Genomic DNA, 537235 nt, shown 5'->3' with positions numbered 1-537235 from the left:
TGATACATTATTATTATTATTAAAGATGAAGGATTATTTGAAGACTTATGAATTGCAGAATTAGGACGCATTTATTCAGTAGGCATAGACAAATTAGAGACAGTAGACAAATTGCTGCTGAAATATGCCAAAACCACATTTCCTCACAAAAACGTTCCTCTGTATGAACAGTAAGCGAACCCACAGTCAGAGAGATTACCGCATTAGAATAATAAAGAGCTCTTGGATTTATGTTCATCATTTTATGATTGTGGGGGGAAGGTCATCTGGCCACACATCTGGTCTCTTGCACAATTTGGTGTTGTCGCCAGGGCAACATATAACTCCATGTGTTTGACGTCGTGGAAACAAACCACATCATGCAGGAAATGTCCTCTATTCTCTATCAAAGACGCATCCCTCCACTTGGAAACCACAGTGGCTGAAAGATGATCATAGTACATTATGGTGCACTTTATCCTGAAAAAGGCAACATCAGTGGCCGATCTGTCACTCCAATCTGGTTGAAGGTTCATTTTCTGAATTTTTCTTTCTATACCCTCTCTCTTAAAGACAAAATCTGGTGTCCTAGATTCACAAACTGAACATTTATACTACTGCATTAAGCTCTTTGAGTACATGACAAGGTATAAATGGTCCCACAAGATTGCGTTCTTTCACCAGTCTTTAGCCAATTCATCAATCAATTGATTTGAAGGAGTTTAGCTCTGTCCAGTTAATCTAACAGATATGGGGACGCAGTTTGTCACCACTTCCTCTTCTTGTTCCTTTTGTTAATCGTATTTCCCAATTGCAATTTCTTCAGTAAACGGAAAAAGGAAAAAGTCGCAATGGAATAAACAGACCATACATCTCAAGTCATATAACTCGATCATCTAGTGTTGAACGCAGTCAAAATACACAGCATGATGTGGTATATAAATGGTGAGGGATTGAGCAGCGTAGACACTGGAGAGTCTGAGACATCCAGCCAGTGCAAATGGCAAATAATCCAGATTATGCACGTTGGGCTGGAGAAGCAACCCCCCAGCAGTTTCACTGAAGGATCGTATTCCCAGGGAGGTCTCCCTGAGACCCGGATTAAAATCTGCCAGTAACTCTGAGCAAGCGAGCCCTGCACTTTACGTTGGCTTTGAGCCACCTGTCTATGCCAACCAGAGATTTGGCACCAGACTCCAGATGACTGATACAGCAAGCGCAGCTGGTAGAGGGAGATTCCTGGTCTGACTGGCTATGATAACAAGGTAAGATGTGGTACTGCTATGGAAGAGGACAAATACTATAGATGTTTATCGCACTTCAGCTTCTGATACTACGTGACACAAAGTATAAAGTCTCTAGTATTTCACAGATACAGTGTATATGACACTTCAATATACCTGTTTTTTCACAATTAACAGTGCAGCATATTGGATAAATTATGTAATTGTCCTAAAGTTAAATGATACTTTGTTTTACCTCAGCATTGACCTGACATTTGTTATGTAATTTAAGATCACCAATCCGTTCAGAGCCTCTGCTAAGCAAATACATGATGTGAGTGCTCTGGTCGTTGTCATGTTTTTTTTGTTGTTTTTTTTAATGAAATACGAAACCCAAAAATTTGAGCTGACTGTTGTAAAAGTTGGAGCTGAAAACACAGAAGTTGGAGCTCACTTCTAACTTTGGACTATTTGCAATGTAGACAAACATAGTTTCATAGATACCGTAGAAAATAGCTGAATAATTACACTGAATGCATTTTAGGTCTAAAAGCTCCACAACCTTCTTCAGAGCAAAACCGTTTCCTTTGTTATCTTTCAAAGGAGATAATTGTTGTTTAAATATCCCCCTTGATAATAGCCAGCAGAGTTCCAGACAAGAGCTTGAATCAAGCTCTATTTTTAGAAAGTGTGTCCTATCGCCTGCAGAGACTAGCTTCAGACTTGTGGACAGACACTTTGAGAGAGAACTTCCTTGGAAATTCCTGCTGCCACAGGGAAGCCCAGTCCTCACTTAGCCATGGAGAGAGGGGAGAGCAGGCGATGCAGGAAGGACCCGGTCCAGCTTGGCTCTGATGTCAGGCTCTGATTAAATAGATAAATACAGCCAATGGCTTGTGGCCAAACCGGGATCTGCAAACTCACTGTACAGAGGCCCACTTCTTTCAGATTTTAGGTGATGTGTAGCATAAGGCAGGTGGGTATAGTAGCTCTGGGAGTAGAGCATTACTTATAAAGCATTGCATTACTGAGGGCATTTTCGATCGGCACTTTACATCACAACTGTAGAACACTGTGGAAATGTTCCAAGATATAGAGACATTTCGTTATTATTATTTATTGTTTTGCTATTGAATGTCAAATGTGGTTGCATAGTTTTGATTTCTGTATCATGCTGTATTACTAGTCCACGAGCATTACTGGTGCTGCCCAACTTAAGGCTCCAGAGGGTGACATCAGCAAGCAGCGTAACTGAAACGCTGAGTTTTACAGCCAGGGATATTGCATTGAGCAGCATTCCCAACCCATCTATTTTTATCTTGTATGCACCATGTCTGATTTGAACTTGTTGAAATTGTATTGTCCCAGATAAATAAATGAATAAATAAATAAATATGGGTCAGAGATGTGAGGCATACACTGAAGGTTTAAGCATGTTTCAAACTAAATGTGCACACAATGGTGTTGGTTTGTAGGGAGTCCCTACACCCAATGGCTTGCTCATTCTGGCTAATTAGGGATGAGTGCCCGGCTGGTCTGCAGCAGTGACCGTGGGGACACCGCGGTCTTTGATCCCAGACAGGAAGCAAAGATCTGAGCGATTACATTAATTCAGCTTATCAGTGTGTGAATGCCAAAGCTTCTAAGTTAGTGCATTGGGCTGGGCTTTTTAGGGATGAATGCCTGGGTAATGACTGGCTTGGTCTCAGTTCTGAATTGGAATGAAATTTAGAGGTCAGATGGAATTTATGTGTGGAACTGATAATTAATTTGATAATGAAGAAAATTTTCAAAGCTATGGAACTTGAGCTGTACTGGATCTGAGAGCTTTGGAACTGGAATTAAATATGAATTTAGATTGGTACTTTATGTTACTCTGACCATATATGTTACTGAAGTGCAATGGATGTAATATGTTACTGATCCACAACTTAAACATCAATTAAAGGGTTATCTTCCAAACAAAATTGAGTGTAAGACTTTATTGAGCATTTCATAGAGCCCTATGATTGCTATGTGCTTGGATTTCATGTTTAATTGTATGTACAGATTTCAAAATAATGCAATAGGGTAATTAATGAATATATGTATTTTATGAAAAGATAATTTAAGTGATGCTTTTGAGTTTCGGTGATGTGTATCATGCAAGCAATGTTGATAATATGCTCCACCAATCTGAGCTTTGGGGTAGGCCTTGCAAGCAGATGTGTGGGAACATTAGCAAGGAAACAACGCTATAAAAGCTCATCGTGTTTCTAAGGAACCTGACAGCACTGGTGTTTGGATCCAGAGGTGAGAGAACCTCTGGGTGCTCATGGGATTCTTGTGACTCTACACTACACTCCACAGTTCTGCTAAAACCTGTTGCCTGGATGAAACAAGCAGCACAGTCACTGTTGCTGGGAAACGATCCACATAAATATCCTGCCAGCACCCATGACTCGTCTACAATGACTCCCCGCAGAGCTGCAAGAAGCCGAACCTCTAGGAAACAGAGGTTATGAACTGGGATAGTCTGCCTGATTGTGGGACCACCAATGTAAGACAAACAGTGTAATTCATTTCCATCTAACGCATACATTTCCCCTGCTCTTGGTTTTCTGCACACACCAGATCAGGATTTTTTTTTTAAATAGATAAAAAAAACTATTTTGTGTTTGAAATCACTGCCATTAGCGCAGTCAGACATCTGTACATCTGCTCATTTGTACAGGAAAATGCACAAATGAATTTCCAAAGGGCAATGCTTTTCTTTCAGATCAACATCAAATCACTGCTTCCTGCAATTGTGCTAATGTAATTATTTGGCAGAACAAAAACAGAAAAAAGGAAAAGAAATTACTTCATCCTTAAATGAATCTGCCAACAGGAGACCACTGCAGCACAAATGAGTTCATTTATTTATACTGTAACTTAGCTGCAATTTTTGAGTGGAATGAGCCATTTTTCGGACCATCTGGGTAGGTTATTAATTCAAATTATTTTTGTTTCTAACTTTTGTTTCAGTTTATGCTTCATCTTTGCTCCTCTTCTCATTTTGAGAGGCTTTAAAATGGAATCACTCTGATCCTTCCCTGAATGCGAATCACACATAAATAACCAAAATGATTATTATTTTTTAAATTCTGGTTTCTTAAAAATCAGTGATGTGGGTCGAACACATTATGTTACTGTGAAGAAATTACACATTAAATTACGTCAAAGGATCAAATAAAGTCTGATGAAATCCCCCTTCATCTCCATTAGATATAGAGGGAGGCCTGTTTGGGCCAACGTAAGGGTTCCATTACAATAGACCTTTCCTTCGCCCTCTTTCTTCCACTTTCTTCCTCTCTGTTTGTTGTTGTAAATGCCATCTATGTGCACAGGTCAATGCACAAACATGAAGCATACAAAAACACACATGTTATATTTGCCTCCTTCACAAATGCAAACCAATAGATGGTCAGCTGCTCCCTGAATCTGTTGGGTTTGACTGGCCCGTTACCTTTGGAATGGAGATCCTGTCTCCTGCAAAGCAGGAGGAGACACCGGAGCTCACATGCTTGTAATAAAGGCGCCTGCGATGTAAAAAGAATGAAGTGCATACTGTTTGCATTGCCTATTTCCACTTCCCCTGCCGTAGCTTTGCTTAAATAAAGTCTGAGCTCCATCCACATGGGCCACGTTTATTTTGACTTTTGGGCAAAGGGCAAGCTTTCATCTATAACATGCTACGCAGTTGTGGGAGTTTGCCCCAGGAGCAGTCCAAGAAATGCTCACTTGTGTTGAACCAAAGACAGGCTTTCAGTGTTCGTCTATAGAATATCCAAGGGGGGAGAAAGAACTTCATACGCACCAACTAGGCTTGGAAAGGTCTCCCAATGGAAATTTGGGTAACTGGATTCAGAATTACACCAGTGATTGTGAACTTTAGCAGAGAGGCTATATCTACTTTTCAAGATTGTGGGCTTCTTCTCCCAGAATTCAGTGCGACACATTCACCATCAGTATATGCAGCTGTCAATATTGAGGGTAATGTGAAAACTGAATTAGTGCATTCAAAATTTAACCAAAATTGAATCAGTTCTGAACCAAGTGTATTCTGGAAGGAAGTGATATGGTACTTCTTAAAAATCCTAACCCATCTACAGAGCAGAAAAAGCTATTTTTAAATATGTGTAGAAAAATCAATTACCTTTCAGGTCCTAGCAGCATAACTGTGCGCAAGGCAAGATTTGTTACACTGACTATTATGTCTTTGGCTATTTGATTGCTACCAAAAATAAAACTGACAAAGTATAAAGTCAATAGCACTTTGCTATCCACTTTTGGTTATCAATACTCTTGCCACCCACATCCAGCACAGACATACATTGTGGGAGCAGGCAGCTCTGTCAAATCTCTATCAACCATAAATGAGGCCTGCACACCCTTAGTGTCATATATACAATTCATTTACTGTACACTATGTATGCACAGTGAGAATTCAGAGTGATGAATAAGTTGAAAGCAAGCAACACTTTGTTTCTTCCTAATGGTCTAATTTGCGATTCATCAAGGTAAAAAAGAAAAAAAAGTCATTCAACTGAAAAAATTCCCAGAGCGTTTAGGAATGTAAAACCCTCGCCATTCAGACACGTTCCTTTAAGATGTAAAGTTTTTCCATGCGCAGTGCCTCCTCAGAGGGCACTGAGAGGGTCTCTGCTGAGGGGAGTGCGACACAAAGAGCCACCCTTCATATTTCCACATGAGCAGGCTGGAGTGAGATGATTCAGCCCATGATTCTTCTTCCAGAGGAAGAGGACCCCCCCCCCCCCCCCCACCCACCCAATGAGATCAGGATGGAGAGGGGAACCAAGGGGGAGGGGTCAAGGAGGACAGGGAGCAAGGAAACTTCATTAGTCAGGGCTTATTTTTTTCCCCTAGATTTTCTTTTGGGTGACATCATTGTTGAACCCCTGCGTTGGCACAGGGCCAGTTTAACATGCGCTCACAGGCACGGGTCAGGCTACAGGTGGCTTTCCACTCCCGTGCCCCTCGCCAAAGGTTTAATTGCAGGGACAGCACCTCCAAATAAATACTGTTAATTGCTCAAAGGGGGCCAAAAATGAAAACTAACAGATTTGCAGAAACCTTCTTGGCTTGACATCCTCAATTATCCAATGTCACAGCAGATTCCATCATAATCATAAAAACTCTAAATCTGTTTTTTTTTTAAATAGTTTTTTTCTAACTGCATTGCCGTAAAGCCTAAGAATGATGAGAAGTACAAAGCTTAACGTTTTATCCAAGTATATTTACCTGCTCAAATATTGCATGCATTCCACTTTTAATAAGAGAGCAACTCTAATAATGGTAAAGTCTCTAGATGTGCAACACTGAGCTTTTATATATATATATATATATATATATATATATATATATACATATATATGTGCGCTTCCAGGATCAATGTTTCATATTGATCTAATCATAGTTTATCTGAATAACAGTCACAAAAAGAGCTGATTGTCAGTTCAAATTTATTTTCTTTCAATCATGTAATCATGAGTCCTTTTGCATCCTGGAACATTACATTCGGGAACATTTTGGAACAGTATGTATTCTTTCTATTGTTTCACTGACAAAAATCAATGTTTGTACTGACAGATTCATGGAATGGTCAGTGAACTCTCATGTTCTAGTAAAAAATGTAGCATGGAACGACATCAGAAAAACATGGAGAGAGTACAAACGGACAATATGAACTACAATTTCCACATGAGTGATATCGTATTGACTGTGTGTTGATCATGTATTATTGTCAGGAAAACTCCATACTGTCACAATACAATCCATACAAAGAATGGGAAGAGGAAGTCTTGCTACATAATATGTTTCCTTTGCAGCTGATATCCTGTCCAGCTGACTTCCTGCACTTGATAATCACCAGTTCTAGTCAAATCTGTGACCCCTATGTCATGAAGCAGTATTGTTAATTTATATGAGGCCATGCCCACTTTTGGGTGTGAGACTTCAGCTGTGTTACTAGTGTTTTCCTCAAATATATTTCTAAAAAAATATTTGTAACAGACAGGGCACAATATAATTTTTTTTTTTCACTTTGGTATTTCAGGTTTCTTCATGGTTCTGAAAATTTTTAAATAATAAGAGTTTTATAACTACTGTTATTGAAGACGTGGACATATGGAATTTCAACCAATGCATACAAAATTAAATACTGTACCATAAGAACTACTCTCCCTATGTTAGCTTGGGCACATGCACAAACATCCATGGAAAATTGTCTGTAAATATATCTTGTAAGCACTTGGGTAATAAAAGGCCTTGCATGGACAAGCACTTAGTGAACATAGGGACATAATTCAAATAAATCTCAAAACCATATCCTAAATCTCCAAGGCCGCAGAGCAAGAGCTTTGGACCTTAAGACCACAGGACCACACCCAACATTGGGTATAAATAGCCAACTCACTGCAACGTTAGAAAGACTTGACCTTACATACAAAAACACACAGAGCAAATGATCTATTCGAGTTTGTATTTAGTCTCATTACAGGGTAACTGGGTGTCTGCTTTATGTAAAAAAAAAAAAAGAATTTCTTTTTTTTCTAGAAGAATTTCATGTGTATTTGAAAAAGACACAAGGACAAGGATGTTGATTTGGAAGCAGCACGTTAGCACCAAGTGAACCTCTCTTACAAGGACAAAGGAAGGAATTGTATCGCCTTTTCAAAACACATTTTTCCTGTAGGTTTAGATTTCTCATTAAACCCTTTTGTTTGTCTTACTGAGGGTGTGGCTGGAAGCTGCAGCACTGAGACAGCTCCAGCCCTCTAAGCTAGTTCATGGCCAACGCCAGATGAAAAATGTTAAATGGTCAGGGAGTTCCTTACTGCATTTCAGGAGCCTTCAGTTTTGGAGCTATGCAAGCTGTTTTGATCAAGATCAACAGAAATTAGTAAAACTAGAAATTACTTCACAGACTGAAATCTACACAATCTAAGAGAATTTCAGAAAATGTCTGCAATGTGTATGTTTTTAAGTTGATTCTCCAAGGAACAAAGACACCTATTCACAGTTATTCTGAAAAAAAAAAATATATATATATCTAGGGCATGAGGCAGTATCTGTCACTTTGACTGACATTTCATTTTATGTCCTGCTTGTGAACAAATACAAGGCTTCTTTGGGATCGTCCAAGTTGAAGGAACACCAATGGAATTAGGCTTTGACAAACTCTTTGGACAGTGAGGGAATGTGTTACCATGGCAGCGTGATCACTGTGTATAACCTCGGGAATTTCCCTGTCATGTGGATCATTTTAGGATGGTCACCCATAACAACTGTCGGCTAACATAAAAAAGAATCCAAATTAAAGTGTAGGCTACCACATGGAGCCACAAGGAGCATGAAACTAATTCCCGAGGAATATCAACTATAAGACTAGGACATCAATAATAGTAAGGCTAGCAAATTATTTTCATTAGGGGATAAGATACTCCCAGTAGGTCCTAAGGGAACAAGGAAATACGAGGGTAGACAGTTGGAAGAATCAGCTCTGCTGACTGTCGACCAATAAGTCTAGCGGGCATATCTCTGAATGCTTCACCACACATAAGAAAGCAGTGCCAGAGCACTTTACCTTGATGTCAAGTGTAAATGGCCAGTACACTGAGAGGGCTTGGTTTCAGTTTTGAACTACAGTTCCCAAAGTGCAATTTTGCCACTAAGAATCACTTATAATTGTTTATTTGATGGTTGAAAGTCTATTTAATTGAATTTGTGGGAGGGTATCATATTTTCCTTACCACCTACTATGAGGAGTGTGAATTCTTCTTAAAATGTATATGCCTCAGAATTAATTTTCAAATCCACTTCTATGCTTATCATCAAAATACCTTGGATTCTCTGCTTTCAAAATCTTCCCAAGAATCATTTTCTGGGCAAACAGATAGCAATTTGAATTCTGATCCTATACATAAAAGCAACCGAGGTTAACCTTTGAATTCTAAAGCAATGACTTTGTATTCATGGCACAAAAATATGGCGTGATAAGGACATGGGCTATCAAGAGCTCTATAACTCACAAGCAATGTAAGACACAGATGTGTTATCTGTCTCCACAACACCTTCCCTCATGACTGAAAAAATACAAAGAGTCATTCTGAACAGATTCTGTAGACATAGCATGGGTGTTTTCATGGACATAAAATCAAATTCTTGAACATATATACTGTACGCCCCTATTTTTCCACAAGAACAGGCATAACATGAACAGGTGTCTGTTGCCGCTTCCTGTGGGGCCTCTGGATCTGGTTAGACTCCGGTATCTCCTTCCTTATTTTATTATATATAACTGACTTAGCTGGACTGCTGGGAGAATATTTCCATCCCTTACTTGCTCAGATAACAATATCCTTTTTCAAATATGGAAACCTGGAACAAATTAAATTCCACCTGATGAGCCAATATTCAGATGAATGCACAAGAAAGGCAATGCAAAGTTTGTGCACTATGTTTAAGGGTCAAAATAACTAGCCCTGACAGTACAACTAAGCCATCATATGGCCATTACACCAATCACTAAATGCCCAGCAAGGAAACAGAATCAAAGACACAAGCATGGCGTAGCTGGAAACTGGATCAACAACCCCCTGATTTCATAGTGACCAGATTATTGCAGTACGACAGATAACTGTAGAGTTCAAATCCATATTGCCAAAACAAATTCTGACAGCCATGGAGAGGTGCCCTTTTATCTAACTGGCAAATGTTACTTGAAGATAAAAGATGAACTACTCCTAATTTTATATTTTTAAAAAATAACCATGAAAAACCTGAGTAGATACAAGAGTACAGCACACAATATCTAAACCCATACATTTTTGGCCATATGCACAAATGTAAAGGGTCTGTTTATCTCACAAAAACCTTGAGGTTTTCAACACAGTATGATCTAGTTCCTCCCCACGTCAGCATTTTAAATTGGAAAAGCAGGTCCCTTGGTTTTTCCACCCGTTCTTCTTCAATTCTGCTTCTTGTTTTGAAATTCACATGGAATTAAATAATTTAGTTTAGAAGATTTATTGCTATGTACATTATTATTATCGTATTACTGAGTTTGAGTCAGTCCTGTGAGCTGCAATCACTGAATTAACAGATTACTGGTAAAAGGACATGGCAGGATATTTCAAATGACATCAGAGAGCTGTTGAGTCCATTAAGAAGCTGTTGAGTAAGTTGGCTAATGACAAATGGCGTTCTCTATTTCCATCTCTCTTTTGTTCATCCCAATATTCTTCTATACACAAAGATTAGACATATGCAAACACTCCCCACTCTCCAACTCAGTTTACTCAAATCCTGAATTCTGCAACTGTGTACAGAATCTCAATGAGTAACAGGTATGCTGAAGTAGTAAGTGGGAGGAGAAGAAGATCATTTTTGGATATCTAAACTTTATGCCCTGCCACAAAATTTTCAACTTGATTCAGTCATTAACTGTTCACTGTAACGATGACCTGTGACTTGATGAGACGATGAAGGCATCTTACGGTTGCTAATGCTCTTTCTTCATATTCTTACACAATAACGTCCTCTTCATAAAGCTGACAATTGCAAAATGTTAACGTATTGTGACAAAAAGAGGTGTCAAAATTGATGGGGTTAGTGTGAAAAGTGCCCTTACGAAAAAAATCACGTGTTCAAAAACCACATGTGAGAACCCAACATGTGAAGAGTACATGTGCACTATAAGCATACAAAGCATACTCTGCAACAGTTCTCATTGATTCTGCACTGGGGACATGAATTAAATTAGAATACGATCCAATGCCATTACTCAATCACAAGCAGGTGTAGAACCCTGGCACATCAAGCATTCTTCAACCTCCCAATTAACAAATACACAGACTGTAAGTTAAAAAGATGGATGCCTACTAGACATAAAATTATTTTAACAAAAGAGTGTTCCTTGCCTAATTATACATCACTTTATGGACACAAAATGGCCGTAAACCTTTGAGGAACACTAATTCTTGTTATGCTGCCTAACCTTTTTTGAGAACTGAATTACAGAAGCAATCCGTGTAAGCTCTCAGTGGGGGAGAGGCCCCTTGAGCACAGCACACAACCCGGCTTTGTATTCATTAAGAAAAGGAAACTTTTGAGGGCACGGTGTGGCCCCACATCAGCACCATGGCTACCACTGCAGCACTGGAAATTTATATGTATTATGGGATGTAGTTCATCGATGGTATTTTAGATTAGATTTTGTCAGAAGGAGGGGATACATTGTCGGTGTCCTCCATTTTCTGGGAGAAACTATCGGTGGTACTGTAGAGTCCGCAGGGATATTTATAGTCTTGAATTACTATAACGGTGGCACTTCAGATTTACGCCTGTATGTATCACTGATATGACAATATGACACTTTGACACATATAACTGCCTTCAAGCTGAACGAAGGCTCTGCTGAACATATGTCCCCTTTCAGTATCTGTGAACTTAAATTCAACTGTATCTGCACTGTTTATTGAGCAACTCCTTTTCAATGTTGCACAATAAAGTGCCAGTGCCTGCTTGTCATCCGTCAGCCCATTCAAGAGCACGTAATTCCAGTACCCCATTATCTTCCTGTTGACAGACATCTTGGAATGACTGAGATACAGAGGCATCAACTATGGGGTACGAGCAACAAGGATAATCAGCTTGAAAGAAAAGAGTCAGTAACTCCTGGTGGCGTTCAAGAAAAGCACGGCCATGAAGCAACAACCGCACGGACAGGGACAATGGCACTGCTCCCAGACAAATAAATAAAATGTTGGGTGTTGATTTACACAGCTAGTGCAGGGACATGGAGCCGGCAAACTCTCCTTTGAGGTTAAGCTTTGAGGAGGCAGTGGTGTTACGCAACATAAAAAAAAAACGTCAGGCGCCTTTCCCAGGGTTCCTGTCTGCTCAGCAGCCAATCGGTCACAAAGATCCCTTTCATTCCCTCCCTTCATGGGCTTTTCCATTCAAGCTCCCATCGGACCTCAACAACCATGGATGACTGAGGGCTCACGGGGGGTGGGGGGGGGGGGGGGGGGGTGGTTGCATTTTAACTGCTGCAATAACTGAACACGATCGCCTAAAGCACCAGCTTAACATGACCGCGCGCCGACAAAGAGAGAGAGAGTGAGCGGGAAAGTTCTGAGCTCCAGACTCTGACCTAACAGGACAAGGACGGAACCGTCCAGACCCACGGAGCAACTCACTTCCGCAGACACGTTTTAGCTGGCACCACCTGCGCATGCGTCCCACAAAACATCCCTCAAAGGTCGTCTGTGAGTGAGTGAGTGAGTGAGTGACCACAATTTGCCATGCATAGCCCACGATGGCAGTTCCTGCGCGCCGTGGGAATAATAATAATGAAGAGGCTAAGGGAATGGACCCTGTTAGGAAAAGGCTATACAGGATGAGCGTTGGCTGGTAAGCTAAGATGCTGAAGACCAGCTGCAGGCATTAGGGGTGAGGGAGGAAGGTGTGTCGAGCTTACCATACCGCCGCCATGCCTTCACTCTCCTGTACCTCATACTGTTCATTAATGACTGGTGACACACGTCTGAATTATGCATTGTACACATCCGGCGCAGTGCTATCAGTCTGGTACCACACCCAAAGTTTTCCCATACTTCTTTCCTCGGATTGCCTCAAGTATTGGAAAATCAGTATTATATCCTGAACATTAAAACTGTGATACATTATCACCGGCACATTAAAACTGAGCAATACAGTATTGCCTGCACTTTAAAACTGTGCAATAGAGTATAACAGGCAAATTAAACAGTGTGATAAAGTATCACCTGCACATTAAAACTGTGCAATAAAGTATCACCTGCACAATAAACCTGTGCAGTAAAGTATCACCTGCACATTAAAACTGTGCATTAAAGTATCACCCGCACATTAAAACTGTGCAATACAGTATAACAGGCACATTAAAACTGTGTGATAAAGTATCACCTGCACATTAAAACTGTGCAATAAAGTATCACCTGCACATTAAAACTGTATGATACAGTTCAGCAGGCACATTAAAACTATGGGACACAGTATCACCTGCACGTTAAAACTGTGTAATACAGTATCACCCCCGCATTAAAACTGTCTGATACAGTATCACTTGCACAATAAACCTGTGCAGTAAAGTATCACCTGCACATTAAAACTGTGCAATAAAGTATCACCCGCACATTAAAACTGTGCAATACAGTATAACAGGCACATTAAAGTGTGTGATAAAGTATCACCTGCATATTTAATCTGTGTGGTACAGTATCGCCCCCACATTAAAACTGTGGTACAGAAGCCCCCACACATTAAAACTGTGGGAAACTGGATCTCCTGCAGACATTATTTCTGTGAGGTACAGTATCAACACACTTTGTGAGTCTCATTCCAAAAGATGACTGTGATATCCAACATAATACCCTCCCTCTCTCTCCGTAAACACAACTAGAGTGACAGAGTGAGGGGAGGTGAGAGAGACAGAAAGCAGGCGATCAAACTGATTAAAGTTCCCTTCGCTGTAAGGCAGGCAATTTGAATTTGAGCCTGATTTACATACACACACAGGATATGATGAGCTTTGCATAATGCATTAGATATTGAGAAGCATGAAATTGAAAATAAAACCTCTGATATAAAAATTACTCTGAGCTGGCCTAGGATTGCAGAGGGCATCTCAATAACATCAGTCAATCAAATACATCAGAGAGTAATACATTATTTTAAACTTGTACATGTCTGTAAAGCACTTTTTCAGTGTAAGGTATCTACTAAATGATGTTAATGCATTATGAGACTTGCACAGACTATGTCGATGGAGTTTTCCACAGATGGTGGCAGTAGTGTTCTTTGTTCAAAGCCAAGGGATTTTACCCACAACTTGATCCACCAAGTCCAGTCTTTTCTTTTTTTAAGGAATACCAAGCTGGTACAAAAAAAACAGTGTCAGTTGTTGAAATATTTGTACAATGTACTATTTGAAAGGCTGAAAGTTCTACAGCCATAATTAAGAGGGAAGGGACTGACAAGGTGGTTGGCATCCTGCTGATCGGAGAGGTGCCCCACAGTCTGGAGGCGAGTCCTAGCCATGCGCTGCCAACTGTGGCCAGCAACACGTACCTGGCTGGCACACTGCCCAGGGATGGAGGGGTGGCCAGATTGCGGGCCTGTGGTCTGCTCGCGCTAGCTGCTCGTGAAGTGTGCTTTTTCTGGTGCAATGACTGCACAGCTCAGCTGGTGGACTGCAGAGGACGAGCATGCAATTTCACACGCGCTGCTCTGCTCTCTCCCAGGTCCATGGAGGAAGGTGCAGAATGAGACAGACTTTTGAGCAGGACTGAACTTTTCACATTTGGAGAAAAGAAAATGGAATAAACATTTGTTAGACTGATGAAGCATACAGGGCTGGGTTTGTGGAAAAAGACAGTTGTGTGGAAACAATGCGGCATGCTGGGGGAATCCCGTTCAAGTAGTGAAATACACACTAAAAGACCAACATTCCTGTAGCATTGTGAAATTTCCCCTTTCACGTTTATTTAGCTGGCCGAAATTTCAAAGCCAAAACATTCTTTTCCCTCCACTGAGACGTGGCTTCAGTGTGGGTGTGTGTCAGTGGACACAAACTAAGAAAATACGTTATGCTATTCTTCTTCTTCTTCTTCTTCTTCTAATTCTTCTTATTATTATTAGTAGTAGTAGTTGTAGTAGTAACAGTAGTACTAGTAATAATGGTCTGGTCTTCAGAGATCGGTATAACAGCAGTGTTGGATTAAAGTTCTGGATATAAAATGGAAGTGGGAAATAAGAGTGTACTGGCTGGATTTACATTGGGCAAAGAGGGTCTATTTAAAAAAACTAAATACATATATAGAAACCCTGGAAGACCAGGAAGAGAAACTACTTCCATTTAATGATATGGTGTTCCTGGAAAGCAGTGTAGTGGGAAATACCAAAATAGCACATTTTTACTGACCACTGTACATGTGGTTACATATTTTAAGAAAGCAACCACAAAAAAACACAGACATTAGATGTGTGACTATCGCCCAATGCAGGCTGAGATAGACTCCAGCACCCCCCGCAACCCTACCCAGGATAAGCAGGTACAGATAATGGATGGATGGATAAATATTAAATAGTTGGTGACAAAAGAAGAGTCCTCCAGTAACATACAGTAATATTGTTCAAACTGTACATGATCTGTGCTAGGTAAGTTGCTTATATATATATATATAAATATATATATATATGAATATATGCACCAGCACTGTTGCCTCAGCTTACTCACAGTTCATCTTATCTCAGCATGCAAGATGCAAGACTTGATTTTATCAATGACCTCATTTTTGTAGCAAAAACACAGTCTAATTTAATGCGTTTAATTTCCCAGGCTACGGATCTGGTCTGTCTGCCTGTCTGCCCGTCTGCCCCCGCGCACGATGTCCCGCCGTGACGTACAATGGCGGTGCTATTTCTGAGAAGTCCCCCCACTGATGCTCCGCTCCCCTCTTCTGCTGCAGCGCGCCTCTCCGTCGCAGCAGCGCAGACGTGCTCCACGTGCTAATCACGCCCCGGGCGACGCGACGCGGTCGCTGCGGAGGTCTGCTCCCCGCTCTGAACAGAAGACCTGTTCATCCCCCGTCCCCGTCCTCCCCCCACCCCCCATCCCCTCTTTCCCACCCCTGCAAACTGAGACACAAAATGGCAGGTCAGTCGGAGGCCTCTCTCAGGATTTCTTTTCATCCCTCGCGGGCAGACTGAGAAACGTCCTGTTCTGCAGCAGGAACGCGGCGCTCAGACAACGCTCATTTGGGAGGGGGAGTTGTGGGGGGGTGGTGGGGGGGAGTGGGGTGGGCTTAGGGGGGGCCCCCCTTCCCAATTCCCCCCCAAAAAAAGCTGACTGGCACTTCTCGGAGCAACCTGGCAAATACTGGCAGCTCCTACAAAGCAACCTGCCCACTGAGAAATACTGTGAATGCCTCCTGTTGGGACAGTGAATGAAATTCAGCCCCGTTAATTCACCCAGTTGAAGCACAACTTCTAAACTTCACTGCCTACAATGTGAGGCATGGCTCTAAAGCAAATCTGCCGTTCCAGATATTAAATATTGTGTGTAAATTGTAAAACGCACAATGTATGGCACTTCAGATGTATCTACAGTCGGTTGTTTGCCATACTTTCTGTGTTTTGAAAAAATTCCATTTGTGTTAACACCAAACATTTCATAGGGCTCAAATCTACTTTACACCTGCTCGGTAAAATGCTTGGTGTTAAATCAACTCTACAGAGCTTATATGAGTCCATTATAGCCAGAGTGGACTGATATAAACTCTGTATGAGTTGAATTAACACTGGACACTTTGATTACAAGCAAAAATATCAAAGAAGCAGGATGAAAGTGATTGAAGCATCAGAGTACAAGCCAAGCATTCAAATCAAACCTGTAATCAAGATCTCTCATGCATATACAATCATCTGTTAAACATTTTCAGTGTCACTGGAGTCCAGATACTTTTTAGGCTTAAAGATTTTATTCATGCAAAATAGTAAGCTAAATATTGGATGTGAATGTTGGGAGAAAGTATGTTAATGATCACAGTCACTTGGGCCAGCAGAATTCCTGTAACAAATAAGTGTGGTGTGTTTTTTCACAGCAGTACAATGATCAATCAGAATGTACCGCTGCCATGACAACGGCTGTTGCCTTCCACAGCCACTTCTGAGAAGGTACTAGAAGATCCCATTCTCCCATGTAATAATAAGCTGAATATTCCTCCAGAGAAAGAGGAAGCATTTCTAACGGTGCTATTTTCCTGTAGCTTAATGTATTAAGCTACACTATTCACATGGAAGTGCATTGAGCATGATCTTCTACTGCGGCTGTGTTTACAAGAGAATTAAACTGCATAACAGCATTAAAATGCTTTTACTACAATAGCCTCTTGACAGTAGCTTCAGTAAGGAATGTCTGATTGTTACATCTTACTGGTATCAAAGGAGCAATGAATCATTATTTGATTGTTTTGATGGAACTGAGCAATTAAGACTAAAAAAATAAATCAATAAAGACTGTTCAACATTTACCACCACCTATCCGCGAGCGTTAGCTTGAGGCTACTGTAAAAAGCATTTGGCAAGCACACAAGTTCGCATAAATGCTATACAGGCTTTTAAAAATGCATAAATGCTAAAGCAATAAGTCTACTTAGAGCTGACATCAGTCATATGTTCACCAGATGAAGAGGAAGGACCTGAAGCTCCAGAACACATTCAAGTTGGAATTCTTCTATTTTTATTTTTTTAAAGAAACAAAAAGGATGTGACTAATTCCAGGCTCACTATTGTTGGCTCAGTGTAAAAGAAAGAGACAGGAAAGAGACAAAAAGCAAATGTTTTGGCCTACTGCAACCTTTCTGTATTCTGCCCTTATGTGAAACTAGTCTAAGTTAGCATTTTAGCAAACTGTAATTCCTCTCATCTCCCTCCAATGGCCACACCTGAAAAAAAAAACCCAGCATAGACCATTGATGGTAATGCTGGCGACCAGTGTGCTGGAATCAATTGGTCTAGTATGACCAATTTAACCTATGACAAACAGCATGACAAATCACATTACCAGTTTGATTAAACCAGTCTACCAGCTGGGAACTTTTTTTTCAGCAGGGGACTTACATCAAATTCAAAACCTTGTTGCTAGCCTATCTGATAGCTAAAGAGACTGCTCCATTATACCTTCATAAGTTCTTAAGTCCCTACATGTCAGGCAGACCTCTTCATTCTGCTTTCCATTAGTCCATGGTCACCTCTCCTGTCCCCCCAAATGGTGAAACGAGCTTCCCACTGAACTCCACCCATCTTCTGACACACACTGAAGAACCAGCTCTTCGGGTTGCACCAAGGCTCCCCTGGCCTTCTTTAGTTTCTTTCTTTTTTGGATTTATTTCTGGAACAATATGATATGCATAGCTGTGTTAAGGTACGTTAACTGTAATGCTTAGTGGTCTTTTCTTTTGCTTACAGTACAGCAAGTTGTTGGTTTGTTCAATTAACATGGATTTATTGATAATAAATAGACCCCGTGTCAGTTCTGTCCCTTCTTGATGATTACATTACATTACAGGCATTTAGCAGACGCTCTTATCCAGAGCGACTTACACAACTTTTACTTAGCACTTTACATTGTATCCATTTATACAGCTGGATATATACTGAAGCAATGCAGGTTAAGTACCTTGCTCAAGGGTACAACGGCAGTGTCCTTACCCGGGATTCGAACCTCAGACCTTTCGGTTACAAGCGCAGTTCCTTACCCACTGTGCCACACTCCGTCCTGATACCACACTTTCGTATTTTTGAAACCGATGATGCTCTCAACTTTTGTCAGTCACCCCGGATAACTGTGTCTGAAACGCGATTCCAATTGTAAAGTCAATGTAATGTTTGTTTACCGCAATCTCACAGAATTAAAATTTGGAATCTACTGTAGATTCTAAAATCACGTACATTCAAATTGATGGCAAGATGCCAACTAATTTCCAACAGTGTGTGTGATGACTACCACTTCTGAAGTTAATCACAATCAAATTTACCTTAAATGCTGAAACGCGATTCCAATTGTAAAGTCAATGTAATGTTTGTTTACCGCAATCTCACAGAATTAAAATTGAGAATCTACTGTAGATTCTAAAATCACGTACATTCAAATTGATGGCAAGATGCCAACTAATTTCCAACAGTGTGTGATGACTACCACTTCTGAAGTTAATCACAATCAAATTTACCTTAAATGCTGAAACGCGATTCCAATTGTAAAGTCAATGTAATGTTTGTTTACCGCAATCTCACAGAATTAAAATTGAGAATCTACTGTAGATTCTAAAATCACGTACATTCAAATTGATGGCAAGATGCCAACTAATTTCCAACAGTGTGTGATGACTACCACTTCTGAAGTTAATCACAATCAAATTTACCTTAAATGCTATGCACATACATTCTCATAGCAACCTACAAAGCAGAGAAGCTCATGTACCCATTTAAACAGCTTGCAATTAAAGCAACAACTTACATGCTCTAAAGGGCATAGTCATGCCCGGATTTTAAACCATTATCTTTAAAACCAGCTTTCAGTGTCATATTCGTACGTATTAGCTGGGACAGGTTCCAAATTCAAAATTCCTTTAGGCTTCTAGTCATATCGATAAATCAGATGATGTCAGTAATGAAATAGAAAACGTACCAGTGTGCGTAAATTAGCGCCTTAAACTGCAACCGCACAGGGCAACACTTCAACAGCCATCAGGCAAACTTCAGTAGCCTAGAACACATTCAGAGCAGCCTACGTGTCAACTTTTCTTCGTGTGTGTAGGGCGCACTCTGTTGATTGAACGAGATTCTGCACCGTAAAACTACTTAAATTTAGAATGGAAATGGAAAATGGAAATTCCGTTGGATAATTCGGTGTCAATGTAACTGCTATGTAGACCATTTATACTATACATGTTGAGCAACTGCCATTATCACGAAATTGTCCGGGGTGAATTAGCCTGAAATGTTTCGCATCCTCATTCCCTGCAGGTACGCGGCGTATGCTGTTTTTTCATTCTGAGCAAGCATGTAATTAACGCGTATTAATATGTAGAGCTACCTCTCTGACCATATTGCGTTCTTAGTGTACCGTAGCCTATTACAGTGAGACATAGTTAGACACACACACACACACGCACACTTATTATATCCGTGAATGTGTCCATACACCACGTGTGTGTTTCCGTCCGCACACATCCATTAATACAATACAAATAATTATTAGCGAGTGTCTTTTCATATTGAGAATCTAAAAATTTGAGTTAAAACCTTATTACTTCACGGATTCAGCAGCTCGAGATACTTTTGCGAACCCCTGTAATCCATCTTCCCACTCACACATCCACCCACTTACACACAAACATACAACCATGAAAGCACTAATGTGAGCTCTAATGTCAGGGAAGATCTATACTTTGTGGGTTTCAATGCTAAGGTTAGTGTAAATTAAACAGTATGTTGTACATAGATCAATCTTTTGTCACTCTGCTGTCTAAAATAAAAAGCCTTACTGTGCTGTAAAGTGATCTGCCCACACAGCTCTGGAACCAAGGGCCATATTGATCAGCACTGATACTGAAGTGCTGACCACCTGGGTTGTGTTTAGTCAACAGACTTTACAAAGACCAATTCACTGAGACTCCTTGCTGGTGATCCTCATCGATCAGTGTTCATTCAGTAATTGCACCAATATCTTTCTCTGACATTTTACTTCGATATTTGATGACCAGCTGCAACAAACTCAATGCTTTCTGTGCCTCAAAGCGAAAGTTGTGAAGCATGATAAGTTGACTCAAATTGGTTGACCAACATCCAGGTGAGATTTATGTGTTGCTTTGTTTGGCATACAATTGACCAAATATCTGTGCCTGTCAGTGGTAATGACATAGAAATAGAAATTTAAGGATTTAGACCAAACATTTGCAAGAGCTGGGTAACATAAAATGGATTACTGAAGGTAATATGCATCTTGTGTAAAAAAGATGCATCTTGTTTCAAAAGGCCTCTCGTTATTTATTATTTTTTTTTTTTTACACAGAGAGTATCACTGTGTGCAATAGCTTGCAAGGTCATGTAGTAGAGGCAGAGACTCTGGAGGTTCTTAAGACCAGGCTGGATACGGTGCTAGATACTATCTAGTTTGTAGGTAAACCGAGCATTAGGTACACTTTAGTGGTCGGAAAAAGGTGAGCATTGTTGGGCTGAACTGTTCTTGCCCGCCATAATGCTGTTACGTTAAAATGAAATACGGTTTAGATAGTGAGATTCTACAAGTCCTGCGCACAGTATTCTGTATAATTTATTTTTGTACCTTGCCATAATATAGTTTCAATAACAGTTCTCTAGCACTTTGGAACTGTCAGATGTGTGAAATCTGAAATCCACAAAAGAACAAATTGGCTCCAAATAACATACATTTTGGTTTGTTTTCTTCAAAAAAGTTTAATTGCAGAACTATTTACAACTGGTGATCATTAGCAATACTTAAATGTCTTAGGCAGATTCAAAAAAGAAGCGGGCAAAAATACGAAAAGCACATTTCTGTCGCATAAATCGAATCAAATGATATCAATGGAGGAAAATTTGTGTTTTTCAAAAAATAAATAAATGCACATAAGAATAAACATATAAATAAGTTTAATAAATAAAACATACAAATACAAAACAATCTGTAGAAGGCGGCAAGATCAAAAAAGCAATGAGACAACAAATAATACATTCAATATATAATATTTTGCATGCTGTAATAAGAGCATATAAAATAACCCCAAACGAAAAGAAAAAAAAAAAAAGCAACTGAGCTGTGGGTAGGAGCCGAAAATAGTTCCATTTAAATGAAGCATAATTATATTTATATATTTATATATGTATATTTCTTTACAAATAATGAATATTTGGCATTATATTCATCCTCATTATTGATATGATATTTAAGAATTAAAAATACTTTAAGCTAAACATCTACCTTTTCACTACCCGACTTTTATTCCACGTTCCAAGACCCATACGATGTATGTAAATCTATCCACGAGACATATGCTTTCTCCACCAACAGGCTGCTTTCAAAAATAAACAAATACACAAGGCTCTCTTCCTTTTGAACCATTTAATAAATAAAACAATTTTAATTTTCTCTTGCCTGGGATGATAGTGCTGCTCATTATAGGCAAATAATGGCATGAAAATGAACGATGAAACCATGTCTGGAAATAACATCACCCTGAATTTTAATTTCAAGTTTGGTAATTGCTAGGGAATGTGAGAAACACCTAGGACGAAATTCAAACGTCTTGCTTCAATGTCTCATCAATTGAACTGAGCGATGGTATTCAGTTTTTTAATGTTTTTCATGTAAGCAATGGGGGGGTGGGGGGGGGGGGGGGGGGGAGGAGGCAGTCATAAATTTGTAATTCAACTGCCAAACCACAAAGGTGTATGATTTAATTCTGTCCTATATCACAAAAACACCCTGCAATAATGGCAATGTAAAGCCAATAGTTTATTGTGGGTCAGATGTCTGATTGAATTTATTGCTAAAAGGACACATTTCATCAACCTGTCTGGTATTGATCAAATAGTCAGCGGGCAGCCCCAGCAGCACTGAACCCTCATTAAGAACTGCATGCCACCCAACTTTCCCTTGTCAAGTACAAATGATGAAGTGGAAAACATCCCTTATTTACAAATTATAACAAGGATTTGTTTTACATTTATTCTAAATCACATTCAAATCCACCTTTCCGTGAGAAGAGAGAACCTTGTCAGAAAATAAAAGAGAAACAACACTCTCAATCAGCGCAGTTTACAATAACAATAAAACAACATGGTGGCAGTGCACACATTAAAGCAGTGCACACATTAAAAAGCATGACTTGCGTGATCAGATTAAAAAATATAATAAAAACGGCACCATCCTGTGGACTAAAATGGTACTGCATTTTAAAATTGCTTGTGTGTGCTGATTGTCCAAACAGAGCAATCCCTTTTTTATACCAACCACAGCAAAGGTAATCCAAAAATTATCTTTTATTAACGGTGCATCCTTTATAATCAGTTGTCAAACGATATTTTTTTAAATGCAGAATAGGTGAAATTATATGGCACATTTTTTTCATTCTATAAGTGACTCTGTTATTTACTGCTATACTGGGTATATAAAATGAGTGTTTCGGGAAATGTAGAGTGGTTAAAAGACAATTTATGGTTATTTTGATTGTTTTATATCAGTGCTCTGGTGACTAGCCATCACAGACATCAGCACAGCACAACACAATTGTCTTCTATGAATCACTGGGCCATTGAATAGACACTGTGCAGAGTGCTTGGCTAGGTTGTTGACAAATTCTCAATAAAACCCATGTGAAATAATTGCCAGCAAAAAGAAATCATACAGAGCTGCAAGAATGGATGGACATTTCCCTGTGATTAAATGTTGGTGTCTGCCATTCTTATTCATTCACACATTCAAGTCACACCAAACAGCTCCCAAAATTCTTACTGCGTTGGTTCTTGCAATCAACTCTCACACGGAGGAGTGTCTTGGATTTCTGAGCGAAGAAAAGCTCGCTTGAGATTCTCAGGACGGGATGCAGATTGGAAACGAAGACGTTCGGGTAATTTCAGTCTGTCGGCACGGTACGGCCGAAGTGGGATTCAAACCCATTCGAACCGCCGCATCGAATAATCACGCTAGTGAAGACCCGACAGAGCGGGTGTGTGGAACTCTAATACGGTTTTTGCATTTCTATGCTGCACTGCATGGAAGAGAATAAGTAAGTGTGACGTTTGGCACTGAAAAGCTGCCCCTTGGCAGAAGTGATGGGTATGCTTTTAATGTAATATAAAATACCATTATTTATACCGTAATGGTGACATTTAGAGGCAGAAGGCTGAGGCCCTCAGAGCGTGCCTGAAAACGGCAGGAAGCTTCTCCAGTAGGGAAACAGCACTGTCCTCTGGCCTCGCAAAGTGCCCTGGCGGTGTTTTATTGATTGCACGGATAGACTCTCCCTCTAGTCTTTTCACACTGGCCCCTGAGGTAAATGGATATTTACCTGCCCATTGCACCAGTAAGTCATGGGAACTATTGCACTTGTGGCAGGTAATACTGGCGCTGATAAGACTTATTCAAGTTTTGGCAGTCTTTTTTATTTTTTTCCCGAAGATAAGGAACTAAATGTTGACTGAATGCATTGTTGCGGTAACCAATCGTGACAAGGTAGCCAGGATGCAGCGGAACCCTCCTTGTACTTTAAAAATGCTAACTTTAATGTACACGACATCCACAGCTGGCATCAAATTGTACTCTTTCCGTTTCCCTCTCACTCCGAAGGAAGTTTTCACACTACTTCTAATCTACTAAATAACAAAATAAATAAATAAATAAATAAATAAATAAATAACAGCAATGTGACAGCTGCTACCCCACCATGTTAAATGAATCCCAAAATGAATCCCCCCAAAAAATAAATAAAAATAGGGCTCAGTTTGCAAGCTTGAAATTCACTGCCATTCACTGGAGTCAGATATTTTGCACTAATTCCCCACCTCACTTTTAACTAAAGACCTTTAACAACCGACCCATCTGTAAAAACTACTTGCATATTGGTAGTAAAATGCCTCAAACCAAAAGTACTTAGCTCTCTTTACCGGGTCCGGTAGTTGTAGACTTTCTTAAAATCTTTGATGATGAATTTAACTGAATATATGTATTATATATATAATTATTATAATTATAATTTTATTTTTTGCAATTCTTTGTTGTAGTTAAACGTATAATTGAATTGTGTCCATGTTTTTACGTGTTAACTAAATTCACAATACAGCTAATTTGGTTAAAATAAGATTTTAAAAAATCATACGGGAGCTAAGCACAATACTCTTGATAAAAAAGGCTCAGATATAGCATATTTACTCTCAGCCCTTTGTCATGAAATATCAAATAAGCAAATCAAAATCTAATGTACATGACAGACAACCAAGTGCTCTCCAACTTCTTAAATTCCCTCTAAATAGCTAGACACAAACTTAAGACATTCAGATAAAAGTCTTAAGGGTTTGATTTTAAGGCACCTATAGAATATTCTCAGTCATTGAAATAGTTACTTTACATACAAAAGCACTAGCTTCAGAAAACATAATAAAAAGCAACATGTACACACTGCGTATGTATTGGGTATTAGATGTTGTGTATTTGTAGAATTATGTCGATACTTCAACCTAACCACTTCTCAAAAATTAGGAATGCACTGCATAGTTATCCCTTAAGAAAAGTAATATATGAATATGTTTGAAAATATTAAACAAATAAATACATAAATAAATTAAATTAAAACATTGATTTTATATATATACCAAATGATGTTTCACAAAATATGCAATGTGATGCATATTATGAATTATATAACATAATTGCATTTCCATGTAACTTTAAGCGTATTTTGTGAAACGTATTGCACTATTACAATTACCCATACAATTACACACATGAGAACATTTTGACAAAGTAAGACATGAAAATACAGTCTACAATATATTACTTTCTCGTAAGGGATTTGTGTTTCGAATAAGAGGCTTTGCTTCTGAAAATGTAAAACAGAAAAGCCGATGGCAACAAAGTGAGGACTTGTCAATGGAAGATGAATTGATGGATTTGAATCCAAACCGAAAAATCACTCGCATCGTCACTGGACACATTCGCATTGGCTCCAGTACTGTATGTCACAGGCAGAAAGCGCCGAACTCTAGCAACCTATCTGTTCCTGTTGAAATGCGTGCTGTCAGACAGTCTTCATGAAAACTTTCCATAGGCTACAACAGCAGAAAAAGCATGGCACAATATGTGCGGCAAACAGTACGCTGACGACGTCCAGGTAAGAACAACTGTCTGAGAAATACAACGAAACCAAACATAACACGATAGGCTAAATATAAAGTGGACTCGTTTGTCTCAGAGCCATAGCTCAGAAGAGATTAGTTTGGCAAACTACTTCAACTGCTGCGATTGAACGTCAAGCGTGGACGCGTTCACCACGGTGAAATCCTACCGTCTCTCCCAGTCCGTGAGCACATCTGATTTTAAGCATTAGTGCCATGTCTCAAACCGCTCGGAGGTGTTAACTGACTGGTGCGCTTTTACATCCGTCTTTCGTACAAAGCAAGCAAAGAATGCTCCCTCGGATACTTTAAGAGCTGTGTCGCTAGTCTCGGAATGGCCCCCTGACTTCACATTATACTCCCTGTTCAAATAAATATTTGCAAATTGTGGCGTTGGCACGGTTACTCTGCACATTTTAACTGTATGTCAGGGCTAGTCCAAGTCATTACTTACAGCTTTCATTATTAGTTCCTTTCACATTTTTTTTGCAACACTAGGGGCTATACATTCATAAACATTTCACTTAATATGCAAATGATTTTTAAGGCTGTCCGGTATGGTAAATGTTAATAAGCAGTAATGTCTTTTCTGAGAGGTTGTCTTTCCTCCATAAAATACATTTCTTTGTCTCAACAGATTATGAAATTAATAGCCAAATGTTGCAATGCACACGACAGCAGACCACCCCCCTTAACCTAATCAGTGCCCTATAGAGGCCAGCCCTCAAATATCCTCACAGCACTGCTATTATAACTGCAGCAATGTGATAACTGTATCACACCAACATTTTGAGAACATGAGAGAAACGTTTTCCCAGCATAGTTACAACATTCCAGATGGCCTACGATTCATCAAGCCTCAATTGCAGCCTCTTTATACCAATGTGAATCGGCACAAACCGAACCCTGTTGACCTAATTAACTGACTGATTAAAACAGCCCAGCCACCTCTGATAGTCCCAACCTGCCACAACACACCATTCAGACAAAGCTACTCCCCGAGTACTACCCCTTCACCGCACACTTTTCAACTAAATTCAACATTTGTCCACCTTTATATATATATATATATATATATATATATATATATATACGACACCTTAGCAAAACATATTTCATTAAAATCTCCATTTACAAATAAGTGCTGATCTTTCGATTATATGATTTGATTACATGATTTTTGAAGGCTAAAAAAAGGTATGATAAAGACACATGAAAAATATGAGGGCTGATATTTCTTTCTCTATGCCTATTCACCCACACTGCCGGCGTGACCCCTTTTGTTATCAGGCAAGGGAGCCAGGAACACGACAGGGGGTTCATCTGAGCCGCTGGACAAACCCTGAGAGGGCCACCGCAGGACATGCCCCCGGTGACCCCGCTGTCTCCCTGACAACTGTTGCCATGACGGATAGATGGGGAGGCTTGTAAAGCTGTCAGCATTGCCAAAAGACCGCGGCCATCGCTAAATAATATTCGCCTATTCCGCGCTTCCTCCCTGCGAGTTAAAAAAGTGAACTTTGTCAAAATGATCAGCTGCACCTTTACAAAGTTGAACATAATTATCTAAATTTGATTTCCTAACAAATTTAATTAGAGATGCGTTGAGATACCCTTAAAAAGTGAATGTGTGGCTCAGGCTATTGTATGCCTCAGACTAGTTCAAGGATAAGATCCTAATAGCAGCACCATTTATAATTTATAATTGAATAGCTTAAAAATGTTGTTTGCACCTATACAAGTCATGACCCAGAGTTATATAACACTGGAAAATTGTAAATACTTTTTTTACTTCAAAGTATTGTATGTGTGGAATGTCTTTATAAAACTCCTGTGATATTAGCTGTGCACATTAAGAGTCTGTTCACACCAGCGTGTTTGATCTGGTGACTTGATCAGACTTGTCAGTGTACTGTGGGATTGGATCCCATACTGTACTGTGCAGTATGAGGGACTGGATCAAGGACTGCATGTTGTAATGAAGGACTGGATCATGGATTTTTTCAGCGTAATGTGGGATTGGATCTCAGACCACTTAGTGGACCACGTGGGATTGAATCAAATGCTCCTCAGCGGAATGGCGGGATTCGATTACAAAACTGCTCAGAGGGACACGGATGGGGCTGGATCCCAGACTGGTCAGGAGATTGTTGTGTGGGACGGTAGCCTATGCTGCTCAGCATAGGGTTTCCCAGGCTCCAGAGCAGGGCCTTCTGTACCCCTTTGCCTGGAAAGGGGGAGTGGTGACATGAGGACTGTGGCCCAATCACTGATCGCACTCACCTGGTGCTCTTAATTTATACAACCACAACCCTGAATCGCAAACACAACCAAAATTCAAAAACTGGGGCAATCCTACTCACTACGGTCAGTAAACATGGAAACATCTTTTTAGGGAGCCCACTAATTTTCTTTGCGCACATCTTCGCCATCCAACAGCCATGTGCTACATGACTTCACATAATCCACTCTCGACATTCACAATGTTCATTTCCTGGAAGTACTGAAACCGTCGTTCACTTTTTTTTCCAATGTCTATCCTTATGCACCTGTGGCGTACTGGTCAGACTGAAGATCTCATTTTCAAGTTTGCACCAACAGTCTTCCAAACTGAGCTGGGAATTACTGTGTCCTTTACTGAAAGTGGGTTTGGTTTATTGTTGGCTTGAAGGGTCTGAACTGGAAAGGAGGACGCTCAACAGTTCAGAAGAAAGCGCGATGCCGAACGTGACCTTGAGGAGGGTTCTGTTAAACTGAGAGCGGCGATTCAAGTGTTTTTTTGTTTTTTTTTACATCATATTAGACATTGTAATGTTAACGACTGTCATGGGGGCTGGCATTTGGCAGCGTGAGGTAAAAATCCATGACCAAATAAAAACCTTCCTGTTTACTCTTGCAATTCAATTGCAACAATAGTAAGTGAGCTTCATTGCTTACATTTCCCTTGGAAATACAAACAGGAATATTATTTGAGGTGCAAAAATGCATTATTCTACATACTATAAATTATACATTTTTTTTTTTTTCCAGAACCGAGTTACCTTGCGTCCATGCCCACATGATCCGTGTTTTCTCAAAACATAGGCTTTTCTCACGGCAATGGACCGACGCCTAAAACTATGGAAAGAATATAATAAATACTTCACCGCGAAACACTGAGAATGGGGAGAGACGTTGGTTGTTCTAAATTGTTGGCACATTTACTCAGTCTTTTCTCGCATCTCGCCTCTCAGCCGCGGAGCCGCGGACGGCCGCTAGCACGTTTCCACAACAACTCGAGGCGGCGGCCGTTGCCGAGGTCGCCCCGAAGCCGACGCCCCGAACCCCGACCTTCCCGGCGCACCGTGACGCGCACGCTTGAGGTATTTTTTTTTATTTCTTTTTTTTTTGTTCAGCACTGGTTCTGATTGAAAGGGTTACTCGAGTTGTGCAAGACTCTTTTTCGGTTCGGGAGCTCTGTGTGTGTGGAGCCCGAGGCCGGAAAAAACCTGAATGCGTCCGCGGAAACGGAACTGATTTCAAAACCCGGAGGCGGCGGAATCCCCTCTGTGCAACCGCTCGGACCTCGGACGGAGCGCGAGTCCCCCCCGCGCGTTTTTTTGTTGTTGTCTGAGGCCACTGTTGCTGGTGAAATTCTCGAGAAAAGTTGCACTTTGTGATCACCTCCGAAACAAAAAACTCCCCTCGGGGGGGGGGGTTCTTTTTTAAAATGGCCGATCTAAAAGCCTCGGGGATCGTTTTAGAACTTCCATGGCCTGAAATCAGCTCACCACCAGCAGGCCTTCCTCGTAAAATTCACATTTGCTTCCTAGGTGAGGATAATGCTTTTCTGTATTGACTTGATATATATTCTGAATGGGTCAGTTTAATGAGAGAAATAAAGGGGAAGGGGTGGGGGGGGGGGGGGTTTGTATATTATCCGGGAACCAGGGGGGGGGGTTAAATTAGCCTCACTGTGCTGGAGTCGAATGAACACAAAAGTAGCGCACAAAGAAAGGAGAATAAGAGTGATGTCAGAGGAGGGCTTGAGGAGAGGGTTAGGACGGGGTGGCCGGGCACCCTTGCTCTCAAAGCCGGGTCTGCGCCTCGGGGATGTATATCTCGATGCTGTCCGCCCTCTCCGTCGCTGAGTTCTGTCGGAAGGAGGCCGCCCGCTTGGCCGCCATTAGCCGCCGCCGGGCCTCCTGCCGCTGCCGGTCCTGGAGGTCCAGAGATCGCTCCCGCATCACTCCGCCCCGGCCTCTAGGGGGCCTCTTTGGTACAGGAGGCGGCCACTTCCTCTCCTGCTCGGGGAAGAAAGGAGAGCGCAGGAGAGGGAGAGAGGGGGGTGAAAGCGAGCTCACGGTGTTTATGGAGGAGCCGCAGAAAAAGTCAGAACTTCTGAAAGATTTCTAGCCTCAGTTCATGACATACATGACATGACGTTCATATTGTTCTGACCATCCACTAATAAAAAAAAATTAATAATGTGGTATAGACAGTACAAACCAAAAGTATTATGCCAACTGTTGATTAAAAAAAAATAGAAGAATTCAGTAAATATATGGACATTTATAGAATAATAAACCAAAGTACAAACTTTTTTATTGCTTATTTTTTATCCTTTAAATGTCTTTGAACTGGGTGAAACACATCAGGTTGCCCAAATCACCGTTCGCGAAATAATGCGTGACTGTCGGCGATACACACCTTCTTCTCCGGACTCTCCACGGGCCTCCAGTCGTTGCTCTTGATCTGCTGCAGCTCATCAAACTTGGCGGTCACGTCGTCAATGGACAGCTGCAGCAGGTCCCAGAATCCAGCCAGATCCTGAGAGGTGGGCCTGGGCATAGCACTGGGGTCCTGGGGGCCAAATTAGTTCCCACTTGATTATTATTATTATTATTATTATTATATTACTATTACTATTATTATCATTCACTCTAAATTCACTCCCTTATTCTATTCTGAACTGACAGCAAAATATTATTGGACCATCAGAGAATCCATTATTTAAGTACACAACAGTGCCCAGAATCCACATTTCAACATTTGAACACTAATAACCCTAATAAAGTCTATGGTCCCATATACTTATATCTTCTCGGGTACTGTATTATACCCAGAGGTGGAAAACCCAGGTTCAGAAAGTAAAAGCCCTCCCAATTGTTAGCAGTTGGATGCTAATTGCTAATTAGCACAATTCTTCAGCCAGGGGGTAGAACTAATCACTGAAATCACCTGGCTGTTCTTGGGTGGAAGAAACACATGGCAGGACTTTTACTTTCTGACTCCTGGACTTTCCACCTCTGATTATACCCAGTGTATGTGCAATATCTAATATGTTATCTAAAATGCTCCCCTAAACTGTAATTCCTACACAGATCATTCAACATAGATGTAAGTACCCTCAAATTAAAGCTGGCAGTCTGCATTTAAACATCAATTGTTTCATTTCAAATCCAATATCCAATATCCAATGTGTCATTGTCCAAATACTTATGCACTGCACAGTTTTTTGGTCATCTTTGAACAAAAAATAGGTTTTTGTCTGTAGTCTCTCATTGCAAAAAATGGCTGAAAAAAGTATAAGATGGGATACATGCTTGGCATATAAATCACTCGGAAGGTTGGAGCAAAAACCTGGATTTTCAAGGCACACCACTGTCTCTTGGCTTACACGAATGACAAGTTCATCCTTAAATCTTCTTTTCTTATATGTTGTAATGATTATTTGAGCCACTAGATGTCTACTGATATCAGCTCCTTGAAAGCATTTTTTTTTTGCATATAGATGGATATGAAATAGGACTGCAAACAGCAATTACCTTAAGGGCTAGTGGTATAAGGAAACTCATTATACAGAATGTGAACATGGCCACAGGACTACAACACACAAAAAAATAAATAATGCAGCTTCAAAAATGTAGATTTTAAAACAAAGATTTAGATTTTTAATATCTTATTGCAGATTTGTTTATCAAATCAGGAAAAAAAGGGCTGGAGAATATGTATCAAGGCACCCCTTAAGGATCTCCACATTATTGCAAATTGCTATAAAATCCAAAGATTTTCACCTGTTGTATCCATCATGAATACCTTTGAACTGATATGGTCACAGCAGCCGTGGTGTATACCACAGGATTTTCATTGTACATTTTTAAATATTATATGTGCAAGCTTGGCTGGTTGGTCATTCAGGTCATTTTAGACCATTTTAGGTCATTATGTACAGGACTTATTGCAGTCAATTTGTTTGATGCAATAATAATTATACTACTACTACTACTAATAATAATAATAATAATAATAATGTGTATTATTATTAATAAACCTTTAGTATACCTTCCAAACAACCTTGTGAAACAAGGATTTTTAAAAATGACATAAATTAGTACAATACTGCAGCTATAACAGGTATTTAAATCGACGTGAATGTGTTCCATAGCCCTCTACACTCCCGTCACATTTGTTGAATGTTTAATAAATCCTGTAATATCCATGGCCATAGAAAAGGTGCATAGAAAAGAAAAAAACATCTGTCTAACCTTCAGTTTCTTGTCCTCAAAGGCAGAAGAAAATGCTAATAATACATATAAATATCAATATGCTTTTAAAATATAGCTGTATAATAGTTACTTAAATCATGAATATGATATATTGGGATAAAATTGAAGGAAAGAACACCATGTAACCATGTAACCATGTGACTAAATAACCAATCAATTGTTCTGTATGGTGGGCTTAACAGTGCCTCAGTACCGTCACATACAGTGCCATAGAAACTACAGGCTGGATTTTAATATATCACATTTTTTGCTGTTATAAAATTATAAGATTATTAAAAATTGGCATAAATTGAAAAACTGCTAATTAAATGACAACAGAGGTGGTCAACAGCAGGGCCACAGCATGAATATAGCATGGAGAGGGCAGTGTTACACCTTAACCACACAGTACATTTAAACTGGCACGTGCTGAAACATATGCACCCTGCCCTGAGACTGAAAAGTGCCCTTTTGGCTACAGCTATTCTTTTTTTTAATCATACCACAGGTGCCCTTTTTATTTCGAACACATGCCAGCCAAAAACTGCATATAAACCAGGGATCACAGAGACCCAGAACAGATAGCCCTGTAACATATCCAAGCATAGTCAAAGCTGGCCAGCCAAAAGTGATATCTCAGAGCTAGCCTTCAAATCTCTACCAACAAGGGAATAACAATAGACTTCTTAATTCTGTACTGTAAAAACCTGCCTCCAGTTTCTTAATAAATCAACTCCAGAGGTGCCATGCCAATCCCCAACCACCTCTGTGGCCTTGTAACTTATTCTTATGATGTTTTTTGTCATAAGGGGAAAAGAGGCAAAACAAACACAAAAAAAAACCTCCGAAAGACATCAGATTAGTAAAACTGAATGGAGTGAATAATGAGAAATATTAACAAAATGAACAACTGCGAGAAAATGTAATGAATACATTGCACACTTTGTTACACTTCACACCCCTCTACACCCAGGATTGTGTATATTCATTGTGTATCATAGCTAGAGGCATTAAAAAGTGTACAGGGTAATATAGACATATATACAACATCAGAAACTCACAGCGACTACAACTTGCATAGTACTGTATTATACTGTACTATAAATGACTGAGCCTGGCAGGATTTTTGTCATTAGCTAGTTTTGCATCCATTGAGAAAAGCCCTGAAAAAAACTATATGGCTATATAAAAGGACAAATTGTCACACAATGTTGCAAAGCAACCCCATTTAGGCAGTAAGAATTCTGTCGCCGTTTCTTGACCTCATCTTCAGGTTCATGAATTGTGAGCTGGTGCAAAGAAACTATCTCTCATCAACTTGCAAATTCGCGCCCCGTATATTACCACACCAAGGACAGGCTCTGAGGACAGCAATGTTATTTACTGTGGAGTCCAGTGAGCACGTTCTGAGCAGTGGGTCTAAAATATGCAGTGCATTGATCATAGCCCTGAACAAAGTACGCTGCTAGTCATTGTAGCAACAGATGAACAAAAAGGTCTAGAAGCTATAGAAAGCATGACACCCATAGGCAGCCAGATAACTCTTAACTACACAGCTACTACAGAAGCTACATAATGTAAACTGGCAGATTAAAATAATTTTTATTACATGCATAAAGAATCAGACATTTTTCAGAAAGATCAGATGTTTTTCTTTTCAGTTTTTAAGATTTTTATTTAAAAGTGCAATAACTTTTACACTTTTAGAATGTAAAAATCTCACTGGAAAATTGTGGCCTTCTTCCTCTACGCAATAGCAGTGTTCGTTTTAAAATTTCTCATATTTTTGAAAAACAGCATGTGATAAAGTGAATGTAAATCTGTTTTAAAAAGAAATAGGCATTAAGACCATGATATATCATGGATACTAGCCCTGCTAGCATGTTATTTGTACTCATGCCCAACAATACCCTACAGACATGGAAATATTCAAAATTTACTGTACAACTGCCAAGTGAATCACGTGCACGTCTTCGAACACTGTATTTCCGGTCCTCTAGGGAAAGGGATAGTAAATTGGAGATTGTTCAAAAGGGAATTGATATGAAAGAGTTGGGGGGGAAATGATCTGAAGCCGAAGTCCGTTGCAGTGTGAACCTGGGCATTAATTTAATTCTCAGAAGCATAGTCTCCGCAGGTTCAACCTGTGTTAAAGTGCTACCTTCTGTTCATTGCAATCGGCCCAGCACGTTCACAGCGTGAAAACAGCATGGCCGCTACAAGAGCAATGCAATGGCACAGTGGACAAAGTTACATTATGTATTTTTCGGAAGCATGTGAATTTTATTCTCATTTTTTATTCTCGGCTATTATTGTTATTTTGTGGATTTTTTGGGGTTTTTTAGAATCAATGCTCTGTATATTTTGCCCATTCTCCTCGCGATTTCAGGAATACATGAAAGGCAGTAAGCCAACACGGTGACCAACCCAGCACTGCTTCACACTATTCCTCTGACAAACCTGTCACAGCATCCCTCATTATTTCAGCTTTGCATATTAACCAAAATATCAAAAAGATCATAATATGTGTCACTCTTTTGGCCTCACAAAAGCCTCACAAAATGTCTGTGGCACCAACGATTCCTGCATGGAATCCCCCCAATGGATTTGAATAAACAGAATTATCAGAAAGCAACGTCTAGCAAATTCCAAAACACTGCCTGAGAACCATTAATAACCATCGCCAAACAGTGTATTGTATATCCCGGTCATGAATTCACTGATTATAAACCTGGAAACGACAGGACAGACAGAAAAGCTGAGCGGGCAAAATGAAGGATTGATTCCCGGTAGTTTATTCAATAAAAATGCAAGGTAAGTCGCTCTGGGTAATGGATACTGAGTGACTTGTGCGAAGTGAATGCATAATATATGAGGACAGCTTGACAACATATAATAAGTACACGTGTGGCAGGGAAACCCTAATTAAGGTCATCAGACTGCACTGTGTCCTGTCCCTCCATCCCTAATTGATACATATCCTCCTGAGACCTGAGACCAGGATCCAATCAACATTTCTCCTTAACTTTCGCTCACGAATAAACGTAAGCACCTTAAATTGCATGTTTAAAATGAACTAGTCAAACTGTGGGAAGAAAATAAGTATGTGTAACACTGTAAGTATGTCCTTATGGGGTTGGATACAATCAACACTAGCCCTCATTTTGTGCTTACAAAAAAACAAAGCTAAGGACAAACACTGATTGGATCCAAGCCCTGATATGTACAGTAGGAAATCCAAGACTTTTTAAAAATAAAAATGCTCCTGGGGATCAAGAAAGAGGGAAGCTCTTCTAAGCAAAATAAATAAATATCTGTATCATACATTCTTCTGGCCTCTTATTCACAGATTTTGGATTCTGAAATTTCCCTGGTTCGACATTCTGTACAAATGAGTCACAGGAAGCTACATTCGAAGGTGAAAGGTCAAGTTTTTCATTACAGAATGAATTCTCGCTAAACTAAATCATGCAAAGGACTGTTATCATGAAAGACTCCAAAAAAGACATTTTACGATACAAAACTGCTTGCATCAGCATTACCGCTAATTAATCTGACAGTGGCCATATTAAATACCATGTTGATAGTAATGGGAAGGAACACGTTACCGCATATTACTAGTAAGAACGTATCGGATTGGACGTACGATTTCTGACAGTAAGTTCCTTTCAGGAGGTGTTTGATGGCAGATGTTTAGCAATAGGAGCTGCCGCTTGTGCAGTGCTCTCTGTATTCTAGGCTCGGCTCTGCCTGCGTCACAGCAGAGAGACACGCTCCTGTCCGTACTGTTCCTCTCACTGGCGGAGGCAGATCTGTATCAACGTCTAATTCCCGTTATTCTCCGTGAAGGTTACTGCACAGCGACGCACACGCAAATGTACACAGATACACACGCACATACACCCATACACATACACACACAAACAAAATATACAGAGGCGCGCACACACACATAAATGTACATGCTACGCACAGACACAGACACACACAAATACATCCACACACACACACACACACACAAATACATCCACACACATACACACACAAACAAAATACACAGAGGTGCGCACCCATATAAATGTACATTCTACACACACACTCACACACACACACACACACAAATAAACAAAATATACAGAGGCACTCACACATAAATGCACATGCTGTGCATGCATGCACGCACGCACACATACACACATATACACACGCACACACACATACTTGCACGCACGCACACGTGCATGCACACGCACGCGCACGCACACACACGAACGCACACACGCAAGTACGCAGGATTGACACCTACCAGGTTCTGCTGACACAGCCAGTAGAACTGCTGGAATTTCTGTGACATGAGGAGCTGAGCGCTGCCCACCGCGCTCCGGATTTTCCCTAGGACTGAGAGACAGACAGCCACATGACCGCTGAGGGCTTCCTGCAAACGGCAACTGATCAGCGCTCCTCAAACACCACACCACAATGACTGCGCTGTGCTACGTAGCACCAGTTCCACACTGGACACACTCTGTAACCTCTGTAGAAAACCATGTAGGCAAGACAACAAGCTGATTATCATAAATGCAGCATAATGAGCGCAGCTTGAGATAATTACATTTTCAATTAAAAATGACAAAAGCATCCAATTAGGCAATAAATGGAGTAACAATGAGTGGCATAAATGTGTTTGGACGTTCTTTATGCTGGGTCATTGGCAACAAAAAAGCTATATAAACAAGGCTTTGACCAGGAAAAGAACAGGGTTCAAACATATGCTTTGAACATATATATATGTTCGAACGGCTTTTCTTTTTGGACAATCTACCATTTTAGAGCGACAGAAAGGTACAGACATTACTTCCCATTGTTGACATTAACTTGTGCCTACTGTATGACTGTGCTTCATTGCCACCAATATGCTGACTTATAAGGAAGCATTATTAGGCAGGAAGTGAAAACGACACCATTACTCTAAGTGCTGTAGCTGTAGCTTCCCCCACAAAGGGTGAACGCACAGTGGCAAAACTCACTGATATTATATTACATTGATCATTGTCATTATGTACAGTTATTATTTATTGTACCATTTTGATTTCAGTCTTATATTCTTGAGTTTGATTGTGTATGTGTTATGTCAAATAAAGAAAAACTTCGATAAATAAAACATTAAAAAATCTTTTTTTGAACTCACTCTCCTCCGACAGGTCGTGCTCCTCCGCCTCCCTCTCCATCTCCTTGCACCAGCCCTCCATCCTCTTGGTCTCGTTGTGGAGCAGCTGCATGAACCAGCTGCCGTCGCGGCGGAGGGGGGAGACGCGGCCGGTCTCGGCCGCCTCGTGGGACGGCTCCACCAGCCAGGGCTCGGGCTGCGGGCTGGGCGGGCCGCTGGAGACGCGGTAGTCCTCGCGGTAGCTGAAGAGGCCCTGCGTGCGGACGGTGCGGACGGCGCCGTACTGCGTGGGCGTGCTGGGCTCGGAGTGGCGCTGGAAGGAGCCGCCGAACTGCAGGCCCTTGTCCTCCGTGGTGGGGAAGCCCTCCAGCTCCATGTCGGCCTGCACCGCCGTCGTCACGCTGTTGGAGCGCTTGAACCTGCCGTGCCTGGCACACACGCGTGCGCACGTACACACGCACGCAGGCGCGTGCGCACACACATGTACGTATATACATACACACACGAGCACATGCATAAGCACACACAGGTACGCATATACACACACACGAGCACATGCATAAGCACACGCATATACACACACACATGAGCACATGCATAAGCACACACAGGTACGCATATACATACACACATGAGCACATGCATAAGCACACACAGGTACGCATATACATACACACATGAGCACATGCATAAGCACACACAGGTATGCATATACACACACACATGAGCACATGCAGGCACACGTACACATGCACGCAGACGCGTGCGCACACACAGGTACGCATATACATACACACACATGAGCACATGCATAAGCACACACAGGTACGCATGTACTCACACACGAGCACATGCATAAGCACACACAGGTACGCATATACACACACACATGAGCACATACATAAACACACACAGGTACGCATGTACTCACACACGAGCACACGCATAAGCACACAGGTACGCATATAAGCACACACATACGCACACACAGGTGCACATATAAGCACACAAGAGCACATGCAGGCACACGTATACAGAAAAAACAAACAAAAAATGTGCTTTCATGAATTAAAATATACAACATTGGGACAGGAAAAATGCACTTTAAACAAACTAAATTTCTGCTGGTTGTTAACACATAAGCTAAATATTTTCAAATTCACAATTAATTTGTATTTTGCAGGACATATTGCCATTCAGATAGCTTACCAATGCTTCTTCCAGCTATCATCCTATTTTGCAGATGTCAGGTTAATTTGTCTTCTTATCAAATCTAAATACCATTAATAACTAGAGATCAGACATTCTAGTGCATCTGGGATGTCATTTCCTGTGCCCATGTGACCCCTTGCCACTGTGCCGTACGTACCGCTTCTCGTCCTCCACCTGTATCCCCACGGAGTGGTACTCCCTCAGCCCTTTACTCTCCGGCTCGGAGTCAGTCGCTGTTTCCACCTGAGCGACACAAACGACACCACAGTCTGATAAACACGCCTCCCAAGAGCCCACCCATCCTCAGGCGGTACCGATTTTGCTTTTAATTATAAAGAAACAACGGCCGCTTGATTTATCTAGACAAGACCGGTACAAAATAACAGCGTTTGCTGCTGAAATACACCCCGTGTAGCAGCGTCCCTAGCCAGACTGCAGCCCTTGTAAATGAGGATTGCTAAGGGAGAGCGGGAAAGCGGTCAAAAATCATTTTCATTAGTTCAGAGCTGACAGAACGCCAACTGACGGGATTGGTTCAAAGATGGATTTCAGAATATCGAGAGGAATCTCTCACCAATAGCCAAGTTGGTACTGCCAACGTGAATGTGCCCAGACATATTATGGATATTATTTTACATTATTAGATACATTACTGAATCATTTATTAAGTGTACACTCTTCCAGGAACTAGTCGAATGTTTCAAGACTTATATCAACAACATTATATAATCAATTTATGCAGATTTGTTCCCGCAGCATTTGCCATGTAATGCAAGGCCAGAGATGCATGCTTTAATATCAGCGTTTAATATATTAATGTCAACGTCGACATTAAACGTCGGGGGAGATCTTGTTACTGCAAAAACTGGAAAGACTGGAAAAGCAAACCAGTGGGTTCAATCAGGATGATGAAACTCTAGAGCACCATTAAAGGCCATGTTGGGCTGTTCTGGTGTACCTTTCTAGAGGGCACAGTCCAGGAATGCAGTCGTCACTTCAGACTTCTACTTTATAGAGCTACTTTACTTAACCTGATGCTGCCGACGGTGAAGAAAATGAACGTGATGATGATGATGATAATGATGATGAAATGGAGTCATTTTGATGTCGACAAGGACAAAACATAAAAAGATAAGGGGAAGTTTTGCAAGTGACAAAGAGGTAAAAAAAGTGATCACAATGATGATAAATAAGAAATAGAAGACAGATGACCATGTCGGCGGTGATGAAGAGGAAATATAAAATGACGACGGCGATGTCGACGATAAGGACTGTGCACAGCTTCCCAATGTAGGTTTAAAAAACCGAAACTGAGAAAGTTTTGTATTTCACACTCGAGATTGCAGCCGCTTTGAAAATCAGCAGCCTTTGCTCGTCATCCGCTGACTGGCTATTCGCCAGAGCAGTGGACCAACGCTGGCCGTCACGGTCGTCTCTCTGTGTACACCGGTGCAATTACGGCTGCAGGTGCCCTCGACTTCAGCACAAAACACCTAAGATTCGGCACCTGCATCCCTGCGATCTGCTTGATGGATGTGACCCTTTCCACTAACCAAACCTACAACAGCATGTTCACCACAGGGAGATTGATGGGGAATCACCATGGTAATCTAGCAGAATGTCCAAAATATCCTTTGAAGGTTAAGAAAGCTGATGCACACGAAGACACACTCACACACACAAACACACATATACACACATATACAGTGAAATACAAGTGCTGGCACAATGACACATTTTTTTTTGTCCTCCAGCACACTAGATTTGAAATAAAGCAATGATAATGAGGTTAAAATTCAGTGTACCAGTGAGGTTATTTACATCCATGCAGGGTACTCCTTGCAGGAATTACAGCCCTTTTCACGCTCAGCTTTGTACATAGCCCCCCCCCATTTGTTTGTGTCACTGTCCCAATTCTTTTGAATTTAAGTATATACAGTTACATATATACAGAGTGCTGTGTGCGGAGAGTGCCGTGCTGGTGCTGGTGCTGGTGCTGTGTATCATGCTAAGCAGCGTCTCTGACATTGCCTGACAGCAGAAGGCTGGCGTGCGATGCCATCATTCATCCTTATTGCGCCGGGCAGAGAGGCCCTTTCAGCTCGGGCAGGGCGCCGTGAAGTGAATCCTAATCAACGGGCGGTGCGTGCGCCGGGCCGGCCGGAGTCAGCACGGCGGGGGTGACTCATGGGCAGCTATTTTTGGAGCCGGCGGAAGGGGCCGGTGAGGGGGGCGGGGGCGGGGGCGGGGGCGGGTTTACCTGAATCCCGATGGAGGAGCGCGGGGTCTTCAGGTACTCCTCGGCCTTGGACACCAGCACCGCCTTGTCGCACGTCTGCACCGAGGTGTGGCTGCCGGTGGAGGTGAGCCGCCGGCCCGCCGCCGCCTCCATGGCGATGGTGGCCGCCTGCGCGCTGTCCAGGCTGTCGGTGGAGTTGTAGAGGGTCCGGCCAAGCCCGTCCTGCGCCCACAGGAGGCCGCCCCGCGGGTGGCGCCCGTCGTGGTAGGCGTCCTGCGTGGACTCTGTGCTGCTCTGGGCCGTCACCGATATGAGGGGCTTGGAGGCGGTGCGGGGCGGGACGGGGGGAGGAGTCTTCTTGTAACTAGGCGTGTATGTCACAGCTGTGAACAGGCCAAGGGGAAAAGAGATGACCAATTAACAGGGAGGACACAGGGGAGATCCACTACTGTCAGACTTGTACATTAACCTTGAGGCAGTGGCCATTCTGGAAAAATATACATGGGATGGCAAGGTGAAATTTAGGGGTAGCATGACAGATGTAATATTTTGTTGGACAACAAGTGATAGAAATATATTTAGAACTTTTTCCAGTGATAAAATGGTTGTTATTTATACAAGCCAAGAAAATGAAAAAGGCACACTAAGGCAATACAGTCAACAATAAATATTCCACCACACAACCGCACATCCATGTCGTGTCTAGGTTTGGTCTGAGCCTTACCGGATATATCACGTTTATATCATGGTCTGGATTAATGCATTACATTACATTTTTTTGGCAGACGTTTTTATCCAAAGCGACGTACAACAAGTGCATAGCGAAGGCAATACAGTCAACAATAAATATTCCACCACACAACCACACATCATGTCGTGTCAAACGTACAATAAGTGCATACCGAAGGTCACTGGAACAACTACAATACACAGGTCCGATAAGGTACAATACTCATTATGTAACAGTTATCCATAGCCATGAACACATTAAGTCCACTTCACACAGTAAGCATAGCCCAAGGTCAGAAAGTTATGGCAAGTCAAACTAGGAAGCATGACGATGAGCTGCAACATCACGATAATAAGTGCTGGATGGAGATACAAGTGCAACATGAAGTGCTACAGGAACAAATTAGAAAATTAGAAGGATTCAAGTGATAAGTGATAAAATCAATCTTAGATTGGGAGTGCCCTGCAAAGCAGTGATAGTTAGTCTGGATACAGTCTGAAGAGATGGCGAACGGCGAACGATGGGCAATGGTGTGAGTGGTTCGTAGAGGTACGGGGAATACTCGGGGGGAATACTCAATTCTGATTGGCCGAAAATTGTGCGTTGAAAAAAGTTATTTAATGCTACAGACATAGACACGTTACAGTCACAAAAGAATTGAAAGAAGAAGAAGAAGAAGAAGAAGTCAAAATCACAGCTTGTCCCTCCCAAGATAATCCTAACAATGCGCCTAGAACAAAGTTAAAAAAAAACACAACAGACAGCAGAATATTCCTAAAAGCCAGGGATGAAATGTACTGTAGAACGCCAGACGTAGATGACTACCCCCCAGTTCATTGTGCCTCATACCATGCTTGCTGGCCTAGCCCTTTAAAGTTTCCTAGAGGACCAAAACAGGCCAAATGGTGAATTAGAGGTCAACAAGTCAAACGGACAGATCACCATTCTAAATTCATGTGCTGGTTACTTTTGATACTACATTATATCAGCTTGTGATTGCAGAAGCTGAAACGTATGACTAAGAACACTTGTTTTACATTGAATATCCTAGTCACATCAACACTCAGCTAGCTAAGCAGTCTGGGGAATATATGTGCCATTATGGAGACGGAGTGTGGCACAGTGGGTAAGGAACTGTGCTTGTAACCGAAAGGTCGCAGGTTCGATTCCCGGGTAAGGACACTACCGTTGTACCCTTGAGCAAGGTACTTAACCTGCATTGCTTCAGTATATATCCAGCTGTATAAATGGATACAATGTAAAATGCTATGTAAAAAAAGTTGTGTAAGTCGCTCTGGATAAGAGCGTCTGCTAAATGCCTGTAATGTAATGTAATTCAATTCTGTGTCTGGTGTACATGCACCTTTTAGAGAGCAGTACCAAAAGATTTAAGAGGCTTTTAAGCTGTACCCTTACAAAAGGCTTACTTCTTGAAACTTTTTGTAGTTGGCAAATTGTTTTCAATTGACTATAATGTTATAAATACAGTAAAATTTACATTTTTACAAACCCTACTTTAGTTTTTACTTAATTTGCACATTATTATGATATCAAACACAAGATAATCCTTGGTTTTGCTAAAAAGCAGTGACCATACATGTGATCTAGTATACATCTAGTAATCAGCCAGTTTATACCAGACTGAAGGAATGTCTGTTCTGTCCAATGCACATGCACTGTACATATGTATATTTGTGCATACATGCTTATATTTAACAAGCTATGCCTGAAGTACACATTTTCCCAAAGGCTTGCACAAATACACCTATATTTTACTGCTAGCATGCATTCTACATGGATTTTCATGTTATTTCTGTGATGTTCATTCCTATAATTACCCCGGAAGGTAATACAACATGGTAATACGGTATGAGTGAGTGAGTGAATGGTGAGTGAATGGTGTGTGTGCCCTGCAATTGATTGCCGGCCTGTCCAGGGTGTGTTCCTGCCTCTTGTCTAATGCATGCTAGGATGAGCACCAGTGCACCCCGTGACCCTGGCCAGGAATAAGCAGGTATTGGTAAAGGATGGATGGATGGATAGATAGAACATGGTAATACACTGGATTTGAGAAAACTGAAATGGTGATAAGACACTTGCTGCACAAAATTTTCCTGTAACTATTTTTAGAAAGAAGGGAATGAGTCAGTGGAGAGAGAGAGAGAGACTCAAACTCAACTCCATGACTCAGCACTGTGGTAAATTTAGAACTGACCACAAAGACAGGCCAGGGACAGATGCAGTTCTTATTCATTCTTTTTTTTACAGTCATATGTTCATTCACTCCTTTTTGTCTTTCTATCCACTCTTCACCAGAGCCACAAGCATCAACTGGCTGAGGGCTAAACTGGTTCTGACACTGTCCAGGTTTGAAACCGCAAGAGTAATTTCAACCCACAGATGGGGGACACCATACAGCCAAAAAGGTGTGCAAAAATTCTCATAGAAAGACATATTAATGCTATGTAAATGAAAGTAGTCATGTTTAGTACTTGTGTCCTTTGCACACAATGACTGTTTGAAGTCTGTGACTCATTGACATCACCAGGTGCTGAGTATCTTCTCTGGTGATGCTCTGCCAGGTCTGTGCTACAGCCATCTTCTGTCTGTCTGTTTCGAGGACTAGTTGCCTTAAGTTTTCTATTTCGCATATGAAACACATGTTCATTTGGATTTAAAATGGGTGAATGACTTGGCTAGTCAAGGATTTTCCAGTTTTTGGCTTAGAAAAACGTATTTTTTACTTTTAAGCAGTATGTTGGGGATCATTTTCTTGCTGTGGGCTTGAAGCACTGTCCAATGAGTTGGAGGCATTTTCTTGAACTTGAGCAGATAAGACGCTTCTGTACACTTGCAAATTCATTCTGCTGCTGCTGTCAGCAGTTATATCATCAATGAAGACAAGTGATCCATGCCAAAACCATAACACCCCCACCATGTTTCCCAGATGAGGGGTGATGCTTTCGATCTTAGGCAGTTCCTTTTGGCCTCCACACTTTGCTCTTGCCATCACACTGCTATGTCAATTTTGGTCCCATCTGTCCACAAGACCTTTGTCCAGAACTCTGCAGGCACTTTTAAGTACTTTTAGGTACTTAACAAAACTTTTGCCTATGTGTAAAAAGTGATGTAAATCTACATGGTAAAATACCCTTTAATAAAAGCTGAGAATGTGCACTTCAGCATAAATGTAAAATAGTAGAAAAAAATCAAGAAAAAATATGTCAATTTCAGTTTTATATTATATTAAATTACACTTATCACATGTTGCATTTTTAATGCAAAAAGAGAAATTGTTGCAAACTTATGCATTAATCATTGAACTTTGTTTATAAATGCTGTGTTTCCATAGCTGGTGCCAGTATTATATCTGCAACATGAAAAGTTATTAGTAGCTGTAGTCTTTATTGAAAATAATAAGATTATAAAACTACTAACGATTAAAGACAGTTCTTACAATTGCTTCCTTGTTTTCATTATGTTTTCTACATTTCTGATGAACTGATCACCTATAACTACTCACTTTTTGAGACCTCAGTTGGTCATTTTTCTTCAATCCTCATTATTAAAAGAATCTATAAAATATGAAAAAATATATAATTCCAAATTATAATTACAAGGAAATACATTTAAATGATCTTTCAATAAATACGATTTTTTATGTTACACTGGTTCTCTCAGGGGGGGAAAAAGAAGTTATTTTTGAGTTGGTCAAACATCTGCTTTTTTGAATCTCTAGACCTCTGGCTGTCAAAAACATATTGAACACTGAACATTGACATATCAGAAAGAAAACTGAGGTGAAAACCTTTGAATATGCTCTTGTGTTTGATCATAATACTCATAACATTAATATTTTTGTTCTTTGCTTTCAGTCATATACTTACTCTTATTATTCCCGAGTCATTTTTGTGCTTTGATAGAGAACAAGAATTGGGGAGTTTATTTTCTCAAAAGCTGTGACTTATGGTCTTCTTGCCCTCTAGACATAAAATGCTTTCACTGCAGAGTGAAAGACTGAGAGACATGTCCACCACAGCCAAAACAATGAATACCCAGATTTATTTTCCCATGTATTGATTTCCAAGAGAGTCGTGTGAATTTTAATTCCAGGCATGAAGTGGAGAAAGCCAATTCTTTGTGAATTAGCATTGAGAGTTATTTTCATTTATTTCATTTATTTTAAAGAAATAGTGGCTTGACAGAAATTGGAAATTGATTTCAAGGCGTCAATTTCCACTGTTTAGCTTCATTACCATGTATTACAGCTGGGCAAAACAGTGGCAGCACGTCTGAATGAGGCTAAGCTACTCTTGAGTATTACAGAGCTGAAGACTTTCTGTGGCATCAGTCACACCTGCTTACTACGCATTTACCACTTCAGAGACCACAAAGTTATACACCACAGAAGCATACTGGGTTTCCTTTTACTCATACTTCACTGGAGAAAATTCAGTTATCTGCATGGCTAGAACAAAGGCTCAGGTTGCTAGCGTATCTTTCTTTGTGCTAAACTTAAATGAGATGAGGGTAATTGAGGAATTGCAGACTATGTAAATAAGATTTTAGACAATAGACATTAACTGGCCCCCCGATAGCGTTTTGTTAAGAATAGCTCACCCTGATTCAGAGGCAGCACAGATGTCAATAAAGATATGTTAATTGCAATATTATTTACAAGCCAACTTGCCCTTAAAAAAAACTGTATCACCATTTCATAAGACTATTCTTTGAATAAAATAAATAAATAAAATCAGGCAACATGGTCGAGGCGAGCAAGTGTTATGTGTACATGACAACTCTAATGACCTGCTGAACCAACAACGTTTTCACATGGAAAAACTGACTACTACAGAGGCAAGCCACTATATTTACATTCACGTGACGTACGCCCTTTACAAAACTCTCGGTTGAGGAAAATACGACTTAATGTGTACAGCCTTAACATATATGGAAGATTTACTCGATGCACGCTTGCGTGTCCGATGAACCACTTTTCCTTGAGGTCATGGTCAAATTCCCATTTATTTACTAGTATTGATTTTCTTAGGAGACATCGTCACCCTGGAAAACTAACATCACTTACATCTGACAAATGATCCATTTACTGCATATTTAACCAAAGCAATTCATGTTAAGTACCCTGCTCAAGGGTACAAGTGTGGCCACAGGTCAGGTTTCACTTCTGGACATTTATCCACATCCCAATCACCTAGCTCGGGAGTGCCCAATCTGTTCTGAAAGAGGCCTGTGTGGCTAGCAGAGTACTAATGAAACAACTAATCACAGCTAAAGGAAACCTGATCTTAAATCCTATAGTTCTCATGTTATACTACAGGTGTGCGTTCTGTCAACTACATGATACAGTTAACATAAGCAAAAAATAATAATAATTCATGAATTAATCGACCAACCTTGAAAACTCCTACATTTTTGACAGTTCTGTCATTGATCCGAGCCTGGTTTACACGACGGTGTGGGCGTTCCATTGATATGCAAATGAGATAAATATGTCACGCATAAGCAAACACACATGGCTGTGGTTGCTAGGTTGCACACTGTACTTCTCTGCAGCTGATTTGGCTAATTATCATGGTGGAAAGCCGTGCCGGTAATATTTATATGGTGAGGTCATGTATTCATGAACCGGAGAAGCCTGATCAACCACAAGGTGACGTCGTTGTGGAAGATACCTTGCTGATAGCTACGCAGGCTGACTGAATATCAGCGAACCCCACGGTTTATGCACGGGTCGGGTCACAAAAAATAGCATTCTGATTAATCACGGACGAGTGGAGGATGGGTGAGGAGGAAATTTGTGGGGTAGGACATTGCGAAAGGCCTCCAAAAGAAAATTAGTTTTTTTTCTGGTACAAAAAAGCATGACTATTTACAATACTGGAAAATGATAACACTCAGGGGGCCTATTAACCTAAGGGGGTGTTTAGCCTCATCTTAACCTATATACATTAGCATATATTATACATTATATGAAATATATTATTACCACTTTGAAGCTTAATTTGTTGTTAATTTGTTGTCTGGCATGTATTACCAGTTACCAGTGTTGGGGAGTAGCAGATCTACATGTAAAGGAGCTACTAGCTTAACTGTATGTACAGGCATAGGCATAGATACGGTAGGTCCGCACAAGCGTCTCGGGTTTGCAAGTGGAACATTGTCTGCGCTCTCTGGCGAGGTCCGGTAAAATCAATGCGTGCAGGGAACGCTCTCTGCCCAGATTCTCTTCCCTCAGCACAGCAGAAGAGAACAGTCCTTCAACGAAATGACGTCATGGATGAGGAGTCGGAGTCTGCAGTACCATAGTAGTAGGCCTACCACTAATCGTTCTTGGATCCAGACGATGAAGTTAATTGGCTGCTAAGTTACTTACTAGGCCCAATGAAAAGCATTTTTGTTAGCATTTTTATAAATGAGTCATTTGTAAAATGTGTCTTTCGGAGAGTGTGACTCTCAGGGCAATTAAGGCAAAGGAATGGACTGTTTTAGGTTTTAGCCGGTTAATTTATGATTTATGTGGCATTATATTCAAAAAATCATGAATGAACAAGTGTCAGAAATGTGTCTGGTAAGATAAAATTAGGTTAATCTTCATTAAAACTGAACAACACAAATTCATTAGAATTCATCTTGAACATTTCTCCCCTAAATTCAACTTGAAAAAACATGTAGCTAAATGAACTGTGAACTTTTGGATGAATTTTTAAGTTATTGAGAGCATAAAAACAGTAGCAAGGTGACCCCATCATGTTTTTTTCATGAAGTAGCTTCAATATAGGACTAGTTAACTACATTTTAACAACTAGCTTTAGTTTAGTTAGTAACTACTCTTCTCTTATTGGTGGTTGTGCTGTACAGGGTCTCCTCACTATAGTTACATTCCAAACGTAAGTAACGTAAAGATGTTGTATAAAATGAAGTATAGAGGGGAATTTTCTCCCATAAGAGTTCATGTAAATGAAAGGGATTTCATTCCAAGGTGTAGTTCTATATCCTCTTGTGGGGAGGGGGGATAACAATGCATTTAATATGAGAAGAATCAATGGGGAAAAGGAGAGATTGGGTGAAGTCAGCTAAATTGGACTACTTTTTGGCAAATCGTCTAGAACACTGTCAAAACAGCTACGCACATATTGCACAACTTCCACAATGTTTTTCTTTTCATTAAAGGAACATTCCACAGCAAAACAACATTAACCTCATTTGACAGATCCAGGTGCGACTGATTACTGCAAGTCTCTCTTAGTGGCCAGCCAAAGCAATGTCTGCACCGGAAATAACAGTAGTGGCAGGAGTGAATTTGTTCATTTTGAAACTACAATGAGCGGCTAATTTGAATTTGGAGATACCTTTCCCCAACATCCCATACCATACGTAGGGGGTGTTGTCTGAGGCAGGGTAGCTGCTGTTCCAACTGTAAAATTCATTCACTTTCAAGCTAACTAGCGTAGTGAATTTTGCAGATGATTCACTGTATGACCTTGTAAGAGATTTTCCTGGAATCAGATATCGAAGGCTACTACTTTGAGCCCGACTATATGTCCAAATGGCCAAGGACGTGAGATGAAGACATGAGGGGGCAGCTCTTCATGTTACTGCCAGAGCCGAATATGCAACTGATCTGGGGCCACCTCAGGTAAACGATGACTGGTGGTGAAGGTGCAGTAACCCTCACGACATATAGACAGCTGGCTGAGGGCTCATTTTAATCAAGAGCAGCAACTTTTCTGCAAAAGGAAAACCCAAGGTGGCATTTCAAGTCTCCTCTATAATTTTGTATTGAAAGCATGTAATATAAAATAAATTAAGTCCTAGAGTTATAGTGTCAGATGTCCCCCTCCAAGAAAACCCCACCGTGATCAGGTAAAATGGGCCAATTGTTCTACGGAAATGGGCTCATGCAGAGTTGTTGTTGATACTGCTTCGAGGTAGTGCCATAGCTGTCAGTAAGCCCAAAGATGTATCATTGCAAATGCATAGGTTTTGGTCAACCTTAGCTTTACTTAATCACGGTATTCAATCAAGACCTTGATGAGTTGAATCAGATGTTTTAGTGGTGGGCTAAAACAAAAACTTGCACCCACATCAGGCATTTTCAGATAGGATTGGACCTTGACCTAGCACCATTTAACTGTATATTTTAATTTGCAAGTGTCTATGAAAACACGCTAAAGTGGAATTTCACAGTAAACCATTCATGGTTGAATTTTGGTAGATATTTTTGCATCGTAATCTTATTTTGCTAACTTATTGTGTGTTAATGTGTAATCCCCATGTATTTTCCCTAACAGGCTTAACGAGTTTACAGCCGATCCTAGGATTTCACATTAGCGGCTTCTGAGTGTTTACTTCCCACCTCTAGGGTTACTATTGCTCTTAACTCCGATGTATGCGTTTGTCTTCTTGTGGAAAGTCGCTCTGGATAACAGTGTCTGCCAAATCCCAGTAATGTAAGGTAATGTAACTATCATTCCTTTTTCAAATGATAATTCATGGTACCCCTTATGCAGGGCTCACTCCGATCACAATTTTAGATATCGCTCGTTCTAAAGAGCCTGCATTTGGCCGCGTTACATGAGCGCAAGAGGAAAGCTGCCAACTGCCACTCAAACCTGCCTCTGTCTGGAAAGGAAAGAATATGGTGTTCTGAGTGGTATGGGGTCACTGCCATTTTAGGTTAATGTGCTTTTACTCAAGCTACCATGCCAGCTGGTTAAAAATGGAATCAGTCTACAATCTAAGGCTGGGGTGACAGCACAGCTTTTATATGGTGAAATTCTGCATTTCCCTATGCCAGCGATGCCAGTCATCCGCCAAAGTGCAAGAAGAGACAAAGTGTACTCTACGGTCTAGCTGAGCTGCACAGTCTCAATGGCAGAGGAGTGCACTTCTTGTATAGCTGTTGCAGTCAGAATGGCTGAATGCAGACTCCAGGCACCCGGTTCAGATGTCTGGATAGCATTTGAGAACTTAGATTTGGTTATATTGGTTGAGTGGTAGGCTACTTTCTCATCAATAATATTGACTGGGACACTGTCACCTATTGGTTTTGCCCATTTAAGTGTGAAATTATCTGATGGACGGGAATAGAATAGTGAATGGAACTGTTGCCTCGCAGCAAGAAAGTACCGAGTTCAAATCCCAACCGAGGGCCTTTCTGTGTGGAGGTTATATGTTCTCCCCATGTCTGTATGAGATTCTACCTGGTACGCCTTTTTCCTCCCACAGTCTACAGACATGAAGTAGGTAACTGTAGACTCTAAATCTTTCATAGGTAAGAATATGTGAGTGAATGCCCTGTGAAGGATTGGCCCATCCACGGTATATTTCTGCCTTTCACCCACTGCATGCTGGGATAGGCTCCAGCAACCCCCGTGACCCTGACCAGGAATGAATGGTTTAGAACATGGAGGAATGGATGGATATCCGATGGACAACCTTTATTTTGAAACTCATTACATAGCTGCAGATTTATTATAAATGAGTATTTTATTTATTTACTTTGTAACCAATGTATATGCTTAAATACAATTGAAATATTTTTAATATTTCATATAAATTTTCCTGTGTGCAGGCATGGCAAACCTTACAGGCTTATATATTTTTAAGTAATAAATAAATGTCAAATATTTAAATATCTAATGAGAAGCATTTTTCTACTCGTCATTACATAAAAATGTACTCTGTGTTATGGAATATGTTGGCATTGTAGTGAACTGGCTTCCGCACTGCATTATCATGTTTGAATCTTAATTGCAACTTTAGAATGGAAGCAGTTTCGGGTTACTTTGTGGTTCTGTACAAGCGGTTCAGTTTGGGTGTGTCAGGTGTGACATTCTACGACGCCAGTCTTGGGTTCGGTTGTGCTTTTTCTGCAGGGGGGTGAGGGTTTTTTTTAAATAAATAAAAAACAGCCAGACAATTACCAACCACTGTACACTCCGTGCCCACTGCCTGTCTTTTGTGTTTCAGATGAGGAGACAGACAACACGTGTACCTGGAGGCTGCTGCTGTGTCCGGTCTATGCTGCAGGAAGTGGGAAGGCGAAACTGGATTCCTGAAAAGAGTGGGCGACATTCGTTAGCACAAGCAGGCCTCTGACGCAAGTCTCCAGCCCGCCAGCATCTCTCCCAAAAATTCAGACTAAACTGGATCGCTCCAGCAACAAAAAAATGCAAATAGCTTCAAAGTGACACATATTTTTTTTGTCTCCAATTTGCCAAGACGTTTTTTTTTTTTTTTTTTTTACCCCGCAAACAGCCAACAGACAAAGCGACACACACAGAATACCACGAGTTCTCTGCTTTCTTCTGCTGTGATTTTCAGCAGTCAGAAGTCTCTTCTGCATGTCTGGTCCGTAACATTTGTATCACGTTGCAACACCATCACAGAGTCGTTAAAGAAAACAAGAAAATGGTTTGAAGTGGTACTGCGTGTGATCTGACAGTCAGAACATGACAGGATGCACAGCAGGAAAAGCAAGCCAGTGCAACTTAAACAGACACCAGTACCCCCACGTCATTTTTCTCCCTTGCAAAAACAAACAGAGCCGATACGAGCGATCATCATGTACATAGCAAGTAATCCCGTTCCAGCTGGGGCCACAGTTATGACACATTCCATGTCCTAATCGTTGACACTGCAAGCAAACAGACACACAACAGGCATCCAGCCATAAAAAAAATGTATGGATGGTCGAGCAAATCAATGTGCAGGATGAAAATATGTCATACATATCTAACAAAGTAAAGAATGCAAGGATTAAGGAATTTAAAAATAAATCAATTTGAGGTAAGCATAAGGATAAAATAACGCATGGCACAGATGCATTTATAGATTATAGATTTATTTATGGATGAATTATTACTTTTATAATTCAAGTAAGTGCATGACTATTTGAAAAATGTTTAAGGGTGAGGTTTACCCATTAAAACATTTCTTGTGTTCACTAACTGTTAAGCAATGGGGTGATGATTAATCCATTCATCCATTCCCCAGTCTACTGACCCCACCACTGTAAAGCACTGGCAGAGCCTACATACTACAATGTTAACGTAGAATTTATTGTGTTTTCATCTGATTGAGAAAGATTCTGATTGGAAGTGTCATTCCACCTTATAAAAAAAAATGTACGTCAAACTAAAGTCATTCTGATTTTAATATAATGCAAAAACCGCACTGCAATTTCCACAGGCAATGCAATGTTATCTTTTAGGTTCGCTTTATTGTATATCGCTAAGGATATGCAAATACCAGTCCTCTGATATGTTTTGAATGGGGCAATAAGGCTCAGGAGGTAAGAGCGATTGTCTGGCAGTCGGAGGGTTGCCGGTTCAAAACCCCGGCCTGGGCGTGTTGAAGTGTCCTTGAGCAAGACACCTAACCCCTAACTGCTCTGGCGAATGAGAGGCATCAATTGTAAAGCTCTTTGGATAAAAGCGCTATATAAACGCAGTCCATTTACCATTTTGGTTGTTGCAGTCTTACCTCTAAAACAGGTTTAGTTGTTTCAGAGGAAAAATTTAAGTATCGTGATTTTTTTTCTCTCTCATAATAAGTAGATTGGATTAGAAATTGAGATTCTGACTGTGTGTGATTATTTTAAGATGAGACACTTCTCCAGGGCCGTCATGTCTTAATTCTTTATTTCTCTGGTTTATGCAGAGATATTTTTAACTGGCATTCCAGCCTGGCCCTGTTTGTTCATATGAACCCTGACTTTTGCCTTCACGTCAAACGCTTCAGAAGTCACGGCGTCACCATGGCAACGGTTCTGAGTGACGGCTCGGCTCCATTAACCGCGCCGCGGGGGCGGTGACTGCGGCGAGCCTGTTCGGACTTTGAATGGCACCTCCAAGCAGGGGCGGCTTTTCTGTGTCAGGGAGAAGGACTACGGCAGCCGCTCGAACCGTGACGTCCTGGACGATTGGCCAGCGATGCATGTATGATGGATTCAGTGCCGTTGACAGCAAAATTCTGCAGTGCCTTCCCAAGTGAAGGGGGGAACTGAGGACACTGGAATATGTGCACAGTAAGTGTACTCTCAACTTTCATGAATGGCGAAGAGATTGTGATCAACGAAGCTTTGCTTTAGAGCAAAGGAAAAGCTGTATCAAAATGTCTTCACAGAGATGCCAAGCTCAGTAATAGTTAAATAGTTAACCTCACAGTTAATTTTGTATTATACCATTTAAATGGTATTTCGCATTACCAGGGTCTTCATCATTATGCAGAATGTTAATAGATTATAAAGACTTAGTTAGGGCTGAAATGGTAAACAAATTATTGATAGCATGCATGTGCAATGTTCACGCAGATCCATAATGCATAATTATGGGGTACACCAGGAGAACACATCACATTGTTCAGAGATACAATGCCAATATGTATGCCAAAAACAGCAGACACCTTCATACTGTAAAAGGTTGTTTTTGAGTCCATCAATAGAATAGCATGAATATGTTCTTTTGTTTTTGGCAGTGAAACACTGAATGACTAAAGTGGAAAAAATATGCTTATTAGTCGTTTTGCACAAAGGCACATTGTTAATGTCAATGGCATTGCATTTTGTTATTCAAATTCTATCAGTAAAGCATAGTAATCATGACATATAGCCCTGACGGTTCATCAGCTCTCTAGCACAATTTAATATATTCTGACTTCATTCCAAAATTTTGTGCTTTCAGCTTGAAAGTTAGGACAGTCCCTTGCTGCAATCAAGAATAATTTTTACACTGTTTACAATTAGAAATGTGTCATCTGCATCAAAAAGACTAATTCCACAAAGTAGTAAAAGTCATTAATTTTGACAAAAGCAAATGGAGAAAATGTGATACGATCTCCTGGTGTATCCTATGACATGCACACTTTTCTGTTGTCATATCATAATCCTTCAAGCATTTTGGCATTCATGATCAAAAGTTTATCCTGATAGCGGGCATACAAATGAGACAAATGACAGACCACTACTCTAAATTCCCTCTGTTTTAAACAGATAATCCTTTCTCATCTGTAAAACTGCACAGACAAAAGCACTGGTATTCAAAAGGGATTTCTGTGTATGATACTAAGTGAAAAAGAGTGTGCTATTTTTTGGTGAATATGCATTCATTGTAATGTGTTCAATAGATTCTAAAATCAATGACACTGTTTGGTCCATAAAAAAAGTAGATTCCCTCTCTTTTTGCTTGGTTTTACTACTTTCTGAGCAGATTAAGACATTAGATTTTTTGTATTGGGTGCATTTAAAAATAAATAAATAAATAAATATAGACCTATATGCATTTAGACTTTGCTAAATTCTGAAAATCATATTTTCAGCTGAGCAACTAATTGCACTAATATATTCAGAATGGTTGAAAAAAGCCCTGACAGCCCATTGTTTTGGGCAGTGAAAGGAGAAATGACATGATAAACAGCTATTAGTACCTGTCAGTCAGCAGAGATGGTGGGGTGGATAAGGATATGAACAAAATTGGTTAGTACTGCGTTAACTATGAACACACCATATACAGGCATACATACATGCTAACATTCAAACACAATCACTTTGATTCTCTCTCTCTCTCTCTCTCTCTCTCTCTCTCACACACACACATACACAAACATGGAATTGGTGTCTCTATCCCCTGAAAATGCAAATTCTTCCGCATAAATTTAGGACCTAACTGTTTTTGTCACACTGGAATACATTCGCAAGTAATGAGACAGCGTAATAATCATTTAGTGCACAAAACTGTCAGGCGGTGTTCTGTTGTCTGACTGACACAATGCATTCTGGGAACAGTGTCACATGCTTTCTGTGTCCAAGCCCAGATGACAGGGCCACCACCTCAGGAATGACACAGCAACATGAGGATGAACCCACAGCCTTAAGATACCAAGGCAAACACTTGAATCATAAGGTGCTGCCAATGCTGTGAACATAAACAGCTTATCGTAACACATGGTAACACCTGACTGCCCAGAATACAGCCCGAAGCCTTTGACAGATGACACTGTTTCAGACTTCACTAAGCACTTAAAACATGAGTCAGTCAGCGAATTTAGTGACTGCGTAGACTACTTGGGATGAGACCCAAAGCCAGGAGTCTCGGTTATTGCAAGAAGCAGGGCAGCAGTAACAACTTAAACTCTCCCAAAGTTCTCACACAAACTGGGCTAATTTGTACACTCCACATTTACAAGTGGCAAGGTCACATGTATTACATATAACAAACTAAATTTATCTTGACATTTACAGTAGCACGGCAATTCGACAGCAAGTTAATTATTTATTTCAAAATTACATCGCGGAACCGGGCCTTCACATTTCCTTGCTAATGCCACCCTGCTTCGTTGCGCCTGCGATGCCTTTTGCATTTCACGTTCACACACCAGTAATTCATCGTGACACACCAAAGATAGTGGAGCACTGACAAGACAAATCACTCTGCAGGACACATGTGACAAGAGAAGGATCAGAGGGTTAAAGATGTGTTGTCTGAGAGGGGCCCGGTCATATAGACAAGGGTGGAGGCTTGAAGACAGGGACAGAACAACAGAATACATCTCTGAGGGAAGAACAGCGAGCTCAGCTGTTTAGAGCAAACAGAAATAAGAGCGGCACCAATCAAAGACATCCACATTAAAACCCAGCGTTGAAACATACTTACTTTAGGTCCCATGTTATGTAGGTACGTACAGTATGGATTCTATGAGCAATGGAAGGCACCGGTGCTTTATAAAGTTTAAAATACAACTCAAATGCCTTTGAAGTGTCCCCAGTTGATACTCTTGGTGAACAGATTTTTCGCAGATGAGGACAAAGGGATTCCAGACAGTGATGATGGGTGTATTATGAGGTGATATAATGCAATGTGCAAGTGAGGTAATGGATTAAGTCACAGAGCACACCCCCTCGGACTTCTCCAGTCCACTGGGTTTTTGCGGACTCTGAAGAGGCCATCCCTCTCTATCAACAAGCAGGTCATTCTTCTTTCAAGTCCAACACGGAGCATGCTACCACAGATTCTACTGGCAAACCAGCTGGAGAGCTCCAGCATTCCAAGATTTCAGCTCTGAGAGTTCAGTGCCACATTGTAGTTCATTAATATTCATGAAAAGATGCCATTATAAAGTATTTGCCCCCTTGCATATTTGTCGCACTGAATGGTTTCAGATCTTTAGACAAAATTTTATATTAGATAAAGGGAACCAAAGTAAACACAAAACATTAATTTATTTAATGAAAAAAATTATGGAAAAAACATACATCACCGATGTGAAAAAGTAATTGCCCCACTAAACTTAATAACTGGTTAATAACAGCAACCGGACGTTTTCTATCATTTTCCTTTCACATTCCTTTGGAGGAATTTTCGCCCACTCGTCTTTGCAGAAGTAACTTCTTTAATTCAGACAAATTGGTAGGTTTTTGAGCATGAACTGCTCGTTTCAGGTCCTGCCACAGCATCTCTATTCGGTTCCAGTCAGGACTTGGCCATTCCAAATCTTTTCATTTTTCATTCATATGTGGACTTGTTGTTGTATCTTCGATCATTGTCTTGCTGCACAACCCAAATATGCTTCAGCTTCAACTCACGGACAGATGACCAGGCATTCCCCTTAAGAATTTTCTGGTACAGAGCAGAATTCATGGTTCTTCAATAACGGCAAGTTGTCCATGTCCCGAGGTAGCAAACATCCCCACACCATCAGACTACAACCACGTTTGACTATAATATGATGTTCTTACTGTAAAAAGCTGTATTTACATCAGACATAATGGGACCCGCGTCGTCCAAAAAGTTACACTTTTGGCTCATCTGCTTTTTGACATATTCATTCAACATCGCATTGATGTTTCTCTTGGTTAGCAGTGGTTTCCACCTTGCTGCTGTCCTGTGAATCCCATATGTGCCCAGTCTCTTTCTTATGGTGGAGTCAAGAACAGTGACCTTAGCTGAGGATAGAGAGGCCTGTAGTTCTTTGAATGTTCTTCTTCAATCTTTTGTGACTTCCTGGATTTTACCTTGGAGAGATTTTGGCAGGCCGGCCACTCCTGGGAAGATTCACCACCGCTCTATGTGTTCTCCATTGGGAGACAATGCCTCTCACAGTGGTTCGGCTTTGTAACCCTTTCTAGACTGATATATTTCATCAACTATTTTTCTCATCTCTTATGGAATTTCCGTTGATCCTGACATAATGTGCTTTTAGAAACTTTGTGGTGACTACTTCACTCTGATGGTAAGGTTCAATATGAGTAAGGTTTAGATTCAACAGGGCTGGCTGCAATCAAGCTGTGTTCAATCAGCTGAATGAAATTATCAATTAAATTAATTAGTTGATCGAGTTGATCGGGTAATTACTTTTTCACGTGAGCAATATGGGTGTTTGATGACTTTTTTCATAAAATAAATTGTGTATACTCAGTTTCCCTTCCTAATATTACATTTTGTCAAAAGGTCTGAAACCATTATGTGTGACAGATATGCAATAATAAAGCAAATCAGGAAGGGGCAAATACTTTTTCACAGCACTGTATGCCCAAGAACAGAACATCCATCACCACCTTATTGTCATTGGCCTGGCTCCTTTATGAATATTAATAAGATGCTTCATGTTTGGCATGTTTCAACAGTACAGAGACAGAACTTTAAATGCTATGAATATGGGGCAGAATATCTGGTGGGTCTGTAGAATCTATGGTATCACTGGCAGCATGCCTCTATTGGCATTTTGAAAAAAGATTAAAACGCATTTTCCGATTTATCATACACACATATATACATACAGTGGTGATGCCCCCATGAATGATTAGTGGTCAATCCTTTGACATGCGGAAATTCCACACATCAACAGAGTGAATGTATCCAAATTAACCAGAAAAACGTATGGAATAGAAGAGGATGACAGACTGTGTCAATCATTTTAGGTTTTCTCTGTAATCTTTTTGAGTCGTTCGCTTGGTGGGGCGATCAGTCAAACAAGAAACTGGAAATAATCTAAGAAGCGGATGTCCACATTTAAAATGTATTCAGCACACGTATGTGCTGTACGTCCTAGCTAACACATGACATAGCTCATAACATTCATGTGACAGTTCAGAAATGGGACAACACTGTAACAACAAAATGGCAGATGTTGCGAGAATGTAATGTGTTAGCTAGGGCTTTGCAAAGGCAATGATAGATTAACGTTGGGAAGGTACTGATCATGTCAGAACATTAAAAATAGAAAATTTATGTTGAATTGAAATTACTATGAATTCTAATCAAAGTGAATACGTGCTTATTGGTTTCTCGTTTCTCATAAAAGCCAAATGAATGCATTATTGCTGACTAATGGATGATGGCTTAATGTTAAGACATTGGTTTTCTCTTAGCAAGACAAATGAATCTTGGCTTTTGAGTGTTGCTTTGAACTGCAAGCACAAACACATGCACATTTCATTTGTGGCTATTGATATTAAGGGTGAAGCTCTCATTTCTTGATCTTGACCATTGTTTTTCCTTTTGCTTTTTCTGCAAATAACTTAAACTAATGTTATATTCAAATGATTAAATGTGAAATCATGTTGCAACTATTTCAAAAAAAGTAGAATGATTCAAAACAGAATATGATAAATAATAATAATAATAATAATAATAATAATAATAATAATAATAATAATAATAGTTCAGAAAGGACCATTTTAAGATAGGGAACTGAAAAAACATACAAACATAAACAAACGAAACATATGATTTTCTTTCATTTCAACAGTTAAAAATGAATTCTGTGCATTCCATGAACAGCTATATATATATAGTGAGCTCCATAATGTATTTTCCATAATGACAAATACATATTTTCTTCCTGATTTGGCTCTGTACTCCACAATTTTTTATTTGTAATCAAACTTTTCATGTGTCGTTAAAGTGCACAGTCTCAGCTTTTATTTAAGGGTATTTTTATACACTTTGGTTTCACCATGTTGAAATGATAGGACTTTTATACATAGCCCCCCATTTCAGGGCACCATCATGTTTGGGACATATTAATGTTATTTAAATTAAAGTAGTCATGTTTAGTACTTCATCATATATCCTTTGCATGCAATGACTGCTTGACCCATAGATCTCACCAGGTGCTGAGTATCTTCTCTGGTGATGCTCTGCCAGGCCTGTACTGCTGCTCCTGTTTGTTCCAGGGGCTAGTTGCCTTAAGTTTTCTCTTCAGCGTATGAAACACATTTTAATTTGGATTCAGATAAGGATGACATGGCCAGTCTTGCTGCAGGATGCGAGATTGGAAGCATTTGGTTCAACTTTAGCAGTTAAGATGCTCCTGTACACTTCATAATTCATTCTGCTGCTGCTATCAGTGGGTACATCCTCAATGAAGGCAAGCGGGCCAGTACCTGTGGGAGCCATACATGCCCAATCCAGAGCACTACCGCCATGATTTTTCATATATGAGGGGCAGGGTGCTTTTGTTTCCACATTTTGCTCTGCCCATCACTCTGATACAAGTTAATCTTGGTCTCATCTGTCGGACAGGTGTTTGGGGGTTTCTCTTCATTTTTGTGGGAATTCTTAAGTCATCAACTTTTGTGGTTTTCCTTGGCCAACCAGGCCCTTTGTGATTACTGAGCTCACCAGTGTTCTTTCTTCTTAAATGATGTTCCAAACAGTTGATTTAGGTAATACTAAGGCTTGGTCTATGTCTCTGAGAGTTTGTCCTTAATTCTAAGCCTCTTAACGGCTTCCTGGACTTTGATTGGTACAACTATGATCCTCATGTTGACAAATGTCAATAACAGACTCCAAAGGCAATCAAAAGACTAGAATCAAATGCAAAGAAAGCAACTGAACACAACTGACAAATCATAGAGTTCCCCCTTTCAGGGGGCGAAAAGCACTTAGACAACTGGCTGATCAGCTGTTTCTGGACCAACTGTGCATTGTTGCAACATTAGTTCATGCACAGGAAATCCAACAAAAGGTCTAGAGTTGATCCTAGTAGTAGCATTTGAATCTAGAGCCTGTTGCAGTTTTTTGGCAACACGAGGACCAAAGAAGTGTCAATGCCAGTAAAGCAGGCCATCATGAGGCTGAAGAATCTGAATAAACTGATACTGAGACATAGCCAAAATATTGGGTGTGTGAAAATCCACTGTCAGATATATTGTTAGGAAGCAAGAATGCACTGGTGAGCTCAACAATAGTACACAACCTGGCAGACCATGTAAGACCACTGCAGTGGATGACCAAATAATACTTTCATTTGTCAAACAAAACCCTTTTTAACAGTTAATCGGATCAAGGAAACATTTGAGGATGTATGAATATATGTCCCAAAAGCTATCATAAAGAGGAGACTATGCCAGCATAACTTCAGAGGGTTTCATTACAAGATGCATACCCCTAGTAAGCCTCAAGAACAGAACATCCAGGTAAGAGTTTGCTAAAAAGTACATTAAAAAACTGAAAACCTGTTCTGGAACAGTCTTAAGGACAGATGTGATGAGCATTAACCTCTACCAAATAATGGAAAATAGGAAGTGTGGAGAAAAAACTTATCATCATCCAAAGCACTCCCCCTCATCTGTGAAATATGGTGGAGGTAGTGTTATGGTTTGGGCATATATTGCTGCTACCAGAACTGGCTCACTTGTCTTTATTGAGGATGTGACAGCCAACCACAGCAACAAGATAAATTCTGAAGTGTATATAAACATCTGCTCAGATCAAATAGAATGCCTCAAAACTCATTGGGCGGGCTTCAAATTGCTGCAGAATAATGAACCCAAACATACTGCTAAAGCAACAAAGTTTTTCAGGGCCATGAAATGTAAAGTTCTTGGCAGACCAAGTTAATCATCTGACCTCAATCCAACTCAACGCAAATTCAGCTTTTGCTGAACGCAAAACTGAAGGCAAGTAGCCCCTGAAACAAACAGGATCTGAAGAAAGCTGCATTACAGGCTAGGCAGAACATCCCCAGGAAAGACACCCGGCAAATGGTTATGTCTATTTGTCACAGACTTCAGACAGTCATCGAATGCAAAGGATTTGCAAGGAAGTACAAAGTATGATGGCTTTATTTAAGATTATGCTAATTTGTCCAATTGCTTTTGGTCCCCTAAAATGGGGGAACTATATATGAAAAGGGCTGATTCCCACACAGATCACCTGATATGGTTTTAAATATCTTCAAATTAAAGCTGACAGCCTGCACTTGTATTAATTGTTTCAATTTAAATCCAATGTTCTGAAGTACATAGTCAAAACAGCAAAAATATATATATAAAACATAAGACAAAGACTGCCTAATTGCTCTGAATTTAGCAATAAGTATTCTCTTTTCAAATAAAATTGTGCAAATAAAGTGTTCTATGCTCAGAAAAATTGGGTTCATAATCATTCAGAGATTTTCTGCATATAAGGAGATTTTTTCTGAAGGCTTATAAGTAACCTGATGTGACCCATCCAAAGAATGTACGTCCAAAAATGTTATTTTTCAACCTTTAACCTGATTTTCTATCCAAGCAAACTGCAGTTTTTTTTCTCCTTACTGGCAATATGCGATGTGTTTCAAGCCAGTAATAACAAAGAAGATTAATAATCTAAAAAAAACATGTTCACTGGAAAGTACAACAGGGCAAAGTAAATTGCCTTTCTCATAAATAAAGTTCTGTGTATTCAGTCATTTTCCTGATTCTAAGACTGTATATAAGAATGCAGTCCTAAACATGCATCCTCTACATATATAGTCCAATATGGTTGGTCCATTTTGTTCTTTTGTGAAAATATTGCGATGTAACAGTATTCAAATCCCTATTAAATAGTAATACTAGACAAGGACAACGTGACTGTAAACAAATAAGTAACAACAGAAAAAAAAGTTTTAAGAAAATGGTGCCCTACCAGACCTACCGTACGCTCGGCGCCCCCCAGCTAAGCTACGGGCGCCTAAAATGGAAAGAGGGTTATAACTTAGTACAAAGAGAAGGCATTATGAGAGGATCAATGCTAAATAATGTGCTTGTCCCATGCTATGTCTCATGGTTACAGAGGTGCATTCCATCAAAGAATTTTAATTTTATAGGTTGTTCACGTCGTGCTTAATGAATTGAATTATCACTGCTTTTCAGTGTTCTTTATTATTTCATATATGTATATTTTTTAAACACACAATTGCATAAATTGTCTGTTTTCAGAATCTTTGACATCTACGGTAATTTCTACCTTCGTTTTTTTTTCTTGGGAGAATTTATTCAACAGTGTTTCATTCTTTTGCCAGAGTAAAGCTATGATCCCTACAGGAAATTCTGATAATAAACAATTCAAAACCAATACCACCCTCTCTTAAACATATCCATAAATTTATGAGTTATGACAAAATACATAAGGCATACTGAAATTTAAACAACCAACATTATCACATTGAAGCATTACAGTTAGCATCAAGATCAAAGAAGTCACACATCCTCGTAAAAGAAAACACAATCAAAAGCAGCCAAACAAAGCCTAAAAATCATTGTAATTAAGTTGTTTAAATGAAATTCCCAGTATCCCCCAAACAGTTCAAATTTTCTTGAAAAGTATTATTATAAATCACTGCAACCTGCCTGCACAAAATCTCCATAACCGGATGAACATTCATAAACATACTTCATAAACATGCTTAATGTAACTGCTTATAACATCCATATAACAACTTATAACAACTTGTTACAGGCAGTGCCTCATAGATTTCAGTAAACAGTGCCCGTGAGTTGTTATTGGATGTCACTAACATTTATGAATGTTTTACATCAACATGAAGGGCTATGGGGGTCTTGTGCAGACCTAATGTTAATAATAATAATAATACTCTCCAAGTTTAGTGTTAGCTTATAAAGCTAGATACGATGCAAACCAAGAAAGATGCCCTAAGACCCATCATACTCACAGGGCATAGATAGTGGTATAGGGCTGTCACAGGGTTAAAGGTTATCATTGCCTGATTTTAGCCTGAAGGCAAGTTCTTCACAATAAACCACCCCCTCCCCAGCTGGGCTGCACAGGAAAAGTAATGGCATCATCTGGCTGTGTCCTACCGCGATCCAAATAGCCACTTAGGCAGCTCTCGAGGCGTCATTAAAAACAAAATAAGCCTGTAGACACACCGGACAGGCATTCTATGCAAGTTTCCATGACTACAAAACCTCCTCCAAGGGAGGACAGTCCACATTGCAACTCATGTATACTGTTTTGCATGACACCTTTTTATTATTCAAATTGCAGTTTTCTGGTTTGAATATGGTTTTTGTCGAAGCATTTGTTTTCACAATACATAAACAAATAAACAGCCATCATAATAAATGCACCGTGACAAATGCATGAATACCTCTGCAACAATAATGTATGTCAAACAAAATTATTATATCGGGCAGTGTTTAAAATTACGTTGACCTTATATAAGTGTAACCAATAATAATTGCTCTAGCAATGAGTGTGTAATAGCACATTATTTATTTATTTATTCATTCATTCATTCATTTATTTTTACAGAACAGCCACACAAAAAGTAAATATGTATAGAACTGTGCAGCTGACGTAATTAATCAACTTCTTCATTAAATAATATATCATTGTTATACAACAATATGTTATTACACATTCATTTTTCAAGCAATTACATGTTTTACACCGTGGTTATGTTAATTTGGTAGGTTATCCCAGAATGCTCTCCATTTAGATTCCCCTACTTGCATTCAGATATTAAGGTTGTTCTTTGCAAACAAGTTTGCTATTACAAGAACACTCATTATTTCAGACAATTTAACCATAAAATAAAAATATTGCACTCTCATCTCAAATGCAATCTTGAAGTTTAGGCCACTCCAGAACTGGAGTCTCCGAGACTGAATTGGCTCAGTCAGTTTCGGATGCATTTAGTTGTACTGCATTTGGTTAAGAAACAAACAAACAAAACAAATCAACAAAAAAAGACATTGGGGTTTCCAACAGAAAAGCAAAACAAAAACAAAACAAACAGAAGACTTGCATAGAATGATGTATGCAATGTTGAGACATCATTAGTTGAACTGTGCCTTTCTGTATTCAGCACCGATAGATCGTATAGGTTCTCCACCCCAGAGGGGGCCCTCGCTTCCCAAAACTCAGTAAAGGGACACGAGAAGGGAAACCCTTCAAGCGTTTGAGTTTGTATTGTCATTTGACATTCCAAAAATAAGGAGAAAAAAGTTATGTTTCCAGGATCATTATATATATATATATATATCTTTTTTTTTTTTTAAATCAGGAACATGTCCCTGTTTTTTGTATGATTTTGTATGATCCGTCTTCAACGCAGAAGGTAATGTGCATATTAGTTTTCCGATCCATTCAACTGACTATCAGTGCCATGATTTCTGATATTCGGCTCAAATTAAGGCTGATGTGCTAAGCAAGGGAACGTTCCGGGGACACTCCACCTTTGTCGAACGGGATCACTATCCCGTTGAAAAGGAGCCACTCGAATAGTTTGTGGTGGGTGTATTGCTTGAGAAAAGAGCTGAACAACGAACCCTGTTGGAAGATCACACAGGAGACCCACGGTCCAGAAAAATCCAGGTGCAAACTTTACGGAGTAGTCGGAGCAAGACGATACTGTTGGGGGTATGACCAGGGTGATTTTGCTGACAAAAATCTTCTGTCTTTTGGTGGTACCGCTTCAGTGTAGCTTCTCTCTCTGTTTTAGCTTCCACTTCCCACCAGAATTCCAATGGTAATTATGTACCTCAAGCATCACTCAAAGACCATGTCCTATCAGTCAATGGGTGACAAAGAAAACAGGTGAATTACCATGAAGCTATCAGGTATGTAGATGTAGAGAGGAGCCATGTTGGTTTGAGATGACTTCCAGAGCAGCTCTTTCTTTGTGTGCGTACATGGTAGAAATCCGTCCAAACAGCTATTGGTTTCTCCAAAAATTTCACTAGGTCGTGCAAAAAAGAAGATCCTGTTTCTTGGTCAGAATGAGAGAGCAGAGTCTGAAACCCTCTACAGTATGTTCTAAGAATATGTTACCGTAAACGTCTTTGGATATACAGGTATGTTTAATTTGCAGGATTCTTCCACAAATCATACATCCCTCTACATTCCCTCTAGGGACAACTGGAATGAAAGGTCAAAGAGACAAGAGCGAACGGACATTCACAGTCAACACCATCAGGCACTCAGAGGGAGGGGCATGGAGCTTTCTCACAGGAGCTTGTTGGCCCGGGCAGCGACTTTGGTAGGCCGTGGTAGACACACGCGACAAGGGGGGGCAGAAAAAAATGGTCACGGGTATTGGAGGAGATATGGCAGTAATGACATCACTGATCTGAACCAATCAAAGCGTTCTCATTGGATCAGGCCAGCCAATGAGCGACAAATCACGAAAGCTCTGCGCAATGAAGTGGTTCATGGAGTCTCACTTGACCATCACTAGTGAAGGCGGTGCCAGTACATTCAGGATGTGTCATGCATCTGATGAAAGGATGAGGTAGGAGAGCAAATGCTTTTAGATGCTCACACTGTCCAGGTTCATCCAAGAACAATGCCGTGTTTCTCAGACAAGAATGAGGCAAACACAGGAGATGCTTCCTGCGTCTGAGACATTCAGAAGACTGTGTTTGTTTTATATGGACTGATGACAAATGCACAGCCACAGTTGGAATGACACCAATCTTACATAACATGAGTTACCGGTTTATCTTAACGGGTTTACTCATGTATCAACCTTGCGACTAACATGGAGACAAACTTAAATCACACAGAATAGCTAGTCATCTGTACAAAGTAATATATATATGTATATACATATACTGTATATGAAATTAATGTGTCAGATTTTTGACAATTTATATAATTTCTATGATATACCATTTGTTCTTGCATGTTGTTAAACATGTGAGTGCTACCTTGTCTGTTTAAATCAAATTTCAAATACTGACATACAGCAGTAGTTTCCTCAGTATAAGTACACATGCTCTATTCCCTTCACAACTTTCCAAATTCTAAACCCATAATTAAATGCATTAGAAAATTCTGGAATCAATAACATTTTCCCATGAGCATAATCACACAGTGAACAACAGATAAAATTTCCTCATGGTTGATTTCTGCTTAAGTCCAATTCTGAATGTTAACCAAAAAGGTTCCACAAGAGGTGATTTTCTCCAACAGCTGGTTTTTGTATTTTTGGATGAAACCAAACTAACAATCAATACAATTAATCTGAACCTCCAGTTTATGGTTAATTTAGTAATAATCACTGTCACGTACTGCAGCTGTAATAATACCACTCATATGTGTTTCTAAAATGAGATTAGGTTTTTGAAACTGGGCTGTTTAGCAGATTCAAATCAGTTGCAGAAAACCCAAAGCAAAAACTTCACTTAATTATACTCCAGTAACACATTTTAAGTGTGTGTATTTTTGACAATTTGTATCAGGAGAAAGAACATTGCTGCAAAGGCTACACTTTGTGGCTACCACAGAGACTGTAAAGAACAGTAAGATTTGCCTTAAAATTTCACTAACAATTAGACCTTAGTTGGCAATTTCTTATTTTTGTACAGTAAGTAAGCTAACATTTGCCGTGTGACCATCAGATAGTACAAATGGAATGGATGTCCATTGGTATGGATAGATAAAAAGTAGAAAAAAACAAGTTGAGCATTTTTCCTTGGCTGCTATGTAGGAAAACTCGACTTTGCTTAAAACCAGCAGGGGTGAAGCTGGAGAAGTAACATCCAGGCAAACCGTTTGGGTTATTAGAATGATTCCTTCCACATGTTAATATTGCTCAATTCTACATTTTCAATATATGTGATTATGGCTTTAGAATGCAAATTGCTACAATCGAAAATAATATTTTAGCATGTGTACTTACAGTAAAGAGGGAATTACTGGATTTACTTAATGTAAGAAATCTGACACAAAGGTGCACAATGGCACTATGTCATTCTTGTTTTCAATCAGTTACATTAGGCATTACTACCTGAGCTCAGTATTCTCAAAAGTTTTCCATTTGAAACTGTTGATAGTTTTACTTTAGATTATCGTGGTGACTCACTTTGATCTCCAAACACAAGTTTAAAAATATTTCATTTTGGAGAAACTATACAATACAGTAAATAGCAAAATATAAATTTTATAATAGAGATACACAGAGTCTGGAAGGATTATTTGTGAGATTTGCTCTTTTTGAATTTTCGTACATTTTTATTAGTGAAGGTTACAAAAATTAGAGTTGATGTACTCAAGAGGAATTTCACAGTATTACTTTCAGTAAATGCAGGCATTTCACTGAAAATTTTCATCATTAAGAGAACTCAGGCTCTAGCATAATCAGCATGTAATTCCTATGGAAACAGTATAGCCATGGATACTGTAGCTGGGATGCATGTTACAGATAAATTGCCTCTGCAGTTTTACTCAAAATGGCCCGACTTTAGAGCTGTGCGTCAGTCTTTATACCTTCTAAATCTAAAAAAATACAATTCATCCACTGGTGTTATTTAAAATTCTTAATAAGGCAAATCCTGCAAATACATTCACCCTAAACATTAAACTCCTCTCCTATCCCTTTGCAGAACAGAAAGCAGAGTAATGAAGAGGAACAACTTTTTCATAATTCGGAAGTCTACACCGATAGTGTCCTTTATATTTACTTCAGGTATGGAACAATTTAAGCCGAATGGGTGGATCTAGCCACAGTTCTGCGGGTGCGTAGAACACTGGGCAGAGCATCACAGGGTTTTCCGCAAAGGGGGTACAGCTCTACTCAAGACCACTCGTGCTCTATGGCTTGCTAACATAATGAGCACAGTTTAAAGGTACAATCATTTCTGCACTCTCCAAGGTCACGGTTCTCTCCTGGCGTGAGCCACCCACTGAATGCTGTAGACCCGGAAGCTGCAGTGGCACTTAGGGGTCGATGTGACAGGGGTCAAAGGTAAAACTCCCATCATCAACTTTCCACATTCCAGGGACTCTCAAATTTTAGGGAAACAGAAGTTTGCTTTCATTCAGAACAGCTCAACACAGCACCACCGATTGGAAGTTACAGTGCCGACTACTACTTAACTAAAGCCTGGAATTCATCGTGTCTGGCAGAGTACATGAGTATTCTTTTTTGGACCCTTCTAGGAACTCTCTCCTGCTCTTGTTATGCAAGTCTTGGAACCCATGTACTTGAGGAAATCTCTTTCCCGAGTTCCTATGGAAATGACATGAATGATCAAAATGACAATGACAGGTATGACATGGGCCCACTGGTGTATTTCCTGCTCCAAAGTTCCAGGCTGGCGCTCCTCCTGCCTCCCGACCGCCTCCTCGCCCTCCGTTTCCTGGTGTCCCACGTGGAGTCCTCCGAGGGTCTGGAGCTGGAGGGGCTGTCGGACCCCACCGTGCCCTCGGGGGTGCCGGCGTCCTCCGTGATCTCGATGCGCGGCGGGTCCATCAGGTCCAGCATGGCGATGGGCGACGGCGACGGGTCCGGCTGGCACATGACCGCCCGGTCCACCGTGTTCTGCCTGACGGGCCCACTGGTCCCGGCCTGCGTGCCCACGGAGACGCGGTCGGCCGGGCCCCCAGGGTCGCCCTCCCCGGCTCCGGCGTCCCGCCGCAGGCTCCACGTGCTGTAGCACTGGGTGAAGTTGAAGAAGTTGCTGTTGAAGGTCTTGAGCTCCCCGCAAACGTCCCGCCTCAGCTCGGCCAGCTCGTAGCGCATGGCCGAGATCTCGTCCTTCCACTGCATGTTGAAGGCCGCCACCATGTTGGCCGACTCCTTGAAGGCCTGGATGGCCTGGGGCACTGGCGGGTCGGGGGCGGGGGCGCTGGTGACGGGCACGCGGTAAGCGCGCGGCGACGCGGGCGGGACGGACACGGCCGTGACCGTGGAGCTGGTGCTGTGCTGGCTACGCGTCACGTCGTCCATCTGCAGCCGGTCCAGCTCATGGTAGGCCAAGGAGCTCTCCGCATCGTCCTCTTCTAAATTGTCATCGTTTAGCAATGACGTACCTTCCAGCATATCATATCCCTCTGGAAGACAAATTTAAATATGGAAATAGACGCAAATTCAGATGGGAACAGCTGGAGAGTCAGGTGAGTGAGATGCCTCTTTCACTATCAGGAGTTAAGTACAGACGGCAGGATTCAAGGTGCATTCATAGGAGGCCCTGAATGCTCTGCATTGTCTCTGATATATTTACCAAAGGCATGTGAGTCAACAACACTGTTTTTTTGGAGCGTGCTTTTCACACTTCACTCAATCTAAACACCATACCATTGATAAATGCCATTGAAATTCTGTATTTGTTCATTCCCGCACCTGTGGTGTAAGAGTTTTCTTTAGTCACCAGATTATCACTTATATTTATAATTATCACTTATCTCAAAACAATCATCTTCACTTTAATGATGCCTATTACAGAAACATATAGTGTGCTGAATTAACTAGCTTAATGTATTTCATATTGTTCTATGCACAGTTGTCACTGCACCGGATGGTTTAAATTAATCGCACAGTGCAAATATTTCCGTACACACTCATTAATGTGTGGGCTGGTGCAATCTTGAAAATTATAGCATTCTGTCAATACAGTTTACTGCAACCCTGTTTCAAATATAGCAGGCCATTACTTAGTACAGGTAGCAGTCAGTTTGGAGGCAGAAGTCTGGGGTTGTGTGACTTGTAACTGAACAAATTAACAGTCAGTAATTCCTCCAGCGACTCCTAGTACACTTATTGAGCTGCTGCTCAGGCCTAGTTACCTTTATTACTCCAGTTCTGCTGTGAACCTCACCTTCCATCCACACAACTGTTTGATACGGCACTCCGTAAAGAAGAATCCTTACCCTCTGCTTTTAGAATCCTTACCCTCTGCTTATTAAATGCATTCCAATCAATTATACCCTCTGTGAAATGGTAAAGAGCTGGAGTTTTGTTTAAATTATTTTATTTTTTCCCAGCTTTAATATGTGAACACCCTCTGCCGCAAGGCTCACGCCGCCCCAGTGTTTATGTTGACTCACATACCGTCGGTTTTTCGTGGTGTTTACACTGCCTTCTCACTGTTTAATAGACATCCACCTTTAGATGCCTTTTCCACCTTTTCACTGCACAAAACACTGCTGGTCCACCGGAAATGGTCCCCGTAGCCTTTTTAGCTGCTGGTCGCCAAGTGGGGTTTTTAAATAAACGCCCTCTGAAACAAAATTGATACCCACAACTTTAACGACAGCATGAGAACCAAAAAAAAAAATTATTATTTTAACGTGACACCACAGCTTTCAATTTTGTGCAAATGAAAAGAAGAAAGGGCGATTAAAGCATCACAACTCTTCATTGTTTTTGGCCGAGAAGCAGATATGAACCCTATTGAACACGTGAGGTCCTCAACATGCAGGGACCGGTCAGCGAGGAGTGTGTGGGGCGGAGCCACACACACACACACACACTCCCTGACTCCGCCTATCAGGGCTGCACCAGGGAGGGGCTGCAATCCCACAGTCAAAAATGGCTGATCACCTTCACACCATGGATCGCTACAAATCGGTCCCTTGTGTCACATGTACAAACTGTGTCTCATGTACAAAAATTTTAAAGATCCCGGTGTTACAATGTTTGGATTACTCAAAGAAGGGAGAGAAAAAAAAAATCAAGCACGCAATATTCTCAAGACGTTACAGTGATTTTGCAGCGGCGTGTTTCAGTGGTAAAAATTATACTGTAACATCATGAGAACAGAACATACTAGAAAGTGCTTTACAGTGACCTCCATATTGCCCCTATGCATAATATTATTTCAGGCATTGTCTTAGCATTGAGTTAGCAACAGTTTATTACACTAATTTAAACCCAGTTATGCTTTATAAAAAGAGTCAAATTGCATATTTAGGGTATACAATTATGTGGGTAACTAAGGAATTTGGGAGAAGGATTTAGTGTCCAAAAAAAAAACAAAAAACTGCTGCAGATTGTCCACAAATTGTTACATGAATAGGGGCCAATATGTGGAAGTCCCAATATGTGACAAAACCTATTATAATTACTGTGAACTTCATCACTGTGCTGTATTACGTTTGTGGAGGTAATAAAAATGGATCTATTTTCGGTTGAGAAGGCAGTGCAAACACACACATATATACATAAATATATGTATGCGTGTTGAAATTAAAATACCTGTCACAGGCACCACTGATGTCTCCAGCTGTTCTGTCCCCCTGGTAATTCTTCGAGAGTTCGCTGGTCAAAGGGGAGGGAGTTCTGTGCTTCTGCATTGAAGGGCATGATTGGACAACACCCCCATTCAAGTGCCAGCTGGCCTCGACTTTCTGACTTTGCAAAGCGCTTTTATTTCTGATCTGTCTCGACTTAAATCAAAGCCTGCGCGTCTGCAGCGCGTATTTTAGATTTTGTGCCGAGGTGATGACGGAGGTAGCTTTTTTGGACATCGAAATGTTCTTTGGTTTCGTCATCCCTTTTTTTTTTCATTCGGAGCTTTTCTTTCTCTTTCCGTTCTACGCCACTGTCACAGCCACGGTTCTTAGTCAACGTTCTCCCGGTTTATCACAGGGCAATTTGTTCCTTTCCTTTGTTTGTAACTGATAGGAAATACAGAGGTTTTTGTACCGTTTAGAAAAAGAAAATGCTTGTGAATATTGCTTGAAGGACTTTACAGAGAAATGGCAGAGAGGTTTCCCATGGCTAATTTAGTTCCTGAGTGAATGGTAGATGCATTGTCCTCAACAGCCCAGTAGAACAGGATATATGGAACACCGGAACACCAAATAAAACTGACGCATAAGCGGTAGAGCCAAATTGACTTTGCGCCCATTGGGTGAAAGGAAGTCAGCTGGTAAGACGGTGGGATTGGAGAACACCCCTTGATCCTCAGTGCTTCAGTCTCAGGGGGGCTGAGAGGGAATCTGATCAAGCAAACCCAATTGTGGACTACAAAAAAAAAAACAAGATAGAACTCCAGATTCAAAAAACAAAGCAAAAAAAAACAACCCACATAAGAAAAACAACCATAATCTCCCATTTTAAATATATTCATGTAAAACAAAACAAAACAAAAAGATTCCAGAATGTAATAATTTTACATTTGTGACATCTGATAACATAATTTCAATAGGGTTCATAGCTTTACTCTGAGGCATACACCAAATACACTAATAAATTCACATTATGGGGTTTTGCTTGCACAAAGAACCTTAGGTACTAGAAACAAAGTTTAATATTAATTATTTTGTAGTGTGTTGCACAAGACATAGTAATTGCACAATGCATATGGGAGAACTCTGAAGAGAAAAATGATACTTTCTGTGCATAAATTTATACTTGCACTGTATTCATGAACAAAACATTGACTTACTCCAGAGAAGATACAGGTACTAATACAAAGTGGTCAAATTCTCTTCAGGCTTCAAACAAAAGTACCTCTAACATAATACTTAATGCCGTTTTCCAAATTATATAAGCATAATTATTCAAATGTAAATTTTTGTCATTTCTGTTCCTATACTCCAGTGTCTCTATGTTACTACACAGAGTATCCAGTATGCTCATTTTGCTACTGCCCAGAAAACCATGACATAATAGATCAGTTTTCTGTAAAGTAAAACTCATAAAGTTGGTCAATCCTGTGTATATTTTTCACTAAGACATGAAAGCACCATTTTTAGAAAGCTGGTGAGATTCTCCCTATCACGTTTTAAGCAACACAAAACAACAATTTAAAAAAGACAAACAGTCGTGCATTAAAATCGCTCGTACATCTTAACCAGCACTTAAGTTACTTTGTGCAACCAGCGCTAAGTTCTTTTCCAGAGCTCTTTAACTTACCGTACGTCGATTGCATGTTTGTTTTTTTTCCTTTTTTTTTGTTTTTGTTTTGCTATCCCCAGTCCTCTGCTCTGTAGGCTTATAAGTCAAAATAAGTTAGACGTGTTTGGACAAAATTAAGCAAATGAGAGGCCTTCAGGACCAGCACAGGTGCAAGTTACTGCTCACTGAGAACGTTGCGAAGGTTAACCCTACATTGAATCACTAAGTCTGAATACATCCCCAGACCTACACACCCCCCCATGACCCCCGCCCCCCCTCCCCCCAATCCTGCGTATCCCATATCCAGCTAAACCCTTCCCTGAGAAAGCTGTGAACATACATTACAGACACAGTATCACAGAACTCGGCTTCGTTAAGCTCCTGTCTTTGGACATGCTCAGAACAGAACCTGTTCCTCTTCCGCATGCTGTGTGATGTGCCTGTAGTGTGTGCGGGTTTACGATAATTATGGCCGCTGTTACGTCGTTTTGCATTGGCCCCCTGTCTACATTCCCGCTCTCCCAATCGGGCACCCAGATAGTGACGTGTGGATCGTGCAAAAAATTAATAAATGAAAAAAATAAAATAAAGAAACAAAATGGCAAGCAAATCTTTCGGAAATAAGCAAAGATGCAAACCAAAACTTTAAATAAAAACAAAAATTCAGAAAAGGGTCAAAAAGAACATTCACTCTAGCATCTCTCAAGCACAAGGGTACCCCACTGTACATATGTATGTATGTTAAGCACGTTCCCATGAAAAGTATGTATGTATGAAAGTATGTAGTCTAAGCCCTCTCTCTCGTTTTTTTTTTTGTTTTTTTTTGAAGAATACTGTTACCTGTTGTGGATCTGAGAGTTGAAGTGACAGTGGAGGATGTCATTGAAGGTATGCAGTCATCGTCTTGGGAATACCCAGCCTGAATAGCCCGCAGGTAACTGTGGCTCCGAGTGCGGAAGCAGCCCGGGAGGTCCAAGGCATCCATAGCCTGGGATTCTACTTCGCTAAAAACGGACTCGCAAACTGATTCAAACTGCCCATTGATCTCAGTCTCACTCACCTGAGAGACAAAAACAGGAATAGCAGTCCTTAATTTTTCCTCTTCCTTTCTCTTTCTCATTTTGACTCTTCCCCTTTGTACAGTAAATATGAAGGAGTGTTAGCATAAAATAGAGATCGTAAGATCCCAATCTTTCAACTTTTTTTCAGGAAAATTTTGATGTTAAGAGAACAGAAAGAAGTAATGAACAAAAATAAGTATCATTTAAATCTGGTGTACCGTTTTAAGATGAACAATCCCATTGGCTGCCATCACAGCAGAATTTATTACTATAGGCAAAAGGGGAAAGCAAATGTTTCAAGAGATAATGCAAGAAACATATCCAGGTGCATCACAGCATAATTCACAAAAACTTTAGCATTGCACAAAAACTCATCTTTAAAAATTCAGTGAGCACAATTCCACATACTGATGCTAAACCCCTGTTAGTATTACCATTCTAATATTGATATAGTAATATAACATAAAGCTGGGTGGGATATGTGCGCACACACACACACACACACACACACACACACAGTGAGGTCCATAATGTTGGGGACCAAGACATATATATATATTTTTTATTTGGCTCTGTACTCCACAATTTTAGATGTGGTTAAAGTTCAGATTTTCATCTTTTATTAAAGGGTATTTTAATACATTTTGCTTTTACTATGTATAAATAATAGCACTTTTTATAAATAGCTCCCCCCAATATCAGGGTGCCATAATGTTTGGGACAAATGGGTTCACAGGTGTTTCTCATTAGTTAGGTGTGTTCAATTGCATCCTTAATGCAGGTATAATAGAGCTTTCAGTATCTAGTCTTGATTCTAGGCTTTTGCCATTACCTTTGGAGTCTGTTAGGGGCATTTGTCAACATGAGGACCAGAGCAAGGCCAATGAAAGTCAAGAAACCCATTATGAGGCTGAGAAATAAGAACAAAACAGCCAAAGACATAGGGCAAACTATAGGCTTACCAAAATCAACCATGTGGAACATCATTAAGAAGAAAGACAGCACTGGTGAGCTCAGTAATCACAAAGGGCATGGTAGGCCAAGTAAGACCTCTTCAGTTGATGACTAATCATTCTCACTATAATGAAGAAAACCCCCAAACACATGGCTGACAGATCAGAAACACTCTTCAGGAGGCAGGCGTGGATGTGTCAGTGACTACTGTCTGCAGAAGACTTCACAAACAGAATACAAAAGCTACACTACAAGATGCAAACCACAAATTAACCGCAAAAACAGGATGGGCAGGTCACAGTTTTGTAGAAGTACCTACAAGAAGTACCAAAAAAAGGTCTTGTGGACAGATGAGACCAAGATTCACTTGTATCAGAATGATGGCAAGAGCAACGTGTGGAGGTCAAAAGGAACTGCCCAAGATCCAAAGCATCACCCCTCACCTGTGAAACATGGTGGTGGGGGTGTTATGTTTGAGCATGTATGGCTGCCACATATACTGGCTCACTTGTCTGAATTGATGACGCAAGAGCTGATAGCTGCAGCAGAATGAATTCTGAAGTGCACAGAAGCATTTTATCTGTTCAGGTGCAAGCGAATGCCTCCAAAACACATAGGATGGTGCTTCATCCGAAAAGAAAGACAATGATTCCAAACATACTGCTTAGCCATTCTTGACTGGCTAAGACATTCACCCAAGCTAAATCCAATGGAACATGTGTTTCATTTGTTGAAGAGAAAACTTAAGTCAACTAGCCCCGAAAAAGCAGGAGCTGAAGATGTCTCCAGTATAGGCCTGGCAGACCATCACCAGAAAAGATACACAGCACCAGGTGATGTCTATGGGTCACGAACAGTCATTGCATGCAAAGGATATGCGACAAATTACTAAACATGACTACTTTCATTTAAAACATTAATATGTCCCAAACATGATGGTGCTCTGAAATGGGGGGCTATGTATAAAAAGTGCTGTAATTTCTACATGGTGAAACCAAAGAGTATAAAAATACCCTCAAATAAAAGCTGACACTGCACACTTTAACCACATGTGTATTGTTTGATGACAAAAACATATTTTGTTCCAAACATTATGGAGTTCACTGTCTATACAGTACACTATATCTATGTGGGTTTATCTAAAAACATACAATATGGTATGGTGCACTTAATCTGTTTCTTATTATCTGTAAATAATTGAATTTATATCTTTCAAATGTGCTAAAAGCTATGCAATTACATACATGTACATTTAAAAATTGTAGGTATTGGCTAATTACAACATGTGAAAAACAAATAACAATTATGGTGAAAAATATTTCATTTCACATCATGAAGGTACAAATTAATGCAGCTAATTTCTCCTTAACAATGGAGATAAAATGGTAACATTTGCAGTTACCGTCACTTTGTGTAAAACTACCTTGCGAAAGCTAGGCTAAGAGCGCAAGGTAAGCAGTGGTTTGCGGAGGAAGGTTTTCATTTCAGTCACACCTAGCCAACAAGCATTGGAGAATGTAATCATGAAAGCTCTAAAATGTTAGCACAATTTCAGTCTGAAACTGAAAAGGCTGCTTCCTTCCTATTACACCGTCCATTTCATTGGCACTGTACCTGAATGTTTGTGTTTGTGTTTGACTCACATTCATCACTAACCTTGAACAGACACCCAGGGTAGCAACACCTTCAGAACTCATAGATATAGAATTACTAGTTTGCACATTCCATGTATAGCCGTCCACTCATACACGCTGTGTAGTCACATTTGACTAGAAGACTCCTGAGAATGGCCTATATGTAAAAGTATTTGGCTGTTTAAGTTCTAAGTCTAAGTGTGGATCCACTCAATGTCAGTGCAATGGGAAGGCTGTTTAGATGTGCATAGCTTTCACTTTGTGCCAAATCTAGTGATTCTATATCTATGGTTATTCTCCTGTCATCGGAAGGTGACATGCTCCGCCTCTCCGGCCCAAACGGCACCATTTCTCTTCCTTTCCTCTCTCACTCCGCCCGTCCGGCTTGCCGAGGATTCAGACCCGGACTCACCTGGCTGATGCAGCTTGCCTGACTGAGGGTGCTGACTGCCCGCATGTAGCTCTGGTTTCGGGAGCGGAACTGGGGGGGGTTAAAGTTGGTTGCTGGGTCCAAAGTTACACTGGAATGGGGGCGCATGTCTCTTGCAGTTTGCAAGTGGTAGCTCTGACTGAACGGAGAGAGAGAGAGAGAGAGGGACAAACGGGAACAAGAAGGTTATTTTCCCAATCCCTACATCTGAGTCACCACCATTTTAAAAAACAGAGTTAAAGTTATGAGTGATATAATTAATATCTCACAGCATCATGTTAATACATATACCAGATTCCCAAGCTCTGTATCTCATTCATATTCATCTTTCCTTCAATGTAAATTTTATGTCCTACTAGCAGCATTTGTTTTTCTGGCTCATAGAATCTAGCTTTGAAATGTTGTGAATTATGAGATTTGCCTCTTTTTTAGAACATTTTTTAGGACAAATATCCCATTATAATATGATTAGAACACTGTATGGGCACATAGCCAAATCAGTAGAAAAACAATGCATCTGCCGGGTGTTCCGCACCCCCACTCTAAAATTCAGAAATGCACATTTCAAGAGATGAAAATGCAAATAGTATTTTTTCTTAACCAATGCTGTCTATATTATATAATATTAAGTCTGAGTTGTCTCCAACAACACCCTCCACCTCCACCAACCGAGCTCTGGTTTCCATGGGAAACATGGTTACCAAGGGCTCCCTGTTACCATTGCAACTGCTGAAAGTGCCCTAAAAACTGTTAATGTTCAAGAATGAAGGGATGAGTCATTTAGAAATTTGATGTAAAAATAAGAAAATGCTCTAGATCTTTCCCAAGGACATCATGAATTCCAGGCTACTCTTGGCTATGCACAATAGGCTCGCAGAGTGGGGATTGGCTGAGCTACTGTCTGTTCACCACAAAGACAAACGAATGGCAGCATAAGGTTAAACGGAAAGCAGAGCTATAGACGCTAGGATGTGGTGCAACAGCATACATTTGATACATTCTTATTAAAGATCCTCTCCAGATGTATTTGAAAACCTTAAAATATTCTATATTGAATAACAATTTATTTAATGTGGTTTTTCCAATAACACATGTTCAATAAACTACTGAAAATGGTGCAGTGGCATCTGTACACCTTTACCCTCGTTGAAAATGCCAGAAACTATGAATATGCAAATTGCCTACACTTGGTGCTGTGGTTCTGGGATATGTAGTAGGCACAGCTTCCAGATTAAGAATCTGTTTCTTTGTGAAACACATTGCCTTCTGCATGAGGTTCTGGAAGCGTCTGCAAAATGTGCACTACAAACACAGATTCCCTCAATACTGTCAGTAACATCCATGTGATTTTTGGCATCTCCTTTGATAAGTGGAACACAGATCCTATGGGACTGCATCCTAAAACTGCACAGTCTGCCATGTTCAACACACACAAATGTCACAACAATGTCGCTAATTACTCAGCCTTCTGTGCGCCAAGGTTTCAGTTTATCACATCGCTCTCCTCATATCTTTGCATAGCGGACCGTGATAGGTTCAACATATTTGTGATGTCACAAATTTTGCTCGTTCATGCACATTTCCAACTCAGATTTTAGGGAAGGTTGAAATAGCTCCATGTCTACAGTGGAAGAATGTGGAAGAAGAAAAGGTGCTCTGGTGACAAGTTCTGCACAAAAATCAATCTGTATAGTAAGGCCATGCATCTAATGAGTTAACCATGAACGCGTTTCAAGTCGAGGAGGTCTTTAAAGCCAACCACTACAGTTACTGTTTGCTATTTACACCATTCAACCCAGCACCTATGATAATGTTATCACTGGCTAGCTACCTAGCACATAATGCTGCCAATTAGCGATTTTGGAGAACTGTACTTCAACACATCCTAATTCAAATAATTAAAAATGGCAACATTAACTTTAATAGTAACATCAACATTGTTATGGTGTTTTTTTTTTGTTTGTTTTGTTTGTGTTTTGGTATTTATTTTTCAGAGGGCAATATAATGTTAACAAAAGTTGTTGCAACAATAACTTTAGGCTAATACAGATTATGAATGCATGCTCAGCACAGTTTCTTTGGAAAATTTAAATTCAGGTTATAATTCATGTGGGCTATATTTTTAATTTTTATTGTTCATGCAGAAAACTTCATATGATATTGCTTTTTTGTTTGCATGAAGCTAAGAACAAAAATGTTTTTCTTCAATGTTTCAACTAAATGAATCAATAAATGACAATTCAGGAATAATCCTCAATTTTTTCTCACTAGGGCATTCTGCAATGAATTAGTAAATTAGTAACTTAAGGCAAAGAAACATGGCAAGAATTAGAAAAGCTAAGTTGGATTCATCCAGGTATAGGAGTGTTTTTAATTCAGGTGACACAATTTCAATAATCTAAAGAATAACACTTCCACTGGTGTTTGCACCCAACAGTTGCCATAATAAGGACTCTTATTATAAAAGCAAATAGACAGTGTTCCTGACCCCTGGGGAACAGGTCAGTCAAATGAAAAAAGACTTTTTTAATTCCATTACATACTACAACCCTAAGATATAGACCATCTGCATATAATGAAGCACTGTGTGGCCTAAAGCCACAAGATGTCTAGAGTACTTTTTTTAATGAATTCTAGGGCTACTTCAGGTAAATATCCACATTACTTAATATTCTGCATTTCTGCTAACACATCCTATTATACTGTAATTAAGCTGGCCTAAGCTCTTTCAGACAGAAAATGGCACTTTATCAATACATTTTTTTTCAATCCATTCACTTTGGCTATGGGTAAACTACTTGCATTGCATTCCAACCTTAAACATCAAACTGAAGAAAACTGCTGACATTATCTCCTTCTTGCCTAACATGTTTGAGAGAGAGAGAGATAGAGAGAAAGCAAGAGAGAGAAAGAAAAAGGTCTAAATTTTATGCACAATCCTCTTCAGGTGATTTGCACAAGGAAACAGCCATGAACAAATACAAATATGAAAAAAATGATGAATGCGGAAATGTTCTTGTAAAAATTCGTACACGCAGTTTACAATCAAATGTGACTGTACATGCTTCGTGAATGAGGCCCAAATATTCCCCCATGCAACCTCTACCTCCTGATTGCGATCACTGTTTATGCAAAAATGATCACATATTTCTTGGGGGGGGCACAGCATTCTGAGTGGGTGGGCTTGGCCCCCTTAGGTCCATCCATAGCAATGGGTCCATGTAAACAAATACCATCCAGACACACAAATGTGCAGTATATCCTGTATACACAACATGGAACCCAAACCATGTCACCAAGCCAACTGTTATTCACATGCTTAAGGTACATATCTTTAACATTTTCAAGAATTCTGCAGGGCAGAGATGAGAAATAAATTTCTTGCACAGCCATATGTCATGTGGCTGCCAGCCATATGGACCATCATGCTTAAATTTGCATATAAAAATGATTTTCTATCAACAGGCTATTCATTTGAAGGTTACATATGTACGTAATGATTAATATCTTTCAGCCAAACGAATGTACATTTACTATATGCAGTATTGAATAATATATGACCTGTCCAACAACCAATATAGACTCTCATATCAAGGAAGTAGTACATACTGAATCTCTCTGCAAGACTCACGTTAAGGACAGAAAAATCAGTAGCAGAGCAGGAGACATTGCAATGAGAGCCTTTTCATGTAAAGACATGGGATGGTTGCCAAATAAGTACAGTATGTGGAAAATTTCAGAAGTCTTGGTAATTCTTTGGACTAAAAGTTGTACTATGCATGCAAATCAGTATGTAAATTAGACAGCACTACATACATGCTTATTCAACTCTGAATGTTCAGTCTTGGAATTTCAGTGCAATCTAGAAAATTGGTCCACCACTCACTGGAAAAATCCCACAATGTTTTGCTGCTGCATAATTCCTACAATATAAGCCATCTTTTCTGAGTATGGCAAAGCGAGTGAACTCTTATCTTGTTGATGAATGGAATGGTGCCGAAACTTCACAATCGCCTAAGTTTTCCCACAACAGAAAAAATGTGCATTCCAACAGCCTGAATGCTAGCTAGCAAAGGGAAAAATTTGGTACACAGGAACCGGTCCATCATCCTTTGACAAAAAACGTTCATGCCAGTAAGTCAGTGGCGGAATCACACGTGTCCCACAGCAATCTACACACACCGACACAAACATGAGTGTTAGTATTACAAAAAAAAAAAGCCTAAAACTGTACACACAGTTAGCCTTCAGCCGCGAAGAAACAAGCTCAAGTGCTCAACTCACCGTCGCTTCAAAAAGCCTAGAGAACCGAGGCATTGAGACGGCACTAATCGTGCCGCTGCTCTTAAAACCAAAGCCCCGAGCGAATGCAGGCAAAGCAGGCGAACGCTAATTTTGTGTAATTTCTCTGGTTTTTAACACACATGCGATGGGCTGCTGCACGACGTCTCAGTCTAGATTGTGAAGAAAATGGATGCGGCTTCTATGTCAAAGCTCAATGATAATGGAGTAGCAGAGGTGCAATATGGAGCGCATTCATGGATGAAATGTATGCTCTGATGAATGGCAGCCCTGCCAAAGGGGCAGTTCTGGATGAGTCAATTGATATGAGTCACATGAAATGCCTCATTACTTATGTGAGATATAGGCAGCGAAAAAAATGGAGACGCAACAGATGCAGAGATTGATTAATCAGTCATCAAACATGAACTCAACAGACCACCTCTGAGATTCCCTGCGCTGGCACGGGTGTCTGTCGTCCTGAGCAGAACCAGATAGCGACCGCTCTGTGCGATCGCACATACGGACGCACGGGCTCGTCGCCACGTCAGCTGCGATAATTAATTTTAAATGAGCGCATTAAAAAAAAAAAAACAAAGAAATTTAACGGCGTTAAAGTCTCCTTATCTATCAACGGCATAGATACGAAGAAAGAAATCGGCATTCATCTTTGAATCCGAGAGCTTAGTAATGAGCATTCATAACTAATACAATCACGGTGAGTAATTGCCCTATGTCGCATTGTGGATTAATGGGCATGCTTGCGTGTAATTTTGATTAATCACAGTTCGGAACAAAGTTATTTTAAGCCCCCCCTAAATAACCAGCATTGATTGAACGGCTTTTCTCCCCTGAATGGGCCTGTTACCTGCTGAAAAAGTAGCCATTAGTGCTGCTGCTTTCCTGTGGTCGGAGTGGGACTGATTCTCTATTAGAGTATCCATCATTTTACCTATTCATTGATCTCGTCTGTCCCGTCCTATTTTTTGTTTCTGTCAGTTTGTCTTTTTAACATTGACTGTTTAAACTTCTTTGACTGTTGTGCTATTTCAAATGAAGACAGGCTGAATTAAAGGATTGCACATCCTGGGAAATCATGCATCAATAAATTACCTGAAGCAGATGATAAACAAAACCAATTATTGTTTATTAAACTATTATTTTGCAACCTTGTGGTCCAAAAACTGCTTTATGGAAATGTTGCAATGCTATGGCAACCTGCTTCTGTTGTTGCCATGCAATACCAACTGATGGATAGCTAAATTATGTTCCACATCTATAATTTATGCTCAAAGACAGTGATGTCATGAATAAGGGGAGGAGCAGGAGGTTACAAAGAACTAAGGGAAACATGACAGCCACACCTACACCAAAAAATGATTACTCAAAAAAGTCCTTCATAAATAATGGAAACAAGAATTGCAGACAGACATGCCAAAGAGATGTCCATGAATAAAATATATCTGTTTCTGGAACATAGGTTCCCAACTTAAGGAATTCCCTTGCAGGCTGTTTGGGGAGTTCTCCCCAAAATACATTTACGCCTCAAGGTTTTTCAAGGCCTCAAATTTGTCACAATGTTGGTACAGTATGCCTTCAAAGCGCACAGCCAACCAGTAAATGCAATGCATGTACTGTATAATGAAACAAGAAAAGTTTGCAGCAATCCGGTTTGACTATTTCTGTAGCTTATAAAAATAATAAATGATAAAACAAATTCATCATTTATATCCCTTCAGTTGTTGACATCAGTTGTTGCAATAAAGCAGCAGCATTCAACCTCGGTCCTCGGGACCCTCTGTGTATGCTGGTTTTCATTTCAACCACAATTGCTATCCCAGAATTTCAACAAGCTGTAAAAAATTGTTTTTTTAAAATTAGATACTTATCATGTTTAGAGGGACTATTTACCCTCTTAAGCCACATTATGTCTGAAATAGCTATGCACGGCATGAATAATAAAACTCCCATATTTATATTGTGTGTATTGTGCTATATTGCAAAAAACTGCATAAAAGGAGTGTGGCAGTGCTTGGATTGTGGGAGAGGTTCAGGGCATTTGGAGGACCAGGCCTACTGGTTTAGTAGGCACATGCACCTGGAGTGCATTACTAATTAGTCCAGGTATTTAAAGTGTGCTATCCTGCCCAGTAGGGGTCTGTGACTGGGGGATTCCCAACCCAAGAGAGAGAGAGAGGAAGTGACCAGCAAGGGAAAAAACTGAAAAGCTGTTTCGTAATTTTTGTCTATGCTATTTTAGTTTGTTGTGCTGGTTTATTATTTTTTACCTGGATCCCGTGAGGGTGATAGGCAAAGCTGTTCTATTTATTTTTGAAATTACCGCGTCCTCTCTCTCTCTCTGGTATAAAATAAATACCGGAATATTCCAAAATTCTCGCATCTCTTTGTGTCCAACTCTTCTGTCCACCAAAGGGGTGTGTCACGGCAATGCGACAAGGCATATACAAAATTATTTAATTGATCAAGAGGTGATATAGGTTCCTATTTGGTGAAGGTGTGGACACATGGCCACTAATTATGAAAGAAAAACTAATTATAAAAAAACTATGGTTTACTTAAACACAAGTGTTCGGCAACATAATTAGGAGCCTACTGATTCCCCTCAGTGCTGAATTGGCTCAGGATTTAAACCTTTTTTTCCCCTTAAAGAACAACTGAAATTTCATTGAAAAAAATTTAATTCAGATTTATGGAAAAAGTACAATATTTATGTTTATGAAAAATTCTAATAATGTAATAAGACCTGCACCGGTACAGAACTGAAACCCAATCTATTGGTACAGTTTGCTCAGTATGAATACCTCAGACATTTACTGGATTGTACTAATATAAATGAGGTGTGAGATAATAAACTTCAGTGCGACTTTAATGGAGTAGCATTTACTAATCTGGGAATTCATCATACTGGTGCATCCAATTCTGTGGCTGCCAGCTTGATTCAGTAGCACAGGGTATCTACTGGAATATACTGCGCTGATATTTTTACACAGGTTTGTTCAGGTATATACTTATACCCATTAGATTCTAATATGACATAATATTACTGTTTATTTTTAAACCCATCAGCTAATACAGCAAATAAAAATGACAAAAACTTGAAAAATATGAAATATGAAAAATATGAAAAATACAATCATGTACAAATTGTCTTGAATTTTTACCCAGTTATAAAATAAGCTCTTGAAAAAGTGTCAAGAAAATTTGGTATTAGACCATTCTGTAATGCCATCACGGCATAAACAGCATCCTACACAGCTAGTACAGGAAACAGGAAGCTCCTTTTATGGTCGGTACTAAATAGAGAGGCAAGCCCCGTTCAAAAGGGCCCCTCGGTGAAGAGTAGCAGCGGCTCCATCAGCTGAGAGCAGCCACAGGCCTACCTTGGGGGGTCTATGTGGGGCCTGTGCATTACAGACTTTAGGGCGAGGGCGTCCGGCCGGATGGTTTTTTGGGGCGAGGTTTTGGGGCTGGTGTCCGACTCGCCGCTCTCGTCGTCCCCCATGGCCTTGACGTAGCTGCTGCTGCGCATCCTCCTGCAGGGGATCTCCTCGTCCCTGTCGATCCCCGGGTATCCCCCCCACTCGTCTTGAGGCACCTGCGCCACAAAGAGCAGAGAGCCGTCAGTCAGTCTGACCCCAAGTCTGCGCAGACGGTGGAACTGCAGGCTGCCCGTGCAGACGCCACTGGACAAACATGTACATTGCACTGTATATTTTTGCTGATGGGAAAAAATCTTTCATGCAACTTAAGACACAAATATTTTACCAGAAGATTTAATTAATATATAACACAACCAAGTCAGCATTTCAAAAAATGAGACAAAGTTTACGAGCATGTCCTCTTTGCAGTGCTTAACTCGCTGCACAGCTTGGTTTCCCAGAACCAGTTTTATATTTCCTGCACTGGTTAGCTGGTAACAGTAGCACTGTCTGCACTAGCAGTTGTCTTTCCTTGTATCACCACTGGTGCAGAACTGATCCTGCAGACACAACAGCCATTTGAATTGGCATCAATTGGCCCTCGTATACACGTTGCAGTTGACAAATAGTAATTTCTACTGCATTTGCTGAAATGCAATATAAATTGCAAATCGATTACACGGTTGTAAACAAAATTGGTTAATACAGAATAATACACTATGAAAGGGAGTTATTTTAACAGTAATAACATAGGTTACTTCATTCCCCAGTGTCATAGGGGGTGTATAATTTTATTCCGGAAAACTGTAGTGTAAGGGTCTAGATTAATACTTCCAATATTAAAAACCCCACATACTTAAACACTCCATGGTTGAAACAGTTTTTTGAAATCCCTGAAGTGGCGCTAACTAGGCTAGGCTGCAACCAATTTAGGCGGTTTGAAATTTAAAGTGATTCAAAGCACCCTCTTCAGTTGACAGAAAACTCTCAGTTGGATTTTGAAACACCAAGGCCCTGTCATAGCAGGACATATAGCAATGTGTACCTGGCTAATAAACAGTTTTTATTGAGTAATGATTTCTTTTTCTATTGCCTCAGTGGGTACTTTTAAATTGGCATATTGCAGCCTGCTCAGCATGTAATTTTATTATTTGGCAATTTTATTCTTTAAGGCACATCAGAAAACTGATCCTCAACCCTCCATAACCGAGTGTGAGAACAACCAATTGAACAGTCCTGTCATTGAAAGATCAATTATTTAATAATAACATGACACTACACAATTTTGAAGGAAGGTTGCATGTGAAAAAGTGTTAAAATATGAATGTGTGAACAAATCTAGCGCTGTGCGTAATGTAATAGTTACACTTTCATTCATATCTTTCATAAGAAATACACCAAATCTGATCCCCCAATAGCGGATCATATGGAAATTAAACCACCTATAGTATGTGGGATACACAGATAAACTTGAATCACATACTGTTTCGAAACCATTTAAATTTAAGGGTTCATTTTAATTTAAGAGTTAACAAAACATAATATAATAAAACGACGAGAACAGACCATTCAGCCCAACAATGCTTGTCATTTTCCTAACTAAGTTGTACCTAGTGCTCTGATTACCTACAGGCTAGATAGTATCGAACAACGTATCAAGCTTGGTCCTGAAAACTCCCACTACTACGTGACCTGGCAGGCTGTTCCACACATTGTCTACTTTCTGCATGAAAATAATGCTTCCTAAAGTTTATGCCGAATTTACCTTTTGCTAAGTTACTTTAATGTCCCCTCGTTCTACTAACAGAACTCAACCTGGAGAATCTCTTGTTGTTCACTTTGTTAATCTATCTTATGAATTTAAAAACCTCAATCAAATCACCACTAAGTCTCCTTTTCCTAAGCTTTAAGAAATCAAGCATCTGAAGTCTTTCCTCATAGCTTTTACCTTTCCATACCAGTAATCTATTTGGTCACCCTTCTTAGAACCTTTTCCAGAGCCTATATATCTTTCTTGTAGTACAGTCCCCAGAACTGCACACATTACTCCAAGTGTGGTCTACCAAATGTATAAGACAACTTATACTTTGGATTTATACTCAATACTTTCAGCTATATATCCCAGCATCCTGTTAGCCTTTTTTACTGCTACAGTACGGTGCCTAGAACCTGAAAGGCTTTAATCAGCCATTACTCCCAAGCCTTTTCAAACTGAGAACATTCCAATTTCATGAATCTCCTCATGTTTTTATTTACTACACATAGAACTTCACATTTAGCTATGTTGAATTTAGTTTGCCAGGCTTCTGCCCCACTCAGACTACTATAGGAGATTCCAAACTATTAGCGAGGCCTCCCAGTTTTGTATCATATAGAAATTTAACTAATGTACTTTCAATGTCCCTGCCAAGGTCATTGATATAAATGAGGAAGAGCACTGGTCTCAGCTCTGATCCTTGTGGGACTCCACTTCCCACAATACCCTGCTCAGATAAGATCCCGCCTACTACTCTTTGTGTTCTACCAGTACCCACCCTGAAATACATCCTGTAATTCCTATTGTCTCCATTTTACTAATAAGTCTTTCATGTGGTACCTTATCAAATGCTTTTTGTAAATCTAAGAATACAACATGATGAGCCCTGTTACAGTCAAAACACTTGGTAGCTTCTTCAAAGAACACTAAAAGGTTTGTCAGGCATGACCTTCCCTTGCAAAAACCATCCCTGGCTATCCCTTAGGATGTTGTTATTTTCAAGAAACAATTTTAACTTGCCTCTAATGATAGATTCCGGTATTTTACATGAGATGCAAGTAAAACTGACAGGCCTGTAGTTTCCTGGATGAGTACAGTCCGTTTTATTTTATATTGGTATTATATTACCTTGCTTCCAGTCCAATTTCTCCAATTTGTAGACTGTCTAAAAATACCTGCCAGTGTTTTAACGATGATCTCACCTAACTCATTATGTATCCTTGGGCATATGCCATCAGGGATTGCTGCCTTATTTGTCTTTAGTTCATTTAATTTATCCATGACTTCTTTATCCACTATATCAATATCTGCTAAGACATTCTCAGTAATGCCTTCCAGTCTATTAGTAACCTCCTCTCAAGTAAAACAGCAATATCCTTATTGTTATAACACAGTTAATTTTACAGTTGCAAAATAACATTCATAAGAATCCTCAAGCTGTTTAAACAAAAGTTTTGAACAGTTTAGTTTAAGACAGACCACTTGTTACATAGTGATGTATACTGGGACATATGTGTAATGTGAGTTTCTACTAGCAGATTTAGCTTTGGCTCCATAACCATTGTCTGTTTTGTGGCATTTGAGGTTGAAAATAGTATTTAAATCATTTTAAATCATGCTGACACAATTTTTGCATTTAAACTGCACTTTTGTATCTCAGGGGCTTGTACACCAAAATAGTGTTTCAACAGTGTGAGATTAAACCAGACTAGACCTGTTGACTGATCTTGACTGGTACTTAGGCACAATGCTTGGCGATGATGTGTTCATGTACACTGAAGGTAGAACGAACAGACAAACATTAGCTTGCTATTTGAATGTTAAAAGCAAGGTAGAGCTTAGCAACTCCTGAGAACATACAGCAAAACCAAAGCAAAATTAATTTCTGTCACTATACATCCAATGTCCATTGGCATACATGAATAAATAAAATTAGTTTGTTAATGGCTAAATCAATGCACTCAATTCAACAAATTACTGAGCCATTTAATGCTTTCAGATAGAGCAAGGTTTTGCAGTTAAAAATGCAATTAATCCATATAACATATATAAAAGTAAACGGCACATTTCTATAATGATGACTGCAAATGTAATACTGTATATTGCAAAATCAATGACTGTAAATGCTACAGAAAATCACAACACGTATCATGTTCTGTCACAGATTATTTAGTAAACCCATAGCACATTTCCAGTTTTTTTTAAGCTTATTGGTTTTCTTTGCAGCTGCATCAGCAAAAAAATCAGCAACAATTATTACAAGAACTAATGAAATGTGATAAAATTGATATTAGCATTGTCCACATTATGTCAACTGCAGCAAAAGACTAAATAATTATTGCGGCAAAATATAAAGCGCATCGAATATATCCTGACTGGAAATGTCCCGACATCACACTGGAAGCATTTTACTATCGTGCAGTAAACCTTATGCCTTACGTGGCCTTAAAATTAGCAGGATTTGACACTGCTCTCAGCGCTCAGAGTACGTACAGCAAGAACACGTGTCGAAGTGACTGAACTGTACATCACATTGTGCACTCCATACATTAAATATACCAATAGAAAAGACCCCTGGTGCCTTCAAAATTAATTGTAAAAAATTTCACCACGGTGTCTACCACCACCGTTTGTTTATTTGCAAGCACATCAGGGCCCAATTACCCGCATTATGATGATAGCTGAAATCAGACCACGGAGATGATTTCTCGAGCAGAGCCGCTGGAACAGAACGATCCACCTCCCCACCAACCACCTCGCCCCTGCGCTCCCTCATCTGCCTCCAGACAGGCTAATTAGGCATTTTCCCCCCGAATCGCACAGAGCCACGGGAGTCTTCATTCACCGCCACATTCCTGCGTCCTCGCTCTTTCTCCAGCTTCCTCCCTTTGTCTCAGAGTTGACAATATTAATCTGTTCTCCGCACAGTGAAAAAGTAACGCTCATTATCAGCCAGACACTCTCGGCCAATTAGGACAACTGACTTTGCCCTTTCTAAAACTGTAATCAGGAACATTAATTGCAAACATTTACTGTTTTTTTTTTTTGTTTGTTTGTTTGTTTGTTTGTTTGTTTATTTTAGTTAGATTTTTTAAAAATTGTTTTTGCACGTTTCTGTGTTTGTGCAAGAATGTGTGTCTGAACATATGCATATAAGAATGCATGTGTCTCACAGACTTTAAAAATATTTAAAAATCTATTTCCATCGCTTGACATCTTACATAGGGACAACGACACACTTTAAATTTCGTTTGAAAAAAAAAGAGATCGACTGATTGAGGGTCCCTTGGTCATGGTGGGTGTGTGCTAAATTGTGTGTAGCAACTCATCACTGTGAAACAATCAAGCTTTACCGGAAGGCTAATAATGGCAACTTTAAAGGAGAGAACCTCAAGCTAGACAAAATATCCAAACATGTAATTTGAATCAAAGCTATTGCATCAAAAAATATACATTGCTAGCTATACACAACAATATAAGTAATGATGCATGTGTACTAAAAGAAACACCTTAACATAGGCAAATGTGTACATATTCCGCAAAGCTGTACCACCACAAATTATTCTGAAAGTGAAGAAACCAATTAATCTATGTGCTTGACAACACACCATTTTCCGAATCCATACGAAGTATTGAAATTATGTATTTGTTGGCTACTCAGGAGCAGGACTGGTATGTTATCATTAAACAATTAATATGCATAAACGAATGAATATAAAAACAAATGCATAAAATTATCCACAAGACGATTTGTCCTAAATCCCAGGAGATCTACCAAGCATGCCCAGGGGTATTCATACCCCAGTTTGGGAACAAGGGTGATAAAAAATGTCTTCATTCCTCAGTGATACAGTACAGTGCCTAGTGCCTATTCAATTTCAACATATTGGCCTGTATTCAATCAACATTTGTCCTCTTTTGACTTATAACTACATGTGCTAGATATTTTCCTTAAAACCACAGTTTGGCAATACCTAAACATATTTTTCCATAATATATTAGTGTTTGTTAAGAAAAAAATCGACACATACATTTATTGGTGAGTTAAAGATAAGGACAACTGTTGATTGAATCCAGGTTCTTCTATTGAAAATGAGACACTAAACGTACCCCTATGAAAGTAAATACAATTGCAGTGAATATTTTCAGTGCAGTTTACCAAAATACTTCCATTTTTAATCAAAATATTTTCTCTTTCTCTTTCTTACTAAATTACAAATTATATTTTATTAGTTAGTAATTTATTTTTTGTTTGTTTTTCTTCATTTCATAATGACATAATTACATTTACAGCAATAGAAAATGCAGGACTACAGAATTTATTTCTAAAACATTGTGATTAGATAGTTTTTAAGAGGAAAACGCTTCTCTACATGCAGACTCCTAAACTCTCTCAAGTAAAAGCATCTCCTCATTTCTTCTCTCTGAATTCTTTTTTATTTTTACACCTCATCTTGTACATCTTAAGGGGATGTAGGCAACCTTGTAGGTTGTAGCCATAGAAACCAAAGAGGAACAAGACATACTAACAACTCATATGACCTGTAACTAAATCAGTGGCTGTAGGATTTAGGGTACTTTAATGGTATGTTCAGGTTCAGATTATGGCAACAACACCAGCAACACAAAGTAACCCATAGGAATAAAAAATGACCTTTGCGCTTCACGTTACAGTGTCTTCACACAGGTGTTAGGGCCTCGGTTGCAGTGTGTTAGATACTATGAATAAGATTTGAATATTATTTCCTCCTCTGTATAGTGCTTTCAGCACACTATTATCTACAGTTCAAATGTCACACCATTGGCTGTTGCTAGGACGCCCCATGTGGCCTGCTCTTCTGAATCACTGCTAACCCAATTCTTCAATGCGACCACTACGAGGCGTCACGCATATGTCATCTGTCTGTCATCTGCTGCAAAGATGTGAAAGTGTCAGGGGCTCCTGGATAAGACACTTGAATTTCGCGAAGCGACGCTCGCCACAAATCCAGTTCGCGCCCGTTTTGACGTGCCCGTGACGTGACCCCTCTCCGGACGTCGCGCAAAGTGATTGTAGGGTCTCTCTGGGAGGGAGTGTTTCGGTCTGGGTGATCGGGGGGGGGGGGAGGGTTTCTCCTTGTTTAATGTGAATCCCTCACACCGAATGTCAAACACCTGCAGTTTCCCCGTTGCCTCTGTCAGCTGCTCTGTCATCTGGGGAAACAACTGAGGAGCTCAGCTGGTAGAACACAGAGTAAGAGGGAGCAGCATTTGGCAGAGCGGGGGGAAAGACACTGCACTAATGGGACAGGACTGAAGTTCATTTGGGTATCAGAGGGCGCAGAATTGGCAGGTTTGATTCCCGGGTGGGACATGGCCATTGCACCCTTGAGCAAGGTACTGAACCTGCATTGCTTCAGTATATACTGTATACCCAGATTCAGTATATATACATATATAGTTTATATATGTAGAAATTAATGCAATGTAAATACTATGTATAAGTTGTGCAAGTCGCTAATAAGAGTGTCTGCTAAATGCCTATAATGTTATGTAAGGGACATGCTCCAGTCATGTTTTGTGCATACTGTTATGTTAGAAGCCTGTCTGAAACCTAAAGGGTAGCAACTAAATATTTTAAGAAATTGTAATTTATTGCTGTAATACAATTTACCACCAGCTTGCTCATTACCATCATTAGTTTGCTATTCATTTACGGACAGATTTGGATTAATCATTGACCTTGTCACTTTCAAGATGAGCAGGTGGTAAGGAGGAAACGCAAAGCCATGGACAGTGACATACAAAAACTGAGGCCAAACTTTGAATGGAAATTTTGTTTTTTTTTGTGCTGACAAAACCATAAATGTTTTTGTTACAAACATCAAAGATATATCTGCTTTCTCTTTTGCAACAGAACTCAGTGAATTAATTTAACATCGAAGGTCATGCTTACCTGTTATTATGCGCTCATTCTACATCTGGACTTTTTAGCTAATTTACATTTTAATTATTATCTTGTAAAGCACATTAGGTAGTTTACAGGAAGATCACCATAAAAATTAATTGTTTTATATAATCCTCAATAGCTGGGTATAGCCTATATGTTACAGTTCAGAACCGCTACAGTAGCTTATTTGAGTCTGCTGATGAGTCAGTCTGTTTGCAGCTGCAAGCCATTTTCAATACTACGCCCCATTTTAATCCACTTATTATCATTCCTCTGCTTTAGTGAGCAATAATACAACTGCTTTTTCATGTTCATCTCATTATATTTACAGTAGTAAATAAGACTTTCAACTATTTTTTCTGCATTTTAACACCTCACTTTTTCTGAATGGGCACAGGTACTAAATATATAGAGTGCAATGTGGTTTTGTATGTCACACAACATGATGCAACAAAAAAAATAATAAAGTTTAGGATTATCATTCATTGCTTTCACAATTTAAAATGTTTTGAATTTTTTTTAAATGACTCATGAGCATCTAAATTTGTTAATGATGTAAAATGGCAACCGTCCAAAGTTTTCATTCCAGGTAAGGGAGTCTGCTGAGTGAATATGACAGAAAATGTAGTGTTACTGTGAGGACACAGCTGCCAAACTCCCACACATAAGACACTGGAATCAAAATGAGACCTACTGCAGCTGGTGCGGACCTATGCTATTCTACTGAGCCTCTCTAAAGGGTCTGGCCATAACATCACAGGAGGAGTTCCCTTCCAGGACTACAGGCGATTATGTAAATTTCATCCATCCCACCTCTATTGCTCCTAGGCCACTATGTTATTATGGATTGCTTAATGTCATTTGAAGGGGTTTATGGTTTTCTGCCAAGTTTGTCTACATGTGAAGAGTCTTGAGACAGTGGACAGACTGGACACTGAACATGTTGTCTCCAGCACCAGTTTGGCCAGTCAGAGGACTGAGTGAGGCCAAAACTGAGATGAGCAGATTGGGAGCCAGATTTTCCAGAATGTTCCAAAAAATTAACAAACATGACATGCAAGTACATCTCAGGCATGGTCAGTAGCCGTGCAAACATTCACCAATCAAGTCAGAATTGGAGGTGAAAAGGCAGTGCCCCAAGGTAGTGAAGGAGATACCGTGCTGAGGTTCTGCCCTTCAGTGTTATCTTAGAGAGACCATGGCCTGTATTCAATCAACATGTGTCCTTTGACTTACTGTACAAGTAAAATTAAACATTATAATTCGTCTTCGCAAACTCAGTTTGAAGAGAATGCATTGGCCATGCTGTGCTTGTGAAGGGAAAAAAAAGCATTGCTTATAATTGTTAGTCAAAGTTAAGGACAAATGTTTATTGGATCGCAGTGTATGATGCGCTTCAGTCATTAAACTTCACGGCTCAGAAGGAAAAGGCCATTAACCTTGGTGCCCCAGTCAAACTGCAAATGTAAAGGCCATTGAGGACCACAGGACTATTGCTAACAATAATTACCATTATAAATTATCATTTATAATTGCCGTTCTCTGATCAGCGAAGCTTCCTCAGCTATGAGCAAGACAGTGGAGTGATGTCCTCTCAGCCTGCACTTCTCTCGTCCCACCCTCTCCTCCATCTCATTCCCTCGGTGCCCCAAACCTTCGCTTATAGATTCCTCCCACGTCCCCCCAGCAGTGCGAGAGTGATTTATTTTCTGGACTGGGGATGTATAACCCGAAGCCGCATAGTCTGTCTGCAATAGCGAAGCAGGTGGTGAAAGATGGAACCGCTGCACCCCCCCAACATCTCCAGTGAGTTCAGCGAGTGTCTGTTTCACCGGAGGAGAGGCTCTTCCCGTCACACTTGAGCCGACATAAGCCTCATACCGAAAGAGGGGAAGGACAGGAGGAACTCTCATCTAGCCTGCTGCCTGCTAGGAGAAAGGAACTCACATTATCGTCAACTGCATTATCCTAAACATAATTCCCTAAGCATATTATTATCAAGAAGCATTACCCATGACTGTGCTCAGTGTGTATCACCCAGACATAAACAAGACCTAGCCTTTACGAATCCTTTGTAATTGAAATGAAAGCAGCTTTCAATAATAATGTAGATTCAATTACAGTCATTTGTATTTTGTAACATCTTAGTCATAATAGTTATGCGCCGTGTAAATTTGTGTGTGCACGTGTTGAGGGAACTGTTTAAAAAGGCAAATGTATGAGAAGATGAAAGGTTATAGGTTAAATTGTGTATATGTCCGGCTCGTACACTTAGGTGAAAATACTGGTGTCGGAAATGTATTTGGATTCACATGAGTCACAAACAATCTGTTTGCTACTTTAGATGTAAGTAATGTAGTTTCTGCGGTGAGAGAAAAGTTGCCATCATGCAAATAACTTTTTTTTTGCCTGGAAAAACGGGGCTGCCAAAAATAAGAATGACCAAATGTTCAGTTGAAAAACTAGCAATGTTCCAACACAAAATACCATTTTAAAAAAATGGCACATCAGTACAAGGGAAAGGAATGATAAAGGGACTGACAATAGAATTACTCTCACCTAAAATGCACCTGAACAAAATCTCTTTGCAAATCCAAATGCTGAGGAGGAGACTAGCAATGGTATTAGCCTCAGGATCAGTATTCTGAGCGCAAATGGATAAGAATTCCAATGCGCATTCAAATGCTGAGGGTGTATGTGAAAGCTGCCTTAGCTTCTACCTCTACTGAACCAAATCCAAGTTTCTTCTCCTTTCATCAGATAGACAAAAAATACGGGCCCACGCAATCTCACAATTCAATGTTTCAGAATATATGATATACATAAATATACTCTACAATATACATTGTAAGTGCAATATACACTGCATTAATCAAAGGCTACAACAAAGGCAGCTGAAACACCATGTTTATGACCTCTTAAACTGTTTTTTTTTATTTTTAGCCTGTTGTATTTTAATATTTTAATGCGAAGGTCACACTTGCATTTTACAGGCTCTTTATGCGTGCTACAACACTGCAGTCTTCCGCTGCTCCTCACCCATGCATTGGCTGGGTGCAGCCCATTTTGCACCACTGAATAATTGCTTTTTGGTTCTGTGGATTCTGGGACAGCAGGGGGCGGATAGGGAAACACTCAACACACAGCGGCGTCTGAGCTACTTGAGGAAAATGAGCCGTTTACTTACCGAGGCACCATTCACAGAATATTCTAGCATGCATTTTTGAAAAGCCGGAGAACTGGATGAATTAAGGGACATTTTACAGTGAGGAGATTTGCAGGTTTTAAAGAGCACCCCCGTGGTGAGATCACTGGAGGGCTGTGTGTTTATTCTAAAACAACAACAACAAAAAAAAAAAACATCCAAATCACACCGGAGCAAAGCTTTATGGACAGGTATACCAACAACTTAATATGTTGCCATCTTTTATATTCGCATATTATGAGTTATTCCCAAGTAACACTATATGACCAAAAGTATCTGGACACCACCTTTAGATAATTAAATAAAATACATTATTTTTTAACATTTTACCACAGAAGGTCCTTAATTAGGGTAATGGAGTCTCCACATTGGAATTGCTTCAGTTCTGGTTCTATTGGTTCTGGCAGAAGACATCTCCAGATATACAACATCCAAACATGGCCACAGCCAGTGCTTGACAGACAGTTGGTGAGAAGAAATCCATCCCCCCTCCTTACTACAGCTTAAATTATTTCACTGTAAGCATTTGTGTACCTGCTATCTTTTGTAGATATACACACATGTACTTCAAACATTGTCCCTCCAGATATACAGTATAAAGATAAGCCCGGATTCATTCCAACCTGCTCAGTCAATATTGTAATTCTTTGCCTTGTCAGCCTATATTGTGGTCCCTATTAGCAAAAAATATACACATATGCCGATCCTTGCTTTCTACTTTTTTCTGTTCCAATAATACTCTTGCCAGAATAAATTAAACAAAGTTTCATGTTCTGCGAAAACTGAAATAATCAATCTTAAGACAAGCATTCAGATTTCATTTATGCATTATGCTACATCTGTGGTCAGTTGATGGAATATCGCAGGGAAACATTTTTGGATTTTATCAAACAACATTATGGTCCCTCCTCGTCAAAGACCACCAATAAGGTCCTTGTCACACACCTTCCTGCAACAGCACTGATATGCCCAGAATTATAGCCCACAATGCACTCTGGAGATAGAGTAAACAGCAGGTGTTGGGACTGAAGCAATGTTGACAAGGATCACTGCATTTCCAAAGCAAGAAGAATCACATGTGACAAAGCATGCTGATGTCATAATTTACATGTGCGTTCTCTCGGTGCATTTCTGACACCGCACGACCTTCAGCTGACCTCAGATAAATGCCTTTCTCGAGTGCATTTCCATGGTGGAAACACATACAAAAAAAATTCACCAGGCGGGTTTTGCGCCTTGACAGCTTATTTATTAAAATTACCCTGGCAAGCGAGTCATCCAGATGTCCAAGCATGCCCCCCGGACAGGCCGCCTCACTGTGGCAGGGCCATTATCCTAATCAGCCTCCATAACGCTAAGTGTCAAACACAGATACAATGAGAGCCTTTTTCCCCGGCACACAAGGCAAGGGGGCACTTAGCGTAGCATTGCTGGTGTCCGTTTTGCACGTACAGTACACAGACTCTGTCTTCTCGCATGTCATCCCTCACACTACAAACGACAGTAACGCAGAACTGGTACAGCAATGGACCTTGCTAATTTCAGCTAAACATGCTAGCCCGCATATTAACTCTGTCTAAATAGATTTGTGATGCCGTGGCACGCGAAAACATTCCAAATTAAAGCAAAGTGTTGAGAATTTAATTTAATGTCCTTCCCTCTCGGAAGAAGGGTGACATTTCGCGCCCAGAGGGGTTGGTGTTCGGGCAAGGTACCATGACGGGCTTCTTTGGCTTCGTCGCTCGCTCAGTTTAACACTTTGCTCTGCCTTCGGCGTCACCTTTGGCAGCGCAATCAAGGCTCCAATTGCCAAGCTGCGGGAGCCGTGGGAACTAATTGGGAGTCATTAGCATAACGACTTCCCCAGGAAGCCGAGAGCAGGGGCTGGGGAGGCTGCCGATTCCCAGAATTCCCCGCTTCCTTCTACGGAAATGGCCAACCCCTCTCTGTCCCTAACCACGTTTGCCAAATTGATCATCGTCGATTGGTGTGCCTCCCCCATGCCCGTCCTTGGCCATTTCCCAGTGCTCATCTTCAATCTCTTTTTTTAAACCACCTCTCTCAGTCCCACGTTTATTGTTTTATTTTTTCTCTGGTAGCTGTTCAAAGAAGTATGGCGTTGAATGCATATTTTTAATTTTAAAATGTAGTTTTAACTAACTTCATTAGGTGGGCATAAAAACATTCCCTCGGCCATAGTCAGAGAGGGGCAGTATATATTGAAGAGGTATGCCATCACTTTAAAAATTAAAGAACGCAACTGGTATTCAAAGGTTGCCTAAATTAATTAAATTCTAAATGTAGTTCACCATATTTCTAATAGGCCTAATAAATGCCTTAGCCAGCCCCTGTCTGTGTTTAATTGACTGTGACAAAGACTGAGTGATCACTACCTATGGATATAAAATGTTCTCCCGCTTTGTAATTATACAACTTTTGTAGGATGGCTGAGAACATCCACAGGGTCTGCTGGCTTTCATTGTTACTCAGCACATGAGTAGCACAGCAATTGATCAGTCGAAGCAGTTGATTACACAGTTAATTCAGGTCTTCTGGTTTCTTGGGACTGAGTCAGTCACTGATCTTAAGGACAAAACAAAAACCAGCAGACTCTCCTGTAGCTCTCCTGGACCAAGACTAGAGTATCACTGCAGAAAGAAAATCTATGTAAAAGCAGGTTTTTGTTTTAGCACAGCAAAATGACACCTGATTCTACTTAAGGTTTTGATTGAAGACCATGATTAGTTAATTAGTTGAATCATGAATTAATTGTGTTATTTAACTTTTTTTTGTGCATGTTAAATGTTATATAACTGCTCTCCTTTTTTATTTGAGCATTTACCACTACTTCTAACAAAACATAACATCCCCCTGTACAACATATAAAAACACTGTAGCATGTCCACGGCAGTAAGTAATCAAACTGAGTCTAATACGTGAGTGTCGCTTGTACAGTAAACATCGCTGTCAATCATCGTCCGTGCTTAATTAGTGGCAATTACTTTATCATCTTAGATTACCGAGGTGCCGCAAATGGGATAATTGCTTAAGAAGGGGCTTGAAAAGAGGCCATCAGGACCTCTAGCTGACGGAGCACTGAAGTACTGCACCAGGCGAGAAAACAAGGCGAGGCAAGCGGGTGACTGTAATACAGTAATAACACTCCAAACAGCAGCGGTCATCAAAATGTTTTCCTGACTTCCCTGGCTGTGAACCACGGTCGGCCAGTCATCGCAGAGTCATCTCTGATGTGTTCAGGGAACAGCATGCGTTATTCCCATCTGAAGGATCCAATCGAATCAAATCAAACAGTGTCACATAGCACATTTCACAAAGCATTCGTCACAATAAGCTTCAGATCATAGCCCTCCCTGAACTTCCGCGCACGCAAGCCCAGAGCAACAGCGGCAAGGAAGAACTCCATATCCAGAGCTGGTCACTCATATAAAGGACTAACTGGCAGGAATGGGTTGAATAGGCGCTGCGACTTTCAATTCAGTTCAATGCTTCATCGCCACGTTAACTTCGTAGTTGCCAGGGATTTGTTTCAGTGTGCCTATGGAACGTGAATTATATGGAGACATCATAGTTTCATAAAACAAAACCCTCCGTTAGAACACGAGCACAGAATAAATGCATGCACTTATCATAAATAAACCCGCGCATGCACACTGAATGCAGAAAAGATCAATTAAAATTACTGGGCACACGTCAGTTGCATAAGTAGTAAAGTGCCAGGTACATTCAAGTATTAATCCTATTACACAGGCCCGTTTGGTAGAGTGCTGGTGAGTTCCTGTGAAGTACTGATATTATTGCACAGTCGTAAGTCATACAGTGCTGCTGTGGACCCGTGAGGTGTTTAAAAAATGGGTAGCCTCAGGGTACGTGCTATTTCTAAAGTGTGAAGTTCTGGCTTTTATGCTCCTAAGTCTTTTACCTGAGTGGAGTGGATCAAAAAGGGGTGGAGGGGGGTGGGGTTGGCTGGGTCTGTGGGGTCATTTAAAATTTTCAGTCCTTTCTTCTGAATTGCGGGTCTGGTGGGGAGCTCAGTGCCAATGATCTTAAAAACTGTACATACAATCCTATCCAACTGTTTTTTTTTCACCCCATGAGCAGGAGTGTTGCTATAAAAGGCTGTTACAAGGTGAGAGTGGATTGCGTTACAGCTCTGTACAACTGAAGCCTCCCTTCTCTCCACCCCCTGAACTTCTGTGATGTGCTTTCTTAATGACGGTGACGCAGTTGTCCACCCAGTCATGAGAGGAGGAGATTGTTGTTCCCAGGAATTTAAAACTGTCTATGTGCTCCACCTCCTGACCACTAGTGATTAGAGACAGTAGCTCTCTTTCGCTCCTACGAAAGTCAACACAACAATATTAGCAGAATATTTTTGTGTGCGTACGTTGACATTTAGGGATTTCAAGGTAAGATTCATGTTCGTTTAAACAAGTACATCAAATGTTTTTCGTGGCCTCAATTCCAACAGGATTTGTCATGAGAATAAGTTGTGGTCATAATTAATTTTCTAAACACCCTGGTAATTATTGCCATTCATTGGTTAGGATATCCCTCTTTTAAACTTTAAAAAAAAAAAAACTTTTCATAGAGTTTGAAGAGGAAGCTTGATGAAGAAATAACGCAGCGGCATCCCTTAAGTATCTGAAAGAATGGACAGCTCAGCTTATCAGTTTGGCTATAATGATGATAAACAGCAATTAAACAACATTAGCGTCACATCATTAATATTAGAAACTGAACGTTGCCTGATAACAGACAGCACATAATTCTTCGGGCAAATCTCAATGCTTTATTATTTTGTCAATATCTATCATATTTCTTCTTTGTCCCAGGTGCTTATGAGGACATTTGCACAATAAACATCCCTCCCTGCAAAATGTATCACCATCAGAGGACTGATAATACTGGCTAAAAATACCTTGGTGTCTGAAAGCACCATTTATTATTTTTGAGGTTGGCTCTTTTTTGAGTAACTCAGTGAAGAGTCACCACTGGTGTCTCGGTTGATGAAAGGAATAGACTTAGATCATTTAAGGGCAACAAGGGCTATTCTAAAATAAGCTCTGAAAAGTTGTTTGGTTAGACACGCCAAATAACTGCAATTTACAACCATTTCTCCATTATTTAAATTTTTAAACCTAAAACACTTTTTCCAATAGAGAAATAGAAAATTTATATTTTATGCCCCGGTATGATATTAATTATTTACTTCATCCTATTTCTTTTTAAAGAGTTTTGTCACTCCAAAATTGGAAATGAACTCATTGAACTGTCTTAACAAAGTAAATTGTTGTTGTTCTATTATGAATCATTGAAAGATAATTAAAGCATGTCGCCCTGTGGGCGAATTGCAAACTTACTATATTTGTAACTGTATAATGATGGACTAGGTATAAAATGGGATGTAATTCATACATGAATCACCTGATATAGACATAAATACTCTCAAATTAAAGAAGACATACTGCACTGCATTGAATGAACTGCATTAAATGACATTTCCTTCTAATTAACTGTAACATTTGGAAAAACATGTAAAAAATCATTTGGATACTACTTTATCCTCTCAATAATCCTGATGGATTTACTTGAGCTAATTCAAATCAGCGCATAACGTAATTATATCTACGGTCTCCATACTTAACTGGCCTTCCTGATAGAAAAAAAAAAACATTACGCGGTGCTAGCCACATAAAAGCCAAGCATGCCGCAATTACTACAGACAAACAAAATGATTAACCGAGACAGGCAGATTACCCTGTTCTTTCCCGTTCTCGTAACGAGGAAGTGACGCCGCTACCGGGGAAAAGGCCGCGGGCCCAAACGAAAAGCGCGAGAACGCGCAACGAAAGGATCGATTGATTAAAAACCGCGTCAGTCCTCCGAGGTACGCGGAGCGCACTCGCGCTGAGAGCCCTGAGCCGCGGCGGCAAACTGTGTCAGTAGGTAACACAGTCACGCGTGAGCTCACCGCCAGACCTCACATTGTTTATGGCTGGTGACTTGTGAACGCGTTCAGCGCCAGATGTACAGTACACGCGCTCAGTCAGGCCATTTTCCTGATTGCAGTGCGGGGCTCAGCTGGGGGACCCGCTTGTCCGCATGACATAAAACGTTCATCATCCATCCAACGTACAGTTAAGACAGGCAGTTAAGCATTTATAGTATCTCATCGCACTTCGTGCATTGACTACATAGCATTCGGATTGACCACAGTTCCCGAGAGCTCCAGAGAGTTTTCGACAGAAAGAATTTCAGGTAAAGCTAACTTGTCTGCAAATACAAAGACCGGAGAATCAACATTGATCATAGGTGTGTGTGTGCGTGTTTGGGGTGGGGTGGGGTGGGGGGGGCGGTATCGAATGGATTGATGTATCTCACAAAGAACGTCCACAGTCCCATTCAATAAAAGTTATTGTTTGCAACGTTTCTGGTTCAATAATGCTTAGACAGACCGCTGACAGATTTCCCCCGTCATTTTATCCGAGGTTTCAATGTGTCAGACATCTTGTGTGAGCTCTCATAAATAACAGTGTCAGGGAGAAGGAGAGAGAATGTCTCACATTTCAATGTTGGTATGTGAGAGTACGATGCAGAAATAAATCCTCTGCTATCAAAGTCAACTGAAAATGTAAATTCTACAGCACAATTGCATCAGTCAAGGATGCAGACTACATTTCTTCAAATGCACACTGCCGCAGAAGTCCAAGATGAAATGATCCAAAACTGGAGCAGTCTCATTCAGTATTCAAGCCCAGAGAGAGAGACCAGAGAGAATCCACCGAGTGCCAGCGCTCATCACAAGAACAAAATGTCCAGTTATCTTGCAACAAAGGGGCTTATATTCGAGAAAAAATGCAACTGAATGAAATAAACAGGGAAGCAACAGCCTTTACCAAATGTATCAAACCGCTTTGGAGGTAAATTCTTTCGGAGCATGTCAGAGATGTTCTGGACTCTGAAGCGTCAGCTTTGGTTCAACGATTCTGTTAAAGGGAGTCTGCTGTGTCAAACTCAGCCCAACTTTATTTAGCTCAGAGGACATTACAGGACATTTTGGACATTACAGTCCATACGTATTAGCGCATGGCAAAGAAATAATTTTTAAAGACAGCTCCAGCCTGCTTCCTCGCTCTGAGTCCAAGGGATCGCTCCAGCCCTGTCCCTCTCTCCGTGGTCATGGACTGCTTCAGCCCGGTTCCTCCCCTGCCCATGCATTGACACAGGCTGGAGCTCCAGATATATCACCCAGCCCCTTGAAACTGCACTGAACTATACAATTTGGTCTTCTATTATGCCTGTTAGCAATTACCTTAACTGTAACCTGCGTAACCTGTGTAATTTGCTAATAGATCCCTTATAGCATTTCTGCTACATTCCATTCTACCACTACTTTATACTAGGGCGGCCAGTGGAGGACTCTATCGTCTGGGTTCCTCCAAGAGTTTTTCCCATCGGGGAGTTTTTTCTTGCCATCATTTGAGGTTTTTCTCCCCCAAATGGCAAGCAGAAACCTCTTCTGCTTGCCATTTGGGGGTTCAGGCCTGGTGCTTGCTCTGTTTGCTACTTTTGCTTCTTGCCTTGCTACTCTGCAAAGCGTCTTTGTGACAGTTCTCAGTAAAAAGCGCCATGCAAATCAAACTGAACTGAATTGAACTGAATCACAGCGGACTCACCTGCAGGTAATGACAAGGCCTCAGGGATGGCTTCAGGTCCTGGTGCATCATGGGTTTCTCCAGGTTGAGGGAGGACTTGCGGTAGGCCTCCTTGGCCTGGCTGACGGTGAGCGTGGACCAGGAGCTCCTCTTCATGAACTTGCCCTCGGGGGCCATGGCCAGGCCCTCGCAGGCCGAGCACTTGACGTCGTTGTTGCTCTTGGAGGTCTTGAGGGTGAGGTCGCCGAAGTGGTGGCTCTGCATGGACTCCGGGTAGCAGTGGCCGGCGTGGTCCGGGTGGTGGCGGCTCATGACGCTGGGCGTGCGGTAGGTGCTGTCGCTGTCCAGGTTGTCGTCGGAGCTCCACCAGCCGCCCACGCCCGAGCGGTGCTTGCGCTCCTTGCTCTTGCTCCGCTTGCTGCCGTGCTTGGAGTGGTGGCCGTGGCCGTGGTGGTGGTGGCCGCCGCCCCCGCCGCCGCCCTCCCCCTTGGTGCCGTTCATCTTGGACGAGCCCTCCAGCGAGTGGGACTTGGTGAAGAGCTTCTGCACGGAGTGGACGAGGTGGCGGATGCGGCCGGGGCTCTCGCTGCGCTGCTCAGCGGCGGCGGCGGCGGCGGTGGCCGAGGCGCGCTGGTACTGCAGCGTGTGGAAGCCGTCGCGGTGCAAGGGCAGCTGCTTCTCGAACTGCTCCAGCAGGTTGGCGGGGATGCGGTTGCTCTTGGAGCTGACGTGGTGCGAGGAGGCGGAGGTGGAGACGGCGGCGGCGGAGACGGAGACGGCGGCGGCGGCGGCGGCGCAGTCGTCGCGCGTGGCCGTGTCGTAGTACTGGGAGCTGTAGTGCATCCTGGGAAAGGTGCTGCTGGAGACGTGGTCGGCCCCGCCTCCGCCGCCGCCGCCGCCGCCGCTGCCGCCGGGCATGCCGACGGGCATCATCATGCAGTCGGAGTGGATGGAGCTGCGGGGCGAGTAGCGGTGGTGGTAGTCCATGGGGCAGCTCTCCGTCGGGCTGAGCAGGTAGGAGTGGCGGGTGTCATGGTGGATGTGGTGGTCGTGGGAGTGCTCGCACTCGGCCAGGCTGCAGGTGTGCCCCGCCGGGAGGTGGTGCTGGGCGCGGCCGCCGGATAAGCCCTTCATGTTCCTGGGTGGAGGAGAGTGACTGTCTTCATCGAAGTGCGGAGACGGCGACCATGAATACAGCTGGTCTGTCAAAGACAGGCAAATGAAGAAGAAGCGAATTCAGAATCAGTAGCTCATAATCCAGTGTTGTACAAGTTCTATACATTTAATATGTTCTATAAATAAATATAAAGAAACTGTCATTTCTCACTGACCATACGGTACATGTTTATAGTGACAATCAACATTGGCTAATATAGTGGTCATAGTGAGATTTTCAGTTTTGTGGAACTAACTTTCCACGTTTCAGTGCCATAGTGATTAATAGGGCCTGGTGGGTTTCAGGTAAATGTTTCTCATGAGACATAACTTTCACAAATATGCAAAATACATGCTCAAACCACATTATCATGGGTGGCTTTTCTTTAATCCACACTGAAATGGAAGTGTATTCCCACCTATATGACCCCCCCCCGGAACATGTTCAGCAAATTCACGGATAATACAACGGAAGTCAGCTTTCCTGTCAGACTCAATCAAACAATGGCAGCACAAAAACCACAGAGGGGAAGAAATGTGAGTACCTTACTGTAAATTACCCTGTCACATCTGAGAGGGTGATGTTTTGACGATGGGAATCAAGCACATTGTAATTGCCATAGAAAAAATTAAAAATAAAAACAAAATGCTTAAAGGCCAGCTACGTCCAGGCGTATGGCAGCTGGATAAGAAGCGCAAGGAGGATACTAAATAGAATAATTGCAGGATCTGAGTCATTCGAATAGCCATTCAGTAAATGAATAGTGCCTCCAAGCTTCAATGAAAACATGATTAAACATGGGACGTCAAGCAACAATTATTTTGTTACTTTCTTTTCTAGCTAGCTCTGACGAAGGTCTTCGTCCGAAAGCCCAGCTTCTTGATAAATGTTTGTGAAATTAGCAATGGAGAAAATGTGCAAATGTCCTTCTTTTTGTCCTTATTGTTTTGCATCCAGCAGTTTTTTTCTGAATTTCCATTTATTCACTTGGAAAATAAACCATTTGATAGACTGCAGTGACCCTCAAAATTATGATTCGCCAGCTGTGAATACTGTGGGGATATACGTAAAATTTATCAGAAGTGGATCACACGTGGTATGGCCCCATGGGGTGTCAAGGTAGCACTAGCGACTACAAAAGCTCCCATCGATACTAAAGCATTGAAACACTCCTACACTGTCTGGTTCTCACAGGTGAGTGGTTATTAAACACTGTGCTGACATCCAGGCAGGTCCCCAACGCCTTACAGTTACCAGCCACAGAATTGCTGTCGCCGTGTATTTTCTTCTCGCTGTTCAGAAGAGACCCCACGTCTCACGCTCTGTAAGAGCACGGACACAGGGAGGTCCCATCCTTCTGCATCGCCTCACCGTAACCTGACCTCTTCCAGACAGTTTCACACATCCCTGCCTCCACCCAATCCGTAAGACCGGACTGGCAATCGATGAAACAGTAAAAACAGACCCGTCGCAGGTTCGCTTGTCTCTGGCTCTCTTAGGGCGGGTCTAATTTATACGACTTTCTCACGGGATAAGACGACGGGAGTTCGGATGCCCTCTCACACCTCACGATGTTCAAACTGTGACAACCGATTGGACGATAGCATACACTATACGAGCTCCTGGCAAGATCAGATCACGTTACAGCTGGCAAAGCACAGCAAAACGTCATACATGGAGCCACCTCCTCAATCCAACGGGAATTGAAACGCAGAATTGGCTCGCATGACCTCTCACACCTGGCGAATTCAAGCCGACTGCGCTGGAATTTTTTTAAACATGGCAAAAAAAGATTGGGAGCCCATAAGACAAATCAAATTGGTTCGAAATGGTATCTCATGCCTTGCGAGTTGCGGTGTGAAGACCAAACATTTTTTCGAACAATGTAGTTCCGATCTGAAAAGAGCAATCGGGAGCCCGCAACTCGTATAGTGTATGCATGCCCTTAGTGATGCTATTCCTCTCTGGGATGAGGTGGGGTTCGGGGATGGGGGGTTACGTTTCTTCACATGTGCAGGCCCCATAAATTCTGGGAGCTCAAACACAGAATAGGTACTAAGGCTGTCAAAACTGCCATGAAATTGAGTTGGAATATTAGCTTTTGTAATTCGTTAGAGTTTGAATATATTCAAATATAATTTGCCTATAATTCACAAAAATAAGCTGCTTATTGTCGGGCGCAATATGCACATGGCGCTCCCTCTAAACTGGCCTACGCGTTATTTTCCACGAGCGGGCAGTAGAATAGAGGACATCGGTGAACTTTCATATTAGGTTACTACATCTAGGGCTTCATTTATAAAACATATTTTAGATCAACTTTGTGGCGCGTATATAAAAAATCAAATCACGTCAAAGTAATTATTTATAAAATTTCAACATGACTCGATTTGACCGTGGAAACGGTTGTGGCTCTACGTCAGGTCTTCATTTCGCGTATGCACTCAGGTTCATTTTATAAACGAGCCCCCTGCAGTCTCTATAGCCTAATACGCAAATGCATAAAGCACTTTCTTGTGGATGTAATTTGCCACAACTCGGCATTTATTAATCACAATAATAGGGAAATTATTATTTATAGGAAATCCCTGTTTATTTCGTAACACAAAAACTATTCAAACGGCTAATACCTGTAGCCTAAAACAACATAGGACGGAGTGTGGCACAGTGGGTAAAGAACTGCGCTTGTAACCGAAAGGTCGCAGGTTCGATTCCCGGGTAAGGACACTGCCGTTGTACCCTTGAACCTGCATTGCTTCAGTATATATCCAGCTGTATAAATGGATACAATGTAAAGTGCTATGTAAAAAGCTGTGTAAGTCGCTCTGAATAAGAGCGTCTGCTAAATGCCTGTAATGTAATGTAATAACATAAATTACTTACTCGGTTTAGTCTAACTTCTTTCATCATCCAATTTTATCAAAATCTTTAGAACAGAAAGGAAACATAGCCTGCCATGGGTACATTATTTAGCCTAAATTGTTAGCTGATCAGACCTGTTGAACGAAGTGAAAAAAAGAGACTGGCTCGCGAGGCTAGCTGACCAGTAACGTTAGGTGTCCATGGAGCTGAAAGTATCACCGGAGGTTATTGGCAAGGAAAACCAGACGATCCACCTGCTCTGGATCCAGGGCAGAACGTTTTTTGTTGACAGAGGAAGTAACGTTAGCACAGGAAATGAACTTTGCGTGCATGAACATGATTCGCCGCATGAAATTAAAGCCTGTATATTCATGTTAATTACAAAACGCGGGATCCAAAACTAATTAAAATTAAAATTTAGGTTCGAACTCAAAAAAAAAAAGATTTTCGAATAGTTTTCGAACTTCAAATATTGACAGCCCTAATAGGTACATGTATGCTTGGCTTGTGCAATTGACGGCAGCTAAATTCACAGAGGAAGATGTAGACTAAAGTGGGGAATGTTCTGGAAAATGACACCATATCCAGAGCACCGCTGCAAATGCTCGCTGTCTAAGTCAGGGGGCCGCTGTGGTACCGGCTGTCACAGTACCTCTAACGCTGCAGAAAATGCTCGTAAAGCAAAGATCATTAGCGCCAAATTCAAGGCCTTCGAGAACGCCAGAGCCAGTTGTGAGAACTTCTTTGGTTCAACCACTAGGGCTCATTAATCATGTAGTGTTTCATTTCCTCCACACCTATGTCCTTCTGTTTTCTTCAGCCAAAAGCAGAAAAACACGGCCCAGAAAAAGCAGTGAGTGATTCTTTAAAAGGTATTTTTATGCAAACGCGCGGCCTGCTTTCATGTCGACGGAGCGAGTCTGACACAGGGTGAGGAGAGGGGTTGCGCCTGTCAGTTAGCGACTGACACAGCCTCGGATCAACAGGACCTCTCATTTTGTCTTGCCACTTCACACCAACACTCTTCCAGAGATCTTAATGTGGACTGAAATGAAAATCTATATCGGATCTAGCCTCAGAGCCAGACCTCCTCACCCGCCCCCACCGCCACCCCACCCCCCACCCCCACCCCCACAACAGTCAAATTTCCAAGTGCAAGGACACGTATCTTCACCCTCGACGTGTAATATGACAAGGCCCTGATGATCATTGCAGTCGAATCCTTAAATACTTCAGAATGAAAGTATGACTTAGTACCATAACAGGGACAGCCATTATGTGTATGCTTCCCCTGAAAGTCTGCATGCTATAGAAAGGAGTCACAGTCAGAACGCGCAAAATGACAAAAGGTGACTCAGGAGCGTGACAGATTCAGCCATTTCCTCAAATTGCTCTATTCAAATGGCAATTGGGCTACACTCCAGCAATTTCATTCAGGAAATATACGATATTATCTTTAATATACAAAGCCTGTGATCGCATACACAATAACAAAAAAATAATACAATACATTTTAAAACCTAATCTTGGCATTTGGAAAGTATTGAAAATTCCATCAAAGGCAATTTCAAAAAATTTAGGGCAAAAAAAGATCACCCACAGCATACAAATGCCCATTTTAAGCCGAGGAGCCGTGAGATGAAGGCTTCGGTCTCCTGAGAGAAACAAAACGCCTTCCCATGAGTGACACAGTCTTTTGAATGGACAGAAAATGCATAGGAATAGAACTGATCCCACTCAAATTCCACACTGGAACAGATAACGGGACAGAGGCACACATCTTCCGTTTCCGTGCCATAAATACCAAACAAAATGTCCTTCTTACACTATAAATAATTTGTTAAAAGCAAGTACGAGCTCTAGCCACAGGAAAACCCCCCTCATGAATATTTCAGAACTTATGTAATGCTCAAGGACTGTGATCCCTAGCAATGTATCAAAAGAGACAGAAATAAAATGTGCGGTTGTCATGGTAACAAAGGAGGAAATCGCAGAGCTGCATAATAGGATTTTTCAGGGATGTTCGCCTGGATCCTGTTTAAAAACACATCTAATTTGACATTTGTTCATATGAGAATTTTTGTTTAAACCATAGATATTTTCATATATTCAAAGACTACAATTTTTCACTATCAACAGCATTTCTAAATGAATGGACCTCACAAAAATAATGTAAAATAATTGATGACGCGTTGAACAGTAGCTTGCATGCATGCAGTCCTATGTTGAATCCAAATGTATCAATGTTATATCATTGTAATCAATGTAAAATGTGTTACAATTACAGTTCTGTAATTGTGCCTGTTTTTTTCCAAGTATAATATTTAATGCTCATCACATGCTGTATATCACTAAACTGATCAGCAATTCTATTGTCAAGAACCCTGGGGTATTGATTTGAAAAAAAACACAGGGAATATTTGATTCCTACCTAGTAGCTGTCCTTGGTAATAGAATGGTTAAAAGACCACTCCCCGTAAATGCTGAAAATAGTGTACAAACACAAGTAATTTACATATTTGTCAATGGTACTCTTCAACAATACCAATTTACACTGTAAAGATATACCGAGGATGAACCGTTTCCACTAGACTGTCCAATATTATATATAGTGCCTCATATAGTTCACTGGCTACAGCAATGACTTCAATTTAATTTAAAGACCAATGCTATCTGTGATGTCTGTAATTATTTTGTTTTCCACATCATCCAAATTATTAGGATAACTACAGGAATTATATGGAAAATTAGTTCACTTTATTAAACTGATGCCAAAGAGGGTTTGCGAGAATAAAACTGCATATGGAATAACTCACTCATTCGCACCAACACACACCTACCTTATCTGTGAGAGAGAACGTGTTTGTTGGAATTGGTTAGAATTGCAGATGAGGGAATCCCTCTATTACACGCAACTGTGTGCGTGTGCAACTGTCGTATATGTGGGCATGGGTATACAGTATGTGTGTTTTTGTGCGAATTTTGTGTGTGCGCACGTGTGTGCGTTTGTGTGTTCGTGTGTGTGCCTTAGTGTGTGCGTTCATGTGTGCATTAGTGTGTATCTGTGTGTGTGTGTGCGTTAGTATGTGCACTCATGTTTTCATTAGTGTGTGTGTGTGTGTGTGTGTGTGTGTCTGTGTGTTTGTATTTGTGTGTGTAATGAGAGGGATTTGATTACCTTATAGTACTCCGCTTGCTCCCACTCAGTGGAGTGGTTCAGCAGAGCTGTAAATTAGCTGAGAGATTGACTGGCCACAGGACATTCCAATATGCAGAAAGAGTGACAGCGTAATCCATATTTCTATTTACAAGGCAGAAAAATTGAAAGGCAGGTGGCGTTCAGGGCCATGCTGGTCGACCGCCAGCCTTGGCAAACATTTAGTCAGTTTCTCAAGAGTGCTACGATAATCAACACCTTATTCTCTCCATCTTCACTCTCTACCTCTCTAATTTTCCTTTTCCATCATGCCCTACTTCACCATTCGCACTCTCCTCTCACTGTGTACATCTCTATCGCACCCACTCTTATTCTCTCTATCCACTCCACACCCCCAACCCCCCCCCCCCCACCCCCCACCCCCATGTACCACTCACTCGCTTGTTTTTCACAAACAGCTACACATGAGGCAATGCAGCACCGCGGACAAGAAGAGCTTTGTGGTTTCCAAGGCAACAGAATGTGCCAGAGGCGAGCAGGAGTCACAGATACACGAGGAAGCGCTTCCACATCATTCGACGAAAAGGCCAGAACAGAGGGAGAGAGGGAACGGGATCGGCAAGCAACAGTGAACTCAAGACGGCCCTTCCTCCCCTCGAGTATAGGGCTTCAGAGCTCTGCCAAGGGGTCATCCAGTTGACATCCATGCAACCCAAGCGTGGATAGGCCCCGCCTCCCACTTCCTGTGACTCAACAGCACCCTGATCACAATTCACATGCGATGTCCAATCATCCATTTCAAATGCTAACGGCGTTAAACCGCATTGACTAAAGCAGATCGCAAACAGGAACGTAAGCCTTCAACAGCAGCTCGCAAATGTCTCCGTGTTGTTTACTGCACAGGGATCCCGAAGCTTCTGATGCATGCCATGAATTTCCAGATTCTCCAGTGGATGGGATTCATGCTGCTTTATAGTGTCGCCTTTTCTTAATAATACTTAAGCTACATATTTGGTATCAAAATCTATTAGCGTTCCCACACTGTAACGTAGCGTTTCTTTTTTTCCTGTTCAAACACAAGTCAATTAAAATCCTAATTACACCATTATGAAACCGATCTGCGATTCTACAGTGAGGAGCCCTGGGGTATTGATTGCCTTAAATCATGAGACGTTTTGAGCGCTCCCTAATAATTGTCCTCGAGACAAGATATTTAAAAAGCCATTCACGGTAAACGCTGGAAATAGTGTGGAAAACAAAACTAAATAATTAGCATTATATATATATTATATATATATATGTACACACATATACACATCATGAACAAGGATGGAGAGGGAAGAGGCAGAACCCATTCCACTCACCTCACCAAAGAAAGACACATCTGTAGCCATGGCTCGCTTACAGTTCAATGGCTATGACTTGTATTTAATTATAGAACCTGTTCAATCCCTTTGCGTGAAGCAAATTGATTAGATTTTCAGCTTCGGCACATGGCAAAAAAAGAACATGGCTATTACGAAGTGACATTGCTCTGCTCGAATTAACAATGAATACATGAATCTGTTTCACTGGATGGTCAATTTAATGCCATCTAATACCTAATTAAGTTTCACTTGTCATAGTTTCTACCAGCTGGATTTGAACAATGAGATAGACATTTAATTAGGGCAAGGCCGGGGCGGAAATCTAAGATTTCAAAGGAGCAGGGTTGCCAAGCCACATAGATAGCCTCCAGAAATTCTATTCACTCATACAGTATATCCAACACCCTTACTGTGACTGGTGGAAACGAAACAAGTCACTAGCTCTTGAGCTCAGCAGGAGAATAGCATGGTATGCATACAAAATAGAAAACGGCACATTTTTAAAATATATTTATCACCTATTTAACCAGGAAGCCCCAACTCTACTGCGAGGAACCATGTGGTATCTCATAGTCTAAAATCAGAGGGCCAATATGGCTTGATCCTTCCACCTTCAGTGGAAACTATAACCATCTACATTTTAAAGACAGACCAAAAGGACTACAGTAACATTACCTCTAACACTCAATATCTGTATAATAATAATAATAACAATAATAATAATAACTAACACAAATAGCTAAGGAAGAACCTTCACAGATTGGAATCTGTTTCTCTGTTCATCATTGTACTACTCTAGACATGCTGGTTTCCAATTTCCATATATTTGTGAGGGCAAACAAAATGTCCAGATAAGTGAACAGGTTTTCTTCTCACTGCCAACCGACACACACTCTCTCCACCTCCGGGGCTGTGAAGCTGGAAGGTTTTCATCATGCATGACGGGGGAAAAATCTCCCTGTCACTCTGGAAGCGCAGCAGTCTTCTTCACGCAAGCACTGATCTACAATGTGTGCTTTATAAATGTGGACAATCCACGCACAGAATATGGTGAGCTCTGACTCACTAAATTTGAAGTGGAGGCTTGTATTGCAATCTGAGCCTTTAAAAGAGGCTTCTGAACATTCCCGTTTGTTATTAGCAGTAGAGAGTATGGGATTGTGGCGTCTGAATAGACTTCCAAGGACAGAATCTTTTCGTAATCATTAAGCATTGATTTAAAAATTACCATTTAAAAACATAATGCAAGAGCAACTACAGTATGATTTAGCTCAACATTCTATTTATTATAGTCAACTTCAGGCACTCCAAAAGGCTTGGGCTAAACCTGACAGTACTCTTAAGCTAAATACCATATGAACGATAGTAAGTTGACAGTGGGGCATTACTTTTCAAAACAGTCATACCGGCGCACTACAGTTTTTAGTGAATACACAGCAAAACGCAGTTATTCAACATGCGCAGCACTGCCAACGTTTACATCAGCTGTATGCGTTTGTCACGTGATAAACAGCAACACAAGGACAAAGAGTTCAAAATTACTGGCTATACTAGGCCACTTGAACCCAGGCCAGTAACATCTCTCAATTGTGATCCCACCACCCTGCTCTGAGTTCCTCAAACAGCATCTCTTCTAAATCACTGCCAAAGGATAGCAGGTGGGCATCTGTGAGTTTATCATCCTGCACAGACGCACAAAAAAAATGTTTTAGGCAAGTTCATCACAATTTTGTATTTAGACCTTTTGTCCAAGCATCCCACACAGATGGTGTCCGGCATTAATCATTTTATATATATTTTTTTTGCATTTCACAACCATGTAATTTTATTTTTTCATAAGATAAGCACTGCTGCTGCAATATACATAACTGATTGGTCATACATTTTCACCACTCAAACAGTTAAATATTGTAACATATTAACTGAAAACTTCATGCAGCTATTCGGTAGATTTTGGACATAAAAATATACAAAGCTAAAAAGAACAAGCCTATAGCTATAAATATGTCGTCAACATCATGCAAAAACCTTCTCCATTTTTGGCCATTGAAGAATTTTCTTTTTTGAGTATATCAATTTCCACCCCAATTTTGAATGGCAAATCATCTGCAACTGCAGCCACGTACATGCGCAAGATTCGGGAGGGTGTAGACATCCATGGTTCCCCTATGAAACATATGGTGTTGCCAGCTGCTTCTTTTCACAAAGACTACCACTATGCTTGCATAGAGCATAGTGAGAGGAAGATTTTTCCTATGGAGCTTTAACTACAATATGCAGGCACCCTATCGGCCAGCAGGGGTCACTACATAGCACTGGATATGGAACCCTATCCGAATTAACCCCCATTTTATCACCAATTGCACATTGTCCAATGGAACCTACAGCCACAGCCAGCAGTGGCACGGTCCAAATTCAATCACAGTGAGGTGCTTTAACCAAATGAGCCATCCAGTGGCCCTAATTTTGGTTTTTAAGTTCTCATATGAGTTTAAGCACTTTCATTACTTGACAACAAATACGTTGCTTTAAAACTCCAAGTGATAAAACCATAATTCTCATTAATAGATGGAAAATAGAATCAATCTTTTAATAAAAATACAAATATGCAGGAACACACTAGTTGTTCTTCTCACTAGTTAATTCATTTTTCTAAATTGTTCACAAAATATGTTCTAAAACACTAATGAAGTGGTCCTATGTTTGTCTGCAAGAATTACAAAGCTGAAATAAGCAAGGAAATAAATTGTAATTTCAGCCTGTTTATACTATCGGATGCACCTGTAACTCAATAATGAATAACTCACAGCTTACAACTGAGGCATCATGAGTGGAAGATTCAAAAGAAAACAGAAGCATTTTCTGTACAAATTGGTGCAGCTGTTGTTCCAATGAATTTGATCTTCCGAAGGCTAAATCTATGCAAAGTAACTGTCAAATGCAAATATTTCAGTTCATGAGTATTTTCATAAGAGAATGGTGCTATTTAGAAGTTCTCAAGCAATGAGTGAATAAAAATTTACTGAATACACTACATACTGTAGTTGCATAAATGAAAGACAGTTAAATCTGAATCCAATGTTTCATTTTGTGATTAAAAAGTCAACTGGCTAATTGGCAATTTTGATGAAAATATATTTGAGTATACTGATATAGTCTCAGCCTGCACTCATGGATAGACCAAAATACCACAGGGAGTTTTTTCATTTAACCTTTATTTAACCAGGTAGGTCAACTGAGAACTCAATTCTGTTTTGAAGTGATGACCTGTGGGAGCAAGAGTGGATAGGAATACAAGTGTGTGTTGCATTGTCTATCAAAGCATCTGTGGATGATTAGGCGGCCAGAAGTAGAAAGTCAGAATTTGACCAGGACACCCCTACATTTTCGAGAAGTGTCACGGGATTTTTAATGACCCCAGTGAGTTTGGGGCTCCATTTAACATTTTTCCAAAGCACTTCATCTTCTATGGCACAGTGCCCCCATAATTGCACTGTGGATTGGGTTTCCATTTGCTCCAGAGGGAAGAGTAACACCTACTGGCACTAATGCACAATTGAACACAAATACCGTATTATTTTACGACAAATAGTAATTGAAAAAGTAATTTATCTCAAGGGATGGAGGGTTTCATTCAGCAGTGTATCATATCACAAAAGACTCCAGTTAATGGGGTATTCGCACTCAGTCTGTACCAGTATGTATGTATGTGTATGAGGTGGAGTCTTCCAATGACATGATTACACAGTTCATTTGGTCCAATGAAGAGTGAGACAGTCATAGCTGGTAGCACCACTTCTAAGGACCTGTATGTTAGGTTGCATTTTCCTGCATCAATAAGGGCTGTTGAAGCAATGGGATGGGATTAATATCAAAACAGGTGTATCAAACAGAGGGAAAAGTAAAAAGGAGGCAGATTTTTTACTGAGTATCAAATTAACATAGTTGGATGTCGGGTGTTTGTCGTGCAGGGTGTTGTGTCTAAATTACCTGAAAATGAATGACTTCCAGGAAGCATAATCTCTCTCAAATTATTTTACCAAGGGAGTCTGGGAGTCTTGTAGTGCCTTAGGAAGCTAGACCCACTAGGAAAGGAGGACTCGTGAGCGCTAGATACTGCATACCATATAATCAGTACAACTTTGTTAACAAGTCAAATTAATATGTCCTCAGAAAATTTCTAGGCGAAACGATACTGGAGCTGTCCCCGCCCGTGCGAGTGGAAATGTGTCGGACGAACGGCTATTAAAAGCACACGCTCACACGCACCGCGCCACTGCCCCGACCGCCACCCTGACAGAGTTCCAGCCCGCCCAGCCTCTGCTTCCTTGAAGCCGGTTGCGTAACTTGGCAATCGGCGAGAAATCTTCCTCCCCCACCCCTGCTACGCTACCGAACGCCGGAGGGGGAGAGCGGGCGGCGGAGCGGCCTCGCCGCGCGTGAATCACGTCGTTAAAAATAAAACGGGAGGCTTTAATTCATCGCCGCCCCTCACCGTGGCGACGCCTCGGAGAACCAGGTGAGGGGAACCGTCTCTCCGTTTCTCCGTTCTTTATCTGTGGGGTTTTTTTTTTAACGCCGCCTTGCTGAATGGTAAGGTTGAGCGTGGCACCGACTGCACCCGCTGTACTCAGACGTCCCTTGTGCGGAAGGAAAGGCTGCTGCATGTGGGTGGTTCTCATTCAAATATCTGCACACTGTTCAGGCCACGCTGGCTGTAGAAATGACTTACTAAACCCATTAATCATGCTCATTTTCCTGTTTGAAACCACGATTTTGTACTTTCAATTGGTACTTACTAAGGAGCTTCGACTGAATATTGTGAAGTCCTTATAAAGGCGTTGATTGGAACTACTATACATAATGTAATTACAGCCAATGTAACTGAATCTGACAATAGGCAGGGGGATTGCTTCCTTTTCAGTCACACGACTCGAGAAAGAAGAAGCAAATGAAAATACATTGGGATACTTAACTGAAATATGTGTCAGAGAGATCTGAGGAGATCTGAGGGATCTTTGAAAAAGCATTACGTCTCTGCACTCAGTAAAAAATAAAGTCAGATTATAAGGCACATTGGCAGCGTATCCACATTAAATTTGATTTCCAATCAAACAGAATACAGATCCCCCAACGTGCATACACACACACACACACTGACAGCCAAACATGCTAGCACACACACACACACACATGCATGGATGCACGCACACACACACGCACACACACACACACACACATACACACTCACACATGCACACGCACACACACACACACACACTGACAGCCAAACATGCTAGCACACACGCATACACACTGACAGCCAAACATGCTAGCACACACACACACATGCACGAACACACCAAACATCTCACGCACACACACGAAACACACACTACAGCCAACTCAGCACACGCAACACACGACAGCAACAGCACACCATCACACTCAGACACACACACACACACACGCATACAGATACCACAACACAGATACAGGAACCAAGAGGGATTCAGAGAGTCTGCCCAGCATGGCTCCTTTTTGCAGTGCTGAGATTTTTTTTCTCTCCCTTTTTCTTCTTTTTTTTTTTTTTTTTTTGAAGAACATGTTATGTAACCAGAATCCAGGCAAAATACCCTCTGACTGATCCAGATACAATGGAAGAGAGAAATGCTCCACGCCAGAATTTGCATTCACCTTGGATGTGGTCTCCCACTCACTCCCACACTCGCACCGCCACCGTCCACAGACGCTGGCTCCCGCTACGATGAGACAACCGCCACTGTCTGCGCTCTCTCCCTCAGAAGATAATCCTAATAAGGGAGGAGCCGCGGTCGCTCTCCGCTAATGCGCCGTGTTCTGACACGACGACCCGGCCACTGCCACAACAGCTCAGCGCAAAATTAAGGGGCACATGAAAGCCGCTGGTGGGGGCAGTGCCTGAAATTAGCCGCAGACACGAAACCAATCAAACGAACTAAAACGTTCCGGATTGGGATGAGATGAAATGAGATTAGGTGATTCTATATGGGCTTTTTGCTTTGATTTCATTCAAAGATGTGTGTAATTATAAGCAACTGCTTCTGTGGTAAATGGCTGGTGATTAGTGACTGAGAGTAGGATATCATGAAACGTGTCCATGGCATTTTTTCTACATGGGAGTTACTGATCTTCACAGCAACCTCTTCTAGTACAAAAAAAAAAGTTAAATAAAAGTCTTTAATCTGTCTGGGTTTTTTTCAAGTGGATTTAGCGACATCAGTGGTCACTGTCTGCTCACAACATTGCATTTCCAAAGCCCAAAGAAATGCTAGATGGCAGTTTGATCCTTGAATGACCCTGCTTGTTTTATGGGACAATCAATTCTGAATCTAGTAAGTGGTCTTGTCAATTAGAAAGGATTCCATTCAGCACAAACGTTTTGCAACAAGTTTGATGCAGCTTCTTGAAATCCCCCCCCCCCCCATCTCCGACCGGCCATGGAATATTAAGGGATGTACTGTATGATGGTGGTCTGGAGATTCAGCCCTTCCACAGTAGGACCGAAGAACATAACCTACCCACTTAACCTGTCCACTGTGCTGCACTGCACGATAAGGACCCCGTGGCACATTTTGCCATGTACACAGAACAGTCTATCAAGCTGCAATGAGCAGTGGGCCCGTACTGCTGCCCCTGTTAACCTCAGGCGGTAAATCACACTCGGGCCTCTTTAGGAGAGCGTTAGCCAGAGCCTCGCACTGGGCTCAGTCTGTGTGGGACCTGCTGCCAAAACATAAGTCAGCATGACCAGTGACACCTAGGCTACCAGTGATGTCAGCCTATGTGCTCATTTTTAGGCCTCATTTGGAAATGAGATGTTTCAAAAACTTACATAACATAACATAACATAATGATGAGAACAGGCCATTAAGCCCAATAATGCTCGCCATTTTCCTGACTAGACTGTACCAAGTGCTTTGATTACCTACAGACTAGATCTAACACCATATCAAGCCTGGTCTTGAAATCATCTACTTCCTCTAGTTTTTGCCTCTACTAAGTGACCTGGCAGGCTATTCCACACATTGTCAACTCTCTGTGTGAAATTCTTCCTAATGTCTCCACAGAATTTAGCTTTTGCACATTTCCATTTATGTCTTCATAACGTCAATACTTCCTGATGGTGGCTACGAGAAAGATTCATTACACCAGTCATAATGCATACATAAGGCCTCTGTGAGCAGTCACGAAGGCTCAAAAGCCTTGACACGAAACAATGCCTCTTATGTCCGCTTATGGCTTGCATGTGACAGCAGACATTATGTTCTATTATCAGCAGTGCCTGCCATTTTGCCACAATCAATCCGTCAGTTGTCACAAAGCTGTTAGTTCCCTGCTCATATCAAGCATTGTGAATTTGTATGTGCTTCATTCTTGCTTCAGAACTTATGTAACATTTCATATAGGAATCCCTCCATATTTCTAGACAACACCTACAATCTGGAGTGCATCTAAATAGAAAGGCTTCCCTAGACTTTGTATTCCAACACACAAAACCAAGGAATACCCAGTAATTTAATAAATAAAGGTGGAATTTCCTTTGATTTGACAAAACAATAATTAATTGTCCAGAGGGTGATAAGAAAGCATAATGAATAATCATATAAATTATGAAACAAATGCAAAGAACATAAATATTCTTAAAACTTAAATATACTATAAATATAACGTGACTCATTAGCATGACATGTGTGACCAATCTTGAGGTCATCTGTTTATAAGGTACTGCAAATGAACTACTGTCCTGAACAATCGAACCATATAACCTACGATATTAAACAGCTGGCCAAATGGACTCCCTGTGAGCACTTCTAAGGATAGCTGTTCTCCCCTGGTGAGAACGTCGAGCACCCAACTGTCTTCCGTCCCAAAACAGATTCTGCACGTGGGAGGTACCTGCTATTTGTGTCCCAGGTACCGAAGACTACATGTCTATGGGATTTGCTACTGAATGCAGTCATGTCACAGCATGGGGTTTCTCTGAAGGATAAACCGTGTAACATCGTGACGTATTTGGGCGAAAACCTTTTGTAAGTGTGCCGTTTCTTATTCGAGGGGGGAAAACGTCGCATGCGAAGCAGTCCTCCTAAGTACTCCACAGTCGGAGAGACAGAAGGATGCAGAGACTAAAGTGTTTCTGAGTGAAATGCGCCGTGGAGCCTGCGTGAGCCGTTGCATCTATCTCCGAGCCCCTCGGGTTCATTCCGCTGATGCTGCGAACCCTAAGCGGTGCAAACTGGGTACGACACAGTGAACCAGCCAACCTCACTGAAATCGAAAATAAGACCTTCCTCGTAATGAGTTTTCACATCAGCGGTGCCCACCCCCTACCCTTAATAATCAGATGGGGGGTAGGGAAAAAAGGAATCAGAGATACCCTCTGGCACCACAGACATCAGTTGAAGAACGCCACTTCATTTAAACCCGATGGGTTTCCACGCAGAACGCTGAAAAGAATTCCTGTGATCCTGAAGCTTTCAGGCAAAAGCAGAGGGCCATGGCGCATATTAATGGAGTGATGATGTCAGTTCTAGAACAAGAACTAAAAAAAAAGGTGTGGGTGGCTAAGGTTTGGAGAGCTCACCAACATGCCTCACCCTGAATCAGAACACAGTCTGAATGTGTCAGTGCATCGCCATGGAAACCGCTCTATGGAGAGATGCCTGGATGTTCAAAGTTGCGTAGATTGAAAAATACATTTTTATAGAGCCAACTGGAACTGTAGCAAAGTTCCTTTTCTGCAAACGACACTCAATCAGATTTTTTGAGGCTCTCAGAAATTATTTAGAAGAACTTTTTTTCTGTTTGTTGTTTAGCATCATGCCTCGTTAACGTTTATTCGCTGTGTCACTCTTTAAGAAATCAAATGACTCCTGGAGGAAGGCTATTTGCAACGCAGAAATGAATCAAACCCTCTTGCAGCCTGGTTACTGTCACCATAATAAGCCTGCGTTTGCACACGCATGTGCATGTGCATCCCCTCATACACCAAGCGAGAAGGAAACAGGCACCACAGTAGAAAAAAAAAACACATAATTACCTGAAGTGTATCCCTTGACAACCCAGCACATCGACGTGAGAGCATGCACGGTGCCTGGTGATTGCCTTTACTGTTTTCACTGTATTGACTACAGCAATAGATCCTTCGCATTAGCGGAGTTCAAAAAAGACAGGATTTTTGTGGGGTTGTCAGTTATGCATTGTGGCTCCAGTAGTGTTTCGACAAAGGAGGGTGTATGAGCTCACGGGCACGTTGCCCAGTAAATGTGTTCCGACATTCCAAAGAATCTAGAACCTTCCTTGTGGGAGGCTCTGAATCCACACCAGCTCCTTAACACACATAACATGTACAATCACGTACATCCACGATGATGGGGAAGACAGTGACGGAGGAGGTCTAGCTCGCCCCTTCAACCTTGCAGGGGTGATACACAGAGAATAGCAACTGGCTCAAGTCACCTATCAGTTACGCATATAATGTTTGAAGCACACGAATAAATTCGAGCAGCCGGCGCGTTATCTTGGGATGGCAAGACGTAATGTTCAAAATATCTCCGTAAGCGGAGGCCACCACAATGGCCGCCGCGCGTCTCGGCAAGCGCCCTTCCCGTGGACTGCCACAGAGCGGCCTCGGGCGGGGCTATTTTTCCCCGCCGCTCCAACCTCACCCAACACAAAGCTTCTGCGTTCCGTAGTGCGGTCCCGACGGAGCACGCGCCACCGCCAGGAGGAGGCGCTCCGCCCTAGCCGGGAGCGGCGTTCGTGTCCTCCTGCGCCTCTTCACCAGTTTGAACGTGTGGGTACCAGGCCCACGCAGGAAACAGGAACAGCCTAAATGCCAGACTAACCGAATGTCAGACTGCAGTTATTCATTAATTGGCCAGAAACCCATAACGCATTCGCCGAGGAACACAGGAGAACGATGATGAGCACAAGCTGGCATGCGCGGAGACTGCTCTGTGCCAGGGGCCGCTCCCCCACCGTCGAAAACTTTCATAAAGCGCCGCAACTGTCAGAGGCGAGTCCCAGTGGCAGAGTAAGCAGGGACCGTGTGCGGTCTGAGTTTGGCCGGGGGAGTCTGTTCTTCCCCGCTGCCAGTGCGTCTTTAACATGCATTCAGACAGCTGCTACACCCCAGAGGAACCCGCGGTGGAGCCCCTCCTCCTCCCTGACCCTGACCGCGCTCTCCATACATACAGAGACGGGGTACCATTTACTTAGCCGAAGAGGCTCTTAGCCCTGAGTCCACCAGCAGCGTCCCCAAAACTGTCTATGGAAGGGAATGAGGGAGAGAGAGAGAGAGAGAGAGAGAGAGAGAGAGAGAAAGACAGAGAGAGAGAGAGAGAGAGAGAGAGACCATCTCAAACATACATTACAGCCACTGCAAGTCACTGTAGTTGCTGTGGTTGGGCAAAAACACAAGTAACAAATGCAGAGTCATCTGCCATGTTTTCAAAATGTCCAAAATCCTCAAAGAATATTTGAAAATATTGAAAATGTTCATATTGCGAAGAGTCATATTTTACTGGACAGGACGTTGCAATATCAAACAGCCCACGACAAGCCCTACGTTAAGGTTGCTAGGCGATTCGGAGTTCCCATAGAAACAACATGCAGCTGCATATCTCTGCAGTGCAATTAAATGTATGGGATGTATGGGTATGATAAAAATCATTCCATGCACTTAAAATGTCACTCCACCATCTCAGTTTGCATAAAAGGCAGCACATTAAGATTTTAATATTAAATCATTTTGAAATAAAAAAGAGAACCAATTGAAACCAGCAGCGATTTGGTCACAGTACATGTTTTTGAACAGGGTGTGAATTTGAAGTGTCTGATCGAGGCAATGTCTTTCATCATGTGGTACTGTGCCATCAACGTTCCGGGAACAGCCATGTTTGGATTAGGCATGTAGGCACACCGGCTTGCCTAAAAAAATGTTTATTTTTATTTTATTCTACACGAACCACAGGACTACAGGAATAAAAGGTTAATTTATTTATGCGATTGGAAGAGATTCCATTCTGTGACAAACGACATGCTGTGAGAACAATGCTGCCAGAAAAAAAAGATAAAGGCCAGGAAAGAATTGACAACTTAACTTTTACATTTGATAAACTTCAGGTGTTATCATTTTCTTCGCAGGCAGTTTGGCAAATTAAGTGAACATCAAAACTAATATGCCTGTGCTTGTGTGTACAAAAAGCAAACACGTGTTTTTGTGTATCTAATTGTGAGTCACATTTAAAGGTCCCAAAAACTGGATTCAAATTGTGGTTATATTCCTCAGAAGCGACATTTGATTGTCTTCTTAATACTTCTTTAAAGTTTCTAACCAAATTATAACCAATAAATTATAATAAACACTATTTCATTATCAGGAACTGTTCAACAGATACTGTGAGTGGGCGTGTACTGTATCCTGCGCTCATTAATATTCATATCCGTAAGACACATCACATGAAAACCATTCCTCGTCACTGGGTTACAGCTGGTTGTTCCGTACAGTTACAATAGACTATCAGACAAGACAAAAAAAAGCAACACGAACTCGGCTTTACCATAAAATAGTCAAACCAGCAGATCGTTCAATGGGGAATAATGTAACACTGAGCTACTGTATGCTGACTCAACAGTCTCAAACCCTGGACATCACATTACATCCGAACAAATAAGTGCTTTTTTGCACAATATCTAAGCTTGAAAGCTATTTAATAATCACTAGCTAACGGTAAGCCTACTTTCCAGACCATCACACGTCTTTTCTATGACAACCGGGAGTGTCACTAGCAGCAACAGTTTGGAGGGAGGAGAAGGGAGGGAAGGGACTGCACCAGCGGTAGCTTTCAAGCAAAACCACATTGTTTTTGTAGATAGTCGGTGATGTCCTCCTCCTGAAAATGGGCACAATAAATATTAGCGGTTGGGGTTATTGCAATATCGCAATGCCCGTTGGCCTCCAGAAATGATGCAAGAACATCATTTACATATTCCAACTAAAAAGAATGTAACCAGTTTAAGTGTATTAGTGACGTGCACAGCTTTCAGTGACGTACAATGCACCCACTGAAAACCTGGTGTTTAGCCAATGGGGGAAAGTGAGTAAGTCTCAGCGCAGGCTTTTCAACATTTTATTTTATTTTCTTTTTTTCAAGAATCCTTTTAAAATATTTCTGGCGCCGTTTGTGAATGCAAAAAAAGGCATTAAAACAACACACGAGCAAAGAATTCACATAGTTCAGTTTCCAGGACCTTTAAGGACAAGTGTTTACTGAGCCCCAGCCAATGCCTCTTGTTTCAGCCTTTAAATAGAGTTCAGAAGGGAGCTGAGCGGAGCCGCACGCTGGGCGCTGAAAGGATAAACAGAATCCGAAATGTCCTGACTGAAAAAACGGGGCGCTCCGTAATCCGAAAGGACGACAACATCCTCAAGAAAATGTCCGGGACAGTCCCGAGAACTGCACGCCGTGTCGTTTACCGCGAGCTGGGTCCCCTCGCTCCCCCTCCGGGAAATCATCGGGTTCAGAGGACGAAGCAGTCAGCCAATCGCATCACGCGCCGTCCCCCTCAAACCGCCTCCCAACAGGGTGTCCGTCCCCGCCTTCGGTCCCCATGCCAATATCATATCAGCCTTTTGCGTCATGGCTTGACTGCAATGTAAACACTCTGCCGAGGACATTCGTACCAACACGTGTCGCCGTATATTTTAATACCAAGTGCCTTCGTCAATGTTGTCAGGATTTTCCCCCAACTGCGACTGTGAACATGATGCCATTTGCAATGCGAGAAAGGTTATTTTAATTTAATTATTTCATGTCATACACACATAGCTGCCTGGAATGTGAGGAGTAAGAGGACATGATGATGCTAGGGAATGAGCATTTGTATCATGCAGATCTTGCATTCATGGAGGGAACAAGCTGGATGCAAGACACTCAGCTAGTCTGCGAAGCTAAAATGCAAAAATGAAGAAACCGTCTTCAACGGGTAGCTGATACGCTCGGACATTTCGACCATGAGCCCTGTGGGCAGGTTAAGTAGCCGCACGTACCGATTCAATTCTGGGGCACTCGAAAGATGTGTGCATTCACGGGCCAGGTCGAAGCTCAGTGAAAATAAAAACAGTGTTTGATGCCTCAGTACTCCCTAGTACTCAGCTTTCAGGCAGGCAGTGGCCTAGCACAGGTTTCATCTGAGCCTCACTTTGATTTTGGGGGGGGGGCGCGTTTAGATGCCCCCGGCCCCGTCCCTCCAGTAGAGCGACCATCTTTCATTTCAGTCCGCTCGTCTGAAATTAAAAGGGAGCAGAGGGTTTGGCACCGCGCTCCTATCAAAGGAGCCAGAGAGACAAGTGAAGGATGCAAAATGCCAGGCCGGGGACTAAATTAAATGTCTTCGGGCGTGTTTGCACAACCTCTCCGGAGCGTTCATGTTAATGGTAACATTTGCATGTGGACGGGTCATTTCTCAAGCGACGAGCTCAGCTGCCGGCTAACCCTTTGTGCCTGCAGTCCGGGGAGATTCTGAGCTGGATCAGGCGAGGGGAGCAACGGGTTCTGGCACTATGCCACGGAGCACTTTGCCAAAGCAGAGTAATCAACTCTGCGATAAGCAAATGTAAAGAGCGCATAAACATTGGTTGTCTGGAATGGATAAAAATGCTCTTTCCGTTCAAAGTAAAAAAAAAAAACCTTTTGCAGTTTGTTGGGAAGCATCTAATTTGTGTTTTGCACTGTAAATTGTACTGTATGTTAAAATGATCGAAGCATTCTCTGCGTATGTCTATGAAAAAAGTGTGTATAAAGTGTGTATAAATTTTTATTAATGACAAGAACACAATGGCAGAACAGCCCCTCAAAAATGCAAAATGGCTATTTCTTCTTGATCAGTCAGGGTAATACAAACCATACAAACCATGTAAAGTCCAGCACAATAAGATGTCAAATGTATATCGTACACTGAAATTAGCCTGTTTTTTTATCACTATGGCCCTTCCATTTTTGTAATGTTTTGCATTTGCATTTGTTTTATTCAAGCTTGATCATTTAAAACCATTTTCGGTAATCCTGCTGGAACTTTTTTGCAGATTCATAGCTGCTCTGGCATTGCTCCACACTGGGGATTTGAGAAGTGCGCAGCACTTGTCAATTAGTGTCCTGTCATGTACTTCTGCATCTGTATCTGTATTTCACCAGTGTGCATAATATTCCGACATTTAAATATGCAGTTTATAGTTTGTGCATGTGTCTGTGTGCACATACATACATACATACATATACATATTGATCTTTCTATCCATCCATCCATCTGCATATACTGTATATATATGTAGAGAGAGAGAGAGAGAGAGAGCCAGAGACAGAGAGATAGACAGACAGAGACAGAGGGATGTTTTCAAGTGCATAATTATGGTCCAATGAAATTCAACAGACTGACATTTCAGAAATCGATTGGACTTGTTCTTCGACCAGCCCCAGTGACTCAAAAATGCAGACGAACCTGGACTACAATTAGATCTGGTAATCAAGCCAGGTGCAAATCAAGCGAACAGAAATAGAATATGTTTTTTTAAAAGCTGCAGTATGCCAAGTACGCATCGCTTTTTCGTTCGTTTTTTTCATCGTCATCCCCCGTCACATCGCATTTTGACTGTTGAAACCCTTAGAAGTACAGTAGAACGCAGAGCTCTGCGAGAGAGGAAAGTCCATCAAATGCAACACAATGACAGAGTGACGCGTCGGTGTTACAGTTCCCGCTCTCTGGCTCATCTTTCACAGGTGCGAATGTGTGTGGCCACGCGTCCTGTGTCTCACATCCGCGCAGTTCTGCCCCCGAAAGCCATCTGTCTTTGGGCGTCGCGCTCTGAAATTGGACTCAGCGCTTGTCCGGCCGTCCGGTGTCGCCGCCGCCCCCGCCGCCGCCGACGAGCTCCACGGCACCGTGACACGGCAACCCGGAGACAGCTTCGGCTTCTCGCGCCTTCGGCATATCTCTCCGTCTCTGGTCGGGTCTGCAGCCTTATCTCTAATCTGCCAGGCTCCCATCAATCAACGTCTGCAACAGGACATGAGAGGCCGGCCTGCTTGCTAATGACCCCATTGTTACAGATCAGGAGGAAAAAAAAGCAGAGGCAAGGCATGCTTTTCCCAGGGGAACAAGAAGTGTTCCGATCGAACCGTGCGCTTACAAACTTCAGAACTGCGGATCAGAACTGTAGTCCAAACTCCGCTTTGCCTCATCATTATGCCCTTGCTTTTCTTTTGCGTTTAAACAAATGGCCTTCGCTTAAAAGGCGAACTGTGAGCTATCTCATTCGAAGACGCAGTACAGGGAATTGTTTTATTTTTAAAAAGTCAAAATCGAATCAAAAGCAATTCTTTTATGTAGCAAGCAATGGCAAGTACTGCAGGAATAGAACCAAAACTGGGACTATAATAGAACTGTGACTAGAGTCCATCCTAGCTGTGCACTTAAAATACTCACTTAATTTCATTTCGCAAAGTACGCTGGAATTAGATCTGAGAAGCTGCGATCTAAGCCTCACAGTCATAACCCCAAGCACTTTTTCATTAACCAGACCTAAACTACAAACTGACAGCGAAACAATGTGACTGGCCAGACCGTGAAGCCAGGCAAGCCTGTAAACTGATTACTGAAATACAAAAAAAATCCATGCTGTCAAATTCAATATGTACAGTTTCTAGCCATAGAGGAAATGTGCATTAGGCATTATTCTATTACTGTGTGACAGCTTACACTGTACACCGCCCCTACTTTAAATGAAATAAATATGGTATTGCAGGCTATTAAACCATACAAGCAGAAGGCACAGCCCAGAGACAGACAGCTCATGTTGAGGATGTAGGTTCAGTGTCGCACAGGTCACAGCATAATGGTGCGCTGATAGAAGAGAGACCAGGAAACTGTCAGCCCAAAATTTAAGGGAGACCAAGGTGGTTGGCTGTTGCCGTGGCAACCTTGTCTCAGGACACGGTGTGAACAGTGAGAACGAGTCAAAAAAAAGTAATAATGGGAGACAGAGAGTAAAAGAAGCATTTGGAGGACCCAGATTTACAAAGGGCCTTCATCTTATTTGCAATGCTTCATTGTGTGCGCATCCATGTGTGTGTTTGTGTTTAGCTAAGCTGAAATGGGTTTCATGAAATTATGTTTCAAACGGTGTCAAAAAAATGAGGCCTAACGCCTCCAGTCAGTCAATCATATTTCATTTAGTGTTGTAAAGCTTATTTTACACGCTAATGAATGAAACACAGTCCAGATATAAGACGTGAAATGTTAAACTGTAGCCTAAGTCTAAACACTTTACTGCATAGTTCAAAACACCCCCTCTATATATAATTCCAAAAATAATAAATGTGCTAATTATCAGTGATTGCACCGGTGGTTTTACACACATTTTAATTTATAACAAAAATAATTTCTTCTCATTTTTTTGTCATTGAATACATCAGTCCGTGCCTGTTTTCAATGACCTTGAACGCCATAGCATTTCAAAGCCATTCAGGATGTACCACAGGAACGTCCACCAGTCATTGGCTCATTAAAACAGGTGTTCCAAATTTTAGAATTAAGTACTGATTGAGAGCATTGCAAGCAGCAATGTTGATTTATTGTCACTGATTTGCATTATCGATCTAATTGAAGTCCTCACCTCCAGGTTTCCGTGACCTTGAGCTTTGTAACATTTTAAAGCCCTTTAGAAGACTGCAGAGGATCCCCTGCCAACCATTGGCTCATTAAAACACTGAAAGTAACTAGCTGAATTCAAAATCAAGTCTTAAATGAGAGAACCGATAAGGTGATTTATTTGCTCTGGTTTGAACTTTTCAGCCAGTGAGTTCTTTTCCGTTTCTTCTTTGACTAACAAAAGGACAAGTCTATGATACAAGGAGCTCCTCGGGCTGGTTGCTCCGAATTCATTATGAGCAATTCATCCATGGGACCTGCCTCTTCCTGACGCGATTGCCAACCTTTCAGCAAAAGCGATTATAAAAGCCATATGTTAATTTCAGACAGGTTGACAGCCCTATCTGTCCATCAGAATGTTACTGGTGCAGAACACCCATCTAGTACGCCGTCACACAAACAGAGAGCCGGGCGATTGATTTTTGCATGTACATTGTGACCTCCGCGGTTTCTACACGTACCAGAACGGGAGCGAGCGGGTCAAACGAATGAGCAGGTTAGCGAAATGGTCTCAGCTGACGAAACGGACAGGACAGGGGGGAAGGAACCCTCCCTTCCATCTCGTCCTGTCCATTTCGTCAGCCGAGACCTCCAGAAGCACAAAAGCAGTGCTGACAATCAGGGCTCCCTCACCAGCTCAGCTCCAACTGCGAAGCCAGAAAGCAGGGTCATGTACATCCACAGAGCCGGGCACTATTCACGAAGAAAGAAAGAGAACCCATCTACAATTTCTGTTCAGCTAAATGATGTGAGAATAGCTGCACAGGCAAGATTATTAATCTGTTACAGCAGTTATGAAAAAAAATGTCCTCTATTATGCACAGACAGATACAGGACACTGTGTACCTTTTTTGTGTTTTCAATGGGCTCCTCATTATGGCACAACCAAGCACTTTACATGTTGCTCACTGACTAGAACTACGTACTATGTACAATGTACAAGTAAGGTAAACTTCATTTTTCATTTAAGCGGTTCCAGTGAAACAAAGTAAGTAGCTTGCTAGGCATTTATTCTATGCATTATTCTAGTTTCTTTAAAAGGTAAAAAGCTTATGTACCTGCTTGTTGTCAATAGTAATTCTATAACGCTGCATAAGAGAGCTACAGGTGCCAGTTGTTTTACTAACCAATTAAATGTTTTATTAATGATACATTTACTATTAAACATACACTATTAACTATTAAAGGTAATTCATTCAAGGTAAAGTAACTGCCATTAGTTTTATGCAACACATTATTCCAGGTGATCTTATATGTCCTCTAAAGTTCATGCTTAAACATGAGGGGATTTGTAACTTATTTATGAAAAATTGTGCAGGTGAAATTGTAGACTTTTCAGCTAAATAATGCTACATCATCACAGAAAGGATATGATAATGAAAAAGTATCCCTGTTTGACAAATAACACCACTGCTAAAACTACAGGATTAGGGTGTCATTAAACTGCGACAAACATAGATTATAAGAGAAAACAACGTATGCAGACAAGATCTATGTAAGATAATATTGATAAATGCAGGCAAGTATTAAATTGGATATACACAGTAACATTAAACCAAATTATGACATATTTTCCAATATACACAGTATACTCGCATGAACTGGAAAAAACAAATGTGGCAATTCTTATTATGTTTTGAACCCAAAGGTAAAACTGCAGTGTCCCTCCCTGTATCTAATTCCTTTACTGCCACCCCATACTGTTGTACAATTAAAATAAAGTATGAGGGAAAGGTTTGCCTCAGCATTCTTTGTTCTTACTCTTCCTCTTGACTCACTTCCCCTCTCCTTCCTTCTTTCTTTCATCCTCCCTCAGAGACAGATTATTCTGACCTATTCTGTTGGATGGCAAGCAGCTCTCCCTCTTTTTTCTCCATCTCCCCCACAGTCTCTCACTCAATGAGAAAGACCTTTCTTCTGCGGACAAGGCTCCAAGCACAGTCAGTCCCTCACATTCCATTAATGGTGCTATACTACGAGCTGAAGGGACAAACAAGAACCCCAAGAGACGAATTCTGGGCCAGTAAACCCCCCACGAAAAGCAAACAATGCCTCTAGGTGAGAATGAAAGTGTGCCAACACTTCCACATTCCACATGGTTCAAAAGCTAATCCTTCACACTAGCACGTGTATCCTCAACATCCATCCATACATTTGTGTTGTTTCAGTGCTTATGCAAACCCTGTTTAACTCTACCTGATCCCCGAAGGCCTTTGCAAAGCCAAAGTGCCCAGTGCTCTTGCACTGAAGTCTGTGGTTATGTAAGGTCATTATCTTCAGTGCACCATAGGTATATGAGAATACTGTATACACAGTGAAGAATCTTAAATAGGGATGGTTTTGGGCTTCCAATGAGCCTCACGGCTTGTACAAGACAATGATAACACTTCAATTTTGAGTGCATACATTGACATTGCCCAAAAAATATTTGTCCATCTAAAACTATATAGCTCCTGCACATATATGAAATGCATGTTGTTTTAATGGACCAAAATATTAGGTCGTACATGCAGGTGGTAACAGGCTGCAACAATTGTGAAGGTAATCATTCAAGCAGTGGTGGCCACAGTCCTAACTGGCCCACGAAGGGCAATCATTTCAGCCTCTCTTTTCAGCAGCATCATATTTCAGACAGAAATAATATAGACCTCAAGGGTGGAGAACCCAACCACAATGGGATCCATAATCACCAAGGGTTTAGTCTTGACAACTCAAACACTACGGCCTATTATAAAACACAAGCAAATGTAGGGGGTGTCAAACTATCATTATTTCTTTTCGCTTTTCATATAAGTTCTCATGTTCAGCAGCTCACGTGCTTCGGATACAATAAAAACAGGATGAGAAAGTAGTAAATGGATAACAATTTATGACAAGAATAGCATCCATCCAGGGAGATTTTATCCTTAACATGGTATCTTCATGGAAGCAGAGTGCATTCAAATAAATGGAACAAAACACATATGTGTGAAGAAAATTGCATGCATTCATGTAGCCACTGTAGTAAGACACAGTTTAGCAACAGTATATACAATTCCTCATAATCTCCACTCTCTGCATAACCAGACTCGTTATCATTGAGCTTTCCTTGTTGTGAAACCATAAGTTGTCATAGAAAGCTTGGTGTAAATGTTTGACCGATGTGCCACTGGGCAAAAAATGAAAAAAGAATTGGCCACTTTTGATGTCCCTCTGGTGTTCATATAAAAAGCTAACTTTGGTTTGGAAACTTTTGGTTTGGGGATGGGAGGATGGGAGACCCGACAGTACTTTACAAGTGTCTGGGTAACTGCAATACTCCTCTGCATAATCCCCTGTTAAATGCAGAATCCGGAGTGCACTGCAATTCAATTATAACTACATGCAATAACTATAAACAGTGTTGTCCATTTTACAATACTGCAAATATTAGTTAAAAAAAGCGACAAAATCCAATACTGTTGAAAACAGCAGATATGAGTAAATGTGCTCATCAACCAGTTGCTTAAAGAACTTAACTTTCATAGCATAATGTCTGCACACCTTATGCATTTTTCCCAGATCCTTCTGGGCAAAATGTCTGCTCTAATGCACTCTGCACTTTCAGTCATGCTAATAGATTTCATTCAGCTAAACGAGATTCATAAAACATGGATATGATCTGAACTGTTTTTCATGTTATTTTTTGTGAACAAATAAAACAAAATGCTCAGCAGTTATTCTGATAAATACAATAATCTCCCTAGATTATTTTCCTTCTTTGCTGTTCTATCCTGCCTCAACACTTTTCAAAACAAGTCCAACAGACTGTACTTTGAAGAGGATATTGACAAATCCTAAAGTGTTACTATGGAAAACGAACCATTGCAAATATATATATATATATATATATATATATTTTTTTTTTTTACTAAAAAAGTATTTTTAAGTTAAATTAAATGTGTCCCTGTTATCAAATCAGCTGCAGAATTATATGATTGTGCAACGGAAACACCAATTAGTTAGAATGTCAATTAAATGGAGCACTTAATACACAGAGAATGACAGTCATGTAGACCTTTCAATCAAGCAAGCATCAGGGATGATGGCGGTTAAAACAGCGGAGCCCTTTTCAAAGGTTTCACCCATAAGCTTGTTTGTACTGCATGGAAACCTTGCATATTGATTTTACTACAGTGACTGTGATTCATCTTTATAGCCAGGGACCTCTGTATGCCATTTGCATAAATAATGACAACGAATTCTCCCGTCAAAGTTACACACCTGCCAGAACAGTTCTGAATAACAACTGGTGAGGGAGACGGTTTGAAAGAGGCACCAAATCATAAAGCATTAGGAGCTGGGGAGAACTACTGTACGTTCAAAACGGTTTGAAAGCATTCTCCTCCCCTCATATGATAGTGCGGTTCATCGCCTCAGAAATGCATTATCACTGTAAGTAACATACCGTATATTGTTGGCTGGACCGCAACAGCAGGGCCAGCCCTACAAACGCGAATGTCTGTGACTGACTGAGTGAGTGACTGAGTGAGTGATGAAGTTACACCATTGGTCGGCCGAGTTATGAAGTCACACCATTGGTCGGCCGGATCACGTGTGTTAGGTCCAGCCATATACTAGGTTTTAACCTGGTCTTGTTTACCTGGATTATTTAACTTCAGGGTAAATACCAAAATGACTCCAAGGGCTACTTTTCCAGCTGGCGCATGACATGTTGCGAGCTGTAGCACTAGCAAATTGGTATTTTCATCATGGATTTTTATGTGCCTGTGCCCTTTGGTAATTTCCTGAATCGCCATGCACCAAAATGAGAGGAGAGTAGCTATGGGGGGTGTGTCAGTCAAGATTGAGCAGTGGCCCACAATTCAGGTGCAGCTCATTGCAATTTTCCGGTCCATCTGGTCTGTGATCTGCACCCTCCCCAGATAGCAAGGGACTCCAGGTAGGATTCATGCCAATTCTGGGCCAGCAGTGCTGACTTTGTGCCAGAATTGGCCCATCTGGCCCAGAGTCACTTGCTATCTAGGAGGCCACCGGCCTGCTCAGACCAGGTCTGTGGTGTATGTTGCAGCCCAGTGTAGAGAGGATTGCTAATTTCAGGGCTTTCCCATGCAATGCACACACGATCACAGACTATTCAAAAGCCAATCAACAATATTCATGGACCATATGTGACCCAACTAGACTTTGATATAAATCCCACAAGCAGGAAAAATTCATACTTTGCATTTATTGTTCATTGTCTCTTATTTTTTCGACCATAAATGCAACTTGAACTTGAACAGTCTTTTAATTTTAATTACGATACTGTAGGCAAAATGAATGTGTGCTACATGATGTACCAAGAACAACATTCACGTGAATATTTCCAAAAAAAAGTCTTCTTCATAAAAGGCTTAACAATTGACTAATTAGGCTGGTTACACATACATATGCTCCAATATCAGGCCAAACATAAAAGTGGCTATGATTAAGTGATTTGATGCTCCTGTGAATTAAGGAGGCTATTTGCGGACACGATTCGAGGAAGGGACTGGGGGGGAGGAGTACATGTGATAATGCAAAAAATAGAAAAATAAATATTCACTGAATGTTGCAGAGGAATCCAAATGTAGATACTGCAAAAATAACAACATAATTAACAGGGTGATAAACAGGTATACAGTGGTATCTGTTTGCAGAAGATGTTTCCAAAGGTTTTAGAATAATGAGCAACTGATTAACTTGGTAAAGGGGAAAACACAATTAATTATTTTTTATAGCTACGGCTATATATTCACTTTCAGTGTTGTACTCAAAAAAAATGGGGGAAGGATATTGAGGTATTTATATGCTGCAAACAAATTAAAATGTGAAAAGCAGAAATCTGCTAATCAGCGTTGCTGGAGTGCAAATATACAGTTTAATGAGGAACCTGTTGAGCCCCAAAAAAGCCAGGAGACAAAACATTTCAAGAATGAGTGGATTTATGGTTTAAGTTCCCTTCAGCCTCAAATCCAATGTGAGTAGAGGTTTAAATTTAATTCTTGTTCAAGGACGCTCACTGGAGCAGTTTCACAGTGTGTTACACGGCTATGGAAATAACTGGTTACGGAAACAACTTATTATAAATTCAGTGGGATTGACTGGTCTGCAGGATTAACAATGACAGGATCAAGAGACGATCGTCATTGGAAACAGGCCTCACATTCCATAATGCAAATCGGCACAGGCGGCGGATTTGGCCGTACGGAAACGTTGTTCGAAGTTCTCGAGCGAGACCTGCCAGAACGGCTCGTAACAGCCTGCAGGGGCACAGTGCCGGTTCACTGGGGTTTCAGGAGGAAAAACGTCCCATAGCAACAGTGGAAAGGGAAACATGCACCACTTGATTGCAAATTGAAACAAAATGCCATGCATGCAAGAACAACAGGGCCCAAAGCAAGATGTTAAGGAATAAGAAAAATTTGGTGAGGTAAAACAGCAATATTAACTCAGGAAACTTGACTGTACAGGCCAATGTCCGTGCTTGTTAGTTGTGACTAAAATAGTGACTAAAATAGACTAAAATTTTGCTGATCTCACAGAAGTGACAATAGTACGCACTGATCTTCCATGATAATAAACAAATCAATATCAGTATCAAATCAATTTTATTTGTATAGTGCTTTTTACAGAAAACCGTCACAAAGATGGCAGAAAATAGCAAAAATAGAGCAAGAACCGAGCAAAAACCAGGCCTGAAACCCCAAATAGCAAGCAAATGAGGTAAAAAAATATTTTAAAACAGTGGGGAAAAAAGCCCTCAGACAGAGGCGAGAAATAAACTCCCCAATGGGAAGAAATCTTGGGAGGAGCCCCACTATATTGGTGGAGACCATCCTCCACTGGTCGGCCTGTGTAAACTAGCGGTCGAAAGGATGTTACAGAAATATAATAAGATATCAAGCACAACAAATAAAATGGGTAGAGCAGGTTACAGTCAAGGTAATAAACTAACTGGAGTAGTAGAAGTCCAAATTGTATTGTTCGGTATAGTGGAGTTTAAAGGGGCAGGGTGATACAACTGGAGCTCCAGGCTGTGTCAAGGCATAGGTATGAAGCAGGGAAGGAACAGGGCTGCAGTGGTCTACAACCAAGGAGTGAGGGACAGGGTTGGAGCGATCCTGTGAACCCAGGGCGAGGAAACAGGCTGGAGCGGCCCGAGGATGTTCGTTTGTTCATGTTGAAATGTTCAGTTGGACACTTTGCAAATATAATGTTCCTGCTAGGTAATTCACCTAAAGATGTGGTTACCAGATATAGTGAAATAAATACATTGTTAAATGTAAACAGTAGGGACACTCAGTGCTGGGTGGCTCATCTTAAGTTACCGATCTAGGGTATGGATGGGTCCCACTATCTGGTACCAAACCTGGGCCAGAATATATAGAGTGGTGTAAATGGTACAATTCAGAAGTGCCACAAAAACAGAAGTATCTGAGGACACACCCAGCCGCAGTGGAAAGGCTAGCCTAACATTACTCAACAACACATTCCTTCCACTAAGTTACATGTCAGTCCTGTTAAAGCCTTTGTTCCGGGAGCAAGGAAAAATACATCTACTCCCTTCAAAGTGATTTTGCATTAAAATGATGTAATTTAACAGATCCTTATTTTTGCTAAACGAATAGCCTTTCATGGGAACTGGTGTTGGGTTCTTTGTTTTGGCACATGATGTACATCCAATGACATAGCAGGCATCTGTCCCTTCCCAGTGGTATTAAAAGGCAAACTCAAAATCCAGGATGTGGTGGAAGGAGAGGGCATGACGCAATTCTTTGATGGCTGCTGCTTTCATCTACTTTATTTCATTTACTTCTTATGCTTCTTATTCTATCAGGTCATTTTTAGGACAGTAATCTTTTGTACATTTGGTAAATTTTTATGCATTTATTTCTGGGTTGCAGACAGTTAAATCACAAAACAGGAATTGTGTTCAAATGAGCTGACAAAAAGGATGATTATGCAAGACAGATCACTGGCCTTGTTTCTGAGCCTGAAGACCAAACACACACGCATGCACACACGCACGCCCACACACACACACACACACACACACGCACGCATGCACGCACGCACACGCCCATACGCGCACGCACGCACACACACGCACACACACACACACACACAAACACAGGTACAAAATACTATGTTATGCTCACCCTGAAGCCTAGCATTAAGGAAGGGTTAAGGGTCTCAACACCTTATGCTATCAAATAGCTTAACAGGTGTATATGAATCTGAATTCCTTTTCACAAATGCACGTACAGCTATTTTTTTTTCCTGAAGTTGCCAATAATATTCTAAAGATTTTGTCATTATTCATTCATTGTTAATTCATAAACATTCAGTGTTACCACAGAAAAAAGTGATCATCAAAACAAAAACAAGTCATGGTTTCCAATGAAAAAAAAAAAACTAGAAATACACATCTTGCTCTGTAACTGTATGTTGTGTCCATCTAAAATCAGGTCCAAACGAGGTCCAAACAAGCAGCATAATGCATTGAAAACAAGGTTCATTTCCCAAGGGCAACAGAACACAATTTTCATGCATTTTTTTACCACATTGACAAATGCATTTATGAAATAGTTTGGGTTGGTAGCGATCTGACAGAGATGCCTGCTTCTGCAGCACCACCAGTTCAAGGCACAGCTAGACCCAGCACGAGCACTTAGAACATGCAGTTATATATAACGGCTAATCATTTAGAACACAGGTGTCAGAATGCAGTTTTGTAGGGCTGCAGTGTCTGCTGGTGTGTGGTGTTTCAGGCCCGGTGATCAATGTAAATCATTGATTGGCTTAGAATCCACACACCTTGTTCTCAAGGCCCTAATCGGACTGAAAGGTCTAATTGAGTGAAAGGCAATCACATAACTTCCAGACACTGTGGCCCTCCAGGACTCGATTTTGACACCACTGATTTTGAACATCTAGGCTACCGTTAGAGTTGTTTATAAAACATATCTTTAAAAAGAAATGATCACTTATTATCGCAGTGAACATTTTTGTGGTGAAAAGTCAGTGTAACACCATCTTGGTGTTCAGCTAAAAACCCGGCTACATTTGGTTGAAGAGTGAAAGTTTTCTAGCCAACTAGGATGTAGCCAGGCTATACCCGGGAAAACCCTGAGCTATATAGGGGTCAACCTAGTCCATTTATGTCAAAACGTTTCTCAGCCTGGATTACCACCCCTCTGTATGTCTAGAGTCAAACTTTTGCTCACTAGGTTCCTTCATGACCAGTGACAGGTCAATGTTAAATCACAAGTTTGGTGCTTTGAAAGCACAAGATTTGCAACAGCAATATACCTTAGGCCAGAAAACTAGCATTTTCTCTTTTACAGAACTTCTGAAGTAAACCGTGCCTACATATTTTCTATCCAAATACAGATATAGATTATTGTGTTGGTAAAACAGATGCATACTGCTGTTTAATGTATTAAGCAGAATTGGCGTGTAGTCTATCACAGAATTACCTTGTTTGATGATACCAATAGTATATTGCTTAGCATTTAGAAAAGATTCAGGGGGGAAAGACTAAGTTGAACTACTGTTAAATTCATATATCATAAGTAGCTCATATAGAATTGTAGGCCAGGCATGTGAAGAGTGGTTATGAAACTGGGCTTGTTACCAGAAAGCTACAGGTTCTATTCCCAGGTGGGCTATTGTACACTTGACCAAAGAACTTAACCTGAATTGCTTCAGCAATATGGTAATGAAAAGTGTGGACATGATTCATGAGCAGTACCCATAGCCACTTTGGAGTGTTGGAGAAATAACTCTGTACACTAGACTGTTTATTAAAAAACAGAAACCTGCTTTAAATTATTTTAAAAATGTATTCTTGGATATGTAGCAATTTTGTAAGAGCCTGTTAGAGGGTGTTCTACTAATATTATTCATCAACATGATAAAAACAATAAACAGTTTCAGCTATAAAAAGGAAAATCAGTCACATCTTAGCGTCAAGGTCGGTCCGCTCAATAAGATTAAAATTTACCAGTTTAATGACTTCCCTAAAGACCAATTTCCGGCAGTAAACACCAAAATAGTCACATAAAATATTTTAATAAATTACTTTGCAGTCTTGTGCCTAAATCAGAACACAGGCTTTTACATTACATTTTTTGAAGTCCCAAATCAATATTTAGTCATCATCTTCATGCCTCTCCACAGAAATGGCACAGCATGATTGAGACATTTTTTATGCCCACAAAAGGACATCTAATCTGTGCCTGTCTCACACCGTATGCATGGTGCCCTTGACATCAGGAGTGGACCAGACAGAGCTGCCATATATTAACTTGAGTCAACTATAAAAAAAAAACTGTGCTTTTTCTCATTTCAAATCAGAATAACATATAAAGAGAACAGGTTGTTTTTCCTATTCAGAGAAATTGATGGACCTCTTGCCTACCCTTCCTCTCAGTCAATACCAAAAAGAGTGTCCGCATGTGCCTGGCCTGACATGTCTCCACAAAGGATGTTAATAGCTTGGCCGCTGCTGAGGTATCACAGTAAGGGTATCTATTCACACGATCAGGGCTAGCAGGGTATTCACTGGGAAACCTTTACAGAGATCATTAACACATTACTCAGTGAATGACTGTGGACATTAGAACATTTGCACAGTGGTATGGTTTTCTACTCCTGTTACTATAGAAGGAATGTCTAAATCCTGCAATGTGTCCACTCTGAAAGACGGATTGACGTTAAGTTTGCATTACTGAGAAGGACAACGGGATGTGATGCTGTATGGGAAATTCTGAAAAGCAATGTAAATTTTTTGAGTTTAACATTTCATTTTTAATATGTGAACTGGCAGTTTCAATTATTTACTATGACTCCATTCCACCGTCATCTGTGCCACCATTGTGAAAGATAAGCCTTGGGCCACTGAAGGATTTACATTAAATGCTAGAGCAGAAACGCTCCCCAAAAATATTCACCTAGGCATAGCAGTGTTGATGAAGATGAATAATTTATTCAGGATGTAAACACCCACGGAGGGAGATGAGAGAACTTAGCTCGCGCCGAAGCTTCATGGTGTCTTTTCTTGTACGTGGGTTCCCTTCTTGTTAATACTGTAACTGGTTGCCAGGCAACTCACAGGATCTAGCATTTCAGTGGAAGACACCAAGAGCAAAAATCTCCCGTGCTCGCCATTATTAACAGCACCCACTGACAGAAATGATGTTCTTACGGAGCAGCTACTGTCATCGCTGGGAGTAAAACCTTCACAAATAATAGAGATTAAAAGGCCTTGTTTCCCGTTTTTCGTCTAATTAAATAAAGCGTAGTGCAGTTTTCAGAGCCGAACATGGTATGCGGCATCTTATTTCCAACCAATGAACAATTTCACCTCAACCAAAGCCTGCCTGAGGTTGGTCGATTAAAAGGCTGATGAAGGCACTTCAATCAGATCCCAGACAACATAAGAGAAGATTACTTTTTTTTTTTAAAGAAGAGCGGACAGCTCACCTCCTTTCATTTTGTATTATTTATTTTTTTTATTCAAACGAGGAAAAAGCGGAACAGGTAACAGACAGAGAAGGGATCACAGCTATGAAGGTTCCACACAAGGCGGGAGTCATATATAATGCGAGAGTCAATTGCATGGGAAGTCATAAACCTAAAGAATTTAAAATTTTACTTGCACTGAAGCCAAGACCTCCAATTGACTTGCTCAAGCATACCACTGGACATCTGCTCAAAATAATAATATATATATATATTTTTATTTCTGTAATTTCCTTGCAGACAATGACATGATTCCCAAGTATCTCAATCTGTAAAGTGTGATTCCCAAGTAGCTCAATCTGTTAAGAAACCGATCTCCAATCTTAGCCTGAGCCCAGAAGAAAAGACATTGCTAGTTTTAGCCTGGGTTATAACATTTGGTTTGATCCTACCAAGGGCATAGGCAGGACTGAAAGCAGCCAATGCCCCTAGACATTTTGCGCACAGGCACCTGTATAATTTGTAGTGCAGATCACCAGTTCTAGAAGCATTCTCAACTAATCAATAATACTGTACTACCTGTTGTAGTATATTGTGTGGCACATGTATTGTATGTTTGAGCTCTACTGAATGTCCCCCTGTGACAGAGCATGTGGCATGCAGGGATATATATATATATAGGCAAATCCCCAAAAATGGACAATAAATTCTAAAAAAATGTTATCTTTGCTTATGTTAAAATGCAATAATTTCTTACAGAAGCTGTAGATACGCTAGAATATAAGGTAGCTGTGCCATTCATGTGAATGCAAGCAGAACATAATATATTGGGTTGGATAGATATATACACACAGCTCTCCTGGGGATCACATAATGCAGCATGGTAACACTGTCCATCATTGGCAGTGATTTTCAGATGAATGTGGGAGTCAGGGAGTGGGAAGAGGGGATGGGGAAGGAGAGTAAAAGAGAGAAAGCAGCAAGAGAAAGGGGGAGAGACAGAAGAAGAGAAACAAGGGAGGAGGACATGGGGATGGAAAGTAGGATAGAAAAACGAGAGAGAGAAAGAGAGGGAGAGAGGATGGGAGGGGGAAGTTGTGAAGGAGTGCAGAGAGGAGGACTGCATTACTAATGGCCTGCTTCATGGTCGAGTGGCCTCCCATCCCAGTGGAACATCTATCACCGCTCTCTCAACCCCCCCGAACCGCCCCCCCCCGCCCCCCGAGAGAGAGGCAGTATCGATAAGAGCCCCAGTCCCAGGCCAAAGCCCCCGTCCCCTTCTCGATCCGCACCGCCCGGCTACCCCGGGCCTCTCCCTGCTTTTACGAGTCCATTCCTCAAGCGTGGCAGGAAGTGTAATCACAGCTTAGCTTCTCCATTACACCCAGCCGGGTGACCCCCGACCCCGAAACCACATGGGAGGCGGCAGGGCGTTCAGTACAAACGTTCCTCACCGCGAGCGTACCGCGCCGGCTACGGACGCTGAATCGAACAGGCGATTCCATTTCATCCCGGTGTCGTCAAACGTGTAATCGATTGTGATGTGGAGCAGACTAACCGACTCCGCTATCTATAACCTGCGTCTCTATAAACCTCACTTTGCAAGCACTTCTGTTGGTTTAAATGGGGCTAGCAATAGAGCACTATTTATTGATTCAGGGAAAAATGTAACACGTTGTACACATAATGTATTACGTTGGTCCCCCAGCAAATATATATGATACTCAAATTTCTGATATGTTAGCACACGATTGTAACAATGTCAAAGGAACATTTAAATTATGTAATGTGACAGCTATAAGTCACACTGCTGGAGGCAAATGTGTACTGTTATTAAGTGGCAAACGTAGCCTTACATCACAACAAATATGTTCATTTAATTTATATTATGAAAAAAACAGAAATGACAATACTGTGGCATATAGAGCTGCAAGGTCATGAATCCATGACTAAAACACGCAAAATGTGTTGATTTGTTTCAACCTCCTCCCCTGCTTTCATTATCTGCCAAATAAACTCCACAGCTGCTGCCTTTCTGCACTCAGTAAGAATCTAAGCAGAAGAGAGAAAGGTCTGACAAATACTACTGGGAGTTCGGCAGCAAAAACTCCATAAATGGCTGTGTGTGTGTGTATGTGTGTGTGCATGTGTGTGGACTTCATACCAAAAATGAGGCACTGCTCTGGCCTCCACCTATCTAGTGTTCACTAGGCTCTCAGTCCATGGGCTGCTCTTTAGGACTAAACACTGAAAATGAGCATCACTCTACAGTTCCCTCCAGGTGAATGGACCTGTGATAAAGCTCCATTCATCTCATCACCCAGGAGCCTCCAGGGCTCTCGGGCACGCTCAGTCTCCGTTTCTCAACACCCGTCATTTTTTATTTTTTAAACGTCCTCTACATTGACAGCCACTATCTCCAAAGCAGCCTTTGGCGACAGCTGGTCCTATCAGCCGACAGGCCAGGTACCGGAGAGCTGGTGTTGAAAGAGCTGCCGGTGCCCAGGGTTGGGGGGGTTGGGGCGGTGGGGGGGTGGGGATGACGATGTTTTGGAACACCACTCGAGTTTGCATGCTCCTTACGCCAGCAAGAGGTTCTATTTTAGGTGTCCTAGCCACCTCCGCAGACAAAGAAAAAGGAAGCTGGGAATGCACAGATGTGACAGATTTCACAGTAATGAAGTGAAAGATTTTGAGGTAAAGTACACTCATATTTTAGGGTTTACAATTGCCCCTTATGGTTTCCTCGCTGTGTGATTTCAGGACCACTTGTGGTCTACAGATGTGCAGTCGGGGATCGGCCAATACCAATTACCTCCAGACCATCTACTGGTGGCAGCTGGTCCTTTTGGCCATGCGGCAAACTGATTCCATGAAAGCGTTCTGGGTTCCTCATCGCAGAATTAGTTAATGTTCCATAAACACAGCACAAACAAGCAGTGGTTGGAGACTTCTTGGCCCCAATTCTAGGCCTCGGTCGCCAACTGCTGAATGTGTGACCGCAGGGTCCGGTGGTCATCTGTCTGCTGATGTCACTGGTGTCAGAGTTAAAGTTTCTATGGTTACATGAAATGGTTGCGGGCCCTGTACATGGCTGCTTATTTCAGCTTCTGTCAGCCATTGTGTGCCATTTCAAAATGCAAATGAAATAATTAAGGGTTGAAGCATATTCAGATGCAACAATGGCAACAGTAGCAAAGCCAGCATTGTGTGATAAAGCATAGTTTATTATGGGATTTGGGACCACAAATATTACATTTGAAGCACAGCAATTCATTAGGAGAGCTTTCATACAGGGGATGATTGCTCATTTTAAAAACCTGTTTCAGAATTGTTTCACAAGGTGATAAGACATTACCACAGGGCTCTCAACTGATTGGAGAACGTGAAACCTAATGAATGGGCCATTTAAGAAAACACTGCCACACAGCCACTGACAGTTTGGTAACAGTGACAGTCAAGAACAGTACAGCTGAGTATGAACGGATAGCAGGAGGACCAGACTTCCATTCACTTCAAGAGTAAAGACGTGCATCAAACCGCGGTCGACAGGAAATAAAATTAAATATATAAAAGCGTAACACACTGGACACCGCTTAATTTCTAAGCACTTACCCAGGGAGACTTACAAAGCTTCTGCTTTCACACATTATCCATTTATACAGCTGGATGCTTTACCGAAGCAATTCAGGTTAAGTACCTCACCCAAGAGAAGCAGCAGCAGTTCAGCTCAGTAACCGCAGCTCGATGCTGCTGCCCACAACGCCCACTCAGCTCCAGGAACCAATGAAAACGAACACGGGGAACGGGGAAGGGAATAAAGGACACACCCATAATGGACGCGTATTCCCTTTATAGCACCACCCACCCAAGAAGAAGGCATTAATAATAATGAGTGCTTCGTGGCGGGCACAAGACACTACAACCAGTTCAGGACATTCCCTTTCCTATGCCCTCACCTTTGGTAACTGTCTCTAAGCAACCATAAATAAAAGTAACAACACCATGAGACTATCATTTCTCCAAACTGCACCTATGTCTTAACAACCTTCAGATAGCTGATTAAATGTACAGGGGCCTAAATTGGAATTCAGATAAATTGGTTATTAATGAAGACAGAGAAGGAGTGAGGGACCGAATTGCGACAGAAACGTTAAAGTTTTATAATCGTACTAAACCTGCCTGTTGGCCGGTGCCTAAATCGGCAACACATCCTGTAAGGCAAATGTCTAATCGATATTGCGTGCTACCTATGGAGGCAAAACCTGCGTTTCCTAGTCGGGCACTTGCTGCCATGTTTCTCGAATGCACCGAAGAATTGCGAACAATCACTGACCCTGCTCTGTGCCACAGCGAGGGCCTTTAAGTCAGGTGTGAACGATACCACAGTTATTCACACTACTTTCTCACTGCAGAAGTGGGCACTTCAACTATGCTTCACAGTTGTTCAGCTGCCCTCTGTACACACTGTCTACAGTAAGTAAGTTTGGCATTACTAGGATTGTAAGCAGGCCACACACCGAGGTAAATGATGATGAAATAAACCCCACACTTATACAGCACCTTTTAGCCACTTTTCAGGATTTCCTACAGAATAACCACCAAGACAATATATTTTCATTCATTACTTTCCCAAAATAGCACATACAGTACACTAAACACAAGTACTACCTGTACATCACCATCCCATTCAATTTGAATGTAAACTTCATATACTTTAAGGACCAACCACCCAGAGAACAAATATTTATTTTAAAAATACAATATCTGTGTATGCAGAACTTGCATAATAACAACAGACACTCTAATATATATTTACCTAACTCTTCTACATCTAGATATCAGTAAAGGCCCAGCCTATTTCATGGAGCAACTGGGACTGCTGTTATTGCTTCTAATATCCTACCTACCTGCAGAACCGTATCACTGATGCAAGGCAAAGTAAATACTGTACAGCAGGCCTACATCTACTGGTGGTATGCAAAGTGCAAATGCTTTCTATGTTCATTCACAGATATGCCATATAAGATATATGATGAGTTAAGATTTGTCGCACGAGTCCAAGTAAATGGTTCACATATGAAAAACATTAGCACCCACACTAGCCCCATAACAGCACATTAGCTATGTATTCACACTAAGATCACACACACAATGGAAGAAAGTCCACAACATACTGAGAATACAAAATGTAGGGCCAGGTCACATTAATGAATTTAAGAAACATGGGATTGTGTTGCTTTGGAATGGTGCACTTTTTAGTGCCTAATGTTTGGAATCATTTTGACATAGAATATTTGGTAGGAAGACCATTTTTTGTAAGTATACGCAGATGTACAGTATATAGAGTAACCTGTACGGTGTGTACACATAATATTTTTTACCTTGAAAATATTATTTTACATTTTTATTTTTATATACTGCGGTAGCACTTAACATCTCCAGAATGACAGCTTTGAATATTAACATACGATATTCAATAAGTAATCAAAATGCCAAAAACACACTTGGTTGCGACCGCTGTCGGCATGGTTAGGCCCCTAACCTTGGCAAAACAAAAAGTCCACTGGCTCGTATTAAATTTTTTTTTAAAGCAACAGGAATTTTTCAAAGAAGGTTTCAAAGATAAAGCATATCCTACTGGCATGTCAGACATGAATCCTGAGGAGAAGTGTTCTGTCACAGCCTGAAAGATAAGCTATTAACACAAAACCATAACCTTTAAAGCCTCAGACATATGAAGTAAATCTGAGAAAAGGGGAAGCATTTAATTTTCAGGTCGTGGATGTACTATTTCAGCCGTAAATATTTGAAGTGGGTTTTTTTTTTTCCCCCTCAAAATCATCCCTTTAATTATTAATGCAGAGTATGATCTTCTTGTTTGATCTTCAGCAAAATTTTCTTCTTCTGTAATTTTTTTCCAGTTATGACACAACCAGACGTCTGAGCAGCACATCACTGCTAAAGACTGTAGCGATGACCTCGTGTCCGAAGAGTACTTGCTAATGAGAAATTATTACTGCCCATATGGAGTTCTCATTCCAAACTTTGTTTAACTGATATAATGAAGAATGAGAATATTATGGACAAGACCTGTCAAAGTACAGGGAGCCAGTGTAACACCACGGTATAGTAACATCCCTGTGTAGCATCGTAAGGATCTTAGTGCGTTGTCTGTTGTGAAAACCAAGGCAGCAGGGCTGTCTTGTGTGTTCTCTCAATGTTCCCCATGCTAGATATGGAATACAGTACGCAAAAACCAAAAGATGTGGTTTCTTTATGGACATGAACTGGAATTTGTCCCTTCCTCTCTCAGTGTCCCTATAATGCATCAAGTCAGATTGTATTCACACACTTCTGATAAAATCATTGATTCATTGCCTCTGTATATTTGGGAAACCTGTAATACAAACAGAATGAAATGACCAAATCTCACGTTTCCTGAACATATTTGGTTAAAATTAAGCTTACCAGCATTGATGCTTACTTCAATTTTTGATTAAAAAAAACAGACAGGGATCTGCTACTTTCCATTGAGAAAACAGGTATTGACTCAGGCACCAGGATCAAGATTAAACCAGATTATACCAGAGCAGCATTCCAATAATAAAGGTGTTTGTAAATCCTCCCCAATCACACGTGAGGTTATTTCATGATGATTAAGTAAACAGTCACTGATAGGCAGAGGAGATTTAGATAGCGTACCATGGATCATGGATCTGTTGTGCAGTCAATGCAGTAACTCAGGTAGAAACAGATCAACAGTAGCCATTGCTTCCAGCATAAGTATGACATCCTAAACCAATGATAAAAATGGCTAAAATTCGTAATACCACAAAACACAGAATAAACCAAAATAATAATTTGGTTGTTTACATGAATGTCTACTGAGCTAGAACAACTATGGGTCAAGTAATGTTTTGTTCCCTCCATAAATGCTTCTGTGGCAGACAGCACACACATCTAATATGCCTCAATGTAGTACTCCAAGGAAAACACTGGTACAAATGTTTGCTCTCTGACAGAGCGATTCAGATCTTGAAGCAAGACGATCTATTTTAATAGTAAAATGTCAGCCCTGGATTTAATTAAGTGAATTACACCCGAGCCCATGCAATACATGAATAAAATCCATACTGCTTGCACCGCTAAATGCAATTCAAATCCACATTTTAATGAGCTTGAGATGCAGATTCACTCACGCGAAACGCCGAAATGATTAAACTCAATTAACGCCACACGTCTTAGACATATCTGTACATATTATCAAATAGTTTTTGCCACGGTGTATCTGAAAACACTTAGGGTTCAACAAGCGTTACTTGGTTTTTTCTTCAAATTGCAATACACAACAAATGTGTACTCGACCTTAGCAGGTGAAAAATTCTTGTTTGGTATTTGAACTATTCGAGAGGTTGTTTGCGAGTTGAGCGGTTGAAAGCTTTGACTTGTGTGGTGAAACTTGTCTCATGCTTTTTCTGAGGCGAGTGGGGCTTTGTAAAGTGCAGTACTGAACTTGAGGCGTAACAAACAGAGTGAATCGTTTTATCAATTAGACTGACTTTGACTGAGGGAAGGTATTTGCATTCCACATAAAAGGGCTCTGACTCAATGGCTTGTCCCCCCACCATTTAACAGAAAATTAGCCAAGATTGTGCCACCCATAGTATGTCCATAGGTGCAATGTTCTTGACCCTCATTTTCACTCAAATAGCGATGACCACAACTCGGAAAGGTAAGTCCAGTCCCGGCTGAGGTCTGCGAGTCAAAAGGTGTTTCCCCTTGGCCATTTTTCATTTCGTATCAACTTGAAGTGTTTTCAGTGAGGTCATTTTTCAGTGGTTACATAAAGCCTATCATTTAAAATCACTGCCCTGTGGCTTAAGTGTTCTCCAAGGCCTTATGCCACGCACAATACATTTCCCAGAACAGTATCTTAATAACCTCAACTAATGCATCGACGAAACAGAGCTCTGAAGCGCATTCGTAATTGTGATTCACTAATTTATTCTCTTCAACGTCCCTGTGAAATTCTGGCCTCTATGGGCAAACAGTGAATCTGTCACAAAAAGGTATGTGTCATCTGTCCACTGCAGTCCTATTTATAGTCACATTTTAGGGTTGGATCTGCTTAAACATAATACAGACCGATCAACACAGGCAGCAAAGGAATGCCGAAATTGTAGGAAACATACAGTCTCCTGAGCTTGCCATAACGATTGAAATGGAAGATACGTCTCGCAAATGTGAATCGGAACGATGCGGAGGACCACAGATCCTAACTGAGGACAAACATGCTTCCCGCCCACTCCAGTGTGCACAGGCACAAGTGCGCACTCGCACACACGTATGCACACACATGGTTACACAACCCCACGCGCCCACACATGTCAATACTGTGACCTGGCGTGCATCCCAAGAAGCACCAGCATTCAGAGAAATGCTTGTGTGTGTTTGTGTGCGTGCGTTTGTGCTTGTGTGTATCCGTGTGTGTGCGTGCGCGAGTACGCCTGTGTGCAAGAAACAGTACAGCTCCCGCGCATCTCCATGGCAACAGGATGGAGCATGGCTCAGTGTAGCCTGCAATGCATACTGTCAGAGAATGTAAGAATGCAAACCTCATTAAGAGACCAAAAGAAACAGAACCAGAGGGTGGATTTTTTTAACAGGGAAAAACCAATTAATTATTCACTCCCTTGATCTCTTAGAGTAGATGTATTTAAAGATGAACGGCCCACTTGATTGTATACCTGAGGATTCTCCCAGTTGTTCAAGCCCGCCCCTTCCCCCCAAGCCCTCCCAATCCAGACCCAAAAATCTCAACCAGCTAAAGGTAATAAATAAAGATAATAGATTTCAGTTTCACAAAGTTTACCATTATCATAGTGACGACCATAATTTCTCATGACGGATAAGTCAACGTGAGGTCCACATAATACACTGAGCTGTACATGTAAATCTGCACTAGTTAAAAAATGAATAAATAATAATAATAATAATAATAATAATAATAATATGTTTGTGATGTTTAAACCTTTTTTTTAAACATCCAAAAACTGATTGTGTTTCAGTTGAGCATTAAGCAGAACTCATTTCCATGTGTTGATCTTACGCCATACCGTCACTGCCAAGTCAGTAAGATGTAGTTTCATTCACAAGGTGAAGATTTCTCAGAATTTCATATCATCATATAAAGAATAAAAGTCAAATATGTCACAATAATTCCATGCCAGAAATACCACAATCCCAAATGAGGCTTTGTGTTATTTTAAAGGTAATTTTGAAAAGCCCTCAGGCGATATATGCCAAGGTATGTATTTAATAATGGAATAATCTGATCACTACTTTTTCATTCAACAATGTATGTTCTGTCAAATTTCATGACAGGCCTGGCTGTCAGTTCCTACAAAGGTAACCACAAGGACCCATTAGCTTGTCTTGTCTTAATCACAAAATAAATATTTTGTAGTGAATACAGTGGAAATATGATCCATTAGGACTGGTTAATTTGGCTTCTTTAGTGATTAACCCATGTCAGGGCTGCCCAACTCTGTTCCTAGAGATCTACTGTCCTGTAGGTTGTCACTCCAATCCTAATTAAGTACAACTCATTCAACAGCTAGCGATCTCATTGAGCTGCTAATTAGTAGAATTAGGTGCGCCAAATTAGGGTTTGAATGAAAACCTACAGGACGGTACATCTCCAGGAACAGAGTTGGGCAGCACTGACTCATGTCAAACATCAGCACCTGTGAGCGAGCTAGTGCAAGTATTAAAACTATGCAAGGCTCAGAGTTCAGCTCGTCACAAGACGCGGGCACTTCGTGAAAAAGCGCTGCGAAAGACGTTCACCAGCTGTCCACCAATTATCATATTTGATGACAACATTAGAACCAGTCACACAGTAGATTCAACAACAAAGACTCCAGCAGAAACAATTCATTCTCCCTATGGACAAAAAAAAAAATACAAAAATCAATGCAGGCTGATATCCCTCTTCTCGCCGAAAGTGACTAATGTCTTGCACATAAAGAGCGATGGCAACTTATCCAATGAGGGATCCAAAAGGATGACTGCGTCACCACACTGCTGTTTACAGAAATATAAAATCATACTTTTGGTAGCTCAACAAGCTAAAAGAATAAATGGTGCAACTGGAACATTCGTTAGCGACCCTGAATTATTCATCTGAGACCTCACATCTCGCAATTTATGCTATATATTCCTTAAGGAATTGTGACATTTAAATTAATTAAGTTTACTGGACAGGTTTATTCCGCTATGACTTTGTGTTGTAGGCTGAATATATGATTGCTAATTGTTAATGTAATTAATTGGTGCTCTCTTAGGAATAGTCCTTTTTCTTAAGTAATGTTATAATCCCATTCATCATCAGGAAGAAGTATGCAATAGTTATTCGGAAACTTGTGTCCTAGAGCTTCAACTGTACTCTCGTCTGAGGTAATTAACATGAACTGCTTCGGTAAATAACCATCTGTACAAATGGATAAAAAGGTACGAATGTATTTACAGCAAGCGATCGCACATAAGGACATCTGCTTTTCCGTGCGCTTATTTGCAGTTCATATTTTAGCCATTTTATTGCCACCTTCCATAATTGTTACATGCCCTATTATAATTATCTTTGCTCTAATAGCGTTCAAATGAGCAGACGAAACCTCGGATTCAAGAAACAGTCAAATAACATGGACGCATGAGCACAGGGATACTGAAGAACGCTCAGAGAGCCGTCTCCTGCATCGCACCACAACCCACGTGCAGGTTTTCACGAGCCTCTCCGTGCCCTGAGGGTGCAGTTCACGGCCTCAGCGAGAAGGCCGGCCGAGGAGAAGCCGGCCGCCCGATCGGCCCGAGCCGCATTCTCGGCCCCGAACCTCACCGCAGTCGGCCCCTGAACGCTGACGGCAGGGCGGCGGGGTTTTCGGCTCGAAGTTGAAGAGCGCAGCCGCCCCCGGCGCCGACCGACGCCATCGGGGAGGGATCGGCTCGCAGACGCGCGGAGAGGAGGCCCGAGACGCCCCTAGGCAGGACTCTTTACGACGGCTTGATGAGAATGCGGTCGCAGCAGCGTGAAGTCGATGAAGACGCAGTAAAGGCAGGAAGTCACATCCATATTTCCACCACCCCCCACCACCACCACTGTAGCAGGCCTGGCTTCCCATCACAATAAAAAGAAATAAAGGCCCCGTTTCTGAGTCTATTTTTGCAGAGTACTCGCAGTCAGAGGTACTAGCCTTGGGTGTTAGACTGGTTTGTTTTTTTGGACACATTTTGCCCCGGGGACTGTCTGCCACTACAGTTTTTTTTTTCGTGTGTCTGTGTCAATGTGTGTGAATGTGCACAGTGTGCATGCTTGTGTGTCGACATGTGGCTGAGTACATTTAATGTGATATTTACTAGAATGATGCAGGCATAAACACCAAAAAGGCACTCCCTTAATATCCCTTCCTCATGCTCAGTATACCAGGGAAATCAACATGCTCACGAACAGTCCCTCCCCCATTCAGCTCACTCATTCACACACAGTCCCCCCCATTCAGCTCACTCATTCACACACAGTCCCCCCCATTCAGCTTACTCATCCACACACAGTCCCTCCCCCATTCAGGTCACTCATTCACACACATAGTCCCTCCCCCATCAGCTCACTCATTCACTCACATAGTCCCTCCCCCATCAGCTCACTCATTCACACACATAGTCCCTCCCCCACTCAGCTCACTCATTCACACACAGTCCCCCGATTCAGGTCACTCATTCACACACTAGTCCCTCCCCCATTCAGCTCACTCATTCACACACATAGTCCCTCCCCTATCAGCTCACTCATTCACACATAGTCCCTCCCCATTCAGCTCACTCATTCACTCACAAGTCCCTCCCCATCAGCTCACTCATTCACACACAGTCCCTCCCCCATTCAGCTCACTCATTCACTCATACAGTCCCCCCATTCAAATCACCCATTCACACACATAGTCCCTCCCCTTCAGCTCACTCATTCACACACATAGTCCCTCCCCTTCAGCCTACTCATTCACACATAGTCCCTTACCTAATCAGCTCACTCATTCACACACATAGTCCCTTACCTATTCAGCTCACTCATTCACACACAGTCCCTCCCCATTCAGCTCACTCATTCACACACATATAGTCCCTCACCCATCAGCTCCCTCATTCATTCACATAGTCCCTCCCCGATCAGCTCACTCATTCACACTCATAGTCCCATTATCCACCAGCTCACTCATTCACACACAGCCCCTCCCCCATTCAGCTCACTCATTCACACAGTCCCCCCCATTGGCTTACTCATTCGTACACATAGTCCCTACCCATCATTTCACTCATTTACATATTTACACACACAGTCCCCCCCATTCAGCTTACTCATCCACACACAGTCCCTCCCCATCAGGTCACTCATTCACACACATAGTCCCTCCCCATCAGCTCACTCATTCACTCACATAGTCCCCCCCATCAGCTCACTCATTCACACACATAGTCCCTCCCCACTCAGCTCACTCATTCACACACAGTCCCCCCGATTCAGGTCACTCATTCACACACATAGTCCCTCCCCACTCAGCTCACTCATTCACACACAGTCCCCCCGATTCAGATCACTCATTCACACACATAGTCCTCCCCTATCAGCTCACTCATTCACACATAGTCCCTCCCCCATTCAGCTCACTCATTCACTCACACAGTCCCCCCCATCAGCTCACTCATTCACACACAGTCCCTCCCCATTCAGCTCACTCATTCACTCATACAGTCCCCCCCATTCAAATCACCCATTCACACACATAGTCCCTCCCCTTCAGCTCACTCATTCACACACATAGTCCCTCCCCTTCAGCTACTCATTCACACATAGTCCCTTACCTAATCAGCTCACTCATTCACACACATAGTCCCTTACCTATTCAGCTCACTCATTCACACACATAGTCCCTCCCCCATTCAGCTCACTCATTCACACACATAGTCCCTCACCCATCAGCTCCCTCATTCATTCACATAGTCCCTCCCCGATCAGCTCACTCATTCACACACATAGTCCCTCCCCCATTCAGCTCACTCATTCACTCACACAGTCCCTCCCCCATTCAGCTCACTCATTCACACAGTCCCCCCCATTGGCTTACTCATTCGTACACATAGTCCCTACCCATCATTTCACTCATTTACATATTTACACACATAGTCCATCCCCGATCAGTTCACTCATTCACACGCATAGTCCATCCCCGATTAGCTCACTCATTCACTCATAGTCCCTCCCCTATCAGCTCACTCATTCACTCATAGTCCCTCCCCCATCAGCTCACATATTCACTCATATTCCCTCCCCCATCAGCTCATTCACTCCAGCACACATACACATATAGGCTCAGACTCATTGTGTCACACAATCATTTCCATTAAAATGCTTCCTAAACATGATCAAAACTGCATGGAGATCAACAGGTCACAGTACTCAAATAACCCTGCACCAAACAGCAACCTCTCCTGTCACATTAAAAGCGTGCTTTATTGGTAACAGTGTACCGGTCTTGTAGGTGCTATATGTCCCTCAAAAATCTGTCAGCAATACAGGCCTTCCCAGCATGAACAACTAAAAGCTGTGCAATTTGATATTTGTTAGGTAGCACATAGAGGGTTGAAATGCCACACAGCCAGGACATCATGTACCAAGTAAAATGCTCAGCGTTACATCGACTCTTACTGAGTACATACGGTCCCTACTGGACTCATATGTACTCTGTCAGAGCTGAGTTAACACTGGACATTTTACTGTGAAAGAATTCACCAGTATGCGTTAGATTCATGAACGTGCGGACGCTACACACCAGTACGCACAGGCAGACGCAGGCTCGGTACCGAACGACACCGAGCACGCTCAGAAGCAGCCAGTCTCCTGTCAGACGCAGCGCGTGTGAGCGAGCAAGAGGCTGGTGAGGACAAGCAACGGCCATGTCAGATAAACCCAGCCCATCCGAGCACACGGAGCCCAGCCATGACTCTGGCGCGTTTTTTGTCAGCGGTACACATTTCCACATCTGCCGACCGGTACCGTACAGTTATCTGGGGAAGGTTTCGGCTGAGGAACTGAATCACAGCCCCCCCCCCACCCCCACCCCCCCCCCAAGAGACCCGAAAGCGGAATCCTGAGAGCCGTGCGCGCGGACACATGTGGCAGGCACGCGTACCGATAGCGGCGACGTACGAGACGAACGCACGCGAGGCGGCGCTCCGAACAGTTTGTCGGCGCACCGCACAACATTCTCAACGAAATCGTCTTAATTTAAGGCCGTGCGTGGCGGTTGTGGTGGTGGTGGTGGTGGTGGTGGGGGGGAGCTAACAGTGGAGAGGGCAATAAATCTCCGTCAAGTCAACGGCGGGCCCAGGACAGAGGGCACGCTTCCCACATGACGGAGCGATCCGAGGGGAAGGGGCTCTCGCCCGCCGACGTGTGCATCCGCCGCCACGAACAGCCGCGCGGGGAGACCACTTCAGCCGACACGGGCACACGTGTGCGCACACAGGCGCGCTCGCTCTCTCGCTCGTACGCTCGCACGCGCACGTTTCTCCCGTCCTCGCGGGGGGACACCGGAGCGCGGCGTCCAGCACCGGCGGCTCGGCGGCGTCGCGCCGGGCTTGGCGGCGCGCGGCGTTGCCCTTCCGTCGGCCGCCGAACCAGAAAATCTCATTTCGCCCGCTTTGATCTACGAGCCCCTTCGGCGGGATTATTGCTAGGCAACATTCGCTCGCGCTAACCGCTTAATTCGTTTAATTGCACAGATCGAACTCAAGATGTGTTTGGTTGGAGGGAAGGAGGGGGGTGGGGGGGGGTTGGGGGGGGGGGGGGCGCGTTACATGCAATGGCTGGAATAGGTACAGATGTTGGTAACATCATCAGTGAAATCCGTCTCTTCCCTCACACACACACACACACACAGCCCTCGGTGCCCGGAGTCATTACTGCCAACTTCCCTCTCTGGGTTTTGCGGATACCTGTAATTATTAGCGATGGCTCACCGCTTCTAATTCGAATGCGAGCCACCATTGCATCGCCAGCCAGAGGTGCTGCATTGGACTTAGTTTTCCACACCACGGCTCAGTTCTGTTCTCATCTGTTACAGACCGCTGTGTTAAATAGCAGGTGCTCGGTCTCTTGGATGTAATCGCTGCTGCTTCAAACATGCACCTGTCTCCTTCACCGTTCTGTCAGGAGTTCCACATGACAAGGTGACAGAAGGGAAATTTTAAAAAACAGCTGTTCAATTGACAGACCTGAGGAAAGGTAAGATGCCATAAATCACCATATTCTTACCTTGCAGGGTGTCTATACACGGGAGACATCTGAACACATAGGCTTCTTCTTCACTCGACGGCAGAAAAGCAGGAAATAATCATGAGGAGGACAGACAGAGCAGGCAATGGGTTTTTTTTCTATGAATCTAAAATGGAAAGATAGGTCTTTCTTCCTTTTTTCCTTTTCTTTTCTTTCTTTTTTTTTATCCAAATACCCTGTGAGGAAATGGAAGTGAAAAACAGGCTGCTCTGCTCCGTTCACCAGGGCTGCTCTCCAGCTCCGTGTATAAACCTCCACTGCAGCAGTGAGGGGGACTGAGGCTCGCACTCAACCCGGCATCACGCAAAACACGGAGCTGGAGTCCGCGCGGTCCAGGATCCTCCGGCTCCCTTCGCTCTGCGCGCCTCCCTCTCCCGCTGTCTCTCTCTCTCTCCCTCTCTCTCTCTCTCTGTATCTCTTCTCTCTTTCCCTATCAATCTCTCCCTCTTTTTCTCACAGTCTCCCCTGCTCTCTCCGTCGGTCCCTCGCGCAGCTCTTCGTTCTTATTTAGTTCATTCACCCGTCCTTTCGGAGGTTCGTCTTGCCACCATCAGGTTTGAGAGGAGTGGGGGGTGGGGGGGGGGGACGGTTGAGGGGGGGGGGAGATCTCTTAAATCTGCGTGAATCTCTGATGATGATGTCACTGCCTCGGCTGACCGAACATGGGCAACTTCCTCCGCCGCGCGCGAGCGGCGACGCCGTCGACGACGGCAGACACGTCCCTCCTCTTCGCCGGGGTTTCACGGGTCTGGTGGACGGGGGGAAGGAGATTCTATCGCACGGCGCAGGTATCAACCTGTGGCTGCACACTCGCTAGCCAGCTAACTGCACCGCCGCGCAAGCTAAGAGGTCGAGGCGGACGAGGGTGGAAGCTCTCTCTCTCTTTCTCTCTCTCTCTCTCTCAAACACATGTGAGTACTGTACAAACAGCTGGCTCAAGTGGACTGGAATGAAAAAGAGGAAGGCTCGTTTTCACGTTGCATTGTCAGACCGTCGAGCTGTGCCCGCCAAAACTCCCAAGAATTATGACGAGAAACCACTGTTGTCACCAGACGCAAAGCCAAATGGTATATGGTGAAATGTACATAACTGATATTTTTCTCTGTTTTCTGTGCTTGCATCCTGTTCTTATGTTGCCATTTTCTAGGAAAAACGCATTAACGTATAGTGGTGGGTGACCAGAATAATAGGAAAACTAAGTGTCGTCAAGTCTGAGCTTTAAGTGCTAAAATAGGCTCCTCAGGTTAGTAAGTGAACTTTGTAACAATGTATGAAGTGACAGTTACCATGAGTAACATACTCACTCGACGACATACCTGCCAATCAAAATACAATGCCAGGCCTAATGTAGAGGGCAGTCCTCTTGACATGCTAATGCCTGTGGAGGAAGGGAATTTATATCATCTAAATGTATTAAACATTCATTGCTTCAGGTGTAATGAATATTAAAAATGACTTCCCTTTGTAGGGCATAATCTTCCATCTTTAAAATGAGCAAACTCTGAACATAAGCTTTATTCTTCGCTTTCGTGCACGTTGTCTGAAATCTCACGCATTAGGCCCTCAATCATTGGTCCAACATGAAGCCACCACTATTGCATAAAAGCCTGCGTGCTTAAAATACAGTACATTCATCAGCCAATGGCTCCCGCTGAGCCTTTTACTTCAAAGTCATACTCAAAGTTCAACACAAAGCCCTATTCACCCAGGCCAAACATGATTTATGTTCCTCAGAAATACCTTCCCTTAACCAAAGACACCGGATCAATACGCTAGTCTCAAGACGCCAATGGCCCCAACATCTACAACGTGTTTCATGTGATGCCTAGAAGGTATTCAATATGGTCGAATTGAATCGTACCCCCCCCCCCCCCCGCCCACATTTACGGTTAACATTCATCAACTGAAAGTGGAAGGAGGCCAACAGCTGCCCAGAACGGCTCAATCTGCTTATAATCAGAGCATGGGCCATTGTGAAAGCTGATCATTTGTTTTAGTGTCTTTATAGCCCATAGCGAATTCTCTCCGTGATGCTCGCAGTTTGCTCGGCGTGATAATCCGTTTCTTTATTAAACATGTTTTCCTTTTTTACTCGGTGAACGTACACTTGGTGCTTGTTACAAGTCACCGACATTCACCTCATATGCGCGAGAACTATATTAAGAAACTCACAGGTCAAGATTAACATAAACCAGACATCATCGCATCTCTATTCAGACCACAGACCCGTCTGGCACGTATTAATGAACCCCGGGCTGCGCGTGATGTAGATGCCATTTTACAAGCACGTTGTTTGCTCCTACAGCTACACAAGACATTAGTGTTCAAGGCAACCATGGCCAATATTGCTCATATCTAATTCCTTGTCCTTAGACCGCACATATCTAAAGGTGCACGCGTCTCTGAAATATCAAGCAGAAATGACTTCTGCTACAGTAATTTATCGTGAAAAACAGAAGAACCATCCTTTAAATTCTGACGCTGGATATCAGTGGCACTAATACAAACGCAATTTAAAAAATGAACATAACGGTCCTTTCCATTTCATCTTCTCATGTTAGGAAATTAAACACCGTATCTCCATGCCATCGCCAGAGGTACCTCATCCAAGTCTTAACACCGTACAGATATAAAAAAAGTACACTGGTTAAAGTGTCACAGATTATCACCCATATCTTTGTAAAAGGTAGATATATCAGGCCATAAGAACCACTTTTGGTGTGGCTGAAATTCAGTTTTATAACAGGCCTGCATCTTCACTGGTGCTGCTCACAGACCATAAAATCACTCTATCAACACTAAAGGGCTCTCATATTTTAATTCATCCTTCAAATGCTTAAGGTATTTTAATGTATCTAGTTGTCATTCCAAAACTACTGCCATGGTTGAGCTATGAACCTTAATTATTCTGCATTGAATAACACATGAATAGCACTACATCCAAAATTATCATTCATTGAGATCATGGTATTTTGTAGAAAGAATCTACAGCTACCATTTAAATTGGCCAAACACCTTTTGATCCTCACCCCTTTTGGCACAGTGAAAACAATAAAAACAATTATGTGTTTCCAGAAATCATCAGATTGCCAAAACACATGTAAAATGTCTGACCAGTAGGTCTATACATCCCATATACAACACATGGGAGGCAATCTGAAATTCCCGCTCTACTAAGTGCGTTATGCTGCCTATTACATTACATTACATTATTGACTTAGCAAGCACTCTAATCCAGGACATCCATGGAAGCAATAAAGGTGAAGTACCTTGCGCAAGGGGACATCACGACTTCCCTAACAGCACTGGGTCCGATAACAGCCTTTGTGAAGTAGTGAAAATCACCACTACTATCACTGTTATTGCACATCACAACCATTTCACCAGGGGATAACAGTAGGCAGTCAGTTAATGTTCATGTGCAATGCATGCAATACTTCCTCCTAAACTGTACCAAATATATAAATATATTAGAAAAATATATTACCAAAAATTTTCAGAAATTATAAAAAACTTCCATTCTTTATCAAGGAATGAAAAATGTGCAGTCCTATTAGGACAAGGACCAACAGCCCCAATTGCGGCTCAATATGTCTCAGCTTGCCATAACCTGAGGGACACTGAGTGACCATCATACATAATTATAATTATCTATTTATCTATTTATTTATTTATTTATTTATTTAATTTTATTATTATTTATTTATTTATTTATTTATTTATTTATTTATTTTTATTTTTTCTTTAAATTATTGTTATTGTTCTATTTTTTTTTTTATAGAATGTTTATTATTAGTATTCCACTGTAAATATGTATTTTGAATTGATTTATGATGCTTTGGCAATATGTACCTATGTATTTCCTGCCAATAAAGCAATTTGAATTTGAATTTGAATTTGCAGGTGCACGGAATGCCATACAACAGGAGCTCATAACTATTTGTGCAATAAACCACTGCTCAATACACAATCGCAGAACCAGGCAATAGCTACAGGCTAGACATATTTATTCAGTAGTGCAGGAAACTACACAGACACACTCCAACTTGACACAAAAGGTGAATGTCAGCAAATGAGCGACCAACTGCACCCCTAGTTAGAGAACAGTCAGCGCCCCTTCAGAAAGGGTAAATTCAACCCTGTGAGGGCCAGCAATTAATTATATTAAAATGAGGCTGAAAAAGTTTCTTAAGTGCTCAAAAATCTAGTTGAAAAAGTCTGTTCTCAATATAATTTATTTTTTCAATGTAAAAAAAAGAAGATATATTCAAAAAGCATTAAACAAAATTGACATAAAACTACATGTAAATATTGGCTGCTGGATGGCTCATTCGGTTAAGGCACCAAACTCTGCATGGATCAGCCCCCACATGGTCTCGGATGAAATCCAGACCGTGTCAGTGCCAACTGTAACCTGTAGCTCCATTTTGGGCAAAGTGCAAATGCCGATTGTGTCACCTTGGGTATGGGAGTGTTCAGTAGGTTAGGGGTCCGCATTTCATCTCTATCTATCGGCCCCTGCTGGTCAATCAGGCACGCGTGGACTGCATGTTGAAGCTGCATATACTGTAAAAGGTCTTCAGCCAACTCCACTCTATGCAAGCTTGGCTGCGGTGTGCAATGTGGAAAGAAGCAGCGGGTAAAACCGTCTGTTTTGGAGGAGAACCGTGGATGCCTACGCTCTCCTGACTCGGCAGTTGGATTTGCACATGAATATGGCTGCGTGGTTATAGATAACTGGACGTTCCAAATTATGGTGGGAACTGGATATGTACAGCCCCAAATTGGACGATAATTTAAAAAAGAAATTTTAATAAAAAAACAAAACACAAATATTTATTACTGTATATTTGCTGTATATTCTATACATTTTGGAATGTTTCATATTAAGTATTTGTTTTGTTGGATAGTCCATTTTTGAAATTGTGTTTAGCAAAGTCCGAATGAGGACAGTTAAGTGCTTTATATCATCTTAAGTTTCCAGCATAGAAATGTTAGGGCTGTGAAGTAGGCCTAAGCAGTTTGACTCATCACTTGTTTATCGTCCAATGAATAAACATGTTAGCAGTGAAAATCCGCATTTGAACTTTTTTTTATTCTGCTAACCCGAGAGTTAGTGAGTCATTGTCTAAATACAGAGCATATTTGTGATATCATAAATATGATGTGTTTATGGGATTCAAATCTGTGCCCAGAAAACGAAGTGTCTATCTGTACCAAAACAAATTAAGAAAAGAAGTGCAGTCACAGATAAAAACATACAGCAAGCAGGATGAGACTTATTCAAAACCTGTCACATTCAGACTCCAGACATTTCATGGTTGATACCAATGGACATCTTGTATAGCAATGTGCAAAGCCTTCACATTATATATTTAGAGTAAGAGCTATTAGCAATACAGTAAAATAACAGCTCATATCCTCAGGCTTAGTTTTGATTAGAATCACTACATGTGATATTTGGAAACGTTGGCCAGTCACCAGTATTCTATCTGCAACTTCTTTTCCCAGATAATTATCTTACTTAACAGTCTATGAACATTATATGGACATAGTCTAAAAAGCAAGAACTTTAACTGAAATTTATGGAAACCATTGTGTTCTCTGGACATTAGGGCATTTTGGATACAAGGCACCAAAGGCTTTAAAACCCTTAACTTATGTTCAGAATTTGTATGTGATACTATCTTCCAAATCATTCTGATAGCATAAAACTTTTACTCTATGGGGTTTTTTTTCATTCTATTCATTCTTTGTGTCGCCGATTTAACTCGATGCAGAAAGTGCTGTACAGATTTCATTTTCATCTGGAGACACAGCAAAAGTAAAAACAAATACATAATAAAGTGCCGTAACTCGTAAAATGTGAACTCTGAGAGGGCAGAAAATGTTAAAAAGCAATTACAATAAAATTTAATAAACTGTACAAACAATCCTCAAAAGTGAAACACCCCCATCCGGCAAACACATGGACAAAGCTGACCACCATAAATAAATTCTCAACTAGTGGGTAACACTGGCTCAGAGCACAGAACTAATGGCCTGACCCAAGTCAACTACTGTACCCAACGTCTACTGAGCCATTAGCATCGTAGTGTAATGCAAAATGCAAAACCTCTGCCATCTTTGTAGTACTCCACACCCACAGAAAGCAAGATCACCCAGCAGATTTAACAGAATCTTGCAATGAGAGCCTCTTATACCCAGCATGCTTCAGGAACCCTTTGGTTGCTCCGTACATGTTTGTTCATTTTTGACAAGCAGTCAAAAAAGCATGCACAAACAATGAGGAAAAACATCACCAGGAAATGGGTTACTATTGCTGTTACTCTCTGTGGTGCTGTATCAGGTCGTTACAGTTGCAGTTGCAGACGCACTGCCATCCATTAAATGGTTTACTTTCAAAAAAGTCTGACAAAAAATGTTACAGACAGTAAAATGATGCGGGGAATGTGCAATTAGCACAGGACTACCCCAATCATTCACTTCTGCATCTTTATTTTCTGTCTGCAGCATATACTGTCAGATATTTTTTGCATTGCAAAATATCTAATGGATGACAGTACTCCTGTAACTGTAACCCATTTCCTGGTAATGTTTATTCACTGCCTGTTGCTCTCAGCCCAAGGGAATCCGGCACAGCCAATGCCAATTTTTCCCACATAGACCTTGTCTAAAACACCCAAGTTGTGAGTCGCTCTAAAGTATAAATACAGGGAAACTTAAAGAATAAACTAAGAATATCTGGATTCTAAAAAATCTGCTGAACTATGTTTCATTTCAAGTCTATTGTAATGGGTCTTTAGCAAAAATGTACGTTTCAAAAAAATAAATTTACTAGATGATAACCTATATTGCACACATGAGCCTTCACATCAAGAAGTGCTACAACAAACAAGGACAGAGCAGGGTTATCCTAAGCCAAATGCTAAAGATGAACTTAACTTTAATGGGTTTAGTTCATCTTTAGCATTTGGCTTAGGATAACCCTGCTCTGTCCTTGTTTGTTGTCCTTGTCTCACCATCTAGTCACACCATATGGAGACCTCCTTTATCAACATGATTTTACAGACAGTTTGTCTATGGCTCAGCAACAAGGATAAGAAAAAGCTTAGAGCAACGAAGTTGCAGTATCATTTCCTTGTAACAATATCCATTTTATGATGCTTGACAGTGATAGCTTGTGTTCACTGACTTAGACATTCATCAAAAACAATGAAAAAGAAAATCTTGCTTGAAGCTGTCACCTCAATTGCCCACTATAAGATGTTAATTATGAGCTGAATCCTTTCAAGAACTGCCAGGGAGATGCATTAAAAATGATTGATGTCAGAATTCCCAAGACATATTCCTTTATTTCCACTTTGAAATAAAACAGTGCAACTTTCTGCTTTAACAAACTAGCTTTCTAGGATAGCTGTTCTTCGCAAAAAAAAGCAATATTTTTACTCATTTTTTATGTTAACATGCTGTTTTTATTATTTTGTATATGACAGGTATTTGTCCAGAAAAGATCAGCACATAAACATGCTATAAGGACACAAGCGTAAAGCAGACTGTTAGATGTGCAACTGGCAGCAGTCATTGGTCTTTCAGAGGGAACAGGTTCCAGCAATTTAAAGATTCCATGTCAGCAGTTATTTTGCCATTGATCATTGCCAATGGACAATCTCCATCAATATTCTACTGTGCCAATGGGCTGCATTCCAGCAGTAGGTACATCTCTCTGAATCAACATTGTGAACTGCACAGACTGGGGTTCTTGGCACAAGGTCCACACCTCCAGCTTTCATCCATACAGAGACCATAAGTTTGAGAGGAGCTGGAAAAGAATCACACAGGTGAGGTAATATTAAACCTTTACAAGTTTAGCACCTGTGTCACTGGGGTTGCACTGGACTCAGAGAATAAAGACACAGCTCAAACATGTTCTGCGAGGTGTAAAGAAGAGGTGAGGAGAGGGAGAGAGGAAGAGGGGATTAAGGAGAGATCTAGAACTGCTGAAGAATACACCATCAACTTGCACTGGCAGAATACAGCTTGCACTGGCTAGGGATAGAATCTTGTATAAAGGCAGCTCCTGGTTCCAATATACCGTTATCAGGCTTACACAACTAAGAAAAACTCAACAAGTAATGCAACTCCCGACAGATTTGGCTTCTTCCTCTCTTTTTATATCTAACTTGTGAACATTTGACCCCTTACTCAACTTATTTCTGGTACAAAGTACGGCAACACTGAGATCATAGCCTGCTGGGAATGAAATTCTGTTTAATCTCTTGGTTTTCTACACTAAGCTGAATACATATGAAGTGATAATGATCAGGAATATTTACCGAATCCTCCCCCACCCCATGTCCATCACACCAACCACGCAGAGAAATAAATGAATGCACAGGCCTCTAGAGTCTACGAGATGAAGTAAGCAAACCATGCAATTAATTAAATGCACAAATTAGCATCGTCAAACAAGATCACCCCTGACCGCGACCAAGCAATTTCAAATGGCCATCCAGTTGCTTGGTTATGGGGTTTGAGCCTTTCTGCAGTATTGTGGCGAGTTTCAGTCACCCCCCATCACCATTCCAAAGCCGTCGCCACAAGGTCAGATCAGCTTCCCCGAGGAACCAAACCACAGCACGTACAGGAAGTCCTGAGAATGTCACTTCCTATAACAAGATCCTCCAGCAGGCTCACAGCCTACCAATGTTGTTGCCATGACATTGAGGCAAGGTGATAATGTAAAAATCCCAAGCACACAGCAGTAAGAGGGCTGGTTGGGGGGGTGGGGGTCTATATCAGATAACATCAGACACAAACAAAAACGACCAATTTCAAAAAGAATCAATATAAAACAAAAGGTGTTGACAGCTGCATCCTAAGGTACATGCTGGTGGAAGGTACACTTGTTAAACTGTAAAACTGTGGAATACTGTCTGACAATTTACACTCAGTGGCCACTTTATTAGGTACACCCACCAAATGCCGGGTAGGACACCCCTTTTTCTTCCAGAACAGCCTGAATTCTATGTGTGTGTGTGTGTGTGTATGTGTTTTCAATTTTTGCACATTTGCAGATGTGATTGATCATACTCACCACTCTAACTTCCCAACTCAACTGACTGACTTACCTCCCTAAACGTGCACGGCAAGTCAGGGTACCAATACAGATGTTCTAATGCTAAGATGTCATTATGTCCTATCATTTCTATCCAGTGTTACGACAGTAGCTGCATCCCCAAAGCTAGCTGCATCCTTCTGTTTACAGTTACGCTGCCATTGTGATGCAACAACCCCTTATTGGATACAGTGCTATCACTTGTGTGTATGTGCTTATTCACGCATGGCCTGCATAGGACATTTTTGCCCATTATTAGCGCACTAGCTAAAGAAGTTATTATAGCGTGTTAGCTAACTTATCTAAATCATAATTGCAACGTACATAGTTATCACTAGCTAGCTGGTCAGCAAGCTAGATAGCACTATTTAGAAGGAAAATATTATAATTGACATACTGGTAACTTTACATACATAAGCAAACCGTACACAATGCATTCAAAGAGTCAACATTAGCCTTGCTAAATAACATCAAGATATTTACGCAATATGAATATAACTGAAATTAACCAAATTCATCTCGCAAGCTACCTACAGTATATTTGGGTAGCTAACTAGCTAATGGCTATCAAAATCACAACTGCTAGGTACTTAGCTAAAGTTAGCTATCTGGTGTAATTCACACCTGCTAGCTAGGTAGATAGCCTTGTTAGCTACCTTTATAGCTACATCTACAAGGCTACTAAGTTAACTAATGTACCAGTAACTTGTTAAGCCAGTCAGTAATACGTTTGGTTGAACAACCAAACCTCTTCGCTATGTCTGCATGCTTTATAAAGTAAGTTGCAGCCACACAATTTACTGTTTTGAGTACATGAACAGGTGTACCTAATACAGTGACCACTAATTGTTTGACTATATTGTTAACCCTGACTTCAGTATCAAACTGAAAGCTCTGCATTGAAAAGTACTGCAGCCCTAGTGTTCGGCTGCATGACCTTAGGCCAATCGCCAAAGGTCATGCAGTTACTGCATAAGAAACTTTGGTATAAAATTAGAGCAGACAATGATGTATACCATACTCCCTCACAGCTGAATCCATCATTATTTAATTATTTCCAATGCACAGCAAAAAGTATACTATTGAGAGGGTGAGTCTTCCAGAACCATGTCCATACAGACCATTCCATCACTCACATCCAATCATATGGCCTGAACACCCAAAGGAGTAGATCTCTTGTTTTATCACCTATCAAACTTCTCATTTGGTCCAACTTCAAATATTTCCTATTTCTTTCAGAAGGGGTTGTTCTTTTAAAGAGAGAAGAAAAAACATGGGAGCAAAAACAGCACATTTCGGGGCTCATTTGCACATGATTGGTATTCCTCTAGTACAGCCTGCACTGCAGAGATGCAAGTGCATGCACTCTTGACTGAACATTGAGGTGGGGTGGTGAGGGGGTGGGGTGCTGGCACTCAAAAGCATCCCAGAAACCCCAGAGCCACTTCTGAAAATCCATGCAACTAAACTGCAAACTAAGTAATAAAAAAACTCTGCTTTGGAAAGGATTTAATTGCAAGTCTATCCATTTTTATTTTATTTTATGAAAATCTATTGGGAATTGATTAAAACAGAATCCATAGAAAAACATTCATCTTCTTGATATATACTGTACTTTAATCATGTAAGTAATCATGTTCAGATTTGAGAAATGGACTCTGAATAACTCAGAATCCAGATGAGGGGCCATTTTGATTTGCTGCATTATGTTTAATGTTTAATTGTCCCATGGAGAACTCTGGTTCTCAAGGTCTCAAAAGTTTCAGTAGAACACACACACACACACACACACACAGTGCTGCAGCTGAGTATTCCAACAGCGAAAAAGTGCTGTTCAAGTCAACAACAGCAGAGCTCAGGTCCAAATGTGAGGCATTAGCCTGAGCTAGAGTTTCAAGTCATAAATCATAAAAGCTCTATTAGAGAGGTCAGAGTCAAAGTCTCCAGTGCTTAGTAAATACCAGTCAAATTTCATGAAGTATCAACAAAGATGAATTGATATAGCCCTGTGGTATTCAAACTTGGTCCTGGGGACCCTCTGTTTATGCTAGTTTTCATTCCAACCACAATTGCAACACCAGGATTTTAACAAGCTATTCATTTTTCTTAATCAGACATGCAAGTTTGCCTACTTGGGGGGCATTCACAGGGCACTGCTGCAAAAGAGCATTCATGCTCAGTCAACCTACCCTGTATAAATAAAGGTCAATAATTAAATAAATAAATAGGTTCTTTTCATATTTAGAGGGATTATTTACCCTCTTAAGTCACACTATCTCAGTAATAGCTATGCATGCCATGAAAAATAAAAGCCCCATGCTGACATTATGCTTGTTGTGCTATAGTGCAAACAACTGCATAAAAAGAGGTTACAAAATTATCTACCTGATCAAGTTAAAGTCTGAAGTGACTCAATAGGCCCCTGACCACTAAAACTAACCATTTGGTAGATAATGAAGAATTCAAAAACAGAGCAAATGATAACGAGCCAAACGTGCATGGTGTTAATTAGTTTAAGAGGAAAAAAAGATTTACTTAGATGTGTTCAATGACCCAATTAGAGTCTCAGTCCTGAATTTGATCAGTTTAAAATTTGTCACCTCTTTCTATGCAGTTGTTTGCAATATAGCACCATGTGAACATTGGACTTTTATCTTAATAGCATGTACAGCTATTTCTGACATAATGTGGCTTAAGAGGGTAAATAATCCCTCCAAACATGAAAAGCTAATTATGAAAAATTAACAGCTTGTTAAAATTCTGAGATTGCAAGCGAAGTTGGAACGAAAACCAGCATACGCAGAAGATCCCCAAGACCGAATTTGAATACCACTCTGCTAGTCTTGCTCATCTTTTTCAACATTTTAAAGGCGACTCCCTTGGATTTGAAGAGTCAAAATTCAAGCCACACACCTTCGCACAGCATCACGGAAGCCACACGAGTCAGAGCGGCATACGGATTCTGAGCTTATCGCAGTTGCCATGGTGCGAAGCAGCTTGATGAACAAGTATCATTACAAGGGCCATTACCCCAATCCCTCGGCGATGCAATGAGCTGTGCAGTAGGTATATTTTAAAGGGCCACCATTGTGATTTTCTTATTCTTAAAATCTCATCAGACACCATGACATTAATATATGTATTGTTTTCACAACTTAACCATTAGCATGGTAAAGAACCTAAAAACAATTCATGATTTTGACAAGCAACAGACTGAAAAATTATCACTTGCTAGTAAAAATACCAGTACGTGCGTGGCTATTGTTTCCAAACATAATTACACAGAAATGTCAAGATCATAGTTTTTTTGTCTCTTTCAGAATACATCAGGGGTCTGCAAACCTGGCCCTCAAGAGCCACAGGGTCTTTTGGTTTTTTGACCATTTATAGCAGTTAATAACTGAACTCACCTTGCTTGGTTTATTTGGATGAACTAGTTGCTGACTGCATTTTCTCGTTTCTTGATAGATTTGGCACCGAGCATGAGGATAGTTGCAGATTTTAAGGTGCAAACGAATACTACCAGGCCTGAATTTGCCCAGGACCAGGGTTGCAGACCCCTGATATAGACAAAAACCCTGCTTCTGAGTCTACAGAAAAACAGTCCTGATCTCAAGGGAGCCAACTTGTGGGATAAGAGAAAGGTCAATCAATCACTGCTCATTGGATGCCAACTGGTATAGTCACTACCTCCCCTCTAAAAAATGTCTGTATGTATTGAGCTAGCACATAGCCAGAACACCCTGATGGCAGCGTGAACTCACTTGCATAAACTTGTCACTATGCACAGTACACCTAGCTGCTGTTGTACCCCTGAATAGACAATGGTTTAAAGAACAAGAAATAGCCATTACATTATTATTACATTCATTTGGCCATCGATAACTGTTGAACATGAGACTAAACATTTGCCACAATTTTCCAATTTTTGACACCAAACTTTCTCCCTGATTTTTTGGTTTTAACTTACAGGTAGTTACCAACAGTTACTTAGAACAAACACAAACAGTACCCCAAAACTGAAAAAGAAGACAGTCGCCAGAGGTGGTGTCTGAGAAGAGAAAAACTTTTGACAGATTAGAGAGGTTATATCCGCTCACTATCCAAGACCATGTAGCGTGCAGATTAATCATCACTTGTGTGAGAATGATCAGTTGACTTCCATAAGTAGGGATGCAACTAAAACCATCATGCCCAAGGTAAACATCCAACAGTGTGCAGGGTCATATTGACCCATTTCATTGTTAAACTGTGATCTGAAGATATTGATGCCAATTTCAGACATTCTGTGAATGAAACTATATTTCCAATCATATATCCAGGCCACACAGGAAATATTACAGGCTGCTACTCTGGGGACACAATAGACTACAAGAGCAGTGTTTCTCCCTTTAAAAGCACAAAAGACACTCAAAATGGTTTCTAACTCTAATCTCCACCAGCCTCTGTTAGAATGATACAGCGCCTTCCATATATATTGGGACAGTCAAGTCAAAATGCATTTTAATACTCAAATTTGAGATGTAAAAATGGATGAGGATAATCACATTGAATGGGCAAGATGGCTCGTAATAAGAGCATAACATTTTATGCTTTATGTTGTGGAAATATTAAGTCAGTGAGAAAATTTGAGTTAAAAACCCAAATTGTTTGCATCTGATACTGAACTTCCGTTTGAAACAGGCCAAATTTAATCCCAGAGGCGCATTTCATTAGTGTCACACGGTCTTGTTATTTGCCCCTTATTTGAATAAGGTGAGCTTTAATTAAACCATCACAGTGCAACCCAGGATTTCCACTCCCTGCTTACAAGGAAGAAGCACTGCTTGACAATTATATTTTCTCCAGAGACTTGTTTTTTTCTGTAGCACAAATAAATATACAAACAGGTGATCAAAACTGACATAATTAAAAGCATGTTCATTTTACTCCATTTGAAACCTTTAAAATCACATTAGCATTACACTCCTAACAATACAAATGAACGTGCAGGAAGGGCCCAGAAGACCCAAAAAACACACAGACTGTTGCTGAGGCAGGGATGGGTACTGCCTGCCACTACGAGCCATATGCCCACCCCTTTTTACATTACAATTATTTAAATTCTCAGTTCAATCAATTTAAGAATCTGGTTAAAATTGATGAATAAATACCCTTTGGGACTTACAATGTACTCTGCGAAGCAGAAAGTCAAAAAGAGGACAGCTAACTACCAAATAATACACAATATAACTACACCCGGTGAGTAAAAAGGCATAACATTTTCAGAGTCCTTTGAGGGAAAAGAAGTATAACAGAGAGGACGTTAATGAACAAGTGCTATGTACAGTGCCCTATAAACTAACACCTTGACTAACTGACTAACACCCTTCATAAAAATCAGCAATGAAGGCTGTACAAAATGAAATTTCTTATTTTAGCTCTATACTATAGGCATTTTTATTTGAGATCAAAAGATGAATATGAGACAAAAGTACAGACTATTAGCTTTTATTTTCATGGTATTTATTTCATGGTATCTTGCATGTATGGTTTACCAATTTACAGAAACAGCTGTTTATGTGTTGAGTCCCCCATCTCCAGCTGTGCAAATTAAGTTAACGGCTGAACTTAAGTAAATCAAAGCAATGCAGTGTAATATTGGGCTGCATAGCCCTCAAATGCAGTAACTGCATCAAGTCTATGACCCACTGACATCACCAAATGTTTGGTATCTTCACAGCAGCCATTTCCACTTCATAACAATAATAATAATAATGCTTTGCATTTATATAGCAATTTTCTCACGATCAAAGCCCTTTACAGCAATGAGGGGGAAACTTGTCTCAACCGCAACCAATGTGCAGCACCCACCTGGGTGATGCACAGCAGCCATTTTACGCCAGAACGCTCTCCACACATTAGCTGATGTGGATTTAATTTAATTCTAGCCAATTAAACTGGGGGATGATTAGGTGACAGGTTCAGAGACACAGGTTGTGAATTTAGCCAGGACACCTGGGAACCCCCAATAGTTGATCTTTATTTTGGGAAGTCTTCAGCCTCTTCTTCAGCAAGGCATGCTCAGTTGGATTAAATCAGGTGACAGTCTTGACCAATCCAAACCTTTCCCATTGATGACTGTGTAGGCAGTGTGTCTGGTATCATTGTCTTGCTGCAGGATGAAGCGCAAGTCAATGAGGTTGGTGGACTTTCTTTGCACACAGCCAGACAAAACCTGTCTGTATATTTCCACATTAATGCTACTGCTGCCATTCTCTATTACATCGTCAATAAAGATGAGAGCCAGTTCCATAATCAGCCGTACATGCCAAAACCATGACTCTACCTCCTCCATATTTCACAGATGAGGGAGGGTGCTTTGGATCATGAGCTATTCCGTTCTTTCTCCACACTTTCAGCTTTCCATTGCTTTGAAAAAGGTTAGTTTTGGTCTCATTTGTCCATAAAACCTTGATCCAGAACCTTCTGGCTCATCTCTGTATTTTTGGTGAGAGGTTTGCATCTTGAATTCTCACAGCCTCCAGAATTCTGCTCTCAAAGGCTTCTGCATACGGTGGCTTGCAAAATGTACACCGATGCCCTCTGGAGACTGCTGGTGATGTCACTGAACACTGTTTTAGTGATTTTTTTTCACAGCTCTTAAGATTAGTCTCTCATCAACTGCAGCTGTCTTCCTTTAGCACTACTTTACACCAGGCTGCTTCCCCACTATAGCCGGGTTCTTCCTGAGATTTACTTCTCACTATCATTTAAGGGTTTTTCTCCCCACTGTGAGTATTTTTTTATTTTTTTATTTTTAACCTCATGTCCTTGCTTTTTAGGGGTTCAGGCCTGGTTTTTGCTCTTCTGCTCTGTTTCTTGCCCCATTTCTGGTATTCTGTAAAGCATCTTTATAACAGTTCTCGGTAAAAGGCACTATACAAATAAAAGTATAATTTTTACAACAAAAACTTATTCTGCAATGCCTAAGTCTAAACAGAAGGCTCGGCATTTGAAGGCCTTGGAAGAAATCACTCATCTGAGTGAATATTTCTGAGGACGATAGTGAAAACAGCTTTGACTCCACAACAGAAGGCATGTTCAGTGAAGGACCATTTTATATTGATGAGCATCCAAATACATTCTTAAAATTATTATTTTTTTATTTGGTACGCTTAGAAATAAGAAGTAGGCCTGATTTTGAATAATAAATGTGGCATGTGAAATTGTGGGATGTGTTTGGCATGTTGATGGGGTGTGGAGTATTTGGTGAAAACGTCAACCATTGGACCTCAATCAATGGATTAGTAAACTACATTTGCTAATGTAGCTAAGATCTACAATCTTTCAGACCTGCTGCTGCCAGAGGTGGCAATGGGGAAGCAAGGAGAGGGACAGGGAGAGGGAGGGTGATAGGCAAGAGGAAAGGGAGCACATGTCAGTCTACTTCTTCCATGGGTACATAGTACACAATATATAGTATTTTGCACCTCTAATAGACCTATAATATCATTTGGTTAACAAGTGTCCTTTTAGAGTCTCCAAATGGCCTTTTTGGAAACCCGCCTAGACATAATACCAGCTTAGAAAAACAATGAACAATACACATCATTGGTGGTATTGCCATCCAATTTGAACCAGAATTTGTCCAACATTGTGGCTGTGACTCCATTGTGTTTCTAAACTGACCAGGCACAGCCACAAGCATCTGTATCCACTCAAAAATAATTTTTTTTATGTGAGAAAATAAACTCCAATTTCCACTGTGGCTTCCTGTTTCATTGGGGTATAAAATGAGGTAACATACATCATAATGAGGCCATTCATCACCATGGGGAAAGGCAATAGAAAACACAAGGGGTTGGTGACCTCTCCAAGTCAGGAATTGGTTAAAAAAAATTTTTAAAGATACCACTTTCCACTATTAGGTCAATAATTAAGAAATATAAAACCACTGGAACACTGGTAAACCTGGTAAAGGCCACAGAAAACCTGGTAGAAAACACAAATATATCTTGCCCCCCACGCACAGAGGCAGATGTTTTGGAAGAACTAATGAAAGAGCCAAAGTTGGAGATTTACCAAACTTGGTTATACCTTTACAATATGACAACAGAATTTTTGGAGGGGTTGCCACAAAAAACTTCTCTCTTCTTCCGAGAGAAATCAATAAAAATAAACATTTAGATTGCAAAATGGCACTGGATGCAGATGTAACCATTTATCTTTTTTGGAAGGAAGATGCTTCTGTTGAAAAGTGTAAGGTCGTAATTGTATGAGACTGATTAATTATGAATGGGTAGCATAGTTAGAAACCCCATGTGAGGCTATGTAAATTTATATTTATGTCACCTGACTTCCTTCGTGCCTACGTGTGAGGATTGTTAAAACTGACATGTTTTAATTATCTACCTGCACTATTCTATAATTAGAGGTTTTTCCCCTACACGAGCATCATTCCTATGGTCAAATATGGCAATAAACCTTTTATGTTAGGCGGTTGTTTTGATCTACTGGTTATGGGGTTCTTGTTAAGGTCAAAGAAATTATGATCTCCAGTAAGTACTGTGACATTTCGGCCAAAAAAGCTTGTTCCCTCTGCCAGAAACTCAAACCGAGCCACAAATGGATATTTGCGTCATATGCTCTTATCCACAGCAAGTCCTCCACCAACACTATGATCCCAAGCATAGCTCAAAATTGATAAATAAATTGATAACTAACCACAAAGGAATTGTTTTGGAATGACCAGCTCAATCGTCAGTTGAAAATGTGTTTCAAATGAAAATGTGTCCCCAAGCACAGATTGAAGGATCTGAAAGATCTTGAAAGATTCTGTATAGTGGAACAGTCAAAGAGCCCACTCAATATGTACACCAATCTCATAAAATATGTATAAAAGACAACTCTAATGTTATCATTGGAAAGGGAGGGTGGACAAAGTACTGAAAACTGTGTGAATATTCATGACAGATTTTTTTTGGAAATAAATCTATAATTAGAAGTGTTTTATTTCATTCCACTGAATTATTATTAAAGTAGAAGATTTTGTTAGAATTCCAGTACTGCTCTTTCTTTATTTACCTTTATCAAGGGTGTGAGGGACTCCTGAGGCAATGATAGCTGAGGTAGTATTTTTGATAGAAGTTTTTGAGATCAATAAAGCCATCCTTAAATAACTTAATGGAAACATTGCATTTATCACATCTGCAACTACCAATGCTTTGTGCAAATATATTAACCATAAAAGTGGCGATTGTCCCTTCAGATCAAGAAAAAAGGAAAAAGAACTATTCCCCAGTACGGGAATTGGGTTATTGTGCTGTATGAGGGACTGTTTCTCAGGTGAGACGTGAAATCAAGGTGTGGCTGTAGTCATTGACTGCCCCAGAGCACTTAAAAGTTAAATGACAAAAACTGACAAACAATATATATATATATAAGCATTTACCCACCCTGCATCAATAAGAAAAGCACCTTTGGCAGAAGTTAAACCTTAATTTTTTTGCAGACCTTACATTTGCCTTTATTCTTGATATCAACTAAGACACTGTTAAACAGTCTCATTTCATATGAATTTTACTTGTTTCTGTACTTTTGTTACCTTAAAAATACAATTTTATTTTTGACTGAAAACATTTTTACCTGGGGTTTCAAACTGGATTTACCACAATTAATCACAGAAAACCCTGGGATTAACTAGTTGATCTTTTTTCATCTGACAGCGTTATAGTAAACACACATCGCACAAAATGCTTGCTAATATATAAAAACTGCCCTATACTGTATATTAAATAATGTGAAAAAACATTTTTCTCAGCATAAACCTAACATATCTTAATCCATTACTTAAATATGTTGGTGAATTTGTGAGCAGCTCAAACAGGAAAGGTTAATCACAAGGGAGGGCTGGTCGTACAATAAAAGGTTCAAGCCTCAGTCTCGAATAGGCTATGTCATCTGCAAACTATGACCAGGAGTCCACAGGGGTGGAAAGAAATTGGCCTTATCCCACCAGGGGTCTATATTGACTAGTATTTCATCAATAAGACATAATGCTTGTCCTCCACTCACACACAACAGAAGCACCAGCCCATTCTATTATTGCACAGATGTCCTCTTCACTAGAGGTCTGCTTCTTCAACACAGTTTCGGAAGGTAATTCCAGGTGTTTCACAAAAATACTGGGGCAATTCACTTCAGTTTTTTTGTTTATTATCATGGCAAGAGCTACAGATAAGTGTTTGGTTAATTGCATGAGTTTAATTTAAATATACTGAATAGTACAATCTCTCCCTGCAAAAAAACTACGGTCAAACTGCTTGAAATGCATAACGTCATGCAGGAACATATCGCCACCTCATGGTGTAATTCAGAACTTCAGGCAGAGCAATGATATTAAATGCAAAATGTGTGGAACATCATTTTAATTTTTATATTATTATCATCATCATTATTCTTATTATTATTTTAATAACAATGTGCTTAACAGGCTGCCTTGGTTGTTATTATTTTAATAAAAATGTGCTTGGCAGGGTCCCTTGGTTTTTATTATTTCAATAACAATGTGCCTAGCAGGCCTCCTTGGTTTTTATTATTTCAATAACAATGTGCTTAGAAGGCCCCCTTGGTTTTAACATCAAATGCATCACTCATTTGTATTATGCACAGATATAAGAAATGTACATGTGTAGCTTTGCTCAAAGGTTCAACAGCAGTGTCCCAGGAGGAAACACACCTTATTGTCACAAAGTCCAGACCCTAACCACTACACCACTGTACTGCTCATTCACAGCTGATACAGACAGGGGTCAGATTCCCATCTGCTAATGAATATACATTCCCACTCAAGGCCATTCACCAACCCACCTGCACACATTGGAAACCAAGCCTGGAACACAGCATGCAAACCTGCACTGAGGTACTTGTCATTATTTAAGCTTCTTCTGCACAGACGCATCTTAGCATTCATGAACCAAGCAGCACACAGCACAAGCAGTTGGGTTCTTTAGCATGCAGTGGTCCTCTCTACAGACACTACAAAATTGAATCCAGCGTCTAAAAACACATTGTGTCACATCAAAAGCAAATGTACAAAATTAAAAAAAACATTTTGTAGCACACAACATACATCGGTATCATTGAACCATGACTCACAGCAAAGAGCAACAAGCTAACTAATTGATGTATACTTCAGGTTAAGACATGATTAAGAATAGACACGGCCAAGTTTTTTTTAAGAACTCCTCACAGGTCCAAAGGATAAAAACCAGTGGTGGCCCGTAAAAAAATCGTACTGCGCAAGAACAGAGTTAAAGAAAGGCCAGATCAAATTAAAAAATGTTAGAACAATTTAGTTTTTTACCCTTAGAAAATGAATCATTCTTCCTTTATTGACAAGAAACGTTGACACGTCAGATATATCAACAAGGTGCAGAAATGATCCTTAGCAAATGAGACAGAAGAGAATCTTGAGGTGTGAAGCAGGAGCATTATGCCCAGCACCACCATTTTTCACACCTGGACTGCATCCTCATAGCTACATGAAACCTCACAAAATGACAATATTCTCTAGCTCCCGGGAAAGACCTCTTAGAGCTTCAAAAGCACGCCAGCCCAGCACAGGGGCGGAGGCATCCCACGGAGACAGAGCAGATTCGCAGCCCACCTCAGAAAGAGACTGCCCTCGCACATCCACTCTTACACTGTACAGCAGAGCACTTAAAGCTGCGCAACGTGCTAACCTGACACCTACTCTTAAATCACTGAGTTACAGGCCTATGACTTAAGATCGTAAAATGGTATACTTTTTAAAAAATGACAGGAACAAAGAAATACATCATGTAAATCTCAGAATCACAGTGATTCCGATTTAATCTGCTTCACTCGCTACAAAAAAAAAACTGAAAGCAGGCTTTTGCAAATGTGGGTTCCCTGCCATGAAGGACCGATACAGATGGCAAGCGACTCCGGGCAAGATCTGCGCCGATTCCAGCCCAAAGTCAGCCGGAATCGGCACAGATCCGGCCCGGAATCGCTTTCTATCTGGGACTGAAAGAACTGCACTGTACAGCACATTTAGTCAGACATGCATAAGAGATAACCTTGGAGGAGACATCTGCAACATGGTATTTTTCCTCAGAACTAGCACATGAACTGTTCAAACATAAGAACATCAATCCTCTACTTGGACCAGGATTCAAATACTTCAGATTTTTTTTAAAAGCCCACCACAGTCATATCAAGTGTGAAAGATCACAGGACCTTGCATGAAATTAATGATATTTAATTTATATTATTCATTCTGCTGACAGTACAAGTGAATGCATCTCTCAGCAGGAATATCTGAATAGAAATATCTAGATTTTAATGTAAAGCTTGGGATCAAGGGGAGCGGTTACATTCAATCAGGCCTGCTAAGACATCAGAATCCACATATGACAAAATCATGCAAATGAAAAGGCACAGACTTCTGATCAGATTTGGTCAGAGAAATTTGACATTTCCATGTTTAGCCTTCCACATCTAATTGTGTTCTTTTTAGCTCAATTTAAACATAATGTCTTTAAATATGGCACTTGATTTTAATACCATTCTCAGAAAAATTATTAGATTTTAAAAGAATTATTAAATTAAAAAATTGAAAATGAGAAATACAATGGTGCATGTAATTTACATATAAAATTTCCTCTTGCTCACTGGGCACACAATATGAAAATTTTTGATGACTAAGTGCCAGACCAGATCTCGAAACCTACTGGGCTGGTATCGGGTGGGATTAACTGCCATTCATTTTGTTCTCCTTTTTTTTGATTCATCTTCCTGATTCATTTGTCAGAAGCTTGCCTATTACCTGTGTTTGTGTCAGGTAAGATGCAGCAGTACGTCTGCAGTATCCTTGGCAACACCTGAGGGGAAGAGAGAGACAGCGTTATGAAGTGCAGTGGTACTCCACTGCAAGACCTGAATCAGTGGGCAGAGGAGGGGGAATCAGCATGGCGCCATTGTGTCAAGGAATGGCCAAGCTAGCTGTCACATACTCATTCAGGCACAATGCAATAGCATGCGCAGGAAAAAAAAATCCAGAATTTAATCCCGAATATTGCCTTAAATTGTGGTTATGTCCCCATTACCATTCAGTCAGTTTGAAGACAGGAGAAGAATTTGAATTTTTAAGAAAACGGGGACAAGTGTAAAGAGGAACAATAATTAATAGAGGCCTTCATAGCTAATAAGGTGCATAACAAACAAACAGGCCTACAATCTCCATTGGCAAAAATCTGAAAAATGCTCAATTTTCAGAAGCATATGCTCTTACTTTCCTAATATATATTGCACCATTATGGCCGAAGAAACTACAAGACCTGCTCTCCTTCTGTGTTCTTGCTAACATTATCTAGTTAGCATGGCAAGTAGCTAATGTTGCAGTCGCCATCTCAATAATGAATAAAAATTTAAGCAAACATTTGAGTGCTGAATCCAAATAACAACAGATTCATTTGCTAGTTAAATCTGGCTAGCTGCTTACGAAAGACACAAAGAATAATATATAGGCTACAAAAACCACTAGTAAACTAGTAAAAACACTAGTAAATACAAAAAACAAACACTAAATACTGTAAAACCTATTTAAAAAACTAACAATATGCAAACAAACTACAACAAACTGATAAAAACTACTATTTTATGGTAGGACATGAAGTTCGTAGAGCAGATTTGTCGCACAACATTGTGAAGGTGGTCAATAGTAATATAATAGCGCATGTCTGTACTTTCCCTCAATAAGAGTTTCTAAAAAATAAATTTTGTGATCATTTTTTTTGTGACTGTGATTGTTGTGCAACAAAGAAATGCATATATTTAACAGCATTCATTTGTACCCTTTCAAGCTGCTAGAAAGGGACATATGTCACACATCAGTGCATGGGGTGTTCATTTGAGCTCAGAGCATCACCAGTAAACCATTCATTACCATCCTTTCATATAATTGAAGTGAGTGCACAATAGAGGAGTCTAGAACAAAGGAACTCCACAGCTCTGTTGACCTCATTTCCTGTGTGGATACCAATTTGATTTTTTGTCTCCTCTCTTCGCCAGCTTAGATCTCACCAAATGCAGCTTATTTCCTGTTTTGCTGTAAAAACTAATTTCCAGAAAGTTCTCCAAATGTCCTGAATTTGTGAATGTGTTCTAGGACACAACAAGGGCACATTTGGACAAACTACTAAAATAAGTATTTCCCCCTTTAAAGGCAGAAGTACTATGTTTTATATATATATTTTAGAATATATTATTTTACACTTTGTATTATGAATTTAGTCTTTTGTGTCACACATAGCGTGCATTGATCAACTTGATTGGACTTTTTTTTGCTGACATTAGAGGTAGAAACTAGATGTAAAGCAGCCCAACCAGCCTTTAACTCACTGTAATGTGTCCCAGGCCATAGTAAAATATTTACTGTATATTCCTCTGATATATTCAAAGCAATAGTACATTTTCTGCATACACACAACAGCCTACACATGCCCATTTCCAACCCATAGACAATTTGCATATATGTAAACCAGCAATCAAAGTCCATTATGCAAATTTGCCAAAGTGCAATCAACAGAACATAGCGCTGTATACATACAGAAGTGAACACACCGGAAATGGCTTAATACATCATAAAATTATCTTTTCTGCTGCAAAATATATACACAAAATCATTTTGGAGTTTTTGTTTTTAAAATATGAAACATTACTTTTGTATATCTGCACTCACTCAAAATCCCCATAATGCCAAAACTACGCAAAATGTCAGGTAAAAAAAATGCATTTTCTCAGATTATTATGTTAAATGGAACATGCACCACTGTTATTTGAATATTTGAATAATTTAGGCAAGGAAGACCACTCTGATGAGAAAGTATGATTTAGAGCTGAAACAGATTGCATACTTGAATAATATACAGTGAGCTCCATAATGTTTGGTAAGGTTATTTTATACACTTTGGCTTTGTTGTGTAGAAATGAGAGCACTTTTAAACAACCCCCCACACACACACACACATTTCAGAGCACCATAATGTTTGTGATATGTTGATGTTATGTAAATGAAATCAGTCATGTTTAGTAATTTGCCATTTATCTTTTGAATGCAATGACTGCTTGAAGTCTGTGACCCATAGACATCTTCAGCTCCGGCTTGGTTTCAAGAGCTAGTTGCCTTTTTCTATGCAGCATATGAAACACACCTTCAATTGAATTCAGATAAAGTGAATGACTTGGCCAGTCAAGAATTTTCCAGTTTTTGGCTTTGGAAAATCTCCTTTGTTGCTTTAGCAGTGTGTTTGGGATCATTGTGTCGCAGAAGGATGAAACGCCATCCAATGAGTTTTGAGGCACTTACTTGAATTTGAGCAGATAAGATGCTTCTGTACATTTCAGAAATAATTCTACTGCTGCTATCAGCAGTTACATCATCAATGAAAACAAGTGAGCCAGTACCTGTGGTAGCCATACATGCCCAAACTATAGCACCCTATGACAATGTTTCACAAATTGGGGACACGCTTCGGATTTTGGGCAGTTTCTTTTGGCCTCCACACTTTGCTCTTGACATCATTTCTGATAAAAGTTCATCTTGGTCTCATATGTCCACAAGACACTTTTTTCAGAACTCTGCAGGCTTTTTAAGGTACTTCTTAGCAAACTGTAACCTGGTCATCTTGCTTTTGTAACAAACTAGTGGTTTGCATCTCGCTGAGTAGCCTCTGTAGTTGTTTGTGAAGTCTTCTGCAGAGAGTAGTCACTGACACACCCACTACCTGTCTCCTGCAGACTGTTTCTGATCTGTTGGATAGGTGTTTGGGGGTCTTTCTTCATTATGATTAGAATTCTTTGGTCATCAACTGTCGAGTTCTTCCTTGGCTTACCAAGCCCTTTGTGATTACTGAGCTCACCAGCGCTCTGTTTTTCTCTTAACAATTGTCCAAACTGTTGATTTTGACAACCATAAGATTTGATGTACGTCTCTGATTGTTTTTTTCATATTTCTCAGCCTCATACAGGCTTCTATGACTTTTATTGGTACAACTCCGGTCCTCATGTGGACAAACTCCAATAACAGATGCCAAAGGCAGTCAAAAGCCTAGAATCAAGACTAGGTACTGAAAGCTCTCTTATACCTGCACAAAGGATAGCAATTGAACACACCTAACTGATCAGAAACACCTATGAAGCCATTTCTCCCAAACAGTATAGTGCCCTGAAATAGGGTGCTATGTATATAATGTGCAGTCATTTCTAAAATTCTAAAATACAGAGCCAAAGCAATAAAATCTATATCTTTGTCCCAAGCATTATGGAGCTCCCTGTAGATATGCATTCACCACAGTTGTTTAATGCAGTCAGATTAAGCAATCACCAAAGACCATCCAGGGGTTGTTTCACAAAGCAGGATTAGTGAGTTAGCTGGATAACTGCACTGAGGAAAGCCCAGAACCCTCCCAAAACTGTAACATAGACAGAAGTAAAAAAAAAAAAAATGTTTTAATTTAAAACATCTATTCCGGGCATAAACATCAAATAATCTGTAGTACAGTGAATATCATTCACTGGACATTTCCTTTTGTCCAAGTGTATAGCATTATCTTTAGTAAATTAAAGATAATAAATGATCCTACTAAAATTATATTAAAACAATTTAATCGTTATAAAGATCAATTAATGAATCACTCCAAATGCCTCACAAGCTTTGAGCTACGAGTGTACTAAAGGCTAGTGGAATACTAAATTCGGAAAATGCGTGCATTTTCTTCATCTTTCGAAATATGTGAATATATTCATTTTATTGTCAACAAGCCGATGTAGCACTGAGGGCATCACACCAAAGTGGTTTCCAGGTGAGCAACTGCCCAGGACTTTATGTTCTAGATCTCCATTTGAAAAGTTTTTTGTTTATTTTACAGGGTTGTGTTTGTGTTTTTTGTATTTGCTCCCACGACAAAACGAAAAAGAAAGGTCTTTCACTCTATTTTGTACCGGGACAATATGTGTAGAAACATTACACTGTGACAAAGAACGTCAAATAAGAAGACCAGAAGCGTAAAAATTCGCTTCCGCTGCATCGGGTAGCCTAAAATATCGCTGGTGGACATAGCCCCCAAATACACGCTATATAAAGTATAGAGAAGTATAGAGCGAATGATTCCTTGTTTCTTTTATATTGTCCGCTAAGTTTTCGTTTTTACGTTGTGACAGTGCAAAAATAGCTTGTCCGGGTTATGTCTCTTGCTAGTAAGTTAGACCACATACTTCAGAAACAGCAGAATGCAAATACCAAGGCTGTAAGAACTTGCAATGCCCTGTTTAATGCACGAAAACGTTTACAATATGGTAGGACCGGTAACTTAAATTGATACAGTTAAAACTTCGCGCTAAGAAAAATAAGCTTTAAGAGGAATTGTAAATATAAACAAAAGGCGAACTTTAGCCCTAATCATTTCTTGGCTCAGTAAAATGTAAATAATGTCATACTAACGCACATTCCCACGCCAAACTCTAGTAGCTAAGCTTGACCACTTCTTTCTGGCATGGTGCCACAACCTAACCCGAGTTTTCAAGGTGGTGACAGCGCACCCCCAAGACTGGCAGGTTAGTGCATTTCCAACAGTTCTGCAAGAATGCAAAAAATGTAAATATTTTGAATACATGTTTTTCTTTCACGTACTCGGTTCAGTAAAACTGGAATTCAGTTGTCTTTCTTCTAGACTAGAATGTACACCTTTAAAACCGCAATTCGCAATAATTCAGCATGAATGAACTGGCATCAAACAGAATGTGCACGACCGAACCCACCCACGAGAGTTTTTCTTCCAGGTAAGAATTTAATGCACAAAGGGTTCTAAAATAATGAATTAATCACGGTGATATGCTTTTGAAAAGTACCTTAATCAGCGCTGACATTCTAGGCAAGTCCCTCATTCCGTTACATGTTGAGGTTACCAGCGGCGTTATGGGATAGCGTCATGCTTAAATTTGTTTCCACAGGTACCGTTGCTGAAACGCCGCCAGATATCGTCGCGAGTTCCACGCGGGGCTTCTCGCAACTGCCTAGTTTGCGCATGTCAAGAAAGCAAGAGTCTTAGAACTGAGCAAGTGCCTGCCATTTTGATAAGGTCTAACTGCTCCGTGATTTTTTTCCCACGTTCAGAGTTGAAATCCCCATCGCTGTGACGAAAGTGACTGATTAAATTATATTGTATTGGCTGCACAAACTTGCTGATATGATCAACCAAGTTGGCATGTAGACCTCGAAACCGGTCAGTTTTTGTCATAGTTTTTATGAAGTGTTTTCAAAAGCTGCGAATAATTTTTAAGTTTTAAGTCCTTCTGTTTAGCAGAAAAGTTTTTTTTTGTTTTTCTGAAAATTTTAGGAGATGTTCATATCAATACATTTTTAATTGTAATTCCCATCAATTCTGTATGTCTTCTCGTACTATACAGTATATTTCCATCTAGCACAATGCAACATGGATGGACAGCCTCTATATTATGAATGCACCCTGTGTTCACGGTCAAAAATGACCCATTTTCACGGGATCCCTTGTGATACAGCCTTATCATTGAATTTTAAACCTAAAATGAATATGTTTCATGTTGAAACAACTTATCCCTGATCAATAAATTGGTGAACAACTGTTTTACACAAGTCTTCAGTCTGTACCACTCATTTTTACTATAGAACACACATTACAATTATTTATTTTTATTATTATTATTTATTTTATTTAATTTAGTTATGTCGTTTTGCTGCAATTAGATTCACAGTGCTTAACTTTGAGTTTGACTGATTTCATAACTGCAGTGTTAAAAAAAAACCCTGATGGTGTACTGCTTTTTCTAATTGCAGGGTCACACCAGGAAAAGTCAAATGTTTGGGGGTTTCACTGCTGTTAAACTCAGAAAGGGGACAACACAAAGGTTAAGGCAGGGTGTCAAACTCCAGTTCTGGATTGCTGCATTGTCAGTATTTATTTCATTTTATTTTATTTTATTTTGTGGTTTGTGGTTTGTGGTTTTCTTTATAGGCTTAGGAAACATGGTGTTTGGGCTCTTGAGCCAATCAGTGACTTAAATTAAGTACTGTACTATGTGCTGAAACACCAAAAAACAGCAGCCGCTGGAGCCCTCCAAGACTGGAGTCTACTGCCCACTGCCTTAAGATCATTGAACACTCAATTCATAATGTATATTAGGGCATGGTGCCTTCAGTTTTTCAACTGCTGTCTTATTATGCAGGAGTTCAACTGGCCAAAGCAATATCCAGGTGTCTATGCAGCATTTGAGAGATGTTAGCCTTTTTCTCAGACAGTAAGCCCTAGGTTTACCTTCTGGTGAAATTAATTTGAAAAAGGAAGAGAGCTGCCAAAGGATTTTCTGCATCATTTTCATTAGTGGGGGGAGGGGTTAGAGTACACAGTAAATGTCTCCTCCTTCTTGAAAGTTAACCCCTTGAGTCGTTCTGGCCCGTATTTGGCCCAGAGTGAGTTTATTTGCATTCATTCCTTTTTTTACGGTGAAATTATTTATAAATCTAGACACATGAAACACCATTTGAAAGTCACGGTTCTACCTCTATAAACTATTTTATGATGCCAATGTTTTAGCGACTATTTAGCGACTTGTAACATTTGGGTTGGCAGAACAAGCTTGGGGGGTCCTCACCTTCTTTGCGCTTTGAAAATCCACAGATGACACAAATCACAATAAAGTTGGTATGCTTGACACAGCAAGAATATTGCAAACAAAATCCATAGTCATTTTTAGTCCCAAAAATGTGCTAACTCAGAGAAACCTCAATGGAATGTCCATTGTATAGTAACTTTAATTCTCCAGAGGAAGTATTATTGTTGTCCATTTCAGCATTGCATACACACCAAAAGTATTATGCACAAAATAATGTAGTAACCTCCTGTTTGAAGTACCTGATTCTGTGGAACAAAACAAGCCTGCCTTTAAGCTTCTCTGACCAGTACTGGCCAAGCAGTCCCTCATTATATTCAATGGAGCCTGCAATGACACAATATGAACAGTATAACTTCTGCCCAGTACACTGACAGCTAGTGGCAAGCTATTATGGTGACAACTGAGAAGCATTTTAGATACGAAATGACATTTCTAATGGTGTATCAGTTGTCAGGCTTGCATGAAAGGACATGCATTGTTTCTCCTGCATAAACAAACCATAACATTTTCAGTGCACATGCTGAAAATGTTATGTATGAGTCTCAGCGTTCTTGAGACTTCATGTCTACAAAGGTTGTTTTATTGTTTTGTAATTCCTACGTCTAAACAGAAGACTCAGCATTTGGAGGTCTTGGAAGAAATCACTTATCTGAGTGAATATTTCTGAGGAGGGCAGTGAAAACAGTTTTGACTCCACAGCAGAGGGCATGTTCAAATAAAGAAAACAGCTTTGACTCGACAGCAGGGGCATGCTCATTGAAGGACTTTATCCAATTTTATATAGGTGAGCATTTAAAACATTTTCAAAATATTTTTTATCATTATTCAGTTTGCTTACAAATAAGGAGTAGATGAGAGAAAAGGGTAGGGGGAGAGTGACAGGCAGTGGGAAAGCAAGCTACTTTTAAGCATACTTATTTGACGAGTATACTATATAGAATTTTACACCTCTAAATACCCATAATATCATTTGGTTATCAAGTGTCCTTTTGGAGTCTCCAAATGGTCTTTTTGGAAACCTGCCTAGATATAGCTCAAAACAATGCAGAATGCAAATTTGTGGTGGTATTGTCACCAAATTTGAACCAGGATTTGTCCAGAATTTTGGCTGTGGCTGCATTGTGTCTCTAAGCCCACCAGGCACAGCCACAATCATCTATCTACTCAAAAAAAAAGAAAAACTTGAGAAATAAAACTTTCACTATGCCTGAGCTTCTGTTACTGTTTCAGTAATATATAGAGCAATTCTGACTCTTGGTAAACTCCCAAGGATTACGTTTCAGATGAGACCAGGATTATGCCTGTAGTCAAAAGTCAAAGAGTTCAAGAATATTAACTATTTATTTTTGGTATGTCATTTTCAGGCTTGTGTTAGAAAAGAGGGTGCTACAGATGGGGTTAATCCATATTTACTGTCCATGAAACTACTAGCTGTGCTCCTGCTAAAAAAAAAATCACAGTTGTTTTATTCCACTCTAGAACAAGATTTGATTTGATTTAATTAGATTTACCAAATGTGGCCTTTGGTTTGCAGTTCCCTAGCCAGACATGGCCAATGCAATTGACCAGAAAATCCAATCATATTTTGTGAAAGATGAAGTGAGGTATTTGGATATAAAAGGAGTATCTCTCACACACAACAGTCAATCCATAGATCCTGGCAAGCAAATTACCATGGGAAACTTTGGCTCACTGGTTACCTTTGTATTCAATATACAGCTGCAGTTTTTCCATCAATGCTTGATAGGAATGGGTGTTGATGAAGTACACAGTGTTACACATAATATCTGGAGTTTCCTGTAACTTTCTGTTTTAGTGATAAATGTTAATTTTAAAGGTGCAATTTTACCAAACGTCCTATCTAATATAATCAGTCATATTATCTTTTTAAAATTCCAGCTCTTTTCTTGTAGAGATGTACCTATACTCAAGACACATTGTGGTTAGATTCCTGTGTAAACAAGGCTATTGATTAGCAATTCAGTACTAGGACACTGGAATATGTACTAGTACTGAATTTACTTCCCATAATCATGATTTGTTAAATTAAAATAACAGGGTTCATTCCTGCAATATGGGAGGGCTCATCCCTAAACACAGTGTTTTTGTGTATTGGTATTATATCTGCAATAAATATTTTTTGCAAAGTCTGGCCTCGTCTCTGATGATTTAAACCCTGGAGGTGTCTTAAGAGACATTTTAATCTTCCACCATATTCGGGACAGGTGCTATTGTAAGTCAGCAGTTAATTTTGTCTGAATGTACCTCAACCACAGAGATAAACATATTGCTGAACCATGCATGCCAAAGCATCTGGCAACCCTTGAAATTCCTACCCTTTGAATCTAAATGGCTCTATATTTTTGGCAGCTACTGTATGAAATTTTATATAATCACATTAGTGCAAGTTTTGCCCTTCATTTTTAAGAAAGGGGCAGAGGTTTTAAGAAATCTCCACTTGTGCATCCACATTTGCACATCTGCAGTCCATTTTGCCATATACAACAAGATGTATTGCAATTATGCACGTGAGATTTTTAGCTTTAATTGATAGTTAGAAAACATGAAACTAATATATTTTAATAATTGATCTGTAGATATGACTCGATATTTCTGTATTTACAATGGGCTGCTGTATATGTATGTGGAAATACAGAGAATACAGTTTTTTTTTTAGATCATTTAAATTTTGTTGCCATAGCAACAAGCCATGGACACTAGCAAAATGTCCCTCTGAAAGCTTATGTAGCTGTAGCATTTGATAATGTGCACAATTCAGCTGTTGCTTCAGATACCCTGAGCTCTTTGTATCTCTGGTCAGAGTGTCCATTAGCACAAGACATATGTCGACAGCTGTCATTAGTCTGAGAAGTGCACTGTAGGTCACCTTTTGCATATAATTTTAATAAAAACCGCTGTTTTGTTTTAACAAGATATAGCTTGAGAGACGCAGGACTATCAGTAGTAAAAATGCCGCCACACATGATGACTATTCAATCAATTGTAAAATGTTTATGAAGCCAACAGAATAAATGGCACAGAACAGTTTCACTGTTGAGTGCTGGAGTCATTAGAATGCATGAATGAAACATCTGCATCTCCAAGGTTATCAGAGGGCATGACTCATTAAGCGTGCTAGAGAAAGAGAATAATGTCACACCTTGTCTTTCTACAGGAAGCTATTTCATGGATTTTAACCAATGTTAACCAATAAATTGTAGCTGTTCTGCATCGATAATAATAATAATAATAATAATAATAATAATAATAATAATAATAATAATTTGTGGGTTTTCAAATGCAGTGTTTAGTAATGTTTAGTGATTTAGTGTTATGGGTTAGTTTTCCCAGCTCTTTGGGATCGCCATTGATTTTGAAAGGCATTGATGAGGCAGACCAGACTAAGCCACAAGGGTACTCATACATTCATTGTTGAACAATCTCTCCTTAGCTATTCATTGCCAACCTGCTGCATCCTGCAAATTGCTTCAAGTAATTTATTGGCTTAATATAATTTCTTGACTGACAGCACAGTCTAATAGACATTACGTGCCATTTGAATTGTCTTGTGGGCTTCTTCTATCTTATTAAAATAAGTAAATAATGAAATATTGTGACGCATCTTTCGGCTTTCCCCATGGTCCCATTTCCAAAGGATAGCCATCCATATGGTGCTTGTTTTCCCTGCCGAACCGAGCTGTTTGTTTCAAAGAGCTTCGCTTCGCCAATTCTTCAGGGAAGGAGCATGTGTAAATGCGGAACAGAGCATTGTGTGCTTTGTATAACTTTGAAAAGAGCTCATTGCTGCACTTATAAAGATTTCTTAGTAAAGATGTAGTCTCAAGGGAATCAACTCCTGAAGTAGCTGCACACATTTCATATACTGGATAAACTTTGCCGATGGGTTTTGGCAAGGTTGTTTTTGTTCTAGAGACAACATCCTTTCTTTGGAAAGGGTGTGGACTGGAGAGTTGATGGGAGTAGGAATGGTTAGTCATCACTGGTTCTTTATTCCTTTGAGATGGACATGTGTCCAGAACCAAAGATATGCTGCACCTTAACAGGCATTGTGGGAAAAGTCCACCAAATGAAACTCCTTGTGTGGAATGAAGGATCAAACAAGGCCAGGTCAAAACCTAGTATATGGCTGGACCGAACCGGCCGACCAATGGTGTAACTTCATCAGTCAGTCACTCAGTCACAGACATGTGCGGTGTAACTTCATCACTCTCTCAGTCAATCAGTCACAGACATTCGCGTTTATAGGGCTGGTCCCGCTGTTGCGGTCCAACCAAAAAGAAACACATACCGCTTATTCACACAAACAGACATGCTAATTTACCTGACTGTATAGACCATCTTTGCTCACCGAGGGACTGGTGTTGGAAATTAGCTTTGGCTAGAAACATGTGCACACTACACCGGACAGTGCATTTGCAATTGTCAATGTTTTCAGTGCTTGTCAAATCAACGTTATAAATCAATCAATAAATAAACATATATACACATTGATATGATACACACAAATGCATGCATTCACAAACTTGATAATTTCCGTGCATATGGACACACAAACGCATACATTACAGGCATACAAAGGCACGAACATTAATACAGGCAGCCATTTTGCACTGGGCACTATAAGATTATTATGGATCGTGCTTAAATAGCACTTTTCACCTCATGAGCTCAAAGTGCTTCATAGTGAAGGGGGGAAACTCACCTCAACCTCACCTGGGTGATGCTTGGCAGCCATTTTGTGCCGGAACACTCACTGCATGTCACTAACGACCGACGTACCACAGCCCACGCAAACATCCATCTTCCCTCCATTAGCAGTAGCAGAGGGTGTAATTCTCATTTAGGTAGGGGGGAGGGAGAAAGACAAAGAGGGCAGTGGGCACAGTGATCATTTCAAGGTATGAATGAGTGCTCACAGTATACAGGCCACAAGTAGAATGAAAGCTTGCAAGCACCCACACAGATGTGGCTGCAAACAGTATGTTAACAAGCTTGTTATCTCCAGCACTCTCTCTGAGCAGGGCCCAGGGTCACACAGGGAAAACACCGGAAAGAAACACAACCTACGCAGTCTTGTCATGCATTCCTCAAACTTTCCGGCAGCTTGATAGACTTTTACAGAGTGTGGTGTCCTAACTGGAGCTGACGACATGCATCGTGTTGTGGGGAAGCAACTGTCCATTGCCAGGCACTTGCACAAACTGTGCTGTGAAACGGACACTTGGCAGCAAATGTAACTTTTTCCACACAGTGGCTGATACCTGTGATGTTGACAGTAAGCTGCTGTGACAATCTTTGCAGACATTACTCTCCCAATAAAGCAATGTTCCTGTAGTTATACTCAAATCACACAAGAACAAGTACTGTGTGCTATTAATGGCAGAGATAGCAGTTAACCTCTATTACCTAGTTCATTGGTGTATATTGTCCTTTCTCAAACACCCATCTGACCATTATACCTGCTAAACCCAGGTGCTATGATGTAAAGCATTAATCCCTACAGTAAGTACCCATGCCCAATGGGCATTCACATGGTATGGCATTCATTCACAAACTCCTCTCACCCTGCACCAAGAAAATGTCCCATTAGAACAATACATTGTCTCTATAAGATTCCATTACAACTTGGAATGGGAGTTTGACAATTGGATTTGTTCAGCAGAACAGTTTATATATATACAGAGGTAGAGCATACATTTTATATGATATCTCTTCATAAGTTAAAGTGACTGAGCTTCCTGGTCAGGGATTCAAGGTGATGTATGTTACAGGACTCTTTAATGTACAATACCAGATATCACAGTGCATTTAAATAAGCTAGTAGCGTTTTAGACTTTCACACATAAAGGATCATATACACTGTACTGTAGAAAACACACATGCAATCCATTAAGTGAGAGGGGATATTATTCAATACATTTTATTTCTATTTTATATAAATATTGTATATATATTTTTATCATCTCTAGCCTTTCATCATCTGCTATTTCAAATAAATAGACCTGAATAAGATGAATAGTTTCTAACACAATTAGATTTTTGAATGATAGCTCACTTTATCAGTATGCAGTATTTATTGAGAGTTGATTCTGTCAGAGAGGTAAATTTGCATTTGGCCTTTTCTGTGCTGTCCAGGTTCCAGGTCCCAGTTGCTGATGTTTTTCCACTGCTGAGACTGGCACACAGCTCTGGCCCAAACAGTGAGCAGGAAGGCTCACAGACGATGCTAGTATGATCAGCGTTGTCTTGGAGACAGGCAGGCTTGGATGTCACCATGGCCACCAGTTACAGGGTCCCAATGCAGCAACAACTGATTCCTGTCAGATCTCTTTTTCCTGATTTCTCCCCCCACCATCACAACCACTACACACACACACACACACACAAACATAATGCATTCATAACCCTGGCTTCACAGACATTCAATTCAGGCACACAAAGTAGAACAACAAAGCAATGTGTGTTGCCCCAAAGCTCTGACCCTGGATCTGCTCTTGCTTTTTTCACATAATGGCTTGAACTATGATTGGAGTTGGGTTAGCAACAGGAGTATTACCTACCCTGAGGCAGCAATGGACTATACAGGGCTTCACTACAGGAGGAAACCAATTTGGGGACAATGAGAAGCTGGGGGTAGCAGTCAATCTCTCAGCACAGACTGAAAGAGAATGTTAAAACTGAGGTACGCTATGGTCCATCTAACTTGAGTTCCAGTTTCATGTGGAAGTGAAAATATTAAGCTGATGCCAAATTATGTAGCTGATTTTGAAACTAAATCGCAAATAGAATTAAAAATTATTTGTACATTGAGGGTAGTTTTAATGACGGAATTCATAAGTATATGTATTTTGTTTTCCAAGTCTAAAACTATTTTTTGATCAATAGCTAAAAAAAAAGTGAAAAATCTGAGTTTTTCCTTAACACAGGTCAATTACACATGAACTACTCTGCTTAATATTAAAATACATTTTAATATTATTATTAAAATCCTGTCAAATGTTTTAAAACGGAGTGAGAATGGTCGTGTAAGACTAAAAATCATATTTATATGAATTTATTTTATTTATTTATTTATTTATTTATTTATTTATTTTGCTCCCTTGGTAAGCACATGCCAGCCATCAGTCTATATTCATATATTTACATAGTTCTGATTTTGCAGTCACACAGTGCTTTTAATGCATCTTTTGTATAATCATAATCACCATTAGTCCCATCGATATATTTGGTATATTAATATACTTTGATCACAACTGTTATTTATAATGTGCGCATTATGTGGGTGCTATATATGATACATTAAATGTGCATGTCATAATTCCAGGGAGTACTGTATCCCTTCCCATTCCATGAAACAACATATATTTTTACATTCCTGTTTTTGAAATGCAAAGTGTACCCCATTTGTACCTGATGTGCTGGGTTCACAGGATAGTCATTATTTCCTGAATTCAGGCTGCTCTTCTCGTACTTGCCAAAAGGAATGTTTTAAACAAAACAGCCCTTTAACATTAGAAATTGCCTTCAGTGGCTGCAGCCTTGAAAAATGGAAAATGCGAATCTTGTAATTTGCACTGTTTATTCTGTCAGCCTGCAGGTTGCCAAGGCTACCATCCGCTTATAGTTTCAAGGCAAGCTTTTTTTTCCCCTCAAGGAAAGCGTCAAACGTCTGTCTCCAGATTGTCAGCCGGTGTGGTGAGCAGTGTTTATTTTCTGACCAACACATTGATGACATAAGTCCCACTCGACAAAGACATACTGTACCTGGGCGAAACGTGTGTGTTGTGTATCTAATGCCCCACTCTTGGGGGCCGTAGATAGTGAGTGGGATGTCTTTTATATGCAAATCCAAGGGAAACACTGGACTTTTACCCTTGAGCGAGCTGCTTTGACTGTAGTGTTATAATATTTATTGGCTTTCTGCTGTTGTTTGTTCAATGAAACATTCTGTTTGCTGATTATTGCGTTTATCAGCTACTGCATGGGCACGGGTCGCTGTGGATCCCAGCTAACACAAAACACAATGTTGCTGCAATGTAGTGGCACTGACAAAACATTCCAATAACATTCTGAGAACATTTTGTATTAGCTGGGATAGAAATATAGAAAATATAAACAGTGATTCTTAACATTAACTGAGCAAGAGTGAGTGAAGAAAAGTTCTCATTTAGCTATGTATGTCACACCTATGACCCTCCATTTTGAGGTTGGTGATTGTAGGGAGGCATGGGTTGATTACTGTGTAATGCAGACACAATGCATTGCATCCTCAGGCCTTCAGCTTCCATGCAAGTTTAAGTTATCACCTCCCCCCCCCCCCCCTTATCACATGTGATGGCTTACATAACTGAAGAGATACTGTATATCCACTCCCCAAGTACGCTCATGGACCAGTCTGACCAAGGACAGCTCACACTCCTCCATTCACACATTCTGTGTACTGGGCAGCTTCACTGTAGAGCCAGTGGATTTCTTGACTGACACAAGGTAACCATGGAGACTACAAAGGCGCTAGTACAGGTTCCAAGAATGACACCTGGATACTTCAGATACCTGCAGGTGTGGGCAGTCTCTTTCCTTTTAACAAGGGCACATCACTGTGTATGGCCTCTAGCATTTTATAAGGTTGTTGAAATTGTTGTTAAAGGCAGTCGCTATTATGAATGATTCTACCCGGTAGCAGCATACAGAAAATAGATGTTACAGTGGTATGCCTGAGATCTTTAACTCTGTTTTTGCTACACGACAAGTATAATCTGCATTATTAAATAAAATCTGCATTATTTACTTGTAAAGACTTAGATAAACTTTGAAAATGTATGATTGTATGATATATACTGCTGTTTGACACCTATATTGGTCCATCAGTTTTTGAAATTGTGAACCAGAGGCAACCACGGTTATTGAACTGCATATAAATATATCACATCACATCCTCAATATTATAAAATTACATGGATTATCAGTTTGAAAGATGAAGTGAACAAAAGATAGAGATCCTAATGTACGCTGTGAGTGTGCGTCTGTTCATGAGTTCGCTTGCCTGTTTTGTCTCCTCTAGGGGTACGCTGTGAAGATTATGCCAGAAACCAGGGGTACGCCTTGACGCCCGTGGCATAATGGAGATTGGCAGGTTGGGGTACAGCTTGCCACAGCTCACACTGCTACCACAAATCCTCTCCACTCACCACTGGTGCTGAGGACATAAGCAGACGGGCAGACAGATATGACATGCAGGCTCATAGCCACAGGAATGTGTCTTTTTTTCAGCTGTCACTGACCGGCCGACGGAGTAGCCTTTGCCTAAAAAACCGATGCAGTTCCCTCATGCGAATGAGAGAATGCTGACCCCACAGGCTCAAATTCCACCCATGAAAAGTTGGGCTGCCCACTGATAGGTCGTTTTTTTATATATGCATAACGTGTTGATTGTTAATGTGCTGTTGATGGTGGCGGTGGGGTGGGGGGTGTCGGTGGGCGGTAGTGTTAAAAGTACGACCTGATCTGGGTCTTGGTATGTCTTGTACCTTTAAGCTGACTCTCTTTCCGTGTGCGACTGTGTGCCTTTCAAAGCACCTCAAATCGTGTCCCAATAATCCCTGCCTTTGGCACACAGCATCGTAAGCCCCATCGCTGTTGGCCCGGAGCCCGGCTATAACTGCTGGGGCAGCAGCTCTTCCGCGTCTAACTCGGTGGATGTAAATGGATAAGAAGCCAAAGCCATTCGCTGCTGTATGGCTCTGTATGTGTTGTCTGCGAGACGCAGAGATGTGATTTCATTCAGAGATCCCTAAGAGAAGAGGTGGCACATCCTGGTGCTACTAGACCTCAGTTCGGCTGGGTTTTTTTTAGCAGCCTTTGCATGACAGACAGTCTCTGCACCAGGAGGACAAGTTAAATTTGTCCAGTTAAGACCGTGATCGTTCGAATCCAGTGTGTGGGAGGCCTGCTGGAAAACAGTCCCTCGAGACCACAAGCCCCTGTTTTAGATAGTCAGAGACATTAATTCCTGTTACCGCTGATGAGGCTCTCCCGTCTGATTTGGCCTACTCTCTCACTTCCCTTCTGCTTCAAGTTGCTGCCATTCTTTTCCCCTCATCTGCCCAGGGATATATTCTCAGGCAAACTTAAATTAAAGGTAAAACTGCACAAGGAAAAGAGTTACATTTGCATTTCCAATAGCAGAGGGATCCATAGCCACACTTTGATGGCTACTTTTTACCACTTTAATAAACATGTATTAATAGAGAGAACAGAACTGATACTATTATCAGAGGTGTGGTTGATTCAATTTCTATTCAGTCAGTTAAAAAAAATGAATTGAGGTTCAATTCATGAACTAAAAAATCTGTTTTCGTTTTGTTTTTTTTACGACCACTTTAAATTCATGAACTGAATTTCAGCTAATTTAATAGCTGAAATTAAACTGACCCCAAACCTGACTGTAATCATCACCGTATGAGACGCATGGAAGCCAGGGAGGAATAAGCTGGGTGAAAGCTGGATGGATGTGTGTATGTAGCAGAAGCTGGTATTTCGGATTGGCCAAAGGCATCTGATTAAATTCTCAGTTACTCTGTGTATTATAAAACTTTGAGGGAAATGTGTTCATTTGTGAAACCGTATTATGCGTAAATGCATGCATGACTGATATGGCCACCTCATGTATGCACATGACAATACATTTAAAGTATTTTAAATAAATAATATCAATCAACAAAAATTCAATAGTAGATATTTACAATATTTTATTGTATGTTCATTATCAACATTACAATGTTCCCTTGTAGTAAAAGAAATAGAGGGTTTTATAATCAAGAAAGTTCCAGGTACTGTACATCTTTTACTAGAAGGATTTAGGTTTATTAGGTTGTTGGCTATAGATACGATCGTAGATATAATTGTTTCATGACAGGTGGTAATCAAAAGATAAGTGCCTACAATTAGTCTCTATAAGTTCTCAAAATTGTCTCGTATATTTCAGCAACACTGACAAGATTGTAACCGTGTTTGAATGTGTAATATTTCTGACATTATAATGTTGCTTTGTTTATGAGAGCCCAGGAGGAACTGAGCACTGACAGGATGTGAGTTGGTGTCTGGGGATTTACATAATCCCAGGTTTTGATCCATTCCAGATAGAGAGAGAGGTCCACAGGAGACGCCAATGCTATTGAACAGGACCCAGCAATCGGGAAATTAAAAGCGAAACATGGTAGTGCTGGCAGGTCATCAAACAGAACATAGGGCCTAATCCACTTAATTGGCTTGACTTCCTATGGACCCAACTTTTTATTTAAAGGATGGTTGTGAATGCATTTGTTCACCCTTAACTGTTAACCTTATCAATATCACCGTTCAGTACAGACCATAGAGGAGAGCTATATTATATACCATTAACCCAAAGCTCTCAGCCACTTGATTGCACCTTTGGGGCTCTTGAATACCATACAGCAATAAAAAAAAGTTTGCAAAGCAGCTGTGCTCGGTGAAAACAAGGGGAACATTATGATATATCAATCATTATTAATTATCAATTTGGCAGACAACATTTTGAAACACAATTAACACTACTATATATATATATATATATATATATTATAATAAATACTCTAAGGACATGACGAAGCAATACTCTAAAAAAAAAATTTCAGACTGCACGGTAACTAAAGCAATGTCAAAATTCACAACGTGAGATACGGTTCGACCTTGCCATCTAGTGGAAGAGAACATATTGCACTCGTTTAGTCTTACATGAGTGACCCCTCGGCTGTGGTTGGTAAACCCAGGTGATAACAGAAATGATATTGGGTCTTGCTTTAATCCAGTCGTTTTTTATTTTTATTATATATATATATATATATATATAAATAATATATATATAGCTCCAGTCCGAATAATTGGAAGTTGTGGTTTCAGGATGTGTCGACAAATAGAAAATATCATTTTCAAATGCTTCTATGAATTATCCCATATAGCAGCTTCGTGGAATACGGTAAATCAGTAGGCTACAGTACAAGGCAAAACACCACCTTCCGGCATTTGGATTGACTTCAATACATTTGTTACCAAGGAGAAATTAATAAATGAAAATGTATTCATTAATCCAGTTTTATTTTCGTTTTTGTCCTCCGTATTCCATTAGAAGGTACAAAGCACGCCCGTATCCGACTCAGCACACTGGCCTACTGTTGACTATACAAGTGCATAGAAGTTGTATACAACTGGAATACTCAACAGTAGTGCGTTGATTCGGACACGGCACGGCCTACCAACAATTGTAATACCAAATATAATTGCCAGAGGTCGCCACTGCACTAACACACAAAAATTCACTATTAAAACGTTGATTATGACATTGGTGTTGCGTTCATCCTATCCGCCTATGATAGCAATACAGTATTTACGAAAAATCGAAAGGCTAACCCTTTATAGAGATTGTAGATCTGTTTTGTTTTTGTCCAGGACTTGCCTTAACAAAAAAAATCAAATAAAATAACGAATGAAATTTGATATCCTTATCTGGTTTTGGGTAAAATGTATGACTCATGCTGGAAACTGCAGCAAAGACTAGTTGGATCATATGTTAGCCTCAGCTGGATTGTGTTAATTCAGGATCGAAGTAGCCAGCACCCCAGTCTTGGCTACAAACTTCTCAGTCCAGTAGGAGCGTGGGCAATAATCCAATTCATTGTGCAATTAGCTCAAATTAAACAAACATGTCGTTGTCAACCTATTAGTGGGTGCTGTTACTGGCAAGAAACGAAGATACCTATTATCCACGATTCAGTTAAATGCTCGGTTTCCCATGCACCTTTGGCCAATTATTCGTGGATTGCTGTGATTTGCATCTCAATTCCATCATTGTGCAGCCTAAACACCGCCAGCAATTAAAACGACTAGAGAATTTATGATGTTCTCAAGCGTTCCAATCTGTGTTATTCTAGATCGTGGACCTAATGATACTCCCTCCAGTTATTTTACCTGAAATGCCCCCTCGATTTTGGCAGGTATGTACTGCAACATCATTTGCCACGCAATGCGTTTAACTTTACAAAGATTCTCTTACGCTACATGTAATCAACGTGACATCACTCTGCCACCAACTCACGCGTATGTGGAGATGACAGCTGACATTTCTGCTGTATGCACTTGTACGCGGAGAGTTAAAAGCTCATTGAATGCTTTTCTTCCACGTCCATGTGGCAGCTGACTTACGCAGTTTCTAATCTGCATGAATATTAAACCAGCCATTCGCATGTAACCAACATCATAAACAATCATGACAAATGCTACCACGAAAAGTGATTCTATTAATAAACACGATTTGTTTTTGAAATATTTCCCTTAACTCATGATTTTGAACAGGACAGATAGTCTGGTGGTAGTCTTGTCAATAAGCACCTCACTGCCGCATTGAGAGCGCAGAGGAGCTGGAGCCTTGGTCGGGACCAGTTTGGCTACTGTTCGCTTCCTTCGTCCCTGGCCCAGTTAAGCTTGAAATACACGCCTCGAATTGAAGAGACGACCTCCTCCATAACTGAAAAGATAACAGCAAGTGGGTGAAAAGATTGTTTGTATTCCATGTCGTGCTGTAAAGGATTGCCGAAGCCAGACTTTTAGCTGGAATCGACGCATCCCAATACGAGACGCACGGGAAGGAGGTTTAAGCAATCACCCACAAAAGGTTCGTCGAGGTAGCTAGTCTGTGTATTTGGTTTGCCAGCTTGGCAAGTGTTACGATATGCGGTCTCTTAACTTGTCATGTTGTGAACATGTCTTATCTAATTAGCGTGGTATATAATTGCACTTCTACATGACTTCCCCTACAGAATGGGTTGCGTTGATTCAGAATAACTACAAGCACGTACCACTTGAGCTCTGATGTAAGAGGTTTTCTAAAACTCAGAAAGTCTTCTCAAATGCAGCAGCGAATTAATGATGAAAATGTATTCGTGTTGTGCAAGCTTATTTGATAAATGAATGCGAAAATAATCATTTGATCTGCCGCTCTCCTAGCGTGTAATAACACGTACAGCGTAATAATGTGACGAGAGTAATTAGGAAGCCTCTATATTTGACTCAGCAGATTTAGTGGCTATTAGTTTCGCACATAGTGACAAGCCATTTATGACCGAATATGGTCCCCGATGCTTGACTATGGTTGCGTAGTAATGTATATTTTTTCCCAGGTATTAGCCTGTCCAGGGGGAAAACTCACGTTGCTAGCTATCAGACAAGTCAGCCTAATTCCAAAACCCCAGAACGAAAGCGTAATATGTGTGCCAGTTGAACCAAAAACAAGAGACTCCACGGCTAAATTTTAGTCAATCCTCGATCAGTTCGCTCGGGAAAAGAAATGAATGAAAAAAATTAAACGACGAAACTGCTGGCCATTCACTACTGAAACTAAAACACTACTGAATTCCAGTTGCTTTAGGCCACAAGTTATTCCAGAAGTTAGTGCGAAATAATTGACTATATTCAGCCACTTTGCCTTAAAAAGTCAAAACTGGCGCTACGTAGCCAGTTAACCAACATAGATTTAAAACCTTATGCCAGGAGAGATCTGGAATTCAGTATAAATTTAAATCTGCGTAATGTAAGTTGTTAGTGTTTTAATACAGCCTGTGAATTATCATGGATTTATATTTAAATATTTTGACCACCTGACAGGTGCACAAATCAACTCAATTAGTAATTTTAATCCATTAATCGGTCATAAACCATTAGGGCAAGATAGAACCTGCTTTGACAAACCGTGCTTACTTTCGGAACTGGTTTCTCTTGTCTAACCTGGCTCCATTTAATTTAATTACGCTACTATTCTTGTTCGTTTTTGGAACGTCCAATACCTTGAAGATGGCAGCTGGATTTTGCTGGCACAACTTCGGCACTCTTGAGCTGATGGGTTTAAACGCTCTCATTACACCTTAAACTGCTCATACAAGCACGGCTTGTATTTGAGTGATTTAACTTTGGAGGAAGTACCCAGAGATGGTGCCAGATTGGGCAACTTTTTCATGTTATTGTGCAGGGAAAATGGCTTTGGGCGGGTTCACCGTTTTCAAATCTGGCTACACTGGACTGCTCTGCCTTTAAGTGAGGATCAAGTGTGAACTTATACCGCAAATTCCAGTTCAATGCGCTTATCCTGCTGCCCGCTCTTCTGTTATGTCAGACAGCAAAACCGACATTGGGTAAATCCAGCCACTGTTAAAAGAACAGCCTGCCGTCTTGCTACTCCAGGAATTCAGACGCGGCCAAAACTCCACAGGATACGCTCTTGTGCTTTGTCATATGAGAGTTTTCTAGAAATTATTCAATGGAAGTATTTTATCTATGGAAATCTGTGGTAATGACCAAGGTTCACTCTCACAGTAACGTGTTCCATCATTTTCGGTTTAGGACAGATGTCCCTCTCCTTCTATTGAGCCTTGACTTTTAGGTCTTTGCCCTTCAAAGATGGAAAAAGATAAAAGTATTGATTATGATGATGCATTTTGTCCATAAAGAACTATTTTGTCCTCTAAGCCAAAATCAATGAGAATATACTTCAAAAGGACAGGATGTAGTGCCTTATAAGGTACAGAATTACAAAGACCTTAAGAATAAAGTCATCCATAATGAAATGAATGTAGTGCATGGGAGCCATTCGCTCATTACAAGACCACCAAGTAGTTTTTTTAGTATGGCACCTCCTTGTGGTTGACGCATGTTGGGTCACTCAATAATGACAGGACTGTACTTTTGCATCAACAGGAGTAATCAGTCGTAGGTAAGACTGTGGGAGGACCCACTGGTGGAGAGTGTGGCAGGGGAAGCAAGAGTGAAGGAAACTGGGATACAGAGGCGACCAGAAGTTAAAATCCCAGTGTATTATGGGTAATCTCACCAGCAAGGATGGCCATGGGCCTACAGGTAATTTACTATATAACCTTAATACACAACCAAAGACAAAATGACCTATCTCTGTGGTTACAGGCCATCTCCAGCTTTGTTTTGTCTGTTCTTTATATAATAATCATAATAATAATAATAATAATTAATAATGTCAAATTTATTATGCTTTTCATTGTGAGGACAATCTCATTGTGCTACATAAATGTATTAAAGGATTTTTTAAAAAGTTGATAGGAAAGAAAAAGACAATAAAAGGATAAAAATGATTTAACAACAAAGCAGCAATTAAACTGGAGCAATAAAATACATTGGCAGTTTTAATAAAACGCATTCCTAAAAAGATGCGTTTTAATTTGTCTTTATTGAACTTCAACTGGGGACAAAGACGTCCTGCCACCCCCCCCCCTCCCCCCCCCCAAACTCATCCACATAGAGCACACACACCCTTACTGATGCTCTGTGACATATTTTAGCCTTTAGTCATTGCGGAGGGAAGGCGATGATGCAGGCGGGGCTGGGCACTGTGTTCGCAGCAGTCTGCAGACACACGCTTCGCGTCCTCCTGCAATTCATCAGCCCCCGCTCGCCCCAGATGGTGAGTCAGCAGAATTCTGCAGTTCAGAACAAGGACAGAATATGAAATACGAAGAGCAGGAAAACCTTGAGGTGTGCGTGTGCGTGTGTCTGTGTGTGTGCGTGTGTGTTTGTGTGTGTACGTGCATGAAGACAAATATAACTAGCATACAAATGAACTCATGTAAATTTGAGGTCATTAAAATGCAACTGGAGTGATGAGACTGAGCCTTTCATTTATCTTGATTCTGTGACGCTAACAGAATGAAGCCCATTAAAAAATTAAATCATTTTTTTAATACAAGGAATAACCAAGCAAGACAGACTGCTGCGTGACTGTGTCAAGTACACAATGAGTTGGCGTGCAGTGCACACCTGTCACAAGCAATTTTTGTATTTTTTTGGTATTATGATCTATGACTACTCTGCACAATGAATTGCCTGTCAGGAACAATGAATGTTTAATGATTCGTTGACTAATTGTTTCCTTCCACCCCTTCAGCTCATCTCTCCACAGGATCACATTTGGATTTGTTCCACACACCACCCACCTCCCCCCTAGACCCAGGCTTACCTGGGACAGTGTTGGCCCAGGCTGCTGTTCCAGATGCACAGGCCAGGTCAGTGTCTGAGGGTGCAGGGGAGTCGGCCTCCCTGGAGGGCTCTCGTCCAGAGTCCCCGTTTAACAAAACCTCAGAGTGGGCTGCAATCGGACCTGAAGGCCTCACGTCACCCAGCCAGACAGGAAGTGATGTGGACAGCGGGCAGAGCATGGGCGGCACCCCCCTGACCCCCATGCAGTGCCTCACCCCCAGCTGGCAGGAGAAGGACAGCGGTCTGGAACAGTCCCTGGCGGGCGGGGCGGGGGATGTGACCGCGCTGTCCCCGCTTGAGCTGCAGGAGCAGTACGGGGTTTCCCCGGGGTCAAGTCCTGACCACGAGGAACCAGCATGCTCAACAGGTACGATGTGTCACCATGTCCAGCAGCGGTATGTGGGTGATTAGATAGACACTGGTGTACCTCCAGTCCAGTCCAATCATGGCTATTGTTCTGGTCAGGATATATGATCTTTGAAAGCCTGACTGAAAAAACATAATCACTGACTGGTTCACCATGGTGATACAATAGCTGTGGGTAGAGGCAATGTAAACTCCAAAATATGCTCCATTGGTTGGCTAAGCTATATTTTGCCATGTAGAAGTTATGTAGAAGAGATGGGGTGGACATTCTGGAGAACACATTGCTGTAGGACACCATTGCTTGATCATTTCAAGTGAAATCTGTCTATCTGTGTGGATGTCAGCTCTACTCGAGCAGCTGCTGGTAGAGAGGGCGGAGCTGGTGGAGGAGGGGAGGAGCTTGAAGGACATTCTGCAGGTGAGCTGGAGGCCTGTTCCCACCCCTGTCCCCTTATGTCAGACCAGGGATATGTAAAGGTCCTGATAGGCCAGATTAGCCTGATGCTTCATTCCTACGACCATCTGAGAGACACAGTACAAGATACAAAAAGCGTTGAGTACATTTCCATCAATTCAAATGTACATTTTGACTAACCATTTACTTTGGGTGATTATTTTTGCATATTCAAAATAACAACACACTGAAAGCACAATGGGAGGCACATGCATTTGGAAACACTTCTTATGAACTGGGAAGTTTAGAGCTGATTTTTGATTTCCAAAGAACTTGTAATTTAAAGCGAGTACTGACCAGGAAATGGAGGACCCCAGGGCCCATTCCCTGAGGTAATGGTCAGAATTCTGTATGATATCACACAAGGAGACAGCACAAGCCAGCCTGTCATCTTTGACCAAAAAGCCGTAAACACCACCGCAAGGACTGCTGGGAGGTAATAACGGGCTGCTTCCTGAAGCCATTTGTAAAGGAATCTCGAAGGGAGCATAAACAGATTATCATGATTAAGTTCTTTATTCGTCTCATAGCCAAGACCTCGTTATGCTTTTAAGCTGTGGTGGGAGATCGCTGATACTGGCTGTAGTCACGCAGGCCCACGATCCAGATTTAAAAAAAAAAAAAAAAATCTTTCTTTGAATGCCTGATTTTCTAAGATGTTACGGGATGGTATTTGCTTGCCTGGTATGCTGAATCCTCTGTGGTTCACTGACCCTCTGTGGGGTGGGACGGCCCGTCTTTCTGAACTTTGAACGTGGAGCGGTTTGTGTAAGGGAGGTACGTAAGGCTTTGGAGGTCAGACACATGTTTGCCTTTTAGGTAACACCACTGGGTGAAGGAAACATCTGTGGGACTATCATTCTGGCAAATGGATCAGAAATGATCCATCCAGCATTTTCAAGATGGAAGTTTTCTATCTTCTGACACCTGGGGTTGTGCCTTTAGCCACTGCATGTTGAAGCATGGTGTGGCATTCCATTGGCAGCATGTTATACAGATTTGCGTTTTAGCTATCAGTAGACACCATCTGTAAATATCGCTGAACAGCCTTCATGAGTACCAGTATGGTGTGCTTTGTTCCAGGTGCAAAGCATTGTACACAAATCTTGACACGAGTGCCATAAATTCAGCTGTGCCAATGTGGCTTACATTCCTGAGGTGCGGTTGCGAAGGACCCCACCTGAATAACCTTTGGCACCAAACACACACCCTTGGTACAGGGTACAAGACCGTTGCCTTTCACTGGTTTTTTTTTTTTTTCACTGTGCCACTGTTCTTGTTGGGACTTGCAACTTGTGTGATTGAAACCTGTGAGGTCACGATAGAGCTCTTATTTGCAGGAGGGAACAGCAGTGCTTCTGTATAGCCGCACAATAAGAGAGCAGTTATTGATTGCCTGTTGAGAAATGTTAAGGTAAGCAAATTTCTGCCAAATGAGAAACAAGTTGTTTACTCTCTCCCTCGCCCCCTCGGTCGCATAGCTGAGATTGCACAGCAAAACCAAGGCACTACCTAACTTTGTCCTGTGTTTATGTGAGAATTCAGTCTCTTGTAGACTAGAATTAGGTATGTAGGTTCTGCTTTATGCAGAGGTGGAAAGTCCAGGGGTCAGAAAGAAAGTCCTGCCATGCGTTTCTTCCACCCATGGACCAGAGGATTTCACGTATTAGTTTTACCTCTTGGCTGAAGAATTGTGCTAGCAAATCCAGGTGACTGGAACAAGATACTTTTACTTTCTGAACCTGGATTTTCCACCTCTGGTTTTACGTACTTTGAGTAATTCCGTGTCTTTCCTCGCTGGCAGACAGAGCGGAGTGAATGGCTGCAGTTCCAGGCAGACCTCCAGGTGGCAGTAGCAGTTGCGGACCGGCTGCGTCTGGAAGCAGAGGAGGAGCTGGGCAAGCTCAGAGAGACCCAGCAGGACACAGAACGGCAGCTGGCTGTCGCACTCCGCAAGCAGCAGGAGACAGACGGAGAGCTGGAGTCCCTGAGGGCCCAGCACAAAGAGGCCTGCCAGAAACTGTCTGCCCTGGCCCTCAGCCACAAGCAGGCCAGGGAGGAGCTGGACACTCTTAGGGCAGAGCACAGAGAGACCTGCCAAAAATTGTCCGCTCTGACTCTGACCCACCAGCAGGCAGCGGAGGAGCTCGGATCACTGAGGGACAGAGAGGGGTCACGGGTGGGGAAGGAGCAGGACTCAGAGACGCAGACTGGGTGTGAGGTCAAAACGTGTGTCTCAGAGGACATCCAGAAAGGGGAGGAGCCACAGCATGGGGGAAAGGCGGTGGTGGAAAGGTACCTGCGGAGTGTGGCAGCTGAGGAGAAGAAGAAAGAAGAGTCATATTCTGGGAGGGATCCCCGGAGAATAGTAATGCTATGTGAGAGGTCCAGGTAAAGCTGGACTTCAGCTGCCCTAATGTTCATAGACCTCACCACTGCTGGAATCATAGCAGTCTGGGGAAGGGGGGGGGGGGGGAGTGAGGGGTGTTATGCACAGGTTTTGCAATGATGCAGTTTTGTGAATGAAAGGAGGGACTCCAGAGTGAGAGCTTGCAGTGCAGTGTTATGAAAGCACGCTTTAGCTGAATGAAAAGGTATACACAGAAGGAAGTGATGTAGAACACAATTATATATTTAATGTTCAGTAAAAGCTCAACCTTCATGATCCCAACCACCAGACAAGCCTGTATGATTATTAATAAGCTTACTCTCCTGCAAAGGTTGATGGAAAACATTGAATTTTCACCGAGATGATCCTCTAGGAACAAGTGTAGTTTTTCAGCAGCATCTGCCTTCATTTGAACATATTTATTCCTGTTGTACACTAGCTTTAATATCCTCTTTTTAAAGTACTTCTAGTCCCCTAATATACCTCAGCTGCCCCATACACTTCATTATAACTGGTAGAGAATCTTCCACATGGGATTCCAGTTAATGGAAGTTACCAGCAAAAAGTACCAGTAGTCTGGTAGCACTAGATCACAAGAATACATGGTGTGAGGAAGCAGGGTTTTCAGCATGCATTTTATTATTATTAAAAAAAATAATAATTTTGTCATTTTAAACTACCACAGAAATGCCACAATTGTGGTTAGGCAACAACAGGTGGCGTAATTTGGTTTGGTTCTGTGTTATTAATTGTTCCTGTTCAAAGTGAATGGAGCCCCTCAATACTCAAAAGTACAGCTTGGTCTGTTGTTTTTCAGAAGTCTCTCTAGAATCCCCCTGCCCTCTGAATCCCCATCTGCACCGAATGGTAGCTCGCAGCCTATGACAACCACAACAGGACCCCTCAGCAAGGTTAGAGCACATCCTGTCCTGTGAGGGGTGTTTTGACTATAGAGGGGTCCATTTTACAATAATTATTGTGGAGGGCAGCTGCTTAAGATTTATAGCTGACGAATAAGATTTCTCTGGATGCTAAATATACCACGTATATTCTAATTGATGGTAATATTGGTGGTACTCATTATCTCCAGTCCTTGAGGTTGGCTGACAAATATCATGTGTCAAGTTATTCTCGTAATTAATTTGGAGCTCTGTTGATACCATTGAGGTCCATCTTACTGATGTCTAATTCAAATGTATGGCTATGAAAGTTTATGTGGTGAAATATACTTGTTGTTCCACTTTCTTTTGTTGTTGTCTTTCTTTGCAGGACCAAGACCCAGCAAGAGGGAGGAGGGTGGACCGACTCCTGCGAAGACAAGACAGCTGGTCCAGCTCCTATTCAAGTGTGTGTGTGTGTGTGTGTGTTTATATGCATGTGCGTGGGAGAGAAGGTCCATGTATATTTAATTTAACTTATTTGATTTAATTTAATTTAATTTATTTAATTTAGCTATGTCATAGCTTACCCTCAAATCCAAAATTCACCAAAGTCACATCAAATTACTCTCCCTGCTCTGAATTAAAATGATTTATGGCTGAGATAATATGTTTGGTTATCTGGTTGGTTTGATTGGTCTTGTTGATTTGATTTTGGCTTGTGTTGCATCTTACCAACTGATTTGTTGTGTCTGACAGGTCAACCAGAGGATCACATCGCTGACCCATCATCAGTGATCAACAGTGTTATCAGGCGAGTCCCCAGAACAATTATATTAAATGGTTGTTCTATACAGCTCAGATTTGAAAATAATTTTTTTTTTTTAAGCAGGGCATGGGCCTAGTCTATCTCTGAACTTCATCTTCCATACCCAAACCAAGTCTCAAGAATATATTGATATTGAGTGCAATGTAACACCCCTTTTCTTATGGGTGATTGATGAATACATATTTGTGATGATTCAGGTAACCTGAAATGTTATCCTTTCACACGATTGCCTATCAGGTCTCAGGTATTTTGACTGTAGTGGAACCAATCTTTACAACAATTACTGTGGAGGGCAGCTGCTTCAGATTTATAGTTGAATAATATTTGTCCTGATGCTAAACATGCAACACAGTTTATAATTGGATGGTAATGAACACCAAGCTCCATAATGTTTGGGGCAAAGATATTTCTCATTTGGCTCTGTACTCCACTATTATAGGTTTAGAGGCACAACTCTAATATAGACATTACTGTGTCATTACTGTGACATTACATATAATACTCTGCATGAGTATTATATCTCAGAGTGGTTAGAAATCTTTGACACTTCAGAATTGTGCAAGTAGTCTTAGCAGACAGGTCCCATGATCTGCTATTGGATTCCAACAGGTATTGATTCACCAATCAATTCCTGACAATCATCTACTTGATGTGCTACTGGCCTGTTGTCTAAAAGCCTTTTTACAATATTCAGCATATAGGATTTCAGTTCAGATATTTCAGCCCATTTCCACAATTTGCTGACTGAGTTGATCTTGTATTTGTTAAAACGCTTTGTAACATAAGCCAGATGGGATTTTTTCACAAATTAAAGTGAACACCAGCCTTCATGAGATATACTGTAGGCTTTATTTGCCAGGGCCTAATTCTGACAATATAAATCCAGTGAATGATGGTTCTGAATCAAGTAATCTGCAGAAGTAAATGACCTCCATACAGCAGGAATTTGACATTTTTGTTTTCTAGAATGAGGCCTGAAGCTGACGGTTGTTCCAAAAACACTGATAACTATTGAACCGTGTGAAGGAGGGCTGTTTTGGAACCAAGCTAATCTGGTTCATACTGCATCTCACCCAGTATTACTACTTACGCAGATTTATCAGTGACTATTCTCCTCTTCATGTCCCCAGACCTCAGGATAGTTTCAGCATGCTTCTGCGTCGTCACGGAGGCTCAAAGCGGAATTCCCTGCTGCGCTGGTGTCAGAACCGCACCCAGGGCTACGAGGTGAGGGAGAAGTTTCCCATCTGCACCCCTCATCGCGCTCATCATCTGCAGGCCTAACGTGGTCACAGTATGGTCACAGAAGATGGAGAGTACCACGTAGTCAAAGGATAGTTTGCTTCTTGTAGCTGTTGCCAACAATCTGCTTTATATTGTTAGGTTCCTAAGTGCTTAGCGCCACTGAGTAATGGCTCTGTTTCTTGTGTCCTCTCTGTAGAATATTGATATCACCAACTTCAGCAGCAGCTGGGTGGATGGGCTAGCCTTCTGCGCAGTGTACCACACCTATCTTCCGATGCATACCTATGCACGCTGACCGCAGCAAGTAGGACTCATCTAAGCACATACCATATACAAAGAGACCAGCCTGATCCCAACAGATACATGAGGTGTATAGAGTGCAACATGCGTTAGTTCTACAGATTCTGCACTGATACGGCATTTTCATGGCATACACTTTAACGCTGTATTCATGACCAAATGATGGAGAAAATCTTGAATGATGGTTTGCTGGGTCCCTGTATTGTATGTGGATATTTGTAATCCTGATCTTTTGCTGATGCTTTGTGTAGAAAGAGAACCTAGGGTTGGCCTTCCAAACTGGGGAGAGTGTGGGAATCACATCCATGCTGGTGAGTCACTGGGCTATGTCATCGCATACCTTTTGCAGGGATCGTAAGTTGTGGTTTGTGAACTGGACTTGTTTCAAGGATTATTTAGCCTGGTAAAAAAAAGTTGTATCCTTCATGTCAATCGCTTCTATAAAACAAAAGTGGTATGCATTGTGTTAAAAAGGTCAGGTAACGGTATCTAGTTAGTAAGCAGACTTAAAGGTGGCAAAGTGTAGGTATAATTTGCTTGTCTGTTATTTTTTCATATGTGCTAAGCCAGTGTACATGTTTTGTGGTTTTAATTGTTTTCTCCTGCCTATTTTATAGACAGTTGAGGAGATGCTTAGAACAGAAGGTCCAGACTGGCAGAGGGTTCTGGGATATGTGGAGAGCATCTACCGCCATTTTGAGATGTGACTTCGCCCCTCTGTGACTCAGAATGCCGCACCTGTCGAGGTCTCTACGGTGTACTCCGCGCAGATTTGCTGTATGAATCGGTGCAGAGGCAATGGCGCCCATTCGTCAGTGGGGGAGCACTTTTAGAATTTTTGTCAAGCTCAGGAGCACTACAGTATCCAAAATGAGTCCCACACTGCAGACTGCTGGCCTCTGGAAGCAGGTGCATTCCTTTTTGTACTGTTACTATTTCATTAGCATTAGGATCTGTTCTCTGGTTTAAAAAAAAAAAAGTTCACATGAACTGTGATTTTATCAGTTTCTCTATATGAAGTCTCATCATGTTCAGCGAAGATTCCTTTTGACATTTGTCATCTGTGACTGGTTAATGTCCAGTATGAAATGCAGAGCAAGTAAAAGCTCGACTTGCGTGCTCCCAATTTTTTCTGCGATAACAGTATCAAGGAAGTGAACACAAGATGATTTGTAAGCAACTAATTTTTAAAGCAATGGAAATGTTACATTGAAAGGCTGACACTTTTGGATGGGTAGCATTGGCAGATGTTAAGTCATTATCTGATCCAGTTATCAGCCTCCAAATGGCTTGGATTTCTTTCACTTTGAAGGGTGTCTTTTCCTTTTTTTACTTTGTTAATGCTATGCACCTACTTGCACTTTGAAATATTAAATGGAGACTGGCCCAAAGTCTGCGAGCATGTTGCTCCAGCTCTCCGGTTACTGGTTGAAAATTAAGCGACTGAATGCCAAAATGTGAAAACTTTTACTTTAAAATGCTTATATAGCAATAAGTCTTCCTATGTTCTGAACACAACAAGCACAAACTAAAACAGTGGAAATGACACCCAATGACTAGGTTGTGGGTAAGGGAACTGTCCTATGCAGGTATTGGGTGTCAAACTTTTGGATGCTTTTCAGAATATTTTACATGTATGCAGATGTTCATTCCACCCTGCCTGTCAGTGGCTGCATTCATCCCATATACCTAGTGTATACCTACCTACCTAAACAGTCTTATATTTTCTATTTAGATACTTCATGAGGTTAGCATTTTTTATGTGAAATTTAGTAAATATGTTCATCCTGTCAGGTTTAATTATCAAGAATCTGAGCAGTGGGATTTCCAGTCTGTTTGTGCATTGAAGGACTGATGTGTGGATACCCCACGCCAGATGTGTGCGTGTGCAAGGCAATAGTTCTACCAAAGGACTCTGATTGTGGTGTGCAAGGCTGCCATGGGAACCCTTGGAAAGAGCCTTGCAATTCAATGTGAAAAGAAATGTCTACTGTATATAGTAATATGTAATCCTCTGCCATAGCCTTATTATAATAATAAAGTATATCAATCTGATTGGAGCCAAAGTATCCTTGAGGGGTGGAACATAATATACATGCAGTAGTTTGTATTAAAATGTATGCTCATCTTATGAAAAGTGTGTCCTCATACATACTGTCTAGAAAAAAGTATTTTGCTCATCATTCCATTTTTATGCATTGAAGTTTCTTCCACTTGTTAATGGGTAATTTGTCTGTACAATGACTGGGCACAATAAGTACATTTATTATTGCATTGTCTGTAAGCTCCATGTACACCCTTATGAATTTATAACCCAGAAAGACATATGCCAAAACCACTCCAAGCATACTCCTAAATCCCTACACCAGCAGTTACATCAGAACGAAAACCATTCACTCAAGTGTTGAATATGGAGCGAACATTTCTTTACTAAAAATAATTTTAAAGGAGTGTTCCACATAATTTTTAAAAGCTTTGTAATGCCCTTTGCCCCCTCCTACCTTGCCATTTTCTCCAAGTGCTGTAGTGACAGATAGCATTTATCTTTCCTATTTCTCCATGCCCACAAACATTCCTATGCGGCTATACATAAGCATGGACATCTGCTGTTGCAGCATCATTCTTCCAGTCTATTCTTTTTTATAGCCATGCATGTTAGATATTAATCATTTACCAACTATATTCATGAGACAAAAAGGGCCACTTATCTGTTTATATTGTAGTGTTTATTTGGTAATGGAAATTTTAAAGAACTGATGTTAACTTAAGCTGTGCACATAAATATATTTTAAAAAACATGAACACGTGGAATAACCTGTTTTCTAACAGTACAAGAACCTGGATATTTCTTCATCTTAATATACACTTAAAATGGGAATGGGAAGAGGAAGAAATGAATAGAAGGAAAGTACATTTGTGAAAGATGTTTAACAATGGAATAAATTGGCAAGCAATGCTATTGGAATTGGTTGTGAGGTACTGATCCCATTTACCCCGGGAATATACAGTGGGAATGTGGAGAAAATTCTTCTCAAAGTTCCTCTTCCTGCCTCGAAAGCAGAAACCAGGGTCTAGCGTTGAAACATTTCAACACTTCCATCTAAAGTATATTACAGAATGTGTAACAGACTATTTTCAGTGCTGAATGTTTGATCACATGCATCTCATCTTGGATGTCAGTCTCAAAACATAATACCTCCCTGACAATTTTGTCTCAGGTAATTGGCCATTTGAAAAAATCTCATTTGATTTTCTTCTGGTAGGTTTTTTTTTTTTTTTTACATGGTTGCTTAGAAATGAGCTCTTTGACGTACTTCACCTAATATTTACACTGATGACAAAAGTAAAGTTTGGCAGGTGTGTCTATGAGCTTGTGATCCCGCCCCCTATGGGTGGAGTTGACATGGGGGGCAGTAGGAGGGACTTGAGTTTGGCAGACATGGCAGCAATCTCTGGATCCTGGGTTTCATACATCTTAACCAGTCGTGCAAATTTTAAGACACCTAAAAATAAATAAAAAACAACAGTATGAAAATAAAGAATACAACAAACTAGTATACTATTAACAATTGAATTTCTGATATCAACAATTTGCATTCTAACTAGTTTGCATTCTAACTAGTTAGAATTTGAATTTGCAATATCCTCTATAAATGAATTAAAGCTAAAACGGCTTGCCATATCACCCCACCTCCTTCCGTTCTCACATCAAAGCTTAATTACTTGTGTAAGCTGTGGCCCTTACCTTCTCCCTCATTGTTGAAGCCATATGCCTTCACAACTTCCTGTTGGATCTGGGTGGCGACAGGAAGCACCAGCTGCAGCATCTTGCCCATATCATTGCATGCGCTCTCCCTCGCCTCGTCCATCCGCGCTGCATTCTCCGGAACGGAGAAGGCCTGAATCACCTCACTCAGCACCACTTAAAATAATAAAAATGAAACAATAAGGTGAACATATTACGCAGCTTTCCAATATACTACAGTGCATTGCAAGATAATGATAAAGCGATACAGTAAAGGATAACATAACACTGATCGTCAAACCGTCTTAATAGTATACACACATCATCATCACAGCAATACTGTCATATGAGCACGACTCAATTCATTACCACAAAACACTCATACCTGTGTCCATTTCAAAATGGCACAGCATGCTTGCACTCACCTCTTGCCTGTTCGACCGTCAGGACGGGTTGCTGCGCTGGGGCTGACGCCATGACGCTATTTGAGTGGCTTAGGGACAAACAACCACAGATGCTAGGAGCGTCACTTTAAAACTGCAATTTAAAATATAAATAAATAGCCGATATCTGTGTTAATTTCAGTGAACTGGCCGTACAGCTAGTATATGCCAGCCTTCAATGGTCTTCCTAACCAACTGGGTCCTAAGAAGAATCTTACTATAAAGTAACAAACTAAACGCTGAGTAGTTAGTCTACGCCAATGTCACCAATTACATTTTACTTGAATCATTCAAATAAATTAATGTAGGCTAGCTAGAATCGCCAATGATAATCAATACCATAGCTAGCTAGGGTGCTAGAACCCTGAAAATATTTAGCCAGGTTGCTTGCTAACGGGCTTGTTTTGATCTCTAGCTTTCTAGTTAACAGTTGAAGAGAAACCTTCAATCATTTCGCTAAACAGAAGTCAGTTTGACTGTAAAACAATGACAATCGATGAAAAGCTGCTAGCTTAGTTACATACATGTAATATACCAAGATGATATGCCCTAGGCATTTTTCTTTGAAACAACAATACACAGTAGCTAGCTTTACCTTGCGCCTTCTTTGAACAGCAGGAACTACCAATTCTGACTTGTCTGTCAGATTGTCCAGGCTGCCAGGCACTTCAGCCACACGTGTAGCTGTCAACCTCTCCACCAGCCAATATTATGATCAAAATATCCACATTAACACGAGTGCTTTCAATTCGCAAATCGCCCCACACTCTCATTAGCCGAAAAGCGGGTTGTTCTTTTCGTGTTTTTCCCTTTACGAAGACCCGTAGTTGTCCGTCCTCTCAACCACTCCGAAGGAAACAAAAAGTATCGTAGCTGTGGGTGGGTGAAAAGAACCTGATATAGAAATTGTTTACAGATAAAATAGCAATCACGGGGTAGTTCTTACATGTAGGAGGAGTTATTTTATGAGAAAAGCGCTAGGTAACGTCCTAACTATAACGTTAGTGAATTCGAGATTAAAGTGATTCGAAAGTGTTCTGCAGTGTATGCTTATGTTACTTTAATTTAGATGTTTAATGAACCTATTTTCCCAATCTCCCCCAGTGAAGTCCCACCAATATAATCTGAGGTACAGCCAAAATGCTCTTTTTGAGGGTCCCTTTTTACCCTGGTACAGGTTGTGGTCTTGGTATTGAAATTGTCTATCCTGGAGATAATAAAGACACCCATTATCATGAGGATTAAATTCTGCCATTATCAAACCAACCATACAGTTTATAAATGCCCGACGGATGAACCACCTCACCTCCAAAATTCCCACGACCTGTTTTCCTGCTTCAACAGGTGCCACATTCCCCAAATAAAGAAGCAGAGTACCAAGTTCAGCTTTAATCCTCATTCTTTTTGCGCATTTGAATACAAGTGAATCTGCTAAAGGCTTCCATGTAGAGGTAAACAGGCACAGCTATTACAGTACTATGTATAAATAAGTAAAATAAGGTATTCATTTATTTGTATAATACATTGTTTGTCTTCATGGAGAGTGAAAGACAGAGGCCAAATACCTTCCTTACACAGTTATAAACTACAGCTAGCAATTTATGAAATAGAGACAGAGAATCCAGGAGACTAACAACAGCGCACACCCTTAAAAGATCTCCTGTGCCTTGCATGGCCTTAGCAGCAGAAAAATGCATTGGCATGAATGTGTTCTGGTTTAGAAGCTGCTATATACAGCAGGCTGAAAGTGCAAAGCCAGTACACAGCCAAACAAATATAATCCTACTTAAGACCAAAACTCTCCGGTCTAATGCCTTCCCCTTGTCCCAGTCCCACTCTTTGTCCTTTCTAAATCCTCCACCCATCTCTCCACCCCTATCCCATCCATCACTCTCTTTTTCTCTGTTCTGTTTCTCAGGCCTCTCCTTCCAGCAGGTCCACAGCCTCCAGCAGGTGCAGGGCCATGTTGTACTGGGCGTGGCTCTCGGGCAACACCTCCACCGTGCGGCTCACCATCCGACTGGTGAAGGCCAGGGGGACGGAGGCACAACGCAAGCTGCTGGGGTCCTGGGGGGAGGTGCAGAGAGCGAGAGAGTCAGCTTTACTATAGTACCACAAGAACACGCACACAGTAACCAGAAATACAGGATCTTTTATCTAGTGGAACTAGGTGCGACCAGTCAGGTTCTAGCACTGTAAGTTCGTCTGAGGTCACTTGAAATGCCTCGCTGTTAGCACAGAGCTGTCATCCACATAAACCAAACACAGTTTTAGTAGTTGCAGTAACAGCAGCAACACTGGCTGCTGCAGCAGTCACAGTAATAGTGGAGACAGCAGTACGAGCAGCAGCAGTAGTAGTGGTGCTAGTAATAATTGTAGCAAAAGTAGCAGTAGTGTGGTGTAGTGTAACGGTGGCAGTCCCAGCATTCTCACCATGGCTTTGAGCCAGGTGCAGAGCATCGGTGGCAGGCGGGCCAGAAGCTCCATGCCGGGCTTGGTCTGAGTGTGCAGCAGGGAATAGGACAACCTCTGACCCGTCAGAACCAACAACTGAGAGCCCAGAACCTCCTTGTCTTCCACCCCCAGCATCACCTGAGATAGAGAGAGAGTGTGAGTTTAACTGAGTTGTGAGTGTCTGAGACTATGTTGGAGTTGAGTGGATGAACTGATGCGAGCGTGACAGTAAGAAAATCAGTGCAGTACCTCTTCGGCCCGCGGGTCCAGGCCTTGGCTGTAGAGTTCGCACACGAGGTGCCTCCGCAGAATGTCGGGGTTCACCTGCAGCAGGGGCCCCAGGTCGAGGCACAACGAGGGCCAGGAGTCATCGACGGGCCCCAGCTCGGAGGAGGACGAATCTGCTGCCTCTCCTTGAGCCTGAACCCAGCCTGTCAGCACCTTCAGCAGGAGCTGAAGAAAGCAAAAGAAGCAAGATAGAGACAGAATGGTACGGGGAGAGAAAACAAGCAGGAATGAGAGAGAGAGAGAGAGAGAGAGAGAGAGAGAGAGAGAGAGCATGCAAAAGAGACAGGCAGGGCAAGAGTGGGAAAAACAGACAGAGAGCAAGGGACATGGAAGACAGAATGAAAGATGGATAGAAGAGTACAGAAGGGAGAGACAGTGAATAGGGAGGGAAGAAGGGAATACGGAGAGAGAAAAGAAAGGTATAGGGGGCAAATGCATAATATTATATTTCATATTAGTCTGAGTTGTACCAAATAAAAATAAAAAACATACATATAACTCCAGAGCTGTGCCCGCAGTGCCCTGTCCAGAGTCCAGAGGGCGCTCTCACCTCCTGTCTCAGGGACACTAAACTGGGGTCCAGATCCCCACTGGGCAGGAGCTGGATGGACGTCAGGTCTCTGAAGAAAGCGTTCTTCCCCTGGCGAGAAAAGACGTGGGAGAGGGTGAGAAGGGCAGAGGGAGGAGGGACGGAGGGAGGAGAGCGTGACTGACTGAGCTGGGTTCGAGACGCGGACGCTCGGGCTCCCCACCTTGCTGTCGAACAGGCTGAGCGGCTTCACCCCCCTCAGCCGGAACGTCATGGACGCGTGCAGGACGGAGGCCAGCAGGCAGTGGTGCTGCACCAGGGGGTAGTGCACGCCCTTCTGCTCCAGGGCCAGCTCGGCGATGGAGGCGGGGCCTTCCGCGCCCCCCCACACCTCCTCCACGCACAGCTCCGGGGGGGGCACCTCGTCCGTGCCAGCGTCAGCCTGGAGGGAGGGGGGCAGCAGTCCGCGGGTCAGGGTGCATGTTCGCATGGTTATCGCCACAGTTTGTGAGGGTGGATGTTTGTATGGTTATTGCCGCTGTTTGGTAGTGAGTTTTTGTATGATTACTGCTCCAGTTCGTAAGGGTGTGCCTTTGCGTGGGTACCGTTGCAGTTTTGCTAGAGTATATGTTTCTATGGTTACTGCTGCAGACTGCTAGTGTGTGTATTTGTATGGTTGCCACTGCAGTTTTTTTAGGGTGTGTGTTTGTATGGTTACTGCTGCACTGTACACGTTAGGGTGGTGTGTTTCTTGTGGTTAATGTAGCAGCATGTGACCGGGTGTGTGTTTGTATGGGTACTCATGACTCATGAGCAGAGTAGCTTTATTCACCTCCATTACAGTTTGCAGAAGCTGGCAACAGGAGCCCAGGAAGGATGTCATGGCATTTTCTCCCATCCCCAAGTCCTGCAGAAACACACAGTTACACAGTCTAACACAGACACACACACACACACACGCAGGCACACAGGCACACAGTCACACACACACACACACACACACATTTACTCACCCGTCGACACAGCCTGTCCTTTGGCGCTTTCCCCACCTGTAGAGGAAACACAGGTGAGATGTCAGCGAGCACACAGGTGAGGCAGACCAGGAAGCAGCCAGCCTCCCCCAACACCAGCCCCTCTCCCTCACCTTCTCCACGAGGAACGCGGCGGCAGAGAAGCGCTTCACGATGAACGTGTTCCACATCATCACCGCGATGCCTGAACGAATCACAGGGCACAGTTACTTCAACCGACCAATCAGCAGCAAGGGCTTGCAGCTTCCATGCGGTCATGTGATGTGTTTTTGTCAATCACACGGAAGCTGCGAAGCCTTGCTGCTGATTGGCTGTCTTATTAATACCCAATAGATAACAGTGGGGAGGTTTTTCCACAGAAGCATTTTACACGACCTCTGAAGTCTGGATGTTTACTACCACATCAGGTACAATTAAAGAAAAAAAAACGAAAACAAAAGTAATACTCCACTCTGTGGTGATGACTGTTATTTAATTCAAGAATGATAATCGCGGTATATGCCCAGCCCAACCCTGAAGTCACAACGGCAGAGTTCACTGACCCCTGTGCCAGTATCCTCAGCTCACAACTTGAATTGAAATAACCGACTGCGGTCAACATAAGAGAGCAGAGATTGACCATTTGAGAGTAAGGAGTGATTGACCATGGTCAGCAGGGAGAGAGGGCTAAAACTGACCTAGCTGGATGTGTGGGCTGGTAACCAGCTTCAGGTGCTCCACTGCCCAGGTCAAGTATCGACCCTCCTGCAGGCACAGACACACGGAATGAGAGGTGGACCAAGAGACACATGTACCCGTCTTCTCACCTCACTGCATAAAATTTAGCATGAAGTCTTTTGACAGGCCATTAATATACAAAGTAACTGAAACAGGCTGACATGCAGTAGAAAGGGTCTACAGTCAACAGTGTACTGTGACTCATTAATGTCAGTAATTTCCACAAAATAAATTAAAGTACTGGAGCAACGACCTCATGTGGACGAAGTTGCCAGACAGGAATTAAGTAACTTGTTTTCACTCCAAATGCAGCTCATAAATGTAGTGTCAGGGATGCAGTTCCTCATATGTTGGAACAAAGGCAAATATTTCAGGGACCAACATTCCAAACACTGCCAGATGTTTTGAATTTCAAACCCCCCCCCCCCCAACCCCCAAAATTTACTCTTTGAGCTCCTCTGGGGTTCTTTTAGAATGAATAAACGTCAGGGGGAAGAAAAATAAGCAAATATCAGCTGTAGAAAAAGTGGGCAGAAAGTGCCGGAACTGTTACGTACCTCGGGGTCTTTGTTCCACTGCACCACGTACTCCCAGCAGCAGTGAGAGAACAGCAGGTCGGGAGAGAGGGATTCTGGGAAGCGCTGCCGCACAGAGACCAGCAGCTCTGGAAAAAAAGCACGCAGTACAAAAACAGGTAAGCTACGCCGCAAACACACGCGCGCTCAAACACGCTCGCGAGTAGGCGTGCGCGTGAACGCGAGCGCGCACGGACCTGCCGCCCTCTTTGAGTCGCTGTCCTCCTCTGCCTTTTCCTCGGCGGGCTGTTCCGCTGGTCGCTCCTCCGCCCCCTGCTCTTCTGGCTGTTCCTGCTTCTCCTGCTGCGTTCCCCTCCGCTGAAGGACTTCCTTCAGTAACTCGGGCGCAAAGTCCTGCCTGAACACCCACTTTGCCACGCTGTCAGCCACCCCACCTGAAAGGAGGAGAAGGGGGCAGGGGGTTATTTCTCACCACAATGATGAGGTAAACTGCAGCAAACATGCGGTTGATTTGCAGCTACTGCAGAGGCCTACTTCAGAGGATGTGAATGTTCAGTACTTGTGGTCAAGAGGGACCAGGATGTGGCATGTTCTCGTGGAGGGACTGGGGGATTTGAGACGCGTTTATCGGTGGCTCTGTACCTCTGCCGCTCTCCAGCAGGGTCCTGACGGAGCAGCGAGTGAGGGCGCCCCCTGGTGTCCCCCGCGGGCAGGGCAGGCAGAGCAGCGTTTGCAGGGCCAGCAGGTCCTCCAGCTGCCTCACGCACACCAGCCACTGCTCCAGCTCCAGAGACACGGCCTCCCACTCCGATTGGAACTGAGAGAGAGAGAGAGAGAGAGAGAGAGAATGAGAGAAAATGAGAGCGCGCGAGAGAATGCGGGAGAGAGACAGAGAGAGAATGAGAGAGAAAGAGAGAATGAGGGCGAGACAGAATGGGGGCGAGAGAGAAAGAGAAAGAGAGAACGAGAGAAAATGAGAGCGAGAGAGAGAGAGAATCAGCACATGCCCAAGGGTACACACTGTTCTGTGCTCAGGTACAGCAGGGGTCCCACACTCTAGTCCTGGGGGGGAGGGGGCGGGCTCTACAGTGCCTGCAGGTTTTTGTGGTTTCTCTTTGATTGCCACCTAATTTCGACCTTTGAAACAACGTCTGCAGATTCTCCATCCCATCAATGAATTAAGCACTTCAGTGCTGAAACACCAGAAACCAGCAGACGCTGCGGCCCTCCAAACCGTCAGTCTCTTGAGATCCCTAATGTACAGTTTAGATATGCGCTATGTTATAGAGCTAGCCATGTATTTTATAGTGTACCTTGCTTTCAGCCAGAGCGGTAATGGAGTTCTTGGCAGACCTGTGAGCCACCAGCGCAGCCAGCAGGGCGGCGCCGGCGTTCTCCGACTCTAAACACGCAGTTCGAACCTGCTGCCACCAGGGGGAGATGCACTGCATGTCCCAGGACTCTTCCACAGCTCCTGCAGAGAGGGGAGGGGAATGGCAGTGATTGAGATGTGCTGGGCATGCACACACACACACACACACACAGTCCTAAAGAGACAAGACTGTGAAAACAAAAAATACACACATAGTACATAGCTGTACACAGAGGTGAGGGGTACCTGGCATGTTGCTCAGTGCAGTCAGTAGGGAATGCAAGTGAGTTACAGTCTCTGGCTTCTTCAGTAGCTCCCTCTCTCTGTGCAGCCACACACTCAGCAAGAGAGACTGACACACAGAGACAGGGAGAAACACAGGAGAGAAAGAAGCTTCAGCACAATGCACTATACAACAATAAAAAACAACAATTACTTTGAACAAAATGTATTCATATCACGTTGACAATATCTCCACTGAGGCGGAAGTTTACAGACGCTCCCTCAGTTGATTGGCGGGCTCTCTCACCAGTAGCTGCTGGGGCCCGATGCCGGCGTCCTGTAGCGTGTCACACACCTTCTGTACGGGGCTCTCCCCACACAGGCAGCCCCAGAAGAAAAAGCTTCCTGTGGGAGGTAAAAGTGCAGGAGGTCAAGTAACACACTCAGCTGGTCAGGAAACTACAGCCTGAGAGCAGGACTAAGCCCACTGTGGAGTATGGAAAGGTATTCCTGCCAAACAACAAAGTCTGATATAGTTCTATACTGTCTTCTCCATTAATTGCAGTCTTTATATTCTTTATATTTATATTCTACTATATATACTGCATCACAGATGTGATCAGGACATTACAATATTCTCCTTGTTTCCAAACAGAAAAGACAGTTTAGTTACAAAATAATAAATAGCAATTCAATATGGTGCAGTACTATGTTGGAAAAGAAGGAATTTAAACCCAAGGTGTTGTTAAATCAAGCCTAATGAGTTTAGGCCTGTTTGGGGATTTTGAGGACGGTGCCTGTCTTACCCAGCCGGGTCCAGTCTGAGTCCTGACCCCTGACTACTCTCAAAGCCCCCCCGGACTCGCACTCCAGCTGACACAGGAAGTTGCGCGCGGGAATTACGCCCCCGGGGTCCTGGGCGAAGGAGACGGAGGGGCGGGACATCAGCTTGGAGTAGCGCTCCAGCATTGGCCGGACGCGGGCCACTTCCTGGTCGATTCGTTCGTTGATGCTGCTGGGCGGAGCCTGAAGGAAAAATGACTCATCACTGTGGATGCCGCAGTTGTGTTTCACACCACTGGTTGACCACAAATTTTCTGTTTCACAGTTTATGAGTGTGTATCTGTGTAAAATCGAACTTTTGATATTTTTTCATGAATTATTGACCGCCTTTGATTTTAATTCCAAGCAAAAATACAATATTGTCATTCCAAAAATGTATTAGCATAAAATGACAACTGGTCAAAATACTAAAAATACACAGCATACATTGAATAATGCAAACTAAACAAGTTTATACTGATGAATACATAATGAAAATAACATTAAGAAGGCTTCAACAATCAATATTTGGAGTAACCCCAATTCTTCTTAAATTATGGGGCGGTCCCTCAATTTTTCTCTCATGCCAAGTGGACGTAAGGCTGGTTACATCAGTGTTCAGGAAGTCATGGGCACTGAATGAGTGTGGCACAAGCACAGTGTTACTGCACACTGACACTGTAACAACACCACCGTTTCTAAAGTAACAAACTCCATTAGTCTGTTGTACATCAGTGTGTTCTTGTATCACAGTGTCAGAGAGCCATATTAACAGCATCAATGTGTTGTTGTATTCACCGTGTTAAAGAGCTATACTAGCAAGAGCTGTGCTAACCGTGCCAGTGTGCCCTACTCACCATGTCTGTGTCAGTGCTGGCAGACTGAAGGGCCTGCAAGTCCGCGTAGAGCTGCAGCAGTTTCAGCTGAGAGGAACAGAGCTGCAAGAGGCTCTCTTCTACCGCCTCAGGATCTGCAACACAAACACACACACACACACACACACACACAGGCACCCGCGCACATACAGGCACACACACACATCCAGGGCACGCACGCACACACACACACACACACACAGGTGTACACATACAAACAGGCACACACACACATAAATCAGAACTCATATAACTATATCAGAACAGAAAACATTAACAGGTAGATCACATTCAAGTACCTTGTCCCTTCATGCTATCCAGTAATGCACGAGTGATGTTGGTCAGGCACGAGACCGGAGCATTCTTATTGGACAGCAGCGACTCCAGAGCCTGTCAGTGAGCACACAGAACCAATGGGCATGGCTATTTAAGAATTACAATACATGTACAACCAAACCCTCACTGCTTTAGACAGTAGTTGTTATGAAGTTACCAAGGAAATCATGGGTTTTACTGGAAAAATCACGTGATCAAAATCTTTGGAGATTTAATACGTCATTACATTACAGCAAAGTCCCATCCTCACATCTAGGAATAAAACCCTTATCGTCTTATCGTACGGTCTAATATATCTGCTGATCCAAGTGCCTACAGCAAGCTGTGCAGCGAAAGTCTCACACCAACTGTATTATTTATCTGGGGAATGGGATCCGATCTCTCGAAAACACGCGAAAGGTTGCAGATACAAGCTCCCCTTAGCGCGTTAAGAGTTCCAGTTATGAACAGGAGTGACGCCTGGGGAACAGACAACAGCTGTTAGGAGGCTCGGCGTTCTACCGCCGATATTACTGCGGTCGTTTCGAGCAGGAAGCTCCGACAGACACTTCATTAACAAGACAAGCGGGCTCGGAGCCGGGGGCCTCATTAATGATAAATGACGCGCGGATTTACGAGCGCCGGAAGCCGGTAAAGCTCACGACGAAGCAAACGGGAAAGCCGGCAACAGCTGGCGTCTCTTCAACCGCACGCTCAAAAAAGAAGAGAAATTTGAGACTATGCGGCATTAAAAACTCGCGCTGCAAATCAGGAAGCGAACGACACGTTTCGCTGTCGTTCCGTCAGGTTGTACTTTAAATGTACGAAGCAAGTCTGAGCGCAAATGCTGTAAGATGGTTGAATATAGGAAAAACGTTGCAGAGGTGTCTAACCTGATTTCCTTTAAGTGGGCAATGCATAAAAGATGGCTATGTGTGACCAAGTTAAGAGGGACATCTTTCCAAATGAACTGTTTCAATAGTCTACACTTTTGAACATTGATACTCAGTGTACCCTTTCGAGTCTAAATTTTCTTCTGTCTACGTGTTTCAACAACAGTTGAATAAACAGACCAGAATACTTATAACAAATAACAAACCTACACAATTTAATTAATCAGATTTAGACAGATTTAATGTCCACAGTGTTTCTCACAGAACGAACAGTAGACCCTCATTTCTCACCTGCTTCTTAATAGCGGGGTGCTTGATGTCCAGGAGGATACTGTGGGCTTCACTCTCCAGGATGTCTGTGGTAAAGGGGTGAGAGATTTTATTTCATGGTATTTACACACATACACGTTTTACCATTTTACAGAAACAGCTTGCTTTTGTGCTGATAACAAAAATAACACATTTTACTCTACCGCTACAAACACTTTGGAGGGCACTGCATATATACTCTATTACAGGACTGCCCAACCCTGTTCCTGGAGATCTACCTTCCTGCAGGTTTTCACTCCAACCCTAACAAAGCCCACCTCATTCAACAGCTACAGATCTCAATGACTTGCTAATCAGTCGAACCAGGTGTGCTATATTAGGGTTGGAATGAAAACCTGAAGGATGACAGATCTCCAGGAACAACGTTGGGCAGCTCTATTAAGAAACACAGTGCAATGCATCTCTCATCATCACCCCTCTGTGTGGCAGCCTCCCTCCACCCCTCCACACTCCCCCCGCCCCCCTCTCAGGCAGCCACTCACCCGGCTCCAGCTCTTGGCTCCTCAGCAGGGCGTTCATCCTCTTCAGCAGGTGCATGTCTTTGGCTCGTTCGCTCTTCTTGTCACTGATGCACGAAAAGACAGGCTTACGGGTATGCGTGTGTGTGTGTGTGTGTGTGTGCTTGTGTGTGTATGTGTGTGTGTGTGTGTGTGTGTGTGTGTGTACCTTAAGGCCAGGTGAAAGGGGACAGTGATAGTCCGCAGCACTCCAGTGGTGGGGTCCAGCAGACACACCTGCTGAGTGTGGAGCTGCCAGCCCTGACTGGTCACACTGTTCACCCCCATCAGCCTGTAGCCAGGGTACAGCAAGCTGAGAGACAGATGGAGGGAGGGAGGGAGAGAGAGAGTAAGAGAGACAGAGAAAGTGAGTGAAATGGATGAAGAGAGAGACAGACATGACATGACATTACACAAACGAACATTTACAAATACCACCTACACACACACAAATCTGTATTCTGTTCATATGTTTATTTGTTTGTTGTACTCATGCTTTGGAAATATGTATCTATATACGTCATGCTTATAAAGCTCATTTGAATTTGATAAAGAAAGAGAAAGAGAGGGAGGAGAGATGGAGGGAGAGAGAGAGGGGGGAGTTAGAGATGACAGAGAGACAAGTGTGAGTGTGAGAGAGAAAGAGAGGGAGGAAGGGGGAGAGAGGGGGAGTGGGGGAGTAGGGGGGAGAGAGGGGGGGAGGGAAGGAGTTAGAGAGTGACAGAGAGAGAGATAGAGAGAGAGAGAGAGAGAGATGTAATGACTATTATCTGGGTACAGCTGTATGCAGAGCTGAGGGGTATGTACAGAGGACAGCTGCAGCAGCACCCCAGCTCTGTGAAAGCGTGTGAACCGCACGTGCTCATACCGGCAGTGCTTCCCCACGGTGAAGGCCCCCACGCGCGGCCCCTGCTGGGTCCCCCACACCTCCAGGATGCCCCGGCGCGGAGCGTAGATCACCAGGAACTGGGCGTGGCGGCGCGGGAAGGTGGGGGAGGAGACGTTCTCCCCCTCCCCCCGCCCCTCGCACACCTGCACCCAGCCTAACTGAGCGTCTCGGTAACCTGGGAGACGAAGCGACGGAGACAGAGGGAGAAAGGGAAAGGGGGCAAATTGACGGATGAGAGCGGATTGGTGTGACGAGAGAAAGAGGAAGAACAATGGAACAAAATATTAAGAAAAAAAAACAGGATCAATTATAAGATAATTTACATAAATAAAAAAACACAATTAAAAAGGCAATCAGTAATATTTGGGGTTTCCATTATAGGAATTGAATACTTCCTACCTTTTTTCATACTACAGTGTAAATTTATTTTAATAAGCTACTTATTTCAGAGATGCAAACACACATAGGGTGAAAGGGTTACCACAATCAGGTGGACACAGGGCTGTCAATACACAGCCCTCTTAAAACACCAACAGACTAGTCTGTGTTCCAGATTAGTCTATGAGAACCAATTCCTAACGTTCTTTTCTAAAAGTCGTTTGTGAAATTCAATTAGTGGATGCTTAATTGTGAAAATGGAATGCTGGTGAGACTAAATATTATTTAACCAACAAACTCTATTTACTGTATGTGACCAGAATTCCCCTCTCATTTATGTACATTCTCTCTCTCTCTCTCTCTCTCCCTCTCTCTCTCTCTCCCTCCCTCCCTCTCCCCCACTCTCTCACACCTTTCCACATTCGTATGGCGATGCCTCGTGCTAGGTCCAGCAGGGTGACCCTCCCAAAGTCGTCCGTCACAGCAGCCATCGTGTAGCAGGGAGACAGACAGATGGATTCGCCATGACGCCGTGAGTCTGGGAGGCCGAATCTGAGCAATGGGAGGAGGGGGGGCACGGGGGTCGGGGTTACCATGGTGACTATTCAATAAGCAAGTGCAGTGATGCTAGTATGTGTCACAAAATAGAGTCCCCTAGAACAGTGTTTCTCTTATTGCTCTGTATTGCAATAAGCTACCAATTGTCCTTGCTTTTTTTTTTACAACTATTGAAGGACAATTTACTCAATTAAAGTCACATTATCCCAGAAATATCTATGTATGCCCTCAAATATAGATGTCCCTTATTCACATCTGAGGAATTTCAATCGGTCAGACCAACTTATGTTTTCATTTACAGTGTGGTATGTACTAAACACCAAATAATTCCAAAGGAAACAGGCTTAGTTTTAATTGATTCAATTACAAACTGACAAGTGAAATCAGTCGGGAGAGTTTGGGAAAACCTCAAACCATCTGTATAAAATTATTGGAGTTTACTGACAGCAAATGGCAACAAGCCAAACCTGCATTGTGCTACACATGTAACACGTTTAACCACAAAATTCTGGTCAAACTTAACACATTTTCAACAACCTTAATTGATCAGGTGATTTGGTAAAAGCCAGCATACACAGTGGGTCCCCAGGACCAGGGTTGAGAAGCAGTTCCCTATAAGACAGATGCAGTAATGCAGGAAGACAGGGGGGCGGGGCTACCTGACTGCCAGGGGCGTGGCCGGCTCCACCTTCGGCTTCTGTTTCTGCACAGGCTCCTCCTCGTGTTTATTCTTCCAGCCCAGCCACCCACTGAGATAAAGAGCACGTTTTAATGCACTGATTTAAAAGTCACGTTCTGTTTGTCCTAAGGTAACCGCTTCACCTTGCCGAAAAGCCAGCGCAAATGTATTCATTTTAAACCCGGGACTTTGATTTAAATGTCAACCAAAAGTCACCACCTGGACACATGCATATATTTTGCAGACACACACTCTCGTGCTTGCCCGCGTGCACACACACACACAGACCTGGCTGCGCTGAAGAGAGCAGACGTGAGCTTGCTGGCCACAGCGAGCGCTACGTGTGACAGGAGAGGCTGAGTGCTGCCCTGGAGACGGGAAGAGAAAGAGAGACCCCATCTCACACCGTGCTTCTCACTCCATTCCGGCTCTGCGTATACACATCTACACAGCAGGAATACTAACACAACCTCCAGCCTGGAAACAAACTGCAGCAACATCGCTCCAACTCAAATTCAAATGACCTGAAATAATAGCCAACTTTGAACAAATGCAGTCCTTGCACAGATAGCTCAGAGGTGTGTCAATAAGCACTATTTCGTGTAACTGAAATATTATGGTATTGTTCCTATTTTCGTTTGTTTTTTCAATTGATTGATTAGTACTAGGTGAGAGTACTCTAAGAACCCTTTTGGGCTTTCTTTCTCACTTGCACAATCAGTATGCAGTTGCTGTTGTGTCTCTCTGTGTGTTCTTTCCTTGTGTGAAAATGTTTGAAAAATGAAACAAACATTTTTTTAAAAATAAGAATGTATATTTTTCAGGCGGACTGACAGACTGACCTCTACAGCGTAGTAGAACCCAGTGAAGGGGCCTCCCCCTACAGTAATATACTGGCACATGGCGGGGGGGCTGCCCTTTACTGAAGCATGGAAGCCCCCCAGGATGGAGGCGTTCTTCATCTGGTCGAACACGCACAGGGTCATGATGCCTGAGAGGGAGGGGGCACAGATCATTTAACGTGAAGTGAATAAACACCAATCACCTTATCCGCTCCAGGTGCTCCGCCCCTCCCCTGCTACCCCATCCAATCGGCTCTCCGTGCCCCTCGCTGTCTCTCACCAACGCTGCTGTGGTCAACAATGGTGTCCATGTCCTGGAGGCCCCACTTCTTATAGGCCAAAGGGGGGGGCTGCACTGAGTCACTGCCTGCTGCTGCCGCTGCAGACACGAGCGGGAGGGAGAGAGAGAGAAAGTGTGAATCCAGAGTGGAAGAGAAGGAAAGGGGAACGTGAGCACTTAAGCCACACACACACACACACACACACACACTCAAACAGAAAGACACACACATACACACTCACACAGGGACACACACGCATGCACACACACAAAAAAACACATACATACACTCAAACAGAAATACCCACTCATACAGGAACACACACACGCATGCACACACATGCACTCACATAGAAACGCACATACACACACGTACAGAAACACACACACAGGAACACACTCAAACAGAAACACACACACACACACACACAAGCACGCACCTCGTGCCACTTGGTTCCTACACGCTCGCAGAGACTGGAAGAGGCTGAATCCATCAATGGTCACCAGAGCTGCAGGGTACAGGATACTCAGCTCCTCATGCTGCCAGAGAAAAAGCCGCTCCATCAATACAACCTCATTCATTATTACACTGTATAATACACAATGAATAAACAGGGTTAAATCAACACAAGTTAATGACTCATATTCAGAGTGGTGTGTGTAGCATGTAGCATGTAGAACAAGCAGTGCACGGCAGCAGTGTGTAGTGTGCAGTGCGTAGTGCTGGGAGCGCTACACACCTGTTCCGTGACTCCAGGGTGGCGTGGGATCTCGTAGGTCCTGCACTTGAGCCGCAAAACAGGATCTTCATGTAGGAGCTGAGCCAGGAGCAACACCCCACTCTGCCAACACAAAACAACCACCGCACATTATAACAACCAAACACCACATATTACTGGACACAACCACTACACATTATAACATACAATCACCACTTATTACTGCCCATAATTACTGCACATTATAACACACAATCGGCACACATTACCACACATAATCACTGCACATTACAACACAAATAACACTAGCAACCCACTGTGCCAGCACAATACAAACACCACACATTACAACACACAAACACTGCATAATTGAAACCAACAAGAATACAAGCATCCCACTCTGCTAACGCACCACAATCACCGCACATTACAACACAGAAAAACCCCACACTGCAGTGATTACACAGCAAGGCCCCTCACCTCTGTGTAGAAGCGCACGTATCCCGAGGTGAACCCGACGACTATGCAGGTCCAGTCCGGCCGACCAGTCGAGCTCCTGTACACACGGACGCGCACAGACACAATTCCTCAGCTCGACCGGTTACCATCCAAGCATGAAAAACATGCTTACTGCAAATAATTACAGCATAAGCAACTCTATCACAGCGAGGGTGTATGGAAGAAATTCTCACCTCTTCTGACTGGCTAGCGGGATACAGATCACGCTGGTCACACACTCGCTAGAACACAGACAGAAAGTCAGGTACGCAGAAATAGATACGCTGCCATCTTTAGTATATGAAATGCTTCTTGCTATCCTCTGCTTTCTCCTCTTGCTCCTCTGTAGAGAACATTGTGCGTGTGCTGTGTGGCATTGCTTTTGTCCTAAAGCTCATGTCATAAGCATACTCTCCTTACTTCCCTTTTCTCTAACCCTCTCCCCACATTCATAGTTGTCTCAAATCCCCCCCTTTCCTTATGGGTCCCCTAATGCAATACTGACACTCCTCTCTTCTCCCCTCTCTCCTCCAGCTGTCTTACCCCTCCTCAGTACTCAGAGGCCCGCTCCAGGACACTGCCAGGGTCATCTCCTCCTGCCCCGCCTCGTCTGTCCGCCATTTCGCTGCAAATTCCAAGACACAAGGCCGACTGTTAATGTGGATGCAGAGCGGACAAACAAAACTGACCACACTTATTAAGAGCCATACAGTATGAGAGCTACTATGTGTGTGAGTGCGCTTGTGCATGCTGTACATTTGTATGCACAAGTGCGTGTGCGTGTGCGTGTGTGGTGAGTGTATGTGCATGTATGTGCACGTGTGTGTGTGTGTGTGTGTGCGGTGTGTGTATGTGCACGTGTGTGGTGTTTGCATGCGTCTGTTTTTTATCGTGTATGCGTGCTTGCATGAACAAAAGTGTGAGTGCTTTTGCAAGTGTTCCTGCACATGGGTGTGCGTGCACCTGACTGAGTGCATTCAAGCGTGTGTGTGTGAGAGAGACCCACCGGACATAAACACAGCCTTGTGCTCTCGGGCGATGACCAGCAGATCTGAGCAAGGAGACAGAGACACTGCACAGTCCTGCAGCCAGGGGGCGCTCTGAGAGGAAGGCACACTCTCCTCTTCTTCCTGAGTATGCGTCACATGGTGTTTTAGAGTTCAATCACAGTGAATTATTCTCCAGTATTTATGCTCAAGCAGACTGGTTAAGAAACAGGACAAAAGTGGGTGCAACAGCTGACCTTGCCACCATCCTGTGTTTCAGGGCTTTCCCAAGACCCCCAGTCCGCTTCCTCCCAGTTTACCTCTTCATCTAAATGACAAAAATGAGAGAGAGAGAGAGAGAGAGAGAGAGAGAGCACAAAGATGGACAGAAGGTGATGAATACAGGAGTCATATGAACAGAGCTCTGTGCAATCTGTAAAAGCCACAGATGATTTGGACAGATAAGACGAATCACTGAGCAGAATCTATCCACGGTCTCCTTAAAATCCCAAGGAAGCTCCTCCAGACAAAAAGAGAAAGCAGAATCCCACGGCCAACTGACATCTCCCTCAAAAACACTTCTCCTTTCAAAATTCTATCTCCATTAAGAATGCAAAACAGTACCAGAAATTAAACAATGCTGGGGGACCACGCCCTAGAAGTGGCCCTAATCCTAATAATCTTTATTGATAGGTGATGGAATAGACTACCACCCATACATTGAATTAAGAGATCCACACCTGTATGCAAAATCATAATAAAGACACTGCCGCACTGGGAGGCTAATTCATACAGAGATAGCAAAGGGTGAACTGGAGTAAAAGTTCATTCATCGATCGTTATCAAACCCGCTTATTCCTGATCAGGGTCACGACCTCAAGGGCAGGAGCATATTCCAGCATTAATTGGACAAGAGCCAGGAATAGACCCTGGACATGTCGTCAATCCACCAAAGGGCACACACGCCATTCGCTCACACACCAGAGATATAAAAGGGAGGGGGAATGGAGAGAGTGAGGAGATGGAGCAACCATAAAAACAATAAAAACAAAAGAAATCAATAAATTATTGAACGAAGGGGGCAAATGTAAAGGAGAGATGGATGTCATAATGCCAGAGTGGACTGCAGACAGAGAGGACAGACCAATCAAGGTGTGCAGGTGCGCACGTGTATCTAAGCTGCAGTTGATGCCCTTTCCTTTGATGACTCATAGGACAACCGCCCACCACCCCCACCCCCCAGTACCAGTGCTGCAGCGCTCATCTCAACCAGCCTTCAGAATCCGCGCGAGTCCGCCACGGAAGCCTGTTCATTGCAGATAACTGCACATTAGATGTAACACGCCCATTGCACTATTTCCTGAATCGGTAAGGATATGTCCAAACAATTAAATTATACACTATGTGTTAATCTTACATTCGTCCCCCATGTGACAAAGATGCGCTCTACTAAATGTTGCAACTGTAGCCTACTATAGATGTTGTGAATTATTTCGGCAGGGAGCGTGTCAGCTGGCTGTATTAAGATAGTTTACAGTATTTGCGTGCCAACGAGCGGTCACTTGACACAGTAGCTACGCACTAAAGTGTCATAATCACAAGACACCAATGAGCAAAACAACGCACCATGATTAGTGGGAACAGCTAACTAATAATGTTCCCTGACACTGCAAAAAAACAGCTTCTTCAATATCTATGATCACCATACAGAGGAATACAAAGGAAAACTACGAACTCACTGTCACTGCGTTAGCAAACCAACCTAATATGACGTTAAATTGGCCACATGCGTTGAAATTATGTCCTAATGTTGTGGCATGTCCCGTTACAATTCGCGTGCTAACTGGCATTAAAATAGGTAAAAGAAAACAATATTAAAACTTAATCTGCAGAATCAGACAACGCATTCCGAGCTCGGTAGGTACTCTAACGTTAAGTAACGAACTCTGCTCCGGCCGATCGGCATTACCTGGCTTGTTCCTGATGTTATTATCTGATGCAGTGGTTCGTAGGTGTGGGAACAAGAACTCCCGGACTGTCCTGAGCTCCTGAGCCCGACAGAACTCCAGCAGACAGCAGGACATGTCGAGCCCGAAGCGAGTCAAACCTGACAGCGAGCTATCGACTTGGGGGTTAGCTGCTCACGTTAAACTGGAAACCTCTGGTTGCAGGCTTATGGCAGAATGCGTAAATGTTATTTATTTGTATTTGTGACATAAAGCGAGGTGAGTATAGTTAAAATATTGGTCTGTTGTTTTTCAGCAAGCAGTTGGTTGTTAGCAAGATACTCAGATGTTGCTGGGGGTTTTTTCGCAGTTTGATTATGCATTTTACAGTGATGACGTCCCATCGTGAGTCGCGAGAAAAGACAAACACAGGCCGTATGCCTGAGCGCTTGGGCTGTTGCTCTTGTGTATGTCGCCCTCAATAGATCCGGATGAACTCAGCAGCAAGCGCTTTTTAAGCCTTCCTTTTGTCTGATGGTTAGAACAGAAAATTTTATTATATTCGTTTTTTATCATCCTACTGTCTTCATATACTCAAATCAAACTCACAACTCTCGTTATAATACAAACATAATGCACTAGATATATTTTGATGCAGTACATGTTTTTTCTCATAAGTCATTCTCCATTCAAGAATGGATTTACGCTTCACGACTTGAATATTTAATACTACGAAATACTTGTAAATTGTATAATTTCCACGCCTCATATACTGAAATGCAGAAACTCGAACGCGATCATTTCAATCTTCCGATAGGTGGAGCTGCATGTTTATCTGAAGCGAGTTAGAAAGTCGCCCTCTGCTCCTGTAAGTTACATCCGCCCCGCAGGAACTGCCACGCCACAATTCCTGTTGACTGCTCTGCAAGTCAAGTTCTGATAAGATGGAACAGAAGTTGGCGGAGTTCAGGGCTCGGAAGAGAGCCATGGATGCTAAGGACTGCCAAGCGACTGGAAATCCGTCAAAAGCACAACCAGAATTGAGTCCTAAGTCGCACGGCCATGTACCCCCAACGAACAAAATGGACAAACTGGATGGACCAATGAAAACTGAGAGCTCTCCGGTGATCGAAACAACGAAAAGTCATCGGGTGAGATCCGAGGAATGCGAATGTCACTCTCCTAGCTGTGTTGTTATCTCTACGTAAGAGAATTGTAACTGCTGCCCATGAAACATACTATCCATTACTCTTGCATTTAAGCAAGCTAAGTCGACACGAGTGTCAGTATCGTCGTATTAAGTAATCGTTTTAAGCACTTTGTACGTTTTATGTAGGCTAATGTATACCGATTAGTTGGAAAGGTACGCAAGTCTAAAATGTGCATCTCGAGATGTTCGCTGGCAAGATAAGTGACACCAAATTCAACTAATATGTATCTAACCCAGTTCAACCTCCCTTTGTTCTGTAGGTCATTCCGTCATGTATTATGGACAGTGCTGTGGGCCGCTGGCTGGGAAAGACGAACGTCACCCTGCTTAAGGTGTTGCTGTGGCTGGTTCTGCTCGGTCTGTTCACTGAACTGGGCTTTGGGCTACCGTTTTTCCTCATTTCCCTTTTCTACTGGCTCTACGAGGGTCTGCGAAAGCCCGCAGAAAGACAGCCCGGCGAGCTCAGCGCCTACTCCGTCTTTAACCCAGACTGCCAGCCTCTCCTCGGGACGCTCACGGCAGAGCAGCTGGAGGGAGAGATGGGCTATAGGCCGGTGGTTAACAGATAGCCCAATGAAAACCAGAGCCTTGGGCTATAGGACAGGAGAAAAAGGATGTCATTCTGAAAATGGAGTCACTCTGCTTTACCATGCTCACACCAAGAGATGGCGTGATGTTGTATGGACTGCCTATTAACTGTTCCTGGTTTGATCAAGCTGCCTAAACTGGGCTTTGATTGATGCGTCAGGAGACCCAATACTGCATCACTATTCTTTGGTGGTTGTTAAAACTGATACAGAAATCTTCTAAGACAGGCTATGTCCTCCATATTTAATATATTTTGGAACTTTGCCGATGGCATCATCTTCAATTGAAAGATGATGTTGGTGCAAATTGAAATGAAGTAGGTTGCATGTCAAAATCCATGTTTCTGTGATGCCATAGTTTGTTTTGTGCTGATGGGAATGGGATTAAGCTGTAGGAAGGCCACACAGGAGCACCTGTAGAATTCTCAGAGGGCTGCACCTGCACAGCAGACTGTAAATGGATGATAAAACAGACTTCCATCAAGATGTAATTAAATGCTCTCCAGAACTGTGAATATGTGTTGTGTTAATCTTGAAAGGAACAAACCATATTCTGTACAGCACAGCCAGCACCAGAGATTAATAAAGTGCAAATGCATGCGGGCTGCTATCTGAGCTATCGGACAGTAGGGTAGTGTGTTGTCATGAGTGGGTCTTGCTCAGAAAAATCTCATTGATTTAGGTCATTTTAAGTTGCGATGGCCACTTGTGCGTGGGACAAATGTAGACTTTGGGGCCTGTACAGTTTATGGTGAACGATGAACGGTGTATGATGGGAATGGGGTGAATTCTGAATCTGGGATAAACTTTGAAGCTTTACTAGTATTATTTATTCATTAGAATTGACAACTGTAATGCACTTATGAAAGAAAACATTAATAAATAAGTCAACACGTTGGATATGTTTTGTAAATGTTCAATAAACTTAAACAGATCTTTTTGAACCTCAAGGAGCTGCGGGCATAGTCTTCGTGTTTTCGTTCTCGTGCAGCTGATTCCAAAATGAAGGAAAACCAGTTAAAAGAACAAATAATTTGTGGAGACACACTATATAAAAAACAGTTTCTGGTGAAATAAGGAAGGTTATGTAAAATTTGTTCCAGGGGTAGAAAATGAGTCCTGCTGTCAGTGTCACAGGGGGTGCTGGAGCCTATCCCAGCATGCATTGGGCGAGAGGCGCTTATATACTCTGGACAGGCTGCTGTCTATCGCAGGGCACATGGCATTCACTAACCATTCACTCACACACTCATACCCATGGGCAATTTAGAGTCTCCAGTTAGCCTACCTGCATGTCATTGGACTGTGGGAAGAAACCAGAGTACTTGGAGGAAGTATCTGGATACAGTCCGTTATAATTACATTTAGGTGTTTAGCGCTGTTAACAGAGGGACTTGCATACAGAATTAGGTGGTCTCGCATAGCCAGACCTACTGTATCTCCACACTTCATTTCAGCGCTGTGCCAGCGCTGGAGAAAGGTTTGGCTCAACCCATTATCATTCCGGTAAAGGGGAAAAAAGGCTCTGGCTTGTTTGTATTTCTTTAAACCAATCACAATCGCCTGGGGCAGCGCTAAACCAAGTATGCAGCGACGGTGCCCTTGCAAAAACAGTAACATGCAGATAGCGGAAGGGGAGGAGAATTCTGACTGAAATAGTTGGCCAATGGCAGGCATAATGTATACCCACAGTCTATATCCTGTGAGTCAGACTAAGAATTAGGTAACAGACAGTGCTGATACCATGTAATCAGGGACGCAACCAATAGTAGTAATCAGTACATAATCTTACAACATGAAGTTATATGCCACTTAAGCTACAAGTGAAAAAGAATAATATTATTAGGAAGCAAATGAGTTGAAGTATATAGCTGTAGATTTACCAAGAAGAGTACATTCATTCTCAGATGAACAAAAACCATTACAAAGACAGATGTTTGTGGGCAGTACAGGAACATAGGAGATGCCATGATTGATTTATTTCCTCTATATACAAATATTTTTCATGATATTTTATAGCCTTCTGCTATAAAGCAGATAGTCCCAAAATAATCTTTTGGCCAGTCCTGTCATTCATTGTATTCCTTATGTAAAAAGCTACGGAATGGGTCTACCTAGAAACAGTCAACAGAAGATATCCATTTGTAGCTATCCTAACGAGATTATTCACTTTTGATTCCTTTGAAATAAATCTTGTCAGCAGGTTTTAAGCAGTTAAATACAGGATGTGGCAGTAGTACAAATGACCGATGCTGTACTACAGACAAAAGGAGTCTTTCGGGAACAGCATAAGGGACTTTGTATAAATAATCATGCTCTATACAGTTTGCTTTGTTATTTGATGTAATGGTAACAGACCTATTCGACCTTTACACCCTGTTGGCAGCTGGATTATACATTATTTGAATCATTTTGCAAGCCTTCCAGAAGAAGCAGGGAATATTGCTGTGTTCAAGACCAAGGTTAACACAGTGTTGGACAGCAGGTAAAATGACAAACAGTGTGGGCTTAATGCCCTGTTCTTGTCATAAAACATTTGTATGGTCTTATTTAATAGCATCAGATTAATTTGAACCTGCCGATAGGTGGAGCTGCATGTTTATCTGAAGCGAGTTAGAAAGTCGCCCTCTGCTCCTGTAAGTTACATCCGCCCCGCAGGAACTGCCACGCCACAATTCCTGTTGACTGCTCTGCAAGTCAAGTTGTGATGGAACAGAAGTTGGCGGAGTTCAGGGCTCGTAAGATAGCCATGGATGCTAAGGGCTGCGAAGCGAATGGAAAACAGTCAAAAGCACAACCAGAATTGAGTCCCAAGTCGCATGGCCATGTACCCCCCAACGAACAAAATGGACAAACTGGATGGACCAATGAAAACTGAGAGCTCTCCGGTGATCGAAACAACGAAAAGTCATCGGGTGAGATCCGAGGAATGCGAATGTCACTCTCCAAGCTGTGTTGTTATCTCTACGTAAGAGAATTGTAACTGCTGCCCATGAAACATACTGTCCATTACTCTTGCATTTAAGCAAGCTAAGTCGACACGAGTGTCAGTATCGTCGTATTAAGTAATCGTTTTAAGCACTTTGTACTTTTTATGTAGGCTAATGTATACCGATTAGTTGGAAAGGTACGCAAGTCTAAAATGTGCATCTCGAGATGTTCGCTGGCAAGTGACACTAAATTCAACTAATATGTATCTAACCCAGTTTAACCTCCCTTTGTTCTGTAGGTCATTCCGTCATGTATTATGGACAGTGCTGTGGGCCGCTGGCTGGGAAAGACGAACCTCACCCTGCTTAAGGTGTTGCTGTGGCTGGTTCTGCTCGGTCTGTTCACTGAACTGGGCTTTGGGCTACCGTTTTTCCTCATTTCCCTTTTCTACTGGCTCTACGAGGGTCTGCGAAAGCCCGCAGAAAGACAGCCCGGCGAGCTCAGCGCCTACTCCGTCTTTAACCCAGACTGCCAGCCTCTCCTCGGGACGCTCACGGCAGAGCAGCTGGACGTAGAGATGGGCTATTATAGCCTATTATAGGCTATAATAGGCCGCTGGTTAACAGTTAGCCCAATGAAAACCAGAGCCTTGGACTATAGGACAGGAGAAAAAGGACGTCATTCTGAAAATGGAGTCACTCTGCTTTACCATGCTCACGCCAAGAGATGGCGTGATGTTGTATGGACTGCCTATTAACTGTTCCTGGTTTGATCAAGCCGCCTAAACTGGGCTTTGGTTGATGCGTCAGGAGACCCAATACTGCATCGCTATTCTTTGCTGGGAGTTAAAACTGATACAGAAATCTTCTAAGACAGAATATGTCCTCCATATTTAATATATTTTGGAACTTTGCTGATGGCATCATCTTCAAGTCAAAGATGATATTGGTGCAAATTGAAATAAAGTAGGCTGCATGTCAAAATCCATGTTTCTGTGATGCCATAGTTTGTTTTGTGCAGATGGGAATGGGATTAAGCTGTAGGAAGGCCACACAGGAGCACTTGTAGAATTCTCAGAGGGCTGCACCTGCACAGCAGACTGTAAATGGATGATGAAACAGACTTCCATCAAGATGTAATGAAATGCTCTCCAGAACTGTGAATATGTGTTGTGTTAATCTTGAAAGGAACAACCCATATTCTGTACAGCCCAGCCAGCACCAGAGATTAATAAAGTGCAAATGCATGTGGGCTATCTGAGCTATCGAACAGTAGGGTAGTGTGTTGTCATGGGTGGGTCTTGCTCAGAAAAATCTCCTTGATTTAGGTCATTTTAAGTTGCTATGGCCACTTGTGCGTGGTACAAATGTAGACTTTGGGGCCTGTACAGTTTATGGTGAACGATGAACGGTGTATGATAGGAATGGGGTGAATTCTGAATCTGGGATAAACTTTGAAGCTTTACTAGTATTATGTATTCATTAGAATTGACAACTTTAATGCACTTATGAAAGAAAACATTAATAAATAAGTCAACACGTTGGATATGTTTTGTAAATGTTCAGTAAACTTAAAGAGATCTTTTTGAACCTCAAGGAGCTGCAGGCATAGTCTTTGTGTTTTCGTGCAGCTACGGTAAATGGACTGCATTTATATAGCACTTTTATCCAAAGCACTTTACAATTGATGCCTCTCATTCGCCAGAGCAGTTAGGGGTTAGGTGTCTTGCTCAAGGACACTTCGACACGCCCAGGGCGGGGTTTGAACCGGCAACCCTCCAACTGCCAGACAATCAGTCTTACCTCCTGAGCTATGTCGCCATGTCAGCAGCTGATTCCAAAATGAAGGAAAACCAGTTAAAAGAGTGAACAAATAATTTGTGGAGACACACACTATATAAAAACCAGTTTCTGGTGAAATAAGGAAGGTTATGTAAAATTTGTTCCAGGGGTAGAAAATGAGTCCTGCTGTCAGTGTCGCAGGGGGGCTGGAGCCTATTCCGGCATGCATTGGGCGAGAGGCGCGAATACACTCTGGACAGGCTGCTGTCTATCGCAGGGCATATAGCATTCACTAACCATTCACTCACACACTCATACCCATGGGCAATTTAGAGTCTCCAGTTAGCCTACCTGCATGTCATTGAACTGCTGATGCTGTACTACAGACAAAAGGAGTATTTCGGTAACAGCATAAGGGACTTTGTATAAATAATCATGCTCTATACAGTTTGCTTTGTTATTTGATGTAATGATAACAGGCCTATTCGGCCTTTACACCCTGTTGGCAGCTGGATTATACATTATTTGAATCATTTTGCAAGCCTTCCAGAAGAAGCAGGGAATATTGCTGTGTTCAAGACCAGGCTTAACACAGTGTTGGACAGTAGGTAAAATGACAAACAATGTGGACTTAATGCCCTGTTCTTGTCATAAAACATTTGTATGGTCTTATTTAATAGCATCGGGTGTCCTTACCTTTGAGTGTTGTTAATCCTCCCCCACCCCCCAAGATGAAATAGCAGTCAAGCTACCCGTTTCTGGCTGAGATTTCACATTCTTTTTTCCTGTTCTTTACCACATATTGTCACATATATGGAAATCGGTGTCTCAACTCTTCAGTGGCAAGCACAGTATGTTCCTTAATTGTGATTAGATTGTTGATACGGCCACATTGTACCAGATAACTGACTTTAGTGAGATAGAGCAAGCTAGTTATAGTATCTCCCACAAAATTGTTGGTATGTTAATTATTTTGTAATAGACTAGGAAGCGCTGAGAAGAAGGGGAACACAGCGTTACAACATGAACATAAGTGGTTCCTTGGTAAAGGGAAGTGATCCACTGATCTGGCAACACAGAACTGTCTCTGGGAGTAAAATGTGCGTCCCGTCAATACTCGAAAAACGTATCCTCCATTCCTCCACTACCGCCTCCTCTTCTGGGAGTTCTTGTACGGTTATACCTGCAGAGTGTTTCAGTGCCTGGGTGTTCTTCACTGAACTGTCAGTGGGGTTCTTGTAGCTTCAGTTCATTTCTGGGAGCCAATGGCAGGGAGGGAGGCGCTTGTATCGCTAAGGAGCGCTCTCTACCGATTCCGGCGATTTTGTGGATCTACCGCTGAGAAGTTCCGCCTGTTTTATTGTTTCCTGATTTAAACAGACCGATACTTCGAACAAGAACATCTAACCACAAATCGCGTAATCTAGCCTAATGCTGTTTATGTAGCCAGACATCTGTGTTCTGTTCAGTGGTACGCCCGTGAGTCTCACATGCTATCATTATTAATCTGATTTAAATCAAATTACTATTAGTTTCATATCACTCAGTTTACTCGCTGTAGCTGCTAATCAGGTAGCATGTTCGCTGACGTCGCCGTTAATTTAGCTGGCATTGTGCGAATTGGCCAGATAGCGTGTGGGGGTAATATTAAAATCCCCTGATTTCAGTTGCTTAGAGTGAATCGCTACTAAATACAGCTGCTACTAAGCGAAACGGGTCGGTTATGATCTTGCCTTCGTTTTTTTTATTTTTAGTTTGAGCATTGTAGTTGTGCATTCGTACCGACAGATTGTAATGATTGCATCTAAATTTGCAAGTATTTCCATCATAAATGGTATTGTGCCATGTCACGCACGTGACTAAGGTTCACCTTTACCCACCCCACGCACCCGCACGTTGGGAGTGGAAAATTGGATAATGGTTAAATTTGAATGTGTTGAATTCTACCTTTATCATCACCTGATTCTTGTATCACCTGACAAATTATAATCTGAAGAAGTACTTTTTAGGTTACTGTTCTTATTGATCAGCCAGACTTTTGATAGCTAGTGCTAATGGCATTAATCTTATAGGCTAAACATTTTTCTATTTCAGTTGGAATAATATGCTGAGCTTGTGTCAAAGTCCTGCTTCTTAGAGATCTGTGTAGTCAAAATCAAACGAATAGATGTAAATTATTCAATGCAGACTTCCAGGTCTAAATCTTTATATGGTGCCATAAAATGTCAAGCACATGACCAAGGTTTCCCCCCCCCTCATGTTTGGTTTGAGCAATTGGTGGTTAGGAAATTGGAGGATGATGAAATTTGTGTGAAGACACTGTGTGAAGACATTGGTTTATTTGTGGTGGGTTCGTGCTATATTGTCATTTCTCTTCTCCAGTGTCAAGGTACAGCATTTATCGCGCAGACCGAACGTGCTTCTGTTTATGTGGGAAACATCTTTGAGGCTGAGCTCTGGTGATAAGCTTGTTTTGTTCAAATCCAGTTTCTCAGTCCCTGCCCTTTGTGTTTGTGTCTCCAGTGGTTCAGCAATGGCAGGCAGCCCAGCTCTGGTGATGCGTCTGGTGGCTTCGGCCTTCAGTGTGGCGGAACGGGCCGGGTGCATCGCAAGAAAAGTGTTGCACAGCGGGGAACTGGGCATCGTGGAGAAGGTAAGAGGGTAGAGGAGGTGGAGAGGGGGAGCACGGGGCCCAGCGAAGACAGGGAGTTCCGAGTAGTTATCATTTGGAGGAGTTAGCTTATTGTTCGTTCTCCTGTCAGCTGTGAACTGTCTCTGTGATGCCGCGTGCTGGTTTCGTTCCTTCTCTGTGATGTCAGTGCCAGCAATGGTCTTCGCTGATTCTCGGTGTGTCAGTAGTTTTTGCAGTGATGATTATAAAACTTGAATATATCTGTTCTATGACTGCTCTTATTCCATCAAACTTTGGACAGATGTGAAGGAATATATTTTGTGTAAAATGATGCAACATCTAATAGAGTCTCTTAAATGTTTAAAGAATAAAAAATAAAAAAAATAATGTAAAATTGCAGTTATAATGCTGCAATGTCATGTTTTTGTATGTATGAGTTGACAGTTGTACTGGATATCTGATTGGTTGTGTATGTTTGTATATGTGTGTTTGTTCAAAAAAATAATTAAAATTCTTGGTGTGTTCATGTGCTCAGACAGGAGCCAATGACTTACAGACGATGGCCGACCGGCTGGCCCAGAAGAGCATCTGTACCTCTCTGTCGCGAAACTTCCCCAAGATTACCATCATTGGAGAGGAGGTGAGCACGAGCCTCTGGCCTCAAAGGGCTCCACGATAACATTTTTTCCCAGGAGCACATGTGCTCCTAAGTTAGTTACATTTAGTGCACTCATGCATCCTCAATTAGTACACATGCTTCTAAATAATATTTACAGTTAGCACAGATCAATTTTCAGGAACCAAATGCTCCTAAAATGGTAGAGCCCTGCCACACCTGGCTGAGGTTTATAGGGCCCAAAGTGGGCCAAGGTTTGTGTGACTCCTCATTATGCCTGTTTAATTATGGGTGTGTCCGTCTACCCTTTGGACTGGAGTCACTCTTCCTCCCCCAAACTCTGTTTTAAACCCTGCAAATCACAGGACCTGCCGCAGGAGGCTGTCGAAGAGGACCTCATTGAGAACGGGCAATCTGAAGAGATCCTGCAGAAGCCATGTCCGGCAGAATACAGGAACCTTAGAGAGGAAGAGGTGCTTGCGGTCGTGTGGGTGGTAGCAAATGGAAATAGTGTTTCACGAATTTCTCTTTTCTGTGGAATCAAAACTACCACAGAAAAGAGACTCTGCTGTTATGTAATATGCACACACTGCGTGAAAAAGTACACACTCCACATATGCTGCTTTAGAAAGAAAAGCAGATGTTATGAGTAGATATTCAGTATAGACTGTAAAGTGTAACACAATGCAATGCGTGCTTTATAATACTGACACTCTCCCTCAGATTGTAGTGTGGGTCGATCCTCTGGATGGCACTAAAGAGTATACTGAAGGTGAGCCAATTTTCCCTGATGTTTAAAGGTTGAAATAATCCAGTCATTGCTAACACGGTTACTCAATGAAGCTGACAGATTCTATTTGGGGCACAGTTCCTGTTTGTTTTTTTCTAACGAGACTCGTTGGCTGTATTTATTTATTTTTCATCATGCCTTGAATGTTGTCCAGTGTCCCCCATTCCTCCTATTCATTTCATTCAGTCTGGTTCTATCCCATTGCTAAATGTTTCCGTTTTGTCTCACGTACCTTTCTTTTTACTGCTCCTTACCTGAGTTCTTCCACAATAACCCCCCCCCCCAAGCCCATCACCAAAAGACGGTGCATCTTTCCTACCTGTGCATTGCTTCATTTCAGAAGCCATTTTAAATGTGTGTACCACTCTGCTCCTGACCTGCTGTTGGTCTGTGCGGCCCTGGCCCAGCGCTAACGTGCCTGCACAGACCAACTGGTGATCTCTGAGCACAGTGAGAGTGCACAGGCGATCTGGGGAGGCGGAATGGCAGGATATTGGGCCACAGTGGAGAGAACTGGTGTAAACAGTAGATAAATTGTGAAGGAGGTGAGGGTTCTGTGGTGAACAGGGAGAGAAGGAAGTGGACAGAGGCACAGAAGACAGAGACACAGAAGAAAGGGGGGGCAGGGACACAGAGGATTGGACAGAAATACAGGGGGCAGGGAGAGGAATGGCCGAAGCGATAGGCTAGGGCAGGAGTGGGATAAATGTCCTAGAAAGAATACACAGAGGCATAAGGAACAGGATGTGTAGGAGAGAGGAATGGCTTTCCTAAAAGGTCACAATTCTGTCAGAGAACACACATCAGAGAACTAAGAGATGTACTTGAAATTGTATACTTCAAATACAAGAGGCTGAACAAAAAGAAGTAACAGACTTCATTTTAAATGGGCATTAAAGCTTTCTAACAAATGGGCTTTCTCCTCTTGGAGGAGCAGTGCTGCATGCTTAATTATTTAGCCAGTACGATTGCACATGTTTATAATTGTTGTAGCCTACTATGTAGTGCACGCATTGTGTTTCTTGGCTAAAGATTCTGGTGCCAAGAAGTGCTGCAAAGGCACTAACAGTGTGAGAGGAGTTATTGTCAAATATGCAACAGACGTTTTATGAAAGTAACGCATTGACACCGCATATGGCAAATAGTGTCCCTGTAGATTTAAATTAAAAGTTATCTAAGCTGCAACAGACTTATTTAAAGTACTTGGAATTAATCCAGTTAACAAATTGGTATGTTAAAATCCTTCAACAAAATGGATGACAGCTTGGTTACTTAAACGCTTTATAAATGGTGACACAAAGGAGGGTCCACTTATCCTTCCAAGACATAAGGTTCCAGTGTGTGGGTGTAGCCCAAGGTTGAGTACTGAAGCTTTGTTTTCCTTTTCATACTATTGTAATGTATTTTGTGTGTTGATGTTGTATAAGATCACCAATTTCCTTGCTAGTTATTAGCTTGTTGTAGAGCCAGCTATCATGCAGCGATTGTGGTATATAGTGTGAGGTGTCTCGTGTGCAGCAAAGCAGCAGCCATTTGTTGTGTGTGACCCAAGGGCTCCTGGATCATGTGACTGTACTGATTGGGATTGCATACAAAGGGACGGCCATTGCTGGGGTCATCAACCAGCCCTTCTTCAACTACCAGGTAGTGAACCTCGGCAAAAGAAATGTCAGTAAATGCAGTAACAGTACTTTTGATTCAGACTTGAGTAAAACATATAACGTGGACATAGGCTGATTATAATAATATATTAAACATGGAAATACATTTTTATTTATTGTATTGTCCTAAATAATCACAATTTAGCATCTATTTTACACACTAGAGTCCACACAGTACTACAGGAGAGACCTAGCACCAGTTGGTAGATGGGCATATCTCTCACTGACTATGGCTGGCTACCTAAGGACACCCAGGGTGTCACTGGAAGGGCTTAATCTGGTAACCCAAGGAATCCTGGCTGATCTAAACCACTATACCCTCAGTAGAAAAAGCCTAATTATGTCCTGTCACTGTGGATTTCTAGTCCAGCTAAATATATGACCCAAACTGAACTAATGGTGAATTTCCCATTTGATTGACACATACTCATTGCTCCATCTTAAGGTGATTGTTGCTGTTCTACATTCAGTAAAAATGTCCCTCAAGGCTAAGTAAGCATTCAGCATAATTGGTATTCTTCGCTCCAGTGTGTTCACTGCAGTACACACTGAGTACAAATCTTAATGAACCATTTTCCAGCTCAGTAAAATTTGGTCATCGGTCTCTTTGGCCAGGCAGGGCCAGGTGCGACCTTGGGGAGGACGCTGTGGGGGGTTCTGGGATTGGGAGCGTTCGGCTTCCAGCTGCAGGAGGTCCCAGAGGGACGCCGCATCGTCACAACCACCCGTTCCCATAGCAACAAGCTGGTGACAGACTGCGTGGAGGCCATGGAGCCTCATGAAGTTATCAGAGTGGGCGGGGCTGGAAATAAGGTCAGTAGGCAGAGTGTGGGAGAGAAGAACACTGCCTCTTGGAGGAGGTGTTAACTTCAGCTAACACATATTTTGGGATTCATAGAAAGGTGTTGATCTCGCCCAGGACTTGGAAAGAATTAGATTACTTCAATTGTTTTTACTCATCTGAAAAGGCATTAAATTATTGTGGGTTTTACCCTCCTACCAAGGCTCAAAACAAGTTGGTAATATGTTTCTCAGACTGCTGCCTAACTAAAGTATGGAGTGGAGTTTAGAGATAATATCTGGTAATCCAAGATATTATCTAGCTAGCCTAAGAGCCTAATGTGCACTTAAGCTTGTCTGTGGTGAGCATTCTGGCACAAAATGGAGGAAGATGAGTTTCCCCCTTCACTCTGTAAATCGCATTACAGTACCATAATGAAAAACACTATATAAATGTAATCCATTATTTATCCATTTTAAGTGATCTTGTCATCTTTCAAGGCAAATGCTTGAAGGCAGTTATCGTCTTTCTCTCCGTAGATCATCCAGTTGGTGGAGGGCAAGGCCTCTGCCTATGTCTTTGCCAGCCCGGGCTGCAAGAAGTGGGACACGTGTGCCCCTGAAGCTATTCTCCACGCCGTGGGGGGTAAGAATCCGTCTCTACCTGCAGTTCACTCAGGCCGAATTTACTCCTTACATCTGCTTTAGTTGACCACTCTACACCTTTTTGCTCTATGACATATGGTTTTTTTCTTTGCCATTATCGCGTCAGATCTGGTATAAATGACACCTTGTAGCGGTTAATGTAATCAAAACGGTTAATATAATGACTCTGTCCTTTATAATGCAATAACTGCCGGTTAATGGAATAAAAATTGTGAACGGTTAACGTATTTATTGCATTAACCGTAGTTACACCCTTGTTCAGAGTATGATTTTACCACCTGTTATGTGTGTGTGATACCTGATCCCAAAGCTGTGCAAGTGTGCAAGTCAATAAAATCAGTTCTATCATGTTCTATCATATATGTATCCCTTGCATTTAAAAATGCAAGGGATACATATATTTTGATGCTACATACCATTGTAATATTGAGCAGCGGTGTCCAATTTAGGTTTCATCTGGGCCAACAATGAATGTTCAAAAATTTAATCGAAAAAAAATTGACCGCCGTCTAGGATTAATTTCACACCGAATGTGCGAGAACCACACGTCACGACGCCGCCTCCTTCTCTCCGCAGGCAAGCTGACGGACATCCACGGGAAGACGTACAGCTACGACGCGGACGTCAAGCACATGAACTCGGCGGGGGTGCTGGCCACGCTGCGCAACCACGAGTACTACGCCAGCAGAGTCCCCGAGTCCGTGCGGAAGGCACTGGGGGCCTCCTTGTAAAACCTGCGGCTAGGCTAACGTGCTAAAAATCATAGCCTCGGCAATGATGGAAGCGTATCAATACCCCGGTATTGCTACTTTGCTAAATTGCACACATCACTGCTTGTATACCGATATTTTGTTAACACTGATGTTATTTCTTTGTTATAGCAATTGATTAAAAAAAAACATGTATGAATAAAGGACCAGATTTATATTCATTTGCATTTCTTTCGTTATGATCATTGTGCTGCAGGGGAACAGAGTAAAATCATGGCTTTGGGAAATCAAGCCCAGTGAAGCCCATCTTCTGAATGAAAGACACACAGGAGGCTGGCTCAACGACACTCTGTTCCATTTATTCACTTCAAAGAGTCTGAAACAAACTTGTACAAATTTCAAAACTGCTGTTTTTTTTTAATACTTTTAGTTTTCCTGACATTAGGAAATAAAAGAAATTAACAAGCAAACAACAAAACTCAAATCAAAAACATTCTTTAAAAAAAAAAAAAAAAGACAATGTGAATTCTTACTTGCACATATTCTTGTTATGTGTGTATGCGTACACTATTCTGAAGCACACGGCACAGGCAGTCAGTTCTGACTGGCAAATTTGGTGTGGTTCAACAGCGGTGAAGAATCCCTCATTTTCAAGCCAGGTCAGGCTGAGAGGACATCTCTGCCCCCCCCCCAACACCCCCATTCACTTATGCAGTATTACCACCAGGTGGCACCACAAACAACTTAAAGCACTCCGAGCTAGACGACACCCCTCTTCCTCTGATATATACACACACACACACGGCTAACCTTGACCTCTAGTCGCTGCACCGTCGCTGTATGAGGAAGCACTGGGCCGGACGATTGTGCCGGTCACGGTGGGGTAATCTCAGCCAATCGTCCTCGTTCGCCTTTGACCTTTTAAACGGTTCCGACGAAGCCCATTGCCCCCCCCCCACACCCAGCATCGGCGTAAATTCACAGACACCGAAAAAGCAAGGTTCCCTCAGCGTAGGCCGCAAGGTTCCAGAGGGACTCTCGCAAATGCTTCCCTTCAACTGATACGACCTTTACAGCGGCAGCTGGCTGAGACAGGGGCCTCCAAAGGACCCGTCTTCACGGGCGTCTGTCGTGGACGCCTTAAGCGATGCGGGGCGAAGCCCCACAAACGGTAACGATCGTGCTGTTACACAGAGCCCTTTTGTGTGTGAACACGTTCCACCTATTGCACTGGGTACTAAAACTGTGTACGTCCCTTTCAAAAAACAACCGCCATTCAACTGCAGTCGTAATGATTACTGCAGTATTATGCAATATATTTTGGACATATTTTTTTTAAATTTGCGATATTACTACAGTTATAATGCAGTTGCCCTAATTCTTGTGCAGTTTCCATGAAGTAGAGCTCTTTTATACTGCATTTTAACTGCAATTTACTTCAGTTACACTACAGCATAACTTCACAGTACCTGCAGTATTTTTTTGTAAGGAGTATCTGTATATAAATGTGCACATATGGGCGCTATCATCTTTTTCATGGTTCTACAAACAATAAGTTCAATAGGGTTTCTCCATTTGGAAATTTGCTTTAGTCCAGTCGAGTGCAATTACATTCCCCCAGTCAAATCCACTGACAGCGCAGAGCAGGCTAAAAGTGTCACTCACTCTAAACGTCGCAACCGAGTCCCAACACGACCAGGCGCATCACGCGCTGCCCTCACGCAGTCATCTGTGTCATATCGCCGCACTTCAAAATACCAGAATCTGAGCAAAACACACACGGGCCAGGAAAACCGACCAACTAATAATATTAATATTGAAAATACCAACAAGCAAAAAAAGAAAAAAAAAAACCGAAAGAAAGAAAAAAAAAAAAAGATATTGGTCACGGCAAAATTTATATGTACACGTGTATAAGAAAGTTGTCAGTGTGGAAGAGGGGGTGCCGGGGGGCCCCCTACAGGCGGAAGAGAAGGGTAGTTAGAGGGGTACAATGGGGGGGGGGGGGGAGGGGGGTCGCGGGGTTCGGGGGAGGGCCGGCAGGACACACCAGCCGCTCACCTCTTCTTGGGGGCTTGGGCAGTGCGGGGCGGGGTGACTGGACGTCCCGAATTCACCCCCCCATACTGGTACTTGGCTTTCTTCTCTGACGGTTTCAAGATCTAACAGAGGCAGACAGCGAAATATTTACACAGTCTGAGTATGCGCATGTGTGTGTGTGTGTGTGTGTGTGTATACATTTACACTAAAGATGCTTTAGCAGGAGGTTTATACTGCAAGACTGCCACTAGCACAGCTTCTCTGATGAAGGCAATGTGCCAAAACATTTGAAGCTTTTAGCCTCTTAACAACATTGCATGCAGATCTTCAGAACATAGTTTCCACTAGTGCGTGGTGAATGAAAACCGTGTGCGTATATACATTTATGCATGTCTGAGTTTGTGTGTCTTCTAATTAATAATTCCATATCCGTGTGCGTGCGTGCGTGTGCGCGTGTTCTTACCTGGAAGGAGCACATCAAGGACTCGTCCACGCTCATCATGCCCCCAGCGTTGTCGAACTCTCCGCAGTAGTTGGGAGCAGAGAAGAGCGTCACCAGCTGTCGCTTGGCAAAAAACTCGTACCCATCTTCCACCACCTGTTCAGGAAATACAGCGTTAATGCTGCAGGCTACACAGGACTGAGCACCACTACACACACAATACATACAAACTAGTATCATTATATACAATACAACTAAGCTCCATTATACATAATATACACAACTAAACAACAGTACACACACCTAATAGCATTTAACACACGACAAGACCATCAATCAACAAAAATAAATGTATAAAATTTGGCTCAATATTCCACGGAATTAAATTCACCAGCATAGCAGGTACGGTTTTTGTTAACCTAGAGACCGTTTCCATCTTTACCATAAATGATTACGATCACAGCGGCCACTGAAATGGCACGTTTAAGGCCAGTTTAAAACAGATTCACATTCTGTGTAAACACGCATTAATAACCCATTAATTTAGATGGATCGCCACTGAGGGAGAGTACAGTATTTTGGTGAGGGGCCCCTGGATTTGGAACCTATGTCTGGAACCTACAGTGTTCCAGCCGCACCCCGCAGGCCCGAGCTCAGTACCTGATGCGCTCTGCAGATGAGGTCCAGGTCGTGGCGGTTTAGGAACTTGCTGACCACGTCGGCCCCGAACGTGAAGGACACGCCCCGGTCGTTCTCCCCCCAGCCCTGGACGTCCTTATCTGGGTCTGACCACAGCAGGTCACACAGCAGGCCTGCCAGAGACAGACCGTCACTATCTACACACGTGTGCACGCCCACACACTTACACACACGCACGACCGTGCACGCTGTGGACTGGAACAAACCTGCAGAGGTGCGCGGGCATGCACAAGCACAAACGCGCACACGTTACGGACTTGTAATTACCTTCAAAGGCATATATGCACACATGCACAAGCACATGTAGACACATGCACGCACACACAGGCATGCATATGCAAGCACACGTATGCGCGCACACACACACACACACACACACACACACACGCACCTGTATCAGGGACATCGGTGGGCCGCATGATGCGGCGGATTTGCTCCATAGACTGCAGATCAGGAGACAGACCTAGAAGGACAGAGAGGCTGCATCTTACTAACCACGTTCTAATGACTGTTTTCTAACAAGCAATTATTCATCATTAGAAGGGGGTTAAAATTACATTACTCATTGCATAATTCCATTGGCTTGCTGTACACGTGATTGCAGAGGCAGAGAGGAGGGAGAGCGAGTGTAAATCATGTGTTTGTGTAACGCGGGGACGTGAACTCTACTGTCACATTATCAGGAGGTTGTGACTGTGCAAGAAATGGGCAGAACCCAGGCCCATCCCCAAGAGGTGGCTCTCTCTATTCACACGCTTTCAAACTGCGCGACAGCTGCTCCACTCTACTCCACCCACCTATCCCCACGTGTACACACACACACACACACACACACACCTCCATGGCAGCAGAAGATCTTCTCGTCGATGATGGCGGCGATGGGCAGGCAGTTGAAGCAGTCCGTGAAGGTCTTCCACAGCTTGATGTTGAACCGGCGCTTGCCTGAGAGGGCGAAACGGAGGGACGAAAAGAGGAAGAGTCAGGCGGGGCAGACGTCCTCTAGACATTACGCCATCAGCTCCCATTCCCACCAACCAATCCACTCCAAGGAGGCGACATAGCTCAGGAGGTAAGAGCGGTTGTCTGGCAGTCGGAGGTTTGCCGGTTTGACCCCCGCCCTGGGCGTGTCGAAGTGTCCCTGAGCAAGACACCTAACCCCTAACAGCTCTGGTGAATGAGAGGCACCAATTGTAAAGCGCTTTGGATGAAAGCGCTATATAAATGCAGTCCATTTACCATTTACCAATCCCCACTTAACACAAGCAGAATGGGCGGAAGGTCCGGCTGTACTTCAGGGCCCGATCGCTACGTAAGGTCAATGGAACCTTACCAATTAGACTTGGGAGTCGCAACCTGTGGAGGAAGCTCTACCACTTCTTTGATTGTTGATGTTTGTGTGTGCACATTACACTTGTCTTCTCATAGATCTGGTCTGCTTTTGTGTGTGTGTATTTGTGTACGTCTCACAGTAGTAGATGCAGTCTGTGTGCGCGTGTGCGTGTGTGTGAGAGCGTGTATTTGTGCATGTCTCACAGTAACAGCTGATGCAGTCTGTGTGCGTGCACCTGTGCGTACGCACTCTACGTGCATGTGTGTGTGCGTGCGTGTGAGTATTTGTGTATGTTTCTGGGCCTTACACTCGTCGTAGAAGCCGTAGATGCGGTTGGGTGTGTGTGTATGGGAGTGTGTGTACGCATCAGCGCTCTGGGCCTTACACTCGTCGTAGAAGCTGTAGATGCGGTTGGGTGTGTGTGTGTTTGTGTGTGTGTGTGTGTGTGTGTGTGTGTGTGTGCGTGCGTGTGCGTGCATGCGTGTGTGTACGTGCGTGTGTATGGGAGTGTGTGTACGTGCGCGCAGTCTTACACTCGTCGTAGAAGCCGTAGATGCGGTTGGGTGTGTGTGTATGGGAGTGTGTGTACGCACTAGCGCGCTGGGCCTTACACTCGTCGTAGAAGCCGTAGATGCGGTTGGGTGTGTGTGTATGGGAGTGTGTGTACGCACTAGCGCTCTGGGCCTTACACTCGTCGTAGAAGCCGTAGATGCGGTTGGGTGTGTGTGTATGGGAGTGTGTGTACGCATCAGCGCTCTGGGCCTTACACTCGTCGTAGAAGCCGTAGATGTGGTTGGGTGTGTGTGTATGGGAGTGTGTGTACGCGTCAGCGCTTGGGCCTCACACTCGTCGTAGAAGCCGTAGATGCGGTTGGGTGTGTGTGTATGGGAGTGTGTGTACGCGTTAGCGCTCTGGGCCTTACACTCGTCGTAGAAGCCGTAGATGCGGTCGGGTGTGTGTGTATGGGAGCGTGTGTACGCATCAGCGCTCTGGGCCTTACACTCGTCGTAGAAGCCGTAGATGCGGTTGGGTGGTGTGTATGGAGCGTGTGTAGCATCAGCGTCTGGGCCTTACACTCGTCGTAGAAGCCTAGATGCGGTGGGTGGTGTGTATGGGAGCGTGTGTACGCACAGCGCTGGGCCTCACACTCGTCGTAGAAGCCGTAGATGCGGTTGGGTGTGTGTGTATGGGAGTGTGTGTACGCATCAGCGCTCTGGGCCTCACACTCGTCGTAGAAGCCGTAGATGCGGTTGGGTGTGTGTGTATGGGAGCGTGTGTACGCATCAGCGCTCTGGGCCTTACACTCGTCGTAGAAGCCGTAGATGCGGTTGGGTGTGTGTGTATGGGAGTGTGTGTACGCATCAGCGCTCTGGGCCTTACACTCGTCGTAGAAGCCGTAGATGCGGTTGGGTGTGTGTGTATGGGAGTGTGTGTGCGCATCAGCGCTCTGGGCCTTACACTCGTCGTAGAAGCCGTAGATGCGGTTGGGTGTGTGTGTATGGGAGTGTGTGTACGCATCAGCGCTCTGGGCCTTACACTCGTCGTAGAAGCCGTAGATGCGGTTGGGTGTGTGTGTATGGGAGTGTGTGTGCGCATCAGCGCTCTGGGCCTTACACTCGTCGTAGAAGCCGTAGATGCGGTTGATGGAGGCGCACTCGTGGTTGCCCCTCAGCAGGAAGAAGTTCTCGGGGTACTTGATCTTGTAGGCCAGCAGCAGGCAGATGGTCTCCAGGCTCTGCTTGCCTCGGTCCACGTAGTCGCCCAGGAACAGGTAGTTGGCCTCCGGGGGGAAGCCGCCGTACTCGAAGAGCCGCAGCAGGTCCGTGTACTGCCCGTGGATGTCACCTGCGAGAGAGAGAGGTAGCCACATCAAAGAGAGAGAGAGAGAGAGAGAGGGGGGGGGAAGAGAGGGATGGTGACGCGAACACGGAGAACAGGAGACGGGAGGAAGAAGGAAAGAATAAAGCAGCAGCATAGGGAAAGTGAGCCCTTTTCACGCCACAGAACGGCTTCACAGCCTCCTTTCGCATCAGACGCCGCCAAAATTCCAGCTAACAGCTCTCGTGACAGATTCGCACAGCCTACAAAAGCCCCTTCAGAGGCGATTTTGGACCAATATAACAAACACATTATTACATTTATTTAATCATAAAAGGCAAACAAATGACCCTTTAATACATAATTTGACCCTAACCACATAAATGGATTAAATGTATAAATACATAAAATACGGAATGCCTCACGTTCTACATGAGACAGTTTACCTATATAAAGCAATTATTAAAGCACGATCAAAGTTGATCTTTATAAAGCATGCTATAAAAGCGACAGCTAATGTCAGGGAGCTAAGTGCAGGAAATGCAGATGGCTCTCAGTATTTTACAGAAGACAGGGAGGAAGATGAATCGGTACGGCAAGCTGGCAAATAAGCTTTTCTCAAGTGTGGACTGGGTTCCAGAAATTAGAAGGAGAACATGTACATAGAGCAAGAGGAATGAGCGAATAGGAAAGAAGAGGGAGGTCAAAGAGAGAGTGAGGGAGAGAGAGAGAGAGAGAGGGAGGGAGCAGGAGTGACAGCAGCACACTGCTGGGAGTGAGAGATTAAGGGCTGGAGCCAACAGCATGCCTAACGTCCCACCCTCCCTCCCTCCCTCATCTCTGCTCTGCAGAGGAATACAGGCGGGGCACTCAGACAAACAAGTCCCTCCAGAGCCGGGGACAAGAGGCACGTGTGACAGTCATACATACATACATACTTACATATACAGAGTGCACCCACGTACACATGTGCACACACAAACACGCAAACACACACACACACACACACAGAGTACACCCACGCACGCACACACACGCACGCACACACACACACACAGAGTACACCCACGCACAACACACAGACACCACGCACACACACACGCACGCACACACACACACACACAGAGTACACCCACGCACACACACGCGCACGCACACACACACACACACACACACACACACACACACATACACAGCACACCACACAACACACCACACAGAGACACCAGCACACGCACACCACAGAACAACACACACTGCAGCGGACCACAGAGCACACAGTGCACACAGCTAAGCACACTGGTTTAGTAACACCCAGGATGCTTGGAACAGTGACACTGGTGATGCAGGTGCCACACGTGATAGATGAAATCACTGTTGCATGTTTGCGGACGTGCATGCGCACACGCACATACTCACACACACAAACACCACACACGTACACAAACACAAACACACACACACACACACACACACACAGACACAATGCTCACTCTGTGGCTAACACCCTTTTCTGAAAAGGAAAGAAATCTGACAAGAAACTAGCTTAGGCACAGACTTCAATCGCATTGCAGCTGGGTGTAAGACCATCGCTGCGAAGCAACCAAACAGGTTACATAACCGCCAGTAACATGCTGAAGGGCTGTACGCTCTTCACGGCACAGATCCCCTTACTCAACTGCCCCTCATCTTCAGCCGGTATCTCACTCTTGCCCTCTTATAAGAAGGAATGGCGGAAAGAACCGGAAAACTCTAGGAGCAAATCAACGTTGGGCCCGTCACTGACACATGAAGGCAGCAACCCCACAGCCGCCATCTGAACCCCCCTTCCTGCTAATCACGAAGGGGAGGTGGGCTGGGGGGGGGGTTGGGGAATGGAGCTGGATGCTGGTCTATCACTAGATGGGGAGGACAGGAAGTGTGCAAGGAACGAGAGAGACGAGGAAGAAGGAAGAAGGAGAGAGAGAGGGGCGGGAACTCGGGAGAACGAAACAGTCATCCTCCATCACGCTTACAGCACGTGCCCCACATTCACCGCTGTTCCCCAGTAAAAACTCTCGCCACGGCACAGCGCACACGCCACCACCGTCCCCGTCCACGCGCTCCCGAGTAATCCGCCCGCCCGGGGCTATTTAAAGACGCGCCCACGCGCGAGTCCGCGCGCGCTGGTCAGCATGGCGAAGAGACGTTTTTAGCCCGCTGCGTGGGAGACTGTGGGAGCGATGCACGTACTGTGTGTGTGTGTGAATTTACATTTGTGTCGTTTATAATGCGTGTTTTGTATGCGAATGTTGTGTGCGCACATGAGCGTATGTATGTTCTGTGTGCGTGCGCGAGTTGTGCATGGTGTATGCGCACGTGCGTGTGTTTGTGTGTGTGTGTGTGTGTATGCGTGTGCCGCATGTGCGTATGCATATGCGTACAGAGTGCAGGAGAGTCAGGAAATCAGTAGTGGGCAGTTGTAGTCTTATATAATCTCACGCTGGGCTGATTGAGCTGCTATAGTCCTCACAGGAGTGACAGTAGTACTCGACAGGGATCAAATCCCTCAAGATACATTACATTACATTACAGGCATTTAGCAGACGCTCTTATCCAGAGCGACTTACACAACTTTTGTACATAGCATTTTTTACATTGTATCCATTTATACAGCTGGATATTTACTGAAGCAATTACGGTTAAGTACCTTGCTCAAGGGTACAACGGCAGTGTCCTTACCCGGGAATCGAACCTGCGACCTTTCGGTTACAAGCCCAGTTCCTTACCCACTGTGCTACACTCCGTCCAATACAGGGGTCCTGCATGGCCCGAACAGACCACGTTCAGGGAATCGGGCAGTGTGGGACGACATGAGAAACACAGTGCAGACGTTAACACAGAGTCTCAACCCTCCAGGCTGCTGTAGCAGAATAAACAAAGTGAGTGATAAACATCTGACAAGTTAATATGGAGGCCAAATTCCTATAAACCAACATGGCCTTCCTTCAACTGATAGGGCCTAACTCCCGAGTGTGTCAAAGAGGAGGGAGAGAGAGAGAGGGAAGAAGGGAGGGAGAACGATGGACAGACATAGAGAGGAGAGGAGGGGGGCAGAGAAAAAAGGAAACGCGAAGAACTTCCCTCAGACGCGAGTCCCCTGAAACGAGCTCGATGCGTGAATCTGAGATCACAAGGGCGACATTGTCCGCCGTACTTTGGACAACTGAAGTACAGCAACAAAAGGCCATTAGGTCATCTTTCTGGAAGAGCTTGCGCGCGCGTGCACACGCACACACACACAGAGAGAGAGAGAGAGAGAGAGAGAGAGAGACAGAGACAGAGAGACAGAGAGAGAGAGAGAGAGAGGGAGAGAGAGAGAGAGAGAGAGAGAGAGAGAGAGAGACCACAATAGGCAATAGACATAACGAAACTGGATATGGTGAAAGAATCACCACGGAAGCAGCCATTTTTTGGCACGGTCAGGCCGAGCCGCACAGGGAACGCAGGCTGGCACCTTCCGTTTAAAAACACGGAGAGGGAATTCCGCCACAGACGTTGGCGCCGCGGGACACGGCTGGTGCCCCCCGACTCTGGCACGACCCGCGGGAGAGAGAGCGCCACAGGAGGGCAGCGCGCTCGCCTGTCGGACGGCCCCGCCTTTCAGATGAGTCTCACCGCGCTCTTTGAGTGGCGGCCCGGGCCGGCCAACCAAAAACCGAGGGCACGCTGAGAAAAGAAAAGGGGCGGAGAAACGGGAAGGGGCGAGACGAGATGAGAAAGCGTGACAGAAGGAGAGATGAAGGAAAAGAGACAGAGAGCGAGAGAGGTGGGGGGGGTGGAGAAGGTACAACAAAAATTGAGAGAGAAAGAAGGGAGGAGGGAGGAGAGGAGCGGCGGACTGACCGCAGATCTTGAGGGGGGCCTCCAGCTCCAGCAGGATGGGCTGGCTGAGGAAGATCTCGCGGGACTTGATGCACAGCCCCCGGACCTCCGCCTCCGTCATCTGCACGATCTTCCCCGGACGACATCCTCGCACTGGGGGGGGGGGGGGGGGGGCACACACGTTAAACACCGCGCTCCCATTGGTCCTCTCAACACCTTTTTCTGGCAAGACGGCCTCTCCACCGCACCAATGGCATCGCCGATTTTCGCCGGGCTACTGAACAGCTCGCGCACAGAAAAGCGAGCGGTGGTTTCGGTTCTTCGATACGCGGTCGTGCTATCGCTTAAACGGGCAAAAACCGCAAACGCGAAAGCAATGTTGACACAGCGTAAAATAAAGGTGACAGCTCGTCTCATTACTTAAGACGCTTAAATCAAAACAACTGACATCACAGTATCAAGTGACCGCGATTGTTTTTTTTGAAGAGTCGTTTAAAAAGCGCACGATCTAATCCAGATCTTGTTTCACAGCAGGCGCTAACGGCCTGTCAGACAGCTTCGACTCGACCATTTCAGCTTCGGTCGGCGCAAAAAAAAACTGGACTGCGGCGGTAGCGCGACGCTGCGTACAAATCTAGGCCTCATCAAGGTTTTCAAAGGCAGCGAGACCCTGTGACAAGGCCTGGGTATATTTAGTTTCTCACAAGACTTTGGCTTCCGTAGGGTAACCCACTTTGTTCTAAATTTTCCTTTTCTATATTAAAATTCTAAAAATGCACTAAACGTTTTTAATTAAAAATGCCTTCATGCCTTTCCCAGTCTGGGTGGTAATGTAGCTAACTTCCAAAAATAGAATACTTTGCCATTTAAACCTCCAGCTGCTTCCCAGATAGGCTAGCCCTCAACCCTAGGCCTTATTTCTCCTGTGGCCTACCAGGGAGGCTGTTTTTGCAGTGCGCTTATGTTTATGTTCTTTGCTGCTTTTTGAACTCATCTTACATAAGGCTGCAGATTTCAGTTTGGACAGTGAGTTTTTTCGGTTCGAGGTCCACGCCAGCAAGCACACAGAGATTAGGGGACAGAAACCTTTGCTCAGTCCAAAAACAGTAAACGTGTGTTAAGAAAAACAAGAGATTATTTTTAAGTTCAATAACGCAGCCACCGACAACAAACCCCACGATGGTGCAGAAATTCAATCCAACGGCTAAATGCTTTACATCAAATCACATATTAGTCACATATTTCAGTAGTGAAATATTTCAGAAAGTGGCAAACTCGCAATATTGCGGATCAAAAAACTGAACAATATACAGAGAGAGCAGAGCAGTTTGACTGAAATAAGGACAACTTGATTCTTTAAAATTTTATGTCAAACAATAACATATAGCCTAGGCTAAAGGGCCTTCAATTCTGGGGTAAACTCCTGACTGGCCATGCACTGCAATTACATACAGTACATGAGCATACAAAAAAAATACTATCAGTGCAGGATGGAAACCGTGTATGAATGCTAGAGACAGGCAGGATTTGTATTGGTTTGGTCCTTATGTAAGCCATGCACTTTGGTCCTCCTAAGTCACCGAGCCTCTTCTCTGATGTTCCTGGAAGTGTGAAAGAGGGCATTATAAGAGAGAAACTTTAGGCTGGCAAGGCTGGCTTTTCATTCCCCCCAACAGCTTCACCTCCCCTCTACTTTTCAATGGCCACTGAAAGTGGATTTTTTTTGTGCCATTTTCGAAGGGGAAACCTGACCTGTGCGGCTACGCATGTCGAATACGAAGTTCTCCTCAAAATCAGTGAGTCGCCACGCGGTTGCTAGATGCCAGGATCTTGTGCTTATTGACCAGCGAATGGTCAGTAATGGGGTTAAACAGCTATCGTGGTGAGCGGGTGGTGCATGCTCTCCTGGTCAGGTGCCAAGTGAGATAGAAAGAGAGAGAGAGAGAGAGAGAGAGAGACAGAGAGCCCTGAGGTCTGACCAGAAAGCTGGCGAGAGCTGGAACCTGGTCTATCACTATTTCTAACACAGGGCCGCTACCAGACTACCGGGGGAGTTTCCCCCTCTTTCTTTTTCAAGCACGGCTTCCAACGACTTCCAAACCTCCTGCTCAAACAGAAGCCAACAGAGGCAGCACACATAATACACACTGGGGAGCCCCAGCCCACAGAATGCAGACGCACACTGCTGTGTTGGTGCCTGTGCTTGAGGTACAGTCATCGTCTCCGTGGACAAGGCCGTGCTTGCTTGTATATCAGTGCCCTGATTATACCGTACTCAAATCTTCTCACACAGACACCATTAACAACTCTGGCTGGTTCCTTATTGACACCTGGAGGTAGCAGTACATGAGGCATCCACGTCATTTACCGATCTGTGCAATTACACATGTGAGATCTGTGTAAGTGTTAAGAGAAATCTCTCATTGATAGATCATAGCGTTATATGTGAGAAAGGTCTCGGGTCTTCTTGCATCATCAGAACAGTTAATCCTCCAGTTTTTAACAGAACCTTCAAACATACAGTGTTAGGCAGCAATGATCGTCCACAATGCAGATGGCAGAAGGGCAATATGGATAAAAAGAACAATTTAACCACACACTGCATATAGGCTACAAGGCGAGCCATAGGACCATACACAAGCATATCTTGAGCGGACCTAAAGATATGCCTAGTGTAAATCAGTGTTTTTTTCCGTAACTGTATGGAATGCCGGAAACAGTTTATGATGCGATGTGTAATGTAAATGTAATGGGCTTTTGAATCATAACACCAAACCCACTGCAGGATTCTGATGCTTTGGCAATGCAAACGCAGCCTTCTGTGTCTACATACATTGTGCAAAGATCAATAGGGTAGGCAGTGGACTGTTCCACTGTCTTCTTGCTGGACAGGGTGGTTAGTTAGTAAGGAGGATAGGGTGGGGGTGCCACTCTTTCAGGTAAACTGGCTTTCTTCCCAGTATGGTCTTTCCAGTCATTGTCCTGCCCATTTATTAAGGCCCGTGTTGTAGACCAGAGGATATTATCTTTAAATGTGTTGACAATCTGATTAACGGCAGCTGATACCTGTTTCTGTGTCCCCATTTTCACCGAGAAAGTTTTACCGAGATTTCATCCACGAGTGAGCCAGCATTGGTGTCTCCAGCTAATTATCTAAGTGACCCAGGGTAATTGTTTGAAACAGAAAACCTGAACACATCAGCCCTCCAGGAATAGAACTGACCGGCTCTGCTCTACATCTATGTTGTGAAAATGTAGCCAATAGGATGAATGTGATACGTGGCCTAGGCCTAAATCTATGATCAAAGCATCTTGAAATGTCAACTTAACAGAGACTAGGTTACAGGAAATAGCTCTGTCTCTCTCTCAGTACCGCATGATCTGTGAGATTCGGCACCGTAGCCCCATTTAGAAGAACGGTAAGGGGATCCATTCCATCAATGCTCACATGGACTGCACTTCAAAGCACCATACAACAAATGCGTTCACCGCAGTCTGCACAACTTTACGCTGGTCAACTGTGACCTACATGACGGACCACAACCATGACCCACTAAGAGCCTACATGCGACAGCTTCATAGGTTCAAATCGTTGCCTGCTATTTGCACCTTGTTTTGTCAAGAAAGGGTCTGGAATGCTGAACAATCCTCTCAGATGTTCAGACATGTCGGATAGTATGCAAAAATACAGCCCTCGCTTTAAAAACTACGCTATTTTAAAAACTATTCCATTAAAAAATAAACACCGTAAAACATTTGCAAGCCATCTGACTCGCCAATGCAAGAAGAAATTCTTTACTGACTGTCAAATTGAGCTCAGAGCCTTAAGTTGCTCAAATGGAAATAAGAGGGAACTCAGTGTCTTAACTGGCTCATACAGAAAGAAGAGGGAGCTCAGTTAACTGTCTGAAATAGGGCTCAGTGCTTACTGCTCATGAAAAAGAGGAATTCTTAACTGATGAAATGAGGCTCAGGTCTTAAGTCTAAGAAATAGAGGGAGCTCAGTGTCTTAACTGGCTCATACAGAAATAAGAGGGAGCTCAGTGTCTTAACTGGCTCATATAGAAATAAGAGGGAGCTCAGTGTCTTAACTGGCTCATATAGAAATAAGAGGGAGCTCAGTGTCTTAACTGGCTCATATAGAAATAAGAGGGAGCTCAGTGTCTTAACTGGCTCATACAGAAATAAGAGGGAGCTCAGTGTCTTAACTGGCTCATACAGAAATAAGAGGGAGCTCAGTGTCTTAACTGGCTCATACAGAAATAAGAGGGAGCTCAGTGTCTTAACTGGCTCATATAGAAATAAGAGGGAGCTCAGTGTCTTAACTGGTCATAAGAAATAAGAGGGAGCTCATGTCAGTCTTAACTGGCTCATATAGAAATAAGAGGGAGCTCAGTGTCTTAACTGGTTCATATAGAAATAAGAGGGAGCTCAGTGTCTTACCTGGCTCATACAGAAATAAGAGGGAGCTCAGTGTCTTAACTGGTTCATATAGAAATAAGAGGGAGCTCAGTGTCTTAACTGGCTCATGTAGAAATAAGAGGAGCCCCGTCACATGGAACTCAGTCTTAACTGCTTTGTAGAAAAAGCTTAGAATCTTTGTCTCATGTGGAAATAGGAGGGGGCTCAAGAGTCTCACCTGACTCATAGACATAAGAGGGAATTCAGAATCTTAACAGTCTCATAAAAATACGAGAGAACTCAGAATCTTAACTGGCTCAAATAGAAATATGAGGGAGCTCAGTTGTAACTTGCTTATATGTAAATCAGAAGGAGCTAAGAGTCTAGTCTTAACTGTCTCATAGAAAGAAGAGGGAGCTGTCCTAACTGCCTCATAGAGGGAGCTTAGAGTCTTTGTCTCATAAGGCAATAGGAAGGGGCTTAGAGTCTTAACTTACTCAGAGTTTTAAGTGTCTCATAAAAATAAGAGAGAGCTCAGTCTTAACTGCTTCATAGAAATAAGAAGGAACTAAGAGTCTTAACTGTCTCATAAAAACAAGAGAGAGCTCAGTGTCTTAACTGCTTCATAGAAATAAGAAGGAACTAAGAGTCTTAACTGTCTCATATAGCCTACATAAGAAGGAGCTCCGAGTCTTAACTGTCTCATAGAAATAAGACGGAGCTCAGAGTCTTAACTGCCTCACTGAAATGAGGGAACTCAGAGTCTTAACTGTCTCATAAAAATAATTGGGAACGCAGAGTCTTAGGTGTCATACGTTAATTAGAGGAATTCTGTTTTATTGCCTCACATCAGAGGTATGGGAGGGCCTGGGGAAAAAAATGTGCATCAGAGTCCACGATTAAAATGTCCAATAAATCCAAACTCACTCTAATGCTCTTCATAATCATTAACAGCATTTTTGGACAAATCCACACACGTCGGGTCAGCTGAAAGTATAAAGCCCCGGCACAACAAGCGTCAATGTCCAGGCCACTGCGTGCGGTCAGTCCGAGCGCTCGGCGTCCCGCGGGCAGCGGGCGAGGCGGGCTCCACACAGCGAGGCGGCGCAGCACGACCCTTTTTTTTTTTTTACATAACAGGGCGCCCTTTCCGCCGCGCTGCCCCCAGAGCCGCGCGCCCCGCCGTCCGTATCGAGGAGCCAAGCGCCCGTCGGACCGCGGAGCCGAGAGTCTGCGGTCGAAGGACTCTCGCAGCCGCACCTCTCCACTTCCGACTCCCGGTTTCCCTCGAAGATCGACGGATCGCACCGGCAAGGTGGTGCGGTCTGAGCCGGATTACCGGAGCTCTTCGCTCGCGTGCCCCCCCCCCCCCTTATCTGCACTCCGCTGCGCTTTTCAATTAATCGTCTTAATCCGCCAAAACATCGCTTTCCCCTCGGGTGACGGAGAACTGCGGGATGAGACGATGGTGGCAGCAGAGCCTGGGCGGGATTTACGGCTCGCTCGGTCATCGGCGGAGGGACATGGCTAGCGTGCTGTTGTCCAAGAGGGGGGGAAAAAAACCTGTGTGGTGCGCAGGGGTCTCGCTGCTAATTTAGGGCAAGTCCTTCCGCTGGGCTCCGATCGGGCAAGCAGTAAAACTGAGTCAGCTGGTCATCGAGCGACTGGCTTGTCTTGTTCGGTGGGTGATTAATCGTTGAGGAGCATGGCTAATTAAAGCAACTCTCATTATACGACATTCTTTAGAGGGAAGTCTGCCCATCCAGAGAGATGGGAGATCCAGAGAGCAGCCCTCTACAACCTCCTCCCCATGTCGGTTCCATACATCTTTCCAGGAGCAAAAATCGATTCAACTCTTGCTCTTTCACCCTCTCTTTGTGTACAATAGCGTCAATGGCACTAAAAACAATAAGACAATACATTTTTTCAAACAATACACAGACTTGAGTATGAGGCAAGGCCTAAATATGTGTATTTTGTTTTCCTTTGTTCAAGGTCACAAACCCATCTGTACCACTGGGTCAAGCCATCCTCAAACTCAAAAAGAAATAGGGGAAATATAGGAAGACAAAAATTTAAATGTACCCTTACTGCAGCACTTTACTCTAACAGAAGTTGGAATTACATAGTTAACCATTCATATATGAAATGTACAAAAATATGTAGGCCTAGGTAGAGTGCAGTGGTGAACAGGGTGGTTCCACAAAGAAACCACTTTAGACCAAGGGAATTTGGTTATTTGGTAAATCAAGGCAATTCAGCTTTGACTGTGCACTGTCTGACACCATTAAAGGCATGTGACTTCTGTCAAAAGGAGGTGAGATCACCGTTCATGTGAGCAAGGGTTCACCATACAAGCTGTTAAAGGTTCTGTGCTCCCTTAAGGAACTGGATGAGAAACTATGAAATACATTTATTTATGACGCACTTGCAGTACTACAGCCTTGATATGGTTAATTTTTAATACTGAGATATGATAGTTTAAAACAAAGCTGTTAACGTACACTTTAGCAAATACTGTGCCTGTTTCACTTCAGTATTACTATTGTTTGTCACACTGAAACTGCGGTAATGGGTTTGCCAAGGGTCGCTACCCACAGGAGAAAGCCTTTGCAATTGCTTTGACAGTTTCAATACCTCTTCTGGGATTCTCCACTGAGTGTTTCAATAGAGATGACCCTGAAGCTTCACACCAGCCGTCAATGTTTTTCCGTAATTTTACAGAGTGCCCCTTCCTTTTGCAGAACCGTTGTGAGCATTAATTCTGAACTGTTCCGACATTTTGCCTCACACCAACCAAACGTGAAGAGTCGCAAAACCTTGCCAGACTGGTTTGTTCAGCCCGATTATCCCCAAATTCTCACAGCCTCATAACTGAACTGACATTTCAACATATATTTATCACATTATTTTATTCCTGGCTGACTGGAGGAAATGGCCTGTCATAATTTAGGCTATATTTGCAGATATCTGCAGCTCCTTCGGGCGCTTAATATAACAGCTAGCTTTAATAAATCCAAATATTAAAATGAGGTTCAGGTCAAGCGAGATTGCTTTTTAATGCTTATCTGTATCCAGGGACATAATCACTGGGATCGAATGGAGGATGACGTATTTGCTTTCAAATCAGCGAATTCATCTGGGTACGTCTTACTAGTAACAAGAAGAACATTACCAATAGCCACAGGTCTACTAGCACGCAGAGAATGACAGGTGGGTGGACTAAGCGAGATAACTGTCAGACGCAAGGCAACCGTTCTGAAGAGCTGAGGACGGACTCACAGATGATGAAATTGTCGGAAAGGCAAATACGGATTTTAAAAAACAACAGAAGCAGAAAAGACACCATTATGTGAAACCAAGCAATATTCCCCTGTTCCCTGGTCATTGTGCACTCTCGACCATGCATTCAGTGTCCGAGGGAACAGCCCCTCTGTTGCCGTGCACAGAATTCCAATATAGCTGTTGTTGTTCGTTACCAAGTGCGGAGGGGGTGTGTGCGTGCGCCAAGCTACATTCGACTTTCTGTCCCACCTCTCTTTAAGCAGCTGGCTAGTTAGCGAGTTCTGGTTCAACGTAAAAAACAAAACCTATTCTGATCACCGAAGTGCAATGGTACTGAGGAAAATAAACGGCACTAGTTGCTGTTTGTCAATCAAACCGCACTAGCTAGATGGCTTGCAAGCCATTGTCCGTCATCACTGCAGTCCAAAACATCTGACAAAACACACCTAGTTAGCAATCTAGCGAGTCACACAACCGAACACTAAGCGCTAGCTAGTGTGCTAGCTTGCAACAACATTCGGACGCGATTCTACGCAGTTAGGTAAAGCACAACCTTGTGAAAAGGTGATTCCACTCGTTTTTCGAGTAAATTTGGCCGTCGTTTTAGCAAATATAGAGGCGGATTTTCAAATAGTGAGTTCAGTACAGCCAGCGAGCTATCTTAGGGCGCTACAAATTTTCTATTTCTATACTTGTATAGTACCGACCGCTTCGGAGAAACCAACGTCCCAGCTGTTTATAAACAGCCTTGCATCGAGTTATCGGTCGTTGACAAACAAAATGACAAATCTGCATAAATGTCACCACCGATTACAATTTCTATCGCAGTACAGATAAATGCAAAATCCTAAAATTTCGTACCTTCCAAGAGTCGAGAGATGATGCTGTCAACATTCAGTTCGCCTTCCGCCATTTTCTTCTGAAGTCTGAAGGAGAATCGCCGTTCTCCCGATCACCACCAGAGGGAGTGCGTGCAGAGAAAAGTCATACCAAAGGCCTCTGATGCTAACAATGCCAACAGCTTGCCTAGTAAGAATACAGTGCGATACCGAATGTTAATTTTAGGTTTATTACTTTTTTTTAGCTAACGACCTTCCACATACGTCCTGTTTTCGTATCTGAATGTCTATGCCACTGGTTTAAAGTTCTGTATAATTAAAGACAAATGTACAATCAAATACATCAGTCTTCTGTTATTTCTGGAGTGGAACTAATGCAGTGGTATTCAAACACGGTCCTCGGGACCCACTGTGTATGCTGGTTTTCGTTCCAACCACAATTGCAATCCCGGAATTTTATCTAGCAGTTAATTTTCTTTCATTGGGTGCTTTTCATATTGAGAGGGATTGTTTCCCTATTAAGCCACATTATGTCAGAAAGCATGCCATGAAGAATACAATTCCAATGGTCACATTATTCTTGTTGTGCTATACTGCAAACAAAATTATTTAACTGATCAAGTTAAAGACAGGTGAATCAATAGGGTCCTAATTTGTAAAAGTGTGGACACCTGGCCACTAGAATGAACCGGTAGATAATGAAGAATTCAAAGACAATTATAACAGATTTACTAAAATGTGTCCAACAACCAAATTCCCCTCAGTCCTAAATTTGATCAGTTAAAAATTTTGTTTTATATAGTTGTTTGCAATGTAGCACCATGTGAACTTTTATCTTAATAGCACGCATAGCTATTTCTGACATAATGTGGCTAAAGAGGGTAAATAATCCCTCTAAACATGAAAAGCACCTAATTATGAAAAATTAACAGTTTGTTAACTTTTGAGATCGCAATTTTGGTTGGAATGAAACCCAGTATACACAGAGGGTCCCCTTTGGGACCGAGTTTGAACACCACTGAACAAATGAATGACCTCAAATGACTCATCCCTGGTTTATAAATTATTAGCGAGAAGTCACAAAATCTCCTCACACACCTGCTACTCCCCCTTTCATTGAGTCTTAATCCCATTGTATCCTCTAGTTTCTATTGTACTCTCGACTTGAATATGGCTCTAGTTTCTTTCCATCTGTACCTTTACACCCTAGCACGCCATCAGACTTATTACTGGTGCCACATGCTGTTTGTTATGAGATACACATGCTTTCTAATATCATTCAACAGGTCATTTTCTGCTCAATGTATAGGTCAGTAATAATTGGTAGCTTGAATTACAAAGGGCACCCAGTATTTGAAAACATTGTTTTTGGATAAGATTTCAGTAATCAGGTAGGATTAAATCTCAAAAATTGATATTTCAAAACGAGAAGCTGTGATCCTGATACTAAAAATTTAGTAGGAATAGTAATCCAATCTTATCTTGAATCTAGATCAAATTTTGCTTTTCACTATTTCAAAACTCTAAGGTGGAGAATAGGATATATTTGATGCTGAAATTCAGGATAATCTTGATCCCACTGTCAGGGTCGATTCAGGATGGATTCAAGATGATGTAGAGACACATAGAACACATGGAACATTTTTAATGAACTGTTTTATCCAGTGCTTGCACATTAAAATAGGAACACAAACCCTTCCAAAACTACATCTATTCTAAATGGACAATAAAATATGTCCAATTGGAACCCCACAAAACTAAAAGTGATCTGAAGAAAACTGCAAGCCTTAAAAATTTGTAAATGCCTTGGGATGTTATTTGAAAATATATACTGTTATTTATTCAAAAATAATGGCCTGAAACAATTTGCAGTTCTTCCTCAGTAAATGCAGCACCAGCATCTTTTAGCCTCTCTTCAATGAGACAAATACACCGTTTTGTTTCCCTCTGTTGAAGCAAGGTCAATTTAATTTGCTCCTGATCTAGAGAGATCTGTCTGTCCTCTCTGTTTCTTTTTCTTCACTAGACCCCCATAGCCATCATGACTCTTGGGGTCCTTCTCAAATCATCACCTCTTATGGGGTGGTTATACCACTGAAGAGTGAGGGGACTCTTGCTGTTGCTGACCAGGGAGTCTCCAGGCTCTGCTTCCACGTGAGTAAGGACAATAATTTGCTCTCCCAACTCATTAGTGGTTTCTGGGTCCCCCGTTTCAGTCCCAGTCGTACACAGTCCTGACTCACCAACTTGTGTCACTGGCAGAATTCCATTCAAAGCCTGGAATTTTTGTCCACTAATGATGTCGAGGATAACCTCAGTGAAGCCTTGTCAACCAGTTTATCAAGTTTCCATGGACATTGAGGGAGAGCCATATCTTTAGTAACCAAAATCTCCCAGATGCCATCATATTGGGTGACAGAGCTTACCCACTCTTGCCATGAGTAATGACACCTTTAGCCATAGCAAACACTGATGCGAAGGAGAGATTAAACAGCGCTCATATGAATGAACTAGGAATATAATTGAATGCTTAATTTGGGTGTTAAAAAGGCACTTTGCATGCCTTAACTACCTACATGTGGACATGTCTGCACATGTGCACTCCAAAGTCCCCAAATCTAGGTGTTCACATAGTTGTTATGAATGCACCCAAATATATGCACACATTCAGTTCATCAGTGAGCAGGAACTTCTACAATCAGTGGCAATCCATCTTACATGCTAGTTAGGTCTCTTTCTGTGGTATTTTTACATACAACTATATACAAAATGGGTTGACGTTTGTGGTATGTTTTGTAGCACAAGAATGTGAGTGGCTACTTGAGGATTTTTATTCGAATGTGTGGATGAGACCCAGCAATCGAAATCTGCAAATATATACAGTATGTATTCCTCCCTGTGCTTCCTTCTATAAACATCTAAGTCTGTTAACGATTTCAATGTATTTATTGTAACATGCAGCATTAAATCCAATTTAAACTAAACAGTTCTCAAAACAGGGCGTGTATTGGCAGAACCTTAATGACGAGATCAATTCTTTAAAGCCAGGTCACAGTCAATATACTGTATCAGTCTTTGTCTTCGCTTTGTCCCTGCCCTGTTTGTCTCAGTCTTGGTTGTACGTTTGGACTCACAGTGGCATACGTCCATCACTGGCACACGTACGCACTGTGATCAGTATGCATGTTCAGACCAGTCATCTTTCTACCATCCCTGTTAGAATTCAGTTCCTTTCATCTCGGCTATATTCTCCTCCGCTTTCTTCCTATGTCTTCGTTCTCTGCAGGAGAAGAGGAGCCATGTGACACCCCAGCCAATCAGCAAGCCGGCCACCCCGAGCACCGGCGCTACCCACGTCGGCATGGACTCGGAGCAGAGCGGCGTGTGGGCTGTAGTCGTGGCGACGGGGGCAGCCGTTGTGCTCGGGGGAGGGGCCAGAGAGGTAGGGGCAGCGGTGGGGACGCTGTGAAGGCTGTTGATCCTGGTGAAGATGAAGGGTTTGTCCTGGAAGATAGAAAAACCCAAAAGGCCATGTGTGGTAGAGTGGTTAGAGCACGTTACCTAGGATCTGAGAGTTGAAAGAGGAAACCTTAAGACACATGTATTGATATTGATTATGTTGATTATTTCCTGATAATGTGACAATGTAAACCAAACGTTGCTAAATATAACTTTCAAAGGAAATAAACAGTAAAGACTGTATCAACAAGGAATAAGGAACACAGTTCTGAATTTACTGAAAAACCCGGAAAGCTGATGCCTCAGACAAAGGGGTTCTGTTCTATGTGTGCAAATGTTTGAATACTTTTTTTTTTTTTTTTTTAACATTTTCTCACCTCAGTTGGACATTGGATCTTGTTGCGGTCAAGGGTAAAGTTGTTGTACGCCTGCTTCTGGCCCACCGGCTGCAGCTAAACCACATTGACATAGTCAATTGACACGCAAACATTCATGCTAAAATGGTAAAATATAAGGATCTCACAATGCTAACGTAATCTTGAGGCAACACTAGTGGTGCACAATACCGCTATATAGTGATCGCATTCTACCTGAGAATCCCCCCCGTCGACCACTCTGGACCCTTGTCATCCTCTATACTATTTCCTCTCCTCCAGGTATTCCTCCCTCTCTCCTGACCCCAGTTTCCCAGTTTTTTTTGCCCCACCCTATGTTCTGTCGCCTCAGGTCAATGTCCCTTCCTTTATTCCCCCCTTCCCCAAGCTCACCATGTTGTTCCAGAGAGCGATGGCCATCTCTGAATGCGCTCTCTCGCTGAAGTGGAAGCAGTCCGCAGAGAAATAGCTCTGGTCAGGCCTCCCGTCCTAACGATCCAAAACGACAGCCATTGTAGCCATGTGCGCGTATATATACTTTGTGTGCACGCAGGTGAAAACATCTGGCCTGGTGCTTGGCCCTAATGTCTACTGACGGCCAGGGGTCTGGAATGGGCCAAACTCACCTCTGTTAAAGGGATGATGGGATTTTGGAAGAAGGGCTGGATGACCACAGTGAAGTCTTCACGCTTGTCATAGCGCCCCGTAGAGACCAGATACTCTGTTTCTGTCTAATCAGTGAGACAGTAAGAGAGAGAATTTACAATGGCTTTGATAGGACATACCTTGGTTATAATACAAGGGGAGGAACAGCATGTCTATATTCCATACAGAGGATAGGATGCTTTTGTACACACACTAGAGCTCTGTCCCAGTGTGCTAGTGAAACTGGAGACGTCTCTATCACACACACCATGCATACTCTGCTTTCTATTGGTGCATAGAACATGCACACCGATTGCAGCCTGTAATTTCAGGTAACGCAGGTCTTGTCTGGTCATTTGCAGACGTCACTCCCCCCACTTGCCTGGTACTCCCGGTTGACCCTCTTCATCTCGGTCAACTCAGGGGAGTTCTCCTCTGGCAACAGGATGCATGGACACATATACCTGTAGGCCACACAGATTACAGAAAGGCTTTCAGGTTAGGAGCACATGCAAAAGGCCACAGGCACACCAACACTGGATAAGGCCCAGGCAGGTGAGTGCACAAGCACACTGATATGGAGACAGCCAGGCAGGGGTGTGGCAGACATACAGACAGACAGGGAGCCAGAAATGAAAAGAGACGAGAAGACAGACCCCTGGAGCACGGAGCAGCCCAGCGTATCTTCCTTGACTCTTCTCACTCCCTCAATCTGCAGCACCTCCAGGACGTTAACCAACACCCGTGGCACCTGAGCACAGACAAACAGAGACTAGAAACCAAAGCCTCTTAACACACACAGACACACTTGCGCGCGTGCACACACAGTTCCAGTGACTCACCTCCTTGTACAGCAGGTCCAAACTCTGCATCAGGTGATGACTGTAGTTCTTAGGGGACAGGTTGTCCTGGGCAGAGACAGTTGAGGCAAACATTTACACACCTACACAAATTACACCAATTAACCCAAAGACTTTAATCGGTCTTCTTCATGTGTATGCATGTGCGTGCCTGCATGCGGTGTGTGTATGTTGTGCGAGTGCGTGTGTGTGTGTGTCTCTGTATGCCTTTGTGCCATACTCTGCAACTCACCTGATCAACACAGAAATCACACAGATCGGTGACCCCGACGAATAAAGTCACCACCTTCCAGTCCATTTTAAAATCTACCTTCTGTACATGTGTGACAGAGAGCCAGACAGACAGAGACAGGAATAAACACATCAGTCCATGTATTAATGTGGATACCCTGTCATATCAGAAAACATCACACAGATCTTGAAACAAGCACCCAATCATCATTTAGGTTCAACGGGTCCTCCACCATAGAGTTGAAAGGACTACGTAGAACTGGTTGTGGCTCACCATGTCTTTCTTCATAGCCTTAATCAGATTTTCAATCTGGGTTGGGATTTCACTGGAAGAGAGATAATGGGAGTGAGACCACTGAATGAGAGAGAGAAAGAAGGGAATGTGGGAGACAGTGAGGGATGTGATAAAAATGGGGAAAGAACAAAATATCAGCCTTCTAGAAACGGAAAGTCAAGATTCTGTGAGACAGGCCAGTGCAAATAAAGTTCAAACACAAAGAGTTAAAGACCAACAGGCAGACTGGTCAAGATGCAACACGAGCGACAGAAGGCAATAAATGAAGAGAGATAGGGGTGTACAGGAACACAGAGAGACAGACGTGCAGAGAGCAAACAGCCCAACATTCAGGAGCACTCACGAGGCTTTGGCTCCGGGCGTGGCCATATTGTAGCCTTTCTGCCATGACCCCTGCCCAGCAGAGGAGCCATGCAGAGAGGGGTTGAACTTCTTCAGTATGTCTGTTCAAAAGGGAGAGACAGAGTAAACGATCATCAGAAATTGAAACAAGTGCACGCAGTGATTTACATTCATTTTAGAGACTGGACACAGCTTTTATTTGCAAGGAAATAGTTTCAATTCTGTATTGGAAAACAGCATTCTACGAAGCTATGCAGGTATAGTTATAAGGGTTGTCAAGGGATGCTGTAAACACACGCCATATAGTCACTGATACGTATTACTGTTACCAATGGCAATTTTTGGTACCATCACATATTTTGTGAGACTATGTTTATGTGGGAAGAGCAAAATTACTGCGTGAAAACAGGCAAAGAAAAGGAGACAAAAAGGAGGGGGAGAGTAATAGACAGAGAGAAAGAGAGGGGGAATATAAGCAAGAGGTAGACAGGAAAGGCTTAGTTTCCCAAACCAAGGATTGCCTATTTGTATTAGATAGCTAGAATTGCTGCATCGTGTCAATACCAGAGCCACGTGAGGTAACACAGGAAATTTAGTACAGGTCTTCAGAACTAATCCGCAAGACTTCAGTACTTATTAACGCACACAACCGCAGGGTGCAGATAAATTAATGATGAAACAGGGCAACCATTGTACACTCAATCAGGTGGCTAAATAACCACAAAAGGAAGCCAGCAATGGCTAAATCAAAATTTAAATAGCAAATGAGAAATGACGTCTTTCACTTGCGCGAAATCTATTGACTGTGAATAAATGGTTAAGGCTATAAGGACGAAGTGAAATAAGGACAAAAATAGTGAAGGCTTTGGCATGAAGGACAAGTAAGCAAGATTAAAATCTCACGGTCAACAGTGAAAACGCATTTGACACAGGTGGCCGCTCAGCTGGATTGAAACGCATTCCTCTGGGACAGATTGTTCCGGAACAGAGCAGAAAGCAATGTGTGCCCCGTGAGGCCGTAAACCGGGGGAGGAGACACTCACTGGGAAGAGTTGTGACATTCTCCAGGGCACCTTCCCCTCCAATGCTACAGAAACACACACACGGAAAAGGGCTATGTGACCTGCCGTGGACACGTGCTCACACATTACGCACACGCACATATGTTAGAAATGACTGCAGTTTATGAAACAGGCCCGATCCATTAATGAGTCTCTGACCTCCACGACACTCCTCTGTACTCTTTGCTCAGCTGCAAGATGTTCTTCGCCTTTGCACCCACCCCCGCCTGAACACGGAGAAAATTCATCTCTCAGACACAGATACCCCAGCATGCATCTATAAACAGTGCGTTATGCGCAAAGGCCACACAGGCCTAGCAGATACGATAACAGAAAAGGAAGGCTGACTGCAAAGATTAATGCATAGATATGCGGTGGCATTTTTTAAATCTGTCGCCTAATCAAAAATAGCAGAAGTGTTATCGGCAGATTTTCACCTTTCACCTTTCAATCATTCACATAAATTATTTGCGTCTCTCTGTCACTCTTTCTGTCTCTCTTACACACACACACACACACACACACATGCTTTCATGCACACACAAACACACACACACACACACGCACTTGCACACACACACACACACACACACGATACGATACAATACGATACAACTTCATTGTCAGTTTGCACTGAAATTCATTTTGCATCCTTAGGCAGTTCCGTTCAAGAGATTACATACAGATTAAACGTACAGTTATACATGCCACTCATCATAGACATACATAACACATCAAACAGTCATGACAGACACACACACACGCACAAACGCAACAATTCACACACTCACAGTTGTAGAGTCTCCCAAAGCCGCCACGACTTTGACATCCGCCGGTCGCAAACTGTGAACTGAAAAACAGTGCAGTGAGCCTCTTCCCTCACCGTACCCCCAGCTCACACACAACCTCCATGCTCGTCTACATTCCCCCTGACATACTACCCCAAACTTTTCACAAACCACCCACGACTCTGCTCTACCTCTGGTGCCAAAACCCAAATGCAAAGTCTCAAACACAAAATAGACTAATAGAAAAATTACGACAGACAACCTTTCTTGCCTCCCTCCCCCACTACTTTCCCTTCCTACTCTCGATCCCTGGTTCAAATTCATCTCTCTATAATTTACCTGAGGTGGGAGCAGGATTGGATGGGGCATTGTTCTTACAGGAGAAGTCACTGCCCCAGTTCTGGGAAAGGAGAAGGACAGAGGGACAAACAGACAGACATTGTTACAAAAGGATGAAGTAAGTCTACTACTTAAAGATACTGTTCATTATCACCATCACTTCCATAATCTTCATCATCAACATCATTTCCACCATTACCATTCACTGGACCCTGTGAGTTCTTTTAATAATTAGTAGAATTATGTCAATGTCACATGTTCACCACTGTAGCCACTGTAGTTTCACCAATTTGAACAAAAATAAACAATAGATAATGCACTCATGATTCGCTAAAGATAAAACCCTTAAATGTGTGAAATTATAAAAAATTTCTTAACGCATGATAACGGAAGTTGTGTCATCTGTAAGCTACTTTTCCATCCATATCCACTCCCCATCCAAGATCTATTGAAAAGCCATGTTATTATAAACTGTTTCCATCCAGCTTGGTGCCAGTGAGTATGTCATTCTGCCTTAACACAGCTACAGAACAGCTTACTTTAGAGGATGACATAATTCCGCCTACCGTGATTGGTGGAGGAGTGGGAACAGGGCCCTGATACGTGTAGTTGCTGTTTTCATAGGTCCGCAGGAATGGGGAGGTCTGAGAAGAGTAAGGAGTCACCCGTACTGTAAGTATAATGTGGCCTTTTTGTAGTCGCAATGTATTTTACAGTGACTGGTTTTAATGAGGGCCAGGCATGGTTTTCTACTATAAATACCCATAAATGCCTCATGTATGGTTTTGAATCACGAAAACCTTTGTGGTTAATGACTGTTGGGAAAGTCTTCAGCACAGAGCCTGGGCTAATAAAACAGGTCATGATTAGTTCACACTCCACCTGTGCCCCCTGATTGAACCCCACTTGTCTGCAAAGAAGCTGGCCTGTCTGGAAGAGTTTACCTTAGAAGGGCATTTGAGGGATTGAGGGACTGAGTTGAAGTCTTGTGTGTAGGACTTATTACCCAGGGGCTCCAGCTGTGAAACAGACAGAGACAGCAAAAACATCAAAGCTGGAAGATGTGTACTGTATGCCCTCTGTCATGTGTCTGAGATGTGTGTGTGTGTGTGTGTGTGTTTCCATCTTTGGTATAGGCACAACCTCTATTCCTCTCTGCTAAATAATATGTATTGTTCAGTGCATTTTCATTCACAAGTTGTTATTGATACTCAAACTGTAATTATCGGTAATGTGTGGTCCTCTGTGTGAAACTATGGGCCTGATTTACTAATATGTAATAAGACCTTGAGCAAGTGCACAACCTTTTAGCACACACAAAACTAATAACACAACAATGATTGGTGAAAAACAAACACCATGACCAATCATTTTTTATGTTCTTGGTTTTGTACGTGCTAAATGTCTCAGTGACTCAGGCCCTGAGAGTGCAGGAGTTGTCCTTGTGTCCCGCAGTGTACTGTCAGTTTTGTTTCTGCGAGACCCACCATGTTGTTCCAAAGGGCACGGGCCATCAGGGAATGGGATTTCTGACTGAGGTGGAAACAGTCTGGGGTGAAGTACGAGCGATCAGGGCGACCGTCCTGTGAGTGAGCGAGGAAGGGAGGGAGTGAGGGAGAGAGAGCTTTATAGGCTCCTTTATTGGACATATTGCTGCACATAGGAACGATACTTTGTGCTATAAGGCGTAGCTAAGGAAAGGGACTACAAGGATACGTGAGCTTTTATTTTACTGAGAGTCAAAGCATATTTCATAAACGAGAAGAGGAATAAGAGGGGAGGTGTGTCTCACCTCCAGCAAAGGGATCACCACGTTTCTGAAGAAGGGCTGCAGAACCACTGTGAAGTTGGAGTGTGTGTCATAGCGACCCGATTCGACAAGTTCCCACAATCCCCGCTGAGAGGGACAAACAGACAGAGTAAACACAATACATCCTTATAGTATTACAGAAACATGTTGATGTACTAATGTATCATTCTAATATTGTATTGAAGATTCATATTTAAAATTCTGCACAATAATGGTACCAGGTTGATTATTATAATACAGAAGATCCATATTGTAATGGCAAAGAATTCCAGTGGATAAGGCCACCCTCTTTGCCAACACCACCAGTTCACCACATAGTTTCCTCTGGACGTTGATGTGAAATTTAAAGCAACCATTTTCACAGGAATAGCAATGGAAGTTGAAACCTTTTATGCTCTCTCTCTCTCTCTCTTCTGATTGGCTTAGTGGCTTTTATACCCGAGGGAAACATTTACCTGATAGGCTCGGTTAAGGTCGTTCAATGTCTGGAGCTGCTTGGAGCCTTCTTTAGGAGGGATGACACAGTTACACAGAACACTGAGGGAAAGAAGGCATAAAAGGAGGCATTAATAGGAAGCAGGAAAACCAGTCGTGGGGCTGCTGGGTGGTTCATCCTGTTAAGGCACCGGTCCTGTGCACGAATGGACCCCGTGGTCTGGTCTGGAGTCCGGGCCATGTTACTGCCAACTGTGGCTGGCAGGTCTGTAGGGCAACACATACTTAGCACTAACTTCACCCAGAGAGGGACAGAGAGAGGGTTGCTGTTTGCTCCACGTGAAGCATCATCCTGCTACTCATGTCTGTGCCAGCCCAACTTGATGCCATGGTGTGAAAAGAAATGGCAGTGACATCACATGCTTTGGAGAACAGAACATGGCTGCCTGTGCTCTCCCAAATCGTCAATGGTTGCAGTTAGCATTGCAGCACGAGCATGATTGGCCATTTCCACCTTTTTCTTCTGACAAACCATTTTCTTTCCTTTCTTTCTTCCAAAAGCCTTATAAATAAAATAAAACAACAGCGGAGTGTAGTGAAATTTTTTGGCTTGTTTTGGTAATTAATGAACAGAAACAAGCATTCAAATAGCAAGCAGTGCCAGGGAACTTCTGTCCAGGGAATCATATTAATATTTCAGTGAGCTCCCAAAATGTTTCAGCCGCATTAAACATTAATTATTTATGCATTTAGCAGACGTCTTTAAATAATTCTGATTGTTGAATATTACCCATGCATGCTGTAGCAGTATGCTTATAGAACCGTTCTCACAATATGAACCCTTCTAGCGACAGAGTCCGGGTAACAAGTGCAATGCCTTAATTCCTCTTTCACCCTGTAGAGCCATAATGTCTAATATCAGGCCAGTCTCTGCCATTAGGAAGGAAGGTGACACTTACTTTACCAGCCAGGTGGGGCACATCAGACTGCGTTCTTGGTGCAGCCGCCGTAAAGGAACGATGTGCAGTGGTTCCACCAGATTCACCAGGGCACGGGGCACCTGAGAGAGGAGAAAGGGTGGAGTGAGCACTACCTGGGGCTCAGCACAGTGAGAACAAAATGTACACCAGCCTGTCACAGTCTGAGCAGCAAAATGATTGGCAATGTAGACATTTTTTGGAATGGACTGCACTCTTTGCTTGATGCAATCGTGACCTCTAGTGGCAAAACATAATTACTACACCCCTTTGATGCAGGCGTACACAGACTCGCCTAAACAAACACAATAAGACAGGAAATGTCATACAAAACAATGTTCCCTAGCACTCCTTCACACTATATTGTATGTAAAATATGACTTGTGTGTTGATCTTTTCCAGTTTTGTATCAGATGTATCAGCAACCTCAGTTGAGTATTGGAAGGACATAAATGAGTATAATACACCAATGTACATTTTAAAAAGAGAATGACAGTAATATGAACAAAAAGAAGGAGGAGCTTTCAATATTCTTACCTCGTTATGTAAGATGTCCAGAGCTTGACGGATTCGGTACACAAAATTTTCTGCGGAGTAAAACACCTGTAGGAAGAGGGAATACGGGGGAATGCTTCTGTTTGAAACAGACCCACTAAAGCCCAGTACCCCTCAACTCTAGCTATAGTTAGCTGGAGCTGCTATAGCTGTGTCCATGGCTATGGATAGCTGGAGCTGCTATAGCTATATCCATGGCTATGGATAGCTGGAGCTGCTATAACTGTGTCCATGGCTATGTACAGCAGGAGCTGCTATAGCTATGTCCATGGCTATGGATAGCTGCTAATTTATGATAGAATTGTACTTTGTCGACCTGTGTTATTGTATGTCGCTTTGGATAAAGGTGTCTGCCAAATGAATGCAATGTAATGGAAAGCCCCAGCCTGCGGTTAGCTCTGCTACTCACTGTGTTTTTGCAGTGGCTGCACAGGTCATTTCCCCCTATGAACAGGGTGATCACCTTCCAGTCAGAGTCAAAGTTGATGCGCTGTGTGGGGGAGAGAGTTTTTGTCGATAAAGATGCATTTGAGAATAAGGGTGGCTGCTTGCGTGTGGGCATAGGCACGAGCAGGTGTTTTAATGGGTGTGGACGGGCATGTGCGTGTTTATATAAATTTCTCACCGGGTCAGTCTTCATCATGTCCACCAAAAGGCGTGCCTGGCCGGGCATGTCGCTGAAAAGAAATACCTCTTATTTTTACCACAAAATGCATCTTGTTACATACAGACAGATAGACAAAGGCATACAGAGATGAACACAGACAGATGGACAAACAGACATAAAATGACGGAGAGACAGACAAAAAGAAATAAAGTGGGAAACGAAAACCAGATACGGAAATGCAAAAAAACTTTTAAAAAGACTGAATAATAAATAGAATAGACTGACATTCAAAGAAAGGGGGTACAAGAAGAGTGGCAGAAAAGTAATAAACATAAACAAAGAGAAATAGACAGTAATAGACTATAGACAGATATTCAAACAGACAGCGAGAGAGAATTGGGGAGACTCACTCGCTGATTGCCCCTGCCACAGCCAGATTGAGGAAAGCTTTAGGGGTGCCCTCTTTTCCAATCCCTTCTGAGAACCCAGTCAAAGAGGGATTAAACGACCTTAAGACGTCTGAAAAAAAGGCAGACAACACAAAACTACTCAATTCTACAGTCAGCCATGTATCATTTACATGCTGTATGAAGGTGCATGAATATTACATGTCAGCAAAGGGTATGCAAAGAGACTCACTGGGAAGTGTTGTAATAGTAGTGAGGTTCTCATCTCCACCAATGCTGAAAACCACAGGAAAGTCGAGTTAGCATCCAGGCCCAACTCACATCACACACACAGCACATTTAATGAGAAGTGCAGGCGCGGTCAGCATTGGCACAGTCTCATCGATGGCCTCACCTCCAGGACAGACCCCTGTACTGACGAAGGACATCCAACAAGTTGTTGGGAGCAGCTCCAACTCCATTGGCAGCCTGCACAACAAATTAGACAAGAGAGGCAGTGGACAAAATGTGACATAGAGATGGCAGAAAAATGTTTTGAAGTGCTTTCCAAACACAAAGACAGACACAGGACAGGCAGACAGACTTACCGTCAGAGAATCACCTAAAGCTGCCACCACTTTAATATCAGCAGGACGGAGAGCATGAACTAATGGGGAATAGAGATAAAACTACATTACCCACAAACCAATATTAAAGTGATGGAAAAATTAAAGTAAAAGCATAAAAGTAAATTAGGGACAGGTCTAAGCAAGGTCAACCATCACCTACCCCTTAGGCACAGCAACAGACCCTCGAATGCCTTGCAGTGTAATTGGGTTCAAAGCAGTAATATATAAAAATGCAATTATAATATACTTAATTTATCAGGGTTGACTATGAATAACAGAAAAATGCTTGATACAGGTGTAATCATTTTGGGCTGAGTCCATTACATTCTAATTTAAATGTATGTACTCTATCTTGGACAAAGATTGTGGTGATGTAGAATATCATAGATCTTTGTCCTCTGTGTGCTGAGTGAGAAGACACCAGACAGACCACTGAGGCCAGTCTAATTATTCTTTATCTGTGGCGTGAATAGGAAGGTCTTACCAGAGGTAGGAGGGGAGGGGGAGGGGCTTCGATCCTCACAGTTGAGCTCACCACCCATGATCTATAAAAGTAAATATATGTTCAAAAAAACTCCACAGAAACCACATCACCCCCATCGAGTAAAGTAAGCAGACAGCCATAAAAACGGCAGGTACAACCGTAAGTTCCAGTTAAAAAAATTCCCCACCAAAAAAAGGTGACTCTCAACCCAACCAAGTCATAGATTCTATTTTTGATTAGTTTACACATATGATTAGTTTATTCTTGATTCTGAAATTTAATGAGAAATCTCACAGGGTCATAGAGGTAACTGTGTGTAGGACGGTCCTCCGTGAGGAACACGGATGGGGAGTTTCTCTCTGTCCGCAAGAAGGGTCGATCCTGAGGTAAAAAAAAAAGGAGAATGAAGGAGGGTTGGAAAGGAGAAAGCATGTGGACGGGATGAATATAACGATACTTTCAACGAAGGACTCTCTCACCTCGTTTGGGCAAGGAACGCTGGTGATGGCGTCATCATGCTCCAAGTCACTCTGACCACTTATTGGCTGAAGCTGGGGAATGAAGCTGATTGGTTAAACAGATCTGCATAATTTATTTCATTTTACCTTCAACCACACAATATTTAATTCTCTGTTTGACAGGCCCAGTAAATTTAAGTGTTCATACAGACTTGAACTTTCATTCTGGTCAATCTGATATACTGGTTTTTACCAGTATATCAGAGTCAGATACAGTGTCAATGTGGGGATTTGTCTCTCAGTGGATGTCAGAGATATCTTCATGTCACTCACCAGGTTTTCCCACAGCTGTAATGCCAGTTTGGAAATGTGTTTTGGGCTGAGTCCAGGAAAGGCAGTCCTCATTTCCTGCGCACAGAACACAGAGGCTTGTTCTCTTTGACCTCAGCGCTGTATTCAGTCATTGCATGTGACAACTGGACTACTCTGTCTCATTTTCAAGGGCCTGGAGGGGCTTAATTTATTGCCACTCACAAGAATGGAGGGGTTGTCTGTATCAAGGGGCGAGGCCTGCAGCACCACAGTGAAGTCATCCCGGTCACTGTACCATTGTTTCTCCACTAGGTGGCGGCCTAGAGACTCCTGAAAAGCACAGACAAATCCAGACTCTCCCATCCAGAGCAACTTACATAGATTACATTATTTAAAATGCATGAATTAAAATCAGTTTATAAAGCAGGATATTTTCACTGAAGCAAATAATTTGTATTTATACATTTCAAGCATTTAAGCAGGCACTCATAGCTATAGCGACTTGTACAGCTGAAATTCTTTTAGATAAAATCAATTTTTAATGCTCAGGTTCAAGACCCTGCTTTTCAGCTCAAGCAACAAACCTAGGATTTGAAACAACAACCTAGAGTTGAAGCCCGGTTCACTATTATGAAAACACTGACAAGCTAAGGTTAGGCACATACTCAGCTGTCGAGGAGGCCTACCTGCAAGACTTGGCTGACAATGGCCCTCATAATCCTGAGTTCACCTGGACTGTGTGTGTCCTGGCACCGGCACTCTCTGCTAACACACATACACTGTGAGGACCTTCAGGCTCACACAGTACTGCTGATATCTCCACATTCATTAGCGCTATAGAACACATTGTGCACTGCTACAATATAGCAACATACATTCCACTTTAATGTGAATGAATATAGTAAATTATGATTTTCTGAAGTGTGTGTATAAGGGAGGTTCAATCTAAAAAAACAAAAAAAACAAATGTGATTACCTGTCCGCAAGAGATAGTTTGGCCTCCGACTGTCCTCCCCACACAACAACACTGACCACGGTGCGACGCAACTGCAGACATAAACAGACAGACACATAAAGATGGTCATCTCTATGCTCAGCATTAGAACTAATCTAATAAAGAAATCAGTCAGCCAATAAAGAACTGAATGTTACCCTGAGGTGAAGTCAGAATGAAAGATGGAAAGCAAATGAAAGAGAAGTGTGAATTTCAAAAACAGAAGTATACAAAAGATGAGGCAGAGTGTCATGCACCTACTCATTGTTGTGATAGCACAGTGTAAGTGGGCTGTGTACTGATCACAAAGTAAGGATGCCTGATAACACAGTGCAGAGAGGAGAGTCACATAACCAGCATCTGTGCTCTTGCCTCCGTACATCCCCACAAGTTATCTCACCTGACTGTGCAGTGTCTGCAGAGTCACCTCCAACTGCTGCATAGCTGCCCCCACCACTGCGTTAGTCTGGAGAGGGGGATACAGAAAGAGGGGAGAGAGAGAGAGAGAGAGATAGAGAGAGAAAATGGGGGAGAGACAGAGAGAGAATGAGAGAGAACGAGAGAAATTGAGAGAGAGAGCGAGAGAGAGAAACAGACAGAGATAGAGAAAAGAGGAGCGAGAGAGAAAGCTGTGAGCAGCTTTTATGTTTATGTTATTGTCACGTTACTCTATGGACATTAAACATTTTCTAAAGTATACAAAGCTATCTCTACATGCAGTAAAACATCAGTCATTTTCAGTGGTGCTTAGCTCTGCCTTGAAAAACTAGAAGCTAAACAGATGAATCTTCTGAAGCTTACTTCGCATAACATACTGCAAAAATGAACGGCAGGGCGACAGAACTGGCTGCCAGTGGCTGGGGCTGTCTGTGACTGCTGACCTGTTCAGAGCAGACGCAGAGGTCATCCACAGGGACGAACAGCAGGACCAGCCCCCAGCCTCCCTCAGAATGCTTGACCTAAAGGACATGCAGACAGAGAGACCAACAGAGAGAAGCTGTGAGAACAGAGCATTCCCTGTCTTCATTTCACAAAACACATTACATGTTACATGTGATTCTGAAGGAAAAATATACCCCTCATTCATGGTATCACACATTAGTGAAAAACTGCTCACCTTTGTACCCTGTTTGCATAACTATAGCATGTGAATTACTAGCTTTGCAGGTCACAGTTAAGGGGGGAGAGTGTGGGGGGGTTTCATGCGTTTCTTATTAATACAACTAAATGTCAGTTTTACACCAACTACCATTTCGGTACAGCACAGTTATGCATGCAACACCTTGTCAATGCTTCCACTGCATGTGAGGTTGTATCATTACAATAAGGAGACACTCTTATTGTCATACTTAAGCCCTTTCTATGTGCAGTTAGGACCAGTGTAGAAATAGAACACACCAAGAACACAAATAACTTTGTAATAGAATCTATGACCTTGACAGGGAGGAACTGCTTCAAGGAAAACTGGATTGAGGGTGTAAAAAAATTAACGGGTGGATTCAGCAAACCTTTTGAGAGGCAAAAGAGAGGACCAGCTCATTAACCTGCTCCAAAAGACTCCTGAAACATGGACAGATATCCATTAAGACACAGAAGGACACTGAGACAGGCACTAAAACACATAGACACCAAGTCACACCAAGAAACAAAGACACATAGACACACTGAGACACAGACATATAGGACAATGAGACATGCACTGAGAGACAACGTGTTACCTTTGCTGTGTGTTGGTCTGATCAGGCAACATGCTAATCAAATTTGGGTTGACCATGGACATCAGCTCTGAAACACAGTGAAAGGAAGTGAGGAAACTATAACAGAGGAAGTACCAACATTGACATTTTATCTCCACGAATGAATGAAAAAAGAGAAAATCTACCAAATATGATTAGTCAACTTTGATACCAAATCAGATAAATAAATAATCTGTTTCCAAATATGGTCTTCGATTTTGGAGACATCTCAACAGATAGAAAGGTTAAAGTATTTAAGTTTACTGCTTCCTCAGCATAGATATCAGTTTTAGCGACTTCTGATTCCATGGTAGTATTTTTCCACAGACCTTTATCATTCTCTCATGAAATTTGCCCTGAAAAAACTGCTGGCTTTCAGACAACTGTCTGGAGGTTGCCAACTAGAGTACAACTGATATGACCACTACAATATTGGGGTAATAAAGATATAACAAATGGTAGAGAGGTGATCCTTTGTAGGGTGCTTACAGCTGGCCGAGGGATGACTGTAGGGTACTAATCAATGGCCCGATGATCCTTCTAGGGGGCTGAGCTGGCCATAGGGCTAGCTCTATGTAAGTAGATCTGATCTGACAGCCTTAGTAAGCTGCTGGGAGTTGACTTGAGGGGTCATTTAGGGTGTTGAGTAATGGACTTAGTGCCCTTGTAGGGTACTGAGAGCTGGTCGCAGTACGAGAACAGGGGCAGGCTATTGGCATGGATTGACACTTGGCACAGGGAGAAGGGTTTTCTGCTGACAGAGGCATCTTCCTGCTTCCTGCTGTTCTATCAGTGTAGCAGATATTCCAGATTCTGCTGTCATATCATCACACACAAATGCTTTTACTAAGAACATTTGATTGTGCTGAAGTTCAGGATGGGGTAGTTTCGGGCAAATTTGTGTTGATTAGTTATATAAAAGCGTTTACCCATGAATACCACACATGCTGCCAACACTATAGGCTTATAACAAGAGAACGTAGGACATCACAAGCCTAATCTTATAATCAGAAGTGGTACTGGGTAATGTAGTATTATCAAGGCTGTTTGTTGGTATATGTGCGCATATATTCTTAACTTCTCTGCTCAAACACAAACCATGCATGAATATTCGCATGTGCTGCAACTTTGGTTTGATTGAACAGAATAGTGGAGCCTTACCAGATAATTGCTTCATCACTCTGGACACTGCACTCCTGCAGAAAAAGAAACAGAATTAACAGAGAGAGAGAGAGAGAGAGAGAGAGAGAGAGAGAGAGCGAGAGAGAGAGAGAGAGAGAGTTAAAGGAGACAAGAATTCTTGTTTTCCAAATTATTCAAAGAAAAGAAGTAACAAAAAACAACTAAAAAGATAAATAAATAATAATAAAAGTAAAGAACAGCCACAAACTATTAAATAAATAAATAAATAAAAGAAGAAGAAGAAGGAGAGAGAGAGAGATGTATTGCAGCTCCCCTGACCACAGTACCTTTGTGATTGCGGGAGACCGATTGCAGACACACTGGCTATATCTGAGGGCCTCAAACTGTGTACTGTGGAGGAGATATGGACAGGTCATCAGGGTATATAGCATCATAGAACTTATATACAGGAATCCCAGTCCAGCTTTTTAGTATTTTACCATAGATACTAATACTATAACTATAGGGTAGGCATACTACCCTGCAGCTTTCCTGTGTAACTGTTGTACAGTGACATGGCTGCTGTGTTGTAGGAGGTGCTGCCTTCTTACATTACATTCTGAATAAGATGTACGATATTGAACCTTTCTGACAGTTCTGAGCCAAGAACATGCACAGCCGATTTGAACAGCCAGGCAACTGTACATCGCGGCACGATAAAAAAGCGTTATCTTTCTCAAGTCGTCAAATGACTGATTATTATCGCTAATTCGCTAATCATTTCTGGACAGAATCAGGAGGGGGTGAACAGTGAAGACGCTCACCCGAGGAAGGGGGGAGTGAGTAGGGCATAGGTTGGGCACATGGCAGGGCACGCCAATTGTTTGTCTGAAAGATACAGTTACAAAGAACTTTTACCCACACGCACATACATTCTGTGTATGCATGCATTCATCATCACGCTCACACTCACAAGCTTTCAAACACTATAGCCAGAGCTTTTACTTGATAAAAGAGTACTTAGTTGCCCCACATGACACTTCTATATTGTGATTCATGTGCAAGAGATACAGACGCCATGGGCTATTACATTACGTTAAAACATACACACGCAGGCACCTCACCTGGTGAGTCTCCCATGATGGTAGGCCATTGGTTGGTGCTTTGAGAAGAGAGCTATCTGACTGCAAGGTACCGGACACTGAGGAAGAAACCAGGAAGGAACTGCTGAGAACTACAGTATGAAAGCATCCATCACTGAAACCTATATACATAGACATGAGTGATCCAACAGCCACACAGCTAATGTAGCAGAAAGGCCCAGGTATTACGGTGCAGCTTGTCAACATTCAGCTCCATTGCGGATCCATTGCAGTTCCACTGTGAATTTACTGGGGCTTAGCTGGGCAGGGTACCACTGGGGACTTTGTATAGATGTTTGAAACTCTCTGTCAGCTAGCTTCTTAGATGAGCTTTTAAAGAACACATAATATCCAAGAAGCATTGAGAAAACCTCCCAGGAGTATGTCCCAACCGCATATCAACCCTTCATGCTCAATGATAGGTGCGCACAGCAATAGCTCAACACAACTACAGGCCTTTATATGAGCTATAACATGTTACATCTGTATGCTAATCTCAAGATTGGAATTGATATTGCAGTTTTTAAAAGGATGGCTAAATTTGTTATAATTAAAACTGCACATAACAACTTGTTCTCAAGGTTCTCCACTAATATCAGGGTGCTCCACTTCACAAATGTCAGGTTTATAACATAATGAATTATATATTGTAGTGATAATCCTCTTTCCAAATTCATTTCAAACAAACTTGCAGACAAACACAATATCTGTTGTAACAGCAGAATGTTGCAGCATGATTGGATGAGTGTTAGTAAACAGGACCCTCATAACTGTGTCCTTTTTGTGACTCCACACCCAGCTCTGTTGTGTGTGGTCAAAAACCTCAACTTTGGTGTCAACTAACCATAACGCCTTATTCCAATTAAAGTTCCATAGCTCTAACCAGGACCACCTTACTTTTTTATTAGTTATATTTATATTAATTCATTGTTCATCTTCATCAAGGGTGTGATTCATTTTGGAGAGCACCGCATGTATGTTCTGTTTTGTAGGGACACAGTTATGAGGGTTTTAAAAGAAAATCATTTGAGATAAATTTATGAGAAAGGAACTACTGTAGCCAAACAAAAATAGGAGAGCTATATCAATAATAACAGAAATCAAATTTATGATTTAGATTGAAATTTTATCAAAATATAACCCATCCACAAATCATGAATTTAGGTACTATTAGCAGGCACTTTTATCCACACAACATGAGAGACAAATGTGGCAGCAAAAAATTCAGATCAATTTTTATCTAATTATTAAACGCGAAGTAAATGCTCAAGTGAATTGTCCAGAAATGTCAATTCTAACATTGTCCTTACAGCTTTCTACGGCTGCAGAGCCTCTTTAAAAACATCCCATGACAAATTTATACAGATTTATACTGAAACATTGGCTTACTGAACACAGCCTTACTGGTTGTCTTCTGGTATTGACTTTGACGCATTTTGAAAGCAGGTAATTCACACAGTGACCCTGACAATGATGGTAAAGGTAGAGGTAAAATGAGCAAAAACCTGGGAAAGCTGGATGTAGTCCCAGGAGTGCCATGAGGAACAAGGTGAGTATAAAATGTCTGGGGGTGACCATGATCTTCTTAGTGAGGCGGCTAGTCTGTAGAATGCTCCTCTGCCCACTGCTTTCACTGTCTGCCTGTTAAATTTACTGTCTGTCTGTACTAAGCTGCTGTATGTCTCAAGCTTTCTGTCCTGTCCTGTTCACCTGTATGTTCATGTTTTTACACATGCACGTGGTTGCTGGAGTGTATTAGAGGTAGGCTGTTGGGGTTGGACTCTTTGTTCAAGGGCAGATGCCACTGATATCTCTACTGTCAATTATCTGAGTGTGTGTGTGTGTGTGTGTGTGTGTGCGCGTGTGAAATAGAGAGAGAGAGAGAGAGAGAGAGAGAGAGAGCATTTACAGGGTGTAGAATCAGGTGACAATACATTTTTTTGTATTTATATACATATCTGTAAGCTTTAAATCATTACTATTAATTTATTATTATTATTATTATTATTATTATTATTATTATTATTATTATTATTATTATTATTATTATTATTATGTTTCCATTGAAAATGTACTGTTCTTACATGGCGTCATCTTGGTTTTGTTATGTTTACAAAAAAATGTATGCGGTTATCGGTATGCGGTTTTTCACCCTACCGTCGTATCGTATCATAGTCTGCTGATTCAGTAGGTTTACACAGCTTTTGAAAAAAGGAGTGCAGATAGTGAGAACAGAACTGCCGTAGGTTACACTTACGTCGCTTTGGATAAAACCGTCTGCCAAATAAATGCAATGTAATGTAGAGACGGTGTATTGGGGCAGCTGTTTTTTATTGGCTGGCCAATTACAAATTCATCTAAACAGTTTAAGGCTTTTAATGGCTTTGTCAGAAGTAAACTGTTATCAATTTACACAAACCAGACTATATTGGCCTAGCTGAAGCTTTTTTTATTTTTTCCAGTTCAACTTATAAAGCGCTTTGCAGCATAAATCCGCTTGCTAAAACGATGTTGATATCAGTTCCTGGCTCATAGCGAACAAAACATTAATTTTCGTAGCGATTGACGGCCCACAGCGGCTACTGTGTTAAGTATGAAAGATAAGTGTATCTATTAATTTATTTCTGAATAACATTTATACCGGTGTAGGCTCCTAAACGTTTTTGGAAGGTTTGTAAGTTTTTCTTACCATGTTTCTAGATTGAATTCGGGTTGCATGGATACAATTGTTTTTGTAATGATTCAAAATGTTATTGCAAATATTTCAGCACAATTGATGAGTTTACTGTGCTTAACGTTTGTGGAGATAGTGGACTATTAGTGCTTTCAGCATTTTTTCCCCCAAATAGTTCCAAAGACGAATTTAAGAGGTCGAGGAATTATAATTACGTAGTCGTATCTAAAGGTAGCCTAAACCATAGTTCTGAGATCGTAAGCCTCAATGCATTCGCATAGTGGATCTTTTGGCACTGTTTTATAATGGATTTCTCAATTTATTCTTCATAGCTGAAGGGACCTGGGGTCAAGTCCAAAACAATACTGAAAACCTAATAAAAGTGTGTTTATTATTGGAGATATTAAAGCATTAGGAACATTTCAGTAAAGATTGACCCTTTTTCAAATTCACTTACATTGCACCCGTTTTATCAACTTCAGAAACAAAACACTATCATAGCAAAGATTATATGACTAATGTAGTATGCATCAAATACATGCATTAAAACAGTGGTAAGAGATCTCATAGAGCTGCTAATTAGTAGAATTAGGTGTGTCAGATTAGGGTTGAAATGAAAACCTACAGGACAGTCGATCTCCAGGCCAGGGTTGGTTACCCCTGCATCAAATGGTATCCATCCATGTTAAATGTGTGCAGGTTGGACATGGGTAAGTTTGTTGCCCCTGGGTCAGCGAAAGTGCATATTGGCACTAGCTGAGGCCCATTATAAAATATTCTGAAAGTAACAGTATAGAGGAAGAGCAAACCTAAAAACACAGGCTTACACAATATAAGAATAATCTTGATGGAAAACATCTAAATAGAAAGCATCAAATTTTGTGTTCATTCCACTGCATAGAGGCTGCAGTGTTCTCTTGCTAAAGGCAAATGACAAAATAATACATTCATCTGCCTTGTTCAGAATTTAATAAGCAGTTCCTCTTCAATAGCTTATCTTAGAATTAAATACACCTAGGTAAAGGATGGAAAGTGTGGTTGGATGTTCAAAGTGCTTGTCAGTCGGCCTTGTAAACAAATTTGTGTGTGCATAATATGTCCATTCAAAATGTTAGGCTTTGTTTTCTAATGTCACTTTTTTGCAAATAAGTTTTTACATTAGTTTTTTAAATCACTAGCATAAATAATTATTTATATAAATAATTAGCACAAAATTATTGTGCTTTTTATATTTCTTTTATAATATTTATCAGATATATATTATCTTTGAAGCTCACACAATGGTTAGCTGAGGTTGTCTGTGACTTCAACGCTTTGTCTTTTCCCCATAAAACTGGTGATTTGATGAGCCTATTTGTCTAATTAGGGACTCAAAGCCACTCCATTGGGCCATCCAGGTGTGGTGTGAGGTTGCTGATTGGAAGAAAGCACCCTTGTAGATAGAGAAAGAAAGAGAAAACAAGGGAGAGAGTACAGATGGAGAGAGAAGAGAGAGGAAACAGAGGGATGAGAGAGTGTCAGCAGCACTGTCTGTATTATCTTCACGTTATTTTGGGGACTAGAGAAATTCCAAAGATAGGCTATCTGTGGTAAAGCAGCAATCATTTTTAGTGGGGCTTTATAAATGTTACAGAGAGACTATAGTTTTCCAATAAAGTTCAGTTTGTGTGCTAGTTTCCCACTGGAATTTACGCAGAGACCTGAGAGCCATTCATGTCTAAGGAGCGATCATTATGTTGAGGCCATTAACAAAGCAAGGATCGATGGGATACAGAATTTGTGTGTACAGTGGCTTTTTCCACAGACACTGTCCTAAAGTAATAAATCACTGCTAGTTATAGACTTCTGAGAGGTTCAACCTTGGTTGCAAACCCTCATAAGGTGGACTGGAGATATGTCTGATCACATGCAATATCAGAAGAACCAGATAAGTAGCAGGGTTTTGATTACCCAAGAGTGTGTTATCTATCAGTCTTCAAGGACATGCACTGCTGATGACCTTTTGTGGCGAAGCGCCAAAGTGCCATATACAGTGCAGTCCGTAAGTACTTGGACAGTGACACAATTTTTGTTGTTTTTGAAAAAATGTTTTTCAAAGAGGATTGTACGAGGACAGAGTGTGGGCTCCCTCTTGTGGTAAGTGCCATTCCTGTCAAGCTGCTCCGCATTTGGCTTGGTTGTTCAGATACTAAAACCTAAGAATTTAAGACTTAATTTTTTTACACGTTTGGTGCCTTGTGTGTGGTGCTTTTTGTGATTTCAATTAACATTGATTGTTCTTCTGTCCCCTTGTGCCCAAACTGACAGATAGGCAATATTGATTGCCCCAGGCAGGACAAATTGTGGCAAAACAAACAAACAAAATGATCTGTACAGAGGGGGCCTGAAGGACTGCTATAGCATTGCTATATCATAAGCTTGCCATGCTACAGAACACAACACAATTATGTGTAACTATTAAAATGGGAAGCACAAGACTCTTCTCTACTTTTGAACTCGGATAACAGAGTGATAGTGCATAGAGTCTAACATGAATTGTATGCATTAAATTCACAGCTGACGAATCTTCAAAATCCTTCGTTCCTTTTCGATCAGCTGATCAAAGAGGCGGGGCTACGTCATCATACCGGATGTTGATACAGGCTGCTGCGGGAACAGCTGAGGCAGAAAACAACGGATCAAGCTCGACTTGGCTGCTTTAACAGACAAAAGAGAGAAGGGGACAAGAAAGGAAGGAAAAACAAAGGAAATAAGATCGAGAAACTAAATTGGCTAATTCTACGCAGGAAAATAACTATTTTAATGTGAAGTGAGGGCATAGAAGCCCTAGACACAGAAGACAGACGGAGAGAGGTGAGAGACTCGAGTTGTGTGTCAACAAATGGCTACGACGCTGCCACCAATCCAACCAAGTTTTGCGGTAAAAAAAAAAAAAGAAAAAGCTCTGGGGCTGGTTGAATATGTGCCTTGTGGGGAGCTGGGTAATGTCAGGCAATTACATTTGTCGAGGATTTTACTTTGTGTTGCGCAAAAATACAGTTATTTCTAATGTTCTGTTCCCATTCTGTCTGTTGGTTCTGTTTTTCAAAAACCCGTCTTCCTTGTTTGTCTGACAACACCGTACAAAGGTGACATCTAACCCTTTTAACTTAAAAAACAGAGCCCAAGGTACTTAAATGGTTTGCTAGAATAGCTTACTGACTACTAAAGTAGTTACATAGAGAGTATTTCGTTTGCAAAATGCATATAGGTTAATATTGGACATCGTATGTCGATTTTTAGCTACCTGGCGAATTCACAAGAAATAAAGTAGTAGGCTGTTGAAGCAGACAATGGGCATATTAAGGACGACTTAAGCTGTATATTTGGGTAGCTGTATCGTAGCTATCCACTTTAGCTATTGGATTGCTTTCGTTTTTGCACTGACTTTCACCGCTTTGAAGGGAAACAAGACTGAGCCTTTTGCAACCGGGCGTTATAGATTGTCACTGTACGTCGATTTATTTGTATTACCTAGAATGGCATAACTTTTTTTTTAATTGAGTTGATCGCATATTACATTGGCTCGCTCCCGGTGAGTCTGATTTGTTTTGACTGCACGCTCCCCTGGCTATGTGAGGACAAGCTGATGTCTAGAAATCACTGCATTATACATTACGTTCACAATACAGTACTATGTTTGTGCCGTTATGGCGACTTCTCTTTGTTATCAATACGATTTGTGCCACATATCGCATTTTTACTGTCGCATCTTTCAACACTATTTTAGAGTTGATGCGTAGCTCAATGCCTTGGTCTCGCAGGAGGATTTGACGCAGCCGTGAACTCGAATGTCCTTGTGCAATGGCCACTGCTGTTGACACACAAAATAAGCTGCAGTCCCCTTCCGTGTTTTTTCATGTAAGAACAACAGGTCTTTGTTATTGGTATTTCTGTATTGTCGCTTTAAGTGCATCCTCGATTTAGGCTAATCATCGCAGAGATTATGGCTACTAGCCGTTTTGCCATTGGTGAGAACGCGTCTATTCTGTCAAATATGATTATATATATATTATTAATTTAAATAATTTGATTATAAATTATTGTATTTGCTTATCCATGTTGTATAAAAAAAATACACAAAAGTGCATTGCTACTGCTGACCTGAAATACAACACATTCATTTCCATATTGGTGTGTATGACCTGTGGCATACACACTCACTGCCTTGTCGCTATGATCTGTAACATTAGCGCACACACACGCAAATGCACACACTGCATTGCTGCATGTCTCTGTCTATCGGTCACACTCTGCTGACTTGCAGGGACACTGGGGGCCATCTACAGGCCGCACGTTGCCCATGCAGACTTTTCTGAACCCAGGCTGTTTTTGCTCTTAGCTATGCAAAGCCAGTGCCTTGTGATATATGGTCTGCAGTCCGAGTCCCAGAGGGAAGGACACTGATACTGACACTGACAGAAGCCATCTCAGAGAGCAGCAGAAGCAAGAATAGAGGCCACTCTTCATACGCTGTGCGTCACGATGTAAACACGGACGACAGAGAGGAAGGGGGTAGGAAGGTTAGTTTAGGTCATACTTTACTAACCCCAGTAGGGAAATTTGCTTGTCGCCTTGACCGTATCACATACAGAAACATAGTCGAGGAAATTACGCTTTAGCATTTCTCACTGGTTCCAACATGAAATGTCAATTCTAAACCTACAGAACACAAAAACACTGAATATGAAAATAACACTGTAGGAAACTCACTTAAATCTTTCAAGCACCGTAGTTACAGCTAAGTAAGTGAGTAATAAATGAATGCAGTAAATGCATCATGCTCCTGTTCACATTTCCAGTGAAGAGCAAGTGTCGAGTGCAATGTATGGATGACACTGTGATAACCAGCCAGCCACTGCAACCTGAAGCAGCACACACCATAATAATCCCTCTCTCCCCTGGCGTAGGGAAAAGGGTGTGGTACATTTGAGAAGATCCTCAGTTTGTGTTTGTTTTTGCACATCTGTTTCATATTTTAAACTAAATTCAATCTCAGTGTGGACAATCTTGGGTCTATAATGCATCATATTTTAGACCCTCTTTGTACAGAAACTGGGGAAGCAAATGAACTTCTCTTCCCATCTTACACTGTTTCTTTCCCTCTCTCTATATCTCGTACTCTCCTGGTTTTTCTTTTCTCACCCGCTTGCTATCTGGATTCAAGGTGAGGGTGAAACGATTACTGTAGCATCCTCGGTTGCTGACTGGCTCTGGTTCTGTTGTGGGTGTGGCTAATAAGCACACATTCCTTATGTACTCTACTCTCAAAGCAGCCTATGCTTGTAGTCTTGTTGTTATGGCCATTAGGTCCAGAAGTAAATAGCGTGTTCACATGGAATGGGGATGCTTAAAAAATAGCAAAATATGGATATTCTATTTTCCTTAATAATAATTCCCTAAGCAAATAATTTCCAGGATTTGCTGAGGTGACTTTGCTTCATTTTGGCTAGCAGACAAGTTAATGTTACTGGCATTAGCCTAGCTTTTCTCCCTTGGATTTTGCTAACCTTGGGTCAGTTTATTTGTTTAATTTGTCCTCTGTTCCTTTATAATGTTGCCCTGTTGTATTCTGGGGATGTAACATCTACATTTCCAGTGCTTTTCAAATCAATTTTAACATGAAAAATTTTATGGGAATTAGCATTTTTATGAAGTAATTAAAATGCATGTTATTCAATTGCATTATGCGAGTTTTTAGTCTTAAATGAGAGTCCAACTATTTGGAAATAAATTTAGGTCCATAATATGACATAATTAATGATAAATATAATTGGGAGAGAAAGTTAAGGAAACGTATATAATTTTTGATAAATGCTTTATCAGTTAGCGGCTTGAGGCGAGTTGGTAGTCCAGCATTGTCATGAATGGCTAGTATTTAAGTAGCCTAGGTCAATTTGAATAGCCTTCTTTGATTTTGAAATGAGCAAATGGCTGTCTGACTGCACTCCCATCATGCTCTGCTCTGAACAGTCGGCCAGTTAAATCTGCCTCACAGCTCGTCTCTGCATTCCGCAGGTCGGTCCCAGCTGACGCCGGCACCATGGGGCGGATTTTCCTGGACCACATCGGAGGGACGCGCCTCTTCTCCTGCGCCAACTGCGACACCATCCTCACCAACCGCTCGGAGCTCATCTCCACCCGCTTCACCGGAGCCACGGGCCGCGCCTTCCTCTTCAACAAGGCACGGCCCCGCCCGACGCGCTCGCGACGCACTGACCTTCGCTTTCAATCATACACACACACGCGCGCGCACACACACTCACACGCACATGTGCATACATACACACAAGCACAGACACACACTCACATACACACGCACGTACGTGCACATACACTGAAAACCTGTAATTCTTCTTTTTATCAAGTCACACCAGGCACGCACATGATAAGTCAGCAGTGCATCCATGTGAAATGGCACACAGGTCAACAGTAGGAGCACCCAGCTATCTTTCTGTAGTCCAGTGGTTCTCAGACTCAGTCCTTGGGGACCACTGTGTGTGCTGGTTTTCATTCCGACCTCAACTGCAATCCCAGAATTTTAACAAGCTGTTAATTTTTCAATTATGTGCTTTTCATGTTTTAGAGCTGGGGTCCCCAGTCTCATCCAGAAAGGGCCAGTGTGGGCGCACATGCCTGATTATACTGTACTAATCAACCACTAGAGTCTTTGCTAAGCAAAGCCCGTGGAACTGTACCTGTAAATTGGTTGGCTAAATTATAACAGTCTACGGCTTTGTAGCTTATGTTCTCCTGTCGCCCCCAGGTGGTGAACCTGCAGTACAGCGAGGTGCAGGACCGCGTGATGCTGACAGGCAGGCACATGGTGCGTGATGTCAGCTGTAAGAACTGCAACAGCAAGCTAGGCTGGATCTACGAGTTCGCCACCGAGGACAGCCAGCGCTACAAGGAGGGCCGCGTCATCCTGGAGAGGGCGCTGGTGAGGGAGAGCGAGGGCTTCGAGGAGCACGTCCCCTCCGATAACTCCTGAGTCCGCTCGGCCTCGCCCCCATGCCCGGCAGCCACAAGCACCGCCTCCCCCCTTCAGAGTCCAGAAAACTCATCTTCCCACACTCCCCTGCTGCCCCTCGCAGTGTTGCTTCTCGCTCACAGCCCCAACTTCCTGTCACACCAGAAAGTCCAATGGGTTAGCCTCCCAACCAGCTAAAACCTGGCCTATCATACCCACAATGGCACTCAACACACAACTACACACAAACCAAGATACACACATAGCATTACCTTTGTGCCCTTATAAATATATATACATTTACACCTGCACATACATACGTACATACATACATACATTTTAAGTATAAAAAGATAAGATTTCATGATATAAGGAGTTTAACGTTTCTATGATTATGAAATATGAAAATGTTGTGTGATTAACCGTGAACTGGAAAAAGGTGTGCGTGTATGTATATTCTCTTGCCTTTTTTTGACTGATTGTTTAGTTAAAAGTTGACCTTAATTTGAAATTTGGGGGGGGGGTGGGAGTTGGGTAGGGAGACAAAACTTGCTTTCAGATATTGTTTTGGCCCCAGAAGAAGTTCAAATGAAGACATTTATTTTTCTCTACTGGTTTTGTAATGGATGCATGCGATGGTTAGACTGCTTAATTTATAACAGTTTCAGCACAATTCTCATTCAGGAAAGTTTGCTTCCTGCCCTGATTCTTTCTCACGGGCACCCATTGACAGAGGCACACGCTGGACAGGAACACACAGGAACGCTGTGCATCGCACACAGGAAGTCATGCAGTCGCACACTGGACAACTACACGCACACGGACGCACTCTACACATACAGCAATCTGCTCCCGTGCGCTTGTGTTGATGTGCACACCCCCCACACTGGCTTGCAGAGACGGACTGTGTACGCAGCCTCATCCAGACCAAGGGAAGAGTTTGGAGGCTTGAGACATGTTGCCGTACACTGGACTGGATCTCGTGGGGACTTGCGTAGTCTGGGTAGCAGAGTAGAGGGGATGTATTTCAAAGTGCTGGGAGGCTCGTGGGGGCTTGGTCATTTATAACACAAGGTTCTGCTCACACACATGTATTTCTCTGGGGTGCTTTATGGGTTCTTTGTGTATGCAGGCTTGGAAGGGTTGTCCTGATCTGCTTTCACTGTTTGCTCTGTGAATTTACGCACTGGGGTAACGGAAACACTGCTCTTCTCCTGTGGTTGATGCTTATAGCCGCTCTCAGTTCAGGCTGTACAAGGTGTCCAGCTTGCCATAAAGAAACTGTGAGGAATCCGTGCTCCATGCTCACTCAACACACACTCCTTTACTCTCTACTGACAGGCCATGCAAGGGGATACTTTGGCTTCATTATATGAAAGAAAATATTGGGTAAACAGGACTGGGTCTGGTCCAGTCTGCAGTACACATAGCTGTCATACCACTGTGCAGACTACATTACCCATAATCACATTGTCCAAACATTTGTGCAGTTGGTAAAGTTAACAAAACCATACTTGTAATGTTACTATGTTCTTATAATTGTTGGTGTGTTTATTGTCCTTAATATTATTACTGTCATTCGTTTTTTCTTTATTTTGGGTAAAATTTAAACCAGGAATGTTTTTCTTTTGCAGAGTGTTCTTCTGTAGTGGTGATTTATCAATAAAATTAATCTTGCTTAGAGTCGGGCCTCACAGTTCCCTCATAGACAAGGCTAGCGGTCAAAGCCCACACCTCGTCCAAGACACAGGTGGGTGGACAGTGCAGCCATTGGTCTGATAAGAAACACTATGCTGGAGACCAGACGAGCAAGTGACTCGAGAACACAAGTCTTTTGCTTGGTGCACCTTTGAAACTGTAAAAAGCTGCATTGAAAGGTAGTGAGGTGATATGAAGTGGCTAACCAGCTCATTTTAGACCCCAGATGGTAAAATCTGGAAAGATCTTGAGACACTGAAGCCTAGAACACAAGGCTAATTGTTAGAAGACCAAAAGGAAATCCATTAGCGGGTGGTTTGCACTATTCCTGTTTTTTTGGAGGTACTTCTATATTAAGTATAATCAAGCTTGATTGACATCTGCTCTCCTCTTCCAAACTTGTAGTTGAATTCCTTCTTTGGATAATGTTAGCATCCCACTTGCTCATTGAAGCAGTTTCAGATGCTTTAGTTACTGATGTCAATTTGATGACATGGTTAATTGAACATACTAGTCTTCTGTGTCGTTATGTGCACCAGGCTATTAGCAAATTATCATGAACACAACTAGCATCAATGAATTGGTCACATCTTGACCTTCTGGGTATTGCGTGTCTTGCTTGCAATTTACAGAACAAAATGGCTGAAAATAAAAATCACCATATCAGAAAAATGATACTCGATAACACAACACAAGGAGCTACCTTATTGTTTTGTAAAGGATAAACTATACACTCATATGTCAGAACACTGACAGCATGTCGTGCACATGCTGTTTCTGTACTTCTTCCAACTCCCAACTTTCCTCCATTCAAAGCACAGAAGCTGTAGCGTTACCAGGGGGTGCTGTTGAGCCAGTGAACTGAAGTGTGCTAATTGTTTTCTGATACTAATAGCTGTCTTTTTGAAGACCTTGGCTTGGTCTGCTTCTAGCTTAATGGTATGCATCAGTTTAAGAGGAAATAGAGGTAATTATTTATTTATTTTCCTTTATTTTATGAGGGAAGTACCATTAAGATTTCCATCTCTCTTTCAAGGGACCCAGGCCAAAAGAAGCAACAAGCAGTTAATTTACACATAAAACACCATACAGAGAGGACGATCAATAAAACTACACATTATTTATTACTCAATTCAAGTAAAACAATTGCCAACATAATTTTGAAGGTTTGCAATAACCTATTAAAATAATCCAGGGGCATGACGTTGTCCAGTTTAATATCCTTCTGGAGCTGGTTCCAGGACCATGGGACTTAACTAAAAACCATCTTTCCAAATTCTGTGTAAGGGCAAGGTGCAGTAAAAAAGGCAAGCTTTGTGAATTCAAGTTATGAGAATTTGTGTTCCGTTTAAAAAATGGGAAGTTAAATAATTGACCAATAGGGACACTGACAGAGCCCATCACAAAATCACTATTACAATTAAAACAGAAATAACTTTTAAAAAATGAGATGCCTCTTAAGTGTTAAAATTCTGTGGTTATTGCTCTGTCATCACTCTTCATAGCCTGAATATTTCACAAGAAAACGTGGCTATTTCTTTCACTACAGTATTCAAAATTGGAGTGTACTTTTTCACCCACATAGACAAAATGGGGTTCACATAGTTGTCAGCACATTGACTGATTATGTTTGTTTGGTGAATTAGCATTTGATACAACAAGACACCATTATACCAAATTGTACCATTGTTGACTTTTGCATATTGGCTAAATTACACATGGTTCTTTTGGGAAAAATAAGGTGGCTTCTAAATGAGATCTTGGCTTCATTTTAGATATCTCTATTAAAATGTAATGAATGTTTACTCTGTAAACCACAGTTTTTGACCTATACTATTGCCATGCTTAAATGTGTTAATGAGGTTCCTTGTGGTGCTATCTGAGGTCATTTGTGTCAGAGTCAATTAATATGAAAAATTCAGTAAATCCCAAACACCTGATTTTTCTCACCTGCTTCTGACAGATGATAATGTATGGCTAACACATTAGCTTCTCACTAAATATCCATAACACTAAAGCTGTGATACTGCTTCAATGTCAAAATAGTTCTGCATCATATGGGTGTGAATGGGGAATGTGTATGTACTGTAAGTGTCCAATCGTATTCGTGTGAGTCATCATAATGCATTAATTTTAGCGTAAGAGAATGCGCTGTTGCCGGCAAGTTATCACAGTGCATTAGTGTGAATCTGTCAGAATGCATTACTGAATAAGTGTGCCTTTGTGTGAGTGAATCTGAGTGCATTGGTGTGAGTGAGTCAAAGTGGATCAGCAAGCGCGTGAATCAGAATACATTACCATGAGAAAGTGTGTATAAAGTGTTGACTGGTACATTATTATGAGTATATTCAACGACAAGTGAAGGCTGGATAGTAGTTTTTGTGCTCTGTTATTGTGTGCGTGGTGTACGTACACGTAACATCCTTTTGGATTTTGGACACAGTGTCTTTGGCTTATGTTTAAAGGCATCTATAAATAGTGCTTTAACAAGGCTTGATTGGAAAGAATCTCTCTGAGTTTATTGTTTTTGAACATTCTTGCCCCGGTAACCTTCACTTCTTGAGTGGAAAGAGAGACAGAGGCAGCCAGATAAGATAAGAGAGGTTGATTTTGGGGGAGGGAGAAAGAGAGCAAGAGAGGGATGGAATTAAAAGGAGGAGGTGAAAATAAGTAAGGTTAGGGTTGAAAAAAAGGACAAGAGAAGGATGTGAAGCCGTCTCTTCCTATCCCTTCACCATTATTCTCTTCTTTTGCCAGATGTTTTTGTCATTCCTTTCCTCGGTTTTGTTCCCCATCACTCAACCTCTGTCATCTACAGGGTCAGATACTGAACGCATTTATTAAAGTAGTTTATTTTTGAAATACTTGTTTAAGTATTTGATGCATTCTTGGCTGTCTCTCCTCCTAGTGTTCTCTTTCCTGTTTTCTCTTCTTCCTCCATCTCCCATCACCCTTTCTCTCTGTCCTCTGCTGCACACTCTATGCTCTCTTCCTTCCATATTCACCCCTCTCTCACCTGCTGTCCCATTATCCCCAACTCTCGCCCTTGTCCCTACACTCTATCCCTCCTTCTCCTTCTCTTTCTTGTAACTTCCACCCCCTCTACCCTCCTCTCTTTCTTTTTCCTAGGCAGGTAGGATTACAGGGTATATCAGCTGTCTGTTTATATTAATGACAGATACTGTAGTTAGATAGGCACACACAGGAGCACATACGATTTACATTACGTACAGATACCAAGAAAGTTGAGAGAAAACATTTTGAATAAATATTTAACTTGTTCAGATTCGACATGAAACATCAGATAAATAATAATTCCCTCTGAGTTACCTGTTCCAAGTTAGGCTTTGGCTGGGCCTTGCTAGTATGCCAACAATTAGCCAACAATGTCCTCTAAGCAGATTGTAGGACACAGCTTAATTTTGCCGGTGGAAAGATGAGCTAATGGGCTTCTGTGGCTACTGCTGCATAAGAAACCTCTAGATCAGGGGTGCACAACTCCAGTCCTGGAGGACCTGTTTGTGTGAGGGTTTTTGCTTCAACGAGTTACCTTAGCTTTAGTTTTCTGACAGCTCTATAAACTATGCTGGTTCTCTCATGTACTCGAGCACAGTAAAATCTCTCAGATACACTTGCAGCTGTAGCTGGTGCTTAAGCAAATGTAAGATCAAGATATGATTAAGCTAATTAAATGATTAAGAGCAGAAGCTGGCACAAAATCTTGAAATGGATCAGACCATGGCACCCTAGATACCTATCAGGTACCTACAGTTTTTACGAATAAGAGATGGGTCTCTCCTTTCCAGAATCCAAATAAAATTAGATAATAAACAAATTGCAGGGAAATTTGCTTATTGTTTTTCGAAAGGTATATGTCACATGTATGTTTGAAGGGGCAGAGGAGTATGTGTTTCTGGTTAGCAGGGAGTGTGAAAGATGGCGTTGCATAGCCCAACACATCCCTAAGAATGACACTACCCACACTATCGTCACAGCATAGTTGTGGTGATTGGGTGAGGTGTTGAAAGGGTGGTGGTGTGAGTGGGTGATGGATCAGACAAGGACTGTCTTAAAAGCTTTAAATTTACGTATTAAAGTTGCCTTATGTTGTTGGAAGCAGGGCTAAGCATTACGATATTATTCTAAAAAAGATTCACGAGAAAAACAAACTCTTATTTGCCCCAACGATGCTTCCTTTGGTGTTTGTGGAGAGGTGTTGAGAAATAGAGAACTGACGCATTCCTATGGTCGCAGAGGGCAAGTTTGCCAAGATCAAATTATGCTGTCTGTTTCTCAAAGGTGATAATCTTGAGACTAGATATTTGACAGTGGAAATGGAAATTATTTACAGGGGTACCTTGTGCCTAAAATTTTTGGAAACCACTGCAATAGAGAGTAGTGGCAATGTTCAGCTTCACACTATGTCCTCTTCTCTGTTGCTGCCTCTCACGCTTATGCTTCCTTCCCAATCCCTGTCTTTATTCAGCTTCACACCCCTCTCTTTCCTTGTCTCTTTATCATCTTTCCATCTTTGTCTCTCCCAGCCTATGTTTCAATGAGTATAGCAACAAATAGGATTCAAGGCCTCCATCCAACAGTCATGATGTTAACCTCAGAGTTTAGCGTATCCAGGGTGTGGTTTTAATTTGAGACATAAAGAACAGTGGACACATAAACTTATAAACACACAGGCACACAGACAGAAATACACACACACACACACACATACATGCATGGACCTGCACACACACACACGCACACACACACACACACACACACACGTGCACATCTACATATTTCAGAGGAGCATATACACCCGTCTTGATACTGCAAAGTTCCAGAACACTGCACTTTGTTCAACTTAAACAGTCTGTTATTTAAAGTTACGTAACGTGTAATGTTCTGGCCATTCTCACACTGAGAGTTCTGACAAATCTTGAAAATAATTTGAAATAGTGAGAAGGAGTGATGGAGATGACAGCAAAGAGGAAGAACTTTTAAAGAGGAGTTTTCCTGTGGGAGGTGTTTTAAGAGATGGAAATTGAGGTCAGGGAACTTATAGGGTCAGTGTCAGTGTAAACGGAGATGGCCTTTGTTGTATGTCTGTGGGTACGCTTCTCATGAGCTAGCGTGAATTTTTAAAATGGGGACCCAGGTGGAAAAAGGAGGAATTATGGGTAGAGAAGGGTGGGGAGAGGTGGGCATAGGTGGGGGGGGGGGGGGGGTTGGGGAGGAGGGGGTGTAGTGTCAGATTGTCTCCATTGGAAAGAATGGCAGAAATGATCAGTGAGTGATATTGGTGTCTCTACTTTCTAGTCTGTAACAACAGTTCACTTCACAGGACAAACACTGGCAACATCACAGTATCAATTAAATGCCATCCCTCCTCCATTCATCATTCTAATTCAGTGCTGTTATTGGTCTAGCCTCTAAGCTTTTGGAGACCGTATATCCAATAGGCTAAAGAAATGTTACTCAGAGTTAAAGTGTAGCAGTGTGGAAAGCAAGCATGGTCCTAGGACTTCTGACCAGACACTGGCACGTTTGGTAGGCAGGTGGTAGTACTATTCACCAAAGTACTTAAATTAAACATAAACAGCAACATTTATCAGCAGAAAAATTCCAGTGAATTTAGCCTTAGATGCCGCAAACTTTCTTTTATAGCCAAGACAGCAGCATTTGCAGATTTATTTTTGAAAGGTAGGGTGATTTAAGTAACACAAGTAGAAACTACTATTGTTTAAATTATTGATTTCCTGTTGCGTCTGAAGTGTGAGGTAAGATCCGTTTCAACTGACTCCATTTGCCTTGTGTGCATTTAAACCAGTTATTTATAGCCAGGATTTTTATTGTCACTAACATAATCCTTTAATGGGCACAGTGTTTGTTTCCATTAGGCAAATCACACAAGTGTGGGAATTGGCATTTACAGTTGCATTAAATTTAGACTAATAATAATATGAAATATATGTGGCTATGTAAATGGAGTATGTGTACAAATTTCAACTGTGAAAGCCTGAGCAAATGAACGTGGCCTGTGGTCAAACTGACCTTAAAATGAGGTCAGATTTTATACCACTGCTCTGAGGTATTCTAAAATGAGACTGAATTTGCTGCACATCCAATATTAGATTTGGCACAGCAAGCAGTGTGCTCATCTTGGTGTGCCCCGCCTCACCAGAGCAGTGTCCACAGAGCACTACAGCTCCCACTTACAAGGTTAGGAAACCTGGACTTCACCCTTCCTGTCCTATATTACAAATTATGTTTCTGCAGGCAGGAAGTGCCAGTTGTTTCCAGGAAGTAGGAAGGAGGAACCAGGACGGAGAGAAAGTGTCATTATTCTCCCTGCATGAGCTGCCTAAAGGACCTTGGAATCAATGTGGTTAATCGGTTACATTTTTCCTTTTTAGTGGCAGTCCCCATTATGAATGACAGCAGTCACGTTAGCAACCATAGGACATTTTTATCATAATTATTATTATGATGATGATTATTAATGGGAAATATCTGTGAAATGCTGTGATAGTCATATTACTGAATATACCACATAATATGTAATGCATCAGTTACCAGACAGTACAAAATGTACGTCTGAGAGAGTGTGGCGGTTATCTTTTCTGTCTGCGCCAATGGGTCTGGCTGCCGTGGCAACAGAGGACATGACTGGAAGTCAGCAGGCTTTTTATCCTAGCCACTCAACAGGAATCTTGCTGTGACAGACAAAGGCAACGATGGACAGAGTTGAGCATCAATGTAACTTGGGCCTTATCCCTTCACAGTGGGGTGATGCAGATGGAAAGGGAAATAGAGGTTGGAACTACCTACTGAGCACTGATGGTGAAGCATGAAGGACAAAATGACACTGGCTCCACATATAAATCAAGCCAGACTACTAAAGCTGAATACAACGTGAAGGAGAACCTGAAGGTAACTGGGTAATAAGGGACGTTAAAGAATTAAGCTTCAGAGCCCAACAATGAAATATTAGCTCACAGATAGTTCTGATCAATGCTTTACTATTCTAAGACGCAAACACATGAAAATCCTTCTGAATAAGAATGGGATGGTGCGTGTAGTGGCCAGTGTGTCTCTGTGTGAACGGGGGTGAGGAGTCACAGTTACACTGTTTTAGGCCATGGCTGATAGACAAAGTGCGAGTGTGTCCGTGTACACACACCTACAAGCAATTATGCTTAAATGTACAGCTTAGAGGGACCGGAAGTTACAGTTGGAAAGAACTTTCAAACGTTTATTTACAACCTCCATCTCACAACAGAGAAAGTGCTCGGACACTTTGACAGAAACAGAAAGAGTGACAGAAAAATGACAGCCAATCTCCCTGAGCTTCACAGATGGCCGTAATAGTAAAATAGAGGCAGAACAAACCAAAAGAGGAAACGGACACACTCTTGATTTTACTCAGAAAAAAACAGACTTACACCGAGGACAAAAATACACACACATCTGTACAAGGAAAGACTTGTGCAAGCAGGTGGAAGTGCAATGGAAAACCCCAAAACTTTAGTTCCCTTTAATATATCAAGTGGTTCCTACTGTCTGAAAAAAAAAAAAAAAAACACCTTAAAGGGTAATACTAGGGCAGTAAAGGTCATGTTATCTTCTCAGAAAAGTGAACTTTCACCATGCATAAACTACCTTCCCAGATGACAGGGCCCAGAGCTTTGAAGATTGAATACAAGGTCACATTGAGGTTTATATGCCGTTTATGAAAGCACTTAACAGATTGTGGGAAGGCTTTAATGCTAATCAAAAGCCACACATCAGAATTGTATTCACACAATATGGGATGTTTAAGAAATTAATCTTATTGCATTTTCTTTCTTTTAAGATGAAATCTTTAGATGGGTTTTAAGAGAAAGATTTTTAAAGCTGAACTCTGTGTTTTTGCATGGATCTGTCCATCTGGATTACAGGGAACTGAAGGGAGAGGCCTTGCATCGTGATACTAAGATGGTACATGTTCAAAATTAAATATCAATATTTAATGTTCAATGTTTAAAATAAAAAGGTACTGAACACAGGTTTTTTTCCTCAGTACTTGTCACTGTAACCTTGCAATAACTTGAGAAAATTGTCACAATGGCACTGAAATGGAATGAAAGCACTGTTAGAAATGGCAGGCTACTTACAGAGGTGACAAACTCAACAATTTTAACACCACACCGCTAGACTTTCATACAGTATAGACATTAACTATTTAAATTAGGGTACCAAAGATTGTTCTCTGAGGAAATTATCAGCCCATTACAGAGTCACTGATCTTACAGAAAATGAAATTCATATTTCTGAGAAATCAAATCACAAAGTATTGGATTATTTAACCAAAAGTAAAATTTCCTGGAACGGTTTCACAATCTTTAGTGTAAGAAAAAATTGACGCAACTGGAAAGGATTTCCCAAGATGGACTCTGAACTCTAGTTGAGAAAAATGCCTGGTAAATTAAAACTCTTTACTTTGCTTGTGTATTAATTAAAACAACCTTTGGTGCACTAGGTTCAGATAGACGCAGCAACACTACTCTTAACACAAATTTTTCCACGTCACTATGAGGTCATGGAGAAAACAGTAATGCTCAGCGTGACCATACTGGGAGCCTCTCTGATTATGCTGGGACTGCTTCCTGTGAGCCACATTAAAGCTGTCCGCCAGCAGGGACGTTGGTTGAAACATGATGGGGAATGAAAACGGTGGCAAGCTGGAGGTAAGTATCTCCCTCCCTCATCCCATGGTCCCTCCGCTCTGCACAACCTCCTCTTGTGTCATTCATCACCAAACTTGAACTCCTCCAGCTCCTGATGCAGTGCAGCACCACCCCCTCTTCAACCACCCCCGTCCCCTGTCCAAAATATTCACATAAACCCACCCACAGCCGCAAACACATACACAATGACCATCTGTCTTAGACAAGGTTCCACTCCCACCAGAATACTCATATTACAATAATCATAAAGATACTGTACACAGATATGGAAAAAAGAAGGTGGAAGTCTCCATGGAAGACACCATGGTGATGGCTTTGAGGAAGAATCTCTTCCTCTAGAGTCATGTGACTGGTGCAGAGAGGGGGCATGGTGCTCTTTGTCTTTTTGAGGCCACATGGAGTCTGTGTGTGTGTGTGTGTGTGTGTGTATGTATGTATGCATGTATGTATGTGCACACGTATGTATGCGTGTGTATGCGTGCGTACACGTGTGTGTGTGTGTCTGCGTGTTTGTGTGAGTGTGTGTTGTGCCTCTAGTGTTTGGAGTTTGGAGCTGGCTGTCCAGCCTCGCACTCGCCCACTTCCTCCTCCTCTTCCTCGCCAACCAGGAAGTCCTCAGGAGGCCAGCGCAGCTCACCGCTTTCCACCTCCCCCTCTGTGGGCTCCACCACGATGGAGGGCAGTCTATCCTTCAGCTTACAGCATCGCTCAAAGTCTGAGGGGTCCGGGAAGATCTGTCAGACAAACAGACAGATAGACAGACATGTTCAGGGATGTACTCCATGTGTGCAGAAACACCTTTCCTGAAAATTAATCATTTCTAATGAAAAAAACAGAGTGTTTAAAACAATGTTGGTAGATAGCATTCATCCATTTAGCAGCGACTTTCAGCTGGAATAATTTATCATGCTAATGTGCAGGGCAACAGATGATTCACAGGGAGAAGCTCACAGGTTTGGAAAAAACAGATGATCTTGCATTCTTGGATGGCACTACCATCTAAACAGTTGAATGCACTGGCCTGCCGGTGAACTGGGATGCATTTAGAATCCAGGATCACTAAAAGTACCCGAATGCATGCAGAACAGTGCAGGAGCCAGATAACGATCCCATGAAGTCCCCATTATAATGCCCTGCATCTCAGGCCAGTCTACCTCTCCCCATCTCACGAGAAGAGGAAAATTACACAGCTTTTCTTAGACTCCCTCCTCATTGTAGTCTGAGAACAGTACATTTTGCTGTTGTCAGACTATTTTTAGCGCGTCTCGGTGCACGACGGAGAAGGAGAAAGGAAAGAGAGAGATGCAAGACTGCAGTCTGGGCTGATGGCCCATGCTAAGCTGGCATACCCCTGGATGCCCAGAGCAGAAAGAAGGAGAGAGAGAGAGAGAGAGAGAGAGAGAGAGACATCTTGTGTGGTCTGAGTCGATGTTAGATGCCTCACAACAGTCTGTGTGAAGGTTGGCACACGCTCGCACGACCGGCCCTTCCCCCGGAGCACACGCTACCGCACGCACTGGGGAGGAGGACGCAGACCCTGGCTGCATGGCCTTGCCCCAGGACACCAGCAGCAGACATGAGTCACGCAGCCCAGTTCCCGGACCAATAGCAGCAGTGTCACATGAACGGAGCTGCACAACCAATGCGCCTCCAATCCACCACCTCTGTCTACCTGAAGACCTTGCTGACGAAATGTACAAAACACAATCAATTATCCACTTAAAAAGCTGGACTTTTTAATAGGACACTTAAGGCGTGCACTTAAAGTAAAAATAGCACAGCAGTGCCAGTCCCAGAACAATTCTAATCCATAGATACTCTAATGCAGAAAACATAATGTTATGACATTCAATTGCATCTTCCACACAGGAGTTGAAATCCTAAACCGTAATTAACTGCTTATAAAACTGTTCTAGTCCTCTACCAATGCTAGAACAGTGCAGCCAGATTGACTGCTTTCTCTAAACAGTCACAATGCTTCAGAGGGAGCTTGCGCTTCATACAGGCTAAAGGTTCCTACCCATTGTCATTCACCCTCCCAGCCTCCTCAGGGAGGAAGAGCCAATAAAAATGGCCTGGCAGCGTGAGACGAAGTGGAAGTGGCCGGCACTTACAGCCACTCACACAGCTGTGGTGAGGCAGACCGGAGACCTTGAGCAAGAGCTGAGTGACAGAAAGGTGCCCTGGTGCCAAGTACCCCCCCGTGGTTGAGTGAGGCAGGACACAGCTGGGGTGTGAGAAGAATGGAGGTGGTGCCAGCTCAACGGACTGCAGTGGAGCTCACTAGACATCTACTTCCACTCACACACACACACACACCATACATATGCTCTCAAAAGACAGCATGCAGCAGTAGCTGGTTCCAGAAACTTCTTCAGACAGTGTCACAAATTCCAGGAGAGAGCCCCTCCTCTTCCCAATAGCAGAAAATTCCACTAGACGATCTCCCGGCCATTAAAATGGGCCATGCCAGAAAACTAGCACAGGACACTAAAAATATTTGTGTGTCTTGAAATAACATCGCCAAGATGAAATGACACTCGGAAAACAGACCTTTGGAACTTGGCCTAAGGCCCTCTTAGAGAAGCAGGGGGCCGGAGTAGCCGAGCTCCCCAGGGACAACAGCTGGAGTAGCAGGATGAGACAGACAGGGCCCCCTCCCTTCTCTGGCTTTTCTCTGAGAACATTGTACAGCTCAGACTCCCACACCACAAAAACCAGTGGACTGCTTGACCAGACACCACGATGGAGCCCTGGGACGATGGCAGGTGAAAGAAAATAAGTAATAAAAACACCATATATAGTCTGAGACTGAAATAACTGCAGAGAGGCTTTCATGAGAAGAGTTGATGCGTTGGCATCAGAATGTGTTTGTCTGCCATGGCTTTGATACAGTAATGGAAAGTCCACAGTGAATGGGGAATAAAGTATAGTTTATAAATCTGGCTAGGAGAGATTCCTTTCTTAAAGGTTTGTCTGAGTTGCATATAAGCAAATGTCACAATGTCTGTAATACTGCAATGTAAAGCAATACTGTATTATAAAGAAATTAATATACTATAATAAATGAACTAAAATGTGGTGTATCGGGAGGGAAGTGAAACCTGACTGAGGTGAGATCACGCACCCACAGTTGTGGATTTGGCTTTTCCCATGGACAATGCCTTACACACTCACATACGCACGTATGCATGCGCACACACGCACACATGCGCACACAGTGCAGTGGGACTGCACCTGGTAGGAGGGCCGGTCTTCACTGGGACTGTGATGCAGGTCCTCCATAGGGGTGCTGGTCATCACCTGGTTCATCTCTTGACCAGTCACAAACATAGAGCTGGAAGAATAATGAGGAGAAAGGAGGGAGTGTCTGGCATTTACAACACAGTATGACAACACTGGCACAACCTGGGGGACAGAAAGTGATGAAAACTAAGGAAAATAATATTGGTACACATTCATGTAAATGTATTACATATTGTATTTCTTTTTTCCCCTCCCTATTGCATTCTAATGTTCTTAGTTTTCTTCAAATATGACATCCTCTGCTTACCCTATAACACCCCTATACAGCCTGCAGTACTTAAAAGGCCTACAATAGACTGGGGAGCAATAAGAGTCAGAGAACAGGGGCAACTTGTGAGCCTGACAAGCTCAAAATTCACTCTGTCCTCCATTAACTTCCCAGCTTACCCAGACTCCCCAACATAAGTCAATACACAGCACAGCCCAGTGGCAGGCATACCCCAAGTATGTGAAGGGAAAACACTACGACTCTGGTTTACCCGCGCAGAACACAGGCAGAAGCAAAGATGCAGCCTATGTTCATGATCCTCTCAGTGCCACTAAGAATTTACAGGAAAAATATAAAAGCAGACAGCGGGATGTGGAAAGATTCCCAATAAATCTCCTCTTGATTTACACAGGACTATTTTTAACCCCAGTGGAAGGGGGAAAATGCAGAGAGAGAGGGGGGGGGGGCTGGAGGGAGGGAGGGAGAGAGAGAGGGGGGGAGGATAGAAAGGAGAAAAGCATAAAAGAGAAAGAAAGGGGTAAAGAGCAGTTTGCCAGCAAGACCTGTAAAACAGTGTGCAAGCACACAACATTGTGTTCTGGTTTCACATAAACATCCTGCTCTATTAAGAATAACGATTCCACCAAAATAAGCTAAGGGGGTCACTGTGCCAGAGGACTGTACCACATGTTCAGCTGGCACAGCTAGACTGCAGGGGCAAGCCAGAAGTCATTGGTGCAAGATGAGGCACTTGGCAGACTCAAATCCTCACTCCTTCTATGATTGACAACCACAGTTTAATTGGGGGCCCTGTCCTCTCATAGACCAACAATATACCACCACAGGGAATGCCAGAGATCACCTTCAAAGGCACACAAAATACATAAGCTATTCGGGTGAGCTTAGATATGCCATACTTCTTTTCCTGTGTCTTGGTGAAAGCATATTGATATGCAAATTAGTAAACCATGTTCTCGACAAAATATTCCAGTTGAAGGACTGAAATTAAGCTGTCTTTAAGTGTCCTTATTTGTGACTACACCAGATTAAAATCATGCGATAAATTCTAAACAAGTCAATTTGGGTTTATGGACATGCATGTTTCGGACAAAAACCTGACGACGCTCTATGATTGCATAAAATGAGTGCACATAATATTTTGGCTTGATTCTCCAGAAAGCTGCAACATTGGTTGGTTTAATGCAACTATTAAGTCACAATCTGGTTGCTGTTGTGCGCCCCGCTACAGACACAAGCTGAATATTATCTCTCCACTTCCACTCCTGCTGAGAAAATGATAGAAACCCCCAATCCCACTTTTCAAACCACACGAAATGACAAATAAGTCTCATCGTTTAGATTATGCATTGCCTACGCCTCGTTGTCATTAAATAGGCTATGACAAACCATAGTGGAAGAAAAAGTATTTTTTGTTGTGACGAGCGATGACCAAGATTCCCTCCATTCATAAAGCGAAAACACTCGGAAATGGAAACGTGTGTTATAGGTTTTAATCAAAATAGCACAATTACATTCTGAGCTAATAGCTCAAAATTTGAAGGAACTCCTCTCCCAATAGCCTACCTATGCCCATCGACGAGACGCCAACAAACGCGTTTTACCCCCATGATAAAATGTGGTCCTTCACGTGTACGGGTAGGACTTTATTGTAACAGTTTCCCCAAAACAATAATGGTATCTTTAATAATATGTAAGCTTTTAAGGGGCTGGCATATTAACCATCTGAAAACATGCTGCTTAATTAGCTACTGTTTACAAGAATAGAAAAGAATTAACCCATCATTATCGAAAATGCGACGTCCATCTCTCAGTTCATTGGGATATAATTGTCTGCATATTGTGAAGTACAAATATAACGTATTACTAATGTCGGAGACAGTCAGTAAAATCAGCATACTGACAATCATTAAACAAATTATTTGTAATAGACATAATGGTGTCTTATACATTAGACATGTGTTTATTGCACAAATTGATTCAAAATGGGTCGACATAAAACGCACAGATCAGCAAGCGGCAAAACGTCAACGCAGACTTACCAGTGAAATTGAGGACAATATACAGACATTAGATCACACCTGAGGTCGGACAAAAGCACCCCGGAAATTACAGTTTCTTGAAAAATTCCGTCTCCACATGCAATCGGCCACCGCGATTAGTTGGTTGGCTAATCTTGAACAGACGTGAACAAGGCTATACACACACAATTGGAAATGATGCTCTACAACTGATGCTCTACAACGGTCACCTCCCGAATCCTACTTACAAATTCAAAAGACTCAATGGCCAACCTGGAATTTATAGTAAGGGGCGTGCCCTACTGATACAGCCCTCCCTTTCGCGAGCAAGGCTGAAAATTTTTCAATGGTAACAAACGCACAACATGTCTGCGCAGGCGCACGGGTAGCCAATCACAGCTTGCAACACCCCGATTCATTCAGAAAAAAGGGAGCCAGCATTTCATTGTTCATTCATTCACGTTTAGCCGCAACATGCGGAGAACGTTGTTGAACTGCATGTCTGCGACAGATCTCGTCTGCTTGCACTGCACTAAAAGAGAATAGTAATTAAATGGATTTAAAATTGTGCATTATAAAATCACAACATCCACATCAACAGCGATTGCAATAACAGCAGTAAACATCAACATGAATCAAATGTATTATCAGAGCCAAACATATCGACATCCAGCAGGGTGGTGCAGCTGGAAAATATGAATCAAATGTATTATCAGAGCCAAACATCCAGACATCCAGCAGGGTGGTGCAGCTGAAAAATATGAAGCGCCCCCCCCCCCCCCCAAAAAAAAAGGTAACCGAAGGATTATGCTGAAACCATTAATTCACACAGCTTCTCTTATCACTGTTATGCGGATGATACAGAAATATTCTTCACTTTCCGTTCCTCTGCCATACAGATCAATGAGAGAATATCTGCCTGCCTGGCCAACATCTCAACATGGATGACCAGGCATCACCTGAAGCTCAACCTCAACAAGACAGAAGCTGCTGTTCATCCCTTACAAGACCTTCCTACTACGGAGCCCTCATTTAGTGTTTGTGGCACCACAGTGACTGCTTCTCGCACTGATAAGAGCCTGGGCGTGGTCCTGGATGACCAGCTGGACCTCCAGGAGCACATAAAGCAATAACACGGTCCTGCAGATTCCTCCTGTACAACATTAGGGGGATCTGACCAAACCTGGCCACATACTCCACCCAGCTACTTGTCCAGGCTATGGTGATCTCCCATCTTGACAACTGCAACTCCCTCCTTGCAAGCCTGCCAGCCTGTGCCATACAGCCACTGCAGATGATTCAGAATGCTGCTGCCCGACTTGTCTTCAACCTTCCTACATTCTCACTCCACTCCACTGGCTACCGGTCGCTGCCAGATCGGGTTCAAAGTCTTGATCCTTGCCTACGCTGCAGCCAACAGGACAGTCCCCACCTACCTACAGGACACGATTCAATCCTACACGCCAGCTCAACCACTCCGCTCTGCTGCAGACTGAGCTATTTAGCGCCATCTGTCTACTGTGCAGAGGCACAGTGGTTTTTCTCCCTCGTCCAAACACACGCATGTACATGGGTGTACACACACAGGGATATGTGAGCACAAAAGCGGTTTTGGGGTAAAGTATTTGCCGAAGTTTATAACATGGTATGATACTCATTTGCCACGCAGTGTCACAAAATCATGTCATATTTAATTTTGTCATTAAAAAGTACAGAAAATGCAATGTTTTTGTTCAGTCAGTGTTTTCATGCATTCAAACAGATGTATCATTGTTCAAATACTTGGATATGTCCCATATTGCTCATACAACATTTGCCAGCTCATCTTGGAGAATCCGTGTTTGTAACATTGATAGCATTGAGTTTAATTTAGAATCTTTTCAATCTATTGTAGTAGCTTTTATTTTTTGTGAATGAACTTACACCTCACATATAATCGATACATTCCTATTAGGTTATTTTTCACCACCTTAAGTTTGAGAATAGTGGCATCTAGTCGTTCATCTGGAAAAAATGTTCAGTTTTCAGTGAAACACATTATATGGCCAAAAGTATGTGGACACCTGACCTCCAACTCATCAAAAATTATAGGCATTAATATGGAGTTGAACTTCTCTGAAGTGTATACAGCAAGGGAGTGCTTTGGACAGGAAGTTGTCATCTAGATTTACATGAAAACAAATGCAACAATTCACCCATCTGCATAAAATATAACGGTTTTCCTTTCTTTTGTTAATTCTATTTTTTTTCTTGGGGGGTGGTGGTGGGGGAGTGCGGGTGATTCCTCCTGCCTCCAGTACAGACCACAATTCACTTAACTGAAATTGAAGCATACACCTTCAGTTTGAAACATCAAAAATCAATTTGGTTTCAATTTTGACTGAATGTCAAATGGTTAGAAAAAGAAAATTATCCAACATTAAATAATTACGCATCTCTCGTGTTTTCAATGCAACCGTTTTCATTGGATGTTACACCTCCTGTCTGTAATTATGAACAACAATGTCCTCATTTTGAACTGGTGTGTCAGTAGACGTGACCCTTCACCTTTGTTGAATCAGGCGGTCATTTTGTCCACCACAGCTGTACATAGCCAAATGGATGACAGAAACGCTTTTGCATAATGGCATTTACACAATGCAACAGATTGGAATTAATATATGTGGGTGTGAAGCAGTTTAACCAGCTAGATGGTGAATTTAATACAGAATACTGCAGCATAAAGCTGTACAGAGCTCTGATGAAGTCAGGATTAGATTCTGAACAGTGGCATTAAGCATGAAATGAAATATCAAGGCAGAAACTAAATGTACTATCGGTCTTTGGGGCCAGCTGTGCGTGTCTCATTTAGAGATGCCAACTCAACACCTCTAAAACATTCTCCAGCAAAACACAGAGGTGAAATGATACACTTTATTATATTTTGATCTTCAACATAAACAAATGGAAAAACAAAGAGAAACAAATACAAACAGTAAAATGGTAACCCTCTTCTCTTGGCAGTAAAATGACACTACAGCCATCTCCTCAGGTAGGGTTGCTGGAGCTTCCATTTCCCATCATCTCCCTATTCATGCTATTAGGTTTAAAAAAAATAAATAAAAAAAGGCTTTAATTTCTAATATCAGTCATTCCAGAAGTGGAAGCCACAGCACCAGCTGTACTTATATACACTCAATCTACCTTCCAAGGCAATCTGACAGGCGGCACTATAAAGCATTAGCTTTTGCTATGGAGCTTTCCACCATCTCTTTCAGTTCTCTCTGTTCAGCTTCATCCTCCTGTAGTTTCTCCTTGTAGAGCCTCTCCCACCTTTTGTGCTGATCCTCTAAGGAGTTCTGAAAGCAGGACAAAGACAATCCCTTATACAGAATAAATAACTGATGACAAGATAATATCAGCTATCGTTAATTATAATCATATGGATAAGAGCCGCAGTTTCAGGTCAATGCCTCAAGAGACCCAGAAGTTGAAAGCACTGCTGGAACATCTGAAAGATAATGCACCTCATAGCCTATTAGCAGTGATTTACAGTCATAAATGTACATTAGGATAAGGGACTTGCCTCCACGATGGACAGGTGGTTGGTTGCTGTAGTGAACACATTGTAGAGATTGTTTGCCACAGTCCTGCGCTTCTCATTGGTCTCTAGCAGGACCAGGTGATACCTGAATGATGAGACAAACCAATTTTTCATGTCAACAGGAGAAACACGAACAAGTCAGGTAGCAGAAACCACCTCTTACTTCCTTCCTCGTTCACAGACTCTGGGGAAAAACAAGCTGTTCAATTATCCATCAACTGTCATTGAATCATAATGAAAACACTGCATCAGCTGCCACAAGCCCAAAAATTCCTTGCTGTGAATGGAGCATCTCGCCGTTCAGTAAGAACACGCGCAGTTCGAGCGCGCTGCGTGAAGGGAGGGCGGACTCACTGCTGCTGCACCGCCTTGAGCTCTTTCACGGCGTTGTCGTAGCCTTCGGTAACCCTCTTCTCCAAGAGTCTCTTGTTGTTCTCCATCGACTCCAGATCTTTGGCCCATTTCTCCTCATCACGAGCACTCTCCTGGAGACCACACGACAGCAGTGAGCCTACCGCCACAAAAATAGCTGCCATCCGCCGGACTGCCTTCCGCGCGCACACTGCTGCCAGTAATTTTGTGGAGCTCGCCCCACTGTAGTTGTATAGCGTGAACACTAGCAACATCACCTGTCCCAGCTGACCGATAATGGCATCGCCAGTACATATACCAAAGTAAAACATCCCTTAAAGTGGATCTGCTCTCATACCATTGCTCATGCCACAAAAGTTATCAGGCGGGACATAAAAGCGGCGGATAGACGTTACAGGACGTGAGAACCAACTTGCCTGCATGTCGTATTCAAGCTGCTCATCAATTCTTCTGATTTCCTCCTTCAGCTGCTTTATGTCATTAGCCTTGTCCGCAATGTTGGACGTCAGCTTTGTAAAAAAGGAAAAAGACACGTACAAAAATCGTTATTTTAAGTCATAAAGGAGATGGCTCGTACAATCTGGAGGAACAATGACCCATTCTCACTCTTCAGTGAAAAATACAGAAATGCCTCGATACCTGTTCCACAGCCTCCTCCAGACTTAACTTCTTGTTGGCGAGTCTACTTAGCTCCTCGTCAATGTGAGAAATCATATCCCTGAGAGGATTCTAGAAAAGAGAACCGGGCGTCACACTTCAAATCGGTACGGGAAAATATCAGAAATGATGCGAGAATGCAGGAACGTACCTGAATCTGAACTTTGTATTGCGCTGTCATGGATGGCCCGTAGTCTGTGGCGGCCTTGATCTCGAAATCCCGCCCACAGGCATTTTCAGCAGATGCGGGGATAAGCTTCAGTTTACGCGCAAGCTTGTGGTATTCTCCAAGCTTTACTTCAACCTGTAGAGGTAAACAAAACGGCCTTTTCATGGACAACCTCCTATTTACCTGAAGTGCACTTTTGTGCTTTAGATCATCAACTGCCATATACCAATATACCTATATATTGTAAAGCCAGCATGTTGCCAGAAACTTCTATAAGCATCTAAATGCACAAACTGGCCAATTTCAAACACATTAAAACAGAAATAAATTGCAAAGGACACCAGAAAGAATCGCAAATTCTAGCTCTGCTCACCTGTCAGTGCTTCATGCAGTTGGGCACTCTCGTTTACTTATTTAATGAAGTAACAAGCAACTGAAGGACACCCAAGAGAATTGACTAATTTCATCCAATCAGATTTATTTTCTGTAAACTGTGCTCAGGCAGGGCTGGTAGTTCCCTGGGTTTTGACCCACCAGTTAGGTAGTCCAGAGAGAATAACAGGTAGTACTGGGTGTCAGGACTTCAGATTTGTCCTTCCCTGGTAAACCAGCAGAGGGCATCATAAACCGTAACTGATAGTGGACATAAGGACAGTTAAAAGCCATGTTGTTTTAGCTAACCATGCAACCAAAGAGGGTGATTTCTTCAAGTAAAAGTGAGAAATGTAAGAGGATCTTTAGAGGAATGACTTTCAGCTGTCCTCAGAAATCTTAGTCAAAAAAAAAAAACACTATACTGACTTTGAGAAGCCAAAATGAGCAAAAACGTGATTGGCAAGCCACCCTTCGTCCCTATGTGCCACTCACCCTCTCCTTGGCCTTGGCCAGCACGATCTCTTCGTTCCACATGTGCTGCTCGGCCTCCTCCTGGCTCTTGCTCAGGGTGTTGATTGTGTGCTGGAGCTCGTTTCTCTCCCGGTTGATCCTCTCGATGTCCGCGGGCGAAAACTTCTGGTTCACCAGTATGTGCTGGAGCCTGGCTTGCTCCTGCTTCAGAGTTTCTATCTGAAGACCTGACATCAGGAAGCATTAAGAGTTTTAATGTCACTTCTTAAAGCTAAATCCGAGCAATACAAAGGAGAAAACCGCATTAAAAAAAAGAATGTCCAGTAACTTTTTTGGCTGTTGACTAGTAAGGGCTCCCTAACAATGGGAATTTGTACAGTCACAGCAGAAGCTGGCTCACCTGTGGCCTCCAGCTCCTCGGCTATTTCTGCCGCTTTGTTCTCAAAGTTAGATTTGAAGGCCTCTGTTTTACTGAGATAATCTCTCATTTTCTGTTGATCTGTCTGAAACTTGAGCTTCTCAGTCCTTTTGGCCATTAACCGATCCTGTGAGGCAAAAAAGGTGAATGGCGACCGGTTTGTCTGGAGGTCGCTTACATCATCGGACAGGGGCACGTATGACAGTATGGATACTCAAAAACGCACATCATAAAACCGTGGCTATCATCAGCCAAATCGGCAGGAAGACCAGTACAGTACAAAGCCACTCATGATCAAGCTCTTTTTCTGCATAATTCTAGACAGTCTAACACTAATAATATCTCTACATACAATTGTATTCATTTACTGTCATGTAAAATCGTACAACAGGGTTCTGACTCATTTTAGGAAATCATTTTCCAGGACAATTTCCATGGCTTATAATAAGTATTGTGCATTTCACAGCACAAATAACACAAAAGTCAATGCATGCAATTAATTGCTAGTCAATGCTGTAATGATTAAAGAAAAAAATCTATCCTCTACAGTACATAAAGCCCACAGAAACCATAAACAGACACACAGACCTGTTGGCTCTCTTTCTCAAGCCTCTCAACCTCCTCAGTCAGAATACTGTGTTTCTCAGCCATAGATTCCAGAAGGGCTTCATCCACATTATAAAGTTTCTCTGCAGAAAAACCAAAGGAAATCGTGTCATTTCGCGAGTTCCGGGTTTAAGGTCGGCTGGAACCTACGACGGGGCTTCTTACTCAGTCTAGTGAGGTATTCCTGATCCTCCTCTTCAAAGGTGTCTGCACCTTGCATGAAACGGTCGTAGGTCTCAGAAGTGTACTCAAGAAACAGCTGGGGGGAAAAAAAGAAACAACAGCGATGCAAATTCCTTTCTAGGGCCACACAATGGGCGATACGAGACTTTCCAATGCTAGAAGGGGGCACAAACGAGGAGCAGTACCTTGTTGAATTCGACTCCATCCTCAATCTCAGAGCTACCGTCAGAAATATCGGAAAAGAGAAGGTCTTGTTCTCTCATGGAGTTGAAGAGCTGAAAGGGAATTCAGGCAATTAGGCACTTCTTTACGCTAAACGAAGGCACACTGCTGCGGGAAGGTCAGCTGTATTCACACCCACCCACACTTACTGAAGCTGACTTACCTTCACAGTATCAATAAGCCACACCAGAGCCCCGAGGATCTGTGGCCAGGTATGAGGGGCTCCGACTGAATACATGGAACTTTTTGAGAGGGCAAACGGATACCTGCAGAGGAATGCAAAGCGGACGCCAGGTCAGACGGGAGGTGGGCTGGAGTCATTTATCTTCAAAACCATACTCTTAATGTAAATTTGTTCACCGTTTATTGTGGGGTTTCCTCCAGGTATTAAAAGCCGAAGCGCTGCACCTCCGGAATTCGGTAAACATCAATAAAACCTCAGACTAGGAGTGGGCAGTAAACTTAATTCAAGATTATGCTACTTTGTCAAATTACTTTTGGTCCCCTAAAACAGAGGGACAACATATAAAAAAAGGCTGTAATTCCTACATCGATCAGCCAGTATGGAGGTAAGTGCCTTCAAATTAAAGCTGATGGCCTCATACTTTGTTTCATTTCAAATCCAATGGAATCCAGAGGCTGTATACATACATATACAGCCATATTCTAGCTACGCGACAGTTAAAAAAAAATATGCAAGAATATTTTCCACAGACATATAATTATCTATTTTCAAATCTAAAATGGCCCCGTGCCGGAATTCCAGCACAGTGTTGGAGAACTTTAAGCCCTGAGTTGTTTTGTGTCGGTACACAGACACAATCTTATGGTGATCCTTTCAATAAATGAGCGCTATCGAAATGTGGCATTCTGTAGCCATGCTTTCACCAGATCAGGTGTAGGCTATACCACGTGAACACCATGGCTCACCGCTCCATGCGGCTACTACTAACCCTCTGAGTCACTTCCCCATCCACTAACCATTTTCCGGGAGGAAACCCTGCATTGCACCACATTTAAATCTAGTTTGTTCTTAATATACCCCAAGTCTTTGAGCATTCGGGGAATCTCCTCCTCTATTTTGGATGTCGGCAACTGGAAGGTGGGATCCAGGAGGCTGTAAATGAACCCAAAGATCTTCAGGAACTCCTTGGTGGACGGGGACTGGAGGCACTTAACTGACACTGTGCCAGGGAAGCCCTTCTCTGAAAGAAACTGGAGAAAACGAGGGGGAATAAGACCCGGGTTGGTACCATACACAAGAGAAGTAAGCTGAATACATATCTGAAGTTTAAAAGCCAGGATTCTGCCAAGTGTCGCAAAAAACCTCTTTGTGAAGTTGCCACACCGAAAGCACAAACCTGGCAACCACCGAGGTCACAATACCTTACCTCACACAGGTCTTTTATGCATTGCTGGACAAATTGTTTGTCGTGAAGGGGTCGGGGGTCCTTGATCTTCTCAGCCCCTCCAAATGTACCTATACTGCTGTTACGAGGCATGCCAGTCCCACTGGCCCTAAAAATAAAAAACATGTGATGTGGCATTGCTATTAATGGTTATGCCACAAATAAGTTAAAACAAGGTATTCCGCACTTGCATTACATTGCTTGTATGCTATCAAGTAATGAATAATATGTTCGCATGAATAATTTAGCTATACATTAGAATGTCAACACTGATGTCAACAATTCAACATACATAGAGGAAAATTCCATTTGAATGAAAAGTTAAACAAAAAATTTTATTTCAATATAAATCCCTTGCATTTCCAAAGCATGGCAAACTCCTCTGTGTGTTTTAAGTTTTACTAAAGCTAAGGAAGAATGGAAATTCCAGGGGGGGGGGGGTATCAATAACCACATTTGTCTGGCTTTATTGGCTGATGGTGACAGCAATACAGTTTATTTATTATCATCTGATAAAGGTAATACTGGACAAACTAAGTGCTGTACAATTAAAGTTAATCATATAGATACATGTTCTGCACTCGTGCTGGTTCTAACTTTCCAACTTTAAATTATGCAAAAACAGCCCTCTGTTTATACAGAAAACGTAGATGTGCATCAAGTCTCTGCTTCTTGAAATGATATGCACTTGACATTTTGTAACGGACCTTAAAACCCACCTCTTTCCAAAAAAGCTTGTCCGCCTCTCGGATGTACCAGACTGAGGTTTTGGAATGTTCAGCTTTCCGAAGCCAGAGTCTTTGCTTCATGAAGAAAACAAACGCGTTTGGTGAAACAGCTGACTGTGCTTATATGCGCAAATGGCTGTTCAGAAATTATTAAAGCAGAACTAACATCAATAGTTACCTTTGTGGAGTGGCATTGACCATACTTGTTCGGTTGTCAGCCACTCTCAGTGGCAGCACGGACAGTCTACTGCTGGACGCTCGGCTCATTCTCCTCCTATCAAAAACAAAGACAAATAGCTAGCCAGCCAACACATCACATCAATACTAACGTTAAAAAATAGCTTGCCAGTCAACTAGATAGCCACGCTAGAACCGTGGTATGCGGTCACTGAAAGTTACCTTTTTCGTGTATAAGCCTAGGTAAAACAAATTACTTTGGCTAGCTAGACCTTATAAGCAAGAGAAATTAAAAACCTGACGTTATCACCATCTGAGTAACAAATTGCCAATTGGGTACTACCAGCTAGCATGAACAATATAACGCTAGGGAAAGTTCTAGACTACACTCATTTAGAAAGATCAAGCCATGCCTTCTTATTGTTTTAGTAATTTAGCTATCTAGATAGTACTTCGAGCTCAACAAAAAAGAATGTCGTTAACTAGGTATTAGCTACATAGCTACTTCCCTAACATTAGCTAAGTTAGCTTAGATGATAACTTGGCCTCCACAACCTTGCGAACTTACTTCTAATTAGTACCACCGTTATATTTTACTCGTGCTAGTTCTACTAAATTGTAAGAAAATATTAATTATAAGAACGTCATATATTTTCATAACCAAATGATCAAAACATTAAAATATGTTTTAAATAGACATTACCTTTTGTACAAGCTTGCTTTCGGGTAAACGCCACCTTCTCGCTTTGCTTTTCAGAATTCAAAAATTCCGCCAACCAGAGGCAACGGTTTAGCTACCACACAAGTAGGGCGTGTCTGTGACGCCGGTACTAGGAAATCACATTCATGTAACCATTTTCCCGATTCACGTTTTGTAACGATTAGGCTATATAAAAAAGTCACACCAGTTTTTAATCTCCAAGACATTGTTAAAATAGTGAAAAGATACCGAACAGTGAAAACGACCTACGAATTCGCGTCATTTTTTAAATAAGACTGTAGTTCGTTTTTGTCTTATGAGAAACGAGATATGGATACATTTCTTACCATAAGCATACTAGCTGTTATGGAACCGTTTAGCTGTCACTGACTGCACTCCTCGACAGTCGACATGCCCAGAATTAAAATGATTGTAACCCCTCTTAATGCTCTATGCAGGTGTACTGGGTGTCCCGCTGCAAATAAACCGGCACATGTTTGTATACTCTTAGAACGGCAGTACTTCCTTTTTATGTATGTTGAACCTTGCTTGAAGTACTTTCCGGTTCTTTTTAGCGTGGTATTTGGTGTCTGCTGGGTATAATGTAGGCTATTTCAACAATAACACGTTTCGTGTACAAAAATGCCGCGTGACTCAGGTATACAACTGTCATAAAACTAAATCTAGGCATGCATTAACAGTATTGATATTAAAATGAGGCCTAGAACAAACAATACTGGCTATCTTAGCTCCGCAAAGATTGATCTTAAAATAGCTATTTTAAATTCGGTCTTTGAACAACAAAGCACCGCTGATAAATTGTTACATAACCGATAAAAAAGTAGACGTAATGTGTTTAACTGAGACATGGCAGAAACCTGAAGAATTTATTAATTTAGCTACGGGAGGCGACTCCCACCGGGCTATTCATTGAAAAACCACGCTCCTCTGACCGTGGAGGAGTACTGGTTGTTTTACACCGCGGTAATATCAAAATGAATGCTGTTGCCATACCAAGTCCCTCATCGTTTGAATGTCTTGTCGTGATATTATCCGGTCCCCAACCTCTGTATATTGCAGTAATCTATCGCCCGCCAAAACCTTCAGCTGTATTTCTCTGAGTTCTCATCATTACTGACCAGTGTCTGTGCTATGTCATCAAATGTATTGATTTTAACATTCATGTTGATTCTGCTGAATGCAATTTTACTATGGATTTCTTATCCCTACTAGACTGTTTTGACATTAAACATGTCAATTTCCCCCTCACATAACAAGGGACAATAGATCTGGTATGCTTCTGTGATGTAACTCCCTCTAAACTCACTGGCAGCGATCTCCCCATTTCTGATCACAAAATCATGTTGTTTGATGTTCATACCTCTGTCCCTGAACAACACCAAACCTATTATTGCCTTCAGAAATGTATAAAAACATCAGCCCTGACTTAATGATGGAACTTTTAAATGAATGTCGTGTTCCCAACCCCGTCTCCACCCCTACTGATGAGCTAGTCTCTCACTGTAATGACCTATCTACAATCACTTGCCCCTCTTAAATTTCACACTGTTTCCTTCACTCGCACTGCACCCTGGTACACTCCTGAATTACAATTGATGAAGTCCAATGGCCATCGCTTAGCCTCAGCTGCTACACCTGCAGCTTTAGCCTCAGCTGCTACGCCTGCAGCTTTAGCCTCAGATGTTATGCCTGCAGCTTTAGCCTCAGCTGCTACACCTGCAGGTATAGCTTCAGCTGCTATCTGAACGTCTGACAAAGAGAACTGGTCTAGTTGTTCATGCTGAGGCCTATTCTGAACATCTAACAAATTACAAAAAATGCCATCTCAGCTGCCAGATCTTCTTACTACGCCAGCATCATTCACATAAGTAATGGCAATTCAAAAGTTATTTTCTCTACTGTTAACAAATTGTTGCAGCCCCCTGACAATTTTCCACTCTGCATTTCTACTGATCTTTGCAATAAATTCCTTCTTTCATACTAAAGTTGATGCAATCCACCAACAACTCCTCCTTACAAGGACTGAACATATGTCCTCTCTCTCACTTTGGAGCTAGCTCAGACAGGTTCTCTCTCTCAGTTCCTCCCCGTCAATGATTCCAATATATCTGAAGTCATTTTAAAATGCAGGTCAACCACATGTCAGCTAGACCCACTGCCCACCTCACTAATCAAATCTCGCCTCCCTGCCCTCCTTCCCCTGTTGCTGGCTATTATCAACTCCTCTCTCACCGCTGGCACTGTACCTAGTAGCACTGTCCCAGCAGTCACACCTATTCGTAAAAAACAGGAGCTGACCCTGAAAACTTCAACTCCAGACCCATTTCAAATTTGCCCTTTTTAGCCAAAACACTGGAGCGAATAGTTGCCATTCAGCTTCAGGACCACCATTCCACCAGTTACTTGAACCTTTTCAATCTGGTTTTCGCACAAAACATAGCACAGAGACAGCCTTGGTGAAAGTTATCAATGATCTTCTCATGCAGCTGACAACAACCTCTTAAACATCTTAGTGCTACTGGGTCTGAGTGCTGCTTTTGACACAGTCTGTCACTAAATTCTGCTTGAACCCTTGGCTAGTATTGGTATCACCCATCTTGCACTTTCCTGGCTGAACTCACTCATACCTCTGATAGGCAGCAATACATATCTATAAAGAATCACAGATCTGACTTTGCTTCTGTCACTAAGGGTGTTCGGTGGTGGGTCCTCTCTTCATTATTTATCTGCAACTACTGGGTCAGATCATGCGTCGTCATGGTGTTAGTTTTCACTGCTACACTAATGACACACAGCTTCATATAAGTTCCAAACCCTCTGCACTTCCTCCCCCATCTCTCATCAACTGTTTGCAGGACATTAGAATTTGGATGACCTGCAATTTCCTCAAACTTGAGCAAAGCAAAGATTCAACTTTGTAATAAGGAGTGCTTAGTTTTTGCAACAGCTGGTTTAGGAACATATTAACGCATCTCAAACACATAATGAAACTAATTATCCATCCATTATCTATACCCGCTTATGCTGGAACCTATCCCAGCGTGCATTGGGTGAGAGGCAGGATTACACCCTGGACAGGCTGCCAACCTATTGCAGGGCACACACACTATTCACTCACACGCTCATACCAATGGGCAATTTAAAGTCTCCAATTAGATTACCTGCATGTCTTTGGACTGTGGGAGGTAACCCACGCGAACACAGGGAGAACATGCAAACTCCATACAGAAAGGCCCAAGCTGAGATTCGAACGGATGACCTTCTTACTGTGAGGCGACAGTGCTACCCACTGCACCACCGTGCCACCATGAAACCAATTTTAAAAATAATAACGGAAGACAACGAAAAAGAGCAGAGAACATCATTTTTATTTCAACTGTTACTAATAAAGCATGAAGATACAACACAGCAGAAAATAGAAAGTTAATCAGTTGCACTTCAAAATTAAGCAAGACTGATACAAGTACATAATCCGTGTTTATACATAAAAGAGCATATGTCAAGGCAAATAATATTTAGATTAGATAGCTCACATTTACAATAAACTTTAAAATCAACATGTATTTAAGAAATAGTTTAATTTAGTTTGACAAATATCATATGGTTAAGGCCAATTAACATGGAAAACGTTCTTTTAACCCAAGCAAAATGACAGGCGTCATAGATTTGAGCAATGAAGAAACAAGAAATCATGTCACAAAGCGGTGCAGTGTCTCTTATGTCTTCATTCTTTTGGGGCTGTAAATAAAATCTGATAAAAAAAACATTTTCAACATACACAAAAGTTACTCACACATACAAAGCACTGTCTACAAGTCAATCATTCAAACCTACGCCTTGCATTAAAAATGCATCAAAATTACGCCAAGTTACTGTACTACAAACAATATTGGCTCTTACCTCACACAAATTAAACAAGCTGTATTCCAAAGCAATGCTAGCCAATGTTTCCTAAATTGTTTCAAGTCACTTGATTGTCTGTTGAAATGGAGTCAGAAGGTACAGAAATTAATGTTTTTAAGGGCTGAGTGTCTGTGGTCATTGTGGTTAATTCTGTAGGGAACCCTGAAAAGTATAGGTATGGGAAATGCCGCCCCATCAAGCTGTAGCCCCCCCAATCCTGCAGCAATGTCTTATTGGTATCGGTATTGGTTTATTCACTTAAGCATACTTGACTCTGGGGAAAACACAAGATCTTCACCCCATACGTTTACATTTTTTTTTTTTTTAAACGTAGTTCTGACTTCCAGGTGTAGTTCAAGGGAAGATCACTTTCTTCACAATTCCCTTTCCCGTTGAACTTTCTTATACACAGCAAATAAAGGAACAACAACTTTGTGGAGATACTGCTGAAAACGTTTCTCCTTTTCTTCGAAAGAATCCGCCTGAATCTCCACAGAAGAGGAATCCTCTTTGTTTGAGAGAACCACAGTTTTAGAAATGTGCAACAACCACATGTGAAACTGCACTTTAAAATGGAATTCCTCCTTTAACTGGCCATTCTTTTTGAATGCTGCAGAATCTAAAATTTCAATGAGTTTTTTTTGGTTTGCTTCGTGAAACACAATGCAGTGGTCAGCCAGCAGTAAAGGGTAACTCGGGTGTTCTCGACAGTCTACAATTCTAATTTTCTCTAGTTCCTCTGTCTCCCGAACGGTTCCTGAAGTCAAGGGGATTCGTTTCAAAAAGAATTTGTGTAAAATGTCTTTCTGGTTATTCCTCCGCATTTCCTCAGTGGTCTTTTTAAATACTTTTTTGTTTTGTTGTTTTCTAGGATTGCCATTATTGGTTAGGCCGCCATTTGCAGCTACAGCTATTGAGGAGGCTGCATATGCAGGTATAACGGCAGAGGCTGTATCTGCAGTTGGAGATGATGCGGTATCTGCAGATTTTGCTGTAGCAGCTGAGGACATAGCTGCAGGTATAGCAGCTGAGGCTAAAGCTGCAGGTGTAGCAGCTGAGGCTAAAGCGGCAGGTGTAACAGCTGAGGCTATAGCTGCAGGTGTGCCAGCTGAGGGTATAGTTGCTGGTGTAGCAGCTGAGGCTATAGCTGCAGGTGTAGCAGCTGAGGCTATAGCTGCAGGTGTAGCAGCTGAGGCCATAGCTGCAGGTGTAGCAGCTGAGGTCACTTCTGAGGTCGTAGCTCCATCTTCAGCTACAGCCTCACCAGAGATTGACTGTTGACACTCTGAAGGTGGGGTCAGTGTCCCCATGCTGGTCTTGAATTCTCTTTGGGCTTCTTGTGGTGGGTCGTGGATGCTCAGTGAAGACTTTTGGGTTGAAGTATCATAACCATTGTCAGAAGACAGTGTCAGTGATTTTTGCATTCTGATTGAAGGTGTAACAGCTGAGGCTAAAGCTGCAGGTGTAGCAGCTGAGGCTATACCTGCAGGTGTAGCAGCTGAGGCTAAAGCTGCAGGCGTAGTAGCTGAGGCTAAAGCTGCAGGTGTTGCAGCTGAGGCTAAAGCTGCAGGTGTAGCAGCTGAGGCTAATGCTGCAGGTGTAGCAGCTGAGGCTAAAGCTGCAGGCATAGCAGCTGAGGCCAAAGCTGCAGGTGTAGCAGCTGAGGCTAAAGCTGCAGGTGTAGCAGCTGAGGCTATAGCTGCAGGTGTAGCAGCTGAGGCCATAGCTGCAGGTGTAGCAGCTGAGGCTATAGCTGCAGGTGTAGCAGCTGAGGCTATAGCTGCAGGTGTAGCTGCTGAGGCTACAGCTGCAGGTGTAGCAGCTGAGGCCATAGCTGCAGGTGTAGCAGCTGAGGCCATAGCTGCAGGTGTAGCAGCTGAGGCTAAAGCTGCAGGTGTAGCAGCTGAGGTCACTTCTGAGGTCGTAGCTCCATCTTCAGCTACAGCCTCACCAGAGATTGACTGTTGACACTCTGAAGGTGTGGTCAGTGTCCCCATGCTGGTCTTGAATTCTCTTTGGGCTTCTTGTGGTGGGTCGTGGATGCTCAGTGAAGACTTTTGGGTTGAAGTATCATAACCATTGTCAGAAGACACAGTCAGTGATTTTTGCATTCTGATTGAGGGTGTAACAGCTGAGGCTAAAGCTGCATGTGTAGCAGCTGAGGCCATAGCTGCAGGTGTAGCTGCTGAGGCCATAGCTGCAGGTGTAGCAGCTGAGGCTATAGCTGCAGGCATAGCATCTGAGGCTAAAGCTGCAGGTGTAGCAGCTGAGGCCATAGCTGCAGGTGTAGCAGCTGAGGCTATAGCTGCATGTGTAGCTGCTGAGGCCATAGCTGCAGGTGTAGCAGCTGAGGCTAAACCTGCAGGCGTAGCATCTGAGGCTAAACCTGCAGGCGTAGCATCTGAGGCTAAAGCTGCAGGCGTAGCAGCTGAGGCTAAAGCTGCAGGTGTTGCAGCTGAGGCTATACCTGCAGGTGTAGCAGCTGAGGCTAAACCTGCAGGCGTAGCATCTGAGGCTAAAGCTGCAGGCGTAGCAGCTGAGGCTAAAGCTGCAGGTGTTGCAGCTGAGGCTAAAGCTGCAGGTGTAGCAGCTGAGGCTAATGCTGCAGGTGTAGCAGCTGAGGCTAAAGCTGCAGGCATAGCAGCTGAGGCCAAAGCTGCAGGTGTAGCAGCTGAGGCCATAGCTGCAGGTGTAGCAGCTGAGGCTATAGCTGCATGTGTAGCTGCTGAGGCCATAGCTGCAGGTGTAGCAGCTGAGGCTAAACCTGCAGGCGTAGCATCTGAGGCTAAAGCTGCAGGCGTAACAGCTGAGGCTAAAGCTGCAGGTGTTGCAGCTGAGGCTATACCTGCAGGTGTAGCAGCTGAGGCTAAACCTGCAGGCGTAGCATCTGAGGCTAAAGCTGCAGGAGTAGCAGCTGAGGCTAAAGCTGCAATTGTTGTAGTTGAGGCTAAAGCTGCAGGTGTAGCAGCTGAGGCTAATGCTGCAGGTGTAGCAGCTGAGGCCAAAGCTGCAGGTGTAGCAGCTGAGGCTAAAGCTGCAGGTGTAGCAGCTGAGGCTATAGCTGCAGGTGTAGCAGCTGAGGCCATAGCTGCAGGTGTAGCTGCTGAGGCTACAGCTGCAGGTGTAGCAGCTGAGGCCATAGCTGCAGGTGTAGCAGCTGAGGCCATAGCTGCAGGTGTAGCAGCTGAGGCTAAAGCTGCAGGTGTAGCAGCTGAGGTCACTTCTGAGGTCGTAGCTCCATCTTCAGCTACAGCCTCACCAGAGATTGACTGTTGACACTCTGAAGGTGGGGTCAGTGTCCCGATGCTGGTCTTGAATTCTCTTTGGGCTTCTTGTGGTGGGTCGTGCATGCTCAGTGAAGACTTTTGGGTTGAAGTATCATAACCATTGTCAGAAGACACAGTCAGTGATTTTTGCATTCTGATTGAATTGGTTTCCATTTTGGAATGACAGGGAGTAGATTGAGCTGTAGGAAGAGATAATTCTGTGTCCATCCCTGTCATGTCCTGGACTCCAGGGCTATTTAAAGAGTTTTGGTCAAAACTCTCTTCCTGCATTCTAGAAAGCTCTGCAGACTGCCTGTTCTGCATTGTTCCAGAGTCGCCGTTGTCCTTTTCTGGGTCATCCTGGGTTCTTAAAGGCTTAGGTCTCCTTGTTTTAAAACCCCCTGTAAAAAACTGATCAATAGCCAGTTTGGGAAATTTTGCCTGGCTTTTGGATATCAAGAAGTTTGACAGTTCCTTGTTGATGCATATATCCCTAAAGGCTTCATGGTTTAAAAAAACTGTATTTTTAAGTGCACAGTTCTGTAGCATGCTTTCAAGTTGTTCCATCTCTCTGTCTTCAAGTCTTTGTTCCAATGAAGTTACCAGATGTTTTATGTTAACTGGATCCTCAACATGCTCCAGCAATTTGGAGCGAGTCCAGCCTGTAAAATCTAGAAAATGAACATTGCTATTAGAGGTAATTTTTATACGGTAGATTGAAAAGTGGATATGACAGGTATTATTCATAAACTGTATGGATGGCATAACAGTACGAGGGGAGGAAGAAAGAAAAACTAAACACTGAATAAATTAAATTGCAATCAAATTAAACGTTGAATCAAATAAATTGCAATCAAAAATCAATACTGATGTGTTAAAACACTATCAAATTAAATAATCCCTCGGTGACAAAATAATTTACAAATCATTTTATCATTTTATTTGACCACCGTGACATTTATTTATACACAAGCCATTTAAGCACACGGCTGTTTGGTAGCTCCATTATGAGACTACAATTAACAGAGGTTACCACATTAGTTAAAATCAGGGCAATATAGGTACAGCAGAAACTAACTAGTGTTAGCTGTAGCTGAGAATTTTATTTTAGTTTGCAGTCCGCTGGATTTTTTTTCTTGTATAAGGAAATTTTTGGCCCTTTAACAATCGCTAGACAGAGCGCTGGAACAGGGGATATCACCCAGCAGGGTAGCCAATATTCACATAATTGTACCTGCACAGCGTTTTTTCCAGCATTAAAAAGTCTTAGGCACCCGCCAAAGAGCTTTTTTTTCAAGCCGCCTATGAGAAATTGAAGGGGAAAAAAATAATAATAAAAATTACAAATGGATCTAATTATAAGTGCTAGGGTGCTTTCAAGTTTGCATACAACCTTAGACATGCTAAACTAACTTCAGTAGAATCTAGTTAACCACATAAAAGAATAACAGTCGACACCGTGGCCCACTAGTGCCACTCGGGCGTATACGCAATTTCTTTAAAAAAGCAGCGAACCTTCAATTACATTTTTTAGTTTTTGTGTTTTTATAGGGCAATTTATTTATGAGGCATCTGCCAAGTTTAATCTTATATTTTATAGACCATTATGCAATGTAATTCAATCATTCAATTCAAACATAAAACAATGCAAATATCTTTTTATAATGGGATGCATGGGAAATGGCTTGGGATTTGGCAATTCTATGCAAATGCCTGAATTATGTGATAATCTATTACGCAATTAATATGTGCAGATTGAACCGATAAAGAGTAAATGAGTAAATGTATAAAAAATTATTATTTTTGGTATTTGTATGGACTCAGTCAAGGTCAATATTCGACTCTAGGTTTTGAGTAACAGAAGTGGAATGCATTTCAAGACAGCAAATCAAAATACTATTTCTGCCTGTAGAATGACCCCTTATAATGTGTCAATCCTTCAGTATAAGGACCGCCGTGACATTTATAAAGATACAGTGGGTCCCAAAAGCCTGAGTACACTACAAAGTCCTGGCTGTTTTCATTACTTATGAAGAAATAATTCAACTTCAGCAACACTTCTTATTCCAGAATACATTATTTAGAACAGCTACAAATTAACATTTTATTACATTTAGTATGAAATGAAAAGCTAATAAGCTAAGTGTATCCACCATAAATGAAGCGTTTCTCCATTCATTGTCACTCTGTTTATTCCATTTGATGTGTGTTTCTATAGCTCAGTATGTAACTATCTGGGCAATTAACAAATAAACACTACTGTGGTAAACCAAATATGTAGCTTCCTTACATTTGTGCCCACATTCAGAATTTGTGTTTTGTTTACCACAGTCTAAGGCTAGTATTCTTACATTATAAATATCTACAGACTTATATATTTTTTTTTAAAATAATGTACTTTTGAATAAGAAATATTAATGGAGAATCATAGTTGCATTAGCCATTGATAATGGAAACAATAATTGCTGGTAGTGTCTTCAGACTTTGGGTCAACACACACTGTTGCTGCTTAGTTAAGTCAAAAAAATGCGCACCAGCTCACTCAGCCAATGATTAGTAATCAAGTGTTCTCCTTTTTTTCCACAAGGCTCCTTTTCCTTTTTTCATAAAAAATATATATGCATAATTATTATTTTTTTAAATAATCAAGAATCGGCTCTAGCAGTAGAGCTGATCCCTCATGGTTAGTTGCTCATCCCTAATGTAATCCCTCAATGTATTGTCGATCGGCTGAGTGGATTGCAAAATGTAACCAAATGTGATTTTGGACTAATACTTAGCTATACTACAATTGCTGAACATTCAGAATACTCACTCGGAGTGGACCCAGAGTCAGTTTCATTCGTGGCGTCTTGGGCTTGGGTCTGATCAGGTTCCTCAATCCTTGCCTTCTTTCCTAATGTGGGGAGGCAGGAAAACGAAGAACTCAAAGGCAGAAGATCTGTACATTTGCAACTCCAAAGAAGTTTATTTTTATGGCAAATGCCTTAAGTGTAGACTATTTAGAATACTCACTCAAAGGCTCAGAGGCAGTTTCATCCCCAGTCTTTCTTTCTGCATCAAAGACAAAATATTTCATAATTTCTGGTTAGCCTGAATGTACATACAATTTATTTTTTTTGGGTTGTGCACTTCTTATTTGTGTTAACCCTTTGATGCACAAGCTATGCAAACCCCTTCTAATGCACAACATGGGTCAAAAATGACCCGTATTCATTTCCTATGTTATTTCATGCATGACTGAGTGTTTCTTTGCTATATCTTTTGAAATCAATTTATTTAATCATTTAATATTCCAAGTATTCATTAAATATCTTGTTTTTGATTACTACAAATCATTATTTTCATTTTTCCTTTCTTACTTTATGAACAAAAATAGTTTTTGTATTACTACATCAAGTTTACACACATGGACCAAAAATTACCCATGTATATATGTGTGATTTTAAAAATATAAAGACATACTATAATAATAATTTTGTTAAAATAATTATTTTAGCAGTGATTTAGACCAAACAATAATACATTTAATATTTCAAATATGTTTATTTGTCACTTTGTCACACATAACATACAAATAACACTGATATTGACCTGTAGTGTATCTGTTCTGGTACTGTGGTGAATGTGACGAATAAAAGAAAATAAAACTGATTAAATAAAATCACGTGGGTACAGCGCAAATTGCCATCTCAGTGCTTACATGCCTCACAAATGTCACAAATGACAACTACATGTTTGTGCTCCTTGCACACAGGCCTGGTGCACTGGGAACACCAGCTGCTGACTTTTCTGTCTGTGGCAGCTAGGCAGATCTTGCACCTCTTCTTCTTCACTTGGTCTTCCTGTCTGATGTCCTCCTGTGGCTGGGTGGTGGCTGCATTTTGTTTTTTTATCCCACATCTTCCCATTGCCTCTGTAATATGCTTTTGGAGGTGGGGCGTGCCCTCCATGCGCCTCTTCATATGTGGCATGACAAGCTCTTTGCCCAGCTCCTTGATGAATAGCCGCCGTGCATTGGTCACACCACCCATGTAATCAGGGTGTTGTGCAGTGAAGTTGGTGTAGGCATTGAGGGTGGCAACATCCAGCACATTGTGCCAGAGCACCATGGGCCACCTCCGTGTTCTGGCTTACATGAGTAGGTGCGAACCATCTGATCCATTGTGCCCACTCCTCCTTTTGTTTTGTTATAGTACTGGATCACTTCTGGTTTCTTCTTCACACTGTTGTCATCCACTGCTTTGTCATTAAGCATGGTGCTCAGGAGGACAACAGCCTTTCCCTTCTTCGGCACATAGCTCACCATGGTCATGTTGCCACTGAATCCAAATTCTGAGCTATGTCACTGATGGACATATGCCAGGCATCTTTCGGTGAAACAGCTGTTGAACCGGGTGCAGATCCTGGGCAGCTCCTCAGGATGTTATGGCTTCTTGTTCTGCCCTGAGTGGGGGGATGCTCATTCCACTAAGACCCCTTTTTTACTCAATCTATTAGACTGGGTCTGAGTTTCCTCTTCAGAGGACTCATCAGACGAGTCTTCTATGTCATCAAAGGAGTCTTCTTCATTTAGGAGAGCTGGATTCCAAGACACACCCATAACTCAAGCTTGACCCCGTGGCACAAAGTCTAGGTCATCGTCAGAGATTTCAGACTCAGAATCTGGACCGAGAATTGCCTCCTCATCTTCCTCATCCTGTTCTTCATGCAGAGTCTCTATGACCATTTTAGCAGTAAATCTGGTAAATCTGGAATGACTGGGACCAGCCATACTAACACTCTGAATAAAGAAAATCAAAAGCACAAGAATGTTTTCAAATGCACATCAATATACTGTTATATTTCGAGTTTTATTTTGTTGACCTAGCTAACGTTAGCTAGCTAGAATAGAATATTTCAACAGCTAGCTAGCTAATAGTATTGGACATATTTATCTTTCTCACTAGTAATGGATGTCAAGGTCAAGGTAACCTTAACCTAATGTTTAAATATTATGCACAGTTATCTTTCATAAGATATCAAATATTTTCTTAAAATAGGTAAAACAATTGTAAAATAAGACTTACATGTATCAGATGTGCAAAAGCAGCTGTGTTGAATTGTGAAGGTGTGGCAGGTGAATAGTTGCCCGCAGTAAATATGTTCCTAATTGCAAACATTTACAAATATCAAAAGTTTATATCAAATTCCATAGTGAATACATGTGGGTCATTTTTGACCCATGTGTGTAAATTTGATGTAGAAATACAAAAACTATGTTTGTTCATAAAGTAAGAAAGGAAAAATAAAAATAATGATTTGTGGTAATCAAAAACAAGATATTTAATGAATACTTGGAATATTAAATAATGAAATACATTTATTTCAAAGATATAGCAAAGAAACACTCAGTCATGCATGAAATAACATAGGAAATGAATACGGGTCATTTTTGACCCATGTTGTGCATTAGAAGGGTAGTGATACAAAAATTATTTTTATTAAAAAAGTAAGAAAGGAAAAATTAAAATAAGGATTTGTGATGATCAAAAACAAGTTAATTGAGGAATACCTGGAATACTGAATGATGAAATTATTTTTTTGCAAAGATATAGAAAATAAAAAGTCAGCTGGGTCACTTTTGACCCATGTTGTGCATCAAAGGGTTAAAGGTGCAGTGTGTAGGATTTAGTGACATCTAGCGGTGAGGTTGCAGATTGCAACCAACTGAAGAGAGTCAAAGACCGGATAGACCACCCGGGAACGTTAGGGAAGTTAGAGAGAGAGGGAGAGGCAGAGGGCGGAGAGGCAGAGGTGGTGCAGCAGTCAGGGCCAGGCGAGGGAGGAGAGCTACCACAGCGAGAGTTTCGAGAGAAGAAGAGGAGAGAGTGGAAGCCCTCCAAAGGGACCAAAGAGAAGTAACAGGTTTGTATTTATAAAATTATTTTATTATATTCCTACCTGGTCTGTGCGATATGAACAATACCAATACAACACAAAGTGGTATTTACATAGCAGCTCTGTGCTTTACATGTAGCAATGTTCCTGTAGTTTGTAGTTTGATGTGTTATCGCAGTGTAACGTGATTCATTGCCTGGGAAATGTCAGCGACGCTACTGAATGATTTACAGTGTATAAATACTATATAGGTGTGTATGTTTTGTCCGTTCTGAGCTACTGTAGAAACATGGCGGTGCAACATGGCGGCCTCCGTGGAAGAGGACCTGCTCCCTATGTAGATATAAAGGGCTCATTCAAAGGTAACAAAAAGACAACAATTCTTATTTTCATGGGATTATACACTAATTAAAACATATTTATGAATATTATATTCCATTTCTGCAAAGTCCGTTTCGCTAGATGCCACTAAATTCTACACACTGCACCTTTAAAAACCTTTTAAGAAGCTCCTAGAATTACATAATCTTGGCATTAGCGTTCAAGTACTTTTCTCTGCATAATATGCAAAAAGACAAAAATTCAGATGATGACGACCAGATTTCAGTTAAACAGACCAAAAACCACTCTGCAATATTTACCAGAACAGTCACTTATTAAAATACACATTTGGCAGTCATATTTACATTACGTCTAATGATTTATGATAACAATATTTGTACTGTAGCATTAAGCCTTTGGTCCCACAGTTAAAAAATAAAAATGTATTACCCAGATTCTCAATGAAGCATGGCTGCCATTTTTCCAGGTACTCATAACAGACAAGGTATGACCGCAGATCCCCAGGTTTCATAGCATGATACAGTGCTCTCACTTTATCTGGTTGAAGGGGCTCTTTATGAATTGTTTCATAAGTTGCATCGCTAATATATTTATTCTGAAGCAAGAGATCTGCCATCTTCATGGTGTCAGCTCTTGACAATGTATCAATGAGATGACTCCTGTTATCTTCAAAAAATGCTGCAATCAAAGAAGAGTAAAAGAAATGTTAGCTTTATCTTCATGGAAGAAACAAGAGTAATACAACCAATATGTTTACATGCATAGCCTAAATACACCAAATATCTTTCTGATCCAGGGTTATGGTACTGCCATACACCATTAAAGCAGACTCACTTCTGTGGCCATTCTTTAGGAATTACATCTACATTTCAGGTGTTCAGCAGACATACCAAAGTGACTTACAGTACAGCTTACATACAATCCATTTATACAGCTGGATAGTTTGTTTTTTCTGAAATACAAAAATTTCAGGTAGCACTTGCTCAAACATAAGAGCCAACATAGTGTCCTTCTGAAATAAAAACGTCATCAAATGAATGAGACAAAATGATTAATAAATTAATTTTATTGCTTATTTATTCGTTTCATTGTTAAGCATTTAATTATCAATGCATTTAATTGCATCAGCTTTGATCTTCCGTAATACTAGGCTACAAAACATGAAGACCAAGCAGCTTTTTGGATGTGTGTATAACCCATTTAATACAGGCCGACTGCAAATGTTGTACAAGGCTAACGTAGCTAACAAATAGAGCTTACGTCAGCAATCTAACACGAGAAGCACATTACGTGACCATATTCAGCGGTATCAATTTCAAAATTTCCCGCCAAGATTTGGCTTTCTTAGTTACCTCAAAAGAACAATGACTATGGCTATATTCATTTTTGTCTTGAAAGTTTGTAGTCCGTGTCCAGCTTATAAGCTTGAATTCATGCTGAAATTGAAATAAAACCAAAAATTCCACAGATTTGCTGTACACATAGAGTAACTTATAATTTCCACCCCAATGCCAGTGAATCGGAAATAAATAAATCAGCCGAATACCACCCCACGTCCATCACTTACTACGCAACTTAACTTTGTTTACCAGAAGAAAATGGCACTTACTTTTGGCGTCTTTCGATTTTTTCATCGCAACTGCTGTCTTTTTCATTTTGTTGTTATATTAGCCCGCTATGTTATTTAACTATAAACTGCAGCCTGATAATTGATAATGAAGTATGTATATACGTGAAATGTTTGTGTAAGATGCCTGATAAACTACAGCAAGTTTAACAAAACATTTAATTTAACAACATTAGCTAGCCAGAAACTTGGATCAGACTTATCTCCCCACCAAGGAAATTTTCTTTCTGGGTCCAATGTACAGGGCATGCAGACAGACAGGTAGTCTGATGCAGTCTGATTGGCTGATGTAAACGAACCTACGAAACCTCCGGTTCTGACCATACGTAGCTAGTTCCGTGAAACAGTTTGTCGTGCAGACCTAGCAAACGCGAAAGACAAACAAACAAACGAATGGTTTGTATTTTATTTATCGTATTATGAATGGATATTGAAAAAAAAGAAGAGTTTAATTTAAACGAGGAGGACAATCAGATTGTTATTTCACTTTCAGGTAAATTTATGAAACGCAAGATGGCACGTATGAAGTGCTGTAATCTGGAATTGCGGAGAATGCTTTTCTCTCAAACATGGAGGGCACTCTATGTAGCCTATGGGAGTATACACTCACCGGCCACTTCATTAGGTGACAGGAGGGGCACCCGGTGTGGTATTCTGCTTCAGGGTTCGACGTGTTTTGCGTTCAGAGATGCTCTTCTGCATACCTCGGTTGTAACGAGTGGTTATTTGAGTTACTGTTGCCTTTCTATCAGCTCGAACCTGTCTGGCCATTCTCCTCTGACCTCTGCCATCAACAAGGCATTTTCAGCCAGAGAACTGCCGCTCATTGGGTATTTTCTCTTTTTCGGACCATTCTCTGTAAACCCTAGAGATGTGCGTGAAAATCCCAGTAGATCAGCAGTTTCTGAAATACTTAAACCAGCCCGTCTGGCACCAACAACCATGCCACGTTCAAAGTCACTTAAATCACCTTTCTTTCCCATTCTGATGCTTGGTTTGAACTTCAGCAGATCGTCTTGACTTTTGTCTACAAGCCTAAATGCATTGAGTTGCTGCCACGTGATTGGCTGATTAGATATTTGAGAGAAGATATTTACGAGCAGTGTAACAGGTTTGCCTATTGAAGTGGCCGGTGAGTGTATACAGAACTAGGGCTGTCAAAAAATAAGTTCGAAAACTATTCGAAAATCTTTCTTTTTTTAAAGTTCGAACCTAAATTTGAGCATTCGAATATTAGATTTGGATCCCGCGTATTAACCTGCAGGCTTTCATTTCATGAGGCGAATCATGTTCATGCATGCAAAGTTAACATGCAGGCTTTCACTTCATGCGCGCAAAGTACATTTCCTGTGCTAACGTTACTTCCTCTGTCAACAAAAAACGTTCTGCACTGGACCCAGGGCAAGTGGATCTTCTGGTTTTCCTAGCCAATAACCTCCGGTGATACTTTCAGCTCTATTGACACCTAACGGTACTGGTCAGCTAGCCTCGCGAGCCAGTCTCTTTTTTCACTTCGTTCAACAGATCTGGTCAGCTAACAATTTAGGCTAAATAATGTTCCCATGGCAGGCTATGTTTCCTTTCTTTTCTGAAGATTTTGATAAAATCGGATGATGACAGAAGTTAAACAAACTAAACAGAGTAAGTAATTTGTTGTTTTAGGCTGCAGGTATTAGCCGTTTGAATAGTTTTTGTGTTAAGAAATAAACGTGGATTTCCTATAAACAATCATTTCCCGATGATTAATAAATGCCGATGTGTGGCAAATTACATCCATGCTAAAGTGATTTATTCATTTGCGCATTAGGCTATAGAAACTACAGGGGGCTCATTTATAAAATGAACTTGCGTGCATACGTCAAGTGAAGACCTGACGTAGAGCGACGACCGTTTCCACGGTCAAATCGAAACGTGATTTTCTACGCACGCGCCACACAGTTGGTCTGTAATACGTTTTGAAATGAGGCCCCAGATGTAGTAACCTAATATTAAAGTTCACCGATGTCCTCTTCTACTACCCGCTCGTGGAAAATAACGCGTAGGCCAGTTTAGAGGGAGCGTCACGTGCATATTGCGCCCGACAATAAGCGGATTATTTTTGTGAATTATAGGCAAATGATATTCGAATATATTCGAACTCTAATTACAAAAGCTAATACTCGAACTCAATTTCATGGCACTTTTGACAACCTACAGACTGGTGACAAATTAAAGGAAAAACCTGAATAAATGAGTGGAGAAACATAACGAATGCAGATGCTTCCATACAGGTCTACTGCATGATACAATTAAACAAGTAGCATACTATCATGCTTTGACGTGTATAAAAATGTTGACCAAGCCCAGGTGACCTCAATTTTGGATCAAGATGGCAGGAGGAAAAATCTAAGTGACTTTGGAAGAGGGCTGGTTATTGGGGCACAGATGGCAGGAGCAGTAGGAACAGTGACTAACGTGACATCTGTATGTAGACCTATGGGAAAGACATCAGTAAATAGGGTTGGAAATTGTAATCAAGAAAGCTCATTCAATGTCTGTGATGCTCATGCATTAGTGCGATATGTAAGGAAAAACAGAAGAGCAGCAGGAAAAAAAAAAAAACAGAAGAACAACTCTTCTTCAGGTGACGAACAATGTCAATTCAGGACGTAATCAGACTGTGTCAGCAAGAACAGTCCGTCAACAACTACATAGAGAGGGATATTATAGGAGGTGGGATGGTTGTAGTATATAAACCCCTCATTACAAAGATGAATGCATATTTGAGAGTTCAGTGGGGCAAAAACAATAGGCACTGCACTGGTATACAGAGATGTGGAAAAAAAGTGATATGGTCAGATGAGTCATCCTTCACCATATTCTCGACAAGTGGGTGAGTACATGTGTGAATTACACCAAGAGAACGGTACAGGCCTGAATGCTTGACCCCTACAGTGAAGGGATCTGGTGGCATCGTTATGCTCGGTTTGGGATCAATTGAAAAGCCAACTGCGAGCAAGGCCTAATCGCCCAGTTAGTGCCCGACTTAATTTATGCTCTTCTGGCAGAATGGAAGCAAATCCCTGAAGCAGTGCTCCAACATCTACTACAGGGGTGGGCAAATGCAGTGTCTGCAGGTTTTTGTTCCCACCAATTACTCTGGCTAAACGAGCTAATTGACTGTATGCACTAACACTGGTTCCCTCGTAGATTATATCACAGTAAAATGTCTTGTATACAGACACAGCAGCAGTCTTCAGCTGTCATTCATGCACCTATCTAGAAACGTAGCTAAAATGTGAGATAGCTTAAATGTTAGGGGTAATTAAGCAATTAAGGCCAGTAGTTGGCATGGAAACCAGAAACAGATACGGTCTTCATTGCCCACCTCTGATCTACTATGACACCTTGCCAGAAGACTGGAGGTTGTTATAGCAGTAAAGTGTGCTCGACTGCATATTAATGCCCATAATTTTGGATGAGATGTTGGATGTCAGGTGTCCACATACTTTTGGCCATGGAGTGTGTGTATACACACACACATATATATATACATAAATGCAACACAGGCTGATCTGCTTTTGGCATTATCTACTCCGGGCTTCAACAACACACAGGATTGGCAGATTTTATGACCTCAAAGTGACTGAATACATGAGATCGAATTTAAAAAAAACTACAGAAAGTTCCTTTTGATTCTTGTTGCTGTGCACACAATATAAGGATTAATGGGATGATATCCAAAGTAGGCAAGACCTTGAGTAGCAGGTAATGCACTGCAATGAGCAAAGTTCGGCACAGACATAAAATGATTCTACTGTATATAATTAGACTTCAGAGGAGCTTTATTATATATTTACGCACCTTTTAACCAATAAGACGACAGAGTATTGAGTCACCAATTCTACATCTCGGGTTTCTGGTATGATTTGTGACTAGACACAGAATACAAGGCACACACAGGGCATCCTCTAATCCAGTTTATTCTTCAGCGAAAAGGGAAAAATAATAAAAAGAAAAAGGAAAAAAAGGAATAATTACAGAATTATTTCATTTTAACAATGTTAAACTAAAAATGCAGCTCTATTCTAATGTGTAAGTAAATCTGAAACACAATTGGGTTAAATAAGAGTTTCTTTAAGATACAGGATATTCATTTTGCTTCCATTTTTTTAATCACAACTCAAAGAGCTCTCAAAATATCAAAATAAGAGCACCCACATCTTCAGCCCCCCACCCTCCCTCCATCCTTTCCTCATCCCTCATGTTCAATTGGAGGTGGGGCGGGGGGGGAGGAGTCAGGACTGGATGGAAGGAGGAGGAGAAGAGTGGAGGAGTGGGAGCACTGAAGTGTTTACAGTGGAGGAATCAGAATGAGACGGAAGGAGAATGGGTGGCAAAGCGGAGGGAGAGACAGCGTTCAGCGTCTGGGGTGAGAGGACGAGTGTGTGACAGCGGGCAGGAGAGAGAAAGAAAGCGGAGGGCGTGAGAGACAGACAAAAAGAAAGAGAGAGGCAGTCCTGATGGATGCGTGACGACAGTCTCCGGCTGCCTGGTCTTTCCTCTTTCCTATCGCAGTCTCACAGATGTGTTCTTCCTCTCCACGGAGGTTGGCGAATAATCTCGCGTCGCTTCTCGTTTCGGTCTCCTGCTCTCCCACACATTTCAAACGGGGCTGCGTTACCCTCGCGGAGAGCCGAGCTTGAGTGGAGGAAACACCGCTCAGATTAAAGAATGGCTGTTTTTTTTTTTAAAAAGCAAAATCGCCAGGGCGACAGCAACCCATCCGCTCAGCCTCTGCCCCGCCTCGCATGCGGTGGGGACGCGTCGGCAGTTCTGGCCTGGCTGTTGCGTGGCGCAGAGACTTCTGGTCCGGCTAGCTCCTCGCCTGGCTGCAGCACAGTGCTGGCCGACTAGCTCCCTCTGGTGGTTGCAGCATGCATGCACATCCAGTCCAGTGCTGCCAGGACGGGGGACGGGGGACGGGGGGGGGAGGGGGGGGGGGGGGGGGGGGGGGGGGCACCGTCTCTAACAGAATGAGGTCAGCAATGTGATTCCAAAACATGCACTCTCACACTAAAAAAAAAAAAAAAAAAGTCCTGTCTAATTTTCTGTGTATTCAACTGTCTTTATCCAAGCGCTAAGCCATCTGCAGCTGAGCAGCCGCGCTCCGAGACAGCCAGCAGGTGGATAGAGACTTTCAAGGTTTGGAGTCCCAGAGCGACACAGAGAGCAGGGCCCTTCTGTGCCTGTCTGAGACAGGCAGTTCTCTGTCAGCTGTCAGTTGTGGTCTGAGACTGTCACCAAACGGCAAACAGGGAGAGGACAGGACTGCAGTGGACTCCATTAGGCCCACTCGGAAACACCTGCTGACATGCTAGGGGAGTGCCACAGATGAGGGGGTAGAATGAGACCGGGGGGGTGGAACGAGCCTCAAGTCTCTACCCTACTCACGCTAACTAGGGAGAGATTACAAGGACCGGGGTGTGTGTGCTATTCCCGAAGGACCAGCTGAAGATCGAGGACCCAACGAGGGAGAGACTGGGGTGCCATGTGACCAAAGTTTAAAGGCCAAACCACGATTCCCTGGACGCGAGCGGTCATGTGTGTCTGAAAGTCTGCCAGGCAGGGTGATGTCACTAGCACCGACACTTCCACCTGGCTTGGGCTCCAAAGCTGGGTCACAAGACAAACGCATTCTGGTTTCTGGATCCATGCTAAACACTTGGGAGGGCTAAGGCTGTGGGGTAGTGAGGGGGACTGGGAGGGGATGGGGTGGCCCTGAAAATCTCGGGACTAGACTCGGACTAGAGGTGGGACCAGGGAGTCTGGGGTTCTGGGTTCCAAGTGGCTGTATCCTGGGCAGGATCTGGGCTTCGCTTGCAGGAGGGGACAGGGCTGCACTGGAGAACTGTACGGAGGTGGGTGTGGCTTAGGATAACTGGGGGCGGGGGTATGAATTCCAAACACCTCCTGTCCTCTCTCTCTCTTTCTCTCTGAGTACTGGGCGGACGTTCAGGAGCACTCCTCTCCGATGCGCTGGCACGACCTGCCCACCTTGCGGTCCAGCTTGACCATCTTGAGGACGGCCTCCTCGCGGCCACGCCCCAGGTGGTCAAACAGGCAATCGTGCTGCTCGGGGAGGCGGTGCAGCATGCAGAACACGTAACCTGGGAAACCGAGAGAGAAGAACAACACAAATGACGGAACTGCTGGGGGGAGGGGTTTCTATGAACGAGGACGCTTATGAAGAGCTGCAGTCTTTCCCTTCTCATTCCTACTGAAGTACCCCTTCCCAAGACGTGGTAACTTGCATGTGGTTCAAGAGCACGAAAACGATCATTGCCATCACTCGGATTGTTTGCTTTGCATAATTCAAAACTGAGCCAATTCGCCCAAAAATTCCATAACCATGGGCAGACGATTCCATTATCGAACTGCATCTCGTGCAATACACTAATGTAGAGGCGGGAAGAACACAAAAAAACAGATAGCTATAATAAAGTAAGCACAGACCAAGGACTATGAAAACATCTAGATACACATCACTGAAGGATGTTGTCATCACCCAGGGTAATATGTATGCAACGTGCTGATTTTTTGGAAACAACGCGCACACCGAACAGTCCGGCAACGCTGGCTATTGGCCCTGAGGGGTATCATCAGTACCGAACAGCCCTAACTGTAAGCATTGTGCGTTAGCGGGCCACAGTTTTGCGTTCGACGCGGCGGAGTTTCGGTGGTTATCTTCCTCCCCTCGGCCGCGGGGCGCTCACCGCAACGGCAGGACCCCAGCTCCTGCTGGACCAGCTCCAGCTTGGTTTGGCAGCGATGGCAACGCCGGCGGCTCCTCTGCTTTGGCCCCCCGCCCGTCCCCTCGCCGTCCGGCCGCGCCCGTTTCTGCGGCGACGCCTCGCTCTCCGACTCGGAGGCTGGAACGGAACCGTAAAAACAGGGTCGCGCGAGGGCTCACAGGAGGGCACTCGTACACGCTAACAGCATTGTGTGTCTGACGACGAATAAGTGAAAGACAATGAGTCCTTTCACAAGGCAGTATCTAATAAATGGTTTTTTTCCCCCCCCACATCGCACACCACTGGAAACTTGGGACAGGCTTGTGCAAACCTAAAAAAGCATCCAATGCTCGATCACCATGTTTCAACATGCAAAAGAATAAATTGCTTTGCCCCTTGTCAAAGGTGGCTTTTCTGCTACTGCATAGCAGCCCAGTAACAGTAAGCATGGTGCGTGGTGGAGAGGCCCAGTCAGTCCCCAGGTAAAACAGGGAGCATCAGTGCAGTGGGACAGACCTCCAGCGTTCTCCTCCACATGTTAAAATGTGGTCTCTCACTGGCGACCCATTCAGTGGTGCTCTAGGGGCTTTCTACAGCAAACGTGGCAAGCAAAATACATCGGAATGCTCACCAACTAGTATCGCTGGGTATTAATACAAATAATGCTGCTAAGCACGAGAGCTAGGGACTTCCGGAACAATACGTTAGCCGAACGTCCCGAAACATCCCCCAATCACTGGCAATGGAGAAGAATCAGGCTGGCTGCAATACATGGACAAGTACAGTTCTTCATAAGATATCAACTGGGGCTAATGCTTGGGATCTCTATTATCTTCAGGCCTCTACCACCCCTTGACCTTCAGAACGGACGCAATGCAGAGTGGCTCGGCTGTACCTGGGTCGCAGGGCCGTTTTGTGGGTGTGGAGAGTGTACCGTGGGCTGTGTCTGTACAGGAGACCCCTGGAGGACACAAAAGAGCCTGGGGTTAGAGGGGTGCAGCGTGGCAGTGCCAGCAACAGACAAGAGGATTGCGGTTTGAAATTCATTACAGTACAGAAACCATATCAGGACTGGGGAAAAAGACAGAAAAAATAATTGCAGTAGCGTAGCGTTAGCATGAAGGAAATAATGCTAAAACCAACTCTGGAATCAGCGCGGGTCGATCTGACTCGGATATGATAACTAAATGGCATTAAAAAAACCACTTCTCAAGTCACCGTGGTCAGAACAGTTCTCAATCACTCACTCCCAATTGCTTCATGGACCCAGATTGAGACTGTAAAATAAGTATTTTTAGTGTCGGTATTAAGTTTTTTACTTAGCGGCACACAGCTGTCAAGATGGCCACGGCTAGTAGGCCTATGTCATTGTGACACCATCCATCGTCCCGGAACATCAAATGCTGCCACACAAGAAATGCAGGTTGCCTGAGCACTACTTCAATTAAATATCATCATGCTGCTAGCATGGAGATCCCTCTTTTTCCACATATGCCCTTTCCTCTCACTTGGGACCGGAAACTGCATTTGCGCATTACTCTCATAGCACTGGTGTTCACTGAGGGGGCCCTTCAACTCCATACAGCACACATCACAAGGAAGTAGGACCGACAGGAAGAGACACGCATTCCTAACTGTGGAAACCTGGTGCACGGTAGACACCTGGTGAACACACTAGAGTGTGCTTACGTGCCAGTCGAGCCAATCGCAAATACAGGCATCTAAATTTATCCAGACGAACTAAAACTAGGACAACCAAGCTTGTAGTGGCCATTTCACAGACCCAAATAAACTCTGATCTAGGACAGCCTGTCAGACTGTACATTGTGAGTCTTTAATCAGCTCATGAGATGCCTCCTGTGACCAGATGTAAATATGTAAAGAAGATATGGATCATATGGACCTGTGTAAGGTTTCAAGCATGTCCCACTCACCCTCCTGTGTGCTGGGAAGTGTGGGTCCTGTCTCTTCAACTGATGGCTGATCACAGCTGACAGGCACCAATGACAGGGATTGGCTACTGCTGCTGCTGCTGCTGCTGCTCTCGCTACAGAAGACTGCTGATTGGCTACTGCTGGTGCTGGGGGCGGTGTCTGGGGTACAGTCCTCATCAGGCTGCTTCTTCTGGATGTCTACAGGAAAAAAAAAAAAGGAGCAAGGATCTTGAGATGATGGGAACGAGGTGGAGCACAGCCAGGGACCTCCTCTTCCACCCTTCCGTGTCACAGCGAGCCAATGCTCACAGATGCTCCTCCATGCCTATTCCTTTGGTTCTAACACAGATTGAGGCCTGGGGATAAACTGAACACGCAGAAAAATGATCTAATTTTGTGATTAAGAAAAAAAAGAAACACCATCACCAAAAAAAAAAGATTAAAACAAATTTGTTAACCTGCCATACCAACACATGTCCATCCGGGACCTGCTTCACTGCAAGTACACAGGAAAAACCTGGGAACTCTGCCCGAGCTATGGAATTCAATCTTCTGACCTGGGCTACGGTCCATTCACAAGAGTTGCAAGTGTAAGAGTAGGAGACTTACCAGCAAAACACTTGGAGCAGAGGTTCATGGTTTTGCTGGACCTAGAGCAGACAGAGAGAATTTTTTAAAAATCACTCAGTTATTCACAGAATGGTGCATTTAATAAATGCTGTTTTACTTAATGTGCCATGGGTGATAGTCCATAAATTTGTTGTAATTAAAATCAATGTAATGTAATGTGGTTCCTGCAACACCAAGCACTGCCAAATTAGGCCACAGAAGCCAAAGTCTAAATTTTTTTGGGATCTCCAAAGAACATCAAGAGATCGGTATAGCCTACTCTGTTCATGTAATATTTTGGGATGTCAATAGCTTAGCTGAATGCAGGCCCAGTGAAATGACCCACATTTGACCTGAATTCTCCTTAGCCTATTACTTTTGTAATTTTAAGCAAACAAAAAAATATTTATTCCAATGGCTTTTTCTACCTACATTCAATTTACAAAATATCAGTTCCTCAAACAAAATTTCATAATAGCACTGCTGGATGTTTTTAGAACCAATTTAGCCATCTGAACAGTTTAAGAAGAACTGATTGTAGGCATGTTCTTATGACTGTAAAACATTTAGGCTAGCTAGATTCAAGAAGACAACTTAACTTTCAAATGTGAATACAATAAATCCAATAGCTCAGGACACTTAAAATGTTGCCTATCTTCTGGGAATGCCGTTCATCATTAACAAATGGTTATGGTTTAAAGATATGTTATTTAAGTCAATTATAAAATAGAGGGGCCAAGTATCAACACATTTTCTGGTTCTTCATGTCAATACCATTTCAAATTGGTTCTTTTCTAAATTCCTACTGAGAAAAAAGAATCAATTTACAATTATATATTTATTATCCTATATTATTATTATTATTGACCAGTCTCACATTGCAACAAGGTTAGTTTTAACATTGTGACAACCTAGTAGGGATGGTGATTTTCAATAATTTCTACAGATCGCGCGATAGCATAATTTGCTCCATTCCAAACCGATTCCTAGCATGGGGAAAAATCTATTTTCAGAATGCATCTTGGCCGGGTGGCACCACTGGTTGTTTAGAAAATGCATGCGTCCATATCAACGCACCTCAGTACCCAAGTCTTTCCATCGTAATAAAGCCTTAATGCTTAGCCTATCGTGTCAGTAAACACAGTCAGTGTCAGATTTGATACAAAGACTTTTATCCTCAACTCACAAATGTTGCATGCCCACAAAGCCTATGTACAACGGCTTGGCTGAATACTCAATTCTGATTGGCTGGGAATTGTGCATTATGGAGTAGCGGCTACAAATTTAGAACAGTTCAGTCACCGTTCTAAATTAATGTGCATCGGTCTGGCTTGACAAATAAAGTGGGAAAATTTAAGCGCAAGCAAGCCAAGTTACAACATCCTACTTGATGTCCATGAATGACTGTATAGAGAGTAGCTAGTCTACAGCTATAGCTTGACAATGTTATATTTTAGCCACAGTTTTGAATATAATTAGTTTGCTAGCTAGCTATCCATGATAACAAACATGCTGCGAGACCATTTTGACTGAAAACCAAACTGAACCAATATTAGATAACCTGGATGAGGTAAGAGAAAGTGCCACATTGTTTGTTCTCCTTGCTTTGAATAAAATAATCCCAAAATATATTACATTAAAAACTGAAACTTTGATGTAAACCTTCTGCTTTGATGGAAAATCTGGCCATATGTAATAAAAATTGCTCACTTCATATTATTTGAAACCTCTGAGCCGTTTCTAAAAGTATTTTCTTTTTCTGCTCTCTGTAATCCTGGACTATTTCTCATGACAATCTGAGACACTGTTCAATCTACACCGATTGACTGGGTCAAGTGCTGGGAAGAAACAGCCTAGTGTAAAGATATACACTGGAAATGTGAACAGGGACTCTCCCTACTCACAGTTCCAGTGCCCCTGTCTCAGGTTCCAACAGCTGAAAAGTCCCCAGCCTGTGCAAGGGCTTGTTTTGGCACATTCATTCCTCACAAAACCAGTTAGGCTATTTACCCCCCGTAAAGAGACACTGCCCCCAAGTCATCAACACCGCTGTAAAACAAACTCACTGACACCTGCACCCACTTCCATTGGCCAAGTGGGGCCTGGCTCTTAAGATTCCATCGAGAAAACAGGACGTGAGCCAGCCTTTCTTGAAGTAACTTCAGCGATGATAGTGAAGTCTTCTTTACAGCAAACACCCTTCTATTTCCATGCCAGGAGACGGCGAGCTTTCTTTAAACGAAACAGAGCTGGGGAGGTGGCCCCGTCTTCATCGTACTAACAATTTGATTGAATCAACCGACCCCTGTTGGTACGGAGATACAGTAATAAGGAGCTACCACTCTCCTTCATCATTCCCAGCAAACCAAGCCAGTTTGTGCAATAAAGCTGGAACCGGATTTGTTCTTGCGACTGAAGGCCACAAGTTGGATATTTTCTCCAGCCTCTGCTCTGCGAACTCGATAATGTCACTGAATCATCCTCCACTACAAATGCCTGCAGTCAATTTTGTACATTGTAGAACTATGTGGCAAATAAAACCGTTTTGGCCAATTTTGGTTGGGGAAACATAGAGACTAGGGTTGTGCCGATCAACAATACATCGAGGGACTGCTGATCATCATGAGGGATCAGCGATCTCTACTCCTGAACCAAATGTTTTGACAAAAATATTAAAAAATAAAATGGACCACTACATTAAACATTAATGGAATGGAAAAAAAATGGAATGACACCATCTTGCACCATGTTCCCATTTCATACGAGCGTTTCAGAAATGTGTAAATATTTTCATTTGTGCTGTTAATTTTTAGCGGTTCTCAACAATGTATTCTTGAATAAAAACTGCTACTGGAGTATCATATTTGCATTGTCCCTTCATAAATGAAAACAACCCGGACTTCGTAGTGTCCTCAGACTTTTGATCCCCTCTGTATCTTTGTCACTGTATGTATCACTGTATCTACTTGAAGATTTAAGCAGCCATGCGCTAAATCTTTATATTGATCATTGTTGCTACATTGGGTAGTCTATACAGCCGGATAAACTGCGCAAGATTACTTCAGATGATATACACTGCATACGGTGTTATAGATTCCTGTTTTAAGCGACTCATGTACTGCGGTGGTCAGATTATTTTGTCAGTGTTGTCAGCGATCACATTTAAATTTATTTGATTTTCGAGAATTTATGTTATCGTGATGGACTAAATCTTGCCATGGCACACCACCACGGCTAATTATTAGCATATAATAAGAAGTAGCCATTCGAGTACGCTAGTCAATTTTGACGCATCAAAACTGCAAACCACAAAACAGACGCCCCCCGCCTAGAACAGGCTACTCATGAACTGATTCAGACATCACTGCAAATTCATTTTTGCATCTTTGTCCCTTACAATGGTGCCACCACCACAAGCACAATTTTCTTGGCAATACATTATTTTTAGTATAAAAAAAGGAATGTACACCATTAAACATAGCTGACGCATAGTGGTTAGCCCCCAATTAATGCTCAATACACTTGATGTTGTCACTAACAAAAATAGACACCACAAATCGTTCTACCATGAAATACACATGCACGTAAATGCTACTCACACAAAAATATACACCAATACTACCAGTGCCAACATAGAACAATTCCTTTCAGCACACAATCAAATGATGGATACAGTCACACCTGATGAGGACAACACACACATATTAAAAAAAAAAAAAGTATTTTCAATGAATTAGCCTACATGAATTACTCACAAATGCTCTTCTTTCAGTGATATTGTTTTGCCAAATACATCCCCATTCTCCATGTTTCAGTTATTGTTTTGCCTTGTTAAACAGAGTGGAAAACAATAACTAAACCAGCAATATTTCTGTTCAGCTCTAAACCCTACACAGTACACGAGTGGCTGAAACTCAGTGGGTATTCATCCCATTGTACAAGCAGATGGATAGTCCCAGAATGCTGTGCACCAACCATCATTCGCCTCTCTCTATGAGCGATATGCCCCTTTTCGTACTCCCACCACAGGAACAGAAACCATGTTTGGAGGCTTATGCATCATGTTCATATTATACTCAGTGGTTCAATCTATCATGTGGTTGGAATGTTGTAATATAGAAAAGTCCCTAGATCAAGAGATCATCCTAGCGCTATAATAAACACCTGATGAGAGATGCCTTCCATTGGAATGTTGTAAATGGTTGCAGTTAGTGGACTTTTCTCCCCTGAACAAAATGTCCCATAGGCCTACAGTTTTGACTCATCTTTTAGATAAAGCAGGGTGGCACCCTTCAGACAAGTGATTTTCTTACATTTCTCCTTCCAGCTACTATGAATATTTATAAAAATTAGCTGCCTAAATGCCAGGTCAAACAAGCCTCCTAAAACTAACAGATTGATAGCGTAAGTCTGACTTTTCTCAACACAACAATAGGACCAGGGACAAAATGAAGCCAAACTGAAGTCTATGTCTTATGACTTTTCCACAACTGACATAAACCCAAGATGACCACTGCCAGGTGTCAGTAGTAACAAACAAACAAAACAAAAAAACACCACTTTTTGTAACCATAAATGGGTGGAAAGGCTGTAAAATGGCTCACACCTGTCAAGCTTCATCAATTTATCTCACAATTTAAAATTAGTTGGCCAGTGTTTTGAAGCATGACAATAACAATGAAAACCCAGACATGTTTATCAATATTAGCATCAGATATCCACATACTTAATACCAAGTAATAAGCTCTTATCTCTATTAAGTAACAGTAGCTCATTAAAATGCCATTGCACGAGATCTGTCACAGCATAAATGCTGTTGAGTAAGAAACGGCAGGAGACTTCTGTAGCTCAAAATGCCAGTCAGTTACTTGATCGGTGATCTGCAGTTAAATGTAATTCTTTCCTAACAGGATTCCTCTTCAAGACCCACTGTCCTGCCTGGAAAATTACCTTTGCATAATATCAGTAACTGTTTAGCCAACAAAAAATGTTCCAATGGGAAGCCAGTAAGTAGACACAAAACTGATAAACCATTATCTTTGACAAACAACACATTTTATTAGATTACGTTCAGAAAGTTAAGGGCGTAACTAAAGAAACAAGTTCTCTAAATTATCGTAGCCTGAAGCATACCCAAGAAAGGCAGAGGTCGCCAACCATCTCCAGGCAATAAACAAATACTCAGGGTTCAATACTTAGTCGGTTTTTAATAATTGTGCAATTACGACGTATTATAAATTAGCAACCATGTTATGGTGACATTACAACAAAGCTACAAAATTTAAATTGAAACTCGACAGAATGTACACACATCCGTTCTGTACAGCTTAGTGCTAAATACTTGATAACGTGTCCTTGGGGGACCCCCTAGAATAGATGAAACCCAGTAGCCTCGATGTTAGCTAGCTAGTCTAGGTAAGTAAATATCGCAGCCGTCCAGTTGTTTCAAAAGTTAAAACTTCAGCATCATTTGTTCTTTGAACGTAGCTAGCAATCCATCTGACAAGCTACACCCAGTTACATCCATCCTTGTATAAAGTCATCATAGAATTAAAGTGAAAGAAATAATACATTTTATTCTTTAGCATTCATCTAAATTGTCAAGATTAACATGGAACTCTTGACCACAGTGATTTATATAGCTATAATCTAGCTAGAACCGCAAGACAGGTATACTCTGATTATATCCAGTATAGCAGAACAGTTAGCTACACGTAGTTAGTTCGATAGCAAGCTAACTTGACTAATGACGTTAGGCAACACAAAATGGAGTGAATTGCTTCGGTTGCTATACTTCGCTAGCAATGCTAGCCAATAACAAGCTAGGTAGTAACTACAGGAGAGACCTGCAAACGGCTAGCGTTAGCTAGTTAGCCAGCTATGGCACCAAAGCTAACCGATGTCAATGTAAACAACTAAAAACAACGTAACGTTATGTAGCTAGTAAACTAGCTGGCTAAGTGACTCGTCTCTGGAAACAAACGAGCTTCAAGAATACTAACGTTTGCAAGGAACCGATATACAATATAACTTAAAACGAGAAATATTTCTTAACGCTTCCACCCCCCACAGTCGAAATCCAGCTAGCACTAAAACTTATAAATTCGAATTATTCTGTCAAGTAGCAAACGACCAGTCAAATATCATTAGCTGGCTAGCTCGCTACAATTCCCCACCCCCACCCCAACCAACTCAACAACAATGGATTTTTACTGTACAATAGTCTGGTGTTATCGGATGTTTTCTTTGTTCATAACCAACATATCAACCATAATAAATAACAATACATCTTACCCCCAGAATCCACAGGGACAGCGGGGAGGTAAACTGGGTGGCTTGCTGCGTTCACTGCCTGTGTCACCCATGGCTCCAATCGGAAGATCAAGCCAGGCGAGAGCGGGGATGAGAAAGAGGCCTATTCGTCGTGGGAGGTTTCTCGACCAGCTGTATTTCCAAAAATCCGCTTCAATGGATGACCTGTGGTCCAAATGTACTAATAGAACGGGGTCCGTGCCGACACGAGCGGCCGCTTGAATCGGTAAAGCTTATACAGAACAAATTCTGAGTGAACACGGCCGCGGTTAGTCCGATAGTCCGCACAGTAGCCAAGGCCGATCAGCTGGAGTGAGGCTCATACCAAAAACAGAGGAGGGGAGTTGCCTGGCAGTGCCCGACCTAATGAACAAAATTTAGCGAGTTAACTTCAAAGAGTGCAAACTTGTCTCGTCAATGCACGTTATATATAATTCCTCCTCACGCCTGCCACACAGCCACTTTATTTTTCTTCAATATACGGTGGTCGCGCTCGCGTCCCGTATGTGAAGTGGAAGTATCCAAATGGTTTTGCCTGTTGGGGGCCCAAGCTTTACAAAATGAAACAGGTCAGGAAACTGCGTGTACATAATACTTCATAATGGATCTAATTTCCCAATAACCTTGATAGCGTTTGGTATCCTGTGATAAGAAACAAAATGGCCCCAGTCGTGTAATTTTTTTGTTTAGATTGTTTGAAAAAAAACACAAAAAAACTTGTCAAATAGTTGGTCGTCATTCATATATACAAGCGGGTTGTGTTTGAGTTGAATAATAATACAACACAAATTGTTCAACCACATTTGTTGACCATATAACTGTAAAATAACGTTGCAAAATCACAGACACATTGTATAGATATGAAACTGACATTTGTTTTTCAGTTTTTGGAACAAACTATTCTAATCACACCGCTGGAATACAAGTGTCCTGTACCTGGCTGCCTTTCCGGACCATACCAAAAATGGAAATTTCAGCTGTAGAGCGAGGATAACCAAAAGCATATAGAAATGGCTGCTTTTCTGTGAAACGTTCCACACGCTAATATAAACGACTACTGATTAATGGACGACAGACATAAAATATTTTTGGATTTTTAATCGAGATATTTATCCAGAGCTTTGGCAAATGCTGTATCGAAATGTGTTGCTTGTTCACCCCCTTTCTGTAAGAGAGGGTAGTTCTTCCCAGACACCCCAACATGAACCAGGCCAAATTCATTTGCCGAGGTTAAACGGGTGTCGAAAGACAGCCGTTGACTTAAAAAGTACTATGCAAATTTTGTTTCTAAACTGTATAGTTGTGCATTATCTGGTTTATGTGAACCCGGTTGAGTTCTGGTTTGGTAAGCGCTTATGACTATTGTTCAACACGGTGATGAATTTTTGTAATGTTACTTGATAGTGTCGGCATGTCTGAAATCATAGCCAAAAAAAAGGAAAAAGTTGAGCAGGGCTACTGAGGAATACCAGTGCGATAAAACCGTCGCTTTTTTGGCAAAACTACACAGATAATTACAAATAATTAATACCATACCTTATGCGATATAACACAAATGAGACAATTATAAAGAATGTAACATTTAGATAACAATATAGAAGGGTTAACAAATTTAGTCTCATATCCAACTTTGTTCACTCAGAAAAGTGTACTGTGCACCAGTACTGTAACAAAATATTGATAGAATCTAGACAACAGAGCTAGATGTGAAAGAACTGCTATAGAATTATACCACAATGAACAACCAAATAAGAGTGTCATTTCAATATTTTGAAAATAAATCCTCCCTGAAAACAAATCGATGGAATTTATGGTCTTGGGGTTGTTTTTGATGACTGGTTATATTTAATTACCCTCCCTGATGGAATGTTGAGCTTCAAAATGAAAATGTCAAACCCTATGCCAAAAATATGAGTAAACAAAAATTCTGTCAACTTTATGTTCCGTCCAATGTCTGCATTTTTAATGAAAGAAAAGTTGAGAAGAACTTGGTTCACAGAAGGTGCAGCCAGCCGATATGAACAGAGGAGGATGAGAAGGTGCAGTCTTACATCCTCTAGCCATATAGGAGCCCAACAGAACTGAAGCTATATGCCAGGTAATATTCAGGCCCCATCCTTGTGGCAGCAGTTATCTGGAAGCCATGCTATACCCCAGGGCTGTACCTCTAGTCCTCCAGCAGCATACACTGGCCTAAAGCAGCAGAATGTTTTACACAGCACCCTACCTGACCCACAAAGCCAAGCTAAAGTAGGTAAATGCGGTTATGATACAAAACACTTCCCTATCATACAGCAAGCCTTTTCATGTTTCACATGAACATCTCTGGTAATGACAGTGATATCAGTAAGTCATACCTAAGGATAAATGATCAATCATTCATTCATTATAGTAATACACACACAAACAGAACAAATTCAAATGCAGTCCGCCAAGAAAGTAGCTCTGATCCCAGAGAAAAAAATCTACAGCCATTCTACTTCTCACTGTGAATAACTTTTCTGGACATGTTGATTGTACAATGTCAAATAATAATGAGACTGGAGAGTGAGGCAGAAATAGATTGGCAAAACTGAGATGGAGAAAGCGGAAGAGGCAGAAACTGGAAAAGCAGAGACAAAGAGGGATCTGACAAGAGAAGAGAAAAAAAGATCAGATGGAAAAAGAGCAACTGCAGCACCCAAAGTAAAAATTTCCATTACACATGGAATTAAACCAGCAAAACAAACAATAGAAATAATGCAATGGACATTTAGGAGAAGCAAAACCTTTTGGGGGCCTTGCTTTATCTCAAATGACAAAACCTATGGGTCAAGTCCCATGATGTACAATATTTAGTTTCAAAGAAAACCAGGTGCTTGTTCAGTCAGTAATAATATACTTTTTGTCATACAAAAGCTGTCACTCACAAAGACAAAAAATGCAAGCAAGCAATCAGATGCCTACATCACATTAACACTGAATGTCTTATGGATGGGTGTACCCATAGGTCAGGGCCACTTAAATTAACTTCACTGTCCATCTTCTGTAAAGACTCCCCCCCCCCCCCCAGAACAAAACAGCAAGCTCCTTAAAACTTTGTGTTCTTGAGAAAAATGTCCCTGGCTTGACTTTGTAAAAAAAAAGGTGCAGCTACATTTCCTCAAACATATTTTAAGGAAAGAAGAAAAAATACATATGCTTTCCTTCATTAGATTAAATTACTACAATCCATTTTTCAACTGATCAGAACTAAAGTGACAAGGCAAATTTAAACAAACTGATAATTACACAACACAGAAATAACACTGATAGACAGCTTGCAAAGATAAGGGTTCAAGTGTGTGAAAAAATAAGAACAAAAACACTTTTAAAGTAATGCAAGTGTCATTGAGGAGTGTTTTTCTTGGGTAAAAAATCCTTTGCCCATCTTTGGGATACTTAATTTCCTGTGTCCTGGTGTCCTGCAGAGATCTCCTCTAACTCCTCTATAAATTATTAACCGATTATTATCTACATTGTGAATATTGCCATTATTCATCATCATTAAAATGAACAATAAGCTTAGCAGCATAGAGCAGTGCACCCTGGAGATTTAAGCTTGTGCAAACACACTTTGGGGTATTTATTAAGCCCCTAGAGCCTGAAGCTGCGTGCTCCTCAGTGATGGTTGTGTGAGGACGACGATGATGAGGAGGAGGAAGGCTGAGGGGGCTGAGAGGGGAGCAGGCTGTGGGTCCGAGTGGGTCGAGGGGGCCGGTTCTGCTGGGAGACCGAGCTGGGTTCAGACGCGCCCTGCCCGGGACTGCCTTCCTTCACCTCCGTGTCCAGCTGAGCAGGACACTCAAAGTGGACACAGTGGAACACCTGGTCACACAGAGAGGAAATGGGGAGATATGATCAAATTTGGTGACAATGACAATGCTTGTATATGGGCAAGGTAAAATATTTCTCCACGTCTGATATTGCCCTCTAACCTCATTGGCAGTGTTGTGAGTCCCCACAATGCGGATGAAGGAGGCTGGCTGTTTTTCGAACCTCAGCGTTTGCCAGGACCTGCAATGGCGAGAGGGAGTCCGTGAGAGACAGACAGATGGAGAGCGATAATGACAGAGACAGCGAGTGTTACATTGAGACAAAGTCTCCAAGGGGGAGAGGGAAACGTAAAGAGACACAGCGAGATGTTCTCACAGAGGGACAGCCCAAGAGGTAGAGAGGGAGTCAGGAAAAGAGAAGAAACGGAGGCTCACCGGCAGGCCACCTTCGTTCGGTCCACCACCTTGGTCCACTGCTGCTGATTGGTGGAGACCTCAATGTAGTAACTGTAGCTGCGTTCATCACAGTCCCAAAGCAACAACCTGTCCAGATACATGCATTAGTCAACCGCTTCTTCCTCTCTCACATGGAAAACACACCCACACACAGTGCCTGCTCCTCTTACCTTAGGGAGCCCACCATGTAGGGCTGAGCCAGCTGGATTACAATGGCCCCAGACCCCAGCTGGTGACAGGTGTAGCCCGAATCCCAGTCGTAATTCCGCGTATCCCCGTTGAGCAGGGCATTTCGGCTTCGACTCACCCCCTCAATGACACTGGCGCAGGCTGAGATGGTGGCTACGTTCTCGCCGGGCACTGATCAGCAGAGACAGAGGAAGCGACAGTGAGATCTTTATTGAAAGAATTACATAACTTGTACGTGACGTTTTGCATTAAATGGCATATTCTCTGTCGAAATACTTTGCTTTGGCAACTAATTGGCACTCCAATGACAAGCCAGCGGGGGAAAAAATTAGCAAGACTGAGACAGTGCCAATGAAAAACATAAAAAATCATGACAAAAATACACATTATGTAAAACACCATGTGCAGAAATAAAGTAAATTCTCCCACATTTTGTGATATTCTTGTTCCTATAGCACCTTGCTTACCCAGAAGTCCTTTCTCCAGAATGAAAGAGCGATGGGTGAACATGCACTCAAAGGCAACCAGGTGGAAGACCTTGTTGACAGTGTTGTGCGATCCCACGATGCGCACATACCTGAAATGTAACACAGCCAATCACAAACACAGGGTAAACTTCAGCATCCACATGACGTGAATTAATGCATATTCTCAATTTTCTTTAGGTAGTTTATTATGAACTTGGTCTGTAAAAGTGGTCCTAATGGTGTTCTGTGCCTGGGACAGAGAGAAATAGATGGAGGGCATTCTGACAGTACCGACACACTCGGGCTGGGAAGTAGAGGTTCTGCCAGGAGCGGCACAGGTACTTGGCGTGATCCACTACACGCACCCAGTCCAGCTCATCCATAGACACCTCGATATAGTAGGAATACGACCTGTAGGAAAAAAAAACAGAATACACCCATGGAGGGAGTGGAAAAAGTAAGGGACACAGAATGAAGAAATGCATGGAAAAATAAAGAATGGGAAAATTAGCCTAAACTTACTATGTGAATTAGGCTTGATGTTCATGGCTATAGATAGCTGATACTTAATGAGAATGGTATCTTATCGGAACAGTGCCCTGAAGTTGTTCCAATGACCTTCAGTATTGTACGGTGCTTTCAATAAAAGCTTGTGCCAAATAAAATGTACTGTAAAGAACAGTACCGAATGCACGCTTAGGGAAAGGCCCTGCATAATGCAGTGCATACACAAAATCTTTTTTTTTCAAAAAGCGATTTCAGCAAGCTCTTGCAGAAGATTTTAAATATCTCCATAGGGAAAGCGCAGGGGAGCCCCGCATCGTGACTACACACCTGCTGTCCCTGTCCCACAGGAGGATGCGGATGTGGTTGATGATGGAGGGCTGGCCCAGTTTGACCTGGATCCCGGCGCGGCCGTCGTCCTCGATGGGGTGCCGGGAGAAGCCGTGGTCCAGGTCGTAGTTCTGCGTGTCTCCGTCCAGCAATGCGGACTTCAGCTCACCCTTGACTACCTGGGCGCCGTGCTTCATCGTGGCTATGTTCTCCTCTGGGACTGAGGCAGCCACAGAGAAGCTGAGAGACTTTCCTTCTCACGTGCAAAGGCTTCTTTTGCAATGGGATACACCTAACAAGCGTCCCTCAAAAGCTACAACTATTTCAGTGCTGAAAGAATACAAAAACTGGAGTACTGTATATACTGTGATACAGACACGTAGAGCATTTGTGCGATGTGGACATGCTGAGTTTGTATGTGGTACACACTGAACACATACAGGATTCTGACTGAATGAGCATTCCCCTCAATGGGCAAAGCCTTTGGGTAAAGACTCAATGGACATGTGCACAATAAAAACTCACTCAGCATGCCACGGTAGTTGAGGTCCATGTCTCGGCTCTCAGAGCGGGTCTTTATGGCATCTAGCAGGTCGTCAGGGCTGACCAGACCAGAGGGCCTCACCACGTTCAGCATCTCCGTCAAGCTCATGAGAGGAAGCCGCACTGCCGACATCACTTCCTGCGTTGTTGTCCCCTCGCCGTTCTGCCGGCACCAGCGGCACAGTGCTTGGAATATCTCTTTCTCGCTCGCTGCAAATGAGTCCCTCCTCACCACCGTCAGCAGAGCGGTCTGGAGGGAACAGGGAGAGATGGGGAGACAGAACCAAATGAACAACATGCAAAGGGGCAAAACAAGTCAGCCCCCCCCCCCCCGTAAGTATATATCTGTAACTATTTTCCCTCTTTCCCATCATTCCTTTGTTATTCTCCCCCCCCCAATTTGCTTAATTTCATAGTCTCTCTATATTCCTGCCATCCACACATGTAACTGCCCCTTCTTGCTGGGACGACCTACTTTCTCCACCTACTCTCTTCTTCCCTCCCCTTTCCCTTCGTTTTTTCGCATATTTGCTTTTCCCCTCCCTATATTCCATTGCTCAACCAGTAACCTCTCCCATGCAATTTCCCTGTAGTTCCACCCTCCCTGAATCCCATCCCTACCTTTGAGAGAGTGAGGAAGCCATCAGAGGCCAGGACCTCAGGGGCGTGGCGGTCCATATATGCACAGCAGGCAGCGCTGAGCGTGCTTAGGCTATAAAGGCTGGCCACATCAAACACCAGACACACGTTGTGGGTGTGCAGCACAGTGCGCAAGAATTCACAAGTGGAGTCCTCTAGTGGCTGGAGGCCGTAGCGATGGGCCAGGCCCAAGAAGTCCAGTAAGACTTCTTCACGGGCAGAACTGAGGCTTGCACGGCCGGTGTATAAGTAATGCAGCAGCATAGAGAAGGCCTCTGCCCGAGTCTCCTCCAGGCAGACCTCCACCTGAGGCTGGGACTCCTTCATCCCACCATACAGCAGGGCTCTAAGGGAGAGGATGCATTCATTTTGTCAGACTGAAACTAATCATGTAATGCAAGACTGACAAATTAAAGAACTGGCATTTATGTGCAAGTTCAGGTCAGGTTGCAATGCGATTCAATCTTGTGTGTTTCAGCATCACAAATAAATGGTTTACATTCAAAAATAAATGTGTTTAACGTTGAAGTATTTTTACTTGCAAAATGTAAAGCACAGGTGCCATATTGGTGTCACTACATCCTCTGTGCTTCAAATGTTGTGAATACAATTTAAGGGAAAATAAGATGGTCTATTTATTTTTGAGAAGAAGCCATTTATTTGCAACTTTTGACGAGTAATCTACTGGTTTCTACAGACCATACGAGACATTTCCTAGCCCACCAGCCTAGAGAGAGTGACGGCCAAATAATTCTGCACACTTCAGCATTTTTGTATAGTCATTTTAAAATTAAAAGCCAGTCATTTTCAGATCCCACTGAGCAGACCCACCTGAAATAGTGGCATCGTGCCGCCAGAATAACTCTATGTGCAGGGAAGCGCTTTTCCTCCACGATGAATGTAACATCGCTGTAGTCTTCTCCTGGAACCAAAGCGCCTAGCTGCTCCGAAAGCAAGTGGACATGGTCTATCTCCGCCACGGAGGCCAACGGCCGCAAGGGGTGGCTGTTGCTCATGACCAAGCAGAGGCAGGGGCGTAGTCACATCTAAATCGCGGGGAAACCGAGAGATGTCCTGCTCAGTCTCCGTAGAAAGATAAATACTGTAGTGCATGCCTTCACACTGTAAACAGCTAATGATAAGAGAATGTCACATTCAGAGCAATTACACATAACGACCGAGAACTTTAATTATTTACATTCACGCTGGGGGGTTACCACGCTAGCTACATCTGACAAATCGGCTGAATGTCTCTGCCAAAGCGCGTCCTTCCTTCTGTATTTTCTAAAATATATGGGTATATGGTGACATAACATATGGATGAACGTGCATTTGTTCAGCCATGGTCTGTGATTTGCAACTTGCAACTACATGTAACTACCACATGAGCTTTGCTAGAACACCATGATTATTTGATTAACTGTTACGTTAGCTAGCTGCAGGCCACAGTTTACTTAAATCACAAGCAATTTCACAGCATAGCAATCTACAATTACCTATCAACGATCAATTGTTTTAATAATTTGTTTGTAAAAGCTAGCTAGTTGGCTAGATAGCCAAATGAAACAGAGCCTAAACAGACCATCACTTAGGATAACCAGCAAGTAAGAACCTACTTACCGACGATGAATTGCGACTTGTAGGCAATAATACTGAAAGCCTAACTTTCCGTAGCGCTCTGTCCCCTTTAATTTCTTCGGATTTTATTTTTCAATGACAGTGACAGAAAGAAGCGTATTGTGATCACAAAATTGGATCAGAAATAGGTATCTGGCCTGATGAAAAAGAAAAAACCCAAAACATCCAGTGATACAACCCGGATGTTATTCCTTACGCTAGATGTCTTAAACATTTTGTGAGCGCCTCTTTTGGTGAGGATGACCAACATACAAACGTACCTTGATAATTATTCTTCCAGGGCGCAGTTTGGTTGTAATAACAGACAAAAACAATTCACTTATCAAGGTTTCGAAGTAGGGTCAAGATAGCCTTCACAGGTCAGTAATCAGTATTTTTCAAAGCATGTTGTAAATCTTTTAAATGATATATTTGCTTGATGTTATCTTACTAGGCGCTTAACAGATAATACTCCAGAGCATATCGCTATTGTCTCTAAACATATTTTTGCGACTTAGACTACTGCAAATATGGAGATAAATATAATATTTTTAAATCTACCAAAGGTACAAGTTACCAGATGACTTGAGTAGGTTACTAACAATAACGTCAATGTCATTCATTAGAAACAATAACGATCGCTTTTGTATTTTGAACAGTTAAAAGTTTTATGTCTAAAACATCCATGTCAGAACAATAAAATGTGTAAACTGTTTTAAAAATGGTATCTGCTACCAGAACATAAAATGTTATGTTACTGCAGAATACTTTCTTTGAATGGACTTCAAATGACCTTCCTTGTTTATCAAAACAACCTGTTGTATCAATTGATGTGTTTGCAAGGCTCTATCAACCAGATTTATAGACATGTAGAATTCCTTCAAGTCAGATGTGTCCATTTTCAGAAATCGCAAAGGATCAAACTGGCATTTCTAAGAATGACTTCTAGTGCTATTTTTGATATAATCTCTAAAGAAATGAAGAGGCAAATATCTTATTCAATATTTTACTGTTTCTTGAATGGATTGTTTTACACTCAAGAAGAGTAAACTTGAGATCCTCTGACCTTATACGTCTGGGAAGGGAATTAAATCAGATCAGAACTCGTACTCCGACATTTTTACCATAATTCCCCATAGTTTACAAACATTTAACATTTACAGTTTTTAAGTAGCCTTCCTCATAAGATACACTTTCTTTATTTGCTGTGCACTGTACTGTTATTAGGTTGGAGAAACATGACAGCATGCAAATTATTCTTGAGATTTCTTAGTTCACTTGCCTATCAAAATATAAAAAAGTAACTAAAAAGCGTAATTACTAATCTGCACATTGAAACCTACCATGCAATAGTACAGAGGCATGTGTAAATATTTTTTGCTCAGGTTTCACTAACAGAAATGGAAGCATGCTTCTCAGAAAGTCACTATCATGTGATGCATCCTGTGTGCTGTAATCAGTACTGTATGTGCTTGTGTTGTGTGATAAGTAATAGTGGTTTGACCTGCGTTCATAACCCTGCAGCCATCTAGATTGATGGCAGATTCATGTGCGACACAAAGACACACTCAAAAAATAAATAAATAAAATAAAGGTAGAGTAGCATTCAACTTGTTGAATGTTGCATATTTGTAAAGTTTACCACCAGGCTGGCAATGTGCATTTCAAATAGGTGATAAAGATACAGAATGGCTAGGCTGAGCTGAAATGAACATTTCCTTTATTTAAAAAATTTAACTGTGTCGACAATTTGCACTTTTATTGGATGTAAAAAACAAACAAAAAACAAATACAAATCGCACAGACATTCACAAGAAAAACAAAAAGTACACGTGAAGATGAAGTAGATCACAAATAACCTAATCAATAAGAAAACATGATCAATTAGATCAATAAGAGAAAAAACAACAAGCAATTAGTCTAAATATAAATGTGGTAGGGTTGGTGCGTGCGTGTGTTTTGTGCACAACTCCTCACAAAACCAGTTGATCCAATTGAGGCATCTTAAAGATCAGCATATTCATTCAATCCAAACTGCTTGGATATACCATTGCCATATCACTTCCCATAGAATACAGTAAAATGGCAGCTTCTGTATCAAGGCATCAGGGCCAACTGAATACATCTTGTAATAGAGCTGAATGTGTGGTGTATTGAAATATGGCAATTCCAACAGAATCCTACGAAACAAATAATAGTATCAGACACTTTCAAATGTATCTATTAATGATAAGTCCTATATGTGAATTCAATATTTCCCCCCAAAAAACATAACCCAAAATTCAAAATATGTAGGAAAACAGGCTAGTCAGATTAATACACTTGAGGTTGATGTCACGTCTATCCACAAACATTATTCAAACACTTGCTGTTCAAGCTACATATTATTTCTTTTACTATAAAATTATGTGCTGCATGACATGAACATGATTCTAGAGACAAGATTAAAACAAGCTATTGAAATGTATGTACTGTATGTTTAAAGGTACAATACTGAATTTATCATGACTTCTATGTCATTTCTCTTTGAATACAAATTGAATGCTCTCAGTCTCAACCAATTTGTTGGTTACATTTGGAAACAAAAGCTCTTGTAGCTTGATGTAGCTTCAGATAGCAATTCATGGTAAAATCCTTAATTTAAATATTATTCAAAGAGATATTTTATTTAAAAACATGTATGTACAGGAACACTGCCATGAATAGCGAATTAATAAATACCTACATACAATCATGGTAAAGTCCTGTAAAATAACATCCTGTTCAATTTTTCTTTCTCTTATGAACATAATAATCAAAAATCTCCAGTTTTAGGAAAGCTTGTATCACAGTGGAAGAGACATTCTTAGAATTCCAGATCAGGTGGTTAAAAACAATCTTGTTGGAGAGTCCAGATGATCCGTAATCCTGTGAGAGCTCCATTGGCCTAATTTTCATTACAAGGCCTGTCCTATGATGCACAGTTCTGGGTATGTGAGGCAGAATGATTTGCAGCTGTGGGTTCTGATTGGGTGTCTAAAGGATCATCCTTGCTGGTTGGTCTAAGCTCCAGCCTATGGGATAGCAGAAAACAGATTATAATTGGTGAGGAGTCGGATTACGAGAATAGTCCAAACTGGTTAGCAGTGGTTTGCATGAGCTAAGGTAATTTATATGAGTTAGGAAGACATAATCTAGGGGATTACTATGACAAAATGAGGTAATGAGGTAATCAGGTAATGAATTACATAACATTTTGAGACCAAAGATAGAAAAGGAGCAGTGGTGTGTTCAGATCTACCCTGATTGCAAGGAAGAATTAAGATGAATTAATTGAAGAACTGGAACAAAGCCAACGTAAACTGAAGCCAAAGCTGATTGACCCACTATAATACAATAGCATTAGCATTGCATAACGTGCAACCACAGGTGTAGTAAAATTTCAAATGGAATGTCGATATCTGCCCAAATCCAAATAGCTCTCTAGACTTTCCTGGCATGAGCCATTCCAAATCCTTAATTCCAAGTAATTCCCTAAAAACTCTACACCACAAATAGGTGATATGTATAAACCTCACAATGTTGCTTCACTTCACTTGTTCTCAGGCTTGCAGGATGCATCACTGCATTGCAGTGATATGATGCACATATACTGGAATGACCTTACTCCTGTACTCGCATGTTCTCAAACTGTGAATTGTATGATGACATTCATTCCAAATTATTCTCTTTTATTTGACAATTTTAATGACTTTGAAGATAGTAGAAAATTGTGTATGACTTTAGTCAGCAAGCAGTATATTAATGATTGTGCCAAAACTTGCCTCCTTATTTAAAATAAGGGGTAATTATAGTGTTGATAATCATGCCTTTTGGCACTGCATGATTGCAAAATGATGTACCATGTAATGCTTGCTGTTGTTTTTATGTATTGTGATTTCAAAAAAGTAACACAAGGTACCTCATAACTGTACCTGAGTGGTCCTCTACACTTCAAAAAAAAATGAACTAATGTGCATTTTTGTGAGCTATGTGTAATATGCTAATTAATTTAATCTCATATTATTTGCCATGTTTGCTTTTGCACTAATGTACTTTAATGTGATTTTGTTCAGAGAAGCAATGTTATTCATTCATGCACAAAAGGATTTTACCCTGCGTTTGTGTATTCCGAAGGGAGACCTTAATGAACATCATTCATTCATTCATTCTTCCATACATTCATACAACCTGTAAACTATGGCTCAAATGATCCCTCAATTAGTTGGGAGAAATGCAGGCTCACTTGTTTTGCTCACAGCTGCAAAAAACATGAGATAGCAAAGAACCACAAGAGTGATTCAGGTGACTTAAAGGAATTAAAAACAGCTGCCAGTTGAAAGCTGGCTCACGTTCTGGGTGTCTTCAAAATATGTACAATGAAGCAGTGTTACAATTCCCAGTGTAAGGACAACATTGAATGTTACCTGCTATTGCAAAAAATTGATGTTTTATTGAAGATGTTACCAACTTTGCAGGTGTATTGATCACTTAAAGCAATTAAAGCTTGACCACACACCCAAATATAAGGCAGACAGCTGGGCCATACCCTCTAGCATAAGGTAGACAGTTAGGCCACACCCACTAGCCCACAAGCATAAGGTAGACAGCTGGTCCACACTTAAATACAAGGCCAACAGATGGCATAATAGGCTAATAGGACACATAAACAGAGCCAGATTGCTGTGGAAATATTGTCTTAAATAGACACCTGGCATGTCAGAGATAAATTAAATTGAAAAAGTACAAGGAGCAAGTAGATTGTCCCCCAACTGCCTGAAACTCTGTATATAGATGTTTATGCATTTTCCATTTGTACAGCTGTATTAACCTTTCAACAACCACCGGGTAAGAAATTACATGAATAATGGAAGTGGAATATATATATATATATACCCATATATTTACAAAAATACTCCTAAAAGGCTTGATTTCGTATTGGGAGCTTTATTACAGAATGATTATACTTACTTCTTGCTACTGATGATGGGGTCATTCCCACAGCTCTCGTTCACTGTGGCGATGGGTTTTTCAGGCTGTTGGGTTGGCAAGGTAACGCTGGAGTGGCGGTCTGTCTGATTTAGTTTGACAAATGGCTGGGGGCCTCGCACTGAAACAGGCAACCTATGACAAGAGGCCATTCCCCAGGGCTGCGGGAGCGCAGAGCTGCCAGATGTGGTCCAGGTTGGGGGCTCAGACAGTGAGGGTAAGGTGTGACAGAAAGCAGAGCGAGCATCATTTAAGGATTGAGAGGGAGATGATGGGCGGGTCCACCGCTCGACTTGGGGAGAGGGTGAAGGTGAGTTGGCCTTCAAGGGACATGAGTCTAAGGTTGAACCTAGGGTCTCTTCTTGCATTAGTTTCAAGGAGTTGAGGTGTCTCTGTTGGCCTGGTGGTGAGGTGGGAAATTTTTCTGGGGGAGGTGGAGTGGGCTGGCATCTAAAAGGAGGAGAATTATGTAATTTCCAGTTGGAGGGGGTACAGGGTGGCATGCGGGCTCTTGAAACAGGTGGAGTGGTTGGCGGTTGAATATAAGGGTACTGAGTTGTGGACTTCATCTCAGAAGAGACATTGTTTCCAATGGAAACTGAGGCTGTTGTGGACCCTACATCCACCAGGTTCTTCACCGGTGAGTCAGTGGCATGACGCAGGTGAATAATCTTTCGAGCCTGCCGATATAGAGTGGCAGTTTCTTCACTCTTGGGGTCTATTTCAAGCTGTAAGCCATCATCCCCACTCTGGTACCCCAGCATGGCATCCTGTCTGACAGGGCAGGTAGGGGACAAGCTAAGGGAGCTGCGTCTTGGGCCGCCATGGCTGGACGGTTCTGTCACTGAAGGTAGGGAGGCACGCAGCCGCTGAGATACCACATTCCTCTGGGGCACAGGAGATCTTCCACTGCTAGTCATGTTATCCCCACTCTCACTAACAAAAAGCCCTGGTGCACACTCAAAGGAGTTATCCATCAAGACCTCGGGAGGAGGGGGTGGAAGACTATCATCGTCAAGGTCTTCTGGTCTGTTCGAGGCCCTGGGGTCCACCGAACAGCTGTTGTTGTTGTTATTGCCATTGATGATGCGAACTGCATTTCTTGTGCTAACAGTGGTAGGAATACCACAGGTCCTGTTCTCTCTAAAAGAGCCATGGATATTTGAAGGCCCTTGGTGTTGTTTGTCATTCTTCTGACTGAAAGTGTCAATTAGCCTTTTGACCGAATTCCTGCCCCTGTGAAATGTAGGGCACTCTGCTTTAGATAGAACAGGGGGACTGGGCTGAATACTAGCCCTCAGCTGCCCACTCCCTACTACCCTTTCTTTCGGTTTCTCTTCCTTTTTCTCTTCTTTTTCCACCCTTTGATGTCTTGATGACTGTGCTCGCAGCCCCATTCTGTCATGGTTGGGTAATATGTTGAAGTTTTTGTCCAAAGAAGACCGTAAACGGTTTGAGACAGGGGGCTGAGGATGCAGGAGTTTTCTTACTTCTTCTGGTTTTCCCCTTCCAATATTTAAAATAGCTGTTCCTTTAGCCTCTACCCCTGCCTCACCTTTGCTCATCCTCTCCATTCGACGACTCAGGTCCCTCTGTGTCCTCTCTAGCTGCAGAAGGGTGGGGTCCTCGGCCTGGCTGCGCAGGGATTCTGCAGATCGCGAGCGTTGCCGCCTGCCCGCTGATGCATTTTTTCTAGCAACATTGAAGGTGGCACTTGCCGTCTGGGGCCGTCTGGCTTGCCAGTCGTCCTCCTCTGTCCACTGGGGGGAGTCCACCCCCATACCGTCTGCTCTTCTGGATCTCATCATAGAACACTGAGAGGGGATAAAGCGGATGCGGCCACTGATGGCATCTTTCATCTTAAATGTTAACTCCACGTTTTGCGGGTTCTCAATACGCGTTGTGGCCGGGTGACGTGTAAGCTGACTTGGATCGGGTGGGGAAGAGTTTGACCTCTGCCTACTCTTTTTTTCACCTTCTTCTTCATCTTCATCATCGTCATTTTCATCCTCATCATCTTCTGAGCCTCGCAGGTAGTCTGTACCTGTCTGGTCTTTGCCAGTATAAGGCGAGTCCAGGGAATTCAGTGAAGGGCTGGCGTTCACTTTTCCAACCTGCCTAGTTCTGGCCTTCCCTTGCTGGCCTGAGCTGGATGTATTGCAGGGGTGGCTCCTGGACTTAGCACCAGTGGTGCCAGCAGACTCGCAGCTCTCCCGCCTGTGTTGAGGCTTCTCAGATCCAGCCAGTGATTCATTGTCTGCCCCAATGCCACTGTCCTCACTCTGCAGAGCAGAGTCTTCAGGGCTGGATTTTCGGTAGGCGGCCGCCTCAATATGCGCTATGACTTGTGACAGTCGCCCCTCTGCCACCTTTTTGGCCTTAAGCTTCTCATCGAGCAGCTCAGAGAGGGAGAAAAAGTAATCAGAGGCCTCTTCCAGAGCAGAATCCCCCAACCCACCTACAGAGTCCCCTACTAGCCGCATCCTCTCTGTGGAGTATTGGAGTAGCTGCTGCATTAGGTCTGGGGGATGGCTCTCTGGCTTGGCTGAAGCTGTGGAACAATGGTCCATCATGGGGCAGGGCCAGGCCAGGTGGTCTCTGTGCTCCTTCAACATTTGCTCTCCCTCAGTGGCCATTTCCTCCAGGCTATGGGAGACCTCCTCATAGCGCAGCACCATGAAGGCTACCATAGGCCGCAGAGAGAGCTGTGTGTGTGCTGCCTGATCCAGCAGTCCAAGCAGAGCCTCATATTTGGAAATGCTGGGATTCAGGTAAGCATAAGCTGCCTGGTGAGCTTTCACCATGGGTTCTGGGAAGTCCACTTTCTGCTCACTGAGAAAAGCCTGTTTATCTTTGTATTTTTGTCTGCTCTGTCTGCTCCCTTTACTCCTTCTGGGCCTACTTCCTACTGTTTTACCTTGATTTTCCTCTATGGAGAGATTTTGTGTTTCTTTTTCCTGGGGCACCACATTGACCTCTACCTCTTGGGTGCTCACCTTGGCCAGGACTGTGCCTACCTCAGAGGCTACTCCAGCTAATGAGAGCCTCCTCCCCTCCTGGGGCACTATGGAGGCATCTTTCTGGATCATCGATGTCCTTTCGCCATCATCAATCTCTATCTGGCTTACAGAGGAACTACATGCTTTGTCATTAGATTGCAGATTACTGTCAAACTCCGCAGGACCTCTCATCAGAACCCCACTGTCAGTGATGGGACTCGCAGCATCATTCCAATTATGGCCTTTGGATGGAGAGCACCCCATATTTATGAGTCCTTATTTTTCTTCTTTGATAATACTTTTTTAAAATACTGTAATATTAACAAAATTAGAACAATGGTACACTGTGTACTAGAGGAAAGACTAAATGTACAACAAAGTAGGTAAGAATTTAGCTGCACCTGTCATCGTTTCATCCATCCAGTTGCTGAAGAAGTCCTTGTGTTTGAAAGAGTGCCTTTATGTTTTGAAATAACTGTCCAAAGCACAAATAAGTACAAATGAATGTTACCAGTCCATCCAGAACTTCAGCCTTTTCACGAGCCTCGGAAGTCAATCAGTCCATCTTTCTATTTTCACAGGTCCGTCTTTCCCGAAAGAAAATACAAGGTTCACAGTTTGATGGCGTAGTGTTCTTCCTACCTAACAGAGTAAGAGCAGCTGAAAGGATAAAGGAGGATTTGTGCTTTCTCCTCTCCCTGTGTGCACAGATGGTCATGTTAGAGAAAATACTTAAGACCTTGCATACGTAATACCTTAAGCTCATCATGGTAATCAGCTGCCTTGTTTGCCAGTTGCCATTTATAGCATGCCAGTACAGGACTGTGTCTACCAGACCATTCATTCTATTATAGTTTGCCATCAGAGTTGAACAGGAGAAAAGTGGAAAAGTGTGACTCACTGAAAACTGAATTGGACCAAAAAACTTGCAGTCTGAGATTAAGCTGATCACTAACAGAAATTCTGCAGCATCATGCTAAAAATAATAACTAACAATGAAATCACACAGCTTGGCTGACAAACAGCACCTATTTAAAAAATAGCCTATTTTAAATAGGATACACCAGCGTTGTCCTGCCTGGGATTTGTACACACACTAACTTTCAGAACCCTATTTTACACTTAGCTTCTCTTGAATGTGCAGTAATATGTAATGTCAACATGTCAATAGCTGTACTGTTGTGTTCTGTAGCATGTTTATCTTCTATAGCATATGGAAAAATGCCTTGTACAAATTAAGGTTCATTCTACAGAATTACAAAATGGTAAAAATGGTAAATGGACTGCATTTATATAGCACTTTTATCCAAAGCGCTTTACAATTGATGTCTCTCATTCACCAGAGCAGTTAGGGGTTAGGTGTCTTGCTCAAGGACACTTTGACAAGCCCAGGGCGGGGTTTGAACCGGCAACCCTCCTACTGCCAGACAATCGGTCTTACCTCCTGAGCTATGTCACCCCCGTGTATATATATGGAACACTTGTTTCAATTAAAAAAATGAAATAAACATATGACGGTTAAAACTATTAGCGAATAACCTTCCATTTACATATGAAATAAAATAAAAAAACACTAATTTGCCAAACAATAAGTGGAAAGGGGCTTCTATCTGTAGCTCACATTGGCAAGATAAAATTTTCCTTATGCATGAGTGAATCTCTCTCTCTCTCTCTCTCTCTCTCTGTCACACACACACACACACACACACACAAACAATTAGTCCTGTTTGTATGTTTACGAAGAGTTCAAACTTTCTTGCTTTAGTCTGCTTTACTGTCTCTACCAAATGAATATGCCTCTTACAATATTAGCATTTTTACCAGTGTATTGTTTTTTTCAAACAACATCTGAACATTGTTTTTCATTTTTTTAAACTTCCTTATTGTTTTGATTTTTTCAGACCAAGATTCCAATAATGCCCAGATGCTGCTATCATTAGATGTAACTAATATTAATATTAATAATAAAATAATATCTGCAAGTCATTGAAAACCATTGCATACCCATTCCAGAAAGTAAAAAATATTATTTAACATTTGAAAGAGAGGTATACAAATATTTAGTATTTATAGATTTGTTGTAATGTATGGCAGAACTAAAACTATAAAGAATCAAAGAACCCACACAATTGGCTGGGCTATGGCAGATTTCAGAGAGTCAGGTCACCCTACTGCTAAAGGCAAAGGCAGGTATTGAATGTATAATACAGTGATCAGGACACCAAGACACAAATTTAATGCACAATAGTGAATGTATTTTCATGTTAGTTGCCTCTGAGGCTGTCTTTGGACTGGCCTTTTAATGAAAAACAAAGCAACATGACTACGCTAGTTTTTGCAGATTTGTGTTTGACTATGACTATGACTATGAAATATTAATTTTTTATAGAAAAAAGAGATGAGATTAACCCTAATTTTCAACATTTTACCAATACCATAATAATATAAAGTTTCTTATATCTGCATGTTGTCCTCTGTAATATCACTCACAAGGTGTTATTATTTAATTAGTATTATTATTTTAATTAAAATTTTTTTTTTTATTCATGCATACATCATTAAGCCAACTGGGGAACTGAACTGATTTTGATTGAGTGGAATCCCTATGCTTCTGCACATTTATGCTTGACTAGGTGTCCCAGTTCCCATTGCTGCCCACTGTGTTTCAGTTCTTGTAGTTATTCCTCGTGGATACCCTGGTTGTTGTTTTGTTGGTGTAACCAAGTCCATTATTCTGGTAGAAAAAAACTTGTTTGCTGAATTTGGCTCTGCCTCTTATGATTGTCTCTGTACTTGGATCCTATTCTTTTGCCTTGTGACAGTTGGTGGTTACCTCACTGGGGGCCAATGTTAAACCCCCCACTCCCTGGAGATTTTGTGTTAGTAACTGATAATGAGTTGATGGCCCTGTACTATTCATAGCTGCTTCTTCAAGGCTTCTGGTAAACTCAGTGTAATCCTGGGACCTCTCCTTTCTGGACTGAATTGAGAAAGACGTTCCACATCACTATAAAATTTTTGAATACTTTTATGATTGCATTGTAATTACACTGGGAGCACTATATCAGATAGAAACTGTTTTGAATGTACACTGTATGTAATGTAGTACTTAAGCAGTTTATATAGATAGTATACCTGAACATTCTTGCTGTGACATCAAGCAAGAATGTCAAGATTATAAAAGAGTAAGGCTAAGAACAGGAACATGAACAAAGTAGACAAATCCTAAGATGTAACAAAATTGTAGAGATGGTCAAAACATCATTGCATTGTTGTGTCACCAGAGGGTCATGGAGTGCTAGGTTGACTTAATTTTCGGTCCTTCACCAAACATAGGATTATAGACACCAATGAAGTATACAATAGAATAGGTGCATTTTTTATGTTTGCTGTCTTCTGTGCTTGATCAAATAGTTTCAGTTTCAATGGCTTGGCTACCACAATGAAAGTATAACACAGGCATGTTCTGCTGAAATCTAGTATACAAACACAATACAACAATTTCAAAGTTTCAGTTTATTGATTAAAAGGTTTAGCATGTACATTATAAATGGCACAATACAGATCTTTTCTGCGATGTATCTTAACAACTGCATCCATGTTTAAAAACACAAGGACATAATGTTATAATACACTGAAGCAGTTGTCACACAGTGTCTTACAAAGGCTCTTGGTGATGTAGCAAAGCATTAGGAGAACATCCTGCAATCTGGCAGTTTCATTCGTTGTACTTAATTTATGTTTTGTGGTGAATATAGAATTGTGGTTTTGACACTTGGTGTAGCCACTTGAAAATAAAGAATGAAAGTCATATCTATCAATGTACATTTTGCAAAATAACAACAATAATAATAATAATCAAATAAAACACTTTGCAAGGTAAATAAGCCATAGAAGTAATTCATAAAAGATATTACAAGAACCAACTGACTCTCTTGTTCACTCTTACTACCTTTAGGCTGATTCATTAATTCTGCAGCTTTCCTGTTCTACCTTAAAAAATTTGGCAGCATAGCATAGTGGTTAGGGAACTTAGGAACCTAGTGGTTATAGGCTAAATTCCCTGATGGAACACAGCCATTGTATCCTTAAGCAAGGTACTTACCCTGGTTTGCTTTACAAAGTATGCAGCTGTACAAATTGATTTGATGCACATAATCTAAACTGTATATATCCAGTTGTTCAGGATAAGAAAATCAAAATAAGAATATTTCAGTGCCTACTAGACGTACAGAAAGTATCCATAGGATAGTATAGACAAGTATTTGTTGGATACTTTTCTTTAGTTTGAACTATACTGAATAAGGTGACGTGTACAAAATAATGTTACATTAATGTATTGTTTATATTTCAGGGAAATATGAAAACCAAGCACTATGTATTAAAGGGTAGGATACACTTGTATCCAAGAGTTGAAGCACCTGGCAAAGGGCATCATGCTCCATTTACACAGACATTTTTTAGTGCATAATTTTAAAAAAATGTCCTTGAATGAGCATATGAAGAAATAAAGATATTAATACAGAGGACCCTCGCCATTTTCATATTTATAATTCCCAGCTTTGTGCATTCACATTAGGCCTCAGTATTTATTGGAAATTACATGAATATACCTATTTAACACTTGTGTACTATATGAAGAAGACTTCTGGCAGCACAATATCAAAAAAATGAAACAAATTAAAAAGGCATTTATGAATAATATGGAAATTAATATTTATTACTTATGTGTGTAATTAAGTGGGCATAAAGTTCAATGAGGTTCAAAAAATCTATAAATCAGCACATACAAATGTGGGCTGTACTGACACTATCTGAAAAACAAATTTAAAAACGGGGCTATTTAATCCTGCAGACTAACATGCACTTCCTCCAAAATGCATGCGGCTTCTTTTTCACTCTGCAGCTGTGCAGCCATTGTGCCATTTGGTGGTGTTTTGGCTTATTCTGTGCCACCCTGCGGGAGATCCAGCCAAGATCAGAATTGACTGGGTCAAAATTTCTAGACAATGGGGGCTAGGTGGTAGTATGCCAATAGGGAAACTAATGAGTATTCCATCGTGCTGGGTGGTCCATAAGGGGAGCTGCTCCTGATATGCTGATGCCTTCTCTGCCTCAGATGAGGGCTTTAACTCTCCTATTCTGAGAATTTGGAGAGATTGCCCTCTGTGGAATTGGAATAACTGAGATCTGTAGGGGAAGCACTAGTTTCAACAAAGCCGTGAAAGTCTTCAGTGCTGACAGCATCCATGATGCCCTCAGTGCTCACAGCATCCATGTTACCTTCAGTGCTCACAGCATCCATGATGCCCTTAGTGCTGACAGCATCCATGATGCCCTCAGTGCTGACAGCATCCATGATGCCCTCAGTGCTGACAGCATCCATGATGCCCTCAGTGCTGACAGCATCCATGATGCCCTCAGTGCTGACAGCATCCATGATGCCTTCAGTGCTGACAGCATCCATGATGCCCTCAGTGCTGACAGCATCCATGATGCCCTCAGTGCTGACAGCATCCATGATGCCCTCAGTGCTCACAGCATCCATGATGCCTTCAGTGCTGACAGCGTCCATGATGCCCTCAGTGCTGACAGCATCCATGATGCATCCAGTGCTCACAGCATCCATGGCGCCTAGCCCAGTGTCCCAGGATATAATGTCAAACAAAGAAACTGAAGACTCAATTGAAAAAATTCGCAATCTGCGCTCTACCTCTGCCCTGTCATTTTTCTTCTTTCTACAGAGTGCAATGTAGCACTTGGGCACAAAGTGGCAGAAGATAATGCCATAGCTGGAGGCCAGGACAGCAGAAGCCTGGACGATTGAGCGCTCGTTGACTTTGTTCCTGCTGATGTAGATTGGGATGAAGCACACCCACACAAACAGGTAAATGAGCATGCTGAAGATGATATTGCCTGTCTCGTTGAAATCTTGCGGGACTTTCCTGCCCTTGAAGGCCAGCAAGAAACAGACAAAGGCCAGCAGGCCAATGTAACCGTGCATGACGGCAAAGCCCACACCCGTCCCCTCGGTGCACTGTAGCCACTTTTCCATGCCCTGTTCAAAGTACCGCACCTGCGAGGTGTCGAAAATCAGCCAGAAGGTGCAAATAAGCCCTTAGCCTATGGTAACCAGGATGACAATAGCAAGGGGTTTATAGAGCTTCTTGAGTTGGTGTTGTCTGACCAGGTCAATCAGGAAGGCCAGGAAAGTACGGAATGCCCTGACCAGGATGCAGGAGACACAGAGGGAGAAGCCCAGGGCATACATAACCTGGCGGGCCTGGCAGAGGTGGTCACTAGGCTTGCCCACGAAGAGCACCACACTTCCAAAACTTACGGACAGCCCAACAATCATGACATAACACAGTTTCCCGCCAGCTATCTTCACTGCAGGCGTTTTACGGTGCACCAAGAAGACAATAAGAATAGCCAGCAGCAGTAGTATCCCCACCACTGCTGCTGCTACCAGGGCAATGGCATAGGGCTCCTCCCACTTATAGAACATCTCTGTTCTTTTATCACAATGGTTCCACCCCCTCAGAGACCAAGTACCATTTGGACATCTTTCACAGTTATTCAGATCTGCAGAAAGGGTAGAGACGACATTACAAACGGTCAGTCTGATGTGTGCAGCTCAGAAAGTGAAAAAGAAATTAGTCAATGCACAGACAAAATAAAGGAAAAACTGTTAGACTATGCATACATTCCAAGCATGAGTACAGTGCAGATGAATGCACTGTGACAACTGTCCATAATAAAGTTTGGAAATTTGATTTGTTACTCACTCCAATCATTCGTGTAGGTACCTTCCTCACATGGTGTACAGTTATAGCAGCAGGAAATGTTGGAGACCTTCTTTACTGTACCAGGTGTGCATGGTTTAGAGCACCTGGACTGTGGGACCTGGGAGACAAAAGCAAGAGAAGATTTCACCATGGGAGACAAACACCTGTCTGAACTTTACATCTGAATCATTATAGACTCAATTTATTTCTGTTGTTCTTATAGCAAATAGATAATTTGCACCATAGCTTAAATCAGGATTCAGTCTGAGGTGAAGTCACAAAGGTTGTATATGGCATAAAGTCAATAGTTTCTCAAAGCTGTAATGACCTGGTTCTAATAGTCAACTATGTAACAATTAGCTGTGTGACTGTATTCCAGTCACTGCAACAATAATAGCTACAGACAGCATTTGGAAGCGATTTATACTTCAGATGTACAATCAGGCTAAACTAACCGTGTTGTTGCCGGAGTTTATCCACTGGAGTTTATCTTCATTCAGCTCCACTTCTCCATCCATCTGCCGATATCTTCCGACCACCCTGAGCTGTCTCTTGTCTCCAGCCTTTACCCACATGATCAGGTCATAGCCATTCATAAAGTTTAAAGACTCATCAAAAAAGAGCTGGCGACCATCTAGTTCAAAATTGACCTTTTTAAGTTCTTCCAGAAGCTGTGAAGAGAAACCAGGCAGTGTGAAATTGAAGACAATCCACAATAATTAGAGTTAAACCATTTCAATAACAACAGCGGAAATTTCTATTTTAAGCATTAAAGTGACTACAGTAAACTACAGTACTGTAGGCCACTGATATTTATTCTATTGATTTGATTTGAACATGCTTGTAATAACTGAGCATCTTTATGCTGTGGGGCTGTCCTGTTGTCTAGAATTGCCTTTTTCCTTACCTTCCACGGTTGGAAATTATTTCCCCCTGTACAGGCAGTGTTATTACACTTCAAAAGATGCTTCAGGGCATGAGCTATTGTCAACAGAGCCAGCCTCTCATTGTAGGTGTCAGTCTGGTCAACACTATTAACCAAAAAGTCATCATCCATCTGCTGTGGGTCAGGATCAGATAGGCCACAAGCTTTTGGGGATTTAAACCTTAGAGAGTCAGGGACAGGACATAATTCTGCAGGTCTTTTGTTGAGGCAGTCTCTGTGCTGAAGAAGCTCTGGGGTGCAGCTGAATCTCAGCCGCTTGTATTCTTGGATGAAGTGGTTCACTGCCCCTGGGCCAGGCTGCAGCTTCTGAAGGTACTGTTTGAATCCTGGGTTCTCTCCAGTGATGAAGGTGAAGCCAAAGATGTCCCCCACTTGGTTGATTCCTTCCATGCTAGCAAGATTTCGGGAAAAAGACCAGGTATCACTAGCGATCCATGTTCGGGAAGTGTTGGTGCGGATCATCTCCTGAAAGAGCCCCTCCACCAGCTGCACCTTAAGGATGAGCAGCACCACCTGGGCTTCGGAGGAGCGGATCTGCTGAGCCACCTCTCGGATCCGATGACTGCTACTGCCATGGTCCAAGTAGTGTGGCAGAACCTCCTGGAAGGCTACGCACACCCCTGCATGCTTTGCATTCCGCAAGAATTCCCGGAAGGCTGCGTTTCCATAGTCATCATCCCCATACACCACACCCACCCAGTCCCAGCTGAAGCGGGACATGAGCTTGACCAGGGCCAATGTCTGGTGCTCATCGCTGGGGATGGGGCGCAGGAAAGATGGGAAGCGTAGTTTGTCGCTCAGAATGGCTGCAGAAGATGTGCAGCTGATCTGATGGGGCACAGTACACAAAATCAGGCTTTCAAATGCAAGGCTTTAGGGAAATACAGGCCAAAAGCCATCGTGGAAAAATGAAATATTTATCATGAAACTTCCACTCACTTTTGGTGAGTTTTAAATACTCGTTAACATAATTAAATTTGTATACATTAATGTATGCATATACATGTGATGTACACATGAATAAAATTTCCACAATAGTCCAAAACTGTTTTTTAAACAAGAAGTTTGAAATATTGAACTGAATGTAACAGGAATGACAATAGTATTGTGCCAATGTGTTTGAAGAGACAGCAGCTGGGTATTAAATAGTCAGTCAATGAAAACTAATAAGAGCTGTTATTGCTCACCTGTGGGACCATGTAGAAACCCAGTAGCCTAGCAACAGGGATCGACTGTTCTGAGTATCGATCTCCAATGACGACTTTGACCGGTGGTCGATAGTCAGTGTACTCACACTGGATGGGCAGTGAGCCATTGATAGACAGCAGACGTTCAGCGACGTGGACCGCTTTGGCAGCATCAGAGCAGGTATCGCAAGCAATATATCCCAGTCGAACTCCAGGGAGGAAGCCAGAGTCATTGATTGTTTCAATGGTGTGGATCACAGCCAGGGTCCGCACAAATGCTTCCAAATAAAAACTAAAGAGCAGCAAATGAAGAAATGTATGAATATGAGTGATCAATAAAGCATTAACCTACTCTAATCGTCTGCTATTGTATAGTGCCTCTGATATCATAAAGACTGACCTTTTGAATGTATTTCAGTTATTTGAGAACTTTTTGAGTAACAAGTATAATAAACTGAATTTTATAATCAGTAGATTAAAAATAACTAAATGCATGATGTATTTCAGTTGTATTGGAGCTTCAGTTGTATTGGAGCTGAAAGACATTCTTTTTAAACTTGTAAATCTTTAGCTTTATGATTATTAGATTTGTGTGTAAAAATATTTATGTCACAATAAATATTTGCCACTTATCACTTTCCTGTCAGGCAAATGCACATATTAAGCTGTAAATACTCATTCTTTTTTCAATGCCTAGTGATACACTTTTATGTACATGTATTTTTTATTGATTTTTGTGTTTATTTAAATGAAATGATGAAAAATGATAATTGATTTAAATGATTAGCACCAAAGATTCTCTGTTTTCTGTGTGTCTACTATGTGATAAAAAATAAATTAGGAAGAACGTATGTGTCAGGCTCAGGACACACACACACGCACACACTCACGCACACACGCAGTGCTCACCCTGTGCAGTTGAACCTCTCGGGCCGTGTTCGTTTTTGCAGAGCTGAAACTTTGACGTGGTATGGGTTCAGCACCCCTATCAGCACGTCCCCCGGTGCCTCAGCCCCACACGTGGACAGGGAAAAATCACAGCACCCCCCCAGACTCAGCAGCAGGCTCACACTGAAGATGCATTGAAAAAAGTGGGGCAGCATCTTGTGCGCGAGGGTGTGAAGCACTCTCACAATGAGGTACATGTTGCTTTGATTCTTATATCGAGAGGAGAAGCGCAGGGGGAAGAGGGAGGTGTCAATGCATGTCGCATGAAAAAAAAAAATTAAATTTAAAAAATGAGGTTGCCTCAGAGAATGTCACTTCTCCACATTCTATGGCGGAAGCCCCCGTGGAGACAGGGAATGGGCTGATACAGAGTTTGGCAAGATATCGTAAAATTCCCCTCAGGGATTCCCGAAAAACTACTGGAGGAACAGGCCTGACAAGAACATATATGGGTGCTGAAGCAGATAAACATGATAGTCAAATGAGAAATTACGACTTGATGGGTTAAAGTCCCTGAACTGTGACTTCTCTGAATTTGCCCTGTCTTCACTGTAAATGTAAATAGTTTTAGTTGAGCATGTTAACATGGCTGTTGGAATGATGTAGGAGCAATACTTTTAGTATTTCTATACATCATTATTAGTGGATTATTATTTTCATTTAATTCCATTACACTCACCCTTGTCAATGGCAAAGTATGTCACCTGCATCTAATGTTTTTGGGTGGCAGGCATTAAGGCTGTCAAAAGTGCCATGAAATTGATTTCGAATATTAGCTTTTGTAATTAGTTAGAGTTCGAATATTCGAATATCATTTGCCTATAATTCACAAAAATAAGCCGCTTATATTGTCGGGCGCAATATGCACGTGACGCTCCCTCTAAACTGGCCTACGCGTTATTTTCCACGAGCGGGCAGTAGAATAGAGGACATCGGTGAACTTTAATACTAGGTTACTACATCTGGGGCCTCATTTACAAAACGTATTTTAGATCAACTGTGTGGCGCGTGCATAGAAAATCACGTCAAAGTAGTGATTTAAAAAATTTCAACATGACATCAACGGTCGTCGCTCTACGTCAGGTCTTCACTTGACGTATGCACGCACGTTCATTTTTATAAATGAGCCCCCTGCAGTCTCTATAGCCTAATGCGCAAATGAATAAATCACTTTCACATGGATGTAATTTGCCACACATCGGCATTTATTAATCATCGGGAAATTATTGTTTATAGGAAATCCCTGTTTATTTCTTAACACAAAAACTATTCAAACGGCTAATACCTGTAGCCTAAAACAACAAATTACTTACTCTGTTTAACTTATTTCATCATCCAATTTTATCAAAATCTTCAGAAAAGAAAGGAAACATAGCCTGCCATGGGAACATTATTTAGCCTAAATTGTTAGCTGACCAGATCTGTTGAACGAAGTGGAAAAAGAGACAGGCTCGCGAGGCTAGCTGACCAGTAACGTTAGGTGTAGAGCTGAAAGTATCACCGGAGGTTATTGGCAAGGAAAACCAGACGATCCACTTGCCCTGGGTCCAGGGCAGAACGTTTTTTTGTTGCCAGAAGAAGTAACGTTAGCACAGGAAATGAACTTTGCGCGCATGAAATTAAAGCCTGCATGTTAACTTTGCGTGCATGAACATGATTCACTGCATGAAATTAAAGCCGGCATGTTAATACACGGGATCCAAAACTAATATTCGAATGCTCACATTTAGGTTCGAACTTTAAAAAAAAAGATTTTCGATTAGTTTTCGAACTAATTTTTGACAGCCCTAGCAGGCATACCATCCACCAAGTTACAAGTTGGCAGGATATAACCCATACCTAATAAAGCACTTGTTAGGTTTCCCACATAAGTAACTGTCACCCCCGTAGTTAAACCCAAGGGCTAAAGTAGGTGATAAACAGGATGTGAATAAAAATAGTAGGAAAAATCACTTCCATCTATAAATAAAGAAGTTATACTACTGGTTCAAGCTTGAAAAGAGTTGTTTTAGCAGGGGTATCACTTTCATGTATTTGTCATTCACGGTAAAAGAAAAATTGATGGGATCCATGCCTATGTGTTTCTTTGAGCTAGAAAGTATATGTGTTTGTATATGTATGTATGTCTTGCTCATAGACTATATTTATATGCATTACTATTATTAGTTACCCATAACAAAAATAAATGATATGAAATGACAAAGGTTCACAAATAGATTTTTTATTATTTTACATTGTCAAAGAAATTATACTATTGTACATATTTGACTCACAAGCACACAGTACATTAATGGGGTGAACATATAAACATACATCAAAAGATGAATACTATTGTATATAGAGATAGGAATTTAATCTATTGGGCGGCACAGTGGTGCAATGGGTAGCAAGAAGGTTCTGGGTTCAAATCTGGCCTGGGCCTTTTTGCGTGGAGTTTGCATGTTTTCCCCCTATCTCCACGTGGGTTTCATCCGGGTACTCTGGTTTCCTCTTACAGTCCAAAGACGTGCTGGTAGGCTAATTGGAGACTCTAAATTGCCCATAGGTATGAGTGTGTGAGTGAATGGTGTGTGTGTCCTGTGATAGATTGGTGGCCTGTCCAGGGTGTATTCCTGCCTCTCGCCCAATGCACACTGGGATAGGCTCCAGCACCCACCACAACCCTGCCCAGGGTAAGCGAGTATAGATAATGGATGGACGCATGGATGTCCAACACAGGTTTCTTTCGATACAAAATTTTTGTAAGGTTAGATTTTATTACTTGGCCAAGTACTGTAAGTTATAACATATACTGAAAAGACATTTCACAATTCATTACATTCCTAATGCATGTTTACATAGTTTGGATCAAGATTAGAAGGATACAAACACAGGTATAATTATGTGCATGTTCCCACGAGCGAGTTCATGTGAAATGAACCAGAGCTATGCTCTAAAACTTCCTCTTTTTAAGATATGATGTAACAGTGATGTAAGATATGATGGTTAAATTCTGTTCATTAAAGCTCCATAGGTGCCTTCCATTACTTTTCACACCTCACCTCCTTTCCTCCACTCCTCCACATACTGCTCCTACCCGGAAGTATGTGGAGGAAAGGAGGGGAGGAGATGAGTGGAGGAAAGTAGAGAATGAGGAGGCATGAAGAAAATTGGGGCCACTTATCTGCTTCTCTGTCATCCAATATGAGGGCGACTATTGATGAAATAGCCATAATTTTTATATTTTGCTGTGCTCATGAACAGCCCACTCAAGAGTCATTGAGTCAATTACAGATCTTACATGTGATCAGCCCATTGAAAGCAGCAAACTAGCTTGTATGTTTCAAACACAATTGCTACAGTAGCCTACAAACATGAACCTGACATTGCGGTTCACGTTGAGACAGCAATTAATATGGAATTAGCAACATTAAATTGAAGTAAACATATCATAGTACACAAACATAACAATTTACTGTAATTCCAGAATCCCGATGTGCCTGATATCTGAATATGCAGAGCAATAATCCACCTAGCTATGCTGTGACAGCCTCCATTGGCAGTTCCATTACATCTCAAATAGACTAATTCAGAAACATTTCCTTAAATTAGTGAAACAGATATGTCATTCATATTATGTGTTATTGTTTCCCATTGTTCAGAGTTCAACAATTGTTTTCCACTGTAACATCTGAAATCAAATTTGTTGGTGATAAATATGTCCAGCTTCTGGTTAATTTTTATTTTAAGTTTGAGAATGAGTTAGCATGGAATGATCCAGTTACACAACTTTGCAATTGGATGTATCATGTTGGATGTATCATGTTCACTTTCCTGAATTATTCTGATATCTTGTTTTCTTCTCTTCTCTTTAATGGTGCCCACAAGAGACACACATTTTCTGTGACTGAATTATAATGGAGAATAATTTTTGAAGAGTAGAACAGCACTGCAGCCTGTTTGTAGGTTTCACTCAGCTGAGATAGAGATCATCGAAAGTCACTGTTGTATAATGATTGACAATCAGTTCACCCGTATGTTTTATCTTGGAATGCGGTAACAGGAACTTTCCATGATACCTGACAAATGAAAGCTGTGAAAACAATATTCCTCCTGCACCTGGGAGAATTGTAAGCCACAGCCATCAGACCTCATCGTCTGAAAACCTGAAAGGTCTGTTTTATGTTTTATCATGTTTTAGAGAAAGCCATTACCCTGATGGATTCCTGTCAGTGAGTGAAAATACAGATGATAAAACAGAAGCTGACTTTTTTTTTAATGAAAAAGAGACCATCACTCCATGCTAAATAAGTTAATGGAATAAATATTCCACATTACAGAACAAAATATCTGCTACATAGCACCAACAAAAACATAACATTTAATTAGAATTTGTTTTGTATCATAATGACATAAGTTTTTTTCTTGATTTGGCTCTGTTCATCACAATTTTAGATTTGTAATCAAACAATTCACACGTGGTTGAAGTGCACATTCTCAGGTTTTATTGAAAGGTATTTTAATGCACTTTGATTTCTCCATCTAGAAATTACAGCACTTTGTATACATAACCCCCCCATTTCAGGGCAGCATAATGTTTGGGACATATTAATGTTATGGAAATTAAAGTAGTCTTGTTCAGTACTTTCCTTTGCATGCAATGACTGCTTGAAGTCTGTGCCCCGTAGACATCACCAAGTGCTGAATATCTTTTCTAGTGATGCTTTGCCAGGCCTGTACAGCAGCCACCTTCAGCTCCTGTATGTTAAATTGGATTCAAATCAGGCAAATGACTGGCCGGTCAAGAATTTTCCAGTTTTAGCTTTGCAAAACGTTTTTGTTGCTTCAGCAGTATGTTTGGAGTCATTGTATTGCTGTTGATTAAGCGTCATCCAATGAGTTTGGAGGCATTTGGCTGAACTTGAACAGACAAGATGCTTCAGTACCCTTCAGATTTCATTCTGCTGCTATCAGCAGTTGCATCACCAATGAAGACAAGTGAGCCAGCATCTGAGGCAGCCATACATGCTGATAACATAACAGCCCTACCACCATGTTTCACAGATGCTTAAGTGCTTTGGGTACTTAGAAGTTCCTTTTGGCCTCCAGGCTTTCCTCGGGCCATTTTTCTGATAGAAGTGAATCTTCATCTTATCTGTCCACAAGGGCTTCTTCCAAAAAACTGCAGGTTCTTTTAGGTACTTCTTAGAAAGCTGTAACCTGGGACTTCCTGTTTTTGCAGTTAACTAGTGATTTGCATCTTGCAGTGAAGCCTCAGGAGTCCTATTTGTGAATTCTTCTGTGGGCAGTGGTTTTTCTTCATTATGGTGAGAATTCTTCTGTCATCAACTTCCTTGGTCTAGCTGGACCTTTGTAAGTACTGAACATACCAGTGCTCTCTTTCTTCTCAATGATGTTCCAAACAGTTGGTTTTGGTAAGCCTAAGATAGTGCGTATGTTTCTGACAGTTTTTTTCTGGCAGTAGAAGGGTTGCCGGTTCGATCCCCCGCCCTGGGAGTGTCGAAGTGTCCCTGAGCAAGACACCTAACAGCCACTTGCTCCCAACGAGCTGATTGGCTCCTTGCATGACAGCCTTTCACCGTTGGTGTGTGAGTGTGTGTGTGAATCGGTGAATGAGAGGCATCAATTTTAAAGCGCTTTGGATATATAAATATGTTGATAAAAGCGTTATGTAAATGCAGTCCATTTACCATTCCTTGACTTTCTTTTGAACAACTGTGGTTCTCATGTTGACAAACGTTCATAACAGACTCCAAAGGTAATCAAAAGCCTATAAAGCACTCTTATACCTGCACTAAGGCAGTAATTGAACACACCTGGCTAATCGGAAACACATGTTCCAAACATAATGGTGCCCTGAAATGGGGGAGACTATTTATAAAAGGTACTGTAATTTCTACATGGTGAAACTGAAATGTATAAAAATATTTTTTTGAATCAACTTATTATTCATCTTCACACAATGGTGAAATAAATCCCTTTCAACTTGTAGCAACGTGGAAATTGACAAATCCTGTCTGTTGTTCAATTCACTGACACAGCATTGGCAGAGTAAATCCTTGTCAATATTGCCACCATCTGGTAGAAAACCAAAACTGAACTGCAAGTTCAATAAAGAAACAAAATAAATACATTGAAACTCACTAAAAACTATGTGAGAGGAGTACAATGACACAATCTTTAAATTCTTGATTGTTTTTATTCAAAATATCTGTAACACATTAATTGCAGTTTTTAAAATGATCACTGCTATACAAAATTCCTTCTCTTACTATGAATGTGTATGAATAGATAACACATTTGGTCTGGCAAAATACTGAAATAATGAAGCAGTTACTCAAATGGGACATATTTGTCATTTTAAAGTAGATGTTCACTGCTTTATGTAATTTATTTGTGAATTAGTGTTAGAAAACTAGAAGATGGTTGTGAAGGTTAAAATATGTTCAATAAAGGATATATGGAGTAAAATACAGTACTATATTATCAACACCAAGAATTTAATTTCCTCAGAAGTCTATATTGCACTTCAAAGCAGATTAAATCCTCCATTGCTGTCTATTATTTATTACTGTCCACAAGTATTTGTAGGAGCTGATGACTTCAATGTTTTTGCTGGTCTTGGTGGATTAAGCATGTGTGAGATCATGTCTGAAAAATCAAAGAATCAAATGTCCTTGATGTCCTACAGACATCTGTGAATTTCATGAATTAACTGTGAGGAGGTTGGCTGCTGCAGTCACCTATGTACAGTATATACAGTAGTGAGGACAAAATAGAGCTTTGTGGGGAACCTTTTGAGGAGAACCACACATCAGGAAGGACTCCATTGACTCACTCTCTGCTTGACTAGAAAACCAAGAGCCACTCCACAGATCCAAAATGAATCAAGACAACAGTTTACCACAGATGAGGCTTTGAATGCATCAGGTAAGTTGATAAATAATGCTCAGGCATGGGTCTTTCCTTTATCATTTCCATAGTTAAAGATATGGTTTAAAAGGGTATGACAGCATCTTCAACACCTCTTTTATATGGGAACTGGAGTGGATCCAGCAATTGTGCAGTTTTGTTTACCGTTAAGGACTTTGTCAGAACATTTAATCACTAATGAATGAAAGCAACTGTCATGAAGTTATTCATATCTTTTTGGGATCTCATCTTAGGCAAAGGGATAACAGTAGCCATTTTCCATAAATGAAGGGATCTGTTGGGAATTCAGAGGTACTTGAAAAATAAAGTGGTTGATATTACCTTACTGATGTGCACAGTGCCTCAGGGCTATCTATTTCTCAGCTGAGCTCACATAATTTCTGTGGGGTTATCAACAATAAAACTATCATTAGAGGAAACAAAGGAACTAATGTGATCTCACACCTTCTTTAAGTCATAGGCATCAGATCTTAAATAAAAGTAATTCATTCTATTTGCCAAGAGAGTAACATCACTTGTCTGCTTGACTCTTTCATGTCCATATTATTGAATATTATTATTATTATTACTTGCTTTTCACTATGCACAAGTTTATTCTCTATTTTCCACTTTTAGGATATTTTTTGATTCCTGAATTTCAAAATCGTTAATACCCAAATTTGAATATGCAGAACTTACTGAGTTGTAGTCACTATTCTAATGCGTGTAATTGTCTGACAGCTGAGAACTTGCCACACCTGTGTCTCAGTCAACTGACAAATGGCAAAGAAAGAAGGCATTCCTTTGTCAAAAATGGTTGGAGAATAATGGTTAGCATCACCCAAACTGGTTTTGATCACCTGTTTCCAGCAGCTGTCTTACAGGGAGGGGGAAAACAGGCAGTTGTCAGTTACCAAGACAATTGATTGAGATTGATCACTTTGAGGGTCAGCAAACCTGTTTAAACATCAGTGATCACCATGGCCTTTTGATGTTCTGATGGTAACAACTGTTACATCAACCTTTGCAACTGAATAGTGAGAGGGAACCTATATATCAGGTTAATAAGCCAAAGTATTCTTTACAACACAAACAAAACATAACTCACTTATTGATATGCAGGATATTCATTTATTCAAAAACAAAACTGCATGTGCATTAGCATCAACAAATGCATTATGCAGCTGTCTGTTTTTATACATTATTTTTAATTTATTTAGTTCTTGACAAATTAAATGTCATCTTATAAGATGGATGTAATCATTAGGAAAAAATAACAAAATAAATATTTTTTTAATATCTGAAATTGCATATATAAAGCTGATATTTCATATTCCCATAAGAAACAACTCGTGTTGTATAGATAGTGGATCTTAAAACATTCTTATATTTATTAAAAATATAAAACAGCTATGCTGTATCATCCATTAATATTTCTTCGATTTGCAAAAAGCCAAAATTATAACCTGCACTAAAGGGAAAAAAAGAAATACATGTTGGGCTTGTAATACTGATAAAACATAATCAGTGTACAGGCATAGTGTACTACAATATTGCTTTTCAGTCAAACAGATGATACGGTTTACATTTCATGAGGACGTACATAGTCATTTGGATTGGCGGTCTCACTTCAGTTACCAAATAACATGACGTGCTTGAGACACTCATATACCATGCAAGACTTGTTCAATACATACATTATATTACATCCGTACATATTCAATATTAAAAACTACATAAAATACAAAATTGCCTACAACACTTGTACTTGCAGCCGCTGTTTGCAGGGCACAGGGAGCGGCTTCAATGAGGTCGGAATTGGGAGGTCATGCAGGCTTTTCGGAAATTGCTCCGGGGGCAGCATCAGAAGGATTTTTTGCATAGCTATGAGAAAGAGTGGAGCCGGATTCTTTCCGACGAGGTGGTTAAATTTGTCCTCTCCAAGAACCTTTGACCAGCACACAGGGTCTTTTTCGAGGGATTCCTTCATTTTAAAGCGTATCTCGGGCATGAAGAGCAGCAAATTGTCAAGACATAGCTTTTTGGCTCCCACGTTAACTTTGGAGTCCCACAGCTGCTCTAAAATGACGTCCAAAGGCGTCATGCCATTGTTGTCCTCGGCTTGGGGCGAGGCGCCGCTTCCCAGTAATAGAATGACTGCCTCTGAGCGCAAGAGCTCACAGGCCAGATGTAATGGGGTCTTACCGTCCTCCAAATGGAAGCATCCGCCGCGGTTCAAATAAGAGCGGAGTGCTGGCAACCGATGCGCCACCTGGAGAATAAGACCGAGAATGTCCCTTCTGTCATATCTGACAGCCATTGCCAGGTGCGGTGCCGAGGACGGACAGCAGCAAAAACGTTCACCTGGCATAGCCAAAGCCTCCTCCGAATAGTGACTAAGCAAGTGCTGTGCATAGGGTTGATGATCGTGTACTATAGCATATAACAGAGCTTCGGAAGGAGTGTATGATCTTTGGCTAGCATTCTCTTCCCAATAAAATGTTTCCATGGTCCGCATGTCCTCTAACATCCACACAGGCTTGTGATCCCGCACAGCTTGGTAAAAAAGAAAAGAGAGGAATTTTCGCTGTCTGCTTTTATCTTCCGTCTGGAGTCTGCCAGATTTGCCAGTGCCATTTGCAGACATGACGCGGTGCTTCGAGAAGGTCGTGGTTGAATTTCTTCCTTGAAAGGATGCTAGGAACCAAAACTCAGATTCATTCGTAACCCGAAAGCGTTAGCACAAAATTCACGTGTTGTCCCAGCGTCTTTTTCATCAAAGTCTAGAAATTAAACACTCCATGTAGCTTTACATGTGCCCTATCAGATATATACACACAACACACGTTCACACGCACATACTGTCACACACACACCTACACGGGAAAGCGAATCTGACAGCGTTTCCCTGAAATCTCACTGCAGTGCGGTCTGACTACGCAGGCGCCACAACTAGATGTTTAACCTTTTGTGCACTGCAGAGAATTTTTTTTATTTATTTGGCTGACGCTCTCATTTTGCACTAAGCATTACTGACAACGGTTTGTCACAATATTATTTCAACTTCAAGGACATCTTGACACAGTTATGTATGCAATCCTTCAAGAACTACACTGTTAAAATTACCTGACTTTTATAATAATAGGCTATTTAACAACAATATTTCACAGTAAAATATTGTAATAAACATTTTACTGTGAAATCAATGGTTACCTGGATTTTACAGTACGATTTAACAGTAATATTTGAGTACGTAATCAGAATATTACTGTCAAATCAATGCAGGCCAGGCAATTAATATAGCATGATGATGAGAAAAATAATTTCATATAAAAATTTCAAAGGTGTGCTGGCTGCTTCTCATCAGAATTTGCAGATGCCACAGATTTTGTGACCCAATTTCCCTGATTTCCTCCGTTTTTGCGGCTTACCCTGATTTTTTGGCAGTTGTTGGATGTCAGCCTGTCAATCTGAACGTTGCCTGTCAACAGCCTACGGTGTTTCAGCGCCATGAAAAAAAAATATTTGGCCCCTTCTTAATTTCCTATATTATTGCACATTAGTCACTTGGAATGGTTTCACATCTTTATACAAAATTTAAAATTAGCCAAAGGGAATCCGAGTAAACACATTTTTTTAAAATTTCATTATTTCATTTATTTAATGAAAAAAGTAATCAAACACCCATATCACTCATGAGAAAAAGTAAGAAATGTCAAATAAATGTGTTTTGTGTTTACTCAGTTTCCTTTTGTCTATTATTACATTTTGTCTAAATATCTGAGACCATTCAGTGTAACAAATATGCAATAATAGAGGAAATTTCATGGCACTGTATTTGTATTGGCCTACGCATTTTAACAATAGCCTATTGCCAAATGCTGTGACAATGTAGGCCTACACAGATTCTGGAATTTGTGGGGATCAAGATTATCATCCTTGTCAGTTGTTGCAAGAATCCTTGTCAGTTGTTGTCTGCCCCAATCAACAGTATTGACGCCCGTACTCCTTTCTCCATTATAGTAACATCAGTGACAATAGGCGTACATAAAGACTCAAACCTCACATTGTACAACATATTGTCCCGAAGCAAACTTTAAAGAAATATAAATGGACACACGATAACCGTGTTGTACTTCAGCAGCCTAATGCAATTTGAGCCTGCTCGAATTCGAACAACGTTCTGTTAAATTATAGGCAAAAAACATACTTTCTTTTCGTGATGGAATTAAGCAAGAAAATGCACCAGCCTGTCAATGTAGTTCATTCGTAGGCTGTTCCTAACCTTCAATTTTTTTTATTTTAGTTGTTCCCCGCTGCTGTGCATAAGATCTATTAATTGAATCATTTGACGTTTCAAAAAAATATTTTCAGTTTTCCGTGAATTTCAACAACTAGCATAAGTTTTTATTGTTGAATAAGTTGTAAGTTTTTTGTGTTTGTACCTTCGGATTTGGGTCCTCTATCTGCTGCTGTCTTAAGTGAGTCATTTTCCAGAACATTCCAAATTAGCCGAAGACCCGTAACAATCACAAAGATACAATACAGTGACTTTGGAGACAAATACAAGACTCCTTACCCCTCCCCCAAATGCTTCTCAAATAATCATCTAAGCAATCATCCTTGTTGCTTTAGGCTTCCTCCTGTGGGGGTTTAGGCCAGGGTTGTCTGTGAAGTGTATTGTGACAATTGTTGTGAAATGCGCTATATAAATAAAATTTGATTGATTGATTGATCTCACCAGAGCTGTTGACCTCGCTGACCAGATTGCATTTACCGATAGATCTTGCTAGCAGTGTTTGAATTTCGGGGGGAATTGGGGGGCTCTGACCCCCCTAATTAAGACTTGGACCTCCCCAAAAGAGTTTAAAACAACAGGTCGGCGGGGTCGAAACACATATATTCTTCTTACCTGTAATCGTAAATATTACAATTTATTTCCCATCAGTGGCGTCAATAGACACCAACCCTAGTGCATCACATTTCACAGCTTTCAAAATGGATAGAAGAGGTTTGCATACTCTCCCTCTAACCCCACCCCCCGTTTCCTCCTTACAAAGAGGTATGTAGTTACCTGAAGTTCTTTGTTGAACCTGTCTGTGCCAGAATCCTTGCTGCTTTGCATTAATTCACATGCTTATTCATAATAAATGATCATTATGAGATGCAATGTGTGGACTCTCTTCTAATGAAATGCTAAATGCCTTTTTTCATTTCATGAGATAAGTTGTTACATTGTTTGTGTGGTCTACCAATCTTTCTGGAAGCTGGACTACATGCTAGGTGACTCCTATTTGTAGCTCTACCATGTTGGACTGAATTGAAAATACCACATTATTCTCTAGAGGATAAATTCAGTCTGACACATGCCACAGACAAACAGGGGCACAAACACACAGACACATAGTAAAGCTCGAATAAAACTGTTCTCGATTTAACCAGCACAGCGGGTGATCAGTCCTTGTGGAAATCAAATGACATCACCCCTGGAAGCGCAGTCTTTTATTATTATTATTTTTGTTCCCGCTACTTTCCAAACCTTTGACCTTTTCCAGATTGCTTTGGCACAGGCACTCCCAATAGTCATATTGCTATACAGAAAATTTCCCCCTTCTCATCAAAAGTTTCCTCCTTTTCTGAAAAAAAGAAAAGAAAAGGTGAACAGTCAGAAATGCTCATAAGTCTGTTGGCCTTGTACTGAACTTGTTTGTGGTGCAGTGCAAGACTTTTGTTATGTTCTTGCTGAGTGGTCTTTTGTATCCTAACTGCCCCAGCTGAGTAGATTATTGTGTAAAAATGATTGTGTTTTAAATGTTGCTTTTATAAGTATAAAGTTGGAAACATTCTTCTGTTGATCTGTATGGATATGAGGACCACAGATGGAAAATGACCTGTTGAAAGTATGGAATTAAAATCCTGAACTGTAACCAATGGGGGGGAAAAATCTGTTATTTTGTATTCTTGCATAGTATTCTCAGAGAAGCCATTTTTGATGATGCATATCAAATGAGTGAATAAGAAACAATGTCTTGTGTGCATACTACTACTGACTAGTGCTGACAATGGGTGATACAAAACACAAAAACCAATTTACTCCAATACCTCAGTAGATTATGTGTGCACACTAGTACTGGTCAAATGGAAATATTTGCAAAAAAATAAAAAAATCAAATAAAAAAACGAAAAAAACAAAATTGATTTTATTTTTAAAAATGAGTTTTTTTTTTTTGCTGCCACCCTTTCACAAGGGTACGGAAATCGGAAATAGAAAAAAACATGGAGTAATATCAACAATATTAGAATTAAATAAATAAAGTTCTCTGTATTTACTTCATTGTTCCTCTGGAGCGTTCTCATTTTCTTGCCTAAAGGCCAAAAATGACATGCGGTGGTTCGATAGCGGTGACCTGACCTCCGTGTTCACGTCCCGTGGAGTGTCAGGTACAATTATCTTTAAATGGTGTAGCACGCCTTGTTCTGAGGCCACACTCAAGTAGAATGCACACTCACCGCACATTACTCACGCCTACGTTCATAGCACTAAGGCAGACGGGCAGAAGATCGGAAACACATTTAAGTCTAAAAGCAATTATAACACCACAAGCAGGCATGCTGTGAGGAGATGTGGCTTTTAACAATTATCATGGCTTCCCAACAGTCTTTCAATAATTGGGACCATGAACGATTGCCTTGAAATCAAAGGATGAAAGGTTGAGAAAGCCTCATTTAGATGGGGAATACCTGCTAAGCTAATTGCTCTACTTGTCTGAAGGTGGACTGTTGCTAACCACCAGCAAAGTCTGACAGGAAGCAGGGTTTTAAATCTTTGATTTCACTCTGATATTGACGATATATTGACATTTTCATCGCAATAACAACATAATTAGTTGTTAGTTGTAATAACTAGAAATCTGTTGTATTACACCTTGCAATGTGTTGTATTAGGACAAACTATGACCTGCTTATTTACAAATTTCCATAGCTAGGTTGCTTGTTTCATGCCACCTGGGTTTTTGTAGCCTACAGTAGTACTGTTACATTAGCCCAAGAAGACAACCTTTATCAGTAGGAAGGCTTTTCGCTCTGGTAAATTTGGGAAATTTTTCAGAGCAGTACTCAGGTTTTAACTGACAGTTTCGTTGAGGATAAGAAAGAAGCCAAATTGTCTTCAACATTAAACTTTGTTCACTTTATGCATTTCTTAATGGTCTGGAAATTTAGATTCTCAGAGAGAAAATTCAGATTGAGTTCAGATAATTCCAATTATCGGACAGTTTCCTAAACTCAGATCCTGTTGACAATCAATGAAACAATGTTACTGCCAAAAATCTTCTATTTTTACAAACATTTGCCAATATTGTCACCTTAGTTTTCAGTAGTTATGGTAAATGGCTCACAAAGGGAAAATCACAATGAATGTTAAATCTGGGCAAACTGTTACAAAACAGTCCACACCTTAATGTGACCACACGTGCTTGCTCAAAGTTTTACCGTGTTTAGCTGTAACAGAGCCTTTACTCAAGCAAACTAGATGGGAGAAACATTCAACGTTAAGCAGTCAGTTTTAGCCTCTAACATTATGTTGTACGTGCCATTAATTTTATGACTCAATAATATTTTTATTGTGGGGTGGGCATCCCTTCTGATAATTATAGATCTGAATACACAAATGTTACACTTTCATATCAGTTAATATATCCCAATGGCCATTTAATTAACCAGTGTCTAATGATATTTATAAATAGACTGAGGGAGAAAGGGGGTTAACCCCCCTTAGTTTTTATAATGCCTGATTGTAGTCATAGGGCACATCATTTGACCTGTACACAGTGGGACATAGCCTTTCCACTTACATTTGATGTACATTGAAAACTTCAGTTCCCAGTAACTAGTGGCAGTATGATATAAGGTCTCCCCCCATATCCAACTTTCTGGAAAAATCTACTTTACAGTCACAATTTGGTCTTCATTTTACCATACAAATACAATAAGGAGATTTCCCTGTTTAATTTAAAACAATTAACTAGAAAGAAATATTTGACCAAATCTTTAGTCACTCTACAAAATTATGGGATCTTCTCTTTGCTTCTACACAAGTGGAAGCAATTATAGTGCAATTCTTACTAAATTTATGGTGTAAAAGACCCACTTTCTCTTTTTGCTTGGTGTTATCATGTGTCTTCATATATATTGCCCTGTATGTTTTGTTCAGAACGATAAATTTGGAAATATGTTTGGCCCCATGGATAATCCTGAGATAATGCAATTCACATGGTAGAAGAATATTATTATAAAAAGGAACTTTGTGTTGGACTTGCAGTTGAGTTGTATGGTTGTTTGAATATTTTAAAGGTTCAAGAAAGAGGCTTGGTATAATATCTCTCCACCCGTTGAATAGTCTGCAATAGTCTCTCTCTCTCTCTCTCTCTGTCTCTCTCTCTCAATCTCTCTGCTACTTAGGCAGAGATGCAGTTCTGTAGGAAATATGGTCTCCCTCCACATGTCAGTAACCAATTACATTACAACAGAGGCTAGTACACTCACCCCCAGGCTACGTTGTCACTGGGACAGGAGTGCTGTAGTCATGTGATGGGAGCTCTCTTCCTGCAGTATAGAAATTCACCTCTAGGGGGTATCCAAGTGCCATGTTTTTCTTAACAACAGCCTTGCAATACATAGAGGCCCCGGGACATGACTATTTAACAGCCAGGGGGCAATGTGAACTTAGGTTTGGGGAAGACTGCTGTGATTTATGAACATTCATCAACTATGACTTCATAGCTGTGTTTGAAAGATATGAACTTAATAGGTTGGACTATAAAATCGAAATAATAATACTAATACTACTACTACTACTACAACTACTACTACTACTAATAATAATAATAATAACATATTTATAGAGATTTTCAGAATATGGAAGCTTCAGCATAAAGAGTAGAAGACCATCTCAGCCACCATCACCTGAGTGATGCATGGCATCCATTTTACACCAGAATACCCACCACATTTGAGCATGGTGATGATTTCAGCTCAAACAATTATCTCACTCCTGAATAGAGATGGCTACATAGCAGATCATTATCTCATAGCCATATTCCACCTGTAGTCTCACATAATCCTGTGCGTCCTCTCATTGTGTTCCTCCCGTCCATCCATCCAACCATCCATTATCTATACCCGCTTATCCTGGGCAGGGTCGAGGGGTGTGACAGAGCCTATCCCTGCATGCATTGTGCGACAGGCAGGAATACACCATGGAAAGGCTGTCAATCAATCGCAGGTGTTTCTACCACCATATACTGTACATTGTGAACATTCTACCAAAAGCTGTAACTTGTTAAATACAGTATCTCACTATTCCATCATCTGCTCCCCAGTTAATTCATGCATATGAGGAAAAAAAAAGAGCTAAGATCAGTCTGAAATAGGCTTTATGGCAGAAATAAATTTTTATCAAAGTGCAAGCGAACCTTATTTTCTTTCAATTTTATGCAAGAAATTGTTAGATGCCCTTAACCTCTTTAAGAAGTATTTATGAAGAAACAAATTATTAATGCTTGGGAAACATAGCAAAGTTATGTTGTACTAGTGGATTTAAAGAACTGTCCCACCAAGGTTTCCATCCATTTTATAAATGTAATTTTCTCATGATTATGTTCTTTGATTATGTAAATTTCTAAAAATATTTCTTGATTACTTTCTGGAACTGTGAGAGTTCAGAAGTGCACAGCTGATATTAGAAGACCAGTTTAGCTTTTTTAAAATAACTACTGAAAAAATCTCCGCTTATTGACCTTCTAAATAATGCACGGTCTTCTGAGCCATTTCAAAAATAATTCAGTGAGGGAATATGGGAGTACTTCTGGAATTTTTCAGAATAAATTCTATTAAAATTCAAATTCCACAGGCAGGGCTCCTAGATTCCATTTGTTACAAGCAGTCACTAGCACATCTCCCTTTGGGCTGAGATGACTGGACTTCTAACAAAGACATTCTGTACTACGAGTTGCAGATCTTTTTGCATGTTAAAATGGATGGACGTTCCCTTCTGACGAAAGTAAGAATTCCAGTGAAGACAAATGGCTATTAATATGCATTAGTGGTCAGCCTGCATTACCCTAAATCTGAATCAGTTTAAAAAATCTCATTGACTGCCAATCACGCCTAAAGAGAATATGCAAAATACTTTGTTGGCATAGCTCCCTGTTCAGAATTAAACCAGGAAAAAAGAGACCAAACCTAAAATGGCAATAATTGTGCCATATTCAAAGATTGACTGGGTGGCACCAATGCATGAAGTCAATTCGTTTCTGTACAAAAATAAAGCATTTGACAGTGAGAGGACGTGCAAAATTGTAAGGACAAATACTCCCATTAAGCATTTTCCACAGTTTCTGTCAATTAAACAATTGATGCAAGTTAAAATAACCTCCACTGTCGAATGTTCTTAATTTCTTTCGAGGAAGCTTAATGTCATATTAAATTTGTTTTCTTTAGCGCTTGTCAGAGGAATTCACATTTTATTGTTCATTTTCTAGTGAGCTAAAGTACTTTCTATGCTTTTGCCCAACCCCCCCACCCCCATTTTGAATGCCCAATCATATACAGTTGTGCTCTTGCTAGTTCCCACAGCTGATGCAGGAGTGTAGACCAGCATGCATTCTCTTCTAAAGTAAGTGATGTCACTGCTTCATTTTCCACAAGCCAAGCTTACACAGACATGAGCTGAAGGAAGACACTTCATGTGCAGCATGGGAAAGCAGACTACAGGTACCCAGTCTCCCAGCAGGGGTCACTGGAGAGTGATGGAAAATGGATTTTGCCCGACTGGACCTTCTCTAACCCTTTGTGATGCTACTGCCAATTCTGTGACATGCTGTGGGGCTACTGGTCTGGTCAGGACTCGATCCTGAACATTGAGCCTATCCATGCACACTGCAACAGCCGTAACAAAATGAGCCATTCAGCAACCTGAGCAAAATTATTTTTAAACATTTTTCTCAGCAATATTCAAGTGGCCCACCACATTTCCCACAAAGATCAATGCTTTCCCCTCATATTTTGTGTAAGTAATGATGGAGGTATCGTACTGCTCCAGGTCTAAACTGGTGATACGCAGGCACAAAGAGGAGTGTGCAGAGGATGCTTGACATGACAAATGATGTTCTCTACTATATGCCACCAACACAGCTCTCTGGTACATGAATGCATCATGCTAACAGACAGCCAAGCATCTCTTAATGACCTTCAAAGCAGCCTCTGGGTCCTCATTTTCCATGGGTGGAAATGGCCTTACCTGTCATCCTGCTCACCTTTTACGATCCCTTCCCAGCACCCAAGAACACGAATAAGCCAAACAGCACAGGCCTATATTTGCCTTCAGAAATTTGAATATTGACAAGTTTAACAGCATCCCACCAACATTTTACATGGATTGCATCTATGCATTTGGAACAAAAAACAAAAACAAAAAACTTAAAGCTGGGTACAAAAAACAAACAAATACCCACTTAGTAATCTGCTTTGCAATAAATTCACCAGCTTATGTTGCATTTATTTGTATATGTGTCAAAAAGGCAACACGTTAAATGGTCTCCATGGTTTTGTTTGTTTTGCAGAGGTTCACCATTGTCACTCACGTGCTGGCCGATGCTGCTATCTTGAACTACTTCAATGAAATATTGGTAGAAAGGATTAGTTAAAAATATCTTAAAGTATGGTTCATATTTTCCTAAAGGCACATTTATGGGGAGCTGGATAACTGGATCAAGCTGGATCAAATATTACAGATAACAAATTCAACACTGCAGAACAGTGTCTATATGGAGCACTAGGTCTCATTGAGTTCATTGTGCAAGCTCTGCAGCTGTCTGACAAGTGAAGAGACACTGATCTCTTATGTCAGTTTTGCTGGATTCACCTTCTGGGGAATAGTCCATGTGTGTGCATGTGTGGGAGAGGAGTCTAAGTTTGTCAAAGCAATGAAGGACAGTTGTGTGGGAGGTGACTACTGGAGGGAAGTTTGATTACTTTCTCTTTTGAATAGCTTGCAGTTCTGAATAGTTAATAAAGTTCATTCTCTTGGAATTCAGCGTGTAGAAGAAATTCAAGCCATCAAACGCTGTATATCTTAGGCCATTGCAGAAAGACTGGAGACATGGTTGTCACTGAGCTTACTCGAATCTGCCAAGCACAGGCTCTGTTTACGCCGTGCTGCTGTAAGTACCTTTTCTGACAGATTATGTGAATTAAGGTCTTATTCTTGGCTGTGGCCAGCCTCCTGTCCCCCTGCTTTCTAAAGAGGACAGGGCTTAGGCTTCTATGTGTGGACAAAAACTGAGCTCCTCACAAGTCTCCCATCTTCAATGCATTATTATTCTGACCAACTCCGGGCTCCTCATAAAGACCCACTCCTCCAGTACCACACTCCACTCTCTCCAACAGTATCCACAGTCCATAGGGCACCTCACAAGGTTGCCCTCCTCACAGGGCCCCTTTTTACAAGGGCCCCCTCCCCTCTCCTCTTTTGTAGGCCCCATTCACATTTCTGTACCTCTGAAGTCCTCTCTCATCACCCTGCCATGTCTGATTTTATCTGCGACCCACAAATTCCACAAAAAATTCCACAAAAAAGCAATTAATTTCACACCCTGAATTATGAATATTTCCAAGAGATTCTTTTATAACCCCCCTCCTGGCATAAGTAAACCTAGCACATGAGGAGGGTATAGTGAATATAAGGTGGACTTTATAGAAAGAGGGACACTTGAGCAAATGAGAGGTATGTGTTCGAAATGTGTGCAGTGAATGGATTCTAAGCCAACGACGCCCTTTTTTTGGTAATTTTCTGTGATTTGTTGAATGTGCCCTTTTCAGGAATTCACAGAACTGCAAATATAAAGAAAAAAAAGGATTATAATGCATTCAGGACAAATAGATGATGTCAACAAAGGTTCAGCAAAACACAAAAGGAACACTGCTGCCTGCAAAGGATGACGCACACATGTTACCACGTCATGAAAGACTGACAATGAGAAATTGCAGATACATTTTAGGAATTCTTGATATTTATCTTTTTGTAGCAAAACAAAAGGTATGACCACAGAAACAGTTTCTACAACTCCAGATGAGAAACACACACAAACAGGCTGTACTGTAACAATACAGTTAAGCATCTTTTTTTCATTTTTTTTTTTTACTTTTGTTGAACAAGGAAATTATAATACGGCTAGTTTCCCCATCATACACTCTCATTCAGTTATCATACAAAAATGTCAATATACAGAACTGTACAAGAAAAAGTCATAAACAGAGGGAGACCACTGAGAACTAAAGAGAATGGCAGACAGAGTAGGTCATTGAACATTCCCACAAATCAGATGTCTCTCCCACTTGCAACAGATTGGCAAATATACAAACAAAACATATTTAATATTTATTTAAATATGCTTCATGTCCATGAATGGGTCTTGTACATCACTAAATAAATATGCATTTATATGTGTGCAGAATGCATGTGCGTGCCTAGGTATGAATATATAATGTATGTAACACAATCTTATGTTTATATATTCTCATTCACTGGGGTAGAAGGATTTATTTTCATTTCATCTGATGGAATTTTGAGAATAAAAGTTTTGTACAAAATGAAAAAAAAAATAAAAAAACCAGTATCACAAAAATGAAATTATTTTGAATGGAAACTATCAATTATAATTTCTTCCATGTGACATATTGTATAAACTGCCATGGTCAAAAGCCACCTGAGATCACACCAATCTTCATCCTTAAAGTTATTGTATTCTTATATTTGTTATTAAATATGACAATTTTATAAAAAATAAAATGTTTCGATTTTGTAACTTACCATGAATAAAGAGAGTTTGGTTTAAAATCTATGAATATATTTCTGCACGTAATGCATACCATAGTAATAATTACATTTTCTTACTGTTTTCCATATTGGCTTAAAGAAACATCATGGGAAAGATCTCAAGCAAAAAGCATTGCTTCTGTCACTGAAGCAAACATGATTGCAATTATGACTCATCACTCCACAATTTTCACTCAAATTTTCAATGAAACCTGTATTGACAAGCAATAACTCTTTGTGGATCAAAAGGGAACCAAGAGGAAAAATAAAAGCCAACAAAATCCAACTTTTGTTTAGAAAAATAATCTCAAAAGAAGGAATAAACAATCTGTACTGATGTGCGTTTTTCCTATAAAATAAAAAAAATGAAACAATACAAAATGAATTAATTACATTTGCTCTTAAGTTGCATCAAGAGTCTGAAGCACTGTGATAGGCAGCCATCCACCCGTATGATGTGTCCGTAGCCCACTCCTCTATAAATCCGGCTTGAACCGATATATGCGCTCAGCTGCAGGGCCCTGGAATGCCAGCGATCACGCCAGATTGACCCCGGCGCCATTTTGTCATTTCCCTCCCCGACCACTTCTCACCCTGCCCCACGCATACGCGCGCACCCAGCCAGCGAGTCTTCTCAGCCGGCCCGCGTCAGCAGTGCGAAGCAACACGATCTCGGACTTAGTCTTTGTCACATGGCGATGGAAGGCTGACAGGATTAACATGGATGAACTTCATGCGGTTGGGGGACTGGGACGGGGGGAGGGAGGGAGGGAGGGAGGGGGGCGGGGAATGGGGGAGGGAAGCAGTCCTGCTCCAGCAGGGTTTATGTCGAACACAGCTCCTCCCCCTCCCCGTCTTAAGAAGACCGGGTGTTCGTTTCACGGTTCTTTCTTTCTTTCAACACTGACCGCTGTTTCCCCCTCAAACAGTGCTCTCCATGACCCACTCGGAGCTCTCGAGAGCTCCCCCCTTGCTCTCCTCCACCTCTCCCTCCTCGTCGTACTGCAGGAGCATGCCGTTCACCGAGAGGCTCCTCTTAGTCCAGATTCGGCTGATCCTCCTGGGGTAGCTGGAGACCTGCGAGGGGGCGTCGGTGCAGGTGACGTCACCCATGTCGAAAGAGTGGCTCCTCTTGGGCTTATTGTCCAGGGGCAGCATGAGCAGCCTGCTGAGCGTGGAGTCCATTGTCCGGCCCAGCAGAGGCTCCTTGTCGGTTGGCGGCTCCGCGGCCGTGGCGGCGGAGGCCCCAGAGGGCCCCGGGTCCCTGCTCTGGCCCCGCAGCTCGAGGGAAGTGAAGGCCCCCAGCAGGTGGTCCAGGTTGGGGCAGGCCTTCGAGGAGGTGGTCCTCCATTTGCTGGACAGCGCCCCCTCCTGTCCATAATTGTCGCCGGCGCCGCTGTCCACCGGCCCCGAGGAGGATGAGGAGGAAGAGGAGGAGACGCTGCTCTGGAGAGAGCCGCACCTGAACTCCACCACCTCGTTCCGCAGGGTCACCTTGGGCTTGGACTTGGTGGGCAGCAGCCCGTTCCGCAGCATGCGCCCCCCGTTGGTCTGCGAGTACGTGTCGCTGACGCTGGGCAGCTTGCTGGCGGGGGCGTCGTCCTCGCCCCCGGCCTTGTAGCGCACCATCAGGATGACGATGAAGACCAGCAGCGTGGCCACGATCACGCCGCCCACCACCAGGATCATGGTGCCGCCCAGGAAGTGGCTGCGGAGAGACTGGCACTGCGGGTACTCGTCCCGGGTGTAGAACTGCACGCAGCCCACCACGTTGGTGGCCGTGAGGGTGGTAGCCGTGTCCTCCCAGGCCGCCAGTACGCACAGGTCGTACTGAGTTCCCGACACCAGGTTTGTCACCAGGAAGGCTTTACTCGACGCTGGGATCATCCTTTAAGCAAAGGAAAAAAGATGGTTGCCATTAATTGTTCGTTAATAAGAGCAGAAAAAGCAAGAAGGAGAATGAAATAGGAATATGAAAATCACAAAAGTAACATAATGGCCATTCGGGTAAATGTAATTATAGGAAGGTAAACAGAAATATGGTGAATTACATAGCAATTACATTTTTTCCTGAATTCTGTGTCTAAATACAAAACCGGGGAACAGTAAATTTAATTTCATCATATAACTATGGTTATATAAGTTTGAAATGCATGCTTAATCACTGAGCATTTAATCACGGTACAAAAATGCCTCCTGACACAGTTCATATATAAAAGGTGTTAAAAAAGGGTGCTATAAAAACTGGCGCTGTTTTACCTCCTGCCAGTATTTCTAACATGAAACAGAATTACAGCATTCATGTCCATGGGTTTTTCTATATCCTAGATTCTAAGAAGTAGCATTGGTTAGTCTGCAAGCCATCTGTTCTAATATTTACCACCAAGTACAGGAGGTCAGGAAGGTATTCAAAAAATAAGAAAAAGAAAGTCACAGGAGAAAATTTTTTTTTTTGGACTGGTGAAAATTTTTCAACTTTCAAGCAAATAGACCAAAGGTCACCAGACAAATGTTATAAAGCTTTGCAGAACTGTAATGGAAACCATCCGCAAGCATACATTTTGCGACTTTGAAAGACTGTAAGCTAATGCAGCTATGACTGTCAAATAAGTACCAGCTTTGAAATATCCTTGTTATGCCCATCTGCCCATAAAACATGACAAATATGGCTCTCTGTCCAGCTGGCTGACTGTGAGGTGATATAAGAAATTTTATATTTTTTGCATTGTACAAAAAAGAAGTTTTTCCTCTTAGTTTATCTCAACTTGTTAATCTACCTGTATCTTTTTGTTATTTCATGCTGATTTAAAGTGTTCACCAAACCATTATTTTCCTGACACAGGTGTCAAATCTGTATATCAGACTCGGACCTGGAATCCTCATTATATTGTATTTTTAAAACTTTCCACTCCACTCCACACATTCAATATAAATTTCACATACATTTCAGAAACAAGCTGACAGTGTTGTCAAATGCTGTAATCTATACTAATACAGTTTTCCTAATACTCACTATTTCAAGATAAACATCCAAGGTACCTTGAATGCTGTAAAGAGTTTGTAAAGGCACTATACTGAATGTTGGTTGAAAGGTGTTGAAATGGCACTGAATTATGGTTATGGATTTTAATTTCAAACATTACTCACTGATATACAAATGACTGAATGACTTAAATGTTAAATATAATACACCACCTCATAATTTAAAATAAGCACTCCTCAGGAACATCTCAATGCACCTTGAAGTACAAGTTCCCAATTTTAAACGTGATAGGGCTGTTTTGAGAGATAATAACCCAGGATTTATAAATCAGTAAGGGCTTCAGTGTTTTGCATATGTAGATAAACACCATCTGGGGTCCTTTTTAAAATAGCAATACCTCCAATAACTAACTTCAAGAAAACTTCAAACTATCCTGTACCAACTAAAATATAATTGTCAGATATGCACAAATTATAGAAAGTCTTCACTATACACTTCAATATGGTTGCTGTCTTTCCTCTGTTCCACTGTTTACACACATTGCGCTCTTCCACATGGCTTGGCCCTTAAATTTGTTACTCATACTTAGCAGAAGGCTGTTACTGTGGTACTCCTGGGATTCCAACTTACAGTGCTGTATCTAAGCATTAAGTGGGCATAACCTTCACCTCACACCACAATGCAGCACTGGGGCAGAATTTGAATATTGACTATTTCCATTTTAAGTGTCTTGGCGATGTAATCTGTTGCTCCTTCATAATTGCCTTCCTTGTGCGGAGAAGATGCTCGCGTGTTTTCTGACCTATTCCCAGGGGGGCTGCTGTTCTTCCGAGTTCATTTTGATTGATTTCAGGCTGTCAGCGTCAACGGGTTAATTTACTTTCATTCAAATACATCGGAACAAGGTGAAATTATGGAAAATACAAGGCAATGCTCATCATAAAAAGTTTAGTTTTTTTTTGTCTTCGGGCAGAAAATGCAATTTAGGATTGCATTGCTTTTTTTCGGCAGACAGCATGAGGCAACAACAATAATTAGAGCAAGTCCAAAAAAACTGCCCCTGGATAGGAACTGGCTAAGGCTGCCCAAGATTAGTCTTTTGCATTTAATATCAATGCAATGTCAATCAAAAAAAAGAAAAAAAAAAGCTTAAACTTGTTTTTCTCACTCAAAACACTTAAAATGATAAACACGTTTTCATTTGAGAAACATAAACTATTTTGCGCCGATATACTGTAGGAGCTGTCAATGTATGTACAGTACTAATGGATTTGTTGGCCTCCTTTCTTGATTTAAAGACAAAGAATACATGATCAACAGTTATGTAATTAAAAAAAAAATGTTTTACAAAACAGAAAACCTCTCAGTCAGATACTTGCTAAGCAGATGGCTCACCCTGTGTGACACACATAACTTCCAGTCTATCATTTATATTGTAGGATATTGTTTCTTAACTAAGAAAATTGCCTTGCTTTTAACCCAGAAAATGAAACATCACTTTAAGCAGTGTCTCCGGGCTAAGAGCTCAGTTCGCTAAACAAACAGTAGTCCCACACCATCGCCTTTGAACACAATTTCGTTGACACAGCCTTGTCTTAGTGTCAGCTAAGAATATCCAACAGTTCCCCTGAACTTGCCGCTTTTAAATATAGCACCAACTGCACGACAATCCACGACATGTGTGGGCATTTCATTATCAACTCTGAGACACTTGGGTCATCACAAGGTAAAGTATGGCTCAGGGGCTTCATTGCTGTTCAGTGTGAAATATTACAGTATGTACGAAACAGATGCATAATTCTCCGTAACTGCATCCGTGCTTTACCACAGGCATGTATTATTCATACGGATGCCATCATTAGTGCATTTCAATTGCAAATCTTTTGTGCCACTTCATCTTGCTTGACTGTATCAGCACATTATATTAAAGATATATGGATTCAGCTGTCTGGCCTCCGTGTTATATTTTACCCTTAACACCCTGGTGATGGCAATACTCCGCAAATTGACAACCCTTATGAGTCTGGGGCTCATTTCACAATGAGATATGAGAACATTTTTACTCTCAGATGTCAAATTATTCCAAAAAATGTTTCATGAAATTTTGTTTCCATCAGTTCACAAAAAAAAAAAAAAAAATCTGCTGCCACTTCAGGGGCAAACCCGGCTTCCAATTACTGTTAGTTTGGTTGTGCTGAGAAACAAAAAGCAATTAAATGGCTTGTAATTGTTCACCATTATTGGGTGTTAATTATTTTTATTTCTTAGTCTTTATACATGTAAGTTGTCCCTAATGGGGCACTTGGCTCAGTGTTTTATGGCAAATTAACAAAAGCTGCATTTCTATCCTTAAGCAAATGCCGTGTGTGCTTAAATGCTCGTGTGAGTCAGCTGAATTCAGCAATCCTTTGGCAAAAAAAAAAAAACATGGTTCATTTCATGTCTTCCACAAGTTCTATAATAAGATCATCACTTATTAGATCATATTATAATGCCATATGCCATATGCCATTATACTATCAAATGCATTATTATTCATTAATTTTCTATTGTAATGACTTGTTAACGTGGTGACATCTGGTGGGCCATGACATCAAGAGCACCACTTATATGTGAGTGTTTCTCTGGAGCCTGAAAGTGTACCTTTCTATCATAGTTCAATGCTGTACCAAAATCTTACTAAGCCTGTGTGGGCCAAATATGTAATGATGCTCTGGCAATTTCCTATGTTTATTTTCCATATAATGTTGTTGTCATAATTTATTTGACAATACTCTCTCTGCAAACTTGAAAAGTAATATGTGGAGAAGCAGTGGAAGACTGTATGCGTTGATGACTTGCTGGAAAAAAAATCAGTAAAAAAGTTACTAGATCAGGTCAAAGGGAATGTGACAAAGAGTTACATTGAATATGGTGAGGATTAAAATTTCACACCACACTTTTCAACTTTTCACTCGATTTTGAAATGAAAAATGAAATCCTATTTAGTGACTGGATTTCCTTCCTGGCTGGTTTCACATTAATTTCAAAATGTTCTGCATGGTTATCTATAATATATGCCTTATGGACTGTAACCAGGTTGACAGACTATTTAACTCAGTGAATTGAGGAATTCCCTCTTTCCTAAGGTTTACTGAGCAAGGGAATATGGGAAGGCTTTCAGTTAATAAGATGTCAAATGATGAACATAAAAACAATAAAAAACTGTTGTTTTCTATTCAGCACCTCAGTGCATACGCAGAACTATTTGCTGACTGAGGAATCATCCATCACCATAGTAAATTGTGTACATTGTTATTCATTGTGTACGATGTTATTGAACCATGTGCATAATAGTGCATTGTAAATTGTGTTTTGCTGAACTGTTCATCGCCATTGTCCAATATTTTGCAAATGCTGTGAGACAAATTTGCCCCATGGGGACAGTAAATGTTTTTTATTCTCTTTGCCATTCATTGTAGACCCCTTTCCCATTTTTTTTACCTGTAGATCAGCACTTCATCATCAGAGCAGTTGTACTGAAGCTGGTACATTTTGACTTTGGGTGCTGCCTTGCTGACCGTCCATCCGACCAGGGCTGAGACCGCTGTCACCTCCGTCACTGACACTGCCTTCTCGGGTTGAGCCTTAGGTTCGCCCTTGGTGGTCTTGGTGGAGCTGGTGATGTCAGAGAGCCGGGACTTTGGCTGTGAGGTGCGGCCCGTGTCGTTGGTGAGGTGCGGGAGCTGGACGATGGACAGCTCCACAGTGGCGGTGGACTCCCCGGCCACATTAGCCGCGATGCAGGTAAAGGTACCGTAGTCCTTCGACGTGGTGATGAGGATATCCAGCGTGCCATTCCCATACACCACGGTCCGAGAAGAATTGGCTATCAGCCGGTTATCGGGAGTGATCCAGTGGATTGTGGGTGCGGGGTCACCGATGGCCTTGCACTTCATGCTGGCGGTCTGCCCCTCCAGGACCAGCAGCTTGTGGGTGTGCTGAGTAATGAGGGGCTGCTCACAGACAAACTCCTCTTCCGCAATGTGCCAAAAATAGCGCCCCTTCAGGTTGGGAGGGGAAGCACAGGTCTCAAGGTCATCATCCCTCTCCAGCATGCGCAGCCAGAGAACCTCGCAGTTGCAGTGCAGAGGGTTCCCGCCGAAGCTGAGGGACAGCTGGGGCGCGTAGGGCGTGGTGAGCACCACCGTGTCCTGGGCACGGGCGAAGATGGGGTCGGGCGGCAGCTTCTGCAGCTGGTTGGAAGTGAGGTCCAGGCGAGCTAGCCGCTCCAGGTCGGTGAAGGTGCCCTCTGGGATGTAGTCAATGAGGTTGTGGTCCAAGCTGAGCTGGTGCAGATTCACCATCTGCCGCACGGAGTCCCAGGGCAGGCCCCGCAGGTTGTTGTAGGACAGGTCGAGGTCCTCGAGCGTCAGCGCCAGGTCTTCAAAGGCCCGCTCCGAAATGCGCTCCATTTGGTTGTTGTTGAGGATGAGGTGCTGCAGGTTGATAAGCCCTCGCAGGTCGTCCGGGCCGATCTCTGTCAGGCGGTTGTTGTCCAGGTGCAGCGAGCGCAGGGTCTCCAGGTCGGAGAAGGAGAAGGGCTGGATGAATCCGATGGTGTTTCGGGACAGGGTCAAGTCCACCAGGCCCGTCATGTTGGCGAAGTCTTGCTGGGTGATCCGGAGGATGAAGTTGCCGCCCAGCCGCAGCTCCACCGTTCGCCGATCGATGTCCGGGGGCACGAACAGCAGGCCTTTGGAGGGGCAGAGCGTGCCCAGCGACTCGGACAGGTTCTGGCAGACGCAGTACTTGGGGCATGCGCGGGCCATGGTCACAGCGGTTCCCAGGAGCAGCAGGCCACGGAGCACTTTGTCCATGGTCAACTCACACGCTGGAACCTGCGGAGAGGACGAAGAGAGAAAACAGAAGGCTGTCTGTCAGCTCAGCGGGTTCACACTGTGCTCTGTCAGACGTGGCACGGACACAGGCTCTTCCCTTTGTGAGAACATGTTTTCACAGGTTCTATGCCCTGCCTTTGAACCCTGAGATCCAGCAGTAAAGGGAATCAGCACAACTGCCACCTGTCAAAACTCATCGATGCTGGATGACATGATCAACTTAGCTACCTTTTAAATTTCACATATTTCCTGTGCCCTTAGTTTAACAGCTACATATTTTCTCCGAAGTAGGTGGGGGTTGAATTATGGTGCTGTAAAGTCATCACGGCCCTACTGGCAACCACCTGCTCCATGGGGGATTACTGTTTCCATTTTCCTCTCTCTCGATTCTCAATTCTTTTTTTTCCCCACAGGTCCCCTCTCTGTCATATATGCAGCCTGCATACACTACATCTAACTTATGACTCTGTCCAACACCAAGCAAACCCTGATCACTTCAGAAGCCCTGTTTTACACTCAACCTTGCGTTTGCTTTGCTCACATTCACCTGTTCATGCTGCTAACAGGGCTAATTGTTTTGCAATTTCTTCTCAACTTGCATCAGCTCAAAGCAATTATCTACCAAAACAAGGTGTATAGGCTGCTAATACTTTACCTGGCAAGGGACTGAGGGAAAACTTCCACTTTTCTGCTATGCAAGTTTTTAATTCTCCCAATAGATATTTTCCTTTACTGTAACTATATATACCAGTGAGGGGACATCCCTTTTTCAAATCCAGCATGCATTGATCGAATCACATCCATTCTATTACTATCCCTCTAAAGGATTTACCTTTTGCTACCATAATATCATAACCAATCTTGTATCTGGCATGACTTGAATGATTTAAAATGTCAGACTGAATAAGAGACTGCCAGATTCACTTTGAGGTAATCTGTAACAATTCCTTTATGGAGTGCAATATCAAATAAAATTAAGTGAACAGAGTGATGTAATAAATGCTGCATCACATTTGGAATAACAATGCACATCCAGTACATCAGGTATACTCATACTGGAGAATGCATTGAAAAGGGCTGTTTAAGCATTTCTATGAATTATCTGCTTTTTCTGGAAGTTTGTTTCTGGAAAATAAAATAAAGGCAATTTTTCAGAATATCATCAGGAAAAAAAAAACAACAAAAAACAAAAACAAACAAAAAAAAACCCCAAAACAAAATGATGACTATAAGAAAAAGTTCCAGATTGTACAAAGGCTCTTATATAATTCAATTTAAGAGGATATTTCACCCAAGGTCACCCACAGAATCGCATTTTACACATTTTACGCATATTTATCGAGCTGAATGATTTATGTGAAGCAGTTCAGACTGAGTATTTTGCTCATTCGTTGGCGGAAGGGCACATCTGTGAACTGAACCCATGACCCTGACACAAGCCCATTTGCTTAGCCAATATCACTGATCCAACTTCTTTTTTTTTGCAATACTTTTTTTTTTTAGCTCATTAGGCTTGAGAGACACATGCTTATTAATTGTTACAGTTCTCAGCTCTTTGTGCCCCACACAGCACATCATTTCCCTTGAACGGGCAGCCTTGGAAGCCCAGACCGTTTCAGTGACAGATGGACGTAAAAAGCGAAGGTAGTATTACCCTAAAGATTTAGCCTAGCAATTAGGGAATCCGGGAAATGAAACAGTATTCACCAGACCATTGCATCGTATTTCAATGTTGGGAGTGAGAGGGACAAAGAAAAGTCTATTCCAAATAATTAACTGCATGTCCCTGTTTCTGTGAACCAGGTAGTCACATTTAATATAATCCAATTTCTTATGCCTTGCCAGTTTCGGACTTGGCTCTATGAAATGCTTCATTAATCCTTTTCCAGTTCCGTAACTGGGGCTTCAGTAGCTTTGTCAACCCAGAAAACTCTCTGATGGCTTGTCCTGTGGGATATTTCCCTTTGGTATAACAGGTCATTTTGTGGAGCCTCCTTCATTGCATTTGCTTTGCATGATTACTAGCAACATCAGCTGTCCCTGCTGACTGCAATGAGGTTAATATATTAATGTAATTGTTTTTTCTTAAAGTTATTTGATTAAGCCACTGTGGAGCTGATAAACTGTTTTTAGGTGTAACTTACCTATAAATGGAGGAACTATTTTCAGAGAGGATGCTGCGAAGAAATACAACAACCTGTAGTTTAATTTATTTTGTTATCATGCACAAGGATACATCACTTAGTTAAAATAATTTTTTTTCTTCCAGATCATCTTTTTCTTTCATATGGCAACAAAATGTTGAAAATACATCAGATATCCAAACAAAATAGATACCTTTTTAAGTTATGACTATTTGTATTATCCTCCGTGCTTGTGCTTTAAAACTATTCATTTCAGCAAGGTACCGAAAATAAATGGAAGTGAATTTGAGACTCCACAAAATTACTTATGTTATACCTAAGTGAAATATCCCTTTAAGAATCAGTAACAAGGCTTAGAATAGCTCTGATATAATGATTACAGATCTAGACTTGTGTAATCTGGCTTTCCAGGGGATTCTGTGGAACACTACTTCTGCATCTTTGACCTACTATCTAGCTGTTCAAATGTGTAGAATATGTGCAAATGTGTAGAACCTATTTCCTGTTGGTGGACCACAGGCAGAGTCAATTCAAACAAATGAATGAAAGGATCGGAAGATGCACTTTACGCACTTATAGGGGCTTTTTTTGTATTAGTTGAGGTGATGTCTGTCACACAGCAGCCATGATGGATTGAAACTTGTAATAACACTGTGCAAACATCTCTCAGCTGAAAGGAGCTGAGAAAAGTCAGACTGACCTGAAATGGCACCGAGAAGAAGCAGGAGAGAGTAAGGAGGCCAATCAAAAGCTTTAAGAGGTAAACTTATGTCCATTTCAGACCCCTATAAATGTAGCCTCTCACTACATCACAGAATGGGAGAACTAGGAAATGTCATCATTTTGGCTGCAAGAGACACTTGCTAAACTTGTCTGCATTCCGACGGGGTGTCACATGACCACTTTCACAGGACAGGACACAGGACGTTCTCACAGGAGGGCAGACTCCTGCTGCTCAGTGCCACAGAGCCAGTTCCTCATTGCAAATTGGAAAAAGACCTTTCCAGAAGGGTGTTTGAAACCTCATTCTGTCGGCAACAACGTCCACTGCAAGGAAGGCTGACCTCCGTCTGGGCTAACTGCTGAGAAACCCAGATTTGCAGACTGGATGCAAACTGCAATTCAAAATAGATAATGCGGGGAGGAGGAGGGCTGCTCAGCCCATGTGCGGTGTGAGCAGGCTTTGCCAAGCACTTAACCAGCTCAACTAATCAGAGAGACCTCAGACCTCACACATACGCATGAAGGCCGATGCATTAAGGACCCCATATCATGCGTCCCAAATCTGGCACATTCAAATCAAATCAGCTGCGTTGCCTCCTCTGCGCCTTTGATGGAAAATATGAGTGACACAACCAAACCCCCCCCCCCCCCCCTCCCTCTGCCCCCACCCAAATGCACCCCCCTTCAGAAACATCGCTTTGCCTTTCTCGCGCTTGATTACACACTTCTTCTCATTTTGGGCTTTATTGAACTACTGACCTATGTAAACGCTCTTCTTAGCCGAAAGACAATGAACATCGGGAGGGTTAAGGACTCACGACGCCCTGACGAGCAACTACTTTCAAGGTCCTTAACTTATTGATATATCTGTCAGCCCACCTCCACCTTTGTCGCTTCCTGTCCTCGGTGTTCCGCACAGCTCAGTCTGAGACCATCTCATCTGAGAGTTTGATTCATGAGGGAGAGTCTGGGAGATAAGGTTATGACATTGCAGTCTTGATGAAAACGGGGCTCTGGCAAATCCCAGACAAACAATTATTATCAGCTGTTTGCTCATTGTACCTGTCGTGTCAGAAATGGAATTAAGCCAGTTTTTTCAATACATCACTCTCAAAGGCAGACATCCCTTCATCTTCTTACTTGTCATATCAGTAGTAGAAGTAGTAGTAGTCGTAGTAGCAGCAGCAGCAGTAGCAGTAGTAGTAGCAACAGCAGCAGCAGCAGTAGTAGTATTAGTAGTAGTAGCAGTTGTAGTAGTAGTAGTAGTAGTAACAGCAGCACCAGTAGTTATTCTGGGAATAGATATGAGTTCCTAGTCCTGGTCACCGAAGCTTGCAGTGTCTGCAATGCTTTGCTCCGAGTCAACACTTCTAAAACCCTAATTCAGCAAATTACTGCCTTGGTATGAAAGAGAAATTCTCGTGGGGGCGGGGGTCGGGGGGCGCGATAGCAGAGGCATGTTGCCGTGCTATCTCCGAGGGTCAGTTAGCTCGTTACATCCTCGTATAAACCTCCGAATCGCAGCGCCTTTGATACAATGCCATTCTAATTCTCTCCGCATGGGCGCCTTTCTTTCTTCAGCACCAGCGGTCTCATTTATCAACAGTGACAGTGAGTTTTCCCAACAGACAACCACGGAGAAAGGCCAGTGTATTCAGTTAACAGAAGTAAAAAAAAAATAACCAAAAACATATGCCGCCGAATGTTCACAGGCCTCTGCGTCCTTTGTTAATCGTCTCAACTCTTAAAACATGCGGTTGTTATCCCCTTCCAAAAAAAATGCAATTCAGGAACCAATTTTTTTCATGTTGGTATAATTATTTGAATTAATCATTCTTTGGCGCGGGCATTACAGAATGATTTTTCATTGTCTGTCTGGTTAATTAACAATTCATTTGCACACTGGCTACCCATTACTATTTCCCCCCTTCGAGGACACGTATTAAGCTTATTTACAGACTATTGTGCGCGCCGCATTTTATTACACGTCTACTTGATAGATTACAATGTCTTACCGTTATGACAACAATACAATGATGATTCATTCAATGAAACAATGCAAAAAGAAATGAATACAATTCAGTAGATTACATTGAAAAGCAAATTTCATAGTTGTATTACTTATAGGTATAATTTCTAAGCAATATTCTACTGCAGTCTGGTAAAAAGACTGACCTGAAAATGCAAATAAGTCAGGAGTTAAATGAGGTAAATGACAACAGGAATATACAAATCAGTCGCTCACCAGACGTGCCTCATCCATTAATTATCCAAATAACATCATGGTATGCATAATGCGTACGTATAAAATCCTGGGCATACCTGGATGCCTATAATTATGATTAGCCTGACTGAAAGAAGACACTTCAGTGACTTTGAAAGATGTGTGAATACCAAGGTACATTTAGCAAGAACTTCATTGAGCAATACAGCTTAACTGGCTAAAGGTTCATGAACAACGGCGTCTGAAGTGATGTCAGCACAGAAGTGTAGAGGAAAAGCATTTTCACCAAAGGGAAACAATTGGGATATTGCAAGGCAAAACAGGTGAGCAACCACATATTCCGTTGACCACATTTTGCCCTGGTGTGACAGTAGTCAGTTACATTGAAATGGTGGTGGGCCAGCACCATATTAAATGATGTCGTATTAGTGTTTCGATGTTATTGTTCAATGCCTGTATATTATTTGCGCATATGTCCATGAAGAAGCAAATCTGAAGCCGATTAATTTATTGATTGATTTGCTGCAAAAGAATCCTGAGAATCAAACACTGGCTGCAACATGGGGATGTAGGTAACCACTTAAACACTGACACCTGGCCTTCACCCTTCACTGAAAGAAGTACCACAGCAAATGTAGTAAACTGGAAGGCGTCTAGGGTGGATCTGGCTTCTCTTCACGTGTCCTCTGCTTTCTGGTGATGGACTCCGCAAAAACCCTCGTGTATAGACCACATAAACCAGACTTTATTCGGGATTTCTCGGATTTTATGTCTTCAATCATGTCTAGATCAGACAGAATTTTCATTGTCGGCGCTTTTAACATTCATATCTATTGCTCTTCTAAACCCTTGGTTAGAGAGTTGTTATATCTTGTTTAATCTTTTGCTTTCGATCAGTGGCCCTATGCAAAAGTATGGTCACACACTTGCCATTGCTCAATCCTTGGGTCTTCCTGTCTGTAAAGTTGAAATATATAATGTGTGCTAGGCTGATCAAAGCCCCATTGTGTTTGATGCCACTTTGCCTTGTCTAGTTGCATCACTGGTCATTGCTATTGCTTTATTAACCCTTCCACTGCCAGCCAGTTCTCAGAGGCTTACATAGCTGCTCCCTACACCTGCACTGTTGAGCCTCCCCCTCCTTACCTTAGCACAGAGAAGTTGGTCACATAATTCAATTCCACCTGCTCAGCCATTCTTGACTCTACCGCCATGTTTTAAAATCAGGCAGCCTGAAGCCAAAGCACAGCCCTGGCTTTAGTGATGCAACCCCAGCTCTTACGCAGGAAAGCAGAGCGGAAATGGAAAAAAGATAAGCTGCAAGAGAAGAGTTCTACGACGTTTTGAGAAACCGTCTGGCTAAATACCAGGAAAATGTTAACGCAACGAGAGCAAGATATTTCTCCGATATTATTTCCAAGAACTGACATCGATACAAAAAAAGTTCTGTTTAGCATGATTGATGTAGCACTTCCCTCTGCAAGTAACAGCCTTGATGTGTCCTCAGAAATCTGTGACTTTCTGAAATTCTTGTTGGAAAGATTAATGACGTAAGGTCTCGCACCTCACCTCCTGCCCATGATCCCTCTGATTCTCCTATGTACACTGCTCAGCCTGTCTCTCGCTCTTATCTGATTGAAACAGTTTCTCACATGAATCCCACAATCTGCCCCTTGACATTCCCTCACACTATCTTAAAGAGGTATTTGACATAATTGGCCCCGGGTATTTTTATAGCTATTATCAATAGCTGTCTTGTTGCAGGCACTGTTTAACTCTTGCTTTAAACTCACAAAAAAGCCCAACCATGACCACAAAATTCTCAGTAATTTTAAACTCCATCTCCAAATTCCCATTTTATCTTTTATAAAGCTGTCTTCTCTCAACCCCTGTCTTTTTTCAAGCCAAAATAGCATCCTTGAAAAATTTCAGTCTGGTTTTAGAGCACTCCATAGCACAGAATCATTGAGTAACTCTCCTGAAGGTGTTCAATGATTTATTATTGACTGCTGATTCTGGGGATTGTGCAATTTTTGTTTTGTTGGACCTCAGTGCTGTTTTTTCCTCAGTTGACCATCGCACACTAATTGACCGTCTCAAGCATGGGGCTGGATTTCAGAGCACAGCCCTTAAGTGGTTTGCCTCCTGTCTTAAGAACAGAACTGTCTCTGCCAATATTAGTAATTTCCCATCCTCCTCTGCTCCCATCACCTATTGGGTCCCATAACGGTCCATTTTAGGTCTTATTCTGTGATCTTTATACAGTATATGCTCCCCCTGAGTTCTATTATTCAGAGATACAGCATCTCCTTTCGTGGTTACGCTGATGACACCCAGCTGTACCTCCTTTTGAAACCTAGTGACAAGTGTTCTGTGAAGTCTCAAAGCTGGACAGTGAATCATTTTCTCCAGCTTAATGAGAACAAGACTGAGATTTTCCTATTTGGCCACCTGACTCCATTAGAGGCATCTCTGACAACCTAGGGCCGCTGTACTCATACATTAAATCACATGCCAAAAATATTTGCGGGTCTTTCGATTGGATCCTCATATTTGATATACAGATGAACAGATGAAATACAAGGCAGCTTCTTTCAGCTCAAAACTATGGCCAAAAGCAAGCCCTTCCTCTCAATTCACGATTTTGTGGAAGTCATACAGTACCTACCTTTATCATATCTTGTCTTGATTATTATAATTCTCTATACTGTACATAGGTACTATTCACTCACCCCTGTATCAACTTCAGCTAGTCCAAAATTCCCAAAAAGCCCCTGACTGGCACTAAAAAGAAGGATGAAATGCATCCTGTACTGGCCTTCCTCCCAGTTAGGCTCAGAGTTGTCTTTAAGGTTTTATTGTTTCTTTTTAAAGCACTGAATCGGTTGCCACCTTCTTACATGTCTGATCACCATTGCCCCCATTCCACCTCTAGGTCACTTACAGTAGATCCACTGACCAAATGTTATTGTCTGTTCCACAAGCTCGGTTGAAACTTAAGGAGGATCACGGCTTTGCTGTTGCTTCCCCGAAGCTGTGGAATAGTTCATCCCTTTGTATTAGGTCTGCCCCCATTATCGACACTTTTGAATCTTGCCTGAAAGCCCAACTTTACTTCCTGGCTATTGACTCTACATAAGGTCCGCTGTGTTTTAGTGTATTGTTATATATATCCTGTTTTGTCCTCAGTATTGTCCACATTTATTTATTTATTTATTTATTGAAGTTGTACATCACTCTGATCAATATCAGTTGCTTTATAAATAAGGTTGACTTGACTTGGCTAATGTATGCATTTCACAATTCAGGAGCTTGTGACCACAGTTACCTTTCGCTGATGATGTCTTTCTGTCCGTGTACCATGCAGCCACTGAGACACTGTTCTAGTAAGTTGAACTGCCTTAATCACTGAAGGTCCTGCCAAATGCACAGGATATGACCCTGAGCATGCTGATGCTAATTGTTTAATTAGGAAACCACACGTTTGTGGAAACATTTCATTTATCCTTATTTATCCGAACGCTCCTACTTTTTGGGCACTGCCAGTACATGCACATAAAAGCAAAAATGAAACACTTGGGAGAGGGTATGAATACTGTGTTTTAAGAGTTCCATATTACTTACAAAAAGAACAATTATGCATAGCATAATGAATGTATTTAAACAAAGTGCCAACATTCAGGGGCAAAGCTATAAGTCACATGATGACAGACGGCCTCTGTATTGCAGAGACCACTGGCGCAGTCTGACCTACAGTATCTCAGTGTGCCTACTCTCTCCTGACAGAGCAATTATCTGTAATTAGCCCGTCTGTCAGCTCTCCGTGCTTGTGCACTCCCCTGCGTCTGTGCGAGAGTTAATTAATGAATGGGTAATACAACAAGAGAATCCTAACAGGGCTATCAATTAATGGCAACAAAAATACATCCAAAGCTTCCAGGAATATAAAAGTGTTTGCCACTGGACATGGTTTAAGCTGGTGATTGGTCGTTGGAGCAAAACATAAGCATTTCTGTAAAAAAAACAGTTAATACAAATGAATGAATGCAGAGAGAGAAGGAGGAAGAGTGTGTGTGTGCGTGTGTGTCTGTTTGTGTGTGTGTATGTGTGAGAAAGAGAGAGAGTGAGGGAGTGAGTGAGTGTGAAAGAGAGAGCATAATAACCTTGAGGGAAGGCAAGGGAGAAAGAGATTCACACCAGAATCGCAAAACTGGCAATATGGAAATTTTAGGGGAAATGCTTGTCTTAAATCCCAACTCACGGATCATTCAGAAACGATTCCTACTGGAGTTCTTTTGAGCTCCTCTTTCTGTAAATTCTTCTGTTCACAGTTCTCATGGCTTTGACCCTCAGCGTCCACCCTCATCCTCCTCCTGCTCCTCAAATTCACATTCCCTGGTAAAAGCTTGCTCGAAACTACACTTCAAACAACAGCATCCTACAAGCGCTTGCCACTACCCTTATCCATTTGCAGGCTGGCCATTCTCCTGGGCCGATCATGGCTGTGTGTCGACTCAGATTGTCTTTTTTCTTGAAAGTGCCGCCCAGTGACGCTCCCCTGTACACACAGGACATTAAGGACCAGCTCATCTTTTTTTATCAGTAACTGGCAGACAGCTTCTCACAACCTCCCCCGCAGAGGCCCCAGGTGCACCTCCATGAGAAAGAAACTAACATAGGAAGAAATGGAGAAAGTGAGAGAGAAAAAGAGAGAGAGCAAGAGAGAGAGAGAGAGAGAGAGAGAGAAAGAGAGATAATAAAATATGGGGATAAAGTTTTAATACTATTGTTATGGTTGTTAACGTTGAAATACATAAATTACAGAATGCTATTATCTGTAATCATCTCCTGCTCTGCCAGGTGACTGGAATCTAACCAGCTGAGTCTGGTGTTTCGGGGTTTGTAAACTGAACAGTTTCTACTGGGTACCCAGCTCAACCAGTGGACTGGGATCTTAAAACCTGCTCAAACGAGAACGCTAAGACCCGTAAACCAGCTCAGTGAACTGGGATCAGTTCACATTGCGGATGAATAATTCAGAACACGAGAGATATGCATGTAGAAGATAGAGAATCAGAGGGAAGCGGGGAGGGATAAAGATAGGACAAAGACAAAAAAAAAAAAAGAAAAAGAAATGAGAGGAAAACAAGTGAACACTTGCCCCTACCATCTGCCTGCACAAGCCGCCATGCAGTCCTGCAGTGCAAACACTGCACAGCTCAGTTGATTGCCGATTGAGAAGAAGTCACGGCTGTCTGCACATGAGTAGCTGGTTGAGCGTGCAAGTGCACCCAAAGTTGAGTGTTGAGTTGAGTGACTTGTTTAGAAGTTACCGGGAGGAAGTTTCAGAATGCAGTTACATGGTAGCAACTAGCTATTTGTGGATTTGCTGTTCGTATAAACAGAAATTTAGTTAAAAGTCTCCTTTTAACGAATAGTACATCATAATGAAAGGCATAAAATGACATTTGCATACATTCTGGGTGAAATATAATTAGAAAAAGATGAATCATAGAGGGAGAGTTGGAAAAACAGGAAGGCGCTAGACTTATTTCCAGTGGTAATTTCTTGTTAAACTAAACGTGAAATAGAGGAGACTCGCTTTATAAATGTAACACGGTCAGGCATTTCAGGTATGAGTATGTGCAATTCAATCCTCTACCACCTCCCAAAGGAACAGAGCAGAATGGAACACATCAGTGTGATTAACTTTTTAAGTTGTTTTCAAAGCTGTTTGAATTAAAATTTCATGCTGCTAGGCTAAATATTGTCAGAATAAATGAGCAAAATCCAAAAACTGTTATATTTATGGTGACTCTCCCCTACATAAGCCCACATGTTTTAAATATTGTTTAATTTATGCTAATTTGCGCAAATGTACATCCTAATATGTAATATATTATCAGAGATAAATGCTTTACATAAATTCTTAATCTGTCTTTTTGTGCTGTATTTATAGCTTAGTCATAACTGACAAAGAGTGTTTATTTTCATTGTTCCCTGAAATGTCATTTTCTTTAATAGGCTGAATTTTAAAGCACCCAATGTGCAGTCAAACTGACAAGCTGAAAAGCTTCCTTTTTAAAAAAAATTACTGACAATGATGGCACAGATAGCATAGGCGCTAATCAATAAATCACTGTTACCAAATGGGAAATGGATACTAGTCACTAAGTCAGTGTTACCAAATGGGAAATGGGCACTAGTCACTAAGTCAGTGTTACCGAATGGGAAATGGGCACTAATCACTAAATCAGTGTTACCAAATGGGAAAGGGGCACTAATCACCAAATCAGTGTTACCAAATGAGAAATGGGCACTAATAACTAAATTACACATACCAAATGGGAAATTATAAATGATATTTTCTCTCCCTTCTTCATTATGATTTGACACATGAAAAAGTGCTATCACTTTCTACATATAAACAATACTATTGCTCCTAAAAAAAACCTCATTCATTAAAATTTCTGACTGGCAGAAAATTAGAGAAGGAACGCAATTACATAAAATGGAACACTGCACTTAATAAAAAAGACACAGTTCGAGCCAGTATACTTCCCTGATTGGTTTTTCTCTTTTTCGGTAGTAATCTGATTTAAATGCAGATTTTGACATTTGTACTGTGGGGACGACATGCTCCGCAATCACATTTCGTGTCCCGTTAAAGACCTCATCTACAGTAGCCCTGAGATTTCTTACAGGTGTAGATGAAAACCTCCCACGTGTTTCAAAGGGCATCTCTTCTTTTCATTTGAAGACCGACCAAAAGTGTCAGGCACTGTCAAGCTAATGCATGCGGCTCTTGCTGTTTCTCAACGCTGCATGTCTTCAGAATTTCCATGTCTCAAATTTCCCTTGAGTGATTAGCCTGCATGATCCGAGGCTGTGGCTTTGAATATATGTAACAGGAGGAAATTTCACCCAGGCCGGGATTACATCAAAGGGCGTCATTCACAAAACATGCATATGATCAGATTTATCATAATCTGTGCTTACAAATGTTTCCACGAAAATAGCAGCGCTCATATGTTTTTCTTATATAAATTTGATCAAAATCTGTGTGTATTTGGAAATATATGTAAAGTCATACACAGATGATGCTTCTATTTAGAACACTTAGTTATGCAAAGTCATTTTAAGTAGTTACAGACCTCATGTTAATAACAAAATGTTTATAAATACAGTAATTAAATCAATATTATTATATACTAGTATATTCATATTGAATTGGCTACTGATTTTAACTGTATTAAATAACTTATTTGAATAGACTATAATTTTTCACTATTTTTATTTAGTTTTGAATTTTGATTTCAATTTCAGTTTAGTTTTAATTTATTTTAAGATCAGGTTTTATAATTTTTTATTTCAGTTTACAATAATGTACGATAACCTTGTTGGTAACACATGCAATTCATTCAGTCTAGTGAGTGATTTATGATTATGATTGATAATGATATACAGTATATAGACCACAAGTGCGCAGCCAAACCCACAAGTGCACAGCCAAACCCAAAACTCTTAGCAATGACGTAATTTGCTGCTTTCTAATTTCGGAACAGTTTTGTGAATGAAGCCCAGTACCTTTTCCTTAATGTTGACTTACACAGTGTTGCTATCACAAACAGGTTGCTAAGTTCAGTGACTGCGATTATTAACTTGTTAACTCCTGAAAAAAACATCTTGCATCTATTTTGCAGTCAGAGGTAAGTACAAATTTTGATTGATTCCAGGCTACAGTCTTTCTGAACACATTCATTGGTTCAGATTAGGGGGTTTAACATTCATACATTTCATAAGTATTAAAGAGTATAAAAATATTTTTTCTTTTTGAACTGTCAATATAGCCCAAAGTTCTAGAGTCAACAAAATTGCATGTTCTTCCTGCACAATCACGGCAAACTGCCAGCTATTCTAATGCTATTTTTGTGAACACATTTTATACAATGACAAGAAATACACTGGCTTGTTCAGCCTTCCAGGGAAGGGTTCAGCTCAGTTACAGAAAAGGCATAACACAAATGACACTGTCAGAACCTGAGAGAAACTGCATAAGCAACATAACATTGAAAACACAATAAATTGCAAACATTAAAGACTGAAAACAAAGTGAAATTATACCATTAGCCTTTAAATACATTGAATGTACTGCACAATAATTTGTGTTTTGCATTCTAGGCTAAAGGAATCGATTATATATTTAGCTTTTTTCTCACTTTTTTGATGTTTACTACTTATGGATTTATGATTTGCATAATGCCTCACAATTTAATTTTTAAGATGTTTTCTCTGTATGGGATTTTAGTTTATATTTGATTTTCTTCGTAGTTCATGTCAGATACTGCTTGAAAGTGATTAATTTGCCCATGAATTAATTAGCTACCGAGCACAGAATTTCTTGGTAATGACAGCAATTAAACCAAGCTGAAATATTGATAAGGTCTGTCATTGCTTTACTGAACCAATGTCAACGTATCATCTAGTTCAATGAGAAAAGTCATAGAAATGAAATAGTTTTTCCTGTCAGAATGTTATTAAGCTGGTTTGGACTGGAATATACCATCAGGTCAATAAAGCTACAGAATCTATGTATAATTTAAAAAATGCCAAAAAATTATACATTTCAGAGGCCAGTAAACAGAATGTACCCATTGTTCTATTTTGCCAGTTGTTACATTCATAAATTATGGATTGCAATTTTGGCTTTCAGAGTACTTTCACCTTCATACATACTGTATGAAATAAGAATGACAGGAAATTACGTGTGTCCCACACAAAAAACAGAATTTTTGTTTTCTTTTTGCTGGTAAGACATCTGTACGTAGCATACAGACCACAGTTCAAGACCGATTGACGAAAAAGGACAAAACATCTGTTGTTTTGGCACCATGGTCAGAAAGAGACAGAACTGAGGTTTAATATGGCAGTCAGGTTTCATATGGCATACTGTTCAGTTAATACTGACTTGAGCAAATCTATCCATTAACACTCAGATGAACCTCTAGCAAAGTCATTTCAGGCTTTAATCTACCTGCCTTTCCCAGGTGAGTGCTATAAATCTTACAACTTTACGTAGGCTACACAGCGCAATGCTGCTGCAGACTCAGGTTATCGCCCCACGGACACTTCTTCTTTACATTCCTTCGCCACTCAGTTCCCTCATTTCTGGAACGTTCTCCGATTGATTGAAACAATCTCTTCGGACCAGGATCAGGTCGGCCGGCATGGTGATTTACGACGGTGATTTATAATCGCGATACGCAGAGCTCCGGATTTTACACGCGCCATCGCAGAGGCAGCAATATTGTTTCCCAGATAAAAAAAAAATGAGGAGCAAGAAATGTGTGTGCGTGCATGCGTGCGTGTCACAGCCCTCTCTGCTCTCAATGCTAAAGCTGATCGCTTTGAAGTCTGTTTCCATAACAGCTGGTGTTTATCGCTCAGCTCTTCCCCCCCTTCGTTGGCTGGACACGGCGAAGCCCTACAGTTGGCCAGAGATGGAGGGATTAGACATCACTGATCACTGCCACAGCATAAGACCTACTGGACTACATTTAGAATAAGCCCGGAATTCTCCGGAACATTCCAATAAGCACGATGCTCTTCAGCAGTGCCACATGATTCACTACGGAATATGCGCAGCTATATTGAGCTGAAACACTGAAATTATTAATTTGTTTGAAAGTACATGAGGTGTAAATTAAAAAAAAATAGTTCACCTCACAGACAGCCTGGTTACCCTGACCTTGTGATAAACCATATGGATGTTTGTGGAGAAAAAAAGACAATTGAATCATTTCATGTTCATTTCATTCTAATTAAACACCAGGCATATTTGTATAGTTTAATCAAAGAAACAGAAAATCCTTTGATCCTCATTTTAACTATTTTGTTGAAATAATTAGTTTATAATGCCATTCTAATACCAATTTTATGAATTGGAATAGTTATTTTAACTGAATGCATAAGTCATTTTCTGCATCCAACCATACATACTCATGAGTTTATTGAGTTTCTTCTCATACTGAGAGTAGCCTGAGGTGCTGATGGGAAAGAAAGAGGATCTCCGACTGTTTTTCTCTCAGGTGTTCAATACTGATTTTGCGATGCAAGCGAAGAAGGCAAACTGGCAGGCTAATCCACCTTATGTGAGTCTATGTGATACTGTTAGCTGGCATTACACTTACACGAGAGACAGCATACCATCTGGTATGTAACATTCAGGACGGGAGTAAAATCACAATTACTGCTGTCCGCTCTTACTCATTCTCAAGATAAACTGATGGAGAAGAAAGCAGGCTAGCTGGACACCTTTGGCCAGCATCACACAGAACCAGTTTGTACAGGATCATTCAAATATTACATTTATTGTGACTGGTTGATAGACATTGGAAAACAGAATTGGTTGGAGGGAAAAAGTGAATTAAAAAAAAGAAACAACCCCAGATGAATCTCTGAGAAGACTTGCTAAATGTACTTGCTGGTGGGAAACAGATTATAACAAAATTCTCGCCCCCCTCCTCCCCCCTCGCAGGGCTGTAGACAAGCATCTGCTCTCCTCTGATTTATTTATTTCTTTCTTTCTTTTTGCATTCTTTTCACAAGTCAGGCACATACAGAAATCAGTAGGAGGAAGACACTTCTTGTGCAGCTCCAAAAGCCTAACAGACCTGGGGGTGGGGGGGGGGGGGCAGTTCTGGTGGGACTATGGGACCACAGGATTAGCCACCCAGCAGCTCTTGGTGGGAAACATATTTAATACACTGTATTGTAAACAGCAAGTGCTGCTGCTCAGATTAGACCTTAGCCAGATCACTCAACTCAATTCCTGCTGTCAATAATGATCTTCTGTATGTGGTGGGAGATATTGGATTTCCAGTAACAAAGGGTTTTAATTAAACTTGTCAATATAGTAAATTGTGCACTGTGAAGGGGTTTGAGAGTTCAACAGACTCCCGTGGTAATTAATGTTGCTACCGGGTAGATGTAGGAGAAGGTAAATTTGTCTGTTTTCTCAGGGGAAGCTGGGGAACAGTAAGCAGCCCGGAGCATGCGTGGGTTTGAGATGCAGCTCACATCAGGTAGGTACAGCGGGAGGTTATAATAGACACACACTGCATCTAATGGCCAAAAACACCAAACGGTGGGTGCTCTGAGCTCCGAGCCAGAAACTGAATGCACAATCTGAGTCTCTCCTGAAAGAAATATGACCTTTTCTTAATGTTGCCGTGTTTTTTTGGCATCATAATGCTGTTGCTGTATGAATATAGAATACATCCTAGTACTACTTCTTCATCTTCATAATGAATACATAAAAATACATAAATATATTTAATGTTGATAATAATTTTTTGCTTTTAGGAAAAATTACATTGGCATAGTTCACCAAATATGGCTTTTGTGATGGACAAGGTCCTTTTGATGGACAATCAATGGTAATCATCTCCCTAGAGGGATGCATAGGAATATAATGAGTCTGATAAAAATATCCATCCATCCATTATCTATACCCGCTTATCCTAGTCAGGGTCGTGGGGGGTTCTGGAGCCTATCCCAGCATGCATTGGGCGAGAGGCAGGAATACACCCGGGACAGGTCACCCATCCATCTCAGGGCACACACAACACTCATACACTCATACCTATGAGCGATTTAGAGTCTCCAATTAGCCTTACATGCATGTCTTTGGACTGTGGGAGGAAATTGGAGTACCTGGAGAAAACCCACGCGGACACGGGGAGAACACAGAAAGGCCCAGGACCATCTACCCACTGCACCACGGTGCCACCCATCCGATAACAATGTCAATGATATAATTTTCTTTCAATTTAAAATCTCAACATTTTGTAGCTTATTTTACAAAGACTCTGAAAAGTCCACGGGAGCTGAATGAAGTGGTAATATAAAATACAAGACCCAGCAACTACAATTTGACAGTCACATTTAAGACCATATGGGTCTCTGAAGTACCCATTCAGCTGTACTGTATCTCCCCTATGATGAGTGGTATACAATCTATTCCCTAATTCCCCACAGCATGTTAGCATCACCTTGCACACGCAGCGGTCGTCACCTTCAGCACAACAATTTCCATTTTGTGTAGCCCATTCGGGTTTGGCCTATTAGTCAATCGCTTTGCTATTTAAAATACAGAGTGCGTACAGAGTGCCATAATGCAATTCCAATCCATCAATTTTCGCCCATTTTAGCAGCGTGTTGATCTCCAGAACTTTACCTCTCCCCGTTCTGCCTCGCTGCGCTGCTAGGGATTTGCTTTCACTCTCATCCTCCCCGTGCAAGGGGGGCGGGGTAGACAGCCTGGGAGGCCCTGCTGATGTGGGGTCACAGGTAAATATCATTACCTCCTCCTCTTCAAAGGACCATTTTTGGTACCTCTGACTGTGAGTGTGGCTGAAAAGCCATAAGTTAGCAGAAATTTCAAGTGCAAGGTAAAAAAAAAACTAACAAACAAAAACGTGTGCTGCAGAAAATTAAACCTTATCTGATATAATTCAATGGTTGTGGCTGATTGTTGGGCCATTTTGAATCAATCTGGTAAAATGATGCTTACTGCAGCAGAAGCTCAGTATGAGAGGGAGTGGTTTAATGAGTGAATAGGCCAATGAGTGTATACTGTAGGTCAGTGAATGGGTAAATAAATTAGTGAGTGAGTGAGTGATTGAATATTTGGATTGGATCCAAGAGCATCAGAAAACAACATGCTTTCAGAAAAATGAATGCTTTTCCAAACTGTTCTCAAGGTGGCCAAATGAAGCTTTGTTTACAAATGCGAAACATATTCTTTGTAATTTCACATAAATTATGGATCTGCGTACTCCAGTAAACAAAAATGCAAAAAAAAAAAAAAGAATGAAAAAAAGATAAGCACAGTTTCCATGGATGCCACTTATCCAGTACAGTGACATGATCTTATATTTAAAATGAACAGTCATATTCAAGGACAAATATCTTATCGCATGCAGCTTTCAATGGGTATTTTCACCACTGATTACATATCATTTGATTCTGAGGCAAACAATAATAATGCAAAGAATGAGGTTACCATTAAAAAAGCGATGTTAATGTGCAAAAATAAAAATAATAAGCAAAAATTAATGCGCACATGCAACCTGCTAAGTACAAATTTGAATGTGAAGCCAACAGCTAATGGTTTTATTTTATTTTATAAAATCTACTTCTCTGTGTTAATAGCATGTTGAGGCAAAATGAAGTGACAGGGGATGGGTTTTGCCCAAAGTCTGCTAGTCCATTGATCGAATTCCTTGATTTCCCTGTTGTGCTAAACACTGTGGGATGAGGCTATGACCTCACAGTAATATGAGTGGGCACAGCTTTTATAAATGAGGCTAGAACTCTCTAGTCGGGGTTAACTGTCTAAATTAAATGTGATTAGATTGCCCACACAATGACCTCCGGTGATACATGCACCCCAGGCACTGAACTATTTAATTTTAATTAGATGGGCCCAAAGACTTAATTTGGACTAGACAACATTTTTACTAACCATTTGTATTTCATGGTGGCGAATGAAGGTAGACATCTAGTCCAGTGAAATGAAGTAAAGTGGTACTGCAAATACCATTTGAAATATCAAGGAAAATAAAAATATATTGTTTCTCTAAAGTTCTGTCACACTTAGCATTGGATATAATTATGTATTGAGCTTGCAGGCCATAACAAGCATAACTACAACGTGAAACATTAAACCCTCGCATCAAGAACTACAAAGTGGTGTCATGACGTCCCACATGTTCTTGACTGTCACACCGTGTTGGTTCAAGTGCTGGTACATGCAGAGTGGACCAGAGCGAACAGATGTTTCCCCTTAAACCTCAGATTGGGCACCCTATTTTACAAGTGACTGCTATGCCTTTATGTAGTCATAGCTTAATGGAACAAACAAAATAATTGCTTCACACGGTGGAACCCCGTTTTATTTTAGAGATGACTCTGGTCTCTGTGTATTCTGAAAACGTACAATTTATCACTGAGTTGCAGTTTGATATTAGTGGTATGTCAAAGATTTGATTTGATGTGGTCTGAGCCAAAAATGAGCAGCGATCTTTTGAAAGAAGTCCAGCTGACGTTCAATAACTAAAAATCAATTTGCTGAAAGTGGCTCAAATAGCAGGTTGCCTCTGTCTCCCACTGTGATCAGAGAAACCTATGGCGAATCTCTGCGAAAGTAAAACCCCGGATGAGTGTTTGATTAAGCATCTTGCTTATTTCTCAGTCTGCCTTGCTACCCACTGGCTGCATGCATGATGCATCCAGCCAAATAGTCTCCTTAAAGTTTAAGTTGTAAAATACTATACACACACACACACACACACACACATATACACACACATGCACACATGCACGCACACACAACAACACCAACACATACACATGCACAAACACACACACACACACACACACACACAATTATTCAAAAACTCAGTGATTCTGGCTATTGCACTATGCTGTCGACCACAGCAAGAATATTCATTTTTATTAAGACATTTCTGTGATTAATATTTACTAAACTGATGTATTTATTCACAGTTTAAACAAAACAACCCTGTCCCTCAAACTACAAAAATGCAGAAAATTTTAACAATTTTAAGGCTCCATGTTAAATGTATTGTGACTGCACTAAAGCAAGTTGATGTAGTTGTTTACCCTGTATGAACAGCAAATGAAGTATAAGATATTGTTTTGGGTTCATTGTCATTCTGGAAAAAAAGGATCTAGTAGCAAACTGTTTTTCTCTGTTGAAGTTGAAGTTCTCACTAACACAAAAATGGAAAAAAGGAAGAGCAGCACATATCCACAGAGGCACTTGGCATATTTGTTTATGTGTGCCCGTCAAGCAGAAGACGGGAAAGGGGGGATTTTAATATCTTGCCTATATCATCCTTTGAGCTGCTTGATTTTCATTGTATTCTGATGCTTCATTTTCACAGGTTCTGTCTTAAAGCATGTTTATCTGTTGTTGGGTAGATCAACTATAAAAACATCCTATAAAAAAGCCAGCTATTTATGGTCGCACCCCTCCCCCACTCCACCCCTCCCCCCAGTGGTTTAATTTGTCAATAGAACATTTTTAACATCAACAAGCAAAGACAGTCCTTGCCGGAGAGATATCACTGTTGGGTATCCCACGCAGTGTTCTGAATACTAAATGGTCCAACAGAGAGAACGGCGACGGGGGAGACAGTGTGTATGTTCCCAGAATGCTTTACTCAATTTTTGCGGGAAAAGAAGCGTGACAAGCTGTTAGCTGCGCTCGCACGCAGTAACCCCAAAATGTCATCGAACTACGTCCTGAAGGACCCCAGAAGACCATTAAACCACCTGGCCACTCCCTTACATGCCATGAACTGATTCTCAATACCCTATTGTCAAGTGATTTATCCATTCATAGCGCTGGATTATCACTTCTCAGCACATTCCCATTGCTGCAGATATCTACGCACAGACCTTTGCAAAGTCACAACGTGGCTATAAAGTTAATGAAAAAAGAGGATGAGCCTTTCCTTGTGTTGCTCGGTGTCTTGCACCATTGCTGAAGGGTAGCGAGGATGGTTTTGCAGGGGTCATTGCTTGCGGGTCACACAATGTGCTTTTACCTACCCTGCCATTCCTTCCCAGTCGATATCTAACGTTTTCATTCTGGTGCCGACCGCGTCTGCCATGTCAGCGCCCGAAAAACACGAGGGCAGTGCTACGTCAGTGCAGCGACAACAATATCATTTTACCCTGCCTTTAAGATAAAGATTATTGCAGTGCTGTGGTGTCCCTTCTTTATCCTCTGGCCTTGTCAAATGAAATCTGTCAGATATGTATTACGCTGTTTCTCAGTACCAGCTGGACAGCTGTGCAGCTCGTGCTGCTCTCGGAAGGAAAGTGGGATAATACTCCTGCTGGAAAAAAAAGCACTTTTACAGTAAATACTGAAGGCTCCACTTTGCCCTAGCACGAGCAACCCACGCTCGTAGAGCCAACTAAGACGAGATTTCATTTCGTGCAAATCCTCACAAGAGCATTGTCATTTCGACAATATTGACAGCATGATCACAATAACAGATTGAACACGCACAAAATGAGGGAGAAAAGAAGAGCTTAGTGTAGAATGGAAATAGTAATTCAGCTGTTGGGAAAGCCAGGCCTTTGACTCTAATTTGACAGTCAGCCAAATCCACACCACTGTGCTGCACTATTTAGTTTTTGTGGCTTCTACTGGTAACATGTTACATTCTCTCAACATTGTTGTGAAATTAGTAACCACTGACACCGATATAAGACCATGAGGGGAATTGATTAAGTATGCTCGATTAGGGCAGCTACTCTACTGTCTTCTTTTAATAGATGTATATTTGTGTATTTTCTTATGCATTGACCTTTAGACAATGAGTCACTTCTTCAGTTTGAAGCATCCTTGGACTGTTATTAAAAATCATTATAGAATTTAGAAATGTCAATGACAAATTAACCAAAATACATGTTCAAAGGGCTTGAAAAATTGGGTTTATTGTCTTGATATAGGCTATCAATCTCAAGACTTACTGCTGTGACACCTGAAACCCAATATCCAGTTCCCTATTCTCAGTTTATTGTGTTTAAATACCAGTAACTTGATTCTGATACAGGGCAAGAGTGGCAACAGAAGAACCACAAATGGCAATGAAAAATTGGATAGAAAAATAGAAAAAAGTAGAACAATCAATGTGGAAAAATTATCACAAGGACTGTTATCAGCCCATCTTTAGCATGTATTGTTCCAACAATGTTTTGCCAACATTCCTGATACGTAACATATTATGAGAACATTCAGTCGTTGAACATACTGTATGATCTGTCAAAGTCGCAGAAAAAAAATATTCTAGGCATGTTACATTGGGGCATCCTAGAAACATACCCTGTAGAAACATGATGGTAATCAATTAGTCAGAAGACAGATACATTTTAAGAACATTCCAAATTGAAGCATTGAAATGGACAATTTGTATAGTCTTTTAAAAATTAAATAACAAAATATAACAACACTCAAAAGCCTCTTCCACATAATTATTTGTGACAATGGCACAGGGTCATATAGAAAACTGTAAAAAAATGAGCTGGAAACATTTACTTGTTCAACAAATGTTATCTGGGGAACAATTTTAGCAGTGAAACATTTTGGATGGCCTCTTCATATAAGCAAGTTATGCAAGCAGCACTCTCCATTCTGATCAGGTCAGCTACCCCTACATTACTTATAAGGAAGTGACTGTTCTTCAAATAATATAATTGAAATTTCAATTATAGTCTGTATAACCCATACTATATATATTTTTTGATTCAGTATACTTTCTTTATGATCATGATACACAGTTATGCAATAATGTATATTTTCACTGCATAAGAAAGACAAATCCTGAAATATTTATATTAGCATTTAGAAGCAACACCTATATCAGAGCAAACACTGGAAACTAGAATGTTTTTATTGGCACCTTATTTCTTCTCTATTGCATTAGATGAAAGAAGAGTATTAAAACCAACAGCAGGGAAGAGTCGGTTCTTGGGAGCTCGAAAATATGTGGGATGCTGCAGTTGCACCCTTGAGGACGGCACTTTACTTGAATAGCATCAGTTAAGAATCCAGCGATGGCTGAGTAAACACTTTATACTGCTTTTTGTCTCGAGAATCAATGGAGAGACTCTGTTTAAATGCTGTGTTTTAAATGCCAGTTCTTCTTCTATTGCTCTGCTTCCAGGTAAATCTTTGCCACAATAATATTCTGCCCTGTCCCTGGAAATCTTACAAAACTGGTGTAATTTCACAGGATTCCTGTTCTGTACGATAAATCATATCGTGATTTACAAGCGTTTACTTAATTTGTCCCATTTTGGCAAATGGTACACCGCAGCTGATGACTTATTTGCAGTATATATTTCAGTAAACTCAATTGTTTTGTGCGGTGTGTTTTCGGGAAATGGAAAGCAGTAAATCTCTATGACTCATTACATAAATGGAAAAGATGAGACACGGAATTTGGCTGGAAGAAAACCAGACAAACATACAAGACATCCCTGTGCTAAACCACGAAGCCGAAACATAAATATGTATATGTTTTATGCGGTAAAATTAAAAACGTTATTTAATTGCATTTGTTTTCTTATGTAAGCTTGCTGCTCAGCTATGTGAGCAATATTTTATGTGTAATTTGCAATCTAGGGCTAATGCTAGGCTTATTAATTGAGCGGCTATGTTCCAAACTATCAGCTAGTAACTTGAAAAGAATTTGGCCAAACTTAGCTGCCGACCTTTGCTATAAAGCCATAAGGTCTGAAGCCTACATACACAAATACAAACTCAAACTGGGACACAAATACAAACTCAATAAAATGGCAGGGTGGCATTATTTTTTCCTTCAAACATTCTGCGGTGCTTAACAAAAACATTTCTTGGAAAATGATTTTCAGGCATCTCTCTTGGGGTTCTCCTTGTTGTCCTCATCTTTATATATTGAAAAAAAACACACAGGTCTCTATTCTGCAGGCACACAAGCATTCTGCAAATGTTCTGGCAAACTGCTGCATATAAAAGTGTTGTGCCTGAATCCCGAATCAGTTTTTGTCTTCTAAGGATATTGCTGCAAGCAACACAAGCAGCCACATGGGACATCAAGGCAGCATTTAAGTTTCAAATGGGCTGAAGGTCGGAACTTATGACCCTGCAATGGCCAATTTGGATGCGGTGTGTCCATTTTTAACAGAATATTTGACATGTATTAACGTCATAGTCCAATTCAGTATTATGTACTATGTAGAGCTATTGTTAAGTAAAGTTACGTACGCACTCATAAATGATCCCTTAATTAATTTGATTTGTACTGATCAGCTGCATTCCAATCATCAATATGCAATGGTAAAACAAAAAAAAAATCTTAAATGGGAAATTATACCTCAGCAACTGCTACTGCCCTTCCTTAATACCAAGCCTGCAGAATGTATATGTTTGTGGAAGATGCATTTCTGTGGGAGCCGAGATGATGCGCAGTGAGCAGGTGCAGTGCGGACTCCCGTGATTGCGGGTGCCATTTTGAGGGACTGTAATTACCTCAGAGCTCAGCTCGTAGCCTCGCAGGAACGCTCGACTTAGTCAGAGGCCTGAAGCCATAGGCGGGGAGCTGCAGAGGAACACCTGCCGTACAATTACACGCAGGGAGAACTTTCAGCATCGTCCCCAATCATCCTAAAACATCGCCCTTCAAACATCCTCCGCAGACTTGCTTTGAAGAAAATTAGCGCTTCTTTTTGCACGCACCATTAATCATTGGACCCATTTCCTGAAGACAAAAATCATACTCAACCACTGGAGCTCCAGATGTTCGCAGATTTTCAACAACACTTTGGCTCACACTTTCTTCAGAAATTGCTTGATTTTACAGATAGACAGCATGAAAGCTGAAGATTATAGGCTTCTATCCGCTGATAGCAGTTTTGAGACATACAGCTTTTGTTCCATATGATAGAATTGCTTTGTGTTGTATCCATGCATGCTCAAAAAAGTCATTTCAAGTGATGAATGAAAAAAAAGCCGAGACAATGAATATCCCCATGTTAATTAATTTCTGACAAAAATGTCTGTTAAACTAAAATGCTAAGCTCTTAATTTGTTCATTTGAATCACACAAAATAAACTAAGGAACTTAAACATAATGCACAGTAAATGTTGGGTATAAGTTTTCCTCAGAGCATATGCGATCCCTTCTGGACTCGTATAAATTCTGTTAGTTTAATTAACACTGAATATTTTACCATTTATGTTCTAAATTTGCATTAACATAGCAGTTTCGATAATACTGAAACATATTAAATCTTTAATGGGAAAATGAACAGTTTGTGCCATACCTGAAGTAATTTTTTTGGGGATTGCACACTTTGTTGTCAACATTATTTTTGATAATAATGTGCATACTTGCTCTCTAGAGAAAGTAATGATCCTTTTCAGTGATATCATTTCCTGTAACTGAAGCTTGATTTTGTGTTTACTCTTTTGGCCTTCATGTGCTTGATCATGTTGTCACTGTGCTTTTGTTGTGCTGAAAGTGTTGCGCATGTATTTATTGTGTAACACTGTTCACAAAAAAATGTTAGATTTCTTGTGATAGCACATGGATACTCAGCAGACCTGGATCAAATATGTATTTGTTTTGGATTCAAATACTTTTCTGTGCTCTACTGATCTTGCCTGGTGTAATTGAGCCTGCCAATATGATCAGAAGGCTGGGTTTGCACTTGCACTTGCACTTTGCACTAATAAAAGTATTTGAATCCAAAACAAAGACGTATTTGACCCAGGTCTGGTACTCAGCTCTGGTATACATCAGTATTTTAAAAACAGAGACTGAGCCCATTGTTTACAACCAGCAGCCATTTGGCAAACAGTAAACCAGTGATGATGTCACAGACTTGTGAGAGAGCCCCTGGACTAAGGTGCGGTGGGAGAAATAGCACAGATCTGTACTTGCGGTTTGTACACAGCCCGGATGCAACACAAAAATCCACAGCTTATTAAACATCCCTGCTATGGTCCTGTGCCTGTTCCGTTCATCCTTGATGTTTCATACACTTCGATGAATCATCAAATTATTTCCTCTGGATTTATCTTTGAATGACTCATTTCATAAACACATTTATCTGAAATACTAAGCACTTCCACCCCTCTCTCTCTCTCTCTCACTCTATCTCAGGACCATAGTCAGTGCATTCTCAGTTCTGTCTGTGCAGGAATTCAAGACAGGGGCTAATATGTTTCATTAAACCATTACACTCAAATGGATTTGAACAACGTCAAATTGGAACCCCCCCCACCCCCCACCACCAGAAAAAGCTCCCCTCACTCGGAAGTCAGAGTATTTACGGTTCAATAGGCTAAATGCATTCCACAGAAAAACTGCAGCCTCTCAATCCATACCATACATCCAATTAGTTTGATGATTCATCGATCAGGTAAAGCTCAGGGAATCATAGACAAAGGGTGCTTCAGGGAAATGTTTTTAATTGGGGCCTATTTAATAAGCTGCTCATTCAGACCCTGAATTGCACCTCAATTGCAGGTAATTGAATTGTGATTCATTGAGACCGGTTAAATAAAAAATTTCAAATAGGCAGGAATGGAAACCACAACCACTCCATGATTAGGCTAATTAACAGTCTGAGCAACAATGAGCAGAAAACATATTGCCACCCTGCAAGATCCTGGAATGCAGTACGTACTGTTTGAAAAATATTTTTGCAAAAGCTGAATGATGGAATCGGATATAACTGCCACTCTTTATACTAATGGATGGATTAAATAGTGATGCAGTTACCACAAAGTTTCTGCCGCTCTAGACTCATTGATAGGGGCTAAATGGCTTTGGGAAGTAATGGATGTGAACAGGATTTTTTTTTGTTACTCGGGCAATTCTGCCTTCAATTCTGTAATTACCATTTTAAATATGCCCAGACATTTGAGTGCAGATGACGCTGAAGTCGATGCATGTCAGCCCAGGTGATTAGTGCAGCTAGACAAAAACCGATTAATTTCTTCCAGTAAAAATTTTTTAGAAATGGTTGATAAATAATTCAGGGTTTATTGACCTGCAGTACTTTGTCACATGATGTAAAACAACTGATGTGATCTGTCTTACCAAGTTGAAGTTTAAACACCTTTTCTAACCTAATGATGGAATTTGATAATGAGGCTTGATTTAGTGTTAAAGGCACAGGTGTTCATATGAAGACGATTATTTATATAAGGGTATTAATTTGTGTTGTTGCACTGGAATTAGATGAAAGAGAGGTAAAACAACAAAATAAAGAAGACATTTGATATAAATAGGCTGCCCTGCTTCTTGAATCAGAAGACACATGGAAAGTTGCTTTCTGCATATGAACTATGCAAACTAGAGGCTACAGGTACAGGTAAATGCAAAAGCAGAAATTAATCTATTTGACTCCAGATAACTAGTTGCAACTCCCTGCTTTAACAATTGATGTACTTTTTTCATTACACTTTAATGGGGCAGTTGCTCAGGGCCTACATATATACGTGTCACACGTGCATGTAGTGCATGATGAAGGTATCGTGTTGCCGACTAATTAAGACTTACCAGATGACTGAGATTATTATATTCTGAAACCAATTTAGAATATACTAGTTGGTCAGACAATCTTACAGTATGGATATGTGTAGCTGGAGCACTGTTATAATAATAATAATAATTACAGGCCTGTGCTGCCATTGTTATTTTTGAGGCACAATTGCAGTTATCGCACAATATGTTTGGGTCCTTAATTAATTGCGTCCTGTAATTACTTAAACTAGGCTTTGACACCAAAATAGTTGTACATACTGTATGTTTGTATGAAGCTACTATATGTACTATTTGTTATTGATGGGGGTGTTATGTATTATGTCTTATAATGTATAAGTATAGAAACTGGATAATACTTTGAACAGCATTATATTTGACTTTCATTGAAATTTCAACAAAATATGTGTATCCATTTGTAAATCAATGGGAACTAAATTTCACAAAATCATCTCATGAAACTCTTTCCATATCAATTTTTGATTTTTTGTTTTTCTTTGCAATTTTCTGTTGCTTGCTGTCTAATATTAAAGACTGGTTTAATTACTTCATTGCTTTCCATTTCATTTTCATAATTTGGAAATTTACCATGATGTTTAAAGTATATGAATCCATATTACTATTGTCCAACTAAAGATAAGCTGTTTATTTGAAGACCTCTTGCCAATTAAAATAATTGAACACTCATTCTTGGACTCTTTATACTTCCATCTTAATCGTGCTTTTAACTAGAGCCAAACACCTTATAGACTCAAGTTAAAATGCAAACAGTCACTGTTCTGACCCATGAGAAAGAGACAGAAGAAAATCTTTCAGAACTCTGTTCCTATTCACTAAAAGGGAGTCCTGTAGCCATTTGTCCGGCATCACTGCATTCTGATGTATCTCAAGAACCTCCCTTTCACAGCTCCTAAAGCATATCAGATGTAATTCATACATACAGCTATTTTGTTATTAAGAAAGTTGCAAAAGGATAAAGTCAGCCAAAACCCAATATGGTATCCCTAGAATGTTTTACTACAATAACACCGTGGCACCCTAATATTAATTAGAAAATTAATGTAATACAAAATATATATGTATTTAGGAGTTAGTAATTCCATAGATACGTGTCAAATATTTACTACAGTTTGTTTATTTTTTGATATGTGGTGAAAATTGTTTTTTTCCCCCAAGGATTTGCAAGCATCATAACTGAAAGAAAAAAAAAAATCAAGATGCTGATATAGCCTCCTGAGTATGCTCATTAAAGATGAGATTGTCTAATGAAGCAAAAAGCATGAGACTAACATATTTAGCAAGCCATCGTCCCTGAAATTACTTGTCAACTCCAGCTTCATTATGCTGTAGATTTTATGTAGTTCCAACCAGTTAAATTTTCACAATGCACAGACTACAAATTCAAATGCTCACAAGGTTTTCCATGATTGCTGGAGACTTCAAGTTGCCAGAGACCTCTCTCCAAAAGAGAAAGGGCTTCTTTTTGTTGAGTGTTTCTCATTTTTCTGGCACTTCACATCACCTTGTGCCATTGACTAGAGTGGGAGGGGGTGAGGCAGGAAAATTATGCATGTAAGGTTCCTGACATATAAAAATGTGAATTTTGTTCCCCTTTCTAGAGTGACACGACTCATTATAGATCCACATTTTCAGTAACATACATATAATAAACAATTGACTACAAAAGAACTTGAAATTCACAGGTGTGAAGCCTGGATGGATTTTATGCTAACCAGATCAGCCCCATCATCATCAGAGTCACAGAATGATCGATGATTCAGTAACTGGCCAAATCACTTAATAAACTGCATGATCAGGAATAGCTGAATTGCTACAAATTTACAAAAAACATTATCAATAAAAATGGACTTGTCTCCAAAAATGGCTCTTCTCATTTTATGATGGGACAGTCCAAGTGTTTTGACATACAGCCTTTATCTGTTGTGTTTTTCTGTTGGCGGTGTTAAACCTAAAGCATCACCATAGTTGTACAAGTTAACTTATAATATAAATTATGTGCCTTTGTTTATTTATTTATGTATTTATTTATTATTGCAATTAGTGAATGATGAAGTAATGAAAAAGGTTAAATGTTTCAACAGAAGATATTTTATTATTTTAATCTACAGCCCTATATTGATTTAAATCAGTCAAATCAAAATCAAGGCAATTCTAATGAAAAATCCCAGAAAATGTTTTATTTATCAGGAGAGTATACCTCAAATTATATTTTCTAAGAATTCCAGAGTTCTATGTTTAGGAATTTATGGAGACACAATGCTGTACTGCATTTAAAGTGCATTGTGCTCGTTTATTATCCCTTGAGGTTTGCATTAGTGGGCTGAGTTCTACCCTTGATCTGTTCAGAAAGAGAGACTCAAGGGAAATCCTTGGATCACAGTATTGCCTCTTTCCAATTTTCATAAAATAAATAAATACAGAACAATTGGGCAAAGTGAAAGTTCAAATGACATTTTCCCTACCACTGAATGGTTGAGACCCCAAAGTATAGCAGTTTAAAGCTGAAGCATAATGTCGATTTATCACTTCTTTGGTGTAATTAATTGCCAGTCACCTATCATAATATAGCACACGCAAACAAGAGCTGTACATGCAGATATTTGTCTTTTTGTTATGAAATTGACATTTGTAACAGGCATGCACATTCACAGCATGCAAAAAAGATGTTAAATGCCTTAATACTGATAGAAAAGGAACGTGCACAGTCACCAGTTTCACTGTTGTCAAATTATTATTTCCTGGCAGACCCACTTAACTGTAGTTTCCTCTTGGCAGACTGGCTGTATGTAATTCTGTCTCCCCTGGCTTTAGTACCATTAATCTACCAGTGGGACGGTGCAGCCAACTGCCCCAATGACTCATGCTGCAGACACTCACTTCCGTGATGGAAAGGGATGCAATAACATCCAACAACGCGATGCGGAGCTAAACAAGAATTCTGCGCTTTGCCTCCTGGTCCTGAATCTCAGTCTCAGGCTTGATGCACTATCAAGGATCCAACACCACCTCTGTTAGTTCATGCGCACAGCTTGTCTTATATCCTTTTCTCAAAGGGTATGGATCAGCGGCATTAACCCAGGTTTATTCCAAACTTTAAAGACTCAATCCAAACTGACTGGCAAACCGAACAATACTAAACACTACATCACAAAACAACTGGATCAGTGGTAGCCCATTGCTGAAACCATCCATCCATCCATCCATCCAACCATCCATTATCTACACCCACTTATCATGGGCAGGGTCGCGAGGGGTGCTGAAGCCTATCCCAGCGTGCATTGGCCGAGAGGCAGGAATACACCCTGGACAGGCCATTGCTGAGACCGCCCTACTTAATCTGCTTAATCTGTGCCAAAAAGGGCAGAGGAGTGTCTGTTTGGCACGCTCACACAAATGCAACAGCATCTTCCGGAGCACTAATTTTAAAGGCATTAATCCAGCAGATCGCACAGCCAGCTGCCCCAGAGGTGCTCAGGGCACATGCTCCTATCTTGCTGGACAAAAGTAAATCTGGAGCTGAGCAATGGCTACAGTATATTATCCATTACACTCCCAATTTCCAATGGTCAAGCAGTGCTGTGAAAAAAAATTCATACATAAATATTTCATGGGTTTGATCTCCATGTGGCTGTTGGACAGTAATGCAGCACTCACAGTGTAATGGTGAGGGCGGTGAGACAGGAATCCCTTTAGGTCAGGTTTCCATCCTCGCTCGTCGGTGGGGTCACCAGCGATGGGGTCATGCTGACTGTCACACAGTCCCACTGCTATTGTACGATGTCACACCCAGTGGCTGCGATCACGGCCTGCAGTCTGGAATGTAAGCTGGAATCAGAAATCATGGCAGGCATTAGCACGAGCAGACCTTAGCTCCTTACATCACAGGCATTTAGCAGGCGCTCTTATCCAGACGGACTTACACAACATTTTCACATAGCATTTGCATTGCATCCATTTATACAGCTGGATAAATACCGAAGCAATGCAGGTTAAGTACCTTGCTCAGGGGTACAACAGCAGCGTCCTATCCGAGACTCGAACCAGCAACCTTTAGGTTACAAGCCCAGGTCCTTACCCATTATACTACACTGCCTCCCGCCATCATGAAAGCTTTATCAAAAATACATAAACACGTCACATTCGCAAAGGGTCCATCTTACACTAAGTTGGTACAGTACTATATGTCAGAATGATATGGTACTACCCAGTCAGCACACCGTGAGATCTGAAAACACGCTTCACCTTACGCCAGGGCTGGTGACTGAGCATAACTGACAATGCCGGGGTGACAAGCACAGCGGATAGAGCACTCAGGGACAGAATTTGTCAGCAGGGTAAGGGCCTGTCAAGGAGATAGCCTGCCTGGGGTGCATCAATCACTTTTACTGCTCATTAAGTCCACCAGAGACGCACTGCAGATTAGTATATTGCACTCTGCATCCTGTGGCTAAATATCAATAATTGCTACTGGGAATTTTCTTTATGGAGCAGATATTTCCCTCTAAATATGACAGATATTGGTTCCCTGGTAATTCAATTAACTGAGAAAAAAAAATAGCTTATCAAATACCTGGAAGGATTTCTGTGCTTCCTTAAACTATTCACATTCATCCTCTACATCAGTATATGTCACATTTAATAGAACTAAGATGCAGTATATTCTAGAATAAATTTTGTGAAATATCTTCCGTAAGGAATGAAGCTTGTTGATTTTTATACCATGGGTGACAACCAGCATTGTTCTGTAATCTGCGTATTTGGTATTATTTTAGTCGGCGTATACCATTTTTATGGACGGAATCAGACTTAATAGCATGCTTTATACCTTTCATTGATTTTAAAAAATACCTTGAAACTTTCTGATATAAACAGGCATAAATATTGAATACAGTAGCAACGGCTGCTTTCTCTGAAACCACTGCTCAAAATGACATAAGTCACTGCCGACAGAACTGGCATGCAGGATAACTTCATACAGTGCACATCTTCTTGGTTGTCTGTCCAAGGTCTCCTCATGTCATATTCTCATGTCATTCTGTCGTGCAATCAGCAAGGCCATCTGCACTGCATGCGAAGCTCGCACCACTCTCAAACTGCCATCTGATCCCCCTACTGTAGGGCTCTGGGTCATCACAAATTACAACCCTCGTACAGATCAAAGCAATGTGAAATACTGCAGCTCACGATGGCGAATGACTGACAGTGGATCACGAGCTCAACAGCAAACCCTCCAACACCTAAATTGTTCCGCCCTGTCAGCTCTGTTCTGTCAAACATTCTTTTATCGAACCAGTAATATAAGGACTGGGGCCTCATTTTTAGCTAATGACGGCAATTCAGCCTGAAATCTATGAGAGGTTCAGAACGTTCATGAATGTAAAATTGTTTTTAAGTGCCACTTAATTTTGAAGGGTTTTAGGAAACACCATGAACATCATATGTATAGGGATGTATAAAGGATGTAGCTCATACTACCACCAGGTTTATATGTGGTGACATAGGGTGACATAGCTCAGGAGGTAAGAGTGGTTGTCTGGCAGTCGGAGGGTTGCCGGTTCGATCCCCCGCCCTGGGCATGTCGAAGTGTCCCTGAGCAAGACACCTAACCCCTAACTGCTCCCAACGAGCTAATTGGTATTGCATGGCATCCTTTCACAGTTGATGTGTGAATGGGTGAATGAGAGGCATCAATTGTAAAGCGCTTTGGACAAAAGCGCTATATAAATGCAGTCCATTTACCATATGTCCTTTTGAGAAATAAGGCAGAGGATAATATTCCATGTACAGGTATACTATTCCTCCTTTGCCTGAGCAGAGTGTAGTTCTGCAGAGAAATGTAATTAAATAATGTAGTAATTAACCCTAACCCTTTCATAGCACCTGAAAATCCAGACAGCCATCATTTACTGTATGAATGAAAGATGTCCTCCCTCAGTTAGCAAATGTCAGCTCACGGAAGCTGCCACAGAGTTCATTTTTGCTATCTTAATTGTGGTCTGCTACTGGTTATGCTGTTATTGTAAATGGTTTTAACATGTCGGAAGACATCTCCAATGGCTTCACACATATGAAAGCTTGACCAAATACATAATTCAAAATGGCTTTTCTGCATTCTTAGCTATAAATACTTCTCGTTTGGGAAAATCATAAGCAATACCACCATAGGTATACCAATTAAAAGCAGGTACAGTTTATGATGGCACCTTCACACATCTTCTTAATTCTGCATAATGCAATGTAAATTTCCTGCCCTTGCAACAATATCTTCTGCAAATGTGAGACACTAACAAGCTCATTAAATTACAAATAATTAAAAAAAATACATGAACAAATAATTCTAATTCAAAACAGTGTACCATCATAGCATATAGAAAAGATCCTACTAATGCTTGCTAGGCAAGTGAGGGTCTTATAATGTACTTTAAATAATAAAAGAATAAACCTGTACAATTCCAGTCAAAGATTTGTTGGCAAAGGACTTTAACTTAAATTATAATCGGGAGCAGAAATTTAGTTTCAGTACATACCATTTACTTCGGTATTTACTGAGTTTAAAATGAATTGTTCAAAAAGATTTGTTTGTTCAATTTGGAACCAGTGGAAAGAAAAGAACAGATATAGCGTTCTTTCATTGAATGAAGATAGTGTCATCATTACATTATAGTAAATACTATGCTATAATAATAATAATACTATAATTTTAACAAAAGGATGAAATAGTTACTTGTTCAACACCCTGGTATGTTAATCGAAAGAAAGATATGTAGGTTGTGAGTACCCATGACATAATAACATCAACAACAAAAAGAAGCCCTCATGCAATTTCTTCTCTGTTCTCTACATTTAGCTGCATTACTTGTCTAACAAGCTCTTTCCTGCACAGCACAGTAAACATGGAGGCATAAACCCATGAAAAGGTCAATGAATACAAAAATATAGACAAAGTGTGTATAACAGATTGGGGTCCTTGTAACATCATTACCTTATGTAGATTGCATTTAGCTCTTGCGTTTGCATAATGACCACATTAACTATTTGAGCTCAAATGAAGGCTAATTAATTGTATCTGTAACATTTTAGCTGAGACTGGAATGCAATGTTATCATATTCCATGGCACTCATCTTTTCATCCAATCTATGTTTGTTGGGTAGATAATTTGCTGAAATTATATTAGTGTAAGACACCTTTCTTACTCAAAATTTTGAAACAGATCTGATCCTGAAAAGACAGCATATTAATTCCACCACCTTTTCATCCAATTGAAAGCCTATGCATGAGAACAAGCAATACAAGAGACAGACAAACTTCAATAAATGTGCATTGAGCACTCACCAAAGGCCATGTAAATGGATTACTCACTAGCATTGAATCCAAGAGGGTATCTACAAAAATGAAAATCTTCACAGAGACTTTTTTTGGAGACACAGCACTTGTGCAAGAGAATGAGGGAACTGAAAAGAAATTACAGCATTGTGGTTCGGTTTTCAATTAGACAGTAATAGAATGAAATCCATATCACAGGCAGTCACAGACAGTCTACAGCTTTAGGATCAGACTGGAGACTCCTCACCACACACCCACAAATAAATATTTTATTTGGCTGCCTCAGTTCCTCTTTTATTGATATTAAGGCCACACAAACCATTCTATTTTAAATAAGCAATGATGAACAGAACTGATATCACAGTATACAGGGGTTTAAACCACACCTTGAAATTTATGTCTGAGCAATGACTCTCCAGAGATTTTTGACCAACCATGTTAGGCTTTGTCTCAAATGATTGCTCTATCTAACTATGATGAGTAGTCCCACTGGCCAGTAGATTTGGTTAAACACCTGGCCCCTGGTCATTCAACACTGAACAGTTTTTTGTACTTCAAAGACAATATTGCTATCAGGGTACAAGAGACCAGCCACACCAACATTTCCCCATCTAGTTCCTCACTGTAGCTTAGAATTTTTCTAAAAATCCATGCTTATTCCACATCCTCCCTCTTCCATTTTGAAATGACTCATCAACACTCCCGTACTGAAATATTCCCTGCCAATGCAGAAGTGTGCACACCAGCACATGCGGCCACTGAAATGGTTTCTCTCTGCAATCCAGGCAGATAGCAGGTAGACAACCGACCAGAGGTATTTAATTTATCATACTGTGCAACGAGACAGGAGCTACCTTCCATGCTAATCGAAACTGTCCCTTCCTCTAAGAGGTTACGGCCAATTAAGGGGGACTCTATCTTCAGCTAATTAGGACACTTGGGAGCCCCCTCTCTGAATGTTTTTAAATATATCAAACCATGTGTTGTGCAACAACTAAACTTACAGAAAATTTCATTCAGCACATTTTCAGGTTTATGCAACAAATAACAACAACAAAAAAAATTTGAAAATGCAATTATTTTCATTGTGGTCATTTCACCCTGATTTTGAGGTGGGACAGAAACTGGTTGAACTGTTCCCATAAAAGAATTACAGCAAAATCTAAATTAAAATGATAGACATTTGAATTTGTATTAAACATACATAATCACACTCAATAGGAAGGATGTGATAATACAACTTTAATTCTAAGTCATTGAAATGTAAGACATAATAACCTATTCTTTATTAGTGCAGATCTAGTGTATGTCTGTGATGTTGAGATCTACAGATCGAGCTGTGTGTCACATTAACCGGCTCCACCCACATGCTGCCTTGTGATTAGATTTACACTCTCTGCCATTTTGTCTAAGAAGGGTCAGGGGATTGGGTCAGGGGCTATAGAAAATAATTTGGGGATGAGCTGGAAACTTTTGATAGACTTCATTGGATATCAATAACAGGCCCAGGAAAGGTTATTAAACCTAATCCCCGTTTCCCCTACACTGAACAGAATGGGTGAGACTCCTTCCAAGGATAACGATGTTCCTGTGTAGCCACATATGAAATTTTATGCTCAAAGCAAGCACATTTTGCTCCAGCAGCTCTGTTATAATTACTATGCTCAGAAATGCAGTGGTGGATGAAATCTCCACAGTGGCTTGGAGCTGACAGTGCAGTTTGACTATGATGACTACATCCCTAGCAGACCACCAGTAATGCAACTAAACCCAACGGTCCACTTAAATACATATAGTTGATTATATACCTGTACATGCACTTTCAGCTAGTCAAAAATAAATAAATAAATAAATAAATTGATAATTAAACATTTCAGAAAATATTGACTGCACCTTTACTGTATATTCTATGCATGTGACAGGGCACCACACTTCTACAAGCTGAAGCTGATGCTTTTTTAGATACCGTGCTTATCTTGATGGTGGGGAGAAACCATCTGATTCGACTCAAAATAAAGATTCTTATATTCTCGCTCCATTCATGATGCATCCCCAATCCCCAGCACAGATGACGGGAGGTGATGGCAAGAGCTTAGCACTGTTTAATCAAATTCTAAACCACATTTTGCATGAAAGGAAATCATCTTCTTTCTCTTCTAAGCAAACCACGGGGTTGTTCACATAGTGCCAAGATAAGAGACCAATTATTCTCTTCGAAGCAAATATGCATATGGAGACATGACCTAAAAAGTGTAATGGGTCATAAAGAAACCTTAAAGGTCTCATCCTCTAAGAGAGACAGGGGTTTCTTTGCGTTTTCAAACCAATCCTCTTTAACTTGCTTTTTCATCTACTTAATATAGTGTGCAGACATTAGTTCTATACTGCGGAATATACTGTAATTCCCCCAACTCTTACATAGTCCCAATCTGGTATTACAGACAGGGATAACAGCACAGAAAATGTAAAATAATCTGACAGAAATTTCCACAGTAAATCTATGGAAGCCTGCTTGATTCACAGCTGGTGGTGATGGGTATTTAGGGCTTGCAATGAGACAAAGAGGATTAGAAAGGGACCATGATTTAACATCAGTGGAATAAAATCATTCCCACTGAACATGTACCCAGCCTTTCCAGCCAGCGACAGTATGGAAGCTCTATCCTGTCTGTGCTTAAATGCGTTTTTCATGTTCAGACTGTGTTTGGGAGGATTTCACCCAACATTACGTCACATGAGATTTTCCCCCCAGAGCATACAGTTCCACTGAGATGAGAGGTTTATCATTCCAGAAAACATGCGTCTTTCATCATAATGATGTACCAAAGATCCAGGGACATATGTACCATAGATACTGCTAGATACTGCAAAACCCTCTATATGTCACTAGTTTTACACATGTTGTTTTCTAAGGGTAAGTAAAAAATCATTGTCTATCCTGCAGACACATGACATTAACTGGACTGGCAGCAGTACTGTCCATAGTGATACAGATTTCCCCATGATGGAAGGGCTTGGTTTTTATAGATGTACTGAATGGCATTTTAAAAGGTCAGCCCATGAGGGTTTCTCTGACCTTTCTCACCTAGAGCACCATTGGGTCTAGCTGACTCCCCACCCCCAAGCCCCTCCCCCCTCCCCCCCAGCCCCTCCCCCCCAGCCCCCCACACACAGGCAGTTAATTATACAACTTCACCCATAGAAGACACACTCACTTCTGTCGCTAATAATGAGGCCACATGGAATAACTCATTTATCTGTCATTGGTACCAGATGGGACCATCTCTGTTCTCAGCTCATTTCTAGTTCATATCTAAACACATAACGTAAAACAATGCGCACGTTGTGTATTTTGAAATGTGTACGGCATCTTTATCAAGTCTTTAATGCAACACTTAACAGGCACACATGTAAACAGTCTTATAAATATAATTATTAATCACTGCGTCTTCTATCTCCTGCACAGAATATGTATTAGCATTAGCATTTGCCATCCTGACAAACAAGCAGAAAGTACCAATGAATCCGAACTCTCTTCGGTGCCTGGTTTGACAGGACTATGGGTAAAAGCCAGACAGTTCCTGGCAAATGTGTGAAGGCTGTGCCCACTGTGTACTGCCAAATGTAAGCATGTAAGGGATCAACAGACAGTTTCTAGAGCAAGGGATGACAACATTGCAGCCAACATTGATATCATGTTTTGACACATATTTTGTGTTTCTCCAATTACAACAAGTAGTGGGTCTAATTATGTTTAAAATGTATGAATTGATTAATGAAATGAAGCCACTTTATTTTATCTCCTTTGCTCATGCAGCCTACTGGCCAACCATTTTCAGTCGAAATGGGGTTCAATTCATTAGTGAAGATAAAGTGAGTGGATGTACACATTACTATTTTCATACGATTTGATTTATAGAGAGAAACATCAGTCTTGCTCAGGAAGCCAGCACAATTATTTCTGGGCAGAGCTTCTTCCCACAGGAGACCAATGGGCCATCACTTTCAACTATTTCATGTACCAATTATATCCTTATTGACCCCCTTCTAAAAATGTTCTATTGTTCACAATTTCTTCATGATTGGTTTTCATATTTTTCTTCTTGAAGAGGGGAATCCCAAAGGACAGGGATTAGCTGTCACAGAAATAAATCTCATTGGGAGAGAGGAAGGAAGGCTACTAATCATGGTGAGCATAATGTATTACATAAGCACAAATAATACAAATACACACATGCACATGTATGTGTGCGCACACACACAGACACACACACAAACACCTTCTGCATTAATGGGCAGCCCGTGCAGGGCATGTTTGAGAATCTCATCCCCAGTATCAAGTATGGACCCTCGCACCCACACACACACACAAACATCACTGTTGTTGTCCTCTTACACACAAACACACACACATCACTGAGGTAGTCCTCTTATGGACACACACACACACACAAACACACACGTACACTGACAAGTCCTCTTTGACCCACACAGACAGTTTTACACACACCCAGACCCGCCCCCCCCCACACACACACACAAGCAGTATAATATAATATCAGTGCCAATAAAGTCTTATAAAATAAATTAACCGCATCTTTATATGCAGATGCATTCACAAGTTGAATTATGAAGGATATTTAAAGTATGCAATTCATTTCACCATTGCAGAACAAGTAATATACAGTATATGAGTATGGCTAAGAAAAATAAATAAAAATGTCAGGATGCATTGCATGTTATTTACTCAACAAAAGTGTTTTAAGAGAATGTTCTGAGAAAATACTGAAATGCTTAGAATCCCAATTTCCAAAAATGAACAATCCACTTCAGGGCATTTGTAGTAGACTTTTCTTGAAACAATATGTGCAGAAAATTGAGACAACAATCTCATGTAATATATCCAAAGTATGAAGAAAGTCAAATGAGTAGAGCCTTGTTTGGGCAAAAATGTAGACATGTAAACATCCTTGAGATAGAATAGCACCCTGATGAAGTTTGATGGTATGGTGCAAAGTGCCCCCATATGACTCAGAGCTGGACATTAGGTAGTATTCTATTTAAAATATACTGTAACCAGAGATGTTGATGACAAAACAATCCACCGTAGAGCTCAGTGACTGGATATAAAGACACAGGTTTTATGCAGTGCCACACACAGACCTGCTTAGAAAGTGTAATGATATTTCAAGGAAGAGATCACACCATCATTATCACAGTCACCTCCAGCAGCACTAACAGCAGCATTAAAGTACATATTTTAAAATGGCTTCATAAACTGAAAGCATCCACAGTAAATTCTGTAATTCTGCTCTAATCCTCTTCCTCCATGGAAAGCCCACTCTGATCTGGGGGTGGGGGGGGGGTTGCTTTATGAAACAAGAGCTGCCACTGGTATGAACCTTTGACCCTAATTTATGGAAAGGCAGGAAACAACCCAGATACCCCAGCATGCATTGCATCCTAAAATGACAACATGGCAAGACGAGGAGGTGTCATGTGTGAGAACCTGATTTGTGCTGACAAACATGGAACTGTGCTAGAAGCGAGGTTCTGGCTGGGCTGTGGAACAAATATGAGCTTTGGAGGTTGTTATGACAATGTAAGAGAGTATGCAGATGCATGGGTAGTGGTGATGATGTTGCTGGTGGTGAAGAGAGCACATTTCCTAGCCTTGACATCATACGTTTAGGTGTGACCTACACCATTAAGCTAATGATGGCCTCTGAACAGTTACTGTACAGCTGGTAGCCAAGCCAGCCAAGGTTCCTTGGCTACTGATACATAAAAGTTGTTTGATGCTCACCTGGTACTTAAAATGAGCACTCTGAGATGTGTCCCTCTTCTCTGACTGGTAGGAAGTTAGTTCACCTATATTACACTATGCAGCTCATGAAGTGTAAAAAAGCCACTGGCTTTGGGGTGGTGAATTGAAGTGCTTACAATCAAACTACAGTGCTCCCTGAGAATTTACACTTCACATGGGCCTAAACAATTTGAGATAAGGGGGAGGGGAGTCCACCAATATAGTAATATACAATGGCTACAGTGGAAGATTATTTTCAGTGGAGGGGGGAATTTGTTTTGAAGGGGTGAGGGACTATAAAACAAAATGTTCAAAACAAAGTGACCAAAAGGACCCCTATTCCCTACCCCCATTATGCTCAGGGGAGACACACAGCACAGAAAGTAGGACAAATATATCACAATGGACTGTTATCATAATAACAGAAAGGATGAACAAAATGACATTTTCTTACTTGAAAATAACTTAAAACATTCATAACAGTTTTACGAATATACTTCAGATCCATAACATTATTAAATATTTAATGAAAAAAGGAATTTTAAAGCCCAGCTAAATATGTCCTATATCTTTCCCTGTGCTTGTGTGATATAAAATGAGTTAAGTTACATTACATTCATTTGGCAGACGCTTTTATCCAAAGCGACGTACAAAAGTGCATTTTCATGATCGTAGACAACTGCTGAACACGGGTTCAGTAAGGTACAATTACTTATTTTGTACAGCTATTTCTAGCCGAAGTTAAGTGTTATGACCTGAATATCTACATATAGATTCATGATTCAAGCAAAAGAAAGAGACACAGAAAACACAGCTATGAAAGTGCCTAGTTATGTTTTATAAGCAGCACAGTTGTCTGTAACCCAAATTATCTGCAGCCTTACAGTCACTTGTTTGGTGTCTCGCTGATTATCTTCCCCTGAGGGGTCCTGGAGGGCCTGTGGTTTGTGGTCTCTGGAGTTCCAGTGACTCCAAAAAATGAAACAGGAAAATAAACAAGTCCCCCTTTGATCTATAAAACATGACGAGTTCAACCAGCATGCATCCATTCATTAACAACAAAAATAAATACACATGAGACAGGATACAAAAAAAAAAACTAATTAAGGAAGTGTTTCATTTGTGTAAGAGAAGACCGGCGGTCCTAAAATGTTTCTCAACAGCACTGGAACTCAAGCTCCTGACCAGGTCATGACCCAGTGATGTCAGTGGCCATCTCTAAAGCCGCAAGGTGAGCAATAAGCCCGCAAAGACTGAAATGACCCAGTGCTCTAGCACAGAAGAATGTAACTCACCACAGGCTATCCTATCCTGTTATGTGCAGGTTGAGCCCTGGCAGTTTTACAGAGCGATGGGACAAAGGATAGTAGATTGCGGGTTCGGTCCCAGCTGGCTCCAAATGGTGCACTAAAACAAGCAGCCTACAGTGTGGAGGAGCAGGGGGTACAGAGAGCGGATCAATCACCCAAACTCTGTCCATTGATTTACTTAGGGCAGAATGTCACAGAGGCACTGCTGTCCCCGGCATTACTGTCTCTCTGTCTTTAAAGAAAGACTCTGCCTTTAAAGAACAGGTGTGTTATTCCCCCACATAAACTGCGAGACAACACACATTAAATATCAGTAAATACCAGTTCCATTAACCGCTGCGATCAGCAAACGGTTGACGAAAAAAACGAAAAGATGTTCCAATAAAGTGCGAATACTACTTTAATAAGTGCTTAAATTAATACAGCAGTAAAGCTGGTCTGGCTCTGTGCCACCAATGCGAAGGTCATGAAATGCTATGAATATTCAATTTATTAAGATTTCTGTGAAGGCAGATTGAAAATCAAACAGATAAATGAATAAAAAAGGCACAGCTCATAGAGTAGTAGGCATGATCTACTGCGGGCAAAGCAGCTTATAGGATTAAGCACCGACGAACCAGGCTGTGTTGCAGTCAAGGGGTAAATGAATAAACAATTCAGAATTAAATTATGCTGCAATGGAAAACCCATTCACTATGGAAATCCTCCCACCACAGTGTGCATCTCACAAAAAGATCAGAGGTCAGAGAACCATTGTCAAATGTGATTTCAACTACTAAGTACAATTTCAAATGCAACTGTAAGTAAAACAAATTAACAATATGGATACTATATATGTCAATAAATGTTTGTAGAGTAAGGCCATATGACAATATTGTTAGAATTATAGTCCTACTGCACAGGCTTATACTACAGGCGCACGCAGTACCTATCCACTGTAAACCTAGAAAATATCTCTAGCATTCAGAAAGATGAACAGCCCAAGTTTGGGCTATCTTCTGACAAATCACATCTCAGTAAAGGTGGGTCTACAGGTGGAGGAGATAATTCAAACTGTAAAGTCAAAAAAAGTGTAAATTATTAGTATTATTTATTTATTTATTTATTATTGTTATTATTATTATTATTAGTGTGAAATTCTTTGATTCACATGCCCACTCCAGGGAAATTTGTTTAACAATGGCCAAAAGAGCTGACCTCAGATTACCTCCTATGTGGCTTATATAAGGAGGATATATTTTCCTTTCAGCTCTAAAAACAAATGAACTACATTGATACTTGTATTAATATTCTAGCTGCAATCGTTATGTAGCAAAAATGAACCAAAATGTGATCAGAATGACTTTATTTTTTATATCAAAGTTGGCATTTCATAATGGGTTGCAATGGGGCAAGAACCTTTCAGCCGTGTGCACAACCGTGAAAGTGTTCCTGTGGCACTAGTTCTGAAGAACTCAGCGTCCAGGGTGAGAATCAGACACACACTGTATCAACACTGCTAAATCCACGATTTGGCTATTGCTGCTGCAGAAAGTGCTGTGGGATGTTGAATCTTGAGATTGCTCGAGATCTGACTGTCTGGGATCTGAGACTGCTTGTTCAGTTGTCTTTAATTGCAATATTATGGATTTGCATTTCCTCCAAATGATGCATAATATAAGGCTCTGAGATTATGTAAGTGGAGAACTCCCCAAAAATGTAATGCTGTTGTTTGCATGTTGTACACAACTGGGCAATTATGATAGCTTTGCATAATGCAATACTCTGAAAGGAACAGTAAAAGTAATGAAGTTGATTTATTAACTATAATTATCAGTTTACTTGTGAATACAAGTGATACCTTGGTTTTTAAGGTATCACATTTTGTATACCGTGCCTTCTAATGAGGCGCACAAAACAATGCAGTTATCCTTAAAATCTTTATATGGAACACAAAAGTAATTCGCTGGCCGCATATGTCAGGGATGCCGTGATACATTTGCCATGGAAAACATTCCTAAGAACCCCATTGCCCATTCTGCATGTACAAAACTAACAGCTAATTCACAAAGCTCAACCAGCTCATTAGACAAACCAGTATTCTGACTGGGTATAGATCAAACACAAACTTTTAGGATCCAAATAACGGCTCTCAAATTGGTCCAGTTGAAGTTCCAAGCACCATACTGAGCATAATGATGGCTAATACTTTCAAAAGGCTTTTTTAAAATAGCATTGTTAATTAGGTCAGAGACAGATAAAAATGGACTTCTGTGTGCAGAACATAAGAATTTTTATCCACTTGCATAGGGCTTCATGCAGAGAACTGTCACAAAGACACTTTACAAAGTTGTAGAAAAACAGCAAGAGTAATTGGAATGGATGCAACTCTGAGTTTGTGCTCTGAAGTGAAAATATGAACAGGAGCTGCTAGGTGATGCATCCAGTTAAGTCACCGTTCTGGTGCAGGGATAGGTCCAAAATCAAGTCTGTGCCAGTGCTGACTGTGGTCTGTAGCCCTGGTGGGTGGCACAATATTGGTGGCTGCCGTGCCCATGGTCATGGAGGTTTCAGTTCGCTGGGATCCAGCTCTCACCTCTCTCTACCCAACAAATTTTGGTCTTTGGATTGAACTCTGGGAGTTAGAATAAACTTAATTTGAGTGGACATGTGTGACTCTAGCCCAGAGTTAAACGAACACTTTTCTGGGAGTTGATCTTTAAATTCTCTCCAAACCTGCGGGCAGTTTAGAGTCTCCAATTAGAGTACCCAGAGGAAACCCACATGGACACGGGGACAAACTCCACACAGAATGACCTGGGCCAGAATTCAAATCTGGGACCCCATCATGTTGTGAGGCGACAATGCTATCCGCAGCATTACCATTTCGACCTTGCCGTAGGTTGTTCAACTATTGTTTTGTTGTTAGATAACAGAACACGCCAGCAAAATCATAGCCAATGACAATTAATGACAATTAAAACCTACCCTGTCATTCCCTTGACTTCTTGTTGACCTGGAGTCAATAATGCTATCCTACTCCCTGTTGATTACAACCTACCTTGAATCCTAATGAAAATGAGGTAGTTTCAGAATGTATCACAATAAAGCTAAAAAGTATATATAAATACAAAAAGCAAAAATGTCTATTTTACGTAGATCAGCCAGGGAGATTACAGCATGAGCAAAGCCATATACTATTGGGAATTACACACTGAAGAGAAATGGGGGAGTGGGAGCTGATTTTTTTTGTCTCCTACATATTAACTGCGATGACAGATCCTTCAGAGCTGTGTTCTTCATCTGTTCACGACTAAATACATCAAAAAGGATCATGGGATGTGTTTTTTAATGAGTGAGATAAAAGCGAATCTCAAAAGAGCGGTATAGCCATGCACGTTCATGTTTTCAGTCTTACATTCTATTAATGAATGGAAAATTTAGAAAAAAGAAGTAAATCATCTCTCTAGCATACATGAGCCATATTTTTCTGTTTTACTTAATATTTTTATTTTGTCAAAGAGCTGGACTAGCTGGACAAAATAAAAATATATCACACATATTAGCTAGGCTGTGCCATCTGTTCTTGTGTAAATACAGGAAGTGATGTCACAGCAGACAGGCTCAATCTGGCCCACTGGACCTCCTTACTGTATGTGCTCTATCGGTTGTCATTCCAACCGGCTTTTAACTTAGTGTCAACGCTTATCTCCAGTCACTATAGATGCATTAAAACAGGTCAAGAATATGTATATATGTATATGTATATAATTACTGAATATTAAAATATAGAACAGAGTCTTGGACATAAAAAGGGTCTTGGGAGTACAAAAAGAAGGATTTGGTTCTGATACCATCACATGTTCAGTTTTAGCAAGTGGGCCCCATTTGCAAAGTAGGTAGAAAATTAATAATAATAATAATAATAATAATAATAATAATAATAATAATAATAATAATGTATTTTTGTTCTGTCACATGGGGCAATGGTGAGTGTTAACATCAGATGATACTGAATATTAAAGGTATACTATGTAGGTATACTAGGTATACTATGATTTTGCAGCCCTTGTAGACCCTGTGTTTGTAAACCCCACTCACACCTCCTTCGTCGTTGACACACCCTTGAGCACAACAAACAAAATGTCAAGCGAAGAGGTGAGGTGGTCAGAGATATAGAAAATAACATTTTTAGCAACATGAATGATTCCATATAGATAATAACAGTAATTATGCAGCGTCGTATGATCCCAAACCATAGGCTTGTAGCCACGCCCACCCCTCACCACACAGAAAAGAATTCCACACCCAGAAACATCCCAAACACATTTTAGAATAACAACTACAGGTAAAAGGAGCACAAATTCAGCTAAAGTGTGTAAAGATTGAGATTGCCAGTGCATAATATATATGCCTTAGAATAGTTATTTTACAATATTTGCAAATAAAAAATCATGTACAGTATGCCTTTAAAGCCATAAAACTGTATGTCTGTACGGTTCCTCAATCAATTTTTGTGAAATTATTTTTCACCTCTTCTGTGTTCATGTCATCAGTTTGTGTAATAAGGGCTTTTTATTTATTTTTAAACATAAATATATTTGCAGTTTATTTGCAGCCATTTTCATCTTAGTCCTAAGAGAGTTAGATACCTAAATCCTTTCAAACAATGCATCGTTTTTCTTTTGCTTACAGTATTTTACAGCAGAGTATACTGGATTTGGCCAATGTTCTCTAAACTAGTTTTTTGTCTGCAATTCTACCTAAATATACAGGTTTGTGTTGCACATTTAATTAACAGGAATAAAAAATAAAAAAAAATCAATTTTAATATTCCGCAATTTCTAGGTAAAGGCAATACAAACAGATTGTAACACTACACTATGTATATCACACAAACTGCATTTTATGTCCTATATCTTACTTGATCATTGCTAATTCTTGAGGCTCTAAGGTTGCTGTCCAGACTTCAAAAAGCGCTCCATATGCAATGGCAGATGGCGGGACATTATGGCTGGCTAACAGATTGCCACTCTCGGTTCCCTGCAAAGGATTGCTGGCTGCTAGCAGGTGGCATGTGGTCTGTGGTTTGATGATTGGCAAGTAACCAGCCAATGGCAGGATGAGCAGGTTGCGCAAGAGGAGGGAGAACAGATCAATGGGTAAGTAGGGAGCAGCATCCTGTGAAGGTGAGAACTGTCAGCCTTTCCCACTGACAGTAGCTACTATGCCTCTCTGCTTCAATTGACAGAAATTATTATTATAAACTATTAATGTTTAATGCTTTGGTTATTTTTACAATTATAGTATATAGATTTATGGTGCTCTCAAATAATAGCATGTTATTATAACATTACACTTATGCGTGCAGTGTGTACTATTAATGTGGGTATCCTATTGCTTCCATTTTCATGCAGTTAAAAGATGATTAAAATGTGATTGATTGTTTGTAGTATAATAAATGAAGTGGATTAGAATGTGAATTTGGAATGTTTACAATTTTCATGATGTCAGAATAAGAATAGTGGTGATACCAAAATTAGAATCCATCAGGTTAGGAAAAAGGCAAAAGGAAATTGAAGAATTAAAAATGGCTCAGCAAAATAATTTACTTAAATAAAAAAACAAAAATAAAAGTGTGCCTATTTGTCACTAGGGCTCAACCTCATATTAAAAATAATACTGTTGTGAAGAGATCAAGCCTCAAACTCATGTTCAATTCAGCCATCAAACTCATGTCCCAATGAATTCAGCCTCAAGAATTCTGTAATTCATGAATAAATCTGTAATTTAGCTGTATATGTTTCAGATGAAGAGAGATGAATGTTTAAAAAAGCATAAATATTAACCCATGGTAGAGATCCACATGATCTGCTTGTAGGAGAGACACATTTGGCAGAGCAGCTGATCCTGTACAATCGCATGTCCAAATCTCTTGTCTTGTGAGTGCTTCCTCATATCTACTTGAGAGACCTGATTGAAGCCCATGTGGGATAACAGCGAAGCAACTGTTTGAGGTCCAAATAAGACATTTTCCACCAAAGATACTGATTCAGATGTATAAAATCCACAGATAGCATGTAGGTATTGCACAGAGCCACTGAAACCTAGCGCAGAATTGGTTTAAACACTGCATGCAACCTTGCGGAAACTTCCTTTTGTCTCTGAATTACATTCTCTCACCCCACTTCACCCACTGTGCATTACGAGCACGTTTCACCTTTAAAAGCAATCAGACCGATACTGCCTCCCCTGCGACTGATTAAAACAAAGATGATTCCCAATCAGACCTTGTCTTTGTCTGAGCCTTCTAGCTGCAACATTTGCAACAGGGATTTTAATTCCTCCAGACAGGTGTGCTTCTATTAATAGGCAAGACATCCCTATGTTATGAAATGAGAAATTATAATTAGAAAAAACTAAATTAGAAAAAACAAAATATGGAAGAAAAAAAAAACAGCAGGTGCTCTTCCATGCATTCCAATATGTCTGGCATTTATATGATATTATCCATTTCAAGTTTGTCATGGATTATGGATCTCAAGCCTCTTAACTAGCCACTACAATGTTTGTTTTACACATGGATTGTCCTGTTTTGAGTCATGGTGCTGCAAACAGATGATGTCGCTCCAAACATCCTTTCAAGGTCATTACTATAAAGCTATAAAGCACCTCACTTTGATTTATAACTTAGACTCTGATTAAATCTAACTGCAGGGCACTTTTTCTTAATCTCTGAGAAATACAGTTAAGTTCTTCAGTGCCTTTCCCCTTTCTTACGCAACACTGTTGACACTTCTTCGCTTTTCTTCCCACTAATACACAAGTCTCTTCAAGGTTATTGAGAAACATGTCTCATATCTCTTTGTTCCACCAATGACACTCAGCCTCTCAAAGCTGTGGATGCTCATCCTACCGGTAAAGTGTTTCCCAGCCCTGTACTTTACTATCGCATTTAATAATGCATTACTGTCCCTTACCGATCTGCCAGCACTTTTTATTCACATTAATCCAGGACCGACCAGGTTTCTGTCACTCCTGTGCTAGTTTTTCCCCATAAAAAAATCCAAGGGAAATGTCTATTCCTTATCTTCCTGACAACAAATATGGTGCAAGCTGTTATTCGCTTTCACCAGTACTGCTGGAAGTCACTTCTAGCCAATGGTATGTGGCCACTTAAAATAATTTAAAAGTGAATACCGACTTCCCCAGAGGCACCCCTCTACTTGCTAATACCACCGTGTGTAATTCCTGACTATAATGACTAAATTTAATAAAATCTATAATGAATAAAACCTAGTTTTTATTATATTGAATTTTAAACACTGAATCGTGCATCCCACTTGCTCTCACTCATGTGCATAACTGCTGTTACTACTTTAATACATAGGTACTATTCTGGAGTCTGCCAAATATAGCGTCAACATCGGCAAAACTGCTACTACCTCTGACCAATAAAAAAATGTTTTGAAAATAATATTCACAAACGTATTCTTTCATAATCTTAAATCACTGATGAGGATGCCGAACCCATTAAAGACATAACCAGGCCTAGACAGTGAGAAAATAAATTTCAGAGACCCGTTTCCAGTTGCAGCTGTGTAATAAGATTATATCTCTCTTGAGTGTGCTTTGTATGTAAGATTAATCCTGGAGAGACTAAAATAGTCAGTCACTCAACCTGAATATTGTAACACAGGTAGATTGTAGGCCACCACTACTGATTGCTGATTATTTCCATTTGGAAGCATACTAGGAATATATGCTTTTACCGTGTGTGTGTGTGTGTGTGCGTATTATGTGTGCATGCGTGTGCGTGTTTGTGTGTGTGTGTGTTACTACTAGTGCATTCCTCGGTTCATGTCTTTCAGACCCATGAAAAACAGAAAGGTAAAATATACAGTAGTGCATTAGTTACTAAATTTCATAAATATATATGAAAAAATTCTGTTGATAAATAATATGGCTAGCGAGATACTTTTGCTTTCACAACAATACATCTGTAAACAAAACAAATGCTAAATGCGAAAACTATTCTGAATTCAAATTTACATAGGAAATACAATTGTATCATGGGAAGGACCCAGAATTACAAGCCAGCTCATGAAGTATGACATACTGTGAAACCTTTAAGACTTCAAGTGAGATATCAAGCAAATCTGAGCAACAATAAAACATTATGTGTGCTGACCTTCTTGTGTTCGAGCTGGTTATAGCCAATCAGTCTTTCACTTCCTTCTTCCTGATGGGCGGTTCCAGGGTACGTCTCTTCCTGTCATGTGATATAGCAGTGAGACACTTCATTGGATCAGTCTTTCTCCTGCAAGAAATTAAAAATATGCATATAAAATAAGCTGATACTATTAATTCTTCCTAGACCTTCCATACTGCCTCCACAACGAGCTGGTAACTGGATATGGCGGGAGAGTCACAAATATCGGTGGGGGTGAATACTGTAGTACATATCTATGGAAATATTCACACAAAGCAGGGACCCACATCTCAAAATGCAATTAATTTTAAAGACACAAAATCCATGCTCCCTCCCTCACCAAGGGAAGGCCCAACACAATTACACAGCCCATGTAGTATCTTATTACACCACCCGATATCATGATCCTTGAAATCCAAGGAGTCAACTGTCTTCTCTTTTCCTTACCTTATAGAAAGGGCTCCATTATAGAATTGTCCTCTGGAACACATTCAGTCAGATAACACCATTACTGTCAGTTAATGCTTTATAGGAAAAAGGGCTTAAATTGGATGCTATTGTTATTGTATTTTCCCCCTGCAACAATGGGAGTGGGTTAGGGAGGGTTTCCTTTGTTCAAATGCATCTTTTTTTGGTGGAATATGGCCAGTATTTCAAATTATTGTGAAATCTTTATTGGGACTTTCAAAATTTGTGTGATGTGTTAATGCAGTAAGAACAATACACAGAGCAATCAGTGGGGTTCTGCATGTGGCCTGCTAATGTAAGTTTCCCTTGTGGACAGCTTGATGCTTAAGTGGCTAAGGACATCATGTTTAAAAGACACACATTAAAGAAAAAAGAAAGCCTTCTGTGGTATTGTGATGTCTTGCTGACTGGCAGTCTAAGATGAACAGGGAAAAACTGAGTGTGTATGAAAACTGAGTTTGTACAATATCACCTACATACTGGGGTCAATGCATCCTAAGGATCAGACAAAAGTACTTCATTCTCTTACACAGTCTAGGCCTATCCGTTCCAGTAATACAATTTCACTTCGATGTGAACAAGGACGTGCACAGGATTTAAAAATCTGCTTGTCATGGGGGTGCCAAAGAAGACACTAGCGATCGCAGGTAGCAATGAAAAACAATGATTCTTGACTTACCCAGTGTGCTGCTGAATTCAGTGTCCGTTGCCCCTGCATATTCCCCCAGCACTTTGCATGTAGGCTACGGCTTTCAAACTTAGCCCAAAATTTAGCTCTAAAATTTGCTTAAATTACTTTAGGAGCCTGTTATTGTGATTGATTTGTTGTTAATACAATTATTTCTCAGTAGATACCCTACTGTTAACTTTATGGAGGGGAAACAGAGGCACTGAATTCACCAGAACTCCTATCGAGAAATCTAGGCAAGGAGAACACTGGATGAAATTTAAAAAAAAAAAGATGTCCATCTGGACGAACTCGGAGGCTCAAACCGCCATCCGTTCTCAACGAAACCCCTGCTGGTGGTGCTGCCGCCTTTTGTGGTCAAACTAAAAAGTATGCTGCATGGTTAATGATAAGCTTTAAGCATTATGTTATCAACACATCATTTCACACAGACAATTTACTGAAACAATTGTTTTCCTCTGCTGCACCTTCATTTATGTGTTAAGTAGCCTATAGGCAGGCTAACTATGTAGGCTCTGGCCAAATGTTACCATTAACAAAAAGTTACACTCGATAAATTCCTGAGAGTATCAAAATGATCCTTCTCAGCATCTTTGTTGTATCCTATGTATCCATGTGTTATATCCTATCTTTCTAAACTTTGTTGAATTGGAATTATGTTAAAATTAAGCTATCAACTTGCCACTAATCAAACATGGATAGTTTATGATGGTTAGCTTGCACTAATTTATAATGTAAATACAACTAGACACGTTAGCTCACAACAGAAAATTCAAATAAAGTTGTAATACGGCTTCTAACACTATATATTTTCAAATGCTTTGCAAAGATGAAAGTGAAGTAAAAGAACTAGAAACACAAGATCCACTTAGTGCATTAAATTGTTATTGATCAAGTCCACCACATTGCGATAGCATAGCAAGGTGGCACACTTTTTGCCCAAGGGTTGTGGGAGCACCCTCTTTTTTTTACAAACACGAAGTGGGTCTATTAGCCAGCTGGGCCAGCCTGACTGCTTCAGGCTAACAATACTGTAACTAGCGTTCCCACTAGTAAAAAAAAAGGAGAAAGTAGCTCCTGACTGGTTCTGCTGACACAGCAATGAGTGCTACTCGGCCATTCTAGCCAGAGAGGCTAGCACTACATTTAAAAAATGTTTATTTTGTCGAGTTAAGTTATAAACGTATATTCTAAGAGCATCTTTTCAAAATCAAATTCAGATAGATAGGTAATTAAATAGAATAGGGAGATTGTCATTCATGGTGTTTCATTGGTGCCTATGACTGCACAACCCTGGATGTGAAGTAGTGTGTAGCCAAATTTGATTTTGATGACCTTGGAAAATATATATACAATTCACACAATTTAGATTACAGTGTTTGATCACCTTGAATGGAGTGAAAATGTATAAAACTACTTTCATTCCAGAGTAAATATTCAATGTCAAAGAGACAATAGAAAATATTTTTGCGTGTTTGCTGAATGTTGATGCTGCTGTCATTTCCACACAGGTCATTCTCTGAACATTTCAACAATATTGCTGTGCAGTACTAATGTCACACACACAGCCAAGTTTTAGGTTTCTGAATTGTGTGAATTCTGAATTGTATGTTCGCAAACATACAGAAGGTCAGTACAAATGGGTGTTCTATGCACTGGCAATCTGCAAATGTCAGGAACGTATTTCAGGAAGGTATAGCTCATAATCTGTGTGGAGAAGTGCTACCGTTTGACAATTAGTGTAACAATTAATTTGTGTTTTAAATCATGCACAGGGTATTTATTTTTCTGAAATGATGCTTCAAGACAATTAATTGGTTTAACCTTTAAACTGAAATAGGTAATCACGTATCAAATTAATATCTGTATGTATGAAAGCAGAGTTAGATGTCAGTGAGACTGCTTTGGTAACCTCAGTGGATGGAAATGTGTTTATCGAACAGTGCTTCATCCATTGCTGCTCAAAAGGACTGTGGCTGAGGTGAGGCTGGTTAGGCTCCTGTGACCAAAGTATTTATATGATCAAAAAACAACACCACCTTTCACGCCACATGCTACATTTAGGAGACCATGACATTTTATTTCTCCCATCATCCACTTCCCTAAATGCTGTAACTCATTCGCATTTCACGCCACAGGAATCACTGGCCTTGAATTTCTGCTCTCAGTCGTTTATTTCCTTTCCTTGTTGGGATTTATTAGTGGCCCTTTTCGCCACTGTGCATCCATTTTAAAGCTGACTCTAAGCCACTGAAGGCTTGCTCAGCTGTGATCTCTGAGAGAGAAGAGCCACTGTACGAGTAGTTATGGCCTTTATTCCTGTCAGTGGGGGACTCTGCACTGTCACTACAGTGCCTCCGCTTTTGAAGGGAAGCAAGACCAATCAAGCAAAAGCAAAGAGAAAATGGAGACACAAAGTCATTTTGCTCCACAAACATTTTACAGCCCTGAAACTTCCTGGACCAGTCATCCATGTCACACCTTGTGTCACCGAGACATATCCATTTCACAACATTTTGCCAAAACACAGGTTCAGGGGCATTGTAGAGTGTAAATCTAGGCTGTAATATATGGATGCAGTGCCTGACTGAATAATAACAACAGCTTAAAAAAAAAGAGCAGATGCATTTACATGTGGCAGCCAGGTCAACATAGATGGATTAAGCTAATGGAGCTGAGAAGACCTGGCTTTAACTGAGGGTGTGCATGAACACCAACCCGCTCTTTGTTCCCTTTGAGCATAAATACATGTTTATGAAAACCAGCACGGAGGATGTTTGCCACTAAAACAGCATCATAATGGAGGTCTAAAGGGGCCACATTTTGCAGAGATAAAAGCTGTATCTCTGCTCTCTAGACTACAATAAATGTAGCATGAAGTGGAGCCAAGGAATTTTTTTAATGGTGTACGAGAGCATAAATAACACATTGAACACCTCTGATGTGTCATTAGGTGGCTTATATGGCACTAATGCAAAAAACACAAATGCAGCATTAGTACATTGGAAGCTAATGTATTAAATATCACTTAGCAAGGAGACTGTATTGACCTACTGGAAGACTGACAAAAAATGTACCACTACATGTTACAGGCAAAGATAATGAAGAAATAACTTGCAAATATCCTTCTTACATGCTCTCAAATAAATACAGCCTTCTTTGGTTGGCCAGTATGATTGTGCAACCTTCAGGGTAATGTGAAGTTGTGAAAGCAACCTCTGTCACTTAGAACAGGTTCCATTTTGCAGTCATGGTAGAAAAGAGACCACCGCCCCTCTCTGCCTCTGTTTTCTCTGATTTGTTTTCCCTCCCCTTGGCAAACCCCGCTGGCCAAAGTAAACTGGACTGATAGGATAGATATAAAACATCACCATAAATAGAGCCTAACTATTGATGAATGAGACAGTATGATCACATTATTCGTGTTTACCAGCCTCCCCCAATGCACACATTTTTAGTATGCCTGAATTTTTACTGGAAAAGATAAAATGCAGTACCTCCAAGCTAAAGTGTTCTGTTTATGTTGTTTTCAAACCCCACATATCTCAGGTCCAGAGTCCCATGTTTTGACAGCTACTAAACATTTCTAAAGTATCTTGTCAACACAGAGAAGCACAACAGAGAATTGATTTGGGCTTTATGTGAACAGCGGATGTGAACAGCAGAGACTGGTAAAAGCTGGGAAATTCTTGGACAATGCAGATAATTTCATCCTGTCTCAGTGCTCAATCCCTTGGTTGGGCCTCCTGCAAACCCTACTGTTTCTTTTTTGAAATATACTTATGACAAGCACAAAGAATCCTCTGGTCTACAAGGCAGCAACTGCAGCTTTGACCTCAATCTTCTCATACTGCTAGCCCGCCCATCTGAGACTCCTCTCTGCGTGTCATGTTGAGAGCAGCATGAAGCCCCAACTTCCAGCTGGAGACAGGCCTCCCAGGGGGATTAATGAGAATCATTAACACACGGGCAGATACATAGCCGCTTATGTGCTTATGTACAGATTTTTCTGGTATCATTAGTAGTTCTTTAGACTCCGCCTCCGCCTATCCCCTGGTTTCCATGGCTCATTGGTGTTTAGTGTCGCAAATACCAGTTTAATCCAAAGTGTTCACACACCCACCTGCTTCCCCTGTGTTGTATGCAACTCACAGAGTGATGCTAAATTTCGAATGAGTCTCAGAATTATGCAAATCCACCCAAGCTGTTGAAGATTCAGTTCAAATTGCACTAATATAATAAGTAAAATAGTCTTTTTTGACCAAGAAGGGAAAGTGACTGGAGCTGAGCTGTAATAATGGGCATCTGTAATGGTACCTCCGTTCCATTCTTTGCCATGTGACATTCTGTACAACAGCACAGAGTACGTCACTCTTTCTATTGAACAAATAATCAATTACGCATGAAGCTGAAGGGTCACCCCTCTATTGGTTAATACAAAGTAAAGTTATATTAATTTAAGGTGGAGTGGTCCAGGAAGTAAGCCTTGCATATTGGACTACCCCTTTGATGAAATATAATGCTATGGCTTTGTATAGAATGTTCACATTATGGTAGTACAATGAGAAGGTTATTACTTATGCAGGTGAATATACAGTAATTAACACATCTCACATGGAACCCTATTGCTTCACAAGTGGCTAACGTACTTCAGTCTGACCATGTGACCATAAAGATTAGTCATTGTGAAAAGCACCAATATTAACCGAGCTACAGGATAAAAACCTGGTAGCTATCATCCACGTTAACTGGAATTTATATTTGAATGTACTTCACTGCAAAGCTAAAATCACAGATATATTTGTTCAGTGTAACATCTCTACCAGACATTTGGGGGAGCATTTATATCAGGATTTTAAACAAAAATGACAAAAATGGTCAATTAATATCATAGAGACCCCCTAAAATCTCACAAATGATGTATTCAGGGGTGCCTGGGACTTATCATGAGGAACTAAGCTCCCCTGACTCTCCTGTATTACACCAATGTTTTTTATTTGAAAAGATAAAAGTACATTGGTAAGTATATTACAACAAATATAGCGCACAAGTAACAGTGATTATAATCATAAGTATTCTATGTCATCAGCTATGAGATTCTCATCACTGAGAGATCAATAATCTATTTGAGTCTATTTACTGTCCTGCAGTGGTGATAGTCTGACAAAGGCAGCCTATACAGCACAGAGGCAGATCAATAGGTAAACAATGGTGTCAGGCCAAAGTGGAGAGGGATGCCCAGTTAAAGTGAATATCTGTAAGGAAAAAGATACTTGACACAACCTTTCCTTTTCTATGTCAAGAAAAATGTTCACTGTTGGTTTGTCTTAACATCAGTCTCGACATAAATAACATCTCATGACCCATTACAAAAGACCACTGAGGCCATTGGAAAACTTTTTTTTTAATCTTGGGAATTAGATCACAAATTAGCTAGCTTGCAATTAAAAAAAAAAAAAAAAAATAAATAAATAAAAAACACAAACAGCATGGTAATATCAAAATTCGGAGCTAGCAAATTTGTTACTTCAAGATCATGAGATAGAATTATTTAAAATGTATTGAAATATAAAACCTATGTCTTTTCAGGTGCTTATACTTAATTGACACTAAGCATGCCATCAATTTAATTCCAAAGGTGAGGGAGAGATGGAAAGATTCTCCCCAAGATTCTCTTGTATTATTTTAAAGATTACAAACACACACCACACAAACTCCAACATGCTTTTTTTTGCATGAAACCTGGGTGATAATGACATTATGAGCGCTGCTAAATAAGGTTTTCCAAGAAGATCAACAGACTTTTCTGCATAACACATTTGAAACTAAAATATATTAGGGATGCATGATGATATTGGATTAAATTGGTATCAGCTGATATCACACCATATTAATTCAGGGCCAGTTAAATATTAGCCTTATCACTTTATAAAATGAATCTATACATACTGTATGTCCAATTATAATATTGCTAATATTAAGGGAATCTGAGAAAGGAATATTTTTCGGAATGCCACATGGTGCATGGGCGCAGTCAGTTCTGGCACAGGAGAAAGTACAGGAATTAAGATTATAAAAAAAAAAAAAAGATGCAAAATACTATCCATTTTGGCTCGCTTTTGGGATTTCTAACAAAGCCAAATTGATCCACAAAAACCAATAGGTTATGAACATGCATGCATTGCATGGGAAAAAATTAGCCAGCCGCCATACACTGGGCTGCCACTTGTGCTGGAGACATGCTCTGAGCATGCAGGAGGAGATCACAGACTAGGCAAACACTAAAATTACGATGAACTGTACCAAAATGGCAGTGCCCTGCTCGATCTTGACTGACACATTCTCAGCAGTGGCTCTCCTCCCACCTCGGAACATGGCTAGTCACAGAATTACCAAACGACTCAGTCAAATCCATGAAAAAATACTACTGTGCCAGCTCACAACGTGCAATGCACCGATCGTAAAATCAAAAAATTTGTGCTTAAGTTAAGTTAAGTTAATTTTAAGTTTTCAAACTGCTTGTGAAGAAAAAGAAAGACTATTTTCATGTAATTAAATTATTCAATGAATCCAGGACAATTTGGAGAAAGTCTCTGGCCCTAAACTATTAACACATAATAAATTTCATGCATGTTATTTTTCTATTGGTAAACTTGCGCAGGCTGCTAATTGGTCTTTATGCTACACTGCTGTAGCCTGTTACTGTAAATACATGCTTAAGTAGGTTAAGTACTGTAATGCCTGCTGGCAATTTGTCTTCCATGCGAAGTTTATCTGATTATTACTGCTAAATCCCAGGCCTCCTCATGCCCACAGCACACAGACAAGAAGTATGTCAGCCCACAGAAAGTTGGAGACTGAATGCGTTACAGAAATCACAAACACATGCAAGCATGAATACAAACACATGCACACACACACACACAAACAAAACACCACGGCTGATCTTTACAGGTGTTACACCAGCTCTAGGTTCATAAACTGACAGCTTTGTATCTGACCTATCCTGATTTTTATTCTTGCTGTTTTTAAACAGTAACACAGCCCATGCCAGACCTGCTGCTGCCATTTTCACACCTAAATGGATTTCTTTTCAAAATCTGCCTAGGCGTCATTTTGCTTTCATTTGTGCATGTTTTTAATTCTTCACCATTAGTAATTCTGTAGTTCTTAATGCATACGTTTAAATGTATAATTTGTAATGAGATAAAACGATCAATTAATAATGCACAACAAAATGAAACATCCATCAAAGTATTCAGCTTTATAGAATTTATGGGTTTATTATGACAATAGATAGATACATACAGTAGTTAGTGGTCTGAGCAAAAATAATTTTCTTTGATGCATAAATACTGATTGCTCAATGAACATTTAGCCTGTTCTCAGAAATTCATGGTACAGGAGGAAAACCATGACAGGGGAGGGAACAGGAAGGGCCAGCTGCACAGTGACACTTTGACTTAGTCGCCATGTGACTTGAAAACACGTGCTCCACAGGTTTCCGTTAACCCACTTCTACTGAGCTTTTCTGTGCTTGCTAGTCCCTGCAGCATTGTCAAGACAACTCTCTTAAGCTCCTTCTCCCACCTTCCCGTGGACACAGGTCAGAGGCTATACAAAAGGGGTCAAGTAATGAAAGGTGGTATAAGAATGCTCGCAGAATATAATATAATATAATATAATATAATATAATATAATATAATATAATATCTGCTGTTTTACTTTACAGTGAAGTGAAAAAAAAGTAAATGGGAGGACTGGGAATGAACAATGGTAGGGGAGACAGAGTGTCATTTCTCTTACCAAATTATACTCTCATAGACTTTCTTACGCTTCCAGTCAACTGCTGAGAAACTGAAAAATGACAGTATTTTTTATTTAATTTCACCCATGCGTTCAGAACTCTCAGAATTCTAAACAGCTGTTATCGACAATAATTTCTGCATGAGAACACACTATTCCTTTGAAATACTTGTGATTAGAGGCAACTTCCAGATTATATCAACATGACTGAATCTAAGCCATGATTTCAGAGAAGCAGCGGGATACGTACAGTATGTCCCCCACACCTGTGCTCATTGCAATTTGATTGAGCATGAATGATTGATCAGAGAACTGAGGAGCTCAGACTGGACCTCGGCTAATGTTTAAGATGATTTAACTGCGCCCAAAACCCTCATCTGATAGCTAGCAGCTGGGGCTACAGAATCGTGGATTTTGATGACGCAGCAAGTAGTTCCTGGTAGAACTTTAACTTTGCTCTGATTTGCTTACAGCAAGGGATAAGGGACCCATTATCTTTGCTGAGCTGGCTCCAACACCTCTGTTCCAGCTCAGTAATGATATACAGTAGCTGGGATATTGTGGTTAACGGCTGGCGACAGCCTTCATGATCTTTCTTTCAATTAGATGATTCATCGTTCTGACTAGGAACGTGGTTATTAGTAAGAAGTCAAAGCCTTAAAATCATCAATGGCAGAAACACCCCATGAAGTGAAGGGCTTCATCATCTCTACCCTGACTGTGAGCGACTAAAAGAAAGCATACTTAAAAGCCCCTTTGATCATGATATTCAAGCTTCCATTAATGCTCAGTATAAATCCTGGTGAGCAGAGCACCGATGTCACTTCCTTTCCTGTCCCGCTCAGTTCACTGCATGCATCATGAGATCTATGTCTCCAGGATGGGGGAAGGTCATGCAACATCTCATGAGTTTGCAGCCTCGTACTATAAATACTATGAATGGATAATACAAAGACACTGCATCCAAGAATGTTTAGTAAATTAACAGTGCAGAATTTTTCATGAAGTATTTAGGAAAATTCCATGAATGTTACTGTGATTCATTCAGCCAATCACTTTCCGTGTTGAAAAGGCATTTAATCAGCACATTCATACTGTACATACGTAAAATGCAAGGAGACAAATGCATGTTCAAAGTAGAGAGCAGTAGAGAGAACACACACAGTCATACACATAATTTTATAATTAATCACAAATAACTGTTTTCAAGGGAAATGTCTGTATTGGCAAAAACCCTAAAAAGACAGGAAATTAAATTGATCAGTTCTAGCACTAACATCGACCTGCTCTATATCAAGTATATTGCCAATAATTTCCTTAGCTTTTAATATAGGGCGGAATGTCATGCAAATGGCCACAGAGACATGCTGAAACATTCTCCCTCTCTCTCTCTGTCTCTCTCCCTCTTACACACACACACACACAAATTATTTTTGTGGTCTCACTTCGAATACCACAATGGATTTATGGCAGGGCTGGTACGAGTTTGCGGAGCAAGGTGGGGGGTGTGTGGTTGGAGTGTGGTGAGGGGGGGGTCTAAGGTGTATCGATCGCAGACTGGGGTAGAAGGATTTCACTGACTTCTTATGAACGCAGTACAGTATTTCATTTTGCAATTCCCCTCCTTTTTTTCTTTGATTGGAGAACCTCCCCCTCACTGATACCAGGTGACTGTCTTTATCTTTTATGCCTTGTTACGACCCGGTCTAAAGTCAGGCCGTAACAGGGTAAAGGATAAGGAAATGGGAGTGTGGAATGGGAAGGGAAAACAAAAACAAAACCGCTGACCGACGTGTAAATCCAGTCTTATCTGCCTAACCAAATCTAAATAACCCTCGGCTAGTCTTCGAAGGCTTACCTAGCTCAAAGTGGCGTGTAGCCTACCCCCTGACAGAGATCAGATCTCCGCCCAGGGTTGCCTTCAAAAACAATAAAGGAAAAAAAACAAAACAAAATAACAAATAGTGTCTCGAGGGAAGGATACAATCCAGCTGGATCATTCTAAATAACCAGAGTCACTATACGGCGAGCAGAGGGGACAAACCAAAAATCGAAGTCAGGGTGGGCGAACAGGGTTGAGCATGAGTGGTACACTGGGGCCAACAAAACAAAAGGGCTAGGCAATAATCAGAGTCGAGTAGGACGAGGCAATGGTCATACACAAAATCCGATAAACAAACAAATCCAAAAGGGGCTAAGCAAGAGTCAGTCAAACAGAAATACGGTCATACACAAAGTCAAATAAGCAATCAGTAATTCACAATCCACAAACAAGTTCGCAGAGCTAGTCTACCTAGATCAACGCAAACGACGGTCTTTTAAATAAAAGAACTGGAAGCGGAAATTGCCAATCTGGGGTAAACCGGAAGTGAATCAAAGATAGTCAAGCACAGAGAAAAGATGCACAACTATAAACACAAAAGCTATACAACAGAGGTCATAACATGCCTTCAAATGGAATCTTGGCTTACAACAATCCTGGGAATATACCAACAGAGACTGACTGGCACACCATAATATAAGCAAAATAAAAATAATTAAGCGGCAATTTGTCCCATTTCATTCACTGGTATTTCCTTCATATTTGCAGCATCACTGTCTTAGAGTTATCTTGGAGAACCAGCAATGACTGCAGGCTCCTCTCTTCCCTGTAGACCCACTGTCCTACTTCTTATGGAAACATGGGAATTCCTGCTGGATGCGCCAGTCCTCTCACAAATTAGAAGACTGTGGTGGAAAGTTCCTTTTCCATAAGGAACAAGTCTGGGAAATCCTGAAATGGGGGCAATGTTCTGTTTATATTCTGGGGTTTTTAAAAGTCAGGAAACACATAATGCAGATATTTTCAAGGTCATGGTATCAGAGAATTTCTGAAACATGTTTTATGTGTTTTCTGTTCAACATGTTTTCTAATGAATAATACTAGTGTTGCTCTTAATAACATGCATTCCAAGAGTGTATGGTGCATGGCATGATCATTTGTAGACTGCGCCCTTTGTGATCCTTGGTTCTCAAAAGTGTTCAGAAATTCAGAAATAGCTCTAAAACACATTAGCATTAAACTAAAAGCATGTCCTCACTTGCCTCCCCATATTGAACCATGAACTTCTCAATCAGGTAATCAAGGTTTTAGCTGGGATTAGATCTGACCCATGCTGTGTAAACCTGAAGCCCTGGCACTGATATCTGCTTCTCACCGTGCTGCTAAATTTAGCCCATGATAATGCTGATTAGTGATTGGGTAACAGTTGTAATTAAATCCATCCATAAGTCTGATGTTGAATTCAAAGTGTGGCCTGCCTGATCACAGCTGATCAGGAGTTGATTTACACAAGAGATGACAGCAGGTAACACAATTGACAGGAATCATTTAGTGAGAAAAAGTAATAAAGAAAAAATAAAACATGAAACAACTACCACAAATGACTATTATTTTTAAAATGATGTAGACCCTGTTTTAAACTGAGGCTGAAGCAAAAAAGACTATAAAAACAAAAAAGTATTTTCTCCCTCCCTTTAGACCACTACAAAATGTGGTGTAATGGCCTGCCAAATAAAACGGAAATGGCAAACATGTTTATGCATGGAGTTTCTGAGAAAACTGAAACCAAAACACTGGCAAGGCAGCTTCCACAATGTAAGCTGGGAAACAGGTGGACTCTCTATTTAGAAGGAGTAGTTCATTTGTTTAAAGAAAAGCATGTGCATCTGTCTGCCTCTTTGAACAGGCTCAAAAAATAAAGAGAAAACAAAGGAAACCAATATGATGCCATGGGAAATTCATTTCTATGGCTGGATATAGTAAACGTCTTTTGGCGATTAGATTTACCAGAAACTTTAGCACACCGAAAAAGAGTTGTATTGAAATGACAGCCCTCTGGTCAAGTGGATGACATTTTATCCCTCCATTACCATAAAATACAACCACTATTGTGCTGGGTTTCAACCAAAAGCATGTTAACGAGCAATCAAAATCAATCAGTATGAAACCGCATAGTAAACTCCAAATGGCAGTCAACTGCTCAACCTGTTCTTCATTTCTCACCAGCTGTTCTCCAACAACTCCTCCTCAGCTCTCTCCCCTCCCTCAGGGTGAGGCCATGCACCTATCCTGTTAGGATGGTAAGTGCCACCGTGCTGTGTCACCGCTTTCAACACACGCCTGAAAGAAAGCAAGTGTGCGTGTTTGTGCGTGTGTGTAAGCGTGTTCAAGGCTTTCAATGGCATTAGATTTATTGGCTCTGTTCAACATTAGCATGTTATATGGTACTGTGCACGCCATGTGTGCAGTGCTGGGTTGTAGGAGGGTGCTGCTTTATGCATGTATTTACAAAATGTTCTTTGTGCTGTTAAGGGGCCACAGCTTGGCAAGCAAAAATAGAGGGCTTTTGAATACAAGGAGGGATGAAAGAGACAATGAAAGATTTACATAAATGAATACATTAGACAGCAAAAAGTGAAAAATATATATTTTTTTTGATTTAGGAGTGTTTTTGTGAGATGGAACTGCTTGTACTTCCAATGACCCAACCTTGGGTCACAGAAATTTTTAAAAGGTTGAACTTATAAATTAAAAAGTAAAACCTGGTGTTCATAAGGCAACAACTTTAATGTATCCACCATGACTACCTGCATGACTGACCATTACCTCCTGAAAACAATGTTGACTTAATTCTAATATTCAATAAACAGAAAAGGCTTGAGATAAAGGTTTTTTCTTCATTCAACATATATATGGTATAAAATTATATATATATATATATATATATATATATATATATATATATATATATATATATTGCGAACCCTATACAAGGATATGAATTGTATAATGTCTTCTAGAGTGACAGTCTATATGCTTGTATACAGTGAGTGCCATATTGTGGTTTATGTGTACATACTCAGCTTTCATTTAAGGGCATGTTTATATATTTTGGGTTCACCATGTAGAAATTACAGCACATTTTATAAATCGTACACACACACACACACACACATTATAACAGGCAAGAATAAATTTTGAGCCTACAAATATGCCCTATTCCTTTCCGGTGCAACATAATGGTCAATGTGATGCACTGCAAATGCGAGCAATTCTTCATTCGTAGAGGCGTAGCAATCTGAATTTCCCTGTGGGCTCTGGTACATGTAGCCTTGATATTTATGTGAACTGGAGATTAAACTCATCTAAGCTGGCCTCAATTCAGAGGCTAATAAATCTCATAAATATCATATGGGCTACTTGATGAACCGAATCTGCAAGACATAGGACGGAGTGTGGCACAGTGGGTAAGGAACTGCGCTTGTAACCGAAAGGTCGCAGGTTCGATTCCCGGGTAAGGACACTGCCGTTGTACCCTTGAGCAAGGTACTTAACCTGCATTGCTTCAGTAATATCCACTGATTAATGGATACATGTAAAGTGCTATGTAAAAGTTGTACTCCTCTGGCTAAGAGGTATCTCTAAATGCCTGTAATGTAATGTAATGTAACATTGTAGGTCTACACATGCTGTATTTTTGACAAGGAGTAGTCATTATAAGGTGCATTGTGGCAGCTATGGACAAAACAGGATGTAGCAAAGCAGTAATGATTTTATAGTAAGTGCTAAGTAAGACTATCAACAACTCGATTTCAACTAATTGATTTAACACAATCCACAGGCTCGAAGTATTCAGCTGTTAAAGAAACAATTTGATTTAATGATTTGTGAATCCCAATTTTCTTGCTCATTGCCTTGTGGATGCGTAGCACTTTCACAATGTTGATGTGGTGTTTCCAGCACCACTTCTTCAGTGTGAAAAGGATGGACATTGTGAAAATTCCATATGTCTTCAAAAAAGACATTTCTGGGAAGTGAGAGTACAGCGGTCTGGAACTGTTCCCTGAAAACTGAGCGTGACTAAACTTGATTTGGAGCATATGGAGAACAGTCAGACCAGGTGTGCTTTCACATCCCACTCGTGGCGCAGTGGTTCAGTCATTGCGTTTTTACACAGAGACAACTCTCGTTTTGTCATTCATTCAACAAGCCGTTTCAGACGTAAATGGCAAACACACACTGCCATGAAGGGGGAACTGACAGAGACGGCCCCCGAGGGTCTCCTTGCTCTCAGAGCGCCGGGTAGATGGACATGTTTTCATTTTCTGGCATCTGTCTCTGGTTACTGTCACCTTCAAGCACCCGCTGAAATTTTTGTTGCCACCATTGTCTGTTTGCCTTGTGTCAGCTGTCTACCCTGGTATACCCTGAGGTAGAGAGGGAGGAACTAGGGCAGGTATGAAACATTTCTTAGGGACAATTAACGCAGTGCTAGTGTCTTCGCTGCATATTCCTTCATGCACTGCCAGATGGAAGACAGCAACCGCTGTCTCCTCCATATTGCTGAGTCAGCATTTTGAGGACTACGTCAGTTTAACCTGAATTTATCGTGCTAGTATCAAATTTGAAATGGCAAATGAGAAATGCCTAAAAATAACGCCATTAATGTGACAACAGTGAATCTATTGTAGATAGGGAATCTGTAGGTGAAGTGCACCATATACTAACATTTACAGGGCCCATAGGTTTTGATTGAAATAGATGAAGACACAGACCTCAGGTTTACAGTAGTTCTCATGAATATTTAATTAATGTTTAAAAATTGAATTAGTAGTGGAATAATAAGCATAGTAGTGATGCATCATTTAAATGGCACTGTATTATTTAACTCCAGGGGTAATTTTGGCATATTGTAGTTATAAAAGTTCACATACTGTAGTTTTCTTTTTTTTATGACAGTTGGATACATCACGTTTCAAAAGTGTAAATAGGAAACACAAAGAAAACCGAATGCCAAAGCCAACTTCATCCCACGGGTGGGATAGCCAGGGCACAGCTGACACACCTCGGTCCTTAATGTTTTACTACCTTGTTTTGGCTTGCAATGATACCCAAGGTTAAAGGCATAATGATGAGCCCTTTCATAATGTAGATGCTCCTACGACCAATTTATGGTGGGATAAATGCAGTGGAAATGTTTTCAGCAACACCGGGGATTGAATGTGAATATTCAGTGTCCTGACTATGCATGCAACTTTCACATAACAGTCATAACTATGCATAACTTGCATAACTATGCATAACTTGCATAACATGCATAGCTATGCACATAAAAAAAATTACAGATTCGAAGAAACAGGCTTTTAAATCAAGCACGAGACATCCAGGCTGCGCAAACTGTAAGATACCGTATATGTATGTTCATCTGATCACATTATGGTAGTTAATGGCCTACTATAGAAACACAGCCATCTTTGGGTCCCGTTATTTGTACTGATTATACCATTTTTAATGTTCACACTATAACAACTTTGATCCTAAGCATCAATGTCACACTTTCATTGTTAGTTGGCATAGTTCCTTGTAAGTTTAACCTTGATTGTCAGGGCTTTTCTAAGACCTGCCAAATTTAATAACATCCAGAGAGAACGGCAGTGGATTGAGAAAATACATTTTTAATAACTACCAAAAATAGCTCTATGATGGCATTTTAATTTTTTGGTTAATATTACGCAACTCTCACCCCCTCTATTTATTTCATATTCCAAATACACAAATCAAAATAAAATAAATAAGTAAATAAATAAATCAATTAATAAAACAAAAGTTGGTACCAAAGATGCTAAATGACTGTTTTTCAGAAATCAAGCAGGTTCATGCCTCCAGCAACATACATTATCAAAGACTTTCTGTGTGCATGAAACAGCAACCGCGAGTAGCACAAAGCATAAACGTATTCCCAAATCACACGGATCTTAAGGTATGCTATTTCTGGATGCTCTATGAACACTGCCAACGCCAGCAAAGGACGGTGTTCAAGAATTTAGGTGATGGATGATTCTTAATATAAAAATACAAAGTAATAAAAAGAGACTCACTTCTACCTGCTACTGCCTGAGAAAAGCGGTATTGTATATTTTTGGTTTTAATTTTCTCTGTTCAAATATATAACTATTGAGATGCTACATATTTTCTTTGAAATTGCTGTTTACATTATATATTTACATTTTCACAGTTTAGTAATCATTTTCATTAGTTTAATTATATGGATAAGTTGTAATTCCGTCTTCTGTCCCAAACAGAACTTAAGTTTAAGATTGCATTTATGGAGTTGGTGTCTCCAATATCACCCAAGCCTCAGAATAATAATAATAAATTAAAAAAAACAAGAGCTGCAGTGGTGCCAAGTGAACTGACAGGAATAATGAATGACATGGATATTGATTGTGCCACATTTGTTTCACTGAAATGGACAACTGTGGGATGCGGTGTCACGATATACAATCAACCTTTTTGTTTTTCTTCCTTTCTTTACTGAAAACCAACAAAAGTGTTGTTAGCCTTGGCAGCCCAGGTAGATCTACCCCATTTCATTTTTTGATTCAGAGCCAAAATGACTGTATACTGAGAGTTCTGTGATAAGATACAGAATGGTAATTACTGTGGGTACATCATATAAGTTGCCAATTACTGTGAGTATGAAGATTTTTATGTATCTTTTAGCAGGTATATTATGCAGGCTGAAAGTACCTGTAAGTATATGATGCAGTTTGGTAATTACTGTGTACTAATTACTGAGTATGCAATGCTTTTAAGTGATGTGATGACTGTCATGAGAGGTGTTAATATGTGGACCCATGACGATGGGTTCATTGCCAATGGTGTGGAACATCTGTGATGTTTTATTCACTGCCAGTCAAGAAAAAACTATTCTGGTTGTTGCTTTCTGAGCATTTGTAAAATATTTACACTCACCTTTAGAATCACTAAAAAGGATGACATAATAATTTTCATTTTACACATTTTAGTTACTACTATTACTACATGCATAACGAAGATTCATAATAACTGTGAGGGATATATTATGATATATTATATGACATATTAAGTCAATGAATTCAGTGAGTATAACAGTTTTTATAATTGTCAGTGAATATTTAATGTAGGCTGGTAATTACTAAGAGCAGATGATAATGGCAGGTAATTAGTGTGATTAAGAGGATGATGAAAGTCAGTATTTACACAAAAAATAGCCAATGACGAGATTCTGAGAACAATAAGACATGGCTAATTGTTGAGGTTGTTAGGGCAAGCAATGAAATCCACATCATTGTGGTTGGTGTGGTCTGTGGTGATGATTGTCCTAAAATGCCTTTAGGTAAAAATTAAGGATATTCATTTTTTGAAAGAACTAATCTATTATGCCACCTTGGGTGCTGTTACGTAGGTCAAACAGCTCCACTTTCCTGCTTACTTTTCTGCATCAAAACCTTGGCTGAGGAACTGAATATGTCCTACTGCAGGAACACGTGAGTTTCCGCAGTGCATATGTGGTGCAAGGACTCTTCACAGTCCACCAGAAGTTCTGAATAATTTACTGGCCTCCATAGTCTCCTTTTGTAAACCCCACCAAGAAATTCTCACTCGAGATGGAAAGCATATCACCATGCACTCTAACAAATGGATGAAGCATGCAATGCCATTATTGCCATTGTGATGTCAAGAATCCAATGCCATACAATATCAAGGACATTGTAAAACACGGTTTTATCACTCAATGAGGGTTTTTTTGTCCCCCAAGGTGCATTGCTAGGATCCTGTATATTCAGGAAGTAGCTTTTATAACCTGTTTAATTCAGTAAAAAAGCGAGATACCAACACAGGCTCCACATGAAGCAACCTGTTACTCACCCCACGACGTCTTAAACAAATTAAAGATCAAATACAGTTATTAGCACTTTTTTTGCAAGGAGAATGTGTCACACTAAAACAAGGTACATCCATGCTATTATCAGACCAGTCTCCTGTCATGGAATGAAGTTGCTTAATGGAAGCTTGCTGTTTGCGCAAAATAACTCCCCCATTTGTGTACAGTACAGCAGATGGTTGCTGCTGTTCAAACTCATTTAAGCAGTAATCAGTGTTCACATTTTAGAGAAAATGATAATTTATTGGACCATATAAAACACATTCGGCTTGCTGTCTTTAATCACAGATTACTCCTTTCCCACACAATTGAATTAAAACTATATGACACTTCTCGAAAGAATTATTATAAAGATTTAAACAAAAACTGACATAATGAAGCCCAGAATAGTTTTAGCAAAAATATTAAGCAAAAATAAATAGCACATATTTTAGTTCTTTTCACAGAAATTGTAATGAAAAAAAATGCTTTTGAAAACCTCAACATTTAAATCTTTTTCCAGCAAAACTTTTCTGCAAAAGTTTCTGGGTCTCATCCGTGTTGCCTTTGAACTGCACTCATCCTCGCTTCAGTTAAGCAAATTGAAACAGCGTAATTACAATAATCAGTTTCACCTTCGGCATGAATATAAAGAGACTCAGGTGAGCTGTCCTTTTGTTGGAAATCAATGCAGGCAACGAGCAAGCGGGATGTCAAGCTGCAGCTGGGAGAGATAGTGAAAAGGGTAGATGAGGAAAAGCTGCATCACTGTAATCTCTCTAATGAGATACTCCTGTTATGAGTGGCTCAGTCACACAAGGCATTTTTCCCCCCGAGGCGCGTGGTCAGGGAAAATTCTGTCTCGAATGTGGATGAGACAAGTATGAGAGCAAGGTGCTACCAAATGAATGCATGCTATTTTCTTATTCATTGCAACATACTGACTTTATTGAGATTTTTATGTCTATTTTTTTCTAAAAAGTGCACACAATTGTGATGACCATGGTAAAAACATATATGAAAACATTTAGGTTTTAAGTAATTTATTGGAACTGTTTAGACAGTTCCAATAAATTCCAAGACAGAACCATTTAACCCATGTGTTAACTTTTGAAAACAGAATTTTTTTCTTTTTGAAAAATATAATCTCAGCCCTCATTATCTCTTTCAGTGTTGATCCACAATAGCCACAGAGGCATGTAGCATATTTCAACTGAATTGTGTATGCATAAATAAAACTACGGTGAAGTGCTTTTCCTTTTGTTTACATTATTAAATGAATTGTGTTTTAGCAAGTCATCCAAATAAACATATTTCTTTGCGCAGTTCATAATGAATGACCTGCCTCTCTTCTGGGCTGTTGAAATTGTTCCTTGGAGATAAATGAATTCCATTAATGCTAAAAGGACAGTAAAGGAAAGATATATTATAAGGTATTCCTCGTACAATGAGAAAAAGAAAAAGCTATAGAAACATTACAAATGCATTTAATTTTCATTAATGTCACATGGCTTATGCAGGTCATATGAAGTGCACACAGTCTTTTCAGAGTTAAGGTGCAACTTCATGGAAACTTCAAAATCAATCAAAATCCATTGTCCACTTTAAAACGGATCTGTTTTATAAATAGGGGCCAGAGTTTTTAGATGGTACAGAGCCAAACTGGTGGCATTGGAAATAATGACCACATAAGAGTTCACTGCATTGTTATCTTAAATCAAATGTAGACTATGTGTATTAAAATTACTGGCTCAGATTCAAATGAGCTAAAACGGTCTTGGCAGTGCTGCCATGACAGAAACATGTACACTTCAAAAGTAAAGTGAAAGAATGTAACACAGCTAAAATATTCGTTTTAAAGATTTAATATAATATTAGTGAGGTAGGCTGTTACAATACATTAATAAGTACAGGGCAAAAGTAATGCTGTAGAATGGCTGAATTTTAAGGAGGCTGACATTCAGTGGCAATGTTACAGCTTCTCGATGTCACAGAAGGAGAATGGTTTACAGAATATGAAAGTCAAGATGTTTCAGCAGAAGAATGTTAAAGTGGCAACATGTTACAGGAGCAGACTGTTTTCAACACACTGCACTTGTTCAATGGGGTTATAGGATCCATCGATAATAATGGCCTGTAATAAGCATTTCTCACATTCTCCACAGCCTCATTGCGCAATATATTGATAATGGAGAATTAACACTTACTTGCTTCTCGATGCTGGGGCTTCGAAGGAGCTCATTCTGGCATCGACTATCCTGTTCATTAGCGACATCAGTGATGTCACTCTTCTCTAGAGTTGCACCATACTAATGGTTAGACTGTATCAAAAAGGTCTATGGAATTAGCCGAATGTGCGAAAAAACTGCTGCAGGTGAAATACTTCTCTTGCTGCTTAAAATATTTTTGTGCACTTTTCCTATCAAGAATCTATGGTTTGGAATATAACAGTTGCCAAGGTGTAGCTGCTGCACTGTGGAGATACTGCACAAGCCACACACAAAATAATGAGAGGTAGAAGAACAAAAACAAAACAAGCAAACAGAAAAATATCTCTACTAGATAACAAGTCCAGGAAATGAGGGTTTAGAGGAGCTGAGAAAATAGCACACAGTAGCTGTGTCCATTCTAGTGTCTCTCCCCAAAGCAGCATGTGTATTTATAACAGGCCAGACAGAAGTAATGTTAACTATCACCTACAGTAAGTTTTGAATATTGCTTGCTATCTAACTATTGAAACGATTGCAACTGAAAGCCACTTTAGTTTCATTTTTACTGCTCATTGTACTGATGTAGAGGCCTTAATCTGCACCAGTTTATATATTCTGAAAGGAGTAGTATTATTTAATCACACTATTAGACATTGTGCAATTTTACGGCATCATTGTGCATTAAAAAAAAAAATCTATGTTAGCATTGACATGCAACAACAGCAACATACATCATAAGGTATTTTATTTAGTAAGTGGCTATCTAGACACATTTAGCAAAGAATATTTTGAAAATAGTTCTGTAACTCCATACATGGCTACCGATGTCAGTTCATGCTTTACCAGGAGAAAACAAAAATGACAATAGGGAGTCATCTAATCCTCACAAGCTATGACCTCAGCAAGCCACACTGTGTCCAATTTATTTATCTTGTGACATCAGCAGAAGGGGTCCTAATGGAGTTGCATTTTCAAGTTCCACAAATTCTAAATTGCGCTGACACTGGACTCTTGCACAGGTGTAAAAACAGTGGGTTCCTGTCAGGAGAACAGTTACAGTGGTAAAGCTATCCCTGTCTTTACACATACTACTTCTGACCAGGGCTGTTTTGAGAAAACGTTTCTAATTGCAGTTCATTTGAAGTTTAGATCTGCGGTAATCGTCTCCTCACTCTGTCCGGAATCCCTGCTAATGCATGGGAGAAACTCCGCAGCACCGACAGAGAAGTAGCTCCCTTTATACAGTATACTGTTACCCAACATACTGTTTCCTTCTGACCGGATTCAGCATGTATCCATTGCTAGTTAGCCATGTCCGTGTGCCACGTCATCTGCTTGTTTTGTTTCTGACAAACAGGAACGCCCGCAAACTATCGTTTTCACGCCTGTGACCAGCTTTTTTCGTGGCTGTGTTCAAGAAATAACGCCAGGCTCGGCTGCAGCTACATCAGGATCAGGCTTCAAAGGCTACACATCAGCATCGGCAGCAGCTCTGTGTGACTGGACCAGTTCGCTGGCCGGCATCCTAATCTTTCCCACGCCGCGACCCTTCCGCCACGCCTTTCACGCCAGAGGTGGGTCTTCGCGCTCACAACAGAGATGTGGAAACACACATGCTGAGATCTTAGGGGACAGGTGGATGGGAAGAGGGGGGAGGGGTTGGAGGAATTTGTTGGCTGTCTACATTCCTTCCTGCAGGAGCAAACTGGGTCGTCAATAACGAAACCAAATGTGAGTCACATTTGAGAAACACATCTCTCATACCTGTGGCTGTTTTGTGAGCTGGTCCTGGCATCCCTCCTAATCGTGTCTCAGCTCCTTCACTTTTGGGTATAATGATGCTCATTAAGGCACTGGATGGGCATGAGGACTGGATGCTTAACAACCTTATCCGTGAGCATAATCCCCTCACTAAGCCCATTCTCTCTCCAATTTGGAATGCTCAGTTATATAGCTGCACACATTCCCCAATCTCCACACCTAATGTGGGGGAGTTTAGGCAAGCTCACACTCCTAAGCGCTATGTCACCAGATGCTTCTTTTCATACCGTGGACCACAAGCCAAGCTTGCACAGACATGCGTCAGAGAAAGACAGTTCATGTACAGCTTTTGCAAGCAGACCGCAAACACACCATCGACTAATGGGAGTTGCTAGAGAGCAATAAGATCCTGGCCAACTGAACCTTCCTTAACCCTGGGTGTCTCTGCCTCCAATTGTGTGATGCTCTGTGGGGCTACAGCCACTGGCACAGTCTGGGTTTGATTCTGCATTGTGGGTCCCAGCAGTGCCTCAACAGGGTGAGCCAGCCAGCAGCCCTCCTGCCTGTATCTTTGAAGACCGAGTACGAATCTGTCTGATTGTTGCTATCTCAGTAAACAAAAATAGAAAGAGCATAATTTCAAAATCAGATCCTCATTACCAGTGAGAGTCCGCAGAGGCCTCAGATGAAAACAGGAGCAAAACCAAACATGTCTTTAATTGGTTCAGCTGGCATGAGTGTGGCACTGGGCCAGAGGCAGTGCACTGACAGAATCACAGTGCCCGTGGGATTGGATGCCGGTCGAGGGGTAAAATTTATATGGCTTTACACTTCATGTTAACTTCCTAGGAAAACAAGCCTCTCTCACTGTTTCTCTTTCACTCTTTCCCCCTATATTTCTTTCTTTTTTGTCTCTCACAGTCTCCTTTTCCCTTTATCTCTGACTATGTCTGTCTTTTCACCTTCTCCCTCACTCTTCCTGTTTGTCACTGTCTCTTTCATTTGTTTTGCATTTCAATATGCTTTACTGACAAAGAACAGTTGAGAGCGACTGACAAATAATAATTACGCTGAAGTCAGAGAAGATTGCTCTTCGATACAAAATAATGAATAGAGACATTTGTGATTGCATGGCTGTATGCATCATAAAGGATAGTTAACATACATCTTTTTTTTGCCAGTAAGCCTACACAGATGTGCAGTCAGTTTTCATCTGGATGCTGACAAGCTGCTACAAAATCTGGATAGGAAAATACATCCTTCGTCCAGTACAACTGTCAATTCGTCAGTGTCTGAAACAAAATCTAGAAACATTGTTTTTGTTTGTCGCAAAGAAATTCATTACGGTTTTAGTGTGTATGCTTAAATTGAAAAGGACATGCATCTGAGACGTGAACCTCCTCCTGTTTCCTTGATTACCTGAACCACTTTCTTGGGGGTGCAAGGCTTGCTGGCGTCAACTTGTTTCACTGGTCAGGCTGTCACCACTCTGTTTCCCTATCTCTCCCACGCACTTTGTCTTTTTTCTTTCTGTCTCTTTGCTTTGGTTCTTTCCCCACCATCGCTGGAGAGGTCCGGTGAACCTCTTGGGGCTTGACTGCTGTGCTAAAATGAATCTTTTGAAAGGCACACAAAGGCCAATCCCAGGAAGCTGTAAATCCATGTCTGAAAGTGCTTTGTGTTTCAGGGCTGCAGTGGACTTACAGTAGGCTGACACAAAGGTATTCCTTTGAAAGTGACCAGTGATCTCTGCCCCTAACTATTTCATGACACACTACAATGATAACGCTGATGATAAATACTTTGTATGCCCCAATGTCATATGCACCATCCATCAACCAATAATAGACACTGGAATAAGAAATATGTAATGTGAAAGTGAAAAAACAAGATTCTGTGGGACTTGTTTACAGTTGTTATGCAGGCTTTCTGGTTTGCGTGATGTTTATGCTACCAGAAAATCATCATTTAAGTAAATTTATATATGTCCTTTACACAAATGTAAATCGTTGAACATACACAGAAATCTGGACTGAGGAAAAAAACAACAACAACAACAAAAATCCAAAACAGACAGTTTTCGAAAAGAAATGAATGGGAAATGGTAGCATAATGGTCATTGTATAGTGCTGATGCTATCAGCTGTTTTTTGCATTTAAAAAAATAATAATTCACATTTGGAAAGGAAAAATTATATCACTTAAGTCAAATCTGATGTTGCACATCCAACTGTTCATATAATAGTGAGGATTCTTACTATTGACCTTGAATAAAACAAATGTGAATGGATCATACCGTACCGAATGGTCTGTCAAGGTCCTGGCACTGAATTGTGGTTTTCACAATGGTTCTGTCATAGAGATGTGAAAATGTTGCCACAACAATCATAAACCTTATAAGACGAGTTAATGTGAGCTGAATAATTTAGAATTAGATCTTTTTTAGTCCCTAGGTCTGTGCAATTCAATGTGTATGTATCAATACTATACTGATTTTATTTTTTTATTTTTTTTTGCTGTTGATTGCCTGCACCATCTGATTATTTTGGGCTATAATGATGCTTTAATGGTTTTGTCTTATGTTTTGCCAGAATGCAGCAGTCATTTGTCCCTGCAAATGTTATTCCACTTCAGTGCACAAGCATGGCCCGAAGTTAGAGGCATGCTGGGGATTCATATTCCGGCATAACAAACAAACAAACTCATAAACAATTCAGACAGCCATTGTGCAACGCCATCACCCATTAGATAATAATGTCCTTCCCAGGCAGCTCTGCATTCTGCTACTGTGAGCCCCAGCGTGACAGGAAGGAGGAGGACGTGGAGCCGAAAGGAGACAAAAAACAGAAGCTGGAAGAAGGGAAAGCGGATGAGGAAAAAGTGGGCAAAGTAGAGGACGGTAAGTAATGCGATGATGGCCAGGGAAAGGTGAGAGGCATCGTTTGCAGCGAAGAAAGCGGGGTGAAAGCACAAGACGTCAGTGTGAAAATGTGAAGGAGGAGCGGTAAGACGACGCAGGACATAGAGGTGAAGACATCAGCCCCTTTCATTGTGACATGCAGTTAGACAGCAGGCCCGTGTGCGGCTCAGGGAGGACTTAACACACGTCACTTGGGCATCGCGTGACATATGTGCCTTTATTTATAGCCTATAGATCCGCTGAGAGGCCCAAGGTCTGCTTAGAGAGGTATTATTCTGAAAACCCTGAGACCTGCCCGGGTAGCGTCCAATCCAGAGAAACCTCTGGCATTGACCGGAGAAATTGATCAACAATGGCAATTCAGCATGCATATGAGGATGAGACAAGCCAAAAAAACAATAAGAATGTGCATTATTAAGAATTCAATAGTCAGGGGTATCGAAGTTCCACAGGACTGAGCAACATCACAATGCTTATTTGGCAGGTGCCCTAATCCATTGAGCTCTTGATGCTTATGATTTTGTATCTTATACTGTCAATAACTCTTTTCAGCAGCTGAATATTTCTGAGACCACCTGTGAGAAAGGTCAAGAGTGTAAACAGTGCACGACCTGGGATTCATAGCTGAGGGCAGAATCCCTAAACTGCAAATCTAGACACTTTAAATCTAGTTTTTTTAATGAGGTTATTATCTCAATGTTTGCTAATGGCCATGGAGATGCATTGGTATATATTATTTATATATATACGCATTGGCATAATTACTGAAACCAACCCCAGACAATTAACCCATGGGAAGTCTTTAGACCTTAGAAAGCAGGAATATAAGTCCTTATTATGGATATGTAACGTATATAAACATCAAATATGCACAAAGACCTAACCTCTTATTTGAAATTTGAGAGGAGAGGAGCCCCAAGAACTCAAAAGTACGTTTTTGGTCACTTCAAATGTAAAATAGTCACATATAACATCAGGTTCCATAACTTGGAACCTGATGTTATATGTGGCCACATCCAACCAAATTGAAAGGAGAAAAATGTTCCCACACCATTTGTCATGGTGCTGATTTGAAGAATCTAGGTTCACTTGAAAGTAAATGTGCATTTCCAGGGACTTAATAGCACCAGATTTGTAATAATTTAATTCAAGGCTTGTCTTCACACACTCACCCACCAGCCTGAAACAGATGGTCAAGAAAATGTTCTCACACCATTTTTCATGGTGCTGGTTTGATGTGTCACGGTAGTTTGAACTGTGGTGTTTTTTTAGGACAAATAGATCAAGTGGGTGATGAGGTTAGCTGTAAGTCTATTCAGGGCACTCCTCTAATCCATCAAGGTAAAGGCATCTGCTGCTTAACTAGCAGGCAGAAAGATTAGTGGGAAAGGTTTTGTGGCCTAGTGTGCTGGCCATTTAAGAGAGTGTGTGCCTCTTCTGCAGGAATGGAAACAACAAGTATATGTGTTCTCTTTCAACAAGTAAGATGGGAAAGAAAATCTGGGACAAAGCCAAATACCATAACACTTTTTTCTACCCATACTGATTCATTGACCTGCACCAAGAAAGGAATACTATAAAATACTTCAAATGGGGAGAATATATTCAGTACACAATACAAATATTTAAACCCTGTCAACTCAACTCAACAATGACTCCTGTGGTCAATCAGTGCCTAATTGTATAGATCTTAGATGCAGTACAGCTTAACTGGTAAACTGTAGAATGACAAGAAGTAGCAGAAAACTGTATGCACCTTGGAAGATCCACATGCTGGTGTGAAAGGCTACCCTCCTGAATTTCTACTCAAATTATTTTCCGCAGCACAGCGATGCAGTGGTCAGCACTGTTGCCTCGCAAAAAGGAGGTTCCGGGTTCGAGCCCCGGCCGGACAGATCCTCTCTGCATGGAGTTTGCAGGTTCTCACTGGCCTCAGAACTGGAGTTGGTCCCTGGGCATTGCTGCCCACTGCCCCTAAGTAACTAAGATGGGCCAAATACCGAGGACAAATTGCCCCCACAGGGTTCAATACAGTGATCGTATCTTATCTTATCATGCACTGAAATGTCACATAAATGTGATGCATCTGCAATGCAAAAAGGACAAAAAGGAGGTATTTCCTTATACAGAAGGAAAATGTAGCTGTTATATCAGAAGAGAAATACAGTCTGGAAACATGGTGCAACAATGCAGAAATCTTGTTTGCTTGACATACAAAAAACTGACCCTGAACAGGAAACTACAAACAATGGCAAAATGAAAAAGATGACAGTATCTGGACAAACCAACATGGGGAAAGCAGGCCTTCTGAGCTATCCTTGTGGCAATGATCAATTTACATCATGAAGGCATGTTTCTGTCTTTTGACTAATTGTTTTTTTTTCTTCTTCTGTATTATGTTGTTACACTTTGTCCAAATGTCCAATAAAGCCCTGCATAGAGAAATTTGTCATGCTGAACTGCCGAAACCCCCACTTTAATTGCTGGCCACCAATGAGGCAAAGTTAGTGACAGTTCTTAAAGAAATTGCAAACATATGGTATCATGCAATGCATCTGGGCAGTAGGTATTGTGAGACTGTGGCCTCCATAGAAATTACGGTCATTTGTACATATAGCCTGTTGCAAGGACTGTCAGCCCACTGCTCTGAGAAATATCACTTGATACATTTCGCAGTATTATTGGATTATAAATAATGGAGCTGTCCGTGGTACTGAACTGCCCATACTATCACCTGCTTCCCAACATACAGTAGACCTACTGTAGCTCTTATGATGAGAATGCTTTTCTTATAAAATCATACAAATAATAATTATATGACCTGCTTCTGCACTATGCATGTTGCGTGACTGAATCACTCACATGAATTCCAGACACTTGAACATGCACCCCGCAGGTACTGTCTGTGCACTGCTCTGAGAAATATTAGCTTGGATACATTTCAGTGGCATACGGTATATGCAATTAGACCTGCCTTGGGTATTTAGATTTCCATTAAAGTTTACTGTTGAAGTAAATCCATATCACCGCATTTCCGTTTGCCCGGTACCTTTTATAAAACGCGCGAGCCCGCACACATACACACACCCATACCGGGTCGCGCGCCATGCTACGGTATGATAGTATCTTCCAATTTTTGTGTGAACGACAGATCATTACTTCGGGATGCGTTTGAAATGAGTGGGCTCTTTCGTTTACACGTCCATTACATAAAACTAGCTGGAGCGTAATCCAGTAAATTGATTACATCCAGAAACCTTGCACTGGAACTTGACGGGGTATCTACGGCATGTACGCAAATATATGATAAACGAATTAGGCTAAGTGAGTATCCTCTGGTTACGTATAAATGGCAAACCTTCAGCATCAGATTCGGAAACGTCCCACTGGTTTATAAGCTTGAAGTTCAATTAAAGACGTGTTTTAAGTAGTACGTCGTAGCAATACTCCCAACACACACACACAATATAATACCCATAGTAAAAACAAGATATAGCTATAATGTGAATGCAAGTGCAAAGTTTATTTCAGTAATCAATATTAAATAATTCAGGGTAGCTCTCAGACACAGCATTTGCCATTTGAACACACGCGTGACATACTGTATACTAGCCAAACAAGTGAATCAAAATAATCGATTGCAAGGCAGAGCCCATTTAGTACCTCAGTCGTGCCTGCACAATGAGGAAGACAAACCCCGTTCTGGTCTGAGTTAACAAGAACTAACCGACTCTCAATCAAAATGACCATCGCATAATTGTAGCTGTCCCATGTCTAATGTTTTAGAGTAGATTAACAATTTGTAACATTTGCTACTTCAGTGGGTACCTACATTCTCCAGGCAACTCGAATAATAACGGAATAAAAGCATACATACCTAAAGCCCACATTTTAAACAATTTGGGGATCTATGTACTGACCCGCTGGTCAGTATAAAATACGCACTCTAATTATAGATACAATCTAGCCGTATTTCTATACGCATTAAAATGACTTCCCTCTCCTTACCTTGCTTTTCAGGCGTTCATCCATTGTGTGCCTTCATGTGATATTTTCAGTGAACGAATTTTATTCCACGATTAATCCATGGCATTTTGTTTTACCTCCTGAATATCCAATGCAATGAAAACGGACACGGTACATCCTTCACCCACTATTCGAGGGATCTGCTAACAGAGTAACCTGCACTACGAGAGAAGCGGTTGCAGGACCTTCCCAGGACAATATTTCTATAGTTTCATCCCCACTCTCGCTGCGTATTCTGCACTCAGATATTCCAACTCATCAAATGGACAGGAAAAGCAATATAATCCAGCAAGTACGCCAGTGTGAGCTTCGTCTGTCGCGTTCTCTTCTTCTTTTCTTAATACCAGGAGTGCAGCAGGAGTTCTGTGTTTTCCGACGTCAAATGGCACCGATCAAAGTGGAAAGCGCCTCCAGGTCATTAAAATAAAACTAAAAATGACACGATACTCCAGTCCTGCAAAACACATTTAAATTAGTATCTGCGGCAAACCTTTCAATACTTCTCAAAGTGAGAAAATCAAGGGTGATCCACCGCAAGTGGGAAAAGATGCGTACGATATTTCAAACTGGGGACATCAGTTAACTGCTGTAAGCTCACCAAGATCTATAGATGGCATGACTAGTCCGTGTATCTCGCGTGCAAGGGAGGGGGAACCTACTGTTCAGCATACAGATATACGGACAGCTCATTTGGTGGCGAACAATGTTCTGCTGTGTATTAACTATATATGTGTCACCTATAAATAAATAAACATAAATAGTCATCAAATTATTCCTTTATTGTGTATCTTTTACAGTTTTATGTGCTTGGGACAACCAGTTATGACGCGTTGTCCTGAATTCAATAGAACACTTAACTTAGGTTACATGCTTATTTTCACCATTCCTGTACCGCATTCTCTGATAATTATGTAACCGCTGAACCAGTGGTCACGGTATAATAAACGACAAATAAATGGCAAGCAGGAAACTCCGTACTGAATACTGCCCTTGTTCATTTTCAAGACGCAGCAGAGCGTACTACTTGGCACGACCACTTAAGAAAACAAGTAAATCCAGTATCCAGGTCGGTACTTCTCATTTTGAGTCAGGAGAACCTGCGTTACAATGAAATTACAGTGAATCTCCCAGAGTAGTCAATGTTAATCTCAGCAACAGTATAGTCTATGGTACATGCTGTTGATGGAATTTTAAGTATAGCCTATATACGTACTTTGTTGTTATACATCCCTATTTAATTAATTAATGAGTAAACACTAACAACCATTGGTGACCCAGGAAATGATAGGCTATTTCATTTTATTTCATGTACCTTTGACCAAAATGAAAGCACAATTAGTGCAGTGTTCATACAGAGAAGACGTAGTGCTTCTATCATCGCTTAGAGTGAAGCTGCTCTAATTTGGCTGCATGGAGAAGCCACGAGTTGGGTTCATACAGACTCGTGAAGGATGTCAATGGTAAATGGACTGCATTTATATAGCGCTTTTATCCAAAGCACTTTACAATTCATGCCTCTCATTCACCCATTCACACACACACTCACTCACCAACGGTGAAAGGCTGCCATGCAAGGCACCAATCAGCTTGTTGGGAGCAATTAGGGGTTAGGTTAGGGGTCTTGCTCAGGGACACTACTGTCAACATGGGAAGACAAAAAAGTGCCTCTATTAATCTTCACTCCCATCATAATGCAAATTGGCACTTTCAGTATGACTAGGGTGATCTCTATAGAATATGTGTATTATCATTGTTTCTTACATTTATTCATTTTCATAGCATTTTAAAATAGTGCAGTTTCATGGTAATGGGAAGCATCCTATCCACCAAGTTACAGGGGTGATATATCCCATACTTATACAGCACAGTGAGTATGCAACGTTGCAGTGTGTCCATTAAAATATCAACAACTCATTCTTGGGCTCTCAGTCCTTACAAACATTAGCGTCTGTTACCTCACCCTATGTAACCACATGACATTTGCATAAACCTTTACATGGCTACACAGCAATTACCCCAAAGGCTTCCTTATTTTTTAAATTCAACTTTTTCTTTGTTGTCTTTATTATTTCCCAGCCAAAATGCTCCAATACCCCAATTATTATTAAATCAGTCCATTGATCTTTCCTGCCTAGGTAGCCTTAAAGCATCTATCCATCTACTTCAGCCAAAAACAGCATTGATTCATATTTGTAAGGTGAACACAACTTCAGGACACATCACAAAGGACATGGAAAGACATCCACATGTGTTGCTGTTTCAGCCAAAGTAGCAGAATAATAAAATAAAAAAATTAAAAAGCAACCGAAGGCTAAAATCTTTCTTCTATGTGAGGAAAAGCACTCTTGCCAAAGAATTTATACTACAATACTCATACTGGGAACAGACTTGGTTCAGAACTCTGAAATGTTTTAGTTCATACCTTTCCTTATATCAAACATCCTCAATGGTGGCAAGACATGGCCCCTGTCCAATGATGCAATCATTTCCCATTTATGTCAATAGGAAATGTGACTTGTTTCAATTTAATGATCACATTTTTTAATCAGTTATTATACAAAGCTAGAAGCAGTTGCTTTCCATTTCATGTCCCACTGAGCTGGCTGGTCAGTACATGCAGTAACTCTGAGATTTGTATCTTTGAGGATCTAGTGTATTGCTTGTAGATAGACTATGCTATGCTTGTAGATATGCTTGTAGATATGATCTAAAAAGCCATTTTTTATTTCCATTCGTAATTTTGAATTAAAACCCAGTAACCTTCTGTGTGGCTACAACGCAGGCCTTACATTTCCTGGCTGAACTGCATTTGCTTCTGGACACATCCTTACACATCACCATTCATGCATTTGCCTAACTGGGTAGCTAGGTTGTGTTAACATTAGGGGAACACATGTCCCACATATACCCCCATTCTGTTTTATTATGAGCATTTGTTTTAGTATTATTACACAGTACAGAAGGACATCTTTCCAAAGGAATCAATGTGGGCCATCCTGTTAGAACATGAGAGAAAAGTCATATAAGTATATACGCATGATGGCATGGGTAATGGCATCAGAATAGGTTCCACCTGTGAGAACCTGGTTGTACACCCAGTTCTGTCAAAGAGTTCCTTGCGCTGATGTCCGCCATTCCAGAGAGAGGGAAAATGTAAATCGGATAAAGAATCCAAGGGGCAGTTTGTAGCTTCCATAAAATCTTATTACTGGAGCCCTAAGTGAAGATTCAAGAGGGAAAATTCTGCTGAATGGGTTTTTGGGTAAACATTTCGTCAATTTATGAGTGTTTCAATTTTTTTCTAAGTTGTTTTTCTTGTGTGCTGCATGTGGAAATATGTGCAACATCAGTCCTTATCTTCCATTTGAGCTCTATTCTTTTTCTGCCTGATGCTGTCTCTTCTTTTTAGAGTTTGCATTCTAGTCAAAGCTGTTACCTTCAGTAAATAACAAGTCTTAGTTTGGAATCTGCTTGTCACTTCAGACAAATCACATCAGTATTTTTGCTAAGATATCCTTTAACAAAAACCTGCAGCACAACAGCAATGCTATACAGCAAAATTAACTGCTTCAAATGAAAGTACAAAGTATGTTCCATTGTTATAATGAATCATTGCTCTGTGTGTGTGTGTGTGTGTGTGTGTTGTGTGGACACGTATTACTATCTTTGTGAGAACCAAATGTCCCCACAAGGATAGAAAGATGAGGAAAATAATGCAAGGTGGGGACCTTTTGCTGATCCCCACAAGTTCAAGAGGCTGTTTTAGGGTTAGGACGTAGGGTTAGGGTTACAATTAGGTTAAGGTTAAGGTTAGGGTTAAGGTTAGGCATGTAGTGGTTGGGATTAGGGTTAGGATTAGGGTTAGGGTTAGAGGTTATGGAATGAATGTAGTCAATGGGAAGTCCTCGCAAGTATAGCAATAATTTCTTGTGTGTGCGCGCGTGTGTGTGTTTGCGTGCAAAAAGGGAAATAGCTTCTTACATAGTATTTATTCCCATGGAACTCTCAGCCCTGCTCGTTTCCCCAGCCAACTTTTGGAAGGTGGGGTAGGATTAAAATAGAAGTGTACAGGAAACTGCCCATTGCAGCCGAAACTACTTTTCTGGCCCCTTCTTGCACAAAATGTTGTTACCACTGAAGCTACTCCGTGAGTCAGAATATCAGCCAGTCTACGAGTGAGGAATGCCACCATTTCAGGAATTGTCTAGTCATAGTGAAAAATAGGCAGATGCAGTACAGTTCCCAAAACATAACTACACTGACTAGTCTGCAACGTGTTGCCAGGAACTGCATACACATTCTCGAATACCTTTATTATGGAGAGACACTTATCTAACTAGCTTCCTCATCCTTTTGCTGAGGCAGATAACTGACACTTGGAAATCTGTCCAACTTCTTGGTTATGAAAGGAAAACCAAAGGAAAAATTCCAGCCATTTCTTCTCTTGATTTACATATGGCCACAAGGGAAACAAAATGGTGTTGCAGTTTTTTTTACTCGTTATATTACAGGGCGGAAGCATAGTATAATGGGTATGGAGCGGTCTTGTAACCTGAAGGTCACAGGCTTTATTCCCGGCTTGGACACTGCCATTGTACCCTTGAGCTAGGTACTTGCATTGCTTCAGTATCTACCCCATCTGTACAAATGAATGCAATGTAAATGATATGTAAAAGTTCTGTAAGTTGCTCTGGAAAATTCCTGTAATGTAATGCAATGCGATGGACGGCCCTGTGCAAAAGAATGATTGGACTGTGTTGCTCAAAATTCACATTATTTTGAGGTTGTTACTGACTCGCTTTATATGATTTAAGAGCAGAAAGACAGTGTCATCAAACATAGCCCCTGTGATTGAGGAGCTCAACAGATCAATCCTTTTTTCCCCCCTTCTGCCAAGCAACAATTGATTCTGATAGTGTTCCATTAGACAGAACTAATCATTTCACTAGGACAGCATGCATGGCTACGTACACAAGCTGTAGAGCTGCCTTTCACCGTAATCTATTCAGAGGTGTAAATGAGTCGGCAGCGCTGATTATCTCACAAGGCAGGAGTCACTGAAATGGCTTCTTTAGTCTTTGATTGCGGGACACCAATTGCGGAGCGCTGAATTGCAGTTTAATGATGTTTACAGCCATTTCCATAATTGCCCTTGTAACAATGTCATGCAAGCTTTGTCATTGCAATGCCTTGCAGCCAAAAGCAAATAAAAGGCACAAAATGGGTAAGTACACGTACAAAGTGAATGAACTGCAAAACAGGCAAGCAGACACTACAAATGGAAGCGCCGGTGCACACCTAGAACTTGGAACAGTCCCTCACATTAGTTAGAGATATCACAAATGACAAAGGTGATAATTTGCAGTAGTTATTCTCAAACATGCAAACTACCTAGCAGGAATATTATTTATTTTCTGAACAGATGCACTTGCACAGTGTTGCTTACATTCTCACATTATCCATTTGTACAGCTGGATAAAGCTATTTACTGAAGTTATTCAGGTTAAATGTACTGCCAAAGGGCTGTTATTGCAGTTGTACCTCATCTTTGATGTGTAGTATTTTTAGAAAGACCTTTACTCCTACTATTATTTCATGCTGGCACTGTAATGGTCTCTGAAAAATAAATAAGCAAGTAAATAAATAAATAAATAAATACTAGTGCCACTGACTATAAGTCGATGATCTTCATCCAATATGATTTACAGGTGGGTTGTGCTGTATTTTACACTTATTTTTAAAATTTATTTTAAGAGTTTCCAATACACTTATTCAAACAAATGCATTTCCTTTAAAATATTTTAAATTCCCAGTGGAAAAAAACAAATACTTAAATCCTTAACTACTAGGGAATAATATAGGACTCCATTTTGCCTCAAGAACAGCCTGAATTCTTCATGCCATAGATTAAACAAGGTACTGGAAACATTCCTTAGGGATTTTGGTCCATGCTGACTTTATAGCCACACACTCATGCTGCTAACCTCCCAATCCACCTCATTCCAAAGGTGCTCTGTCATATTCATGGAACCAGCTTGAGATGATGCGTTTTTGTGACAAAGCGCATTACCCAGCTGGAAGTATCCATTTGACTGTGGCCATAAAGGGAAGCACATGGTTTGCAACAACTCTTAAGTATCCTGTGGTATGATGCTCAAATGATGCTCAGTTGGTATTAAGGGGCCTAATGTGTGCCAAGAAAATATTCCCCACCCTATTACACTACCTGTAGCCACCATTGATGCAAGGGAGGATGGATCTATGGTTTACACCAAATTATGACCCCACCATCTGCATTTCACCGCAGAAATCAAGATTTGTCAGACCAGGAAACATTTTTCCATTCTTCAACGGTCCAATTTTAGTTATCATGTGCCCACTGTAGCTTCATCTTCCTGTTCTTAGCTGAGAGGAGTAGAACCCAGCATGGTCCTCTGCTGCTGTAATCCATCCACTTTAAGGTTTGATGCTTTGAGCGTTCAGAGATATCTTTCTGCACCGCACTGTTGTAAGGAGTTGTTATTTGAGCAGGTGTAGCCTTTCTATTAGCTTGAACGAATCTGCCCATTCTCTGCTGACCTCTCATTTACAAGGTGCGTTGTGCCACTCACTAGATGTTTTTGGTTTTTTCACACCATTCTCTGTGTACACACCATAACTCAAGAGACTGTGGTGCTTGAAAATACTAGGAAGGGGTTATTTAATAATTTTGAATACATTTATCATCCATCCATCCATCTATCTATCTATACACGCTTATTCCTAATCAGGGTCACGGGGGTGCTGGAGCCTATTCCAGCATGAATTGGGCGAGAGGTTGCCAATGTATCTCAGTACATTTGTGAAGGATCTTGTAATTGTTTTATAGTATTACTACTTTATAGTATAACTGTTACCGACTGTGGGCAAAGCCACGTACTTCTACAATAGGTTATGTTGTTATTGAATTATTAAATAATACCAATACGTTCTATGTTGGTGGATATTCTACATGCACTAAGTACACCAAGTACACAAGTATTTTCAAATATTTCAGTAAAATCAATTCTTTATGACTGTTTCAAGATCAATTACTGAAAATATGTTTCAATTATATCACTTTCAAATAATTCAAATTATTTTTGAACCCATTTCCAAGCACAGGAAAATAATCCAATATTTTTAAATAATTAACTTTAATGCATTTTTATGAAAAAGGGTACTTTAAATGATTGTAATGCTTCAGATATGTGTTTCATCCAGGTCTGATTTTGGTACTCTGAATGCCTTTGCTGTTTAGAGCAGCTTGTTATTTGTTCAGCTGTCTAAATATTTGGAGACAGAAACACAGGTTGAGCTAAATGAATGCCCTAGGTAATTTCATATGCCCAAAATCATATAATGAGGTAATTGCACTGAAAAAAGTGCTTCATTGGATAAACCGAAATGTTTCATTCAAATGAACCTAAAAGTTTTCAATTGAGAAAACCTAAAACATATATAAGTGGAACAGATTGAAGTCAAAATTGTAGGGCTATCCATTGAAACATTTTTTTAAGTGTGGTAAGGGATGTGTTTTTTTTTTCAGTGTGTATTCAAATGCCTCCCTGAGCACTGCAAAATAATGGTTTAGCTTTAGCTAAGGAATGGCCAGTCCTGTTCCTGGAGATCTATCATCCTGTAGGTTTTCATTTGAACCCTAATTTGGCACACCTGATTCTATTAATTCTCAGCTCAACAAGGTCTCTAGCTCAGTGGTTCCCAACCTCAGTCCTGTATGCTGGTTACAATCCCAGAATTTTAACAAGCTGTTACTGTTTCTTAGTCAAGTGATTTCAATGTTTAGAGGAATTATTTACCATTTTAAGCCACATTATGTCAGAAATAGAAATGGCATGAAGAATAAAAATCTGATATTCACATTGTGCTGAAGTTGTTCAACACTTGAGCTCATGCATATTTTTTGTCCTTAAATCTATTAACAAAATGCATTTTGTTGCATTCTATTGATTCGTGGCAGTCTTTAATTTGATCAGATAAATTATTTTGTCACCTCTTTTTATGTAATTGCTTGCAGAATCTAATAATACACCCAACATGAACATCAGGCTGTTATTCTTCATGGAATGCTAAGCAATTTCTGACATAATTTGGCTTAAGAGGGTAAACAATCCCTCAAGACATGAAAAGCACCTATTAAGAAAAATTAACATCTTGTTAAAATATTGGGAATGCAACTGTGGTGGCAACGAAAACCAGCATACACAAGGGGTCCTCAGGATCAAGGTTGGGATCACTGCTCTAGCTGTTGAATGAGGTGTGCATCTACAGAATGGATTTTCAGGAGCAGGGTTGGGCAGTGCTGACCTGTCACAGGACTGATCTAACCTTTTACTGAAAAGGAGTATCAAAATATGTAATTCAAATCTCAGTATGGGCAAGCATGCATCTGTTAAACTGTTCTTCATGTGTCCCTTTTTGCATGCTTTTCATAGTACTTCAACACCTCCAAACTCATGGCAACTATGCCAACTATTTAGATAACATGGTTTTTAAACTCCCTCTGGCCTGAAAATTATCTTTGAGATTTGTATTAAAAAGTAAATATTGCCCTTATAGAAAATGGGATACAATAATTACACATCATGATCCAAATATCCTTTTTGTAGAACAGCTCTCACAGATTAAATTTTAACATAATATTTTTACCCAGCACTCAGATTTGTTATGAATTCATTAATTATACGAAGCATAATTGTTCCTTTGCTACTTGGGGGTTTGGCTTTTAACTTACTGTTATCTACTTAAAATGCCATTTTCACATAATTTGTAAACCTCTAGCACTTGAAATCTTCAATAGAGAAAATGATTCAACAAAAACAAAGATAAGAAATTGATAATAAAAAGAATTAATGACAAACTTGTAAAAAAGAGTAGTTTTACACGCAAAAAATACATGCATCCACACTAACATCCACATAAACAGAGGTGTGCATATTAGAAAAGAAAACAAAGAAAATGAAATTGTACATGTATATAAATCATGTAAATGAATTCAACTAATTATGATAACAAAATAAGCATTTAGTTTGGCAGCTACCACTTTCATTCTGTATACCCAGACATTTTAAAAGCAGTATTATGTGTTGCCTATTAATAAAATAATATCTCAGATTTATAAGATCAACCTGAAAGCCATTTCATTTCAGTTCAAAATCTGCTGAGCAAAACTGTTTCATCATTGTCATAATTGTCATGGTGATCACATGACACAAAGCATGAACCTCCATCTGGTTTTCCTTTTAATCAATATGATTGATCTGTAACTTCAAAAGACACTCTAATTGGACAGTTTATTTTAGACCTGCCATTCAGGGATAACAGAATTGCACTCATTAGGTAAGGCCAAACAGATTATCACATCAAATGCCTTCAACTGATGTCTAGCCCACAGTGATTGGACTACATAGGCCCCTACAGGTTGTGCACAATTTTATTTTTATCGCAGCTCATTTTGTATGTGAGCAAAACCGTTTCAGGCTTTCACTCAATTCATAATTGTAGACTGTGATCAGGCTTTGATCAGGCTTTATTTGGAATATTGAAGGGGAAATCCATATTTTAAAAAGCTTCACATGCTAATGTTAATGGCTTACATCACACATAATGTGATATCGAAAGTATTCCGCACCCAGCTGTTGTCATCTCTATGTGGCTTCAGCACAAGCAGTCATTACAAGCATACGGTGATTACCCAGTGTGGGGAACTGGAAGCTATACGCGGATGCGTGCAGGAGGTCGTATTGACAAGTCTCCCCGTTTAAATAATGCCGATCCAGGAAGATGTTTTGCAACCGAGCACCGTCTCTTTATCACACCTGCTGACTTCCTGTCAGCACAGTAAACTCAGTCCGTTTTCACTCAGCCACCATGCATGCGGTGAAAGTGTAGTAATTATGATAATAATAGATGTTGATTAACACATTTATTGGAATTGGTTATAATTTCACATGACTTTCCACAAGCTGAAGCCTACAGCAGTGATTTAAACACAAGGAAATGTGAAAAGGCCAGTTACCAACTGCTGCCACATTCTGATGTTTTTATTGTGTACACAATAAGGTATGTGTGGGTACACAATATAATTCTGCTCAATATAATAGCACAGAACTAATTCAGTACTACTGAAATTCTCTTCTGTTTTATATTCACAGCACTTTTATTGTATAGCCAGAAGCAGCCTGCATGTCTACAGACCACTGCTCCTTTTCAATGTTCACTCACTTCACTCACTTTTATGACACAGCAAGAACCATCTCTAGCTTCCTTTGAACTTGTAGAACGCCCCATGTATTCCTCTAGCACTTTTCAAAATTAAATAGCTTTCCATTTCTTTGTAGTCTTCACATATAACTCACATTCTGCATGACATTATCTAATAGTTTACTCTATTTTGAGGAGACAAGATTTTTAGAAATGTCCTGATTATTTTGGTTTTAGCTTATAAAATTATTTGTAGATAGAACATTATTAAAATTAAATTGAGAGTATTCATTTTGAAAAGATTTTGAAAGATACCCCATTCCTGAAGAATTTACATGCATCTCTGAGGTTGTGCTGCTACTCTATTGTAAACAACCTCCGTGATGTATTTTAAATAGGCAAATGTGCCCCAGTCAAAATTTGATGGACAACAAGTTCATGCTAAAATAAATAAATCATTTCCAATTGCAGAAGTAATGAAAAAGGATATGTATTCACCATTTGTCTTGCTCTGAGCCCTTGGAAGCTTCAAAGTTCTCGGCCTAAAGTCTCGGCAAATCCTTGGATTTCTTTGGGGGCAAACACGCTGTTGTTTCGTGATTTCCTTTCATTCCTTTCTTGAGTGACTGTAACTTGCCCATGTCTGTAACCTTTGTTTTTTTTATTAAGGTAGTTGAACCACGTCAGATTTATTTTTTAAGAAAAAAGATTATGCTAGTTAGAAATTTTCCTACTGAATATAACTCGTTACCACAAGCTCCATTTGGCACAACAGTCTCATCTCTCAGCTGGGTGTTTGATGTGTAGAAAGGCTCTTGGCAAAATATCCAACCTTCGGTGTTACTCTGCTCCAGTTCAATAAATCATTCATCACTAGCCATTTAATTTCCCGTTAACACACAGATACATTTCCTGTTAAGTAGTAATCAATAGGCAAACATTTTGTGAAGGGTTTTCTGAAAGAATTCAGAGCCAATTAAAAGTGGATTGAACACATTCCTGTGACTTATTGATAATGAGGGAGACAGCGATGCATGCTAATTGTGAGATATTGCACCAATCTCAAAGATCCTGATTTTCCCTGGGAGGAATCCAGTGAATGTGTGATATTATGATAATTTCTGCATTAATAAAACAGTGGAGGAAAAAAACCTCTTTTTTCTGTATTATATAACAGAAAATGAAATGCATTCCAACATACTCCCACATATGTGGGACAGGAAAACATGCCCTTTCAAAGGGAACATGGTCTGTGTCATTTTTGTCGTTATTTATTTTTCAAATTTTATTTTCATACATTAACAAAGGTAATTTACCTGCTTATTTTTGAAATGATGTATATGCATAGGAGTGTCATTGCATGTCATTCATTTCAAAAAGAGTTATTTTCTGCTGGCCGACTGCAAATCACTGCAGATACTTTGATGTGTATGCAGTGAAAGTAACTGTTAACGAGGATGATAAATGAGAATGTGATTTTAGGGTTAAGTCAGTGCACTCTCACTGGAGCTAGATTTAAATCCGGTCTCAGATTCTGAAATTCTACCCTTGACCTTGGTAATTGAATAGCTTATAGAAAAATAAAATATACCTCCATAAATTAAATGCCTACTAAATGGCTGTATTCATAATAAAAGTACTATAAAGTAATTTTCTCTAATATTCTATCTTAAATGGGATTGTCTAATCCTTCCCAATCTCCCAGTTGAGAGCTGTCTTTATCTACAGCTGCAATTGTGTTATTTCGTATAATTATCCACAAATCAGAAATGCATTAGCATGCACAAAAACAAGCACACAGAACAACAAACACACAGAAATTCAGAGAAAACAACCATCATAACTCTGTTTCTTAATTCTCTGCCTGTGGTCGTATTTAGTCGGTATCTGTTATTTTGTCTGGAATTCCAAACTGATCACATTGTGCCAGGGGCTCAATGGAGAGAAATAGGCCTGCATTCCAATGAGACATCTCTCTCTCTCTCTGTCTCTCTCTGTCTCTCTCTCTCTCTCTCTCTCTCTCTCTCTCTCTCTCTCTCTCTCTCTCTCTCTCTCCTTGCATCATCCTCTGGTCTGCCACGCCTCTAGCCCCCCTTGCATGTGAACACAGAAACATCTACATATGTGCGCACACAAACAGAGACACTACATCTATGAAAAATTAGCAAAAAAAAAAGAATTGTTGGATATTTGAAACTGTAGAAATTTTGTTCCCTCCCCTCCTAACCCTGTTGTTTAAGAGTACAAATAGAATGAGAGGTCAGCACTCAACCCTTGTCCTGGAGGGGCACAATCAAGCAAGTTTTTCCAGTTCTCTTGAAGTCATTGACAATCTCTGAGCTGGGGAAGAGATGTAAAATTGGCTCAATCAAGATGATTACAGCAGTTGAAAGAGGTGCTTGATGGAATATAAATCTGCAGACAATGCAGAAACAGGACAGGAGGGGAGAGGTAAACTTTAAAAAAAGAAAATGTTCAATTGGGAGAGAATAATATTACTAGTTCATTTGATTCCCCATGAGCAAACATGATGACCTATGGTCTAGATTTATTTAAAAAATGTGAAACTGCTTTGCAAACAGCTTGGCAAGTTATTTTTGGTAATCATTGAGCTCATAAAAATAGTGTCGGCGGCAGTGTAGCACAGTGGGTAAGGAACTGGCCTTGTAACTGATCATAGGTTAAATTCCTGGGTAGTGCACTGTTGTTGTACCCTTGAGCAAGGTACTTAACCTGTATTGCTTCAGTATAAATCTAGCTGTATAAATGGATACAATGTAAAATGCTAAAAAGTTGTATACTGTAAGTCGCTCTGGATAAGAGCGTCTGCTAAATGTCTGTAATGTAATGTACGTAGTTTAATTGTGAGTTAAAGATAAGGAAAAATGGTCTGAATTATGGCCTGTGTTTATGAATCCAGTTAAATATATGCAATGTGGAAACCAGATAATTTGCCAGTACCACTGCAAATTTCAATATTAGATGTCAATATTTTTCTAATTCTACTTTTTATTTTCTCCTAGTTTAATTTATCAACTATAAATCTCAGCAGAAAGATCATTTTTTGTTATAATTTTTGTGACTTTAATCTCCTGGACTCTTACAGATTTATAAAATAAAAACCTTAAAAATAAAAAAAAGAATTAAATAAAAACTGTACTTGATTGATTCACTGTTGTGAGGTGCAGATGCACTTGAGTCAGAAAGATTTAAGCAAGTGCTAAAAGGAAGAGTCTAAGTCACCGCACAGCATGTGTTCTAAACAACTGTCAAAATGTAGGCCCTGATTTAGTCAACATTTATGCTTAATGTATGATAATTTATGCTTGATTTTTTGTAGCTAATTAGAGGAGGGGAGGACTGCTCAGAATTCTGTTTTTCAGATGCTAAATTAGGCACATTAGTTCTTCCCCAGCCTTTTCCACTGATACAGCCACCTACCAATCAAGTTAAACTACGCAAACGAAAGATGCATTACACAGAGTCCTGCATGTTTGGCTGTAGGTGCCACGAGTGTGCACAATATTCCATCATTAGTAAATAGTTAGTTAACAGTTCACTAGGTCATGTACAAAAAATTAAATGTAATGTGGCGGCCATGCTGTGGTGATGAGCCACAGATTAAATCCCAACCTACTAGTGGCGATTGTGGCCAGTAGCTCCACAGGGTGTTGCGAAATTGTGGGTTGTGTCAGCTGGGGTATGGGCAGGTTCCGTCGATTAGAGGTCTGCGTTTCAGCGCTATCTAGTCGATCGGGCAACTGTGGACTGCACCTTCCTCCAACTCTACTGTATGCAAGCTTGTCTGTAGCCTGTGATGGGAAATGAAGCAGCTGGTGACTCCACATGTTTCGAACTATGCAGAATCGGCAGCGGGGTTCGCACATGAACGCAGCTGTGGTTGGAATTCATTTTTTTTTAAATTAAAAATTAAAAAATGAATGCAATGAGGTGTTAGAAGCCTTATTAAGCACACAGCATCATATCATGCTGATATGATCACTCCTTGCTGATAGTCAATACACGCTGCATCCATCTGAAGCAGGAGTTATGAACTTATTTTTTAAAAAGGGCCTAAAATTCACATCTTTCAAGAAGATTAAAGCCTGCATTCACGATCAAAGAAGTGTGCTCCTCCTCCTTCAACCCCAACCTCTCACGCCGAATAACTTACCCCACATAACGTGGCTAGCTGGATAGCTAGAGGTAATATTAGTACCGTAACCATGAGTGACAGTAAGAAGGCAGATTTGAGTATACAGAAGCTTAATTAGCTCATTCCATTATGTTGGACATAATAGTGGTTTTATTGTCAGAACTTAAAAATTGTAAAATTTCAGACCCTCGCAAATGTCTTTTGTCACCAGTTTCGCACTGCCAGTAAATGTCACTTAAAGGTTCAGCAGAAAACAAACCGATTCTGTGTGGCCTTTAGTCCCCTTGGCAAAATTCAGCTGACACCGCCAAGGAAAAGCATATATATGCATAACATGCATAACAATCCAGCATAGTGTGCCTTGAAACATCACATATACCACAATATCCATATAAACCAAAATATTGAATTTAAAACTTTGGATTCAATATGCTACAAACCCATGTAAGCTATTATTACCATGATATTAATACATATACTTGTATCCTTATTCAGAAATATACAAATAGTGCATTGTTTACAGATATTTTTTTCTTTTCTAGGTGACCAATGCTATTTAGAAAAAATTCATTGACTGGCAAGTCACTATAGCAGGAAACCTGTGATGCTCGCCAAAAAGTGAGCATTAAATGAACACAAATCAGACTTTTCAATGCTAAAGCAACTGGAAATAGACATCTTATGTCATGCCTGTGAGTTTCAGGTTCATCTAAAATAACCACAAAGGCTACATTATTTATAAATTAGCCTATAGTTTGTAATATTTTTGGTTTGGGGAATTCAAAAAGACTTAGGTATTTTGTTAACTGTACACATATTATACTGAATCTCATTATGCTGAGTCTGTCTGGAAGCTAACATCAAAATATAATGTTCTAACAAGATTCTACTTGTAGCTTATTTGATTATTAGTTATATGAATATAGATAAAACGAGAGCCTGCTTTTTACGAATAATTGCTCAAATAGTTCTGATCAATCCCTTTCGAAATGGATTTGTATCTGTAAGGTTGTACTGTATTTGGAAGTGATGGGACACACACACACACGTCTTTTATCATCAATATCTAGCATTAACAACATTTTTAGGAGGAATCACCTGAGATCACCTGAGAGACTAGTAGTAGCTTGATTACTTACTTGATTGGCTAGCAAGCCAACAGTGACCTGTTTGTCATTTAAGATATCTAGATTAGTATAAAATACAGCTTTAAAAATAAAATGATCTGTTGTTATACTTCAGAATTGAAGACATGTCAGGGTTAAATAATCAATGTAGTGGTATGAAAGCACAGCATTCTGCAGTATCAGGGCAAGAAAATGAACTTTCACCACTTATTTACACCACTTTTGTTTTAAGCCACACCCAGTCCTGATTTTCTATCTGAATACAGATATAGGTGCAGATGATTATGTTAGTTGAATAGGCACAGATAACAGATAGTGCTGTCTCTGCACAGACCCTAGAATCACCCTGCTGATTCACTAGGTATCTATGCTTTCACTATGGCGTCAACAGCACAGGAAGCCAAATGCATTTTTTGAATACAGAAATATAGCTGAATATGTTGCCAACAGATGATTAAACATGATATTATATTAAAAAGTGTCTGCTTTACTATGGTGGCACTGCCTTTTCTTCCTGCATTGTAACTGGCCCTCGTGCACTCTGGTAGTCTTGGCACACCTCTCTGAGCATCCTCCAGAATGTTTGAATTGCCTTACTGTTTGCACAGACAAAAATACCACTGACTGTCTGCCAGTGGCTGAATCTATAGCACTAGCTCATATTGCCTTCATGCCATGAATCCACTGAGCTTCATAGTAATGTGGCATTAGTGCAGTTTAAAAATGTAACAAGCACATTGACTGCAATGGCTTTAAAACATGCATGACTCCTTTTGCTACTGCTTTCTTTTAACTATGGAAAACATAATTTGTGATTTAACACAATGTGTAAAATATCTGTATCTTTCCAACTCAGGCGACATGTGGTGAGTGTTTTGGCGCAAAATTGCTGCCATTCCAATAATTCTCATCAGGCGTTTCATCAGTGTCTCAAATGCATCTTATACAATGACTTAAAATGAAAAGAACAAAGGGAGCTTGAGGCAATGAAAGAAGTAAATGGGTGTGCGCTCTATATTGAGTAAAACTTCCACCCAGGAGAGACACAGACCTGTGTAGGTCAGTTTTTAACTCAATGCATATTTTTAATGTGGCTAAATCATTCAAGTAATTAAAGACTGTGTCTTTGGTGAGGTTTTATTGCTTGAGGTATCTCGCAATAGTATACAGTTTTAATCTCAATGGGTCCATTGACAATATGCTATATAATAATACTACTACTATTACTACTCCTACTCCTACTCCGACTCCTCCTCCTCCTACTACTACTACTACTACTACTACTACTAATGAGTCAGAGAATTACACCATAAGTATAATAGCAGAGCTTTCCTGGTTGACAATTCACAAGGACACTCTTGAGTACCAGCCCCTCAAATCTCCTATAGTCTCACACTGTGCTTTTCAGAACTTGAGAGCACTGTTATGTGTGTCATCTAGGGAGGTTTTTTTTTAGCCTGCATGCTTTTTAAATAGAATTTGACAGTCTGCTTGTTTTTATGGAAACAGACCCTTCCCTCCTTGAGAATCTTGACAGTATTTCTCCAGAAGTCAGTAAATTGTTTTTCCTGGCATTCAGTATAGGCTAAATCTCCACCCCCCAACTGCCCCCCCAACACCCCTCCCTGCAAACTTGTCGTGCGTGTGAGTGTGTTTGTGTATGATATTTGACAAATAGTGTGGTTTGAAATCTCTAGCGATGCACTACAATGTAAGAATGGCTTTGAATGGGGTGGAGGAGCACATAGTACCTCCCCCCCCCGCCCACCCCCAGTTTTCGGATAAAAAATACAACCTCGCTTTGTGTGATAATCGGCTTTTCCTTTTGTAATTGAATGATTACTGACCAAATTGCAAAACTACTTTATTTACTCTCACAAAAGCATGGCACCAAAAGTACAACAATGTACACAAATTAGACATGATTGTCACTGTCAAAAAAAATCCATAATTTCATGTTCCTATGCTAAGACTAAAATAATCAAATGAATAGCTTTCTTTTTATACTCACCTTTAAATTGAACGATTGATACATTTCTTTCTCTTACACTTGGCTATTTGTGGGACAGAAACTGAGAACTGAACTTCACAGACGACAGTCATGAGTACTCACTGTTCCCAGTCAAGTCAGTTTTATGAGCAGAGACCATTTTGTCTAAGATAGTGCTGACATGTGTATGCCTTAAGAGAATTAAATCAGATTTATGTATTTGGGTTAAAAGATGTGGCTATATTTATGTTGCATAAATTCTTCACAAACTGATGGAGCACTAAAAGCATGACATCAAAAAATATTTATTATGTAATGTACAAATGTTGGGAGAGATAATAGAATTCCTTCAGAAATATAACCTTTTATTTATAAAATTGAATTCTTACTGCTAAACTGAATGACCTTTTGGCTTTAGAATCAGAAGTGACAGGGCCAAATTTATTTATCCCTTCTAATTTGCAAATAGTTTATTTCAAAGATAGAACAAATGCACACTATTAAAACAAGTTAATCAAATGGCCCCAGAAGAAATATATACTACATACAGGCTGCTTCAGAGCAAATGTGCAAAAATAGAAAACTTTGGTTCAACATTGGTCAATGTTCAAAGCTGATCTTTATGATCATTTGCGCATATGTATTCACTGGGCACTGACCATCTCTTGCTTGCTTGCTGAGAAACTTAATTGACTCCTAATGTCTAAGTAGGTTTTAGTCATTGTCATGCAATCTACATTGTACAACAGTGCAACTTCAGTAAAATTTGTTTAACATTACAGCACAGGTAAATGTATGTTGCTGATCCAAATGCTGCCTGCGCTGAAATACCGGACAGAGCAGCTGACATTGGTGGGATTCTTTGTTCAGGAGTGTGAACAGCAATACCCAGCATCACCCTCAGCTTTCATTCTTAAATGTTTCTGGGTGAACAATTTTAGATTCTCATGGCTAGACTAGTTTGCTACTATCTCAGCAAATTATCTTTTTTTTTTTTTTTTTAGCGGACAATTGGCTGCTAGTTTCATTCAATCTGTAAGACTTTAACAATAGCTGAGAAAGTTAGAATGTCCTGACACAGTCATAGTGTACAGTGTATGGGTGAATTTTTTTTGATGCACTTAGCTCAGTAAGTAAGAGTGGTTGTCTGGCTGTCAGAGGGTTGCCGGTTCGATCCCGCACCCTGGGCGTGTCGAAGTGTCCCTGAGCAAGACACCTAACCCCTAATTGCTCCCAACGAGCTGATTGGTACCTTGCATGGCAGCCTTTCACCGTTGGTGTGTGAGCATGTGTGTGAATGGGTGAACGAGAGGCATCAATTGTAAAGCGCTTTGGATAAAAGCGCTATATAAATGCAGTCCGTTTACCATTTGAACCTTTCTTCCTTCCTCAGAAATGATTTATTTAGGCATAAATTAAAGGTTTGTTTCACAACAGGTTAAATTTGTTACATGTTTTACAATGATGCTCAAGCATCGATAAAATGTTTGGATCCATGATTTTAATGGATGGACAGTGGCTGTAAGTGTTGCTGCATGGGTGTTGCTGCAAGTGTTGCTGTATGCTGTGTTTTCTGATACATTCACTCGCCATGTCTTTCATATTTTAGCATTTCCATAGCAGTGTTGTGCTCTGACACATGCTTAGTCTGTGATTGTTTGCCTGATTTGTGAATCCTTTGCATACCCTGTTCATGGATTCTTCAATTGTTTCCAATTAGATGCAGTTGTTCAAGATATTCAACCATTGTGAAACCTCTTCTAGTCTTATCCCAAAAACCCAAGGTTTCAATAGCAGCCTTGTATATTTGAAATATACTTTCTCAGGACTGTGGAAAAAGCTCATGTGAAAACAAAAGAGGAATATAGTTCTCATTCAGGATGTCCAAACCTTTCCTCGTTCTGTTACATCTATTGTGGGACCCCATATCTCCCTGATTGAATAGTCATAGTTGAAATATCCAAAAATATATGGGAACAGATATTAAAACATGGAATGACATCCATTGCAAATCAGAGTTGGGTTGTATTGTATGAGCTGAGCATCATTTTTGACTAATCTCCAGGTACAGTACATCCAAAACAAAAATTACAAGAAATCATTGAGGTATTAATTCATATTTCCAATGTTAGAGAAGTTGCCACCTTACAAATAAAACTGTCCTCCCCTAGTGCTTGACCCACCAACAGAGCACACGCTACACCCTCCAACAGACTCCCGAATTCCCAAGCCAGAAAGCTTGATGACTTTCTGGCCTGTCAGGAAGCTCCAAGGGCAAGACCAAGACCAAGTGCTAGCGAGACTGGGCTGGCAGAGATGGCACGCAGCGATGAATTGACCCATTTTGGAGGTGAAGTGGTGCTGTCAGAGCAAAATCAAACAGGATCTTGAGGAATTGTGTGACAAGACCACAAAGAACACGTAAACTATCTTGGGTGCCCCCCTTTTCTACGTGAGAGATCTGACAAGTCACTGCATTGAGTTACATTTGTATGTCGGTCCATGAGTGTCTCCCCCTTGGGTTCAAAGGGAGACCAGGTCATTCTGCTCACCTCCACAGTGGTTTGCTATTTTCTGGAGACTGTCAGTGCTTGTCATGTCAGTCTCCATTACCTGACCGGATATCTCTCCGGATGGCTAAATGCACTGCATTAGCAGTACCTCAGGATATCATCATAAAACCCACCGCCATCTGTGTCCAATCACCATCAAGCTTCCTGAGGAACAAAAGACAGGAGAGAGAAACTACACTTTAAGATGTGTCACTAAGACTGGGGAGTTGAGAGTGCTGTACCCTCACCATGCCTTATCCATTGCCTTTTTTTCTGATTGGATTTTTGGTTTTCAGAATAAAACCTAAGGGTGTTAGGGGTGCAAAGGTACAAGAAACTACACCTCTAAAGTAACTCTAAACTACAAAGGAATTTGACAACAAAAGGGTCATGGGCCACAACTGATGCATCTGCATCCTGCATAAAAACACAGTCCAGTAACAAAATGTTGCTGTGGGGAGAGAGTAATTCTATGACTATTCCAGTATTCTAGCATGAGATTCATGCAAGTACATTTAAACAGAAAAATTCAACATTTTGCAACGCTAAGAATAAAAGCAGACACACTACGTGGTAAAAAAAGTACACCTGACATCCAACAACCCATCCAAAATTATGTCCATTAATATAGAGTTGTTCCCCCCCCTTTGCTGCTATAACAATTTTCTGGAAAGGCTTTAAACTAGATGCTGAAGCATTGTTGTTGGGATTTGCTTCCTTTCAGCCAGAAGAGCATTAGTGAGGTTGGATGGGATCAAGGTCAGGGATCTGTGCAGGCCAGTAAAGTTCTTCCACACCGTTCTTGACAAAACCATTTCTATATCGACCTCACTGTGTGCCTGGTGAAAACAGGAAAGGGCCTTCCCCAAATTGTTGGGGAAGCAAAGAATTGTCTAGAATGTGATTGCATGGTGAGCATTAAGATGTGCCTTCACTGTAACTAAGGAGCTTAGCATAAACCATGAAAAACAGCCCCAGACCAAGAGGGGTCCTGATACTTTTGGTCATGTAGTGTATAAAATGAGCTAATCAGCAAGCAACCTGTTAAACGACACTATCCAGCTGTCCAGAGGTACAGAGACCTCGCTGTTGGTGAGATCATTGGAGAAGATGAATTTCTCTGCACAAGTGAAAATAGTGAGGTATTTTCACACACTGTTACTACATTCATCTAGAAGCATAGCACCCCTGCCTCTCTCACAGATGAAGAGGCAGCTCATCTCATCTGCTGCCCGATATTCAGCATAGACATGCAGAGCTGAGCCAATGGAAAATGCGAAAATACAGCCTTGTTGCCTATTTTATTTTATTTTCTGACACAGTAGATGTCTGTCTTAATGGCTAGGAAACCACAAGGACTTTGAGGATCATCATACAGGCAGCCTTGTTGTATGCAGCACCTGCACTTTCATTATCCATTTCAGCATTGCTGTCTTTATAATTCCCATAGGATTACTATGGGATTCAGTTATTTCAGGGAGTCTAATGATGAAAGTATTGTTTTGTCAAGACTGGCGTACCAGATCTATAATCTTATATTCTAGGGCAATCAGCCTGTCAGTATGTGTTGTCAATCTTTTTATTTATATTCCCGCAGTTCTCCTCAAACCCACATCTGTTTCTGAGCTGTTGGGTAGTTGACATTTGTAAGGTGAGGTCACTTCTGATGCAGCAGTACCAAGGTGTGTTGTAAAATTGATGTTCAAAGCATGTCCATCATGAATAGATGGGCCTATCACAGACGGACAGGACGTCTGACATCTTGAGCAGCATTGGTGAATTGAATTTTTTTTGGGAAACAGTACACTGTCTACATACATATAATGGAATTTTAGTAAGAGCTGAACTTAATATAATTCACTGAAAGGTTAGTAACGCAAAATTGTGGAAAAGGGAGAACAGGCAGGAGCTTCAGTTTTCTAATGTCATCCTTGAAATCCACATAACCATGCACTATGTTTAAAAGTCCCCTATTTAGCTCTCGGTGCTTAGGGTGTTTTTTGCGTTTGCCATTCTATTGATTTCTTCAAACTGCATGAACCCAAACGTGGAGCACAAAACTAGAAGGCGGTGTCCAGATTGTGCAGGAAATTGCATCTGGCCCATTGAGTTGACCGTTCTTGCTTGTAGTGCTTCAGAAAGCTTGCTGCACTAATGATTCAATTACATGAGCTAAATTGCTCTTCAGTACTCAAGGTGGAGGCAAGAACAATGTTCATAATCAATGGCATATATAAAAAGCAGATTAAAACACTGTTAAAAATACTTGCCAGATGAATGTATAGATCTGTATTATCCCTCTGTAATAAAGGTCACCAGGAAAGGATGTGAGGAGGATGTCCTCATAATAGCCTGTTTCAGTTTCCATTTTAGTACATATGCATGCATTAAATGCATATTTGAGATTGTATTTTTAATGAAAAATTTATCAGTGGTTTTGGTATTTTCTATGGAGTACACATTTCTGAAATCAAAAGTAGAAAGGCACTTATACAATTACCAATAACTTATGCAAGAGCCAAGACTATTGTTATTGTGGCTTATACTGGGATTAGGGTTAGTGTTAGGAATATGGTTAGGGCTGAGGCAGGATTTGGATTATGTTCAGGAGCTAGCATTAGGGGATAGTGCAACAGTTTTTGCTTTTGGATTTCTTCTTTTTTTCCAATTTTTTGAGGTAACACTATAGAGTATCTGATATGCATACAAATGATACTGTTACACAAGGTTTTCAGTATTTATTGCGGCCCTGCTTTGAATTCTATTGCCTACTGCAGTGCCTTTGTTTGGAAAGTGTCATTTCAAATTGAGATTGATTTCAATTGATCTTGTCTGCCTGCCAATGGGATATGGGAAAGCCTTCATCGGTCAATCCAGGCCTACAGTCTGCAATTTGATGGCAAATAATTACCCTGTAATGTCCTGAAAATGAGATTGTTTTGGTTATCTGGCCTTTATTTTTATATTATATAGGAACTAGAGAAATGTTTGAAGGTGAAAAGTTTGTCAGCTGCATGTATCAATCAAAAGGCTGACATACGGTATATTAATATCAGTATTTCTGAACCCAAGGCCTATTTTTCGATTAGTCTTGAATAATCGTGAGTTGTGGAGGTCAAAATTTTACAGATTGTTTAAAAACAATATTTATATTGTTCTAGGATCACTGGAGATGCTTGTGTTTGATATAGAAAATTGTAGCTCTTTCAGAAGTGTTTGGTTGGCATGCTCATGGATGAAGTCAACATAGTACTTCAGTGCTAAGTGTTTAGCAGACATTTAGAATCCATAGCAGGGTTGCTTACTTAGTTAAACCGGTTGAAGTGAGAGACCATCACACTAGTGGTGGGCGTTACGGTTCTTTTCGGGGACTTAAATCATTTTAATCAGTTCCCGAAAAGGATTAGTTCACAGATGCATTCACAGAATGAGACGTTCTTGCTCTCGTTCACTGGTTCCGAGTCATGCAGTGACTAATAAGTTTAGGTGGCTGAAGAGAGAACCCAACTTGGTCGTGCAGGCTCGGTCTCAAACTGGTTCAGTGAAAAGCTGGTCAGAAACAAGCCACCTACAGAAATATCAGAAGAAAATCAGAAATAAATCATCAAAAAAGAAATAAGTCATTCACTGCCCTTTATCGGTTATTTTATTAAAAAAAGCACAATATTTAGATTATTTTGGTACAGAATTTCCTGGTAAATGCATACTGAAATGTACTCATTCATTCACGTTTTATTTTGACTGCATTATATCATGCAATCAAAGAGCTGGGCTAAGCTGTAAGCCACTTGCTATTGGCGAGTGTTCATCATTGCAATATGAAAATATTAGAGGGAGGGAGAATGGTAGAACTCCCTGTTCCGTCATGGATTTGTTCCTCAATGCTGCCACCGCTTTCAGTTCAGGAACTGTTGTTTTCAGTCACACCAACGTGAGGGGCTTGGAGAGCACGCCCCACTCTAGTGGATCAATGCTGTCATTAGCTAATGGCTACTACAAAGCCCAATGGTGAAAACTGGTAGATGGTAGAAGTTTGCAACTTAGTGAGAGCTAAAAATGAATCATTCACAAACAACACAGCACTAAATCACACATGCACGCATGCGCGCGCACACACACACACACGAACATGCAGATGCACATACATACACACAAACACATGAAGACACATACACATGTGCTTACATGTATTCTTCACATCTTACCTTGGGTCTAAGAAAACATTTTTCTACTTTTCAATTTTCAATTAATTGTCAGAAAATAAACTAAAGTTTTCAGCTAATGCACAATCAACAATTTGTGTTGAAATCATGTAGGTTAATCAAATAAAATAAAATCATGCAGGTAAAGCACAGACAAATATATGACTTTGATATGATATGTGATTTTGAGCAGCAGGGAAGTCAAGGTTGTCTGTGAAGTGATAAAATACCCATTGATAGATTTAAAATCATCTGTGAAGAGACCTAGAGTTAGATTTCTTAAGAGATCTTGAGAATGTGAAATTAAGCCTGAAAGTGTGAGTTTCAAGCCAATTACTTGAGACTTGGCAACCCTGTGATAGCTAAATAATCCTACAAGGTTTTCAGATGTAATAGTTATGAGACTGGCAAGTGAGGACAGGATGCTATTTACTCATCCAGTTTGGGATATCATTGAGATATGCAGTAATGTGTTATGAGACTTAGCAATGGAAGGGAAAGAATGCCATGAGGAGGACAAGCAACAGGGTTCTATGTATAACAAAGAAAGGAGGGGAACAAGAACTGATCCCTGGAGGACTCCTTCTGAAAGATGTGATACTCATAGAAAGCCAGTTGAGTCTAAGCCATAGCCCTGAATTGATGACAGAGATAAAGTGGCAGCCATTGCCAGTGAGACAAAGAGGCATAACCTCCCAAATAAAACAGGTTATAATTAATTTTCATTCTTATTAATTCCAGTAATGAGGGTGCTTAGTTTACTCAGTGAGAGCACAGCATTTCCATTTATATTCCATACTGGCTTTTTCTTCAGAGACCGCTCCTGTCTAAACAGGATTACACAAGTGCACTAAGCTCTGGCATTCATTATTCCCAGGGCTTGTTTTTTTTTGCAGCAGCCTGTGCACACAAAGCTTTGAGGCACTGCTGCCTTAGCCTCGTGGTTCCATTGAAACAAAGTGGTGTTTTTTTTCCTAGTTAATGAGGAAAAAAAGATGTTGCACCTGGTATTACTGAGGTCTTTCAGACTGGCACTCAGGACAAAATGCCAAACATTTGTTTTAGTAAGTAATTAGTTACCAAATGTTCTCTTGCTGATCCTGTTTATGATTGTATAGGAACAGGATGGACAGTGCTGTCTATTTCAGAATTAAAAATCAACAATATGGAGTCCAGAAAGAAGCATAAGGTATGTCCAATTTATGACAGAAAACAGACCTAAAGTTAGTGATGTTAGTTCACTATCTATGCATATATGGTGAAATTTAATCTATATCTTGAGACATTAAGAAAAGCAAATGCATTTTTCACTAGCCAAGCTGTTGTATGTGAGTGTTGTGTAGCATTGTTTGGATTATTTTTTTCAGAAAAACACACTGAAAAAAGTACTGATATTGCAAATAAACAAAAGGCTCACTTTAAAAAAAAAAAGAAAAAAAAAAGAAGGTGGCCCAGGGGCAAAATAAGCAAGGTTGTATCAGTATAACTCCGCTGCATTGGAACATTCATTGGTCTATCCAGATCATTCATACAGACTACGGTTCTGGTGACATTTCAAACCCGCACAGTCATTTCAATTACTTGGATGAACAAGACAGCATGTTAACCAATTTATTCTGCAGGGAGGCAGGCTGCGTTTCTGTATGTATTCAGTGCAGTGTGTTCCAGATACAGGGAATGAGTATTTATCTCTCAAAGGATTGACGGGCAAGTTTTTGTGTCAGGGATTGGGAGGACAGCCTATTTAAATCAGAGGTTGGTTTGACTGGCTCCATATGATATATCACATATTAGGGAATACTGCTTATTCCCAATTTTGTTGTATCAAAGTGACAAGGACAGTATGTGCCATTCAGTAGGTCTGACAAAGCGCTTTACCAATTTACAGTACTATGTTCCATGTACTGTATTGATATGAATCAAGGAACCTAATACATCAATACTGACAAAAGGTCTAGCAACATATGATTCATATACAGATTTCACAGTGTGCCTCTTTTAAAAAAACTGGCCATATTTGCCTATTATGCAAAAATTAAAATATTTCTCTCATATTTTCTCTCTAAGCTGGGTTTGAACCTACTTTTACAACCAGGAGTTTATTGCTTATTTCGCAACATTATGCTAAGGGTGAAAATGCTTACCTTGGATAAAACTAAAATGTCGTGCCCTTCAATCATTTCAAATTTGAGATGGTTCATTCTACAAAAGCTAATGCACTTTTTTATAACAAATGTGGGGGCATCAAAGGAGAAAGGGAAATGTAATAGATCAATGTCCAGCCTGTAGAAGCCCTCGCAGATATGCAAAGATTCTGAATAAATTGTGTGTGATTTCATTACAGGTGTTAAGCACTAAACATTATGGAATAGTGATGTGGAACCACTCCAGCTTGCAGTAAAAAAAGATATGGTTTTGGCAGCATTCCCCATGTTATCTGCAACTATGTGAAATTGTGCAATATTTAATTATGTTACAATTATATTGTAAAAAATAAGCAATGATGTGGCAAATGTACATATACAGTGAAATGGAGATGCCAGACATGATATCAAAAGTAACTGCAACCACTGTACTGTAAGGGAAGGATATAAAATCAAAATTGCAACCGTAACTGTAATACATAGGACATTGCTCACATTTCCTTGTCAAAATAGTGTCCATTTCAATGCTCCCCCCCCCCCCCACCCAACCTATCCATCATATATGTAGGTGATGGCTATTTCAACAAGGGTCAAATGTTACATTCACATTTCGGTAAAAGTACATTGATGTTGGACATCGATATGTCTTTCTCTTATCAGAGTATAGGTGTGAAACAAGAGCATGCAAATGATCTCAGATCCTGATCAGTTTTACCTCACTTCATGTTGCCAAGAAGCTGGAAGAACCATTTGCCTCTATACTATCTGCTCTCTGAAAGCACCATTCTCAGTTATCAAGGTAATATTTCATACATATTACACAACATCTCAGATTTTAGATTATGACTGGAGCGTTTGCTTAATCATGTCTGTTGAAATGACTACAGAAGGAAGATATGAGTGAATTAAATATTATTAATGTAGGGTGAATGCAAGGTCAAAACTTGGACTGCTCTGGAATGTTCAAATATGAAGAAAAATCAATCTGCAGAAAATCCACTTAAGTTCACAATATGTGAATAATCTACTTGAGCAATGCCTGTGTCTTATTATTATACAAAGACAAAGAGCATTGAGCTGTGACAAAAAGAAAAATGACAACAGCCATAAATGGTTCTCGCTCTCTGTATATTTGCCACTTTGATTAATTATGCAGACCCTGAGTGTGGTGAGCACTAATAGTTTGCATGTCATGTGATGATTATAGAGGTTCAAAATGTTAGAGTGTGAAGAGACAGCCCTTCATTTTCAGCTCATAGCACTTTTGCCATCCATTCACATAAATGAGCAAAATGTCTTTTCAGAATGGCTGTATAATTGTTTGCACAGTTATGCTTTCTTATCAGATTCAATGACTGCATAATTGTTTGCAGTTGTTCTTTCTTGTCAGACTTTTTAAATGCCCATTTTAATACAATAGAATATTTACTTGAAATAACTACATTTTTGTCACCTTTAAAGAATATACAACTAGTGGAAAAAAAATTATGTAAGAGTTGCAGATTGCACCCAAATTCACTGTTGCAAATGTGTTTAGTTGCAAATGAAGTTGTATGAGAGGAGTTTGTATGCTTTTAATACCTCTTGCTTAGTCTCCAAAACATTTCCCTTGGCAGTAGTACATGCTAAATGTGTATGTTATTTAAAAGAAATTACACATGCATTATTTATTGTGTACAATTTAAGATGAGCAAGTATAATCTTTACCATTCAGTACAGCTTATTTCAAGTTCCATCGCGATTGAAATGTCATGCAATGTCCATTCCTAGGCATTTTCAGTGGCCCAGATCAACATGACCCCATGCCAGAAACTCACCTATTGTCCCATCAACTGTTTACTGCTTGCTGAAATTTCAGAAAACTCAATAACCTTCATCTGCACTCAGGAAAGACTGCAATCTGTGTATGTTCTGCACCATGCTGAAGCAGTCACATAAAACCCTAGTGTAGTTGTGGGGCTAGGGTGCAATGGTAAAAAAACATAACACTCCTAAAACCTTTCCCAAACGATATGTTAATTTGCCAAAATATAAATGAGCTGTCACATATCTAGTGTGTAGATTAGTCTTAGAGAGAAACAGTGAATACTGTTTCTAAGAATGCTGCCTATTCTCCCCTCCTGCAGATTTTGTCTTGGAAGAGACACCAGAAAGCTATTTATGTGGTGTCAGGGTCTAACATGACCGCAGATCACCATAAACGTCCGTTTTTCCTCTTGACCATTTTAGGTTTGAATGTCAGTTGATGACATTCGATTGAAATCATCAACTGAAAGTCCTAATGTCTATGAAGAACTGGATGTTGCCTGTCAGTTTGAATTTACAACCATCACAACTGTTGTTAAAAGCAGGACTTTACAACCATCACAACTGTTGTTAAAAGCAAGAATACATTTTCATCTTGAGGAGGTATTCAAAAGCTGAGCTGAATTATCTGCTAACATATTTATGTTTGGTCTCTTTAGAAATAGGCTAAAACCAGAATCTTTTGATAATATTACGGTGCTTAGATTTCGTCATAAATCACATCACATGAACATGTAGGGTGTATCAGAAGTCTAAGCTATTTGACCTCTCATACAGGCAGTTGTGATATGTCAAGTACTTGCTCTAATGTTATGTGTAGCTAGGCAACTGGGCCTATCACGTCCCAGACTAATAAGATCACAGGAGTTATCCCATCCACCCTCATATATTCACTCATTCGCCAGTTTCCTTCAGCCCCACTGAGACTGGAAAATTTTAGATGCTTGATCAGCTGAAAAAGATGTCAGGTTCATGAATAGAAACATACAAATGTGTTTTAAACTAGCTGTTATTTCAGACTTATGCCTCTTAGAATATCATTTCCAAAATGGCTGAGAGAGCACATACCACTGCTGACATGAAAGTTCTCTTCATATGCTGTGTTCTGACTGCTTGAGAGCCATGGGACCTGTTTCTATGTCTCTCTTTATGCTCCTAACAATGCTTCATTTTATTAATAATTCTATTGTTTCGTCAGCAATTTAAATTCAGCTTTTAAGACATTTAGACACGTACAAATCTTTATTCTTAAAATAAAAAGACAAAAACACCACCACTTTCAGGGCAGTCCCACTGGAACAAGACTAAACATAAAATGTGCAGGTGCATTAAAAGATATAAGCATTGGTAAAATCTCTGTGGATGTAAATAATTTTAAAGTACACACATTTGCCCCACTAATAAGTGATGTTTCAGTTTTTTAAAGTGTTGCCACACTTTACCGCACTGTCCTATATGCTAAAGCTTGGCTTCAAAAGAAACACAACCAAAACAAATTGTATCCTTGAGCAAGGTTCCTAACTTGCATTTCTTCAGTATATATCCAGCACTATAAATGGATGCAATGTAAATGCTATGTAAGTTGCTCTGGATAAGAGCATCTGCTAAATGCCTGTAATGTAATGTGATGCTAAGAGTTGAATTAACACTGGATATTTTACTGTGCAAGTCTGAATCCTGGCTGAGGACTTTGAGTTTGGAGTCTGCATGTGGGTCCCTGGTTCGAATGCTGGCCATGTTAGACTCATATTCTGGACACAGGTCTGGGTAATATACGGTGTGACATATAAAAGCTGGATGTATTTTAGAGATATAATATAATGTAAGAAGGGCTGTATTTTTCAGGAGATCTAAAGCCTCGATTTTTATAATCTGTTTTGCAGATGGCATTAGTTCACATCACTTTAAAATAGCTCTGGGAACAGAAGGATTTAGGAAGCTTCTAAAAAGGAAGTACTGAGGTTTTATGCCTAAACCGTCAGTATATATCTACAGTTGAGGGATTTAAATAAAACTTTTTGGCCAGATTTTTTATGTGTGACGACAACCATGTTTTTAACTACTTTTTGAGGTTATTTAGGGAGAATGAACTCTGCAGGAATCCGTAGCTGGGAACAGATGTGCATTTGTGTAATTTGTCTCTTATGGATATATCCTGAAATTATGATTCTGGTTTCTGGTCGTGATCCAGGAACAGGAAATTAAGGTCCAGGAAAAAATTAGTGTACCAAATGTGTTGTGCATGATTTATTCCAGCAAATACTCTGTATTGCCGCAAACACTATCGAACATGTGTTGCTAGACATGCAATGTCCCTACATCAGTAGGTCGTGAGGTGAACTGGTTACACTTCCCAAGCTAAATTGGAAAAGAGAAATATATATTACAAAAGCAACGCAATCAGCAAGTAGAAAGACATGAAGACTATAGCCGAATTGTACATCATCTTTTTTTCCTAAAGTCTCATCTGATATCACTGGCTCATGAGCTGAGACAAAAATAGGCTGCATTCCTTCATTCAGTGGCCAAGGAAAAAGGGGGCAGGCTTACGCTGCCCCACAGAGCAGGTATGTTCTGTTCCGGCTCTCTGCTGGAGCGATGATTGAAAAGCCTGTGCTGCAAAGAGCGGCAGCAGAACCGCCAGACACGTTACCGTGGTGACAGGACCCGCCGTATCTGCAACCTGATTAGCATGGATCAGCGGCACTCCACTCCGCTTCCGGTAAAATAAAGGGGACCCGCACTCTGCACCCCAGGCCCGCTCTGTCTGATTTTTTGCTCTGCCGTGGAGAGTGGATGAAGTGTTTGTGTATCAGGGCTGCGTTCAGAAGGGTGGGTGAGAGCCAAAGCGGCAGGCATCTGAAATTCAAATGAGACCAGGATGGAGCCTGACTGGGGGAGTGGCATTTTCCAGAACACAGAAACAACAGAACCTTTCAGTGGATAAATAAATAATTAATTCAATAAATAATAATCATAATAACCTCCCACACAGAGCCCCGGCTTTTGCATTAACTTTTTCAGTGTTGTCTTTTGAAAAAAGGTGTCGACATTGGTACCATAAACATAGAATCCCGAAAGACTCATTTTTAAATTTGTGAAGGATTTAATAATGAATGCATTTTATTCTCCATTCCATTTCGTGGATCTTTTTTCAAACCTTTCTCTAAGACATATAAGATGCGTGAGCCTTGTCCCTTAATTATATACATAGACTTGATATATGTGTTCGCTGCACCTACTCATAGCAGAATTAATGTGAAGGAGACTTAGTAGAAGTGGCTGTCATGGCTTAAGCAAATCTTAGGTGTATCAAGGGCCTGCAGCATGATCCTCAGCATGGTCATATTTGCATTTAATCATGGTTGTTAAAACATTGCCCTGTTCTCCAGACCCTGGACTTGTAGTTTTTAATGGATCCCAGGGTGGGTACTACAATGCCAACTCTGAGAGAGGTACTCAAACTTACCTCCTCCAGCCAGAAGTCAGCCATAAAAATAAAAATGGGAGTTCTCAAACTGGGACCTGGAAGGGCTACTGGGGCCTGGGTCTGTTGGTTTTTGTTTTCAGTCAGAAAGCAATTTAGACCAATGAAGCCAGGTGTGATGAGTGAGCTTTAACTGATCAGTTAAGTGTTGAGTCACAATGAAAATCAGCAGAGGCTGCAGCACTTCAGGAGCAGGGTAGAGAATGCCCAAGTTACAGAGTGACTGACAGAGGGCCTTGAATAAAATGCATACTATAAAATAAATACATTTCACACTGGCGTTTTACAAATGAAATGTAATTGAACCGGGCTTAGCACAGGTCTAATGGGCTTATTTTGCAGCTATATGAGCGAGAAATCAGCTCAGAAAACAGTCACAGTCCCTCAGGAGATCCCCTCTGTTTGAGAGCTTTAGTTCAAATGCGACACCTGTGCCAGACTCGACCGAGCGAGTTTGCATGCTGAGGCACCTCCATGTCCCGGAGGATTGAGATGCAGTGCTTGCAGATGGCAGATCAGGAAATGAAAGCAGTCTGGTACCCCGAAAAGACACCGCTATGAGGTTTGGCCATGGGTTTGAAAGATGAGGGTGTGATGCAGGTGACACTTGTCTGATATTTACATTCTTCACTGTGCTGCTGTAAACTTGTAGGCTTATTATGAACAGTTAGCCTGGTGTATGATGACATAAGAACTTTCTGGAACACAAATCTTTGCACTCGTGGGAAAGAACTAATAGTATGATACTTGCAGCTATGGCCTTGAAATACTGCAGTTTACAACTCTGAGGATCTGTAAAACTACCCAGCTGGAGCCAGACCAGACGCCTAAAGCAGAAATGGCCATCACCACATTATCTATTCTCTTTATTAAAACTGTCAGACTGACGCAACTCTTACACTCCAGGACATGACATCCAAAACAGGTGTAAAACGCTTTGTAAAATGTTCTTTCACATTGAACATATTCAAATTCCTGCCAGCAAGAAATGCTGCTTTAGCACTTGGTCATCATTTGCAGCAGAATAATGCTTCCAAAATAGCAGCTGTCTTAGCACTGACACTTGAACAAGGCAGAAGCGTCTTTCTCCCTCTGGTACACTCTGTGCAAATTTGTGTATGAAAACAATGTGTTTCTTCCTCATTGTGATCAAAGTATCCCTGTCAGCTCTCCTAATTACTTTTCTTTTTCATGCTAAAGCAAGCCATCTCTTTCCGTGCCCTTCTGAAGCAATTTTGAACAACTTGGCTCGCTAAATACCATTCAATAGAAGGGGTAGATTCATTTATTAAATTATACAAACAAGTTAAAAACAGAATTAATCTCAAGTCATTTTAGCCTGAAAGCTTAACAACAATTACAGAACTAACCATACATATTATTATTAATAATAATAATAATAATAATAATAATAATAATAATAATAATTAAGTACTTTGCTACAATATCACTTCACTTGGGCTGGCAAAACAGAGATTGCTTATGTTGTGTTAAGACGTTGTGCGAAGCTGAGGCAACGAGCAGCTAAAATAATGTTTTACATTATTTTTGAGGAAACATTTTACACATCAGAGGCCATGCAGTACAGTGATTCTCTCAGTCCAGGTCAGAGGGGACAATAAGCCACAATAACCAGCTCAGAGAGCGCAGTAGACTGATGAAAAAGCATTTTTCTTGCAGTGTTAAAAGGGTGAAGCTTTCGGAGTTAAAAAAATAAAACCTTTTTAAAAGGGGACCGTCTTACATGAGCGAGCTTTGAAGTGAACATTACTGTTGAGGTTTTACAAGGCCATAAAACCATTTCATAAGGAAATCTGTCTGTCTAATCAGCTGAATGTACTGTAAGGGAGGGAGGAGGTAGGAGACTAATTTAAAAAGGATCTGCCATTGTTTTTGTTCAGTGTGGGTGACTTTGATATTTCATCATACAGAGAGGCAAGGTTTAAAACTGGAAACAAAGGAAACAGGAAAGGAGCTTGATTAATTAACAGGGAGCTGCAATTAGCGTGGGTTACAGTGCCTGTTCACGGTAATGAGAAACACCTGCTGGATTCCGGTGAGGAGAGTCAGGAATAATGCCGGTGTGACACGGCGAGAACTGACAGAGAGAGTAGGCAATTCTCCTCATTAACCATGTTCCATGTTATGTGCCTGAATCTCCCATACCACCTGAGATGTCACAACAAGTACTATATATTTCGCAGCACCCCATATTTCCTCGCCACACCAGAAATAATATGCAACCGTCTCTTTGTTTGTGCTGCATTGGATTACATCACCATATAATTATTAATATCTCTAGAGCCAAAGGAACACCAAAGATGGTTCTTACAGCTGTAAGATGCACAAATGTAACACAAATAAAAGAGACAGTTTTTTCCTATTAGGACAATGCGGGGTGCTGAGTGACATCACACGCGACTTGCATCTGCCTACCTTCAGACACTTGAGACAGCAAGCCTGCACTCTCAGGGGAAAAGTGCACTCCAAGCCCTCTATAACAGACCTCGGCATTCAATCAGAATGACTGTTGAGTGGCTGGCATTCAGTTCTCCTCTAAACCAAATTTATCTATCAAGTGACAGGCATTGAAGGGAAAGCAATGTAATGGTTCCATTCCATGAAGAGAAGAGGGACTAAAAGCAGTCTTTTGACAGATATCTGCTTCTGTTTCCTCTGACTATCTTTACAAATTTAATTGGCATGTAATGCAGCACAATGCAACCTTTACAAAGGTGTAAGCATGTAATAATGAATGCACCGATGTGTGTGTCTGTGAAAACATAAAAAGAGACAAAGAATATCTAAAATAATTAATAAACATGATATAAATCCTCACTCTGGAAGTATGACTGGAGTCCACTTTCATCCAAAAGTTTTTCGAGTTTAATTCCAGTGAGCAAAAGCTGGAATCTAGACATCTAGAGGGGTGGAAATCTAGGTTAAAAGCCCCTTTGACATAAACAGACTAGCTTAACCTCAATATAGCTCAGGACCAAAACCTAGACAGCGTTTCACCGACTTTTCAGCACTAAAATGTTCACTGGGATGCCCTTGAAATCTTGAAAAATGCAGGGTGGAGTTATTTGTGGTTCCTACTAATGGTAAATGTGAAACAGCTAAATTATCGACATTAAAATTCAAACTATCTTTAAAATCTAACTGCTTAGAGGGAGCATACTGAAAAAGGAGATAAGCTGGCAAATAAATGTTTTCTGTTATTAGGACATCCATCCCTGACAGCAAAGGAAAGAGAAGGAGTGTGGGGGCTTCTCTGTGAATGTGAGTGCAGTTTTATGAAGGAATAATAGCGTTCTCTTGGAGCAGGTAGGATTCCATGCTTATGGACTGATTGAAGATGACATCCCATGACAGCAGTCGCTGCGCCTGTCAGTGATGTTTACAGACATCAGGGATTTCGTTAGACAGTGGAGGCAAGACATGAAGTGCAAAATGGTACCAGCTGGCTTTCTAAATCTCCAATTTATGTCTTCAATATATTACATGATATATTTGCTTTAGATTAACCATATCACCGAATCCCGAGTGACTCAGCTCACTCAACTAAATTATCCAAACCTCAGTTTCTGAATCTGACCATCTAAAATTCACCCATCTTATTTAAATAATGAATCATTTGAATGGTGAAAAGCTTAGGTAAATATTATAATTTTTATCACTGCCTTCAAACAGAGCACTGGGATTTTTAAAAACAAATTAGTGGGACTAAGTGTATATTTTACATCATCCAGGTACTGTATGTCTGCAATGTCTGCTTTGACTTGGCCAGCATAGAACAACAATCTTTGGGCTCGAAAAATCCTTCGGTTTCTTTAACAGTGTGTTTGCGCTCCTTGTCCTGCTGCAAGGTGAAGCACTGTCCTATCAATTCTGAGTCATTCGGTTGGATCTGAGCAGATAAGATGTTTATGTATACTTCAGAATTCACCTTATTGCTGCCATCAGCAGTCTCATTCTCAAAAATTACTTTCCTTTTTTTATTACTTTGGAACAGGTTAATACCTGTCTCATCTGTGCATAAGACCTTGCTCCATAACAGAACTCTAGTTTTTTAATGAACTTTTTTTTTTTTAATGAACTTTTTTTTTTTTTACAAACTCACTCCTGGCTGTTCTGTTCTTGAGACATACAGTGGTTGGCATCTTGCGATGACCCGCTGAGGTTATGCTGGTGTAGTCTTATTTTTATGACAGCCTTTGACACACCTATGCTGACATCCTGCAGAGTGTTCTTGATCTGTTCAACAGTGGAAAAGGAGTTTTTCTATACAATTTAGAAGTATTCTTCTCTCATCCACTACAGTGGTCTTCCGTGGTCTACTAGGTTGTTTGCTATTGCTGAACTCACTAGTATGTGCTTGCTTCTTAACAATGTATAAAACAGTTCATTTTGACACACTCAATATTTTTGGTATATCTCTGATCTATTTATTCAGATTTCCTAGCCTCATAATGGCCTGCTTTACTGACATTGACCCTTAATTGGTACTCAAGTTAAGAGACAACAGCAACAGACTACAAATGCGAATACCACACCTAGAATCAACTCTAGACTTTTTGTTAGCTTTCTTGTGCTTAATGCAATACTATGACACACACAGCTGGCCAAGAACAGCTGAGCAGACAACTGTCCAATTACTTTTGGACTCCTAAAATGGAAGGACTATGTATAAAAAGGGCTGTAATTCCTAAAGGGATCACCCAATATAGATGCAAATACCATCATATTGAAGCTCTCTGCACTTTAACTTAATTCATTGTTTCATTTCAAATCCAATGTTCTAGAGTACAGAGCCAAAACAACAAAAATTGTGTCACTGTCCAAATGCTTATTGAATTAGACTGTATTTTATATTTTCCTCATCTTCTGTAAGAATTCTTAACATTTCATTCAACTTCTTTTTTTTTTTTAGCAAATTGGAAACAGATCTCAGCTGACTTCTGCAAATATATAAAAGAAAACAATTTCTCCACAATCTCCACCCATTTAATTTTACTTGATGGAAAAGGATACCCTAAGGCTTCCAATCTCTCTCTTGCTGATTCACTGTCAATTCATCTTGATTTTGTTAATTGATCTCTCCGTTACCAGGCCTGGGCACAGTAGAGTAACTGTTTTAATAGTACTGGTATTTTTATTGAACATAGCAGTAAGCTGGTCCACAACTCCTAATTCATGTCACTCTCATTCTGGCTCACACTGAGCCAGACCGAACTGATAAAGTACTATCCCACCAACGCTGCCACATTTTTTCAAGGTTCAGTTATTTTCATCCTTGGTTTAAAGTAGATGAGGATGCAGATTAATTTTGCACACACTACAAAAAATGTGCTGTGTACTTTATATATATATATATATATATATATATGTTGATATGACATCAATCCTGACAGCAAAGAGGAAAGGGGTGTCTGGTCAGGGGGTCTCTAGTCATTGATCTCTGACACACAGGTAAGACGTTTCTTTGCCCACATCATCATTTGGGGAGCATACACTCGCTTAGGTATATCATACCTCTGTGATGTGGTATTGCCTGCATAGCCGAGAACATTGTGTCCATTGACAGTGTTCTGCTAGGATGCATTGTACAGTGCTGAAGTGAGCCTCTCCCCTGCAGGGTGCATTTGATGGACCTGGCATCTTCTATCTCCCTGCTGTTTGCTGATAAGCTTGGCTGGAAAGCCCGACAAGGGCTGGTTCAGGTATTTTGTATTTCAGAAGATTAATCCATGTATATATGACTGTTGTTTGGCAGAGAAACCCCCTGGATGTGGGTGGGGGTTTTAGGACAGCATTAGGATACATTAATTAGGGCGAGCCTAGGGCGGGACTTCGCAGTTTTTAGAACATGGGCATGAGGTACAGGGAGGAGGAGTGTAGAGGTCACAAATGTAATAAATGTCCACACATGTAACCATAAATCTAATACATAGTTGACCACAAATGTAATAAAGCTCACAAATGTAATACAGAGCTGACCACAAACTTTCTAGCTTTCTATTTTACATGCACTACAGGCTAAAAGTATGAGGCCACCAGTGGTTTTTTAAAAACAAATTTTTAGTAGAGAAGAATTCAGTTAATATATGCACATTTATAGAATAACAAGCCAAGGTATAAAGTGTTCTTCAGTTTTCTGCCTACCATTAAAAAAAAAAATTAGATTTACTTAAAAATAATCTGAAACACAACTTTCCTCAAAATACCCTCCTTTGGTTTTAATTACAATTAAACAAATTATTGAAATTCTATCCAAACCTTTTGCAAAGTGGGTGGTGGAGGGATGTGAGAGAGGTGGAGGGGTAACTAAATTGAGTGAAATGTTATCTACCCTCTGTTTTTTCTTCTTTTTTTTAAATGACAGGTAGCCTAAAACCTTTGGTCTGTAGTGTATGTAAAATAGGCACTAAGGTTGCAAGTTAGACTTGGATGTGCTGGGCTGAGTAAACATATTGTGGCAAGAAGGTGATTCCCAGCAAGAAATTGCAAAGAAGCTTAAGATTTCCTGATACAGTGTTCAGTACATACTCAGAAGGGTCCAGCTCATGGACAGTGGTATTGGGTTACCTGTGGTTTAAGAAAAAAAAAACTTAAGATACATAAGAATTGAGTCAGTTAACTACCAACTTTAAGTTCTCTTTTTTTTGTTCACTTTTTTTGGATTCACAAATCCTGTTATGCAGTAGACCCATTTAAAGGCATCACAGAGCATTTTGTCCTAACAGCTATCTGTCTCCTTTCCAATAATTATCAAGCTTTAGCAGACTGACAGGCTGCATACATTTTTTGATAGGTGTTTTATTCAGCTATCCTGACATAAAAAGACAATGCTAGGCTACATCTCAGAAATCATTGCTGTGATTGTAAAACATTTAGCCTTAACTCTTTGAAGAGTAGATTTTTGGAGTTCTGGAACTCCATTGCATTGAATTATCAATAGTGATTGTTACATCAGCATTAGAATATTCATTAAAGGCATGCTGTGCTGGATTTTTACCGTGAAAATATCATAAAATAACCATGCTCTGCCATGATGCACTGGAAAACTCTTGTCTTTGCGCACATTTGCTGAATCTGTGCTCCTCTGCCTGTATTTCTTGTAAGATGCTTTCCAGATGTTTCTGGCCATGATGTTCTTTTCTGTGTGAGGAGGGGTGGGTGTGGCTCCAGAGTCTATGGGGTGGGATCACATTTTAGAGGAGCATTTGTAGCTGACTAGCTACTGCAATGGAGGAGGTCAAACAGCACAAGTGGAGTGAAGCTAAATTAAAACCCCATGCAGGGTTCGTTCAAAAACCAGTCAACCTTGGAATTGCTTTCCCTCAATGGCGACAGCTGAAGTTCACCAAGAGGATGAACACGGAGTTGACATGTTTTCCGTTGGACCTGTATTTTGTAAGTTTGCCTAGCTATGCTTGCTGCGTTCAAGGATGTTTCTTGCACCCAGCAGGGGTGAGTGGATATACTTGACAGAGGACTCATTATTTATAATTAATTGTTTATTAAATGTTTAGTGTAAATGGTTGTGTAACATTTTTCATCTTAAATGCATCCAGCGGACAACTGAAGAACCCAGCTCCAGCTCCTGACTGTTACCTGCCACTACCCCAGAGCTTGTGGATGCCTTCTTTACAAGGCAGAGAGACATAATAAATGGAAACTAGTATGTTTTTAAATGTGAATACAAAACATATATGGGTGGAAAATACAAATAGAAATCTATGTGCGACACACGCAGACACACGCAATGCGACGTTGCCTGATATTTATGTATTTACATTGATTGAACCTTGGTTTTTGTTAGACAAACAAATCCAATTGTCCAATTATAACTGCCAGCGAGTACTCATTTACTTGAGAAACTGACACCACCCTTATTAATTACCGACTAAATCAAGCCTGCTCTAGTGGAGCCGTCGATTGTCTTGTGATTACTGCAGTTAACTCTTTATTTACAGGTATTGAGATGATTAGATGGATTCAGTAAGTCCAAGTTTGATTCAACTACCCCCATGCCCCCCAATCCCTGACCTTTTGTACCTTTCTGTACTAATCTTTATTTGTGGGTCAAAGCAGATTAGGATAATACTAGACTCAGATGAATGATTAAATATGACTAATGCTCAATCTTCTGCAGTTCTTTTCTCACAGCATCCAGGTAAAATCCCTCAATGCACACAGTAGTTCAGGCAAGTTGTCTCTTCAAGTCAATAACTGTTATGGGACTTGGGCCGTCCTCCTGAGGGCACAAAGATAATGGTCTTGTTGATGTTAAAGTTGTTTCTGTGGCCTCTGGTGTTGTATCTAGCCATCCTGGTGTTGTATCTAGCTCACCCTGGAAGGGCTGTCACTAAGATTGAATCATGGCTGACTTCCAACTGCATGGATCGAAAAGTTTGTCAGTTAGATTTAATGCATCCAAACATACAGGCCTCGTGAATAATCGATCGATAGAATGGAATTCATTTGGTTTTGTCATAAAATGATTCCAAGTTCCATTGCAAATGGACATGGTTCATGGCAGATTATCTGCTGATCTGCGACACTTGAAGTAAAGGAAGAAAAATGCAGTTAAGAATTAAATTAATAAAAATGTAATATACTAAATTCTTCAGTTTTATACATTATTATTTTGTCAGTTCTACTGTATAGATAGAGATACTAGTCTGGGTTGCAAAAACAAGTTTACTTTGTTTTCTTTTCTGCCAGGTCAAAAGTGCAGTAAGACATTATGTCTCCTGGAACTAGCATTTTAGGACTATGCAAGTGGCTGATGACTCATTTTTCTGAGCTGCTCCTGTGTTTCACTTCTGGCTCTCTGTTACCAAGGCTGATGCCATTATAAGCACATTTTTCTGCGTGATACTGGACCTATTTAGGCTCATGTGATAAAATTCATTCTGAAGGGGGGAAAAATAGGCTTTCACCAAAAGCACTGTAGTAGCTGATTCAGACAGAAAGTTCTAAATAGCTTTGCTGAGGCAGCTCTGGAAATTTCTGTGAAAAAGTATTTTGCTTTAAATTCCCAAATGAAACAGACCCGACTACTGTGAGCAGGAAGTTTGGTTATAATCTACTCGTGTTTTTATTTTAGGCAATAATGATAGGCAACACAGCTAGATGAACCATTTTCAGAACCAGGCGAGCTTTAATGAAGTCAATCACTCTCAGTGTAGAGTTCTTTACCATAACGCCACACTGTCAGCATGGCACTGAAAAACACTGATTTGTTCTTTATTGTTTTTCTGCACAACCACAAAGAAGAGATTAACCATGGAAAATCCCAGGTTGACATGTGTATCGGAGGTAACCGATCCACTAGTAACGTCTACATGTCAGAAGAAATCATTTAAATGTCATGACTGTGGACACAAAAGCATGTATTCCACAGACATAAGTCTCACTGACATACCAAATACAACCGCAGACTGAAAATAAGCACAAAGGCAAACAATATTTTCCATACGGAAAACTATTAAAGTTGCTACTGCTAAATGCTAACATTCATGTGTGGATAAATATTTGGGCTTGGTTACAAATGCATTGCATTTGGCATTTGTTCAATAAATACCAAATAAGTAAGTGTTGCTAATTAAGTCTAGCTATTTACTTTGTTTAAAATCCTCAACTCTAATCATGAGACAAAACCAAAATATTTAATCATGGTATTCAACAGAATTCTCATAATATTTTTACCCAGTCAAAGCAAATGTTTTTTTTTCTGTAACAACACAATAGTAATCCAATTGCCTTGCAACTACAATCGAAACACTAGGAAATTCTATGTTTAGCTGTATTACAGAAAGATTTGGTATGAGTCAGGATTTGTACACAAAGAAACATGAGCCATAGAGTTTACTAAATGAAGTGAAAATAAAGTGAAAAATAATTTAAACATTAATATATCTCAGGACTAGTTTTAAGCACATATACACTTGGACTATATCCAGTAGAGAGATTTAACCAAGCCCTTCTCTGGAGTTTGGATGGATATTTTGCTTTATTTTATGGCAAAATAAACTAGATGTTTCAGTTTGCATGACTGAATAGCTCAGTTCTGTACTTTTCAGTCAAGAATCAATATATCAATGTTTTTATCCTGTGTGCTCTGTACTGCACCACAGGATTGCTTTCCTAACTTTAGTAATGCTAATGCTAAAGCTAAAGTTTTGAGTTAATGAGCTGTTCCCATACCATAAAAATAGATTTTGCTGGTATATTTTTATTTCCACACTACATGCTTTGCTTAGCAGGCAGGTGGTCATTTATACACATTTATCTGCACACTTTCCTCCAAAATTTTTATCTCACCTCAGAAAATGAAATAAAAGCTACCGCAAGTAAAAAGCATAAAATATTAAAGCTAACAAAATTGAGAAACCCCAACTTTTCACATGCTTGTGTATAATTTGTGCACCTGTTGTATACCCCAAGGGCCTCATTTATAGAACGATCAATTTTGATCTTAAGTATGACTTACACAGAAAACCACATATAAGTAGTTATTTATAAAACCTTACTTTGATGTGGTAATGATCTTATCTCTATGCAAAGTCTAGACTTGACGTGAGTGATTTTCCTGCTGGTTATGTAGGGGTGTTGCAGTTTGGGACGCATATGTCGCTGATTGTAAAGCACGTTCAGGTGCCGTCAATTTTAAGTTTATTTGAGATTTATAAATCACAGGTGCGTAAGTTACAAATGGGCTTCTTAGAACCTGCGTAAGCAAGGTTTTTTATGCTCAATATCTTTTATGAATCGAACGTAAGCACACCGTCGGAAATCATCTTAAGACTAAGTTCAAGTATAAATCTAAGAACATTTTCATAAATGAGGCCCCAGGCTTGGCTGATCTGGCCCAGAAAGCCCTCATAGCAATTGGTGCTGACAACATGTCTGCCGGAGCAAGATTAAACTGTTTTTCCTGAAAGCGAACGATAACAGTAGCAGTAGTAATCCCAGATGGATTGATTGGAGAATGGTCACATAATTGTATGGGGAAAACACACTGTGTATCTGTTGCACGGTTGTGCCACTGCTTTTCACCCTACTCCCAGTTTCCCTTCTCAAAGTCAGAGTAATGAGAGCATAACTGCTATCTAAGGACACTAAAATTGATGTGTCAATATTTTCCTTCACCATTCTCGGGCACAGTAATAAAACCGCATTTTGAAACATTGAGCCTTGGGCTGTCTTCCATCAGAGCTATCTATTTGGACATTGAAAGAACAAGATCTGAAGACAATGAATTGCTAAACAAAATAAGAACCGCCTCAATGAAAAATTTAATTCTCAGGTTCACTGTGACATATTTATAAAGGGGTGAAACCCCCAAAAGGTAATGTGCAAAGTGAAACTTTTGAATATTTGCATTTTCATTGTTAGATCATTCATTTCCTTTGTCTCTTTTTGTATGTCCTGTTTTTATTTTTATTTTTTTGCTACAGGACAGATTAAAGGAAAGATGTTTTAGGATCAGTCACACAGGGATTATAGAGACCTTCAGAGTGGCGAACACTGTCTATCATTTCAATGCCTGGGCAGAAGGTCTTCAGTTCAAAATAACACCTTAGAGGATGATTCTATGCTAATTAAGTATTATGGAGGCATATCACACTAAAACCTGTTTGTAAGATTAGCGTCTGCACCCAATGATTTTATTTCTACAAGCGGTATATTCATAGAAATGCATTACTGTATTAAAATTAATTGAACATGATCATTTGTGCAAAGAAATGTATTCATAAACTAAAGGAATGTTTTATTAGCAAGATTAACATAATAGTTCAGCAAGGATACAGACTATACGAATAAATATGCCTTTTATTATCTAATTTATCATTCTGAAAAGAAAAGGAACAATTACATTAGTAAATTATGCATCCTGTGAATATATTGTAGTAATTCATGTTTTGACTGCATTATTCCTAGTAATGGAGCACTTTAATATTTAAAAATCATTTAAATACAATCAGTTATTTTCCATGGTTTTCATCACTATCACCCGGTTATTTTGACATCTGGTAAATTTAAAAGCTGGTTCCACTGCATTTTATCTTAAAAATGTAATGAGATAAACACAGATTTGGAATCTTGTAAGCAGTAATCACCAATCATCCAGCTATCATTTCCTTGCACAATGTGCAAATATATATATATATATATATATACATATTTTTAAAAAAAATGTCAAGTCTGGTTGGTTTTGAGGCCATTTGACCATGTCTTCTTTGTTGGTGGTACAGCAAGAAGGTCCTGTGTTTGAGTCCTGGTGTGACGGTCCGGGTAGGGGGGACCCAAACGCAGAGGGAAAAAAAAACACAAACTCAAAAGGGAAAATTAACAAAGACTTTACTAACACAAGGTGAACAAACAAGGAACAGACAAGGCCACAATGGGCTAAAACACAAACTCAAAAATAATCTAATGAAACAGAAAACAGGAACTCAAAAACACAGACAGGGCAGAACACGGGAAGGCAGAGCACAAGGGAAGGACAAAAACACAAGTCAGGAACAAAATACAGGCAGGTGAAACACAAACTCAAAAAATAATCTAACGAAACAGAAAACAACAAGAACTCAAAAACACAGGCGGGGCAGAACACGGGAAGGCAGAGCACAAGGGAACAAGCAGGTACATACAGTCGGGAAACAAACACAAGCAGGCAGGTACATGTATGTCAGGTAACAAACACAAGGCAGAACACACGCAAGGAACCAGCACCCGAGTCAAGGGAACAGAGAACTTAAATAGACAAGGGGTAACAAGACACAGGTGAACTCAAAAAACAATCAAACCAGAAGGAGGGGATAACAAGACACAGGTGGGAACCATGATGGGATAACGAGACAATTGAAACAATCATACAATTAACAGGAGGGGAGCAGGACACAAAACAGAAGTGCCGCCATCTGGCGGCCCAACAAGGGAAACACAGACAGGAACACAGGACCATGACAGTACCCCCCCCCCCCAAGGGACGGCTCCTGACGTCCCAGGAGGCCGACCCGGGGAGGGAGTCAACAGAGGGTGGGGCTGGAGACCGGATTCAGGACTGGACAAGACAAGAACAGGGACAGAACACAGGAACAAGACTCTGGACCGGACTCTGACGAGGGAACAGGACTCAGACAGGAACAGGGACTGGACACAGAACTGGGGCAGGAACAGGACAGGAACGGAACAAGACAAGACTCGGGGCTGGACTGGACAGGAACGGAACAAGACAAGACTCGGGGCTGGACTGGACAGGAACGGAACAAGACAAGACTCGGGGCTGGAGTGGACAGGAAGGGATCTCGGGGCTGGAGAGGGACTCGGGGCTGGAAACAGGACTCGACAGGAACAGGACTGGACAGGAACAGGACTGGACACAGGACTCAGGGCAGAAGCAGGACTGGACAGGAACAGGACGGGACTCAGGACTAGAACGGGACGCAGGACTCGGGACTGGACTCAGACGGGGGAGCAGGACTCGGGACTGGGCAGGACCCGGGCAACAGGGGGGGACTCAGGGCTGGGCAGAACCCGGGCGACACGGGGAAATTCAGGGTCCGCACATCGGGCGACACGGGGGAGACTCAGGGCCCGCACATCGGGCGACACGGGGAAATTCAGGGCTGGCCCGCACTCGGGCGACACGGGGGAAACTCAGGGCCCGCACATCGGGCGACTCGGGGGAAACTCAGGGCCCGCACATCGGGCGACTCGGGGGAAACTCAGGGCCCGCACATCGGGCGACTCGGGGGAAACTCAGGGCCCGCACATCGGGCGACTCGGGGGAAACTCAGGGCCCGCACATCGGGCGACTCGGGGGAAAATCAGGGCCCGTACTCGGGCGACAGGGGGACTCAGGAAACCAGGGGGAACTCAGGAAACCAGGGGGGACTTGGACAGGGGCAAGGCAGACATACAGGACTGGACTGGGGCGAGGTGGACACAGGACAGCAACGAGACGGGGCACGACAACACTGGACTGGGTTGGACAAGACTGAGGGGGAAACAGACTGCCAGATACTGGCACAATAGGGAGACCTAAAAAGACAGACACAGGGACAAGCAGGCGGGGAGGCACACGGCGACACCGATGGACACACAAAGGGACAGGCAGACAGGGAAGGCGAGGGGGGAACCCAACAACTGACATAGGGACTGACACACAGGCAAACAAGACAAAACACACGCGGACTGGCACACAGACAGACAGGCAGACAGGCGGGCAAACACGTTGGCCGATGGGCTGACGGCCTGGGGGGCAGACAAACAGGCCAACAAACTGGCTGACACACATACGGGTAGACTAACAGACAAACAGGCGGGCAGACAATTAGACAGGGGGCCGGGGAACACACGGACACACGGTTGGGAGGACAGACACCAAAGGGAGAATGGACACCAGGGGAGCGACGAGACCGGGGGAGGGACGACCACTGGGGGAGCGACGAGACCGGGGGAGGGACGACCACTGGGGGAGCACGGACACCGGGGGAGTGACGACCACTCGGGGGAGCGACGACACCAGGGGAAGGACGAACCCTGGAGGACGGGGGAACACTAGAGGGAAAACGGACACTGGGGGCGTGAGAACACTAGGGGAAGCACGAACGCCAGGGGGAGCACGAACGCCAGGGGAGCACGAACGCCAGGGGGCAAGGTGTGGACACTAGGGGAGCGAGAACACTAGGGAAAGAACGGACACTGGGGGGCGCGAGAACACTAGGGGGAGCACGAACGCCAGGGGGAGCACGAACGCCAGGGGGCAAGGTGTGGACACTAGGGAGAGCAAGAACACTAGGGGAAGAACGGACACTGGGGGGCGCGAGAACACTAGGGGGAGCACGAACGCTAGGGGGAGAACGAACGCCAGGGGGAGCACAAACGCCAGGGGAGCACGAACGCCAGGGGGAGCATGAACGCCAGGGGAGCACGAACGCTAGGGGGCAAGGCAGGTGGCTTAGCCTGCGGGGCGGCCAGAGCAGTCTGCGGCGGCCCCTGCGGGACAACAGAAGGGACCGTTGTCCTCTCCGGGGCTCTGGACGGCTCTGGAAGCCTCTCCGGAGCTCTGGACGGCTCCGGAAGCCTCTCCGGAGCTCTGGACGGCTCCGGAGGCCCCCCGGGACTCGAGGCAGCTGCGGAGGCCCCCTGGGGCTTGAGGCGGCTCCGGAGGCCCCCCGGGGCTCGAGGCACAAGTAAAGCCCGAAACTTGGGTGTAGCAGGCGGCCTCCGCGGAAGGGTCAGAGCAGGCGGGACCTCCGGGGCTGGAGGCGGCTCTGGGGGCCTCTCCGGGGCTGGAGGCGGCTCTGGGGGCCTCTCCGGGGCTCGAGGCGGCTCTGGGGCCTCTCCGGGGCTCGAGGCGGCTCTGGGGGCCTCTCCGGGGCTCGAGGCGGCTCTGGGGGCCTCTCCGGAGCTCGAGGCGGCTCTGGGTGCCTCTCCGGAGCTCGAGGCGGCTCTGGGAGCCTCTCCGGGCTCGAGGCGGATCTGGGAGCCTCTCCGGGGCTCGAGGCGGATCTGGGAGCCTCTCCGGGGCTCGAGGCGGATCTGGGAGCCTCTCCGGGGCTCGAGGCGGATCTGGGAGCCTCTCCGGGCTCCAGGTGGCTCTGGGGCCGCTCCGGGACTTGAGGCAGAGCAGGCCGTGAAGGCCGCTCCGGGACTTGAGGCAGAGCAGGCCGTGAAGGCCGCTCCGGGGCTTGAGGCAGAGCAGGCCGTGAAGGCCGCTCCGGGGCTTGAGGCAGAGCAGGCCGTGAAGGCCGCTCCGGGGCTTGAGGCAGAGCAGGCCGTGAAGGCCGCTCCGGGGCTTGAGGCAGAGCAGGCCGTGAAGGCCGCTCCGGGGCTTGAGGCAGAGCAGGCCGTGAAGGCCGCTCCGGGACTTGAGGCAGAGCAGGCCGTGAAGGCCGCTCCGGGACTTGAGGCAGAGCAGGCCGTGAAGGCCCCTCCGGGACTTGGAGCAGAGCAGGCCGTGAAGGCCCTTCCTGGACTTGGGGTGGAGCAGGCCGAGGGCCCTGCCGACTGGGCTGGGCAGGGGACAGGAGCACAGACCACAGCCGTAGGGAACCAGGCTGGGCAGCTGGACGGGACCGGCGGGACCCCCGCGGGCCGGGCCCTGGAAAGATCGCCAGTCGAGTCCCTTCGAATGACGCAGGGCCGGGAACCGCTGGCTGGGCAGCTGGAGGTCTGGCCGACCGGGAGGCAGCCCGACCACGGCGCCTCCGTGACCGCCCACCCCGGGCACTGGGAAGCTCAAGGGCGAGGGACTCCCAGTCGCTGGGTGGCGAGTCCTCCGGGTCACTCCACCACCCCGGTGGCATGATAAACAAACACAAACAAACAAAAAAAAAAAAAAAAAACACCTCTGCTGGGTCCCACACTGGCTGGTTCCTTCTGTGACGGTCCGGGTAGGGGGGACCCAAACGCAGAGGGAAAAAAAAAACACAAACTCAAAAGGGAAAATTAACAAAGACTTTACTAACACAAGGTGAACAAACAAGGAACAGACAAGGCCACAATGGGCTAAAACACAAACTCAAAAATAATCTAATGAAACAGAAAACAGGAACTCAAAAACACAGACAGGGCAGAACACGGGAAGGCAGAGCACAAGGGAAGGACAAAAACACAAGTCAGGAACAAAATACAGGCAGGTGAAACACAAACTCAAAAAATAATCTAACGAAACAGAAAACAACAAGAACTCAAAAACACAGGCGGGGCAGAACACGGGAAGGCAGAGCACAAGGGAACAAGCAGGTACATACAGTCGGGAAACAAACACAAGCAGGCAGGTACATGTATGTCAGGTAACAAACACAAGGCAGAACACACGCAAGGAACCAGCACCCGAGTCAAGGGAACAGAGAACTTAAATAGACAAGGGGTAACAAGACACAGGTGAACTCAAAAAACAATCAAACCAGAAGGAGGGGATAACAAGACACAGGTGGGAACCATGATGGGATAACGAGACAATTGAAACAATCATACAATTAACAGGAGGGGAGCAGGACACAAAACAGAAGTGCCGCCATCTGGCGGCCCAACAAGGGAAACACAGACAGGAACACAGGACCATGACACCTGGCCTGGGCCGTCCGGTGTGGAACTTTGCATGTTGCTCCTCGTGTCTGCCTGGGTTTCCTCCGGGTATTCTGGTGTAGCATTCGGTCTGCCAGAGAAGCAGAAGCAGGTCTCTGTCACGCCGGCTGGTGGAGAGAGCACACGCATTTGGGTTGTGTTAACTAATCAGCCCAGGTGCTTAAAGGTGTGTTTCTCTCCTCAGTTTGGGGCCAAGGTCGGATGCTTCTATATTTAGTTTTTCTTTACATGTTTGTCTGAGCGCAACAAGAAAGTAAACCTGCCACTGAAAAGCTGGAGGAGCTGGTCAGATGAAAAGCGGGCCAGTTATGAATGGTGATCTGAAAGGCTGGTCGCAGTTGTGCTTTCTTTTGTCTTTATTATTTTAGTTTGTTGTTTTAGTTTCTTGTTTTCGCTCAGAACCTTTGGAGGGGATGGGTGAACATGTTTGTGTACTTCATTTTGTGTTGGTGTGGGTGCGCTCTCTGTCTCCATGCGGCAACCAACAGCACTCTCTCGAAACTGCCGCATCTCTCTCCTAGGTGTGTCACACAGGTGTGTGACATCCAGTTTCCTCCCACAGTGCAAAGACATGCAGGAAGGCTAATTGGAGACTCTAAATTGCCCATAGGATGAGTGTTTGAGTGAATGGTGTGTGTGCCCTGCGATAGATGGGCAAACTCTCCAGGGTGTATTCCTGCCTCTCGTATTGACTCTCGCCAATGGTCCCATCGTGAAGACCACTTGACCAGAATTTCACACATTTTGTTAATTTAGTTGGAGAGACTTTGTTGTATTAATGGAAACTCTTGTCTTTGGGGATTTTTTTGGCCTGGCTCCATGATCAAGGTAGAGTAAACTTACATACATTTGCCTTTAATAAATAAATGAATAAACCACAGTTACAGCTCTCTAGCTGTGAGGGTATGTGAACTGAAATCCTCTTTTAATGTGTCTGACTGCAGTGCTGAAAGGTGACAGACACTTGAGCTCCTTGCCCAAAAACATTTTTTTGGGTCTGCACTTAGGGAGACCTGTTAAGACCTCTGACAAACATATTATTAAATGTCAAGTTAACTTTTCCAAGTGCTTAGGATTTGTTCTCAACTTATAATCAATCCAAAGATTTCAATTATTGCATAGATTTATTTTACCTCGGTTAGGGTACATGTTTATATTTAAATAGAATTTTAAAAAAGTTTATTATGCATTCTGAAATTCCTTATTGTGTATAAGAGTCCTTGTCTTTATTTATTCTGATATTTTGGAAAATATTGCAATTGGTTGGTATTTCCTAAATCTAAAGGCTTTATCTGCACATACAAACCAGGGATTACTTAGTATTAAACCATTCCCTCTGTATATTTTTGACCTATTGTGATTTCCATTGAGCCTCTTCTTGAACATCAAGCAATGCAGATAGTACACCAATTTTATAATGAATGTGTCCATCGCTGCAGCACAAACTTTGCTTCCTGAGGAAGAGACATATTGAGGTCACACAGAATACTGTGTAATCTTTAAGTGCGCTCTGGAAAACTGCTCCATTTATCAAGAGAAGTAGAAGATTGGCTCTTGAGAGTGAACACAGGCAAGCCTATACTGTGCCTCCATGATATAACAGAATAAACAGGCATGCACAAATGCACAGAGACACACAAATCCTCACAGATGCTCACATGCATAATATACACTCATGAACACACACACACACACAAACACACATGCATGCATAAAACATTGTGGTCATATTTCTGGGGGCATGATTGCACAACGTTTGTTATCATGTGCACTGTGATATGAAAGCCTACAATTCCAATGTGCAGACCAGCTTTCTGGTGCATAAAGTGCTAATGAATACATCTGCAAGAATTAACTGCAAATAATTTATTGTCAAAAACAGCCAAATAAATAAATAAATCATGCTGATGAATTACAATACAAAATGCCTATATTTTGTCTACCCATAAATCAATACTGGTTATTAATTCGGATTTCATTTTCTCATTTGATACAAACATTATTTAAAGATCTCTTTTTTATTTAATGAAGGTATGTTTATTTATCTATATCTGTAACTGAAAAAATACTGAAGCAAATGTATTCAACTAGGGGTATTCTTTTGGACAGATAATAGTAAGGTAAAGTCTCTTTGAGAAATAATAATAATATAATTCAAAATTACATAATTTCCCTGGAAGGTCCCTGCACCAAGCCAATCGATGATGATCTTTACCATTTTTTCCATATCTAAGTACCTATAAGAAGTCAGATAGAATATAACTTGTGCCTTGATAAAATTATTATTATTATTATTATTATTATTATTATTATTATTATTATTATTATTATTATTCCAGCTTTCATGAGATGGTCCTGATGTTAAGTTACTGATTGGAACTAGCCGGGTAACTAATTAGGGATATGAACTGCCAACTGATAAATTCAATAATAAGGGATTCTACTACTATGGAACCAGATTTCTTCAATAAAAGTGCCACAATAGGCCAAATTTATTATATAAAACCACCATTCAGTGCTACAATGCAATTTTAGATAAATGAACTGTCCAAGCATTTAAACATTTCTGTATCTCAATCACCCAAATATGATTTGAAAGAAAGAACAGACTAGGCGCTCACTTAAATATATGTCTTACAAGGTGCATATTCATTTGGGCATTTATGCTATGGAACTTAAATGTGCAGCACTCACAGGAGTTTGCTGTTCAGGTTTGTGCAGATAATTGTGTGGTTTAATAGCAGAGTCAAAAGGTGTTGTCTTTGTCATGATGGCATTTTTATTATTTTGAGTCGCTGTAGTCTGCTATTATGTCTGCGGATATCATAAATATTTAAACAGCATGCATGTTGAATGTTTGCAGAATTAAGAAACCACTCCATTTATCAATTGCAATATGTATAAAAAGGACCTGCTTGCTGAATTCCGTTGTTGACAACATGATGTAGACAAGAGGGAGGTGAGGTAAAAGCCCCAGAACAGCATTAAGTGTCAGTGCTAACAGTGAGTAGACACTGACTGTCTTGGGGCTGACATACATAATAATAATAATAATAATAATAATAAGTCAGATAATTACCCAATAAATATAATAGCAGAGCTTTCAAGTTTATCTTACTTTCCTCCTGGTTGACAATTCGCAAGAACACTCTCGAGTACCAG

At 41.3% G+C, this 537235-nt stretch overlaps 19 protein-coding genes and 3 long non-coding RNA genes across 35 annotated transcripts; 7 read left to right on the top strand and 15 right to left on the bottom strand.

The window, feature by feature from the left end:
• Positions 1-21444: 21444 nt before the first annotated feature.
• LOC135257236 (disks large-associated protein 2) lies at positions 21445-38737 on the bottom strand. Its single transcript, XM_064339753.1, has 4 exons — positions 37416-38737; positions 36534-36625; positions 30390-30542; positions 21445-29983 (listed from the first exon to the last, which is right to left on the bottom strand). Exons 1-4 carry the CDS (start codon positions 38476-38478, stop codon positions 29768-29770), a joined length of 1524 nt encoding a protein of 507 aa, XP_064195823.1. The 5' UTR covers positions 38479-38737; the 3' UTR covers positions 21445-29767.
• Positions 38738-62931: 24194 nt separating this feature from the next.
• On the bottom strand, positions 62932-193226 carry dlgap2b (discs, large (Drosophila) homolog-associated protein 2b). The gene is made up of 7 exons (XM_064339752.1): positions 189524-193226; positions 177909-177963; positions 103823-105003; positions 85197-85411; positions 77497-77653; positions 74276-74495; positions 62932-69645 (listed from the first exon to the last, which is right to left on the bottom strand). The coding sequence occupies exons 1-7, from the start codon at positions 189620-189622 to the stop codon at positions 68843-68845; spliced, it is 2730 nt and encodes a 909-aa protein (XP_064195822.1). The 5' UTR covers positions 189623-193226; the 3' UTR covers positions 62932-68842.
• A 4398-nt stretch (positions 193227-197624) lies between these two features.
• Positions 197625-208336, top strand: LOC135258039 (cytospin-A-like). The gene is made up of 11 exons (XM_064341234.1): positions 197625-197820; positions 198179-198368; positions 200573-200731; positions 201789-202247; positions 202591-202664; positions 204505-205091; positions 205907-206000; positions 206359-206434; positions 206727-206781; positions 207927-208023; positions 208238-208336. The coding sequence occupies exons 3-11, from the start codon at positions 200692-200694 to the stop codon at positions 208334-208336; spliced, it is 1581 nt and encodes a 526-aa protein (XP_064197304.1). The 5' UTR covers positions 197625-197820; positions 198179-198368; positions 200573-200691.
• Positions 208337-208509: 173 nt separating this feature from the next.
• Positions 208510-210396, top strand: LOC135257234 (uncharacterized). Its single transcript, XR_010330620.1, has 2 exons — positions 208510-208652; positions 208959-210396. It is a non-coding gene; the product is annotated as an uncharacterized LOC135257234 (long non-coding RNA).
• Positions 210397-211045: 649 nt separating this feature from the next.
• On the bottom strand, positions 211046-213374 carry grcc10 (gene rich cluster, C10 gene). 2 transcript variants are annotated; one of them, XM_064339751.1, is made up of 4 exons: positions 213125-213374; positions 212512-212623; positions 212087-212263; positions 211046-211844 (listed from the first exon to the last, which is right to left on the bottom strand). In XM_064339751.1, the coding sequence occupies exons 2-4, from the start codon at positions 212561-212563 to the stop codon at positions 211705-211707; spliced, it is 369 nt and encodes a 122-aa protein (XP_064195821.1). In that variant the 5' UTR covers positions 212564-212623; positions 213125-213374; the 3' UTR covers positions 211046-211704. The 2 variants fall into 2 exon arrangements, with proteins under 2 accessions (XP_064195821.1, XP_064195820.1); XM_064339750.1 differs by having other exon boundaries at positions 212512-212579; positions 213125-213373.
• Positions 213375-213903: 529 nt separating this feature from the next.
• On the bottom strand, positions 213904-231345 carry rab3gap2 (RAB3 GTPase activating protein subunit 2 (non-catalytic)). The gene is made up of 35 exons (XM_064339737.1): positions 231209-231345; positions 229497-229567; positions 229260-229383; positions 228797-228878; positions 228448-228495; positions 228236-228311; positions 227777-227878; positions 227477-227576; positions 227037-227135; positions 226757-226905; positions 226203-226282; positions 225895-225984; positions 225090-225229; positions 224279-224474; positions 223580-223723; positions 223396-223478; positions 222875-222939; positions 221675-221765; positions 221358-221470; positions 220485-220704; positions 219986-220083; positions 219703-219808; positions 219398-219558; positions 218727-218901; positions 218321-218518; positions 218106-218212; positions 217509-217575; positions 216945-217015; positions 216814-216849; positions 216633-216707; positions 216024-216242; positions 215822-215911; positions 215233-215436; positions 214963-215121; positions 213904-214596 (listed from the first exon to the last, which is right to left on the bottom strand). Exons 1-35 carry the CDS (start codon positions 231321-231323, stop codon positions 214444-214446), a joined length of 4107 nt encoding a protein of 1368 aa, XP_064195807.1. The 5' UTR covers positions 231324-231345; the 3' UTR covers positions 213904-214443.
• Positions 231346-231884: 539 nt separating this feature from the next.
• Positions 231885-233932, top strand: LOC135257231 (SAYSvFN domain-containing protein 1-like). The gene is made up of 2 exons (XM_064339746.1): positions 231885-232336; positions 232656-233932. Exons 1-2 carry the CDS (start codon positions 232130-232132, stop codon positions 232962-232964), a joined length of 516 nt encoding a protein of 171 aa, XP_064195816.1. The 5' UTR covers positions 231885-232129; the 3' UTR covers positions 232965-233932.
• Positions 233933-235618: 1686 nt separating this feature from the next.
• LOC135257232 (SAYSvFN domain-containing protein 1-like) lies at positions 235619-237456 on the top strand. Of its 2 annotated transcripts, none has more exons than XM_064339748.1 (2): positions 235619-235897; positions 236212-237456. In XM_064339748.1, exons 1-2 carry the CDS (start codon positions 235802-235804, stop codon positions 236512-236514), a joined length of 399 nt encoding a protein of 132 aa, XP_064195818.1. In that variant the 5' UTR covers positions 235619-235801; the 3' UTR covers positions 236515-237456. The 2 variants fall into 2 exon arrangements, with proteins under 2 accessions (XP_064195818.1, XP_064195819.1); XM_064339749.1 differs by having other exon boundaries at positions 235813-235950.
• Positions 237457-239022: 1566 nt separating this feature from the next.
• On the top strand, positions 239023-245770 carry bpnt1 (bisphosphate nucleotidase 1). Of its 7 annotated transcripts, none has more exons than XM_064339740.1 (9): positions 239023-239173; positions 240218-240347; positions 240862-240966; positions 241308-241415; positions 241666-241714; positions 243285-243376; positions 244009-244206; positions 244714-244819; positions 245416-245770. In XM_064339740.1, the coding sequence occupies exons 2-9, from the start codon at positions 240228-240230 to the stop codon at positions 245568-245570; spliced, it is 933 nt and encodes a 310-aa protein (XP_064195810.1). In that variant the 5' UTR covers positions 239023-239173; positions 240218-240227; the 3' UTR covers positions 245571-245770. The 7 variants fall into 7 exon arrangements, with proteins under 7 accessions (XP_064195810.1, XP_064195813.1, XP_064195812.1 ...); XM_064339743.1 differs by having other exon boundaries at positions 239027-239162; positions 240226-240347; XM_064339742.1 differs by having other exon boundaries at positions 239034-239173; positions 240226-240347.
• Positions 245771-246251: 481 nt separating this feature from the next.
• On the bottom strand, positions 246252-264449 carry ppp1cb (protein phosphatase 1, catalytic subunit, beta isozyme). Its single transcript, XM_064339745.1, has 8 exons — positions 264290-264449; positions 255764-255895; positions 251675-251905; positions 249568-249672; positions 249122-249193; positions 248692-248843; positions 248053-248187; positions 246252-247711 (listed from the first exon to the last, which is right to left on the bottom strand). Exons 1-8 carry the CDS (start codon positions 264339-264341, stop codon positions 247607-247609), a joined length of 984 nt encoding a protein of 327 aa, XP_064195815.1. The 5' UTR covers positions 264342-264449; the 3' UTR covers positions 246252-247606.
• A 1632-nt stretch (positions 264450-266081) lies between these two features.
• Positions 266082-286040, bottom strand: LOC135257224 (phospholipase B1, membrane-associated-like). 2 transcript variants are annotated; one of them, XM_064339732.1, is made up of 43 exons: positions 285814-286040; positions 284291-284367; positions 283991-284054; positions 283514-283577; positions 283206-283240; positions 282027-282093; positions 281817-281868; positions 281190-281267; positions 280709-280774; positions 280291-280361; positions 280001-280079; positions 279537-279644; positions 279336-279410; positions 279024-279095; positions 278839-278925; positions 278545-278605; positions 278040-278098; positions 277847-277920; positions 277685-277728; positions 277456-277564; positions 277064-277115; positions 276848-276928; positions 276421-276486; positions 275866-275966; positions 274927-275008; positions 274454-274558; positions 274149-274244; positions 273606-273680; positions 273228-273305; positions 272662-272722; positions 272326-272384; positions 271694-271761; positions 271517-271560; positions 270475-270574; positions 270111-270162; positions 269838-269918; positions 269588-269653; positions 269402-269496; positions 269124-269209; positions 268727-268827; positions 268494-268589; positions 268104-268178; positions 266082-267771 (listed from the first exon to the last, which is right to left on the bottom strand). In XM_064339732.1, exons 1-43 carry the CDS (start codon positions 285884-285886, stop codon positions 267484-267486), a joined length of 3423 nt encoding a protein of 1140 aa, XP_064195802.1. In that variant the 5' UTR covers positions 285887-286040; the 3' UTR covers positions 266082-267483. The 2 variants fall into 2 exon arrangements, with proteins under 2 accessions (XP_064195802.1, XP_064195804.1); XM_064339734.1 differs by having other exon boundaries at positions 280001-280076.
• A 3550-nt stretch (positions 286041-289590) lies between these two features.
• LOC135257225 (protein yippee-like 5) lies at positions 289591-295672 on the top strand. Of its 2 annotated transcripts, none has more exons than XM_064339736.1 (3): positions 289591-289902; positions 293040-293205; positions 293788-295672. In XM_064339736.1, the coding sequence occupies exons 2-3, from the start codon at positions 293065-293067 to the stop codon at positions 294010-294012; spliced, it is 366 nt and encodes a 121-aa protein (XP_064195806.1). In that variant the 5' UTR covers positions 289591-289902; positions 293040-293064; the 3' UTR covers positions 294013-295672. The 2 variants fall into 2 exon arrangements, with proteins under 2 accessions (XP_064195806.1, XP_064195805.1); XM_064339735.1 differs by having other exon boundaries at positions 289596-289835.
• Positions 295673-302920: 7248 nt separating this feature from the next.
• Positions 302921-310236, bottom strand: LOC135257223 (protein LBH-like). The gene is made up of 3 exons (XM_064339731.1): positions 309990-310236; positions 307653-307752; positions 302921-305149 (listed from the first exon to the last, which is right to left on the bottom strand). Exons 1-3 carry the CDS (start codon positions 310016-310018, stop codon positions 304949-304951), a joined length of 330 nt encoding a protein of 109 aa, XP_064195801.1. The 5' UTR covers positions 310019-310236; the 3' UTR covers positions 302921-304948.
• Positions 310237-312867: 2631 nt separating this feature from the next.
• ndc80 (NDC80 kinetochore complex component) lies at positions 312868-320504 on the bottom strand. 2 transcript variants are annotated; one of them, XM_064339730.1, is made up of 17 exons: positions 320386-320504; positions 319340-319435; positions 319153-319236; positions 318416-318542; positions 318067-318239; positions 317188-317290; positions 316988-317077; positions 316785-316878; positions 316602-316702; positions 315996-316140; positions 315617-315822; positions 314732-314884; positions 314563-314652; positions 314340-314432; positions 313906-314036; positions 313534-313636; positions 312868-313306 (listed from the first exon to the last, which is right to left on the bottom strand). In XM_064339730.1, exons 2-17 carry the CDS (start codon positions 319426-319428, stop codon positions 313178-313180), a joined length of 1911 nt encoding a protein of 636 aa, XP_064195800.1. In that variant the 5' UTR covers positions 319429-319435; positions 320386-320504; the 3' UTR covers positions 312868-313177. The 2 variants fall into 2 exon arrangements, with proteins under 2 accessions (XP_064195800.1, XP_064195799.1); XM_064339729.1 differs by lacking the exon at positions 320386-320504 and adding an exon at positions 320042-320160.
• A 5483-nt stretch (positions 320505-325987) lies between these two features.
• On the top strand, positions 325988-327247 carry LOC135257221 (uncharacterized). Its single transcript, XR_010330619.1, has 3 exons — positions 325988-326084; positions 327003-327029; positions 327165-327247. It is a non-coding gene; the product is annotated as an uncharacterized LOC135257221 (long non-coding RNA).
• LOC135257220 (uncharacterized) lies at positions 327102-336344 on the bottom strand. Of its 2 annotated transcripts, XR_010330618.1 has the most exons (6): positions 335060-336344; positions 334803-334886; positions 333880-334128; positions 330244-330282; positions 330044-330124; positions 327102-327899 (listed from the first exon to the last, which is right to left on the bottom strand). It is a non-coding gene; the product is annotated as an uncharacterized LOC135257220 (long non-coding RNA). The 2 variants fall into 2 exon arrangements; XR_010330617.1 differs by lacking the exon at positions 334803-334886 and having other exon boundaries at positions 327105-327899; positions 335060-336325.
• A 2678-nt stretch (positions 336345-339022) lies between these two features.
• Positions 339023-351580, bottom strand: LOC135257219 (AN1-type zinc finger protein 3-like). The gene is made up of 6 exons (XM_064339728.1): positions 350688-351580; positions 344394-344434; positions 343785-343982; positions 342746-342811; positions 341833-341988; positions 339023-341226 (listed from the first exon to the last, which is right to left on the bottom strand). The coding sequence occupies exons 1-6, from the start codon at positions 350756-350758 to the stop codon at positions 341072-341074; spliced, it is 687 nt and encodes a 228-aa protein (XP_064195798.1). The 5' UTR covers positions 350759-351580; the 3' UTR covers positions 339023-341071.
• Positions 351581-353456: 1876 nt separating this feature from the next.
• Positions 353457-359454, bottom strand: LOC135257218 (BTB/POZ domain-containing protein 9-like). 2 transcript variants are annotated; one of them, XM_064339726.1, is made up of 11 exons: positions 359248-359454; positions 358459-358759; positions 357610-357973; positions 356971-357238; positions 356446-356665; positions 355903-356022; positions 355612-355721; positions 355126-355315; positions 354935-355042; positions 354662-354740; positions 353457-354551 (listed from the first exon to the last, which is right to left on the bottom strand). In XM_064339726.1, the coding sequence occupies exons 2-11, from the start codon at positions 358641-358643 to the stop codon at positions 354345-354347; spliced, it is 1851 nt and encodes a 616-aa protein (XP_064195796.1). In that variant the 5' UTR covers positions 358644-358759; positions 359248-359454; the 3' UTR covers positions 353457-354344. The 2 variants fall into 2 exon arrangements, with proteins under 2 accessions (XP_064195796.1, XP_064195795.1); XM_064339725.1 differs by having other exon boundaries at positions 358459-358673; positions 359248-359453.
• A 1493-nt stretch (positions 359455-360947) lies between these two features.
• Positions 360948-367958, bottom strand: LOC135257217 (photoreceptor cilium actin regulator-like). The gene is made up of 2 exons (XM_064339724.1): positions 364234-367958; positions 360948-362297 (listed from the first exon to the last, which is right to left on the bottom strand). The coding sequence occupies exons 1-2, from the start codon at positions 367512-367514 to the stop codon at positions 362195-362197; spliced, it is 3384 nt and encodes a 1127-aa protein (XP_064195794.1). The 5' UTR covers positions 367515-367958; the 3' UTR covers positions 360948-362194.
• A 4429-nt stretch (positions 367959-372387) lies between these two features.
• LOC135258038 (G-protein coupled receptor family C group 6 member A-like) lies at positions 372388-377338 on the bottom strand. The gene is given in 6 exon segments (XM_064341233.1): positions 372388-373835; positions 374039-374156; positions 374494-374709; positions 374946-375812; positions 376172-376463; positions 377081-377338. Coding segments are annotated over 6 exon segments (3177 nt in total). The 5' UTR covers positions 377317-377338.
• A 7801-nt stretch (positions 377339-385139) lies between these two features.
• zgc:112001 (uncharacterized protein LOC550384 homolog) lies at positions 385140-386955 on the bottom strand. The gene has a single exon (XM_064339723.1). It carries the CDS (start codon positions 386676-386678, stop codon positions 385785-385787), a length of 894 nt encoding a protein of 297 aa, XP_064195793.1. The 5' UTR covers positions 386679-386955; the 3' UTR covers positions 385140-385784.
• Positions 386956-396760: 9805 nt separating this feature from the next.
• LOC135257215 (leucine-rich repeat and fibronectin type-III domain-containing protein 2-like) lies at positions 396761-485875 on the bottom strand. Its single transcript, XM_064339722.1, has 5 exons — positions 485238-485875; positions 455629-455757; positions 436673-436843; positions 404374-405770; positions 396761-399795 (listed from the first exon to the last, which is right to left on the bottom strand). Exons 4-5 carry the CDS (start codon positions 405747-405749, stop codon positions 398829-398831), a joined length of 2343 nt encoding a protein of 780 aa, XP_064195792.1. The 5' UTR covers positions 405750-405770; positions 436673-436843; positions 455629-455757; positions 485238-485875; the 3' UTR covers positions 396761-398828.
• Positions 485876-537235: the final 51360 nt, after the last annotated feature.

This window comes from Anguilla rostrata, chromosome 6, assembly GCF_018555375.3.
Source record: "Anguilla rostrata isolate EN2019 chromosome 6, ASM1855537v3, whole genome shotgun sequence".
In the NCBI taxonomy this organism is placed as follows: domain Eukaryota; kingdom Metazoa; phylum Chordata; class Actinopteri; order Anguilliformes; family Anguillidae; genus Anguilla; species Anguilla rostrata.
The sequence above is the reverse complement of the archived record's forward strand: the minus strand, read 5'-3'. Positions and strand labels throughout refer to the sequence as shown.

Bases quoted from the DNA above. Each gene is read 5' to 3' on its own strand.
- LOC135257236 (XM_064339753.1), bottom strand. From the start codon at position 38,478: ATGTTGTATATTTTAATTCATGAAAGCACATTTTTTGTTTGTTTTTTC. The intron at 36,626-37,415 runs GTGAGTTCAAAA...TCTGTCTCTCAG, and splicing joins GCACGACCTGTCGGAGGAGA to TCCTAGGGAAAATCCGGAGC. The intron at 30,543-36,533 runs GTAGGTGTCAAT...TTTGGCCCCCAG, and splicing joins GGCTGTGTCAGCAGAACCTG to GACCCCAGTGCTATGCCCAG.
- dlgap2b (XM_064339752.1), bottom strand. From the start codon at position 189,622: ATGGAGGGAAGATGGATGTTTGCGTGGGCTGTGGTACGTCGGTCGTTA. The intron at 177,964-189,523 runs GTGAGGTTGAGG...TCTTCCCCTCAG, and splicing joins GGCTGCCAAGCATCACCCAG to GTGTTGCCAAGGATACTGCA. The intron at 69,646-74,275 runs GTAACAGTATTC...TTTGTCTTCCAG, and splicing joins AACTCTCAGATCCACAACAG to AGGGATATGATATGCTGGAA.
- LOC135258039 (XM_064341234.1), top strand. From the start codon at position 200,692: ATGGGTAATCTCACCAGCAAGGATGGCCATGGGCCTACAG. The intron at 202,248-202,590 runs GTACGATGTGTC...TGTGGATGTCAG, and splicing joins GGAACCAGCATGCTCAACAG to CTCTACTCGAGCAGCTGCTG. The intron at 202,665-204,504 runs GTGAGCTGGAGG...CCTCGCTGGCAG, and splicing joins GCTTGAAGGACATTCTGCAG to ACAGAGCGGAGTGAATGGCT.
- grcc10 (XM_064339751.1), bottom strand. From the start codon at position 212,563: ATGGCGTCAGCCCCAGCGCAGCAACCCGTCCTGACGGTCGAACAGGCA. The intron at 212,264-212,511 runs GTGAGTGCAAGC...TATTATTTTAAG, and splicing joins GACGGTCGAACAGGCAAGAG to TGGTGCTGAGTGAGGTGATT. The intron at 211,845-212,086 runs GTAAGGGCCACA...ATTTATTTTTAG, and splicing joins CTTCAACAATGAGGGAGAAG to GTGTCTTAAAATTTGCACGA.
- rab3gap2 (XM_064339737.1), bottom strand. From the start codon at position 231,323: ATGTCCTGCTGTCTGCTGGAGTTCTGTCGGGCTCAGGAGCTCAGGACA. The intron at 224,475-225,089 runs GTGTGAGAGAGT...TTCGTCTCCCAG, and splicing joins CGCCATACGAATGTGGAAAG to GTTACCGAGACGCTCAGTTA. The intron at 215,912-216,023 runs GTGGGGAGCCCG...TTTTCTCGCCAG, and splicing joins TCAGCCTGTTCGACAGCAAG to GGGAAGAACGCTTTCTTCAG.
- LOC135257231 (XM_064339746.1), top strand. From the start codon at position 232,130: ATGGAACAGAAGTTGGCGGAGTTCAGGGCTCGGAAGAGAGCCATGGAT. The intron at 232,337-232,655 runs GTGAGATCCGAG...TTTGTTCTGTAG, and splicing joins AAACAACGAAAAGTCATCGG to GTCATTCCGTCATGTATTAT.
- LOC135257232 (XM_064339748.1), top strand. From the start codon at position 235,802: ATGGCCATGTACCCCCCAACGAACAAAATGGACAAACTGGATGGACCA. The intron at 235,898-236,211 runs GTGAGATCCGAG...TTTGTTCTGTAG, and splicing joins AAACAACGAAAAGTCATCGG to GTCATTCCGTCATGTATTAT.
- bpnt1 (XM_064339739.1), top strand. From the start codon at position 240,123: ATGTGGGAAACATCTTTGAGGCTGAGCTCTGGTGATAAGCTTGTTTTG. The intron at 240,348-240,861 runs GTAAGAGGGTAG...TCATGTGCTCAG, and splicing joins AACTGGGCATCGTGGAGAAG to ACAGGAGCCAATGACTTACA. The intron at 241,416-241,665 runs GTGCTTGCGGTC...ACTCTCCCTCAG, and splicing joins GGAACCTTAGAGAGGAAGAG to ATTGTAGTGTGGGTCGATCC.
- ppp1cb (XM_064339745.1), bottom strand. From the start codon at position 264,341: ATGGCGGAAGGCGAACTGAATGTTGACAGCATCATCTCTCGACTCTTG. The intron at 255,896-264,289 runs GTACGAAATTTT...CCCCCCCCCCAG, and splicing joins CATCTCTCGACTCTTGGAAG to TGCGAGGATGTCGTCCGGGG. The intron at 248,188-248,691 runs GTACTGAGCTCG...TTTCCTGAACAG, and splicing joins TCATCTGCAGAGCGCATCAG to GTGGTGGAAGATGGGTACGA.
- LOC135257224 (XM_064339732.1), bottom strand. From the start codon at position 285,886: ATGGTCACCCCCAGACATTTTATACTCACCTTGTTCCTCATGGCACTC. The intron at 279,096-279,335 runs GTGAGTGACATG...TTCATTCCCCAG, and splicing joins TACAGCTGTGGGAAAACCTG to CTTCAGCCAATAAGTGGTCA. The intron at 274,245-274,453 runs GTGAGACACACC...GCTCACTCACAG, and splicing joins TGGTGATCCCTTTGCTGGAG to GACGGTCGCCCTGATCGCTC.
- LOC135257225 (XM_064339736.1), top strand. From the start codon at position 293,065: ATGGGGCGGATTTTCCTGGACCACATCGGAGGGACGCGCCTCTTCTCC. The intron at 293,206-293,787 runs GCACGGCCCCGC...TGTCGCCCCCAG, and splicing joins GCGCCTTCCTCTTCAACAAG to GTGGTGAACCTGCAGTACAG.
- LOC135257223 (XM_064339731.1), bottom strand. From the start codon at position 310,018: ATGTCTGTATATTGTCCTCAATTTCACTG. The intron at 307,753-309,989 runs GTAAGTCTGCGT...TTATTCTTCCAG, and splicing joins TATTGTCCTCAATTTCACTG to CTCTATGTTTGTGACTGGTC. The intron at 305,150-307,652 runs GTGCAGTCCCAC...TTTGTCTGACAG, and splicing joins AAGACCGGCCCTCCTACCAG to ATCTTCCCGGACCCCTCAGA.
- ndc80 (XM_064339730.1), bottom strand. From the start codon at position 319,428: ATGAGCCGAGCGTCCAGCAGTAGACTGTCCGTGCTGCCACTGAGAGTG. The intron at 316,879-316,987 runs GTACTGCTCCTC...TTTTCCCCCCAG, and splicing joins ATGGAGTCGAATTCAACAAG to CTGTTTCTTGAGTACACTTC. The intron at 314,037-314,339 runs GCAAGTTGGTTC...TGTGGTCTCCAG, and splicing joins AGCTTGAATACGACATGCAG to GAGAGTGCTCGTGATGAGGA.
- LOC135257219 (XM_064339728.1), bottom strand. From the start codon at position 350,758: ATGGGTGACACAGGCAGTGAACGCAGCAAGCCACCCAGTTTACCTCCC. The intron at 344,435-350,687 runs GTAAGATGTATT...TGTCTGCTCTAG, and splicing joins TGTCCCTGTGGATTCTGGGG to GTCCAGCAAAACCATGAACC. The intron at 343,983-344,393 runs GTAAGTCTCCTA...TTTTTCCTGTAG, and splicing joins CTGCTCCAAGTGTTTTGCTG to ACATCCAGAAGAAGCAGCCT.
- LOC135257218 (XM_064339726.1), bottom strand. From the start codon at position 358,643: ATGAGCAACAGCCACCCCTTGCGGCCGTTGGCCTCCGTGGCGGAGATA. The intron at 355,722-355,902 runs GTACTGTCAGAA...GTTACATTTCAG, and splicing joins TTCCCAGCCCGAGTGTGTCG to GTATGTGCGCATCGTGGGAT. The intron at 354,552-354,661 runs GTTAGAGGGCAA...CTGTGTGACCAG, and splicing joins CTCACAACACTGCCAATGAG to GTGTTCCACTGTGTCCACTT.
- LOC135257217 (XM_064339724.1), bottom strand. From the start codon at position 367,514: ATGGGGTGCTCTCCATCCAAAGGCCATAATTGGAATGATGCTGCGAGT. The intron at 362,298-364,233 runs GTAAGTATAATC...GCTATCCCATAG, and splicing joins CCCATCATCAGTAGCAAGAA to GCTGGAGCTTAGACCAACCA.
- zgc:112001 (XM_064339723.1), bottom strand. From the start codon at position 386,678: ATGTCTGCAAATGGCACTGGCAAATCTGGCAGACTCCAGACGGAAGAT.
- LOC135257215 (XM_064339722.1), bottom strand. From the start codon at position 405,749: ATGGACAAAGTGCTCCGTGGCCTGCTGCTCCTGGGAACCGCTGTGACC. The intron at 399,796-404,373 runs GTAAAAAAAATG...CTTTGCTTAAAG, and splicing joins GATGAAGTGCTGATCTACAG to GATGATCCCAGCGTCGAGTA.